Source organism: Chrysemys picta, chromosome 20 (genome assembly GCF_011386835.1).
Source record: "Chrysemys picta bellii isolate R12L10 chromosome 20, ASM1138683v2, whole genome shotgun sequence".
NCBI classification, from domain to species: Eukaryota; Metazoa; Chordata; order Testudines; family Emydidae; genus Chrysemys; species Chrysemys picta.
The window spans coordinates 2,478,053-3,026,262 of record NC_088810.1 but is presented as its reverse complement, the minus strand read 5'-3'; the positions used below and the strand labels follow the sequence as shown (position 1 = coordinate 3,026,262).

General features: G+C 49.0%; 22 protein-coding genes and 2 long non-coding RNA genes across 59 annotated transcripts; 10 read left to right on the top strand and 14 right to left on the bottom strand.

Annotated features, from left to right (window-relative positions):
• Window positions 1-4,030: 4,030 nt before the first annotated feature.
• LOC101941098 (interferon-inducible GTPase 5-like) lies at window positions 4,031-17,911 on the top strand. Of its 2 annotated transcripts, none has more exons than XM_065573618.1 (2): window positions 4,031-4,135; window positions 5,283-7,354. In XM_065573618.1, exon 2 carries the CDS (start codon window positions 5,283-5,285, stop codon window positions 6,510-6,512), a length of 1,230 nt encoding a protein of 409 aa, XP_065429690.1. In that variant the 5' UTR covers window positions 4,031-4,135; the 3' UTR covers window positions 6,513-7,354. The 2 variants fall into 2 exon arrangements, with proteins under 2 accessions (XP_065429690.1, XP_065429691.1); XM_065573619.1 differs by lacking the exon at window positions 5,283-7,354 and adding an exon at window positions 14,860-17,911 and having other exon boundaries at window positions 4,077-4,135.
• Window positions 17,912-21,417: 3,506 nt separating this feature from the next.
• On the bottom strand, window positions 21,418-28,308 carry LOC101941656 (interferon-inducible GTPase 5-like). Of its 2 annotated transcripts, none has more exons than XM_065574204.1 (2): window positions 27,840-28,008; window positions 21,418-23,929 (listed from the first exon to the last, which is right to left on the bottom strand). In XM_065574204.1, exon 2 carries the CDS (start codon window positions 23,852-23,854, stop codon window positions 22,622-22,624), a length of 1,233 nt encoding a protein of 410 aa, XP_065430276.1. In that variant the 5' UTR covers window positions 23,855-23,929; window positions 27,840-28,008; the 3' UTR covers window positions 21,418-22,621. The 2 variants fall into 2 exon arrangements, with proteins under 2 accessions (XP_065430276.1, XP_065430277.1); XM_065574205.1 differs by having other exon boundaries at window positions 22,111-23,857; window positions 27,840-28,308.
• Window positions 28,309-31,431: 3,123 nt separating this feature from the next.
• LOC135972092 (interferon-inducible GTPase 5-like) lies at window positions 31,432-34,981 on the bottom strand. The gene is made up of 2 exons (XM_065574353.1): window positions 34,882-34,981; window positions 31,432-33,968 (listed from the first exon to the last, which is right to left on the bottom strand). The coding sequence occupies exon 2, from the start codon at window positions 33,962-33,964 to the stop codon at window positions 32,723-32,725; it is 1,242 nt and encodes a 413-aa protein (XP_065430425.1). The 5' UTR covers window positions 33,965-33,968; window positions 34,882-34,981; the 3' UTR covers window positions 31,432-32,722.
• Window positions 34,982-46,422: 11,441 nt separating this feature from the next.
• Window positions 46,423-65,792, bottom strand: LOC112061583 (interferon-inducible GTPase 5-like). The gene is made up of 3 exons (XM_065574036.1): window positions 65,037-65,792; window positions 60,235-60,375; window positions 46,423-50,104 (listed from the first exon to the last, which is right to left on the bottom strand). Exons 1-3 carry the CDS (start codon window positions 65,516-65,518, stop codon window positions 48,862-48,864), a joined length of 1,866 nt encoding a protein of 621 aa, XP_065430108.1. The 5' UTR covers window positions 65,519-65,792; the 3' UTR covers window positions 46,423-48,861.
• Window positions 65,793-83,744: 17,952 nt separating this feature from the next.
• LOC101953016 (interferon-gamma-inducible GTPase 10-like) lies at window positions 83,745-102,600 on the bottom strand. Of its 2 annotated transcripts, XM_065574034.1 has the most exons (4): window positions 102,393-102,600; window positions 95,952-96,193; window positions 91,981-92,745; window positions 83,745-85,121 (listed from the first exon to the last, which is right to left on the bottom strand). In XM_065574034.1, the coding sequence occupies exons 3-4, from the start codon at window positions 92,739-92,741 to the stop codon at window positions 83,879-83,881; spliced, it is 2,004 nt and encodes a 667-aa protein (XP_065430106.1). In that variant the 5' UTR covers window positions 92,742-92,745; window positions 95,952-96,193; window positions 102,393-102,600; the 3' UTR covers window positions 83,745-83,878. The 2 variants fall into 2 exon arrangements, with proteins under 2 accessions (XP_065430106.1, XP_065430107.1); XM_065574035.1 differs by lacking the exon at window positions 95,952-96,193.
• Window positions 102,601-109,895: 7,295 nt separating this feature from the next.
• LOC103305680 (interferon-inducible GTPase 5-like) lies at window positions 109,896-123,151 on the bottom strand. 5 transcript variants are annotated; one of them, XM_024113327.3, is made up of 3 exons: window positions 122,858-123,139; window positions 121,119-121,247; window positions 109,896-112,812 (listed from the first exon to the last, which is right to left on the bottom strand). In XM_024113327.3, the coding sequence occupies exon 3, from the start codon at window positions 112,806-112,808 to the stop codon at window positions 111,576-111,578; it is 1,233 nt and encodes a 410-aa protein (XP_023969095.2). In that variant the 5' UTR covers window positions 112,809-112,812; window positions 121,119-121,247; window positions 122,858-123,139; the 3' UTR covers window positions 109,896-111,575. The 5 variants fall into 5 exon arrangements, with proteins under 5 accessions (XP_023969095.2, XP_005313107.2, XP_023969094.2 ...); XM_024113326.3 differs by lacking the exon at window positions 109,896-112,812 and adding an exon at window positions 113,321-117,801 and having other exon boundaries at window positions 122,858-123,150; XM_065574000.1 differs by lacking the exons at window positions 109,896-112,812; window positions 122,858-123,139 and adding exons at window positions 113,321-117,801; window positions 121,999-122,831.
• Window positions 123,152-124,266: 1,115 nt separating this feature from the next.
• LOC101954072 (interferon-inducible GTPase 5-like) lies at window positions 124,267-134,410 on the top strand. Of its 6 annotated transcripts, none has more exons than XM_065573992.1 (5): window positions 124,267-124,566; window positions 125,875-126,147; window positions 126,529-127,178; window positions 128,036-128,138; window positions 130,944-134,410. In XM_065573992.1, exon 5 carries the CDS (start codon window positions 130,979-130,981, stop codon window positions 132,248-132,250), a length of 1,272 nt encoding a protein of 423 aa, XP_065430064.1. In that variant the 5' UTR covers window positions 124,267-124,566; window positions 125,875-126,147; window positions 126,529-127,178; window positions 128,036-128,138; window positions 130,944-130,978; the 3' UTR covers window positions 132,251-134,410. The 6 variants fall into 6 exon arrangements, with proteins under 6 accessions (XP_065430064.1, XP_065430063.1, XP_065430067.1 ...); XM_065573995.1 differs by lacking the exon at window positions 126,529-127,178 and adding an exon at window positions 130,117-130,161 and having other exon boundaries at window positions 124,270-124,566; window positions 131,008-134,410; XM_065573994.1 differs by lacking the exon at window positions 126,529-127,178 and adding an exon at window positions 130,041-130,161 and having other exon boundaries at window positions 124,270-124,566; window positions 131,008-134,410.
• Window positions 134,411-141,265: 6,855 nt separating this feature from the next.
• On the bottom strand, window positions 141,266-511,994 carry LOC101947108 (interferon-inducible GTPase 5-like). 14 transcript variants are annotated; one of them, XM_065574009.1, is made up of 6 exons: window positions 159,661-159,846; window positions 158,082-158,154; window positions 156,603-156,697; window positions 155,592-155,721; window positions 154,610-154,679; window positions 141,266-145,408 (listed from the first exon to the last, which is right to left on the bottom strand). In XM_065574009.1, the coding sequence occupies exon 6, from the start codon at window positions 145,405-145,407 to the stop codon at window positions 144,166-144,168; it is 1,242 nt and encodes a 413-aa protein (XP_065430081.1). In that variant the 5' UTR covers window position 145,408; window positions 154,610-154,679; window positions 155,592-155,721; window positions 156,603-156,697; window positions 158,082-158,154; window positions 159,661-159,846; the 3' UTR covers window positions 141,266-144,165. The 14 variants fall into 14 exon arrangements, 13 of the variants coding, with proteins under 13 accessions (XP_065430081.1, XP_065430082.1, XP_065430077.1 ...); XM_065574010.1 differs by having other exon boundaries at window positions 155,592-155,668; window positions 158,082-159,846; XM_065574005.1 differs by having other exon boundaries at window positions 156,603-158,157.
• LOC101931379 (interferon-inducible GTPase 5-like) lies at window positions 163,430-176,037 on the top strand. Of its 6 annotated transcripts, none has more exons than XM_065573989.1 (4): window positions 163,430-167,223; window positions 170,527-170,592; window positions 171,991-172,149; window positions 172,868-176,037. In XM_065573989.1, exon 4 carries the CDS (start codon window positions 172,872-172,874, stop codon window positions 174,087-174,089), a length of 1,218 nt encoding a protein of 405 aa, XP_065430061.1. In that variant the 5' UTR covers window positions 163,430-167,223; window positions 170,527-170,592; window positions 171,991-172,149; window positions 172,868-172,871; the 3' UTR covers window positions 174,090-176,037. The 6 variants fall into 6 exon arrangements, with proteins under 6 accessions (XP_065430061.1, XP_065430060.1, XP_065430056.1 ...); XM_065573988.1 differs by adding an exon at window positions 171,772-171,880 and having other exon boundaries at window positions 171,991-176,037; XM_065573984.1 differs by having other exon boundaries at window positions 171,991-176,037.
• On the bottom strand, window positions 195,263-196,468 carry LOC101932672 (interferon-inducible GTPase 5-like). Its single transcript, XM_065574623.1, has one exon. It carries the CDS (start codon window positions 196,454-196,456, stop codon window positions 195,263-195,265), a length of 1,194 nt encoding a protein of 397 aa, XP_065430695.1. The 5' UTR covers window positions 196,457-196,468.
• Window positions 221,098-223,097, top strand: LOC101948288 (interferon-inducible GTPase 5-like). Its single transcript, XM_024113287.3, has one exon. The coding sequence runs from the start codon at window positions 221,107-221,109 to the stop codon at window positions 222,337-222,339; it is 1,233 nt and encodes a 410-aa protein (XP_023969055.3). The 5' UTR covers window positions 221,098-221,106; the 3' UTR covers window positions 222,340-223,097.
• LOC135976773 (interferon-inducible GTPase 5-like) lies at window positions 250,093-256,407 on the top strand. The gene is made up of 2 exons (XM_065574129.1): window positions 250,093-250,206; window positions 255,116-256,407. The coding sequence occupies exon 2, from the start codon at window positions 255,136-255,138 to the stop codon at window positions 256,246-256,248; it is 1,113 nt and encodes a 370-aa protein (XP_065430201.1). The 5' UTR covers window positions 250,093-250,206; window positions 255,116-255,135; the 3' UTR covers window positions 256,249-256,407.
• On the top strand, window positions 260,546-262,722 carry LOC135976772 (myb/SANT-like DNA-binding domain-containing protein 2). The gene is made up of 2 exons (XM_065574128.1): window positions 260,546-261,241; window positions 262,118-262,722. Exons 1-2 carry the CDS (start codon window positions 260,662-260,664, stop codon window positions 262,264-262,266), a joined length of 729 nt encoding a protein of 242 aa, XP_065430200.1. The 5' UTR covers window positions 260,546-260,661; the 3' UTR covers window positions 262,267-262,722.
• Window positions 266,863-277,427, bottom strand: LOC135976730 (interferon-inducible GTPase 5-like). Its single transcript, XM_065574016.1, has one exon. The coding sequence runs from the start codon at window positions 274,930-274,932 to the stop codon at window positions 273,694-273,696; it is 1,239 nt and encodes a 412-aa protein (XP_065430088.1). The 5' UTR covers window positions 274,933-277,427; the 3' UTR covers window positions 266,863-273,693.
• On the bottom strand, window positions 286,608-340,624 carry LOC101947742 (interferon-gamma-inducible GTPase 10-like). 2 transcript variants are annotated; one of them, XM_065573948.1, is made up of 7 exons: window positions 340,537-340,621; window positions 335,843-336,613; window positions 304,290-305,054; window positions 298,926-299,066; window positions 291,238-291,378; window positions 288,663-288,803; window positions 286,608-287,159 (listed from the first exon to the last, which is right to left on the bottom strand). In XM_065573948.1, exons 2-7 carry the CDS (start codon window positions 336,607-336,609, stop codon window positions 287,015-287,017), a joined length of 2,100 nt encoding a protein of 699 aa, XP_065430020.1. In that variant the 5' UTR covers window positions 336,610-336,613; window positions 340,537-340,621; the 3' UTR covers window positions 286,608-287,014. The 2 variants fall into 2 exon arrangements, with proteins under 2 accessions (XP_065430020.1, XP_065430021.1); XM_065573949.1 differs by lacking the exons at window positions 286,608-287,159; window positions 288,663-288,803; window positions 291,238-291,378; window positions 298,926-299,066; window positions 304,290-305,054 and adding an exon at window positions 320,373-324,633 and having other exon boundaries at window positions 340,537-340,624.
• LOC122173130 (uncharacterized) lies at window positions 349,018-352,217 on the bottom strand. Its single transcript, XR_006173642.2, has 4 exons — window positions 352,103-352,217; window positions 351,263-351,316; window positions 350,297-350,424; window positions 349,018-349,771 (listed from the first exon to the last, which is right to left on the bottom strand). It is a non-coding gene; the product is annotated as an uncharacterized LOC122173130 (long non-coding RNA).
• Window positions 357,912-369,826, bottom strand: LOC135976697 (interferon-inducible GTPase 5-like). Of its 2 annotated transcripts, XM_065573773.1 has the most exons (3): window positions 369,096-369,826; window positions 364,688-367,049; window positions 357,912-360,108 (listed from the first exon to the last, which is right to left on the bottom strand). In XM_065573773.1, the coding sequence occupies exon 3, from the start codon at window positions 360,085-360,087 to the stop codon at window positions 358,789-358,791; it is 1,299 nt and encodes a 432-aa protein (XP_065429845.1). In that variant the 5' UTR covers window positions 360,088-360,108; window positions 364,688-367,049; window positions 369,096-369,826; the 3' UTR covers window positions 357,912-358,788. The 2 variants fall into 2 exon arrangements, with proteins under 2 accessions (XP_065429845.1, XP_065429844.1); XM_065573772.1 differs by lacking the exon at window positions 369,096-369,826 and having other exon boundaries at window positions 364,688-367,683.
• Window positions 371,803-376,241, bottom strand: LOC112061658 (interferon-inducible GTPase 5-like). The gene is made up of 2 exons (XM_065573774.1): window positions 376,106-376,241; window positions 371,803-373,703 (listed from the first exon to the last, which is right to left on the bottom strand). Exon 2 carries the CDS (start codon window positions 373,680-373,682, stop codon window positions 372,429-372,431), a length of 1,254 nt encoding a protein of 417 aa, XP_065429846.1. The 5' UTR covers window positions 373,683-373,703; window positions 376,106-376,241; the 3' UTR covers window positions 371,803-372,428.
• LOC101941563 (interferon-inducible GTPase 5-like) lies at window positions 378,257-385,271 on the bottom strand. Its single transcript, XM_065573982.1, has 2 exons — window positions 384,662-385,271; window positions 378,257-380,743 (listed from the first exon to the last, which is right to left on the bottom strand). The coding sequence occupies exon 2, from the start codon at window positions 380,720-380,722 to the stop codon at window positions 379,388-379,390; it is 1,335 nt and encodes a 444-aa protein (XP_065430054.1). The 5' UTR covers window positions 380,723-380,743; window positions 384,662-385,271; the 3' UTR covers window positions 378,257-379,387.
• On the top strand, window positions 388,713-402,107 carry LOC101946380 (uncharacterized). The gene is made up of 7 exons (XM_065573967.1): window positions 388,713-389,160; window positions 390,347-390,424; window positions 392,080-392,424; window positions 392,937-393,287; window positions 394,037-394,275; window positions 397,166-397,286; window positions 399,406-402,107. The coding sequence occupies exons 2-7, from the start codon at window positions 390,370-390,372 to the stop codon at window positions 400,098-400,100; spliced, it is 1,806 nt and encodes a 601-aa protein (XP_065430039.1). The 5' UTR covers window positions 388,713-389,160; window positions 390,347-390,369; the 3' UTR covers window positions 400,101-402,107.
• On the top strand, window positions 405,324-415,552 carry LOC101946653 (uncharacterized). Its single transcript, XM_065573637.1, has 6 exons — window positions 405,324-405,461; window positions 406,427-406,656; window positions 408,711-409,064; window positions 410,011-410,361; window positions 410,717-411,000; window positions 412,811-415,552. Exons 2-6 carry the CDS (start codon window positions 406,599-406,601, stop codon window positions 414,020-414,022), a joined length of 2,259 nt encoding a protein of 752 aa, XP_065429709.1. The 5' UTR covers window positions 405,324-405,461; window positions 406,427-406,598; the 3' UTR covers window positions 414,023-415,552.
• On the top strand, window positions 440,965-454,077 carry LOC112060974 (uncharacterized). The gene is made up of 4 exons (XR_010594035.1): window positions 440,965-441,317; window positions 446,329-446,840; window positions 450,687-450,871; window positions 453,531-454,077. It is a non-coding gene; the product is annotated as an uncharacterized LOC112060974 (long non-coding RNA).
• LOC101936008 (uncharacterized) lies at window positions 451,158-466,313 on the bottom strand. 3 transcript variants are annotated; one of them, XR_010594027.1, is made up of 8 exons: window positions 466,167-466,313; window positions 464,971-465,200; window positions 461,229-461,582; window positions 459,932-460,282; window positions 459,291-459,574; window positions 455,954-457,446; window positions 453,696-453,828; window positions 451,158-451,599 (listed from the first exon to the last, which is right to left on the bottom strand). XR_010594027.1 is itself a non-coding variant. In XM_065573946.1 (6 exons), the coding sequence occupies exons 2-6, from the start codon at window positions 465,026-465,028 to the stop codon at window positions 456,181-456,183; spliced, it is 2,313 nt and encodes a 770-aa protein (XP_065430018.1). In that variant the 5' UTR covers window positions 465,029-465,200; window positions 466,167-466,313; the 3' UTR covers window positions 454,564-456,180. The 3 variants fall into 3 exon arrangements, 1 of the variants encoding a protein (XP_065430018.1); XR_010594028.1 differs by having other exon boundaries at window positions 455,976-457,446; XM_065573946.1 differs by lacking the exons at window positions 451,158-451,599; window positions 453,696-453,828 and having other exon boundaries at window positions 454,564-457,446.
• On the top strand, window positions 476,360-488,875 carry LOC103307174 (interferon-inducible GTPase 5-like). Of its 2 annotated transcripts, XM_065573997.1 has the most exons (3): window positions 476,360-478,099; window positions 479,852-480,114; window positions 485,705-488,875. In XM_065573997.1, the coding sequence occupies exon 3, from the start codon at window positions 485,709-485,711 to the stop codon at window positions 486,945-486,947; it is 1,239 nt and encodes a 412-aa protein (XP_065430069.1). In that variant the 5' UTR covers window positions 476,360-478,099; window positions 479,852-480,114; window positions 485,705-485,708; the 3' UTR covers window positions 486,948-488,875. The 2 variants fall into 2 exon arrangements, with proteins under 2 accessions (XP_065430069.1, XP_065430070.1); XM_065573998.1 differs by lacking the exon at window positions 479,852-480,114 and having other exon boundaries at window positions 477,501-478,099.
• Window positions 511,995-548,210: the final 36,216 nt, after the last annotated feature.

Genomic DNA, 548,210 nt, shown 5'->3' with positions numbered 1-548,210 from the left:
CCCTGCCAGAAACCCTCATGCCCGCCCCTAGAACCCCTGCTGGCTCACTGCTCGCCGCTTGCCCACCCGCCACTTGCCCACCCCGCTCGCTGCTTGCCCCCCCCAAGTATAAAGCCTCATTCAAAGACCCAGGGGTCACTATCTTACTGCACACAGCAGTCAATCAGTGCAGTTGAAGATAAATCTCTGCATTATGCATTTTTGTATAACTTTTATATGACTTTGTATTGAACCTTGGTAATGTTATAGCGGGCCCCTAAGGTAGTATAATTAAGGTAAAAGAAAAAATGTCTTTTTGCTAGAAGTAGAATAAGATCTTCCCCCCACTTTGTAATCAATTGCCCTGTTGAATGAATGAGGTGTGAATGAGGAAGGTGTGGAAGGCAGGCACTTCCAGACAGCTGCAACCCTTGGAGAGGGGCTGGGAGCCAGCCAAGGAGAGCTTTGCCCAGGGCTGAGTGGGACAGAGTTTGGGTGCAGGCTCCGGGCTGGGGCACTGTGTGGGGTGCAGGATGGATGGAGGGGTGCAGGCTCTGGGAGGGAGTGCGGAGGGGTGGGTGCAGGCTCTGGGACAGAGTTTTGGGGGCTGGAGAGGGGGGTGGTGGGTGCTGGGGGGGAGGGGACTGCCATCACAAGTGGCTCCTTCCTCCCCTCCTGCCCCTCACCATAGCCTCGGTGGGGGATGGGGCTGCCCCTTGCCCAGTGTTTGCAGGAGTGGTGGCTGGGGGGAAACCCAGTCAAACTCTGGTTTTACTCTTTCCTTGATGGGTCACTTTAACCCCTTACAAACCCCTTCCCGCCTCTCTCACCCCCCTTTCTACTGGGCTTGTTTGATCTTTTCGGTGGAGCCAGATGAAAACCACAAACCCCAGCGAGAGCAACAGGCTGGAAGACTAGACTGAACCCACCACCCACCCAGTCTAGTCCATCCCAGAGCCCAGGACTGAGGGCAAATGTCCCCCCCACCCCCGGCCACCTGCTTCCACTCCTGGCCTCTCCTAGTGCCGCCAGAGATTCTGTGTGGCTGCATCGGGTGGGATTTCAACCGGACCTGTCCCCCCCCCCCCCCCCCGCTAAATTCACCTCTGTTTTGTGACCACTCTACACCAAGAGCACCTTCCTTCCCTGCCCTAGAGCTGCTGGATGGCTAGAAAGGTGAGCTGGGTGTTTGATCGATCTGGAATATTATCGTCCCTCCCCACAAAAAAAAACCTTAATGTCCACACTGCTTGGGGGGGGGGATATTCCTCCCCCCCCCAAAGCCAGTCTATTTTATTGTTGCAGGGCAAATGAAGGAGCCAGAGTTTAATGGAAATATTCAGCCCCTACAGTGGTCTTGCAGCAGGGGAAGCAGAGTTGATGGGAAGGGAACTGGTTTGGATAGACGCCCCCATCCCCCTCCTTTGCAAAATAATTTGGGGAGGGGAATCAGATCACTCCGTGCCTCAGTTTCCCCTCTCTCAGGGGAGGGGGAGAGATAAAAGTCTCAGCCTGCCGTGTTGCAGACCTTTCGCATTCTCCCCTCTTGATGTATTTGATTTCCTCCTCCAAACCCCCCTCTCTCTCACCTGGAATTCACAGCACTAAGTACCGGCTCCGGGCTTTCTTCCTGGGTTACATGATCCCGAGTTTAGTTTTGAAACAGACGCAGGCAGGCACAAACTCACCCTCAAACAGCAACACCACCGAAAACCACAAAACCAACCCAATATTAGAAACCTAGGGGGAATCACGGGGTCAAACTCTCACCGACCGGAGCCCCAGCAGCTGCTCAGGTGAGTGAGGTCCACTGCCGAGATTCCTGTCTCCCACCGACCCGGAAGCCCCCTCGGCATCTCCTCCCTCAGCATCTCCTCCAGGTGAGTGCTGGGGGGAGGGGAGGGGAAGGCTGCAAAGCACATGTGCCTTCTCCCCCCCCCATCCTGACCTGCCTCTGCCTCAACCCCCCCACCAGCATCTCTCATTGCCTAGCAGCAGCAGAGAGGCACAGAGCTTTGCTTCAGGCAGGGACGCTGCGCGGGGCCCTCTTACGGGCAGGGTCCAATTCAGGGGAATCGGTGGAATCGGCCTAAAGCCGGCCCTGCCTTGTGGTCTCTCAATGTCCCTCCTCAGGGGCTTCTGCTGCCCCCCTTCATGGTCCCTCAATATCCCCTTCAGAATCCCCTGCAGTCGTCCCCATGGTCCCTCTATATCCTCCCTCAGGAGCCCCTGCCGTCCCCCTCACAATTCCTCTATATCCCTCCTCAGGAGCCCCTGCTGCCCCCCTTCATGGTCCTCAATATCCCCCCTCAGGAGCCCCTGCCATCCTCCTCACGGTCCCCCCCTCAGGAGCCCCCACCACTTCCGTAATGGTTCCTCAATATCCCCTTCAGAATCCCCCGCAGTCGTCCCCATGGTCCTTCTATATCCCCCCTAGGAGCCCCCACTGTCCCCCCACCATCCCTCTATATCCTCCCTCAGGACCCCCTGCCATCCGCCTCACTGCCTGTCAATATCTGCCTTTAGGCGCCCCCTTATGTCCCCTCAATATCTCCCCTCAGGGGCCCCCGCCCCGTTGCCCCGACGGTCCCTCAATATCCCCTTCAGAGTCCCCCACAGTCATCCACATGGTCCTTCTATATCTCCCCCTCAGGAGCCCCTGCCATTCCCCCCACAATTCCTCTATATCTCACCTCAGGAACCCCTGCTGTCCCCCCACAATTCCTCTATATCCCCCCTCAGGAACCCCTGCCGTCCCCCCACAATTCTGCTATATCCCTTCTCAGAAGCCCTTCATGGTCCCTCAATGTCCCCCCTCAGGAGCCCCCACCCTGCCTACAACTCTTCAATATCCCCACTCAGGAGCCCTTGCCCTCATCACCATGGTCCCTGAATATTCCTGAATATCCCCCCTCTAGAGCCCTCACCGTCCCCCCTCACCAACCCTCAATATCACACCTCAAGACACGAGGTCTGAGTCCGGTGGTGCGCCCAAGAGCCCCAGAGCCAGAAGCGGTGATTAAACTGTGCCAGTCCCAGCTGCGCCAGGGACTGACTGTGTGCCCAGACCAGGGGACTTTATCTATCTATCTATCCCCCCACACCCCATCAATCTAATCTATCTATCCCCACCCACCCTTTCTATCTATCTATCTATCCCCACTCACCCCCTCTATCTATCTATCTATCTATCTATCCCCACTCACCCCCTCTATCTATCTATCTATCTATCTATCTATCTATCCCCCCACACCCCATCAATCTAATCTATCTATCCCCACCCACCCTTTCTATCTATCTATCTATCCCCACTCACCCCCTCTATCTATCTATCTATCTATCTATCCCCACACAACCCCTCTATCTATCTATCTATTCCCAGACACCCCCTCTATCTATCTATCCCCCCACACTCCCTCAATCTAATCTAGCTATCCCCACCCACCCCCTCTATCTATCTATCTATCTATCTATCTATCTAGCCTCCATACACACCCATCTCTCTCTCTTTTCCTCCATTTCTCTATCCATCATTTCCCCTCTTTTGCTATTTCAGGTGTCTAGACAACTTTTCGGAGTGGGTGTGGATGCGTGTGGGGGGTGGGGGAGACAGCCCCTGAGTAGTGCTTTAATGAGCAGTTTTGCACCACAATTAAATTTGTCTACTTGACTGAAAGTGAATTAAATGAGTCTCTGTTCCAAATTCAGTGTTTTCCTTCTTTGTTAAGGCAATCCTGACATTTTTGGGGTTCCAGCCTCCAATCCCCGTGTCTGTCTGTCCAGTCCCGCTCTCTGGTATCTGCAGGAACTCAGAGCTGGCTGCAGCTAATCTGCCAGGAAAGGGTGTGGCTTCAAATTCCCCAGGGCTGCTTTTCTCTGTAGCAAGCAACAGAGAATCCTGTGGCACCTTTACGACTAACAGATGTATTGGAGCATAAGCTTTTGTGGGTGAATACCCACTTCGTCAGACGCATACCCTTAAAGGTGCCACAGGACTCTCTGTTGCGTTTTACAGATCCAGACTAACACGGCTACCCCTCTGATACTTTCTCTGCAACGTTGGTTTTCCATTTGACTGCAGAGGGAAGCAGACAGAGCCCTGCATCGGGGTGTGTCTTGTGCTTCACGGGGAACGTCCTGCTCGCTCGTGTGGCTGGTAAGAGTTTCTGCCCAGGTAGGGGGTTAAATCTCCCCCTCCCAGCTCCTGGAGCTGCTGCTAATCGCTGGTCGTGATTGCATTAACAGCTGGGTATGTTTACGAGCTCACAGCGCTCCTGAGGCCTGGTGGGGTGCGCAGGGGGCTCAGAGCAGGGGGTCGGGGTGCAGGAGGGGTGTGGGAGGTGGCTCAGGGCAGGGGGTGGGAGTGCAGGAGGGATTCAGGGGGCAGACTCCAGCCTGGCACGCACCGGGGGCAGGGCAGGCTCCCTCCCTGCCTCCCCTGCCCCCACGCCACTCCGGGAAGCGGCTGGAACGTGTGTGTGTGTGGGGGGGGGGGGGGGCGGGCACCGGCACCTGTGTGTTGCTCTTGCTTCAGGGACCGCCCCCAGCAGCTCCCATTGGCTGGGAATGGGGAACTGCGGCCAATGGGAGCTGCTGGGGGTGGTGCCTGAAGCAACAGCAACACACAGATGCCGACGCCCCGCCTCCCCCAGGTACAGGCCGCTTCCTGGTGCAGCGCAGGGGCGGGACAGGGCAGGGCGGACATGGAGCCTGCCCAGCCCCCGGTGCGCGCCAGGCCTGAGCCGCTCTAGGTAAACGCTGGGGGGTGGGGGGAGGTCGCGAGGAGCTCGCAGGCTGCAGAAAATAACCCCGCGGGCCGCATGTTTGAGACCCCTGCCCTAGAACTTACTCCATCAGCCCAGGTGTTTCTGCTGGGGTGGTGATGGCAGAGGCAGGCCTGCTTTGCTTCTCCCCTTCTGCCCCACACAGAGTCCCCTGCTGGGGTGGGGTGGGGTGGGAGTTAACACCCCAGTCAGATGCACTGAACAGCTACCCCCTCAAAGTGATGGGTTCAGGCTCTCTGCAGATTCAGGCAGCAGCCCTGCATTAGCTCATATGTACCTAAATGTAATCATATTTCTGAGTTTTTCTCACCAGTCACTAGGGTTAGGAAATTACTCTCTCTTCTTTAGTAACTGAAAGTTGGGATTCTGCTGGAATCAGCTGATGGACGCAGGAATTTACATTTACGATACCTAGGCCTTAATCCAGCCTTGAGTTCCTACTTGAGGTGACCGTTTTAAGTCACCTGTTTATAAACCAACTCAGAGTAATGGCGATCTCCATTTCCTTCTCTGCGGCAGATGGAGGCTCTCTCAGCTCTGACGAAGGGCATTGACATTGAGTCAGACCCTAAGGGGTTTTTCAATGCAGCACTACAGGTGTATGAGAAATTCGTGGAGCTTTTCAAGGATGGAGGCCAGGCAGAGGCAGCCTCCAAAGCTCAGGAGGATCTGGAGTCGCTGGAAAACACCAAGCTCAACATTGCTGTCACGGGGGAGACGGGCTCTGGAAAATCCTCCTTCATCAATGCCCTCCGCGGTTTGGGTGCTGAAGATCAAGGCGCGGCTCAGACAGGGGTGATAGAAACAACGACAGAGCTGAAGGCTTATCCCCATCCAAGCTACCTGAATGTGATCCTGTGGGACCTGCCGGGGATCGGGGCGATGGATTTTCGACCAGAGAGATACCTCCAGCAGGTGAATTTCAGACGCTATGACTTCTTTGTCATTGTTGCTTCTGAGCGGTTCCGATCCAGCCACGCCGACCTGGCCCGGGAGATCCAGAGGATGGAGAAGAAGTTCTATTTTGTGCATTGCAAAGTGGATGAAGACTTGGCCAACGCAAGAAGGGCTCATCCTCAAGCCTATGTCGAAGAGAATGTTTTCCAGAGGATCAGGGAGAATGCCAGGAAATACCTGAGAGACCAAGGAGCAATCGACCCCCAGGTATTTCTTCTCTCCAACTGGGACTTAGACCAGTATGATTTTCCCTTGCTGGAGGAGACGCTGGAGAATGACCTCCCCCATCTACAGAGACTTGTGTTCCTGCTCAGCCTGCCCAACTTCTCTCCGGAAATCATAGAGAAGAAGAAATCTGCTCTGCGGGGGCACATATGGAAAATATCCCTGGTGTCGGCTTTTATCAATGTCCTTCCCATGGGAGGTCTCTCTCTCGCCTGTGATGTTGGCCTCCTGTTGGTATCCATGATCGCCTTCTACAAACAATTCAGCCTTGACGATGACTCCTTAGCTAAACTGGCCAGGCAGGCTGGGAAGCCTGTCTCAGAGCTCAAGGCTGTTATCGTCTCACCACAAGGGGAAGTTCTCACCCAAGATGTATTAATGAAGAAGATTGTCCAGGTTGGGTGCAGCCTCACCCGCTCGGTTGAACAAAACTTTGACCTCGTCCCAGTGATTAGCACCCTGGCTGCAGCCGGGTTGTCCTTTGCCACGTCCTACTCCATTCTGTCAAACTTCCTGGAGAAGGTGGCTGAGGATGCACGAAGTGTTCGCAAGAAAGCTCTGGAGTAAGATGGGAAAGTGTCAAGATCGAGAAACAGAAACGCCATCGAGCCGAATCTGACACCTCATTCCCTAGGCCAAGTCACAATAATTACATTTAAAAAAAAGTTAAAACTACCCTGCCTCACAGGGCTGTCGTGAGGATTAATCCATCTGTGTTTGGGAGACACTCAGTATCTACTCTAGAACTACATCCATGGATCACTAAGCTGCAGATATGAACGTGCCGCTCCCATTCCAAGATGTCGTTTGAGTTATTGCTGTCTGTTGATGTCAGTGGTCTCTCATCTGCTGGAGCGTTGATTTGTATTGCACTAATTCTTATCCTATCCCCTGGCACGGCTGGCGTGTGTTAAATGTCTGCTGGGGAGGGTTGAGTGGATTTTTGTTGGTTCAGTGGCTGAACCAAAACAATCTTTAGAAAAATCAGTTCATTTAGAACCAAAACTGTTTTGTTTTTTTCAAGACTAAATAAATAAAAATCATTTTGGGGAGAACAAAACATTTTGTTTGCCCCTAGTTGATTTTCTTTCTTTCTTTCTTTCTTTCTTTCTTTCTTTCTTTCTTTCTTTCTTTCTTTCGTTTTGTTTCTGGAATTTTTTTTACCCCTCTGTCGTTCCCCTCCCCCCCATTTTTTTTTTTTTAGGTAAGTAAATTTAGCTACATTTCAAAATGAAACACCATCTGAAACCAAAAAGTCAAACCATTAGAAAATGTCAAAACAAACACAAAAAAAATTAAAAGGTTTTAATCAGCCAACAGTATTTCTCCTGAATATTGTAATGAGTTTTGGTTATCCTGGAAGTGCGTTCTTCAGCAAATGTATTATTCAATTAAAAAATTTCACCCAACTCTTCTCCATGTTACTTGGACTGTGATATATAAACTATCGCAAAGAGGCTTATGGTGCATAAACAACAGTTGACATAACATGCAAAGCCAAACCCACCCTGAGATCAGCTTTATTAATTAAGGGAACAACAGTAAAACAACAAAGAGCAACTCAGGCCTCCTCCTTATGAGTGGCTGCTCCCAGGGTCCTCCTTCAGCTTTGCTCTGCCCACATCCTAGGTCGTCTCTCCTCAGAGACCCACTCCAACCTCCCTTAAATCCAGATGAGTCTCCCATCTAGTGACTCAGCAAAATCCTCGTATTCCTTTCCCAGTAGGATCAATATTTGCTAACAGGATGGGATGTTCAGATAAACAAATGCTAGCCTAGTACACATCTCTGTCTCATAGCTAGTGCTTCCAAATATCAGTTCTCTGTATTTTTTTTTGTTCTGTCATCATGTTTCATGTAGAAATGGTTTTAGAGTTGAATAAATTCTTATTACATTGGAATCAAGAATCCGTGTCTCTCTCTAAACTAGACCCGTCACTAATGAACATGCTTACTTGCCAGTGTATAAATGTATCTAATTAGTAGAACTGGTTAGAAAACTAATTTTTTTCCCCATGAGAAATTTTGAATGCAAAATGTTTGTTCAAAATGTTTTGGTTGGAAGTTTGGAACCAATTCACACAGAGCATTTTTGTTTTGAATCCCCATTTATTTGAAACCAAACTGGAATTTTAAGTCAACACAAACATTTTAATTTCCAAATTTCCTTTGGGAAAACTGACAATATATCGGGGAGAGGAAAGGGCGGGAATGTTGGTGATTGAAACTGGGATAATTCAGATTAAACTGTGGAAAAAAAACACACTTGGAAAAAATCTCTTCCAAGCACTCAGAGAGAATTTGCTGAGCAGATATTTACTTTTTTTGTTTAAAAGGTGATGCTCAAGGGTCTGGTGGATTTTCCATCATTTGGGGTCTTTAAATCAAAATGGAGCATCTTCCTAAAAGATACACTCTAGCTCAACCGTGGGCTCGATACAGGAGTAAATCAGTGAACGTCTCTGGAACGTCTCTGGACCTCATACAAGTGGTCGGGCTGATGCTCTAATGGTCCCTTCCTGAATCTACAATAAGAAATGCAAAAGCTGTTTGGGGAATGTAGGTCCTTTTCTCTCCATGAAATTCTGTGTGCGTGTTTTCTGTTGGTTTGGGGCAAAATTTTGCATCAAAAATATTCAGGTTTTCAAAATCTAACTATTTTTGGGTGGGGATTTTTTTTTTTTTTTTGGATAAAAGCTTGAAAAATATTTGAAAACAGAAATTTCTGTTTCGATGGAAAAGCCACTGGCAAAAAAAACACTTGCTGGAAAGTTTTCACCCAGCTCTAATGCAAAGCTCTATTTCTTCACAAGCAGAGATCTCCATCACAGAGCTCTGAGTCATTACTTTTTCTATCTCTCCTCTCTCTTGTTAATCCTAAATGCTAATGAGTATAGATTATTCTTGATACACGGTCTTGTTTGCTATCTACTGGTGTCCTACCAGCCTTAAAAATTCTACCTTCTGTCTTTCCCTGCTTCCATTTTCCCTTTTTGTTAATATTGGCTGGGACATTTCGCCTTTTCCCCAGCAAGATGGAGTTAACAAAGGTGCTGTGGCCGGTAGATGACAGGATTTAGATTTTAAGCTTCCCGCTATGTCCAAGGAAGATCTTGAAGAGCTAGAGGCCGCCATCAACAAAGAAAACCTTTCAGAGGTGGCTTCCAAAGTGCAGGAATCCCTGGAGCTATTGAAAAATGCAAAGCTCGATATCACCATCACGGGGAAGTCGGGTTCCGGGAAATCATCCTTCGTCAATGCCATGCTTGGTGATGATGGAAGTTGATGATGAAGGTGCAGCCATGGCTTGCCAATCATGATTCCTCATCCCAAACACCTCAATGTGAGGATATGGGACCTACTTGGAATTGGGATTCCGAGATTCCGGCCTGACACCTACTTCCAGCAGGTCAACTTTGCCTGCTAGGATTTCTTCATCATCCTTGTTTCACACAGGTTCAGATCCACCCATGCTGACCTGGCCCAGGAGTTCCAGAGGATGGGGAAAAAGTTCTCTTTTGTGCACTTCAAGGTGGACATGGACTTGTGTAACGAGAGAAGGAAAAAGAACTTCAGCCAGGAAGGTGCCCTGCAGAGAATCCGAAGTGACTGCATCGAGTCCCCACAGAGACAAGGGGTGAGCTCCCGACAGGCTTTCCTCATCTCCAGGTGGGAATTCGACCAGTACGATGCTCCCTGACTGCAAGAAGCTCTGGCAGATGAAGTTGATGCTCACAAGAGACATGTTTTCCTTTTGCCCTACCCAGCATTTTCACACCCATCTTCGAAAGGAAGACGAAAGCCCTGCGGGGGCAGGTCAGGGTACAAGCCCGCACCATCTCTGCTGTTTTTAATCTGGCTCTCTCCATTGCTTGTGACTTCTCCAGTTGATGGACTGCATGTCAAGTTACTGCAAGAGATTTGGCTTGGATGATGACTCCCTGGTTAACTTTGCCCAGCAGGTTGGGAAGCCTGTCGTGGACTTGAGAGCTGTGGTAAGGTCTCCGTTAGGCAAAGAAATATCTAGCCATTTTACTTTGAATCTGCTGGGTCAGGCTGGAGGTGCTTGCATGACAAGAACCAGACATATCCTCAATGCGATACCATTGGTCAGTTGTTTGGTGGAGTGTGATGGGGTGTTTGGCTCACACTGGCCCCTAAGGGAGGCTGTGCAGGAGGCAGCCAATTAGAGAGGGGCTGTGTGGAACAGTCAATTAGGACCGGGCTGGCCCATATAAGAAGGGCTTCAGAGCAGCTTCAGTTACTCTCTGGAGCTCAAGGAGAGAGGACTAGCTGCCTTGCAGTCAGTATGAAGCTAGCACCCTCGACAGAGAAGTGCTGGGCAGGAACAGGGGAGTGAGAGAGCGTTTCTGACTGGCCTCTAAGGCCAGCCTGCTGAGGCCTGAGATAAGCATGAAGAGAGTCCCGGAGTCACCTGGGAAGTGGCCCCAGGATAGTGGACTGCAGTTGCCACGGAGGGAGGGAGTGGTGGGACAGAGATTGCTGGTCCCCCAAGAGGAGGAAACAGCGTGCGGCAGAGCCAAAGGGCAGCGTCACTGAAGAGGATGCTGTGGTCCGTGGAGAGACACGGGTCCAGGAACAGAGGTGAGACACCACCAGAGGAGGGAGCAGTGCTAATTCCCAGAACAGCCAGCAGGGGGCACCGCAATGCTGAGTCATGCCCGTCACACTCCCATGGAGGCACAAATGGCTTTTTCGGTCACATGCACCGTCCTGCAGCACTTTCTGGATAAGGTGGCTGAAGATGCCCAAAGGGTCCTGATCAAGGGATTGGCGGCAGAAGAGGAAAAGTGAGTTTGGGAGCACCACAAGTACAATAGCCCCCATGCAGAGACTCTCAAAGGAGCTGGGCACCAGGGGCTGGAGTTTCTCACCCACTGGAGAATGTTATTATGATTAATCATTTGTATTAATAGATGGAGCACTGGACTTGACCGCAGGAGACGTGGAGTCTGTTTCCAGCTCTGCTGCTGGCTGGCCAGTTGACCTTGGAGAAATCACTTCTCTTCTCCGTGCCTCAGTTTCTCCATCTGTGAAAAAAAGATAATGATATTGGCCTCCTTAGTAGAGCGCTTTGAGATCTGTGGATGAAAAGTACCATAGAAGAGTGAGGGATTATTACTGTTATAGTTATTATGATTACGATAGCATGTAGGAACACCAGTTGCATATCAGTAAACCATTGTGCTAGGCACGATACAGACATGTAAGACAATGTACAAAAGCAAGACAGGCCAAGAGGAAGAATGTTCCTGTGGTTAATACACTGGCCTGGAGCTCACAGGACCCTAGTCAGCTGGTGGGGAAAATCTATGGGTCAGAATCTCCATCTGGTGTGAATGGACCATAGCTCCATTGGAGTCAATGGGGCCAGATCCCAGCTGGGGTCAATCAGCCTTGGTTCCACTGGGGTTCTCAAACATCTTAGGCATTATTAATAGTTATTTTATTCTTTAAAATACCAGCTTAATGAGATCAGTGGAGTTTTACACCAGAGGTGAATCTGGGCCAATGGTAAAACCAAATACTTAGCAAGGCTTCAGATGACTCATAGACTCATAGTCTTCAAGGTCAGAGGGACCATTATGATCATCTAGTCTGACCTCCTGCACAATGCAGGCCACAGAATCTCACCCACCCACTGCTGTAATAAACCCCTAACCTATGTCTGAGCTATTAACGTCCTCAAATTATGGTTTAAAAACTTCAAGGTGCAGAGAATCCTCCAGCAAGTGACCCATGCCCCATGCTGCAGAGGAAGGTAAACCCCCCCCCCAGGGCCTCTGCCAATCTTTCATGAAGGAAAATTCCTTCCCGATCCCAAATATGGCGATCAGCTAAACCCTGAGCATGTGGGCAAGACTCACTAGCCAGACACCCAGGAAAGAATTCTCTGTAGTAATTCAGATCCCACCCCATCTAACATCCCACCACAGGCCATTGCGCATATTTACCTGCTAATAATCAAAGATCAATTAATTGCCAAAATTAAGCTATCCCATCATACCATCCTCTCCATAAACTTATCAAGCTTAGTCTTGAAGCCCAATAGGTCTTTTGTCCCCACTACTCCCTTTGGAAGGCTGTTCCAGAACTTCACTCCTCTGATGGTTAGAAATCTTCGTCTCATTTCAAGTCTAAACTTCCTGATGGCCAGTTTATATCCATGTGTTCTTGTGTCCACATTGGTACTAAGCTTGAATAATTCCTCTCCCTCCCTGATATTTATCCCTCGGATATATTTATAAAGAGCAATCATATCTCCCCTCAGCCTTCTTTTGGTTAGGCTAAACAAACCAAGCTCTTTGAGTCTCCTTTCATAAGACAGGTTTTCCATTCCTCGGATCATTCCTAGTAGCCCTTCTCTGTACCTGTTTCAGTTTGAATTCATCCTTCTTAAACATGGGAGACCAGAACTGCACACAATATTCCAGATGAGGTCTCACCAGTGCCTTGTATAACAGTACTAACACCTCCTTATCTTTACTGGAAATACCTCACCTGATGCATCCCAAGATCGCATTACCTTTTTTAATGGCCATATCACATTAACGGCTCATAGTCATCCTGTGATCAACCAATACTCTGAGGTCCTTCTCCTCCTCTGTTACTTCCAACTGATGCCTCCCCAATTTATAATCAAAATTCTTGTTATTAATCCCTAAATGCATGACCTTGGACTTCTCACTATTAAATTTCATCCTATTACTATTACTCCAGTTTACAAGGTCATCCAGATCTTCCTGTAGGATATCCCGGTCCTTCTCAGTATTGGCAATACCTCCCAGCTTTGTGTCATCCGCAGACTTGATTAGCCCATTCCCACTTTTTGTGCCAAGGTCAGTAATAAAAAGATTAAATAAGATTGGTCCCAAAACCGATCCCTGAGGAACTCCACTAGTAACCTCCTTCCAGCCTGACAGTTCACCTTTCAGTATGACCCATTGTAGTCTCCCCTTTAACCAGTTCCTTATCCACCTTTCAATTTTCATATTGATCCCCATCTTTTCCAATTTAGCTAATAATTCCCCATGTGGAACCGTATCAAATGCCTTACTGAAATAAAGGTAAATTAGATCCAGGACATATGCACTGCCTGTATCCCAGCATGCTCCAGCCTATGTCATCTCAATAGCTCTGTGGGCTTATGGGTGTGATGAAGGCTGTTTTTCATTGTCCGCTAATAGAGTCAGATTTATTTTTTATTGAAAAAATCCATAATTGCCGAAAACCAAACTATTTTGTCTTGGAAGGGCAGCTACAATGCTTCATGGGAGTTGTAGTTCATTTCCCCCATGTCCCCATTCTCCTCTATGGGTGAAGATCCCCGGCTGGACTACGTTCCCCATGATGCACTATGGTGAGAGGTTCTGGTCATTTTCTGCCTCGCTTTCCAAGAGGGGAAAGTGTGGTGCATCATGGGAAATGTAGTCCGACCAGTGACTGTGATCTATAATAGCAAATGGAGGCATGAGGCACCTGAACTACAACTCCCATGAGGCATCACAAAAGCATTTCCAAATCAAAATATTTTGGTTCATAATTTTTTTTTTTTTTTTTTTTTTGCAAACCCCTTCCATTTTATAACCATAATTATTAATTATGTATACAGGAACTCCTCACTTAAAGTCATCCCGGTTAACGTTGTTTTGATGTTAAATTGCTGATCAGTTAGGGAACATGCTCGTTTAAAGTTGTGCAATGCTCCCTTCTAACGTCGTTTGGCAGCTGCCTGTTTTGTCCACTGTTTGCAGGAAGAGCAGGCCATTGCAGCTAGCTGGTGGGTTGTTGGAACCAGGGTGGACCAGCAGCCCCCCAGAAGCTCCCCCTATCAGCTCCCCACTCCCCTAAGTTCCCTGTGCAGCAGCTGTCCCTCCCCCCACTGCCATGTGCTGCTCCTGCCCTCTGCCTTGGAGCTGCTCCCAGAGACTCCTGCTTGCTGTACAGGGGGAGGGTGGAAGAGGTGGGCTAATGTCAGGGTGTCTCCCCCTCCCCCCTGCTCGTGCACCCCGCTTACCCCATCTTCCATAGAGCAGGGTGGACACACGATGGAGGGAGGGAGCTTCTAGGCAGTAGCTGCGGTCTCAGGTCTCAGCAAGCTGATTTCATTGACAAGGCAGTGTACTTAAGCCTGGGGTCAGCTACTCCAGCTGCCTTGTAGAGTGTTGTGAGAGTTAACACTTGAGGGCTCAGCTCAGTGCTAGTTCATCATTTAGCAGTAAGGCATTCCCCAGGAAATATCCCACCTTCTGACTCCTCCACCTCAACCAAGCTTCACAATCATCATCACTGTGTACCAGTATTAAATTGTTTGTTTAAAACTTATACTCTGTGTGTGTGTGTGTGTGTGTGTGTGTGTGTATATATATATATATAAAAGAATCCCTCATATATATATATATAGACTTTTGTCTGGTGAAAAAAATTTCCCTGGAACCTAACCCCCTCATTTACATTAATTCTTATGGGGAAATTGGATTCGCATAAAGTTGCATTTTTCAGGAACATGACTACAACGTTAAGTGAGGAATTCCTGTATTAGTGCCCAGCACAATGAGGCCCCAATCTCGTCAGGGTCTGTGTGGCGCCTGCCATCATGGAGGCGCTGATCTTAGTTGGGGTTTGTGCAGCATGCGGTAGAGTGGAGGCCCCAATCTTGGTCTGGTTCTGTGCAGCCCCTGGCATAGTGGGGGCTCTGATTTTGGGGGGCACCTCTGCAGTGACAGCGCACTAATCTCAAGTGGGTTCATTTCTCTAAATTAAATAATTAATAATAATAATTAATAATGGGCAACTTAGACAGTCCCAGTTCTGTGCCCTAACTTGACCACAGCTGGTTGGGTGAAAGATGAGCATGACTAGCATATTTCTCTTCTCTTCCCACCACCCCCAGGGAGATGGCTGCTACAGAAGAGGTATCAAGGAACATATTTCAAGATCTGGATGTTAAACTCCCTGGTATGTCCGAGGAGGATCTTGAAGAGCTAAAGGCGGCTGTTGAAACAGGGAATCTTTCAGAAGCAGCTTCCAAAGCACAGGAGGCCCTGGAGCTGTTAAAAAACACTGAGCTCAACATCGCCATCACGGGAGAGTCGGGATCTGGGAAATCTTCCTTTGTGAACGCCATGCTGGAGTTAGACGACGATGACGAAGGAGCGGCAAAAGTTGGCATCACCGAAACAACAATGGAGCCAATCGCTTATCTGCATCCCACGCTCCCCAATGTGAAGATGTGGGACCTGCCTGGGATTGGGACTCCAAGTTTCCAGCCTGACACCTACCTTCAGCAGGTCAGCTTTGCCTGCTATGACTTCTTCATCATAGTCACTTCGAAGCGCTTCAGATCCTGTAATGCAGACCTAGCCCAGGAGATCCAGAAGATGGGGAAGAAGTTCTACTTTGTGCGCTCCAAAGTAGATGAGGACTTGAGAAACGAAAGTAGAAAAAGAAACTACAATCAGGAGACCACCTTACAGACAATCCGAGATGACTGTGTGGAGAAGCTGAGGAGAGAAGGGGTGAGTTCCCCGCAGGTTTTCCTCATTTCCAGGTGGGAATTCAACCAATACGATTCTCCCCAACTGCAGGAAACTCTGGCCAGTGAATTGGACGCTCACAAGAGACACATTTTCCTCTTGGCGCTTCCCAACATCTCAGGGCCAATCCTGGATAAGAAAAAAGAAGCCCTGAAGAGCCAGATCTGGAAACGAGCCCTGAAGTCATGTGCTATTGCAGCTGTTCCCATCCCCCACCTCTCCGTCTCATGTGACATTGACATCCTGGTGGAATCCATGACCGAGTACTGCAAAGTCTTCGGTTTGGATGAAGAATCCCTCATTAAACTCTCCAAACAGGTCAGGAAACCCGTGTCTCAGTTGAAGGATGTGATCAAGACCCCGTTGGCCAAGGAAATATCAAGGGAAGATGCTTTGGAGCTGTTGAGTAAAGTTTTAGATAGTGTAATAAGGTCATTCACCTTCGGGCTTTTAGAATCATTTAAACCTAAATCATCTCAGCCTACTCATCTTGCCTGGGAGCAAGGGGACAAGGAACAGGGTAATGCCATGATAATTATTAAAAAGTACATAAGCCTCCTACCAGTCTATGGAACCCTCGTAGCCACACAGATCTCATTCCTAGCTACATACAACGCCCTGCATTCCTTTCTGGAAGGCGTTGCTGAGGATGCCCACCGGGTGCTCACCGAGGCTCTGGAGGTGGCAGAGAAAAAGTCCGTTTAGTGGCACCGGGGAGGATGGCGTTGCAGTCAGAGTGTTGGAGTGTGACTCGGGAGACCTGCCTCCACCACAGCCTGCCTGTGGGACCTTCATCACATCTAGTCATCTCTGTGCCTTAGTTTCCCCTGCCTATAACATGGAGAGAATAATCCTTTGTCTACTTAGACTGTAAGCTTGTTGGGGCAGAAACTGTGTCTCCCTCTGTGTCCGTGCAGCGCCCGGCATAACGGGGCCCTGATCTGGGTCGGGATTGTAGAGATAATGTTTGTTGAGGATTATAATTCAGAGACGCTCCCACATAATGAAGTGTATTATGAATGCAGGAATTTAGTGATGTGCCCTGGAAGCTCGGTTGAGAACCCAGTACAGCTGTGCACAGCAATTCAGAAACAAACTAGGAGCTCTCTAGTTTGTTTTATTAAAGTTGTATTCCTGTGAGTCACAGACACACAGGACTCGTGCTCTCTAGGCTCCGAACGGTCCCTGGGAGGACCCCCCTTCAGTGTGACAGCCCTACTCGGGGGTCCACACTCTCTCTCGGGGGTAAAGCCCTGGACTCCAGCGCCTACTGGAACCACACCTCTCTAAGGGCATGTCTACACTTACCTCCAGGGCGATCAATCCGGCGGGGGTTGATCCAGCGGGGGTCTAGTGAAGACGCAATAAATCGACCACTGAGCACTCTCCCGTTGACTCCGGTACTCCACTGGAGTGATAGGTGCAGAACGAGTCGGTGGGGGAGTGTCAGCCGTCGACTTACCACAGTGAAGACACCGCAGTGAGTAGGTCTAAGTACGTCGACTTCGGCTACATTATTCACGTAGCTGAAATTACATAACTTAGATCGACACTCCCCCCGCCCAGTGTAGACCAGGCCTGAGCCTTAGCACGCCTGGTTCTGCCGTCGGCCCCCTCAGGGAGTCCCCTCGCTCTGGACCCCTGGGGCCTCCACACCCAGAGGGAATTATGCCCCCTGTTCTCTAGACCGGAGCGACTCTCAGCCAGCGTAAAACAGGAGGGTTTATTGAGCGTGTGAACCCAGCAGAGGAAACTCTCCAGCCTCCCTCAGCCCAGCACATCCAAGTCTCCCCTGCATCCAGGTGGGCTCTGCCTGCTCCCTCTCTTCAGTTGAATGAGATGTGAATGAGGAAGGCGTGGAAGGCAAGCACCTCCAGACACCTGCAACAATTGGAGAGGGGATGGAAGCCAGGTCCCAAGAACAATACAACTTGTCAAGTGGGCTCACTAAAGAAGATCAGACATATTGACGGCCTTGGGGGTTAGAAGCGAGAACCTTCTTTTGGAAACACCCTCTTTGAAAATAAATGTGGCAGCATTAAGACAACACCCAGAAGAAAGCAGCCCAAAGGACCAACTGACACAGACACAGATTTTGCATCCGGTACAGATTGGCATGAGAGGGAAGCTACTATAAATGTGAGGTGTCTTGTAGAGGACCCCGGGTCTCATCTTGTCAACATCAGCGCATCAATCCGGATTGGCAGAAGCCCGGCTCCACCCCTCCCCCATCTAACTCACCTGGCCAGTGAAGTTAAGGGGAGCAACTAGTTGGTAGCAACAAGAAGACGGAGTGTCCTTGTGTGTGTGAGTGCGTGAGTGTAATATATATCATATGCATATGATACAGTGTTGATTGATGCATGTATTACCAATAAATGTGGTGCTTTGCCTTATTCCCCCTGAAAAGATCCTGTGCAGTACTTTAATTACAACCTCCAACCCCCCCTGCTTCCCAGCTGGGCATCTGATATCACTGGCCCCAAGCCCCACCTCTGTCCTTTGTCCTTTGTCTTCTGTCCAGGTAAACAAGTCACCTGGATCCCCTCTCCTCTCATCCGTCCTTTGTTCCCCTCTGGCTGGAACCGGCTGGTCAGGTCACTGGTGTCCCCTCCCCTCAGCCCATTGTCCTCCCACTGGCCAGAACCAGCTGTGACTCTATAGAGCAATATATTAGAGAGCTTTCCCTCCACCCTGTCACTTCCCTGGTTCTTGTCACACAGACTGCAAGCAGCAAAAGACCAGCAGCCCATAGTGCAGACAATGTGATGTTTATTGGCGTTAATGTCCAGCAAGCATGAATCCAATTTCCCTTCCCCCCACTTCCTGTTTGACCCCAGTTTATATAGTAATATTCTCAGCTCTACCTTAACCAATCATTTGACTGAAATTTAACTAACCAATCTAACATAATTCTCCAACCAATTATATCTCATTACCCTAATTAATTTACACCTAGCAAAATGAATTATACAGCAGACAGAAACAATTACAGATCCAGACAGATGAAGAATAGAAAAGTGGGGTCCATTAAGATAAAACACACAGAAATGAGGGTTTCACAACCACAACCATTGAGAAGTGATTTCTTGCCAGACAGGATGCTATCCAACTAAAGCCTTGTCTACACTGCCACTTTACAGCGTTGCAACTTTCTCGCTCAGGGGTGTGAAAAAACACCCCCCCCCCTCGAGCGCAGCAAGTTTCACGGCTGTAACGTGGCAGTGTAGACAGTGCCCCAGCACTCGGAGCTACAGGGGGTGGGTTTTTTACAGTGCTTGGAGAGCTCTTTCCCAGCGCTGGTGCTGCGACTACACGAGCCACGTTGCTAGTGAAGACATGACCTACGTTTTCTTTAACCATCTTAAGATGTGTTTCTTTATCTGGTGGTGATGGGCACTATCAGGACAGGATCATCTTCCTAACAGCCTGTGTTAAATGTGGGAGAGGGGGTAGCTCCCTTTTATGGACACTCAGGAAGCCAGTAGCTATAAAATCTCTCTTAGTAGCTGTTCTCTACTTGCTCTACCTGTAAAGGGTTAAAAAGTCTCATTGCTTGCATAGGTAAAAGGAAGGGAGTGGGCCCCTGGCCAAAAGAGCCAATGGGAAGGCTCGAACTTTTTAAAATTGGGAAAAAAAAAGACTCCCCTTTTGTCTGTCTGTCTGTTGTTCTCCAGGGAGAGGCGGATGGGGCAGAGCGATGATGTAAGAAGCTTGGGCCAGGTATGAAAAATCCCCAGTATCATACCTAGAAACTGCTCATTTGAAACCCGAGATATGTAAGTAGATCAGGAAATGTCTAGGAAGATGCGATTAGGTTTATCCCTTTTATTTCTTAATGGCTTGTGGATTCTTCTGTGCTAACCCCGGTGCTTTTGTTTTGCTTGTAACCTTTAAGCTGAAACTCAAGAAAGCTATCCTTGGTGCTTAATCCTTGTAGTTTTTTTTTTTTAAACCTAGCAATAGCCTGAGTTCCCAGATGTATTTTTTTTTTAATTAATAAAATTTACCTTTTTAAAGAACAGAATTGGATTTTTGTGTCTAAGTCTACGTCTTCACTATGGGGCGGGGGTCGATTTAAGATAGGCAAATTCGCGTAGCTGAATTTGACGTATCTGAGCCAACTTACCCCATGGTGAGGACGGCGGCAAATCGACCTCCGCGGCTCCCCTGTCGACGGCGCTTACTCCTACCTGCACTGGTGGAGTACAAGCCTAGATTCGGGGATCGATTGTCACGTCCCGACGAGACGCGATAATTCGATCCCCGAGAGATCGGTTTCTACCCGTTGATCCAGGTGGGTAGTGAAGCCGTAGCCTAAGAGGTTTGTGCACGTATTGTTTAATTAGCTGGTGGCAAGAGCTCATTTCCTTTGTTTTTCTTTCTCAGCTCTTCCCCAGAGGGGAGGGGGTGAAAGGGCTTGAGGGTCCCCACAGGAAGGAATTCCCAAGTGCCCCTTCCTGGGCTCTCCAAGGGGTTCTGCTCTTGGGTGGTGGCAGCATGTTCGCGGGTCGAGGGGTATTTCCGGCTCCAGGCTGCGGCCAGCTTAGATCAGGATTCTTCCAGCTTGGCATCCATATTACCTGTAGCGTTACATCCTGGAAGGGGTCCCGGAGGGTGCTGGAGGGGTGTGTGTGTGTACTGGGAGGGATTTTGGGGGGTGCTGGAGGAGGTACCTGGGGTGTATCGGAAAAGGGTACCTGCAGCTTCACTTTGGAGGTGGGGGGCAGTGTCGCTTCCTGTCATGGTGGTGGACGCAGGCCCAGGACGCAGCACCCTCCCGTCAGTCAGCACCTTCCTTTGGGCCTCTCCCCTTGCCCAGGGTGGGGAGCTGGGGCCTGGCCTGTCACAGCAAGGAAAAATCCCAGACCTGGACATTTCCTCATATTTCAAAAAGCCGCCCAGACAGAGATCGAAGGACCAAAAAGAGGGTCATGTCCAGGAGAACCCCAAAATATGGTCACAATACCCTTCAGGAGTCCACTCTGGTCCTTCAATATCCCCCCTCAGGAGCCCCTGCCAGCCCCCCTCATTGTCCCTCAATATCCCCCCTCAGGAGCCCCTGCCAGCCCCCCTCATGGTGCCTCAATATCCGCCCTCAGGGACCCCTGTCACCCCCCCACACAACCCCTCAATATCATCCCACAGGAGCTCCAGCCACCCCCTCACGGTCCCTCTATATCCCCCCATCAGGAACCCCCGCCACCCCCTTCACAGTCCCTTAATATCCCCTGTCAGGAGATCTGCCCCCTCCATGTTCTCCAGGTTCTCTCTGTCTGTGCTGGGCTCCTTCCCTTCTCGGGACATCCCGCTCCATCCTTGGGACTCTCTCTACCGATATCCTGCCCTTGACTCAGGAGGACTGAGACACTGATTTCGGGGTCTAGGGCAGAGGTGCTGGAATTTGTATGGGGGGGGGTGCTGAGATCCATTGACTCAAACTAAACCTTGTATATAATGGAAATCACTTCAAGCCAGGGTGTGTGGCAGCCCCCCCAGCATCTCTAGTTCCAGCACCTATGGTCTAGGGTGGCTCAAGACAAGAGGTCTGAGTCTGGTAGTGCGCCCTAGAGTCCCAGAGCCAGAAGCAGTGACTAAGTTCTGCCCAGTTCCAGCTCAGAAACACGTGGGACTCTATTCACACAGACCCCTGGCTGCACAGTGGGCGACAGGGGCCAGTTTGTAACAATCTACCCTGGTCTCTAGGAGCTGCAGATTGGCTTAAACACAGAAGCAGGAGGTTTAATAGAATTCCCAGTTTTTTGTTAGTGTTCATTATAACTCTGGATTGTATAACTATCCAGTGCAAGTCTGCAGGGCTGAGGGGGAGATGGAGTCACAACTGGAGTCCAGCTGATGCCCCTCACGCTGTGTTTTCCTAAGAGCCATAAAAATCAGATGCACAAAGTGTCAGATCCAACGGACTGGGAGTTTATTAAAAGACAAAAGTATTTCTCGAAGATCGGCAGTGATGAGAAAACCAGAAGCAGTGAATACACAGAGCAAAGAGATGCAAGTGCATGAATTACTGACTGTGAAATATAAAGCAAATAATTCGCGATAGGCTGGAGTGTGGCATCATATTAACCCATCGTCATCAGAGCCTGACACAACGCGATTACAATCTGCAAATCCCAGGTGAGTCTGAGCGGCGTGGGGTGATTCCCAGACTCCAGGCCAACCTAAACTCCACATCAAACAAGCAAATCAGCACCAAAAACACCATCAGCAGCAACTCAAACTGCAGCTCGGGCCCATAAGAAAAATCTCACATCAGCGATTTAACTCTTAAGCCTCGGATATGGGGTTAGCAGCCAGATGCTTCCAAACCCTGCTCAGGGTACAACTTAGTTACAGGGCTAATAACAGCCTCTAGCGTAAGGGCGGCAGATGGAGAAAAGAATCTTTAGCTAAACTCTGCTATGAGACCCGTTAAACGGATGTGCCTGGAAGGCCAGATCCCCAGAGCGGGTCAATGGGATTGAATCACTGGAGCTAGGTGTATTACTGGGGATCTGTGCTTGGGGGTTTCTAACCAAGTCTGTTTCCCTGGGGCGCAGGGACCTGCATTAGAGCAGTGTTGAGTTGAGAGCTGAGTCCATGGGAGCTGAGCAGGTTACAGGTCTCAGGTCGGTGTCTTACTGCTCAGAAGTCGATTTTTAATGGTGTCCTTTTAATGAATTGTGTTCACAGGCTTTGGGTGGAATTGATCTGACCCAGCGTTGAATGGCGAAGGGAAAAGGACTCAGGGAAAGAACAAAAGCTGGAAGGAGCTGGTTCCATGTTCAACTATTTTCTGATCACGTTTTGCACTTTTATTACAGCTCTGCTGGCTTGTCACGGTCAGACTCTGCACCGGTTTGCACCACATGTGATAGGCCACATCCGCAGCTGGGGTCAGTCACTCCATTGGACTCAAGGAATCTCCACTGATTTCCACAGAGGAAGTTCAAGTATATTTTACATCTTTGTTTTTTAAAGCCCAAACTCTGAATATCTTTTTCAGTATTTTTTCTTTTGTTGCATTAGATTGGAGTACAGAAGAATCTGCCATTGTCCCCTAGTTGGCTCCAATCTCCATCTGCCAGAGGCGTGTATCCAGTTTACTGTTGCCGTTATTCATTTGTTTTCTCTCTCCAAGGCCTTAATAAGGACTCTTTGGGCGTCTTCAGCGACGTCATCCAAAAAGCTGTTCAGCATTCTGTATGTTACTGTGAAAGACCTCTCTGCAGCAAATATGGTCCCAGCCACCGGTATCATGCTGATAAAATGTTTAGCTAAAATTAGACCCTTTCCTGTAGCCTTAGTCAGCTGCTCCTTAGCGGTTTCTTTTGAGATATCTTTGGCCAATGGCGACTTGATCACGTCCTTCAGCTCAGCGACAGTCTTCCCAACCTGGCTAGCGAGTATAATGAGGGAAATGTCATCCAGCCCAAAGTTCTCACAATACTGTCTCATGTTATCCACCAGGATGCCAATGTCGCACTTCACCGAGAGAGCCGGGAGAGGAACCGCTGCGATGGCGCACGACTTCAGGGCTTGTTTCCAGATGTGCCTCTGCAAAGCCTTTTTTTTCTTTTCCAAGATTGGTTTGGAAAGGTTAGGTAGGGCCAGGAGAAAAATGTGTTTCTTGTGACTTTCCAGTTCCTTCAGCAACTTTTTCTGCAGTTTGGGAGAATCATATTTCTGAAATTCCCTGCTCGACACAAGGAAAACCTTTGGGGAGCTTATCCCTTCCTTGGACAGGTGCTCGATGCAGTCATTTCTGATTTTGTCCAGGGTTTTCTCCTCATCAAAGTTTTGTTTTCTTTTCTCATTATACAAGTCAAAGTCCACCTTGGAGCGGACAAAGTAAAACTTCTTCTCCATCCTCCGGATCTCCTGGGCCAGTCTGGCGTGGTTTGCTCTGAACCGCTCCGAAGCGAGGATGATGAAGAAATCATAGCGATCAAATTTCACCTGCTCCAGGTACGTGTCTGGCTTAAAATCTGGGGTTCCGATCCCTGGCAGGTCCCAGAAGATCACATTGGGGTACTTAAAATGCTTGTACGGCTCTGGTTCTTTGGTCGTCTCTACCACTCCAGTCTTAGCAGAATCTTTGTCTTCATCTCCCAGGCCCCGGAGGGCATTGAGGAAGGACGATTTCCCAGCTCCTGACTCCCCTGTGATCGCAATGTTGAGCTCAGTTTTTTTAAGCAACTCGTCAGACTTGTGGGCCACATAAGCTGCTCCTGGGAGGTCTCCTGCTTCGAGAGCAGCCTTGATATCTTCAGTTTCCTTCTCAGACACACCAGGAAGTATATTTCTGTCCTTTGCAAATTTGTTTCCAGGGATAAATTTTAGTTTTTCCATTTCCTTTGGAGAAAAAACAAAAATTACACATAGTCTTTTTCCTCCCACAGAACAAAGTCATCTAGGAATTTTAATCTGAAAGGAGTAAAAACAAACAAAAAAATGTTACCTAGTGCTAGTGGATAGAACACTGGACGGGGACTCAGTGGACCTGTGTTCTATTCCCACCTCTGCCAATGGTGTGCAAGTCACCGCCATGTGCCTCAGTTTCTCTATCTGTATGAGGGCGCTAATGGTAAGCACTTTAGAGCTACTGATGAAAAAGTATTACACAAAAGCTAGGTATAATTACATACAAGATAAGTATGCACATCCTCTACTTCAGGGGTCGGCGACGCTCGGCACGCGGCTCACCAGGGTAAGCACCCTAGCGGGCGGGGCCAGTTTATTTACCTGTTGACACGGCAGGTTCGGCCGACTGTGGCCCCCACTGGCTGCGGTTCGCCGTCCCGGGCCAATGGGGGCGGCGGGAAGCCACGGCCAACACATCCCTCGGCCCGTGCTGCTTTCTGCCGCCCCCATTGGCCCAAGATGGCGAACCGCGGCGAGTGGGGGCCGCGATTGGCCGAACCTGCCACGTCAGCAGGTAAATAAACTGGCCTGGCCCGCTAGGGTGCTTACCCTGGCAAGCCGCGTGCCGAACGTTGCCGACCCCTGCTCTACTTCCCTGGGTCACAAAGGCCTACGTGAGCACTGCCCATCTACTGCACTTGGACGTTCTGCACTTGGCAACTTTCCGAGCATGGCTCTTGTATACGTTAGTTGCTCTCTGCCTGCATTCTGCAGGAACTCCTTTTTGAAGATTTGCCCTGATAGCAAAGCTTCGGGTTTAAGTGCTGATATCTCAGTGTGTTCCAAGAGCCATACGCAGACTCTGATTTTACTTTAGAAGGACTGTCAAGGAAAATAGCATTAATTTACTGGACAGAAGAGGAAAGACTGAAGGAAGCAGCAGCAGGATGGGAATGGAGTCATGGCCCATGCTCCTCAGCCCATTCCTGAGCAATGAGATTGAGTGTGATCAAAGAAAAGACGTCTGAAGGAAATGTTGACACTAGAAAAGTTTTAGTCACATGGCCTTACTTAAAACCATATTAGCAAAATGGCATTCCCTCGCCCCAACCCCCAACCAGTTATAGTAAAATCAGGCCGTTCACAAAGTACAGGAAACATTTAGAATGCCACTCTAACCCAAAGACGGAACATGTGCAGACCTTTCCACTCCTGTTAAATCCTGATGCAACCATCACTAGAGGTGATACTGGCCCATCATAATACTGCGGTACCACATTAGGGTTACAGGTAGACTTTGTAGTGGAAATTGGGAACACCGGTTAAGGGGATCCAGAGATAGAACCCTTCCCACAATAAGCTCCTTATAATTTTCAAAGTGAATTATACATCCATGTGCATCTGCTAATTGCTTTTAATCTGCTTTGCTACAACAAAGACTAGAGTCAAGCTTGTGGTGCAAAACTGGGCTCATTTGGTCAATGAGATAAAGACTGCTCAAAAAGTACCCCTTTTACCCTTTTCAGAGTCTTATATCTTCTTCTGGTGAAGAGTTAGAGAGAAACTAGGGCTCTGACCCTCATAAAATGTAAACCACTGGATTGCTCAACATCACATAGTCAATGGTGCCTGTCAAGGCTGGTTCCCCACGCTGGCACATAGAGTGCAGAAGGTGGGGCCTGCAAGGACTCCAAAAATTAACACTTGCCACCTCCAAGCTGGTAATGCTGTCACCACCCAAGTGAAAACTGCCTTTTGCCAATCCAGAAAAACCCTCACTTAGGATGATTTTTTCTGATGCCCTTCAGCTTTTCCACCCCCCTCGGGGCAGCCGAGAAAGAAAACAAAAGAAAAGGGAATCTCGGCTGTTGTATCAGCTGATTAACATATGCAATCTCTTTACCTCCTAAGACACTGAAAGCTAATCATGTTCTTAAAAGGGGTAAATTTTATTGAAAAAAGGAAAAAAACAGATCTGAAAACTCAGGCTGTTAGGGATTAAGCACCAAAAATTACTTTCTTGGGGTCCAGCTTAAAGGTTACAAGCAAACAAAAACAAACCAAGAGCACCTGGGGTTAGCAGAGAGGAATCCACAAGCCCAAAATGAAGAATTAAATCTGATCGCGTCTAACTAGACATTTCCTGATCTACTTACATATCTGGGGTTTCAAATGAGTAGTTTCTAGGTATGACGCTGATGATTCTTATACCTGGCCCAAACCTTACAGCATGTTGCTGCCCCGTCGGCTTCTGCCCGACAGCACAAAAGACCCCCACACCCAGCAGTTTTTCCCAATTTGAAAGGGTACAGCCTCTCTATCGGTTCCCCTGGTCAGGTGCCAACTCAATTTAAACTTATCTCTTAACCCTTTACATGTATGGCAATTCGGGTATCGCTGCTAAGGAGGATTCTACAGCTAACTGAATAGTTGTGGAGTTACACAAGGGTGCTACCCCCCCTCATTTATCACAGTGCCAAGGATCAGTTTAGAAATATTTCAAAGTTATGGCACTACAACAGCTTTAGCACCTCTGCTGACGATGTGCCTCTCTGGGAGTTGTCACTTCCTCAGACATTCTCAGTGGCTTAGGGGAACAAGTGCGGTGCCTAGAAGCCACGGACAATAAATTCAAATCCTCTGCTAAGGGTATTTGAGTGCTGTGCACATTAGAGCGTTTAACCTTCCTTTGCGCTCGGTGGCTGGGGTTGCAATGGGGCTCCTTTCAGATGTGGGTGCGATGGTTGTTGCAAACACAGGCGATATCTCTGGGGAATATGGCTTAATTTTATGATTATTTTCTGGATCTTTGTGGTCCTATTGTAGCGCCCTTGTAAAAGTTATCTGTATAGGAATCTGTCAGGAGGTAAAATCCATGGGGAAGTGGTTACTATGACTCTTGAGACAGGTAAACAGCTCCAGAGAATACAACCCCGGGAAGAATTGCATAAACTGGTTCAGATTAGGTCTGAGAGGCCCAAGAGGGCTTTTTGCTTGGTATAAAAGGCAGAGTTTAAAACCAACAGAGGGGCCTTGATCCAACAAATGGACATGACCCTTTGACCAAAGCAGAACCAAACTCTGCTGAAGGATTGGAAGGACTTTGACGTACCAGACCCCGCAGGTGGAAAGTGAGAAACTCCTGGTGTGTTTAGACCTTGGTCCCTTCCCAGAGAGAGGTGTCGGCTGCAGGCCTGAGACCTAAGAGGGCATCCTGGAGCACACCACAGAGGGGGTCCAAGGTGCAGTGGGGACAGTATGTGCACGTCTAAGTTCAGCAGCCCACAAGTGCACCCCCGATGCCATCTGCCCAAGCCCTGCCCTGGCACAGAGCGGCGGGCAGTGCTATGTCTGCGGTACGGGGCCAAGGTGCTTTGGGGGGGACTGGCTGCCACATGGAAAATGGCAGCACCAGAATCAGATGATGAACCAGGATGAACCAGGTCTCTGCTGACAGGCTTCCTGAACTGCTGCTGGACAGGACTGGCCACAACGCCCTGGGGCTGGGCTGGGCACTGGGGCAGGCAGCTCCATGCGGGGCACAGGCGCCCTGCTGAGACTGGCCCAGAACCACAGCAACGTCCGGCTGGAAGGGACCTCGCGAGGTCGTCCAGTCCAGCCCCCGCGCTGAGTCAGGACCAACTAAATCTAGACCAGCCCTGAGAGGGGTTTGTCCAACCTGGTCTTAAAAACCTCCAGTGGTGAGGATCCCACAACCGCCTTTAGAAGCAGATTCCAGAGCTGAACTGCCCATTAGAAAGTTATTCCTAATATCAAACCTAAATCTCCTTTGCTGCATATAACCCCATTGCTTCTTGCCCTGCCTTCAGTGGCCATGGGGAACGATTGATCCCGGTCCTCTTTCAAACAGCCCTTTAATACCAGCCTATTCCACTCAACTCACCCCAGACATACACAATGTTCCCACCCTTTTAGCCCTGCCCCGAGGAGTTGAGATGTTTCTGTCACTTACCCCTCAGTAAACCCTGGAGACCACGGTCCCTACGCCACCAGACCACTGGCAATCCCCAGGGCTAGAAGGCCCCGTGCACGGCTACTGCCACAGGCTACCGAGCTCAGCGCTGGATCTCTCAGGGTACGTCCACCCTTCTCCTCACCTCGCGACAGTGCAGCCACCCTGCTCCAGCAACCCCGTCCTTCCTTCAGCCCGGCTGCACCTGCCCCAGCAAACGAGGTGTGTGCAGATGGGGGCTGGAATTCAAAACTGGAACTCAGCGCAAACAACAACATTCTTTTCAGGTTCCGGCACCACCCTTGCTCAACAAATCCCAGTGGGTCCTGCCAGTTTCAGGGAGGCTGTTAAGGTGACTACCGACCTCCTAACCCCTGTGTTCACACTCCACAGTCCACACAGTTAAGCTCTAACCTGCCACATGACCTACTGCTGTGGTCAGAGGCCTCCATTGTTTGCAGCTGTCTCTTCTACAGGAAAGAGGCTTAATTGCTGTCTTTATTAAGTTTGAAAGAGAATGCTGGGCTTTTTTCCCCAATAGTTACTGTTTAATACTGGGGTTGCGAAGAAGCATTGTCAGTGTCACTTTTCACAGCAGACTTAGCGCTCCATTGCCACCCTTACTTCTGCGCTGCTGCTGGCGACAGCGCTGCCTTCAGAGCTGGGCAGCTTGTGACCTCCCACATAATAATCCTGTGACTCCCCTGAGGGGTCACAACCCCCCCATTAGAGAACCCATGATCTAGACCAGGGATGGGCAAACCTTTTGGCTCGAGGGCCAAATCTGGGTGGGGAAATTGCATGCAGGCCATGAATGTAGGACTGGGGCAGGGGGTTGGGTTGCAGGAAGGAATGCAGGGTGCGGGAGGGGTGCGGTGTGCAGCAGGGGGCTCAGGGAAGGGCGTTGGGGTGCAGGAGTGGTTTGGGGTGGGTCCCCAGCCTGTAGCAGTCCATGGGATTCTTCCTTCCTAAGTGCAGGACTCTGCCCTTGTCCTTGTTGAACCTCATCAGATTTCTTTTGGCCCAATCCTCCAATTTGTTTAGGTCACTCTGGACCCTATCCCTACTGTCCATCATAGCTACCTCTCCCCACAGCTTAGTGTCATCTGCGAACTTCCTGAGAGTGCAATTCATCCCATCATCCAGATCACTAATGAAGATGTTGAACAAAACTGGCCCCAGGACCAACCCCTGGGGCACGCTGCTTGATACCGGCTGCCAACTAGACACCAAGCCATTAATCACAACCCATTGAGCCTGACAATCTATCCAGCTTTCTATCCACCTTATAGTCTATTCATCCAATCCATACTTCTTTAACATGCTAGCAAGAATACTGTGGGAGACCGTATCAAAAGCTTGGCTAAAGTCAAGATATATCACGTCCATCGCTTCCCCGTATCCACAGAATCAACTCCTGTGTTTGAAACTGAAAGCAGCAGAGGCAAGGGGAGGATGTGGAGTAGCAAACAGAGAACAAAGGCTTGTGTGTGTATTTTATGAGTACAAGACTAGTTAAGAAGGTGAAAAAGCTAAAAATGGATGTGTTGCAACGTGCATCTAGTCTGCAATTGTCAGGCAATGTTTCAGAGAACTGAAAAAAATTCCAACACACATTTGCATTGTATTTAGCAGCCACAGGCAGAGGAGAAAAACGCTATAAAAGTTTAATCATCAATATTTTGCAGGTTGTATTGGATATTTATAACAACTTTGAGTTTGCAAAAGGTTTAGTAAAATACTGACTAAATTTGATGAGCATTGCATGCCAAAAAGGAATGAGACCTTTGAGAGAGAGATTTTTTACATGCATGCAAAAAACTGATGGCACCGCAGAGCAATATGTCACAGAATTAACGCAACTCAGTAACACCTGTGACTTAGGTGAGTTGATAGAGTCTGGCACCTCTGGGGGGGGGGGGGGGGAGGTTGGTACAGTTGGGGGATGCTGAGCGGGTGTTTTGGGGGGGCTGGAGGGGTGTGTGTGTACTGGGAGGGGGTATTTGAGGGATGCTGAAGGAGGTACCTGGGGGTACTGGGAAAGGGTACCTGTGGGGTACAGAGAGTATGTACCTGGGGGTGCTAGAGAGGGTACCTGCAGCCTCACTCTCGAGGTGGGGGGCAGTGTCGCTGCCTGGCATGGTGGCGGATGCAGGCCCAGGATGCAGCGCCCGTCCGTCAGTAAGCACCTCCCATTGGGCATCTCCCCCTGTCCAGAGTGGGGAGCCAGAGCCTGGTCTGTCACCCCTCCCGGCCTGTCTGGGTTCTGAGGCCCTGCGCTGGGGCAGGCGGCCCGGTGAGAGGCGCTTGGCAGCTCTGACTTCACCCTGTGCACCTGTCAACTCCTGAGCATCAGACACGTCTTTCTGCAGCACCTCCTCGTTCCTCTCTGCACCCGATCTGTCCCCCCCATGAACCAATGTCCCCTGCTGCATCTCTGCATCCAGTCACACCTCCCCTGGTCCCCTCTGCACCCTGTGAGCACTGAGACCTCTCCCCTCTGCACCCAGCCTCCCACATTCTCCCCACTCTGCTGCCAGTCCAGCCCACCCTCAGTATGGCCAGCCCCACAAGTTGAAAAATCATGAGCCAGACCCCCACAATCACGAGAGTTAATTCAGAAAAGGTTGTGTCGTGCTTTTAGGACTGTCTTCTGATTGTTTAATACCCTCGAGTGTGTGTTGCCAACTCTGCTAACTTTTCTGGCCATCGCTAGGGGGACCCAGCTGAGACCAAATTACCAAAATTGGTATAAAATGCTTCCTGGTGGTGCAGAGATTCCAGCTTCACTAGCCCCTGAATTCTTATGAATTCTGTGCCCCACCAACCCCACATCTGCCTGATCACTCTCCTGTCTGGTCGCACCCCTGACCAACACAGCTATGCTGATAGAACTTTTGAGTGTAGATGGTGCCTTAGACTCCTACGTGGTGTGAGATCAGGCCAGGGGAGGGGGCCTTGTGTTATTTTCAAAGACCTGAAACTATCAAGAGCTTTGTGAGCAAAGTCCTTGGGGTCCTCTGTTGAGCCTGCGTTCCGACCTTTCCAGCCATGCTATCCCCACAGATATTCATGGATTCCTAGGCCAGAAGAGGCCTTTGTGATCTTCTAGTCTGACGTCCTGTATAACACAGGCCAGAGAATTCCCCCCAAATAATTCCTGCAGCAGATCTTCTATAAAAACTTCCCATCTTGAGTTAAAAGTTGCCAGCGATGGAGCATCCACCACGCCCCTGGGCAAGGCGTTCCGATTGTTAATTACTCTCACCGCCGTTAAAAAGCCCAGAGCCCCCACAACCTAGGTGCTCCAGCGGCATGTGTCTAAGTGACTGGAGCACTCAGGCAGGCTCAGACACTGATTTGGGGTCTCGGGTGGCTCAAGAGAAGAGGTTTGAGGCTGGTGGTGCACCCTGGAGTCCCAGAGCCAGAGACAGTGACTAGATACTGCCCAGTCCCAGCTGGCTCACAACTATGGGAACTATCCAGTCCAAATCTGCAGAGCTGAGGGGGAGATGGAGTCAAAGCTGGGGTCCAGCTGATGCCCCTCACTCCGTGTTTTCCTAAGAGCCACAAAAATCAGATGCACAAAGTGTCAGATCCAACGGACTGGGAGTTTATTAAAAGACAAAAGTATTTCTCTAAGATCGGCAGGGATGACAAAACCTCAAGCAGCGAATACGCAGAGCAGACATGCAACCACTCGTCATCAGAGCCTGACACAATGTGATTACAATCTGCAAACCCCAGGTCACGCTGAGCGGTGTGGGGTGATTCCCAGACTCCGGATTATATAAAATCTGCATCAAACAAGTAAATCAGCAAATCAAACAGCAGCAGCAGCAGCTCAAACTGCAGATCGAGGCTATGAGAAGACTCTCACATCAGTGATTTAACTGTTAAGCCTCTGATATGGGGTTAGCAGCCAGATGCTTCCAAACCCTGCTCAGGGTACAACTTAGTTACAGGGCTAATAAGAGCCACTAGCGTAAGGGCGGCAGATGGAGAAAAGAAGCTTTAGCTAAACTCTGCTAAGAGACCCGTTAAACGGATGTGCCTGGAAGACCAGATCCCCAGAGCGGGTCAATGGGATTGAATCACTGGAGCTAGGTGTATTACTGGGGATCTGTGCTCGGGGGTTTCTAACCAAGTCTGTTTCCCTGGGGCGCAGGGACCTGCATTAGAGCAGCGTTGAGTTGAGAGCTGAGTCCATGGGAGCCGAGCAGGTTACAGGTCTCAGGTCGGTGTCTTACTGCTCAGAAGTCGATTTTTAATGGTGTCCTTTTAATGAATTGTGTTCACAGGCTTTGGGTGGAATTGATCTGACCCAGCATTGAATGGCGAAGGGAAAAGGACTCAGGGAAAGAACAAAAGCTGGAAGGAGCTGGTTCCGGGTTCACTATTTTCTGATCATGTTTTGCACTGTGATTACAGCTCTGCTGGCTTGTCACGGTCAGACTCTGCACCGATTTGCACCACATGCGATAGGCCACATCCGCAGCTGGTGTCAATCGCTCCATTGGACTCAGGAATCTCCACTGATTTACACAGAGGAAGTTCAAGTATATTTTAAAAATCTTGACCCATGTTATTAACAGAGATCAGGACTTTTTGAGCTGGTATTTGCCCTGATGCTGTTCCTCAACTTTCCCAGCTGGGGGCTTAAAAAAAATGGTGGGGCCAGGGGACTGTACTTATTTTTGCCTATTCCCCAGCATTGGAAATACATCTTTGTTTTTAAAAGGCCAAACTCTGGAGAGCTTTTTCAATATTTTTTCTTTTGTTGCATTAGATTTGAGTACAGAAGAATCTGCCATTGTCCTCTGGTTGGCTCCAATCTCCATCTGCCAGAGGCGTGTATCCACCTTATTGGTCTTTTGTTGCTGTTATTCACTTGTTTTCTCTTCTGTCTCCAATGCCTTGATCAGGACTCTTTGTGCGTCTTCAGCAACACCATCCAAAAAGCTATTCAGCATTTTGTAAGTCACAGTGAAAGACCTCTCTGCAGCAAATATGGTCCCAACCACTGGTATCATGCTGACAAAATGTTTAACTACCATTACACCCTCCCCGGTAGCTTGTGCCAGCAGCTTCTCAGCCATTTCTTTAGATATCTCTTTGGACAATGGGGACTTGATCACATACTTCAGCTCAGCGACAGACTTCCCAACCTGGCTAGCGAGTATAATGAGGGAAATGTCATCCAGGCCGAAGCTCTCACAATACTGTCTCATGTTATCCACCAGGATGCCAACGTCGCACTTCACCGAGAGAGCCGGGAGAGGAACAGCTGCGATGGCGCACGACTTCAGGGCTTGTTTCCAGATCTGCCTCTGCAAAGCCTTTTTCTTCTTTTCCAAGATTGGTTGGGAAAGATTGGGCAGGGCCATGAGGAAAATGTGTTTCTTGTGACTTTCCAGTTCCTTCAGCAACTTTTTCTGCAGTTTGGGAGAATCGTATTTCTGAAATTCCCTGCTCGACACAAGGAAAACCTGTGGGGAGCTCATCCCTTCTCTGGGCAGGTTGTTGACGCAGTCATTTCTGATTTTCTCCAGGGTTCTCTCCTCATTGAAGCTCTTTTTGTATTTCTCATTGTAGAGGTCCAAGTCCACCTTGGAACGCACAAAGTAAAACTTCTTTCTCATCTTCCGGATCTCCTGGGCCAGTTTGGCGTGGTTGGCCCTGAACCGCTCCGAAGCGAGGATGATGAAGAAGTCATAGCGACTGAATGTCACCTGCTCCAGGTAAGTGTCTGGTTTAAAATCTGGGGTCCCAATGCCTGGCAGGTCCCAGAAGATCACATTGGGGTACTTGGAATGCTGGTACCGCTCTGGTTCTTTGGTTGTCTCTACCACCCCGGTCTCAGCGGATCCTTCATCCTCATCTCCCAGGCCCCGGAGGGCATTGAGGAAGGATGATTTCCCAGCTCCTGACTCCCCTGTGATCGCAATGTTGAGCTCAGTTTTTTTAAGTAACTCGTCAGACTTCTGCACCACATACGCTGCTAATGAGAGGTCTCCTGTTTCGATGGCAGCCTTGAGCTCATCAGTTTCCTGCTCGGACAGACCAGGCAGTGTATTTCTGTGTTTTGTAAATACCTTACCGAAGATATCTTTTAGTTGTTCCATCCTCCTATGGAAAAAAAACCCACCCAAAATTAAGTGTCAGTCTTAGTCTTGTTCCTCCCTCAGAACAAGTCACCCCAGAATTGTAACATGCAGTGAGTAAAAAAGAGTGTTACGTAGTGGACAGAACACTAGACTGGGACTCAGTTTCCCCATCTGTAAAATGGGGATAATGAAAAGCGCTTTAGATCTACAGATGGAAAAGCATGATGGAAAAGCCAGGTATGATTATTTATCATACGTGTCCCATACTTCCCTTGGGGTGGCATGCTCTCCCCTTTACCCAGCGCCTCTGAGAGCCGACAGTTCTTGTCCAGCTCCTGACCCGAGCCAGGCTCCCGGCCACCCCCAGCGTAGCCTGTTTGCCCTATTTCCCTGCACCGCCCTCCAGCTGCTGGGCCTCCCCCTTTGAAACACCCCGTGTCAACCCTCACAGCCGGCCCAGAGTTGGGATTAAGCTTCAAGCTGCTGCTGCAGACGGATGTGTAGAGTCTCCCCCTTCAAATCCTCCCCATGCTGGTGTCCCCTCTGCTGCCTCCCCGGTCAGGGGCAGGGACCCACAAGTCCCCACCTTCCCCATATGGTGCCCAGCCATAGGGCAGGTCCTGCAGGCTTGCCCTTCCTGCCCATTCCCCCCGATTCGGCTGCTTCAGGTCAGAGCTGCGCAGTAGCAGATACAGGAGGAGGGTTCAGCTTTGCCCCTCCAAAGTCCCGTGTCTCCATGTGCCCCCATCTCTGTGCCCCCTTCCAAAAATGCCCTCGCTGACGCCATGTCAGTCCCTGCATCCTCCTCCCTGGTCCTCAGCCCTGACGATGCCTGCCCCTCCCGGTCCCGTGGCAAGAAGTTTCCATGTGCTGCTACTGCCATAGGCTACCGAGCTCAGCGCTGGATCTCATGGTACGTCCACCCCTCTCCTCACCTCACAGCGACAGCTCAGCCCCCCACTCCAGCGCCTCCGTCCTTCCTTCAGCCCGGCTGCACCTGCCCCAGCGAACGAGGTGTGTGCAGATGGGGGCTGGAATTCAAAACTGGAACTCAGCGCAAACAACAACATTCTTTTCAGGTTCCGGCACCACCCTTGCTCAACAAATCCCAGTGGGTCCTGCCAGTTTCAGGGAGGCTGTTAAGGTGGCTACCGATCTCCTAGCCCCTGTGTTCACACCTCACAGTCCACACGGTTCGGCTCTGACCTGCCACACGACCTACTGCTGTGGTCAGAGGCCTCCATTGTTTGCAGCTGTCTCTTCTACAGGAAAGAGGCCTAGCTGCTCTCTTCGTTGAGCCTGAAAGCGAGCGCTGGGCTTTGATGGGGAGCCCTGGCTCCCGTCCTCCCTGCTCTAACCACTAAACTCCACTCCCCTTTGTACACAATCCCACCCAGGGCGGCTCTATGTATTTCGCCGCCCCAAGCACAGCAGTCAGGCAGCCTTCGGCGGCATGCCTGCGCGAGGTCCACCGGTCCTGCGCCTTCAGTGTACCCACCGCCGAATTGCTGCCGAAGCCATGGGACGGGCGGACCTCCCGCAGGCATGCCGCCCTCACACCGACCGTCAAGCCACCCCCTCACGGCTTGCCATCCCAGGCACGCGCTTGGAGTGCTGGTGCCTGGAGCCGCGCCTGATCCCACCGGTGTCTGGCACCCGTTGCCCTACTGGGGAAGCAATGCTGTCATCGATATTCAGGGTGAAAGCTGGATCAACGCTGTGAGAGCCGGGGACAATTGCTGCCAGGAATCCCGGCACCAGTCAGTGCAACTGCCCTGAACGCAGCGAAGGCCACTGGAGCGAATGCCACTGAACAAGAAAACACAAGTCTTTGGGTGATAACACACCACATACAATGACACTTCAGCAATATCTACGCCGCCCGCAGACCTAAACTAGCACCTCCCCGAACGGCGTTAGCTGTGACCACGGGAACCCTCATCCGTTGGCATGGCTGCGTCCGCACTGGGGCTTTTGTCAGCAGAGCTACGTCAGCCAGAGGTGGGATTCTTTCATGTCCTTGACTCATGCTCAGACTCTGTGTCATGGGTTTTCTCTGCAGTCTACCCACAGTGTGTCCCCAGTGGAGCTTGCCCGTTGACTGTCGCAGTGGAGGTGGAAAGCTGGCAGAAGTAGATCTGAGCACGACCCTGAGAAGATCCAGGAGACAGAGCCTCTGGAGCAGAGATCTCACTGTAGTCGGGCTGGGGGCATGTGTAGTTTATTGGACATGCAAATGCTAGACAGGTGAGAGAGGTGCCATTTGAGTCATACACATCCACAGAATCATAATTTCAGTGGTTTCCTCTCTGCAGTGTGTGTGGGGGGGGGGAGAGGGGGGGAATCACTGCCCCCCCCCCAGCTCCAGGTGCTCCGGTTGGTGGAAATTTTGATAATACAGTGTCACTGTAAGTGGATTGATTTGGGTATCACTCAAAAACCCTTTCCCCCAGACACAATGTGGGCAACCATGACAAACCTAAAATAATTATCTAGCTTCATAGACTCATAGCAGTAGGACTGGAAGGGAGGTCGCTAGGTCATCTGGTCCAGTGCTCTGCGCTGAGGCAGGACGAAGCTTTATCATTCTAGACCATCCCTGACAGGTGTTTGTCCAACCTCTTCTTAAATACCTCCAATGATAGAGATTCCACAACCTCCCTAGGGAATTTGTTTCAATGCTTAACCACCCCTGACAGTTAGGAAATTTTTCCTAATGTCTAACTGAAATCTCCTTTACTACAATTTAAGCCCACTGCTTCTTGTCCTCTCCTCAATGATGAAGAACAATTTATCACCCTCATCTTTGTAACAACCTTTTACATTCTTCAAGCCTGGTATCATGTCCCCCGTCATTCATCTCTTCTCCAGACTAAACAAATCCAGTTCTTTCAATCTTCCCTCATAGCTCATGTTTTCTAGACCTTGAATCATTTTTGTTGCTCTTCTCTGGATTTTCCCCAATTTGTTCTCATCTTTCCTGAAGTGTGGTGCCAAGAACGGGATACAGTCCTCCAGTTGAGGCCTTATCAGTGCTGAGTAGAGCTCAAGAATCACTTCTTGTCTCTTCCTTACAACACTTCTACCAATACATCTCAGAATGATATTTGCTTTTCTTGCAATAGTATGACGTTGTTGACTCGTATTTCGTTTGTGATTGACAATTGATTCTTCCTTCCTCAGTGGAGTTCTTTGCATTTGTCCGCATTGCATTTCATCCTGTTTATTTCAGACCATTTCTCCAGTTTCTCCAGATAATTTTGAATTCTAATCAGGGCCGGCTCCAAGCACCAGCGAAGGAAGCAGGTGCTTGGGGCGGCAAATGGAAAGGGGCAGCACATCCGGGTCTTCGGCGGCAATTCGGCAGTGGGTCCCTCAGTCCCTGTCGGAGCGAAGGACCTGCTGCCGAATTGCCACCGAAGAAGAAGCGGCGCGGCTGAGCTGCCACCGAAGTGCCACTGACCGGGCCTTTTTTCCCCCCCCATGCTTCGCCACTTGGGGCAGCAAAAAAGCTGGAGCCGGCCCTGATTCTAATCCTGCCCTCCAAAGTGCTTGCAACCCCTCCCAGCTTGGTGTCATCTGCAAGCTTTATAAGTGTACTCTCTGAGCCATTATCCAAAGCATTTATGAAGATCTTAAATAGACCCAGATCCAGAACAGATCCCTGTGGGACCCCACTCGATAGGCCCTTTCAGCTTGACTGTGAACCATTGATAACTACCATTTTCCAACCAGTTGTACATCCACAATAATAAATTCTTCCAGGCTGTATTTCCCTAGTTATGAGAAGGTCATGTGAGGTGGTGTAAAAAGCCTGTATATTGTAGGAAATGTTTAAAAATCAATCTTGATTTAATTATACTTTAACAGGGCAAGTCAAACATGCAGCCCTCACAAATTTAAATTGTGGCCCTCAGCTGGCAGTGCGGTGTTAGCAGTTAACGCTCGGAACACAAGACCTGCTGAGTGTCTGTAATGTTACAGATCCCTGCCTGTGGAGAGAGAGCTTCAAACTGGTTTGTCATCACCAGCAAAACAGAAACGGTTCAGTGGTGCAGATTATCAGCTTTGCGTATTATGCCAAAAGAGAAAGTGCTTGAGATGTCAGCATCCAGCCAGAAATAACTGGCCAGATGCTGGAAATTACTGGAATACATCCACAAATGGTATAGACACAGTTACATAACATACATGTAACATAAGACTGCCTGGCCGATTTCTGAACTAGGAAACTGCCCGCTGTTGTTTGTTTCTCCTGTGTCTAGAGAAACTGGCCTTTGTACACACCTGCAACGCTACCCACTTATCCCCCTTCACTCTGTCTTCACACTCTCCTATGCCATCATGCCTACAAACAGCTTGACATGGTTATGGAGCAGGGGTGCTCAGATCCCTCCCCATCTCTCATGATGACTGGTGTTGTGCAGATAATCAATTGCTCAGTTTGCTGATGGCTCAGAAAAAGATCTAAAGGAAACATTTAAACTTTTTTGGGCATTTTTAGGGTTTTTTTGGGGTGTGAGTGAAGCAATTCGCTGAAATCCACGTGCGTTCGCTAAGCGTTTCAGTCAAACCGAATCTGTATTTGTCGACAACATTGTGGCAGAAGCATTTCACCCAGCGCTAACGCCGTCTGATATTGTCTTATTGTTTCCTCCATCTGTCTCCAGCTTTCATCACTCGTCTTATACTCAGGTTGTCACAGCTCTTTGGGGCAGGGACCAAATTTTTAGTCTGTGTTTGGACAGCACCTAGCGCAAGGGTGTCCTGGTCTATGGCTGGGGCTCCTGGGTGCTACCATAATACACCTAATAAATAGCAATAATCATGTACAGTTCATAGCTCACTGGGATCCTTCCTGGGTGCTACCCCAATAAATAATAAGTATAAACACAAACATTCTCATGGAAAGTGTCTTCTTTCCTAAATTTCCCCCTCTCTCCTCCCACTCCCAGGAAAATTGAATACTGATTTTTTGGCTGGAATCTGAAATTTTTTCAGTGTTTGGTAGATTTAGGCTGAAGGATTTCAGGGGACCGGGAGGCATTTTTTTGGCTCATTTTCAATTTTTGATGAACATTGAATTTTCCACTGAAAATTGAGGCAAACCAAACCTTTTCTGCAGAACCCCTCTCCATTTCCCAACCAGCTCTCACCGAGAACGATGCAGCCACCATCGATGTCAGCTGAACACATGTTGAGTCACCTTTTGGTTCCTTAGACAAAGCTTCCCGGAGCACAGTTGTTGTTGTTATCTCTAAAGAACTGTTTGTTTAGTGGGGGCAGCTCCCAAAGTTGGCATGATAAGCCCCATGGAGTGCCAGCCGAGCTAACAAAAGAATGCACAGGTCTATTTATAGCTACACCTACGTTTAAATATAACTCCAGGTGTTGATTTGCTGAATGGATGATGTGAGTGTGGTACAGAGGCCGTGTGACCTAGTCGATAGGAAGTCTGAGTGGGAGTCTGGGTGCTATTCCTGGCTTTGAGCAGGCAGCCAGGACTCCTGGGTTCCTCCTGTGGCATTGGGAAGGGAGCGGCCTTGTGGGTAGGGAATGGGAGTCAGGACTCCTGGGTCCTGTTTTCAGCCCTGGGAGGGAAGTGGGATGGAGTGGTTAGAGTAGGGGGGTAGCTGGGAATCAGGATTCCTGTGTTCTATAGCAAGGGGTGAGGGATCTAGTGGTCAGAGCAGAGCGGATGGGAGCCAGGACTCCTGAGTTCTATCCCAGCTCTGGGAGGGGAGTGGGGTCTGGTGGGTTAATACAGGAGAAAGGACTCCTGGGTTCCGCAGAGAGGGGACTATGGTCTAGTGGTTATAGTGTGGGGGAGGGGAAAGACGGTCAGCATTCTTCAAATCTACTCCCAGCTCGACCACTGACTCTCTGCACCACTTGGGAAAAACCACACTCTGGGCTAGATTCAGCCTTGCAAAGCTCAGCTTTGACATGTCCAGGCTCCCCATGCAATGCACGGGGAGAGGAGGCCTGAGAGTGGGACCCACAGAAGCCAGCCTGCTGAGCGGTGGAAATGCCGAGGAGAGGGGTGTGGCCTAAGGGAGTTAGGCACCTCCCTCTCCATGGGATTCACAGCCAGGAGCCTTCTCCGGGGTCGCGTTACCCAGAGGGCACAGGCTGAATTGCTACCACACACCCCAGCACTTAGCTCCCAGAGTGAGTCTGTGGGGCAGAGCAGAGAACCTAGGGCTAAATCTTTGGAGCTAGTTACCCCCGGAGCTAAGCTCTGGCCCCGGGGGATAGGTCCCTCCAACCTGTCTGTGCACCCCAGGGCGTTACACTTGGGTGCCCAGTCCCTTGACTTCTGGACATTGATTCACTGCCTCTGTGCAATCAACATCCCCCCGTTCACTAGCTTCCCCTCAGTTCAACCCTCTCCTCAGCCCCGGCGGTTAGTCATGTCTGGAGTAAAACAAATAGACGTTTATCTGATACAGCTTAAAAATAAAGATTTCAATAGAGGTAAGTCTAAGGATCTACAGATAAAAGCAGAATGTAAAACCCCACCTAGAGCCTAAACTGATTAACAGGATCCTCTCCTATCTAATAGGCTGTTTCTCACCCAAAGGTCAGTCCGTACACTGCTCGTCCCGGCGAGCGCACTGGGATCCGCTGCTCGTGAGCCACCCCCGCTGGCAGAGTGTTACCTCCACAACGCTCTGAAATCTAGTCAATGGTTTATACAAAGTGGAACAACTTCACCAGGAGAGATGGAGAGAGATTACTAGTTTGGTTGATGAAAGTAACAGTGTTGACATCATATAATTTGGAATGGCAGAATTCCATTTTTATTTTTTTATAATTTTCCTGGATAATATTCGTGTTTATTTTTAAGCATTTCGCCCCCAATTTTTATTAATCAAAATGTTAACATTTATCAGGAAATTATGTGGGGTGGACTCAGACAATAATTATTTCATAACGGTAGCTGCTGAGATTCAAAAAGTTAAAGCTTAATAACCCATTAAAACAGGGATGATCACTATCAGCATCCCCTGTTGAAATATACGAAGTAAATAGCCGTAAACCAAACCCGAATAAGTTCTCACAGAGCATTTTTCTGACTTTGCCTGTCTGTACATTTCGATTACCATGGATGGGAATAATTTTTCATTGGGTTGTGTGTGTGTGTACGGTGAAATCGATACTTACCAACATTTACTCATAAAACACTAATCTTTTAAAGTGTAAACATACCCCAACTTCTGTAAGGCATCTGACCTGGTACTGCATGGCATTTAGTTTTAAAAGTGTTAGAATTATACAAAATTAACATGGCAAACATTATATGGGTTAAAAAGTTTCTAGCGAGGTTCCCCACCAGGATCGGTTCTTTGACCTACGCTATTTAACATTTTTATCAATGCAGAAAGCATAAAATCCTCACTATAAAGTTTGCAGATGACACACAGATGGGGGGAGTGGTAAATGAAGAGGACGGGTCACTGATACAGAGCGATCTGGATCACATGACAAGCTGGGCACAAGCAGACTACGTGTTTCAAGATGGCTCAATGTCAATGTGTGCAGCTAGGAACAAAGTTTTGGGGGTCATGGTGGATAATCAGCTGAACACAAGGTCCCAATGCGATGCTGTGGCCCACAGAGCTAATGCGATGCTGGGACAGAATGTACCCTGCGTTCACTGTCGTAATTATCTTTGCATAAAGCGAGAATTGTGAGGTATCATTTGAGAACTCATAACCTGCTGGTCATTATTATCCTGGTAAAATGTGGGTGGCAACATTGCATGCAAAGGTATAAAATTCCACTGGATGGTGCTGTTAACACATGTTCCAAACACAGCCCTGCCCAAACAGCAGTTGGGAAACAGGTCAGGACTTAAACTGATCTTAATGAGAGAGGGGGACTGAGACATAATATGGTGGGAGGTTCTCCCACAACTGCTGCTGCACCTTTCTCTGAATCTCCAGTGCTGGCCACTGTCAGATAAGGATACTGATGTAGATGGATGTCAGCTCTGACCCCATCTGGCAATCCCTACGCTCCAGTGATGAATTTGAGGATCTGATTATTTTATTTGGTGCACTTTCAGGGGCAAAGCTTAGGATCTAACCTTCCTCTAGACCTCTGGTTTTGCCCAGTGCCCACGTAACACATCAGCACACGCTGCTCCTGGGCATAGGCAGGGTTTGACTTCTGCATTTGGGCGGGGGCAGAGGGTTTCTTTAGTACAGCTCTGACTTTTGAATTTACTGATTATTAGCGGTAGTTAAATTAGAATGTACTTGAAATCACAGACACTGTTTGTGTTCATTAGTTAATTGCAATTCATTTTTTGTTTTAATTATTTGACATGTTTACCAGTGTGACAGACCCAGACCAGTGGGGTACAGGAATCTGATAGAGGGCAAATATACTGGTCACTGGATGAGTTGTTTTCTGTTCCCTGATTGACCATAGCAGGGGCTGCACTAGAGTAATCAGGAACCTGCTAGAACCAGTTAAGGCAGGCAGGCTAATTAGGACACCTGGAGCCAATTAAGAAGAAGCTTCTAGAATCAATTAAGGCAGGCTAATCAGGGCACCTGGGTTTTAAAAGGAGCTCACTTCAGTTTGTGGGAGTGTGAGGAGCTGGGAGCAAGAGGCACAAGGAGCTGAGAGGGTGTGCGTGTGCTGTGCTGCTGGAGGACTGAGGAGCACAAGCGTTATCAGACACCAGGAGGAAGGTCCTGTGGTGAGAATAAGGAAGGTGTTTGGAGGAGGCCATGGGGAAGTAGCCCAGGGAGTTGTAGCTGTCATGCAGCTGTTACAGGAGGCACTATAGACAGCTGCAGTCCACAGGGCCCTGGGCTGGAACCCGGAGTAGAGGGCGGGCCCGGGTTCCCCCCAAACCTCCCAATTGACCTGGACTGTGGGTTCTTCCAGAGGGGAAGGTCTCTGGGCTGTTCCCCAACCCACATGGTGAATCTCTGAGGCAAGAAAATCCGCCAATAAGTGCAGGACCCACCAAGATAGAGGAGGAACTTTGTCACACCAGCTACCACTAAACACTTTGATGTAACTATGAATCACATGTCCCTAGTTTTAGGGATATATAAGCATTGTTTTACTATAGAAATAGACCGGCTCTAGCCATTCACTCGGTTGTCTGATGTACAGTCATTTCCAGCGCTATAGGAATTGTGTGAGCAGCTGGGCCAGTTGCTTAATGGCTCAAGTGTGGTGTGGGCTTGTGAACGCTCCCAAATGTTTAGGTGATGGTTGAAATGAACAGTATATAGTAACAAGGGTGAGGTTTTTAACCGTGTTGCGCATTAGAGCTGGGTGGGCAATAATTTTCCCATACCAAATCAGGCCAAAAACTTGAAATCTTAAAAAAATAAAAATCTGAAAAAAAATTCAGATTGGAATTGAAATGCTTTATTTTGATCTATTCAAAAATCTTTATTTCGATTTCAACCTTTTCCCCCCTTTTACATTGTTTTATGTAAATTTACTTTCATTTAGAAACAAAAAAAAAAATAGTTTTGAATCAAAAAACCCCCTTCATTTTGGAAAGGTCAAAGCAGGACATTTCAACAATTTTGAAACTTTTTTCTAAACACAAAACTCACTGAAACTGACCCTTTCCTGCAAAACAGTTTGGTTGGGATGAATTTGAAAAACCCGTCCCAGCTCTACCTTCCTCAGCATTGGCCTTGCTTGGCTCCCTTCCAAGCCAGTGGGCAAAAGTGGTCAGCCCTGGCTTAACTCTGTTCTCACTGAAGTTTAGGGCTGGGCACTTTGAAAATCCTGCCCTAGACGTCTGTTCACATTCTGTGCCCTTAGTAAAGAAGCTAGGATAAGATTTCTCCCAGAAGGGGTCATGGATTCTTAGAGTGTTTGTGCATTTCCTGCTGCATACCCAGTTCCCTCTCCACACCCTGGAGCTGAGCATGAGGGAAGGACGTGGCTTTGTTTTACTCTCGAATGGCAGTTTCATTAGTATCTGAATAGTGTTAACAACAGCGAGACTGTAGTGTTGACGACACCAATAATCTCATATCTAGGGTCCTGTCCAAACTGCCACGTTTGACATCATGGTTCACTGCTAACTAGGGTCAGCAGCAGATGGGGAGTTCCATGTTTGACACCTGGTGCTTATGAAAGTCAATGTCAAAGCTCCCTTTGACTTCACTGAGCTTAGCGGTGCAGGACCAGGTCCCGATGTCGGTGGTGGTCAGTTTCCGTAGTATAAACAACACCCACAGGGGGAGGCAAAGCGTGAAAGTTTAAAAAAAAGGGTCAAAAACCTGACTATGTAGTAAAACCCTGTTTCTCTGAGCCTTTATTCCCTGGTTCTGCAGATTAACTGAATCACTACAGGAAAACAGTATGGGTCAGCCCTGGGTGGAGTCCCCAGTGCCTCAGTGTGTCAGGGATGTTGCCCCCAGTGTATAAGTGGAGTGTAATAATGGGAGTGTGGGCTGGGGAGGGAAGGGGATGGGGCTGCCCCGATCCAAGGTTTTGTGGCTGGGAGGAAGCACCCAGTGAGGGTGGGATCGGTGCCGGGAAGGCAGTGGGGGGCTCAGGGAGCTGCCTGTGTTTGCAGCCTGTGCGTGGAAAGGCTGCAGGCTTGGACAGTTGGGGGTGCTGTGGAAATGTCCTGCTGTGGTGGGGATGGTGGGTGTCTCCATGGTTACAGTCCTTCTGTGGCAGGGTCTCTGTGGTCGCCGTGCTGCTAGGTGGGGGTCTCTCTGTGGTTGGAGTCGTCCTGGGCCTGGTCTCCATGGTTAGAGTGGCGCGGGGGTTGGGAGTCAGGACTCTGGGTTCTATCCCCAGCTCCAGGAGGGGAATGTGATCAAAAGAGGCACAAGACTGGACTAGGCAGTAAAGATTGAACTCCCTTTTCTCTCCTACAAGGATTCCTCCAGGGCAGATGGTCACACAGGGAGGAGGAATAGGGAGGCTGGGGGTGGGTGGGGTTTTTAAATTTGTTTTCTGGTGCCTTAGCCATTACGGGTCATGTTTCCAGCTTGGCACCATATTAACATTGGGAAAAAAAATTTAGCTGAGATTCTCACATCATCACCTGACTCCTGGAGCTGGGACTTTCAGGAAAACACCAACTATTGCAAGACTTGTGATGCAAGCATCAGAGCTGGTAATGCTGTTGTATTTAGATTTGCATTGTGTTTCATCTGGTATCTCTGAGGCAGGGAGAGGGGGCTTCTTGTGTGACTTTGAATCAAACAAATGTATAAAATACAGGGATATATCCAAATTAATCACTGAATGTAGAAATTGCCAGATTGGATCAGACCTGAAGTCCATAGAGTGCAGTCTTCTCTCTCTGACCATGGTCAGGACCAGATGATCGAGAGGAAGGGTAAGAACCCCACAGTAGCAGATGTGGGACAACCTGTCTCCCTCAACCCATCCCTGCCTTGGTCTCTGTGATGGGGCAGAGTGGCCCCACACTGGTACAGCAGGGGTTAACCCTTCTCTCCTAGCAGAGGAAGCCACGCCCCGGAAGCTCTGCTGGGCATGCTCCAACTGGAGCACAGGTATAAAAGCCTGCAGACCAGCTCAGTCGGGGCTGACCGCCGGAGGAGAAGGATGGACGCCGCAAGCTCCTGCAGAGTGAGGGCCTGTGAGCCAAGACCCGGGAGGCAGCCAAGCTGAGGCACTACCTGAGACCTCGATGGAGGGCGTCACTGGGGAGGAACAGACTGGAGGACCCCTTGCCGCAGAGGAGCTGGTATTCATGGTAGGAAGTGACCCAGGGGAACCATAAAGATAAACAGCATTAAAGCTGTATTAACACTCAGCGTGTTGCGGGTGGATCCCCGCCGAGCGAGTGGCAAGGAAAGCTTGCCGCTACCAGGGCCCTGGGTCGGGGCTCGGTGGAGTGGGCGGGCCTAAGTCCCCCTACACCCTGACCCCCGAACCATGAGGGATATTATATGGACTCTGGCCGATAGGCCGCGCTACCCCGCTTGTAAGGGGATTTCTATGGACTCTGGCCGCTAGGCCACGCTACCCCACTTGGAAGGGGGTTTCTAGGGTCTCTGGCCGCTAGGCCACATTACCCCACTTGGAAGGGGGTTTATAGGGACTCTGGCTGCTAGGTCATGCTACCACGCCAGATAGGGGCGATAGTAGGGAGAGGAAGGCAGAGAGGCTGTAACAGACCGCTCGCAGAGGGGCGGCCACAAGGATTATAGAGTGGTGAGGCGCCGAGTGGTGAGGCACCGACATCCCATCCTACCCCTGCCCCAAGGGGGCGCTGCGGTGACAGGCCCGCCACAGTCTCTAATAGTTAGAGATCGGCATAAACCTGAAGCTGGAAGTTTAGTGTCCCCACCAACATTTTTCATTATGATTCATTACGACAACTCTGGCTGTTCATGAAATCCAACCAATTATCCAACCTCCTTCCTAGATATAAATATCCAGTCCAAATATCCAACCTGCAGGGCTGGAGTCCAAGCCCCTTAATCCCTGTTTTCCTAAGAGCAATAAAGCTCAGATGCACAAAGTGTCAGATTAAATTCTACAGCAGTTTATTGAAGGATAAATGCACATCTACAGGGTTTGGAATGACTATCAGATCACAAGCAATGAGTACATGGAGCGGTGAGATTGAATCCACGTTGGTTACCGAGTATGGAACATTGAGCAAATCAACAGCGACAGGTTGATACGTAGCATCACACAAACTAATTCTCATGAGAACCCCAAACACCCCATGATTACAAACCCAGCACCTCAGCTCAGTCTGAGCGGGGTCGGTGGTTCCCAGGCAAATCTAAACTCAGCATCAATCAAGCAAATCAGGGATTAAACGCACCAGCAGTAGCTCAACCCGCAGCTCAGGGTTGTCAATTGCAGAGATGAGATTCTCATTAACTATTAAGCCTCCAATACAGGTTTAGCAGCCAGACGCTTCCAAACCCTGCTCAGGGTACAACTTCGTTACAGGTTAATAACAGCCTTGAGTTTCAGCACCGCAGCCAGAGAACAGAAACTTTAGCCAACCCCTGGGGAGAGGCTGGGTAAATGGTCTTTCTGAGGTTGCTGACAAGCAGCTTGGGGCGCTCTGGAGGTCCCAACACTGGCTCCGGAGTCTAGGGGAGGTGGCCAGCAGCACCCCAGCTCCCAAGGAAGATGGCCAGACAAGAGGTCTGGCCCCAGGAGTGGTTTAGAAGCCCCAGAGTTAGATCTGGGATGAGTCTGCCAGTTTCTAACACCCCTCTGATCAAAATGGCTCTGCCGACTGAGCCCCAGTGTAGACGCAGCTATGGCGATGGAAGAAACCATCACTCAGGGAAGTGGTGACCTACAGCGAAGGAAAAACCCTTTCCCTGTGCATGGGCTGCATCTACGGTTCTACGTCGCCATAGCTACGGTGATGTAGCTGCGCTGATATATTGTCTCTGTAGTGCAGACCGACCCGTAGGCCATGTCTGCACTTTGGGTGGTCCCGTCCTGCAGCTGCAGCGCTTTCCTACGTCATCCATTGATGTCGTTAATCCTCTTTTCCAACAGACAGGAGCTAGGTTGACAGAAGAATTGTTGTGTCGATTTAGCCGCATCTACCCGGGGTTAGGTCGACCTAATTGCAGTGTTCAGAGTGTGACATTTTTCACAGCCCTGTGCAATGTAGCTAGGTCAATCTAATTGTTAAGCGTAGGCCAGGCCGTAGTGATGCTGAGAATTCACACTTCTGTCTGGTGCTATTAGTGACACAGGTGAGGAGCGTGTGTTTAATATGGTATTTCATTGGACAGTGTCCCCTTAAGCTTTTCCATCCTGTGGGATAGTTAAAATAAATTGCAGAAGCTGGGAATTTGACCTCAGTTTTGCCTGGTTCCAGTCTTATTAAAAATAATCTTCATTTAAAATGAAAAAAGTAGGTGTTCCCTCCCGTCCCCAAATCTTAGTCCATCTTTCTCTCGTCTGTTGCATTATATGCACATGTGCCGGAACTAGAGATGGGGGGGAGGGGGGGCACCTCACTCCCTGGCTTGAAGTGGTTTCCGTTATATCCAGGGTTTACAGTTCAATGGCTCTCAGCACCCCACTATATAAATTGTTCCAGTGCCCCTGTACATGTGAGAAGGAAGGAAACACCCCCTTCTCTGTACTCAGATCCAATCCCCACTTGTCTTGGGGTTGGTGTCAGACATGTTGCTCTTTTTTTGTCTGGCCCCTGTAAGTGAAGTAGGTCCAGCCCGCCCCGCCACTTCTGTTCCAGAATAGGAGCTCCCAGTTGGGCCAATTAAGGTGGTGGGGCTGCTCCTGGGGTGATACAGGTCTGAGAGGGCATGTCTACACTGCATGGTAAACCTGGGTCTCTGGGACGCGAGCTTGTGGACTCTGTGTTCGAAGCCTGTGCATGAGCATCCACACTGCACTAGAAACCTGGGTTTACAAGTGCTGGACCCGGTCTCAGGGCTGTGCTAGTGTGTCCACACTGTACTACGCAGAGCTTCTGATTGAGGTCTTCAGCATGAGCTGTGTCCACACTGCAGAATGACAGGGCTTGGACCTGAGACTCAGAGGGACTTGGGTTCTGACCCACCCCCCCAGCAGCATTCTAGGACCCATTCCCAAGTGCTCACTGACCTGAGTCAGGCTGATTTGGCTGTGGAAGGAAGCGGGGCTGAGGCTCAAACTTGAGTCTGAGCCAGCCTTAGCTCCCAGAGTGAACAGACCCTAGAGAGATCCTCTGAGGGGGGACTGGCTGAGAGAGAGCCAGGAAGCAGGAGCAGCAGGACTGCCGGAGACCCCTGGGAGGGGAGGCCATGAAAGTCGGCAGTGGAAGGTTGAGCTGAAAAACGGTTTTGTCTCTTGGTTTGTTTATATTTGGGACAATCAAACTGCAGAAAGGAGACCGGGGCTGTGGCAGTTTATCCTGGGAAGTTGGGGAGAAGCTCTGCCTTGCGACACTGTTATTGATTATTCTCTGCTCCCTCCAAAGCCTTTTTCAGGACTCGTTGAGCATCTTCTGCAACTTCATCCAAAAATGTATGTAGCACTTCAAATGTGACACTGTACGATCTCTTTGCTGCTATCCCAGTGCCAATCAGTGGTACCACACTGATAAAATATTTAACTGTCATCATACGTTCCCCTGTAGCCTCTCTGAGCCGCTTCAAAGCCTCTTCTCTTGTTATATCTTTGGCCAGAGGGGACTTTATCTCAGACTTCAGCTCATTAACAGACTTCCCAACCTGCTTAGCGAGTGATTTGAGTGAGTCTTCATCCAGGCCAAAGCACTTGCAATACTCTCTCATGTTTTCCACCAGGATGTCGACATCACACTTAACCGAGAGAAATGGGAGAGGAACAGCAGCGATACTACACGACATCAGGGCTTGTTTCCAGATCTGTTCCTGCAGGGCCTTCTGTTTCTCTTTCAAGATTTCTTCAGAGGTGCTGGGCAGGGCACAGATGAGAACGTGTCTTCTGTGAGTGTTGAGATCATTTGCCAAAACCTCCTGCAGTTGGGGAGAATCGTACTTGTCAAAGTCCCATCTCGACACCAGGAAAACTTGTGGGGAAATGATGCCTGCTTTTTGTAGTTGCTCCATGCAGTCACTTCTGATTACATGTAGAGTTTTCTCCTCTTTAAAATCATGACTTTTTTTTCCATTAGCCAAGTCCACATCTACCTTGGTGCGGACAAAATAAAACTTCTTTCCCATCTTGTTGATTTCTTTGGCAAGGTGGCTATCAGTTTCTAGGAAGCGCCCGGCTGCGATGATGATGAAAAAATCATAGCGGTCAAGGCTCACACCTTCTGCATATGTTTCTCTTGGATATTTCGTTGTTCCGATCCCAGGAAGGTCCCACACAATCACATTTGGGTGAATAGGATGGGGATAAGCAGTTGGCCTTTCTGTTGTTTCTGTCAGCCCAATCTTAGCTGCACCACTGTCATCATCATTCAAGCTTCTTATGGCATTGATGAAAGACGACTTCCCAGAGCCAGCGTTACCTGTGATGGCGATGTTGAGTTTGGTATTTCTTAGCAATTCATCAGACTTTTTCACCACAGAAATGGCTTCTGAGAGCTTCCCAGCTTTGACAGTGGACTGGAATTTTTCAGTTTCTTCCTCAGACAGACCGGGCAGTTTCCTGCCCCATTTTGAAAACAAATCAGCCCAGTGAGTTTTTGAATCTTTCATAACCCTGGGAAAATAAACATAAATTCTAGTCAGGGTTAGGGGTTTTCCCTCCCAACAGCTATTTACTAACCCACGTCAATAGAGTCAGAGTCATAGAGACATAGTGATTAAGGCCAGAAGAGATGCCCCAGATCACCTAGTCCAACCCAATATATGTCCAGCTCACTAACCGCTCCAAGCACTCGCACACTAAACCCAACAGCCAAAACGAGACCAAAGCATTGCCACCCTCAGGAGACCAAATTATTGTGTGCCACAGGAAGGGATCAGGAGGCACCAAGCTGTACCTGTGGCTGGCGCCACTGGGGTAGCAAGGAACAGATAAAGTGAAAGAGACCCAGTAAAAAGGGATGCTCTTATTTCCATGTAACAGACTTATGGGGCTGGTAGGGAAGGAACTATTGGTCACAATGTGCAATAAATAAATAAAATAATCTAGAGTTTAAATAAACATTTGAGAACGTCCGAAGGAGAAAGCTTCATTTCAGCACACGTGCCACTAGGGGGTGCTGTGCTGGAGGGAGCAGGGTGGGGGCTCTCCCCTGGCAGGCAGGGCTGGCCCCAATGCCCCAGGGCAGTGCTAGGGGGCCTGTGGTGCCAGGAAAAGCCTGAGAAAAAACTACAACCTATCCTGAAAGATGATCCCTCACTCTCACAGATCGTGGGAGACAGACCTGTCCTCGCTTACAGACAGTGCCCTAACCTGAAGCAAATACTCACCAGCAACCACACAACAAAAACACTAACCCAGAAATCTATCCTTGCAACAAAGCCTGATGCCAACTCTGCCCACATATCTATTCAAGTGACATGATCATAGGACCTAATCACATCAGCCATACTATCAGGGGCTCGTTCACCTGCACATCTACCAATGTGATATATGCCATCATGTGCCAGCAATGCCCCTCTGCCATGTACATTGGCCAAACCGGACAGTCTCTACGCAAAAGAATAAATGGACACAAATCTGACATGAGGAATCATAACATTCAAAAACCAGTAGGAGAAAACTTCAACCTGTCTGGTCACTCAATAACAGACCTGAGGGTGGAAATTTTGCAACAGAAAAGCTTCAAAAACAGACTCCAACGAGAAACTGCTGAACTTGAATTGATATGCAAACTAGATCCAATCAACTTAGGCTTGAATAGAGACTGGGAATGGCTGAGCCATTACAAACATTGAATCTATCTCCCCTTGTAAGTATTCTCACACTTCTTATCAAACTGTCTGTACTGGGCTAGCTTGATTATCACTTCAAAAGTTTTTTCTTGTACTTATTTGGCCTCTTAGAGTTGGTAAGACAACTCCCACCTGTTCATGCTCTCTGTATGTGTATATATATCTCCTCAATATATGTTCCATTCTATGCATCCTGTGACAAAGTTCCTCCTCTATCTTGGTGGGTCCTGCGCTTATTGGTGGATTTTCTTGCCTCAGAGATTCACCATGTGGGTTGGGGAATAGCCCAGAGACCTTCCCCTCTGGAAGAACCCACAGTCCAGGTCAATTGGGAGGTTTGGGGGGAACCCAGGCCCACCCTCTACTCCGGGTTCCAGCCCAGGGCCCTGTGGACTGCAGCTGGCTATAGTGCCTCCTGTAACAGCTGCATGACAGCTACAACTCCCTGGGCTACTTCCCCATGGCCTCCTCCAAACACTTTCCTTATTCTCACCACAGGACCTTCCTCCTGGTGTCTGATAACGCTTGTGCTCCTCAGTCCTCCAGCAGCACAGCACACCCTCTCACTCTCAGCTCCTTGCGCCTCTTGCTGCCAGCTCCTCACACTCGCACCACAAACTGAAGTGAGCTCCTTTTAAAACCCAGGTGCCCTGATTAGCCTGCCTTAATTGATTCTAACAGTTTCTTCTTAATTGGCTCCAAGTGTCTTAATTATCCTGCCTGTCTTAACTGGTTCTAGCAGGTTCCTGATTACTCTAGTGCAGCCCCTGCTCTGGTCACTCAGGGAATAGAAAACTACTCATCCAGTGACCAGTATATTTGCCCTCTATCAGATTCCTGTACCCCACTGGTCTGGGACTGTCACATATCCCTCCCCGCTGCTCAACGCCAAGGGGTTGGGCATGTTGGGACGCCAGACAGTGCACATGTGACAAGCCATCGGCGTTGCCATGACGGCTCCCTGCTCTGTGTTGCACACGGAACTGGAAAGGTTGGAGGGATAAGAACCATCTGGTCACCCTTCTGTTCTCCTTGTTCCGCTGCATCCATTGAAGAGGGGCATGGTCAGTCACGAGGACAAATCTGTGCCCGAGCAGATAGTAGCGCAATGTTTCCATGGCCCATTTTACAGCGAGGCACTCTCTCTCCACCACTGCATATTTTTGTTCCCTTGGAAGGAGTTTCCGACTGAGGTATAGAATTGGGTGTTCCTCCTCCCCGACCATCTGTGATAGAACGGCCCCCAACCCTACTTCCCATGCATCCGTCTGCAGGATAAACTCCTTGGTGAAATCAAGGGCTATCAGTACGGGGTTATTGCAGAGGGCAGTCCGTAGGTCTGTGAATGCTTCCTCTGCTGTGTCAGACCATCTCACCAGATCAGGTCCACAGGCTTTCACTAGGTCTGTCAGGGTGCTTGCCCTTGTGGCAAAGTGGGGGATATATTGTCGGTAATACCCCACCACACCTAGGAACGCCCGGACTTGTTTCTTGCAACTTGGTTGGGGCCAATTTTGGATGGCCTCTAACTTGTTCACTTGGGGTTTTACCAGACCTTTTCCCACAATGTAGCCAAGATATTTGGCCTCTGTAAACCCTACAGCGCACTTGGCAGGGTTTGCTGTAAGGCCAGCCCGCCTGAAGGTATTGAGCACTGCCTCCACCTTCTCCAGGTGGGTTTCCCAGTCTGGGGTATGAATGACCACATCGTCCAAATAGGCAGCAGCATAACTGTTATGAGGGCGTAATAGCTTGTCCATGAGGTGCTGGAAGGTAGCTGGGGCCCCATGTAGTCCAAAAGGGAGGACAGTATATTGAAAAAGACCCTCTGGTGTAGAGAACACAGTCTTTTCCTTTGCGTCTTCTGCAAGGGGAATCTGCCAGTACCCCTTTGTCAAGTCTAGGGTAGTCAAGTACCAGGCATTACCCAGATGGTCCACTAGCTCATCTATGTGAGGTATGGGGTACGCGTCAAACTGGGATACTTTGTTTAGTCACCGGAAGTCATTGCAAAATCTTGTGATGCCATCAGGTTTGGGCACCAGCACGATTGGGCTGGACCACTGACTGTGGGATTCTTCAATGATTCCCAACTCCAGCATTATTTTTACTTCTGCTTTTATTTCCTCCCTTTTTGCCGCTGGCACCCGATAGGGCCTCATTGTTACTCTGGCCCCAGGGTTCGTGACAATGTGGTGATATGTCTCGGTTGTTCGACCCGGTTTTGTCGAGAACACATCTTGGTTCCGGAAGATCATCTCAGACACCTCATTCTTCTGGTCTGGTGTTAAATCGGGAGACACTCTCACCTGTTTGGAAGGCTTGTTTTCCTGGGTTAGGTCTTTTTGGACCATTGTGCATGCCTCTTGTGCATGCCAGGGTTTCAGAAAGTTAACATGATAAATCTGTTCTTGTTTTCTGCGTCCTGGCTGCCGCACCTTGTAGGTTACTTCTCCCACGGGTTCAACCACTTCATAGGGCCCCTGCCATTGGGCCAGAAGCTTGCTTTCTGCCGTGGGTACCAACACCATAACCCAATCCCCTGGTTGGAACTGTCGCACTTTTGACTGGTGATTGTAATAGGTTCGCTGGGCCTCCTGTGCCTTCTCCAAATGTTCCCGTACAATAGGGGTAACCCGGACTATCCGGTCTCGCATCTGCATTACATGCTCTATTATATTTCTCCCCTCATTGGGTTCCTCTTCCCAGATCTTTGGCGATATCTAGTATGCCACGGGGGTGACGCCCGTATAATAACTCGAAGAGGGAAAACCCAGTTGAGCCCTGAGGTGCCTCCCGGATAGCGAACATAAGGTAGGGTAGTAGGGTGTCCCAATGCTTCCCATCCTGACTTACCACCTTCCTTATCATAGCCTTGAGGGTTCGGTTAAACCTTTCTACCAACCCATCAGTCTGCGGATGGTAGACCGAAGTTCTCAGGGTATGTATATGGAGCAGTGTACAGAGGTCCTTCATTAGCTTCGACATAAATGGGGTTCCTTGGTCGGTTAATATCTCCTTTGGTAGCCCCATTCTGGCAAAGATCCCCACCAGCTCTTTGGCTATAGTTTTAGAGGCCGTGTTCCGCAGGGGGACGGCTTCTGGGTAGTGAGTAGCATAGTCCAAAACAACAAGTATATATTGGTGGCCCCGAGCCGTCTTCTCCAGGGGTCCCACTAGGTCCATGGCTATTCGCTCGAAGGGGACCTCTATGATGGGAAGGGGTACTAAAGGTGCCCTCAAGTGGGGACGGGGACAGTGCAGCTGACACTCCGGGCAGGAGGCACAGTACCTCCGCACTTCATGTACTCCGGGCCAGAAGAACCGTCGTAGGACTTGTGCCAGGGTCTTCTCTACCCCCAAATGCCCCCCAAAAAGATGACTATGAGCAAGAATTAATACAGCGTTCTGATGTTTTTGAGGTACTAGGATCTGCTGTACCTTCTGCCCCTGTACTGGTGCAACCCGGTATAAGAGATCCTTCTTCATTATGAAGTAGGGTCCTGGTCCCTGGATTTTCCCTTCCACCGGGACCCCATCTATTTCAGTCACCTCCTTCCTAATGTTGTCATACCTTGGGTCTTCTGCCTGGTCCCGTCCAAAATTTCCTCTCCCAGGGCTAATCTGCCTAAGATCTAGGGGCCCAGTCTCTGTTGCCTCTACTGGTTCAGAAGCATTAAGGTGGGGGTCAGACTCAGGTGCTTCTCCCTCCTGCGTGGCCTCCTTTTCAGCTGCGCGGGTCCGCCTACCTACAAGAGCGACCCTCTGGCTTTGGGTCAGTATTCGGGTTCCCAAGGCCTTAGCTGCCCTTCTTTCCCTTTTTGTCTTTCTACCCTGTCTGGGAGTGGAGAACAAATCTGGGGATATTTCAGAGAAGATTGGGGGTTGACAGTCTGCTGTAGATGCCTCACCAATTTTAGGGTCCCCATCTTTCTCCAATCCCCCTACTGGGAGTAAGTTTCCAAACCCTGGGAAGTCCCTCCCTATGAGCACCGGGTATGGGAGTTTAGGGACTACACCTGCTGCTACCTGAGTAGTGTTCCCTTGGATCTCGATTTTTACTGGGATGGTGGGGTAGTAACTAACTGTCCCATGGACACATGTTATCCCTATAAGTTTAGCCTGTAGTAGCTGACTACGCTTCATGAGCTTCCCTGAGATAAGCGTGATAGCACTCCCCAAATCAACCAGTGCCGGGGTCCCTACCCCATTTAGTTTCACTGGTCTGGTATACATATGTGGGGTTAGTGAGACCCCCACAAGGTGGATTAGGGAGCATGGATCTGCCCAGTTCCCCAGGTTACACTGCATAGGCTCCTCGGCATTGGGACACTGTGCAGCTATGTGTCCCCACTCCCCGCAGGCATAACATCTGTATGGAGCCCTAGGCGTTCCCCGGTCTCTTGGTTGGGGTAGTCTAACATCACGATCCTCTTCTTCCTCAGTGCTCCGACTCTTTGTGGCCTCTGATGGGCCTTCAGCCTCTCTTTTTCCACCTTGGCCCTCCTGGTGGCCCAGTCACCCAAACTTTAGGGCTTGGTGCTGCTAGTTTAACCCGGGGTGCCTCTTCCTTAACTGGTCGGGTCAGCTCCCTCGCTGTCCTTCGCCTCTCTACCAGGGCAACAACCTCGTCATAGGTGGCGGGTTCGTTCTGGCTTATCCAGGCACAAAAGTCTGGTGGTAATCCCCTCATGTATCGGTCGATGACCAGAACCTCTAGTATCTCTTCCGGACTCCGGGACTCTGTCTGCAACCACTTTCGTGCAAGATGGATGAGGTTATACAATTGGGACCGTTGGGTTTTGTCTTCCTGGTACCTCCAACCGTGATGCCGCTGGGCCTGCACTGAGGTCGTTACCGCAGATCTGGCCAGGATCTCTGCTTTCAGCTGGGGGTAGTCTGCTGCAGCCTCTTCAGGCAGATCATGGTAGGCCTTCTGGGCCTCCCCACACAGGAATGGGGCGAGGATGCCAGACCACTGATCTCGAGGCCAGGCCTCCCATAGGGCTGTCCTCTCAAAGGCCCGAAGGTATGCCTCTACATCATCCTTCCGCGTCACTTTCTGCAGCCAATGGCTGGCCCGTATGAGCCGCGTCCCATCATGGTCACGATTCAGCTCTGTAAGGGACTTTACCTGGTTTACCAGTTCCTGCAACAGAGCTCGGTCTTGAGCAGCCTGGTCCATCAGCAGGCGATTAGTCTCTTGCTGCAGCCGCACTGCCTCCTCTTGGGCGGCTGCCTGGCCACGGGTAGCCTCCTGCTGGGCAGCTGTAGCTTGTATCAATGCCCGCACTAAGTCATCCATTGTGATGGAAAAAAATAAAAATAAACCCTCTCTTTTTTTTTTTTTTAAATCACCCTCCTTCTTCTGCCACGCTGTGCACACCAAGATCCCACCCCTGACAACAGTGTGACAAAGTTCCTCCTCTATCTTGGTGGGTCCTGGGCTTATTGACTGATTCTTCTTGCCTCAGAGATTCACCATGTGGGTTGGGGAACAGCCCAGAGACCTTCCCCTCTGGAAGAACCCAAAGTCCAGGTCAATTGGGAGGTTTGGGGGGAACCCGGGCCCGCCCTCTACTCCGGGTTCCAGCCCAGGGCCCTGTGGACTGCAGCTGTCTATAATGCCTCCTGTAACAGCTGCATGACAGCTACAACTCTCTGGGCTACTTCCCCACGGCCTCCTCCAAACACCTTCCTTATTCTCACCACAGGACCTTCCTCCTGGTGTCTGATAACGCTTGTGCTCCTCAGTCCTCCAGCAGCACACCCTCTCACTCTCAGCTCCTTGTGCCTCTTGCTCCCAGCTCCTCCCACTCACACCACAAACTGAAGTGAGCTCCTTTTAAAACCCAGGTGCCCTGATTAGCCTGCCTGCCTTAACTGGTTCTAGCAGATTCCTGATTACTCTAGTGCAGCCCCTGCTCTGGTCACTCAGGGAACAGAAAACTACTCATCCAGTGACCAGTATATTTGCCCTCTACCAGACTCCTGTACCCCACTGGTCTGGGTCTGTCACAGTCCGAAGAAGTGGGCTGTAGCCCACGAAAGTTTATGCTCAAATAAATTTGTTAGTCTCTAAGGTGCCACAAATACTCCTGTTCTTTTTGCAGATACAGACTAACACGACTACTACTCTGAAACCTGAGAAAAAACTGCAACAGTTCACTTTTAAGTTTCTGAAATCACAGGAAATCTGCCTTCCCTCCCAGTAACTGAACAGGGTCTGACCACGTGATTTCACATCCCTTAATTGTTAATTTCCTTGAGTCTGTGGGTTTGGACTTGGAGAACAGCCTGGAGTAGGATGACCATATTTTCCAAATGGAAAATGGGTCACCGTGGGGGGCTCACCCAAGCCCACTCTGCATGGAGCTGGCCTGAGCCGCTCACCCAAGCCCCACCACTGGTCCAAGCTGCTCACCCGAGACCCTCCCCACAGACCTGGCCTCAGTATCCTCCCTCATGCAGGGGATGGCCTGAGCCGCCTGGCATCACTGCTTGCCTGAGCCCCGCCCTGCGGGCTGGTGTTGCAGCTCCCTCCCACCTCCAAATGTTCCTCCAAGCTCCACATGGGTGACGGGGGACAGGGGGGACTGATCAGTTGGGGAGAGCAAATGGGACAAATACCCAGTTCTGCCCCCCCAAATCAGGCCAGCTGGGACAGGGCTTAATAAGGGGACTGTCCTGGCCAAAACGGGACATATGGTCACCCAGGCATGGAGAAACCTTTGCCCCCGCTCCTCTCCCTCTTCCCTTCAGCTGAGTTCTTTGCTGGATCTGCAAAGCAGGGACTACAAAATCCATCAGCCTCCTCCCCACTGCACTTCCCCTTCCCCTGGCCTGGAGGGGAAAGGTTCTGACTCAGGGGGTGGCTGGTTGGCTGTGGGAGCCGCAGGGCAGCAGGGAGCTGCAGAGAAGCCCCAGGAGCTGTGGGCAGAGCTGCATGTGGAACAAGCTGTGACTGACAGACGTTACAGCTGGATGCAGGTGTCTGTGGGACTTATGGGGGATAAGCAGCGGCTGGGCAGGGAGCCAGGGCAGAGACACCCGCAAGCACCTGTTTGGTGGAATAGAGACTGGACTGGTGAGGGCACTCCAGACTCTGAGCCTGAAGAGCCCTGGCTGTCGGCGGGACTGCCCCAGCAACCCAGACAGGAACCGGCCTGCAATCACTACATCTCACTCTGCACTGTAACTGTTTCACCCTCTGTCCCTAGGGTCTCTGCAGCCTTCCCCTTTCCGGTCAGCCCTAGTAAAAACGTTTCCCTCAGCCACGTGTCTGAGTGGTTACTGGGACCCAGCAGGACTTGCATCGACAAGGTCTAGCTGCAAAACACCTACAGTGCTGGCGTCCAAGTCATGGTAACCTGGCATGCTACAGGCGCCCTAGGGGTCTGTTGTACTTGAGCAACCACAGTAATTACACTGGTGTCCAAGGTGGGATGCCGGCTGGCAGATTTGTCTGGCAAGGCTTAAGGAGCAGGTACCACAGGTGCGAGGGCTGCTTGGTGGGTGAAAATGACCAACCCTGACAGTTGAAGTGTTCCCTTGAGCTCCGAGAGCAGAAATAGGGCAGTGCAGGTGGAGAGATGTGGCCTCCCGGAACTCATACTGGGGATGGCCAGGGCTGGGCCGGCTGAAGCAACCTGTCTGAGTGAGCTGCCCAAGTAAATGGCTGGGGTGAGACTGCCAAGCTGGATTTCCTTGGCCTGCTGCTCCAAGGCAAAGCCCAGGAGGTTTTTGAAGGACTGACACATGGTACCACAGGGAACATGCCTCTGTCAGGGGTGCCCCACGGCGATCTCTGGATTGGATCCTGAGTGGAACCAAGCAGACGTCAACAATCAGACAAGAGAAGGGGGAATCTGTTAGTGATGTGGGGTATGCCTTTGGCACGTGGCCACCAAGGCATTCCTGGACTATGAGCATCAAATGTGGGATTTACTGGGCAGAGACCAGTTTGGGACCCATACAGCTGGGAGAGAGATCTGGACAGCTCGCTGTAAGGAGAGACCTAAAGCATGGAATAGACCCTCAGGATTGGTGTGAAGCTAGAACTAGCATCATAGAGGCTACAGGCATAGCCACTGGCTTCCTCTGGGCCTGGGAGGTGCTCAACTCCCTACTCCGCCCCCACCTGATCCCTTCCCCCAACCCCGTACTTCCCCTGTCCCGCCTCTTCCCACCTCCGCTCCACCCCAGCCCTTCCCCCAAGCCCCCATCCCGCATCTTCCCACTCTCGCTCCGCCCCCTCGCCACCTCTTCCCATGCAGTTCCACCCCCTCCCCCAAACACGCCCCCTCCCCACTGATAGTGGCGGGCATGAGGTGCTGGGAGGGAGGGGGAGGAGTTGATCGGTGGGGCTGTTGGCCAGTAGGCTTGAGGTGCTGGGGATTTGGGGGGACAGCTGGCTGCCAGTGGGTGCTAAGCATGCACTAATTTTTTCCCTTCTAAATTTTTCAGCACCTATGGTTATTGGAGAAGGACCTCCGTTTCAAGAGAGGCCTCTATCATCAAGCAGAGACAGTTTGCCATGACACCTGTTGGGAGGGGAAACAGAGGCATGAGAGGAGAACGTGATGCTGCCCCGAGGAGCGAGATGGGTGAAAGGAGACACAACAGAAGAGCTGGAAGGCATGCCGGAACCCCGACCACTAGCCTGACATGAATTCCTGCTGGCCCAGGCCTTGGGAAAAAGTACCCAAGTCATGTAGCAGGGCCTGGGGTTTGGTACATTTCCCCCAGAGGTGACTGTACCCAGAGGCGGTGACTGAAGTACCAGCAGTGCTGCAAGGCACTGAGAAAAGAGGGAATCACCGTGACAGACTGAACATGGGACTGAAACACCCTTGGGAGAGAGAAGCTCTTGGGCAGGAGCCGGGGCTGAGGAGGAGGAATCTGTTACCTGGTAAAAGGTAGGAAGCCTGGAAGCTGTTGAGGAATTACCTTGATGTCTTCTCCTCTTGGGACGATGACCTGGGGTGCACAGGGTTGGCATGACACTGGACTGGGAGTGGAGATGCTAGATATGTGACACCGGGACCAAGGAGGAGACTCATCCACCACGAGGGAAGCCTCAGCGAATAACTGCAACAAATGGTAGAGAGAGGCCCCATTTGGTGTTGAATGACATTACTGTGAGGGATGCATATCCCTTTCCTAGGATCAACGACACTCTAGACTTGCGGGGAAAGTCCTGTTTGTTCTCCTCCCTGGACTTGACTAGTGGCTACTGGCAAGTAGAAGTAGTGGTGCCCACCAATGATGGACTGAAGATGGCATTCAACACCATGAGAACATAAGAACAGCCATACTGGTTGAGATCAAAGGTCCAGCTAACCCAATATCCTGTCTTCCATCAGTGGTCAATGCCAGGTGCTTCAGAGGGAATAAAGAGAACATGTAATCATCACGTGATCCATCCCCTGTCCCCCATTCCCAGCTTCTGGCAAACAGAGGCTAGGGACACCATCCCTGTCCATCCTGCCTAGTAGCCGTTGATGGACCTGTCCTCCATGAATTTATCTAGTTCTTTTTTGAACCCTGTTATAATCTTGGCATTCACAACATCCCCTGGCAATGAGTTCCACAAGTTGACTGTGCCTTGCATGAAGAAATTTGAAGAACCTTTTTTTTGTTTTAAACCTGCTACCTATTAATTTCATTTGCTGACCCCCTAGTTCTTGTGTTATGAGAAGGAGTAAATAACACTTCCTTATTTACTTTCTCCACACTAGTCATGATTTTATAGACTTCTATCATATCCTCCCTTAGTCATCTCTTTTTTCCAAGCTGAAAAGTCAGTCTTACTAATCTCTCCTCATACGAAATCTGTTCCATACCCCTAATAATTTTTGTTGCCCTTTTCTGACCTTTTCCAATTCCAATATATCTTTTTTTGAGATGGGGTGACCAGATTTGCACGCAGTATTCAAGATGTGGACATACCATGGATTTATGTAGAGGCAATTCGATATTTTCTGTCTTATTATTTATCCCTTTCTTAATGATTCCCAACATTCTGTTCACTTTTTTGACTGCCCTTGCACATTGAGTGGATGTTTTCAGAGAACTGTCCACAATGACTCCAAGATCTCTTTCTTGAGTGGTAACAGCTAATTTAGACCCCATCATTGTATATGTATAGTTAGGTTTATGTTTTCCAATGTGCATTACTTTGCACTTATCAACATTGAATTTCATCTGCCATTTTGTTGCCCAGTCACCCAGTTTTGAGAGATGCCTTTGTAGCTCTTTGTAGTCTGCCTGGGACTTAACTATCTTGAGTAGTTTTGTATCATCTGCAAACTTCACCACCTTTCTGGTTTCCCCCTTATCCAGATCATTTATGAATATTTTGAATAGGACTGTTCCCAGTAAAGACCCCTGGGGGACACCACTATTTACCTCTCTCCCTTCTGAAAACTGACAATTTATACCTACCCCTTGTTTCCTGTCTTTTAGGCAGTTACTGATCCATGAGAGGACCTTCCCTCTTATCTCATGACCGCTTCCTTTGCTTAAGAGCCTTTGGTGAGGGACCTTGTCAAAGGCTTTCTGAAAATCTAAGTACACTATATCCATTGGATCCCCCTTGTCTACATGCTTGTTGACCCCCCTCAATGAATTCTAGTAGATTGGTGAGGCGTGATTGCCCTTTACAAAAACCATGTTGACTCTTCCCCAAAAAATTATATTCATCTATGTGTCTGACAATTTTGTTCTTTACTATAGTTTCAACCAATTGGCCCAGTACTGAAGTCAGGCTTACTGGCCTGTAATTACCGGGATCACTTCTGGAACCCTTTTTAAAAATTGGCATCACATTAGCTATCCTCTAATCATCTGGTACAGAAGCTGATTTAAATGATAGGTTACATACCACAGTTAGTAGTTCTGCAATTTCACATTTGAGTTCCTTCAGAAACCTTGGGTGAATCCCATTTGGTACTAGCGACTTATTACTGCTTAATTTATCAATTTGCTCCAAAACCTCCTCTAATGACACCTCAATCTGGGACAGTTCCTCAGATTTGTCACCTAAAAGGAAAGGCTCTGGTTTGGGAATCTCCCTCACAGCCTCAGCCATGAAGACCATTGTAAAGAATTCATTGAGTTTCTCCGCAATGGCCTTATCGTCCTTGAGTGCTCCTTTAGCATCTCAATCGTCCATTGACCCCACTGGTTGTTTAGCAGCTTCCTGCTTCTGATGTACTTAAAAAAAATTTGCTGTTACTTTTCAAGTCTTTTGCTAGTTGTTCTTCAAATTATTTTTTGGCCTTCCTAATTATATTTTTACATTTCATTTGCCAGAGTTTATGCTCCTTTCTATTTGCCTCAATAGGATTTAACTTCCACTTTTTAACGGATGCCTTTTTACTTCTCACTGCTTCTTTTACTTTGTTGTTTACCCACGGTGGCACTTTTTTGATCTTCTTACTACGGTATGTTTTTAAATTTGGGGCGTACAAGAACAAGTGCAGAGTCCTGCACTTAAGACGGAAGAATCCCATGCACTGCTACAGACTAGGGACCGAATGGCTAGGCAGCAGTTCTGCAGAAAAGGACCTAGGGGTTACAGTGGACGAGAAGCTGGATATGAGTCAACAGTGTGTCATTGTTGCCAAGAAGGCTAACGGCATTTTGGTCTGTATAAGTAGGGGCATTGCCAGCAGATCGAGGAACGTGATCGTTCCCCTTTATTCGACATTGGTGAGGCCTCATCTGGAATACTGTGTCCAGTTTTGGGCCCCACACTACAAGAAGGATGTGGAAAAATTGGAAAGAGTCCAGCGGAAGGAAACAAAAATGATCAGGGGGCTGGGACACATGACTTATGAGGAGAGGCTGAGGAACTGGGATTATTTAGTCTGCAGAAGAGAAGAATGAGGGGACACAATACTCCAGGTGTGGCCTCAGCAGTGCCGAATACAAGGGAATAATCACTTCCCTTGATCTGCAGGCAATGCTCCTACTAATACAGCCCAATATACCGTTAGCCTTCTTGGCAATACGGGCACACTGTTGACTCATATCCAGCTTCTCATCCACTGTAACCCCCAGGTACTTTTCTGCAGAACTGCTGCCTAGCCATTCGGTCCCTAGTCTGTAGCAGTGCATGGGATTCTTCCATCCTAAGTGCAGGACTCTGCATTTGTTCTTGTTGAACCTCATCAGGTTTCTTGCGCTTTGTACAGATGAAGTAACTTGTGTCCTCTGGGAGAAAGACAAACATGGCACATTCTGAGCAGGTCACAACAGCAGAGCACTCACTGTCCTTGTCTTCCTTCTAAGAGGCTCCTCAGATGTTGTATGTACTGCTCACAGGAGCCTGAAAGGCAAACACACTCTGTGCGAACTCCCCCCAGGCAAACTCCCTCTGTTTGCCAGTCCTCTGTTCGCTGCTCACTCGGTTCACAACTGGCTGCCTTTTTATAAGGCTTCTGGCTCAAAGAAGGTGGCCCAGCTCAAAGCCTTCCCTCCAATCAACCACTCAAGGCCGATCTGGAACAAAGCACTCCCAATTCACACTTTTCAATCAAACACCTTTTCAGTCATCCTCCCTTCCAACAGAATGGACAGGGACTGTCACAGTCATCAAGTTCTGTAGAAATAATAGACACTCCCTCGGAGCAGACTGAAAGGAAATCAGGGAGAGAAAAGCCCCAAAGAGATTTAGGTAGATATAAAATTCTTGTGTTGGTGATGGGAAACTGTCCTGACAGAAGGGCCCTGCACGTATTTAAATAGCTAAATTTATATGCTCTGTAATCTGTTAAATTATTCCTTTTCTCTCTGTCTGGGATAGGGTGTTGGATGTCACCATTTGAGGCCTCATCAGGGGGATGAGCCAAATCTCAGATGGTCGTGGGTGTTATGAGCTGGGTGAAACCTTGTTATGGGTTAAATGAAAACCCCATTAAACATGATGTGTGAACATGCCCTTCTCTTAAGATAGTTGTTAGATAGTCAAGGGGCACCTCTAACACTAGGCTTAATAGAGTTCACCTAGAAACTAGCACCATGGGGGTGGAAGGTTCCACTGGGTATTGTGACCACCTGAGTGTGGGTGTGTGAAAAAGACAAGCTGGGCTGCAAACAAGAACAGAGACAGACTCAGAGCCAGAGGCAAAAAGCAAGAAAGTCAAGCAGCGATCTGTGAGGTGGGTGTATGACCCTGGAAAAAAAATCAGAGAGAGAGTTTTTGCATCTGGTGTTGGCTAAAGAGGATTGGGGCTGTAAGCTAAGAAACTATTATTGTTTCTGGTTTCCCCTGTGTTTGGAGAAGCAGGACTTTGGGTATTCCTTGTAAATAAATAAGATTGCATCAAAGAAAATACCAGACTCCATCCTCCTTTTCTGCGCCCAACTGGGACATCCTGGGGCCTTGAACTCTGACTATCCAGTTGGGTCACAAAGGGGCAACAATATTGAGTGAATGTTCTCTGTCTAGAAACCAAATCCTGCCGTGGATGAAGAGTCTGGGATGCGAATGAAAACTGGAAGTTATTTCAGAAGGGTTTATTACATGGCCTGTGTAAGGAGTATGGGGCTTAATCTTGCCGCTTTCACAGCCAATGAGAATTCAGCTTACCTTAGAGTTCCAGGATTTGTCTCCTCAGACGATATGGGACATGGTCTTTATTTTTGCTCTTTTTTCCCACTTGATATTATTTTAAAACAATGAATAAATGTAAAATACCCACTAAAGATCTGAACAAGGAACAGACCAAAGGGGGGTTTCTCACCGATTGCCCCTGGGGCCTTCAGTGGCCGCAAACATCTCGGTCTTGTGGTTGTAGAATTCCTTTAGCAAAGTCTTCTGCAGCTGTGGAGAATCATATTTCTGAAATTCCCTACTCGAGACAAGGAAAACCTGCGGGGAACTCATCCCTTCTCTAGACAGGTTGTAGACGCAGTTGTTTCTGATTTTCTCCAGGGTTCTCTCCTCGTTGAAGCTCTTTTTATGTTTCTCATTATACAGGTCCAAGTCCACCCTGGAGCGTACAAAGAAAAACTTCTTTCCCATCTTCTGGATCTCCTGGGCCAGCTTGGTGTGGCAGAATCTACTCCTCTCTGAAGCAATGATTATAAAAACATCGTAATGGCTGCACTTCACTTGTTTCAGATAAGCGTCTGGCCGAAAATCTGGGGTCCCGATCGCTGGCAGGTCCCAGAAGGTCACCATGGGACAGGAAGGATGACGATATGCTACTGGTTCTTTGGTCATTTCCACCACACCAGTCTCAGCAGCACCTTCGTCTTCATCTGCCAGGCCCCGAATGGCATTGACCAAAGATGATTTGCCAGATCCCGGCTCCCCTGTGATGGCGATATTGAACTCAACGCCTGACAAATTCTTAAATGTCTGCACCACGGAAGCTGCTTCTAAGAAGTTTCCTGCTTTGATAGCAGCCTCGATCTGTTTAGTTTGTTCTGCAGAGATGCCAGGAAGAATATTTCTATATTCTTCATATAGGTCATCACAGGTAGAACTGAGATTAGCCATCTCCTGGGAAAAGAAACGGTCACGGTTAGTCTTGTTTCCCACACAGGCTCCACCCCAGCACATTGTAACCTGGAGACCAGTATATAAATATCCCAGACATATAACTCATCACACACAAACCTGCAAAACTGCAAGAAAAGGAGCGTTGGTGACAGTTTGAAATAACTAAAATAACCTGCAGAGATTTAGGAACTTTCTGGATGATCCAGAGAGCTGGGATCATAGAATCATAGAAGATTAGGATTGTAAGAGACCTCAGGAGGTCATCTAGTCCATCCCCTAGCTCAAAGCAGGACCAACCCCAATTAAAGGAAGAAAGGAGAGCAGCAAAATATGAACCCTGGACTTCAGAAAAGCAGACTGACTCCCTCAGGGAACTGATGGGCAGGATCCCCTGGGAGAATAACATGAGGGGGAAAGGATTCCAGGATTGCTGGCTGTATTTTAAAGAATCCTTATTGAGGTTGCAGGAAAAAAACATCCCAATGTGTAGAAAGAACAGTAAATATGGCAGGCGACCAACTTGGCTTAACAGTGAAATCCTTACTGACCTTAAATGCAAAAAAGAAGCTTACAAGAAGTGGAAGATTGGACAAATGACCAGGGAGGAGTATAAAAATATTGCTCAGGCATGCAGGAGTGAAATCAGGAAAGCCAAATCACACTTGGAGTCGCAGCTAGCAAGAGATGTTAAGAGTAACAAGAAGGGTTTCTTCAGGTATGTTAGCAACAAGAAGAAAGTCAAGGAAAGTGTGGGCCCCTTACTGAATGAGGGAGGCAACGTAGTGACAGAGGATGTGTAAAAAGCTAATGTACTCAATGATTTTTTTTGCCTCTGTCTTCATGAACAAGGTCAGCTCCCAGACTGGTGCACTGGGCAGCACAGTATGGGGAGAAGGTGAGCAGCCATCTGTGGAGAAAGTAGTTTGGGACTATTTAGAAAAACTGGATGAGCACAAGTCAATGGGGCCGGATGCGCTGCATCCGAGGGTGCTAAAGGAGTTGGCGGATGTGATTGCAGAGCCATTGGCCATTATCTTTGAAAACTCATGGCGATCGGGGGAGGTCCCGGATGACTGGAAAAAGGCTAATGTAGTGCCCATCTTTAAAAAAGGGAAGAAGGAGGATCCGGGGAACTACAGGCCAGTCAGCCTCACCTCAGTCCCTGGAAAAATAATGGAGCAGGTCCTCAAGGAATCAATTCTGAAGCACTTAGAGGAGAGGAACGTGATCAGGAACAGTCAGCATGGATTCACCAAGGGCAAGTCATGCCTGACTAACCTAATTGCCTTCTATGAGGAGATAACGGGCTCTGTGGATGAGGGGAAAGCAGTGGATGTGTTATTCCTTGTGATCAACGGCTCCATGTCTAGTTGGCAGCTGGTTTCAAGTGGAGTGCCCCAGGGGTCGGTCCTGGGGCCGGTTTTTGTTCAATATCTTCATTAATGATCTGGAGTATGGCGTGAACTGCACTCTCAGCAAGTTTGCAGATGACACTAAAGTGGGAGCAGTGGTAGATATGCTGGAGGGTAGGGATAGGATACAGAGAGACCTAGACAAATTAGAGGATTGGGCCAAAAGAAACCTGATGAGGTTCAACAAGGACAAGTGCAGAGTCCTGCACTTAGGACGGAAGAATCCCATGCACTGTTACAGACTAGGGACCGAATGGCTAGAAAGCAGTTCTGCAGAAAAGGACCTAGGGGTTACAGTGGACGAGAAGCTGAATATGAGTCAACAATATTGGGGAGGGATAGCTCAGTGGTTTGAGCATTGGCCTGCTAAACCCAGAGTTGTGAGTTCAATCCTTGAGGGGGCCACTTAGGGATCTGGGGAAAAATCAGTACTTGGTCCTGCTAGTGAAGGCAGGGGGCTGGACTCTATGACCTTGAAAGGTCCCTTCCAGTTCTAGGAGATAAGCATCTCCATTAATTATTTAAATTAAGTGTGCCCTTGTTGCCAAGAAGGCTAACAGCATTTGGGGCTGTATAAGTAGGGGCATTGCCATCAGATCGAGGGATGTGATCCTTCCCCTCTATTTGACATTGGTGAGGCCTCACCTGGAGTACTGTGTCCAGTTTTGGGCCCCACACTACAAGAAGGATGTGGAAAAATTGGAAAGAGTCCAGCGGAGGGCAACAAAAATGATTAGGGGTCTGGAGCACATGACTTATGAGGAGAGGCTGAGGGAACTGGGATTGTTTAGTCTGCAGAAGAGAAGAATGAGGGGGGATCTGATAGCTGCTTTCAACTACCTGAAGGGGGGTTCCAAATCTAGACTGTTCTCAGTGGTACCTGATGACAGAACAAGGAGCAATGGTCTCAAGTTGTAGTTGGGGAGGTTTAGGTTGGATATTAGGAAAAACTGTTTCACTAGGAGGGTGGTGAAGCTCTGGAATGGGTTCCCTAGGGAAGTGGTGGAATCTCCATCCTTAGAGGTTTTTAAGATCAGGCTTGACAAAGCCCTGGCTGGGATGATTTAGTTGGGAATTGGTCCTGCTTTGAGTAGGGGGTTGAACTAGATACCTCCTGAGGTCCCTTCCAACCCTGATAGTCTATGATTCTAAATCTTCCCAGCCAGGGCTTTGTCAAGCCTGACCTTAAAAACCTCTAAGGATGGAGATTCCACCACCTCCCTAGGGAACCCAGTCCAGTGCTTCACCACCCTCCTAGTGAAATAGTGTAGTTCCCCGGATTCTCCTTGTGATGGATTAGATCACAGAACCCCCCTGGGGGCTTCCAACTGATGTACTAAGACTATTTCTGCCCCTGCTTTCCTGCCCTGGCAGCTTGGGACTTCAGTGCCCTGCCTGGTTTGAGCCAGACACGGTAGCCTGCTGCAAACCTAGACCAAGGTTTGAACCACGTCCCCTAACAGCTGTAGGTTTAAACTGAAAGCAGCTTAAGAAGGTGTTCCTGTCTTTAACACTAAGATGCCTAACGCCCAATGGGGTCCAAACCCAAAATAAATCTGTTTTACCCTGTATAAAGCTTATACAGCATAAACTCATAAATTGTTCGCCTTTTATAACACTGATAGGGAGATATGCACAGCTGTTTGCTCCCCCAAGTATTAATACATACTCTGGGTTAATTAATAAGTAAAAGGTGATTTTATTAAATACAGAAAGTAGGATTTAAGTGGTTCCAAGTAGTAACAAACAGAACAAAGTGAATTACCAAGGAAAATAAAATAGAACACAGAAGTCTATGTCTAATACAGTAAGAAAACTGAATACAAATAAAAACCTCACCTTCAGAGGAATTCCAGTAAGCTTCCTATTACAGACTTGTCTCCTTCTACTCTGGGTTAGCAATCACTCACACCCCCCGTAGTTACTCTCCTTTGTCCCAGTTTCTTTCAGGTATCCTTGGGAGTGGAAAGGCTCTCTCTTGAGCCAGCTGAAGACAAAATGGGGGGTTTCCCAGGGGTTTAAATAGACTTCCTCTTGTGGGTGGAGACCCCTCCCTCCCCATGTGTAGAATCCCAGCTACAAGATGGAGTTATAGAGTCACATGGGCAAGTCACATGTCCATACATGACTCAGAACTTACAGGTAGCAGCCATGGTTCACATGCTACTTTGAATGTCCTCAAATAGATGTCTTATGTGGATTGGAGCCTTCCAAAATTCATTGTTCATTAAGTGTTTCTTCATTGGGCACTTAACTTGCACATTCCTGTCTCAAGAAGCTGATCAAATGCTTTACATAGCCAATATTCATAACTTCGATTACAAAAATGACACATGCCTACAAATAGGATGAATAGGTTCAGTAGATCATAACCTTTACAGAGATATATTACATGGCATAGGTAGCATAAAACATATCCCAGTTATGTCATATATATATTCATAAGCACCGTCACACTCCTTCTTCCCTTTTTTAAAGATGGGCACTATATTTGCCTTTTTCCAATAGTCCAGGACCTCTCCCAGTCACCACGAGTTTTCAAAGATAATGGCCAATGGATCTGAAATCACATCAGCCATCTCCCTCAGCAACCCTGGATGCATTAGATTGAGACTCATGGACTTGTGCATGTCCAGCTTTTCTAAATAGTCCTTAACCTGTTCTTTCACCACTGAGGGCTGCTCACCAACTCCCCATGCTGTGATGCCCAGGGCAGCAGTCTGGGAGCTGACCTTGTCTGTGAAGACCGAGGCAAAAGAAGCATTGAGTACTTCAGCTTTTTCCACATCCTCTGTCACTAGGTTGCCTCCCCGATTCAGTAAGGGGCCCACACTTTCCCTGACCTTCTTCTTGTTGTTAACATACCTGTAGAAACCCTTCTTGTTACCCTTCACATCCCTTGCTAGCTGCAACTCCAATTGTGCTTTGGCCTTCTGATTACACCCCTGCATGCTCTAGCAATATTTTTATACTCCTTCCTAGTCATCTGTCCAAATTTCCACTTCTTGTAAGCTTCCTTTTTGAGTTTAAGCCCCCCAAAGATTTCACTGTTAAGCCAAGCTGGTCACCTGCCATAGTTGCTATTCTTTCTCCATATTGGGATGGTTTGTTCCTGCGCCCTCAATAAGGCTTCTTTAAAATACAGCCAGCTCTCCTGAACTCCTTTCACACTCATATTAGCCTGCTAGGGGATCCTGCCCATCAGTTCCCTGAGGGAGTCAAAGTCTGCTTTTCTGAAGTCCAGGGTCCATATTTTGCTACTCTCCTTTCTTCCTTTTGTCAGGATCCTGAACTCGACCATCTCATGGTCACTGCGGCCCAGGTTGACACCCACTTCTACTTCCCTTACCAATTCTTCCCTGTTTGTGAGCAGCAGGTCAAGAGGAGCACAGCCCCTAGTTGGTTCCTTCAGCACTTGCACCAGGAAGTTGTCCCCAACACTCTCCAAAATCTTCCTGGATTGTCTCTGCACCGCTGTATTGCTCTCCCAGCAGATATCAGGGTGATTGAAGTCCCCCATGAGAACCAGGGCCCTTGTTCTGGAAACTTCTGTTAGTTGTCTGAAAAAAGACTCATCTACCTCATCCTCCTGGTATGGGGGTCGATAGCAGACGCCCTCCACAATACTAGTTAGGTCGTTAGGTAGAGCTGGTCTTTTCCCACTGGAAAAGTGGGTGAAAAAGGAGGGAAACTGACAGAAAGTGAGTAAAATACACCTTCACTCCCCACCGCCAAAGTGCCACAGAAGACCCGGACCGCCACTGGGTGAGTAAAAAAAATTTTTTAAATTAAAAAGACGCCTAAGGCACAGGGCCCTCTTAGGCGTGGGCACGGGGCCTGATTCTGGGGAATCGGGGGGATTGGCCTAAAGCCGGTCCTGCTCCCAGATAACAGCCACCAGGAACACTGTACAGGGCTTATTTGCCCAGCCCTGAAATGCAGCCACCTCTGCAGTGGGGCAGTGAGATTAAAGGAGATTTCCCTGCTCTGTGCTCAGTGGGATAGGAGGAGGGGGGCTGTTTCTATACATAGAGATAACAAAGGATGGTCACTATTTGTCTTCTAGAGTCTCAAATGGGAGTAGGACACCAGGGGAATCTCCAAAGTGGGAATAGAGATTAAGTTTATGATTATCTGTATCTCTGTGATCCTATTTTATCACCTTGTACCCTCCCTCCCCACAGGAAGAATTGCACAAACTGGTTCAGACTGGGTCTCAGAGCCCAAGAAAGCTTTTTGCTTGGTATAAAAGGTTGAGTTTAAACTGACAGAGGGGCCTTGATCCAACAAATAGATGTGACCCTTTCACTAAGGCAGAACCAAACTCTCCTGCAGGGTTGGAAGGACTTGGCTATACCAGACCCCACTAGTGGAAGGTGGGCAACTCCTGGTGCATTTAGACGTTGTATTGTTTATTTAACGTGTGTTCTCTGTAAGGCTTTTATCCTAAAATAATAGTACCTTGATTTGAGAAATCTGCCTAGTCACTGGGGAAACACGGCCTCGGTCCCTTCCCAGAGAGAGGTGTCGGCTGCAGGCCTGAGACCTAAGAGGGCATCCTGGAGCACACCACAGAGGGGGTCCAAGGTGCAGTGGGGACAGCGTGTTCACTTTTAAGTTCAGCACCCCATAAATGGCATCTGCCCAAGCCCTGCCCTGGCACTGAGCGGCGGGCAGTGCTATGTCGGCGGTACGGGGCCAAGGTGCTTTGGGGGGGACTGGCTGCCACATGGAAAATGGCAGCACCAGAGTCACAGTCAGGATGAACCAGGTCTCTGCTGACAGGCTTCCTGAACTGCTGCTGGACAGGACTGGCCACAACGCCCTGGGGCTGGGCTGGGCACTGGGGCAGGCAGCTCCATGCGGGGCACAGGCGCCCTGCTGAGACTGGCCCAGAACCACAGCAACGTCCGGCTGGAAGGGACCTCGCGAGGTCGTCCAGTCCAGCCCCCGCGCTGAGTCAGGACCAACTAAATCTAGACCAGCCCTGAGAGGGGTTTGTCCAACCTGGTCTTAAAAACCTCCAGTGGTGAGGATCCCACAACCGCCTTTAGAAGCAGATTCCAGAGCTGAACTGCCCATTAGAAAGTTATTCCTAATATCAAACCTAAATCTCCTTTGCTGCATATAACCCCATTGCTTCTTGCCCTGCCTTCAGTGGCCATGGGGAACGATTGATCCCGGTCCTCTTTCAAACAGCCCTTTAATACCAGCCTATTCCACTCAACTCACCCCAGACTTGCACAATGTTCCCACCCTTTTAGCCCTGCCCTGAGGAGTTGAGATGTTACTGTCACTTACCCCTCAGTGACCCCTGGAGACCACGGTCCCTACGCCACCAGACCACTGACAATCCCCGTGGCAAGAAGGCCCCGTGCACGGCGACTGCCACAGGCTACCGAGCTCAGCGCTGGATCTCACGGTACATCCACCCCTCTCCTCACAGTGACAGCGCAGCCACCCTGCTCAAGCGACTCCGTCCTTCCTTCAGCCCGGCTGCTCCTGCCCCAGCGAACGAGGTGTGTGCAGATGGGGGCTGGAATTCAAAACTGGAACTCAGCGCAAACAACAACATTCTTTTCAGGTTCTGGCACCACCCTTACTCAGCCAGTCCCAGTGGGTCCTGCCAGTTTCAGGGAGGCTGTTAAGGTGACTACCGACCTCCTAACCCCTGTGTTCACACTCCACAGTCCACACAGTTAAGCTCTAACCTGCCACATGACCTACTGCTGTGGTCAGAGGCCTCCATTGTTTGCAGCTGTCTCTTCTACAGGAAAGAGGCTTAATTGCTGTCTTTATTAAGTTTGAAAGAGAATGCTGGGCTTTTTTCCCCAACAGTTACTGTTTAATACTGGGGTTATGAGGAAACTGCCAATGTCACTTTTCACAGCAGACTTAGCGCTCCATTGCCACCCTTACTTCTGCGCTGCTGCTGGCGACAGCGCTGCCTTCAGAGCTGGGCAGCTTGTGACCTCCCACATAATAATCCTGTGACTCCCCTGAGGGGTCACAACCCCCCCATTTGAGAACCCATGATCTAGACCAGGGATGGGCAAACCTTTTGGCTCAAGGGCCAAATCTGGGTGGGGAAATTGCATGCAGGCCATGAATGTAGGACTGGGGCAGGGGGTTGGGTTGCAGGAAGGAATGCAGGGTGCGGGGGGGTGCGGTGTGCAGCAGGGGGCTCAGGGAAGGGCGTTGGGGTGCAGGAGTGGTTTGGGGTGGGTCCCCAGCCTGTAGCAGTCCATGGGATTCTTCCTTCCTAAGTGCAGGACTCTGCCCTTGTCCTTGTTGAACCTCATCAGATTTCTTTTGGCCCAATCCTCCAATTTGTGTAGGTCACTCTGGACCCTATCCCTACTGTCCATCATATCTACCTCTCCCCACAGCTTAGTGTCATCCGCGAACTTCCTGAGAATGCAATTCATCCCATCATCCAGATCACTAATGAAGATGTTGAACAAAACTGGCCCCAGGACCAACCCCTGGGGCACTCTGCTTGATACCGGCTTCCAACTAGACATGGAGCCATTGATCACAACCCATTGAGCCTGACAATCTATCCAACTTTCTATCCACTTGATGTGCCCTTCCAACTTGACTGTGAACCATTGATAACTACTCTCCGACCAGTTGTACATTCACAATACATTTACATTTTCCAACCAGTTGTACATTCACAATAATAGATTCTTCCAGGCTGTATTTCCCTAGTTATGAGAAGGTCATGTGAGGTGGTGTAAAAAGCCTGTATATTTTAGGAAATGTTTAAAAATCAATGTTGATTTAATTATACTTTAACACAGGCAAGTCAAACATGCAGCCCTCACAAATTTAAATTGTGGCCCTCGGCTGGCAGTGCGGTGTTAGCAGTTAACGCTCGGAACACAAGACCTGCTGAATGTCTGTCATGTTACAGATCACTGCCTGTGGAGGGAGAGCTTCAAACTGGTTTGTCATCCCCAGCAAAACAGAAACAGTTCGGTGGTGCAGATTATCAGCTTTGTGTATCATGGCAAAAGAGAAAGTGCTTGAGATGTCAGCATCCAACCAGAAATAACCGGCTGCATGCTAGAAATTACTGGAATCTGTCCATAATAGACACAGTTACATAACATACCTGTAACATAAGACAGAGTGGCTGTTTCTGAACATGGAAACTGGCCGCCGTTGTTTGTTTCTTCTGTGTCTAGAGAAACTGGCCTTTGTACACACCTGCAAAGCTACCCGCTTATCCCCCTTCACACTGTCTTCACACTCTCCTTTGCCATCCTGCCTACAGACAGCCTGACAATGGTTAGGGAGCAGGGGTGCTCAGAACCCCCCCATCTCTCATGCTGACTGGCATTGTGCGGATAATTGTTTGTTCAGTTTGCTGGTGGCTCAGAAAAAGAACTAAAGGAAACGTTTAGACTTTTTTTGCATTTTTAGGAGGCTTTTGGGGTGTGACTGAAGCAATTCACTGAAATCCACGTGCGTTCGTTAAGCGTTTCAGTCAAACTGAATCTGTGTTTGTCAACAACATTGTGGCCAAAACTTTTCACCAGCACTAACACTGACTGATATTGTCTTATCGTTTCCTTGGGCTCCTCCATCTGTCTCCATCCGTCACCGCTTGTCTTATACTCAGGTTGTCACGGCTCTTCGGGGCAGGGACCAAATGTTTATTCTGTGTTTGTGCAGCACAATGCAGGTCCTGGTCTGTGACCGGGGCTCCAGGGTGCTGACATAATACACCTAATAAATAGCCATAATAATGTACAGCACCTAGCTCAATGGGAGACCTGGTCCGTGGCTGGGGCTCCTGGAGGCTACCGTAATACACCTAATAAATGACAATAATAATGTACAGTGCCTAGCACAGTGGGATCCTGGGCCATGACTGGAGGACCTGGATGCTACCATAACACACCTAATAAAATAGCAATAATAATGTACAGCTCCTAGCACAGTGGAATCCTTCCTGGGTGCTACCCCAATATGACTAATAAACACTTGACCAGAGCTCAGAGAGCTGAGAAGTGGGAATCAGGATTCCTGGGTTCTACAGCATGGGGTGTGGGGGCTAATGGTCATAAACACAAACATAAACACAAACATTCTCATGGAAAGTATCTTCTTTCCTCAATTTCCCCCTCTCTTCCCTCTCCCCCAGGAAAATTGAATACTGAAGATTTGGGGCTGAAATCTGAATTTTTTTCAGTGGTTGGTAGATTTAGGATGAAGGATTTGAGGGGCTCGGTGGGGGTGGGGGGTTGTCTCATTTTCTGGTTTTGATGAAAATTGAATTTTCCACTGAAAATTTTGAGGCGAACCAAACATTTTCTGCAGAACCCCTCTCCATTTTCCAACCAGCTCTCACCGAGAACGATGCAGCCACCATCGGTGTCAGCTGAGCACGAGTCACCTTTTGGTTCCTTTGACAAAGCTTCCCGGGGCACAGAAGTTGTTGTTGACTCTAAAGAACGATTTGTTTTAGTGGGGGCAGCTCCCAAAGTTGGCACGATAAGCCCCATCGAGTGCCAGCCGAGCTAACCAAAGAATGCACAGGTGTATTTATAGCTACATCTACATTTAAATATAACTCCAGGTGTTGACTTTCTAGACTGGATGACGTGGGTGTGGTACAGAGGCCGTGTGACCTAGTTGACAGGAAGTCTGAGTAGGAGTCTGGGTGCTATTCCTGGCTTTGAGCAGGCAACCAGGACTCCTGGGTTCCTCCTGTGGCATTTGGAAGAGAGCGGCCTTGTGGCTAGGGAATGGGAGTCAGGACTCCTGGGTCCTGTTTTCAGCCCTGGGAGGGAAGTGGGATGAAGTGGTTAGAGTAGGGGGGTAGCTGGGAATCAGGATTCCTGGGTTCTATAGCAAGGGGTGAGGGGTCTAATGGTCAAAGCAGAGGGGATGGGAGCCATGACTCCTGAGTTCTATCTCAGCTCTGGGAGGGGAGCTGGGGCTGGTGGTTAGAGCAGGGGGGGCTGGGAGCCAGGACTCCTGGGTTCTCTCCTTGGCTCTGGGAGGGGAGTGGGGTCTGGTGGGTTAATGCAGGAGGACAGGGGTAGCTGGGAGTCAGGACTCCTGGGTTCCGTAGAGAGGGGATTATGGTCTAGTGGTTATAGCGTGGGGGAGGGGAGAGACGGTCAACATTTTTCAAATCTACACCCAGCTCGACCACTGACTCTCTGCACCACTTGGGAAAAACCACACTCTGGGCTAGACTCAGCCTTGCAAAGCTCAGCTTTGACACATCCAGGCTCCCCGTGCAACACTTAGGGAGAAGAGGGCCTGAGAGTGGGACCCACAAAGCCAGCCTGCTGAGCGGTGGAAATGCCGAGGAGAGGGGTGTGGCCTAAGGGAGTTAGGCACCTCCCTCTCCATGGGATTCACAGCCAGGAGCCTTCTCCTGGGTGGCGTTATCCAGAGGGCACAGGCTGAATCGCTACCACACACCCCAGCACTTAGGCTCCCAGAGTGAGTCCGTGGGGCAGAGCAGAGAACCTGGGGCTAAATCTGTGGAGACAGTTACCCCCTGGAGCTAAGCTCTGGCCCCAGGGGACAGGTCCTTCCAACCTGTCTGTGCACCCCAGAGCGTTACACTCGGGTGCCCAGTCCCTTGACTTCTGGACATTGATTCACTGCCTCTGTGCAAGCAGCATCCCCCCGTTTTCTTGCTTCCCCTCAGTTCAATCCTCTCCTCAGCCCCGGCGCTTAGTTGTGTCTAGAGTAAAACCAAATAGACGTTTATCAGATACAGCTTAAAAATAAAGATTCCAATAGAGGCAAGTCTAAGGATCGGACCCAAACGCTTACAGATAAAAGCAGAATGTAAAACCCCACCTAGAGCCTAAACTGATTAACAGGATCCTTTCCTATCTAATAGGACAGGGGTAGGCAACCTATGGTACGCGTGTCGAAGTCAGCATTCAAACTGATTTTCAGTGGCACTCACACTGCCCAGGTCCTGGCCACCGGTCTGGGGGGCTCTGCATTTTAATTTAATTTTAAATGAAGCTTCTTAAACATTTAAAAAAACCTTATTTACTTTACATACAACAATAGTTTACTTATATATTATAGACTTATAGAAAGAGAGCTTCTAAAAACGTTAAAATGTATGACTGGTACGCGAAACCTTAAATTAGAGTGAATAAATGAAGACTCGGCTCACCACTTCTGAAAGGCTGCCGACCCCTGTAATAGGCTGTTTCTCACCCAAAGGTCAGGCCGTACACTGCTCGTCCTGGCGAGCTAGCTGGGATCCGCTGCTCGTGAGCCACCCCCGCTGGCAGAGTGTCACCTCCACAATGCTCCAAAATCTAGTCAATGATTTATACAAAGTGAAACAGCTTCACCAGGAGAGATGCAGAAAGATTACTAGTTTGGTTGATAAAAGTAACAGTGTTGACATCATATAATTTGGCTTGGCAGAATTAAATTTTTATTTTTTTATAATTTTCCCAGATAATATTCGTGTTTATTTTTAAGCATTTCGCCCCCAATTTTTATTAATCAAAATGTTAACGTTATCAGGAGATTACGGGGGTGGAGTCAGACAATAATTATTTCATAACAGTAGATGCTGAGATTCAAAAAGTTAAAGCTTAATAACCCATTAAAACAGGGATGGTCACTATCAGCATCCCCTGTTGAAATATACAAAGTAAATAGCCGTAAATCAAACCCTGATAAATTCTCACTTTTCTTATTTTAAGAACACGAATCTTTTCAAGTGTAAACATACCCCGACTTCTGTAGGGCACCTGACCTGGTACTGCATGGGCATTCAGATTAAAAACACATTAGAATGATACAAAATTAACACGGCACACGTGATATGGATTAAAAAGTGGCTGGCAGCTCTCAAAACGTAATTGTAAAGGGGGAATCCACTTCGAGCAGGTGTGTTTCTAGCGAGGATCCCCCCTGGGATCGGTTCTTGGACTTACACTATTTAACATTTTTATCAATGAAGAAAGCATGAAATTCTCACTATAAAATTTGCAGATGGCACACGGATTGCGGGAGTGGTAAATGAAGAGGACAAGTCACTGATACAGAGCGATCTGGATCACATGACAAGCTGGGCACAAGCAGACAACATGTGTTTCAATATGGCTCAATGTCAACGTGTGCAGCTAGGAACAAAGGTTTGCGGGTCGTGGTGGATAATCAGTTGAACATGAGGTCCCAGTGCGACGCTGTGGCCAACAGAGCTAATGCGATCCTGGGATGCTGGGACAGAATGTACCCTGTGTGCACTGCTGTAATGATCTTTTCACAAAGCGAGCCTTGTGAGGTATCATTTGAGAACTCATAACCTGCTAGGTTTCAGGGTAGCAGCCGTGTTAGTCTGTATCCTCAAAAAGAACAGGAGTACATAACCTGCTAGTCATTATTATCCTGGTAAAATGTGGGTGGCAACATTGCATGCAAAGGTATAAGATTCCACTGGATGGTGCTGTTAACACATGTTCCAAACACAGCCCTGCCCAAACAGCAGTTGGGAAACAGGTCAGGACTTAAACTGATCTTAATGAGAGAGGGGGACTGAGACATAATATGGTGGGAGGTTCTCCCACAACTGCTGCTGCACCTTTCTCTGAATCTCCGGTGCTGGCCACTGTCAGAGACGGGATACTGACATAGACGGATGTCAGCTCTGACCCCGTCTGGCAATCCCTACGTTCCAGTGATGAATTTGAGGATCTGATTATTTTATTTGGTGCACTTTCAGGGACAAAGCTTAGGATCTAAACTTCCTCCAGACCGCCGGTCCTGCCCAGTGCCCACGTAACACATCAGCACACGCTGCTCCTGGGCATAGGCGGGGTTTGACTTCTGAATTTGGGAGGGGGCGAGGGCTTCGTAAGTACAGCTCTGACTTTTGAATTTACCAATTACTAGTGATAGTTAAATTAGAATGTACTTGAAATCACAGACACTGTTTGTGTTCATTAGTTCATTGCCCTTCATTTTTTGTTTTAATTATTTGACATGTTTACCAGCTACCACTAAACAGAATCGAGCACTTTGATGTAACTATGAATCATGTCTCCTTAGTTTTAGGGATACATAAACCTTGTCTTACTATAGAAATAGACCGGTCTCTAGTCATTCACTCAGCCGTCTGATGTACAGTCATTTCCAGCGCTATAGGAATCGTGTGAGCAGCTGGGCCAGACGCCTAATGACCGATCCAGGGTTTTGTGGCCGGGAGGAAGCACCCAGTGAGGGTGGGATCGGCACCAGGAAGCACCCAGTGAGGGTGGGATCGGCGCTGGGAAGGCAGTGGGGGGCTCGGGGAGTTGCCTGTGTTTGCAGCCTGTGCGTGGAAAGGCTGCAGGCTTGGACAGCTGGGGGTGCTGTGGAAATGTCCTGCTGTGGTGGGGATGGTGGGTGTTCCCATGGTTACAGTCCTTCTGTGGCAGGGTCTCAGTGGTTGCCGTGTTGCTAGGTGGGGGTCTCTCAGTGGTTAGTGTCCTCCTGGGCCTGGTCTGCATGGTTAGAGTGGGGCGGGTCTGGGAGTCAGGACTCCTGGGTTCTATCCCCATCTCCAGGAGGGGAGTGTGATCAACAGAGGCGCAAGGCTGGACTAGGCTGTAAAGACTGAACTCCCTTCTCTCTCCTAGAAGGATTCCTCCAGGGCAGGTGGGCGCACAGGGAGGAGGAAGAGAGAGGATGGGGATGGGTGTGTTTTTTTTCTTTTGTTTGTTTGTTTTTTCTTGAGCCTTTATGGGTCATGTTTTCCAGCTTGTCTCCATATTAACTTTGGGAAAAAATTAAAGCTGAGATTCTCACATCATCACCTGACTCCTGGAGCTGGGACTTTAAGGAAAATGTCAATTATTGCGAGATTTGTGATGAACGCGTGGAACTGGCAATGCTGTTGCATTTATATTTGCATTGTGTTTCATCTGGTAGCTTCGAGGCAGGGAGAGGGGGCTTCTTGTGTCACTTTGAATCAAATAAATGAATGAAAGACAGGGATATATCCAATGTCATCACTGAACATGGGAATTGCCAGATTGGATCAGACCCGAGGTCCAACGAGTGCAGTCTCCTGTCTCTGACCATGGTCAGGGCCAGATGATAGAGAGGAAGGGTAAGAACCCCACAGTACCAGAGGTGAGATAACCTGTCCCCCTCAACCCATCCCTGACTTGGTCTCTTAGAGTTAGAGATGGGCTTAAACCCTGACGCTGGAAGTTTAGTGTCCCCACCAATATTTTTCATTATGATTCATTACAACAACTCTGGCTGTTCATGAAATCCAACCTCCTTCCTAGATATAAATATCCAGTACAAATATCCAACCTGCCGGGCTGGAGTCCAAGCATGGATCCAGTTTATGCCCCTTAATTCCTGTTTTCCTAAGAGCAATAAAGCTCAGATGCACAAAGTGTCAGATTAAATTCTACAGCAGTTTATTGAAGGATAAATGCACTTCTCCAAGGTTTGGAATGACCATCAAATCACAAGCAATGAGTACATGGAGCGGTGAGATTGAATCCACGTTGGTTACCGAGTATGGAACATTGAGCAAATCAACAGCGACGGGTTGATACGTAGCATCACATGAACTAATTCTCCTGAGAGCCCGAAACACCCTGTGATTACAAACCCAGCACCTCAGCTCAGTCTGAGCGGGGTCGGTGGTTCCCGGACACTCAAGCAGATCTAAACTCAGCATCAATCAAGCAAATCAGGGATTAAACGCATCAGCAGTAGCTCAACCCGCAGCTCAGGGTTGTCAATTACAGAGGTGAGATTCTCATTAATTATTAAGTCTCTGATACAGGTTTAGCAGCCAGATGCTTCCAAACCCTGCTCAGGGTACAACTTCGTTACAGGTTAATAACAGCCTCTGGTTTCAGCACTGTGATCAGAGAACAGAAACTTTAGCCAACCCCAGGGAGAGGCTGGGTAAATGGCTGTAGACAGAAAAACAGATTCTCAGCTGTGTAAATGGGATTGAATCAACAGAGCTACGTCCATTCACACCAGGTGGGGATTTGGTCCCAGGGGTTTCTCAGAGAGTCCATTTCAGGCTACATCTGCCCTTTGGAGCTGGGGGTCCAGGTGGCTCTGTACTCAAGATGGCTTGCCTATGTTGCTGTTGCCCAAGCTGGCTTCACTACACTACTGTTTTAGCCTGCTAGCTCCATGAGAGCGAGCGTGAGGATGTCTCTGGGAGCTGGGGATCACACCCCTAGCTCCAAGTGTAGACGGACTCTGACTAGGGCTCTGGGCCGGCCGTCAAAGCAGCAAGAACTGACATCTGGGTCACTGAGCAGGCTACAGCTCCCAGGTTGTGATTGTCTTGCTGCTCGGAATGTGGATGTGACAGACCGTGGAAGGTCTGAACCAAGTTATGTCCGCCATTTTGTATGTCTGGGTCCGCGATACATCAACCATTTTGTTTGCAGGCTTCCATGTTGAATTCTGTTCACCATTGGATTCTGTTCACCTGGGCTGAAATCCAGTTTAATCTTGTTTATGAACAACCTGTTGTGAGGCAATACCGAGACATCTCCAGTGCTGGGAGGGGGCTTAACACCCCGTCGAGCACTAGAACAGAGAGCCGTCGAGATGACAGGCAAGGTCTACTGGCTTTGTAATGACCCTTCATGTTTGGCCCACCCCATGAAACAATGGGGTCATATGGATCCCTGCGGGGCTGGGGGATGGAGTTTTGCAACCAGAGCACATGGTGGCTGGTTGGTGTCTATGGTTAAGAATTTCCTTTGCCAAAGCCTGTGTGTTTTGCTTCCCTGCCACATATTCCCCAAGAGGTTAAAATACAAGATCAGAGTTTCCACAGTCGTGTTGGAATTGTGAGTCTGCCGACAAACAACGTGGGGCTCTGAGATCTCTCTCAGCCTGGAGGGGGTGGGGGGGTGATTTAAAAGATAACAGGAAACGTCCTAGGTTTTTGCAGAGCAGATGAGCTGCCGTTAAGCAACATCCCCGATTGCTCCCTCCCTCCTTTTGGGAACCTGACATACAGTAACTCTAAGCTCAGGAAGTCCCAGCACTGGCTCTATGGCAAGTGGCCAGCAGCACCCCACCTCCCAAGGAAGGATCCCAGACAAGAGATCTGGCTCCAGGAGTGGTTTAGGAGCCCCAGAGTGAAAAACTAGTAGACTAGTCCCAGATCTAGCATCCCCTGACCAGCGTGGCTATGCCGACATAACGCTAGTGTAGACGCAGCTATGTTGATGGAAGAAACCATCACTCAGGGAAGTGGGGTTCCTACAGCGATGGAAAAACCCTTTCCTTGTGCATAGGCTGCAACTACATTTCTATGCCAACATAGCTACGGCAATGTAGCTACGCTGATAGACAGTCTCCATAATTTAGACAGCCTCGTAGGCCATGTCTGCACTCTGGGTAGTCCCATACTGCAGTTGTAGCGACATAGTATAGACACTTCCTACATCAACAAAAGGGGGTTTTCCATTGATGTTGTTAATCCTCTCTGAGAGACAGGAGCTAGGTGGACAGAAGAATTCTTCCATCGATCTAGCTGCATCTACACCAGGGGTTAGGTGACCTATCTATGGTGCTCAGGGTCTGGGTGTGACATTTTTCACAGCCCTGTGCAATGTAGCGAGGGTGATCTAATTGTCAAGCATAGGTCAGGCCGTAGTGGTGCTGAGAATTCACACCTCTGCCCGGTGCTATTAGTGACACAGGAGAGGAGTGTGTGTTTAATACGGTATTTCATCGGACAGTGTCCCCTTAAGCTTTTCCATCCTGGGGAATGATTAACAGACATGGCCAAAGCTGGGAATTTTACCCGTTTGTCTGGTTCCAGCCTGGTTAAAAATCATCTTCTTTTTAAAAGAAAAAACGTAGCTGTTCCCTCCCCTCCCCAAATCCTAGTCAGTCTTTCTCTCATCTGTCACATTACATGTGAGAAGGAAGGAAACGCCACCTCCTCTCTACTCAGATCGAGTCTCCACTAGACCTGGGTTTGGTGTCAGACCTGTTGCTCTTCTGTTTTTTGCCACCTGGGGCGATACAGGTCCGAGAAAGCATGTCTACACTGCGTTGTAAGCCTGGGTCTCTGGGACCTGACCTTATGGACTCGGTGTTTCCAAGCCTGCACATGAGCGTCCACATTTCACTGGAAACCTGGGTTTACAAGTGCTGGACCCAGGTCTCAGGGCTGTGCTAGCACGTCCACACTGCACTACGCAGAGCTTCTGATTGGGGTCTGCAGCATGAGTTGTGTCCATACTGGAGAATGACAGGGCTTGGACCTGAGTCTCAGTGGGACTCAGGCTTTGACCCAACCTCCCGGCAGAGTCCTACAACCTGTTCCTGAGTGCTCACTGACCCAAGTCAGTCTGATTTGGCTGTGGAAGGAAGTGGGGCTGAGGATTAAACCCGAGTCGGAGTCCACGCTTAGTGTGCAGTGCGGACAGACCCTAGAGAGACCCACTGAGGAGGGACTGGCTGAGAGAGAGCCAGGAAGCAGAAGCAGCAGGACTGCCAGAGACCCCTGGGAGGAGAGGCTGTGAAAGTCGGCAGTGGAAGGTTGAGCTGAAAAACGGTTTTGTCTCTTGGTTTGTTTACATTTGGGACAATCAAACTGCAGAAAGGAGACCGGGGTTGCGGCAGTTTATCCTGGGAAGCTGGGGAGAAGCTCTGCCTTGGGACACTCTTATTGGTTATTCCCTGCTCCCTCCAAAGCCTTTTTCAGGACTCGTTGAGCATCTTCTGCAACTTCATCCAAAAACCTAAGTAACACTTCAGAGGTGACACTGTAAGACTTCTTTGCTGCTATCCCAGTGCCAATCAGTGGTATCAGGCTGATAAAAGATTTAACTCTCATCATAGGTTCCCCGGTAGCCTCTCTGAGCCGCTTCAAAGCCTCTTCTTTTGTTATAGCTTTGGCCAGAGGGGACTTTATAACACACTTCAGCTCATCAGCAGACATCCGAACTTGTTTAGCAAGTGATTCGATGGAATCATCATCCAGGCCAAAGGACTTGCAATACTCTCTCATGTTCTCCACCAGGATGTCGACATCACACTTAACTGAGAGAAATGGGAGAGGAACAGCAGCGAGAGCGCATGACTTCAGGGCTTGTTTCCAGATCTGTTCCTGCAGGGCCTTCTTTTTCTCTTTCAAGATTTCTTCAGAGGTGCTGGGCAGGGCACAGATGAGAACGTGTCTCTTGTGAATGTTGAGGTCATTTGCAAAAGTCTCCTGCAGTTGGGGTGAATCGTACTTGTGAAAGTCCCATCTTGACACCAGGAAAACCTGTGGGGAGATGATCCCTGCTTTTTGTAGCTGCTCCAGGCAGTCACTTCTGATTGCCGCTAGAGTTTTCTCCTTTTTGAAATCTTTTTTTTTTTGTTCATTAGCCAAGTCCACATCCACCTTGGTGCGGACAAAGTAAAACTTCTTCTCCATGCTGTTGATTTCTTTGGCAAGTTTGGTTTCAGCTTCTGTGAAGCGCCCGGCTGCGACGATGATGAAGAAATCATAACGATAAACATTCACATCGGTCAGGTAAGTTTTTGCCGGATATTTCGTTGTTCCGATCCCAGGAAGGTCCCACACAATCACATTTGGGTGAATGGGATGGGGGTAAGCAGTTGGATCCTTTGTTGTTTCTGTCACCCCAGTCTCAGCTGCGCCTCTGTCATCATCGTTCAGGCTCCTTATGGCATTGATGAAAGACGACTTCCCAGAGCCCGAGTTCCCTGTGATGGCGATGTTGAGTTTGGTATTTCTTAACATGTCATCAGACATCTTCACCACAGACATGGCTTCTGAGAAGTTCCCAGCTTTGATAGCGGTCTGGAATTTTGCAGTTTCCTCCTCAGACAGACCGGGCAGTTTACTGCTCCATTTTGAAAAGAAACCATCCCAGTGAGTGTTTGAATCTTTCATTATCCTGGGGAAAAAAACACAACTTCCAGTCAGGGTTAGGGGTTTTCCCTCCCAACAACTATTTACTAACCCACGGTTAGTAGAGTCAGAGTCATAGAAACAGAGTTGAAGGCCAGAAGAGACCCCCTAGATCACCTAGTCTGACCCCCTGTATGTCGCAGGCCACTCACAGCCCCCAGAACTTGCACACTAAACCCAACTACCAAAGTGAGACCAAAGCATTACCGCCCTCAGGAGACCAAATTATCGCCTGCCACAGGACGGGAGCAAGAGGCACCGAGCTGCACCAGTGCCCGGGGCCCCTGCAGTAGCAAGGAACTGATTAAATGAGAGAGACCCAGCAAAAAGAGACGTCCTTGTATCCATGTAACAGAGTCATTGGGCTGGCAGGAAAGGAGCTATTGCTCACAACTTGCAATAAATAAATAAAATAAAGTGTTCAGAATGCCCAAAGGAGAAAGCTTCATTTCTGCGTACATGTGCCACTAGTGGGTGCTGTGCTGGAGGGAGCGGGGAGGGGGCTCTCCCCTGGCAGGCAGGGCTGGCCCTGATGCCCCAGCACATCATTAGGGGTCCTGTGGTGCCAGGAAAAGCCTGAGAAAAAACTGCAACAGTTCACTTTTAAGTTTCTGAAATCCCAGGAAATCTGCCTTCCCTCCCAGTAACTGAACAGGGCCTGACCACGTGATTTCACATCCTTTAAATGTTAATTTCCTTGAGTCTGTGCGTTTGGACTCGGAGAACAGCCTGGAGTAGGGTGACCATACTTCCCCAAAGGAAAACCGGATACCGTGGGGGACTCGCCCAAGCCCACTCTGCATGGAGCTGGCCTGAGCCGCTCACCCAAGCCCCATAACCACACTCACCCGAAACACCCCCCTGCAGGGCTGGCCTCATGACACCCCCGCACAGACACAGGGGATGGCCTGAGCTGCCTGACATCACAGCTTGTCTGAGCCCCGCCCTGCGGGCTGGTGTTGCTCACTCCCACCATGTTCCTCCACCCCACGTGGACAGGTGAGGGAACTAAGCAGTTGGGAAGAGCAAATGGGACAAATACCCAGTTTTGGAGAAAAAAAATCAGGAAAGTGAGACAGGGCTTTAAAAGGGGACTGTCTTGGCCAAACTGGGACTTATGGTCACCCTAGCAGGGAGAAACCTTTGCCCTCCACCCTCTCCCTCCTCCCTTACATAAGAATGGCCACACTGGGTCAGACCAAAGGTCCATCTAGCTCAGCTTCTGGCAAAAAGAAGCTAGGGAAGCCATCCCTGTCCATCCTGGCTAATAGCTATTGATGGACCTATCCTCCATGAACTTATCTAGTCCTTTTTTTAACCCTATTATAGTCTTGGCCTTCACAACATCCTCTGGCAAGGAGTTCCACAGATTGACTGTGCACTGTGTGAAGAAATACTTGCTGTTGTTTTTTTTAAACCTCCTGCCTATTAATTTAATTTGGTGACCCCTAGATCTTGTGGTATGAGAAGGAGTAAAGATTTACTCCTTATTTACTTTCTCCACACCAGTCATCATTTTATAGACTTCTATTATATCCCCATATCTCTTTTCCAAGCTGAAAAGTCGCAGTCTTATTCATCTATCCTCATATGGCAGACATTCCATACCCCTAATCATTTTTGTTGCCTTTTCTGAACCTTTTCCAATTCTAATATATCTTTTTTGAGATGGGGTGATCAGATCTGCACGCAGTATTCAAGATGTGGGCGTACAATGGATTTATATAGAGGCAATATGATATTTTCTGTCTTATTCTCTATCCCTTTCTTAATGATTCCCAACATTCTGTTCACTTTTTTGACTGCTGCTGCACATTGAGTGGATGTTTTCAAAGAACTCTCCACAATGACTCCAAGATCTCTTTCTTGAGGGTAACAGCTAATTTAGACCCCATCATTTTGTATATATAGTTGGGATGATGTTTTCCAATGTGCATTACTTTGCATTTAGCAACATTGAATTTCATCTTCCATCTTGTTGCCCAGTCACCTGGTTTTGTGAGATCCTTTTGTAGCTCTTTGCAGTCTGTCTGGGACTTAACTATCTAGAGTAATTTTGTATCATCTGCAAACTTCACCACCTCTATGGTTGCCCCCTTATCCAGATCATTTATGAATATGTTGAATAGGACTGGTCCCAGAACAGACCCCTGGGGGAGACCACTATTTACCTCTCTCCCTTCTGAAAACTGACCATTTATACCTACCCTTTGTTTCCTGTCTTTTAAGCAGTTAATTATCCATGAGAGGACCTTCCCTTTTATCTCACAACAGCTTACTTGGCTTAATAGCCTTTGGTGAGGGACCTTATCAAAGGCTTTCTGAAAAACAAAGTGCACTATATTCACTGGATCTCCCTTGTCTACATGCTTGTTGATCCCTCAGTGAATTCTCTTAGATTGGTGAGACATGATTTCCCTTTACAAAAAACATGTTGACTCTTCCCCAACAAATTGTGTTGATTTATGGGTCTGATAATTTTGTTCTTTACTATACTTTCAGCCAGTTTGCCGGGTGCTGAAGTCAGGCTTACCAGCCTGTAAGTGCTAGTATCCTCTCTTGGGCCTTTAAAAAAAATTGGCGTCATATTAGCTATCCTCCAAACATCTGGTACAGAAGCTGATTTAAATGATAGTTTACATACCACAGTTAGTAGTTCTGCAATTTCACATTCATGTTCCTTCAGAACTCTTGGGTGAATCCCATCTTTCCCGGGCCTTGTCCAAAACCTCCTCTATTGACACCTCAATCTGGGACAGTTCCTCAGATCTGTCACCCTAAAAGAATGGCTCAGGTTTGGGAATCTCCCTCACATCCTCAGCTGTGAAGACTGAGGTAAAGAATTCATTTAGTTTCTCCACAATGGCCTTATCGTCCTTGAGTGCTCCTTTAGCACCTCGATCGTCCAGTGGCCCCACTGGTTGTTTAGCAGCTTCCTGCTTCTGATGTACTTAACATTTTTTTTATGTTATTTTTTGAGTCTTTGGCTAGCTCTTCTTCAAATTCTTTCCTTCCTAATTATATTTTTACCCTTCACTTGTCAGAGTTTATGCTCCTTCCTATTTTCCTCACTAGGATTTAACTTCCACTTTTTAAATGATGCCTTTTTTTCTCTCACTGCTTCTTTTACTTTGTTGTTTAGCCACGGTGGCTCTTTTTTGACCCTCTTACTATGTTTTTAAATTTGGGGGATACATTTAAGTTGAGCCTCTATTATGGTGTCTTTAAAAAGTTTCCATGCAGCTTGCAGGGATTTCACTTTTGCCGCTGTACCTTTTCATTTCTGTTTCACTAACTTCCTCGTTTTTGTGTTGTTCCCCTTTCTGAAATTAAATGGAGTTTTCCCTGCTGCAAAGATGTTAAATCTAATTATATTATGGTCATTATTACCAAGTGGTCCAGCTATCTTCACCTCTTGGACCAGATACTGTGTTCCTCTTAAGACTAAATCAAGAATTGCCTCTCCCCTTGGGGGTTCCAGGACTAGCTGCTCCAAGAAGCAGTCATTTAAGATATCAAGAAACTTTCTCTCTGCATCCCGTCCTGAGATGACATGTACCCAGTCAATATAGGAATAGTTGAAATCCCCCATTATTACTGAGTTTTTTATTTGTATAGCCTTTCTAATCTCCCTGAGCATTTCACTGTCACTATCACCATCCTGGTGTGGTGGTCGATAATATATCCCTACTGCTATATTTTTATTATTAGAGCAGGAATTACTATCCTTAGAGATTCTATGGTACAGTTTGGTTCATTTATGATTTTTACTTCATTTGATTCTACGCTTTCTTTCACATATAGTGCCACTTCACCAGCAGCACGACCTGTTCTGTCCTTTCGATATATTTTGTACCCTGGTATTACTGTGTTCCATTGCTTATCCTCATTCCACCAAGTTTCTGTGATGCCTATGTGACAAAGCTCTGACCTTGTCTCAGGGAGTCCCGTGCTTCCTGGCGGATTTCGCTAGTCTCAGAGCCACGTAGCCCTTCTCTCTCTAGAGGCAAGGGTCACAGCCTACTGAGCCATTTTCATCATAAGCCAGCAAGGGAGGTGAGGATAAGCTACTCTCCCTCACACAGTCTTTGTTGTCTCCCAGTCTCAGTGATTAATCAGGGGGCGAAGCGGGGATCCCAGGCCCGCCATCTACTCCGGGCTCCAGCCCAGGGACCCTAATCATAGCAGCTATGGTAGCTGACTTTTTGGAAACAGGATGAGTACAATTCCCTGGGCCACTTCCCCACAGCGGCTCCCACTTCCTCAATATCTAGTTCACCTTTACCTCAGGGCCTCCTTCCTTGTGCCTGATATGGTTTGTACTGCTCAGTTTCTCCAACAGCGCAGCTTCCTCCTACAGCTCCTGACATGCGCGCCCACCTGACTAACTGGGAGGCTTTTTAACTAGTTCCAGCCAGCCCCTGATTGGCTTCAGGTGTCCCAATCAACCTAGCTGCCTTCCCTGCCTTCTGGAAAGATCTTAATTGGCCCCAGGGGTCTTAATTGACCTGGAGCAGCTGCCATTTGCTTATCCTTGTAATGGGGATTTGTTTAGCCTGGGGCTAATATATCTGTCTCCCACTACTTTACTATAGCCATCTGGCTTTGCCCCGTCACACCTATTATATCAATATTCTCATTTAATACGAGGCACTCTAGTTCACCCATCTTATTATGTAGACTCCTATGACTTGTGTATAAGCACTTAAAAAACTTGCCACTTTTTAACTGTCTACCATTACATGATGTAATAAAATGGACTCATTTTCATTTGACTGTTTCTTATCAGATCCTACCTATATTTTATCATCTTCCATCCTCTCCTCCTTACTAGAACATAGAGAATCTCCATTAATAGATCCTAGGAATGTCTCTGTCCGAACCACGTGCTCCTCCACACCTGTCGACTTTCCCCCAGCTCTTAGTTTAAAAACTGGTCTACAAACTTTTTAATTTTATGAGCCAGCAACAGAGCCTTTTAAAATTTAATGTCATGCCTTTTGGATTCTGTAGTATCCCTGGAATGTTCCAAAGGCTGACGGATGTTGTGCCAGCAGACCCATGGAGCACATCTTGCCTGGTATATGTAGATGGCACCATTGTCATTTGGAAGCTGTTTGTGGAGCACTTGCAGAAGTTGGAAGCTGTGCTGGAGAGGCTACACCAAGCCAAATTAAAGGTGAAATCAGCAAGCTGCAATTTTTCCTGTGACAAAATAAATTACCTGAGGCGTGTGATCTCAGGGGATGTCGCAGGATTGGGGCTCATTTGCAAGCCAGCATGTTTGCAGGCTGCCTGATGTCACAGTAACTGGGGGTGGGGGGGTTCAAGATGACACGGTGGGGCCTTTGATCCCAGGCACAACCCAAATCCTACCCTCAGCAGCTTTCTGAAAACGCTGTGTAATGTTCCACTGGGTATTGTTTGTGTGTGTGAAAAAGACTAGCTGGTGTGCAGACAAGAGAGTGATTCAGGGGCATAGCAAGGAGCCTGAAAGCACAGTGTGGCCCTGAGGAGGCCAGACAATCAGGGTTCAGAGACCCTAAGGGGAGAACAGGAGATCTGAAACTCAACTGACTTCTCCCAAAACTGAGAATGTAGCTGTAGAAGCTGAGACTGAGTAAGTTGTGACAGTAATGAGGCCCCGCTTCCAAAAGAATGGGGAGGGACTGTCAGAGCCATCAAGTTCTGCAGAAATAATAGACACCTCTTCAGTTGGGAGCAGACTGAAAGAAAATCAAGGGAGAGAAAAGCCCCTGAGAGATTTGGGAAGATATAAAATTCTTATGTGTTCGTGATGGGAAACTGTCCTGACAAAAGGGCACTGCATATATGTAAATAGCTAAATTTGTATGATCTGTAATCTGTTAAATTATTCCTTTTTTCTCTGTTTGGGATAGGGTATTGGGTGTCACCATCTGAGGTCTCATCAGGAGGATGAACAAAACCAGGGGTGTTAGGATCTGGGTGAAACCTTGTAATGGGTTAAGTTAAAGCCTCCTTAAACAAGATCTGTGAATGTGCCGTTCTCTTAAGATAGTTGTTAGATAGTCAAGGGACACCTTTGACACAAGGCTTAGTAGAGATGGCCTAGAAACGAGCACTATGTGGCGTCAGGGTTCCACCAGGTAATGTGACCACCTGAGTGTGGGTATGTGAAAAAGACAAGCTGGGTTGCAAACCAGAACACAGATAGACTCAGAGCTAGAGGCAAAAAGCAGGAAAGCTGAGCAGCGATCTGTGAGGTGGGTGTATGACCCTGGAAGAAGCTCGAGAGAAAGAGAGAGCGTTTTTGCATCTGGTGTTGGCTAAAGAGGATTGGAGCTGTACGCTAGTAACCATTCTTTCGTTTCTGGTTTCTCCTGCATTTGGAGAAGCAGGACTTTGGTCATTCCTGGTAAATAAACAAGATTGCTTCAAAGAATATACCAGAAAATACCAGAAAATACCTCATTTTCTGTGCCCAAGTGGGACATCTTGGGAACTTGAACTCTGACTATCTACTTGGGTCACAAAGGGGCAACAGTATCGAGTGAATGTTCTCTGTCTAGAAACCAAATCCTGCCGTGGATAAGGAGTCTGGGCTGTTAATGAAAACTGGGAGTTATTTAAGAAGGGTTATTAGATGGCCTGTATAAGGAGTATGGGGCTGAATCCTTCCACTTTCACAGCCAACGGGAATTCTGTCTGCCTTCGGGTTGCAGGATTTGGCCCCTCAGACGATACGGGACAGGGTCTTTATTTTTGCTGTTTTTTCCCACTTGATATTATTTTAAAACAATTACTAAATGTATAACACTTGCTAAAGCTCTGAACAAGGAACAGACCAAAGGAAGGTTTCTTACCCACTGTCCCTGGTGGCTTCAGTGGCTCTGAACATCTCCATCTTGTGGTTATAGAATTCCTTTAGCAAAGCCTTCTGCAGCTGTGGAGAATCGTATTTCTGAAATTCCCTACTCGAGACAAGGAAAACCTGTGGGGAGCTCATCCCTACTCTGGACAGGTTGTTGACGCAGTCCTTTCTGATTTTCTTCAGGGTTCTCTCTTCATTGACGCTCTCTTTGCTTTCCTCATTATACAGGTCCAAGTCCACTTTGGAGCGTACAAAGAAAAACTTCTTTCCCATCTTCTTTATCTCCCGGGCCAGCTTGGTGTGGCAGAATCTGCTCCTCTCTGAAGCGATGATGATGAAGACATTGTAGCGGCTGAAGTTCACTTCTTTCAGATAAGTGTCTGGCCGAAAATCTGGGGTCCCAATCGAGGGCAGGTCCCAGACGATCATTATGGGACAGGTGGGATGACAATATGGTACTGGTGCTCTGGTCATTTCCACCGCACGGGGCTCAGCAGCACCTTCGTCTTCGTCTTCCAGGCCCCGGATGGCATTGACCAAAGATGATTTGCCAGATCCCGACTCCCCCGTGACGGCGATATTGAAATCAATGCCTGACAAATTCTTGAGTGTCTGCACCACAGAAGCTGCTTCTAAGAAGTTTCCTGCTTTGATAGCAGCCTCGATCTGTTTAATTTGTTCCACAGACATACCAGGAAGAGTATTTCTATATTCTTTATATAGGTCACCACCAGTACGTTTGAGATCAGCCATCTCCCTGGGAAAAGAAATGGTTATGGTTAGTTTTGTTCTCCCCACAGGATCCGCCAGCACATTGTAACCTGGAGACCAGTATATAAATATCCCAGACATATAACTCATCATACACAAACCTGCAAAGCTGCAAGGAAAGGAGCTTTGGTGACAGACTGAAATAACTAAAATAATCTGCAGAGATTTAGGAACTTTCTGAACTGCCGCTTAGCCAGTCAATCCCCAGCCTTTAGCAGTGCATGGGATTGTTCCATCCTAAGTGCAGGACTCTGCACTTGTCCTTGTTGAACCTCATCAGATTTCTTTTTGCCCAATCCTACAGTTTGTCTAGGTCACTCTGGACTCTCTCCCTACCCTCTAGCGTACCTGCCTCTCCCCACAGCTTTTTGTCATCCGTGAACTTGCTGAGGGTGCAATCCATCTCATCATCCAGATCATTAATGAAGATGTTGAACAAAACCAGCCCCAGGACTGAGCCCTGGGGTGCTCCGCTTGATACTGGCTGCCAACTAGACATTGAACCATTGATCACTACTCATTGAGCCTGACAATCTAGCCAGCCTTCTATCCACCTTATAGTCCATTCATCCAATCTATACTTCTTTAACTTGCTGGCATGAGTACTATCGGAGACCATATCAAAATCTTTGCTAAAGTCAAGATATATTATGTCCACCCCTTTCCCCATATCCACAGAGCCAGTTATCTCAGCATAGAAGGCAATCAGGTTGGTCAAGCATGACATGCCCTTGGTGAATCCATGTTCACTGTTCCTGATCACCTTCCTTTCCTCCAAGTGCTTCAAAATGGATTCCTTGAGGACCCGCTGCATGATTTTTCAGGTACTGAGGTGAGGCTGACTGGTCTGTAGTTCTCCAGATTTTCCTTCTTCCATTTTTTAAAGATGGGCACTACATTTGCCTTTTTCCAACCACATGGGACCTCCACGAGTTTTCAAAGATAATGGCCAATGGCTCTGCAATCACATCAGCCAACTCCCTCAGCACCCTCGGATGCAGCACATCCAGCCCCGTGGACTTGTGCATGTCCAGATTTTGTACGTTGCCTTAACCTGTTCTTTCCCTACTGAGGGCTGCTCACCTCCTCCCCATGCTGTGATGCCCAGGGCAGCAGTCTGGGAGGTGACCTTGTCTGTGAAGACTGAGGCAAAAAAAGCATTGAGTACTTCAGCTTTTTCCACATCATCTGTCACTAGGTAGCCTCCCTCATTCAGTAAGGGGCCCACACTTTCCCTGAGCACCTTCTTGTTGCTATCATACCTGTAGAAACCCTTCTTGTTACCCTTCACATCCCTTGCTCGCTGCAACTTCAGTTGTGCCATGGCTTTCCTGATTACATCCCTCCATGCTTGAGCAATATTTTTGTAATCCTCCCTAGTCATCTGTGCAAGTTTCTACTTCTTGTAAGCTTCCTTTTTGTGTTTAAGCTCACCGAAGATTTCACTGTTAAGCCAAGATGGTCACCTGCCATATTTACTATTCTTTCTGCACATCGGGATGGTTTGTTCCTGCAACCTCAATAAGGCTTCTTGAAAATACAGCCAGTTCTTCTGGACTCCTTTCCCCCTCATATTAGCTTCCCAGGAGATCCTGCCAATTAGGTCCCTAAGGGAGTCAAAGTCTGCGTTTCTGAAGTCCAGGATCCATATTTTGCTACTCTCCTTTCTTCCTTTTGTCAGGATCCTGAACTCAACCATCTCATGGTCACTGCCTCTCAGGTTGCCACCCACTGCTACTTCCCCTACCAATTCTTCCCTGTTTGTGAGTAGCAGGTGAAGAGGAGCACGGCCCCTAGTTGGTTCCTCCAGCACTTGCACAAGGAAGTTGTCCCCAAGACTCTCCAAAAATTTCCTGGATTGTCTGTGCACTGCTGTATTGCTCTCCCAGCAGACATAAGGTTGATTGAAATCCCCCATTAGAACCAGGGCCTGTAATCTTCTGTTAGTTGTCTGAAAAAACTCTCGTCTACCTCATCCTCCTGGTCTGGTGTCTATTGCAGACACCCACCACGACACCAGTTAGGTAGTTACATAGCGCTGGTCTTTTCCCACTGGAAAAGGGGGTGAAAAAGGAGGGAAAACTGACAGACTGTGGGGGAAATACACCTCCTCTCCCTTCCTTTTGTTTTTTACAACTGGAAAAAAAGGTAAAAAGTAAAAAGTGAGAGAAAACTGGGTAATGGGTTGAGACAACAATTGAAAATAGAATAATAAAGCTCTTGGGAGATCGTGCTGTGACAGGGTCTATCCAGCACGGATTCTGCCAAGGGAAATCATGTCTCCCAGATAACAGCCACCAGGAACACTGTACAGGGCTTGTTTGCCCACACTGAGATGCAGCCACCTCTGAAGAGGGGCAGTGAGATTAAAGCAGATTTCCCTGCTCAGTGGGATAGGAAGAGGGGGGCTGTTTCCATACATAAGGGTAACACAGGGTGGGCACTACTAGCCTTGTAGGGTCTCCAATAGGAGTACGACATCAAGGGAATCTCCAAAGAAGGAATATGGCTTAAGTTTATGATTGTTATCTGAATCTCTGCGATCCTGTATCACTCTTCTAAAAGTTATGTGCAGAAGAACCAGCCAGGAAGGCACAGGTAAACAACTCCAAAGGTGTATAACACTCAGGAAGAATTGCATAAACTGGTTCAGACTGGGTCCAAGAATCTCAAGAGGGTTTTTTGCTTGGTATAAAAGGCTGAGCTAAAACTGACAAGGGGCCTTGATTCAACCAATGGACGTGATCCTTTGACCAGGGCATAAGCTGAGACCAGCACAGAATCACATCAATGTCCGGCTGGAAAGGACCTCACGAGGTCATCCAGTACAGTCCCCGCGCTGGGTCAGGACCAAGCAAAACTAGAGCAGCCCTGAGAGGGGTTTGTCCAGCCTGGGCTTAAAAACCTCCAGTGATGGTGATCCCACAACCCCCTTTAGAAACAGATTCCAGAGCTTAACTGTCCTTATTTCGTTACAAAGTTATTCCTAATATGAACCTTATATCTCCTTTCCTGCAGGTAAGCCCTTTGCATTTTGTCCTGACTTCAGTGGCCATGGGGAACAATTGATCCCGGTCCCCTTCATAACAGCCCTTTAATATTAGCCTATTCCACTCAACTCACCCCAGACTTGCAAAATGTTCCCAGCCTTTTAGCCCTGCCCCGAGGAGTTGAGATGTTGCTGTCACTTACCCCTCAGTGAGCCGTGGAGACCACGGTCCCTACGCCACCAGACCGCTGACAATCCCCGCGGCAAGAAGGCCCCGTGCATGACTACTGTTGCAGGCTACCAAGCTCAGCGCTGGATTTCTCAGGGTACGTCCATCCCTCCTCTCACCTCACAGCAACAGCACAGCCCCCCTGCTCCAGCGACTCCGTCCTTCCTTCAGCCCGACTCCACCTGCCCCAGCAATTGAGGTGTGTGCAGATGGGTGCTGGAATTCAAAACTGGAACTCAGCGCAAACAACGACATTCTTTTCAGTTTCTGGCACCACCCTTGCTCAACCAGTCCCAGGGGGTACTGCCAGTTTCAGGGAGGCTGTTAAGGTGGCTACCGATCTCCCAGCCCCTGTGTTCACACCCCACAGTCCACACAGTTCAGCTCTGACCTGCCACATGACCTACTGCCGTGGTCAGAGGCCTCCATTGTTTGCAGCTGTCTCTTCTACAGTGAAGAGGGTTAATTGCTGTCTTCATCGAGCCTGAAAGCGAGCGCTGGGCTTTGATGGGGAGCCCTGGCTCCCATCCTCCCTGTTCTAACCACTAAACTTCACTCCCCTTTGTACACAACCCGCCGGTGTCTGGCTTCCATTGTCGTACTGGGGATGGACTGCTGTCATCGATATTCAGGGTGAAAGCTGGATCGATGCTATGAAAGCCATGGCCAACTGCAGCAAGGAGTGGATCAAGTTGGGTATCATTCAAAAGCCTTTTGTCCCACGGACAGAATGGTGGTAACCCTGAGAAACCTCTAGAGTAATTATTTGTAGCCAGGGCCAGCTCCAGCATTTCTGCCGCCCCAAGCAATCACGATCGGCGGCAGCAATTGGGAGTGAGGGACCTGCCGCCCCCGAATTGCCGCAGGTGCCACCCGTCTCCCTTGGCTGCCCCAAGCACCTGCTTGTTAAGCTGCTGCCTGGAGCCAGCCCTGTTTGTAGCCCCATAGAATCATCGAAGTAGGACTGGAATGGACGTCGCTTGGTCATCTAGTCCTGACCTTCGCGCTGAGGCAGGAATAAGGATTATCTAGAGTAGCGATTCTCAAACTTTTTGTATTGACAACCCCTTTCACAAAGCCAGCCCCTTGTAAATTCAAAACACATTTTTCTATTAACATGATTTTAAATGCTAAATTTATAACCCCGTTGTTTAAAATGAATTTACCTTTTCTCACCACTTTTAAGTTAAGACTGTGGTGGAAAAAGTCACCCACGCATTGATTTTTAGTTCACAGACTCAAGCCTGAGGCCAGTTTATTGCAATGCATACCAACGCGTTGGGGTAGCAGTCCGAAAACTACCACACCTAGCACAGCACACAGGCTGCTTTTATTCCATCAAACCGCAAGCATAGTACAAATAATATGTCATTTATGCAAAAATAAGAGTAGGGGTCTGTCCCTCTTTCCCGGTAGCTTCCTCATTATTTACGAGAATTGGGTGCCTATTGGGTGGGGGTTTTCTTGGTGGTTTTCTGACCTGGGTGGTACTTGGCACCAGTTGGAGTATTGTTCTTGTCAAGGTACATATTGTTTTTTTCCGGGGTTTTACGGTTAAGGGCATAGGGGTTTATTACAGGACGCCCAAAGATGATATCTGATTGGCTGGTTGGCAGATAGCTGGAACTATAGGAGAAGTTGGCCTTTACTAGAAGCAATTTCTTCATATAAGCTGTTATTATGTTTCTTCAACAAGCAGTTATCATGTATTTCATAAAAAAGCAGTTATTCTGTTGCTAAGGCCTTTTGCATTGCTTCCTTCCCCTTCCTCCTCTGGCCATAGCCCATGACCGTATTTGGCAGGGAATTGTACATCCTAGTTTTGTTCAGGTTCTGGCCTGTACTGTTCTATGTAAAGGCCGTATGTATAGTCAGCTTCTGTCAGAGGGCCTGAATTTGGGCCTTCGGTGTTACTTTGGCTGTCATAAAGAAGGCCACCTAGTTCTTTTTTCCCACAATTTCCCTCCTCTGATGCCGTGTAGGCATCACCGAGATTCATTTTTGCTGGACACGGCTGAGGATCGTGAACTGGCCAGCTTGGGAGTGCCGAGATTGGTGCCGGCCTGTTTAAGGGAGTTAATGCTAGGGGTACTGACGCTAAGTGGGCCTACAACCTTCGCCCCATCCCCCATTGCATACCTTACCTCCCTGAAACCAGCTTTATTTTTTTCGGGCTGGGTGATGGGGAAGAGCAGTGTCTGAGAAAGGGGCGGGGGTCTTTAGACAGAAAACAAAGGACATTAGTTTAGTGCAAAGCATAATAGTGCGGTAGCACTGACTATAAATTGGTTACATGCATTCTTTTTACGGACCTGGTAGGATTCGGTATGTGGGAGCCCACATCCCTTCAACCGGCCTGTATGCTTGGAAGGAACACTGCAAACGTTTGCACTTTTACCCTTTATGACAACAGATTAGATGATACTTTTGAGGTGTCTATAAGGGCAGTAGGCCACACCTGATGTTCAAGATTGCTTCGAACGGCCGTGAGCTGGTCATTTAGAAAATTTCGAACTTTTGAACATGTCAGATCCCACTGCAATGCCTTTTTTTAAACTTGCTGATACTTAATACAATTCTTGTTAGAAGTTTTGCACTAAGGGCGGAGATAATATGTAATTTGAAAACTGGATAAGGACAGCGTGAACTTAATGGTTCCTAATGTGGCATTAATTACAGTTTATCAGTGTTCCAACACACTAACACATTTTTCCCTGTGAAGAATTATAACACATTTGTTGGCTAAACACCTTTACAAAGGGCAGAGAGGCACTAATATTAATGGTATAAGTAGGGGTATATTGCAATATGATACAGGCTAAATAGGAGGCTACTAATTGGCTAAGATTTAGAAAAATATTACTTTTCCCCTCCTGACCCCAAATTTGTTAAGGAGGAGAGGCTGAGGGATATTAAAAGTTTCATCTTCAGGTAGTTTTGGCTAGCTTCCGCAAGCTATTCTTCGAGATTTTGTAGTCTTAGTTCACTTAGTAGTCCGGCAATGAGGCTGCAAGGGAGCGGTTACCAGCACAATCACCTTGCTTGGTTGGAGGCTTTATTATGTCCTCGGGTGGAGAAGTTGTTTTCTTAGTAAGATCCGAAGGCTCAGTGGGTTTGTCAGCAGACAAAGGAGAGGTTACCAGCCCTTTACCTTGTTCTTCACTTCTGCTGTTCAGAAGGAACAACGCCAGAAGGAAAGATAGACTGATCAGTCAAAGAGCCATTTCAATGAGAAACATGGACCGGTAGTCAATTCTCAGTACTTTATAGCGGTGCTGATAATTAACAGGACTTAATGAGAGTCCCTTAGCATGGGGCCAGGGCAGTTCTTTGCTGATGGACCTCTATGTAGACCCAGTCTCCTGGTTTCAGTGAGTGGCAGGACTGCTGTATATAAAAAGACTAACACATTTCGTTAGTGCCTGACTATTGTGTAATTTATTAAACGACTGTTTATTTGAGCCAGGGCCAGCACGGCACTGCCGGTAGTCGCATCGGGCGATTCGGTTAGAAATTTATGAGAGCTGAGTTCAGTCTTTTGATTTAGAGTGGTCTTTAAAAGGCATTTGGCCATATTGATAAAGCTGCATACAACTTGCTACAATTTGTTTAGGTGTGCCAAATTGTGGCACAAAATTCCTAAACCAAGCTCCACAACAGCTCCGGCAAACCAAGAAACACCTTTGCCCAAACTGTTGCAGCAACTCGTCCAAAAACCCTTCCCATTTTCCTGGCTTTGTCTGCCCTGCTGCAGCCACAACTTTGGTGTTATTTAAAACAATTTAAATGTTGTAAAGCATTAAGTTACTTTAAGGATTAAATGCTCAATACCAACATTAAACAACACTCGTTTACTTTGTTTGACAACAGTATTTTTTGGTTTTACCACCCCAAAGCAACACCAATTTATTTTAAACTTATAAAACACCAGGAGTGTTTTTTTAGCAAATTTGAATAACTTGTTTATAATTAAATGATTTCACTTAAATAATCCTTTGCCTGGATTCCTTACAGACACTCCCAAAAGAATGGCTTCAAAGAAATCAAGAATTTTTTATAATCATAGAATCATAGAATATCAGAGTTGGAAGGGGCCTCAGGAGGTCATCTAGTCCAACCCCCTGCTCAAAGCAGGACCAATCCCCAACTAAATCATCCCAGCCAAGGCTTTGTGAAGCTGGGCCTTAAAAACCTCCAAGGAAGGAGATTCCACCACCTCCCTAGGTAACGCATTCCAGTGCTTCACCACCCTCCTAGTGAAAAAGTTTTTCCTAATATCCAACCTAAACCTCCCACACTGCAACTTCAGACCATTGCTCCTTGTTCTGTCATCTACCACCACTGAGAACAGCCGAGCTCCATCCTCTTTGGAACCCCCCTTCAGGTAGTTGAAGGCTGCTATCAAATCCCCCCCTCATTCTTCTCTTCTGGAGACTAAACAATCCCAGTTCCCTCAGCCTCTCCTCATAAGTCATGTGCTCCAGACCCCTAATCATTTTTGTTGCCCTCCGCTGGACTCTTTCCAATTTTTCCACATCCTTCTTGTAGTGTGGGGCCCAAAACTGGACACAGTACTCCAGATGAGGCCTCACCAATGTCGAATAAAGGGGAGCGATCACATTCCTCGATCTGCTGGCAATGCCCCTACTTATACAGCCCAAAATGCCGTTAGCCTTCTTGGCAACAAGAGCACACTGTTGACTCATATCCAGCTTCTCGTCCACTGTGACCCCTAGGTCCTTTTCTGCAGAACAGCTACCTAGCCATTCGGTCCCTAGTCTGTAGCAGTGCATGGGATTCTTCCGTCCTAAGTGCAGGACTCTGCACTTGTCCTTGTTGAACCTCATCAGGTTTTTTTTGGCCCAATCCTCTAATTTGTCTTGGTCCCTCTGTATCTGATCCCTACCCTCTAGTGTATCTACCACGCCTCCTAGTTTAGTGTCATCTGCAAACTTGCTGAGAGGGCAGTCCACACCATCCTCCAGATCATTAATAAAGATATTAAACAAAACCGGCCCCAGAACCGACCCTTGGGGCACTCCGCTTGAAACCGGCTGCCAACTAGACATGTAGCCGTTGATCACTACCCATTTCGCCCGACAATCTAGCCAGCTTTCTATCCACCTTACAGTCCACTCATCCAGCCCATACTTCTTTTAACATTTACGTAGTGTTACTGCTTAATTTTTTTCAGTAACTACAGAATTAACTTTTTTACTTTCTTTCTTTTAACTTCCTTAAACTGCGGCTGCCTGCTTGTCTGGGCCCGATCCTTTTTTCTTGCTGGTTCACTTTTTTTTCCCATGGGCACAGGCATTATTTTACTACCGATTCAACAAGGAGGGTGGGCTTTTTGGCTAACCCCCCTTTTATTTATTTATACTTTTTAGCTAAATTAAGAAGGTGATTAATTTCTGCCTAGATCTATTTTGCTTGATATATATATATGACGACACCTACTACTCCTACCAAACAATTACTTAAAACATTACTGCAATAAGCTCAGGCCTCTCTCTTCGGCGAGACCTCCTATCCTAGACCTCCTTTTCAGGTGTGGTCAACACCTCAACAGTCACACCAATAGGAAGGGCTTTACAAAGGTGGTCCTCGCACACACCGCTTTCGGCAAAAGGGCACCGGCCCGTCTTCACGAGAACGGGATAGGAGACCCCATTGTCTCCGGTACGGCGGGCGATTTCCTGGGACTCCCCCTCTCTCTGAGCAAGGGGAGGGAGCCCATGGCTCCAAGAGGAAGATCTGGGTAAGGTTTCGTCCATAGGTCAGTCACACAGAAGGTTAGGAAAGGCACGGTCCCCACACACCCCTCCTCTGGCAGAGAGCACTGGCTCGTCTTCAAGAGAACAGGATGGGATACTCTACTGCCTGGGAGTTCGTGGGTGGTTTCCCAGGGCCTCCTCACTCTCCGAGCCAGGAGGGGCTTCTTGGCACTTCAAGGGAAACAGAGGTAGGGTCACCTCATGGCCCACAATCACACAGCACACCTAATTCGGGATCTCTGTTACGGCATCTCTCACCACTACCAGCCTATTGCTGGTGGGAGCCCTGCCACCCCCCTCGGCTGCTCCGGGACTCCCTGGATGTCTGGCCTACTCACGGTAGGATCCAGGGATTCCTTGGATTTCTGCCCTACCCATGGTAGGATCCACTTTTTCCCGGGGTCACCCAGCAGCCGGTCAATCGTCCTCCGGGGGGACCAGTCCCCGAAGGCCGAGCCACACGAAGCTAACTAACACAAAACACACAAAACCCAACAAAACGGACACACACAAAACGAACAGGGATCAGGCAAATGAGTCTAGCCTCAAAAGGTTCAGATCACAGTGCACCCTTACCTGAACCTAGAGCCTATGGGCAGCTCCCCACTGAAGCCCAAATAGAGAGAAGGGTCTCTTACCTGGCACCTGGGATCGGTGTGGAAGCAGCCCACGGTCCTCCAGTCCGGTGGGAAAAGTCGTGGAAAAAGTCACCCACACATTGATTTTAGTTTACAGATTCAAGCCTGAGGCCAGTTTATTGCAATACATATCAACGCATTGGGGTAGCAGTCCGAAAACTACCACACCTAGCACAGCACACAGGCTGCTCTTATTCCGTCAAACCGCAAGCATAGTACAAATAATACGTCATTTATGCGAAAATAAGAGTAGGGGTCTGTCCCTCTTTCCCGGTAGCTTCCTCATTATTTACGAGAATTGGGCGCCTATTGGGTGGGGGTTTTCTTGGTGGTTTTCTGACCTGGGTGGTACTTGGCACCAGTTGGAGTGTTGTTCTTGTCAAGGAACATATTGTTTTTTTCCGGGGTTTTACGGTTAAGGGCATAGGGGTTTATTACAGGACGCCCAAAGATGATATATGATTGGCTGGTTGGCAGATAGCTGGAACTATAGGAGAAGTTGGCCTTTACTAGAAGCAATTTCTTCATATAAGCTGTTATTATGTTTCTTCAACAAGCAGTTATCATGTATTTCATAAAAAAGCAGTTATTCTGTTGCTAAGGCCTTTTGCATTGCTTCCTTCCCCTTCCTCCTCTGGCCATAGCCCATGACCGTATTTGGCAGGGAATTGTACATCTTAGTTTTGTTCAGGTTCTGGCCTGTGCTGTTCTATGTAAAGGCCGTCTGTATAGTCAGCTTCTGTCAGAGGGCCTGAATTGGGCCTTTGGTGTTATTTTGGCTGTCATAAAGAAGGCCACCTAGTTCTTTTTTCCCACAAGACTAAAACACATTTTTATAGAATTATTGTTTTTTTCCCCAGTAGTTACTGTTTAATACTGGGGTTGCGAAGAAGCATTGTCAGTGTCGCTTTTCACGGCAGACTTAGCGCTCCATTGCCACCCTTACTTCTGCGCTGCTGCTGGCGACAGCGCTGCCTTCAGAGCTGGGCAGCTTGTGACCCCCCACGTTATAATCTACGACACCCCCTGACAGGTCACAACCTCCCCCCCCCAATTTGAGAAGCTGTAATCTAGACCATCCCTAACAGGTGTTTGTCTAATCTGCTCTTGAAAACCTCCAATGACCGAGATTCCACAACTCCCTAGGGAATTTGTTCCAGTGTTTAACCTAACAGTTAGGAAGTTTTTCCTAATGTCTAAATGTTCCTTGTTTCAATTTAAGCCATTGCTTCTTGTCCTGTCCTCGGTGGCTCAGTAGAGCAATTTATAACCCTGCTATTTATAACAGCCTTTTATGTACTTGAAGACTTATCGGGTCCCCCCTCAATCTTCGCTTCTCCAGACTAAACAAACCCAGTTTTTTCAGTCTTTCCTCAAAGGGCATTAATATTTTTTGTTGCTCTCCTCTAGATTTTCTCCAATTTGTCCACATCTTTCCCAAAGTGTGGTGCCAAAAACTGGATACAGTCCTCCAGCTGAAGCCTTATCTGTGCTGAGTAGAGTGGAAACCACTCCTGCTAATGCATCTCAGAATGATGTTCCCTTTTTGTTTTGCAAGAGTATGACATTGTTGACCCGTATTTAGCTTGTGATCTGCTATAACCCCAGACCCTCTTCTGCAGTTCTTCTTCCAAGGTAGTCATTTCCTATTTTGTATGTGCACAATTGATTATTCTTTGCTAGGGTATGTCTACACTACCCACCGGATCAGCGGGTAGTGATCGATCTATTGGGGATCGATTTATCACCTAGACCCACGAGAGGCGCAAGCAGAGTCGACGGGGGAGCGGCAGCGCTCGACTCAGCGCCGTGCACATCCTGCGGTAAGTAGACCTAAATACGTCGACTTCAGCTACGCTATTCTCATAGCCGAAGTTGCGTATCTTAGGTCGATCCCCCCCACCTAGTGTAGACCAGGACTAAGAGTGGTACTTTGCATTTGTCCTTATTGAATTCCATCCCGTTTATTTCCGACCATTTCTCCAGTTTGTCCAGATCATTTTGAATTTTAATCCTATCCTCCAAAGTACTTGCAACCCCTCCCAGCTTCGTATTGTTCACAAACTTTATAAGTATGGTCTCTATGCCATTATCTAAATCATTGATGAAGATATTGAATAGTCCCAGATCCAAAACAGATCCCTATGGGATCCCACTCGATATGATCTTCCAGCTTGACGGTGAACAATTGATAACTAATCTCTGAGTACGGTATTCCAGCCAGTTGTACATCCACCTTATAATAGGTTCCTCTGGGCTGTATTTCCCTAATTTGCTTTTGAGGAAGTCATGTGAGATGGTATCAAAAGCCTGTATATTCGAAGAAATGTTTAAAAATCAATGTTGATTTAATTATACTTTAACAGGGCAAGTCAAACATGCAGCCCTCACACATTTAAATTGTGGCCCTCGGCTGGCAGTGCGGTGTTAGCAGTTAACGCTCGGAACATGAGACCTGATGAATGTCTGTAATGTTACAGATCCCTGCCTGTGGAGAGAGAGCTTCAAACTGGTTTGTCATCACCAGTAAAACAGAAACGGTTCAGTGGTGCAGATTATCAGCTTTGCGTATTATGCCAAAAGAGAAAGTGCTTGAGATGTCAGCATCCAGCCAGAAATAACCGGCCAGATGCTGGAAATTACTGGACTCCATCCACAAATGATATAGACACAGTTACATAACATACATATAACATAAGACTGCCTGGCCGATTTCTGAGCTAGGAAACTGCCCGCTGTTGTTTATTTATACTGTGTCCAGAGAAACTGGCTTTTGTACACACCTGCAAATTATCCCCCTTCACTCCTACCTTCACAATCTCCTTTGCCATGTGCCTACAGACAGCCTGACAATGGTTAGGGAGCAGGGGCGCACCCTCCCACCCCCCCGTCTCTCATGCTGACTGGCGTTGTGTGAATAATTGATTGCTCAGTTTGCTGATGGCTCAGAAAAAGATCTAAAGGAAACATTGAAACTTCTTTGGCATTTGTAGGGGTTTGGGGTGTGACTGAAACAATTCTCTGAAATCCACGTGTGTTCATTAATTGTTTCAGTCAAACTCATTTGTCGACAAAGAACATTTTGGCCAAAACATTACACCCAGCGCTAATGCTGACCGATATCGTCTTATCGTTTCCTTGGGCTCTTCTGTCTGTCTCCATCCGTCATCGCTTATCTTATACTCAGATTGTCACGGCTCTTCGAGGCAGGGACCAAATTTTTATCCTGTGTTTGTGCAGCAAAATCCAAGAAGGGGTGGAGTGGGGGCAGGGCCTGGGGCAGAGCCGAGGGTTGAGCACCCCCCAGCATATTAGAATTTCGGCGCCTCTGGTGGGGAGGGGGGAAGGGGGGTTCTGGGAATTGGGTCCCCTGGGTTACTTCTGTAGTGAGGGCAGTGGGGTCAGTGGACTAGAGCGTTGGGGACCAGGGGTCAGGATTTCTAGGTTCCAGCTCTGAGAGGCCAGTTGGGTCTAGCAGTTACAGCAGGAGGTTAGCTGGGAATCAGGACTCCTGGGTTCCACAGAGAGGAGACTATCGTCTAGTGGTTATAGCGGGGGGAGGGGAAAGATGGACCCTTGATCTGATCCAGCCTGGCTGCTCTCATGTTCTTCTGAAGCCAGAATGTGATCCTCTAGTCTGAGCTCTTGTATAGCATGGGACATAGAACTGTCCGAATTAATTCCTGTTTGAACTGGAGCAGATCTTTTAGGAAGAAGACACTTCCCCCCACTGAGCCCTGGGATCCCCCCAGCTGCTTCCCCTGGACCCCTCTCACATAGGCGCCAACTTTCTCCGGCGCCGGTGGGTGCCCGTGCCCCCCACCCCTTTCCCCACCCCGACTCCACCCTTTCCCCGCCCCTGGCCCCGCCCCCATTCCAACCCCATCCCCAAAGTCCCCGCCCTAACTCCGCCCCTCCCTGTCCCTATTGGATCCCTTCCCCAAATCCCCGCCCTGGCCCCGCCTCTTCCCCAGCGTGCCGTGTTCTCCCTCCTCCCCCGTCCCTCCCCGCCCCACGAATCAGCTGTTTCACAGTGCAAGCGCTGGGAGGGAGGGGGGAGAAAGTCTCAGGACCTGCAGGGGGAGATGCAATCCAGCCCAGCCTGGGGTGAAGAGCTCAGTGAGGATGTTGCAGGGGAGACACTGGCCCCCTGAGTCTCTTTCGTGCACTAAACATCTCTGCTTGGGCTCTGGGGGAGCCTGGTTCTGGGGTTTCACGGGAAGCTGCTCTCGTTGTTTCCATCCTGGTGGACGTGACTCCATTCGAACCAGCCGCCTCTCTGCATGTTCCTGTGGATGTTGTCTCTAGGCTGTTCCCTCCTGCCCAGCCGCGGCATTGCAGGGGACATTGCCATTTCCTCGGCCGCGACGGTCAGTCTCAGCTGGTCCCTTCTCTGGGCTGCCTCGTTGGGTCTTCTGTGGCCAAGTCACACAACAGCCCAACCCCTCTTCCGGAGTCCAGCTGTAAACAAAAACAAGGTCCTTTGCCCTGCCTGGGCTCAGTTCTGAACAAAAAGCTTCTTTCACCCCTCCAGGGGCTTGAATCTAGAGTTCAGCCCCTCCCCCTTGTCAGGGTATTGACACCCCACCCCCAGCATTTCCCAGACCAAGTACCACCTAAACCAGCCTTCTGCCCATCCTGGGCTTCTACCTCCTTCCCTGGTCTTCACAGGCCCTTGTCCTCTCCTCTCTAAGGCCCTGCCCCAGGAGCTGCACCTGTTCCTGTAGCTCTGTTTTCTCACCTCAGCCAACCCCAGCGACCGGCCCTTCCTCCAGGCCTTTTCCAGGGAGCAGGGTCTCCCCTCCAGCCCAGCGCTCTCTGGTCCTTACACAGCTTAGTTCTGCCTCCTCTGGTCGAGGCCATCGGTGAATCACCTCCCGGGTGCAGAGCATAACTACTTAGGTAGGTTATAAAAGGTGATAGAGGATAGGTCCATCCATGGCTATTAGCAGGGTGGTCAGGGACACAACCCCATGCTCCAGGTGTCCCTACACCTACAACTGCCAGAAGCTAGGAGTGGATGACAGGGGATGGATCACTGGATAATTGCCCTGTTCTGCTCACTCCCTCTGAAACACCTGGCATTGGCCACTGTCAGACACAGGACACTGGACTAGATGGATCATTGGTTTGACTCACTGTGAAGGGTTCTCAGGGTGCCACCTGAACTGTGGGACCACTGAGCCCCCTGTCCCACCAGCACTCTGACATGGTGATGCTGTGACAAGCTACAGACCTCTGACAGATGCTGCACTTACACAGCCATCCCCAGGAATATCCAACTGAGTTACATGAATGATCTCCCAGCCACTCATGAACCAACAATCGGGAGGCTCCAGCCAATTCCCCCCAGCTCTGCACCCCAGAGCTGTGCCCTCCTGCCCTGGTCAGAAGCCTGGCCAGCATCAGTTCATTACCCAGGCCGCTCCTCTCTCGATGTGGAGAGGACACATACCAGCCTTTGTAACCTTAGCTGAGACACCGCACGCACTTCAATCAAACATACTGTTTAGGTAGGATATAAAACAGGTTTATTAATAGAGAGATGTTAGCTGATTATAAGTAGCGAGCGTAGAGATCACAGTTGGTTACCCAAGAAATCAAATAAATCCACAATCTGAGTTCTATAAACTAAACAGGCTTTGAATCAAGCACCCCGACAGATGGTACTAACAGGTCCCAGAACTTCTAAATGCAGGCTGGGACTCTCCTCCAGCCCAAGACCTCCCTCCCCAGTTCAGAGTCTTTGTCCTCCAGACGTGTTTCCAGGTATTGAGTTGTGGGAGGAGTGAAGCCAAGTCATGATGTCACTTCCCCTCTTTTATACTTTCTTCCAGCTGGCTGAAAAGTTCTATGCTTGTGACATGACGGTCTGCCCCCATTAGTCAAGCAGTCTCCATTGCCTACCTGCGTGTCCATTGTATCCAGTTCCTGGGATAGTGGATTCTCTTTAACGGGCCAGTGACAGTGGTGAATATGGGGGTGCCAGGGTGCTACTCAGGGTGGCCATTCTTATGTTCTCTCCCTTGCCTTACACTTCCCCTCCTGCTCTGCCCCTCTTTTTCATGGGAAAATGTCAATTCAGATGCATTTTTTCCTCTTGTCATCAGGAAATTTCAAAATTAAAAATGTATTTTAGATATTCAATGAACATTTCTGAATTTTTGGTGTTTGGAAACTCACAAGAGTTTGGTTTTCTATTTCTGATATTTGCCTGTTCATTTTTTCTTATATTTTAATATTCCCTTCTCTTTTCCCAATGGAAAGGTTAAAAAAATGTGAGGAAGGAGACAGAAACCTACTTTTAGAACAAGACAAAGTTGGGCAAAAGGAAGAGCTTGTCTACAAAAACTAGACAATGGGCTCTTCAATCTAGAAGACAAAGGTCTAACAAGATCCAATGGCTGATCATTGAAGCTACGAGACAAATTCAGACTGGAAATAAGGGGCACATTTTTAACAGTGAGTAATTAACAATTGGAACAATTTACGAAGGGTCATGGTGGAGTTCCCATCACTGGCAATTTTTAAATCAAGAGGGGATGTTTTGCTAAAAGATCTGCCCTGGTTCAAACAGGAATTAATTCAGGGAAGTCCCATGGTCTGGGTTATCCAGGAGGTCAGACTGGATGGGGGGCTATGTTTGGGCTCGGGCTGGAGCTCGTGTGGCTCGGACTGGGGGGCTATGTTTGGGCTCGGGCTGGAGCTCGTGTGGCTCGGACTGGGGGGCTATGTTTGGGCTCGGGCTGGAGCTTGTGTGGCTCGGACTGGGGGGCTATGTTTGGGCTCGGGCTGGAGCTCGTGTGGCTCGGACTGGGGGGCTATGTTTGGGCTCGGGCTGGAGCTCGTGTGGCTCGGACTGGGGGGCTATGTTTGGGCTCGGGCTGGAGCTCTGGGACCCTTGGGATTCAGCCAGAGCCTGAACATCTACAGTGAAAATTGATAACTGCGCAGCCCAAGACAGTTGACACGGGTCAGCCACGGGTGTTTTATTGCAGTACAGGCATTGTGACATTCCCCAGGGTATAACCTGGACTGCTGTGTCCCCTCAATTCTCTAACCTGGAATGCCTTTTACACTGCTTTGCTGTGAGAACAGCCATTTCTGGTCTGCTCACACATGACCTCCAGCAGGTAAATTACTCCCAGCTATACTGTCTGAATGCTAAAGCCAGCCACTCACAGAGAAGAGAAGTGAGGTTTTTACTCACGAAAGCTTATGCCCAAATAAATCTGTTAGTCTTTAAGGTGCCACCAGACTCCTTGTTGTTTTTGTAGATACAGACTAACACGGCTACCCCCGATACTAGCCACTCACAGCGTACACTGCAGGGCGACACCAGCAAGCTCCCACCCCGGTTTTATCCCAGTAATGTGCATCTTACATTGCCCAGCATCTTCCTGGACAACACAAATGTCTGTCATTTCAATAATCTGAAATTATATTCACACATCTTGTTATCTCAAGTGAAGGTTCCCAAACACTTCAGTCCAAACACACTGGTGTAGATAAAACAGCACAACAAGTTTATTAACTACAGAAAGAAAGATTTTAAGTGACTACAAGTAATGGGGGGTATAAAAGTCAGAATTGGTTACAAAGACATAAAAGGTAAAACATAGACTAATACCAAACTTAATGAGCTAAGTGAATTTAAAGCAAAAAGGTCTCTCTCAGCATGTGCATACAGCAGGCTGGCGGAGTTCCCTCAGGCAGGACCTCTCCCCCATTCAAGGATGTTTCCTTTGTCTTTCATACATTGTTGATGCCGTGAGTAGAGGTGAGGGGAGAGAGGTAACTTGGGCCCATTGCTTTGTCCCTTCATAGCCCTCTCTCTTGTGCAAGAGTCATTTCCAGCTGGGGTCTGGGACCCCAAATGTCTGAGTCCTTTCTCACATGTAGATTTCTATCACTCTCGCCTTCCTTCCAAAGAATGGCGGCTTAGCCAGGTGATAGTTTATTTGCTTTAGTTGACACCTGGTTGAGGCATCAATTTGTCTTTATCTCTGAAGAACTGCTTTGTGCCTCCTTTTCTAAACTTGAAATAAGTATTGTCATATAGTAGAATCTTATAATTTCACATACAATGTTGCCACACGTATTTCACCAGGACAATAATAATCAGCAAATTATGGGTTTTCAAGTGTTCCCTTACAAGGCAGACTTCGTACTACATGTATCGTAGTTTTGCAAAAATGGAGAAGATAAGGATACAGACTGTCACAGGCATACCCTAACAGTCCTGATTTCAATGATGAGAACATGAGCTGGCATTAAACCTGAGCTAGAAAACAGGAAGTTGCCATCAGCGTCCTCTGTGCACCAAGCAAACATCTCAAACACTGGGCTCTGTTGTGTTCATAGCATGCACAGAGAGACGTTAGATAAAGAGAACCCTTGTAACTTTGTTTCTTCAATTTCAGAACACACAGGAACCCGGAAACAGAGAGAAAACCAGGCTGCTGTCTGCAAACCGACTGTGTTCTCACACTTTAATACAGAGCCCCTTAGCTGCAAGCAGGACAGCGGTACCCTCCACCCGCTCTTAAAGTGATAGCTTTCAATTCCAATGGAGTCCTTAATACACCACAGGCTCTACAGATGATCACTCCAGGTTATTGATCTGTCCATCTTACCCCCAGATGCCAGTTCACCTCCCCCATCATCCCCTATCTCTTGCCACACACCCTCTGTCCAGTTCGGCATTTCATACGCCACCACTCCCGGGGAACTGGCCTAGATTAGTAACATTCCCCAGGTTCAGAATCCCACCCACATTTGGGAGCACCTGCCACTCCCCTTGTTAATCAAGAGGAGAAGCCACAAAGAAGGAAATAGAAAACAGAACACAGTGTAAGAAAGCAGAAGCCCCCCTCCTGGTATGTTTGTGTTTTAGCAACACTCAATTTGCATCCCTGCTTATATGGGATACAGGAGCCGATGGACCCAGTGGTCCTGTATGACTGACAATCGGGTCCTATATGTATTCCTATGTTCCGGCTGCTTGAACAGAAAGCATGAATGCTTTAATCAGAGAATGCACACACATTGCATGTGCCTCGTATCCAATACTTTTTCCATAGCGGTATCCGGTTTGAGATGCTGCCTTCTCTCCAGTGTATTGGGGCCTTTGGCATCTGATCTCTTTGCTTGGGCAGTACTGAAATTTTGATGCTGTTACATTTAATTTTTCTCTTCTGCCTCCAAAGCTTTGGTCAGGACCCTTTGGGCATCTTCAGCAACATCATTTAGAATGCACTTCAGTGTGGCGTATGTGACTGGAAAAGAGCTTAATTTTTCATGGATACCGAATTGAAATATCCCACGGAAGATGCACTCAGTTAACGTCATGTAATGATTTTCAGCCTTGCCCAGAAGATATTCAATAAAATGGGTTGACATTTCTTCTTCTAGCGGAGACTTTATCACTGCCTTCAAGTCTGCAATGGGCTTCCCAACCATCTTGGAAAGGTTAACCAGGGAGTCATCATCCAAGCCGAAGTTCTTGCGGTAACTTGCCATGCAGCACCTCAGTAGACAAATATTATAAGCAAAAGAAAGATCTGGAATAGGAAGTAGAGAAAGGATGCAGGACACCAGGCCTTGTTTCCAGATCTGACTCAGCAGGGCTTCCTTCTTCCTTTCCAGGATGGGTCTGGAAATACTGGGCAGGGAAAGAAGGAAAACGTGCCTCTTGTGAGAGTCTAGCTCATCTGCCAGAGTTTCCTGCAGTCGAGGAGAATCATACTTGCCAAATTCGCATCTGGAGACAAGGAAAACCTGCGGTGAGGTCACCCCTGCTCCCTGCAACTTCGTCATGCAATCGTCTCTGATTTTCTTCAGGGTGGTCTCCTCACTGAAATTTTTCCTTCTTTTTTCATTATACAAGTCTATATCCACCTTGGAGCGCACAAAGTAAAATTTCTTTCCCATCCTTTGGATCTCCTGGGCCAGGTCAGCGTGTGTGGATTTGAACCGCTCGGAAGCAATGATAATGAAGAAATCATAGTAGGCAAAATTGACCTGCTGGAGGTAGCTGCCAGGCCGGAAACTCGGCGTCCCAATTCCCGGAAGGTCCCACAGGGTAACATTTTGGTGTTTGGGATGAGGATAAGGAGTTGGTTCCATTGTTGTTTCTGTCACATCAACCTTGGCTGCGTATTCGTCATCATCATCCAGACCCCGCATGGCATTGATGAAGGACGATTTCCCACATCCCGACTCCCCCGTGATGGCGATGTTGAGTTTCACGTTTTCCAACTGCTCTAGGGATTCCTGCACTTTAGAAACCATTTCTGAAAGATTCCCTCTTTCAACAGCGGCCATTAGCTCTTCGAGATCCTCTTTGGGAACAGTGGAGAGATTAAAATCCGTATCCTGAAATCTATCATCCAAAGCATCTCTTGCTAACGCCATCTTTCTGGGGGAAAAAAAAGAAGGATGTCAGTCAGTGTAGAAAGAAAAGGGGAAGGCAAGCTGGAAAACAGAAATTGCCATTACCAAGAACTTCATGAGTCGAGAATTGTTCCTGCTTCTTCATAATGCTATTATAATGTCAGTAGAGAGAAAATGGTTCAAGAGTAATGTTTGATTATCAGTGTCACACTGTCTGAAGTGACTCACCACTGAGAGTGCCAATCTCAGGTCAGACTGTCAGAAAACAGGGCAGACACCCCAAACTGGTCCTATATTCTATCATTAGATTTCATCAAGCCCGTAATAAATGTGAACTCCTGGATCACTATAGCAGTTGTACCATGGAGCCACAGACAGTCCCCTGAGACTCTCTGAGACTCTCCAGCCAATCTTACCAGTCAAACTGGACTTTGTGATAATGGTCCTTTATCCCAAATATCACATCACATTAGGTTACTCCCAACCCCAAAGGATACTCTCGATCTCACACCAAACACAACATTGGCAGCCAATTTCTCTAGTAAACTAAAAGTTTATTAGCTAAGAAAAGAAATGAACATTATTGAGAGGTTGAAGCAGGTAAATTACATTAACAGGTGAGTCTAAGATTGTAAATCCAAAATGACAGCAGAGATGTAGTAATCTGCTAGTTTTGCATAAGTCTCTCAGGGTACCCAAAATGATTTTGGTGATCTCTGTCCTGCATCTGGAGTGCTTCCCTGTGAGTGTTCGAACAGTCCAGAGATGCAGGATCATTCCCTCCAACCAATATTTATAGATCCTGCTCCCAGAAGAGAATCTGAACAATGTCTTCACCCACATGAGTTTTGATGAGTAGCAGCTGCAGAATGGGTTGTGAACTTCCATTGTTGAACTCAATGACTGTGGCTTTGAAGTTAACATTCTACTTCCTTTGCATACACAGGTAATTCAGTTACAGTGATATATGGGTTTAATTTTTTTACAGGTTTAAAAATTTGTATACAATTACCTGCCATTACATTTTAATAGGGATAGATAAGTGAAAACAATGCAAGTATCATTCATTAGTATTCATGAAGTTCTAACACCTGAATATACACACACTTTGATCTGGGGTTATTTAATTACAGGGTCATACATAATGTAATGTGATAGCAATCAATAGGTTTCTAGATAAGTTTGAAGACAATGCCATTAACATTCCCTTTGAACTAAACTAACACAAGTGAATTGTTGTGCACACATACTTAAACATTTCACACTTTGTTGATATTCACACACAACTCAATTGGTCGATTGTTCTGACCTAAGCTGGTCTGTCAGTGTTACAATCAGCACTCAAGATGGGGGGGCAGAGGGGGGAAAGAGAAGTGAGAACCAGGCCTAGTCTTCACTTACCGGCTGGTCCGGCGGCACGCCATCAATGTTCTGGGATCGGTTTATCGCGTCTGGTTAAGACGCGATAAATCGATCCCGGATCGATCCCGGAAGTGCTCACAGTCGGCGCCAGTACTCCAGCTCGCCGAGAGGAGTACGCGGCGTCGACGGGGGGAGACTTCCGGCCGCGTCTGGACCGCGGTAAGTCCGGACTAAGGTACTTGGAATTCAGCTACGTTATTAACGTAGCTGAATTTGCGTACCTTAGTCCGAAGTCCGGACTAAGTGGGGACCAGCCCCAAGTCATGCCTCAGAACTCTGTGGTGAAGAAAGTAACTTGTGAAGAAATAAAGGTGTTTTTTTTATTATTTCGATATTATGCATCATTTCTGAAGCAAGAAAATGAATATTTCATCAGCTGATTCTCTAAGAGCTTGGAAGAGATTTTTCTGCGCATGTTTTTCACAGGCTGGTTTGAGTTATCCCAGTTTTAATCATATTTTTTTCCCTTCCATATTAGAGGCTAGATTTTCAAAAAGCAGCACTATGGACCAGCTTGCAGTTGGAGATGGTCAGAAATTTTCCATCAAAGCATTTCTTTTTCATGGAAAAATGTTAATTTTTAAAAAAAAAATGTGTTGGGAAAAATCTAAATTAAATGTTTCACTATTAAATTTTGCATTTCTGCCTGAGCAGTCATGACTGAGAGCTGTAGTTCAGTTTCTTCATTCCCCCCATTTCCCCTTACTGGCTAAACTCCCCATCCAGACTACCTTTCCCATGATGCACCACAGTCATGGGACTCCCATGATGCACTGTGCAGCTCAGGAGGACGCAGATTACTGTTGAATTTCTCCAAAATGTTTTGACATTTCCTAGCCACATTTTTTCATTCTGCAAATCTTTCCAGTACTTCAACTTTTCATCCTGATTCAGCATGACAGCAAATGCTGAAATATTGGAATTACCTGGGAGACAATTTACCTTTTTTGACCAGTTCCACTCTCAATAGGGCAAAGGCAGGGCCTCTCCACTGTTCTCAGTGGGATCTGAATCTGTTTAAAAACTGGCTCTTAAGGCATAAATATTCTAGTGGGCCTCTGATCTCGACTGCCTTGTTTTTAGTGCCTGTTTTTCAGAAGTGTGGAGTGGCTCATAGCCTCTGAAAATCAAGTTCCTTGAAGAACTCTCAAGCTAGGTACCCAAACATTAAGGCATTCAAGGTCAGGCAGTGTCCATGTCTTCAAATGAAAGCTTAAATGCCATATTTTGAACTCAGTTACTCGAGTGAAAACCAGGAACTACCACACCCAGTGACTCCAAATTCACACTGCCATCTCTGAGGAGGGAGGACACTCATTCTAGTCCAGAAGCTCCGATGTGCCACACAAATTTGGTGGCCTCACAATTGCATTGTTGAAAATTATTAACATCATAAATAAAGTGTCTAGAAAGATCTGTTTGCATTGACAAAAAGAATCTCACCAAATTTTAAATTTCCTGCGCGAATTTTGTTTCCTTTATTGTGGGTCTTTCATGGATTGATCCTCAGCCCTGTGAGGCAAGGAAGATTTAATGAAGGTTTTTTTTAATGTAATTATCATCATCTTTATTACAGAAGCTCATAGAGGCCCCAACCAAGATCATGGGCCCCAGTGTGCAGAGTACTGGACAAAATTAGCAAGAGACAGTCTCTGTCTCTAACAGTTTACAGGCTAAATAGACAACACAAAGGAAGGATTCTTCTCCACATTTTGCAATGGGTAAACCGAGGCACAGAGAAATTAAGTGACCTGCCCAAGGTCACATTTAGGCTATGTCTCCACTTACACTGCTACCGTAGCACAGCTGTAGAGACAAGAATCCTTCCATCAACCTAATGCTGTTCTCTGCTTCCACATTGTCTATACCAGGGCTTATGTCAGATTAACTACATTACTCTGGGGTCTGGCTCTTTCACACCGCCATTAGTTAGTTAGTCATGTCCTCTTGCTCAAGCAATTCAGCAACTCACATGTAGCCTTAACTGAGCTCCCAGCTGGGAGAATGAGGAGAACAGGCCAAACAATACCATAAGAGGCCAAACCATTCCACAGATTTCGTCCACGGTCCGCTTTGTGCGGGCTCTCTTTCCATTAAGTCTCACATGTTGAACAGTATACGACAATAATTTTGGATCAAATATAAAGCCCAACAGAGCCCTCCAGAAAGCAGAGTCAGGATTTTCCTCTTTGTTTGCCATATAAAACACACAAAAAAGGAAAATCCTGCCTTCTGTCTCTTTATCTATACAATAGACACCCTCAGGGTATCTGCCTTCCCTACAGTGACAGGTCTGTGGATTATGTTGTGGTTATCTTGAAGTTGTCCCTTCTTATTCCAGGGCTTTCTTGCGAATTCTCTTTGCATCTTCGGCAACTTGATCCAGGAAGCTTGACAGTATGGAATATGTGGTAGTGAAAGACAACGCTGCTACAGCTACGGTGCTAAACACTGATACCAGCTTAAAGTGACGTTCAAATAACCTGGCGATGCCGCACCCAACACTGACACATTTCTTCAGTAAGAAGCCCCTGGTGAGTTCTTCCACCTGCGGCGATAGGATAACAGCCTTGAGCTCTGTGACGGGCTTTGCAGCCTGCCTGGCAAGCTTAGCCAGGGAGTCATCATCAAGGCCAAATCGCTTGTAGAAGGCAATCATGGAGACCAGCAGGATTCCAATGTCACACGCGAGAGAGACTCTCTCAAGGGGAACAGCATTGATACAAGCTGACACCAGGGATATTTTCCATAAATGCTTCTTCAGGGCAGCTTTCTTCTTCTCTATGATTTTAGGAGAGAGGTTGGGCAAGCTGAGCAGAAACACAAGTCTCTGTAGACTGGGGAGGTCCTTCTCCAGCGTATCCACCAGTAGGCGAAAATCATACTGGTCGAACTCCCAGTTGGAGAGAAGAAAGACCTGTGGGTTGGACGCCCCTTGGTGTCTCAGATGTTTCTCGGAGTTCTCCCTGATCCTCTGTAAGACACTGTCCTGACTGTAAATTTTGGGATGAGCCCTTCTTTCATTGGCCAAATCTTCATCCACTTTGCAGCGCACAAAATAGAACTTCTTCTCCATTTTTTGGATCTCCCGGGCCAGGGCAGCATGGCTGGAACGGAACCGCTCTGAGGCGATGATGATAAAGAAGTCATAGCGACTGAATTTCACCTGTTGGAGGTACCTTTCCGGCCGAAAATTCATTGCCCCAATCCCTGGCAAATCCCACAGTGTCACGTTAGGGTAGGTAGGATGCGGATAAGCAGTTGGCTTTGTTGTCATTTCTGTCACACCAGTTGGGGCAGCCATTTTGTCCTCAGTCTCCAGTCCCCGGATGGCATTGATGAAGGATGATTTCCCTGCACCCGTCTCTCCTGTAACAGCAATGTTGAGCATCGTATTTTCAAATGACTCCAGCACCTCCTGAGCTTTCAAAGCAGCTACCTCAGGGCTTCCATCTTTGAAGAGATGCATGAATTTCTCATATACTTGTATAGCTGCATTGAACAATGCCTTTGGGTCTAACTCTATATCCACATCCTTCATGAGTGCAGAGAGAGACTCCATGGACTCCATGAGAGATTTGAAAGATGTCATCTGGCCCAGAGAAGGAAAAGGAAAAAGGGAAATTTCATTCAGCGTTCGCTAGAGTTGGTCAAAACTCAGAATTTCCATTTGGCAGGAAATTCTGACATTTCAAAATTTCTATTTGTCCCAAATCAGAACAAAAAGTTCAAATTTTGAAATTTCCCATGTAACAAAAATTCCAAAACAATTAGTTGTGAAAATATCCACAGGGCTTTATTGAAATGACCTTATTTTGATAAAGTGCTTCATTTCAACGATTAATTGTAATATAAAAATAATAGATGATATAATTATTAATTAATTTTTTTAGATACCCCTTTTGATCTATCTAGTTAAAGTTTAGGGCCCTGGGTGTTTCCATTAGGAGGAGAAATTGATAGCATCCTTGCTCATAAGTCCAAATTCTTTTCATCCAGCACTCTTGATTCAAAAAACTTTCTCTAGGCTTTTCCCAGGACCCCATGACACTTCCAGGCTCTGGCTGTCTCTCTGTGTCTTGTGCTTCTCTCTCTCTCACATGTGTGCATGCTCTTACAGTATGCCTACAATAGAAACGTTACAGTGACACAGGTTCAGCTACAGAAGGGGTCCTTCCATCACAGTAGTAAATCCACCTTTCCCAAAGGGGGGAACTCGGTTGATGGAAGAATGCGTCTATTGACCTAGCAGAGTCTACACCAGGGCATAGGTTTGTTTAACTATGTCTCTCAGGGCAGTGAATTTTTCACACCCTTGAGCATCACAGCTAGGTCGACCTAACTGTAGTGTAGACCAGCCCTTAGCCAAAACAATACTGAGCTAAGTCCCTCCACCCAGTTCATAAATTCCTGAGCTAACTCAGCCCTTTGTTTTGGGAGGCAACATGTGTTTAATTATCTCTTACAGTTACCTTTGAAGGGCGGTGGTTAAACTCGTAACTTTAAAATACTTAATATAATGTATACAAATGTAAATAACATTGAAATGAAGTGCTTTGACCTTATCAAACCAAAATGTGTTGATCCTTTTTTGATCAGATATTTCAACTAAGTTGATATATCTCCACAAAGTTTTGATTTTGTCCAATCAGCATTATCCAATGGAAAACTGTTCTGTTGGGAAATTTTCCACCAGCTCTAGTGGTTTGTTTTGTTTTTGTTTTGTTTTTTTACAGGGAACATAAAATCATCAGCTCATTTTTGTAACCTACAGAACCAGGACTAGATTCTCCTCCACTGACACAGAGTTTGCAAAGTGCATCTCTGATCTCTTCACCTCTAGCATGTGCTACATTCAGGAGGGAGATGTGGGCACCAGGGAAGGACAGATGTACATTTCTGACAGGGAGAGCTCAGGTGTATGTTATGGATAGAACTTGGTACAAGTTACACCTGGAGCACTGCAACACCCTTGACCCTCACCAGTACTGCCCTCTTGTGGAGCTTCGCTGGCCAATTTCAGGCCTACTTGACAAAACAGGAAATCCTGCTTTAGCTCCACCCCCTTTTCTGAGCCAATGAGAAGACTTCTTTGGGCAGCAGAACACCCTACTGGAGCCCTCATTCCCTTCCAAGCCAGCCATGAAACTAGTGAGTCCCTCAATTCTCCATTGGACATTTTAGAAAAAGTCGTCAAATCCTTGAATACAATAACAGTGAACAGAAATATGATCTGTCCTTTGATTTTTATATCTGGCCCATCAAGATTTCAATTACTATCAATAATCAAAGGCAATCAGACAATCAAGTGCCTTTAAAATATTTGCTAACTGTATGTGTAACCCACTGGGCAATTCAATCCCCATTGCCAGCCAAGATGGGACCAACACATATGCCAAGTACTGTGGTGCTCAATGGGTGACATTCAGGAGTCAAGTGGGGGAAGGGTTGCATACTTGGTCCTGTCTTTTCTTCTTTTCACAACAAGTGTAATATTCATTTACCACACAGATGCAAGCAGAGGATGGGGGCGCTCCCTTGTGTGGGCTTGGGAGGTCGGGGGCAGAAGAATGGGAGACAAGGGATGGCTTGGAGTAATAGTGAATCATGAGGGTAGGAGCTCTGATTGCCAGAAGCTAGGACTGGATGACAGCGGAGGGTCACTTGATAATTGCCCGGTTTTATTCATTCCTCCTGAAACATCTGGCACCAAACACGCTCAGAAAACAGGATACTGGGCTAGACGGGCCATTGGTCTAGCCCAGTATGGCCAGTCTTATGTTCTAATCCGCAACCCATTAACGCTACTTTTTTGTCCTATGCCTAAAGACGTGTTAAATGGCCACTTCACCTTGAATGGTCTCTTACAACCAACATGTGTTCTACCTTGCATTTAGCTGTGGCACGGAGCCCCTTTCCCAGACTTGAAGAAAGAGCTCTGAGGAGCTTAAAAGTTTGTTTCTTTTACCAGCAGAAGTTGGTCCTATGAAAGATGTTTCCTCACCCACCTCGTCTCTATCATAAATTTAAGCATCATTGTCTTATTTTTGTCACATTTTCCCAGGTGACAAAATGTTAAAAAAAAAAAAGTCAGAGAGAGTAGGGAAATCCCCACTTTCCATCATTTTTATCCCTCTGCCTGCCATACTCATGTGTTGGATCACTCAGACAATTCAACAAAAGGGTGCCCCCCAAAAGCCTATCCATATGTCATGGAGTGTGGGGGACTCAGGGCCCTGCACCCCCCACTTCCTGCGATTCACCAAAACTCTCAGCCAGCCAGTAAAACAGAAGGTTTATTAGATGACAGGAACACAGCCCCAAAACAGAGCTTGTAGATACAGAAACCAGGGCCCCTCAGTCCGGTCCATCTTGGGGGGCAGGGAGCCCAGACCCCGGTACTGGCTCTCCCTTCGTTTCCCCAGCCAGCTCCAAATTGAAACCCCCTCCAGCCATCTCACCCAGCCACACCCCCTGGCTCCTCCTCCAGCCTTTGTCCAGTTTCCTGGGCAGAAGGTGTCACCTGGTCCCAACCCCACACCCATGTATCATCATTCAAATGAAGTCACACTCTGATATCCCACCACCATCCAGCACCAATGCAGACAGTACCAGTAAAACTCCCATGCAACATTACCAGGTTAATACTCCCTATTCCATCACACCATAACATCAGACAATGGGCCACAACCCCTCCCCTATCATCCCTTGCTCCCCAGGCAGGGGAAGCACAAACAAAACCACCCATGTGTGGGGGTGGCTGGTCCCCAAGGGAATATAGGGGGGGCCCCAAAGCTGCCTGTGCCTAAAGCTAAAAGAAGCCGTTAGTGGTTGAAGCGCGTCCAGCACCCAACAGCAAGCTCCCCTGTCATGTGGCAGCATCGTGGTGCAGCCGATCTGGGGACGTACCTTACACAGCCTGTGCTGATGCACCGTCCTTCCTGGTCCTGGCGGGCCTGGTGGGCCGGGGGGGGCAATCTTTGCTGCTGGAACAAAATCAACTGCGGGGGGAAACTCCCCAGGACTTTGCTTCAGGGGCTGAAATGAAGAGAAGGGACGGATTTTCTCTAATGAGTAAAGAGTTTTCAGTTTTAGTGAGCACGGGTCAGGGCTGAGCAGGGAGAGGTTTCTTGTAGCCTGGGGTGGAACAGGATTCGGTCCCTCCCCTATTGCGAAAAGATCCTAAATTAACCCTGTTCCGTTTTTCTGATATTTTCCCCGTTCTCTCCCCACAGCTGCAGTGTGAATCATTCCTTCCTCAGCCATTGCAGGCCCTCTTCTCTTCTCCCCAGGGCAGCCCAATAACCCCTTCCCCGGCCCTTTGCCAAGTAGAGCCTATACCTGAAACCCTGAACTCTCTGCTCCCAACCCCCGCCTGGTGCACAAAGAGACACATGGGAAATTGTTCCCCTCCCATCTGTCTCCCCACTTGGGAGATATACTGAGTTCAGGCACTGGGCGGATTCTCCACCATGTTGTGTCATCAATACACCAGTGCAAAATGAGTCCAGAATGCTGCTCTTCTAGATCACTAGAGCTGTACACCTGCTTTGCACTGGTGTGAACGAGTGTGCGAGGTGCAGGCAATGGAGAATCTTTCATCCCTCAAACTGCCCCGTCTGATTCCCAGGGAGCTTCGTGACAGGCTCAGGAAACGATCTGCATCCTGTGCTCCTGGAAACCGAAAGCAACAGGCTGAGCTGTCCCTTTCCCAGAAATGGGAGGAAGCCGGGAAGCGGGGCTGGCTCTGAGCCATCAAACTGCAAAGAAAATTCCTACAGCCCTTAACTCTTGCACGGAAACACAGGCGAGGGCCTGGCACGTAGAGCTGATCAGCCGGCAGCCACCTGACAGCAGCTCGAAAGCTTGTCTCCCTCCCCAACACAAGTTGGTCGCCAATAAATATATTCGCTCAGCCGCCTCATCTCTCTCATAAACGTTATGTAAGCGGAGAATGGTCCTGCTATTGTGGGGAACTTTCCTGGCTTCTGCTCTCCCGGCTCTGGCCCCACAGCTCTCAGCTGCAGTTTGGACCCATCCACACGGCCGGTCTGCGCTGCCCCAGCTCTCCAACTCCAGCTCTTCTCTCTCAGTGCTGCTGCCCTCCCCTTAGCTCTGCCTGGCTCAGGCAGCCCCAGCTCACACGAAGCATTGGACCATGGGCTCCTGACTCCCTCATTGGCCTGCAGCCCTATCTAGCACACCGACCTGGAGCGTTGCCCTCTCCTCATTGGCCCCAGGGTCTGTCAGTCTTGTCCTTGTCCCATGTGAAAAAATGTAAAAAAAAAAAAGGGCAGAGACAGTGGGAAAAACCCACTTTCCCTCAATTTTATCCCTCTGCTCTCCACGCCCATGTTGTTAGATCGCACAGACAATTCAACACAAGGGCTCTCCAGAAAAGCCTCCCCATAAAATCAGACAATGGGCCACAACCCCTCCCCCACCGCCCCTTGCTCCCCAGGCAGGGGACGCACAAACAGAAGCCCCCATGTGTAGGGGTGGCTGGTCCCCAAGGGAATGCAGGAACCCCATAAGCTACCTGTGCCTAAAGCTAAAGAGAACCGTTTGTGGTTGAAGTGCGTCCAGCACCCAACGGCAATCTCCCCGTCCTCTGGCAGCATCGTGGTGTGGCCAATCTGGGGACGTACCTTACGCAGCCTGTGCCGTTGCACCGTCCTTCCTGGACCTGGAGCCCCTGGTGGGTCGGGGGAACCAAACTTTGCTGCTTCTTCTGGACTTTGCTTCAGGAGCTGAAACAAGGAGAAGGGGTGGAATTTTCTCTAATGAGTACAGAGTTTTCAGTTTTAGTGAGGAAGCACGGGTCAGGGTTGAGCAGGGAGAGGTTTCCTGTATCCTGGGGTGGAACAGAATTCGTCCCTCCCATTCTGGGAACAGATGTTAGATTAACCCTGTTCTGTTTTTCTGCTATTTTCTCCTTTCTCTATCCACAGCTGCAGAGCGAATCATTCAGTCCTCAGGCATTGCAGGTCCTCTTCTCTTCTCCCCCAGGCAGCCTGGTAACCCCTTCCTCAGCCCTCTGCCAAGTGAAGCATATACCTGAAACCCTGAACTCCCTGCCCCCAACCCCTGCCTGGTGCACAAAGAGAAACGTGAAATTGTTCCCCTTCCAAGCTGTCTCCCCCTTTTGGAGATGCGCTGAGATCAGGCACTGGGCTGATTCTCCACCATGTTGTGTCGTCATTTCCACCAGTGCAAAATGGGTCCAGAATGCTGCTTTTCTGGATCACTAGAGTTGTACACCTGCTTTGCACTGGTGTGAAACAGTTCAATGTGCAGGCAATGGAGAATCTTTTATTGTGCACAGGCACAGCGAGGTGGGGACGAAGGGGCAGGTGCCTGGGGCCCCAGGGCCCCGCTCCAAGCCGCTGCCACTGCTACCAAGGTAGCAGGCAGAGCCCCGGGCCCTTTAAATTACCACCGGAGCCCTGGGCGGCGCATGCCCAGCGGTGCTGAAGGGCTGGCTGAGGGAGGCTTGGCCCCCGCCCTGCCCCTTCTTCCCGAGGCCCTGCTCCTTCTGGGGGTACGGAGCCGGCCCCCCCAACCTTGCCAAGGTATAACAAACAAAATAATGAGACCCCCAAATTCATCACAGGAGTGCAGGGGGTGAGGGGTTGCCTGGGGACAGGAAGTTTTAACGCAGGAGCATAGGGGGAGCTGGGATGGCTCAAAGCAAAGGGGGATCGCAAGGGTGGGAGCAATTGGTTGTTCCAGGGGCTGGGCCAGGAGGACAGTGAAAAAGTTGTGGTGGTGGGGGGGGAGTTTACAAAGTCTCCAAACACGTGCGTGGGTGGGGGAAGGGAAGACTTTTCCAAACATAAAAAAAACCCAACTTTTCAACTGGGAAAGGTGAAAAAGAGTTTTAATTCTTTAGAAAAATATGTATTCTGGGGTGTGACATGGGGTGCCTGGGGAAGCGCACACGGAAAATGCCCAGGGCAAGGCGGGCTGCAAAAAAAGGAGAGCAGATTCTCCCACAGCTGGTGGTTCACACTGTCGTTACATTCACCAGCCAGTCACACTTGGGGAAAATAACAGAAACTGAACAGGGTTCATCTAGGATCTGTTCCCAGAATGGGAGGGATGAATCCTGTTCCAGCCCAGGCTACATGAAACCTTTCCCTGCTCAGCCCTGACCCGTGCCTCATTAAAACAGGAAACTCTGTAATCAGGAGAGAAAATTCAGTCCCTTCTCTTGGTTTCAGCCCCTGAAGCAAAGTCTAGAAGAATTTTCCCCCAACAGCTGTTTTTGTTCCAGCAGCAAAGATTGGTTCCCCGGACCCACCCACCAGGGGCTCCAGGACCAGCAAGGACAGTTCCTCAGCACAGGCTGCATAAGGTACGTCCCCAGATCGGCTGCCCCACGATGCTGCCAGAGGACAGGGGAATTTGCTGTTGGGGGTTGGACACATTTGAACCACTAACGGCTTCCTTTAGCTTTAGGCCCAGGCAGCTTTGGGGGCCCCTTGGGGACCAGCCACCCGCACACATGGGGGCTTCTGTTTGTGCTTCCCCTGCCTGGGGGAGTAAGGGGGCCATGGGGGAGGGGATCCGGCCCATTGTCTGATTGCATGGGGAGGCTTTTCTGGGGACCCCTTGTGTTGAGTTGTCTGAGTGATCCAATACATGGGCGTGGAGAGCAGGGGGATAAAACTGAGGGAAAGGGGGTTTTCCCCCACTATCTCGGACTTTATTTTACATTTTTTTCATCTGGGACAATCTGAGAAAAGTAAGAAAATGATGGTAAATGTCAGGGGGGCTCCTGGCCCCTCACTGAAACTTAATAAGGTTTGTTTTTGGTGTCCCTCTCCCGATACCAGAAGCAAGGGGAAGGGCCAAAGAGAAATCAGGACCTTGAGACTGACTGTCCCCAGAGCCAGCCCCGCTTTCCGGCTTCCTCTGATTTCTGAGAAAGGGGCAGCTCAGCCGGTTGCTTGCGTTTTCCAGGAGAACAGGATCCAACTCGGTTCCTGAGACTGTCCCAAAGCTCCCTGGGAATCAGACCGGGGTGTTTTTGCAATGAAAGATTCTCCATTGCCTGCACCTCGCACACTTGTTCACACCAGTGCAAAGCGGGTGTACGACACCATGATCCAGAAGAGCAGCTCTAGACCCATTTTGCACTGGTGTAAATGACGACACAACATGGTGGAGAATCAGCCCAGTGCCTGATCTCAGCATATCTCCAAAAGGGGGAGACAGCTTGGAAGGGGAACAATTTCCCATATTTGGGGTCGGGAAGGAATTTTCCTCCAGGGCAGATTGGCTGAGCCTCTGGAGGTTTTTCGCCTTCCTCCGCAGCATGGGGCAGGGATCGCTAGCAGGAGGGTCTCTGCCGATTGAAGTCACTAAAAACAGGATTGGGGACTTCAACAGCAGAGTCCAGGGAAGGGGTAGGGACGGTTTTATGGCCTGCAGCATGCAGGGGGTCAGACCAGATGATCATAATGGTCCCTTCTGACCTTAAAGTCTATGAGTCTATGAGTCTATGAATCTTTGTGCAACAGGCAGGGTTTGGGGGCAGAGAGGTCGGGGTTCTAACCCAGGCTACAAGAAACCTCTCTCTGCTTGGCCCTAAGCAGTGCCTCACTAAAATAGGACACACTTTAATCAGTAGAGAAAAGTCAGCCCCTTCTCTTCGTTTCAGACATAAGAACGGCCAGACTGGGTCAGACCGAAGGTCCATCCTGTCTTCCGACAGTGACCAATGCCAGGTGCCCCAGAGGGAATGAACAGACAGGTGATCATCAAATGATCCATCCCCTGTCGCCAGTTCCCAGATTCTAGCAGACCCTGAAGCAAAGTCCTGGGGAGTTTTTCCCCCAACAGCTGATTTTGTTCCAGCACCAAAGATTGGTCCCCCGACCCACCAGGCCCTCCAAACCCAGAAAGGACGGTGCATCAGCACAGGCTGCGTAAGGTACGTCCCCAGATCGGCTGCACCATGATGCTGCCAGAGGACAGGGGAGCTTGCTGTTGGGTGTTGGACATGCTTGAAGCTAACAACTTCCTATAGCTTTAGGCACAGGCAGCTTTAGGGTCCCCCTGCATTCCCCTGGGGGCCGGCCAGTCCCACACATGGGGGCTTCTGTTTGTGCTTCCCCTGCCTGGGGGACGAAGGAGGCGGTGGAGGAGGGAAGCTGGCCTATTGTCTGATTTTATGGGTAGGCTTTTCTGGGAAACCCTTTTGTTGAATTGTCTGGGCGAGACAACACACAGGTGTGGCCGGCAGAGGGATAAAACTGAGGGAAAGGGGGGTTTCCCTACTCTCGCTGACTTCATTTTACATTTTTTCACATAGGACAAGGTGACAAAGGAAGAAAATCATGCTAAATGCCAGGGGGGCGATGGTGGGGAGAAGGGTCCTGTCCCCTAGCTGCTGAGGGCGTGTGGCACCACCAGAGTAGGGTCGAACCACGGTGACACTGCAGCTCATGCAGGGCATGGGAGACAGGCCTGGGACATGTGAGGAGCAGACGGTGAACTTACCTCACATGCCAGAGACAGCAGGTTGGGGGGTCCCCATGCCCAAAGGGTGGTGGTACTTGTTCCTTTAACCCTTACCATTTTCCCCTTATTTTGCTTACAGTTGGTTTTTAATAAGTTGTATTTGAGTTGAATGTAACGCAGGGATCAAGGGGTCAGGGAGGTGTCCGGTGCGCAGGGAGCACTCCAGGGTGGGGACACCCAAGCCCCTGGCCTAAGTGACCATGGTGAGACTGGGGGTTCAGTCCCCCCCCCCCCCCCCCAGAGATCTCGGGCCCAGCCTTGTGGGGGTTACGAGGACTCTGCTGCACAGGAGGGAGGAAGGGGAGCCCTCGAGGGCAGGCCGGCCTCCGGGTGAAGGGAGCGACCACTCAGATCCTGTTGCTGTCCGATTCCATCGGGATCATGAAGAAGCCAGGAAAGTTCCCCACAACAGCAAAACCACCCCCACTTATGAGAGACACGGTGGGTGAGCTAATATCTTGTATTGGATCAACCTGCATGGGGGAGGGAGACAAGCTTTCGAGCTGCTGTCGGGTGGCTGCCGGCTAAACAGCTCCACGTGCCAGGCACTCCCTGTGTTTCCTTGCAAGAGTTAAGGGCTGTAGGAATTTTGGTTGCAGTTTGGTGGCTCAGAATCAGCCCCGCTTCCCAGGTTCCTCCCATTTCTGGGAAAGGGGCAGCTCAGCCTGTTGCTTTCGGTTTCCAGGAACACAGGATCCAAACTGGCTCCTGAGACTGTCACAAAGCTCCCTGTGAATCAGACAGGGCTGTTTGAGGGATGAAAGATTCTCCATTGCCTGCACCTCGCACACTCATTCACACCTGTGCAAAGCAGGTGTGCAGCTCTAGTGATCCAGAAGAGCAGCTCTAGACCCATTTTGCACTGGTGTAAATGACGACACAACATGGTGGAGAATCCGCCCAGGGCCTGATCTCAGCACATCTCCCAAGGGGGGAGAAACACAGAAGGGGAACAATTCCCCATGTGTCTCTTTGTGCACCAGGCAGGGGTTGGGGGCAGGGAGTTTGGGGTTTCAGGTATAGGCTCTACTTGGCAGAGGGCTGAGGAAGGGGATACCGGGCTGCCCTGATGAGAAGAGAAGAGAACCTGCAATGCCTGAGGATGGACTGATTCATGCTGCAGCTGTGGATAGAGAACAGGGAAAAAAACGGAAAAACGGAACAGGGTTTATCAAGGATCTGTTCCCAGTAGGGGTGGGACTGAATCCTGTTCCACCCCTTTCTCAGCCCTGACCCCTGCCTCGATAAAACAGGAAACTTTAATTGTTAGAGAAGCCAGACCCTTCTCTTCATTTCAGCCTCTGAAGCAAAGTCCAGGAGAGATTTTCCCCCCAGCAACTGATTTTTCCCCAGCAGCAAAGAGGAGGACACAGGACGGTTCATCAGCACGGGCTGCGTAAGGTTCGTCCCTAGATCGGCTGCACCACGATGCTGCCAGAGGACAGGGGCGCTTGCTCTTGGGGGCTGGATGCGCTTGAACCACTAATGGTTTCCTTTAGCTTTAGTCACTGGCAGCTTTGGGGGTTCCCTGCATTCCCCTGGGGACCGGCCACCCCCACACATGGGGGGTTCTCTTTGTGCTTCTCTTCCCTGGGGAGGCATCGGGGCTGGGGGTGGAGGTTAGGGTTGCCAACCCTCCCATTTTCGCTGTAGACTCCCAGAACCGGGCTCTAGGGACATGATAGCAGTTTTCAGGTATCTAAAAGGGTGTCATAAGGAGGAGGGAGAAAACTTGTTCACCTTAGCCTCTAAGGATAGAACAAGAAGCAATGGGCTTAAACTGCAGCAAGGGAGGTCTAGGTTGGACATTAGAAAAAAGTTGCTAACTGTCAGGGTGGTTAAACACTGGAACAAATTGCCTAGGGAGGTTGTGGAATCTCCATCTCTGGAGATATTTAAGAGTAGGTTAGATAAATGTCTATCAGGGATGGTCTAGACAGTATTTGGTCCTGCCATGCGGGCAGGGGACTGGACTCGATGACCTCTCGAGGTCCCTTCCAGTCCTAGAATCTATGAATCTATGAATCTCCCGGAGGCTCCTGAAGCCAAACCGGGAGATTTTCAGCTGCTGAAAGTCCAGTGGCACAGCAGTGCTAAGGCAGGTTCTCTGCCTGCCCTGGCTCCACGCTACTCCCGGAAGTGACTGGCACATCCCTGCAGCCCCTGGGGCAGGGGGTCTCCGTGTGCTGTCCCCGCCCCGAACACCGACTCTGCAGCTCCCATTGGCTGGGAACTATGTCCAATGAGAGCTGCGTGGGTGGAGCCTGCAGGCAAGGGCAGCACATAGAGCCCACTGCTCCCACCCCAGGGGCTGCAGGCACGTGCTGGCCGCTTCCAGAAGCGGTGTGGGCCAGGGCAGGCCAGGACCCTGCCTTAGCCCTGCTGCGCCGCCGACCGGGAGCTGCCTGATGTATGCCCCGCCCGACTGGATCCCACACCCCTCAAACCTCCCACACCCGAAACTACCTCCTGCACCCCAACACCCTGCCTCACACTGAGCCCCCTCCTGCAACCTAACTCCCTCCCAGAGCCAGCACCCTCAACCCCAGTCCTCAGCCCGGAGCCCCCTCCTGTGCCCACACCCCCTCCCGCACACTGACCCCTTACCCCAGCCCTGAGGCCCCTCCCGCACTGAAGCTCTCTAAAAGTGGGAGGGCCACTAGCACCCGAACCGTGGCCCTGCCCCCCCAGGCTCCTCTTCCCCATGGCCCTGCCCCATAGGCCGCTTGTTCCCCGCAGGGCCGCCAACCTGCACTGCCCCATCCCCCGAGACCACACCCCAGTGCCACCTCTTCTCCATGAACCCTGCCCTCACACCGTCTCTTTCCCCAAAACTCTGCCCCCCACTCGCTCCTCTCCATCCCCTCTCCCCCCATCGCTCACCCTTGCGGCCGGTAAAAAGTGGGAGGGCCATGGCCCCATGGCGCCCCCGTTCCAGTGCACTGGCTGTGACCCAGAGACAGGAATAGAAACCAGGGAACCGAACTCCCAGCCCGCCCTGCTGTAACCCACCAGAGCCCGCACCATTCCCAGGCCTCAGCAAGGAATGTAGGAGCCCTGATTCCTGGTCTTTTATTGAACCCAGAATACCACCCCCGAAAGGAGAGTCTCATTTCTATTTGCATTGTTTCCCAGCGGCAGGAGTGAGAATGAGAGGTGTTTTTGTCAGCTGGGGCTGCTGGTGTTAAGCTATAAAGTGCTGATTGCCAGAAGATGGCACAGCTAGACAAGGGATGGGTCACTTGGTGATTATCTGTTCTGTTCATTCCCTCTGGGGCACCCGGCACTGGCTATTGTCGGAAGACAGGACACTGGGCTAGATGGACCTTTGGTCTGACCCAGTCTGGCCGTTCTTATGTTAATTGAGGATTCGTTCCAGGCGTCCCCGCATGAGAGCTGACCTCGACACAGGATTCAGCTGAAGGTAGAAGAGAGAGGACAAAAGTCTGTCCCATGCTATTCCCCAAGTCCAGACCCACAGAACCAAAGAAATTAAGTTGAGACTCGAAATCACAGGGTCAGACCAGGTTCAGTTTTTTGGACAGAGGAGAGATTTCAAGTATCAGAGGGGTAGCCGTGTTAGTCTGGATCTGTAAAAAGCGACAAAGAGTCCTGTGGCACCTTATAGACTAACAGATGTATTGGAGCAATACGTCTGTTAGTCTATAATGTGCCACAGGACTCTTTGTCCCCTGTTATTTCAGAAACTTAAAAGTGCTGCATTCCCCCGCACCCCCGAGATTGTCCCCGCAGACGAGCTCTCCCTGACAACGTGCTGGTGCACGCAGGTCAGCTCTGACTCCGCGGGGATTGTCTCCCCCCTTGTTCTGTGCAGCACAGCGCCCCCCAGCACCACGCTGGGACATCAGGTAAAGCATTGACTCCGCGGGGAGATGACACTCGACTGTGCCCCTCCCCCTGCTCCCTGCTGCACAGCGCCGGGCTGGACAGTGGGGTCAGCACTGAGGGGCACACGGCCTCTCCTGCCACCCAGAACACAGACCCTGCAGCAGAGCCCCCCACAGTGTCACACTGGGGCACTGCCAGTCAGTTTATGTGGAAATGAACCCTTCCCTGCTGGCCACTCTGAGAAGTTATTAGATTATTTGACTTCTTGCAATTTGTAACCAAAGATCCTTTTCTTACAACTCAGTGGGTTTTTGTGCGCACTAATAAGAGAGATCTCTATATGTTTACTGTGTGCAGGTTAATAAATTGTCTCCGGGCACAAAGTACTGATCATGGCTGGAATTGGTGTTTCTTTCCCCAGGAAAATGGCAGGTACAAGAACTCTCTGGGCTGATTTATTTTTAGAAAGGGGCAGTCACCTTAGTGGCCTGTCCCAGGAGGAATCTGAAGAATTCCAGGCTGCTGTCCATGCAGGAAACCTCACTGAAGCCATCGCAGTGGTGAAGAAATCTGATGCGTTGTTAAAAAACACCCAGCTCGATGTTGCCATCACCGGAGAACAGGGCTCTGGCAAGTCACCTTTCATCAATGCCATCAGAAGCCTAGCTGACGATGATGAAGGTGCAGCTGAGACCGAGGTGATGGATTCAGCAAAGGAGCCAACTCCTTATCCACATCCCAAGCACCCAAATGTCACAATGTGGGACCTGCCTGGGATCGGGACGCCAAATTATCCAGCAAACACATATGTGGAGAAGGTGGATTTTGCTCGCTATGATTTCTTCATCATTATCACAGCAGTGCAGTTCCGAGAGTCAGATGCCAACCTGGCCCAGGAGATACAGAGGATGGGGAAGAAGTTTTACTTTGTCCGCTCCAAGGTGGACATGGACTTGTGCTGTGAAAGAAAAGGAAAAACGAAGGTCAAGGAGGAGACAGTCGTGCAGACAATCAGAAATGATTGCATCAGGAACCTGCAAAAAGCAGGCATCCTTTCCCCACAGGTTTTTCTGGTGTCGAGATGGGACTTTGAGAAGTATGATGCTTCCCGACTTCAGGAGACCTTTTCGAATGAACTCGACACTCACAGGAGACACGCCATCTTTCATGTCCTGCTCAGCACCTCTGAACAACCCTTAAACTGGAAGAAAGAGGCTGTGGAGCAGCAGATCTGGAAGCAAGCCTTTAAGTCAGGCGCTATTGCTACTATTCCTCTCCCGTTTCTCTCTGTTTGGTGGGATGTTGGCATCTTGGTGGATAACATGACCGAGTTCTGTGAGAGCTTTGGCCTGGACGACTATTCCCTCAGAGCCCTTGAAAAGCCCACGGGCAAGTCTGGTGAGCTGAAGACTGTGATAGAATTCCCGCTGGCCAAAGATAGATCAAGAGATCAGGCTTTTGAACTTCTGGAAGAGGCTACAGGGCAGGTTATGATGATAGCTAAGTTTTTCATCAGCATGATTCCAGGGATTGGTACTGTGATAGCAGCAGTGACGTCTTACAGAGTCACGGGCAGATTGCTCTGTACTTTTGTGGCTCGAGTTGCAGAAGATGCTCAGAGAGTCCTGAAAAGGGCTTTGGAGAGAGCAGAAAAAACAGATTAACAACAGCCACAAAAGAGCAACGTACCTGATGGCAGCTGGAGATCAGAGCCAGCTGGTAGGGAGGTGACATTACCCTTCATTCTCAAATACAGTGCTAAAAAGACACTGTCAAAAAAGATCTCCAGAGTTTGGTGTGTTTTAAAAACAAATATTCTTTTCTAATGTAGGGAAATGGGTAAAATTGAGGTAAAGGTCTCTGATCCCACAATTTCTGTTAAACACCCCAAAAGGAAAGTTGAAGGAGACTCAGAACAAATACCATGTAACAAAACTTTGCTCTGTGTTATTTAGTAATAATACCTGACACAGTTTTTAAGACATTCTCCAGTTTTCATTATTTAAGCAGCTGGGGCCACACCCTCATATGGCGTAAAGTTAGTGTAACTTTCACAGATTCATAGCTTCCAAGGTCAAAAGGGACCATTGTGATGATCAAGTCTGATCTCCTGCATAACACAGGCCAGAGAACTGCCCCAGGATAATTACTAGAGCAGATCTCTTAGAGAAACATCCAGTCTTGAGTTAAAAATCTCCAGGGCTGGAGAATCCGCCACAACCCTTGGTAACTTGTTCCAGTGCTTAATCACCCTCACCGTTAAAATATTTTGCTTATTTCCAACTGGACTGACGTCAAGATCTGGCCTTTTACTTTTTGCAGCTCACCGAGTCACTTTCTTTCTTAGGCTCTCATGCGCTCGCACATGTTTGGCTGCCATGTGTGATGTTTGGATGCCACCAAAGCAGAGAAATCTTGAAATCCAAACCAAACTCTTTGCCTTGATTAACGTGCTTCACACAATCTCATGAACCCATTCTATAGGGATTAGGGTTTGACATTTTTGTAAAATGAACCACACCTAAATTTCAGCCCTGAAGTGGCTGAAAATCCATCGATGTTTAAGGCCAGAAGGGACCCTTAGGATCACCTAGTCTAACCACCTGCATCACAAAGTGTCCCTTTGAGGAAAGTTTAACCTTTCCTGTGAACACAGAGAACAGTGCAGAGCTCCCACTAAATATGGCCCTGACTTGCAGTGAAGTCAAAGGGATTTCCAGTGTAAGTGAGCACATACCAGAATCTGGACCTAAGCAACTAGCAGCCAATATACTAGTCCAGGAAAGCTATCAGAACAGAGCGACCCCCGGATATCTCTCCTGTGATTGGAGTTGTAGTTAGTTGCTTGTTTTTTCACGCTGAGTTTTGGTTTTCCTGGTGTCCAAGAATCACTTTCATGGCTCAGGCTAACCTGGGGTGTGTGGATTGTAATCACATTGTGTTGGGCTCAGATGGTGGTTGGCTCATGTCCCGCTACACACCACCCACGACACTACTGATGTGCACCGTATTTCATAGTCCGTAACCAGTGTCTGTCCTGGGGCCGGTCTGTGCTGGGAAGTTACATAGCGTTAGAACACGTGGTAACCAAACGCTCAGGCCCTGATTCCCATTGACGTTAAGGACATTTTGCAGTGATCTGGCAGTGGGAAGAGGCCAGAGCCTTAGCCCTGGTCTACACTGGGGGTGGGGGAGAATCTAAGATATGCAACTTCAGCTTCGAGAATAGCATAGCTGAAGTCGACGTATCTTAGATCGACTTACCTTGCATCCTCACGGCGCGGGGTCGAATGCCGCCGCTCCCCCGTCAACTCCGCTTCTGCCTCTCAGCAGTGGTGGAGTTCCGGAGTCGACGGCAGAGCGATCGGATAAATCGATCCCCGATAGATCGATCACTACCAGCCGATCCGCATTTAGCAGTATGTTCGCTGGATATGATTAACCAACATGATGTTAGGGGTAATCACGTCCCGCTAGCATGATATTAAAGACGTGGTGTGTGAAAACATAGCCATTTTCATCATGCTCACAAATAGCTCACATTGGCTAAGTGTTTTTCTGGATCTCTTTGAAGATACCTCACTAGAATTACCTGGACTATCTGGTGAGTCAGTGACTACAAAAAAGCTGAACTTTACAATCCTACTTGCTTGTCGTCAAAAGATTTTGAAAATTGTGGCTGTCTGATTTTACAGCGATTGCTGCTTTTGCAAATGTGATATAAAATGGTTTGGAAATTCTGCTTCCACCTTCTGCATAATTAGAAGGGCAAATACCTGCAGTTTGTGTTACGACAATAAAGCTTCTCTATGGTTAAGCTTCTACCTTGCATTTGATGTGAATCTTCTTGCTGAATTGTTTTCCCAACCTTTATCCACCGTTTTGGTTATTCCACCCTTTTAAATTTACCTGCAAGAAAACTCTGATTTCCCAATTGGAAAGCTTCATTTGGGGATTTTTCCTGCAGGAAATTCCTATTTTTCCAGGCTGCTCCAGGCAGTGGACATTTCTACCCGGCTTGGAAATGGCTTACCTACCAACAACATGGGTACATCACATATGAGGTTGGGGGATGGAGACACCAGGGCAAAGGAAAGGGCTTTCTTTAAAGAGGATTTAGTGGTGAAGGTGCTGATGGGCTAGGAAGAAAGCAGGGAACGGGATTGGGGACAGGGTGGATTTGGAAGGACCTTGGGGGTGGGGTAGGGAAGAGGAGAATGGAGGCAGAGGAGAAATGGAGCATGGAGAGAAGCAGGTGCTTCCATCTTCGAATGGAGCCACATCCTTCATTTCACAAACAATAATGGCCCATTCCTTGAACCCCTGGAGATACATTCCCCATGGAGCCCAAGCAGAGAATTTGAACACATGTAAGGGACTTATTGGGTTGGGACGGTGTCTCCTGTGCTGCATCCGGTTCCCCCTGCTGCATGGCCACCAGGGAGACCAGAGACCCAGGGGGTTGGCCCAAGTCTCAGAAGGGGATGCTTGCTTCTCCAGCACTATGCCACACACCACGGTAGCCTGCATTAAGGTTTGCAGCCTTGTGCTGGAGCTGCTGATCATGACAATATCCATTTTGTCATCTAGACAACTGATGCTAGAGGTGCTCAGAAAACTGGGATTTCTCCCCTCAGGAGTAGGGTGACCAGAGAGCAAGTGTGAAAAATCGGGACAGGGGTGGAGGGTAATAGGCATCTAGAAAGAAAAAAGCCTGAAATATCGGGACTGTCCCTCTAAAATCAGGACATCTGGTCACCCGACTCAGGAGCCCCCTCAATCCCTTTGTACTCCCTCAATATCCCCCCTCAGGAGCCCCCCCAATCGTCCATCAGAAAACCCCACAAAATAGCCTCCCTCCCCCCCCCAGGAGCCTGAAAAATGGTTCCACTCATGGCAGCAAGGTCCCCTCATGGCTAGGCAGGGCATAGCAGTTGTCTCCCCATACGACACCGCCACCAAAGGTCGCTCCATTGCTTTGGTAGTCTCTCTTCCCATGACCTGGCCTTGCAGCCAGGTGTAACAATGTGGCCTTTGGCAGGGACACTATAAGAATTTCAATTCAGGACAAATTGCTTAGAACAGGGCAGTCACAGCTGCAGGCTGGGGGTCCTTCACTACTAAGGCACCAAACCAGCCAAGAGAAAGTCAGAGAGGAGTTCCATTTTACCCCACTGGCTAACCAGAAGTCATACAAGCAGTTCCCTCAGATACTCCAGGTCCCTTTTATCACCACCAGCACCACTCCTTATGGGGATGAACGGTTGTGAAAACCAATACCCCAGTAAAAGAATAAAGGTTCTCCCGATCCCAAATGACCAAGCCCCAGACCCAGGTCAATGTACAAGTCAGATCTTACCCACAAATCAGGCTGTTGCCAATCCTATAGAATCTAAAATCTAAAGGTTTATTCATAAAAAGAAAGAAATATAGATGAGAATTAAAATTGACTAAATGGAATCAAATACGTACAACAATTGCAAAGTTCTTAGTTCAGGATTGTTTCAGGCTTGATGGGATTCCTGCTGATTTAAACCAATCAGGTCTCTGGAGTACAAACATCCGAGCCTGGATGGGTCGTTCAGTCGTTTGTTCAGAGCTTCAGTTTCTAGCAAAGTTCCTCCAGAAGTCAGAAACAGGATTGAAGACAAAATGGAGGGGTTTCCAGGGTCTTTTATATTCTCTGCCATGTGGAAGGAAACCCCTTTGTTCTTACTGTTGAAAATCACAGCAGCAAGATGGAGTTTGGAGTCACATGGGCAAGTCACATGTCAATACATGACTCTGTTTTCAGGCGCCACCATTGCTCACATGCTACCTTGAATGTTCCCAGGAATACTCCTCAGATGTGGATTGGAGTCTCCCAAGGTCCATTGTCAGTTAAGTGTTTCTTGACTAGTCACTTACTCAGAATAGTCTCTTCTGAAGAAGCTGACCAAATGCTTCACTGATGCTACTTAGAATCAAACACATTGAGATACAAGTACATAGCCAATATTCATAACTTCAAATACAAAAAATGATACACACATACAGATAACATAATCATAACCAGCAAATTACAACCTTATTTGACCTCCTCTGTACAAGATTTGGTGCCACTACAGGACCTTGGTTGCAACAATGATCTATACAATCCCAGTTCATGTCAATAATGTCACACCAGGTCACATTTTATTCCCCCCACTTTCCAACGTAACAGAGAGTGGAACCCAGCTATAGTCCAATGACCTTACAGTGGGTCTCTGTGGTCTGTGGTCTGTACATGCCTTACCTCAGGGGTTTTCCCCCACCTTCCTCAGTGGCTAGAAGTGTTACAGACCAGCCACTTAAAATCTGTAACATTCATGAGAGAAATGAAACTTAGGTCCCAAATCCCACCCCTTTTTACAGGATTGAACCCTTCCGTATCTGTCACCAGGTGTATTTAAAATCAAAACTCACAGATAAATAAGGTAAACCAGAGAACATTTATTACCTAACACTTTCATAACAAAGATAATAAGTTTTTGGCAGTTACCAAGTCCCTAACAAAGAAATGATAGCAGGAGGAATAAAAGAGGAGAGAATAAAAGAGGTTAAGCAAACTACCTCAGCCGGGCAGAGTGAGTGCAGTACGCTGCCACGAGGGTGGGCAGTGCATGTGGGTAAGTGCTATTCCAGGGCCCAGTCTGTCTCTGCAGTGGTGGGATGGACAGCAGCACCTGGATTGCTTCGCCCGAGCTGTCCTTGAGCCGCACGGCGACCTGACAGCCACTGCTTGGGCTGCCCAGGGCACCCAAAAGGGTGAGGTCTCTCTCTCTCTCTCTCTGTTTCTAGAGAGAATAGACATCATAGGACAACCAAAGCTTCCACAGGGAACTCATGGAAAGCAAGGGAGTGAACTTATTAAAAAAAAGAAAATGAGGTTATTATCCCTACAGCAGGGGAACCCAGGCCCTCCCTGTACTTCCATGCGCCAATCCCGGGACCCTGTCTCTGTTCAGCCAACGTTTATTCCCACCCAGTATTTTTAAAATTTGTAATATTGCTTTGTGAACGGTGCCCCATTGTCCTGATGCTCTTAGCAGGTATTTTAGGTGCCTGAGCTTCTCACACAAAACCCCACTCTCAGTGTGACACTCTGCACTCCCAGGGGATGTGATCATTCATTTCTGTGGCCTGGCCTGTCTCTCACAGCCCATCTCTGGGAGGGTTTATTAATTAAAGCCAAGTTACTGGTTAAGCCACAGTGTCTAGTAGAAATTCGCAGTAGAGCGACCTCACTCGTTCTCCCAGGTTCTTGCAATTTGTCGTTTTCAGTTCTAGGGCAGGCGTCACAAAATCTCCCTCTCCATTGATTTAGGTTTTTAAACTTTTGTGGACATAGAGGGATGTCTGTGCAATTGTTTTAAAATTTTCAAAGTACTTCCCCCCACACTCTGCCCACCACCCCATTCTGTTCGATTTATTGTCTGTTTAATAGAATTACTGTGTTGAAGATACTGTGGGTGTTTGTGTTATTTCTTGGGAGTCTCCAACTCTCTGGCAAGTAAGTGGGGGTTACCCTGTGGTTAGAATTTTTCTCCCACACTGCCCTGGTGACCCTGCCAGGATGGAGTTAGGGGGTGAGTGGGTGGCAGGCTCTAGTTAGTTAGCTGAGTGGGTGGCGGGATCCAGAAGAACCCAGGCCTGTCCATCAACACCTGTAAGCAGATTGGCATTAAGGGAGGTAATTGGGTGGAGAGGGGGGCTACACCAGTGTGGGCTGGGGTTCAGGCTGTCTCAATGTTTATTTCCATCTGTGCCAGTTCTGTTGTTAGTAACGATATTTCGTTTATATCATTTCTGTTTCCATTTTTTATTGCCAGTACTAGTTGTCAGTGCATCTGACAAGATGATCATGGAGGTGGGTCACACTTCCAGGATCAAAGCTGGGGGTGCTGTGTAAATGTGGGTACCGTCCTGCTGTAGTGGGGGGTGTCTCCATGGTTACAGTCCTTGTGTGGCAGGATCTGTGTGGTTGCCCTGCTGCTAAGGTAGGGATCTGTCTGTGGTTAGAGTCCTCCTTGGAGTGGTTTCCATAGTTAGAGTGGGGCAGGGGCTGGGAGTCAGGACTCTTGGGTTCTATCCCCAGATCCTAGAGGGGAGCGAAGTCTAGTGGCTAGAATGGGGGGAGGAGTGGTTGGGAAATGGGACTCCTGGGTTCTGTCCCATCTCTGAGAAGGGAGTGTGATCAACTGGGCCACAAGGCTGTAAAGCCTGAACACTCTTCTCTCTCCTAGAAGGGTTCCTCCAAGGCAAGTTGGCACAGGGGGGAAGAGGGAGGGTTGTGGGTTGGTTCTACTTAATGCTGTCCCCGCTCTGGGGTCACACAGAGCAACTGGGCTCCAGGAGCTGCCAAACCAGCACCTCCCCCGCCGCCTCCAGTCACTGAAATGCACACAGAGGGAAGGAGCCTCTTATGTAGCTGGAATTTCATTCACGAATCGATTTTCCTGCACTCCGCTGTGTATATTATTGCCACTTTTTAAAGTGCTTTTTTTAAGATTTATCCTTGTCTGTGTATTGCCAGATCCCTGCGTTCGAAAACAATAGGACAAAATTGTGAGATAAACAAATAAATGTGTTGGTCTCTAAGGTGCCACAAGGACTCCTGTTCTTTTTGCGGATACAGACTAACACGGCTGCTACTCTGAAACTAATCAATGTGGGGTTCTTTTCAGATGTTCTCTGGTGCCTTAGCCATTATGGGTAACGTGTTCAAGCTTGTCTCCACAGTTACTTAAAAAAAAATGAAAGCTGAGATTCTCACATCATCACCTGACTCCTGGAGCTGGGACTTTAAGGAAAACACCAAACAATGTGAGACTCATCATGAACTCATGGAAATTGGCAATACTGTTGTGTTTATATTTGCATTGTGTGCAAGGAGAAGCGGTTTCATGTGTCACTCTGAATCAAATAAACGAATAAAATACACTGATACCCAAATTCATCACCGAATGTAGGAATTGCCAGACTGGATCCAACCCAAGGTCCATCTAGTGCAGTCTCCTGTCTCTGATCGTGGGCGGGACCAGATGATCCAGAAGAAGGGTAAGAAACCTACAGTAGTAAATGTGGAATCATCTGCCCCCTGTTACCTGTGCTTTAGTCTCTAATAGTTAGAGATCAGCTTAAACTCCGAAGCTAGAAGTTTAATGCCGCCACCAAAATTTTTCATTATGATTCTTTCTGACAACTCTGGCTATTTGTTATATCCAACTAAACATCCAACCACCTGTGATGCTGCTGTATGGAATATGTTGGGCACTTTATGATATTATTGATACCAATATTATAAATTGAAATGAATCTGACCAGATAGGCCCTGTAAGGTATTTGTGAAAATGTTAAAATAAATATATGGAGCTATACCTATCTCATAGAACTGGAAGGGACCCTGAAAGGTCATCAAGTCCAACCCCCTGCCTGCACTAGCAGGACCAAGTACTGATTTTTGCCCCAGATCCCAAAGCCCCCTCAAGGATTGAACGCACAATCCTGGGTTTGCAGGCCAATGCTCAAACCACTGACCTATCCCTATAATTTCCCAAGTATGATAATCTTGTTTCTATGTCTGTATCACCTTTGTATTGTGAGTTATAGATATGTAGGGTATGTCTGTATTTCCAAACTTGTGCTGTTTTTCTGGGTGACACCCCCTGACAGAGTGGCATCACCACTGCCTAGTCTGTTCAGTGGTCCATCAAGGGTCATCAGCTGTACAATGAACCCATTGAAAGGAGCCAGATGATACACCTTAGGAGTCAGCAAGGCATGTAGGGGCAGGCCAGTGGACAGAGAACTCTAAGGCTTTTCCATGCCACGTGCTGTGAAGCTTATGTTTGGGACACAGGAAGCACAAGCCACATGGCAAAAGGAATATAAAGGGCAGCCACATCATCTCCATTTTGTCTTCATTCCTGCTTCTTACCTCTGGAGTGACTTTTCTACAGACTGAAGCTCTGAACAAAGGACTGAAAGATGCATCCAAGCTGTGGATCTGTTCCCGGGGGACTTTCAAGCCAGAAAACTGACCAACCCTACTAAGAACCTGATATATAGACTTTGACTTCTTATGTATGTATCTGATTGATTTGGCAATTTAACCAACTCTCTTTTCCTTCTTTTCTTTTATAATAAACATTTAGTTTTAGATAATAACAGATTGCCTGGCAGCCTGGTATTTTGGGTAGGATCCAAACTAATATTGACTGGTAAAGTGGCTGGCCCTTTGGTTTCAAAAGAACATTTGGTATAGTGAGCAGAGTTTTTAAATAACTTCTCACTGTACTGAACCTGTTTGATGACTGGGAGCCAGTGAACTGGAATGCAATAAAGCAGGAGGAGGGGTGATTGCTTTTTTAGCTTCTGATAACCAGTATGGGGGATCAGGAGCACAGTGTGTGACCAGTTGGCAAGTCTAATTTCAGTGTTAACCACCAGTTTTTGAGAGAATCTGCTCTCCTTTTTGCAGCCTACCCTGAGCTTGGAATTTTCAGAGAGGGCTGTCCTAGGCATACCAGGTCACACCCTCTTCCCAAGATATAAATATGCAATCCGAATACCCAACCTACAGCAGTTGAGACCAAGCACAGATCCAGTTTATGCCCCTTAATCCAGGTTTTCCCAATAAAGCTCAGATGCACAAAGTGTCAGATGAAATTCTACAGCAGTTTATTGAAGGATAAATGCACTTCTACAAGGTTTGGAATGACCATCAAACAACAAGCGACGAGTACATGGAGCGGTGAGTCTGAATCCACACAGGTTACCAGGTATGAAACATTGAGCAAATAAATAGCAACAGTTTGATACATAGCATCACATGAACTAATAGTCATGAGAGACAAACACCCTGTGATTATAATCCCAGCACCTCAGGTCAGTCTGAGGGGGGTCGGAAGTTCCCGGACACTCAGGCAAATCCAAACTCAGCATCAATCAAGCAAATCAGTGATTAAAAGTATCAGCAGTAGCTGAAACCGCATCTCAGGATTGTCAAATGCAAATGTGGGCTTCTCATTAACTATTAAGCCTCTGATACAGGTTTAGCAGTCGGACACTTCCAAACCCTGCTCAGGGTACATCTTAGTTACAGGGTTAATAACAGCCTTGAGTTTCAGCACCGCAGCCAGAGAACAGAAACTTTAGCCAACCCCTACGGAGAGGCTGGGTAAATGGATGTATGGAGGAGTAGAACCACAGCTGTGTAAATGGGATTGAATCAATGGAGCTATGTCCATTCACACCAGCTGGGGATCTGGTCCCAGGAGTTTCTTAGGGTCCATTTCAGGCTACATCTACACTTGGAGCTGGGGGTCCAGGTGGGTTTGTACTCAGGATGGCTAGTCCATACCTCCACTGCCCATGATACCCCAGCTACACTACTGGTTTTAGTGTGTTAGCTCCTTGAGAGCAAGCGTGAGGATGTCTCTGCAAGTTGGGCATCGCGCCCCTAGCTCCAAGTGTAGACAGACTCTGACGGGCTCAGGGCCCTGCATTAAAGTAGCAAGAGCTGACATCTGGGTCGCTGAGCAGGCTACAGCTCCCACGTTTTTATTGTCTTGCTGCTAAGAATATGGATGTGATGGATTGTGGAAGATTTGAACCAAGTTATATCAGCCATTTTGTGTGTCTGTGTCTGCTATTCACCCTCCATTTTGTGTGTCCGTGTCCACTGTAGACCATCAATTTTGTGTGTCTGTGTCTGGTATACATCATCCATTTTGCATGTCTGTGTCAGCTATACACCATCCATTTTGTTTGCAGGCTTCCATGTTGGATTCTGTTCGCCATTTTGAGGCCTCAGCTCAATCCAGTTTAATCTAGTTTATGCACAGCCTGTTGTGAGGCAATACCAAGACATCTCCGCTGCTGGGAGGGGAGCGTAACACCCCATAGAGCACTGGAACAGAGAGCTGTCAAAATGACAAGCAGGATCTACTGACTTTATAATGACTCTTAATGGTTGGCCCACCCCTATGACACAGTTGGTGTCGGGCGGAGTTTCACAATCGGAAAGCAGATTGCTGGTTGCTGTCTGTGGTTAAGAATTTCCTTTGCTAAAACTTGTGTGTTTTGCTTCCCAGCCACATCTTCCCCAAGAGGTTAAAATATAAGTTCAGCGTTTCCACAGCCTCGCTGGAATTCTAAGGTTGTTTCCATGCTGACATATCTACAGCGATGTAGCTACGATTATATACTGTCTCCATAGTGCAGACAGACCCGTACGTCCAGTACTGTAGCCGCAGTGCCACAGGACAGATGCTTCCTACATTAATGAAAGGGGTTTTCCATTGATGTCAAATCCTCATTTCCAAGAGACAGGAGCTAGGTTGATAAAAGAATTCTTCCATTGATTTAGCCGCATCTACAGCACGGGTTAGTGACATTTTTATACAGCCCTGTGCAACGTGGGTAGGTTGATCTAACAGTCCAATGTAGGCTAGGCCTTAATGGTGCTGAGAATTCACACCTTTGCCCGGTGCTATTAGTGACACAGGTGAGGAGTGTGTGTTTAATATAGTATTTCATCGGACAGTGTCCCCTTTTCCTGTGGGATGATCAGAAATAATAGCAGACGCTGGGAATTCGACCTCAGCTTTGTCTGTTTCCAGCCTTATTAAAAATCATCTTCATTTAACAGAAAAAAACCTAGCTGTTCCCTCCCCTCCCCACACCTTAGTCAGTCTCTCTCTCATCTGTCACATTACATGTGAGAAGGAAGGAAACACCACCTCCTCTCTACTCAGATCCAGTCCCCACTTGCCATGGGGTTGGTGTCAGACATGTTGCTCTTTTGTTCATTGTCACAGGATGTCTGGCCCCTGTGACTGAAGTGGGTCCAAACTCCCCTTCCCTCCCTGTGCTAGAACAGGAGCTCCCAGCTGGGATAATTAAGGGATGGGGCTGCACTGGGGTAATACAGGTCCAAGAGGATATGTCTACACTGCATTGTAACCCTGGGTCTATGGGACCCGAGCTTGTGGACTCACTGTTTCCAAGCCTGCACTTGAGTGTCCACACTGCATTGTAAACCTGAGTTTACAAGTGCTGGATCCAGGTCTCGGGGCTGTGCTAGTGTGTCCACACTGCACTACGCCGAGCTTCTGATTGGGTCTACAGCTTGATGTGTGTCCACACTGCAGAATGACAGGGGTTGGACCTGAGTCACAGTAGGACTTGGGCTCTGACCCACCCCCCAGCAGGGTCCTATGACCCGCTCCCAAGTCAGACTGATTTGAGTGTGGAAGGAACAGAGGTTGAGTCTCAAACCTGAGTCAGAGTCAAGGCTTAGTGCGCAGTGTGGACAGACCCTAGAGAGAACCACTGAGGAGGGACTGGCTGAGAGAGAGGCAGGAATCAGGAGCAGCAGGACTGCCAGAGACCCCTAGAAGTGGAGGCCATGAAAGTCGGCAATGCAAGGGTGATCCAAGAAATGGTTTTGGCTCTTGGTTTGTTTAAGTTTGGGACAATAAAATTACAGAAAAGAGACTCGGGTTGTGGCAGTTTATCCTGGGAATTTGGGGGAAAGCTCTGCCTTGGGACACTGTTATTGGTTATTCTCTGCTCCCTCCAAAGCTTTTTTCAGGACTCGTTGAGCATCTTCTGTAACTTCATCCAAAAACGTATGTAGCATTTCATAGGTGATATTGTAAGATCTCTTTGCTGCTATCCCCGAACCAATCAGTGGTACCACACTGATAAAATATTTAACTGTCATCATACGTTCCCCTGTAGCCTCTCTGAGCCGCTTCAAAGCCTCTTCTCTTGTTATATCTTTGACCAGAGGGGTCTTTATCTCAGACTTCAGCTCATCAACAGACTTCCTAACCTGCTTAGCGAGTGATTTGAGTGAATCATCATCCAGGCCAAAGGACTTGCAATACTGCCTCATGTTTGCCACCAAGATGTTGACATCACACTCAACCGAGAGAAATGGGAGAGGAACAGCAGCGATAAGGCACGACCACAGGGCTTGTTTCCAGATTTGTTCCTGCAGGGTCTTCTGTTTCTCTTCCAAGATTTTTTCAGAGGTGCTGGGCAGGGCACAGATGAGAACGTGTCTCTTGTGAGTGTTGAGGTCATTCGCAAAAGTCTTCTGCAGTTGGGGAGAATCGTACTTGTGAAAGTCCCTTCTCGTCACCAGGAAAACCTGTGGGCAGATGATCCCTGCTTCTTGCAAGTGCCTCATGCAGTTATTTCTGATTGCCTGTAGAGTTTTCTCCTCTGTGAAATCTCTTTTTCCTTGTTCATTAGTCAAGTCGATATCCACCTTGGAGCGGACAAAGTAAAACTTCTTCCCCATCCTCTTGATTTCTTTGGCAAGTTTGGTATCAGCTTCTGTGAAGCGCCCGGCTGCGATGATGATGAAGAAGTCATATTGATCAAGGTTCATGTCTTTTACATATGTTTCTGCTGGATACTTTGGTGATCCAATCCCAGGTAGATCCCACACAATCACATTTGGGTATATGGGATGGGGGTAAGAAGTTTGCTTCTGTGTTGTTTCTACCACCCCAGTCTCAGCTGCGCTTTTGTCATCATCATTCAAGCTTCTTATGGCATTGATGAAAGACGACTTCCCAGAGCCTGTGTTCCCTGTGATGGCGATGTTGAGTTTGGTATTTCTTAGCAACTCATCAGACTTTTTCACCACAGAAATGGCTTTTGACAAGTTCCCAGCTTTGACAGCGGTCTGGAATTCTTCAGATTCCTCCACAGACAGACCGGGAAGTTTACTGCCCCATTTTGAAAACAAATCAGCCCAGTGCGTTTTTGAATCTTCTGTCATCCTGGGAGAAGAGACACAAATTCCAGTCAGGGCTATTTACTATCAGAACTGCATGTGGAACAGGCTGGTCTGAGTGGGAGTAACAGCAGCTGGACAGGGAGCCAGGGCAGAGGGGCGCCAATGACAGACACTGACTGAACTTGGCCTGGAAACCCACAAGCTCCTGTTTGCTGGAATAGAGACTGGAGTGGCGAGGGCGGCCCAGGCACAGAGCCTGAAGAGCCCTGGCTGTCAGTGGGACTGACCCAGAGAGGAACCACAACCACCGTGGCTCACTCTGCACTGTCACAATTTAACTCTATGTACCTAGGGTCTCTGAAGCCTTTCCCTTTCCGGTCAGCCCTAGTAAAAATGATTCCCTCAGCGACATGTCTGAGTGGTTACTGGGACCCACCAGAACTCGCATCGACAAGGCCTAGCTGCAAAAGCACCTACAGTGCTGGAGTTGGAGTCGGGGATCATGTGGCACACTACAGGTGCCCTAGGGGTCTCGTACTTGGGGAAACCACAGTAATTACACTGGTGTCTAAGGTGGGATGCCGGCTGGCAGATTTGGCTTGCAAGGCTTAAGGAGCCGGTACCACAGGTGCGAGGGCTGCTTGTTGGGTGGAAATGACCAACCCTGACAATCAAAGTGTTCCCCTGAGCTCCAAGAGCAGAAATAGTCAGGGCAGTGCAGGTGGAGAGATGTGGCCGCCTGGCTTCATGTCCAGAGCTGATATGGGGGTTGTTCAGGGTTGGGCCGCCTGAATCAACCTGTCTGTGTGAGCTGCCCAAACAAATGGCTGGGGTGAGGCTGCCAAGGTGGATTTCCTTGGCCTGCTGCTCCAAGGCAAAGCCCAGGAGGTATTTGAAGGACTGACACATGGTACCGCAGGGAATATGTCTCTGTTAAGGGTGCCCTACAGCAATCTTTGGATTGGACCATAGATCCTGAGTGGAACCAAGTGTAGCAGAGAGATAGAGCCTGGTGTACTGGGCTTTGTGCAAGATCTAAGGCCTGAATCAGAGGCTGGGAACCACAGTCAGGCCATGTATTAAAGGAGATAAGCATCCAGTATAAATTAAAGGAGATATCCTGTCTCCTAGAACTGGAAGGGACCTCAAGAGGTCATCGAGTCAAGTCCAGCCCCCTGCCTTCACTAGCAGGACCAAGTACTGATTTTGCCCTAGATCCCTAAATGGCCTCTTCAAGGATTGGGCTAGCAATCCTGGGTTTAGCAGGCGAATGCTCAAACCACTGAGCTATCCCTCCCCCCTTCAATTGAGGCTAGTGTACAATGCAATAGGTGTTTACATAAGTATATTTCAGCTAGTACAGGTACATCCCAATCTAGTACAAGAAAAGGTGTGTTGTGAGCAAGACACGAGAAGTCATTCTTCCCCTCTACTCTGCGCTGGTTAGACCTCAACTGGAGTATTGTGTCCAGTTCTGGGCACCGCCTTTCAAGAAAGATGTGGAGAAATTGGAGAGGGTCCAGAGAAGAGCAACAAGAATGATTAAAGGTCTAGAGAACATGACCTATGAAGGAAGGCTGAAAGAATTGGATTTGTTTAGTTTGGAAAAGAGAAGACTGAGAGGGGACATGATAGCGGTTTTCAGGTATCTAAAAGGGTGTCATAAGGAGGAGGGAGAAAACTTGTTCACCTTAGCCTCTAAGGATAGAACAAGAAGCAATGGACTTAAACTGCAGCAAGGGAGGTTTAGGTTGGACATTAGGAAAAAGTTCCTAACTGTCAGGGTGGTTAAGCACTGGAATAAACTGCCTAGGGAGGTTGTGGAATCTCCATCTCTGGATATATTTAAGAGTAGGTTAGATAAATGTCTATCAGGGATGGTCTAGACAGTATTTGGTCCTGCCATGAGGGGCAGGGGACTGACTCAATGACCTCTCGAGGTCCCTTCCAATCCTAGAATCTATGAATCTATGAATCTATAAGATGGTTTGGCAAAATAATGAATGGGGAGGTAACAAACGGATGTCAAGAAATATGCATGTAAGGTGGAGTGTAAGTTATGTAGTCCAGTCATTTGTCTCAGCCTATAAATATCAGGTTACCTCCCCTTAACACCTGTGTGCAGCTGAGGGGACGGCAAAATTTCCACTGCTGACTGAGACACTCCTTGCTACTAGGCACTCAGGTGTCAGTGTACCGGTAACCATGGAGCCAGGGTGCTCTGCCTAGGGGGCAATAAACCTGCCAGAGTGCCTTGTCACCGGACCATGCCTGTTGTCTTTTTTTTATGAGTAACATAGTGGTCTGCTGAAGGAGTAGGCTGCCTCATCTGCTGTTAATAGTGATAACACTGGAGCTCCGAGGACCGAAGCACTTCAGCACTTAACAGCACTAAGTAGTACTGTCGAGTTCTACAGAACCAGCTATCCAGTTGACAGCACATGGAAAGAACAAACACACACCAGCCAATTGACAACAACTGCCTCAAACTCAGGGTTCACCCAGTGCATTCTGCTGTCTCTGACAGTGGTCAGGACCGGAGTCTTCAGAGGAAGGTGTAAGAATTTGACAATAGCAGATGTCGGATAACCTGCCCCCCCCCGGTCTCTAATAGTTAGAGATGGGCTTAAGCCCAGAAGCTGGAAGTTTAACATCTCCACCAACATTTTTGTTAGGGTTAATTATGACATCTGAGTATTCTTGATATCCAACCAATTATCCAACCCCCTTCCCGAGATATAAATATCCAATCCAAATACCCAACCTGCCAGGCTGGAATCCAAGCAGGGATCCAGTTTATGCCCCTTAATCCATGTTTTCCTAAAAGCAATACAGGTCAGATGCACAAAGCATCAGATTAAATTCTACAGCAGTTTATTAAAGGATAAATGTACTTCTACAAACCACAAGCATCGAGCACATGTAGCAGTGAGATGGTAACCAATGTGCATTCAGAATATGGAACATAGAGAAAATCAATAGTGACTACCTGGCATGTGGAATCATATGAACCCCAATCATCATCAGAGCCCAACACCCTGTGATTACAATCCTGGTATCTCAGGTCAGTCTGAGCAGAGTCAGCAGTTCCCAGACACTAAGGCCTGGTCTATACTACCCGCCTGAATCGGCGGGTAGAAATCGACCTCTCGGGAATCGATTTATCGCGTCCCGTGGGGACGTGACAATCGATCCCCGAATCGGCGCTCTAACTCCACCAGCGGAGGTGGTAGTAAGCGCCGCCGACAAAAAGCGGCAGAAGTCGATTTTGCCGCCGTCTTCACAACGGGGTAAGTCGGCTGTAATACGTCGAATTCAGCTACGCTATTCACGTTGCTGAATTTGCGTATCTTAAACCGACTCCCCGCTGTAGTGTAGATGTACCCCCAGACAAATGTAAACTCAGCATCAAACCAATCAGTATGTAAATACATCAGCACTAGCTCAAACTGCAGCTCAGGCTGCATCCATACAGTTTGCACTCAGGACAGCTAGCCCATGCCGCTACTGTCCATGCTACCACAGCTACACCACTATATTTAGTGTGCTAGCTCCATAAGAGCGAGCGTGAGGATGTCTCTGCAAGCTGGGCATCACACCCCTAGCTCCAAGTGTAGACAGACTCTGACTTGGGCTCAGGGTCCTGCATTAAAGCAGCAAGAGCTGACATCTGGGTCGCTGAGCAGGCTACAGCTCCCAGGATGTTATTGTCTAACTGCTCAGACTGTGGAAGTGATGGATTGTGGAAGGTCAGACCCAAGTAATGTGAGACATTTTGTGTGTCTGTGTCTGCGATATATCAGACATTTAGTATGTCTGTAACAGCGACACATCAGAAATTTTGTATGTCTGTGTGAGGTGTACACCATTCATTTTGTTCACAAGCATCCATGGTGGATTCTATCCATCATTTTGTAGCCTGGGCTGAAATCCAGTTTAATCTTGTTTATGCACAACCTGTTGTGAGGCAGTATTGAGACATTTCCCCTGCTGGGAGGGGAGCTTAATACCCTGTAGAGCACTGTAACAGAGAGCCATCAAGATGACAAGCAGGGTCTACTGACTTTGTAATGACTCTTCATGGCTGCCCTACCCCTATGAAACAATGGGTATGTACTGAGCCCTGCATGGCTTGGGGACAGAGTTTTGCAAAAGGAGCACATAGTTTCTGGTTGGTGTCTGTGGTTAAGAATTTCCTTTGGAAAGCCTGTTTTGCTTCCCTGCCACATGTTCCCCAAGAGGTTAAAATACAAGTTCAGAGTTTCCACAGCCTCGCTGGAATTCTGACGTTGCTGACAAGCAACATTGGGAGTTCCAGAGGTCCCAGAACAGGTTCTGGAATTCAGGGCAGGTGGACTGCAGCACCCCACCTCCCAAGAAAAGACGCCAGATAAGAGGTCTGACTCCAGCAATGTGCTTTAGGAGCCCCAGAGCTGAAACCGGTAGACTTGTCCCATATCTGGCACACCCTTGACCAACTTAGCTATCCTGACATAACCCCAGTATACCCGCAGCTACGGCGATGTAGCTACCATCATCCTGCAGCAACGGAAAAACCCGTTCCCTGTGTATGGATGTATCTACTTTTAATGCCAACCTAGCTACAGCAATGTAGCTACACTGATATGCAGTCTCCGTTGTGCAGACAGACCCGAAGGCCATGTCTCCACTCTGGGTGTTCCAGTACTGCAGCTGTAGTGCTTTAGTATAGATGCTTTGTACATCAGCAAAAGGGATTTTCCATTGATGTCATTAATCCTCCTTTCTGAGAGACAGGATCTAGGTTGACGGAAGAATTCTTCCATCATCTAGGCGCATCTACCCCAGGAGTTAGGTCAACCTAACTACAGTGCTCAGGGTGTGGCATTTTCCACAGCCCTATGCAACGTATCTGGGTCAATCTAATTGTTAAGCGTAGGCCAGGCCGTAGTGTTGCTGAACATTCACACCTCTGCCTGGTGTTGTTAGTGACACAGGCGAGGAGTGTGTGTTTAATATGGTATTTCATCAGACCGTGTCCCCTTAAGCTTTTCCTGGAGGGTGACCAAAAGAAATTGCAGACGGTGGGAATTTGACCTCAGTTTTATCTGGTTCCAGCTTTATTAAAAATAATATTCATTTAACAGAAAAAAAAGTAGTTGTTCCCTCCTCTACCCAAATCTTAGTCTTTCTCTCTCTTGTCACCTTACATGTGAGGAGGAAGAAATACCACTTCCTCTCTACCCAGATCCAGTCCTCCCTTGCCATGGGGGTGGTGTCAGACGTTTTGCTCTTCTGTCTGTCACAGGGTGACTGGCCCTTATAACTGAAGTAGGTCCAATCCCCTCCCTCCCCGGAGCCAGAACTGGAGCTCCCAGCTGGGCCAATTAAGGAGCCGAGGCTGCACCTGGCGCTATCGAGGTCCGAGAGGATACGTCTACACTGCATTGTAAACCGGGTCTGTGAGACCCGAGCTTGTGGACTTGGTGTTTCCAAGCCTGCACCGGAGTGTCCACACTGGGGTGGGTAGGTCTACTCAAGCTGAAAATGACACCTCTCTCCACTTGACTGTAGATGTACACACAGCCAGAGCTGGTAGCGCCACCTAGTTATGGGTGCCTAAACATTTTACATTATAAGGCCCTGTTTTCAGTTGCTTATAATTTTGCCAAACTTTAACCATTCAAGCTGAAGTTTCCCAGGACAGGCATCTGCCTCAGGCTGAAGTTTTTTGGAAAGTTTCAGCTCAGAATGGTTCAGGCCATTTCAGAGAGGAAGGCTAAGGGAGAAAAAAAAAGCACATTGTTTTTCCACATGAACATTTTTTGCAATGGTTTAACTTAGAAGCTCTAGCGCCCCCAAGCTTTGGAGCAGGGACCTCAACACCTGGGCTTTAGCAGGTGGACATGCCAGGGAGATGCCCTGGCCACCTCTGTGAAAATCCACCCCAGTCTGGCCAACTTAAAATTCTTCCCACTGCAACCCAGCCCACCCCACTGGCAAAATAAAATTCCTGATTGCAGCTGTGCAGCCTAAGTATTTGGCAACTAAATTCTCTGAAGACTGTCTGTATTGAGGATGCTCCAACCCAGGGCCGAGCAGGACTTTTCCTGCAATTGCTTCTCACAGCTGGGACTGGGACAGGGGGTGGAGAGATGGGACTGAGAGATGCTGGAGAGGACAAGGGCAGAAAGGTCTGTGACTGCTACAACTTGCAATGGGACTTAAGGTTCCCATGTCTCAACATTTCTTTGCTGGCAGCAAGTATCCATGAAATTCACTATCAAAGTGCGTCCCTCATGCCCCTCAGCCTCCCTGTGCAGATACATTATGACGATACAGCCTTAAATTACAAGGCCACTTTTCCTCCCCTGCAGAGCCTTTGGATTTCCCTAGCGGTGCACCAAATACCCAGAAGGAGCCCTGGCAAGTTGCAGGAGCAGAGTCACTGACGTGCATGACAGCCATTGTAAAGCAACATGGGTGGTGCTCAGGTTCCATGGCCACAGAATGTCACCATGAGCCCCCAGTTAGTCTGATGGAGCAGCAGCGGCGTTAGGCACCTGCAACCCAGGCTACTGCCAGGATCCCCCGTTGTATGTGCATGGTCACTGGTAGGGGCCTTGGAATGGGATTCGGAAGGGGGCCCCATGGACAAACACCACCACAACTATCTGCAAAGGTAACCTATGCCTGCTTGGTGTGGCACTCTGGGGGGGAGGGATAGCTCAGTGGTTTGAGCATTGGCCTGCTAAACCCAGGGTTGTGAGTTCAATCCTTGAGGGGGCCACTTGGGAATCTGGGGCAAAATCAGTACTTGGTCCTACTAGTGAAGGCAGGGGGCTGGACTCGATGACCTTTCAAGGTCCCTTCCAGTTCTAGGAGATGGGATATCTCCATTATTTTTCTTTTCTTTTTTCTTTTTTCTGTCTCCTTCTAGTGGCAGCTAGACCAGCTAGAAATTATTCGTCTGCTAGCCCTTAGACAAATTAGGGGTGAAGCAGGAAGCTAGCTGTGCCCTTAGCTGTAGCGGGGGAACTGGCTTGCTCTGATATGGCTCATTGCCTCTGCCTGGGATTTAGAAACGTTGCCCGTAATGTGTAGGTAGAGCCCCTTCTCTGCCTCCCACTGCACTTTGATCACACTCCCAGGAAAGCAGCTTTCACCTCACTGAAAAACCAGTAAGGAGTCTGGTGGCACCTTAAAGACTAACAGATTTATTTGGGCATAAGCTTTTGTGGGTAAAAACCTCACTTCTTCATCTGAAGAAGTGAGGTTTTTACCCACGAAAGCTTATACCCAAATAAATCTGTTAGTCTTTAAGGTGCCACCAGACTCCTTGTTGTTTTTATAGATACAGACTAACACGGCTACCCCCTGATACTTGAAAAACCAGTGACCAGCTCCAGCCCTCCTGACTCCATGCCCCAGGCTTTCCTAACAGCTCAGGGGCTGGTGAGCTGCTATTACTGACCAGCGTTTGTATTGCAGAAAGACACTGAAGCACCAGTCGGGACAAAGGTGCTGTTGTGCAGGGTGCTGCAGGTGTTCCAGCTGAGGTGGTTAAGTTATGTGCTACTCATATTATTCCCCTTTCCCTTAACCTCTATAATAAGCTTCATACGGGGCTCCCATATCTAGCAGATTCCACTTCATTCACCCATTGCCAGGCTCCCAGAAGCTGGAACTGCATTTATAATAACCCCACACTAACTGGCTTCATCGCAGACTCTCCAGCCTCAGTTCAGTTGCACTAAGGCCTCTTTACTGTTCCATGGCACCAGTAAATCCCAGGACATCTGTGATTCCAGAGCAAAGTAAAGGGATCGTAGTGTAACAGAATGGTAGGAACCATAATGAAAGGGAGGGGGAATACGACAGAAAATATTATAATACTGCTGTATAAATCCACCTTGAATGCTACCAGCAGTTCTGGTGGCCCCAGCTTAGAAAGATCTATTAGAACTGGAAAAGGAACAAAGAAGGGCAACCAACATGATTAGAAGAATGGACCAGCTCCCATATGAGGAGAGATTTAAGACTGGAACTGTTCAGAGTAGAAAAGAGACGACCAAGGGCGTGGGGGGATACGATAGAGTCTCTATAATCATGACTGGTGTGACACAGGGCCAGAAAGGGTTACACAGCTAGCAGGCTCACTGACCCAGATTCAACCTTTAGAGACAAATTAGTAGAGAATGGTTGTGTGTTTGTGTGTTTACATATATATTGTTAGAGGTTACCAATGTAACCAAACAGTTCCTGTCTGTCGCTGTATTCCAATCATTCAGAGATATTAACATTCAAATGAACTGTGAATGCTGTGATATCACTGTCTTGATTTCTCTTTGAAAAACAAAGCAAATCACCTGCAAATGCTGGGAGATAGGCAATTGCCTTATGTTAATCCATGCAGCTAATTACCGGGGATGTTTAGGAAATAGGAGGTTACTTCAAAGACACTATTGTTCACCCAAGGTCTGCATGCTGTCAAGAGGCTGCCCGGAAAATGTAAAAAGGGCTTTTGGGACCTGCTCCTTTTATCTCAGATCTGCTTAAGCTTCATCAGAAGAAAGTTTGAGTCACAAGTCTGACGTCTCCAGTCTCATCTGGAACTCCCTGATACTAGACATTGGACTGAACCTATGGGTTAATTCTGAAAGAATTCTGTGCAACTCTAAAGCCCACCATCTCTACTATAAAAGTGACCTAAGAATTTTACTCTAGTCTGTTTGTAGAATGATAATTTAATGAACACTCTCTTTTTTAAAAATAAATCAGTTCAGTTAATAAGAATTGGCTGTCAGCGTGCATTTGGGTAAGTGCATTTGGGTAAATGGTCAAATATTCTTTGACCTGGGAAGCAATGTGGCTGATCCTCTGGGATTGGTAGAATTTTTTATATGATGAATAAGATTTTCAATAATCCTCATCATATTTTAGTTGGCTGTCTGAGTGGGAGCCCAAAGGCTGGGTTGCTTTAAGGGAACTGGGTTTTTGGCTTCTGGATAACCAATAAGGTATTATAAAAGCTGTTTTGTGGTTAGCCTGGTGGATCTAAGTATGAGAATAACCGCCAGCTTTGGGGATTGTCGGCCCCATTCTTGACACTTTGCCCTAATTGAGCAATCTCAGTGTGACCCCCTGGAGCCCCAGTCACACCCGGTGTGGAAAAAGTGCATAAGGAAGTGTTATTTACCCCTTCACATAACACAGGAACCAGGGATCACCCAATGAAATGAATAGGCAGCAGGTTAGGAAGTACCTTGTCACACACGGCACAGTCAACCTGTGGAATTTGTTGCCAGGGGATGTTGTGCAGGTCAAAACTATAACTGGAATAAAAAAGAATTTGGTAAGTTCCCTGAGGATACGTCCATCGATAGCTATTGGCAAGATGGTCAGGGATGCAACCCCATGTTAGGGGTGTTCCAAAACCTCTGACTGCCTGAAGCTGGGGCTGCTCGACAGGGCACTTGATGATTCTGCTCATCTGTTCCTTCACTCGGACACACCTGGCATTGGCCACTGTCAGTAGACTGGACACTGGGCTTGATGGAACATTGGTCTGACCTAGTATGGCCGGTCTTCTAATCTGTAACGTATTAACCACGGATGTTTGTCTGTTCCCTGCATAGGTGTTAAATGGTGACTTCACCTCATGCAACATATGTTAACTACTTACGATAAACAATCTGTTCCACCATGCATTTACCTATGAAATGGAGCCCCTTTACCAGACCTGAAGAAGAGCTCTGAGGAGCTTGAAAGTTTGTCTCTTTCACCAGCAGAAGTTGATCCAATGAAAGATCTCACCTCATCCTCCTTGTCTCCCTCATAAATTTTAACATTGTTTTCTTTTGTCACATTTTCCCAGGTGAAAAAAAAATGTAAGAAAAAAACAACTCAGACAATAGGGGGAAAAAACCCTTTCCCTCAATTTTATCCCTCTGCTGGCCACGCCCATGTGTAGGATCGCACTGACAATTCAACCAAAGAGGTTCCCCCAAAAAGCCTATCCATAAAAATCAAACAATGGGCTGGTCCCCTCCCCCACTGCCCCCGTGCTCTCCAGGCAGGGAAAGCACAAAGAGAAACACCCATGCATGGGGGTAGCTGGTCCCCAAGGGAATGCAGGGAGCCCCTAAGCTAAAGGAAACCATTAGTAGTTCAAGTGCATCCAACCCCCCACAGCAAGCACCCCTGTCCTACTGCAGCATTGTGGGGAAGCTGATCTGGGGACGTACCTTATGCAGCCTGTGCTGATGCACCGTCCTTCCTGGTCCTGGAGTAACTGGTGGGTCGGGGGAACCAATCTTTGCTGCTGTAACAAACACAGCTCTTAGGGGGAAACTCCCCAGGACTTTGCTTCAAGGACTGAAACGAAGAGAAGTGACTGACATTTCTCTAATGATTAAAGAGGTCCCTGTTTTAGTGAGGTGCGGGTCAGGGCTGAGCAGGGAGAGGTTTCTTGTAGCCTGTGGTGGACCAGGATTCGGTCCTTCCTCTACTGGGAACAGATCCTAGATTAACCCTGTTCAGTTTTTCTGTTATTTTCCCTGTTCCTAGCCACAGCTGCAGCATGAATCAGTCCATCCTCAACCATTGCAGGCCCTCTTCTCTTCTCCCCAGGGCAGCCTGGTAACCCCTTCCCCAGCCCTCTGCCAAGTGGAGCCTATCCCTGAAACCCCAAGCTCTCTGCCACCCCCCGCCCCCAGTGCACAAAGAGAAACATGGGAAATCGTTCCCTTTCCAAGCTGTCTCCCCCTTTGGGAGATACGTTGAGATCAGGCATTGGGCTGATTCTCCACCATGTCCTGTCATCATTTACACCAGTGCGAAATGGGTCCTGAATGCTGCTATTCAGGATCATAGCGTTCTACACCTGCTTTGCACTGGTGTGAATGAGTGTGCGAGGTGCAGGCAACGGAGAATCTTTTGTCACTCAAACGGCCCCGCCTGATTCACAGGGAGCTTTGTGACAGGCTCAGGAAACGATCTGCATCCTGTGCCCCTGGAAACCGAAAGCAACAGGCTGAGCTGCCCCTTTCCCAGAAATGGGAGGAAGTCACGAAGTGGGGCTGGCTCTGAGGCACCAACCTGCAAACAAAATTACTACAGCCCTTAACTCTTGCAAGGAAACACAGGCGAGGGCCTGGCATGTGCAGCTCTTTAGCGGCAATCATCCGACAGCAGCTCGGAAGCTTGTCTCTTTCCCCAGTAGAAATTTGTCCAGTAAGAGATATTAGCTCACCCACCTTGTCTCTCTCAAACTTTATGTAAGTGGGGGATGGGAGGAGCGAGGAGGGATGGTCCCACTGTTATGGGGAATTTTCCTGGCTTCTGCATTGTCCTGGTGATATCAGATAGAGAAAGGATCTGAGTCCTCGCTCCAGCTCCCTGTACCCAGAGGCCGGCCGCCCTCGGCTCCCCTTCCTCCCTCCCACGCGACAGAGTTCTCAAAACCCTGACAAGGCTGGGCCCAGGATCCCTGAGGGCCGGAAACCCCACTCTCGTCATGGTCACTCAGGACAGGGGTTGGGGTGTCCCCACTCCAGGGTGCTCTCTCCACATCGGCCACTTTCCTGACCCCCTGATCAGTGCATTAAATTCAACCCAAATACAATTTATTAAACAGCAGCTGTAAGAAATATAAGGAAAAAAGTTATAAGGTTAAAGGAACAGGGACCCCGCCCTATGGGCATGGACGCCACAACCAGCCATCTCTGTGATGTAAGGAAAGTTCACCACCTGCTCCTCCCACATCCCAGGCCTCCCTCCCAGCCCCTAGCTCCACTGTGGTGACACTACAGTCAGACTCTGCTCTGGCAGTGCCTACCCACCCTCAGTTTCCAGGGGGTAGGATCCTTCTCCTCAGCATCAGCACCCCATTGGGGTCATGTCCCCCCTCTGAGCCCAGTCTGCAAGGTCTCATGTCTGGCGACATCTCCCAGCACTGGACCCCTGCCCAAGGCCCCCTGGCTCTCCCCAGCCATTCATGGCACTTGGCTGCAGGGTTACAGGTGGCAGGGCTGGTACCCACTGTCCCAGCTCTGGCCCCGCAAATCTCCCTGCAGCTTGGCCCTGGCTCCCTGTCTGCGTGGCTGGTCTGTGCCTCGCCTGCCCAGCCCCCAACTCCTCCTCTTCTGGTTCTGGCTGCTGCTCTCCCCTTAGCTCTGCCCTGCCCTTGCTCAGGCAGCCCCAGCTCACACGGAGGATGGGAGCTTGCACTCCTAATTCCCTCATTGGCCTGCAGCCCTGTCAATTGGGCTGACCTGGAGCACTGCTCTCTCCCCCTTGGCCCCAGGGACTGTCAGTAGCAGGATCTTGACTCCTCTTCTGCCCTTCCCCTCCATTTGGTATCGGGCAAAGGTCAACAAAAAAAACCCAAAAAACCACCCTACTAAGTTTCAGTGAGTGGCCAACAGCCCCCTGCTTGTGCCGGCCACGCCCATGTGTTGTCTCGCTCAGACAATTCAACAAAAGGGTTCCTCAGAAAACCCTCCCCATAAAATCAGACAATGGGCCACAACCCCGCCCCCACCGCCCCTTGGTCCCCCAGGAGGGGAAGCACAAACAAAACCCCCATGTGTAGGGGTGGCTGGTCCCCAAGGGAATGCAGGAACCCCATAAGCTACCTGTGCCTAAAGCTAAAGGGAACCGTTAGTGGTTGAAGCACACCCAAAACCCAACTGCAATCACCCCTGTCCTCTGGTGCAGCCGATCTGGGGACGTACCTTACACAGCTGTGCTGATGCACCGTCCTTCCTGGTCCTGGAGCCCCTGGTGGGTCGGGGGAACCACCCTTTGCTGCTGGAACAAAATCAGCAGTTAGGAGGTAAACTCTTCTGGACTTTGCTTCAGGGGCTGAAATGAATAGAAGGGACTGACTTTTCTCTAATGATTAAAGAGGTCCCAGTTTTAGTGTGGTGCAGGTCAGGGCTGACCAGGGAGAGGTTTCTTGTAGCCTGGGGTGGAACAGGATTCGGTCCATCCCCTACTGAGAACAGATTGTAGATTAACCATGTTCAGTTTTTCTGTTATTTTCCCTGTTCCCTAGTCACAGAGCAGATACATGAAACCCCAAACTCTCTGCCACCACCCCGCACCTGGTGCACAAACAGAAACATGGGAAATTGTTCCACTTCGAAGCTGTGTCCCCCTTTTGGAGATACGCTGAGATCAGGCACTGGGCTGATTCTCCACCATGCTGTGTTGTCATTTACACCAGTGCAGAATTGGTCGAGAATGCTGCTATCCTGGATCATAGTGTTGTACAGCTGAGAAGTATATACCTCGATAGTATTCATCACCATGTATTTTTTTTACAGGTTTCCACACCCCATTTAGGGCTTATGTCCTGCCCTCTGTTCCTGTTTTCGTTGGTGTTAAGAATTGGCGCTGTCAGTCATTTTGAAAAAAAATTGTGCATTATTTCTTATGTTTGAATAGGGTGAATGTTGCATGCTTGTGCTTTAATACATTTAGTTGATTATTTAGAGGAAAAGGTTAAAGGAATAAAGTGGGAGAGCTTAAAGATTTAAAAAAGAAAGCTTTGGTAACGTATAGATGAAAAAGGAAAGAAAGGTTATTAAAGAGAAGAAAGATTGGTTGGTTCGGTTTAGTAACGAGACATAATTTTAAAGAATAGAAAGAGAACTGAAAGAAAAATAAAGATTTTTGTTTGAAAAGGTTAGTTTGAAAGAATAGAGGCAAGTTATTAAAGAAAAGAGGGATTTTTGGTTAGGTTGAGTAAGGAGAGATGATTTTAAAGGCGTAGTTTTGCATGTTATTAAAGAATAGAAAGAGAACTTTAAAAAATGGAGATTTTTGTTTTTAAAGGGTTAGTTTGAAATAATAGAGGCAAGTTACTAAAGAGAAGAAAGATTGATTAATTTTAGTAAGGAGAGGCGTTTTTAAAGGACTAGTTTGGTATGTTATTAAAGAATAAAATTATTTAGAGAAATGTGAAAGGTGTATTAAATATGAGGGTAGGTTAAGAAAAAGAGCATTTCAGAATATTAAATAATTTTGAAAAATAGGTTAAAAAGAACACACAGCAAAAAAAATAATTTTATAAAGCAGAGACTGTTTAGTAAGCACATGGTAAAAATATAAAGGGAGGTTCGTAGAAAAGCATTTAAAAATGAAATATAAGGGTAGATTAAGAAAAGAGCATTTAAAAAGAGTGAAATAAAAGAGAAACATATAAAGAGAAGTTAAAAGAGAGAACAGGGCAAAAAAGGGAAACGAAACCCCTTTGCAAAGGGCAAAAATAGACAGCCCATGGCTGAGTCAGAGAGCGAGAGATCTTACCCTTGTGACGGATCCTGGGGATTGAGGAAGTTGCCAACACTCACAACCCCTCTGGCTAGTTATCTGCCTTTGGGTCGGACCAATCAGATACTGTTCTACAGCTGCATCATAGAATACATTTTCTTGAACCAATCCTATAGTCCCAAGATTTTAAAGAAGAGCCATCTCCATCTCCTCCCCTGCCCTCACTACCCCCCTTTAATTGCCATATTCTTATCTAAAAAACAGACACCAAGCATTTTTCCTGCCATGTAGCATAGGGTTACCATATCTCGTAAATAAAAAAAGAGGACCCTCCACGGGCCCTGGCCCCACCCATTTCCCCACCCCTAGCCCCGCCCCAACCCCGCCCCTTCTCCACCCTAACTCCGCCCCCTCCTTCCTCCCACTCCCAGCCAGGGGGAAAGGGCTGCCCCAGTGCTACCGCCTTCAGGGTTTGCCAGGCAGCCCCCAGACCCTGCGCCCCCAGCCGGCGCTTCCCCAGTGCAGCTGGAGCCCGGGAGGGGAAGTGCCCAGCCGGGGCCGCAGGGTCTGGAGGCTGCCCGGCAAACCGTGAAGCCGGTAGCGCTCGGGCTTTGGGCAGCCCCTATGCCTCTGGACCCTGCGCCCCCAGCCGGGCACTTCCCCTCCCGGGCTCCGGCGGCGCAGGGTCCGGAGGCACGGGGGCTGCCCGAAGCTGGTAGCGCTCGGGCAGCCTGGCTCTTAAACAGAGCCAAAGAGGACCAGAACCTCCAGCCACGGCGGCTCTGCTCCTCTTCGGCTCTGTAACTTACACAGTGTAAGTTACGCAGAGCCGCCGTGGCTGGAGGCTCTGCTCCTCTTTGGCTCTGTTTAAGAGCCGGGCTGCCTGAGCGCTACCGGCTTCGGGCAGCCCCCGTGCCTCCGGATCCTGCGCCGCCGGAGTCCGGGAGGGGAAGTGCCTGGCTGGGGGCGCAGGGTCTGGAGGCACGGGGGCTGCCCGAAGCCGGTAGCGCTCGGGCAGCCCGGCTCTTAAACAGAGCCGAAGAGTTGGGGAGGAGCAGAGCCGCCATTTTCCCGGACATGTTTGGCTTTTTGGCAATTCCCCCCGGACGGGGGTTTGACTGCCGAAAAGCCGGACATGTCCGGGAAAAAGAGGACGTATGGTAACACTAATGTAGCACTTTTTCATAGGGTCTTTAATAATGGTTAAAACCATAAGGCCTTAGTAACAAACAGTTTTTAAAAGGTTTCCCTTATGTTTTAGACTAACATCGGTCATTTTTAAATGAGGAGAATTTGAAGCTGCAGCAAAACCGCCATTAGGAAAAACAGTGTCTGTGAGTCAGTGGATCGGAGATAAGAAGGCTGCTTCTTCCCCCACTTTTTAACAAAAGCAAGTAAAAGTTGTATTCAGTTTTGTGAAGGAATAAAACTCTGCTTTATAATCACTTGAAAAGACAAACCGTTATGAAGACACAGACCTTCATTTATTTTACAGGTGTGTTTCAATAAAAAAAATGAGTATGGAGAAACACTCCAGAGTGAAAACCACACGTCCTTAGTAACAGCTAGTTTATATTCCCCTTATTCGGTAATCCAGTGGATCAGAGAGAGATTTATTTTCCTCCCCGCTTTTTAACAAATCCATGTGAAAGTTATAGTAAGCTTTCATTTCCTTAGGACTTTTAGATTTAAGTATGAATTTTTCTGTTGCTTTATCAGAATGTCTTTGTTTTTAAATGTTTGCAAACCGTGTGCTGAGACACAGGTACAAGCTCCTGTGTTTGTTTTGGGTCCATAGATTTTATTAAAATGATACATCACAGACGGGAGCTGTGGCTTTCTCTACATGTTAAAAACAGATACGACTAATTCGGCTAGCCAGTGCTCCATGCACTATAGTCTGCCTTCGCAAGGCTCTAGGGTCACCCCTTTAGTTTGCTTGTTTTCTTACACAGACTTCTTTCCTAAACTTTTTAAACGCTGTTAAAGTTTTAACAATGGTGAGATTGCATCAAAAGACAGTTTGTGAACGTTATAACAAGTATTTTATTCCATTTACTGATTGTAAAAGACAAAACCCATGGCTTTGTGACCACATGAAGCTCAGAGATAGCCTGTCTGAAGAACACCCCACCCCTTGACTTTTCTCCCATACTTTTAACACTTGCTACACTTGCAGTGTTTCATTATATAAAGGGCTTTTTTTAACATTTAACATAAAAATACAGCATTAACTGAGATGTAACATAACATGACCGTTTTATAGGATATTCTGTATGCAGTGAGGCCTATTTGAAGCATTATGTTTGTTTGTTTGTTTGTTTAAAAGTTGAACATGAAAAAGCAGTATTAACTGAGCTGTAACAAAACAAGGCCACTCTTAGAGATATTTTGTAGAAGTTTAGTGAACTAAAAAGGCTTAAGATACTAGCCTAGCCTTTTAAAAATAGTGTTTTTAAAGTACCAAAACTGCAACTGGATAAGAATATGAAAACTGGCAATTGAGGGGACTTTACATATGTGTTTTAATTAAAACACAAAATTAACAAAAAAAGATACACAAGATTGCTTTCTAAAGTTTGGATTTATACAAAAAACACAAGAAAAAAAATAATGAAAAAAAAATTAGCTTTTTTTTAACCAGAGATAAGGAGTCTGCCTGCCTGTGACGAACTGGGACTGTTCTTGCTGGGGTGTGTGAATGCTGACAGGGGAGTGTGACTAGGATGGTCTGCATCGGGGGATGGGAGCCGGCCCAAGGGAACATACCTGAGCTTGTAACATGAGAGCCCAGGAGGGGGTTGGAGGTCAGATGACTCCGGGGCCCGGGAAACTGAACAAAGGCTGTGGGAGGGGTCGCTGAAGGCAGAGTGCTGGAAGCAGGCTGGAAGCAGGCTGGAGAGATGGCTGGGAGGCAGAGATGGCTCTGACCCCCCAAGGGGGGTGGGCTGGCATGCCCTGGGACCCCAAGCTGGACCTAACTGAGGGGGGCCCTGTTGTCTGTGCCTGCAAGACCTGTCTTGGACTGTATTCCAGTCATCCAAATAAACCTTCTGCTTTACTGGCTGGCTGAGAGTCATGGTGAATCGCAGGAAGCCGGGGGTGCAGGGCCCTGAGTCCCCCAATACTCCGTGACACTGCCCCCCTCCCCACATACTTTCCTAGCTCTCCCCGGCCCCTTTCTTCTTTTCTAACGTTTTTTAAAATCTAAAATGAGGACAAACACATTTTTTTTAAAAAAAGCCATAGAGATTAGGCTATGGGGGTAAGAAAGCTGGCCTGAGTTTTAGGGGGAATGTTGATAACTCTTTTAGTGAAACAGTTTTGTAGGCAGCCATTCTGTGTTTGTTGTGTGTTAACACAAGCAAGCGTTTGTCATTCGGAAGCACTTCCCACTTTCCGAGGTATTATCTCCCCCATCCTACGGCCTATCAGAAATATTAACAAAAACAAACTTAAAGATACTTTGTAGCGGGGCCTGCAAAGCAACACTTACACTTGTGTTGGTCATTATCTTGTCTAAGCCCCCAGGGAATATTTTTCTGTTTTGTTTTTATAAAACACTTTTATGCAAACTGTAACCCGAGATGCTGTACAGCATTAAATAACATGAACCGGTAGACAAGAAACCCGAGACATTGTTGAAATCAGAGGAATCATGATTAAGTCCTAATGCAGAGGGCCTTGGGTGGGGGGAGGAATGAAAAGGTCCAGCCGAAGCGGGAGACGGTTTGATTTAAGAGGGGTTCTGGGGCTGCTTTGCAATGGTCCAGATGCCCCAACAGCCTATATCCCTCGTGCACAAGCACTAGGAATGGGTGGGGTGGGTGGGCCTTTGTTAGAGGAACAGGCCGCTCATATACCTCTTGTTGTTTTTGACAAACTGTAACCGAACTGCAGGAAACTACTATGGGGGCAACCTACTTCCCTTTTGACAAACCACACACTCCTTGAACTTCATAAAAACCACACTTCACATAGTTATTTTCAACTGGCATTTTATTTTACAACATACCCTGTTTTGTTCCCAAAACACGCTCTAACTTTTAGCGTTTTTTCTTAGCAAGATTTTGTCATTTGCTGACCGAAGAAGACGTTCAACATTTCGCATTAAGCATGTATCTGTCGGTTTAATGATTTATTATTATTGATGATGTGTTTATGAACGCTATGGCAGAGCTGAATGTCCCACCTTCCATCACAGACAACGCGATCAGCAGAGATCTTTTGGAATGCCTGCAGGCCTCGACCACCGACACCAGTGTGATCAAAAAACACCACTATGGCTCAGTGTCTAATGTTTTCATGCTTTAAGAAAGATAATACCTCATAAAGTGGGAAGTGCTTCCGAATGACAAACGCTTGCCCGTGCTAACACACAACTAACACAGAATGGCTGCCTACAAAACTGTTTCACTAAAAGAGTTATCAACGTTCCCCCTAAAACTCAGGACAGCTTTCTTACCCCCATGGCGTGAGCTCTGTGGCTTTTTAAAAAAATGTGTTTGTCCTCGGTTTAGATTTTAAAAAAACATTAGAAAAGAAGAACGGGGTGGTGGGGGGGGGAAGGGGAGGTAGGAAGGTATCTGTGTGTGGGGGGGCAGACTGCTTATCTCTAGTAAAAAAAAAACAGCTAACTTTTTTTACATGTTAATTTTTTTCGTGTGTTTTTTGTATAAATCCAAACTTTAAAAAGCAATCTTGTTTATATTTTGTTAATTTTGTTTTTTAATTAAAACACATATGTAAACTCCCCTCAATTGCCAGTTTTCATATTCTTACCCAGTTGCTGTTTTGGTACTTTAAAAACACTATTTTTAAAAGGACAGGCTAGTATCTTAAGCCTTTTTAGCTCACTAAACTTCTACAAAATATACCTCAGAGTGGCTTTCTTTTCTTACAGCTCAGTTAATACTGCTTTTTCATGTTAAACTTTTCAAACAAACAAACAAACAAACAAACAAACATAATGCTTCAAATAGGCCTCACTGCATACAGAATATCCTTAAAAACGGTCATGTTATGTTACATCTCAGTTAATGCTGTATTTTCATGTTAAATGTTAAAAAAAACCCTTTATATCATGAAGCACTGCATGTTTAGCAAGTGTTAAAAGTATGGGGGAAAAGTCGAGGGGTGGGGTGTTCTTCAGACAGGCTATCTCTGAGCTTCGTGCAGTCACAAAGCGGTGGTTTTATGTCTTTTACAATCAGTAAATAGAACAAAATACTTGTTATAACTTTCACAAAGTGTCATTCAATGCAATCTCACCATTGGTTAAAACTTTAACAGCGTTTAAAAAGTTTAGGAAAGAAGTCTGTGAAAAAAAACAAGCAAACTAAAGGGGTGACCCCTAGAGCCTTGCGAAGGCAGACTATAGTGCATGGAGCACTGGCTAGCCGAATGAGTTGTATCTGTTTTTAACATGTAGAGAAAGCCACAGCTCCCGTCTGTGATGTATCATTTTAATAAAATCTATGGACCCAAAACAAACACAGGAGCTTGTACCTGTGTCTCAGCACACGGTTTGCAAACATTTAAAAACAAAGACATTCTGATAAAGCAACAGAAAAATTCATACTTAAATCTAAAAGTCCTAAGGAAATGAAAGCTTACTATAACTTTCACATGGATTTGTTAAAAAGCGGGGAGGAAAATAAATCTCTCTCTGATCCACTGGATTACCGAATAAGGGGAATATAAACTAGCTGTTACTAAGGACGTGTGGTTTTCACTCTGGAGTGTTTCTCCATACTCATTTTTTTTATTGAAACACACCTGTAAAATAAATGAAGGTCTGTGTCTTCATAAAGGTTTGTCTTTTCAAGTGATTATTCCTTTACAAAACTTAATATAACTTTCACTTGTATTTGTTAAAAAGTGGAGGAAGAAGCAGCCTTCTTATCTCCGATCCACTGCTACACAGATGCTGTTTTTGCTAACAGCGGCTTTGCTGCAGATTCAAATTGTCCTCATTTAAAAATGACCCGTGTTAGTTTAAAACATAAGGGAAAACTTTTAAATATTGTTTGTTACTAAGGCCTTATGGTTTTAACCTTCATTAAAGCCCATATGTAAAAGGGCTACATGGTGGGAAAGATGCTTGGGATCTGTTTTTTTAGATAAGAATAAGGCAGTTAAAGGGGAGGGGGTAGTGAAGGGCGGGGGGTGGGCAGAGTTGGCTCTTGTTTAAAAATTTTGCACCATAGGATTGGTTCAGGAAAATCTGTATCCTATGATGCAGCTGTGGAACAGCATCTGATTGGTCTGATCCAAAGGCAGAGATAACTAGCCTGAGGGGTTGTGAGTCTTGGGAGCTCCTTCATTCCCCAGGAACAGCTGCAAGGGTAAGATCTCTCTCTCTGACTCAGCCATGGGCTGTCTATTTTTGCCCTTTGCAAAGGGGTTTCGTTTCCCTTTTCTTGCCCTGTTCTCTCTTTTAACTTCTCTTTATATGTTTCTCTTTTATTTCACTCTTTTTTTAACCTACACTTATATTTAATATTTTAAATGCTTCTTTATTAACCAGCCTCTATATTTTTACCATGTGCTCACTAAACAGTCTCCGCTTTATAAAATTCCCTTTTTCCCATGTGTTCTTTTTTAACCTACCCTTATATTTAATACACCTTTAAAATGTATCTTAAAAATTGTTTATTCTTTAATAACATGCCAAACTATATCTTTAAAATCATCTCTCCTTACTAAACCTAACCAAAAATCTTTCTTTTATTTAATAATTTCCCTCTATTTTTTCAAACGAAAATGAAAGCTTAATATAATTTTCACTTTTATTTGTTAAAAAGTGGGGGAAGAAGCAGCCTTCTTATCTCTGATCCACAGACTCACAGAGGCTGTTTTTGCTAACAGTGGCTTTGCTGAAAAAGAACGCTGCTTCAAATTGTCCTCACTAGAAAATGCAATGTTAGTCTAAACCATACAGGAAATCTTTTTTATCATTATAATTACTTTTATAAACAAGTTTTCTTGTTTTTTAACCTTGGGAAGTTTCAGCATGGTAACTTTTTATTGAAACATATGAAAAGTGCTAAATAAAAGAATATGTCTTCATATAGGCTTGTCTTTTACAGTGTTTATTCCTTTACAAGACTTAATATAACTTTCACCTCTATTTGTTAAAAAGTGGGGGAAGAAGCAGCTTTCTTATCTCTTATCCACTGACTCACAGATGCTGTTTTTCCTAACGGTGACTTAGCGGCAGGTTCAAATCATCCTCACTAAAAAATGATCAATGCTATCCTACAACATAGGGAGAAACTTTTAACAACTGGTTGTTACTAAGGGCTTATGGTTTTAACCTTTGTTAAAGCACTTATGTCAAAGTGATACATGGTGGGGGAAAACGTTTGGGATTTTTTTTTTTTTTTAGATAAGAATAAGTCAGTTAAAGGGGGGCAGGAGGGGAGGGAGATGGCTCTTGTTTAAAAATCTTGGGACTATAGGATTGGTTCAGGAAAATGTATTCTATGATGCAGCTGTAGAACAGCATCTGATTGGTCCGATCCAAAGGCAGAGATAACTAACCTGAGGGGTTGTGAGCCTTAGGAGCTCCTCCATTCCCCAGGAACAGCTGCAAGGGTAAGATCTCTCTCTCTCTCTGGCTCAACCACGGGCTGAATGTCTTTGCCCTTTGCAAAGGGGTTTTGTTTCCCTTTTCTTGCCCTGCTTTCACTTTTAACTTCTCTTTATATGTTTCTCTTTTATTTCACTCTTTTTAAATGCTCTTTTCTTAACCTACCCTTATATTTAACATTTTAAATGCTTTTCTATTAAGCACATGGTAAAAATATAAAGGGAGGATACCAAACAGTCTCTACTTTATAAAATTCCCCCTTTTTTGCCATGTATTTTTTAAACCTACCTTGAATTTAAAAGATGTATTAAATATAATCTCAATTTTTTAATTCTTTAATAACATGCCAAACTAGTCCTTTAAAATCATCTCTCCTTACTAAACCTAACTAAAAATCTTTTTATTTAGTAACTTGCCTCTATTCTTTCAAACTAACCCTTTCAAAAAAAAATCTTTATTTTTCTTTCAGTTCTCTCACTCTATTATTTCAACCTTTTTATAATAATAATAATTAATGGAGATATCCCATCTCCTAGAACTGGAAGGGACCTTGAAAGGTCATCGAGTCCAGCCCCCTGCCTTCACTAGCAGGACCAAGCACTGATTTTGCCCCAGATCCCCAAGTGGCCCCCTCAAGGATTGAATTCACAACCCTAAGTTTAGCAGGCCAATGCTCAAAGCACTTTTCTCTAAACAATCAACCAAATATATCAAAGCACAAGCAAGCAACATTCCCCCTATTCCACCATAAAAAATAAGCACTTTTTAAAAAAAAATTGGCCAATGGCACCAAACCTCGACACCAATGGAAACGGGAACAGAGGGTGGGACATAAGCCCCAAAGGGAGCATGGAAACCTGTCAAAAATACATGGTGATGAATACTATTGAGGTATTTATTACTCACCTGCTTTGCACTCGTGTGAATGAGTTTGCAAGGTGCAGGCAATGGAGAATCTTTCATTGCTCCAACACCATCATTTGATTCACAGGGAGCTTTGGGACAGTCTCAGGAACTGATCTGCATCCTGTGCTCCTGGAAACCAAAACCAAAAGTCTGAGCTGCCCCTTTCCCAGAAATGGGAGGAAGCCGGGAAGCGGGGCTGGCTCTGAGCCACCGAACTGCAACCAAAATTCCTACAGCCCTTAACTCTTGCAAGGAAACACAGGCGAGGTCCAGGCATGTGGAGCTGTTTAGCCGGCAGCCACCCGACAGCAGCTCGAAAGCTTGTCTCTTTCCCAAGTAGAAGTTTTTCCAGTAAGAGATATTAGTTCACCCACCTTGTCTCTCTCAAACTTTATGTAAGTGGGGGATGGGAGGGGGAGGAGGGATCGTCTCACTGTTGTGGGGAACTTTCCTGCCTTCTGCATTGTCCTGGTGGTATCAGATAGTGAAAGGATCTGAGTGATCGCTCCAGCTCCCTGTACCCGGAGGCCGGCCACTCTTGAGGGCTCCCCTTCCTCCCTCCCATGCGGCAGAGTCCTCGTAACCCTGACAAGGCTGGGCCCAGGATCCCTGGGGGCCTGAAACCGCACTCTTGTCGTGATCACTCAGGACAGGGGTCTCTCTACACATCAGCCATTTCCCTGACCAGTGCATTAAATTCAACCCAAGTACAATTTATTAAACATCAATTGTAAGACATATACGGAAAAGGTTAAAGGAACAGGGACTCTGCCTTGTGGGCATGGGGATACCAGCCGTCTCTGGGATGTAAGGAAAGTTCACCGTCTGTTCCTCCCACATCCCAGACCTCCCTCCCAGGCCCTGGCTGCACTGTGGTGACACACGGTCAGACCCTGCTCTGGCAGTGCCCACAGGCTCTCAGTTTCCAGGGGGTAGGATCCTTCTCCCCAGCATCAGCTCCCGCATCAGGGTCATGTCTCCCCCTCTGAATCCAGTCTGCAAGGTCTGATCTCTGGCAACATCTCCCAGCACTGGGCTCCTGCCCAAGGCCCCCTGGCTCTCCCCAGCCACTCATGGCGCTTGGCTGCAGGGTTACAGGTGACAGGGCTGGTACCCGCTGTCCCAGCTCTGGCCCCGCAAATCCCCCTGCAGCTCGGCCCTGGCTCCCTGTCGGCGCGTCTGGTCTGCGCCTCAACTGCCCACAGGGCCGGCTCCAGGCACCAGCGTAGCAAGCAGGTGCCTGGGGTGGCCAATGAAGAGGGGGGCGGCACGTCCGTCCGTTCAGTGGCAATTTGGTGGTGGGGCCGTCACACCCCCTCAGAGCGAAGGACCTGCTGTTGTAGAATGAAGTGGCGGTAGAGCTGCTGCCGCTGGCGATCGTGGCTCCCCCCCCCCCCCCCCGCTTAGGGCAGCAAAAACGCTAGAGCTGGCCCTGCCTGCTCAGCCCCTGACTCCCCCTCTTCTGGTTCTGGCTGCTGCTCTCCCCTTAGCTCTGCCCTGCCCTGGCTCAGGCAGCCCCAGCTCACACGGAGGACGGGACCTTAGGCTCCTGATTCCTTCATTGGCCTGCAGCCCTGTCAATCGGGCTATCCTGGAACACTGTCCTCTCCCACTTGGTCCTGGGGAACAGATCCTAGATTAACCCTGTTCAGTTTTTCTGTTATTTTCCCTGTTCCTAGCCACAACTGCAGCGTGAATCAGTCCATCCTCAGGCATTGCAGGCCCTCTTCTCTTCTCCCCAGGGCAGCCCGGTAACCCCTTCCCCAGCCCTCTGCCAAGTGAAGCCTACACCTGAAACCCTGAACTCTCTGCCACCCCCCGCCCTCAGTGCACAAACAGAAACATGGGAAATCGTTCCCTTTCCAAGCTGTGTCCTCCTTAGGGAGATATGCTGAGATCAGGCACTGGGCTGATTCTCCACCATGCCCTGTCATCATTTACACCAGTGCGAAATGGGTCCTGAATGCTGCTATTCGGCATCATTTCCCAAGCTGGCAGGGAAAGCAGGAGCAGGGTTAGTCTTGGCACATCAGGTGGCAGCTCCCAAAGGGGGGTTCTGTGATCCAACCCATCACAGGGGTTACCGGGCTGCCCTGGGGAGAAGAGAAGAGGGCCTGCAATGGCTGAGGATGGAATGATTCACTCCACGGCTGCGGATAGAGAATGGGGAAATTAGCAGAAAAACTGAACAGGGTTTATCGAGGATCTGTTCCCAGTAGGGGAGGGACCGAATCCTCCACCCCTTGCTCAGCCCTGACCCCTGCCTCGATAAAACAGGAAACTTTAATCGTTAGAGAAGTCAGACCCTTCTCTTCATTTCAGCCCCTGCAGCAAAGTCCAGGAGAGTTTTTTGTTAGTCTCTAAGGTGCCACAAGTCCTCCTGTTCTTCTTTTTCCCCCCAGCAACTGATATTGTTCCAGCAGCAAAGAGGAGGACACAGGACGGTTCATCAGCACGGGCTGCGGAAGGTTCGTCCCTAGATCGGCTGCACCACGATGCTGCCAGAGGAGAGGGGAGCTTGCTCTTGGGGGTTGGATGCGCTTGAACCACTAATGAACCACTAACCAAATGGGGGCTTCTCTTTGTGCTTCTCTTCCCTGGGGAGGCATCAGGGCACTGGGAGTGGGGGTTACGGTTGCCAACCCTCCCATTTTAGGTGGTAGACTCCCGGAACCGGGCTCTATCTCCTGAAGGCTCCTGAAGCCAAACGGGGAGATTTTCGGCCGCTGAAAGTCCAGTGGCGCAGCAGCGCTAAGGCAGGTTCTCTGCCTGCCCTGGCTCCACGCTACTCCCGGAAGTGACTGGCACATCCCTGCAGCCCCTGGGTCAGGGGTCAGGGGGTCTCCGTGTGCTGCCCCTACCCCGAACACTGACTCCGCAGCTCCCATTGGCTGGGAACTATGTCCAATGAGAGCTGCGCAGGTGGAGACTGCAGGCAGGGGCAGCACACAGAGACCACTGCTCCCCCCACAGGGAAGCAGCGTGGGGCCAGGGTAGGCAAGGAGCCTGCCTTAGCCTTGCCGCTCCAGACCGGGAGCTGCCTGATGTAAGCCCCGCCCGGCTGGATCCCACACCCCTGAAACCCTCACACACCCCGAACCACCTCCTGCACCCCAACACCCTACTCTAGCCCTGAGCCCCCTTCTGGAACCTGTACCCTGAATTCCCTCCTGCACCCCAACACCCTGCCTCACACTGAGCCCCCTCCTGCACCCTAACTCCCTCCCACAGCTAGCACCCTCAACCCCAGTCTCCAGCCCTGAGCGAGTTCCTGTGCCCGCACCCCCTCCCGCACACCGACTCCCTTACCCCAGTCCTGAGCCCCTCCTGTGCTTGAACCCCGTCCCACACACCGACCCCTATGCCGGCCCTGAGGCCCCTCTGGCATGGAAGCTTTCTAAAAGTGGGAGGGCCACTAGCACCCAAACCGTGGCCCTGTCCCGCCCATCACCCCATGCTTCTCCTCCCGCCTATTCTCTGCAAGGCTCCCGCCCTGCACTGCCCCATCCCCCGAGACCATACCCCAGTGCCACCTCTTCTCCATGAACCCTGTACACACACCGTTTCTTTCCCCTGGTCTTTTATTGAACCCAGAATACCACCCCTGAAAGGAGAGTCTCATTTCTATTTGCATTATTTCCCAGCAGGAGTGAGAATAAGACGTGTTGTTGTCAGCTGGGGCTACTGGTGTTATTAATCCGACCAGAGAGCTCTCCCATTGGCTTAGAGCGTCTGCATCAGCGCAACTGCACCTCTGTAAGCGCTGTAGTGTAGCCGTAGCCCTAAAGTGCTGATGGCCAGAAGCTGGGAATGGGTGACAGGGGATGGATCACTTGATGATTACCTGTTCTGTTCTTTCCCTCTAGGGCACCTGCCATTGGCCACTGTTGGAAGACAGGATACTGGGGTAGATGGACCTTTGGTCTCACCCAGTCTGGCCATTCTTATATTAATTGAGAATTCATTCCAGGCGTCCAAATTCATCCCCACATGAGAGCTCTCCTCGACTCAGGATTCAGCTGAAGGTAAAGGAGAGGGGACAAAAGACTCTCCCATGCTATTCCGCAAGTCCAGACCCACAGAACCAAGGAAATTAAGTTGAGACTCGAAATCACAGGGTCAGACCAGTTCACTTTCTTGGACAGAGGAGAGATTTCCTGTTATTTCAGAAACTTAAGTGCTGCATTCCCCTCCCCCCCCCCCCCCCAGTATTGTCCCTGCAGACAAGATGTCTCTGACAACGTGCTGGTGCACTCAGGTCAGCTCTGACTCCGCGGGGATTGTCTCCCCCATTGTTCTGTGCAGCACAGCGCCCCCCAGCACCACGCTAGGACATCAGGATCAGCATCGACTCTGCAGGGAGATGACACCCGACTGTGCCCCTCCCCCTGCTCCCTGCTGCACAGCGCTGGGCTGGGCACTGGGGTCAGCACTGAGGGGCACACGGCCTCTCCTGCCACCCAGAACACAGACCCTGCAGCAGAGCCCCCCCCCCTAGTGTCACACTGGGGCGCTGCCAGTCAGTTTGTGTAAATGAACCCTTCCCTGCTGGCCACTCTGAGAAGTTATCCGTAGATTATTTGACTTCTTGCAATTTGTAACCAAAGATCCTTTTCTTACAACTCAGTGGGTTTACGTGCACACTAATAAGAGAGATCTCTATATGTTTACAGTGTGCAGCTTAATAAATTGTCTCTGGGAACAAAGTACTGATCATGGCTGGAATTGGTGTTTCTTCCCCAGGAAAATGGCAGATACAAGAACTTTCTGGGCTGATTTATTTTTAGAATGGAATTCACACCTTGTTGATCTGTCCCAGGAGGAATCTGAAGAATTCCAGGCTGCTGTCCATGCAGGAAACCTCACTGAAGCCATCACAGTGGTGAAGAAATCTGATGCGTTGTTAAAAAACACCAAGCTCAATGTTGCCATAACCGGAGAGTGTGGCTCTGGCAAGTCATCTTTCATCAACGCCATCAGAAGCCTAGCTGACGATGATGAAGGTGCAGCTGAGACCAACGTGATGGAATCAGCAAAGGAGCCAACTTCTTATCCGCATCCCAAGCACACAAATGTCACCATGTGGGACCTGCCTGGGATCGGGACACCGAATCATCCAGCAAACACAGATGGGGGGAAGGTGGACTTTGCTCGTTATGATTTCTTCATCATTATCACAGCAGGGCGGTTCCGAGAGTCGGATGCCAACCTGGCCCAGGAGATAGAGCAGATGGGGAAGAAGTTTTACTTTGTCCGCTCCAAGGTGGATGAAGACTTGCGTAATGAAAAAAAAAGAAAAACTGAGATCAACGAGGAGGAAGTCCTGCAGAGAATCAGAAACGATTGCATCAGGAATCTGCAAAAAGCAGGCATCGTTTCCCCACAGGTTTTCCTGGTGTCGAGATGGGACTTTGAGAAGTACGATGCTCCCCGACTTCAGGAGACCTTTTTGAATGAACTTGACACTCACAAGAGACATGTCATCTTTCGTCACCTGCTCAACGAGTCTGAAGTCTTCAACTGGAAAAAAGAGGCCGTGGAGCAGCAGATCTGGAAGCAAGCCTTTAAGTCAGGCGTTATCGCTACTATTCCTCTCCCATTTCTCTCTGTTTGGTGGGATGTTGGCACCTTGGTGGATAACATGACCAAGTTCTGTGAGAGCTTTGGCCTGGATGATGATTCCATCAAAGCACTTGAAAAATCCATGCGCGAGTCTGGTGAGCTGAAAACCGTGATAGAATTCCCGCTGGCCAAAGAGACATCAAGAGATGAGGCATTAAAGCTTCTGAAAGAGGCTACGGGGCTAGTTATGATGATAGCTAAGTATTTCATTAGCATGATCCCAGGGATTGGTACTGTGATAGCAGCAGTGATGTCTTACAGGGTCATGGGCAGATTGCTACGTACTTTTGTGGCTCGAGTTGCAGAAGATTCTCAGAGAGTCTTGAAAAGGGCTTTGGAGTGAGCAGCGATAACAGATTAACAAGAGCCACAAAAGAGCAACGTACCTGCTATCTCATGGCAGCTGGAGATCAGAGCCACCCTGTGGGGAGAGATATTTCCCTTTGTTCTCAGCTGCAGTGCAAAAAAGACGCTCTCAAAAAAGGTCTCCAGAGTTTGGTGTATTTTAAAAACAAATATTCATTTCTAATGTAGGGAAGCGGGTAAAGTTGAGGTAAAGGTCTCTGATCCTACAATTTCTGTTAAACACCCTGAAGGGAAAGTTGAGGGAGACTCTCAGAACAAATACCGTGAAACGAAACTTTGCTCTATGTTATTTAGTAATAATACCTGACACAAGTTTTAAGACATTCTCCCGTTTTCATTATTTAAGCTGCTGGGGCCATACCCTCATATGGCATAAAGTTAGTGTAACTTTCATAGATTCCAAGGTCAAAAGGGACCATTGTGGTGATGATCAAGTCTGATCTCCTGCATAATACAGGCCTGAGAACTCCCCCATGATAATTCCTAGAGCAGATCTCTTAGAGAAACATCCACTCTTGAGTTAAAAATCTCCAGGGCTGGAGAATCCGCCACAACCCCTGGTAACTTGTTCCAATGGTTAATCACCCGCATCGTTAAAATATTTTGCGTATTTCCAACTGGATTGAAGTCAAGATCTGGCGTTTGACTTTTTGCAGGTCACTGAGTCACTTTCTTTCTTAGGCTGTCGTGTGCTAGCACAAGGCTGTGATGTTTGGATGCCACCAAAGCAGGGAAATTTTGAAATCCAAATCAAACTCTTTGTCCTGAATAACGTGCTTCACGCAATCTGATGAAGCCATTCTATAGGGATTAGGGTTTGAAATTTTTGTAACAAGAACCACACCTAAATTTCAGGCCTGAAGTGGCTGAAAATCCATCGATGTTTAAGGCCAGAAGGGACCCTTAGGATCACCTAGTCTAACCACCTGCATCACAAAGTGTCCCTTTGAGGAAAGTTTAATCTTTCCTGTGAACACGGAGAGCAATGCAGAGCTCCCACTAAATTTGGCCCTGACTTGCACTGAAGTCAAAGGGATTTCCCGTGTAAGTGAGCACATACCAGAATCTGGCCCTAAGCAACTAGTCAGCCAATATACTAGTCCAGGAAAGCTATCAGAACAGAGCAACCCCAGATACCTCTCCTGTGATTGGAGTTGTAGTTAGTTGCTTGTTTTTTCACGCTGAGTTTCGGTTTGCCTGGGTGCCAGGAATCACTATCATGGCTCAGACTAACCCGGGGTGTGTGGATTGTAATCACATTGTGTTGGGCTCAGATGGTGGTTGGCCCATGTCCCGCTACACACCACCACGACATTACTGATGTGCACCGTATTTCATAGTCCGTAACCAGTGTCTGTCCTGGGGCCGGTCTGCGCTGGGAAGTTACATAGCGTTAGAACACGTGGTAACCAAACGCTCAGGCCCTGATTCCCATTGACATTAAGGGCATTTTACAGTGATCTGGCAGTGGGAAGAGGCCAGAGCCTTAGGGTAAATGAGTATCAGGCCTTGAAGCATTTAGCAGTATGTTAGCCGGATGTGGGTAACCAATATGATGTTAGGGGTAATTGTGTCCAGTTAGTGTGATATTATAGACATGGTGTGGGAAAACATAGCCGTTTTCATCAAGCTTCCAAATAGCTCACATTGGCTAACGGTTTTTCTGGAAGTCTTTGAAGTTGCCTGCCTAGAATTACCTGGACTATCTGGGTGAGTCAGTGACTACAAAAGAGCTGAACTTTACAATCCTACTTGCTTGCACATCAAAAGATTTTGAAAATTGCGGCTGTCTGATTTTACAGCGATCGCTGCTTTTGCAAATGTGATATTAAATGGGTTGGAAATGCTACTTCCACCTTCTGCGTACTTAGCAGGTTTAATACTTGCTTTTTTTGTTACAACAATAAAGCGTCTCAATGGTTAAACTGAATTGTTTTTCCATCATTTATCCACGATTTTGGTTATTCCACCCTTTTAAAGGGAACATTTTAACTTTTCAAATTTTCCTGCAAGAAAACTGTTTTCCCAACTGGAAATCTTCATTTGGGGATTTTTCCTGAAGGAAATTCCTACTTTTCCCGGCTTGGAAATTGCGTACCTACTGACAATATGGGGTACATCACGTATGAGACTGGGGATGGAGACACCAGGGCAAAGGAAAGGGCCTTATTTAAAGAGGATTCGGTGGTGAAGGTGATGATGGGCTGGGACGAAGGCAGGGATCCCAGTTTACAAGCAGGGAATGGGATTGGGGCCAGTGTGGATTTGGAAGGACCTTGGGGGTGGAGAAGGGAAGAGGAAAATAGAGGAAGAGGAGAAATGGAGCATGGACATAAGTGGATGCTTCCACACTTGAATGGCCACATCACAGACAATAATGGCCACTTCCTTGAACCCCTAGAGTCTCATTCCCCATGGAGCCGAAGCAAAGAATTTTAACACATGCAAGGGACTTACTGGGTTGGGACTGTGTCTCCTGTGGTGCATCCTCTTCCCCTTGCAGTGGGATGGCCTGCACGGCCACCAGGGGTCCAGAGACGCCGGGGCTTGGCCCAAGTCTCAGAAGGGAGTGTCTGGTTCTCCAGCACTATGCCACGCACCATGGTAGCCTGCATTTGGCTTTCCATACTTGTGCTGGAGCTGTTGCTCATGACAATGTCCATTTCATCAACTTAGGCCTGGTCTACACTACAGGTTTAGGTCAACTTTAGCAGCGTTAAATCGAATTAAGCCTGGACACGTCCACACAACGAAGCCCTTTGTTTCGACTTAAAGGGCCCTTTAAACTGGTTTATTTACACCACCTTCGACGAGGGGATTAGCGATAAAATCGGCCTTTGCGGGTTGGAATTGGGGTAGTGTGGACGGAATTCGACGTTATTGGCCTCCGGGAGCTATCCCACAGTGCTTCATTGTGACCGCTCTGGACAGCACTCTCAACTCAGATGCACTGACCAGGTAGACAGGAAAAGACCCGCGAACGTTTGAATTTCATTTCCTGTTTGCCCAGCGTGGAGAGCACAGCTGACCACGCAGAGCTCATCAGCACAGGTAACCGTGATGGAGTCCCAGGATCGCAAAAGAGCTCCAGCATGGACCGAACGGGAGGTACGGGATCTGCTCACCATATGGGGAGATGAATCAGTGCTAGCTGAACTCCGTAGCAGTAAAAGAAATGGCAAAGTATTAGAAAAGGTCTCCAAGGCCATGAAGGACCGGGGCCATAACAGGGACACAAAGCAGTGCCGTGTGAAAATTAAGGAGCTACGGCAAGCCTACCACAAAGCCAGAGAAGCAAATGGAAGGTCCAGGGCAGAGCCGCAAACTTGCCGCTTCCACGCAGAGCTGCATGCCATTCTAGGGGATGCAGCCACCACTACCCCAACCGTGTGCTATGACTCCGTCAATGGAGAAACACACAGGGAAGACGGTTCGGGGAACAAGGAAGATGAGGATGGAGGTACTGTAGGTAGCTCACAGCAGCAAGGAAGCGGAGAAACCGGTTTCCCCAACAGCCAGGATATGTTTGTCACCCTGGACCTGGAACCAGTAACCCCCGAACTCACCCAAGACCCTCAGGGCACACAGGAGACCTCTGGTGAGTGTACCTTTGTAAATATTACACATGATTTAAAAGCAAGCGTGTTTAATGATTAATGATTAATTTGCCCTGGCAATCGCGGCCAGTACATCTACTGGAAAAGTCTGTTAACGTGTATGGGGATGGAGCGGAAATCCTCCAAGGACATCTCCAGAAAGCTCTCCTTCATGTACTCCCAAAGCCTTTGCAAAAGGTTTCTGGGGAGGGCTGCCTTATCCCGTCCGCCATGGTAGGACACTTTACCACGCCAGGCCAGTAGCACGTAGTCTGGACTCATTGCATAACAAAGCATGGCAGCGTATGGTCCCGGTGTTTGCTGGCATGCAGACAATATCCATTCCTTATCTCTTTGTTATCCTCAGGAGAGTGATATCATTCACGGTCACCTGGTTGAAATGGGGTGATTTTATTAAGGGGACATTAAGAGGTGCCCGTTCCTGCTCTTCTGAACAGAAATGTAACCACGCGGTGGGGGGAGGGGTGAAGTCATCATCCCAGAGAATCGGGTGTGTGTGTGGGGGGGGTGGTTTACTTGGGTTTGTGCTGCATGTTAACCCGGAAACCGCAGCCCCTCCTTTTACATTGAAAACCCATTTTAAATGGCCAACCCAATTCATCCTTGATATGGGAAATGCGCTGCTGTTTGAAACCTTTCCCGCATGTTAAGAATGTTAAAAAAGCCAAAAGACTGTGGCTTACCATGGCTGCCTGCAAGCCGAAATATGTTGCCTGGGGCACTGCGTGAGTGATCTCTCATACCAAACCGGCAGGCAGAGGAAAAATACGACCTTGTAACGAAAGAGTGTACCCATTGTTCTCTAAAATGTGTCTTTTTTAACCACCTCTCTCTTCTCCTCCACCAGCTGCAAATGTTTCTCCTTCGCAGAGGCTAGTGAACACTAGAAAGAGAAAACGGAGGACGCGGGGACGATATGTTCACGGAGCTCCAGATGTCCTCCCACGCTGATAGAGCACAGCAGAATGCGTGGAGGCAGTCAATGTCAGACATGAGAAAAGCACAATATGAACGAGAGGAGAGGTGGCGGGCTGAATGGCGGGATGAAAAGAGCAAGTGGTGGGCTGAAGATGATAGGTGGCGTCAGCTTGCAGACAGACGGCAAGAGTCAATGCTCCGTCTGCTGGAGCATCAAACTGATATGCTCCAGCGCAGGAAAGGCAGCAGGCGCAGAGACCGCCGCTACAGCCCCTGTTTAACCAACAGCCCTCCTCCCCAAGTTCCATTGCCTCCTCACCCAGACGCCCAAAAACACGGTGGGGGGGCCACCCAGTCACTCCACCCCAGATGATCGCCCAAGCATCAGAAGGTTGGCCTTCAATAAGAGTTAAAGTTTTAAAATGCAGTGTGTCCTTTTCCATCCCTCCTCCCCCACCCATCCCAGGCTACCTTGGCAATTATCCCCCTACTTGTGTAAGGAATTAATAAAGAATGCATGAATGTGAAAAAACAATGACTTTATTGCCTCTGCAAGCGGTGCTCGAAGTGGGGAAGGGAGGGTGGGGTGGTTGGTTTACAGGGAAGTAGAGTGAACCGGGTTGGGGGGGGGTGGAGGGTTCATCAAGGAGAAACAAACAGAAGTTTCACACAGTAGCCTGGCCAGTCACAAAACTCGTTTTCAAAGCTGCTCTGATGCGCACCGCGCCCTGCTGTGCTCTTCTAACTGCCCTGGTGTCTGGCTGCACGTAATCAGCGGCCAGGCGAGTTGCCTCAACCTCCCACCCCGCCATAAATGTCTCCCCCTTACTCTCACAGAGATTGTGGAGCGCACAGCAAGCAGCAATAACAATGGGGATATTCTTTTCGCTGAGGTCTGAGCGAGTCAGTAAGCTGCGTCAGCGCGCTTTTAAACGTCCAAATACACATTCCACCACCATTCGGCACTTGCTCAGCCTATAGTTGAACAGGTCCTGACTCCTGTCCAGGCTGCCTGTGTACGGCTTCATGAGCCATGGCATTAAGGGGTAGGCTGGGTCCCCAAGGATCACAATAGGCATTTCAACATCCCCAACGGTTACTTTCTGGTCCGGGAAGAAAGTCCCTTCCTCCAGCTTTCGAAACAGACCAGAGTGCCTGAAGACGCGAGCATCATGTACCTTTCCCGGCCATCCCACGTTGATGTTGGTGAAACGTCCCTTGTGATCCACCAGGGCTTGCAGCAGCATTGAAAAGTACCCCTTGCAGTTTACGTAGTCGGTGGCTTGGTGCTCCGGTGCCAAGATAGGGATATGGGTTCCGTCTATGGCCCCACCACAGTTTGGGAATCCCATTTCAGCAAAACCATTCACTATTGCCTGCACGTTGCCCAGAGTCACTACCCTTGATATCGCCAGGTCTTTCATTGCCCTGGCAACTTGGATCACAGCAGCCCCCACCGTAGATTTGCCCACTCCAAATTGATTCCCGACTGACCGGTAGCTGTCTGGCGTTGCAAGCTTCCACAGGGCTATCGCCACTAGCTTCTCAACTGTGAGGGCTGCTCTCATCCTGGTATTCTGGCGTTTCAGGGCAGGGGAAAGCAAGTCAAAGTTCCAAGAAAGTGCCCTTACGCATGCGAAAGTTTTGCAGCCACTGGGAATTGTCCCACACCTGCAGCACGATGCGGTCCCACCAGTCTGTGCTTGTTTCCCGGGCCCAGAATCAGCGTTCCACGGCATGAACCTGCCCCAGTGACACCATGATTTCCACATTTCTGCTGCCTGTGCCTTGTGAGAGGTCTATGTCCATGTCAATTTCCTCATCACTCTCTTCGCCACGCTGCAATCGCCTCCTCGGCTGGTCCGGGTTTCGCCTTGGCATGTCCTGGCTCTGCATATACTCCAGGACAATGCGCGCGGTGTTCATAGTGCTCATAATTGCCACGGTGATCTGAGCGGGCTCCATGATCCCAGTGCAAGCTATGGCGCCTGGTCTGAAAAAAGGCACGAAACTAGTATCTGACAGACCAGGAGAAGGAGGGAGGGCGGGAGGGAGGGAGGGCTGAGTGACGACATGGCGTACAGGTACAGGGAATTAAAATCAAGAAAGGTGGCTGTGCATCAGGGAGAAACACAAACAACTGTCACACAGAATGGTCCCCCCAAAGATTAAACTGAAAACCCTGGGTTTAGCAGGCCGTTGATTTGACGGAGGGAGGGGGAAGCAAATGAATACAGAACAAATCTATTTTTTACATCTTAAGACGACGGTGCAGCGTGACTGATAGCCCTCGGCATCTTTCTGGGTGCTTGGCAGCAAATACTGGGCGCTTGGCAGTTAGTGTACTATGATGGCCTTCAGGCCTATTGCATGATCTGCTGCTCAAGGAAGACTCTGCTAATGTGCAATGATCCAACTTGTAATAGGACGGTTACCAGTCGTAATACACCATCTACTGCCAAAAGGCAAGAGGCAGGGGGCTGGTGCAATGCAGCCCTACAGCTGCCAGCCCCACGGCTGCCAGCACCCAGATCGCCAATGAAGGCTACCAGTCTACTGCACCGTCTACCACCAAAAGGCAGTTAGCTGCTGCTGTGTAGCAATGCAGTCCCACGTCTGCCGGCACCCAGATGACATATGGTGACGGTGAGCTGAGCGGGCTCCATGCTTGCCGTGGTATGTTGTCTGCACAGGTAACCCAGGTAAAAAGGCGCAAATCTATTGTCTGCCGTTGCTGTGACGGAGGGGGAGGGGCCTGACGACATGTACCCAGAACCTCCCGTGACACTGTTTTGCATCATCCGGGCATTGGGATCTCAACCCAGAATTCCAATGGGCGGCGGGAACTGTGGGATAGCTACCCATAGTGCAATGCTCCGGAAGTCGACGCTAGCCTCGGTACTGTGGACGCAGTCCGCCGACTAGAGCACTTAGAGCATTTTATGTGAGGACACACACAATCGGCTGTATACAACCAATTTCTATAAAACCGGCTTCTATAAATTCGACCTAATTTTGTAGTGTAGACATACCCTTAGATGCCTTTATAGCATTTCACAGTTTGTCGGCCCTCTGAAATAAACTGATGCAGTGTCAGTAATGGGCTGTATAATGCTCCAGTCAAAAGAGAGAGAGAGAGGGTGGGGGAAGGGAAGAGAACTTATTCTAAATGTTAAGTAAAAGATATGAAATGTTCAGTGAAAAGAAAAATAAACCTCTTTCACATCTATCCCTCAAGACACCGCACAATACAAAGGGCTAAGTAATAATGTCAGTGCAGTTAAGCAAGGTTAATTCTTTTCTGGTAATGCTCGTGTAATAGGGTTTGAATTTCCATCTGATTTCATTTTTGTGGGTAAGCTACAATGAAACTTAAATGGTTACAATGAAAATGTTAGATTAGTGCAAAAAAGGTTGACATTTTACTTTTAGCATGAACATCCTCTAATAATAAATAATAATAATAATAATATTAACCTGGGTAATGTCTTAATCTCCCTTACCTTTTTGCCAAAACAATCCATATTTGTTTAAATCTGATTGATAGGAAAACAGCAGGACGCTGCCTTTGTAGCAGAAGGAATGGAAGCTGGTGAGCTGTGAGGAAAGACTGAGATCCAAATAGGGTTTTTAATTGGGGTTACTTGGGTTCTTTCAAGTATTGTAGATTACTTATTAGACAAGCAAGACTAGTATGAATAATGATGCTGTAAATAAAATATAGGAACATTTTTTCCTATATTTTGTTTTTTAAATCCACCCCAATTTCATACAAAAATTTAATTCAGAAACTGGTAGTTCCTCGGAGAAATGGGAAGGCTGAGATACTGTGATGGTTCCCTTTTAGTGGGAGCAGCACATGGCTGGTGTTCTGGCTTTTATTCGCTATTTTTACCAACCGTGTTTTATTTGGTATGTAACTCTTCCTTTCCTCCCTGGGTTACTTTGGAGCCGGCAACAGTCACCTGTGTGCCTGATGTTGTTGAATTAAAGCAGATCCTGGGTATCCCAGTGGTGATGTAGGATAGGTGGGAACCCTCTATCCACCCCTCTGCTGCAGTCCCTTTACTCCTAAAGGAGTTTAACATTGGCGGTGCTTCCACCTGGCTGGCCCCTGTACACACTTGATGGTGTGCCTAGGCACAGCAACAGTCTCTGCCCTGGCTTCAGGCGAAGCCACCAACCATCTCTGAAGCTCCCTGCTCAGTCAAGGCCCCTCCTAGCAGCAGCTCCTGGTAAGAACAGAGCTTCACTACAGCAATCTGTCTCCTCTCTCAAAATGGAGCCCAATGCCTGCCTTCCCTGCACTGCCTGGAAGAAGAGTCTCTCACTCTTTCCCCAAGACATCATGGGGGTTGTAGTCTCTAAGGCTAGATTTCAGCACACAGAACCTTCCCCAGAACACTGCCAGTAAAGTTCAGAGGCCCCTCTAGTAAAGGGTGCCTACCTGTATTTTTTTCTTTTATAATTTACTTGATGGACACTTGTGTGTGTTCTTCTTGCCCTAGGGCTGCCATTCCTGGTACCCTAGCAGCAGCCACCTCCATCTGCAGCTTAAACTTGTAAATAAAATCTGTGCAGCTGTGTGCTGTGTCAAAGACAAATTCTGTGTCCATCTCCTGTCTTTTACAATTGTTCTCCATGGGGGCTCACAAATATGTTTGGCACCGGACCCAAAAAGTTAATCCACCTAGTACAACAGGCATTGAAGGAGCTGTTAACACATGTGGTGGGTATACCCCCCCCCCCCGCCCAACCCTCCATGGTGAGCAGTAGGCCATCTTTCCGCAATGGAGATGAATGTGAAACACACGGTACGGAATAAAGTAACCATAAGGTACAAGGGGAAGTGGATTAAGAGCTTCAAAGTTGAAATATTATAGTAATATGATCCATATAGGCATCAAGATACAGAAACAGAGGGACCAGAGCAATGATTAGTTAGTTCCTGGTTTACTCTCTACTCACATTTCCTTCTCTGAATCCTCTTGCTCCATTCACTCTTTGCCTGCCTCCTAACCAGCCCCTTTGAACTCTTCTCGTCTCCCTCTCTGACATCACCAAGCAACCTCCCAGTTACATTGGGCTCTGCCCATGAAGTGCATTTCATCTGTAAAATCTCCCTTGATGACTTTTCCTAGCAATCCCCACTGCTTGGAGCTTGCAACATCCTCATCCCTTTACCTCTCCTCTCTTCATGTGCTCTGCTTCCTGAGTCCGCAACCCAGCAACTCCCAACTCCCCATACAGCTTCAGATACTATTATAATAAACTCGGTGACACCAATAGATGTGTGTGCATGTGGTCCCCTTTAGAGTGCCTAAATCTTTAACTTCAGAAATAATGTTACACTCCAGCTATGAAGCTGATCTCTTTAGTTTTATGTGTAAGCAGAGTGAGAATGAGCTCTCCCCTGACATCTGGTGGTGAGCTGTAGAAAAGGACTTCAGGAACTGATCTTGTTTGCATGGGCACACCCACCCTGCCTAGCATCAAGGGACTGCTTGCCCAGATGGTCACTTTGGCTGCTGTGGGATCCCAAGTCTCTGTTATTGGGGCAGGTGTAATAAAGTGTTGTTATTCTGGTTATGTGAATCAAGGACTGTAGAACTGTACTTGGCATTTTATGACTGAGGGACTTGCCCTCAACTAAGCAGCACTCGCTACGCAAGGGACATGGGTCCCACAGCCCAGTAAATTGAAAGAGTTTGGGGATAGATGTTTGTATTTGGTAGTATGGGCCCTGGATACCACCCTGATCTTTTCTTTGTCCACTGTGTAACAATAGAGCTAATTTTGACCCCATTAGAAGTCCTATTACAGGCTGTGGAGCTGAAATCACTAATACTTAGGTCTAAGCATTAGATCTACTGTGGGCTAGTGGTTCTTAATGCACCACCACCACTGAGGCTCCGCTACTTACAGCTGAAATCACTGAGAGCTGTGGTAAATGGGGGCGGGACTGGTGGAGAAGTACAGCCAGCTGGGTGGCTGGTAGGATGGCTAGTGGAGAAGACTGTAGCAAAACCCCACAGAGAGGGGTGGTAATCAGCTGTCAACCTGAGCAGTGCAGCATGTAAAGTGCCCCCACCCAGGCTGGGAGGTGAACTCTGCAGATGAACTTCTGAACTCTGGGGCTGCACTGGCCAAGGACAGAAATGATGAGTTAGGTGACTGGTAGGTTGCTGGACTTATGACCCTGAGGGGAAAAGGACAATGCCAAAGTCACTTGGGGGTGAGTCAGTTGCTCATGGTTTGTGTTATGAATCCTGTTTGTGGTGTTCCCCAAAATAATGCCATGTTGTTTCCCTCCTTTATTAAAAGACTTTTGCTACACTCAGACTCTGTCTTTGCAGGGGAAGTATTGCCCCTTGGACGTTGTAAGTAATTGTCCCAGTGACCTGGGACGCGGAGGGGCTTGAGGCGGTTTAGGGTTGTGTTATTGAAAAGGAACCGCTAGATCCTGCACCCGGCCCTTGTTGCTGCCAGCTCTGATGGGTAGAAGGGTTACATATGAAACAGTTGAAGTTAGAGCCTCAGCTGGTGCAAATAAAGTCCAATGAGCAGCTGTAGAGTTTTTTTTTTTAAATATCCAATTCAGTCTTGGAGCAAGATTCATTGGGGCTGAGATTTTCAAATCCATTACAGAGATGTGAATACCCCATTGCCATCAAAATTAATGTAAATACAAGTGTATCCAAATCCCTTTGAAAGTCCCCCCCCCTTCACTTCCACAGCCTCTGTTCACCAATGCCTGTGACTGAGAACCACAAAACAACTTTTAGGAAAAGACCTCCCTGCGTTTGCTAAGAACTGGAGAAGATCTCTGCAGGATTCAGCCCTAAGTTCCAACTACAAAACAGCACATTTGGATAGTTGTAACCTGAAAGAGTTGAATCAGACTTACCCAGTTCACCTGGGAGAAGACATGAAGAGAAGTGGTTAGAAAAGTCCTGAGTTGCGAGTGCTTTCATGTGGTGTCTTACACAAAGAGTGCCTCAGACCCTCTCAGCGGCATATGTCATTATTAGTTACCAACCACAATTGGTTACACAGGTAACTCCTGCAGCTGATGTCATTGTTTACTCCCCTATTAGTGTATTCTCAGCCTTCCCTAATATGACAGGCAAGTTACACTTTGCAGGTTCCTTTAATTTACACACTTTATAGGCCATATTCAGGCCCAGTGTCATTAGATGACTTACCCCAGGAATGATTCTATTTCCACCTGTTTGGTTCTTCTTGTAACAGGCCCACATTGTGGTGGAGGCTCAGGGGTGCAAGGGTAGCATAATCATAGAATATCAGGGTTGGAAGAGACCTCAGGAGGTCATCTAGTCCAACCCCCTGCTCAGAGCAGGGCCAATCCCCAACTCCCTAAATGTCCCCCTCAAGGATTGAACTCACAATCCTGGGTTTAGAAGGCTAATGCTCAAACTACTGAGCTATCCCTCCCCCCAAAAGTCCAGCCTGGTTCTGTCAGTGCAGGCTGGGGAAATTGTGGGTAGGACTGACCAGAACAAAAGAATTCATTTTAAATAAATTTGAGGTTTAAGCATTTTGTTTAATTTCTTATTGGGAGAATGAACGAACACACACACACACACACACACGATGTGGGGTCGGTCAGATTCCATACCCTACCCTGAGAACAGGGATCTAGGACCTGTGACTCCCACATCTCAGGTGGGTTCCCTAAGCACTGGGCTACTGTTTTTTGCTGTTCCTCTCTTTCCTTATGACCAGAAATTCCATCCTTTTGCTGAGAGCCCTGGCTAACCATGTTTAAACTGATTCAGTTCTCTGAAAAGTTTTGGTTCTGACAAATCATCGTTTTCCATCAAAAAACCTCAAGTTGCAATATCTGCAGTGGAATGGTGGAATTCTCCCTTGCAACTCCCAGGAAGGAGAAAGCCTTGATTCTGTGTATACATCACCTCCATATGGCACTGATCCAACACCCATTGAAATAAAAGAGTGGTCCCATTGGATTAGGTGGGTTTTCGGTCACTCCTTATGGCTTTAAATTCATCCCTGGGAAGAGTGGACAAAGTAGGTTTTAATTGCATCTTCACTAGACCACTGGCCTTTGTGCTGACCCTCAACCCAGTTACAAGTATCACCTTGTGGTGATTAGAAATTCAGCTCTCAAGTGGGCTCCATTATGTCTCAAATGTGCTGGGATCACAGATCAGGGTGACTGTTACCGCAGAAGCCCAGGTTGCTTCTACGTAGAGGTGAGGGATGATAGTGGGTGGAAGGAAGCAGGACAGGGCTGTATAAAGGCTTAGAATTAATCCCTTGAACCTATCCTGTATCAGTAACTTCATTCTCATGCAAGAGCAGCCAAGACAACAGTGGTCTGGTGAGAAAATGCTGCTGACAATGCCCAGGAAGAAGTACTTGGAGGATGGAGGTCAGGTGTTCTTGACCAAGGGGGAGATGGCTGTGAGATGAGATTGGACTAATTCAGAATCTGACCAGATTTATGGCCTGCTAGAAGAGCTTTTCCTTGGGGAAATGTTTCCTTTCACAAGTGGAATAATTTTTAAAGTGTAACACATACCTCAAACAGAGCTTCCTCTCACCAGGGAAGGCAGACAAGAAACATTTTAAATAATCAGAAGTTCCTTTGCATCACTGCGGTCAATGGAGACATTCCAATTTACACCAGCTAAGGATGAGGTCCTGACAGTTTTCAAAACACTTTATAAAATGGGAAATGCAAAGCTCCATTTTAATGAAAATCAAATAGCCCCAAATCCTGAGGTTATGTTATGAATTGCTATTGGGCTAGACATGAGAGACCTTGATGTGCTGTTATGAAAATAACCATTTAAAAACAATCTGTGGCATCAAATTCTAGTAACAATCTGTAGATATAAAACATTCAGGAGTGTTTGTGAAGTGCTTTGAAACCCCCCATTCTGAGGAGGCCTCTGAACGCTCAGCCATTTCAGTTCATCCTTGTTTTGTTTGCAAAGGAGCAGAGGCCCTTTGAGGTTCAGTTCACAGAGGGAGGCGGGGCAGAGTCAGAAATAGGAATCCAGACTGCTGGGTTCTTATACAATATGGTAACTACCAGTCCTGAGCCCGGTTAGACTTTGTTACATGACAGCATTAGTAACATGTCTTGTTAAATATTATTTAACATGGCTTCCAAATGTGAGACTAACAGGAGAGTAATTGTAGAGACTCATTCACATATTATATTTTTGGTGAGATTGATGGTCAGAGCAGGAGTCAGAGAGCAGGTACCAAACCCAAGTGTCACAGCTGGAGTCAGGAACCAGAGCCGAGGGTCAGACCTGGGTTAGCTGGAGTGAGGGAAGGCTGGGTCCAAGGCAGGGGCAAGACTGGGAATGAGCAGGAGCATCTCAGCCGTGGTGAACAGCTTGAGAAGCTGCTGACCTGCTGCTGTTGCTGGGCTCAAGGGCTGCTCTGTTGACCCTTCCAGCCAATCAGGCAGTGGAGCCAATTAGGCAGCTTGCTACAGGCTAACTGTGTTCATTAGGTTACCCAGAAACTTGCTCTGCTGAAGGTCCTGATTCCTGACAACCACCTCCCCGTCCATCCATTTTGTGTGGGGTTAGGTGAGTCGAGGGCCACCCGGGGGGGGGGGCAAATGGGGCAATTTGCCCCCGGCCCCACCTCTGCCTTCCCCCATCCCCCGGCACCTCAGCGCGCCGGTCCGGAGCGGCCCTGGACAGTGTTGCAGTGGCCTGGCTCTGGTGGGGCCTGAGTTCCTCCCGCTGAGTCAGAGCCGCATGGTAAGGGGGCGGGGCTGTGAGCTCTGGTCCCACCGGAACCACGTCCCTGCAGCGCTGTCCAGGGACCAGGGTAGCTCCTGACGCAGCACGCTGAGGCTCCAAGAGAGGGGAGAGGCAGCGGTAACCCAGGAGTGGCCCTGGACAGTGCTACTGGGGGAGGGGGGTGGTCAGGGGACAGGGGGTTGGATTGTGGGCATTCTGGGGGTCTGTCAGGACCCGCGGGGGTGGGGTGGATAGGGGTCGGGGCAGTAAGGGGACAGGGGGGTTGGTGGGAGGTGGGGTCCTGGGGTGGTGGTTGGCGGGGGGCGGTGAGGGGACAAGGAGCAGGATGGGTTGGGTATTCTGAGGGGGGCAGTCGGGGGCAGGAAGTGGATGGGGATTGGATAGGGGGCAGGGCCAGGCTGCTTGGGGAGGCACAGCCTTCCCTACCCTAAAGTTCATTCAGCAGTTTGAGGCTTGCAGACAACTATTTAACACAATGAGCCAAGCTGTTATCTTTTCCCTTAGGGCTACCATCCCTTTCACTTCTCACATGCCAAATTATAGTCTACGTTTAATTTCAGTGCCATAGGGAGAGTCATGTCAGGGGAGGGGAGCTTCATTTCAAATTAGCCACTTTAGATTAACAGTGGTAGAGCCAAGAGAGCCATGGGGGATGGATCACATGAGAAGAGCAATATCCTACACCACCTACCTCCTTCCCAACTCTACCAAAGGAGACCCTCCTCCCCTGCATTCCCTGAGGCTCCAGAGGGGTTAATTCAGTGGTTCTCAAACTTTTGTACTGGTGACCCCTTTCACATAGCAAACCTCTGAGTGTGACTCCCCCCTTATAAATTTAAAACACTTTTTTATATATTTAACACCATTATAAATGCTGGAGGCAAAGCAGGGTTTGAGGTGGAGGCTGACAGCTCGCAACCCCCAGTAATAACCTCGTGACCCCCTGAGGGGTCCCGACCCCCAGTTTGAGAACCCGTGGGTTAATTTCATTTTAGCACCCTGTGTCCATTCACATGCATGTGCTATTTTGAGCATTTCAGTTTTCACAACATAGGCTCATCCCAGATTCTGGAACAAGCTCAAATGCTCAGTTCGTGGAGTATGTACATAAGCTATACTAAAGACAAACCCACAGTAACTGTCTCCAGTTTGTGAGGGACCCCGTGGAGCCAGTCTCAAGTAAACAGATAAATTCATGGAGGTTAAGTCCATAAATGGCTATTAGCCAGGCTGGGTAAGGAATGGTGTCCCTAGCCTCTGTTTGTCAGAGGGTGGAGATGGACAATTGGAGAGAGATCATTTGATCATTGCCTGTTAGGTTCACTCCCTCTGGGGCACTTGACATTGGCCACTGTCGGTAGACAGGATACTGGGCTGGATGGACCTTTGGTCTGACCCAGTCTGGCCGTTCTTACGTTCTAACCTAAATGAACCCAAAGTTATGGAGACAGATATGAGTCAAGGAAGCCAGCAGAGTATCAGAAACCTGGAAAAATCTCTGACTCTGTTGCTGGCACAGAGGCCCGAGGACAGCAACAGCGGGGTCCGTTGCCCGGTGTGCTTCGCGCCAATAAACACACCAGGGTGGAGAAGCAATCAAAGTTTATTTGAGATCTCAAAGTGGTGCAAGGAGACAGGCACACCAACAAAAGCAGCCTTTGTCTTTTATACAGTTTGCAGCTAAGCCTTTCCCTCCCCCCCCCGCCCTTTCTTACCCCCCCCCCCCTCCATTCCCACCTCTTCCCCTGTCTTCCTCTGGCTACATTACACGACCTTGGCAGTACAGCTTGTTCTTACTGTTTCTTTCTGCAAGCAATCTTGTCCTTCAGCTAGAAGCATGTAGGATTCCCTTATCACTACTGCTTCCCAGCTGCTGGCCTGTGAGGTTAGTAAAGTTTAACATGCAGGGGCTTTGACTCACTTAGGCCTAGAGCAGGTGGGGGGGGAGGCTTCATCGACTCTCGGGTCTTCCAACCCCCCGAGTTACCTAGGGTGATGCCTAGTGACACCAACAACTCCCTCCTTTGAGAATACTTAAGCTTTTGGCTGAGTTTTCTCATATTCTGTGGACAAGATACGATTGAGTGCCATGCAGCTGGGGTTCTCAATGAGAGGGTCTACCAGGATTTTAGAGCATACCCAGCAGTTAGAGAAGTTAAACTCTTGGGCAAAGCAAACCTTCAGGGCCACATACATATTTGTTTTTAAGATTTTAGGGATTTCTTTTTATTCTGCATGTGCCTGGGGGGAAACGGGAGTCAATGAGAGGAGAGCCCCTCTGGCAAAGAGTAACACAGTGGCAGACCCTGGACCTGATTTCATTTTTGGGCAGGTGACCCTGGGGTCTAACAATAACAATTCCCCAAATACCCACAAAATAACAATTACCAATAGCAGGCAGACTAAAAACAAAAGGGACCAGGCTACCAGGTTAGGCCGGCCCTGTGAAAATAAACACAACCAAGGCTCAGAGTTTTCATGGGGAGTGCGCTGCAACTGTCCAAAGAGGTCACAGGGTATTTCCAGCAGACCTTATTGTCTTTTGAATAACAGTTTAAGTCCCAGGTCATTGCTGGCAGTCTTCTTTGCAGGCTGGATGGTCCACCGTTCAGGAGCGGGCACTGCCTTCAGATGGGAGTGATGAATCCAGTTCTTGTGTCCCTTGACCTTTGCTGCTGTGTGGGAGACCAGGAGGACTGTGTGGGGTCCCTTCCACTTCTCTTGGAGAGGCTCATCCTTCCAGGTCCGAATGAGAACAGAGTCACCAGGCTGCAGGGAGTGGACAGGGGCATCCAGCGGGAGAGGCTGCAAATTTCTGGTATACCTGTGGAGAGAACAGAGAACAGCAGACAGAGAGCACATATACTGAGATAAAAACCACAGCCTACCTCCCACTCCCCTGCCAGAACCGGTGTACCTTTTATAGGCCATGCCCTTCCAAACATAATCTCGAAGGGACTAAGTCCTAATCTGCCCTTAGGGAGAGCGCGAACTCAGAGCAAAACAAGGGGCAAAGCATCAGGCCATCGTAGGGAAGCCTCTCTGCCAGCGTGGGTGGTCTGATGTAGTTTCTGTAGCACTAGCCGTATTAGATTCTTTGGTAGGAGGATTTTTCCTTTCATGGAGTGGAGCCATCCCTCCTTTGTCCATTTGTAACAGTACTACTGCCGTCGGTATACCACTTATAAGCAGCATTCGGGAGGGGTTGATCTTTTAAATCCGGGCGGCTGGAGTATTGGGCATCTATGACTTCCAAACAGTCGTGTTCCTGCTCTTCTGTCTCCGGTAACAGGGTGGCTGGGTTAAGGGAGGGACAGGTTTGTAGGGTAACTTCAGGATTTTCTACAAGTTTAGCCTGATACCGAGCTACCCGAGCCTGTGTAAGCCAGAGACCACCCTTAGTATCCAGCAGGGCTTGGACCATGAGGGGAGTATACACTTGCACAGCTCCTCCCAGTGTTAGTTTTTCAGCTTCCCCAAGCACTAGGGCAGTTGCTGCAACCACCCGTAAACATGCCAGTCACCCCTTGGCAACTTGATCCAGTTGTTTAGAGAAATATGCCACGGGACATTTTCAGGTGCCTAATAACTGAGTAAGCACTCCCAGGGCCACCCCTTTCCTTTCATGCACATACAGTTGGAATGGCTTAGTGTGGTCTGGCAGACCCAGGGCTGCTAGGGTCTTTGGTTAGCACTTCTTTTATCTGTGAGAAAAGAAACCTAACACATTTCATTAATGCCTGGCAGTGTTTTGCAGATTTCATAGTTTCTTGGGCACAGTCAGGCCGCCCTCTTTTTTTGGTTGTCAGACAAGTCTTAGCTGTGAACAATGTCCTTAGATGGGGCCAGCATTTTATTTTTGGACTGAGCTTGCTAGCTATATTTTTTAGTTAACTCGTTTTGATTTGTTTTGTTTTGTTTTGGCTTTTTTTAACCTACAAAGGAAACTTTCACTTTTTATTTATACACTTTTTTTTAAACAATGAACACATACACATTGCCATTATACACCCTTCCAGTAAAATAACTTTTATACAGAGTTTTGGAGCAACAAACCAGGACGAGCACACCCACTTTTGAGGATTCCACTCAGTACAACCTCTGGTGTCCAATAGCTTTCCTTTTGAAAACCTTAAATGCCTTGTCGGCTTCTGAGGACCAGTGAAAGGGGTTGTGATCCGCTCCCTTAATGCATTAGTACAAGGGTTTAGCCCACAGTCCAAACTCTGGGATCCATATTTTGCAGAAGCCTGCCATGCCCCAAAATACCCTGAGCTGTTTACGGTTGCTTGGGATAGGAATTTGACAGATAGCTTCCTTCCTTTCATTTGTAAGCTGACGCTCCCCCTGCCTTATGTGAAACCCTAAGTACAGTACTTCTGGGAGGGCGATCTGAGCCTTACTCTGTGCTACCCGATATCCTCGGAGTCCAACAAAGTTCAGGAGGCTCACAGTGGTTTTAAGGCAAGGGATTAGACCCACAGCGGCAATTAACAAGTCATTTACGTATTGCAGGAGGAGGACCCTGTCCTCATTGTCCCACTCCTCCAAGTCTCTGGCCAGGGCCTGGCTGAAAAGGGTGGGGGAATTTTTGAATCCCTGGGCTAGCACTGTCCAGCAAAGCTGCTTTTTAACCCTCCTTTTGTCCTCCCACTGGCTCCACCCTGGGGCTTGCAAGGCTGAGGGCTCAATTGCAAGGGTCATTATCCACGCTTTCTCGGGGGGTAAGGTGAGGGTTATTTCATCTTCTTTTACCTCCTTAGATGGTCTCTGCCAAATTGCCTTGATATTGTTCATAAGCTCCCAATCCCAGTATTTTTAACCTTTTTAGTTTCCTTTTCCTCCTCCTCAACAGCAGGGTCCTCATAAGGACATTACAATCATTCCAGTCAGGCTTATGGCTAGCCAGGCACCCCTCAAAGACTGAGATAAACTTGCTTGGGTTCGTGGAGAATTCCCCTGCCTGTGCCTTAAAGGCTGCTAGGTCCACTGGGTTAAAAGGCACATGGGTGTCTACCTGCATAGTAGTGGCCTGATTCCTATCTGAGCCATGTCTGGACACCACGGTCTCGGTGATCAAAGGATAAAATTCCACCGAGGGGGCAATCTCTGGGACCTGAGACACCTTGTCTTTATATGGTGGGAGTGTGATAGCCGGACCTGCCATTACAGCTGGGGGGGGGGGGGGGTTCTGGGGACTAACAGTAGCTACTACCAAACCTGTCAGAGTCAAATTACACTTTTGCAAAATATCTGACCTATTTCTTAGCAACATAAACAACTGTACATACATATGTTCATTCCATTTACCCGTTTGCTGACGAAACAGAAGTAATTGAAGGATCGTGTTATAATTAAGTGATCCCTCCGGTGGCCACCTTTCCTGGTCCTCTAGCTGATATTGAGGCCAGTCTACTGTACAGAACCTTTTTAATCTACTTTTAGTCAATGGATTCGATTCAAACACTTTCCAGTTTACCAGAATGCATTCTAAGGGCATACACCTTGCCCTGCCTGGAGTACTCTGTCCCTGCCCCATACCCTAGGGAGACATTGGGCGTCCCCAGGTCAAAACAGGTAAAAGTCCACACCACTGGACTGTTCCTACCTTATCCAAGGGACCGGTTCTGCACCATCGCCCGCTGCTGCTTCTCCACTACTCGAGCACGTTGCACCGTTGTGCCCTCCGGGGTCGACCAAACCACGTCTTCTCCAAGGCCCCCGATGAAGTCACCGGTGCGCGCTGGGCGTCGGTCGTCGCCGCAATCCGTCGGCCGCCAGGAGGGATCTGGGCAAGGCTAAATTTCAGCCTCGAGCCCCACATTGGGCTTTGATTTACTTAGGCCTAGAGCGGGTGGGCTTCATCGACTCTCGGGTCTTCCAACCCCCCGAGTTACCTAGGGTAATGCCTAGTGACACCAACAACTGGACGGGCTCAGGCGTTAGATCACAAGCTAAGGTGGTTCAAAAGCTTTGGAATTTTTTTAAGCAGATTTTTTTTTATTGTTTCTTTAAACAATCAAACACAGCAAGCAGCAAATATTTGGCCACACACTTCTGAAACCCCAAACCATGTTCAGGTTTTGGCAGACTAATTTCAGCTTTTCAATTCAAAAACGACAACAAATTTTGAAGGAAAGCAGACATTGTCCATGATTTTTTTTTGCTTTTTAAAAACCCCTAGTTTTCGATCAAAAAAAAGTTTTGACAGAAAATATTTGTCCAACCATTTTAATGAGCTTTAATGCCTTTTAGCACTAAGTGATGCTGAGAACTAGTGATACCTTGTAAAGGTGACTTGAAAATAAGTTCTCAAAACTGGGTTTGTGCCGAGATGTGGAAAGTTTTTAAATGTTTATTTTTCCCAGGGCTGCCCAGGCAGGGAGGAGGGGGAGCAAGTGGGGCAATTTGTCCCGGGGCCACAGGGGCCCCCACGAGAATATAGTATTCTATAGTATTGCAACTTTTTTTTATGGAAGGGGCCCCCAAAATTGCTTTGCCCCAGGCCCCCTGAATCCTCTGGGCGGCCCTGGGTGCGTCCTGAGAACACCTCCTGGATCGGGCCCTGCAGGCCAGACAGATGAGGGAATGGAACCCTCTGGGGTGTCGGCGTGAGGCAGGTTCATGAGCACCTAGACTGATGCGGCTGTGCGCCTGCTCACTGGCAGAAACTTAAGCACTTGGGGGCTTTAAATGTGGAAGTGTAGGTGCTGTTTGGCCGTTTTGGGTGCAGTTTTGTTTTTGTTCAGTTTTTTTGGGCTCACCCACATCTAGAGATTCTGGCAGGGCTGGGCTGGGCATGTCTGATTTTCTATGCACAGGCATAGGTGGTCTTATTGCTGTTATTTGAACTCTTTAGCTTTGGGTTCAAGAGCCTTGGCCAGAACTTTCTGAGCATCTTCTGCAGCCTCATCCAGAAAGTTCTTTAGCATGTAGCCTGTGGTCACAAGAGAAATTCCTCCGCCGGCTAGTGAGCCAAGGGCAGGGATAAACTTCAGAAGAAATTCAGCTACCATCAGTGCACCACATGCAGATCTGGAAAGCAGAGTCTGTGCAAAGTTGTGTGTTATTTCTGAGGCCAGTGGAGACTTTTTGATAGCCGATTTCAGCTCTGCAACGGGCTTGTCAACCTGCTCAGCCAGTCTAGTGAGAGACTCGTCATCCAAGCCAAAGGCCACACTGTAAAGAATCATGTGAGACACCAAGAGGGCTACATTACAGACGAAAGAGGGGCCTGGAACAGGAACAGCACCGACAACACATGACACGATGGCCGCTTCCCAAATATGCTTCTGCAGTGCAGCCTTTTTCTTCTCCAGGATCTTTGCCGAGATGTTGGGCATGGCCAGGATGAACACGTGTCTCTTCTGCGCATCCAGCTCATTCTCCAGTGTCTCCTGCAGGAGCTGGAAATCGTAGTCAGCCAGTTCCCAGTTGCAAAGCAGGAAAACCTGTGGGGAGGCCTCACCCACTGCTCTCAGGTTCTCTATGCAGTCCTCCCTTATCTTATGCAGGGTTTTCTCCTTGCTGAAATGCCTCTTCCTTCTTTCAGCATTCAAATCAGCATCCACTTTGGAGCGCACGTAGTAAAACCTCTTCCCCATCTTCTGAATCTCCTGGGCGAGGTTGGTGTGGTGGGAAGTGAAGCGCTCTGAGGCCATGATGATGAAGAAGTCATAGTTGTTGAAATGTACCTGCTTGAGGTATTTGTCTGGCTGAAAGTTCGGTGTCCCAATTCCTGGCAGGTCCCATATTGTTACACTTGAGAGTTTGGGGTGTGGGTAAGCATTTGGCTTCATCGTTTTTTGGGTTACTCCAGTCTCAGCAGCACCTTCATCATCATCATGCAGGCCCAGGATGGCATTGACGAAGGATGATTTCCCTGAACCTGATGGTCCTGTGATGGCGATATCCAGTGGGGTGTTTTCTAATGACTTTAGCTTCTCCTGAAGTTTAGCAGCTGCTGCCATGAGGTTTCCTGTCTCAACTACGGCCTGTAGTTCTTCTATTTCTGTTCTGGAGAGTCTACCAGCCATGGCAACCTTTGGCAGTGGCTCAGTTGCTCTTGCTACAGATCTTAGAAAAAGGAAAAGAAAAATTCCAGTGATTTATTTTTTAATCAGGATAAATCAAATCAGGTTGCAATTGGTTGGGGGGAGAAAGGTTAACTTTGACATCAATTTTAGCTGTATGAGGTTATGAGGGACAGTACTTGGTCCTGCTGTGAAGGCAGGGGACTGGACTTGACGACCTTTCAAGGTCCCTTCCAGTTCTATGAGATTGGTATATCTCCATATTATAATGAAGTTTAACACAGTCTGATTATCCTAAAAGCAAACACCCAACCTTTAGCAATAGCAGATGCTCTGGGATGTTTAAATTAATCAAAGGGGGAAATCAACAGCTAAAGTTCAGTTCAAAACCATCTGCTCCGTACATTGCTGTGACAGGTTCCTCCCAGGGTGCCAACTGGAACTGGGGTACCACTAAGTCCCCCTGTCCCACCAGCCTGGGTTCCCTCTCACATTGTGCTGCTGTGACAAGTTGCAAAGCTCTCCAAACTTGCTCTTTCACCAGGATTCACACAGGTAGGGACACACCCAGCTGCAGAACTTACAGGCTGCTGTGATCAGCTCTGCATGGGGAGGCTACAACTAAGGAACTGCCCAGCAGCTCATGAGCACCCCCCCTCCACCCGGAGTGTAAACCCAAAATTATACTGTCGTGCGCTGCACAGCGAATGTACAGTGTAAGCTCGTGAAATTCGCCCCCTCCCTCAATGTGGAGAGGACTAGGCAACAGCTTTCTGCCCAAGTTTTAGTGCCCACACACAGATTCGTGATAAAGCAAAACACATGTTTATTAACTACAAAAGAGATTTTAAGTGATTATAAGGGACAGCAAACAGATCAAAGCTAGCAAATAAACAAAAGTGCATCCTGAACTCAATATCCTAAAGAGATTGGATAGAAGTAGCAAATTCTCACCCTAACCAATGATTTAAGCGAGCTGCTGACATTCGTAAGGGACCAGCTGTACTGGCTTGCAGCTTAAACACAAGGTATTCCTTTCACAGGTTAAAAAAAATCCTTCTCAAGCACTTCCTCCCAGTTCAGTCCTCGTTCCTCAGGTGATTCCAAGAGTCTCTTTCGGGTGGGGAGTCAGCGAAGAATAATGATGATGTCACTCCCCTGCATTAAATAGCTTTTGCATATGACCGGAACCTTTTGTTTCCAAGCTTGGTTCCCCCGTCTTTCAGTGGAAAAACACTGGTATTCCAAAATGGAGTCCAGCACCAGGTGGCCTGGTCACATGCCCCTGTACTGCCATAGCAGCCAAAACTCGGAGGCTGTTCGTAGCATCCTCAGGAATGTTCCCTGGTAGTAGACTAACTTCTCCTAAGACCAATTTTTCTCCCTAATGGTCCATTGACTTGAATGGGCCCTTCCCAGACAGCCATCTAGACTGACAGTCTTTTGCCTAGTGGGCGTTCCCCAGGTGTAAACACATTTGTAATAGATACATAGACAATATTCCTAACTTCAGATACCAAAATGATACATGCATACAAGTAGGATAGTCTATTCAGTAAATCATAACCTTTCCAATGAAATCTTACATGATCTATCTTGCATAAAATACATCATAATTGTGCCATATTCATGTCATAATAATATCACTATAAAGAATATGGGGTGTAGTGTCACAACTGTATTTTCAAAACATTGCCATACATACCTTGCCGCTTATCCCTAGCATGAACAGCTAAACAACTGCAATGAACCTTCTGGCTTATTCCTGGGTTTAGTCTCTCCACATCAGTTGAGCTGTAGGGAAACGTTCTACCAAAGATCTCCAGTGGAATGGTGCTTCCCAGCAATTATAATACCACCCCACAGTGATTTCTTTGAAAGAAGCCACAGAAACATATGCAGAAGGTGAGCGCTTTGCTTTTATTTGATGATCGTGCATTACATAGAAAAACCCTTCATATATTTAATTTCCTGAGAGAGGTGGAAAACCAGATGTAATGGAAAAGATCAGCCTCTGAAACTTTAAATATGTAGTAGGGACCTCAACAATACGTAGTAAAGGACTAAAAGGCATAGCAGTCCCATTTCATCACAAATTATCACAATATTAATCAAGACAAAAAATGTTGCAGGAAGTTCACATTGCTCCCAGACGGAACACAAACCCCCCAAATACAGGACACAACAAGTATAATATCTGTGATTTATGCAGCAAAGATCACATGCTAATAAACTTAGATCACAATATGTGCATTGATGCATTAATACCATCTCTGAAGACAGATCATACCTCACAAAACGCAGTCTTAGCTGTGATTTAAAAGACAGAAAGAAACCCAATTTTTTTGATTAAAACAAAACAAAAACAAACCTACCAGCTTTAGCTATCATTCAGTGATAAGATTTTTTTAAATTAAAAATGAAGTATAAGGAGTGTCTAGTTTGGATTATTGTTGGACTCATTAGCATATGTAGAATATGCATGGAGCAAAAAATTAGACCCCAAAATTGTATATATTTTTTAGAAAATGACCCCCCCCCCAAAAAAAAAGTTGAGGCAATCCATTCAGCATTTTAAAAAGAGTTCTCATTCTGTGTAGATGAACCCACTCTGCACCAAACCTGCACAAACATTTCCAATACTGTGTACATTTGAATGTTTCTGTAGCTTATCAGTTTTACAAGATCTCTTAAAAATCAAAGTTTAATCGTCCTGTGAAAAGGGAAACTGCCACAACCGTAGCTGTGGAGTTGCCACCACTCCACCATAGCAAATGTCAGAATTGATGCTGGTTCCTCTGCCTGAAGGAGATGTTGTTTGTAATGCCACAGTTAATGGTGATTCCCTGGATGCACTTGCTACCCCTTTTGGCCCAAGCAGTTTTGCTAATATTTGGGATCTTGCTGGTTGTTTCTGTTAGGAGGAGAAACGGATGAAGGAATCACGTATTTCTTTGATGTAATCTGGATTATTTTCACAGAAGGTTCTCAAAGGACATGATGGACAAGAGAGATCAGCATTGCAGCCTCTTTCACATACCTGACCATCCTGTGGAATTCGGAGCCCCCAAGTCATGTGCCCAAGCTCATACAATGCCTGGTGAGAGTCAGGAACCTAAAAAGGGATTCACAGAAGCCCCTTCTACAGAGACCTCCCAGATCCCAGCACTGCTCCCTGAGGTATGAGGATGGGGTCTGGGGAAGATGCTCTCTGCTAGAACAACTCCCACACCTCCCGGGTGTGGTGTTCTGTCCCATCTAGGGGCACAGAGACAACTTAGAGAGAAAGAGTTAATGAGTCTGCTCTATAGCGTTAGCTAACAGGCAGTTGGCTTGTAACTCATGCAGTAGAGACTCATGCATTAAGCTCCAGAATCCCCAAGTTTGATGGCACCCATCAGCATTACATTAGCACTGAACAAGGAGCTTTATTAGAATAAAGGGGACAGACTCATCCCTACATAGGATACCTCATCTGCCTCTCTGGATCTCCTAGAGCCTCTCCAGCCTTCCACAGCCCCTCTCCCCCCAGCACACACATACCTGGGTACCTGCTGTGGATTTAAGCCACAATATATGTATCCTCCCCCCCTCCAACCTGATCTGCCCCCTACATCCCATGTGGTACCATACCTGTGTCAGGCTGTGTCACCGATGCAGTAGATGACCCAAGTGCTGAGCGTTGCACCAGAGAGCAGCTGAAATCACTGGTTGTCATAAAACAAACCTGTCTGAGGCTTGTAGGACAGGACCAGTGAAACCCACTGCTCAGGTTCTGGCTTCAGGGTAAAGGAGAGAAGAGTCAACTCCCCTCCAAGGGGAACTTGGTCCCTGACTGTCTGTTCCTCCAACAGGGCTCAGGGGTTTTCCTAACTGACTGTGAAAGCAACTCCCTGCTCTCTCCAGCCCTGCGTGGGGCAAGTTTCAGTCCTTTCCTCCTTGGAACAGACCCGGACTTCACCCTACCTGGCCTTTAATGATTTCCTCATTCTTCAGCACCACAGCCAGGTGAGAGACTCCCTCCCAGATAGGAGTGGATGGGCAGTTTCTGCAGTTTCTCCAGTGCAGGGTTAACCTCTTCCCCCCACATCCCTGAGATGTCTGTTCATCCCTTCCTGCCCCCATCCAAGCAGAGGGGCCACCGTGCACAGTCCATCACAGCCTCTGCCCTACACACCCCATCAGAGCCCCATGCCCTGCAGACCCTCCCGGGGCTCAAGGACTAGCCGAGAAAAGGAGATTCCCACAAGCCCAGGGACAAATGCCTGCCTAAGGGAGTGGGTGAGATCCCAGCTGGTGACTCCAGCGGGCTGCCAGGGGCAACGGGTCCCAGCCCACTGTGTTGTGAGACCCGGCTGGCTCCCCCTGGGAGCTCTGGCACCTGAACTATCTTGGGAATGGGGCTGGGGGGCAGGTTATTTTTAAATCCATCTGACTCAGAAGGAAACCTAAAGCAACGAGCTGATGTTCCCCTGGCACAGAGAGGAGCAGGCACCAGCTCATTCTGGTCCAAGCCCCACAATAAACAAGACAAACCTGCCCTGGTCTCCTGTGTAACCTGTGTAGGCGAGGAGTGGCCCCTTTTGCCAGAGTCTCCATGGAGAGCAGGAAATTATATTTAAAAGCAGATGGACTGAACCATGGAATTACACGTGTTAAACACTGAGAGGCCATGCTTCCTACTGTCTCCCCCAGCCCCATTTTTAACACCCTTTGCAGTCCCTGGGATGTTGAAGGCATCTCACTGCAGTAGCATGGGATAACCTACTGTGACGGGTTGGATCACAGAACCCCCTGGGAGCTGCCACCTGACTCTGCCCCTGTCTTCACTGCCAGCCTGGGACCCCAGCACCCTGCCATGCTGAGCCAGACACTCCCGTCTGCTCCAACACAGCCACAGGGTCTGAATTACTTGCCCCAAAGCTGCAGACTTGACTGAAAGCAGCGTACAGAAGTGTTCCTGCCTTTAACACTCAGATGCCCAACTCCCAATGGGGTCTAAACCCAAATAAATCCGTTTTACCTTGTATAAAGCTTATACAGGGTAAACACATAAATTGTTCGCCCTCTATAACACTGATAGAAAGTTCTGCACAGCTGTTTGCCCCTCATGTATTAATATATACTCTGGGTTAATTAAGAAGTAAAAGGTGATTTTATTAAATACAGAAAGTAGGATTTAAGTGGTTCCAAGTAGTAACAGACAGAACAAAGTGAATTACCAAGCAAAATAAAACAAAACACGCAAATCTAAACCTCATACAGCAATAAAAATGAATACAGATAAGATCTCACCCTCAGAGATGTTTCAATAAGTTTCTTTTCTCAGACTGGACTCCTTCCTAGTCTGGGCATAGTCCTTTCCCCTGGTATAGCCCTTGTTCCAGCTCAGGTGGTAGCCAGGGGATTTCTCATGATGCCTGCCTCACTTTGTTCTGTTCCACCCATTTATATATCTTTTGCATAAGGCAGGAATCCTTTGTCCCTCTGGGTCTCCACCCCCCACCCCTCCCACCCCCAGGAAAAGCACCAGGTTAAAGATGGATTCCAGTTCAGGTGACATGATCACATGTCACTGTAAGACCCCAAGCCTTCATTCCTCCCAGCCTGACTCACAGGAAGTCCTGCAAGCAAACAGAGCCATCCATAGTCAATTGTCCTGGTTGATGGGAGCCATCAAGATTCCAAGCCACCATTAATGGCCCACGCTTTGCATAATTACAATAGGCCTTCAGCGTTATATTTCATATTTCTCATTTCAGATACAAAAGTGATACATTTATACAAATAGGATGATCACACTCAGTAGATTATAAGCTTTGTAATGATACCTTACAAGAGACCTTTTGCATGAAGCATATTCCAGTTACATCATATTCACCCATTAGCCTATTTTTATAAAATCATATAGACTGCAACGTCACACCTACCCTATTACAAAACAACAAAAAATCATTTACCTATGCCTGACAATTAAAAACCTACTCACACTACACCGAGCTTGTGTGAGAGGAACCAAATCCAGATCTTGGAGGAGGAGAATTAGAGGATAGTACAATACCCACATTTCATCATTACCTAGAAAATCCCAATACAAATCCTATTACAGCACAAGACCTTGCTGAAAGGAACTGGAAACCCTGCTTAATCAACACTTAATCTTCTCACTACCTTAATGAGAAAAATGGCATTCCTAGATAGCAGTACCCACTTCCTCCTGTGGCAAGGCACCTCCTCCATCTTGCCGGACTTAGCACTTCCCCTTCTGGTGGTGTCAGGGCCTGGGGTATATCAGCTCACCTCTGGACACCGTTTGGTTTCTCCCTCTGTGTTTGCTTATTGGTATTTTGAAGATAGGCCTTTGGGGCAAGCATATAGAGCGCTCCTCCACCAAACAAAAAGAAACAAATTTACAAACACACACAAAAAAGGGGGATACATTTCCCTAACCTTTTGCTGCATGGGGGGTGGGAGGATTGTCCTGTTATTGGCCCCACTTTTGGCTGCTTTTCCTGTAGGAAAGAGAGCAGCTTCTCTCCCTGGAGAAGCCTGTCTGCCTGCTGCCATTAGCCCTGCAGCAGCGTGCGTGTGTGTGTGTCCTTGTCCTCCTCCCCCACTGGAGGAGGTTTTGTTTGTTGTTTTTTTAAGCGTCTCAGGCAGCCCTTAATTGCACTCGGGTGTCCCTAGTTGACCTTTTCAGCCCAGGGCTAACAGACCTGCCTTCACCGCTCTCTGCTGGGTGTGGAGCTGCTGCCACTGGGAACCAGAGTACTCACCTCAGTTGTCATCTGGGCCAATCCCCCCACCCTGCCACTGCTTTGCCAGCTGGTGGTCTCCCTGACTGCTCCGTGGGGGGGCTCTGCTGGCTTCATCCCCAGAGGGGAAGTGAGGGACCCCACTGCCGACTGTGCTACCCTCTGTGGGGTCTCTACTGCCTGCCTGACTCCTCGGTGCTGCTGCATGGAAGCCTGCTGCTGCCATGGGGGGGAAGAGGAGGGCCTGCACTGCTGGGGGAGTGGGAAGAAACCTGCAGGACACTGTGGGGGGGACTTGCTGCAGGACTGAGTGACTGTTTTCATCTTTGTTCCTGTGGGGAGATGGGGGAGCAGCGTGGAGCCCTCCCCATGATCCATCTCCCTCGCCTCCACCAGCCCCACCGACCTCCACTCAGCTGCTTGCCACACCCTCTTCCACCATTTGGGAGTGTTGCAGCAGCCGGCACAGACTGAGAGCACAATCCTGTGTGGGTGCACATGCCTTTCCCCTCCCCCTTGGACTGGCCCTCCCCTCCTCTGTTGCTTTTGGCTGGTGGACCTCCCCAGCCTCTGCTTTGCCCACCAGCCTCTCTGCAGCAGTTTGACCCCACCCCTGTTCTTGTTGCCCGTATTTACCGACACCCATCCTGGTCCCTTGGGAGTTTTTCTGTTTCTTTGTTTGTCTCCTCCTAGCCCCTGGCTGTTTGTCTGCCCTGCCCTGCCCCAGCCCTTGCAGCTAGTCCCTTGAGCGCTTCTTGCCCAGCCCCCAGTCTGCTTTCAGCCCATCCCCTTTTCCCCTTGCTTTCCGCTGCCACCCCCTTGTCCAGCCCCCTCATTCTGTGCACCCATGTCCCCTCCCCATGTGGTAAGTTGTACCCCTTCCCCTTTTATTTTGAGCTCCATTGTTCACCACCCTCCTCAATGTGATATTGTAGTGCAGCCAGAGGAGCTGATATTCCTGTCCTGCACTGGTGAGTATGTGTCCCCCTTCCCCGACTTGACTGACACCCCATGCCCCCTCTCTCGGCACTCTCCTCCATAGCCTGCAGCCTAGTGGGGAGGAGTGGTTGGCTTCACCCTCATCCCCGTCCCTTTGGAGCATGGTGGGGGACACAGTGGGTGGACCCCCTGGGATGACCCTGCTGCCGGCCCTCTGCCTTCCCCTCCATCCATCCCTGCTGCTATCCTCTTGACCGCTGCTGTGGGACTGCCTGCTGGGGTACTGGCAGTGGCAGGCACAGTGGCAGACCCTGTTGCTGTCATACCTTCTGTCTCCTCCAATTCTGGGCGAGCCCACCTGGATGGTGGAAAGGGCCAGGGAAGAAAAAGAGTAAAATTTCCACCTGGAAGATCAAGCTCCCTATGGTAGGGACTGCCCCCTCTGCCATGGCCCTGCCATCGGTCGTGGCCCCCCTGCTCCTTCCCTTCCCATCCCTTCCACAAGCTCTGGGGGCTTCCCTCCCTCAACCCCCAGAGTGTACGCCCAGGTGGCCACGGCCCCTCTGCCCACTTGTCAGACATCAAGGCCACTGCCTCTGGTTCCATCCCCAGTTAGTCCTGTCCATGCTCTGGCACCGGCTCAACACCCTGGTCCCGGCCCCGGGTTTCCTGGCCAACCTCCGGACGCTGGTTCTGGAGTTCTTTTGGCCATGACTGCATTGGGTCTCTGCAGGGGTCCTCCACCTGCCCCTGAAGGAGAGAGGGCAGGGCCTGAAGTGCCTATACACTTGGTATAGCAGAGAAACTATTGCAAACCTGGTCTGTTGTATATGAGGGGAAACTGAGGTACACCACTCATGAATTTCATACATGACCAGTGAGTGGGGTAATTCACTAGCCTAATGACAGAACAAAATAAGGACAGCCTGGAGGTAATTCTTCTGTTTTTCCTGCAATTAGCAAGAAGTTTTGTAAAAGGAATTGGTATTATTATTAAGCAATAATCTATCCTTACCACGGGGGTGGAAATTGGGGTTTTTTTGTTTTTCAAACACTCTACAAGCAAGCTGGTACCAGCAAAAAAAAAAAAAAAAATAACCCATAATACCATGGATTTATATTTTCTGTTGTTTGTCTGTGGTGTTTGTCTTGTTGGTAGCATTGTTGTGTTTCAATGAACAAAAAACCTCATGACGTGGGTGGGGGATGGCTTCAGACGGCTGACCTGGGGGGAAAATGTGTCTGGGAATGCAAAATGCTCAACTAGGAGGCCAGCACCTGTGTAATAGCTACCATGGTGCCTGAAGATGCAATGGCCACTAAGGTGGGCCCTACAAGCCCTATGGGAATAATGAGAAGGGGAGGAGCTCACTGGGAATCAATGGAGGGGTGTGAAATGGTGTAACTCAAAGAAGATGTTTAAATGTGCCCCTCTCCTATGACTATGGAGGAGCAGGACCAATGGCCTAGGGCAAGAGGTGGGCAATTAGGTGTACTGTGTCTGAGGGGGTTTGCTGGGAATGTACATATTACTATCTAAACTTTGGTGCACAAATACATCTGTAAATGTTATTGTTGTAAATAATCAAACCAGGGCATATGGCCCGATTCCATACCAAGTGGTTAAGTTGGTTTGAACAATAAACCCTTTCTCTGGGAACATTCAATAAACTTATAAGATCAACAAAAGCACACAAAGCCTGCAGGGGTAGCTTGTTGCAACTGAACACGTTAAGCTCTTGACCCCGTCAAAGGACGAGAGGCAGTGCGTTGGTGGTGGCTCGAACGTTGAACCATACTGCAGTGCTCAGGACTCGGTGTTGCTGTAAATTGTGTATTGTTAACTGTATTTGTGTTACGTTGCATATGAAAATAACCTATAAGTAATGTAGTAAGCCCTCCTCCCCCCAGTGTACTAAACAACCTAAACCCAACCTTCTTGGGCCCGCTATAATGGGAAGTCTGGAACACTAATTAAAATAGGTGTGGTATGCCCGTACACAAGAAGGTGCAGGGCACTATACCACACAAGGGGCCGTGGGACAAATAAACTATCAACACCTTCCACCTTGATGCCTGGCCCTATCAGGAAATGTGTCACCATATGTCCTCTACTTTTCCAGAAATACCTCGACAAAAGAAAAAGAAGGGGTGGAGTGTTAGGATATAGATATTCAGGCCTGTCTGCAAAGGCCTATACTTTAAGAATTTAGGTGTATTCTTGTCACTTAGCTAGTTATAGAGGTATAAAAGAGAGAATCAAAATCACTGTCTGATGGTGTCTGGGCCTTCTCTCACTGTGACAGTCTGAGGCCCTGTTCTTAGGCTCAGGCCTTTGGCTAAACAACTGAGGTAGCCGTAAGCTGGGAAGCATATGGTCATCCTCACATTCCAAACTAGTCACATTGAAATAAGGTGCTATTGGGCTTTAAGGCATTATCAGGACAGGACTGTATTCCTATCACCTCCAGAGAAAGGGAAGAGCCTAGAAGATTTAAAGAAAACTTAGTTTGATAGCATCCTGTCTGGCAAGAACTCACTTATTAATAGCAGGGGTGTGAAATTCTTATTTTTTGTTGTTGTTTTATCAGTGTACACTTTACTTCCCTATTGTTTGTCTGTACAATCTCTGTCTGGTTCTGTAATTGTTTCTGTCTGCTGTGTAATTAATTTTGTTGGGTGTAAAACAATTAAGGTGGTGGGATATAATTGGTTAAATAATCATGTTATAATATCAGAGGGGTAGCCGTGTTAGTCTGAATCTGTAAAAAGCAACAGAGGGTCCTGTGGCACCTTTGAAACTAACAGAAGTACAGGGAGCATAAGCTTTCGTGGGTAAGAACCTCACTTCTTCAGATGCACCGAAAGCTTATGCTCCCAATACTTCTGTTAGTCTCAAAGGTGCCACAGGACCCTCTGTTGCTTTTTGCATGTTATAATATGTTAGGATTGGTTAGTTAAATTTCAGTAAAATGATTGGTTAAGGTCTAGCTAAGCAGAACTCAAGTTTTACTATATAGTCTGCAGTCAATCAGGAAGTAAGAGGGGACTGGGAACAGGGAATGTGGGGCGGAATTGGGATCATGTTTTGCTAAGGGGGGAATGGGAACAGGGACACAGGCAAGGCTCTGTGGCATCAGAGCTGGGAAGGGGGACACTGAGGAAGGAAACTGGAATCATGCTTGCTGGAAGTTCACCCCAATAAACATTGAATTGACTGCACCTTTGTTGCTCTCTGTTCATGTGAGAAGGACCAGGAAAGTGAGGTGGGGGAAGGAATAAGCCCTCTAACTCCTCTGAACCCTGTTGGTCCAGCCTATATTCCCAACAGGCTTCAGGACCAGGGTGGGATACTAGTTGGCAGCTTCTTAATGGAGCCGTGAGCACAGGCGTGTTCTTGGCATGGTTCTTGCCCGTCTTGGACACCTGCCCCTTCTGCGGCATGAGGGAGACCCTGGAGCACGTGTATCTGGAGTGCGTGAGGTTGCAGCCCCTATTCCGGCTCCTCTTAGATATCCTGTTACGTTTTTGGCTGAACTTTTCCCCTCACCTCCTTATCTACACACTCCCTATCTCTGGCCCCACCAAGTCGCGGAACCTCCTTGTCAACCTCTTCCTAGCACTGGCCAAAATGGCCATCTACAAGACCAGAGAGAGGAGGTTGGCTGCCAGCGTTTCCTGCAACTGCCAGGTGTATTTCCGATCCTTGGGCCGCTCATGCATCCAGGCAGAGTTCCTCTGGGCGGTATCCGCTGGCTCCCTTGACACCTTCGAGGAGCAGTGGGCGCTGTCCGGGTTCTCTGCTCGGTGTCCCCCTCTGGTTTCCTTTGTTTAGCCCTGTGAAGTCACTCCTGTCCCTATTATATCTTTAGTTGTTCCCCATACTTAATTGAGATTCCGGACCTTGTGAATCCTCCCCTTAAGCTGGAGGAGGTCCTTTAGCAGTGGGTGGGCTTAACAGACTAATCAATTAAGTTGGGCTATCATCAGCAGGAGAAAAAAAAACTTTTGTTGTGATAATCAGGATGGACCATTTCCAACAGTTGACGAAAAGGTGTGAGTAACAGTAGGGGGGAAAATTAGCATGGGAAATAGTTTTCACTTTGTGTAATGACCCATCCACTCCCAGTCTGCAAATTAATTCCAATTCTGCAGTTTCTCGTTGGAGTCTGTTTTGGAAGTTTTTTTGTTGGAGTATTGCGACTTTTAGGTCTGTAATTGAGTGACCAGGGAGGCAGCATCACTTGCCCCATAACCTCAGCCGTGCAGAACACAACGCCATCCACAGCCTCAGGAACAACTCTGACATCATAATCAAAAGGCTGACAAAGGAGGTGCTGTCATCATCATGAATAGTTCGGATTATGAATGAGAGGCTGCTAGGCAGCTCTCCAACACCACATTCTGCAGGCCATTACCCTCTGATCCCACTGAGGAGTACCAAAAGAACGACACCATTTGCTCAAGAAACTCCTTGAAAAAGCACAGGAACAAATCTGCACAGACACACCCCGAGAACCCCGACCAGGGGTATTCTATCTGCTACCCCAAATCCATAAACCTGGGAAACCTGGATGCCCCATCATCTCAGACATTGGCACCCTGACAGCAGGATTGTCTGGTTATGTAGACTTTATCCTCAGGCCCTACGCTACCAGCACTCCTAGCTATCTTCCAGACACCACCGACTTCCTGACTTTTTTCTCCTGCTGATAATAGCCCACCTTAATTTATTAGTCTCATTACAGTTGGTATGGCAACACCATTTTTTCATGTTTGCTGTGTATATATATCTTCCTACTGTATTTTCCACTGCATGCATCTGATGAAGTGGGTTTTAGCCCATGAAAGCTTATGCCCAAATAAATTTGTTAGTCTCTAAGGTGCCACAAGTACTCCTCATTCTTTTGACTATATAGAGGAGTTCCTGTTCACTGCTGAGAGACTATGTGGGATGCACAGTATTCCAGGGCATAAACAGACATCTATTCTCGTCACCAGATTAACTGGGAAATGCAGACACGTTTTTAATATGGAGGACGGTGATGCTCAGGTGTACAAACTATTTAAAGAAAATATATTGAAAGATTTAAGATGACCCTGAGGCTGACTGAGTGAAGTGTAGAAACTTCAGAATGTTTGACAATATCATTCATGTTGAATATGTACATAAGATGTGTAATTTTTATGAGCAAATGGAGAGTGGGCGCTGAAGGTGATTATGGAAAACAGTTTGATCTAATGGCCCAGGAGTAATTGCTGTGGATGGGTACAGATGAGGTGAAGGCAGACATCGGTGACAAAAAAACGATATGCAACTTTAGAGGCTGCAGAAATTGCTGATGACTATATTGAATTAAGGGCCCATGGGAGGCACAGCACCCATGGAAGGGGAAACCCCCATGTCACCTAGGTGAAGAGGGGATTGAAAATAAATCTAACCCCAAATTTGAAACAAAACAAAACAAGGGAGCCAGGATTTAAACCCTCCTACCCAAAGAGAAGGCAAGTAGCCTGCCATCACTGTGAGGTTCCTGGCCATATAAAACCAAATTGCCCAAAACGTATGGTAAGCCCACGATCTACACCCACACCGCCAATGTGAGTGCCACTAGCGTGGCCACAAAGGGAGCAGTGGAAGAGGTGACATTGGCTGAATTCTCAGTACCTGTGGCTAAGGTCCATCAGTGGTGTAAAAACCATTCTGAATCCTTCCATCACCAGCACAAACAACAAGTAGAAGACTATGACCCTGCACTAACAGAGACAAAACAAGACTTTTGCTCCTCCGCGATCAACGGAGCAGAATCACAGCCAGCAGAGATAACTGGCTCACCAAGCCAGCCCACTCAGCCCAGACACAAGACCCACACATGGAGCCTGTGAAAAACTGTCTGCGTACTTCACTGATAAGAGCAACAGAACATGCGTTTAGCTAAGTAGAAAGAAATGTCCCCCCGTGACCAGACTGTATTATCTACCCCACCATCCCTGACTGAGCTGGACCCCATCGTTTGCCAGAGCTCCAGAAACTCTGAAAAAATATTAGAGCCACAACCCGTGAAATGGATCCATGCCCCTTCTGGCTGGTGCAAGTCCATTATGCCCACTACTAATATGAATAGATAATGTTTCCTTCAGAGTAGCATACCTACAAACCCCTTGGGAAATGTCACAGATCATCCAGTCCTCAGGAAGCCAAGACATGAACCAGAAGATCTTTTCAACCGCTGCCCCAACCAGGGGCGCTGGAACAATTTTTATAGTGGAGTTGCTGAGAGCCAGTGAACCAAACTGTAAACAATGGAAACCACTTCAAGCCAGCGGGCATGGATCAGCCTCTGCACCCCTAGTTCCAGGACCCATGGTCCCATCTCCAACCTCCCATTCCTGGGCAAAATAAGTGAGAAAGTAGGTACTATCAAGCTCCAACAAGGTCATTGACAGGGAAGGGAGCTCCCTGGTGGTATAATGCAGGCCTGGAGCCAGTAAACAGAAATGGGGAGGCTTTGGGGAGGCATCAAACAATGTGATGGGGTGGGGGGGTTGGAGCCCTGTGAAATGTACCTTCTCTACTCAAACAATTGCTGCTTCTGCACCTTCCCCACTATTGCCAGTTGGTGTGTGTGTGTTCTCTCCATATGCTGTTCCAGCCCTGCGCATATTGTTGGTTGTTTGGTTGATTGAGCAGACCTCGATAGTACTACTCAGAAAGAAAGACCACAGGCATGGTTCACTGACAAAGGCACTGGGCCTGGTTTATTGTGCTTAAGGCACAGTCCTAGCATCCTGGCACCATGATTACAGGTACAGTAATGGATGAGTGCCCAGTGGCAAGGAGTGGCTCAGTCAGCAGAGGGAGTCTTTGTTGTCCCCTTGTGTGACAAACTGGGACTGTTCGTACTGTGGTCTGTGAATGCTGACAGGGGAGTGTGACTGGGATAGTCTGCATTGGGGAATGGGAGACTGACCGACGGAGAATACCTGAGCATGTAACATGAGAACCCAGGAAGGGGTTAGAGGCCAGGTGACACCTTTGCCCAGGGAAACTGAACAAAGGCTGTGGGAGGGGTCACTGAAGGCAGAGTCTCAGAAGCTGGCTTGTGAGGTGGCTGGGAGGCAGAGAGGGCTCTGATCTCCCAAGGGGGGCTGGGGTGCCCGAGGACCCCAAGATGGACCTAATTGAGGGGTATCCTGTTGTCTGTGCCTGCAAGACCTGTCTTGGACTGTGTCCCTGTCTTCTAAATAAACCTTCTGCTTTACTGGCTGACTAAGAGTCATGGTGAATCGCAGGAAGCTGGGGGTGCAGGGCCCTGAGTTCCCCCACACTCCGTGACAACTGGTGGCAGTGGCGGGATCTACTGCACCCCATGGATGGCGCTTCCTGCAGTAAGTGACTGGGGAGCAGTAAAACGAAGGGGGATTGACGGGGACCAGGCGTGCTGAAGAGTCAGAGAGAGACGGTTATTACCCCTGGGAGCGTGTGACCAGCGAGAAGGACTTTTGCAGTAACAGGGTCCCCCGGGGGATCGCAGCGAGTGGTCCCAGGGGCGGAGGAGTCTGCAGCTCGACCCTGGCAGAGAGGTGGTGACCTCGAGAAGGGCTGGCACACGAGGGGTCTCCCTGGGAACTGTGGGGAGCTGTGAGCACACAGGCCAGTGAGTGGCCAGCAGGAAGATGTATGCCAAGCGGCTTAAGAGCGACCTGGTGGAGCTGTGCAAGCAGAGGGGGTTGCGCATTGGGAGGCTCACCAAAGCACAGCTCATTGCCCGGCTGGAGGCGGAAGATCGCGCGAATGAACTGATCCCTGTGTCTCAGGGAAGCAGCCTGGCAAATGCAGCGCAGGCACCAGTGTCTGTCCCAGCTGGGAGTGGTCAGCCGGCTGCTGGGGGCTTCCCGAGACCCCTCCTTCCTATGCCTAGGGGAAGGGTGGGGAGGAGCCCAGCAAATACCTAGGGCGCCGTGACCCCCCCGGCCAGCAGGGGATCCTCCCGGCGACGCTCGGCATCCGTGGAGCGGAATTGGCTGGAATGGGAGAAAGAGCTAAAACTGAGAGAGCTGGAGGATCGTGAACAACAGAGACAGCATGAACGGGAGGAGAAAGAGAAACGGAGGCAGCATGAACAGGAGGAGAATGAGAGACAGCGTCAGCATGAACTGGAACTGGCGAAACTGAGGGGCAGTGAACCCCAGGCTGCGGTGAGTGAGGGGGGACCCGGGATTGCACGGAGCTTTGATAAGTGCATCCTGGCCCCATGCAAGGAGGGGGAGGACATGGATGACTTCCTGGATGCCTTTGAGACGGCCTGCGAGCTGCACCGGGTTGATCCCGTGGACAGACTCCGGGTCCTTACCCCCTTACTGGACCCCAAAGCCGTGCCATTGTACCGCCAACTGGAAGAGGCAGAGAAAGGGGACTACGAACTATTCAAAAAGGCCCTGCTACGTGAGTTTGGGCTGACTCCTGAGATGTACCGGGAAAGGTTCCGGAGTCAGGATAAAACCCCTGAGATCTCATATCTGCAACTAGCCGTCCGCATGGAGGGATACGCCAGCAAGTGGGCTGATGGGGCCCAGACGAAGGAGGACCTGGTTAAACTGCTGGTACTGGAGCAACTGTATGAGCAGTGCCCATCCGACCTGAGGCTGTGGTTGGTGGACAGAAAGCCAGAGAACCCGCGACACGCAGGGCGGCTGGCCGATGAGTTTGTAAAGAGCCGGTCAGGGGGTGGCAGGGAGGAGCCCCAAAGGAACGGTCCCACCACCATGCAGAGAGAGAGTCACCATGGGACCTCCCCGTGGGAAAATACAGAAAACCCCCATCAAAGGGGAACATCCGGCGTCAGGGCCATCTGACCCACTCGAGGGGACCCATGGGACATGGGCTGCTATCACTGTGGCCAGAGAGGCCACATATGGGCCCAGTGCCCCAGGCTCAGGGACAGACTGAGCAGACCGAACCCACAGAGGGTTGACTGGGTAGAGACCCAGCCGGGCGAGAGGCAGCATTCCCAGGCCAGGGGGGCTGGCAGAGTACCACCTGCTAAGGAGGGAGGAGAGCTCCAGGCCAGCTCCTCTGGGGGGCTGGATGCTCCAGACTCAGGGTTTTTGGTTTATACTGTGGGCGCGGGGCTGTCCCTCCGGAGAGAGTATCTTGTTCCCCTGGAGGTGGATGGGAGGAAGGTCAATGGATACTGGGATATGGGCGCAGAGGTGACGCTGGCCTGGCCCGAGGTGGTGGCCCCAGATCAGGTGGTGCCCAACACCTACGTGACCCTGACGGGGGTGGGCGGGACACCAGTCAAAGTGCCCGTGGCAAGGGTACACCTGAAGTGGGGGGCCAAGGAGGGCCCCAAGGATGTGGGGGTACACCCGTATTTGCCCACTGAGGTGTTGATGGGGGGGGACCTGGAGGACTGGCCAAGCAACCCCCAGAAGGCACTGGTTGTGACCCGCAGTCAGAGCCGGCGAGGGGCACTGCGCCCTGGCCTTGGGGGGGGGGTGTGCCTTGCCTGAGGATCAGGACCCTAACCTGGTGGGGAGGGAACGCCCAGGGACATGGCTCAGGGAGGCTGCGGCTTCAGACCCAGCTGGCAAGAAAGAGCAGGTGGCCATCCCTGTCCCAGCTGCTGAGTTCCAGGCCGAGTTGCAGAGAGATCCCTCCTTGCGGAAGATAAGGGACCTGGCCGACCTCGGTGCGGTACAGACCATGGGACGAGGTGGCCGGAAAAGGTTCCTGTGGGAGAAGGGGTTCCTGTACCGAGAATGGGCTCCCCCAGGGAAAATGGAGTCAGGGAGGATCAGGAGGCAGCTGGTGGTACCCCAGAAGTATCGCCGCCAGCTGCTGTGCCGGGCCCATGACATTCCTCTCTCAGGGCACCAGGGAACCTGGCGTACCCAGCAGAGGCTGCTACGGAGCTTTTACTGGCCTGGGGTCTTTGTTACTGTCCGACAGTACTGCCGATCCTGTGACCCCTGTCAGAGGGGGAGGAAGGCCTGGGACAAGGGGAAAACAGCTTTAGGACCCTTGCCCAGCATAGAGGAGCCTTTCCAGAGGGCGGCCAGGGTAAAAAGGGGGGCTCTGAACCAAGAGAGCCCAAAGCACAGACCTCCAGACTGGAGCGCTGGGAGAAGACCACAGCCCAGTTGGAACTCCAGGGGTATTGGGGTGGGAAAAGGGCACAGGCCGCCTAAACCTTCCCACATGCGAACTGCGAGTGCCATCGAGCACCCCCGACCTAAGGGGGGGGCGTGAAACTGGAGGGGCCTGGTGTAATTCTCAGCAAGGAATGGGAGGGATGCTGGGGCATCCCTGGGAACGGGGGTAGGATCGAACTTCCCTGGTCACTGGCTGAAGTGACCCCGCTCAGTTCGGTCTCGAAGGGGGGAGAGATGTGACAAACTGGGACTGTTCCTACTGTGGTCTGTGAATGCTGACAGGGGAGTGTGACTAGGATAGTCTGCATTGGGGGATGGGAGACTGCCCGAAGGAGAATACCTGAGCATGTAACATGAGAACCCAGGAAGGGGTTAGAGGCCAGGTGACACCTTTGCCCGGGAAACTGAACAAAGGCTGTGGGAGGGGTCGCTGAAGGGAGAGTTTCAGGAGCTGGCTGGTGAGGTGGCTGGGAGGCAGAGAGGGCTCTGATCTCCCAAGGGGGGCTGGGGTGCCCGAGGACCCCAAGATGGACCTAATTGAGGGGTATCCTGTTGTCTGTGCCTGCAAGACCTGTCTTGGACTGTGTCCCTGTCTTCTAAATAAACCTTCTGCTTTACTGGCTGACTAAGAGTCATGGTGAATCGCAGGAAGCCGGGGGTGCAGGGCCCTGAGTTCCCCCACACTCCGTGACACCTTGGCCACGCAAAGGGTTAAGGCAAGGTACCCCAACATTTAGAGACTGAGACAAACAATTCACGTACCACCTCATGTGCTTCATGACAGCTGCTTGTTACTTCTCCTTGTACCTTCCTCCAGGTGTCTTGAGCAAAACATCCCTATACATTGCTTCTGTCAAACCCTCTGATCTGCTGTTAGGCCAGGATGTACCTGGGCTAATCTTCTGGAGTGAGTTCACACACATACCCGGTATATGTTGCTTCTTAGGAGTGCCTTTATTCTAGAAACACTTGCAATACCTTTGCCAAGGTCATGTAGCAGACAGTGAATGTGTAAGCATCTGCTTTAATCCAGGGCCTGACATTGTTTCATGGCATGGCCTAATTTTGCTGACTATGGTTCATGCCTCAGAGCTTACACCAGGCCCAGTGCTCCAGGCTCTCGCTCGCTCTCCCGCACCCACAAAACGCAGTCAGTTGCCCTATGTCTTTATGGGCCCCTGTTGCCACCCCTGATCCTGCGGTCCTTCTGGGCCCCTGCGTCTGGGGATGATAATATATTATTATTGTAATTATTGCTGAGTGAAGCAACGTTCTACACCTTCAACACCTTCTAGCAGAACAAGAACCCCACATCAGCACTGCCCATTGTCCCAATGGAGTTTGACATGGTGACACCCTGAATGACTGGTCTCCCGGACAGAGAGAATATAATAATAATAATTAATTAATCACAGAGGGGAAGTAATCAGGGGGAAAATGCAGGGTGGGGGATCCTTGCTCCATTGTCCTGCTGGGGAGGAGCCCCCAGTTTACTCCATGGAGGCCAGATCCAGAGCCCCTAAGTGATCTGTGATGTTTCCACCATGTGTTATGGGGCAGTTAAGGGAGGGTGCAGTGCACAGGAGGCCCAGGAAATGTGCAGCGGTACCGTGTTTGGTGTATTTGTTGTTCTCTGACTGTCAGGCATGAAAGGGCATCTCCACCCTTTTCTGATCTGTGGTGTTTACTTAACCTCACCCAGGACTTTCCACACAAAGCACAGTCTTCCAAAAAACGGAAAATGAAAATAAAATCCCTTGTGTGTGATAAGTAGGAGTGCAGCGAACTGTCTTGTGGTTGCTTATATAAAACAAATTGTGACGTGCTACATTCACTTCTGGTATTAATCAGATCTATGTCTTGGCTTCCTATATAAAGAGGAGAGGGAGAGAGAGAGAGAGAGACAGAGAGAGAGAGGCCTATTTCTTCAAGAAAGTTCAGAAGAACTGAAGCATTTGTGGGCTGCCGGTGAGAGATTCTCTTATGTTTTGTGGCTTGTTAAAAAATTGGGGCAACCAGTAGGGGATGGGGATGGAAGCACGTGTGTGTTTTGGGGGGGAATTCCCCCACCATTTCCAGAAAGACCTTTTATCTCCCCAAAACCTTTTCCAGGGTCCATTCCTCATGTATGGCTTGATCCAACCACTGATGTCAATGGGAGTCTTTCATCAAGTCTTTCACCAAAGCTTACTTCCTGACAGGCTAAAGAGGTTCTTCAGTGATAAGAGCAACAGAACACGTATGGGGCTAAGTAGGAAAGAAAAGTCCAACTTTGACTGGATTGTATTATCTGCCCCACCACCCATAGCTCGGGAGGCAATGGAGATTCTGGCTGTAACTCGTTAGTGAGAACATTGTGTAGTCAGCTAGCCAAGTTACCCATATTCCCGACCATGCAGGTTAAATCATCTCCTTGGGACTAGGAAACAGGAGTGCCAGGCTCATCTGACTTGTGTAAAGTATATGAGGACAGATTGGATCTTGCCGACCCTTCTCCGTCGGTGTGAGAGCATGTGTGTTCTCTCCAGGTGCTGTCCCGGCTCTGGGCAGATAGCCAACCCAGCAGAGCTCGACAGTATTACCCAGAAAGACCACAGACTGGGTTCAGTGGTGAAGGATTCAGCCAGGTTTATTGTTAACGAAGCCTGGTCCTGGCGCCTGGCAGACTAAGCGTGGACACTAACACGTATGCCCCTTACAATGGATTCAGCTCAGCCAGCAGCAGGACTTTCTGCTGCCCCCTCGGCTGGACAAAGGTGCCCCTTCTATGATTTCTATTGTCCACCTTGATATAAACAAGTTATATATTACTAGGGTGACCAGACAGCAAATGTTAAAAATCGGGACGGGGATGGGGGTGGGGGGGTAATAGGAGCCTATATAAGAAAAAGCCCCAAAATTGGGACTGTCCCTATAAAATCGGGACATCTGGTCACCCTATGTATTACACATCTGATGTGGTTACTCACCACCCTACCTTGTACTGTTGGCAGGCCTGCCGATGGGGGGGGCAATTGCCCAGGGGGGCCTGGGCAATTTCAAAGGGCCTGATGGGGCCTCTTAGCTGAGTAGCAGAGGCAGCAGGTGCCCTCCCCCACAACGTTGCTCCATCCTGCTGCTCCTGGGATCCTCCTCCGAGCTTTGCAGAGCACGGGGGAGGGGGTCAGGGCCACCCAGGGGATTCAAGGGGCCTGGGGTCTTTGGCAGTGGGGGGCCCCTGCTGCCGAATTGCCGCTGAAGACCCAGCACTTCGGAGGTGGGCACTGGGGCGGAAGGACCCCCCGCCGCGGGTCTTCGGGGCACTTCGGCGGCAGGTCCTGGGGCGGAAGGACCCCCTGCCGCGGGTCTTCGGGGCCCTTCGACAGCAGGTCCTGGAGCAGAAGGACCCCCTGCCGCGGGTCTTCAGGGCACTTTGGTGGCGGGTCCTGGGGCGGAAGGACCCCCACCATGGGTCTTCGGGGCACTTCGGCGGCAGGTCCTGAAGCGGAAGGACCTCTCGCCACGGATCTTCGGGGCACTTCGGCGGCAGGTCCTGAAGCGGAAGGACCCCTCGCCACGGATCTTCGGGGCACTTTGGCAGCGGGTCCCGGAGCGGAAGGACCCCCCGCTGCCGAATTGCTGCCGAAGACCTGGAGCGGAAGAAGCTCCGGGGGCCCAGGCCCCACAAGAGTTTTCTGGGGCCCCTGGAGCGAGTGAAGGACCCCGCTCTAGGGGCCCCGAAAAACTCTCTTGGGGGCCCCTGCGGGCCCCGGGGCCTGGGGCAAATTGCCTCACTTGCCCCGCCCTCTGGGCGGCCTTGGAGTGGGTGCTGATGTCAGGGTGTCCCCCTGCCCCTGTACCCCATCTCTGCAGTGCAGGGGAGAGGGACACAACCTGGAGGACTCAGAGCCGCTGCGTTCTACTCTGAATGGTGAGTGTGTGACTGAGTGCCTTTCTTAAAGAAACAGTGCACTGTTTCTGAGATTTCCCCAGCAGCCATCTCTCTCTCTCTCTCTCCCTGCCCATGTACCCCATCTCCAAAGAGCCGGGGAGGGGAGATAGGGCTCAGGAACAGAGAAGGAGAACTTTCAGTGAGTGTCTTAAAGAGACAGTTCAGACATCTCTCAAATTTCCCCAGCAGCCAGCACACACAGACACACACACACAGACACACACACACACACACACAGAGTCCTGTCTCTGTGTGTTACACTCACCTCCCAACATATATTTGTATTATTGTTGTTGTTACTACTTGGTACTTCCTGCAATGCGCATATAATCACTGTAATTTTATCCTTTCAAAGCATGCTATTTTAGTATTTTGACTGGTCTCTGCATTTCATAATTTTTATTTCTCTTACATTTAAATTTAATTCTTTGAGTAGTGAGTTCTAAAATGCCCAGCTTGTCCTGGCTGGAGTAATTATCCCTATTGTAACCTGTTAAATATATATATATATATATATGAGATCTAGGTTTTTGTTTTTACTGGGGTGCACATCTGCACACATGCCTCGGTGCACAGAACACAATGTCTTGCTCACATGGATGAAAAAAGTATGAGGGAACATGACAACAGTGCAGGCACGGCACAGCCCAAATGTCCGGTGGACCCACTTTGTAGGGGGCCCATTGTCTATTCTGCCCGGGGCCCACAAATGCTGTCAGTGGGCCTGAAGGTCCTACAGCGAGTAGAATACAACTGAATGGGGGCCCCAAACAGGTTGGGGTGCAGGATCAGCAGATCCTGGGACCAACCCAGCTACAACCACCCTGCAAATAATGAGACGTTGGTACAGAACTAGGGATAAAACCAGGGCTGTGATCCTCACACAAGGGTCTCAGCCACTCAAGAGTCACCCTGGGAGAATTCAGGGCAGCTGCTAGCCCTTTGCAGGAATAGAATTCACACTGGTATTAGCAAAAGCATTTAGCTCTCAAGATGGGCATCTGCCAAATGTTCACATGTCTAACTGCTTATGCTCAGAGGCTGAGCGTTAATAGCCATGACATGGACAGCATGGGGGGATGATACAGCCATCAAACATAACATCTGGTCCTAAATTCAATCTACCCCAGGGCTGAGATCTGAAAAGAAAAAGGAAACTATACAAGGAGTAATTCTTCCGCTCTAGTCTGTGCTAATATGGCCTCAACTGGAGTGTTGTGTCCAGTTCTGGGCAACACATTTCAGGAAAGATGTGGACAAATTGGACAAAGTTCAGAGAAGAGCAACAGAAATGATGAAAGGTCTAGAAAACATGACCGATGAGGGAAGATTGAAATAATTGGGTTTGTTTAGGCTTTGTCTACACTGGCACTTTCAGCACTAAAACTTTTGTTGCTCTGGGTGTAAAAAAACACCCCCCCGAACGACATACGTTTTAGCGTTGAAAAGTACCAGTGTGGACAGTGCTTTGTCACTGGGAGCCCCCTTGTTAGGTGTGGTTTTATTTTATCACCAGGAGAGCTCTCGACTGGTGATAAAGTGCAAGCTACACAGAGCACCTTACAACGGTGCGGCTCCAGTGGCGAAACTGCACTGCTGTAAGGTGCGTTGTGTAGACAGAGCCTTAGTCTGGAGAAGAGAAGCCTGAGAGGGGACATGATAACAGTTTTCAAGTGCATAAAAGGTTGTTACAAGGAGGAGGGAGAAACATTGTTCTTCTTAACGCTGAGGACAGGACAAGAAGCAATGGGCCTTAATTGCAGCAAGGGAGGTTTAGGCTGGACATTAGGAAAAAGTTCCTAACTGTCACGGTGGTTAAGCACTGGAATAAATTTCCTAGGGAGGTTGTGGAATCTCTGCCATTGGAGATTTTTAAGAGCAGGTTAGTGAAACACCTGTCAGGGAAGGTCTAGATAGTACTTAGTCCTGCCATGAGTGCAGGGAGTGAACTTGATGACCTCTCGAGGTCCCTTCCAGTCCTACGTCTATGATTCTGTCCAAGTAGTTTCTTATTCTGATTATCGAGGTTTAGGGCTGCAGTGAGGGGAGGGGGATAAATGGGGTGGTTGATGGGGAGGGGTTGGGGACCACCTCAGGGGGAAGGGGTGGGGATAAGAGGGGGGGATGCTAGGGGTGACATGGAGATGGGTGGCAGGGCAAGGGGTTGGGATGAGGGGTGAAGGAGTGTGTCAGCCCCACATAGTCTCCTCCCAGGTGTGTACCAGGATTTGGGAGTGTCAGAGTCCTTCTCTCACCCACCCCTCGTGTCAGCCAGGATCTAGGGGGGGGGCAGCACTCTAGGGGTGCCTGCCCCCCATGTGGGAGTTGGGAATTAGGAGCAGTTTGCTTTCTGGTGGGGGGCTGTCTGAGCCCCTCTCTCTCCACCCCTGTGCCTGTGCTGGGTGGTCCTTGGCTTTCACTCCCATCTCCAACACATCCCAAAAAGCAACACGTACTCCAGACATCATCAGACACCCCCATGGCGACCTCCTTCTCTCCTGGCTCCACAGAGCAGCACAGCTGAAGGCCCCATAGTCTACTCCCGGGAGAATTCTGTGCCAAATTATTAAAAATATGCACAGCTCGTTAATTATGCACGCAGGCAGGAGCGCAGAATTCCCCCAAGAGTAATAGTCCGTGCACTGGGGAGGTTAAGGTTTGTGCACAGTGGAGACGGGGATGGAAGTTTTCAGCACATGTGCTGGTGGGGGGGTCGGCTGCAAATTTGTTAGTTGCTAGATGAACAGTTTTATTTTTTAAGGCTACATTTACACTAACCAAAACATGACTTTTCCTTTTCTTGTCTTGGGAAGAGGGAATCTCTTGCAGGTGCCATAGATATGGAGCTAGTCTCAGCGCTCAAGAAGGATATGGAGTTAATCTCACTTCTTATGAAAGCTCTGGATCTAGGGTTGGACCCAAAGAAACTCTTCAATGGCTCCGTAAAGTTGTTTGAGGAGTTCACGGATCTTTTCAAAGACAAAGGACAGGCTGAAGTGGCTTCTATAGCACAGGCAGAGCTGGATTTGTTCAAATCCACCATTCTCAACATCGCAGTCATGGGGGAGACGGGCGCAGGGAAATCGTCCTTCATCAACGCCCTCCGGGGACTGACTGCTGAGGATGACGGGGCTGCCCCAACTGGGGTGACAGAAACGATGACGGAGCCAACCGTTTATCCCTATCCAAACCATCCCAACGTGAGGCTGTGGGACCTGCCCGGCACTGGCACCCCAGATTTTCAGCCAAACACATACCTGAAGCAGATGAACTTCAAATGCTATGACTTCTTCGTGATCATCGCTTCGGAGCGCTTCAAAGGCATCCACATGGCCCTGGCCCGAGAGATCGAGAGGATGGGGAAGAGGTTCTACTTTGTGCGCTCCAAGGTGGATGAAGACTTGCGCAATGAAGAAAGGGATCACCCTAGAACGTTCAGTCAGGAGAGCGTCCTGGAACAACTCAGGATGGACTGCAGGAAACACCTGCAAAAGGCAGGAATAAGCAACCCAGAGATTTTCCTTCTCTCCAGCTGCGAATTCACAAAGTATGATGCTCCCGGCCTTGTAAAGACTTTGCAGGATGATATCCAAGGTCTGCAGAGACTTGCCTTTCTGCTCAGTCTGCCAAACCTGTCTGCCGAAATCATAGACGAGAAGAAAGCTGCCCTGAAGAAGTGGATATGGCTAATCTCTCTCGCGTCGGCTTTTGTCAATGTCATTCCTATCCCAGGGATCTCTGTTGCTTGTGATATTAGCATCCTGCTAGGATCCATGATTGCCTTCTACAAGTACTTTGGCCTAGATGACGGCTCCTTGGCTAATCTGGCCAGGCAGACTGGGAAACCGATAGCAGAGCTGAAGGCTGTTATCATATCTCCCGGGGCAAAAGAAATAAACAGAGATGTTGTAATCAAACTGCTGCTAAAGACGAGTTTGCCTAAATTAACTGCATATGTACCCGTACTTGGTCCCATGTTAACTGCAGGAATCTCTTTTTTAACCACCTACTTCATGCTGTTGAGATTTCTCAATGAAGTGGCTGAAGATGCCGAAAGGGTTCGGAAGACCGCTTTGACGGAAGACGGGAAAAAGCTTAAATGATCAGCAGACGTGTTCATGAGTCAGAGACCCAATCCCAGCTGGAGATCAAGGCATGACCCTCCCACATTTTAAAAATCAAGCCAAAAAAGAAGCGGCATTTTTTATTCTTTAATTTTCTGCAGTGAGTTAATTTTCTAGGCTTTTTAGACAAAACATTTTGTCTAATACAGGAAAACCAACCGAATACACGAAGATCCTCAACTGATGTAACTCAATGTAGCAACCAACGTTGCTGTCAGCTGCTGTCTCTTTAGAACCCGGCCTACCAGACCCTCCAGCCAGGGCCTACAGCAGACTTTGTGCATCTTTTAAACAATGCCTTTGATTTGAAGAAGTGCAGACCATGGCTAGTTTGTGCGCTATCAGCCGGGTTACAAATGAATGAGGGCGCTGGAACAAGCATTTCCCAGTAATGTCGACCATGAGCATTCAAAAAATCACCATTCAGGCCCCTAAAAATCATTAGATTTTTAAAAATGTTGCTGTTTTTTTCGTTTGCCTCCTGTTTTGAGGGTTTCTTGGTCACCTTTTCCTGCTGTTCTCCACAGCCACTAAAAACGAGGGCTAGAAACAACTTCTTTTTTAAAATAAAAACTGAGAGTCTCCTGTGATCACATGACTCCAGGAAGCTTTAAAGGGAAATACCAATAATTGTGAGAATGACAAGTGTTGGCAACACTCATATATTGACTTGACTGTATCAATGCTGTGTTTTGCATCAGGTGATCCGAGGAGCAATGTGATCATATCATGATCCCAACAGCCAGTGTGAGCCCTTGGACAATTCAGCATATTGCTACGAGTTGGATACAGATGCTAAATTTTAATATAGTCTATAGCCAGTGCAACTGCATTTATACTAGATCAATAATTAGTGTGCTTGTTGCTTTATCATTACTGCTCTTGCAGATAGTCATATCATATGATAAATTCACTTATAAACTGAATTAAGCCTCTTGTAGATCATGACAATGGTCAGAGAGGAAAACCCAGTCGTAGGGAGTCCTGTGGGTTAGCTCCACTAATTCCCAGTGGCAAGGAATCCCATGGGTTTACACAGCTAATCCCCAGTAGTGGGGAGTCCCATGGGTTATTGCATTATTGCAACCACTGTCATATAGTTGCAACAAATCTTGTACAAAGATGGTCAAGTGAGATATCTATGAAAAGGCTGTACTTTGCTGGTTATGATTATGCTGTGTACATTGCGGGACTCACCCCTGCGGCGCCTCTTGCGGGTGATCCTCAGGAATTAGCTCGTCCACCTCCGGAGCGCCCCCTGCAGGCTGGTGATCCGCCTTACCGCTGGTCCTGTGTTCCTCCCAGGACCTTGGTGCCCCCTTATCTGGGGTGCTGCCCCCCGGCAGTAACCCCATACAGCCTCAGGGTCTCCCCCTCCCAGGGGAACCTCAGTGTTCGGCTACTACCAGTCCCCATCTAGCCCCCCGCTCACTGGGGCGGACTGCAGTGTAAGCCATTCATCATAGGCAAAGGGGTTTGGACCTGCTACCTCTGCCTACCCATGGGCTTCCCCCTGCAACCCTGCACCTATTTGGCCTGTCATCAGGCCCGCAGCCTGGGGCTTTCCAGGCCGGAGCTCCCAGCTCCCCTGGCCTTTCCCCAGCCCTGCTCCAAGCTAGGCTCCTTTCTTGGCACCTTGCAGCCAGGCCCTTCTCCCTCTAGACTCCTGGCTCACTGCCTCTTATAGGGGCCAGCTGGGGCTGATTGGGGCTTGGTCACAGCTGAGCCTACCTTCTCCAATCAGTCCAGGCTTCTTGCCCCAGCCACAGCCCTCCCCTGGGCTGTTTCAAGCCCCGAAGGGCAGGAGCGGGGAACCACCCCACTACATGCTGTTTGTATTCATGTATCATTTTTGTATTTGAAGTTATGAGTATTGGCTGTGTATTTGTATTTCAATGTGTTTGATTCTGAGTAGCACCCGTGAAACATTTGGCCAGCTTATTGAGAAGGGACTATTCAAGTTGAATGGCCCAATCAAGGAGTACTTAAATGACAATGGACCTTGGGAGATGCCAATCTACATCTGATTAGCCTTCCTGGGAACGTTCAACCTTGCATGTGGACAATGGCTGCTACTCTAAGGAACTGACTCATGCATGGACATGTGACTTGCCCATGTAACTTGAAACTCCATCTTGCCGCTGTAATTTTCCACAGTAAGTACAAAGGGGCATCCTTCCACATGGCAGAGGATATAGAAGGCCCTGGAAGCCCCTCCATCTTGTCTTCAATCCTGATTCTGACTTCTGGAGGGACTTTGCTACAAACAAGCTCTGAACAAAGGACTGAAGGACCCATCCCAGCTGGGGATGTTCCAGAGACTTGATTTGAGCCTGCGGTTTATTCCATCACTGCTACAAGCCTGAACCAAGGACTGTGCAACTGTTGTAAGTATTTCATCCCTTTAACCAATTATAACTCTCATCTATATTTCTTTCTTTTTATGAATAAACCTTAAGATTTTAAATACTAAAGGAGATTGGCAACAGCGTGATTTTTGGGTAAGATCTGATTTATATGTTGACCTGGGTTGTGTGCCTGGCCCTTTGGGATCAGGAGAACCTTGAATTGAGGACACTGGTTTTCATAACCACTCATCCCTATAAGGAGTGCCAGGGTGGATTTGATTTAAATCACTAGTCAGGAAGACTCGATTTAATCATGGTTTTCTACATAAAAGTGCATTCTTGTTATAAGGTTGTTATAACCTTAATACATATTCTTCACAACTGTGGTGGGGCGGCTGCCCCACGCACGGAGAGTGTGGGCTGGGGCAGGCCCGGTGCCTGCATGTCCCGGCAACCAATAAGGGAAAGGCTTGTTGCAAGCCAATCAGAGCCCAGGTTGGGGACAGCCAATCAGGGCCCAGATTGGGGACGGCCAATCAGGGCCAAGCTGAGCCATATAAAAGACTGCTCAGGGCGAGAGCAGTCAGTCTGTCCCAGGCCTTCAGAGGGGAAGGTCTGTCTCCAGAGCTGGGAGGCCAGCACCATGGACAGCGCAGTGCAGGACAGCCTTATGGAGCGGGAGAAGGTCCTACTCCGTAGCCTGCCAGGCGGCAGGCCTGGAAGGAAAAGGCCTAGTGGGGAGAAGGGCCATTGGGGAAGCGGTCCAGAGGAGTAGTCAGAGGAGGAAGGAGAAGGAGGACAGCAAGGCTGTCGCTAGAGGGCCTCTGGACCGGGACTCAGAGTAGTGTGTGGGGGGCCCCCCCATTCCCCCCTTTTTGTTCCCTTTGGCCATACACTCAGCCATAGGCCGCAGGGAGCGTCCAGTCGGAACCACGCCAGATCCTGGACTGTAGGGATCGGACTTAAAGGTGTGGGACTGTTGATCATCCTCCCCCCAGGAAGGGGGCATGAATGGACAGAAGGACACTGTCGGAGGGCAGTGTTCCAGAAAGAGGACCCTGTGCGTCAGGAGCACAGCGGGTCCACACGCCAAGCCCTGGCAGGATGACAGACAGGACACCACCAGAAGGAGGCGCTCTACTGGATCAGACCGATTCCCCGAGACGACCAGTAGGAGACGCTGCGGTGGTGAGTCTCAACCCTGTCACACGTGGTACCAGAAGTGGGGACTGATCCGGACCTGTTAAAGGGTCCAGAGTGTGGGGGTTGCGTCGGGAGCATCCCGCTGACCTCCAGGATAGAGGCCGAGAAGCTCCTGAAGTGGATGCTGGAAAAGCAACAGGAGCAGTCGGCCCAGCAGCAACAGCAGCAGGTGCAAATGCTGCAACAAATGACTAGCCAACAGCAACTGCTGATGACTCAGCATCAAGAGCACCAGCAACAGCTCCTCCGGGAGTCGCCCGCCCAGCAGCGGGCGCAGCAGGAACACCTAGTACAACAGATGGCCGCGCTATTACGCCCGGCGGGAGGCACCCCTGCTGCACCCATGGGGACCGGACTTGGGGATACCTTGGGGGCACTACCGGTAGGCCTCACCAAGATGGGGCCTGAGGACGACCCAGAAGCATTTTTGGTGACGTTTGAGCGGGTGGCGACTGCTGCCCGGTGGCCCTCAGAACATTGGGCCACCTTGCTAGCCCCCTATTTGACAGGGCAGGCTCAGGCCGCATACCGTAGCCTCGAACCCCCGGGAAGCCCTCGAGTACGCCCAAGTGAAGGCGGCCATCCTGGACCATACCGGCATTAGCCCGGAGACCTACCGCCAGCGCCTCCGCAAGGAACAGTACCCTCCAGGGGCCCGACCCCTCACCGTGGCCCAATGCATCCGAGACCACTGCTGGAAGTGGTTGAACCCAGAAGGCTTGACGGAACCCCAGGTGTCGGAGACTGTGGCCCTAGAACAGTTCACCCAGATCCTGCCCCCGGGAGGAAGGGCCTGGGTACGACGGCATCGACCGGCCACCTTGTCAGCAGCGCTGGCCTTGATGGAGGACTACTTATCTGCCGAGGGGGCTGAGGCGCCACCCCGAGCGGCAGGGAACCTTGGTCGCAAGGGCGGGACAGAAAAGGGGAACCGCCGTGGGTTGGGACCCTCCGAACCACTGGCAGGCAACCGCCATGGGCATCCGAGGGCCCCCAACCCCGAGCCCAGAGACAAGTTACCACAGGTGATGACTCGGAGGGAGCAACAGCCCCCGGAGCGAGCAGGCCCCCTTCGGGGAGGCCGAGGGCCGGCCGAGGCTCGTGAGAGATGCTGGGGTTGTGGACAAGAAGGACATTTTCGACGAGATTGCCCTTTTATGGACTGCAGCTACGGGCAAACCTGGGTGGCCGGACGAAGGGCTCGGAGGAGAGGGATAGGAAAGCTGGTAGTACCTGTCTGGGTCGAGGGGACCCCCACAAACACCCTCGTAGACTCGGGGTGCAGTCAGACCCTCATACGAGAGGGGCTGGTCCCGAACCTTAATCTTTTGGGGCCCCCAATCCACCTGCAGTGTGTGCATGGGGACATCTGCCCGTACCCCGCAGCCTGGGTCGAAATAGGAGTAGGCTGCCGAAAGGAGGGTCTCCGGGTAGGAGTGGCCCCCAGGTTGGCCTACCCGGTGGTGCTGGGACGGGATTGGCCGGGCTTCGGGGAGGTTCTCCTGAGATACCAGCCGCCCGAGCCCCGACCAGACAGGACTAAGGCGCCTAGAACGGGACTTCTAGGGCGCAGACCAAGGAGTGACCCCGGCGAGAGGACCTGCTCAACCTCGGAGGCCCCCGTGGATCATCCTGGAGACAGGCCCCGTTCAGTGGAGGATGCCCAAGCAGAACTAGAGCGTGACGGGGACTTCTTACAGGAACAATGAGAAGACCCAACCCTAAGCAGAGCCTGGGAGCAGGCCACTAACTCCGACACCAAGGGGGACATGACGCCATGGCCTCCACAGGGCCTCCACTTTGAAATATGGCGGGACCGCCTGTACCGCATAGCGCAGGAACCCCAGACCCAAGAGACGTTCCGTCAGCTGTCGGTCCCCCGGAGACTGCGATCTGGCCTCCTCCAACTAGCCCACGCGAACCCTTGGGCAGGACACCTGGGGCACGAGAAGACCCTACAGAGGGTAGCTCACCGGTTCTTCTGGCCGGGCATACACTGAGAGGTGGCGGACTTTTGCGCATCGTGCCCAGAATGCCAGCAAGCCGGGCCAAAAGGGGTAGCCCGTGCGCCCCTGGTACCCATGCCGGTCGTGGGGGTACCCTTTGAGCGGATTGGGATGGACCTCGTCAGTCCTCTCAAACGAAGTAAGACAGGGAACCGCTTTATCCTAGTGGTGGTGGATTATGCAACGCGCTATCCCAAAGCCATTCCCCTAAAGACAGCGACAGCACCAACCATCGCGAATGAACTAGTAAAGATTTTTGCCCGGGGTGGGATACCCGGGGAAATATTGACTGATCAGGGCACGAACGTGTCCTCCAAATTAATAGCAGAGCTATGTCGCCTCCTCCACATACGGACTCTCCGGACATCGGTGTACCATCCGCAGACTGATGGCCTGGTAGAACGGTTCAACGGCATGCTAAAAGCTATGCTGCGGAAGTTTGTAGAGGAGGACCCCTCGCATTGGGATGCCTTGTTACCAGCCTTATTATTCGCTATAAGAGAGGTACCACAGGCCTCAACGGGGTTCTCGCCCTTCGAGCTTTTATACGGGAGGCAGCCCAGGGGGATATTGGACCTCCAGAAGGAGGAGTGGGAAGCCCAGGAGACGCGGGTCCTCGGAACCAAGCAATATGTGCTACACCTCCGGGAGCGACTCCAAACATTAGGGGCCTTCGCCCGGGAAAACTTGGAATGGGCCCAGGCATGCCAGGAACGCCTCTATAACCGCGGGGCTAGAGGGCGGAAATTCAGCCCAGGCGATCGGGTGCTGCTCCTACTGCCCTCAGCGGAGTCGAAACTCCTGGCAGGGCCCCTATGAAGTAATCCGACGAGTGGGGCCGGTTGACTATGAAGTCAGACTACCGCGACGACGTAAGGAGACTCACATTTTCCATGTCAATCTTCTGAAGGCCTGGAAAACGCGGGAAGCCCTGTTCATCGGCCCGTCCACCCCAGACTCGGAACTTGGACCCCTGGCGGGAGATATTCCCGACCCCAGACCGGCCATGTTGGGGTCAGGCCTCGATCCCAGACAGAGAGGGCACTTACAACGGTTGGTGGAGGAATTTCCGGATGTTTTATCTGCCCGCCCGGGCTGGACGACTCTAATGAGTCATCATATTGCCACCGACCCCGGGAAGAGGGTAAGGGACAACCACCGACCGTTACCCAAGAGAATCTGGGATACAGTCCGGCAGGAGATAGAGACGATGTTGGAGATGGGAGTGGTGGAGGAATCAATGAGCGAGTGGCGTAGCCCTATAGTATTAGTCCCGAAGCCAGACGGGATGACCCGGTTTTGCATCGACTTCAGAAACGTCAATGCTATCTCTCGCTTTGATGCATACCCCATGCCAAGGGTGGATGAACTGTTGGAGCGCCTCGGGGGAGCCAGGTATCTGTCAACCATAGACCTAACTAAAGGATACTGGCAGATTCCCCTTACGCCAAACTCCCATGCGAAGACGGCCTTCCCCACCCCTTTCGGCCTCTTCCAGTTAATAACCATGCCATTCGGGTTACATGGAGCAGCGGCTACATTCCAACGCTTGATGAACAAGGTCCTCCAACCCCACGACCAATATGCGGCAGCCTACATAGATGATATTGTAGTTTACAGCCTCGTCTGGGAAAACCACCTACACCACCTGGCAGGGGTGTAACAGGCCCTCAGAGCGGCCGGCCTAACAGCTAACCCGGCAAAATGCCACCTAGGGCAAGAAGAAGTGACCTACCTGGGATACATGGTAGGAGGGGGAAAACTAACGCCCCTGATTAGCAAGGTGCAGGTGCTCAAAGACATGCCTGTCCCCAAGACAAAGAAGCAGGTATGTCAGTTTTTAGGATTGGCTGGGTATTACCTCCGTTTTGTGCCGGATTTTGCATCCATAGCCGTCCCCCTGTCAGACCTGACAAAGAACTCTCAGCCTCGACAGGTACAGTGGTCCACACAATGTGAGAGAGCCTTTGCCACACTAAAGGAACGGCTCACTCAAGAACCTGTCCTACGCCACCCTAACTTCACGAAGGAGTTTATACTTCAAACGGACGCAGCCGAAGTGGGCTTGGGCGCAGTGCTCTCCCAAGAAATAGACGGGGAAGAACATCCGGTACTATACCTAAGTCGTAAGCTGTTCCCCCCGGGAAAAGCATTTTTGGACGATAGAGAAAGAGGCCCTAGCGGTACGGTGGGCTATCGACGCCCTACGTTACTACCTGCTGGGGAATAGTTTTAAGTTGATCACAGACCACGCCCCTTTGCGTTGGATCCACAGCATGAAGGACACTAACTCTAGAATTATGCGGTGGTACCTCGCCCTCCAGCCTTACGACTTCCGTGTGTTCCACCGCCCGGGTAAGGCTCATACTAATGCTGATTTCTTCTCCAGGCTGGGGGAGGAGGGTGAGGAAACGGACCGAGCGGGGGGATCCTTAGCACAGGGGGAGGTCTGTGAGGGGGCAGCCATGCCCCACCCCAACTCCAGCGGCACCAGGCAGGTGGCCCTGACGGTGGAGGACTCGGCCCACTCGTACTGGGTATGCTCCAAGTGTACAGAGAGTACTAAGGGAGAGGGCATAGGCCAGCCTAGGCAGGCAGCCGTAGGAGAAGAACCTATGCGGGAAGCTCCGGTGGAGGACCGGCCCGCACTCCTGGAGCCGCAAGGAACTGGGACTTCTCCAGGTCGGGGTGGAGCCTCACTGTGGGAGGAACCCGAAGAGGCGGTGAACCTCCAGACCCGTGGAGAATCAGGAGACCTGTGGGACACGCCAGCGTCCGAACTGATAGGAAGCAACCCGAGGGGAGTGAGAGACTAGTACGTCAGACTCGGTAAGCCTCAGCGTGTTTCGGTGGGACCCCCCCGCTGAGACGGTGACGAGGTCGTGTGGCCCAGTGACAAGGGCTAATTCCTTAGACTCTGGCCAGTAGGCTGTGTTGCCCTGTGACAAGGGCTAATTTTCCAGACTTTGGCCCATAGGCCGTGTTGCCCTGGGACAAGGGCTAATTCCCGAGAGTCGGGCCAGTAGGCCGTGTTCTCCTGGGACCAGGACTAATTTCCTAGACTTGAGCCAGTAAACCGTGTTGCCCTGGTACGAGGGCTAATTCCTGGGTTCCAGGCCACTAGGGAAGGTTCTTAAGGGGGAGGGTATGTGGTGGGGTGGCTGCACGGAGAGTGTGGGCTGGAGCAGGCCCGGGTGCCTGCATGTCCCGGCAACCAATAAGGGAAAGGCTTGTTGCGAGCCAATCAGGGCGAAGCTCAGCCATATAAAAGACTGCTCAGAGCGAAAGCAGTCTGTCTGTCCTAGGCCTTCAGAGGGGAAGGTCTGTCTCCAGAGCTGGGAGGCCAGCACCATGGACAGCGCAGTGCAGGCTAGCCTTAGAGAGCGGGAGACGGTCCTACTCTGTAGCCTGCCAGGCGGCAGGCCTGGAAGGAAAAGGCCTAGTGGGGAGAAGGGCCATTGGGGAAGCGGTCCAGAGGAGTAGTCAGAGGAGGAAGGAGAAGGAGGACAGCAAGGCTGTCGCTAGAGGGTCTCTGGACCGGGACTCAGAGTAGTGTGGGGGGCCCCCCCCCATTCCCCCCTTTTTGTTCCCTTTGGCCATACACTCAGCCATAGGCTGCAGGGAGCGTCCAGTCGGAACCACGCCAGATCCTGGACTGTAGGGATCGGACTTAAAGGTGTGGGACTGTTGATCATCCTCCCCCCCCCCCCCCCCGGAAGGGGGCGTGAATGGACAGAAGGACACTGTCGGAGGGCAGTGTTCCAGAAAGAGGACCCTGTGCGTCGGGAGCACAGCAGGTCCACACGCCAAGCCCTGGCGGGACGACAGACGGGACACCACCAGAAGGAGGTGCTCTACTGGATTGAACCGATTCCCCGAGATGACCAGTAGGAGACGCTGCGGTGGTGAGTCTCAACCCTGTCACAACAACTCAGAGACAGATGTAGGTTTCAGTTTTAGAAATACACACTATTCATTTTAAACCATGATTTATTTTGAAAACTTTTCCGATGCGTTTTACAGCTATATCAGAAAATGAATGATTGTTTGGTTATTTCATTTACCAAAGGTAATTGAAGCAGATATTTATGAAGTCATTGGGAGGTGAACTATCTCCAGTTCAACAGGTTAGTCATTAATATTTGGAGGATTTTCGTGCCAGGCTGTATTAGGAGGAGAACATCACCAGACAGTGTGGTTTTCAAAGCTTCTCTGATGCGCCACGCTTCCTGGTGTGCTCTTCTAATTGCCCTGGTGTCTGGCTGTGCGTAATCAGCAGCCAGGCGATTTGCCTCAGCCTCCCACCCCGCCATAAAGGTCTCCCCCCTTACTCTCACAGAGATTGTGGAGCACACAGCAAGCAGCAATAACAATGGAGATATTGGTTTGGCTGAGGTCTGAGTGAGTCAGTAAAGTGCTTCAGTGACCTTTTAAATGGCCAAATGCACATTCCACCACCATTCGGCACTTGCTCAGCCTGTAGTTGAACAGCTCCTGACTCCTGTCCAGGCTGACTGTGTATGGCTTCATGAGCCATGGCATTAAGGGGTAGGCTGGGTCCCGAAGGATAACTATTGGCATTTCAACATCCCCAACGGTTATTTTCTGGTCTGGGAAGTAAGTCCCTTGCTGCAGCCGTTTAAACAAAGTAGTGTTCCTGAATACGCGAGCGTCATGAACCCTTCCCGGCTATCCCACGTTGATGTTGGTGAAACGTCCCCTGTGATCCACCAGTGCTTGCAGCACCATTGAAAAGTAACCCTTGCAGTTTATGTACTGGCTCCCCTGGTGCTCCGGTGCCAAGATAGGGATATGGGTTCCATCTATCGCCCCACCACAGTTAGGGAATCCCATTGCAGCAAAGCCATCCACTATGGCCTGCACATTTCCCAGAGTCACTACCTTTCGTAGCAGCAGCTCAATGATTGCTTTGGCTACTTGCATCACAGCAGCCCCCACAGTAGATTTGCCCACTCCAAATTGATTCCCGACAGACCGGTAGCTGTCTGGCGTTGCAAGCTTCCACAGGGCTATCGCCACTCGCTTTTCAACTGTGAGGGCTGCTCTCATCCTGGTATTCTGGCGCTTCAGGGCAGGGAAAATCAAGTCACAAAGTTCCATGAAAGTGCCCTTACGCATGCGAAGGTTTCGCAGCCACTGGGAATTGTCCCACAGCTGCAACACTATGCGGTCCCACCAGCCTGTGCATGTTTCCCAGGCCCAGAATCGGTGTTCCACGCCATGAACCTGCCCCAGTGACACCATGATCTCCAAAGCGCCGGGACCCGCGGTTTGAGAGAATTCTGTGTCCGTGTCCATGTCCTCATCACTCTCGTTGCCATGCTGTCATCGCCGCCTCCTCCTTGCCTCATTTTTCTGGTCCTGGTTCAGCATAAACTGCACGATAATGCGCGAGGTGTTTACAATGTTCATGACTGCTGTCTTGAGCTGAGCGGGCTCCATGCTTGCCATGTTATGGCTTCTGCTGTGTTCACCCAGGAAAAAAGGCACAAAACTGTTGTCTGACATTACTTTCATGGAGGGAGGGGTGAGGCTGTACCCAGAACCACCTGCGACAATGTTTTTTGCCCCATCAGGCACTGGGATCTCAACCCAGAATTCCAATGGGCGGGGGAGACTGCGGGAACTATGGGATTGTTATGGGATAACTACCCACAGTGCAACGCTCCAGAAATTGATGCTAGCCCCGGTACGTGGACGCACACCGCCGAATTAATGTGCTTAGTGTGGCCGCATACATTCGACTTTATACAATCTGTTTCAAAAATTCGAATTCTGTAAATTTGGATTAATCCCGTAGTGTAGACATACCCTTAGTCTCAACCACTTACACACATCCACAACGGGTTAGTAAAACACACCCAACCCTTGATAATTAGCAATGCTGAGTTTGGTTCTCGAGTGACACAGCGGCAGGCTTCCGGTGGCCAAATCCTCCGTCTGCCGGTGGGGACTACAAGATGTATCCAGAGGGAGTCCAGAAGAGTCCAACTACATCAAGCTTTCCCCCCTTCTTTATACATCAGTAATAGAATGACATGTCCCTTAAAGAAAACTTGTTAAGCAAGCGGTTTCAATGGTCAAGCAAGAGGCTCCTTGTGATTATTGATTAACCAGGTGTGGGTTTTTCCAGAGTTTGCAACCTTGAGACCCCAATAGACATTCCTGAGGCACATCCTGCTCTTCTAAAATGCATGGATCAGCAACTTCAACACAATTCTTATCAGGAAGGACACGGGGTCCAGCTGCCCTTTCTGTGGAATCCAAAACCCTCTGCCTTGGTCAAGCTGAGGCTGCTGCATGGCCACTTTATGGCCTGCTGACTCAGCTGGTTTTAGCAATAAGCCATCGTGGGTTCAGGTTTCAGGCTTTACTGGTTTGCTGCTATCTCCCCATACATGCCCACGGTGCCCCTTCTCTTGGGTACTGCCCCATGCAGTGTCCCCATAGTCAGGTGTCCACCCCCCCCTAGGGAACCCCAATCCCCTAATCCCACCTCGCCTCAGTGACCCACTGCCAGTCTGCATCTTGCCCCGTCCCTCAGAGGCAAACTGCAGTCTGAACTGGCCACTCATCAGCAGCAAGGGGGCTGGACCTGCTGCCTTTTCCTTCCCCTGGCTGCCCCCCTGCAGCCCTAGTACCTCTTTGAGGCCCTGTCTCAGGCCCTCGGCCTGGGAGTTCACCAGGCTGGGGCTCCCCAGCTCCTCCTGCCCTTCCCAGCACTGCTGTGTCCAAGATATCTGTTTCTAACGACCAGGCAGCCAGTCCTTCCCTCTCCAAGGCTGGAGAAAGTGGCGCTCCTTCTGGGGGGCTGTGGCAAAAAAGGGAAATTCAATTTTCGGTTGCATTAACAGAGGCATAGCGTGCAAGTCAGAGGAGTTGATAGCAGTGCACCACTCTACTCCGCACTGCTTCAGTGTCCAGTTTTGGTCGCCAATGTATGGAAAGGATGTGGAGAAACAGGAAAAGACCCAGAGGTGAGTGACAAGGAAGATGAAAGGACAGAAATACAATACAGACCCTCAGCATGAGACACAGTGCCCAAGGCCAATATCTAGCTGATAGTCCATTTGGGGCTCCTCTCATGTGAACCTCAGCCAATCAGCATGAAGGGGATGTCCCCACCCTGTCCTGAGTCACAGGCTAGAGAGGGCTATTAAAAACTCAAGACAATCCTAGACCATAAATTCGCCGAGGTGAAGCTGAGGCTGAGAGTTCAGGTCAATAATTGGAGGGTAAAAGACCCAGCAAGAACGCTGTAATTGGCAAACAGATTGTTTTGGGTTTTTTTGCCCGTTTATTCCATTCAGGATTCACCAATTCTGCATTTCTAAAACTGCCCAGTTCCTTTAACAAGCCTCATGCTAGACCAAGTGCCCCATCCTTGGTGCAGCACAGAACTCCCAGCCCCGGAGCACTGGTAGTGTTAACCCACCTTTGCACCTTCCCTGTTCTAGGACACGCTGTGGCCTCAGGGGTCACATAGAAAAGTCCTGTGAGCTTGTCAAAGTTATGGCATTTGGTACCTCGCTGCCTGTTGGCCACAGAGCTGCCTGGAATCTCTACAGTGTTTTACACTGTAGCCACATCTCTTCCTCCCCCAAATCCCACATCCACTATGCCCCTACACCAGAACTTGTGATGAGTCCTGCAAAGGACAGCGGCTATCTTCTGGAATTCCTGTACCAGGGAAATCTTCTCCCAGCTGATTTGGGGCCTTTAGCAACCCTTTATACAACTCTGGGGTCCTTTTACCCAGTTTAAAGGGGCTGGAGCAGGGACAGGGAGTATAAAAATGCCCACACCTCAGTTTCACAGCCATGAGGTACTAGTAGCAGTGAGTTACAAAGTCCTAGATAGGTCCCATCTGGGTGTGGCTCCACAGGCCAGCATTGCGGGCTTGTGCCTGTGACGTGTATGAGATCTACCTTGTGCCATTGAGGGGCCTAACCTACAGGAACTTATCTAATTCTTTTTTAAACCCAATTATAGTTTTTTCCTTTGCAACATCCCCTGGTAACAAGATGCACAGGTCGACAGTGTGTTGTGTGAATAAATACTTCCTTAGGTTTGTTTCAAACCTGCCGTCTATTATTTTCATTGAGTGATCCTGGAGCTCTAGGAGAAAACAGAGTTAATAAGACACATGCACCTCTAGAAATCCTACTGATTATATAAAACTAACAACATTTTCCACATTTTAAGGATGATTTTAACCAGTTGATTCTGGGAAACTTTCATGGGAGAGTGCATCAGCCACTTTGTTAGAAGCTCCTGATACGTGTTGTATTTTAAAATCAAAATTTTGGAGAGCTAAACTACACCGAAGGAGTTTTTTGTTATTTTCCTTGATGGTATGAAGCCACTTCAGCAGGCCGGCGCAACCCATTAGGCGACCTAGGCGGACGCCTAGGGCACTACAATTTGGGGGGCGGTGACCGCGGCAGTATTTCCTGAAATGTGGGGGGACATGTTGCCCCTGCACCTTTCCATCCCTTTGTGTTTGCTCAACAAGCTGCAAAACAGAGACTCTCTCACCTTGAGCCTCAAATGCTTCAGCTCTTCTGAACTTTCTTGATGAAACAGGCCAGTCTCCAGCTGTTTGATTAGGAAACTCTCTCCTCTCGCTCCTTGTTATATTGATTAATATTGGAAGAGAATGGCGCATGTCACATATAGTTTTATGTAAACAACAACTGGACAGGCCGTTCGGTGCACTCATGCCAACGACAGCTGCAGGAACTGGTGCCAATAAAATTAATACTGAGCTAACAGATCATCCCAGGGGGGTTTTACAGACTCTGGCCAAGTTCTCAGCTGGTGTAAATCCATGTAGTTCCACCGGAGTCAAAGGAGCTGTGGAGATTTGCACAAGCTGAGAATCTGGTTCGTTGCTGTGCGTGGTTTGGTGTTGATTTGGGGGGGTTTCTGTACAAATACGGACTCGGCCTGCCCCTGCTTACCTGGCGAGCTCTGACAGGAGCACAGCAAGCTGGTTCTGCAGCCTGATTTGCAAACAATTGACAGTTTGCATTTTAATAAAAAATGGGTAAGGGGCAGAACTTGTCACTGAGGAGATGGGAGATTGTCTGGTTCTGACAGCCTCCGTCTCAGTAGCTGGGGAACCCAACTCCCAGGTGATGCCAGCCCAGAGCCCCAGGAAGCATGCTACAGTGCCATTGACTGATGAGTTTTCCCACCTCTCCCCAAACACTTACAAACTAAATGCAGGAGTCGGTGTTGCGAGTGAAAAGGGAAAAGCCAGGAAATGCAGAGCTCAGTGCTGTGGGAGCGAGCTCATCGCTGGCCGTGAGGCTGTGCCGACAGGGCCTTGTGATCTCCCCTGCCTTGGCCTGGCCTCCCCGTCCTGTGTCTGCAGCAGTGTCCCAGGGAGAGAGGGTCGTGGTTTCACTTTTGAAAGCTGTGGTTGAAACACCCAATGCCGGTCCCCTCTGTTCTATTTCTACTTCCCCCGCGGTGTCTGACAGAGACAGACTCTTCAGGTGCGGAATCCTCCCTGTACCCCAGTGCACTCACATTGGCTTCACTGGAGCCGCCCTCCCAAATATAGAAGTCAAATGACACCCACCTGTGATGGATCCTTGACCCCTCTCAGGCCTTTCCACACAAAGTGCTGATGTCCAGAAAGTAGCAAATGGTGATTCGTTTCCTGTAGTGTGGTGAGGACCCTGTGCAGGGGACAGAGGGATGTGGCACACCCAAGGAAGGGTTGAAATAGGGTTTGGTGCAGTAAAGTCTAGGTGGGAGGGATTCCTTCCTGGGTGGAATGGCCACAGTGGGCCATATCATCTAGCCCAGTATCCTGTTTTCAAACAGTGGCCAGTGGCCGTTTCTTCACAGGGAATGAACAGAACTGGGCAATTTCACATAATCCTGCCTCTGTTGACCAGTACCAGCTGCCAAGTCATCAGAGCACGGGTTTGCTTCCCTGGCCATCTTGGCTAACAGCCATTGATGGACCTATCCTACATGAATTTATCTAGTTCTTTTTTGAAGCCTGTTATAGTCTTGGCCTTCACAACCTCCTCTGGCAAGGAGTTCCACAGGTTGACCGTGTGTTGTGTGAAGAAATACTTCCTTTCACCTGCACGTCCACCAATGTTATATATGCCATCATATGCCAGCAATGCCCCTCTGCTATGTACATTGGCCAAACTGGACAGTCACTACGCAAGAGGATGGACACAAGTCAGATATCAGGAATGGCAATATACAAAAACCTGTAGGAGAACACTTCAACCTCCCTGGCCACACAATAGCAGATGTAAAGGTAGCCATCTTACAGCAAAAAAATTTCAGGACCAGACTCCAAAAAGAAACTGCTGAGCTCCAGTTCATTTGCAAATTTGACACCATCAGATCAGGATTAAACAAAGACTGTGAATGGCTTTCCAACTACAGAAGCAGTTTCTCCTCCCTTGGTGTTCACGCCTCAACTGCTAGCAGAGCACCTCACCCTCCCTGATTGAACTAACCTCGTTATCTCCATACTGATTTATACCTGCCTCTGGAGATTTCCATTACTTGCATCTGAAGAAGTGAGGTTCTTACCCACGAAAGCTTATGCTCCCAGTACTTCTGTTAGTCTTAAAGGTGACAAAGAGTTCTGATAAAGGCTTTAAAGAAGACAGAAATGTAATAGGCCAGAGAACAGCAAAGAGATGATCAAATCACCGTAACCAGGGTAGAGATGGAAAGGATCCAGGTGCATCTAGAGATCAGAGCAGAACTATCTCAAACTCTTGCACAGCCCACACAAGTGGTTGCGTTGTCTTTCCTGATTTTGATAGATCATGTACCCAGATCCCCAGGATAGGGAATACGACAGAGATTCCAATCATGTTTGCAGAATGGGCCTCAAAATCTGAGCTTCCTTTTAAACAACATTAACTTAAGAACTGGCAGAATTTCTTTCCTGTCAAAAAATTGTTATAGATGAACTGATTTTTTTTCTTTTTTATGTGAAATTTTTTCAAGTTTTCAACAAAAAAATTTGAAATGACATTCATATTTTCATTTTGTTTCAAATTGAATTTTACCTTTACATTCAGTTTTCCACAACATTCTGTTCTCTCACCCCATTTTCTCTCTTTTTTTTAATGTTCCTTCCCTACTTAAATTGGGGAGGGTTGGAGAAAAGGGAGGGGAACCTGGAAAACTAAAAATTGAAAACTGATTTCCTTTGCTTTTGAAAACCAAAAAACTGAAACTTTGATTTGAAACATAATGAAGGAAAATATTTGGTTTTGTTTCAAAAATGTTCATTGAAAAATATCCAGAGAAAATGTCTCTCTCATTTTTCAATCAAGTCTGTTTAACTTTCTATCCTCTCTGACTATGAGACAGCCTTCCAAATGTGAGCTGGTGCAGAGATGCCTGCCTTGAATCTGCAGACCATCTGGAACAGGAGCTGTGGGAGATGTGAATTGTTCCGCTCATATCAATGGCTAAAGATGACAGTTTAAATGGCTGCATTAAGAATTATTTCACTAATGATTATTTTAATAACAGAAACATCCAGCTAAAGTGCACAAATCAACAGCTTCTCCCATGACCACATCAATGAGGCAGTTATGTTTCCTATACCAAATTTTGCAGCACATTGAAAATAAAAAATGTAGGGGCAACATAAAATGAATTGCATTTGGTATCAACTTCAGCAACAGCTGGGACACGTACTGAGTGCTCGGTTCCTTTTCTGATTTAATTCAGAAGAATTTCCCGTTTCCAGTTTAAATTAAGCTGCTGCAGAATCCTGCAGATCTTGTGTCAGAATTCACGTCAGTCTCACAGCAGAGTACATGAACTTTGATTATGGCGAGTGTTAGGGGGCTTTCCCTTCACCCACTCCCCTGGTTCTTGTCACACTGACAGAAAGCAGAAGACCAGAAATCCCAAGTGCAGGCAATGTGATGTTTATTGGGGTTAGTTTCCAGCAAGCATGTGTCCCATAATTCTGATGCCGCAGATCCTTGTGTCCCAGTGTCCCATTCCCCCTCTCCTCAGCAGGCATCATTATACCTGAAATGCACGCCATTGGTCCCACCCCTTATAACTTATGGTCAAGTTCCGTTTTGTGGGGTTGTTGGTCAGGGATCTTCGTCCCACCTCTTTTGTACCCCATGGGAAGGGAAAGGGGTACGGTCATGGGCAGGCATTTCTTTGACCTTTTAGTGTTTTGCCTTCCCCCGATCTTCCTTGCCCATCCTAACTTGTTACTTGACCTTGCTTTGAGATAGGCATTGAGACAGTCTTTGAATGCCAATCAAGTCACTTATCCTTTTCTCTGCAGAGACAAGAGTCAGCTCAGTCCAGAGAAGTTGGGTTCTGAACAATGAGGCTTCTCCAGGAAATATTCCCAGAGGGGCCAAGACCCCCTAATGGACAAACCGCTGCAGCCCCTTGTCCTCATTCACATTGCCAGCCTTGGGGATCTTGTGAGGGCTGTAGGACAAGAGCCCTGTTCCTGCTGGCTTTAGGAGAGTGGTGGTCAGAGGGCATCTGGACAGCAGGAAACCTGGAGGAAGAGCAGGGACATATTCCCTCCAGTCACTGCTGCTCCATGGGAACCACACTGTGCGTGCACACACACATCCCACAACTAGCTACGAGGGGTCACTGTTGCTCCGGGGGTGGCGAGAGGTAGGCAGAAGGACACACTCTATGCATTACTCTCACTGGCCACCAGGTGTCACTGCAGCCCAATATGCCGTTAGCCTTCTTGGCAACAAGGCCACACTGCTGATTCATATCCAGATTCTCATCCATTGTAATCCCTAGGTCCTTTTCTGCAGAACTGCAGCTTAGCCAGTTGGTCCCAAGCCTGTAGTGGTGCATGAGATTCTTCCTTCCTAAGTGCAGGATTCTGCAGTAGCCGTATTTGCTGGTAGATCACAGAATTTGGATTTTAAGCTCCCCGCTATGTCCAAGGAGGATCTTGAAGAGCTACAGATCACCATCGACAGAGGAAACCTTTCAGCAGCAGCTTCCAAAGTACAGAAATCCCTGGAGCTATCAAAAAAGGCCAGGCTCGACATCACCATCATGGGGGAACCGGGTTCTGGGAAATTGTCCTTCGTTAATGCCATCCTGGGTTTCGAAGATGATCAATACACAGCTAAGGTTTGTGTTTTTGAAATCACAATAGAGCCAATTGGTGATGTTCTGCCTCTGTCTCTCCTCAAGAGGGGAAATCATGGTGCATCATGGGAAATGTGGTTTGATCTCTGAGTGTACAGTGGCAAATGGGGGCCTGAATTATAACTCCCATGTTTTTCTTCTTTCCCTGCCAAGCATTTCCAGACCCATCCTGGAAAGGAAGAAGAAAGCCCTGCAGGGAGATGTCTGGAAACAAGCCCTGGTTTCCTGCACCATCTCTGCCATTCCTATCCCAGGTCTCCCGGTTGTTTCTGACATTCCCCAGTTGATGGGCTGCATGGCAAGTTACCGCAAGACTTTTGACTTGGATGACAACTCCCTGGTTTACCTTGCCAAGATGGCTGGGAAGCCCATCGCAGACTTGAAAGCCATGGTAAGGTCCCCTGTAAATGAAGAAATATAAAAGGCTATTACGTTGAATCTGCTGGTCAAGGCTAAAGCTGATTGCATGACAAGAAGAAAACGTATCCTCAGTGGATTACCATTGATTGCTACACCTATCGAGGCAGATTTGTCATTTTGGATCACCTCCACCGTCCTGCGGCGCTTTCTCGATGACGTGGCTCAAGACGCCCAAAAGGTCCTGACCAAAGTATTGGACACAGAGAAGATAGTGTAAGTCTAAGAGACATTCAGTACTCCTTTGTCGGGGACTCTTGTAGGAGCTGGAGTGCCAATATCTCACCCTCCAAAGTAAATTATGATGATTATTTCTTTGTGTTAAATAAAACCCTTCCATTTGTCTGTTTAGACGGGGAACTCTTTTAGGCTGGGGCTGTTCCTCACTGTGTCTGTGCAACGGGGCCCCAATCTCGTCAGTGGCTGTGCAGTGCCTGCCACCATGGGGGCCCTGATCTCAGTCAGGATTTCTGCCAACTGAGTGAAAGATGAGCACTAACATATTTTTCTCCCTCCCCCACCCACCCCGCACAGGGAGATGGCTGCTACAGAAGAGGCACCAAGGAGTATATTTCAAGATCTGGATGTTAAATTCCCTGGTACAGGCGTCGGCATTGACATATCCTCTATGAATTTGTCCAGTTCTTTTTTAGACTCTGTTATAATCGTGGCCTTCACAACGTTCTCTGGCAAGGAGTTTCACAGGTAGATTGTGCATTGTGTGAAGAAATACTTCCTCTTCTTTGTTTTAAACCTGCTGCCTATTAATTTCATTGGATGACTCCTAGTTCTTGTGTTATGAGAAGGAGTACATAACACTTCCTTATTTACTTTCTCCACAACAATCATGATTTTATAGACCTTTATCATATCTCCCCTTAGTTGTCTTTTTTCAAAGCTGAAAAATCCCAGTTTTACTAATCTCTCCTCACATCAAAGCTGTTCCATCCCCCTAATCATTTTGTCAGAAGCTGTGAATGGGCGATAGGGGATGGATCACTTGATGATTACCTGTTCTGTCCATTCCCTCTGAGGCACCTGGAATTGGTCCCTGTCGAAAGATGGGATACTGGGCTAGATGGACCATTGGTCTGACCCTGTATGGCCGTTCTTAGGTTCTTATGTAAGGGGAATAAGGACAACCAAGGGAATTATACACCAGTCAGTTTAACTTTGGTATCTGGAGCAATAATCAATCAATGTGTAAGCACCTAGAAGATAATAAGGTAATAACTATCAGTCAACAGGGATTTGTCAGAGAACAAATCATGTCAAACCAACCTAATAACCTTCTTTGACAGGGTAATAGCCTTGTGGATGGGGGGGAAGCAGTAGATGTCATATATCTTGACTTTAGTAAGGCTTTTAATACTGAATCACATGACCTTCTCATAAACAAACTTGAGAAATATAACCTAGATACATCTACTATAAGGTGAATGTACAACTGGCTGGAAAACCTTACTCAAAGAGTATTTATAAATGGTTCAAAACTGAGCTGGAAGGGCATATCTAGTAGGGTCCCACAGAGATCTGTGGTGGGTCCAGTTCTGTTCAATATCTTCAGAATGATTTAGATAATATCATAGAGAGCACACTTACAAAGTTTGCAGATGATACCAAGCTGGGAGGGGTTGCAAGAGCTTTGGAGGAGAAGATGAAAATTCAAAATGGTCTTGACAAACTGGGGAAATGGTCTGAAGTTTACAGGATGACATTCAATCAGGACAAATGCAAAGTACTCCACTTAGGAAGGAACAATCAGTTGCACACATACAAAATGGGAAATGACTGCCTAGGAGGGAGCACTACAGGAAAGACTCTGGGAGTTATAGAGGACCACAAACTAAATGTGGGTCAACAGTGGAACACTATTGCCCCTCTTCAATTCACTGAAACTGAGTGAAAGATCTCTACAGTATGTAGCTGTTAGAAGTGCTACTGCCCTCGTAGGATTCAGGCCTGTATTTTCCTAATATCCAACCTAAACCTCCCCCACTGCAACTTGAGACCATTGCTCCTTGTTCTGTCATCAGGTACCACTGAGAACAGTCTAGATCCATCCTCTTTGGAACCCCCTTTCAGGTAGTTGAAAGCAGCTATAAAATCCCCCCTCATTCTTCTCTTCTGCAGATTAAACAATCCCAGTTCCCTCAGCCTCTCCTCATAAGTCATGTGTTCCAGCCCTCTAATATTTTTGTTGCCCTGCGCTGGAATCTTTCCAATTTTTCCACATCCTTCTTGTAGTGTGGGGCCAAAACTGGACACAGTACTCCAGATGAGGCCTCACCAATGTTGAATAGAAGGGAATGATCACGTCCCTCGATCTGCTGGCAATGCCCCTACTTATACAGCCCAAAATGCCGTTAGCCTTCTTGAGAACAAGGGCACACTGTTGACTCATATCTAGCTTCTCATCCACTGTAACCCCTAGGTCCTTTTCAGCAGAACTGCTACCTAGCCATTCGGTCCCTAGTCTGTAGCAGTGCATGGGATTCTTCCGTCCTAAGTGCAGGACTCTGCACTTGTCCTTGTTGAACCAAGAATCAGGTTTCTTTTGGCCCAATCCTCTAATTTGTCTAGGTCCCTCTGTATCCTATCCCTACCCTCCAGCGTATCTACCACTCCTCCCAGTTTAGTGTCATCTGCAAACTTGCTGAGAGTGCAGTCCATGCCATCCTCCAGATCATTAATGAAGATATTGAACAAAACCGGCTCCAGGACCGACCCTTGGGGCACTCTGCTTGAAACCATCTGCCAACTAGACATGGAGCCATTGATCCCTACCCGTTGAGCCTGACGATCTAGCCAACTGTCTATCCACCTTACAGTCCATTCATCCAGCCCATACTTCTTTAACTTGGCGGCAAGAATATTGTGGGAGACCGTATCAAAAGCTTTGCTAAAGTAAAGGAATAACACATCCACTGCTTTCCCCTCATCCACAGAGCCAGTTATCTCCTCATAGAAGGCAATTAGGTTAGTCAGGCATGACTTGCCCTTGGTGAATCCATGCTGACTGTTCCTGATCACTTTTGTCTCCTCTAAGTGCTTCAGAATTGATTCCTTGAGGACCTGCTCCATGTTTTTTCCAGGGACTGAGGTGAGGCTGACTGGCCTGTAGTTCCCCGGATCCTCCGTCTTCCCTTTTTTAAAGACGGGCACTACCTTAGCCTTTTTCCAGTCATTCGGGACCTCCCTGGATCGCCATGAGTTTTCAAAGATAATGGCCAATGGTTCTGCAATCACATCTGCCAACTCCTTTAGCACCCCTGGATGCAGCGCATCTGGCCCCATGGACTTGTGCTCGTCCAGCTTTTCTAAACAGTCCTGAACCACTTCTTTCTCCACAGAGGGCTGGTCACCTCCTCCCCATGCTGTGCTGCCCAGTGCAGCAGTCTGGAAGCTGACCTTGGTGAAGACAGAGGCAAAAGAAGCATTGAGTACATGAGCTTTTTCCACATCCTCGGTCACTAGGTTGCCTCCCTCATTCAGTAAAGGGCCCACACTTTCCTTGACTTGAAGAGTCAGGGATTCAACATCTGCCTGGGAATCCCATGGAGAAAGTGCAGTGCTTCAGGGGTAGGAACCACCATGTTGCGCGACTGACACTTGACAAAACTACCGGACTTAGTGACAGACTTTGGCGGGGGCTTATGTCTTTCAGTCATCATTCAACCCGTAAAATAACACACAATTTTCCACACTGAAAAAAAACCCAGTAACCTAGCTAGCTAGTTCATAACAATAACAATAATAATAAAAAATTAAACTCACTGTAGTGTTTTTGAATGTACCTCACCATCAATATTTTTTCTGGGATGGGGAACTGAAACAAATATTTATACTAAAACCACATATCCAGTTGTCAAAGGCTGATTCCCCACTCTGGCACTTGGAGTGCAGAAGGTGGGGCCCACAAGGACTCTAAAATTTAATTCTGCCTGTGCTCAGCAGGAGGTCAGACTAGATGATCACAATAGGCCTTTCTGGCCTTAAAAATCTATGAATCTATGCGTTGGTCTGAGCTGTTGCTGTAGGAATTCTGGAGTGCCAGGTCCGATGGGCCCATTGGTCTGCCCCAGCATGACAGGGAGGAGGTCTGTGTTGGGCCAGATGCATCCATTGATCTGGTCTGGTAGTGCAGGGAGGTTGCCAGGCTACATGGACCAGGGCTCCAGTTCCGTTCAGTCTGGGACACGGCACTCGCTGGACATTAAGTTGCTAACATTCTTATATTCTTAACCCCAGTCCTTTCTTGCAGTCCCCTTTTTCACTGTCCCTCCTCCTCCTGGGTTCCCACCTTTCCTTGTATTGATTAAATCCTGGATGAAGCCATTTCCTCAGAGCTGCACCCTGCCTGAGTGGCCATGGGGCCTGGCACGTCCCAGCCTGGGCTCATACAGCATGATCCAGCCCACAGTCACATCAGCAGAACATGAACTGCCAATTTAACTAAAAATATTACTGCCGGGATGAGTGTGTTCCAATAGGAGGAATCAGATGCAGTCCCCAGTGTTTGCTCATTACTAGACCTGGTGCAAAAATATGAGCGAGGGCAGGGAAAATCTAAAAAAAAATAGTTTTAACTTTGTGTCTAAACTTTTCACCCAGCAATATGTCTTGTTAATCATCCCTTCTATCCGCCAGGCAAAGGTCGATAGGCAAAGAAATTTCCTGCCTAGCCCGAGATACCTGGATAAGTGTGGAGAATGCAGAAATGGAATTGAAACTACATCAGCTCTCCCCAGTACCAGTAAAGGTTGGCGCTTCTTATCTCCAAAGTGTGATATTGACATTAGATATCTGAGACGAACAGCCTTCTGGAAAGGATATAGTTATCATTGTCCTCTTGTTAACACTGGAGGCAGGAAGGAACAGCCTGGAATGACTCTTAGATAGCTGCTTTGCCTCTAGAGTAACTTGTGACACTTCCCCATGTGGACTAGGAGCAGTAATTTCACATGTGGGAGCAGATTGTGCTGAAAGGTTATTGCTTTTGTCTTCACCGCTATGCTCACACTGAGGAACTCTGAATTTAGCCTGGGGAGCTAAAGCATTTCACCGAACTCTCTCTGGGGAATGATTTACTCCGGTTAAAGATCATCAACTGCTGCTGAACTCAAAGAAAACAGTCCCAGCAGTGGCTGTGGCACGGTTACAGAGAAGGGCAATATTCTCGGGCCCTCACCGTTATCATCTGGAGATCAATGGTACCAAACAACAGACAAATGCAGATTGCTTGGCACACCTGCCATTGGAAGTGGCAGGTGAGGATACTAAAGTCAAACTAAAGAGAGAGTTGGTGTGTTCTATACGGCACAAACTGAATCCTTGCCAGTAACAAATGCCACGGGACCAAACACAAAACTAAAAATGATCCAGTGCTGGCAAAAGTGTGTGACCTTACTGGGAGTGGATGGACTGATGCCCATAAACTGTCTCCAGCTCCCTTTGCTTGGAAAGAACAGTTCATCATATAGCAAGGGTGCCTACTTTGTGATCTCAGGGTGGTTATTCCTACAAAGCTCAGGTCCCGTGTAATCCAAGAATTACCCAAAGGCCATTTGGCAGTTATAAAAGTAAAGGTCCTGGCCAGGAGTTATATGTAGTGGCTAGGGATTGATACACAAACAGACAAAATGGCAAAATAGTGTCATGGTTGTCAGCAAACACAACACATGCCTCAACATGCTCCTTTGCATCCTTGGGAGTGGGCATCCACCCTGTGGCAGTGAAGCCACAGAGACCATGTTGGACCATTCATGGGACATGTTTTTGTTTCAGTAAATGCCCATTGTGAATGGCTGGAAGTATTCTGTATTCCACTAACTAATTGAGAATATCTGCTGGTCTGTTCCATTAGATGTAAGTGAGACATAAAATTGGTGAGCATAACTGTCAAGTGCAGTGATGTTCCGCAACAGTTTTTGCCACTGGATCCAACAGCTGCCAAAAACACCTAGAGACCAACATGCATCTCAATGAGAGCTGCAGTTGTCACCGATCATCCAAACCAAGTGACTAATTCTGGGGACCCCAACAGCCAGGACTCAGACTTGCTGTGTGACCTCGGGCAAGTCCCTCAACCGCTCTCTGGCCCTGATCCTGCACAACTGAAGTCAGTGGGAGCTGGGCCACTGGCTTCCATGGGTACAGGATCAAGCCCAGTGTTTGGCAGTTTTTCCATCTGTAAATTGGTGATAATATAGACCAGATTGACATGGGCACTGTGAGGTTCAATTGATTTCTGTGTGTGAAGCACTTTGAAGCAAGAAGCCCGTGTAAGCAATCTTCCACTTGTACATCTGTGACAATGGAAAACTCACAGGAGGGATTTGCATTGGAGCAAAGTTCCAAACCCTCCTCCTGGGGTTGGAGGCTGCCTTTGATGCTCTCTCTGGCTTGGGCAGCTCCACACTGGGCATTAATCCTTCTGCCTCACTTCCCTCATCTGTGAACATGGAGTCAGGAATAATTTCTGACTTCCCAGAAGGCTGCAAGACTCAAATTGCTAAAGTTAATGATCTACTTTGAAGGTAAACATGCTATAAACCTACTAATCATGATTGTTTTTGTTTTAGTGCAGCAACATCTGCTTTTCAGTTTCACTTCTCCACTCTCCAGACCTTTGTCCCTTGCGTGAGAGGTTTATAACACTAAAGAGAAATTCATTTTCGATTTTCTGGCAATCTGGGGGAGGGGAGGGATTGGAGGAGAGGAGGGCTATAGCAGGCAGGGGGGATGGGGCTGAGTGGGGTCTGGGGCAGGGTGGAGCAGAAGGCTAGCCTCCCCAAAGGGAAGCTTCCCCCGCTGTCCATGCCCCCATGGACTTCTATTTGAGCTCCTTATCTATTTGGCCTCAGCTACCTGACCCTCAGTTTCTTCACCGCCATGCAATTGTGTTCTCTGTAGTATAGAGCTTATTTTTTAGTAGTAGTAGTAGTAGTAGTATGACCCTTATTTCAAATTTGAAATACCGTAGCTTCTACAACTAGGCAATAAAACCCAGTTCTGCCTTGGTTGGAAAGTGATCCTGGGTCTCCCACGTGGGAGGCAAAAATTCTTCCACCAACCCATCTCTAGTGAGCACCTAAACACTGCATTGGGGTCCAGCTGGTCTCCAGTGCCCCACGCTGCTGCATAGCACAGAAATGTCACTGATGCTCATGAGACATGTATGAGTCTGAGCCCACAGCTCCTGCGCTCAGTGTTTTGGGTCAGAAGTGCATTTACCTGAGGAGCTGGGGGATCCTGATTCCACATAGGTACCTCAGGGCTGGCTACCCCTTGTTCCTCTACCCCAGCGTAGTGGTCCCTCCCCCTTGGGTCTGGAGGGAGGTCACTCTGTCTCACTATGGCTGGCACCAATAGACTGGATCTGAGCCATTCCAGCTGGGGCTGAGTGACAAGCAGTCTACAGCCCAGAGCCTCCTGTCTGGGGCAGACAGCAAACAAGGATATAGGCCTTCAGGCCTATGGTGAGTGTGCAGCCAAGCCCCAGGTATGGAGTTGGCCCATCCTACTCCACTGGGTCCCAGCCCAGGGCCCTGTAACTGGAGCGTTCAGGGGAGGGGAGGAGGGGCCGGGGAAGTGAGCTGGGGGCGGGGTGGACAGCTGCAGCGCGGGGCCCTCTTGGCGCGGGGCCCAATTCAGCCGAATCGGCTGAATCGGCCTAAAGGCGGCCCTGATCTGAGGGCTTGTCTGCACTATTAAGTTAGAGACTGCATTAAAGATACGAGTGTACTTAAAGTAGAGCAGCTCATGTGATCTAGCCACACTAGCTCTGATCAAGCAACCAGGCTAAAAACAGGAGTGTGGGCACGGCCGCCCAAGGGGCTGTCAGAGCTAACCCGGGTGTTTCCTCGAGCTGCAAATCACCCCTCCAGCGTAGAAGAACCCTATAGCCAGATAAAAATCACATTCCTCATTGAAACAGTGATCCTGTTAACTTCTAAGGGCAGACCAGGCCTGAGGGGCGGTCTTCATTGCAGTTGGGAGGCGTTATTCTCAGTGTGGGTAGACAGACAGACAGACAGACAGACGCTGGCTTCGCTCCAACTGGAACGCTGAAAAAAGGCGATGTTGGGGCACCGGTGGTGGCTTCGTTAGCCATCCAAGTCCAACTCCACCCAAACCCCCTGGGTCCCAGCTCCAATGGCTGAAGCTTGAGCTGTCCCCTCCCCCCAACATACTGCATTGTCCACACTGCTATTTTTAGCACACTGGCTCAAGCAGAGCTAGTGTGAGTCTGTCTGCCCGGGCTGGAGTCACACCACGCAGCAGCAGTGCGGACGGGGCCTGAGATGCTTACGGGTGTCACATGCCAGGGAACCCTTCTGAAAAGGTGAAGTGGACACTCGTGAAATTGCTACCCATAAATTCCAAACAACCAGCACATTTGGGCTGGGGTTTATCCCTGGTCATGAGGCTCATGCGTTTGGTGACACACAAGTGACAAGCTGCAGATGTACGGTTCTGATTCTCTACTCCCCTGAAAGCCCTGAGAGATCTGAACTTTGCTACGTGCTTAGATCGTTGCATTATTTACTTTCACTTTTCCTGTTACTCAGAGCTCAGAGACGCTGAGAAACACAGGAAGGGAGGGAGATGGAGGAATACGCTGGGATTATTCTGCTTCTTTGAGATCACCAAGGAGGTCGGAGGGTCTGGTGCACTTGGGGTGGAAGGTAAGAGACTCCTCTCCGGACTGGCTCTCATTTGCTGCTCCTGCCGCTGCCTTTTGCTTCCAGGTACAGGAGACATTTAAAATGGCAGCTTCAAAATGACCATTAAAATGGCTGCTGAGCAATGACTGGCAATCGTAGACTCATAGAATCATAAGGCTGGAAGGGATCTTGAGAGGTCGTCTAGTCCAGTCCCCTGCACTCAAGGCAGGACTAAGTATTATCTAGACCATCCCTGAAGGTGTTTGTCCAACCTGCTCTTAAAAATTCCCAATAAGGAAGACTCACTGGGGTAATTTGTTCCAGGGTTTAAGTGCCCTGGCAGTGAGGACGTTTTTCCTAATGTCTAACCTAAATTTCCCTTGCTCCAATTTAATCCTATTGCTTCTTGTCCTGCCCTCACTGGTTAAAGAGAACAGTCTATCACCCTCCTCTTTATAACAACTTTTTATGTACAGTACTTGAAAACTTAGATCATGTTGCCCCTTAGCCTTCTCTTCTCCAGACTAAACAAACCCAGTTTTTTCAATCTTCCCTCATAGCTCATGTTTTCCAGACCTTTCATCATTTTTGTTGTTCTCCTCTGGACTTTCTCCAGTTTGTCCACATCTTTCCTGAAATGTGGAACCCAGAACAGGGCACAATACTCCAGTTGAGGTTGGATCAGCGTGGAGTAGAACAGAATGTACAACCCAATGGGTTTTTGTTAACGCATCCTATAGAATGCAATAGAGAATTATATTCTAGCTGACGGTGTTTATAGGGTGGTTTTAAAAAAACCTGCAGAAATGATCTGGGGATGTGATTTCACTTATACTGAAGTCCTATTGCTCTGCTGTAGCAGTGTATGAGGAACTTAAAGTGGGAGCAAATGTTATTCTCACTGACGTTAAGGTCCGTTTACGCTGCCGGAGAGTTTTAAAGGGGCCTTAATGTAAATGAGACCCAGGCGCTGAGTTTCTCTTCAATTCTAGAGCTGTGAGTGTAATTTCTATAGACCCCCTTTAAGGGTTAGGTGGAAATTGGCATAACCACATTCATTCCAATGGTGCTATGGCCGATTGACCCCAGCTTAGGATCTGACCCCATTAGGGTTGCCAACAGTCCTGTATTACATGGGACGTCCCTTATTTAAATAGAAAATGGCCTGTCCCATACTCAATCAGTGCAAGATGCTTTTTATCCCATATTTCAGTAGCAGGGGGCCAGTATTCCTGGGTGCATCTTTCCTACCCCCACCCCCACCCAACCCTGCTCCTTCAGTGCTGTGCTGGGAAAGCACACGGGGCTGCACTCAAGGGCCAGGGTTGGGAGGGGAGTGGAAAGACGTCCCCATGATTTCTGGTCCCTGCTGGTCAGGGCCCCTCACTAACTCCAGCCCTTGAGCGTGGCCCCGTCTGCTTTCCCTGTGCCGGCTCTGTCTGGCAGGGCGAGTGGACAGGTCCCTGGGGTGGCGCTGAAGGCCAAGGTTGGGAACAGGCTGTCTGACAGGGGGAGCAGCCCTGGTGGAAGAAGGAGCTATGGGGGTGTTGCTGTCTGTGAGGGGGTGGCGGGGGCTGTTGCTCTCTAGGGGGTTGGGTAGGAGAGGGGCTGGGGCATGTTCCTCTCTGGGGCCAGGATGGGAGAGGGCCTGGGGCTGTGAAGGGGCACAGAGACGAGCTCACCCAGTGCTGTGGGGCTGGGGCTGTTCACATGCACAGGCCGGGATGATCAATACCCCTTTTCTGGGGCCCCATCACCTCCCCCATCCCAACCCCGCCTGCTCCCCCTACTCCACCCCATTGACGTAAGAACATAAGAATGGCCCTACTGGGTCTGAGCAAGGGTCCATCTAGCCCATGATCCTGTCTGCTGACAGTGGCCAGTGACAGGTGCCCCAGAGGGAACAGAACAGGTAATTGTGACGGTGCACCCCAGAGGGCTTTATGGAAATATGCTTATGAATGTATATATGACATAACTGGGATATGTTTTATGCTACATATGCCATGTAACATATCTCTGCAAACATTATGATCTGCTGAATCTATTCATCCTATTTGTATGCATGTGTCATTTTTGTATTTGAAGTTATGAATATTGGCTGTATACTTGCTCTGGGGTGGGGGGGGATAGCTCAGTGGTTTGAGCATTGGCCTACTAAACCCAGGGTTGTGAGTTCAATCTTTGAGGAGGCCCCTTAGGGATCTGGGGCAAAATCAGTACTTGGTCCTGCTAGTGAAGGCAGGGGGCTGGACTCAATGACCTTTCAGAGTCCCTTCCAGCTCTATGAGATAACCTTAGTAGAGCATTTGGTCAGCTTCTTGAGAAAAGAATGTGCAAATTAAGTGCCCAGTCAAGAACCACTTAACAAACAATGGATCTTAGAATGCTCCAATCCATATAAGAAGTCTTCCTGGAGACATTCAAGATAACATGTGGGCGATGGCTGCTGCCTGTAAAAACTGAGTCATGCATGGACATGTGACTTGCCCATGTGACTCCAAAACTCTATCTTGGAGCTGGACTTTGCATAGGAGAGAGGAGGGGGGTCTCCACCCCCAAGAGAAAGTCTATTTAAACCCCAGGGAGACTCCTCCATTTTGTCTTCAGCTGGGCTCAAGAGATAGTCTCTCCACCCACAAAGATACCTGAAAGAAACTGGAACAAAGGACAGTGACTACAGGGGGTGTGAGTGATTGCTGGACCCAGAGTAGAAGGAGACTAGTCTGTAATAGGAAGCTCACTGGAACTCCTCTCAGGGTGAGGTTTTATCTGTATTCAGTTTTCTTACTGTATTAGACATAGACTTGCGTGTTCTATTTTATTTTGATTGGCAATTTACTCTGTTCTGTCTGTTACTACTTGGAACCACTTAAATCCTACTTTCTGTATTTAATAAAATCATTTTTACTTACTAATTAACCCAGAGTATGTATTAATACCTGGGGGGGGGGGGGCAAACAGTTGTGCATATCTCTCTATCAGTGTTATAGAGCAGTGGTCTCCAAACTTTTTTGATCGCGCACCCCATCAGTAAAAAAATTTTGAGCACGCACCCCCTGCTCCCGGCCAAACTGTTGAAGCAAAAAAAAAAAAAAAAGCCGCTCATACTCCCGGCCGAACTGCTGAAGGGGGAAAAAAAAGCGGCAGTGCTCCGGCGGCGCGCCTCCTGCCGCGCACCCTGAAGGATCCTCTTGCGCACCCCACTTTGGAGACCACTGTTATAGAGGATGAACAATTTATGAGTTTACCCTGTATAAGCTCTATACAGGGTAAAACGGATTTATCTGGGGTTTGGACCCCACTGGGAGTTGGGCATCTGAGTGTTAAAGACAGGAACACGTCTGTAAGTTGCTTTCAGTTAAGCCTGCAGCTGTTAGGGGATGTGGTTCAGACCCTGGTCTGGGTTTGCAGCAGGCGAGCGGATCTGGCTCAAAACCAGGCAGGGCACTGAAGTCCCAAGCTGGGAGGGCAGGAAAGCAGGGCCAGAAGTAGTCTGGGCACATCAGTTGGCAGCCCCAAGGGGGTTTCTGTGATCCAACCCGTCACAGTAATCACCGAGTGATCCATCCCCTGTCGCTCTTTCCCAGCTTCTGGCAAACAGAGGCTAGGGACACCATCCCTGCTCATCCTGGCTAATAGCCATTGATGGACCTATCCTCCATGAACTGATCTAGTTCTGTTGCTGTAAGTAAGCAGTAAGCTTCAGTGGTGTGCGTCTTCCCCAGAAGCACTTTCACTGACCTAAGATGGGCAGGGTGGGGAGCTGAGAGCCTGATCGCTCAGCTCTGCTGGCAGATCCCTGTCAGGAGCCCAGTTGACCCACAGGCTCCTGGGCTTCTGGCGGGCTGCCCCCCTCCCACACTCCCTGTTCCCCCAGGAAGCGGGGGAACCTGCCCAGAGCTTCTTGCCCGGGTCCAGCTGTCCCAGGTTCTTGCCCCCGCTCCTCAACCCGCTCCCCGCCAGGACCAGGCAGCCTTGTCCATTTCACGGCTCAGGGAGCCATGAAATTGACAAGGTTGCCGGCTCCCAGCATGGAGCAGACGGGAGGGGCTGCTCCTGCTTCTCACCCTGGCTCCCAGCCGGGAGCAGAGTCCAGCCACCCAGCTCTCCAGGGGAGTTGGGGGTGGAGGGCGGGGAAACTGGGCTCTAGCTGCCAAGCTTTCTTGTCAATTTCATGGCAGGAGGCTTGAACTTGACAAGACAGCTGAGGTAAGGGATGCAGTGTCTACAGGGACAATACATCACCCTGACTACACGAACCTAAGCCCTACACGTCTCATGGAGGTGGAGTGATTATGTCGGTGTAGTGGAGTACCTCCATCAGCAAGAGCAAGGCTGTAGTGTGTACACTGAAATAATTAGGTCTAGATAAACTGCCTTTAACTGTGTGGTGTAGAGCAGCCCTCAGACACCTGGACTCCGGCTCCATCTGTCTCTCCTCCACTAGAAGCCTTTTCCACTCTATAGACAGATCATCCGGGGAACCGTCTGCTTGGTCTCCTGCATGCCCTGTAAGAGAAAAAGTGACCCCCTCTGCTCCCCGGCTTGGAGCAGGTGCCCCACCCTGCCTCATGGTGTATGAGTGCAGCATGGCCACTCGCTCTGTTTGCTTCTGATCACCCGCTGACAGATCTCAGCACACAGCTCTGCTGACTGCTTCTCCCTTGCCTGAAATAAAGAAACAGAAAACTGTAGCCTTTTCTGACTGTTCCCGGCCTTCTCACTGAGCCACTTAAAGATCTCGTTTACCAGTGCTTGAAGTATGAACCTCGCTCGAGCAGCATGTGTGTAAATTCTGCATCAGACCACACTGCTAGCATCATTATTTAAATCTGATAAAAAAGCAACCCAAATATTTAATCAAGCATTTAACACTGGGAAAATGTTTTGAGGGGAAATTATTGAAGTTACATTTTGTTCCCTACAGACAATAAGAATCTGTCCATTATGTCCACCGAAGATTTCAAGGCAGCGGTGAAAGCAGGGAACCTTTCCAGAGCCGTCTCCATAGCCCAGGAGATCATGAATCGCAGATTTGCCGTTGCTGTCATTGGAAAGTCGGGCTCTGGTGCATCATCCTTTATCAATGCAATCAGGGATCTGAAGAATGAAGATACAGGAGCTGCCCAAATTGCATGGGTGGGGAACAGGACAAACAGAAGGCCTACCTCCTACAGACATCCTAGATACCCTAAATTGTACTTTTGTGACATGCCAGAGATCTCATCTTCAGATTTTAAAGCAGACAAGTATCTTGAGCAGGTAGGCTTTGACCTATATGACCTTTTCATCATAATTGCCTCTGAGCGTTTCATAAACATCCATACTGAACTCGCTAAGGAAATTCAAAGGAGGGGGAAAAGCTTTTACTTTGTACGCTCCAAAGTGGACAACGATGTGTTATATGAAATGGCTGAGGAGAGCGCCCTGCGAAGGATCCGAGAGGAGTGCACAGAGCGCCTGCAAATAGGGGGTCTGACTCACCACCAGGTTTTTCTCATATCCAGCAGTAGACCTTGCCATTATGATTTTCCACTCCTGAAAGAAACTTTATTCAACAAAATCTTCAGTCAGGAGAGAGAGAAATTACTGAGCATCTCATGGTCCACTCTGCAAGAGAAAAAATCAGAAAAATGGGTGGCTACAATTGGAACAAGCTTCCTGACGGGCGGGTTTGCTGTTGCTGCTTTGCTGGGTCCCTTTGATTATGCGGATTCTTTCATCATGACAAATTTCATAAAAGATTATTACAAAGACTTTGGCCTGGATGACGACTCCCTCTCTACTCTCGCTGGGCAGGTTGGGAAGGATGTCAAAGACCTGAAGTCTGTGATGACATGTCCACAGGCCTCAGCAATAACACCCATTTCTATATGTGACCTGCTGAATAACTTTACTTCTATGGCTGCTAACGTTATCCGGTGGATACCAGTGATAGGTGCAAGTGTTTCTATTGGAAGAACACACAGAGTGCTTCAATACTTTTTGGATTCCATAGCTGAAAGTACCTTTGGAGTTCTGAAGGAAGCTTTGGAGGGAGAAGGGAGAAAGTCAAAGTAACCTAACCAAAAAATCAATTCACTTGTTGTGCAAGAAAGACCTAGGACCAGTTTCTGGTCTTGGTTTCATCAGTGTGAAGCTAGTGACTCCAATTAAATCAACAGAACTGGATTTACCCTGGGATCATTGACAGCAGAATTTGGTCCCTGTTCTCTGATGGTGAGATGAGACCAAATTCAGAGCATGCTCTCTGGCACTTAAGGGAATGCAGGGACAACCCTCCCAATACTCTGGGGTCTGAGGGCTGTAATACTTTAATGTAATTTCGGTTGTCAGGTTTAGTGTGCGGGTGCTGGGTGGTGTTGCTGGTCTGTGATAGACAGGAGGTGGGGCTACTTTGCCTGTGGTCCCTTCTGGTCTAGGAATCTGGGATTCTGTCACTGCCTTGGGTATCAGTGGGTGGGGAATGGAGTAACGGCTCCACATCGTCCCATGCCCCTGACTCCAGAGCTGGTGGGATATGGGGGGAGTATGCTGCACCCTTTTAAAGGCTGTAGCAAAGTACAACTCCTTGCACAACAAGGTAGCCACCAGGGTGTTATACCTCAGAGGTGTATTTGGCTCCTCATGGATGGTGACCCAGATTTTCAAAGCTATTTAGATGCCTAATTCCCACTGTATCTCTCTCTCCCCTCTCTCCATACATCCCAACCCTCTTTCTATCTATCCCCCTATATACACTCCCCCACCATAAACACCAGCCCATCTATCTATCTATCTATCTATCTATCTATCTATCTATCTATCTATCTATCTATCTATCCCCAGACACCCCCCTCTATCTATCTATCTATCTATCTATCTATCTATCTATCTATCTATCTATCTATCCCCATACACCCCCTCTATCTATCTATCTATCTATCTATCTATCTATCTATCTATCTATCTATCCCCATACACCCCCTCTATCTATCTATCTATCCCCATACACCCCCTCTATCTATCTATCTATCCCCAGACACCCATCTATCTAATCTATCTATCTATCCCCATACAGACCCTCTATCTATCTATCCCCATACACCCCCTCTATCTATCTATCTATCTATCTATCTATCTATCTATCTATCTATCCCCAGACACCTATCTATCTATCTATCTATCTATCTATCTATCTATCTATCTATCTATCTATCTATCTATCTATCCCCATCCACCCCCTCTATCTATCTATCTATCTATCTATCTATCTATCTATCTATCTATCTATCTATCTATCCCCATCCACCCCCACTATCTATCTATCTATCTATCTATCTATCTATCTATCTAAAGCGGGGCAAAGGTCCTACTATTGTGGGGAACTTTCCTGACTTCTGCACAACCCGGTGAAATGGGCTAGCAGAAGGATCTGAGTCCTCGCTCCAACACCCTTTACCCAAAGCCCTGCCTGTCCTTGAGGGCTCCCCTTCCACTCTCCTGTCTGGCAGAGTCCTCGTAACCTCAACAAGGCTGGGCCCAGGATTCCTGGGGGGCTGGACCCCCAACCCTGCTCTGGTCACCTAAGACAGGAGTAGAGTGTCCCCACTTCGGGGTACTCTCTCTGCACTGGGCACTTCCCTGACCCACTCATCATTGCATACAATTTAAAGCAAATACAATTTACTTAATCAATAATTAGTTTAAAAAGGAATAAAGAAAAAGGGGAAAGTTTAAAGGAAAACACATCATCCAGCTCTGTGGCCGGGAACATCACAACCAGTGTCTCTGGCACGTCAGGGCAGGTCACAGTCTGTCCCTTGTAGGTCCCAGGCTCCTTCTCAGGCCCTGGCCGTGCTGCAGAGATGCTGCGGGTTGGACACTTGCTCTGGTGGTGGCCACACGCTCTCAGGCTCTGGGTAGCAGGACCCTTCTTCCTGGCATCGCCCCTGCCCGGTCGGGGTTATGATCCCCTCCAAGTCTGGCCTGCAGAGCCTCTTGGCTGAGGTGTCTCCCTGTGCTGGGCCCACTGCCCAGGGTCCCCCTCCTCTCCCCAGCTGCTCCCCGCACCCAGCTCCGGACGGCTCCAGCCCCGGCTCCAGCCCCAGCTCCACCACTCGGCCTCAGCACGGCTGCTGCTGCTGCTCTGCCTCCAGCTCCCTGGGCTGCTTCTCTGGTCCCTCTGGCCAGCCCGGCTCTGCTCCCCAGCTCCGCTTCACACCCCGCTCTCTCCTTAGCTCGGCCCCACTCTGTCTGACCCAGCTCACACGGAGGACGGGACCCCCCTGGCCTCCTGACTCCCTGATGAGCCTGCCCGCACTGTCCATCAGGCTGACCTGGAGTTCGCCTTTCCCCATTGCCCCTGAGGACTGTCAGTCTCAGGGTCCTGATTTCCCATCGATCCTTCCCCTTTCCTTTGCTACTGGGAGCTAGCAACAAAAACACCCCACTGAATGTTAGTAGTCCCCTTACATTATCTATCTATCTATCTATCTAAGCTGGCATTTTCAAAAGCGCATCAGGGTGTCATGTTTAACCATCGCAGCTACTGCTGTGATTTTCTACTGAAGTAATTCAATCTGTACAACTCTTAGGTTTCATTTGACCGGAAACAAAAATATATTGGTTTTTCATTTTGGAAGAAAAACCAAAACATTTGTTTTCACAAAAACCACAAGGAGTCCAGTGGCACCTTAAAGACTAGCAGATTTATTTGGGCATAAGCTTTCGTGGGTAAAAACCTCACTTCTTCAGATGCATAGAGTGAAATTACAGATGCAGGAATTATATACTGACACATAAAGAGAAAGGAGTTACCTCACGTGTGGAGAACCAGTGTTGACAGGGTGGATGTGGTCCACTCCCAATAACTGATGAGGAGGTGTCAATTCCAGGAGAGGAAAAGCTGCTTCTGTAATGAGCCAGTCACTCCCAGTCCCTATTCAAGCCCAGATTAATGGTGTTGAATTTGCAAATGAATTTTAGTTCTGCAGTTTCTCTTTGAAGTCTGTTTCTGAAGTTTTTTTGTTGAAGAATGGCTACTTTTAAATCTGTTATAGAATGTGCAGGGAGATTGAAGTGTTCTCCTTCTGGCTTTTGTATGTTACCATTCCTGATGTCCGATTTGTGTCCATTTATTCTTTTACTTAGAGAATAAATGTAAATTCTGCATCTGTAATTTTCACTCTATGCATCTGAAGAAGTGAGGTTTTTACCCATGAAAGCTTATGCCCAAATAAATCTGTTAGTCTTTAAGGTGCCACCAGACTCCTTGTTGTTTTTGTGGCTACAGACTAACATGGCTACCACTCTGATAGTTTCAAGGCCACATGAAAACAAAAGTTTCTTTTTTAATTCTGATTTTTCAGTTTGGCTACTGAACCAAAACATCAATTTGCCCAGGTCTACACAGAAGGAACCATACAAATCTCTAAAACTGATGTAAAATAGCTTTTCTATGTATCACACTGTTATAACTTTTAAATCCTGATGGTAATTCTGCCTGTCCTACGGATTGTGAGGATTATTTACATGCATGTAACTATAGCAACAACGTCATTCAACATCTGTTAAATACATTTTTGAAAGTGGAATTTACTAGGATGTGTCTCATTAGCTTTCATATCATTTCACTGTTGGCACGGGCTAGCAAGCGTCCAGAATAACCAGTTATTATAATTAAAAATAGCTATTATAGGAGGGCTATTAAACCACATGCTGTGGGGCTTAAATCAATGAAATCCAATGTAAGGGGCAGATCAGCCAACATCTGCTACTGTGAGGTTATTACGCCTTCCTCTGGATCATCTGGTGCTGGCCACTGTCAGAGACGGGATACTGGACTAGATGGACATTGGGTCAATCCTAATGGTGCTATGTCCTTTCTTTTAGACCAAAATTTCATCCCCTGCCTGGGATCATCTCTCCCTCCTTTTTTTAAAAAGGACAAATTGGGTGAAATCCTGACTCAATTGAATCAATGGCAAAACTCCCATTGGCTTCAACACAGCCTGGATTTTGTCCCATTTTGGAATGAAATTATACAGGAGCAAGTTGCACCAGTCCAATTTCAATCAGTGTTTTTTAAACTGAGGCCCTTGCCTACATGGGAAAGTTTCTTTTCAATAGAACCTAAGGCCTGGTCTACACTACGAGTTTAGGTTGAATTTAGCAGCATTAAATCGAATTAAGCCTGGACACGTCCACACGACGAAGCCCTTTTTTTTTTACTTAAAGGGCCCTTTAAATCGGTTTCTTTACTCCACCTCCAACAAGGGGATTAGCGCTAAAATCGGCCTTTGCGGGTCGGATTTGGGGTAGTGTGGACAGAATTCGACATTATTGGCCTCCGGGAGCTATCCCACAGAGCTTCATTGTGACCGCTCTGGACAGCACTCTCAACTCAGATGCACTGACCAGGTAGACAGGAAAAGGCCCGCAAACTTTTGAATTTCATTTCCTGTTTGCCCAGCGTGGAGAGCACAGGTGACCATGCAGAGCTCATCAGCACAGGTAACGATGATGGAGTCCCAGGATCGCAAAAGAGCTCCAGCATGGACAGAATGGGAGGTACGGGATCTGCTCGCCATATGGGGAGATGAATCAGTGCTAGCTGAACTCCATAGCCATAAAGGAAATGGCAAAATATTAGAAAAAGTCTCAAAGGCCATGAAGGACAGAGGCCATAACAGGGACACACATCAGTGCCGCGTGAAAATTAAGGAGCTACGGAAAGCCTACCACAAAGCCAGAGAAGCAAACGGAAGGTCCGGGGCAGAGCCGCAAACTTGCCGCTTCTACGCGGAGCTGCATGCCCTGCTAGGGGGTGCAGCCACCACTACCCCAACCGTGTGCTATGACTCCGTCAATGGAGAATCACGCAACAGGGAAGTGGGTTCGGGGTACGAGGAAGATGATGATGAAGACAATGAAGATAGCTCACAGCAAGGAAGTGGACAAACCAGTTTCCCCAACAGCCAGGATATGTTTATCACCCTGGACCTGGAACCAGTAACCCCCGAACTCACCCAAGACATGCTCCCAGACCCTGAGGGCACACAAGGGACCTCTGGTGAGTTTACCTTTGTAAATATTACACATGGTTTAAAAGTAAGCGTGTTTAATGATTAATGGTTAATTTGCCCTGGCAATCGCGGCCAGTACAGCTACTGGAAAAGTCTGTTAACGTGTATGGGGATGGAGCGGAAATCCTCCAGGGACATCTCCAGAAAGCTCTCCTTCATGTACTCCCAAAGCCTTTGCAAAAGGTTTCTGGGGAGGGCTGCCTTATCCCGTCCGCCATGGTAGGACACTTTACCACGTCAGGCCAGTAGCACGTAGTCTGGAATCATTGCATAACAAAGCATGGCAGCGTATGGTCCCAGTGTTTGCTGGCATACAGACAATATCCATTCCTTATCTCTCTTTGTTATCCTCAGGAGAGTGAGATCATTCACGGTCACCTGGTTGAAATGGGGTGATTTTATTAAGGGGACATTCAGAGGTGCCTGTTCCTGCTCTTCTGAACAGAAATGTTCCCCGCTGTTAGCCACGCGGTGGGGAGAGGGGTGAAGTGATCATCCCAGAGAATCGTGTGTGTGTGTGGGGGGGTGGTTTACTTGGGTTTGTGCTGCATGTTAACCCGGAAACCGCAGCCCCTCCTTTTACATTGAAAAACCATTTTAAATGGTCAACCCAATTTATCCTTGATATGGGAAATGCGCTGCTGTTTGAAACCATTCCCACATGTTAAAAAGGTTAAAAAAGCCAAAAGACTGTGGCTTACCATGGCTGCCTGCAAGCCGAAGTATGTTGCCTGGCACGGCGTGAGTGATCTCTCATACCAAAGTGGCAGGCAGAGGAAAAATGCGACCTTGTAACGAAAGAGTGTACCCATTGTTCTCTAAAATGTGTCTTTTTTAACCACCTCTCCCTTCTCCTCCACCAGCTGCAAATGTTTCTCCTTCGCAGAGGCTAGTGAACATTAGAAAGAGAAAACGGAGGACGCGGGACGATATGTTCACGGAGCTCCAGATGTCCTCCCACGCTGACTGCGTGGAGGCAGTCAATGTTGGACATGAGAAAAGCACAATATGAACGAGAGGAGAGGTGGCGGGCTGAATGGCGGGATGAAAAGAGCAAGTGGCAGGCTGAAGATGATAGGTGGCGTCAGCTTGCTGACAGACGGCAAGAGTCAATGCTCCGTCTGCTGGAGCATTAAACTGATATGCTCGAGCGTATGGTTGAGCTGCAGGAAAGGCAGCAGGAGCAGAGACCGCCGCTACAGCCCCTGTGTAACCAACAGCCCTCCTCCCCAAGTTCCATAGCCTCCTCACCCAGACGCCCAAGAACACGATGGGGGGGCCTCCGGCCACCCAGTCACTCCACCCCAGATGATCGCCCAAGCATCAGAAGGCTGGCCTTCAATAAGAGTTAAAGTTTTAAAATGCAGTGTGTCCTTTTCCATCCCTCCTCCCCCACCCATCCCAGGCTACCTTGGCAATTATCCCCCTAGTTGTGTGAGGAATTAATAAAGAATGCATGAATGTGAAATAACAATGACTTTATTGCCTCTGCAAGCGGTGCTCGAAGTGGGGAGGGGAGGGTGGGGTGGTTGGTTTACAGGGAAGTAGAGTGAACCGGGTGGGGGGGGGGTTGGAGGGTTAATTAATAGGCAGCAGGTTTAAAACAAACAAAAGGAAGTATTTCTTCACACAACACACAGGGTATGTCTACATTACGAAATTAGGACGAATTTATAGAAGCCGGTTTTATAGAAATCGGTTGTATACAGTCGATTGTGTGTGTCCCCACATAAAATGCTCTAAGGGCATTAAGTCGGCGGACCGCGTCCACAGTACCGAGGCTAGCGTCGACGTCCAGAGCATTGCACTATGGGTAGCTATCCCACAGTTCCCGCAGTCTCCACCGCCCATTGGAATTCTGGGTTGAGATCCCAATGACTGAATGATGCAAAACAGTGTCGTGGGGGGTTCTGGGTACATGTCGTCAGGCCCCGTCGTCAGGCTCCGTCAGAGCAACGGCAGACAATCGATTCACGGCTTTTTACCTAGGTTACCTGTGCAGACAACATACCACGGCAAACATGGAGCCCGCTCAGCTCACCGTCACCATATGTCCTCTGGGTGCCGGTAGACGGGGGACTGCATTGCTACACAGCAGCAGCAGCTAACTGCCTTTTGGCGGTAGACGGTGCAGTAGACTGGTAGCCGTCATCGGCGATCTGGGTGCTGGCAGCTGTGGGGCTGGCAGCCGTAGGGCTGCATTGCACCAGCCTTTTGCCTTTTGCCAGTAGATGGTGTATTATGACTGGTAACCTTCCTATTACAAGTTGGATCATTGCACGTTAGCCGAGTCTTCCCTGAGCAGCAGATCGTGCAATAGGCCTGAAGGCCATCGTAGTACACTAACTGCCAAGCGCCCAGTATTTGCTGCCAAGCACCCAGAAAATGCCAAGGGCTATCAGTCATGCTGCACCGTCGTCTTAAGATGTAAAAAATAGATTTGTTCTGTATTCATTTGCTTTCCTCCTCCCTCCGTCAAATCAACAGCCTGCTAAACCCAGGGTTTTCAGTTTAATCTTTGGGGGGACCATTCTGTGTGACAGTTGTTTGTGTTTCTCCCTGATGCACAGCCACCTTTCTTGATTTTAATTCCCTGTACCTGTACGTCATGTCGTCACTCAGCCCACCCTCCCTCCCTCCTTCCCCTGGTCTGTCAGATACTAGTTTTGCGCCATTTTTCAGACCAGGCGCCATAGCTAGCACTGGGATCATGGAGCCCGCTCAGATCACCACGGCAATTATGAGCACTATGAACACCACGCGCATTGTCCTGGAGTATATGCAGAGCCAGGACATGCCAAGGCGAAACCCGGACCAGCCGAGGAGGCGATTGCAGCGCGGCGAAGAGAGTGATGAGGAAATTGACATGGACATAGACCTCTCACAAGGCACAGGCCCCAGCAATGTGGAAATCATGGTGTTACTGGGGCAGGTTCATGCCGTGGAACGCTGATTCTGGGCCCGGGAAACAAGCACAGACTGGTGGGACCGCATCGTGCTGCAGGTGTGGGACGATTCCCAGTGGCTGCGAAACTTTCGCATGCGTAAGGGCACTTTCATGGAACTTTGTGACTTGCTTTCCCCTGCCCTGAAACGCCAGAATACCAAGATGAGAGCAGCCCTCACAGTTAAGAAGCGAGTGGCGATAGCCCCGTGGAAGCTTGCAACGCCAGACAGCTACCGGTCAGTCGGGAATCAATTTGGAGTGGGCAAATCTACGGTGGGGGCTGCTGTGATCCAAGTTGCCAGGGCAATGAAAGACCTGGTGATATCAAGGGTAGTGACTCTGGGCACGTGCAGGCAATAGTGAATGGTTTTGCTGAAATGGGATTCCCAAACTGTGATGGGGCCATAGACGGAACCCATATCCCTATCTTGGCACCGGAGCACCAGGGTACCCAGTACATAAACCGCAAGGGGTACTTTTCAATGCTGCTGCAAGCCCTGGTGGATCACAAGGGACGTTTCACCAACATCAACGTGGGATGGCCGGGAAAGGTACATGATGCTCGCATCTTCAGGCACTCTGGTCTGTTTCGAAAGCTGGAGGAAGGGACTTTCTTCCCGGACCAGAAAGTAACCGTTGGGGATGTTGAAATGCCTATCGTGATCCTTGGGGACCCAGCCTACCCCTTAATGCCATGGCTCATGAAGCCGTACACAGGCAGCCTGGACAGGAGTCAGGACCTGTTCAACTATAGGCTGAGCAAGTGCCGAATGGTGGTGGAATGTGCATTTGGACGTTTAAAAGCGCGCTGGCGCAGCTTTTTGACTCGCTCAGACCTCAGCGAAAAGAATATCCCCATTGTTATTGCTGCTTGCTGTGCGCTCCACAATATCTGTGAGAGTAAGGGGGAGACATTTATGGCGGGGTGGGAGGTTGAGGCAAATCGCCTGGCCGCTGATTACATGCAGCCAGACACCAGGGCAGTTAGAAGACCTCAGCAGGGCACGGTGCGCATCAGAGAAGCTTTGAAAACGAGTTTTGTGACTGGCCAGGCTACGGTGTGAAACTTCTGTTTGTTTCTCCTTGATGAACCCTCCAAACCCCCCCCCCCCACCTGGTTCACTCTACTTCCCTGTAAACCAACCACCCCACCCTCCCCTCCCCACTTCGAGCACCGCTTGCAGAGGCAATAAAGTTATTGTTACTTCACATTCATGCATTCTTTATTAATTCATCACACAACTAGGGGGATAATTGCCAAGGTAGCCCGGGATGGGTGGGGGAGGAGGGAAGGAAAAGGACACACTGCAGTTTAAAACTTTAACTCTTATTGAAGGCCAGCCTTCTGATGCTCGGGCAATCATCTGGGGTGGAGTGACTGGGTGGCCGGAGGCCCCCGCACCGTGTTCTTGGGCGTCTGGGTGAGGAGGCTATGGAACTTGGGGAGGAGGGCTGTTAGTTACACAGGGGCTGTAGCGGCGGTCTCTGCTCCTGCAGGCTTTCCTGCAGCTCAACCATACGGTGGAGCATATCAGTTTGATGCTCCAGCAGCCGGAGCATCGACTCTTGCCTTCTGTCTGCAAGCTGACGCCACCTATTCTCTTCAGCCCACCACTTGCTCTCTTCAGCCCGCCATTCAGCCCGCCACCTCTCCTCTCGTTCATATTGTGCTTTTTTGTAGTCTGACATTGACTGCCTCCACGCATTCTGCTGTGCTCTGTCAGTGTGGGAGGACATCTGGAGCTCTGAGAACATATCATCCTGAGTCCGCCGTTTTCTCCCTCTAATCTTCGCTAGCCTCTGTGAAGGAGAAACATTTGCAGCTGGTGGAGCAGAAGGGAGAGGTGGTTAAAAAAGACACATTTTAGAGAACAATGGGTACACTCTTTCACGTTAAATTTTGCTGTTCACATTACACAGCACATGTGCTTTCGTTACAAGGTCGCATTTTTCCTCTTATATTGAGGGCCTGCCAGTTTGGTGTGAGAGATCACTCACACAGTGCCAGGCAACAGAGTTCGACTTGCAGGCAGCCATGGTAAGCCACAGTCTTTTGGCTTTTTTAACCTTCTTAACATGTGGGAATGGTTTCAAACAGCAGCGCCTTCATTTCCCATACCAAGCACCCCTTGGGTTGGCCATTTAAAATGGGTTTGCAATGTAAAAGGAGGGGCTGCGGTTTCTGGGTTAACATGCAGCACAAATCCAACTACCCCCGCACACACACACACACAATTCTCTGGGATGATCACTTCACCCCACACCCCCACCGCGTGGCTAACAGCGGGGAACATTTCTGTTCAGCCAAGCAGGAACGGGCACCTCTGAATGTCCCCTTAATAAAATCACCCCATTTCAACCAGGTGACCGTGAATGATATCACTCTCCTGAGGATAACAAAGAGCGATAAGGAGTGGATGTTGTCTGCATGCCAGCAAACACCAGGACCATACGCTGCCATGCTTTGTTATGCAATGATTCCAGACTACGTGCTACTGGCCTGGCGTGGTAGTGTCCTACCATGGTGGACGGGATAAGGCAGCCCTCCCCAGAAACCTTTTGCAAAGGCTTTGGGAGTACATGAAGGAGAGCTTTCTGGAGATGTCCCTGGAGGATTTCCACTCCATCCCCATACATATTAACAGACTTTTCCAGTAGCTGTACTGGTCGCGATTGCCAGGGCAAATTAATCATTAATCATTAAACATGCTTGCTTTTAAACCATGTGTAATATTTACAAAGGTACACTCACCAGAGGTCCCCTGTGTGCCCTCAGGGTCTGGGAGCACGCCTTGGATGAGTTCAGGGGTTACTGGTTCCAGGTCCAGGGTGATAAACATATCCTGGCTGTTGGGGAAACCGGTTTCTCCGCTTCCTTGCTGCTGTGAGCTATCTACATTATCTTCATCCTCATCTTCCTCGTACCCCGAACCCGCTTCCCTGTTGCATGTTTCTCCATTGATGGAGTCATAGCACACAGTTGGGGTAGTGGTGGCTGCATCCCGTAGGATCGCATGCAGCTCCGCGTAGAAGCGGCAAGTTTGCGGCTCTGCCCCGGACCTTCCATTTGCTTCTCTGGCTTTGTGGTAGGCTTGACGTAGCTCCTTAATTTTCACGCGGCACTGATGTGTGTCCCTGTTATGGCCTCGGTCCTTCATGACCTTTGAGACTTTTTCTAATATTTTGCCATTTTGTTTACTGCTATGGAGTTCAGCTAGCACTGATTAGTCTCCCCATATGGCGAGCAGATCCCGTACCTTCCGTTCGGTCCATGATGGAGCTCTTTTGCGATCCTGGGACTCCATCACGGTTACCTGTGCTGATGAGCTCTGCGTGGTCACCTGTGCTCTCCACACTGGGCAAACAGGAAATGAAATTCAAAAGTTTGTGGGGCTTTTCCTGTCTACCTGGTCAGTGCATCTGAGTTGAGAGTGCTGTCCAGAGTGGTCACAATGAAGTACTGTGGAATAGCTCCCGGAGGCCAATACCGTCGAATTCCATCCACACTACCCCAAATCCAACCCGCAAAGGCCGATTTTAGTGCTAATCCCCTCATCAGAGGTGGAGTAAAGAAACCAGTTTAAAGGGCCTTTTAAGTCAAAAAAAGGGCTTCGTCGTGTGGACGTGTCCAGGCTTAATTCGATTTCATGCTGCTAAATTTGACCTAAACTCGTAGTGTAGACCAGGGCTAAGAGTTAGAGATGGGCTTAAACCCTGAAGCTGGAGGTTTAATAGCCACACCAATATTTTTGATTATGATTCATTATGACAACTCTGGCTGTTCTTGATACCCAGCCATTTATCCAACCCACTTCCCGAGATATAAATATCAAATCCAAATACCCAACCTGCCGGGCTGTAGTCCAAGCACGGATCCAGTGTATGCCCCTTAATCCCTGTTTTCCTAAGAGCAATAAAGCTCAGATGCACAAGTGTCAGATTAAATTCAACAGCAGTTTATTGAAGGATAAATGCACTTCTACAAGGTTTGGAATGATGCTCAAACCACAAGCAACGAGTACACGGAGCAGTGAGATTGAATCCACATTGGTTACCGAGTGTGGAACATTGAGCAAATCAACAGCGACAGGTTGATATGTAGCATCATATGAACTAATTATCATGAGAGCCTGAAACACCCCGTGATTACAAACCCAGCACCTCAACTCAGTTTGAGCGGGGTCGGTGGTTCCCAGACACTCAGGCAAATCTAAAATCAAGCAAATCAGGGGTTAAACGCATCAGCAGTAGCTCAAACCAAAGCTCAGGGTTGTCAATTGCAGAGGTGAGAGTCTCATTAACTAGTAAGCCTCTGATACATGTTTAGCAGTTGTAAAAAGCAACAGAGGGTCCTGTGGCACCTTTGAGACTAACAGAAGTATTGGGAGCATAAGCTTTCGTGGGTAAGAACCTCACTTCTTCAGATGCAGACTTTAGCAGGTGGACGCTTCCAAAACCCTGTGGGGGTTGTATGGATCCCTGCGGGGCTGGGGGATGGAGTTTTGCAACCAGAGCACATGGTGGCTGGTTGGTGTCTGTGGTTAAGAATTTCCTTTGCCAAAGCCTGTGTGTTTTGCTTCCCTGCCACATGTTCCCCAAGAGGTTAAAATACAAGATCAGAGTTTCCACAGTTGTGTTCGAATTGTGAGGTTGCCGACAAACAACGTGGGGCTCTGAGCCCCTTTCTCAGCCTGGAGGGGGCGGGGGGCGATTTAAAAAATAACAGGAAACGTCCTAGGTTTTTGCAGAGCAGATGAGCTGCCGTTAAGCAACAGCCCCAATTGCTCCCTCACTACATCCACAGCTGATCGGTCCATTCCCCTGCAAGTCAGAGCGGCTGGATCCGGCTCACCCAGGCCCTGGCTCCCAGCCCTGGGGAGGGGACCCCGCAGAGAGGAGCTGAATGACAGGTCTTTCTGTGTCGTGGGCTTTTGCCAGCTGCTGTACCACCATGGCATGGAGTGACACTGCCCCCCATCTCCAGTGAGTACCTCTGCTGCATGTACCCCTCCAACTCCCCCAACTGTACCCTCCCTCTAGCTCCCCCATCCCTCTGGCAGTGTGCTCCTTTTGGGAACCTGAAATACAGTAACCCTAAGCTGAGGAGGTCCCAGCACTGGCTCTAGGACATGTGGCCAGCAGCGTCTCACCTCCCAAGGAAGGATCCCAGATAAGAGGTCTGGCCCCAGGAGTGGTTTAGGAGCCCCAGAGTTAGAAACAAGAGTGATGTTGTGGTGGGAGTCTGACATAGACCACCAGACCAGGGGGGTGAGGTGGACGAGGTTTTCTTCCGGCAACTAACAGAAGTTACTGGATCACAGGCCCTGGTTCTTATGGGAGACTTCAATCACCCTGATATCTGCTGGGAGAGCAATACAGCGGTGCACAGACAATCTAGGAAGTTTTTGGAAAGTGTAGGAGACAATTTCCTGGTACAAGTACTGGAGGAACCAGCTAGGAGGAGAGCTCTTCTAGACCTGCTGCTCACGAACCGGGAAGAATTAGTAGGGGAAGCAAAAGTGGATGGGAACCTGGGAGGCAGTGACCATGAGATGGTTGAGTTCAGGATCCTGACACAAGAAAGACAGGAGAGCAGCAGAATATGGACCCTGGACTTCAGAAAAGCAGACTTTGACTCCCTCAGGGAACAGATGGGCAGGATCCCCTGGGAGAATAACATGAGGGGGAAAAGAGTCCAGGAGAGCTGGCTGTATTTTAAAGAATCCCTATTGAGGTTCAGGAACAAATCATCCCAATGTGTAGAAAGAATAGTAAATAAGGTAGGTGACCAGCTTGGCTTAACAGTGAAATCCTTGCTGATATAAACACAAAAAAGAAGCTTACAAGAAGTGGAAGTTTGGACAAATGACCAGGAAAGAGTATAAAAATATTGCTCAGGCATGCAGGAGTGAAATCAGGAAGGACAAATCACACTTACGCCTGGTCCACACTAACCCCCCATTTCGAACTAAGGTACGCAGATTCAGCTACGTTAATAACGTAGCTGAAATCAAAGTACCTTAGTTCGAACTTACCGCAGGTCCAGATGCGGCAGGCAGGCTCCCCCGTCGATGCCGTGTACTCCTCTCGCCGAGCTGGAGTACCGGCGTCGACGGCGAGCACTTCCGAGATCGATCCCAGAAGATCAATTGCTTACCGCCGGACCCGGAGGTAAGTGTAGACCTAACCCTAGAGTTGCAGCTAGCAAGGGATGTTAAGAGTAACAACAAGGGTTTCTTCAGGTATGTTAACAACAAGAAGAAAGTCAAGGAAAGTGTGGGCCCCTTACTGAATGGGGGAGGCAACCTAGTGACCGAGGATGTGGAAAAAGCTAATGTACTCAATGCTTTTTTTGCCTCTGTCTTCACGAACAAGGTCAGCTCCCAGACTGCTGCACTGGGCACAACAGCATGGGGAGGAGGTGACCAGCCCTCTGTGGAGAAAGAAGAGGTTCGGGACTATTTAGAAAAGCTGGATGAGCACAAGTCCATGGGGCCGGATGTGCTGCATCTGAGGGTGCTAAAGGAGTTGGCGGATGTGGTTGCAGAGCCATTGGCCATTATCTTTGAAAACTCATGGCGATCACGGGAGGTCCCGGATGACTGGAAAAAGGCTAATGTAGTGCCCATTTTTTAAAAAGGGAAGAAGGAGGATCCGGGGAACTACAGGCCAGTCAGCCTCACCTCAGTCCCTGGAAAAATCATGAAGCAGGTCCTCAAGGAATCAATTCTGAAGCACTTAGAGGAGAGGAAAGTGATCAGAAACAGTCAGCATGGATTCACCAAGGGCAAGTCATGCCTGACTAACCTAATTGCCTTCTATGAGGAGATAACTGGGTCTGTGGATGAGGGGAAAGCAGTGGATGTGTTATTCCTTGACTTTAGCAAAGCTTTTGATACGGTCTCCCACAGTATTCTTCCTGACAAGTTAAAGAAGTATGGGCTGGATGAATGGACTATAAGGTGGATAGAAAGCTGGCTAGATCATCCGGCTCAATGGGTAGTGATCAACGGCTCCATGTCTAGTTGGCAACCGGTTTCAAGTGGCGTGCCCCAAGGGTCGGTCCTGGGGCCGGTTTTGTTCAATATCTTCATTAATGATCTGGAGGACGGCGTGGACTGCCCTCTCAGCAAGTTTGCAGATGACACTAAACTGGGAGGAGTGGTAGATACGCTGGAGGGTGGGGATAGGATACAGAGGGACCTAGACAAATTAGAGGCTTGGGCCAAAAGAAACCCGATGAGGTTCAACAAGGACAAGTGCAGAGTCCTGCACTTAGGACGGAAGAATCCCATGCACTGCTACAGACTAGGGACCGAATGGCTAGGAAGCAGTTCTGCAGAAAAGGACCTAGGAGTTACAGTGGACGAGAAGCTGGATATGAGTCGACAGTGTGCCCTTGTGGCCAAGAAGGCTAACGGCATTTTGGGCTGTATAAGTAGGGGCATTGCTAGCAGATCGAGAGACGTGATCATTCCCCTCTATTCGACATTGGTGAGGCCTTATCTGGAGTACTGTGTCCAGTTTTGGGCCCCACACTACAAGAAGGATGTGGAAAAATTCGAAAGAGTCCAGGGGAGGGCAACAAAAATGATTAGGGGGCTGGAGCACATGACTAATGAGGAGAGGCTGAAGGAACTGGGATTGTTTAGTCTGCAGAAGAGAGGAATGAGGAGGGATTTGATAGCTGCTGTCAACTACCTGAAAGGACGTTCCAAAGAGGATGGATCTAGACTGTTCTCAGTGGTACCAGATGAAAACAAGGAGTAATGGTCTCAAGTTGCAGTGGGGGAGGTTTAGGTTGGATATTAGGAAAAAAATTTTCACTAGGAGGGTGGTGAAGCACTGGACTGGGTTACCTAGGAAGGTGGTGAAATCTCCTTCTTTAGAGGTTTTTAAGGTCAGGCTTGACAAAGCCCTGGTTGGGATGATTTAGTTGGGAATTGGTCCTGCTTTGAGCAGGGGGTTGGACTAAATGACCTCCTGAGGTCCCTTCCAACCCTGATATTCTATGATTCTATGAAACTAGTAGACTAGTCCCAGATCTGGCACCCCCCTGATCAACATGGCTATGCCGCCATAACGCTAGTGTAGACGCAGCTATGTTGATGGAAGAAACCATCACTCAGGGAAGTGGGGTTCCTACAGCGATGGAAAAACCCTTTCCTTGTGCATAGGCTGCAACTATATTTCTATGCCAACATAGCTACGGCAATCTAGCTATGCTGATAGACAGTCTCCATAATTTAGACAGCCTCGTAGGCCATGTCTGCACTCTGGGTAGTCCCATACTGCAGCTGTAGCGACATAGTATAGACACTTCCTACATCAACGAAAGGGGGTTTTCCATTGATGTTGTTAATCCTCTCCAAGAGACAGGAGCTAGGTGGACAGAAGAATTCTTCCATTGATCTAGCTGCATCTACACCAGGGGCTAGGTGACCTATCTATGGTGCTCAGGGTCTGGGTATGACATTTTTCACAGCCCTGTGCAACGTGGCTAGGTTGATCTAATTGTTAAGTGTAGGTCAGGCCATAGTGGTGCTGAGAATTCACATCTCTGCCCGGTGCTATTAGTGACACAGGAGAGGAGTGTGTGTTTAATAAAGTATTTCATCAGACAGTGTCCCCTTAAGCTTTTCCATCCTATGGGATGATTAACAGACATGGCAGAAGCTGAGAATTTTACCCCAGTTGTGTCTGGTTCCAGCCTGGTTAAAAATGATCTTAAATCTTAGTCAGTCTTTCTCTCGTCTGTCACATTACACGTGAGAAGGAAGGAAACATCACCTCCTCTCTACTCACATCCAGTCTCCACTAGACCTGGGGTTGGTGTCAGACCTGTTGCTCCTTTCCGGTTTCTCACCTGGGGCGATACACGTCTACACTGCATTGTAAGCCTGGGTCTGTAGGTCCCGAGCTTGTGGACTCGGTGTTTCCAAGCCTGAGCGCGACTGTCTACATTTCACTGGAAACCTGGGTTTACAAGTGTTGGACCCAGATATTGGGGCTCTACTAGCACGTCTGCACTGCAGCACACAGAGCTTCTGATTTGGGTCTGAAGCTTGAGTTGCGTCCACACTGCCAAATGGCTTGGCTTGGACCTGAGTCTTAGTGGGACCCTCCCAGCAGACTCCTACAACCTGTTCCTGAGTGCTCACTGACCCGAGTCTGACTGATTTGGCTGTGGAAGGAAGTGGGTCTGAGGATCAAACCCGAGTTGGAGTCCATGCTTAGTGTGCAGTGCAGACAGACCCTAGAGAGACCCACTGAGGAGGGACTGGCTGAGAGAGAGCCAGGAAGCAGGAGCAGCAGGACTGCCAGAGACCCCTGGGAGGAGAGGCTGTGAAAGTCGGCAGTGGAAGGTTGAGCTGAAAAATGGTTTTGTCTCTTGGTTTGTTTACATTTGGGACAATCAAACTGCAGAAAGGAGACCGGGGCTGTGGCAGTTTATCCTGGGAAGTTGGGGAGAAGCTCTGCCTTGGGACACTCTTATTGGTTATTCTCTGCTCCCTCCAAAGCCTTTTTCAGGACTCGTTGAGCATCTTCTGCAACTTCATCCAAAAACGTATGTAGCATTTCATAGGTGACATTGTAAGATCTCTCTGCTGCTATCCCAGTGCCAATCAGTGGTATCAGGCTGATAAAAGATTTAGCTGTCATCATACGTTCCCCTGTTGCCTGTCTGAGACGCTTCAAAGCCTCTTCTCTTGTTATATCTTTGGCCAGAGCAGACTGTATCACAGACTTCAGCTCATCAACAGACTTCCTAACCTGCTTAGCGAGTGATTTGAGGGAATCATCATCCAGGCCAAAGGACTTGCAATACTCTCTCATGTTTTCCACCAAGATCTTGACATCGCACTCAACCGAGAGAAATGGGAGAGGAACAGCAGCGATACTACACGACTTCAGGGCTTGTTTCCAGATCTGTTCCTGGAGAGCCTTCTGTTTCTCTTTCAAGATTTTTTCAGACATACTGGGCAGGGCAGAGATGAGAACATGTCTCTTGTGAGTTTTAAGGTCTTTCGCCAAAGTCTCCTGCAGTTGGGGAGAATCGTACTTGTCAAAGTCCCATCTTGACACCAGGAAAACCTGTGGGGAGATGATCCCTGATTTTTGTAGCTGCTCCATGCAGTCACTTCTCATTGCCGCTAGAATTTTCTCCTCTTTGAAATCTCTTTTTTTTTGTTCATTAGACAAGTCCACATCCACCTTGGAGCGAACAAAGTAAAATTTCTTCTCCATCCTCTTGATTTCTTTGGCAAGGTTGGCATCAGCCTCTGTGAAGCGCTCAGATGAGATGATGATGAAGAAATCATAACGATCAAATTTCATATCTTTTATGTATTTTTCTGCTGGACACTTCATTGTTCCGATCCCAGGAAGGTCCCACATAGTGACATTTGGGTGCATGTGATGGGGATAAGCAGTTGGCAAATTGGTTGTTTCTGTCACCCCAGTCTTAGCTGCACCACTGTCATCATCATTCAGGCTTCTTATGGCATTGATGAAGGACGACTTCCCAGAGCCTGAGTTCCCTGTGATGGCGATGTCGAGCTTGGTATTTCTTAATGTGTCATCAGACATATTCACCACAGAAATGGCTTCTGAGAAGTTCCCAGCTTTGACAGCGGCCTGGAATTTTTCAGTTTCCTCCTCAGACAGACCGGGCAGTTTACTGCTCCATTTTGAAAACAAATCATCTGAGTGAGTTTTTGAATCTTCCATTATCCTCGGAAAAGAAACATAAATTCCAGTCAGGGTTAGGGGTTTTCCCTCCCAACAGTCAGAATCATAGAAACAGAGTTGAAGGCCAGAAGAGACCCCCCCAGATCACCTAGTCTGACCTGCTCTATGTCACAGGCCACTCACAGCCCCCAGCACCCACACTAAACCCAACAACCAAAGTGAGACCAAAGCATTGCCGCCCTCAGAAGCCTGAATTATTGCATTCCACAGGAAGGGAACAGTGGGCACTGAGCTGCACCAGTGCCCGGGGCCCCTGCAGTAGCAAGGAACTGATACAATGAGAGAGACCCAGCAAAAAGAGATGTCCTTGTATCCATGTAACAGAGTCACAGGGCTGGCAGGAAAGGAGATATTGCTCACAACTTGCAATAAATAAATAAAATAATCTAGAGTTAAAATAAAGTGTTTAGAATGCCCAAAGGAGAAAGCTTCATTTCTGCGTACATGTGCCACTAGGGGGCGCTGTGCTGGAGGGAGCAGGGTGGAGGCTCTCCCCTGGCAGGCAGGGCTGGCCCTGATGCCCCAGCACATCGTTAGGGGTCCTGTGGTGCCAGGAAAAGCCTGAGAAAAAACTTCAACAGTTCACTTTTAAGTTTCTGAAATCACAGGAAATCTGCCTTCCCTCCCAGTAACTGAACAGGGCCTGACCACGTGATTTCACATCCCTTAAATGTTAATTTCCTTGAGTCTGTTCATTTGGACTCAGAGAACAGCCTGGAGTAGGGTGACCATATTTCCCAAAAGGAAAACTGGATACCGTGGGGGCTCACCCGAGCCCACTCTGCATGGAGCTGGCCTGAGCCGCTCACCCAAGCCCCACAACCACGATCACCCGAAACACCCCCCTGCGGGGCTGGCCTCAGGACACCCCCGCACAGACTCAGGGGATGGCCTGAGCCGCCTGACAATACAGCTTGTCTGAGCCCCGCCCTGAGGGCTGGTGTTGCTCCCCGCACCCACCTCCATGTTCCCCCATACCATGTGGGCTGATGGGGGGACTGAGCAGTTGGAAAGGGCAAATGGGACAAATACACAGTTTTGGAAAAAAATCAGGAGAGAGGGACAGGGCTTTAAAAGGGGACTGTCCTGGATAAACTGGGACATATGGTCACCCTAGCAGGGAGAAACCTTTGCCCTCACTCCTCTCCCTCCTCCCTTATGCAAGAATGGCCAGACTGGGTCAGACCAAAGGTCCATCTAGCTCAGTGTCCTGTCTTCCAACGGTGGCCAGTGCCAGGTGCCCCAGAGGGAATGAACAGAACAGTTACTTAGCAAGTAGCATTGGTGGTTCAGTGGTAGAATTCTTGCCTGCCACACGGGAGGCCTGGGTTTGATTCCTGGCCAATGCACAGACTCACACTTTATAGGGCCCTCATAGCACAGTGGTTTGAGCATTGGTCTGCTAAACCCAGAGTTATGAGTTCAATCCTTGAGGGGGCCACTTAAGGATTTGGGGCAAAATCAGTACTTGGTCCTGCTAGTGAAGAGAGGAGGCTGGACTTGATGACCTTTCAGAGTCCCTTCCAGCTCTATGAGATAGGTATATATCTCCATATTTAAGCAATCTATCCCCTGTCACCCTTTCCCAGCTTTGGCAAACAGTGGCTAGGGACACCATTCCTGGCTAATTGCCATTTATGGACCTATCCTCCATGAACTTATCTAGTTATAGTCTTGGCCTTCACAACATCCTGTGGCAGAGTTCCACAAGTCAATTGTATGTTGTGTGAAGAAATACTTCCTTTTGTTTGTTTTAAACCTACTGCCCAATAATTTTCTTTGGTGACCCCCTAGTTCTTGTGTTATGAGAAGGAGTAAATAACACTTCCTTATTTACTTTCACCACACCAGTCATGATTTTATAGACTTCTATCATATCCTCATATCTCTTTTCCAAGCTGAAAAGTCTCAGTGTTATTAATTTCTCCTCATATGGCAGCTATTCTGTACCCCTAATAATTTTTGTTGCCCTTTGCTGAACCTTTTCCAATTCTAATATGTCTTTTTTGAGATGGGGTGACCAGATCTTCATGCAATATTCTAGCTGTGGGCATATCATGGATTTACATAGAGGAAATATGATATTTTCTGTATTAATATCTATCTCTTTCTTAATGATTCCCATCATTCTGTTTGCTTTTTTGATGGCCGCTGCACATTGACTGAATGTTTTCAGTGAACTATCCACAATGACTCCCAGATCTCTTTCTAGAATGGCAACAGCTAATTTAGACCCCATCGTTGTATATGTATAGTTAGGATTATGTTTTCCAATGTGCATTACTTTGCATCTATCAACACAGAATTTCATCCACCATTTGTTTCCTAGTCACCCAGTTTTCTGAGATCCCCTTGTAGCTCTTCACAGTCTGCCTGGGACTTAACTATCTAGAGTACTTTTGTATCATCTGCAAACTTCACCACCTCTCTGGTTGCCCCCTGTAGCCTATAGGACTAACCTGCTTGGTTGTGTATATATATATATATATATATATATATTTCTTATATTTTAAGTATTTGGTTTATTGTAATAGGTTTATAGATTTATATTAAAGTAAGTTTGGCTGTAATGCAAGAGACCTACAGGCCATATCCTGTATGTAAAGCTAAGGCAAAGTTAGCGTATCTATATTAAGACCTTTTACTCAGAAAGCAAAGTTGACCTATAGCTTGTTACCTAAATAGATGAGTACCCACGCCTATGTCTATGACCTTTTATCTAGACCAATAGACCATGGAGAATGGGATAGGGTTTTTTTCAATTTTTAAACCCACAGACTTAACAGGTACACTACAAGTAAAGAACTGAAATAACTAAAGAAGAGAAACAATATATGTGCGTATGTACATGTCATCAATAGGCACAAACATACTAGCGTATGGAGTAAGTGTACCCTAACATTTTATGGGTGAGGAATGAAATTTGGGCATAGGAAGAAGGATTTCCAGCACTTTGCCCTATAAAAGAGGTGACCCACCTCGATAGAGTACTCCATTCTCACTTACTCCGCTCTATCATTCTGACTTACATTCTATTTCTACTCTCTCTCTCTCTATCTATTCTACTACTATTAGTAGACTGTACTTGTTCTTCTTAAACTTTAAGTTTCAAGGGAACTAGGCTAAGCTTGGTTTCCCTAAGTTTTATTCTTAGTTTTGTTCATTAGGTTTTGATTTTAAGTTTAAGTTAGTCAAGTAAACCCTAATTTAGTTTTGATCGCTCTTAGCATTAGATTTTTTTAAGCACTGCATCCCTCACTCAAAAATTGAGAAACCTGAACTGCAAGGCTGGTCCTCTGTCTCTTACCACCAGGTTATCAAGGAAGGGTGTGAGTATATTAACCAAAGCTTTGTTGCATCTAATACTATATTAGCATATGTATCTTTTGAATAGCAGTAATGCAATTGTAACTTTGTAACTCTGGGTATTTTACCATTTACTTACTATTATTGATTTTAATAAAAAGTCTTTACGACTATATCTGTCTCAGTGTGAGCTTCCTGTCATACCCCCGAGGGTCCTTTATAAATTCTGTGGAGCCTGATTCAGGACAAGAACATTTATGTTCTGATCAAACAGATTGGCGAGCCTAAGACCCATAGTAATTAATATTAATAATTAATTGATATTAATGTTATTAATATATTAAATTAAATTTAAATCATATAAGAATTAAATTAATGAAATAAATTAATATTATCATTACACCCTAAATCAGGCTACAGAATGGCGAGCCAGGCAGGAGTTTTGAGGAGTGTGTGACAGGAATTTTCAAGGATTCCAGGCATCCTTAAACCCCTGAGAATCTCACCAGAGACATAAGTAAAGAGTTAAGGTTAAAGAGTGTTAGAGAGCAAGATTGTGTGTCTTACTCACTCTTAAGAACACAGGAACCTGATTTCCTGTGGCTGCAGCTTGGCAGCAAGCCCAGTATTTCCTGTTCTGTATTGTGGTTTGACTTAAAGTTTTACTTTAGAAGTTTTGAATTTAATCTTGCAAGATAAAAAGTAATATTTAAAGTAATGGTGTTATCATTTAAAAAGTGATATTATTTAATGTGATACACACGTTTAAGGGGCTTTGCCAAAGGTATAAGTTGTAATAAATGGCGCCCCCACCCCTCTATCATTTTCTTGGGACTTATTGAACTAGCTGTAAAACCAGTTTGGGGTATTATTTCCTGTTGTTTCTGTGAAGGGACGCCTTCAGTTACAGAGTAAAATAGCAGTGTGTTCACTATAGTTTATTACATAAGCTAGTGAATTGTTAGAATTCAAATGAGTTCTATGTTCGTGTTAAGGTGAGTGGAGCAAGGGCAAGTGTAGAGTCTGTTGGAGTTACCAGCAGTCTGGCTTTAGATAACTTTGCCAGAAAATACATTCAGAAACATGGAGGAGGCTTAGGACAGCTAAGGAATAGCAAGATGATATCTAAGCATTGTAACCCATAGGGTTCTATAAGTGATGTATTTGATGTAGAAATGAAGCAGAAAAAAAGAAAGGCTAAAATGATAAAGAAAATAGCTTCTGATCAAACAGATTGGCGAGCCTAAGACCAATACTAAGTAATATTAATAATTAATTATGATTACTTTTATTAATAAATTAAATTAAATTAAAATTAATTAAGAATTAAAATAATGTATTAAATTAATATTATCAGTACACCCTAAATCAGGCTACACCCCTTATCCAGATCATTTATGAATATGTTGAATAGGACTGGTCCCAATACACACCCCTGGGGGACACCACTATTTACCTGTCTCCCTTCTGAAAACTGACCATCTATACCTACCCTTTGTTTCTTATCTTTTAGGAAGTTACTTTTCCATGAAAGGGCCTTCTCTCTTATCCCATGACAGCTTACTTTGCTTAATAGCCTTTGGTGAGGGACCTTATCAAATGCTTTCTGAAAATCTAAGTACCCTATATCCACTGGATCCCCCTTGTTTACATGCTTTTTGACCCCTTCAATGAGTTCTCTTAGATTGGTGAGGCATGATTTCCCTTTAGTTTCAACCAGTTTTCCCAGTACTGAAGTCAGGCTTACCAGCCTGTAATTGCTAGGATCACCTCTTGGGCCTTTTTTAAAAAAAATGGCATCACGTTAGCTATCCTCCAGACATCTGGTACAGAAGCTGATTTAAATGATAGGTTATATATCACAGTTAGTAGTTCTGCAATTTCACATTCATGTTCCTTCAGAACTCTTGGCTGAATACCATCTGTTCCCGGTCCTGGTTGAAAACCTCCTCTATTGACACCTCAATCTGGGACAGTTCCTCAGATTTGTCACCTTAAAAGAATGGCTCAGGTTTGGAAAACTATTTCACATCCTCAGCCGTGAAGACTGATGTAAAGAATTCATTTAGTTTCTTCACAATAGCCTTATCGTAGCCCCCTCCTACCTGCATAGAGCCTGCTGGGACTGGTGTCGACCAGTGCTCGGGGGGCTCTGGGGTTGGGGCCATACTGCGCTGTGCTCCGGGGGGGGAGTGAGGTGGCTTGGCAGGGTGCTGGGGCTGGTGGCTCAGCTGGGGGGTTGGTGGCCGCAGGAGGCTTTGGGTGGGGCAGCCGTGGGTTGACCCGGAGGAAGCCAGTGGCTATGCGTGTAGCATCTATGAGGCTAGTTCTAGCTCCACACCAATCCTGCAGAGGGGAGGGTGTCTCTTCCATGCTTTGGGTCTCTCCTTACAGCGAGCTGCCCGGATCTCTCTCCCAGATGTGTGACTCCCAAACTGGTCTCTGCCCAGTAAATCCCACATCATAGTCCAGGAATGCCTTGGTGTCCAGGTGCCAAAGGGCACACCCCAAATCACTGACAGATTCTCCCTTTCCTTGTCTGCTTGGTTCCACTCAGGATGCAATCCAGAGATCGCCCTGGGGCACCCCTGACAGAGTCATATTCCCTGTGGTGCCATGTGTCCGACCTTCAAACCCCTCCTGGGTTATGTCTGGGAGCAGCAGGCTAAAGAAATCCAGCTTGGCAGCCTCACCCGAGCCATTTACTTGGGCAGCTCACACAGACAGGTTGGTTCAGCCAGCCCATTCCTGGCCATCCCCAGTATGAGCTCCGGGCGGCCATCCCCATGAAGCCGGGCGGCCACATCTCTCCACCTGCACCACCCTATTTCTGCTCTCCGAGCTCAGGGGAACACTTTGATTGTCAGGGTTCGTCATTTCGGCCCACCAAGCAGCCCTCGCACCTGCAGTAACTGCCCCTTAAGCCTTGCCAGGCAAATTTGCATCCAACATCCCACCTGGACACCAGGGTAATTTTTGTGGTTCCCCAAGTACATCAGACCCCTAGGGCGCCTGTAGCGTACCACGTTACCACAACTCAGATGCCAGCACTGTAGGTGCTTTACCAGCTAGGCCTTGTCAATGCGAGCCCTGCTGGCATGGGCGGTGGATGAATGGCTGGCTTAGAGAGGCTAGTCCCCCAGCCCCGCCCCTTCTGCCCAAGACACCGCCCCTTCCATACCCACGGAACCCAAGTGGCAAACAAAGCTCTGCACGCGGTCATGGCAAACAGCTATTACTCTGGACACCCTCCATCTAGCCTGTGAATTCCTGGTAGCAGAAGACGCCTCCCCAGAAGCCCTAATCAGGCCTGATTTCCTCAGACAGTATAAGGCTGACCTCAGTTTCAAGAAAGGCATCTGTATTGTCAAGCAGAGACAGTTTGCCATGACACCTGTTGGGGGGAAATAGAGGCATGAGAGGAGAACGTGATGCTGCCCCCGAGGAGCGAGATGGGTGAAAGGGGACCCAACAGAAGGGCTGGAAGGCATGCCGGAACCCCGACCACTAGGTTGAAGTGATTTCCTGCTGGCCCAGGCCTCGGGCAAAAGTACCCCTGGCTGTGTCCCAGTGAGAGTTTCCAATGTGACAGCAGAAGCCCAAGTCATGTGACAGGGCATGGTGTTTGGTACATCCCCCCAGAGGTGACTGTACCCAGAGGTGATGACCGAAGCACTAGCAGTGCTGCAAGGCACTGAGAAAAGAGGGAATCACCGTGACAGACTGAACATGGGACTGAAACACACGTGGGAGAGAGAAGCTCTTGGGCAGACGCTGGGGCTGCGGAGGAGGAATCTGTTACCTGGAAATGGCAGGCAGCCTGAAACCTGTCAGGAAATTACCTTGATGTCCTCTTCTCCTGGGACCATGACCTGGTGTGCACAGGATTGACAGAGCACCAGTTCGAGACTGGAGATGAGTGATCTGTGGCACTGGAACCATCTTGGATCCCCCTCTGCCACACGACAGAGTTACGCAAACAACTGAAACAAATGGTAGGGAGAGGCCCTGTTTGTGTTGAATGACGTTACCATGAGGGATGCATATCCCTTTCCTAGGACAGACAACACTCTAGACTTGTGGGGAACGTCCTGCTTATTCTCCTCTCTGAACTTGACCAGTGGCTCCTGCAAGTAGAAGTGGAGGTGCACTCCAATGATGGACTTAAGATGGCATTAACAGCGTGAGAATAAAAATATGGCCATATGGGTTGAGACCAAAAGTCCATCTAGCCCTGTATCCTGTCTTCCGACAGTGGCCAATGCTTCAGAAGGAATGAACTGAACAGGTAATCATCAAGTGATCCATCCCCTGTCCCCTCTTTCCCACCTTCTGGGAAACAGAGGCTAGGGACACCGTCCCTGCCCATCCTGGCTAACAGCCTTTGATGGACTTAACCTCCATGAATGTATCTAGTTCTTTTTTGAACCCTGTTATAGTCTTGGCTTTCACAACATCCTCTGGCAAGGATTTCCACAGGTTGAGTGTGTGTTGTGTGAAGAAATACTTCCTTTGTTTGTTTTAAACCTGCGGCCTATTAATTTCATTTGGTGACTCCTTCTGCCCAAGACCCTGCCCTTTCCATACCCACTGGAACCCAGCCCCCATTGTGGCCGCTGGCCCCAGCCTCACGCCCCCTGTTGCCCCCCCACACTGTGGCCTCTGGTTCTTGCCCAAAGCTACCGTGCAATCTTGTGCCCCTCTCGAGCCAGGCACCCGTGCAGCCCCAGCTCCCCCCCAGCCCAGGAGCACCAGGTGGCTCAAGCCTTCCAGGCCTAACCCATGGCTGCCCCACGCTAAGCCCCCTGTGGTGATAAGGCCCCATCTCTGCCCCAGGCCCCGCCCCCACACAACCCCTTCTCCGAAGCCCCCACCCTCACCCTACCTCTTCCTGCCCAGTTCTGCCCTTCTCCTGAGCATGCCCTGTTCCCGCTCCTCCCCCTACCCTTCAGTGCCTCCTACATGCTGGGGAACAGCTGATCATGGCGGGTGGGAGGCACTGGGGAGGTGGGAGGTGGAGGAGTTGTTCAGCGGGGCAGCAAGCAGGCGGGACGCACTGGGGTAGGAGAGGAGGAGCTGCCTGCCGGTGGGTGCTGAGCACCCACTCATTTTTTTTCCATGCGTGCTCCAACCCTGGAACCTCCACGGAGTCGGCACCTATGGCTATAGGAGAAGAGGGCCCAGCCCCCACGACACAGGGGATAGTGTCCCAGTGAGAGTTTCCAATAGGACAGCAGAAGCCCAAGTCATGTACCAGAGCATGGGGTTCGGTGCATCCCCCCAGAGGTGACTGTGTACCAGAGGCAGTGACCAAAGTACCAGCAGTGCTGCAAGGCATTGAGAAAAGAGGGAATCACCGTGACAGACAGAACATGGGACTGAAACACCCTTGGGAGAGAGAAGCTCTTGGGCAGGAGCTGGGCTGAGGAGCAGGAATCTGTTACCTGGGAAACGGCAGGCAGCCTGGAACCTGTCGGGAAATTACCTTGATTTCTTCTCCTCTTGGAACGATGACCTGGCATGCACAGGGTTGACAGAGCACCGGCTCGAGATTGGTGATGCGTGATCTGTGGCACTGGAACCATCTTGGATCTCCTTCCATGTAATGGTAGAGTTACGCACATAACTGCAACAAATGGTAGAGAGAGGCCCCGTTTGGTGTTGAATGACATTACCATGAGGGATGCATATCCCTTTCCTAGGATTGACGACACTCTATACTTGTGGGGAAAACCTGCTTATTCTCCTCCCTGGACTTGACCAGTGGCTCCTGCAAGTAGAAGTGGAGGTGCACTCCAATGATGGACTTAAGATGGCATTAACAGCGTGAGAATAAAAATATGGCCATATGGGTTGAGACCAAAAGTCCATCTAGCCCTGTATCCTGTCTTCCGACAGTGGCCAATGCTTCAGAGGGAATGAACTGAACAGGTAATCATCATGTGATCCATCCCCTGTCCCCTCGTTCCCACCTTCTGTGAAACAGAGGCTAGGGACACCGTCCCTGCACATCCTGGCTAACAGCCTTTGATGGACTTAACCTCCATGAATGTATCTAGTTCTTTTTTGAACCCTGTTATAGTCTTGGCTTTCACAACATCCTCTGGCAAGGATTTCCACAGGTTGAGTGTGTGTTGTGTGAAGAAATACTTCCTTTGTTTGTTTTAAACCTGCTGCCTATTAATTTCATTTGGTGACTCCTTCTGCCCAAGACCCTGCCCTTTCCATACCCACTGGAACCCAGCCCCCATTGTGGCCTCTGGCCCCAGCCTCACGCTCCCTGTTGCCCCCCCGCACTGTGGCCTCTGGTTCTTGCCCAAAGCTACCGTGCAATCTTGTGCCCCTCTCGAGCCAGGCACCCGTGCAGCCCCAGCTCCCCCCCAGCCCAGGAGCACCAGGTGGCTCAAGCCTTCCTGGCCTAACCCATGGCTGCCCCACGCTAAGCCCCCTGTGGTGATAAGGCCCCATCTCTGCCCCAGGCCCCGCCCCCACACAACCCCTTCTCCGAAGCCCCCACCCTCACCCTACCTCTTCCTGCCCAGTTCTGCCCTTCTCCTGAGCATGCCCTGTTCCCGCTCCGCCCCCTACCCTTCAGTGCCTCCTACATGCTGGGGAACAGCTGATCATGGCGGGTGGGAGGCACTGGGGAGGTGGAGGAGTTGTTCAGCGGGGCAGCAAGCAGGCGGGACGCACTGGGGTAGGAGAGGAGGAGCTGGCTGCCGGTGGGTGCTGAGCACCCACTCATTTTTTTTCCATGCGTGCTCCAACCCTGGAACATCCACGGAGTCGGCACCGATGGCTATAGGAGAAGAGGGCCCAGCCCCCACGACACAGGGGATAGTGTCCCAGTGAGAGTTTCCAATAGGACAGCAGAAGCCCAAGTCATGTACCAGAGCATGGGGTTCGGTGCATCCCCCCAGAGGTGACTGTGTACCCAGAGGCAGTGACCAAAGTACCAGCACTGCTGCAAGGCATTGAGAAAAGAGGGAATCACCGTGACAGACAGAACATGGGACTGAAACACCCTTGGGAGAGAGAAGCTCTTGGGCAGGAGCTGGGCTGAGGAGCAGGAATCTGTTACCTGGGAAACGGCAGGCAGCCTGGAACCTGTCGGGAAATTACCTTGATTTCTTCTCCTCTTGGAACGATGACCTGGCATGCACAGGGTTGACAGAGCACCGGCTCGAGACTGGTGATGCGTGATCTGTGGCACTGGAACCATCTTGGATCTCCTTCCATATAATGGTAGAGTTACGCACATAACTGCAACAAATGGTAGAGAGAGGCCCCGTTTGGTGTTGAATGACATTACCATGAGGGATGCATATCCCTTTCCTAGGATTGACGACACTCTACACTTGTGGGGAAAACCTGCTTATTCTCCTCCCTGGACTTGACCAGTGGCTCCTGCAAGTAGAAGTGGAGGTGCACTCCAATGATGGACTTAAGATGGCATTAACAGCGTGAGAATAAAAATATGGCCATATGGGTTGAGACCAAAAGTCCATCTAGCCCTGTATCCTGTCTTCCGACAGTGGCCAATGCTTCAGAGGGAATGAACTGAACAGGTAATCATCATGTGATCCATCCCCTGTCCCCTCTTTCCCACCTTCTGGGAAACAGAGGCTAGGGACACCGTCTCTGCCCATCCTGGCTAACAGCCTTTGATGGACTTAACCTCCATGAATGTATCTAGTTCTTTTTTGAACCCTGTTATAGTCTTGGCTTTCACAACATCCTCTGGCAAGGATTTCCACAGGTTGAGTGTGTGTTGTGTGAAGAAATACTTCCTTTGTTTGTTTTAAACCTGCTGCCTATTAATTTCATTTGGTGACTCCTTCTGCCCAAGACCCTGCCCTTTCCATACCCACTGGAACCCAGCCCCCATTGTGGCCTCTGGCCCCAGCCTCACGCTCCCTGTTGCCCCCCCGCACTGTGGCCTCTGGTTCTTGCCCAAAGCTACCGTGCAATCTTGTGCCCCTCTCGAGCCAGGCACCCGTGCAGCCCCAGCTCCCCCCCAGCCCAGGAGCACCAGGTGGCTCAAGCCTTCCTGGCCTAACCCATGGCTGCCCCACGCTAAGCCCCCTGTGGTGATAAGGCCCCATCTCTGCCCCAGGCCCCGCCCCCACACAACCCCTTCTCCGAAGCCCCCACCCTCACCCTACCTCTTCCTGCCCAGTTCTGCCCTTCTCCTGAGCATGCCCTGTTCCCGCTCCTCCCCCTACCCTTCAGTGCCTCCTACATGCTGGGGAACAGCTGATCATGGCGGGTGGGAGGCACTGGGGAGGTGGAGGAGTTGTTCAGCGGGGCAGCAAGCAGGCGGGACACACTGGGGTAGGAGAGGAGGAGCTGGCTGCCGGTGGGTGCTGAGCACCCACTCATTTTTTTTCCATGCGTGCTCCAACCCTGGAACATCCACGGAGTCGGCACCTATGGCTATAGGAGAAGAGGGCCCAGCCCCCACGACACAGGGGATAGTGTCCCAGTGAGAGTTTCCAATAGGACAGCAGAAGCCCAAGTCATGTACCAGAGCATGGGGTTCGGTGCATCCCCCCAGAGGTGACTGTGTACCCAGAGGCAGTGACCAAAGTACCAGCAGTGCTGCAAGGCATTGAGAAAAGAGGGAATCACCGTGACAGACAGAACATGGGACTGAAACACCCTTGGGAGAGAGAAGCTCTTGGGCAGGAGCTGGGCTGAGGAGCAGGAATCTGTTACCTGGGAAACGGCAGGCAGCCTGGAACCTGTCGGGAAATTACCTTGATTTCTTCTCCTCTTGGAACGATGACCAGGCATGCACAGGGTTGACAGAGCACCGGCTCGAGACTGGTGATGCGTGATCTGTGGCACTGGAACCAGCTTGGATCCCCTTCCATGTAATGGTAGAGTTACGCAAATAACTGCAACAAATGGTAGAGAGAGGCCCCGTTTGGTGTTGAATGGCATTACCATGAGGGATGCATATCCCTTTCCTAGGATTGACGACACTCTACACTTGTGGGGAAAACCTGCTTATTCTCCTCCCTGGACTTGACCAGCGGCTCCTGCAACTAGAAGTGGAGGTGCACTCCAATGATGGACCTAAGATGGCATTAACAGCGTGAGAATAAAAATATGGCCATATGGGTTGAGACCAAAAGTCCATCTAGCCCTGTATCCTGTCTTCCGACAGTGGCCAATGCTTCAGAGGGAATGAACTGAACAGGTAATCATCAAGTGATCCATCCTCTGTCCCCTCTTTCCCACCTTCTGGGAAACAGAGGCTAGGGACACCATCCCTGCCCATCCTGGCTAACAGCCTTTGATGGACTTAACCTCCATGAATGTATCTAGTTCTTTTTTGAACCCTGTTATAGTCTTGGCTTTCACAACATCCTCTGGCAAGGATTTCCACAGGTTGAGTGTGTGTTGTGTGAAGAAATACTTCCTTTGTTTGTTTTAAACCTGCTGCCTATTAATTTCATTTGGTGACTCCTTCTGCCCAAGACCCTGCCCTTTCCATACCCACTGGAACCCAGCCCCCATTGTGGCCTCTGGACCCAGCCTCACGCCCCCTGTTGCCCCCCCACACTGTGGCCTCTGGTTCTTGCCCAAAGCTACCGTGCAATCTTGTGCCCCTCTCGAGCCAGGCACCCGTGCAGCCCCAGCTCCCCCCCAGCCCAGGAGCACCAGGTGGCTCAAGCCTTCCTGGCCTAACCCATGGCTGCCCCACGCTAAGCCTCCTGTGGTGATAAGGCCCCATCTCTGCCCCAGGCCCCGCCCCCACACAACCCCTTCTCCGAAGCCCCCACCCTCACCCTACCTCTTCCTGCCCAGTTCTGCCCTTCTCCTGAGCATGCCCTGTTCCCGCTCCTCCCCCTACCCTTCAGTGCCTCCTACATGCTGGGGAACAGCTGATCATGGCGGGTGGGAGGCACTGGGGAGGTGGGAGTGGGAGGAGTTGTTCAGCGGGGCAGCAAGCAGGCGGGACGCACTGGGGTAGGAGAGGAGGAGCTGGCTGCCGGTGGGTGCTGAGCACCCACTCATTTTTTTTCCATGCGTGCTCCAACCCTGGAACATCCACGGAGTCGGCACCTATGGCTATAGGAGAAGAGGGCCCAGCCCCCACGACACAGGGGATAGTGTCCCAGTGAGAGTTTCCAATAGGACAGCAGAAGCCCAAGTCATGTACCAGAGCATGGGGTTCGGTGCATCCCCCCAGAGGTGACTGTGTACCCAGAGGCAGTGACCAAAGTACCAGCAGTGCTGCAAGGCATTGAGAAAAGAGGGAATCACCGTGACAGACAGAACATGGGACTGAAACACCCTTGGGAGAGAGAAGCTCTTGGGCAGGAGCTGGGCTGAGGAGCAGGAATCTGTTACCTGGGAAACGGCAGGCAGCCTGGAACCTTTCGGGAAATTACCTTGATTTCTTCTCCTCTTGGAACGATGACCAGGCATGCACAGGGTTGACAGAGCACCGGCTCGAGACTGGTGATGCGTGATCTGTGGCACTGGAACCAGCTTGGATCCCCTTCCATGTAATGGTAGAGTTACGCAAATAACTGCAACAAATGGTAGAGAGAGGCCCCGTTTGGTGTTGAATGACATTACCATGAGGGATGCATATCCCTTTCCTAGGATTGACGACACTCTACACTTGTGGGGAAAACCTGCTTATTCTCCTCCCTGGACTTGACCAGCGGCTCCTGCAAGAAGAAGTGGAGGTGCACTCCAATGATGGACTGACGATGGCATTAACACCGTGAGAATATAAGAACGGCCATATGAGTTGAGACCAAAAGTCCATCTAGCCCTGTATCCTGTCTTCCGACAGTGGCCAATGCTTCAGAGGGAATGAACAGAACAGGTAATCATCAAGTGATACATGCCCTGTCCCCCCTGCCCAGATTCTGGGAAACAGAGGCTAGGGCCCCGCTTACCCCTGTTCATCCCAGGCCAGGACCCCTCCTACCTGCATAGAGCCTGCTGGGGCTGGTGTCGCCCAGCGCTCGGGGGGCTCTGGGGTTGGGGCCATACTGCGCTGTACTCCGGGGGATAGTGAGGTGGCTTGGCGGGGTGCTGGGGCTGGTGGCTCGGCTGGGGTGTGTGGCCGCAGGAGGCTTTAGGTGGGGCAGCCGTGGGTTGACCCAGAGGAAGCCAGTGGCTATGCCTGTAGCATCTATGAGGCTAGTTCTAGCTCCACACCAATCCTGCAGAGGGGAGGGTGTCTCTTCCATGCTTTGGGTCTCTCCTTACAGCGAGCTGTCCGGATCTCTCTCCCAGCTGTGTGACTCCCAAACTGGTCTCTGCCCAGTAAATCCCACATCATAGTCCAGGAATGCCTTGGTGTCCAGGTGCCAAAGGGCACACCCCAAATCACTGACAGATTCTCCCTTTCCTTGTCTGCTTGATTCCACTCAGGATCCAATCCAGAGATCGCTGTGGGGCACCCCTGACAGAGGCATGTTCCCTGTGGTACCATGTATCCGTCCTTCTAACCCCTCTTGGCTTTGCCTTGGAGCATCAGGCCAAGGAAATCCAGCTTGGAAGCCTCACCCCAGACATTTATTTGGGCAGCTCACACAGGCAGATTGCTTCAGCCAGCCGAGCTCTGGCCATCCCCAGTATGAGCTCCGGGCGTGAAGCCGGGTGGCCACATCTCTCCACCTGCACTGCCCTATTTCTGCTCTCAGAGCTCAGGGGAACACTTCGATTGTTAGGGTTGGTCATTTCCAACCACCAAGCAGCCCTCGGACCTATGGTACCTGCCCCTTAAGCCTTGTCAGCCAAATCTACCAGCCGGCATCCCACCTTGGTCACACCAGGGTAATTTTTGTGGTTCCCCAAGTACATCAGACCCCTAGGCCGCTGGTTGCGTGCCAGGTTACCACAACACAGATGCCAGCACTGTAGGTGCTTTACCAGCTAGGCCTTGTCAATGTGAGCCCTGCTGGCATGGGCGGTGGGTGAATGGCTGGCTTGGGGAGGCTGGACCTCCAGCCCCGCCCCTTCTGCCCAAGACCCCACCCCTTCCAGACCCACTGGAACCCAGCCCCAATTGTGGACGCTGGTCCCTGCCCCACATCCCCAGTCACCCCCTCATTGTGGCCTCTGGTCTTTGCCCAAGGCTAGCACACCCTCCCCTGCCCCACCCGAGCCAGGCACCCGTGCAGCACCAGCACCCCCCAACCCTGGACAACCGGGTGGCCCTAGTCTTCCCAGCCTAACCCATGGCTGTCCCATCCAAAGTCCCCTACAGCACTGAATCCCCTGCTCCGCCCCAGGCCCTGCCCCCACACAACTCTCACCCCATCCCGCCTCTTCCTGCCTCTACCCCCGCACCCAACCCCATCCCACCCCACCCCACCCACCCCTTCGTCCAAGCCCCTGCCCTTCCTGTTCCTGCCCAGTTCTGCCCCTCTCCTGAGCATGCCCTGTCCCCACTCCTTCCCCTACCTCCCAGTGCCTCCTGCATGCTGGGGAACAGCTGATCGTGGTGGGTGAGAGGCGCTGGGGAGGAGATAGGGGGAGGAGTTGATTAACGGGGCAGCAAGCAGGCGGGAGGCGCGGGGCTAGAAGACTTGGAGCTGGCTGCCAGTGGGTGCTGAGCACCCACTCATTTTTCCCCCATGTGTGCTCCAGCCCTGGAGTACCTATAGAGTCGGCACCTATGGCTATAGGAGAAGAGGGCCCAGCCCCCAGGACACAGGGGATAGTGTCCTAGTGAAAGTTTCCAATGTGACAGCAGAAGCCCAAGTCATGTACCAGGGCATGGTGTTTGGTACGTCCCCCCAGAGGTGACTGTGTACCCAGAGGCAGTGACCGAAGTACCAGCAGTGCTGCAAGGCTCTGAGAAAAGAGGGAATCACCGTGACAGACTGAACATGGGACTGAAACACACATGGGAGAGAGAAGCTCTTGGGCAGGAGCTGGGCTGAGGAGCAGGAATCTGTTACCTGGAAACGGCAGGCAGCCTGGAACCTGTCGGGAAATTACCTTGATTTCTTCTCGTCTTGGGACCATGACCTGAGGAGCACAGGGCTGACAGAGCACTGGCCCGAGACTGGAGATGAGTGATCTGTGATACTGGAACCATTGTGGATCCCCTTCCGCCACATGGCAGAGTTACGCAAATAGCTGCAAGAAATGGTAAGGAGAGGCCCTGTTTGTGTTGAATGACATTACCATGAGGGATGCATATCTCTTTCCTAGGACTGACAACACTCTAGACTTGTGGGGAAAATCCTGCTTATTCTCCTTTCTGGACTTGACCAGGGGCTACTGGCAAGTAGAAGTGGAGGTGCACTCCAATGATGGACTGAAGTTGGCATTAACACTGTAAGAAAATAAGAAAGGCCATATGGGTTGAGACCAAAAGTCCATCTAGCCCTGTATCCTGTCTTCTGACAGTGTCCAATACTTCAGAGGGAATGAACAGAACAGGCAATCATCAAGTGATATATCCCCTGTACTCCCTGCCCAGCTTCTGGGAAACAGAGGCTAGGGACACCATCCCTGTCCATCCTGGCGAATAGCCATTTACGCACCTATCCTCCATGAACTAATCTAGTTCTTTTTTTAACCCTGTTATAGTCTTGGCTTTCACAACATCCTCTGGCAAGGAATTGAACAGGTTGACCGTGTGTTGTGTAAAGAAATACTTCCTTTTATTTGTTTTAAACCTGCTGCCCATTAATTGCATTTGGTCACCCACTTGTTCTTGTGTTATGAGAAGGAGTAAATAACACTTCCTTATTTACTTTCTCCACACCAGTCATGATTTTACAGACTTCTATCATATCCTCATATCTCTTTTCCAAGCTGAAAAGTCTCAGCGTTATTAATCTCTCCTCATATGGGAGATATTCCGTACCCCTAATAAATTATGTTGCCCTTTTCTGAACCTTTTCCAGTTCAAATATATTCATTTTTTGAGATGGGGTGACCAGATCTCCATGTAGTATTCAAGATGTGGGCGTACCATGGATTTACATACAGGCAATATGATATTTTCTTTCTTATTATCTATCCCATTATTAATGATTCCCATCATTCTGTTTGCTTTTTTGACGGCCGCTGCACATTGAGTGGATATTTTCAGTGAACTATCCACAGTGACTCCCAGATCTCTTTCTAGGGTGGCAACAGCTAATTTAGACCCCATCATTGTATATGTATAGTTAGGATTATGTTTTCCAATGTGCATTACTTTGCATCTATCAACACAGAATTTCATCCACCATTTTGTTTCCTAGTCACCCAGTTTTCTGAGATCCCCTTGTATCTCTTTGCAGTCTGCCTGGGACTTAACTATCTAGAGTACTTTTGTATCATCTGCAAACTTCACCGCCTCTCTGGTTGCCCCCTTATCCAGATCATTTATGAATATGTTGAATAGGACTTGTCCCAGTACAGATACCTGTGGGACACCACTATTTTCCTGTCTCCCTTCTGAAAACTGTCCATTTATACCTAGCCGTTGTTTCCTACCTTTAGGTACTTACTTTTCCATGACAGGGCCTTCTCTCTTATCCCATGACAGCTTACTTTGCTTAATAGCCTTTGGTGAGGGACCTTGTCAAAGGCTTTCTGAAAATCTAAGTGCACTCTATCCACTGGATCCCCCTTTTCTACATGCCTGTTGACCCCTCAGTGAGTTCTCTTATATTGGCGAGGCATGTTGACTCTTCCCCAACAAATTATGTTCATCTCTGTGTCTGATAATTCTGTTCTTTACTATAGTTTCAACCAGTGTGCCCAGTACTGAAGTCAGGCTTACCGGCCTGTAATTGCTAGTATCTCCTCTTGGGCCTTTTACAAAAATTGGCATTGCATTAGCTATCCTCCAGACATCTGGTACAGAAGCTGATTTAAATTACACGTTATATATCACAGTTAGTAGTTCTGCAATTTCACATTCATGTTCCTTCAGAGCTCTTGGGTGAATCCCATCTGTTCTCGGTCCTGGTCCAAAATCTCCTCTATTGACACCTCAATCTGGGACAGTTGCTCAGATTTGTCACCTAAGAACAATGGTTCAGGTTTGGAAATCTGCCTCACAACCTCAGCCGTGAAGACCAATGTATAGAATTCATTTAGTTTCTTCACAATGGCCTTATCGTCCTTGAGTGCTCCATCAACCTCATCCTGCACCAGCCCCACAAGGGATCCTCTTCCTGGGCACGACAGTGCTAATAAGTGATGGTCACATAAACACCATCCTATACCGGAAATCTACTGACTGCTATACGTACCTACATGCCTCCAGGTTCCATCCAGACCACATCACACGATCCATTGTCTACAGCCAAGCTCTAAGATACAACCGCATTTTCTCCAGTCCCTCAGACAGAGACAAACACTTACAGGATCTCTGTCAAGCATTCTTAAAACTACAATATCCACCTGCTGAAGTGAAGAAACAGACTGACAGAGCCGGAAGAGTACCTAGAAGTCACCTACTACAGGACAGGCCCAACAAAGAAAGTAACAGAACGCCACTAGCCGTCACCTTCAGCCCCCAACTAAAACCTCTCCAGCACATCATAACCTATCCAGAAGGACAATCCCTCACTCTCACAGATCTTGGGAGACAGGCCAGTCCTTGATTACAGACAGCCCCCCAACCTGAAGCAAATACTCACCAGCAACTAAACACAACACAACAAAAACACTAACCCAGGAACCAATCCTTGCAAAAAACCCCGGTGCTAACTCTGTCCACATATCTATTCAAGGGACACCATCATAGGACCTAATCACCTCTGCCACACCATCAGGGGCTCATTCACCTGCACATCTACCAATGTGATATATGCCATCAGGTGCCAGCAATGCCTCTCTGCCATGTACATTGGCCAAACTGGACAGTCTCTGTGGAAACGAATAAATGGACACAAATCAGACGTCAAGAATTATAACATTCAAAAACCAGTCAGAGAACACTTCAACCTCCCTGGACACTCAATTACAGACCTAAAAGTCACAATTCTTCAATAAAAAAATTTCAAAAACAGACTCCAACGAGAAACTGCAGAACTGGAATTAATTTGAAATGGGCCATCCTGATTATCACTACAAAAGTTTTTTTCTCCTGCTGATAATACCCCACCTTAATTGATTAATCTCGTTAGAGTTGGTATGGCAACCCCCATCTTTTCATGTTCTCTGTATATATATATATATATATATATATATATCTTCCTACTGTATTTTCCACTCCATGCATCTTATGAAGTGGGTTTTAGGCCACGAAAGCTTATGCCCAAATAAATTTGTCAGTCTCTAAGGTGCCACAAGTACTCCTCGTTCTTTCAGCATCCCGATTATCCAGTGGCCCCACTGGTTGTTTAGCAGCTTCCTAGGGACCAGATGGCATTCACCCAAGATTTCTGAAAGAACTCAAATGTGAAATTGCAGAACTATTAACTATGGTTTGTAACCTGTCCTTTAAATCGGCTTCTGTACCCAATGACTGGAAGATAACTAATGTAATACCAATATTTAAAAAAGACTCTAGAGGTGATCCCGGCAATTACAGACAGTAAGTCTAACATCAGTACCGGGCAAATTATTTGAAACAATAGTAAAGAATAAAATTGTCAGACACATAGAAGAACATAAATTGTTGAGCAAAAGTCAACATGGTTTCTGTAAAGGGAAATCACGTCTTACTAATCTATTAGAGTTCTTTGAAGGGGTCAACAAACATGTGGACAAGGGGGATCCAGTGGACATAGTGTATTGGATTTCCAGAAAGCCTTTGACAAGATCCCTCACCAAAGGCTCTTACGTAAATTAAGTTGTCATGGGATAAAAGGGAAGATGCTTTCATGGATTGAGAACTGGTTAAAAGAGAGGGAACAAAAGGGTAGGAATAATGGTAAATTTTCAGAATGGAGAGGGGTAACTGCTGGTATTCCCCAAGGGTCAGTCCTAGGACCAATCCTAGTCAACTTATTCATAAATGATCTGGAGAAAGGGGTAACCAGTGAGGTGGCAAAGTTTGCAGACGATACTGAACTGCTCAAGATAGTTAAGTCCAAAGCAGACTGTAAGAACTTCAAAAAGATCTCACCAAACTAAGTGATTGGGCAACAAAATGGTATACAGATTTGGTCTCCTCATCTCAAAAAAGATTTACAGGCATTAGAAAAGGTTCAGAGAAGGACAACTAAAATAATTAGGGGTTTGGATCGGGTCCCGTATGAGGAGAGATTAAAGAGGCTAGGACTTTTCAGCTTGGAAAAGAGGAGAGTAAGGGGGGATATGCTAGAGGTATATAAAATCATGAGTGGTGTGGAGAAAGTGAATAAGGAAAAGTTATTTACTTATTCCCATAATATAAGAACTAGGGGTCACCAAATGCAATTAATGGGCAGCAGGTTTAAAACAAATAAAAGGAAGTTCTTCTTCACGCAGCGCAGAGTCAACCTGGGGAACTCCTTGCCTGAGGAGGTTGTGAAGACTAGAACTATAACAAGGTTTAAAAGAGAACTGGATAAATTCATGGTGGTTAAGTCCATTAATGGCTATTAGCCAGGCTGGGTAAGGAATGGTGTCCCTAGCCTCTGTCTGTCAGAGGGTGGAGATGGATGGCAGGAGAGAAATCACTTGATCATTGCCTGTTAGGTTCACTCCCTCTGGGGCACCTGGCATTGGCCACTGTTGGTAGACAGGATACTGGGCTGGATGGACCTTTGGTCTGACCCAGTGTGGCCGTTCTTATATTCTTATGTTTTAAACCTGCTGCCTATTAATTTTATTGGGTGACTCCTAGTTCTTGTGTTATGAGAAGGAGTAAATCACACTTCCTTATCTACTTTCTCCACACCAGTCATGAGTTTATAAACCTCTATCATATCCCCTCTTAACCGTCTCTTTTCCAAGCTGAAAAGTCCCAATCTTATTAATCTCTCCTCATACGGAAGCAATTCCATGCCCCTAAACATTCTTGTTGACCTTTTCTGAACCTTTTCCAATTCCAGTATATCTTCTTTCGAGATGGGGTGACGATCTCAGCTGAATTCTTTGCTGGATCTGCAAAGCAGGGACTGCACACCCCCTCGGCCCTTTCCCCACTGCACTTCCCCTTCCCCTGGCCAATGGGGGAAAGGGCCTGGCCCAGGAAGTGGCTGGGCAGTGGGAGCCGCAGGGCAGGAGGGAGCTGAAGAGAAGCCCCAGGAACTGTGGGCAGAGCTGCATTTGGAACAGGCGGAGCGTGCGACATCAGTGCTGGGTGCAGGTTCCTGAGGGACTTGTCAGGGAGCAGCAGCAGCTGGGCAGGGAGCCAGGGCACAGAGACACTGACTGAGCCTGGCCAAGTTCCTGTTTGCTGGACTAGAGACTGGACTGGCGAGGGCACCTCAGGCACTGAGCCTGAAGAGCCCTGGCTGTCGGCGGGACTGCCCCAGGGACTCAGACAGGAACCGGCCTGCAACCACTGCATCTCACTCTGCACTGTAACTGTTTCACCCTCTGTCCCTAGGGTCTCTGCAGCCTTCCCCTTTCCGGTCAGCCCTAGTAAAAACGTTTCCCTCAGCCATGTGTCTGAGTGGTTACTGGGACCCAGCAGGCATGGGCGGTGTGTAATGAAGGCAAGGAAAGGCATTGCCTTCCCATATAGACAGGGGTGGCCCCGTTCACCCTGCTCATCCCAGGCTAGACCGCCTCCTACCTGCATAGAGCCTGCTGGGGCTGGTGTCGCCCAGCGCTCGGGGGGCTCTGGGGTTGGGGCTGTACTGCGGCGTGCTCCGGGGGGGAGTGAGGTGGCTTGGCGGGGTGCTGGGGCTGGTGGCTCGGCTGGGAGGGGTGGCCGCAGGAGGCTTTGGGTGGGGCAGCCGTGGGTTGACCTGGAGGAAGCCAGATGCTATGCCTGTAGCATCTATGAGGCTAGTTCTAGCTCCACACCAATCCTGCAGAGGGGAGGGTGTCTCTTCCATGCTTTGGGTCTCTCCTTACAGCGAGCTGCCCGGATCTCTCTCCCAGCTGTGTGACTCCCAAACTGGTCTCTGCCCAGTAAATCCCACATCATAGTCCAGGAATGCCTTGGTGTCCAGGTGCCAAAGGGCACACCCCAAATCACTGACAGATTCTCCATTTCCTTGTCTGCTTGATTCCACTCAGGATCCAACCCAGAGATCGCCGTGGGGCACCCCTGACAGGCATGTTCCCTGTGGTACCATGTGTCCGTCCTTCAAAAACCTCCTGGGCTTTGCCTTGGAGCAGCAGGCCAAGAAAATCCGGCTTCGAAGCCTCACCCCAGCCATTTACTTGGACAACTCACACAGGCAGATTGCTTCAGCCAGCCCAGCTCTGGCCATCCCCAATATGAGCTCCAGGCATGAAGCCGGGTGGCCACATCTCTCCACCTGCACTGCCCTATTTCTGCTCTCGGAGCTCAGGGGAACACTTTGATTGTCAGGGTTGGTCATTTCCACCCACCAAGCAGCCCTCGCACCTGTGGTTCCTGCCCCTTAAGCCTTGTCAGCCAAATCTACCAGCCGGCATCCCACCTTAGACACCAGGGTAATTACTGTGGTTCCCCAAGTACATCAGACCCCTAGGGCGCTGGTTGCGTGCCAGGTTACCACGACTCGGATGCCAGCACAGTAGGTGCTTTACCAGCTAGGCCTTGTCGATGAAAGCCCTGCTGGCATGGGCGGTGGGTGAATGGCTGGCTTGGGGAGGCTAGACCTCCAGCCCCGCCCCTTCTGCCCAAGACCCCACCCCTTCCATACCCACTGGAACCCAGCTCCAATTGTGGCTGCTGGTCCCTGCTCCACACCCCCAGTTGCCCCCCCATTGTGGCCTCTGGTCCTTGCCCAAGGCTAGCGTACCCTCCCCTGCCCCACCCAAGCCAGGCACCCGTGCAGCCCCAGCTCCCCCCAACCCTGGACCAGCCTTCCCGGCCTAGCCCACAGCTGCCCCACCCAAAGCACCCTGCAGTGCTGAACCCCCTGCTCCGCCCCAGGCCCTGCCCCCACACAACCCCTTCATCCAACTCTCACCCCATCCTGCCTCTTCCTGCCTCTACCCCCCACAGCCCACCCCACCCACCCCTTCCCCTAAGCCCCCACCCTGCATCTTCCTGCCCAGTTCTGCCTCTCTCCTGAGCATGCCCTGTCCCCGCTCCTTCCCCTACCTCCCAGTGCCTCCTGCCTTCTGGGGAATAGCGGATCGTGGTGGGTGGGAGGCGCTGGGGAGGAGGTAGGGGGAGGAGTTGATTAACGGGGCAGCAAGCAGGCGGGAGGCGCTGGGGTAGGAGAGGAGGAGCTGGCTGCCAGTGGGTGCTGAGCACCCACTCATTTTTTCCCCATGTGTGCTCCGGCCCTGGAGTACCCATAGAGTCGGCACCTATGGCTATAGGAGAAGAGGGCCCAGCCCCCAGGACACAGGTGATAGTGTCCCAGTGAAAGTTTCCAATGTGACAGCAGAAGCCCAAGTCATGTGCCAGGGCATGGTGTTTGGTACGTCCCCCCAGAGGTGACTGTGTACCCAGAGGTGATGACCGAAGCACCAGCAGTGCTCCAAGGCACTGGGAAAAGAGGGAATCACCGTGACAGACTGAACATGGGACTGAAACACCCTTGGGAGAGAGAAGCTCTTGGGCAGGAGCTGGGGTTGTGGAGGAGGAATCTGTTACCTGGAAACGGCAGGCAGCCTGGAACCTGTTGGGAAATTACCTTGATGTCCTCTTCTCTTGGGACCATGACCTGAGGAGCACAGGATTGACAGAGCACCGGTTCGAGACTGGAGATGAGTGATCTGTGGCACTGGAACCATCTTGGATCCCCTTCTGCCACACGACAGACTTACGCAAACAACTGAAACAAATGGTAGGGAGAGGCCCTGTTTGTGTTGAATGACGTTACCATGAGGGATGCATGTCCCTTTCCTAGGACTGACAACACTCTAGACTTGTGGGGAAAGTCCTGCTTATTCTCCTTTCTGGACTTGACCAGAGGCTACTGGCAAGTAGAAGTGGAGGTGCACTGCAATGATGGACTGAAGCTGGCATTCAACACCGTGAGAATATAAGAACAGCGATATGGGTTGAGACCAAAAGTCCATATAGAGCTGTATCCTGTCTTCCGACAGTGGCCAATGCTTCAGAGGGAATGAACAGAACAGGTAATCATCAAGTGATACATGCCCTGTCCCCCATGCCTAGCTTCTGGGAAACAGAGGCTAGGGACACCATCCCTGCCCATCCTGGCTAATAGCCTTTGATGGACCTATCCTCTATGAACTTATCTAGTTCTTGTTTGAACCCTGTTATAGTTTTGCCCTTCACAACATCCTCTGGCAAGGAGTTCCACAAGTTGACTGTGCATTGTGTGAAGAAATACTTCCTTTTGTTTGTTTTAAAGCTGCTGCCCAATAATTTCATCTGCTGATCCCCTAGTTCTTGTGTTATGAGAAGGAATAAATAACACTTCTTTATGTACTTTCTCCACACCAGTTATGATTTCATAGACCTCTATCATATCCCCATATCTCCTTTCCAAGATGAAAGTCCCAGTGTTATTAATCTCTCCTCATATGGCAGCTACTCAATACCCTTAATAATTTTTGTTGCCCTTTTCTGAACCATTTCCGATTCTAATATATCTTTTTTGATATGGGGTGACCAGATCTGCATGCAGTATTCAAGATGTGGGCATACCATGGATTTACATAGAGGAAATATGATATTTTTGTCTTCTTATCTATCTCTTTCTTAATGATTCCCATCATTCTGTTTGCTTTTTTGACTGCCGCTGCACATTGAGTGGATGTTTTCAAAGAACTATCCACAATGACTCCAAGATCTCTTTCTAGAATGGCAACAGCTAATTTAGACCCCATCATTGTATATGTATAGTTCGAATTATGTTTTCCAATGTGCATTACTTTGCATCTATCAACACAGAATTTCATCTGCCATTTTGTTTCCTAGTCACCCAGTTTGTGAGATCCCTTTGGAGCTCTTTGCAGTCTACCTGGGACTTAACTATCTAGAGTCCTTTTGTATCGTCTGCAAACTTCACCACCTTTCTGGTTGCCTCCTTATCCAGATCATTTATGAATATGTTGAATAGGACTTGTCCCAGTGCAGATCCCTGGGGGACACCACTATTTTCCTGTCTCCCTTCTGAAAACTGTCTATTTATACCTACCCTTTGTTTCTTATCTTTTAGGAAGTTACTTTTCCATGAAAGGACCTTCTCTCTTATCCCATGACAGCTTACTTTGCTTAATTGCCTTTGGTGAGGGACCTTGTCAAAGGCTTTCTGAAAATCTAAGTGCGCTATATCCACTGGATCCCCCTTTTCTACATGCTTGTTGACCCCTTCAATGAGTTCTCTTAGATTGGTGAGGCATGATTTCCCTTTATAAAAACCATGTTGACTCTTCCCCAACAAAGCGTGTTCATCCATGTGTCTTTTAATTCTATTCTTTACTATAGTTTCATCCAGTTTGCCCAGTACTGAAGTCAGGCTTACCAGCCTGTAATTGCTAGGATCACCTCTTGGGCCTTTTAAAAATAAATGGCATCACCTTAGCTGTCCTCTAGACATCTGGTACAGAAGCTGATTTAAATTATAGGTTATATATCACAGTTAGTAGAATTTCACATTCATGTTCCTTTAGAACTCTTGGGTGAATACCATCTGTTCCCGGTCCTGGTCCAAAACCTCTTGTATTGACATCTCAATCTGGGACAGTTCCTCAGATTTGTCACCTAAAAAGAATGGCTCAGGTTTGGGAATCTCCCTCACATCCTCAGCCATGAAGACTGATGTAAAGAATTAATTTAGTTTCTTCGCAATGGCCTTATCATTCTTGAGTGCTTCTTTAGCATCTATTATCCAGTGGCCCAACTGGTTGTTTATTCCTGCTTCTGATCTACTCAATTTTTTTTATTTTACTTTTTATGTCTTTGGCTAGCTCTTCTTCAAATTCTTTCCTTCCCAATTATATTTTTACACTTCACTTGCCAGAGTTTGTCTTTTCTATTTTCCTCAATAGGATTTAACGTCCACTTTTTAAAGGATGCCTTTTTGCCTCTCGCTGCTTCTTTTACTTTGTTGCTTAGCCACGGAGGCTCTTTTTTGATCCTTTTACTATGTTTTTTAATTTGGGGTATACGTTCAAGTTGAGCCTCTATTAAAGTGTCTTTAAAATTTTCCATGCAGCTTACAAGGATTTCAATTTTGACATTGTACCTTTCAATTTCTGTTTTACTAACTTTCTCATTTTTGTGCAGTTCCCCTTTCTGAAATTAAATTACTGTGGTGTTTTCCCTGCCACAGGGATATTACATCTAATCATATTATGGTCACTATTTCCAAGTGGTTCAGCTATATTCACCTCTTGGACCAGATCCTGTGCTCCACTTAGGACTAAATCAAGAATTGCTTCTGCTCTTGTGGGTTCCAGGACCAGCTGCTCCAAGAAGCTGTCATTTAAGATCTCAAGAAACTTTCTCTCAGCATCTCTTCCTGAGGTGACATGTACCCAGTCAATATAGGAAGAGTTGAAATCCACATTATTATTGAGTTTTTCATTTTTATAGCCTTTATAATCTCCCTGAGCATTTCAGTCACTATCACAATCCTGGTCAGATGGTCGGTAATATATCTCTACCGCAATATTTTTATTATTAGAACATGGAATTACTATCCATAGAGATTCTATGGTTCAGTTTGGTTCATTTAAGATTTTTAATTCATTTGATTCTACGCTTTCTTTCATTTATTGTGCCACTTCACCAGCAGAACGACTGGTTCTGTCCTTTTGATATATATTGTACCCTGGTATTACTGTGTCCCATCGATTATCCTCATTCCACCAAGTTTCTGTGATGCCTGTTACATCGATATCCTAATTTAATACGAGGCACTCTAGTTCACCCATCTTATTATTTAGACTTCTAGCATTTGTATATAAGCAGTTTAAAATTGTCACTTTTTAGCTATCTGCCATTAAACGATGTAATTGAATGGGTCTTGTTTTCATTTGATTTTTTCTTATCGGATCCTACCCATATTTTATCATCTTCCATCCTCTCCTCCTTACTCAAACATAGAGAATCTCCATTAACAGATCCTCCACTTAGGGACGTCTCTGTCCGAACCACATGCTCCTCTGCACCTGTCTACTTTATCCCAGCCCTTAATGAAAAAACTGCTCTACAACCTTTTAAATTTTATGAGCCAGCAAACAGAGCCTTTTAAAATTTCCTGTCATGCCTTTTGGATTCTGTAGTACCCCAGGAATGTTTCAAAGGCTGACGGATGTTGTGCTGGCAGACCCGTGGAAAACATCTTGCCTAGTGTATGTTGATGGCACCATTGTCATTGGGAGGCTGTTTGTGGAGCACTTGCAGAAGCTGGGAGCTGTGCTGGAGAGGCTACACCAAGCCAACTTAAAGGTGAAATCAGCAAGCTGCAATTTTTCCTGTGACACAGTAAATTACCTGAGGCGTGTGATCTCAGGGGACAGAGCGGGATTGGGGCTCAGTTGCAAACCAGCATGTTTGCAGGCTGCCTGATGTCACAGTAACTGGGGGTGCGGGGGTTCAAGATGACACAGTGGGGCCATTGATCCCAGGCACAACCCAAATCCTACCCTCAGCAGCTTTCTGAAAATGTTGTGTAATGTTCCACTGGGTATTGTTTGTGCGTGTGAAAAAGACTAGCTGGAGTGCAGGCAAGAGACAGAGAGATTCAGGGGCATAGCAAGGAGCCTGCAAGCACAGTGTGGCCCCGAGGAGGCCAGACAATCAGGGTTCAGAGACCCTAAGGGGAGAACAGGGGATCTGAACCACAAAGAATAAGCAACTCAACTGGCTGCCTCCAAAACTGAGAATGTAGCTGTGGAAGTTGAGGTTGAAAAAGTTGTGACAGTAATGAACCCCCCCTTCCAACAGAATGGGCAGAGACTGTCACAGCCATCAAGTTCTGCAGAAATAATAGACACCCCTTAAGTTAGAAGCAAACTGAAAGGAAATCAAAGGAGAGAAGAGCCCTAAGGAGATCTGGGTAGATATAAAATTCTTGTGTGTTGGTGATGGGAAACCGTCCTGATAGAAGGGCCCTGCACATATGTAAATAGCTAAATTTGTATGCTCTGTAATCAGTAAAATTGTTCCTTTTCTCTCTGTCTGGGATAGGGTGTTGGGTGCCACCATTCGAGGTCTCCTCAGGAGGATGAGCCAAACCAGAGGTGGTCGTGGGTGTTATGAACATGATGTGTGAATGTGCCCTTCTCTTAAGATAGTTGTTGGATAGTCAAGGGGCACCGCTAACACATGTCTAAACAGAGTTGGTCTACAAACTAGCACCATGTGGAGGAGGGTTCCACTGGATGTTGTGACCACCTGAGTGTGGGTGTGTGAAAAAGACAAGCTGGGCTGCAAAGAAGAACAGAGATAGACTCAGAGCCAGAGACAAAAAGCAGGAAAACCGAGCAGTGATCTGCGAGGTGGGTGTATGACCCTGGAAGAAGCTCGAGAGAGAGTTTTTGCGTCTGGTGTTAGCTAAAGAGGATTGGGGCTGTAAGCTAAGAAACTATTCTTTTGTTTCTGGTTTCTCCTGCATTTGGAGAAGCGGGACTTTGGGCTTTCTTTGTAAATAAACAAGATTGCATCAAAGACAATACAAGAAAATACCTCATTTTCTGCACCCAACTGGGACATCCCGGGGCCTTGAACTCTGACTATCCATTTGGGTGACAAAGGGGCAACAGTATTGAGTGAATGTTCTCTGTCTAGAAACCAAATCCTGCCGTGGATAGTCTGGGCTGTGAATGAAAACCGGGAGTTATTTAAGAAGGGTTATTAGATGGCTTGTGTAAGGAGTATGGTGCTCAGCCCTGCCGCTTTCACAGCCAACAGGAATTCTGTCTGCCTTCAGGTTCCAAGATTTGGCCCCTCAGACGATACGGGACAGGGTCTTTATTTTTGCTGTTTTTTCCCACTTGATATTATTTTAAATCAATTAATAAATTTATAACACCTTCTAAATAGTGACCAAGGAACAAACCAAAGGATGGTTTCTTACCTACTGCTGCTGGGGGCCTCAGTGGCCTTGAAAGTCTCCATCTTGTGGTGGTAGAGTTCCTTTAGCAAAGTCTTCTGCAGCTGCGGAGAATCGTATTTCTGAAATTCCCAACTCGACACAAGGAAAACCTGTGGGGATCTCATTCCTATTCTGGACAGGTTGTTGACGCAGTCATTTCTGATTTTCTCCAGGGTTCTCTCTTCATTGATGCTCACTTTGCTTTCCTCATTATACAAGTCCAAGTCCACTTTGGAGCGTACAAAGAAAAACTTCTTTCCCATCTTCTGGATCTCCCGAGCTAGCTTGGTGTGGCAGAATCTGCTTCTTTCTGAAGCGATAATGATGAAGACATCATAGCGTCTGAACTTCACTTGTTTCAGATAAGCATCTGGCTGAAAATCTGGGGTCCCAATCGCCGGCAGGTCCCAAACAATCATCATGGGACACATAAGATGCCAATATGGTACTGGTTCTTTGGTCATTTCCACCACACGGGTCTCAGCAGCACCTTCGTCATCATTTCCCAGGCCCCGGATGGCATTGACCAAAGATGATTTTCCAGATCCCGACTCCCCCGTGATGGCGATATTGAACTCAATGCCTGACAAATTCTTGAATGTCTGCACCACAGAAGCTGCTTCTAAGAAGTTTCCTGTTTTGATAGCAGCCTCGATCTGTTTAGTTTGTTCCACAGACATACCAGGAAGTGTATTTCTATATTCTTTATATAGGTCACCACCAGTACGTTTGAGATCAGCCATCTCCCTGGGAAAAGAAATGGTTACGGTTAGTTTTGTTCTCCCCACAGGCGCCGCCAGCACATTGTAAGCTGGAGACCAGTATATAAATATCCCAGACATATAACTCATCACACACAAACCTGCAAAGCTGAAAGGAAAGGAGCTTTGGTGACAGACTGAAACTTTCTGAACTGCCACTTAGCCAGTCGATCCCCAGCCTGTAGCAGTCCATGGGATTGTTCCATCCTAAGTGCAGGACTCTGCACTTGTTCTTGTTGAACCTCATCAGATTTCTTTTGGCCCAATCCTCCAATTTGTCTAGGTCACCCTGGCCCCTATGCCTACCCTCCAGCGTACCTGCCTCTTCCCCCAGCTTAGTGTCATCCGTGAACTTGCTGAGGGTGCAATTCATCCCATCATCCAGATCATTAATAAAGATGTTGAACAAAACCGGCTCCAGGACCGAACCCTGGGGCACTCCTCTTGATACCGGCTGCCAACTAGATACCGAGCCACTAATCACTACCCGTTTAGCCCAACGATCTAGCCAGCTTTCTATCCACCTTATAGTTCATTCATCCAATCCATACTTTTTAACTTGCTGGCATGAATACTGTGGAAGACCGTATCAAAAGTTTAGTTAAAGTCAAGATATATCATGTCTACCCCTTTCCCCATATCCACAGAGCCAGTTATCCCTTTTTAAAATATGGGCACTATCTTTGCCTTTTTCCAATCATTTGGGACCTCCATGAGTTATCAAGGATAATGGCCAATGGCTCTGCAATCACATTAGCCAACTCCCTCAGCTCCCTCGGATACATTAGATCTGGTCCCACGTACTTGTGCATGTCCAGCTTTTCTAAGTTGTCCTTAACCTGTTCTTTCACCACTAAGGGCGCCTCACTTCCTCTCCATACTGTGCTGCCCAGTGCAGCAGTCTGGGAGCTGACCTTGTCTGCGAAGACAGATGCGAAAAAAGCATTGAGTACTTCAGCTTTTTCAACATCCTCTGGTGCTAGGTTGCCTCCTCCATTCAGTAAGGGGCCCACACTTTCCCTGACCTTCTTCTTGTTGCTAACCTACCTGTAGAAACCCTTCTTGTTACCCTTCACATCCCTTGCTAGCTGCAATTCCCATTATGCTTTGCTCTTCCTGATTATACCCCTGCATATTAATAAAATATTGCTCGAGCATAAAAATATGCTCGAGAAATATTTTTCTACTCCTCCCTAGTCATCTGTGAAAGTTTCCACTTCTTGTAAGCTTCCTTTTTGTGTTTAAGCACACCAAAGATTTCACTGTTAAGCCAAGCTGGTCGCCTGCCATATTTACTATTCTTTCTGCACATCAGGATGGTTTGTTCCTGCAACCTCAATGAGGCTTCTTTAAAATACAGCCAGCTCTCCTGGACCACTTTCCCCCTCATGTTATTCTCCCAGGGGATCCTGCCCATCAGTTCACTGAGGAAGTCAAAGTCTGCTTTTCTGAAGTCCAGGATCCATATTTTGCTACTCTCCTTTCTTCCTTTTGTCAGGATCCTGAACTCGACCATCTCATGGTCACTGCTGCCCCAGTTGCCACCCACTTCTACTTCCCCTACCAATTCTTCCCTGTTTATGAGCAGCAGGTCAAGAGGCTCACGACCCCTAGTTGGTTCTTCCAGCACTTGCACCAGGCAGTTGTCCCCAACACTCTCCAAAAACTTCCTGGATTGTCTGTGCACCGCTGTATTGCTCTCCCAGCAGATGTCAGGGTGACTGAAGTCCCCCATGAGAACCAGGGCCTGTGATCTGGAAACTTCTGTTAGTTGTCTGAAAAAAACCTCGTCTACCTCATCCTCCTGGTCTGGTGGTCTGTAGCAGACACCCACCATGATGCCAGTTAGGTAGTTAGGTAGAGCTGATCTTTTCCCACTGGAAAAGGGAGCAAAAAAGGAGGGGAAACTGACAGATTGTGGGGAAAATACACCTCCCCTCCCTTTCTTTTGCTTCTTACAACTGGAAAAAAGGGTAAAAAGTAAAAAGTGAGAGACAACTGGGAAATGGGTTGAGACAACAATTGAAAATAGCTCTTGGGATGTCATACTGTGACAGGGTCTATTCAGCACAGATTCCGTAAAGGGAAATTCCATAAAGAACAAAATTGTCAGACACATATATGAACATAATTTGGTGGGAAATAGTCAATATGTTTTTTGTAAAGGGGAATCACTCCTCACCAATCTACTAGAATTCTTTGAGGAGGTCAACAAGCATGTGGACAAGGGGGATCCAGTGGATAGAGTGTATTTAGATTTTCAGAAAGCCTTTGACAACGTTCCTCACCAAAGGCTCTTAAGCAAAGTAAACTGTCCTGGGATAAGAGGGAAGGTTCTCTCATGGGTCGGTAACTGGTTAAAAGATAGGAAACAAAGGGTAGGAATAAATGGTCAGTTTTCAGAATGGAGAGAGGTAAATAGTGGTGTCCCCCAGGGGTCTGTACTGGGAACAGTCCTATTCAATATATTCATAAACGATCTGGAAAAAGGGGTAAACAGTGAAGTGGCAAAATTTGCAGATCATACAAAATTACTCATGATACTTAAGTCTAAATCAGACTGCGAAGCGCTACAAAAGGATCTCTCAAAACTGTGTGACTGGGGAACAAAATGGGAGATGAAATTTAATGTTGATAAATGCAAAGTTATGCACATTGGAAAACATAATCCCAACTATATGTATACAATGATGGGGTCTAAATGAGCTGTTACTGCTAAAGAAAGAGATCTAGGAGTCACTGTGGATAGTTCTCTGAAATTATCCACTCAATGTGCAGCAGCAGTGAAAAAAGCAAACAGGATGTTGGGAATCATCAAGAAAGGGATAGATAATAAGACAGAAAATATCATATTGCCTCTATATAAATCCATGTTACGCCCACACCTTGAATACTGCGTGCAGATGTGGTCGCCCCATCTCAAAAAAGATATATTGGAATTGAAAAAGGGTCAGAAAAGGGGAGCAAAAATGAGTAAGGATATAGAACGGCTTCTGTATGAGGAGAGATTAATAAAGACTGGAACTTTTCAGCTTCAAAAAGAGTTGACTAAAGGGGAATATGATATAGGTCTATAAAATCATAAGTGGTATAGAGAAAGTAAAAAAGGAAGTATGATTTACTCCTTCGCATAATGCAAGAACAAGGCGCCACCAAATGAAATTAATAGGTCGCAGGTTTAAAACAAACACAAGAAAGTATTTTTTTCATGCAACTCACTGTCAACCTCTGGAACTCCTTGCCAGAGGGTGTTGTGAAGGCCAATACTATAATGGGTTCAAAAAGGAGCTAGATAGATTCATGTAAGATAAGTCCAACAATGGCTATTAGCCAGGATGGGCAGGAATGGTGTCCCTAGCCTCTGTTTCCCAGAAGCTGGGATTAGCTGACAGGGCATGGATCACTTGATGATGACCCATTCTGTTCATTCCCTCTGAAGCATTGGCCACTGTTGGAAGACAGAATACTGGGCTAGATGGACTTTTGGTCTCAACCCATATGGCCATTCTTATGTTCTCACGGTGTTGAATGCCATCTTCATTGGAGTGCACCTCCATTTCTATTTGCCAGTAGCCGCTGGTCAAGTCCAGGGAGGAGAATAAGCAGGACTTTCCCCACAAGTCTAGAGTGTTGTCAGTCCTTTGGGGCACCTGCCATTGGCCACTGTCAGAGGACAGGATACTGGGCTTGATGGACCTTTGGTCTGACCCAGTATGACCGTTCTTATGTTCTCATGAAATCATGTCTCCCAGATAACAGCCACCAGGAACACTGTACCGAGATTGTTTGCCCAGCACTGAAATGCAGCCATCTCTGTGGTGGGGAAGTGAGATTAAAGCAGATTTCCCTTCTCTGTACTCAGTGGAATAGAAAGAGGGGGGATGTTTCTATGCATAGAAGTAACACAGGGTGGGCACTACTAGCCTTTTAGGGTCTCAAATGGGAGTAGGACACCAAAGGAATCTCCAAAGCAGGCATATGTCTTAAGTTTATGATTGTTATCTGAATCTCTGTGATCCTGTATCACTCTTGTAAAAGTTATGTGCAGAGGAACCAGCCAGGAAGGGACAGGTAAATAGCTCCAGAGAATACCACCCCGGGAAGAATTGCATAAACTGGTTCAGATTGGGTCTGAGAGTCCCAAGAGGGCTTTTTGCTTGGTATAAAAGGCTGAGTTTAAACTGACAGAGGGGGGCCTTGCTCCAACAAATGGACATGGTCCTTTGACCAAGGCAGAACAAATTCTCCTGCATATTGGAAGGACTTTGACGTACCAACCCCCAGGTGGAAAGTAGAAACTCCTGGTGTGTTTAGACGTTGTATTGTTTATTTAATGTGTGTTCTCTGTAAGGATTTTATCACAAAATAACCGTGCCTTGCTCTGGGAAAGCTGCCTAGTCACTGGTGAAACACGGCCTTGGTCCCTGCCCAGAAAGGCCTGAGACCTAAGAGGGCATCCTGGAGCACACCACAGAGGGGGTCCAAGGTGCAGTGGGGACAGCATGTTCACTTTTAAGTTCAGCACCCCATAAATGCCATCTGCCCAAGCCCTGCCCTGGCACAGAGCGGCGGGCAGTGCTATGTCTGCGGTACGGGGCCAAGGTGCTTTGGGGGGGACTGGCTGCTACATGGAAAATGGCAGCACCAGAGTCACAGTCAGGATGAACCAGGTCTCTGCTGACCGGCTCCCTGAACTGCTGCTGGACAGGACTGGCCACAACGCCCTGGGGCTGGGCTGGGCACTGGGGCAGGCAGCTCCATGCGGGGCACAGGCGCCCTGCTGAGACTGGCCCAGAACCACAGCAACGTCCGGCTGGAAGGGACCTCGCGAGGTCGTCCAGTCCAGCCCCCGCTCTGAGTCAGGACCAACTAAATCTAGACCAGCCCTGAGAGGGGTTTGTCCAACCTGGTCTTAAAAACCTCCAGTGGTGAGGATCCCACAACCGCCTTTAGAAGCAGATTCCAGAGCTGAACTGTCCTTAGTCAAAAGAACAAGGAAGTACTTCTTGTTCTTTTTGCTGATACACACTAACACAGCTAGTGCTCTGAAACCTGTCCTTAGTCAGTAAGTTACAAAATTATTCCTAATATGAACCTTATATCTCCTTTCCCACAGATGAAACCCATTGTGTCTTGTCCTGCCTTCAGTGGCCATGGGGAACAATTGATCCCGGTCCTCCTCGTAACCGCCCTTTAATATCAGCCTACTCCACTCAACTCACCCCAGACTTGCACAATGTTCCCACCCTTTTAGCCCTGCCCCGAGGAGTTGAGATGTTGCTGTCACTTACCCCTCAGTGAGCCCTGGAGACCCCAGTCCCTACGCCACCAGACCACTGACAATCCCTGCAGCAAGAAGGCCCCGTGCACGGCGACTGCCGCAGGCTACCAAGCTCAGCGCTGGATCTCACGGTACGTCCATCCCTCACCTCACAGTGACAGCGCAGCCCCCTGCCCCAGCGACTCTGTCCTTCCTTCAGACCAGCGGTTCTCAAACTTTTTGTATTGGCAACCCCTTTCACAAAGCCAGCCCCTGAGTATGACTTCCCCCCCCCCCTATAAATTAAAAACACATTTTTTTATATTTAACATTATTTTAAATGCTAAATGTAGAACCCTATTGTTTAAAATGAATTTACCTTTTCTCACCACTTTTAAGTTAAGACTAAAACACATGTTTATAGAATTATTGTTTTTTCCCCAGTAGTTACTGTTTAATACTGGGGTTGCGAAGAAGCATTGTCAGTGTCGCTTTTCACGGCAGACTTAGCGCTCCATTGCCACCCTTACTTCTGCGCTGCTGCTGGCGACAGCGCTGCCTTCAGAGCTGGGCAGCTTGTGACCCCCCCCCCCCCGATGGGTCACACACCCCCTCAATTTGAGAAGCTGTGATCTAGACCAGGGGTGACCAACCTGTGGCTCCAGACCCACATGCGGCTCTTCAGAAGTTAATATGCGGCTCCTTGTATAGGCACCGACTCCGGGCCTGGAGCTACAGGTGCCAACTTTCCAATGTGCCGGGGGCTGCTCACTGCTCAACCCCTGGCTATGCTACAGGCCCTGCCCCCACTCCACCCCTTCCTGCCCCCTTCCCTGAGCCTGCCGTGCTCTCGTTCCTTCCCCTCCCCCCCAAAGCCTCCTGCACGCCACGAAACAGCTGATCGGGAGGTGTGGGGAGGAAAGGAAGGAGGGGGAGGTGCTGATTGGTGGGACTGCCGTTGAGTGGGAGGTGCTGGGAGCAGTGGGGGGAGCTGATGGGGGCTGCTGACATATTCCTGTGGCTCTTTGGCAACGTACATTGGTAAATTCTGGCTCCTTCTCAGGCTCAGGTTGGCCACCCCTGATCTAGACCGTCCCTGACAGGTGTTTGTCTAATCTTAAAAACCTCCAATGACCGAGATTCCACAACCTCCCTGGGCAATTTATTCCAGTGCTTAACTATCCTAACAGTTAGGAAGCTTTTCCTAATGTCTAAATTTCCCTTGTTCCAATTTAAGCCATTGCTTCTTGTCCTGTCCTCGGTGACTCAGTAGAACAATTTCCCACCCCGCTATTTATAACAGCCTTTTATGTACTTGAAGACTTACCAGGTCCCCCCTCAATCTTCGCTTCTCCAGACTAAACAAACCCAGTTTTTTTTCATTCTTTCCTCACAGGCCATTAATATTTTTTGTTGCTCTCCTCTAGATTTTCTCCAATTTGTCCACATCTTTCCCCAAGTGTGGTGCCAAGAACTGGATACAGTCCTCCAGCTGAAGCCTTATCTGTGCTGAGTAGAGTGGAAAAATCACACAACACTCCTGCTCATGCTTTTTTTTTTTTTTGCAAGAGTATTGTTGACCCATATTTAGTTTGTGATTTGCTGTAACCCAGACCCTCTTCTGCAGTGCTCCTTCCTAGGCAGTTATTTCCTATTTTGAATATGCGCAATTGATTATTCTTTGCTAAGAGTGGTACTTTGCACTTGTCCTTATTGAATTTCATCCTGTTTATTTCCGACCATTTCTCCAGTTTGTCCAGATCATTTTGAATTTTAATCCTATCCTCCAAAGTATTTGCAACCCCTCCCAGCTTGGTATGGTTCACAAACTTTATAAGTATGGTCTCTATGCCATTATCTAAATCATTGATGAAGATATTGAATAGTCCCAGATCCAAAACAGATCCCTATGGGATCCCACTCGATATGATCTTCCAGCTTGACAGTGAACAATTGATAACTAATCTCTGAGTACGGTATTCCAGCCAGTTGTACATCCACCTTATAATAGTATCCTCTGGGCTGTATTTCCCTAATTTGCTTCTGAGGTCATGTGAGGTGGTATAAAAAGCCTGGATATTCGAGGAAATGTTTAAAAATCAATGTTGATTTAATTATACTTTAACACAGGCAAGTCAAACATGCAGCCCTCACACATTTAAATTGTGGCCCTCGGCTGGCAGCGCGGTGTTAGCAGTTAACGCTCGGAACATGAGACCTGCTGAGTGTCTGTAATGTTACAGATCACAGTCAATGGAGGGAGAGCTTCAAACTGGTTTGCCATCACCAGCAAAACAGAAACGGTTCAGTGGTGCAGATTATCAGCTTTGCGTATTATGCCAAAAGAGAAAGTGCTTGAGATGTCAGCATCCAGCCAGAAATAACCAGCCAGATGCTGGAAATTACTGGACTCCATCCACAAATGGTATAGACACAGTTACATAACATACATGTAACATAAGACTGCCTGGCCGATTTCTGAACTAGGAAACTGCCCGCTGTTGTGTATTTATACTGTGTCCAGAGAAACTGGGTTTTGTGCACACCTGCAAATTATCCCCCTTCACTCCTACCTTCACAATCTCCTTTGCCATGTGCCTACAAACAGCCTGACAATGGTTAGGGAGCAGGGGCGCACCCTCCCACCTCCCCAGTCTCTCATGCTGACTGGCGTTGTGTGGATAATTGTTTGCTCTGTTTGCTGATGGCTCAGAAAAAGATCTAAAGGAAATGTTTAAACTTCTTTGGCATTTGTAGGGTGGCTTGGGGAGTGACTGAAACAATTCGCTGAAATCCATGTCCGTTCATGAAGCTTTTCAGTCAAACTGAATCTGCATTTTTCGACGAAGAACATTTTGGCCAAAAGCAACAGAGGGTCCTGTGGCACCTTTAAGACTAAGAGAAGTATTGGGAGCATAAGCTTTCGTGGGTAAGAACCTCACTTCTTCAGATGCTGGAAATTCTTCAGATGAAGAAGTGAGGTTCTTACCCACGAAAGCTTATGCTCCCAATACTTCTGTTAGTCTTAAAGGTGCCACAGGACCCTCTGTTGCTTTTACAGATTCAGACTAACACGGCTACCCCTCTGATTTTGGCCAAAATATTTCACCAGCACTAACACTGACTGATATCGTCTTATTGTTTCCCTGAGCTCCTCCGTCTATCATCACTTGTCTTAAACTCAGATTGTCACAGCTCTTTGGGCCAGGGACCAAATTTTTATTCTGTGTTAGTGCATCAAAATACACAGAAGGAGTGGAGTTGGGGCAGTGCCGAGGGTTGAGCACCCCCTGGGCATATTAGAATTTGGGGGGAAAAGGCGGGTTCTGGGAATTGGATCCCCTGGGTTACTTCTGTAGTGAGGGCAGTGGGGTCAGTGGACTAGAGCGTTGGGGACCAGGGGTCAGGATTTCTAGGTTCCAGCTCCGGGAGGGCAGTTGGGTCTAGCAGTTACAGCTAGGGTGACCAAACAGCAAGTGTGAAAAATCAGGACAGGAGGTGAGGGGTAATAGGTGCCTATACAAGACAAAGCCCCAAATATCAGGACTGTCCCCATAAAATCTGGACATCTGGTCACCCTAGTTACAGCAGGAGGGTAGCTGAGAATCAGGACTCCTGGGTTCCGCAGAGAGGGGACTATGGTCTAGTGGTTATAGCGTCGGGGAGGGGAAAGACGGTCAGGATTTTTCAAATCTACACCCAGCTCGGCCACTGACTTACTGCACCGCTCGGGAAAAGCCACACACTGGGCTAGACTCAGCCTTGCAAAGCTCAGCTTTGATGTGAATAGGCTATCTTTACAGTACATGGGGAGAGGGGCGCCTGAGAATGGGACCCACAGAAACCAGTCTGCAGAGTGCTAGAAATGCCGAGGAGAGGGGTGTGGCCTAATGGAGTTAGGCTCCTCCCTCTCCTTGGAATTCACAGCCAGGAGCCCTCTCCTGGAGCCTGATGCCTAAGACACTTTACTCACTAAGAATGAGGTCAGGTTGGGTCGGGTTCGGGTTACCCCGAGGGCATAGGGTGAATCCCCCACATGTGTGTGTATCGTGCGAGGGGGGGGATCCTTCTCTGTGCCCACCAGGGACAACTCACCCCAAACTACCAGCTGCTCGCAATGCTGCCCCCCACACTGGTACTGCTAACAGGGAGTTTCGAGAGGGAGTTCTCCAGGTGAAGGAGGAGCAAATACGGGACCCTTGGGGTAAGTGGCTGTCTGTAGTGTGTTTGTTTGTGTTTGGGGGTTACTTGCTGTGTGCTGAGCTTATGTTTGTCTGTCTGTTTGGTTGTTTGTTTGAAGGACCGTGTGCTGTGTCCAGCAATTGGAAGCTGTGAGCTTGTCAACGAGGTTTGAAATCTAGAAGCCTCTGTTCATTGGTTGAGCCTTAGTCAGGGGGTGGGGCTATCAAGAAGGCCAAGGCTTTATAAAGCAGTGAGCGAACAACCAGGGGCCGCTAACAGGGAGTTTTGAGAGGGAGTTGGGAAAGAGGCAAGGTACACTTGCCATTCTTTAAAACCTTTACACTAAACTATAATCAAAACGTCTTGATTTAAACAAAAACCCCTGTCATTAACCTTGGTAGCAGTAGGAGACAATGCAGGGAGAAGCCCAGCTGCAGAGTGGGGGCTATCCAGTTTATTGCACTGAGTGTAGCATGTATGATTACCTGCCCTGTGGGCGGGTGGCGTATGTGTGCATTCGGTGCAAGGAGCTCCTGGCCCTCAGAGACTGCGTACAGGATTTGGAGGCTAGTGTGGCAGAACTGGAGGAGCTAAGGGAGGCAGAGAGGTATGTTGATGAGGCTTTCTGGGACACTGTAGATTTGTCCCATCTCTGGTCAGACAGCCCCTGCGCAGTTAAGGAGGATGAAAGGCTCAGGGAAGCAGAGCAGTCAACGGGAGCAGAGGGAAACCTTCCCATAGTTGGGACCCTCCTTCCAGACGGTGCTGGGGTTGCCTCTCGCACTGAGTTTACCTCTCTGGGGGAGGGAACTCCAGTCACTAGGAAAAGGCAGGTATTAGTAATGGGAGATTCGATCATTAGAAACGTAGATAGCTGGGTTTGTGATGACCGGGAGAACCGTATGGTGACTTGCCTGCCTGGTGCGAAGGTTGCGGATCTCTTGAGGCATCTAGACAGACCTATGTGTAGTGCTGGGGAGGAGCCGGTGGTCGTGGTACATGTAGGTACCAATGACATAGGGAAGGGTAGGAGAGACGTCCTGGAGGCCAAATTTAGGCTGCTAGGGAAGAGACTGAAATCCAGGACCTCTATGGTGGCATTCTCAGAAATGCTCCCAGATCCACGCGCAGGGCCAGGTAGGCAGGCAGAGCTTCAGAGTCTCAATGCGTGGATGAGACGATGGTGTAGAGAGGAGGGGTTTACATTCATTAGGAACTGGGGAAAGTTTTGGGATGGGGGGAGCCTATACAGGAGAGATGGGCTCCACCTAAACCAAAGTGGAACCAGACTGCTGGCACTAAACATTAAAAAGGTTGTAGAGCAGTTTTTAAACTAGGAGATGGGGGAAAGCCAACTGCTGCAGAGGAGCATGTGGCTCGGACAGAGACTTCTCTTAGGGGAGAGTCTAATGATAGAGATTCTCTAGGTTATAGTCGGGAGGAGAGGATGGAAGAGGATAAAGTAGGGGCCAGATCAGACGAGAAACATTCACATAAAAAAGAATCTGACGCCTCAGAAAAGGGCAGACAAATAAACAGTGACAAGTTTTTAAAGTGCTGTACACAAATGCTAGAAGTCTAAATAATAAGATGGGAGAACTAGAGTGCCTTGTGTTGAAGGAGGATATTGATATAAGAGGCATCACAGAAACCTGGTGAAGTGAAGGCAATCAATGGGACATAATCATTCCGGGGTGTAAAATATATTGGAAGGACAGAACAGGTAGTGCGGGGAGAGGGGGGAGAAGTGGCATTATATGTGAAAGAAAATATAGAATCAAATGAAGTAAAAATCTTAAGGGAATCCACATGTTCCATAGAATCTCTATGGATAGTAATTCCATGTTCTAATAAGAATATAACAGTAGGGATCTATTATCGACCAGCTGATCGGGACAGTGATAGTGACGATGAAATGCCAAGGGAGATTAGAGAGGCTATCAAAATAAAGAACTCAATAATAGTGGGGGATTTCAATTATCCCCATATTGACTGGGTACATGTCACCTCAGGACGAAATGCAGAGATAACATTTCTCAATACTTTATTTATCCCTCTGATCTATTTATAGAGAGCAATCATATCTCCCCTCAGCCTTCTTTTGGTTAGGCTAAACAAGCCAAGCTCTTTGAGTCTCCTTTCATAAGGCAGGTTTTCCATTCCTCGGATCATTACTAGTAGCCCTTCTCTGTACCTGTTCCAATTTGAATTCATCCTTATTACACATGGGAGACCAGAACTGCACACAGTATTCCAAATGCGGTCTCACCAGTGCCTTGTATAATGGTACTAACACCTCCTTATCTCTACAGGAAATACCTTGCCTGATGCATCCCAAGACCACATTCGCTTTTTTCATGGCCATATCACATTGGTGGCTCATAGTCATCCTGTGATCAACCAATACTCCGAGGTCCTTCTCCTCCTCTGTTACTTCCAACTGATGCGTCCCGAATTTATAACCAAAATTCTTGTTATTAATCTCTAAATGCATGACCTTGGACTTTTCACTATTACATTTCATCCTATTACTATTACTCCAGTTTACAAGGTCATCCAGATCTTCCTGTATGATATCCCGGTCCTTCTCAGTATTGGCAATACCTCCCATCTTCGTGTCATCCGCAAACTTTATTAGCACACTCCCACTTTTTGTGACAAGGTCAGTAATAAAGAGATTAAATAAGATTGGTCCCAAAACCGATCCCTGAGGAACTCCACTAGTAACCTCCCTCCAGCCTGACAGTTCACCGTTCAGTATGACCCGTTGTAGTCTCCCCTTTAACCAGTTCCTTATCCACCTTTCAATTTTCATATTCATCCCAATCTTTTCCAATTTAACTAATAATTCCCCATGTGGAACCGTATCAAATGCCTTACTGAAATCCAGGGAAATTAGATCCACTGTGTTTCCTTTGTCTAAAAAATCTGTTACCTTCTCAAAGAAGGAGATCAGGTTAGTTTGGTACAATCTACCTTTTGTAAAACCAGGTTGTATTTTGTCCCAATTACCATTGACCTCAATGTCCTTAACTACTTTCTCCTTCAAATTTTTTTCCAAGATCTTGCATACTACCGATGTCAAACTAACAGGCCTGTAGTTACCCGGATCACCTTTTTTCCCCTTTCTTAAAAATAGGAACTATGTTAGCAATTTTCCAGTCATATGGTACAACCCCTGAGATTCATTAAAAATTCTTGCTAATGGCTTTGCAATTTTATGTTCCAGTTCCTTTAATATTCTTGGATGAAGATTATCTGGGCCCCCTGATTTAGTCCTATTAAACTGTTCAAGTTTGGCTTCTACCTTAGATGTGGTAATATCTACCTCCATATCCTCATTCCCACTTGCATCTGAAGAAGTGAGGTTCTTACCCACGAAAGCTTATGCTCCCTGTACTTCTGTTAGTCTCAAAGGTGCCACAGGACCCTCTGTTGCTCATTCCCATTTGTCATCCTACCATTATCCCTAAGCTCCTCATTAGACTCATTAAAGACTGAGGCAAATTATTTGTTTAGATATTGGGCCATGCCTAGATTATCCTTAACCTCCACTCCATCCTCAGGGTTTAGTGATCCCACTTCTTCTTTCTTTGTTTTCTTCTTATTTATATGGCTATAGAACCGTTTACTATTGGTTTTAATTCCCTTTGCAAGGTCCAACTCTACATGGCTTTTGGCCTTTCTCACTTTATCACTGACACAGAGCGATCTGGATCACATGACAAGCTGGGCACAAGCAGACAACATGTGTTTCAATATGGCTCAATGTCAATGTGTGCAGATAGGAACAAAGATTTGCAGGTCATGGTGGATAATCAGTTGAACACGAGGTCCCAATGCGACGCTGTGGCCAACAGAGCTAATGCGATCCTGGGATGCTGGGACAGAATGTACCTTGTGTGCACTGCTGTAATGATCTTTGATTAAAGCGAGAATTGTGAGGTATCATTTAAGAACTCATAACCTGCTAGTCATTATTATCCTGGTAAAATGTGGGTGGCAACATTGCATGCAAAGGTGTAAAATTCCTCTGGATGGTGCTGTTAACACATGTTCCAAACACAGCCCTGCCCAAACAGCAGTTGGGAAACAGGTCAGGACTTAAACTGATCTTAATGAGAGAGGGGGAATGAGATCTAATATGGTGGGAGGTGGGAAGTTCTCCCACAACTGCTGCTGCACCTTTCTCTGGATCGCCGGTGCTGACCACTGTCAGAGACAGGATACAGACGTAGACGGACCTCGGCTCTGACCCCGTCTGGCAATCCCTACGTTCCAGTGATGAATATGAGGATCTGATTATTTTATTTGGTGCACTTTCAGGGACAAAGCTTAGGATCTAAACTTCCTCCAGACCGCCGGTCCTGCCCAGTGCCCACGTAACACATCAGCACACACTGCTCCTGGGCATAGGTGGGGTTTGACTTCTGAATTTGGGAGGGGGCGGGGGCTTCATAAGTACAGCTCTGACTTTTGAATTTACCGATTACTAGTGATAGTTAAATTAGAATGTACTTGAAAACACACACACACTGTTTGTGTTCATTAGTTCATTGCCCTTCATTTTTTGTTTTAATTATTTGACATGTTTACCAGCTACCACTAAACAGAATCGAGCACTTTGATGTAACTATGAATCATGTCTCCTTAGTTTTAGGGATACATAAACCTTGTCTTACTATAGAAATAGACCGGTCTCTAGTCATTCACTCAGCCGTCTGATGTACAGTCATTTCCAGCGCTATAGGAATCGTGTGAGCAGCTGGGCCAGACGCCTAATGACCGATCCTGGGTTTTGTGGCCGGGAGGAAGCACCCAGTGAGGGTGGGATCGGCACCAGGAAGCACCCAGTGAGGGTGGGATCGGCGCTGGGAAGGCAGTGGGGGGCTCAGGGAGCTGCCTGTGTTTGCAGCCTGTGCGTGGAAAGGCTGCAGGCTTGGACAGCTGGGGGTGCTGTGCAAATGTCCTGCTGTGGTGATGATGGTGGGTGTCTCCATGGTTACAGTCCTTCTGTGGCAGGGTCTCTGTGGTCGCCGTGCTGCTAGGTGGGGGTCTCTCAGTGGTTAGAGTCCTCCTGGGCCTGGTCTCCATGGCTAGAGTGGGGCAGGGGCTGGGAGTCAGGACTCCTGGGTTCTATCCCCAGCTCCAGGAGGGGAGTGTGATCAACAGAGGCGCAAGGCCGGACTAGGCCGTAAAGACTGAACTCCCTTCTCTCTCCTAGAAGGGTTCCTCCAGGGCAAGTGGGCACACATGGAAGAGGAAGAGAGAAAATTGGGGGCGGGGGGAGCCTTAGCCATTAGGGATCATGTTTTCCAGCTTGTCTTCATATTAACTTTGGAAAAAAATTAAAGCTGAGATTCTCACATCATCACCTGACTCCTGGAGCTGGGACTTTAAGGAAACCACCAGCTATTGTGAGACATGTGATGTACACATGAGAGCTGGTAATGCTGTTGCATTTATATTTGCATTGTGTTTCATTTGGTAGCTCCGAGGCAGGGAGAGGGGGCTTCTTGTGTCACTTTGAATCAAATAAATGAATAAAATATAGGGATATCCAAATTCATCACTGAATGTAGAAATTGCCAGATTGGATCAGACCCAAGGTCCATTGAGTAGTGTCCTGTCTCTGACCATGGTCAGGACCAGATGATCCAGAGGAAGGGAAGAACCCCACAGTAGCAGATGTGGGACAACCTGTCCCCCTCAACCCATCCTTGCCTTGGTCTCTAGTTAGAGATGGGCTTAAGCCCTGAAGCTGGAAGTTTAGTGTTCCCACCAACATTTTTCATTATGATTCATTATGACAACTCTGGCTGTTCATGAAATCCAACCAATCATCCGACCCCCTTCCCGAGATATAAATATCCAGTCCAAATATCCAACCTGCCGGGCTGGAGTCCAAGCACGGATCCAGTTTATGCCCCTTAATCCCTGTTTTCCTAAAAGCAATAAAGCTCAGATGCACAAAGTGTCAGATTAAATTCTACAGCAGTTTATTGAAGGATAAACGCACTTCTCCAAGGTTTGGAATGATGATCAGATCACAAGCAATGAGTACATGGAGCGGTGAGATTGAATCCACATTGGTTACCAAGTAGTGAACATTGAGTAAATCAACAGCTGTTACCCGGGGTTCTTTCAACCCACAGCTCTTGGTAACTTTACTCTGTGCAAGGAGGAGTCAGGAAATAAATCAGGGGAGACATGGCCATCAAACCGATAGATGGCTGGCACAAACTGGACAACACAAGAGTGCTTTCACTTACAGCTAAACTTTACTAGTCTCAAGCACTTACACACGTCCGCAACAGGTTAGTAAAACACCCCCAACCCTCGATAATTACCGAAGCTGAGAGTGGCTCTCGAGTGGCACAGTGGCAGCCTGTCTGCTGGTGGGGAACACAAGATGCATCCAGAGGGAGAGACCAGTCCTGAAGAGTCCCCCAAAGGAGTCCCCTTATTTATACATTAGTAATAGAATGACATGTCCCTTAAAGAAACCTTGTTAAGTAAGCAGTTTCAAGCAAGAGGTTCCTTCTGATTATTGATTAACCAGGTGTGGGTCTTTCCAGAGCCTGCAGCCCTGAGACCCCAATAGACATTCCTGCTCTTTTAAAATGCAGGTATCAGCAACTTCAACACAATTCTTATCAGGAAGGATGCGGGGTCCAGCTGCCCTTTCTGTGGCACCCCAAAACCCCCTCCCCTCCTGCTTTGGCCAAGCTGAGACTGCTGAATGGCCAATTTACAGCTTGCTGACTAGGTTGCTTTTAACAATAAGCCATAGTGGTTTTAGGCACTTTACTGGTTTGCCAAAGTCTCCCTGTACACAGCGACAGGTTGATACGTAGCATCACACAAAGTAATTCTCATGAGAGCCCGAAACACCCTGTGATTACAAACCCAGCACCTCAGCTCAGTCTGAGCGGGGTCGGTGGTTCCCAGGCAAATCTAAACTCAGCATCAATCAAGCAAATCAGGGATTAAACGCATCAGCAGTAGCTCAACCCGCAGCTCAGGGTTGTCAATTGCAGAGGTGAGATTCTCATTGACTCTTAAGCCTCTGATACAGGTTTAGCAGCCAGATGCTTCCAAACCCTGCTCAGGGTACAACTTCGTTACAGGTTAATAACAGCCTTGAGTTTCAGCACCGCAGCCAGAGAACAGAAACTTTAGCCAACCCCTGGGGAGAGGCTGGGTAAATGGTAATTCTGAGGTTGCTGACAAGCAGCTTGGGGCGCTCTGGAGATCACAACACTGGTTCTGGAGTCTCGGGCAGGTGGCCAGCAGTGCCCACCTCCCAAGGAAGGTGGCCAAACAAGAGGTCTGGCCCCAGGAGTGGTTTAGAAGCCCCCAGGGCTTAGCTACACTTGCAAGTTAGAACACATTAAAGCAGCCCTGGGCGCCCTAACTCCTGAGGTGTCCACACTGGCAAGGCACGTAGAGCCCCTGGACTCTGCAGCTGGAGCGCTCCTGGTAATCCACCTCCACGAGAAGCATAAAGATTGCTGCACCCCGGCTGAAACGCCCGGGTGTCAGTGTGGACAACATGTTGCATTACTGCGCTGTGATTGGCCTCCAGAAACGTCCCATAATCCCCTGAAGTCAAGTGGCCGCTCTGGTCTTTGTTTTGAACTCAAAAGCTCTGTTTCTGACAACCGACATGCTTATCTGCTCTGGGACAAAGCAAACCATTACCGTGGAATGGTGCTCGTGCTGAGGCAGGCATTTGTGTGTGTGTGTGTGAGAGAGAGCGGCGGGGGGGTCTGAACTTACAAGACAGCATGCTGACACTCTCTGCCCCCAAAACACATTGTCTCTCCCCCCACATACACACAACACACTCCACGCCCGCCCCCCCTCCATTTGAAAAGCACGCTGCAGCTACTTGCACACTGGGATAGCTACCACAATGCATTGCTCTCTGTGGCGTTGCAAGAGCTGCTCATGTGGCCACACCACTGCGCTTGCAGATGACAGTGTAAACGCACGGCAGTGTTTTTCCTGCTGCTGTCTCCGAAGGCTGGTTTAACTCCCAGCGCTCTACATCTGCAAGTGTAGCCAAGCCCCCAGAGATAGAAACTGGCAGACTCGTCCCAGATCTAACACCCCTCTGATCAACATGGCTCTGCCAACTGAGCCCCAGTGTAGACATAGCTATGGCGACGGAAGGAACCATCACTCAGGGAAGTGGTGTCCTACAGCGACGGAAAAACCCTTTCCCTGGGCTTGGGCTGCATCTACGTTTCTATGCCGACATAGCTACGGTGATGTAGCTACACTGATATACAGTCTCCGTAGTGCAGACAGACCCGTCGGCCGTGTCCACCGTCCGGGTGTTCCAGGACTGCAGCTGTAGCACTTTCCTACGTCAACAAAAAGGTTTTTTTTCCATTGATGCTAACACGTCCACACTGCACTACGCAGAGCTTCTGATTGGGGTCTGCAGCATGAGCTGTGTCCACACTGCAGAATGACAGGGCTTGGGCCTGAGTTTATTGGGACTCGGGCTCTGACCCCCCCGCCCCCCAGCAGAGTCCTAGGACCCGCTCCTGAGTGCTCACTGACCCGAGTCAGGCTGATTGGGCTGTGGAAGGAGGTGAGTCAGAGCCTAGGCTTAGTGCGCAGTGTGGACAGACCCTAGAGAGAACCGCTGAGGGGGGACTGGCTGAGAGAGAGGCAGGAAGCGGCAGGAAACAGGAGCAGCAGGACTGCCCGAGACCCCTGGAAGGGGAAGCCATGAAAGTCTGCAATGCAGGGGTGAGCTGAGAATGGTTTTTGTTTAAGTTTGGGACTATAAAATTGAAGAAACGAGACCGTGGCTGTGGCAGTTTATCCCGGGAAGCTGGGGAGAAGCTCTGCCTTGCGACACTGTTATTAGTTATTCTCTGCTCCCTCCAAAGCCTTTTTCAGGACTCGTTGAGCATCTTCTGCAACTTCATCCACAAACCTATGTAGCATTTCATAGGTGACACTGTACGATCTCTTTGCCGCTATCCCAGAACCAATCAGTGGTACCACACTGATAAAATATTTAGCGGTCATCATACCTTCCCCTGTAGCCTCTCTGAGCCGCTTCAAAGCCTCATCTCTTGTTATATCTTTGACCAGAGGGCACTTTATCACAGACTTCAGCTCATCAACAGACTTCCCAACCTGACTAGCAAGTGATTTGAGGGAATCATCATCCAGGCCAAAGCACTGGCAATACTCCCTCATGTTCTCCACCAAGATGTCGACATCGCACTTAACCGAGAGAAATGGGAAAGGAACAGCAGCGACAGCGCATGACTTCAGGGCTTGTTTCCAGATCTGTTTCTGCAGGGCCTTCTGTTTCTTTTTCAAGATTTTTTCAGACGTACTGGGCAGGGCACAGATGAGAACGTGTCTCCTGTGAGTGTCAATTTCATTCGCCAAAGTCTCCTGCAGTTGGGGAGAATCGTACTTGTCAAAGTGCCATCTCGACAGCAGGAAAACCTGTGGGAAGACGATGCCTGCTTCTTTCAGCTGCTTCATGCAGTCACTTCTGATTATGTGTAGAGTTTTCTCCTCATTGAAATTTCTTTTTCTTTGTTCATTATCCAAGTCCACATCTACCTTGCTGCGGACAAAGTAAAACTTCTTCCCCATCCTCTTGATTTCTTTGGCAAGTTTGGCATCAGCCTCTGTGAAGCGCTCAGATGAGATGATGATGAAGAAATCATAACGATCAAATTTCATATCTTTTATGTATTTTTCTGCTGGACACTTCATTGTTCCGATCCCAGGAAGGTCCCACATAGTGACATTTGGGTGCATGAGATGGGAATAAGCAGTTGGCTTGTCTGTTGTTTCTTTCACCCAAGTCTCAGCTGCTCCTCTGTCATCATCATTCAAGCTCCTTATGGCATTGATGAAAGACGACTTCCCAGAGCCCGAGTTCCCCGTGATGGCGATGTTGAGTTTGGTATTTCTCAGCAACTCATCAGACTTCTTTACCACAGAAATGGCTTTGGAGAGGTTTCCAGCTTTGGCAGCGGTCTGGAATTCTTTAATTTCCTCCTCAGACAGACCGGGCAGTTTCCTGCCCCATTTTGAAATCAAATCTGCCCAGTGAGTTTTTGAATCATCCATCATCCTGGGAAAAGAAACATAAATTCCAGTGAGGGTTAGGGGGTTCTCCCCCCCCTCGGGCTATTTACTAAATCACGGTCAGTAGAGTTAGAGTCATAGAATCACACAACTGGAAGGGACCACAAGAGGTCATCTAGTCCAGTCCCCTGCACTCAAGGCAGGACTAAGTATTATCTAGACCATCCCTGACAGGTGTTTGTCCAACCTGCTCTTAAAAATCCCCAATGATGGAGATTCCACCACCTCCCTAGGCAATTTATTCCAGTGATTAACCACCCTGACAGTTAGGAACTTTTCCCTAATGTCCAACCTAGACCTCCCTTGCTGCAATTTAAGCCCATTGCTTCAAGAACAATTTACCTCTCTCTGCCTTGTAATAACCTTTTATGTACTTGAAAACTGTTACCATGTCAAAGACAGCTATTAGCTTGGTTTGATACAATTTGTTTTTGCTGACTGAATTATTATCTCGTTATTTTCAGATGTCTGCAAATTGACTGCTTGATTATTTGCTACATTATCCTTCCAGGTACTGAAGTTAAACTGACTGGTCTGTAATTCCCCGGGTTGTCCTTATTTCCCTTTTTATAAATTGGCATTATATTTGCCCATTTCTAATCCTCTGCAATCCCTCCTGTCTTCCATGATTTTCCATTGAGACATAGGCTGGGTCTACACTACCCGCCTGAATCGGCGGGTAGAAATCGACCTCTTGGGGATCGATTTATCCCTGAATCGACGCTCTTACTCCACCAGCGGAGGTGGGAGTAAGCGCCGTCGACTGGAAGCCGCAGAGGTCGATTTTGCCGCCGTCCTCACAACGGGGTAAGTCGGCTGCGATACGTCGAATTCAGCTACGCTATTCGCGTAGCTGAATTTGCGTATCTTAAATCGACCCCCCCCCCCCCCCCGTAGTGTAGATGTAGCCATAGTGTTTAAGGCCAGAAGAGATGCACCATATCACCTAGTCTGACCCAATGTATGTCCAGGCCATTAACAGCTCTCAGCACCCGCACACTAAATCCAACAACCAAAATGAGACCAAAGCATTACCACCCTCAGGAGACCAAATTATACCACAGGAAGGGAACAGGAGGCACCGAGGTGACCAGTGCCCGAGACCCCTACAGTAGCAAGGAACTGATTAAGTGAGAGAGACCCAGCAAAAAGAGATGTCCTTATTTCCATGTAACAGAGTCACAGGGCTGGCAAGAAAGGAGATATTGGTTACAACTTGCAATGAGTAAATAAATTAATCTAGAGTTTTCTAGAGGGGCGGCTGCCCCACTCCTGCATAAAAGGGGTTAAAAGCAGCCCTGGCGAGGGTTGCAGCAGGGAAAGGGATTAAGAACAGCTGGGGGAAGCTAACTGGGTAGCTGACCACAGCTGTGGCCAGTTTAATCAGGGCCCAGTTGGCTCTTATAAGAGGGCTGTGGGCCAGAAGCTAAAGGAGACTCTCTCTAGCTTCTGAGAGAGAAGGACCGGACTGCCTAGGAGCTGAGAAGGGTACCTGAGGTGGAGCAGTGCTGGGGAAGGGCAGAGGGAGCTGGGGAGCTCCAGCCTAGCAAAACCCCAGGCTGAGGCCTTGCTAAAAGGCCAAAAAGGGAACTGGGGCTGCAGAGGGGCAGCCCAGAGATAGGCAGAGGCAGCCGGTCCTAACCCCCTTGCTGATGATGAGGGGTTTACAGACTTGAGTCTGCCCCAGTGAGTGGGGGCTAGATGACGACTGGCAGTAGCCACTGAGGCAAGGTGGGAGTAGAGGGTTGGGGATTCCCCTGGGTGGGGAGACCCAGATTATGGGTTACTGCTGGGACAGAACCCTGATGTAGAGGGGCACCGGGGTCCGGGAGGGACATGGGGGCCAGCGGTGGGTGAGACACAGGCCTGCATAGGGCGCTCCCGGCTGGAAGGGTTAATTTCCAGGACAACCATCCGGAGGCGCCGCACCGGTGAGTCATCACCCCGCCACAAGTTTAAATAAACTTTTTAGAATGCTCAAAGGAGAAAGCTTCATTTCAGTGTACATGTGCCACTAGGGGGTGCTGTGCTGGAGGGCAACCACATCTGCATGCAGTTGTAACGAAACCCTTCCTCCAAGTAACTGAATTGGATCTGACCGTGTGATGTCAAATAGGGTGACCAGATGTCCCGATTTTATAGGGACAGTCCTGATATTTGGGGCTTTTTCTTACATAGGCATCTATTGCCCCCCACCCCATCCCGATTTTTCACACTTGCTGTCTGGTCACCCTAATTTCAAGTCACTTAACTGTTAATTTCCTTTAGTCTGTGGGTTAGGAGAATACCATGGAGGAAACCTTTGCCCTCACTCATGGGCACTGACTTTGATTTTCCCCTGGGCGTGCTCCACCCCCACTCCACCCCAAGTCCCTGCTTCCCTCTGTTCCTTCCCCTGAGGCCCCATCCCATCCCAACTCCGTTCCCCTCCCCTGAATCAACCACCCTCCTCCAAGTGCCTCCCCCAGCCACTGAATAGCTCATCGGCAGCCCCACCTAACAGCTGTGGCTGGTGTTTTTTTCTGTGGGTGCTTGAGCCCCAGAGCACCGATGGAGTTGGCACCTATGGCCTCACTCCTCTCCTTCCTCCCGTTCAGTTGAGCTCTTTACTGGATCTGCAAAGCAGGGACTGCACACCCCATCAGCCTCCTCCCCACTGCACTTCACCTTCCTCGGGCCAGGAAGGGGAAAGGTTCTGACCCAGGGACTGGCTGGGCAGTGGGAGCCACAGGGCAGCAGAGAAGAGAAGCCCCAGGAGCTGTGGGCTGGTCTGAGTGCGAGCAGCAGCAGCTGGGCAGAGAGACACTAACTGAGCCTGGCCTGGAAACCCGTAAGCTCCTGTTTGCTGGACTAGAGACTGGACGGGTGAGGGCACCCCAGGCTCTGCGCCTGAAGAGCCCTGGCTGTCAGCAGGACTGCCCCAGTGATCCAGACAGGAACCGGCCTGCAATCACTACATCTCACTCTGCACTGTAACTGTTTCCCCATCTGTACCTAGGGTCTCTACAGCCTTTCTGGTCAGCCCTAGTAAAAACATTTCCCTCAGCCATGCTTCTGAGTGGTTACTGGGACCCACCAGGACTCGCATCGACAAGGCCTAGCTGCAAAACACCTACAGTGCTTGTGTCCAAGTTGTGGTAACCTGGCACATGACAGGCGCCGTAGGGGTTTGATGTACTTGGGCAACCACTGTAATTACACTGGTGTCCACGGTGGGATGCCGGCTGGCAGATTTGGCTGGCAAGGGGCAGGTACCACAGGTGCGAGGGCTGCTTGGTGGGCGTAAATGACCAATCCTGACAATCAAAGTGTTCCCCTGAGCTCTGAGAGCAGAAATAGGGTGGTGCAGGTGGAGAGATGTGGCCGCCTGGCTTCATGCCCGGAGCTCATACTGGGGATGGCCAGGGCTGGGCCGGCTGAATCAGACTGTCTGTGTGAGCTGCCAAAGTAAATGGCTGGGGTGAGGCTGCCAAGCCGGATTTCCTTGGCCTGCTGCTCCAAAGCAAAGCCCAGGAGGAGTTTGAAGGACTGACACATGGTACCACAGGGAATATGTCTCTGTCAAGGGTGCCCCATGGTGGTCTCTGGTTTGGATCATGAGTGGAACCAGGCATACGTCAACGACCAGAGACAAGAAAAGGGAGAATCTGTCGGGGTTGTTTTTGTTTGAGTTGTAACTATATTCTGTTCCTATTACTCTTGCTTAATAGCGTTTACATTCACATTCTTTATTAATCAGCTTATTCTCAGTTGTACAATAAATCATCTCAAGTGTTGGGTGCTAAAGGGAAACGTGTATCCTCAGCTGCGCTAGCAGACTGTGGTGTGTTCTGTCTCTTGGCAATTTCTGTAGACATTTCTGGACATTGCAAAGAGACGCCTCTGGGGAGTTTGGGAGCTGAAGTCCACTGAGGGTTACCTGCAAGGCAAGGTTAAGACTCTCTTGCAGAGGCATAGGACTAACCCTGAAAGAGCATCCAAGGGTGCTGGCTGAAAAGAAGCTTGGGGCTGTAAGATAGAAATTTGGTTTGGGTTCCCTCTGGGTTCTCAGAAGCAGGACTTTGTACATTCACTGTAAGTAAACAAGATTACATCAAAGTAAATATCAGACTTCATCAATTTCTACTTGCAGCTGGACCATCCCCAGCACGCCTCATATTTGGGAATAAGCTAAAGACCCCAGCAAATCTCTTGAGCGGAGCTCCTGAAGAGGGACAAAGGGCTTTGAAGCATTTGAACCATGTAGAAACCCTACAATCCAAGAGGGGAAAAAAGCTCACACCTTTGCCATAGAAAATTTGGGGCTAGCATCTGATAAAGTGAAAAGCCTTGATAATGTAAGTTCATATAGGGAATCTTTGAAAAGAGGAGAGCAGATCTGCTACCACAGTCCTAGAAGAAAAATAGGATAAACTGGATAAAACCGGGGAGGGACCTTATCCAGTAGTGGTTCTCAACCTGTGGACCCCTGTGGGTCTGCAGACTATGTCTAAGGGGTCCATGAAAAACTTAGACTGAAAACTTACTGAACAGAATTCAACTATAGATACAGTACTGACAATAGATTTCCAAAGAGGTCTGCACCTGTGTAGAGGAGCAGACTCACCACCGCGGCACCTCCTGCTGGTCACATCAGGGAATTAGCTCTTCCAGCGTCCTGGAGCACCCCCTGCAGGCCGGTGATCCACCTGTCCTCTGGCCCCTGTGTCCCTCCTGGACCCCGGTTCCCTTTTATCTGGGGTGCTGCCCCCTGGCAGTACACCCCTCAGTACTAGGGTCTCCCCTCCCCAGGGAACCCCCACCCACTATCCCTACCTCACCTCAGAATAAGGCCACTGCCAGTCACCAACTAGCCCCCGCTCCCTGGGGCAGACTGCAGTATAGGCCACTCATCACAGGCAACTCATCATAGGCAAGGTTGGGTTTGGACCTGCTGCCTTGCCCTAGCCCTGGGCTACCCTCTGCAACCCCCAGTACCCCTTGGCCTATTACCAGACCGCAGCCTGGGGCTATCCAGGCTGGAGCTCCCCAGCCTGTCCCCAGCCCTGCTCCATTCAGGTACCCTGTCTCTAGCTTGCTGCAGCCAAGCCAAGCCAAGCCCTTCTCTCTCTCTCTCTGAAGGCAGAGAGAGACTCTGTTTGGCCTCTGGCTCCCAGCCTTTTTCTACAGGCCAGCTGTGGCTACTTCCCCAATCAGCCCAGTAGCTTTTCTTTTTGCTCCAGCCCTCTGCCAGGGCTGTTTTAAACCCCTCAGGCAAGAGCGGGGTAACCACCCCACTACAACCTCCATTTGAAATTTTTTAGGGATCTGCAAATGAGAAAAAGGTTGAGAACCACTGTTGTACAGTACTGCACAGAATAAACAAAGTGGTGTACAGGGTACAGTTGGGTCCCAGGACTAAACCCAGTTATCCAAAAGGACCATAGAATCATAGAATATCAGGGTTGGAAGGGACCTCAGGAGGTATCTAGTCCAACCCCCTGCTCAAAGCAGGACCAATTCCCAACTAAATCATCCCAGCCAGGGCTTTGTCAAGCTGGGCCTTAAAAACCTCCAAGGAAGGAGATTCCACCACCTCCCTAGGTAACGCATTCCAGTGCTTCACCACCCTCCTAGTGAAATAGTGTTTCCTAATATCCAACCTAGACCTCCCCCACTGCAACTTGAGACCATTGCTCCATGTTCTGTCATCTGCCACCACTGAGAACAGCCAAGCTCCATCCTCTTAGGAACCCCCCCCTCAGGTAGTTGAAAGCAGCTATCATATCCCCCCTCATTCTTCTCTTCTGGAGACTAAACAATCCCAGTTCCCTCAGCCTCTCCTCATAAGTCATGTGCTCCAGACCCCTAATCATTTTTGTTGCCCTCCACTGGACTCTTTCCAATATTTCCACATCCTTCTTGGAAATGTTCCAAGAAGGGGGGGGGTTCCAAAGAGGATGGAGCTCGGCTGTTCTCAGTGGTGGCAGATGACAGAACAAGGAGCAATGGTCTCAAGTTGCAGTGGGGGAGGTCTAGGTTGGATATTAGGAAACACCATCTCAGAAGATACCATGGAGACAGAATTTCAGGTTGGCTGCCCCCAAAACTGAGAATGTAACTGTCAAAGTTGAGGCTGAGAAAGTTACTACAGTAATGTGTCCCCCCTTCCAACAGAATGGGTGGGGACTGTCACAGTCATCAAGTTCCACAGAAATAATACACAGTCCTTAAATTAGGAGCAGACTGAAAGGAAATTCAGGGAGAGAAAAGCCCCAAAAGATCAGGGTAGAAATAAAATTCCTGTGTGTTGGTGATGGGAAACTGTCCTGACAGAAGGGCCCTGCATGTATGTAAATGGTTACGTTTGTAGCATCTGTGTAAGTTGTTAAATTATTCCTTTTCTTTCTGTTTGGGATTGCAGTGGATCTCAACCTATTTACCACTGTGGGTTGCATCCAATACTACCCTGTATGGCCCTGAGGATGTCACATGGACTGCAGCTCTGTGCTGATTGGGCCGCAAGTGGCCGGTGAGCCATAGGTTGAGACTCCCACTGGGATAGATTATTGGGTGTCCCCATTTGAAGCTTCATCAGGACGATGAGCCAAATCTGAGGTGGGGGTGGTAAGTTCTGAGCTGGGTGAAACCTTGCTATGGGTTAAGTTAAAACCTCATTAAAAATAATGTGTGAATGTGCTCTTTTCTTACGATAGTTGTTAGATAGTCAAGAGTCCACCTCTAACACAAGGTTTAATATAGTTGGCCTAGAAACTAACACCATGTGGGTGGAGGGTTCCACTGGGTATTGTGACTAGGTGGGTGTGTGAAAAAGACAAGCTGGGTTGCAAACAAGAATGGAGACAGACTCAGGGTTTGTCTACACTACAGAGTTTTATCAACAAAAGGCAGCTTTTGTTGACAAAACAGTGGATGCATGCACTCCACAATGAGACTTTGGTGGCAAAAGTGCCCTGTTTTGGTGATAAAATGAAACCACCCTGATGAGAGACATTTTTGTGCCAACGTTTTGTTGAGAAAGTGCCAGTGTAGACACGATGCTTCATTTTATTACTTTAATTGGCTTCCAGGAGGTGTCCCACCATGCCCATCCTGACCATTCTGGTCACCAGTTTGAACTCCACTGTCCTGCAGCCAGGTAAACAGCCATACACTCCTTCCGCTTTAAAGTCCCGGGAATTTTTGAAATTCCATTTCCTGTTTGCTCCGCATGGAGAGGTCTCATTGCATCTTCCCAGGTGACCATGGCAGTCGGATGCACCAAACGCTGTCCAGATCGGACCATTGCAGAGTTTCTGGATCTGCTCAGTATTTGGGGAGAGGAGGCTGGGCAATCCCAGGTGCACTTCAGCTGTAGGAATTTTGACACCAATTGGAAAATTTCTCAAGGCTTGTGTGAAAAGGGGTATGACTAGAACACAATGCAGTGCACAGCGAAGATAAAGATACTGGGCAAGTCATACCAGAAGGCCAGGGGGGCAAACCGTCACTCCAGTCATGCACCCAACACCAGCCGGTTCTATAGGGAGTTGGATGATATTCTTGGCAGTGCCCCCACCTCCACCGCCAAGAGCCCCGTGGATATTTCGGCGGGCCTGGAGGCAGTGGAAAGAGGGCCTAACCTGGAGGACGAAGTCGTTGATGAATAAGTGGCATTAGATGACAATGTGGAGCTCCTGGTGGTGTCACCCAGTGGGGCAGGCAGCCAGGAACTGTTCACCACTCCGGGGCTGTCTAGACAGTCTCAGCATTTGCTCTCCAGGGAGCAAGAAGTAGGAGAGGAGCTGCTCGGTGCTTTGCTTTGTGAGGTGTGGAGGTGGGTTGAGGGCATAGACTTGTACAAGGCTGGCTGTGTTTCTATGTGCTGGACATTTCTCTGTGCAGCTAATCCGTACAGTAGAACAGGGTGTCAATGCACACTGAGATCTCATGGGAATCCTCCAGAGAGAGCTCTAGGAAACTTTCTTGGAGGTACTCAGTAATCCTCTGCTGAAGGTTCCTTGGCAGAGATGCTTTGTTCCTTCCTCCACTGTAGGAAATCCGCAATCACGTGTGCAGGGACCGAAGCGGCACACAGCCGAGCAATATAGGTTGTAGGGTGGAAGCCACAAGCGTATAGTAGATGAACCCTCGCTTTTCTGCTTACCCTAAGGGGTGAGATATCGGCTTCAATGACCCCGGGGCAGGGTGACGACTCACCGGCACGGTGCCTCCTGCTGGTCGTCTCAGGAATTAGCTCTTCCAGCCCAGAGCGCCCTCTGCAGGCGGGTGGCTCGCCCGCCACTGGCCCCGTGTCCCTGCTGGACCCCGTTGCCCCTCTACTTCAGGGTTCCGTCCCCAGCAGCAACCCACAATCTGGGTCTCCCCACCCCGGGGAACCCCCAACCCTCTATCCCCACCTTGCCTCAGTGGCTACTGCCAGTCATCATCTAGCCCCCACTCACTGGGGCAGACTGCAGTCTGTAAACCACTCATCATCGGCAAGGGGATTAGGACCTGCTGCCTTTGCCTATCTCTGGGCTGCCTCTCTGCAGCCCCAGTACCCTTTTGTAGGCCTTTAACTAGGCCTCAGCCTGGGGTTTTGCTAGGCTGGAGCTTCCCAGATCCCTCTGCCCTTCCCCAGCACTGCTCCACCCTAGGTACCCTCCTCAGCTCCCAGGAAGCCAGGTCCTTCGCTCTCAAAAAAGCTAGAGAGAATCTGTTTCAGTCTCTGGCCCTCAGCCCTCTTACAGGGCCAGCCATGGCCTGACTGGGGCATGGTCCCACCTGTGGCTGCTTTCCCCCAATCAGCTTAGCTTTCCCCCGCCCCATCACTCTTCCAGGGCTGTTTTAAGCCCTTCAGGGCAGGAGTGGGGTGACCACCCCGCTACAGACCCCCACCTGTGGAAAAGTGTGGGAGAATTTTGTCCCAAGTCAGCTGTACCATGACCCTTCCAGAGTGCTCTTTTCCTCTGTAGAGCACCCCCCCCAGCCAACACTCAGAATATTTGAGGTGTTTTCTGAGATATGTGCTTGCCAAGGGTCAGTGAGAAAGTGATTGTTATGTTACCAAAGGTGTATTTAGCTGAAACGTTTCAGTGCTGTGCGTGAATTTAACAATCATGCTTCTGTGTATTGCTTCTTGTGCTTCTGCAGATGTGGCCTTCAGGGGCACTCCCTACATATCGGTGGAGTGTCTCTACCAGATAAGAGAGCGACCAAGAGGGAGCAAAGACGACATGTTCCGGGAGGTACTGCAGATCTCCAATGCAGAGAAATGGGAATGCAGGGAGTGGAGGGAAACTGAAAGGCAGGTCAGAGGCTAATGAGAACAATTTTTCTCCCTCCTCCTTGTAACAACCTTTTATGGACTTGAAAACTGTTATCATGTCCCCTCTCAGTCTTCTCTTCTCCAGACTAAACAAACCCACGTTTTTTAATCTTCCCTCATAAATCATTCTCATTGAGGTCTAACCTGCCATAATAGGGTGACCAGACAGCAAATGTGAAAAATCGGGACGGGGGTGGGGGGTAATAGCAGCCTATATAAGAAAAAGACCCAAAAATCAGGACTGTCCCTATAATATGGGGACATCTGGTCACCCTATGCCATAAAAGCATCACCAGTGTGCCTTTAATCTGCCAAAGGCACATTCCACTGTCATCCAGCCTGTTGTTGAACTGCTTCTTACTGCTGTCCAGGTGTCCCGTGTAAGGTTTCATGAGCCATGGCTGTAAGGGGTTAGCCGGGTCTCCCAGGATCACTATGGGCATTTCAGCATCACCCCACTGTAATCTTCTGGTCTGAAAAGAAAGTCTCCTGCGTGCAGTTTTCTGTACAGGCTGGTGTTCCTGAAGATATGTGCATTATGCACCTTCCTAGACCACCCCATGTTGATGTCAGGGAAACACCCACAGAGATCCACAAGTGTCTGCAACACCACGGAGAAGTACCCCTTCCTATTGAACTTCCTATTGAACTACTCTGTTGCAAGGCAGTCTGCTGCCAAAATTGGAACACATCCGAAAGTGCTGTAGCCACTGCTCATCATCCCAGACTGGCATGACAATATGATCCCACCACTCAATGCTTGTTTCTCAAGCCCAAAAGCAATGGTCCACCATGTTCAACTATTCTATGAATGCCAAAAGAAATCAAAAGTGGCTCCTATCCATATCACACAACAGGTCAGGCAACTGGGAGTCCTGTTCAATTAGGAACTACATGATTAACTGCGCTGCCATTCATGATGTGTTAATGACAGTTATCAGAGCATAGGAGAGTAGTGCGGGATCCATCCCTTCACACAGAGATACTGGGGTGCACAGCAAACAAGAGTCATTAAACAACACTGTGAAAGAAAGCCAGAAACCCATGCAATGCTGGGATGAAAAACAATGCATCATAGGACATTGAGTCCAGTCCCGAGATGAGCCACGATTTGCTCCACCTTCCTGCAAGAGTTAGCAGCAGAAGTTGTCGAGCTGGACTGTTGGATAGGTACCCCACAATGCGCTGCTCGCACTATCGATGATAGTGCCCAAAGTGTGGATGCGCTCTGCTGACAGAGGGAGCGTAGCATGAACATGCAATACCAATTTTTATTATAATGCTTTTTGTGTGATGACATAACTCTGTACTGTAGACAAGGTCTCAGAGCCAGCAAAAAGCAATAAAGTCGAGCAGCCGTCTGGTCTTGAGAGAGAGTTTTTGCATCTGGTGTTGTCTAAAGAGGATTGGGGCTGTTTCTCCTGCATTTGGAGAAGAAGGACTTTGTGCTTTCCTTGTAAAGAAACAAGATACCAGACCCCATCCTCACTTTCTGCGCCAAACTGGGACATCCCGGGGCCTTGAACTCTGACTATCCGCTTGGGTCAGAAAGGGGCAACAATATCGAGTGAATGTTCTCTGTCTACAAACTAAATCCTGCCATGGATAAGGAGTCTGGGATGTGAATGAAAACCGGGAGTTATCTCAGAAGGGTTTATTAGATGGCCTGTGTAAGGAGCACAGGGGCTCAGCCCTGCCGCTTTCACAGCCAACAGGAATTCTGTCTGCCTTCGGGTTCCAGGATTTGGCCCTTCAGTCAATACGGGACAGGGTCTTTATTTTTGCTGTTTTTTCCCCCCACTTGATATTATTTTAAAACAAGGAATAAATGTATAACACCCGCTAAAGAACTGAACAAAGAACAGACCAAAAAGGGATTTCTTACCCACTGCTGCTGGGGGCTTCAGTGGCCCTGATCGTCTCTGTCTTGTGGTGGTAGAGTCCCTTTAGCAAAGTCTTCTGCAGCTGTGGAGAATCGTATTTCTGAAATTCCCGACTCGAGACAAGGAAAACCTGTGGGGAGCTCATCCCTATTCTGGACAGGTTGTTGACGCAGTCGTTTCTGATTTTATCCAGGGTTGTCTCCTCGTTGAAGCTTTTTTTGTGTTTCTCATTTAACAGGTCCAAGTCCACTTTGGAGCGCACAAAGTAAGACTTCTTTCCCAGCCCGGTGAGCTCCCGGGCCAGCTCGGTGAGGCAGAATCTGCTCCTCTCTGAAGCGATGATGATGAAGACATCGTAGCGGCTGAACTTCACTTCTCTCAAATAAGCGTCGGGCCGAAAATCTGGGGTCCCAATCGAGGGCAGGTCCCAGACAAGCATTATGGGACACATAGGATGCCAATATGGTACTGGTTTTTTGGTCTTTTTCAGCACACCCGTTTCAGGAGCATCTTCATGTTTGTCTTTATCTTCCAGGCCCCGGATGGCACTGACCAAAGATGATTTGCCAGATCCCGGCTCCCCTGTGATGGCGATATTGAACTCAATGCCTGACAAATTCTTGAATGTCTGCACCACAGAAGCTGCTTCTAAGAAGTTTCCTGCTTTGATAGCAGCCTCGATCTGTTTAGTTTGTTCCACGGACATACCAGGAAGAATATTTCTACATTCTGCATATAGGTCATCCCAGGTAGGATTGAAATCAGCCATCTCCCTGGGAAAAGAAATGGTCACGGTTAGTCCTGTTTCCCACACAGGCTCCCCCAGCACATTGTAAGCTGGAGACCAGTATCTAAATATCCCAGACATATAACATATGTTAATGTGAAACACATGGAGACCTGGGAGAAAGGTCAGAATTTAGGGGGAGAATGGGCTGATATAGCAGGGATAAAGGAGAGACAAGACAGAACTGGGGGGGGGGATCAAATCAGTATCTTAGATGTCTGTATACTAATGCGAGAAGTATGGGGAATAAGCAGGAAGAACTCAAACTGCTAGTAAATAAACACAACTATGACATAGTTGGCATCACAGAGACTCGGTGGGATAATACGCATGACTGGAATGTTGGTGTGGATGGATACAGCTTGCTCAGGAAGGGTAGACAAGGGAAAAAGGGAGACGGTGTTGCCTTATATATTAAGAATGTACACACCTGGTTTGAGGATGAGATGGACATAGGAGACAGACTTGTTGAAAGTCTCTGGATCAGGATAAAAGGGGTAAAAAAACCAAGGTGATGCCATGGTAGGGGTCATCTACAGACCACCTAACCAGAAAGAAGAGGTGGATGAGGCTTTTTTTAACAACTAACAAAATCAGCCAAAGCACAGGATTTAGTGGTGATGAGGGACTTGGACTACCCAGACATCTGTTGGGAAAATAAAACAGCCGGGCACAGATTATCCAACAAGTTCTTGGAATGTATTGGAGACCATTTTTTTTATTTCAGAAGGTGGAGACAGCTACCAGGGGAGAGGCTGTTCTAGATATGATTTTGACAAAGAGGGAGGAACTGGTTGAGAATTTGAAAGTGGAAGGCAGCTTGGGTGAAAGTGATGACAACATGATATAGTTCATGATTCTAAGGAATGGTAGGAAGGAAAAGAGCACAATAAAGACAATGGATTTCAAGAAGGCAGACTTTAGAAAACTCAGGGAGTTGGAAGGTAAGATCCCATGGGAAGCAAGTTTAAGAGCAAAAACAATAGAAGAGAGTTCGCAATTTTTCAAAGAGATATTATTAAGGGCACAAGAGCAAAGTATCCCCCTGCACAGGAAAGATAGAAAGTTTGGCAAGAGACCACAGTGGCTTAACCAGGAGATCTTCAATGATCTAAAACTAAAAAAAGAGTCCTACAAAAAGTGGAAACTCGGTCAAATTACAAAGGATGAATATAAACAACTAACACAAGTATGTAGGGACAAAATTAGAAAGGCGAAGGCACAAAATGAGATCAAACTAGCCAGAGACATAAAGGGTACCAAGAAAACATTCTACAAATACATTAGAAGCAAGAGGAAGACCAAGGATAGGGTAAGCCTGTTACTCAATGGAGGGTGGGTGGGAGGGAAATAATAACAGGAAATGTGGAAATGGCAGAGGTGCTTGATGACATGGTATATCTTGACTTCCTTAAAGCTTTTGATCTTGTCTCACATGGCCTTCTTATAAACAAACTAGAGAAATGCAACCTAGATGGAGCTACTATAAGGTGGGTGCAAAACTGGTTGGAAAACTGTTCCCAGAGAGTAGTTATCAGTGGTTCACAGTCATGCTGGAAGGGCATAATGAGTGGGGTCCCGCAGGGATCAGTTCTGGGTCCAGTTCTGTTCAATATCTTCATCAATGATTTAGATCATGGCATAGAGAGCACACTTATAAAGTTTGCAGATGATACCACACTGGGAGGGGTTGCAAGTGTCTTGGAGGACAGGATTAAAATTTAAAATGATCTGGACAAATTGGAGAAATGGTTTGAAGTAAATAGGATGACATTCAATAGGGACAAATGCAAAGTACTCCACTTAGGAAGGAACAATCAGTTGCACACATACAAAATGGGAAATGACGGCCTAGGAAGGAATACTGCAGAAAGGGATCTGGGGGTCATAGTGGACCACAAGCTAAATATGAGTCAACAATATAACAGTAACAATATAAAAGGAAACATCATTCTGGGATATATTAGCAGGAGTGTTGTAAGCAAGAAATGAGAAGTAATTCTTCTGCTCTACTTCGTGCTGATTAGGCCTCAACTGGAGCATGGTGTCCAATTCTGGGTGCCACATTTCAAGAAAGATGTGGACAAATAGGAGAAAGTCCAAAGAAGAGCAACAAAAATGATTAAAGGTCTAGAAAACATGACCTATGAGGGAAGATTTAAAAACTGGGTTTGTTTAGCCTGGAGAAGAGAAGACTGAGGGGGGACATGATAACAGTTTTCAAGTACATAAAAGGTTGTTACACAGAGGAGGGAGAAAAATTGTTCTCATTAGCCTCTGAGGATAGGACAAGAAGCAAGGGGCTTAAATTGCAGCAGGGGAGGTTTAGATTGGACATTAGGAATCTCCATCATTGGGGATTTTTAAGAGCAGGTTGGATAAAAACCTGCCAGGGATGATCTAGATAATACTTAGTCCTGCCTTGAGTACAGGGAACTGGACTAGATGACATCTCGAGGTCCCTTCCAGTCCTAAAATTCTATGATTCCTCTCAGTCTTCTATTCTCCAGACTACACAATTTTAAATTTAATCTTGCATGATAAAGAGTAATAGTGTTATTATTTAAAGTGATATGCGCATTTAAGGGGCTGTGTTAAAGGTTAAAGTTATAACAAATGGTACCCATAAGATATTAGTAGTAGCATCGGGCCCGATGACCCACACTAGTGGTGGTGAGGGAGTTGATAAATCTATGTATTAATTGCCACCAAGACGCCACAGTAACTCAGAACTTGTATGGTTCAAGCTACCTTATTTCAGTCCCCTCAACTCTCCAGAACTGCACCTCTGAGCCGCCTGCCTCAGTTTCCCCCAGCTGTTTGGCAAGTCCTGACAGAGGGGAAAGACCTCTTGATCAGCTACGAGCCATCGAGGGAAGAGAGGGAACGCGCCCCCATCCCTCTATCGTTTACTTGGGACTTATTGAACTAAGTGTAAAAACCGGTTTGGGGTGGTGTTTCCTGTTGTTTCTGTGAAGGAACGCCTTCAGCTTCAGAGTAAGGAACAGCAGAGTGTTCATTATATGGTTTATTACATAGGCTAGTCAATAGTGAAGTTTTAGAATTGAATTAGTTCTATGTTACATGTTAAGATGAGTGGAGCAAGGGCAAAAGTAAAGTTTGTTGGAGTTATCCGCAGCCTGGCTTTAGAAAACTTTGCCAGAAAATACATTCAGGAACATGGAGGAGGTTTCACAGCTGAGAAATAGCAAGATAATCGCTGGGCTCTGTAACCCATGTGGTTTTGTAAGTGAAGTGTTTGATGTAAAAACAGAGCAAAAAAAAAAAAAGCTAAACTGGTAAAGGAAATGGCTGTTAAATATCTGCTCGTGGCTTGTAGTTCGCTAGGAAAGAAATTGAATAAAAAAATTACTCAAGAAAGCCCAACAAACTTTGAATGAGGGAGGAAAGGTTATTCAGGATTTAACAAATTGTCTACATGTAGTGTCAAAGAAGCAGTCAGTACTTTTCTAAAAGAAGCAGAAGTTAAAGAAAACGTTAGAACGGTGTAGGTACCAGGTACAGAAAGCAGGAGAGGAAGCATGTTGTTGGCAGAAGCAAGTGAATGCCAGCTTAAAATTGCTGGACAGCTATAAATAGGGTGACCAGATGTCCCAATTTTATAGGGACAGTCCCGATTTTTGGGTCTTTTTCTTACATAGGCTCCTATTACCCCCCACCCCCGTCCCGATTTTTCACATTTGCTGTCTGGTCCCCCTAGCTATAAATCAGACCGTGGTCGGCTGTTGGAAAGAATCAAAGAGTTGAAAAAAATAAAAGATGTGTTAAAGGAGAACAAAGAATCGGTTCCCATCCCTATCGGCATGGTGGAACTGATGGAGATAGAAAAAACTGCTCGGTCAATTACTAGTAGTAGGGCGAGCGAGTTAGTTCAGGTTGATACAGTACCTTTAGGAGCGGAGTTGGAGACTAAGTCTCAGGAGCCACAGGGAGAGTCAAAAGAGAAAGCTGGCAGTGCAGAAGTTACTAGCAGTCTGCAGATAGAAAAAGGAAGTCCCAGGGTGGCATCACAGGAGGTGGAGTTAAGTGTCATCGCAGAGGAGGCAACAAGTGATGTGAAGGATGCAATTCCTGCTCCTCCACCCAATGTTACATTGGCACCATATAGATCAGGAGACCCAGCCCCTTTGGGTGGACACGTATTGACATTTGGGCGATCATAAACATTGCCTAGGTCTCTAGAATTTCGTGGTCCCTCTACACCCCCTTGGTATATGCTGGTATCACCTGGTCTATTGGTAAAACACCCTACTACACCAGATCTTAATGGACTAAAAGATGTCCTGCATCATTGTGGAGATGCCTTGAGTGTAGAACGTATAGGTTTTATGGAAAGTTACCCTGCTCATCCAGGATTATTTCCAGAGGAAAATTCTAATAGTTCTGATAAGAAAAATGTGGATTTGGGTAGGAGAAGTCAAAACATAAAAATTATAAATTCAAACTCAGATAGAAGCCCAGATCCCAATCTGAAGAGAAAATCCTCAGATTCTAATTCTGATTGCCCTGTAGCAGTTGTTACAGATATTAAGACCCTAGATCTGGTAGCTAAGCAAGTAGGAATGACAAAGGATTCTTCGGTTGCAATGCATTCACAACAATGTACAAGAAACAGCAAAAGTGTTTGGCTTAGCAAGGAAAGACTGGGTTAAAATCTTACCACTCACAGTAAATCGAGCATTATGAAGCACTTTGCCACTTGAGTTTAGGGTAGGAGAGAGATCTTTTAAAGGCACAGTAGCCCTATTGGAACATAATCAGCATATGGGGCAAGCTGGAGTGGCCATCCTGTCTAACCTAAAACAGAGACCTAATGAGTCCCCACATCAGTTTCACCTGCGGTTAAGTGCAGCATGGCACAGTCACATGGCAGAGGAAACAGATGAGCCACCATACGTTAGTTTGTTGGTCAATAACTCTTTTCCCCATTTGCAGGAAATGGTTAACATGCATATAACTGATAGCACTTCTTTGAAGGAGGCATTAGCCTTACTGGCCAAGGCATATTCTCAACGAGGCCCTAAAATAGGTCTGCGTGAAGCCCCTGTTGCAATACTTCAGGAACCACGAGCTAATCCCACCGTGAGGATTGAGGGACCCCCAGGGTTAGGCAGCAATTAGCATTATCCATGTCAAGGATCCTAGATCCTCTTCTCTGTCATCAGGGCATACGGAAACACTTGCAACTTTTGCAAGCAATCAGCTTGTTACCACACTTTCTAAATCCATGGTAAGAAAGGTTCATACCTTTGTGTTGATGAAATTAACAGACCCAAGAAATTGCCTGTTGGAAACTGATTTCCTATACAAACAGGGATGTGTTCTTGATTTGGGTAACCAATTGTTGTGTCTGACCATAGAACAGGCAAAGGATGACCCACCAGTGATCATACCTGAGTGTGGCATGGTGTCCCCAGTGGAGGACTCTGAACACATTTATGGTAGCCTATGCAACCTTTACTCTGCCCCTTGCGTATCTGGCCCGGACACTGAAGGAGGCAGGGGAAATATGGAAAAAACAGGAGTTGTTTGGTTTTAATCATTATTTATTATTTGTAGCTCTTGTCCCCTAACAGCCCTACTCTACTTGCGCTACATTGATGTCATCTTCATCATCTGGACACATGGGAAGGAGGAATTCCACCAGGATTTCAACAATTTCCAACCTGCCATCAATCTCAGCCTGGACCAGTCCGCACACGAGATCCACTTCCTGGACACTACAGTGCAAATAAGCGATGGTCACATAAACACCACCCTATACCGGAAACCTACTGACCGCTATACTTACCTGCATGCCTCCAGCTTTCACCCAGACTACATCACACAATCCATTGTCTACAGCCAAGTTCTAAGATACAATCGCAGTTGCTCCAATCCCTCAGACAGAGACAAACCCCTACAGGATCTCTATCAAGCATTCTTAAAACTACAATACCCACCTGGTGAAGTGAAGTGAAGAAACAGATTGACAGAGCCAGACGAGTACCCAGAAGTTACCTCCTACAAGACAGGCCCAACAAAGAAAATAACAGAACGCCACTAGCCGTCACCTTCAGCCCCCAACTAAAACCTCTCCAGCGCATCATCAGAGATCTACAACCTATCCTGAAGGACGATCCATCACTCTCACAGATCTTGGGAGACAGGCCAGTCCTTGCTTACAGACAGCCCCCCAACCTGAAGCAAATACTCACCAGCAACTAGACATCACACAACAAAAACAAAAACACTAACCCAGGAACCTATCCCTGCAACAAACCCCATTGTCAATTCTGTCCACATATCTATTCAAGGGACACCATCATAGGACCTAACCACATCAGCCATACCATCAGGGGCTCATTCACCTGCACATCTACCAATGTGATATATGCCATCAGGTGCCAGCAATGCCCCTCTGCCATGTACATTGGCCAAACTGGACAGTTTCTACACAAAAGAATAAATGGACACAAATCAGACGTCAAGATTTATAACATACAAAAACCAGTCGGAGAACATTTCAACCTCCCTGGTCACTCAATTATAGATCTAAAAGTCGCAATTCTTCAACAAAAAAACTTCAAAAACAGACTTCAACAAGAAACTGCAGAACTGGAATTAATTTGCAAACTGGACACCATTAAATTAGGCTTGAATAAAGACTGGGAGTGGATGGGTCATTACACAAACTAAAAACTATTTCCCCATGCTAATTTCCCTCCTACTGTTACTCACACCTTCTTGTCAACTGTTTGAAATAGGCCATCCTGATTATATTTTCCACTCCATGCTTCTGATGAAGTGGATTTTAGCCCATGAAAGCTTATGCCCAAATAAATTTGTTAGTCTCTAAGGTGCCAGAAATACTCCTCGCTCTTTTTGAAAACTGGAGTAATAGAAATCGGATGGAATTTAATAGTGTAAAGTACAAGATCATGCACTTAGGGATTAGTCAGAATTTTTGCTATAAACTGGGGGTGTATCAGTTGGAAGCAAAAGAGGAAGAGAAAGAGTTGGGTGTGTTGGTCGATCACAGGTTGACTATGAGCCGCCAAGGTGTTGCAGCTATGAAAAAGGCTAATGCAATCTTAGGAAGCATCAGGCAAGGGATTTTCAGTCGAGATAGCAAAGATACCATTATACAAGGCACTGGTGAGATCTCATCTGGAACACTGTGTGCAGACCTGGTCTCCCGTGTTCAAGAAAGATGAATTCAAACAGGAACAGGTGCAGAGAAGGGCTACGAGGATGATCAGAAAAATGGAAACCCTGCCTTATGAGAGGAGACTTAAGGAGCTTGCCTTCTTTAGCCTAACCAAACAAAGGCTGCGGGGAGATATGATCAGTCTCTATAAATACACCAGAGGGATAAATACCAGGGAGGGGAAGTTTAAGTTCCATGCCAGTGGTGCACAAGAACAAATGGATATAAACTGGCCATCAATAAATGTTGGCTTGAAGTTAGATGAAAGTTTCTAACCATCAGAGGAATGAAGTTCTGGAGCAGCCTTCCAAGGGCAGCAGTGGGGGCGAAAAAACTAACTAGCTTCAAGACTGAGCTTGATAAGTTTATGAAAGGGATGCTACGCTGAGACAATGGCATGTGGCCCGTCTGCCACTGCTAGTGCAAGTATCTCCAGCCATTAGTGGAAGAGCTGGGATAGGACTGGTCTTTGGGCTTGCAGTTCATTGTCCCTTCCCCTTGGTGCCAGGGCACTGTTTCTCATTTGGCTGCGCAGTCTGGGTCTGGTTCCCGTGAGGACTCTGTCAAACCCAATTGTTAGTCTCCCCCCGTCAGTTAGCAGCTGTTGTGGGAAGTCATGGCTGAGGAGGAAGAAAGCCGATATCTCAGGCAGGTGGGGCCAGTGTCAAGCAGGGCTTTGAAAGTGAGGGCAAGGGGCCTAAACTCTGTGTTCAATGGGGAGCCAGAGCAAACAGCAAAGAAGCCGTGGGGCTGGGCAGACGCTGCTGCACTGTGAACCAAGCGGTGCATTCTCAGAGCTTGGCCTCCATTTCCTGAAGACAGAGAACTGCAGCAGTCTTATCAGGGCATTTACCACCTAACTCTGTGGCCAGCTCAGCAGCTGATAAGATCAGGTGTGATCTGCTCACGGGCAGCAGATAGATGGGAGGGTGTTCTGCTGGGGGAGGGCGCAGGAGCAGGGCAGAATCAGACTGGCCTGCACAGATGCAGACGGTTCAGCTAAATGGGATTCCCAGCGGTGATGTGGGTATTTTGGTGCAGGTCTGTGTGGAAGGTCTGACTGTGGAATAAACCTGGCTTAGGATGGAGTCAGCTATGGCTGCTAACAAACCCAATTTAGCTAATTCTGTTCTAGCCACGTTGCTTCCAAGATAGGAGTGTCCACACAGCCTGGCACAGGAATACCCGCTCCAGTTAAACCAGCACTGGAGGCGCCCAAGGCCATGGGCCCATCTAACTGTCTAGGGCCAAGGGATGGGCTTGCTCTGGCAGAGTTCTCCAAAGAATTCCCCTCTCACTGCCAGAGTCATCGCCGCCTCATGTGGGGTGGCTGCTGCCGCTCCTCTCACCCCAGTGCTGATGTTGGCCAGGCAGCGAGAGGCCTAAGAGACAGGGCAGGTAACATTGGCCACGAAGCCAGAGCAAAGCTAGGTGTGGTCTGTGCCCTGCTGGCCCCTCAGCCTGGGCATCTTGGCAGCGCAGGTCTCCTGCAGATGCTGAATGGGGAGGGCAGTGGATGAGCCCCAGGAGATGGGAGTCCTGGAGGTTGAGGAGTAGTTGCCCAGAATGGCCCTGGGCTTCGGTCAGAGATGAAAGGCTGGAGACCTGCAGCAGGAGCAGAGTGGCTGCACCCCTGGCCTGTGGGCGAGAGCCGGTCACTCAGAGCCCGAGGGCTGGAGCCTGGTAGGGAGAGGGCAGGAGCTGCTCTCAAAGTGGGGGAACTCTCAGTTTGCACAGGCGGAATAAGCAGACCTGCTGTCAGGTGCAACGCTGGGTTTATGCCTTAGTCACCAGGATTCACAGAGCCTCCTCCTGCAGTACAAACACCTCATCCCCAGCCCCACCCCAGAACCTGCACCCCTAGCCAGAGCCCTCATACCCGCATTGCCCCCCAACCCCCTGCCCCAGCCCAGTGAGTGTGAGTGAGGGTGGGGGAGAGCCACCGTGAGAAGGGGAATGTAGTGAGTGGGGGATGGGGCCTCGGGGGGATGGGTGGGGCAAGGGGCGGGGCCTCAAGGAAGGGGCGGGTCTAGGGTGTTTGGTTTTGTGAGATTAGAAAGTTGGCAACACTCACACACACACACACACACACTGCAGGGCTCAGCCCCTCCAGCAGGGGGCCGGAGGGACAGAGACACACACACACACAGAGCAGGGCACATCCCACACAGCAGGGACACACACACACACTTAAGGGCTTTGTCTGCAGTAGAAGGAAAGGTGTGGTGTTGTTAACGTGTGTGAGGTTACCGGTGTTAACATCCTAACACAGGCCAGGCCAGTTAGCAAGGGACCCCTTTTCCCCTAGTCCAGACAAAGCTTTGGCACATTTCAAAGTCGCGAGGCTGCTCTCACCTTCCATTTTCTCACTGATCTGAAAGCTCGTCACAGGATGCACCCCCTGGATGACTGTCTGCCCCGTTCTTTGGAGCCCTGGTTCAGCAAAGCATTTCAAGGCCTGCAGAACGTTAAACCCCTGAGCAGCAAACTCACCGAAGTCTCGTGTTTAAAGTGATGCTTAAGCATTTTGTTAGGGTATTGGGGAGTAGCAGTGTTAACCCACAAGACTCTCTGCCACTTGGCATTGACAGTGTTAACCAGAGGGACTCCCTGCCACTGGGAATTAGCAGGGTTAACCCATGGGACTCCCTGCCATTTGATGGGAGCTGGTTGCAGATAGCATGAGACTACTTCCCAGGGTAGGAATTCAAACCTGCACCTCCCAAAACTCTGTTCCCAGCTCTGTACCAAAACCTCCCTCGCAGACTTTGGCCGACAGTTTCCAAAGCGGCCTGTAATTCACGTCCACCTGCTCTAGGAGCATGGCCAGTGGGAGAAGAGGCAGCAGTTGGTTGTGATGGATATATGTAGTTTGGAAGGATACGATTTTCATCAGTAAATGTTGCTAAACATCAATTGCACCAGACACACCCAAACCAAGGAACAGATATTTGCATTGATAATAACAAAATTTTGTGATAGGCCTCGTAAGACAAATGCTTGTTGAGAACTTATTAGAGTTTGATTTTAGGCTCTTCACTTTGCAGATTTTGACAGGTGATGTTGACAATTTGTGCTTCAACTTTTTGAATCTCAACATTTACAGTTATGCAGATAAAAATACACAGGATCTTTTCAGGGGACAAGGTAATATGACATATTTATTATGAGAACACAATTTGATTTATAACCAATACCTACATACAGAGAGAGAGAGAGCGCAAGGCTCCTTCCTTCCAACAGGGGGCAGCAGGGACACACACACACACACAGACACACAGACACACACACACACACACACACCCCAAATGTTCTGCAGCTGCTGTATAGTTACCAGTCCTGGACATAGCTTGAGTCTGTAGCTTTGGTTCGCAGCTCGGGGCAGCTAACTGGCCAGGAACGTCAGGCACGAGGAAGAGCCGGTCTCTGTCCGGCGCACACAGATGCCCTTTGGGTAACGTTCTGCTGACAACATCAAAGTCTCCCATCTCCCCCATCCTTTTTATAGGCTTTAGTTTGAACAAGAGTCTCTGGGTCTGTCTGTGTCACGCTGCCTCTGGGTTCGGTGATTGATCCCCCATCCATTGCAGATGTGACTTTCAGCCTCGGCCCTGGCTTTGATCTTGTTTCAATTGTACCTTTGTTCTTTTCTTTTGGGGTGGGCTCTTCTCACTTTGTCAGGGCTGTTGTCTGCCTTTCACTTTCAGGACAGGCTGGGGCCCGGGAGGTTGATTCTATTATCCACGCAGACCTCATTCACACATCTGAACTAAGTTAATAAGGTTACAGCAGGGTTTTGCAAAATGGAGTGAGCATTTCCAAATGGAGTTTTGGTTACAATATGGAGTCTTATCAAAACAAGTGTAATGAACAATTTACGATGTTGGGAGGCAAACAGTAAACAGGGACCCAAACAGCAAGGATCAGTGATCCAAGTAGCAATTGAACTGAAACGGCAAGAGTAGCCGAATGAACAGCTACAGCTCTAACCAGCGGACAGTAATTGAACCAAACTGCGAACTTTTTCAATGAGCGCGAACTGCGGGGACTTAACGAGCAGCTTTCTTGCCATTTAGCCAGTTATTGCGATAACCAGTTTTATGAATGAACTCTGTTTCATTCATAAAACTTTACTCATGAAATTCTGCTTGTTCATTTGATACAAAATAAAGTCTTAACATTAATAAATATTAATAAAGTCTTAATAATAATAGTAATAAAAAAAACAATTTCATTCTTCATCTCTGCATTACTGTTACTAAATCACTATTGCTCCCCATCATTTCCCACAACTGTGAAAATTTAAATCTATAAAAATAGAAAAATGCTTAAAAATAAACATTGATATTGTCCACTGAAATTTTAAAAAAGCTAAAAATAAAATTCAGTAAAGCCTAGATATAAAAAGATGCTTTATCGAGAATTTATAGCCCCCAGCCTGTGCTGCCTGATTTCACCACTAGGGGTCACTCTAAGACGAAGCAGCTTCTTGTCGGACCCTCCCACTAGAATTAATTTTTTTCCCATTGAAATAAATAAAAAATTTCCAAAAAATGTGGTTTCCGGTTTGTTTTATTCAGTGCAACAAAATAAAAGGGAAGTAAATCTGGCCGGGAGCCCAGAGTCCCGAGAGGGGAGAGCGGCTGCAGAGAGGGGCAGACGCAAGTGGCAGGGGTGTCACTGAGGGCCCGTGGCCATTGCATTGGGTGGGAAATTAGGAGAGAAGCTGCAGCAGGAGGACCCAGCTATGGCTGGGAAGAGGAGCCCGGCTGGTCCTGGAGCGGTGCTGGCTGTGTCGGAGGCTGCTGTGCCTTTGGCGCTGGTTAGACCTGTACTGACCTCTCCAAAGATCTCTGAATCCACGTCTAACCAGTACCAGATGGTCACAGTAGTGCAGCCTTTCACGACAATCAATAGGGGGAGTCCATCTGTGTGGGTGGGAAAAGCAGGTGATCGGTGTCCAGGGCCGGCTTTAGGAAGTGCGGGGCCCGATTCGAACAGTTTTGACGGGGCCCCAGCAGGGATGACTAAAAAAAAAAACCACGTAAACAAACACATGGGGCTTGTACTCACCGGGCAGCACTCCTAGTCTTCAGCAGTGAGTCCTTCACTCGCTCCGGGTCTTCGGTGGCACTGAAGGACCTGCCGCTGAAGTGCTGCCGAAGACCCGGAGCGAGTGAAGGACCCGCCGCCGAAGTGCCGCTGAAGATCCGGAGCGCTGCCAGGTGAGTAAAAATTAAAAAGGAGCCTCTAGCCAGGGAAGGGATTCTTGGCCACTTGCCCCCACACCAGCGGCTCTGCCACTGGGCGCGGGGCCCTCTTAGGCGCGGGGCCCGATTCGGGGGAATTGGTGGAATTGGCCTAAAGCCGGCCCTGTCGGTGTCAGGGGAGCAGTGCCACTCCTTGAGTGGGACTAGGACTCATCGGCCTCCCCCTCCTTCGCTCTGCGCCTCAAGGCATTGCTGAGTTTCCCCACAGCCTCCATCTGCTCTGCTCCCCCCCCACCTGTCCTATTGGCTGACTTAGGCAGCTCCTGTTTGTTGTATTGGCTTTTGTGGATCCCATCCTCAGGCACCTCGGTCTCCTCATGCACCATACGGGAACCGGGCGCCTGACCCGTGGTCTGTGAAGACCACTGGGAGTTCAGTATCGCAATGCTGAGCCTTCGAGAAGCTAGCTACATGGTTTGGTATAGAACCCAGGTGTCCTGGCTCCCAGTCAACCCCTGTTGAGACAAATCCACCCCACTGCCTGATAGGACCCAGGCATCCTGGCTCCCCAGCCTGTTTGCTGACCCATGTTGGTTAGAGTCCATCTCACCAACCCAAGGTGAATTCGATTAGAACAAAGCCACAAGTGTCTTCCCCAGCACTGCAGGTCTGTAGGTCGCCCGTGCAGCTGGTTCCTGGTCCATCGCAAACCTCACACAGGCCCCTAGAGAAGGAGAGAGAACATGAGCCATCTGGATTTGTCCCTCCCTCACCTTCCCTTGGGTTTGATCCACACCAGATGGGGATCTGGTCCCACTGACTCCAGTGCAGCTACAGTGACAGACCGCAAGCTGGGGAGCAGACAGAAATCCAGTTCCTAAAATCTTGTGCTCTCCTTACTCAGATTCAAATCTGGTTCCTTCCAGACAAACTCGCAGTGGAAGATCCTCTTTCCAAAATCTCCTTGTTCATTGGCCAGCTGGGGAATGTAACCAGTCAGGGCACGTTTTCAGGGATTCCAACTCCAACCATTACCTCCCAGTTCCAGGATTGGTTCACTCATCGCCACGGGAACTTGGGACTTCCAGGCATCTTCTCATTGGCTGTTTCCAGTCAGACCTGGCCCCTGTTATTCTGCTGCTGCTTTGTAGTTACTTTAATAAACCATTTCAAGCAACAGGCTGTGCTGGGCTTTTGTTACATGGGAGAAGTTAGGAAATCAGCCCCTGTAGGAACAGACCCCACTCACCCATAGCCAGGAGAGCAGCGAGGATGCAGATGACAAGAGAAGCCTCCATGGTGATGGGGAAGCAGTAGATTGGCACTGGGGTCCATGATGCAGCCAAATCTCCAGCCAGGGGATTAATCACGGATGGACTGAAATGAGATCAGACGAGGGATTGGAATGTATTGGAGACAATTTGTTATTTCAGAAGGTGGAGAAAGCTACTAGGGAAGAGGGGCTGAGTCGCCTCCAGGATGCAGGGCTGACTGTAAAAGTTGGGACATGCAAGGTGGGGATGGCAGAGATGCCATACGTGGGCCACAAGGTGGGGAGCAGCTGCCTAAAGCCAGAGCCATGACAAATAGGGAGGAATGCGTTGAGAATTTGAAAGTGGAAGGCAGATGGGTGAAAGTGATCATGAAATGGTCAAGTTAATGATTCTAAGGAATGGTAGGAGGGAGAACAGCACAATAAAGACAATGGATTTCAAGAAGGCAGACTGTAGCAAACTCAGGGAGCTGGTAGGTAAAATCACATGGGAAGCAAGTCTAAGGGGAAAAACAACTGAAGACAGTTGGTAGTTTTTCAGAGAGACATTATTAATGAAGCGATGGGCTTAAATGACAGCAAAGGAGGTTTAGGTTGGACATTAGGGAAAACTTCCTAACTGTCAGGTTGATTAAGCACTGGAATAAATTGTCTAGGGAGGTTGTGGAATCTCCATAATTGGAGATTTTTAAGAGCAGGTTGGACAAACACCTGTCAGGGATGGTCTAGATAATACTTAGTCCTGCCATGAGTGCCGGGGACTGGACTAGAGACCTCTTGAGATCCATTCCAGTCCTAGGATTCTATGATTCTATGCATGAGCTGGTTGACATGGTGGGTGGAATCTCAGAGCCATTTGCCAGAGTTCTGGGGTAGCCAAATTTCTAACCCCTTCATGGCTGGTACGTTCACAGCACCCACCCAGAGCAGTCAGAGACAAACCTCAGATGCTTCTGCTGGAAGGTTGCAGTGTGAGGTGACTCTGTTTCTGGGAATCTGGAATGATCACACACAAGAACCACAAAGAAGAGGGAGATAAAGCAGGCTGCTCTCTAAACAGAGGGAGACAAAGCAGGCTGCTCCTTATGGCAGCGAGAGACAACTCACCCGCCTGGTTCTAGTCTGGTTCTTTGCAGGCTGTCTCTGGTCCCACACTTCCCTGCAGAGCCCCCAGACTGCCAGCAGGACCAGAAAACCCCACCCCTTAAAGTGATAGCTTGCCACTGCAAACAGTCCTCAATACACAATGTCCAGCTCCCTGCAAAGCAGCTCTCAGCCATACACTACTTTTAACAGCGGAGGGATCCCAGGGCCCAGGCAAGAGCAAACCCCTATCCCTCCTTCAGAGTCAAATTCCTTCAGTGCCCCCCTCCTGAGAGATCAGGGCCTGCGGCCCCAGCACCATCTCCCCAGGTTCCCCAGGGGGAGGAGGAATTGTACTGACCCCTTCCCCACTGAGGTGGGGTTTCCTCCCCACACCACACAGCCGTGGTACTCCCCCCCAATCCCTCGGTATCATTCATGTTGCCACAGACCATCAAGCTGTCATAGACGGAGGGGGGGAAGAAATTCCCCCTCCCTCTTGGTGGCAGCAACATCTGTCATCTCCCCTCCCGCCCAACCCTGTGCACTGCGCTTTGGAGCTCCCCCCCTTGGGGGGGTCACGGCATTGCCAGGGATCTGCAGCTGCCTCCATTTCCCCACATTTAGCTGGGGGCTCAGCCACCCTCAGTCTCTGTTCTGCCCCATGCTCCCTGGTAAGGGGGGGGGCAGTGCTAATACCTTGGTCCCAGAAGACACAATCCAAGAGTTTACACAAGAGTCAGAGAGTCTCCTCTCCGGTGCGGCAGCGGGCGGCTCTCTCACCCCACCATCCCTCAGTCTCAGGCAGCTGTTTGTACTCCGTGGGAAGAGAGCTGGAGATTAATAGTGTTTCCCCTCTGATACAACCCTGCCACACCCATCAGTTATCTCATTTGCACATTGGCTCTCGCCTTTATCACCATTCATAGGGTGGAGGAGTGGGGGTGGGCGCCAGGACTCCTGGGTTCTGCCCCAGGCTCTAGAAGAGTAAAGTGTTCCTGGGGAGAAGTCAGTGGCTAATTCTGCAAAGCAGAGAAGATGTGCCAGTCTCTCGCTGTTTCCTGTCTCTCTCCCCTTTTACAGAAGGGCTCACGTGTAATGTAGAAACATAAAAAGTTTTTCATGATTCTTCTGGTAGAGTCTGTAAGTTCCTATTCCCCTCGCTGGCCCTGCCCACCCTTTGGACGTCTGTGGACACTGCCAAATCCTCCTGCCTTCCTGATGGGAAATCAAATGAGGGAAACCATCTCCCCTTGGAAGGCTTGGGGTGGCAAAGTGGGGGAGGGAGTCAGGATGCCTGGGTTCTACAGAGTGGACAATGGGGCACAGGAGATTAGGGTTGGGTGGGCCTTGGAAATCTGGGTTCCATAAGGACATGGGGACTAGTTAATGAGGCAGGAAGGGGGCCTGCAGGTCAGGACTCCTGGGTTCCATAGAGAAGTGAGTGGGGTCTAGTAGTTAAAACTGTCAGGACTCCTGGGTTTTCTCCCAGTTCTGGGAGGGCAGTGAGGTCATAGAATCATAGGACTGGAAGGGACCTCGACAGGTCATCTAGTCGAGTCCCCTGCACTCAAGGCAGGACTAAGTATTATCTAGACCATCCCTGACAGGCGTTTGTCCAACCTGCTCTTAAAAATCCCTAATGATGGAGATTCCACAACCTCCCTAGGCAATTTATTCCAGTGATTAACCACCCTGACAGTTAGGAAGTTTTTCCTAATGTCCAACCTAAACCGCTTTTGCTGCAATTTAAGCCCATTGCTTCTTGTCCTGTCCTCAGAGGTTACTTCCCTGTAACAGCCTTTTATGTACTTGAAAACTGTTATCATGTCCTCTCTCAGTCTTCTCTTCTCCAGACTAAACAAACCCAATTTTTTCAATCTTCCCTCATAGGTCATGTTTTCTAGGCCTTTAATCATTTTTGTTGCTCTTCTCTGGACTTTCTCCATTTGTTCACATCTTTCCTGAAATGTGGCGCCCAGAACTGGACACAATACTCCAGTTGAGGCCATATCAGTGTGGAGTAAAATGTAAGAATTACTTCTCATTTCTTGCTTACAACACTCCTGCTAATACAGCCCAGAATGATGTTTGCATTTTTGCAACAGCATCACACTGTTGACTCATCTTTAGCTTCTGATCCACTATGACCCCCGATCCCTTTCTGCAGTTCTCCTTCCTAGGCAGTCATTTCCCATTTTGTATGTGTGCAACTGATTGTTCCTTCCTAAGTGCAGTACTTTGCATTTGTCCTTATTCAATGTCATCCTATTTACTTCAGACCATTTCTCCGGTTTGTCCAGTTCATTTTGAATTTTGAATCTAAAGCATTTGCAACCCTTCGCAAACTTTATAAGTGTACTCTCTATGCCATTATCTAAATCATTGATGAAGATATTGAATGGAACCAGACCCAGAACTAATCCCGATGGGACCCCACTCATTATGCCCTTCCAGCATGACTGTGAACCACTAATAACTACTCTTTGGGAATGATTTTCCAACCAGTTATGCACCCACCTTATAGTAGCTCCATCTAGATTGTATTTCCCTAGTTTGTTTATGAGAAGCTCATGTGAGACAGTAACAAATCCTTACTAAAGTCAAGATATACCACATCTACCGCTTCCCCCTATCCACAAGGCTTGTTACCCTGTCAAAGAAAGCTATCAGGTTGGTTTGAAATGATTTGTTCTTGACGAATCCACACTGATTGTTATTTTCACCTTATCTAGGTGTTTGCAAATTGATTCCTTAATTATTTGCTCCATTATCTTTCCTTGTACAGAAGTTAAGTTGACTTGCGTCTGATGAAGTGGGCATTCAATGAAACCTTATGCTCCAATACTTCTGTTAGTCTTAACGGTGCCACAGGACCCTCTGTTGCTTTTAACTTGTCTAAGTAATTTTTGACTTGTTCTTTCCCTATTTTAGACTCTGATTCTACCTCATTTTCACTGGCACTCACCATGTTAGAGATGCAATCACCACCAACCTTCTTGGTTAAAACCGAAACAAAGAAGTCATTAAGCACCTCTGCCATTTACAGATTCTCTGTTATTGTCTTTCCTCCCTCATTGAGTAACGGGCCTCCTCTGTCCTTGGTCTTCCTCTTGCTTTTAATGTATTTGTAGAATGTTGTTTCCTTCTATGTCCCTAGCTAGTTTGATCTCGTTTTGTGCCTTGGCCATTCTAATTTTGTCCCTACATACTTGTGTTATTTATTTATATTCATCCTTTGTAATTTGACCGAGTTTCCACTTTTTGTAGGACTCTTTTTTGAGTTTCAGCTCATTGACAATCTCCTGGTAAAGCCAGGCTGTCTCTTGCCATACTTCCTACTTTCCTATGCAGTGGGATAGTTTCCTCTTGTGTCCTTAATAATGTCTCTTTGAAAAACTGCCAACTGTTTTCAATTGTTTTTCCCCTTAGACTTGCTTCCCGTGGGATCTTACCTACCAACTCCCTGAGTTTGCTATAATCTGCCTTCTTGAAATCCATTGTCTTTATTTTGCTCTTCTTCCTCCTACCATTCCTTAGAATCATGAACTCGACCATTTCATGATCACTTTCACCCAAGTGGCCTTCCACATTCAAATTCTCAACCAGTTCCTCCCTATTTGTCAAAATCAAATCTAGAACAGCCTCCCCCTAGCAGCTTTCTCGACCTTCTGAAATAAAAAATTGTCTTCAGGTCTAGAGGTTAGGGCACCAACAGACCAGAGGAGTATCACTTACCAAACATTCAGAGTAAAGTTTCCCGGGGTGAAGTCGGTGGCTAATTCTGCAAAGCAGAGAAGATGTACCAGTCTCTCGCTTTTTCCTGTTTCCTGTCTCTCTTTCTTTCTCTCCTTTTATAGGAGGGCTCATGTGTAATATAGAAACTTAGATGCATTTTCAAGCTTTGTTTGGTAGAGTCTGTAAGTTTCCATTCCCCTCGCCGGCCCTACCCACCCTTTAGGTGTCTTTGCACACTGACAAATTCTTCTCCCTTCCTGCCGGGAAATCGAATGAGGGGAACCATCTCCCCTTGGAAGGGTTGGGGTGGCAATGTGGGGTAGCGGGTCACACCAGGAATGGGGTGGCTAGACTCTTGGGTTCTATTTCCAGCTTTCTGGACCCATGTAGATTAAGGGCAGGACTCTCCTATCCTTGGAAGAAGCGGGGTCCATGGGAGATCTCAGCCCCCATGAAGACATGGACATACGCAGGGAGATTTTCGAGCCTGCCCAGTACCCTGCTCCCTGACGGGGACAACACATCAGCTGTGAATGGGCAGAGCAGTGCTCTGACCAGCCCTCCCTCGGCATGCCCTAGGCCGGGGGAGCCAGGGGGAGCCCTGCAGCTGCTCTTGCTCACCCCAAAGGACTGGCAGGAAGATGGGGAGCACACCAGCTTTCTTGGACCCCATCGCGGCTCCGTGTGTAACCCAGACACTTCCTGGATGTGGTGATTGATTCTGCTCTACAGCCCTAGCTAACAGCCAGTTGACTTTTAGCTCATGCTGTAGAGGCTCCCCGGTTCGATTCTGCCCAACGACAACCGGGGCCTGTCGGTGTTACACGCGCACAGGACCAGAGGACACTGGAATCAGAGCCCGGCAGCTGGCCCCTAAGCGGGGATGGGAGAATTCGGGGAGGAGAGGGGGCAGGGAATCTCTTACCTTCGCCCAGGCTGTGCTGTGCTCAGGGGGGCTGATGGTGTCCAGGAAGGGGCAACAAGCTGCGGGCACATGCAGATCCCCCGTCCCTCGCACTCAGTGTCTCAGCTGCTGTCTCGCCTTCTGTAGGCTCCTAGCTCCCCCTCTTTCTGCCAGCCCCCCTCTTTGTGTGCCCCTCTATCTTCCCTTCCCTCTGCTCTGCGGCTGGCTCAATCCCACTGCCCCCGCCCCGCGTCCGGCCCTTCCTCTTCCCTGGAACCGCGCGCAGGGGAAGTGAAAGGAGCAGCTGGCTGAGGAAGCCGGGCAGGGCCTCATCTCCCCACCTGGGCCGGCTGTGGTGGGTAACAGGGGAGGGACAGAGCAGGGCCTAGGAACACCCCATCCCCCCAGCGCATTTCCTGGTGGACACAGCTCTAAATGTTGCCATGCGGTCAGGGGAGACAGTGTGTAGTTATAACACACGCACACAGAGCGTGCAGGGCTCAGCCCCTCCAGCAGGGGGCAGCAGACAGACAGACAGACACACACACACGCTAGGGTTGACAGGTGTCTGGTTTTTCGACCGGAACGCCTGGTCTAAAAGGGACCCTGGAAGCTCCCGTCAGCACCACCAAATCCAGTCCGCGGTGTTGCGGGGCTAAGGCAAGCTAGTCTCTACCTTTCCTGGCAGACCCTGCACCTCCAGCCAGAGCCCTCACCCCACCCTGCACCCCAAATCCCTATCCCAACCCAGAGCCTCCTCCCACACCCTGAACCCCACATCCCAGGCTCCCCCCCCCCAGAGTTCATATCCCCTCCCACACTCCAAATCCCTCAGCCCCACGCTGGAGCCCCCTCCCACACTCCTCATCCCCTGGCCCCACCCCAGAGCCCTCACCCTCCCTGCACCCCAACCCAGTGAATGTGAGTGAGAGCAAGCCACCAAGGGAAGGGGAACAGGGCCTCATGGAAGGGGCAGGTCTAGGTTGTTCAGTTCTGTGAGATTAGAAAGTGTTGTTTTTTTTTAAGAATATCAGGGTTGGAAGGGACCTAGGAGGTCATCTAGTCCAACCCCCTGCTCAAAGCAGGACCAATCCCCAGACAGTTTTTTACCCCAGTTCTCTAAATGGCCCCCTCAAAGATTGAACTCACAACCCTGGGTTTAGCAGGCCAATGCTCAAACCACTGAGCTAACACACACACACTTTAGGGCTCTGTCCGCACTAGAAGCTCACTGGTGTTAACATCCGAATGCAGGCCAGGCCAGTTGTAGCTCTGACATGGGTCAGCTGGCTGAGATCACCCATGAGACCCCCGTTTTAACGCAAGGCACCCCTTTTCCCCTCGTCCAGACAAAGCTTTGGCTCGTTTCAAAGTCGCGAGGCTGTTCTCGCCTTCCATTTCCTCTCTGATCTAAAAGCTCGTCACAGGACGCACGCCCTGGAGGACTGTCTGCCCCCTTCTTTGGAGCCCTGGTTCAGCAAAGCATTTAAAGACGTGCAGAACTTTAAACCCTTGAGCAGCAACCTCACTGAAGTCTTGTGTTTAAAGTGATGCCTAAGCATTTTGTTATGGTACTGGGGAAATAGCAGTGTTAACCCACGGGACTCCCTGCCACTGGGCCTTAACAGTGTTAACCAGAGAGACTCCCTGCCACTGGGAATTAGCGGGGTTAATCCACAGTACTCCCTGCCACTGGGAATTAGCAGGGTTAGCCCATGGGACTCCTTGCCACTGGGAAGCAGCAGTGTTAACCAGCGGGACTCCCTGCCACTGGGAATTAGCGGGGTTAACCCACAGGACTCCCTGCCACTGGATTTCTCTCTCTGACCATTGTCATCATGATCTACACAGAGACTTAATTCAGGTTATAGGTGAATTTATTACATGATACGACTATATCTGCAAGAGCAGTAATGATAAAGCAACAAAGACACTTAATTATTGATATAGTGTCAAGGCAGTTGCAACTGGCTATAGATTATATAGAAGTTAGCTTCTATATCCAACTTGTAGTAATATGCTGGATTCTCCAAGTGCTCACACAGGCTGTTGGGATCATGATATGATTAAATTGCTCCTTGGATCAGCACAGCGCTGATACAGTCGATACATGAATGTGGCCAACTCTTGTGATTCTAGGCTTCCTGGAGTCGTGTGATCATGGGAAAATTGCAGCTTTCATTAAAAAGAAGTAGTTTCTAGCCGTGGAGAACAGCAGGAAAAGGTGACCAACAAACCCTCAAAACAGGAGGCAAACAAAAAAACAACAACATTTTTTTTAAATCTCGTGATTTTTAGTGGCCTGAATGGTGATTTTTGAACGCTTGTGGTGACATTACTGGGAAATGCTTGTTCCAGCGCCCTCATTCATTTGTAACGCGGCTGATAGCGCACAAACTAGCCATGGTCTTCAGTTCTTCAAATCAAAGGCATTGTTTAAAAGGTACACAAAGTCTGCTGTAGGCCCTGGCTGGATGGTTGTGCAGGTCGGGTACTAAAGAGACAGCAGCTGACAGCAACGTTGGTTGCCATGTTGAGTTACATCAGTTGAGGATCTTGGTGCATTTTGTTGGTTTTCCTGTATTAGACAAAATGTTTAAAAAAGCCTAGAAACTTGACACACTGCAGGAAATTAAAGAATAAAAATGCCGCTTCTTTTTTGGCTTGATTTTTAAAATTTGGGAGGGTCATGCCTTGATCTCCAGCTGGGATTGGGTCTCTGACTCATGAACACGTCTGCTGATCATTTACGCTTTTTCCCGTCTTCCTTCAAAGCGGTCTTCCGAACCCTTTCGGCATCTTCAGCCACTTCACTGAGAAAGCTCAACAGCATGAAGTAGGTGGTTAAAAAAGAGATTCCCGCAGTTAATATGTGACCAAGCACTGGTAGATTTGCAGTTAATCCAGGCAAACCCGTCTTTAGCAGCAGTTTGATTACAACATCTCTGTTTATTTCTTTTGCCTCAGGAGATATGATAACAGCCTTCAGCTCCGCTATCGGTTTCCCAGTCTGCCTGGCCAGATTAGGCAAGGAGATGTCATCTAGACCGAAGTACTTGTAGAAGGCAATCATGGATCCTAGCAGGATGCTAATATCACAAGCAACAGAGAGCCGCGGGATAGGAATGACATTGACTAAAGCCGATGCGAGGGATATTAGCCATATCCGCTTCTTCAGGGCAGCTTTCTTCTCCTCTATGATTTCTGCAGACAGGTTTGGCAGACTGAGCAGAAAGGCAAGTCTCTGCAGACCTTGGATATCATCCTGCAAAGTCTTTACAAGGCCAGGAGCATCATACTTGGTGAATTCACAGCTGGAGAGAAGGAAAATCTCTGGGTTGCACATCCTTGCATTTTGCAGGTGTTTCCTGCAGTCCATCCTGAGTCGCTGCAGGACGCTCTCCTGACTGAATGTTCTAGGGTGATCCCTTTCTTCGTTGCGCAAGTCTTCATCCACCTTGGAGCGCACAAAATAGAACCTCTTCCCCATCCTCTCGATCTCTCGGGCCAGGGCCGTGTGGTTGCATTTGAAGCGCTCCGAAGCGATGATCACGAAGAAGTCATAGCGTTTGAAGTTCACTTGCTGCAGGTACGTGGTTGGCTGAAAATCTGGGGCGCCAATGCCGGGCAGGTCCCACAGCCTCACGTTGGGGTGGTTTGGATAGGGATAAACAGTCGGCTTCGTCGTCATTTCTGTCACCCCCGTTGGGGCAGCCCCGTCATCCTCAGCGGTCAGTCCCCGGAGGGCGTTGATGAAGGACGATTTCCGGGCACCCGTCTCCCCCGTGACTGCGATATTGAGCATGGTGGATTTGAATGACTCCAGCTCTGCCTGCGATATAGAAGCCACTTCAGCCTGTTCTTTGTCTTTGAAAATATCCATGAACTCCTCAAACAACTTTATGGAGCCATTGAAGAATTCCTTTGGGTCCAACCCTAGATCCAGAGCTTCCATGCGAGCTGAGATTAACTCCATATTCTTCATGAGCACTGAGACGGACTCCATACCCTTCATGAGCACGGACACTAGATCCATATCCATGGCACCTACAAGAGATTCTCTCTTCCCAAGACAAGAAAAGGAAAAGGCATGTTTCGGTTAGTGTAAATGTAGCCTTAAAAAAATAAAACTGTTCATGTAGCAACTTTTACAGACATGCAGCGTGGGGCTGGTTTCACCCTCACCAGCACATGTGCTGAAACTTGCATCCCTGTTCCCACTGTGCACAAACCTTAAGCACTGTTAATACAGGTTAACCTCCCCGGTGCACGGACTCTTACTCCTGGGGGAATTCTGCGCTACTGCACACATGTAATTAACGAGCTGTGCATATTGTTAATAATTTGGCACAGGATTCTCCCAGGAGTAGACTATGGGGCTGTCAAATGTGCTGCATGCGGAGCCAGGAGAGCAGGAGGTCGCCATGGGGGTGTCTGATGATGTCTGGAGTACATGTTGCTTTTCGGGATGTGTTGGAGATGGGAGTGAAAGCCAAGGACCACCCAGCACAGGCACAGGGGGGCAGAGAGAGGGGCTCAGACCACCCCCCAGAGAGCAAACTGCTCCTAATTCCCAACTCCCACATGGGGGGCAGGCACCTCTAGAATGCAGGGCCCCCCAGAATCTGGCTGACATGAGGGGTGGGAGAGAGAAGGACTCAGACATTCCCAGATCCTGGTACACACCTGGGAGGAGAGTATGTGGGGCTGACACACTCCTTCACCCTTCATCCCTCCCCCTTTCCCTGCCACTCACCTGTGTGTCACCCATACTAGCGTCCCAACCCCACTAATCCCCATCCCTTCCCCCTGAGGTGGCCCTCAACCCCTCCCCATCAACCACCCCATTTATCCCCCTCCCCTCGCTGCAGCCCTAAACCACAATAACCAGAATAAAAAACTACTTGGAGAGAATCATATACATAGGACTAGAAGGGACCTTGAGAGGTAATCTAGTCCAGTCCCCTGCACTCATGGCAGGACCAAGCACCCACAGGTCAGGTGGGGACCAAGTACCATCCCTGACAGGTGTTCATCTAACCTGCTCTTAAAAACCTCCAATGATGGTGACATTCTGTACCTTGGGGGCTGCCCTGTAACCCCCATATTGATCATTTATATATAATTGTGATATTGCATATAAAGCAGGTTGTGTGAGCTACCAGCAGAAAGGTTATTATCTCCTGAAAGTCACTGCTCTATATAAATATATCATTAATATATATGAAGTTATGAGAATTGTGTTGTATGGTTGTCACTAAAATATGCTGTGGGTTTGGGAGGCGCCCAGATACTGACTCTCCAGAGACAATGACAAGGGAGGTACCAACACCCGGGTGGGTGCTAAACAGTCATCGCCAGCCATTGTCCAGCAAGGGAGCTACAATGCAATGACTCACCTGCATAAGGCCACACCAAGGGAATTGCTCAACCTTGCCTGGGAACTTAGCAATGCCCCCAGACATGTCTGGACTTGTTTTCTCCAAGCACATGGGACTGAGGGTATAAAACAGAACACAGGGGGCCCATGCTTGGCCTTTCTCCTTCCCCAACCTACTCTAAAGACTTCAACAGAGGGGACTGGCCCAGATTTCGAGGATGAAACCTGTGTACTATGGACTGCAATATTCAGTGGGGTGAGAAAAACTGGTCAATCTAGATGTTGCCCCATCTAATGGGGTTGAGAGTTTAGACTGCCTAATTATATTTTCTTTTCTTTTGGTAACTAACGCTTTTTGCCTATTACTTATAGTCACTTAAAAACAATATTTTGTAGTCAATAAACTTCTTTTACTGTTTATCTTTACCAGTGAGTTTGCCTGAAGTATGTGGTAAATCTGCTCAGGTTTTACAGCGGCTGGTTGGTGTATGTCCACTTTCCATTGATGAAGTGGGGAACCAATGAATAAATTTGCACTGCTCGTCTTGAGCAGTGCAAGACGGTATATTCCTGAGGGACAGTGCTGGGAGCTGGGGGGATTCGGCTCTGGTGCCTTTCTCTGTGTGATTCATGACCGTCTCTGGGAGCATTCATGGAATCTAGCTGGGTGTGGGGCTCCACATGCGGTTGTGGTGAGTGATAACAGCATCTGGAGGGGTTTGCTGCTGGTCACTAGCAAGGCATTGTGGGAGACAGCCCAGGCTGGAGAGAGTTCAGGGGGCACAGCAGTCCCACAGTCCCAGGCTGCACCCCAGGGATCCCGTCACAATGGAGCTTCCACAATCTCCCTAGGGAATCCATTCCAGTGCCTAACCATCCCAACAGCAAGTTTTTCCTAATGTCCAACCTAAACCGCCCTTACTGCCATTTAAGCCCATTGCTTCTTGTCCTGTCCTCAGAGGTTAACGAGAACAAATTTTCTGCCTCTTCCTTGTAAAAACCTTTTATGTACTTGAAAACTGTTACCATGTTGCCCCTCAGCCTTCTCTTCTCCAGACTAAACAAACCTAGTTCTTTCAATCTTCCCTCAAAGGTCATGTTTTCTAGACCTTTCGTTATTTTTGTTGCTCTTCTCTGGACTTTCTCCTATCTGGCCACATCTTTCCTGAAATGTGGTGCCCAGAACTGGACACAATAATTTGGTTGAGGCCATCTTGGTCCCAGGATATTAGAGATACAAAGAGGGTGAGGGAATATCCTTATGGTCCCAGCTTCTGTTGGTGGAAGAGACACAAGCTTGAAAACTTCACAGTGCTTTCATCAGGTCTGGCACCAAAAAATCATTGGTAGAACCCGTGATCCTTAAGAAAAGGACATTTTGGGGGAGCAGGGGGAGAGAGGAAATCCTTGGCTTAAATGACCACAAATTTGGATCAGTAACCCTAGACAGTGCTAGTTCCAGTCCAGCTCCGAGTTTTAAATCTCTGGGAGATTAAACAGCTCAAACTGGTGGTTGCAGGGCCGGTGCAACCACTAGGCGAACTAGGCGGTTGCGTAGAGCGCCAAGTGGTTGGGAGCGCCCAGGGCCATCCTCAGGCATAGGCAACTGCGTAGGGCACCTCAAAATTTGGGGCACCACTGGGTCTTAGTGTCCACCCCACTGGTTTTCCTATCCCTGTTCTGACCCTTCCTGCAGGCTCTGAGTCTTCCTGGGAAGGGGATCTAGTAGTTAAAAGAGAAAAAGACTCCAGCCTGCTAGACCTATTAGCACAACACTGAAACTGTTAAAGAGCCATTCAAGGGGTAATGAAGACATTTAACAGGAATTTGCCAACCCCCAGGTATTTACTGTCAGTTTCAAAATGTACTGACCAAAACAGTTGTGCATGACTGTAATATTTACTCAGAACGTGTCAGTCTACAGGACCTTAGTGTAAAATTTGCTTTAAAAATATTTCATTAGTGAGATGGTGAAGATTATAAAATCACATCTCTAAAAAATCCTTGCATAGATTTTTAGATGCACAATCATCTTTAGCCTTAAATACTTGGATCTTCAGACATATGGTTTTTAATATAAATCCTTCAAAAGACCCCCCCTTATCTAAAATACACATTTTAATTACTATAGTAAAAAAAACTTACTTCCAGTCTTTTCTGTCCATCCATTTCTCCCTTCACCCACCCACCCCCGCTGCGCTCATTGAAGGAAGCAACAGCCCTTTGCTGCCAGATAGCTGGACAAAGAGTTTCCCTTTCTTTACTTCTGACTATCAGATGAACTAGTTTTAAGCAAAATCAGTACCTTTGTTATGCCTAAAATCTTTGGAAACATATTTTTTAAAGTTGGTGAAATTTCATAAACACGTGTATTGCTATGGAGATCACACACCGTAAATGAGTGTTCCCTTTTTCTAAAAGCAATGAACATTGTTATGGACACACTAAACCTCTGTGACGGATTAATTTACAATAATGTCTGTTTCAGTGAGTTAAATATGTAGTCATCTGGAATGATGACTTTATGAAGGCTTAAGAGTACATTTAAAATATAAAAGCAGCTTCGAAATACTGATTAAGAAAATATAAAACAGAGAAGAGCTGCGTCATGTAGTCCATAATAGTGAATGTTGTATTCAGCTGACTCATCCTTACTACAAAGTTTTTGCAAATAAATGTCTGACAAACTTCAGGGCATAGCAAAAAGCCTGTGACTGACATTTTTTATTCCCAAGTAGAGTGCTTTTAATTAGGTCTAGTCTGCATGACCATTCTGCGTGAGGGAGAGGGCACAGGGGTCTCTGCGGGGAACTGTGACTCTCCGCCACCGTGAGGTGGGCCGGGTGTCTTCTTATTCTTTCAGCCTTGTCCCTCCGCCCTTTGCAGGGTCCTGCCCCTCCCGCGCCTCACTGGCTTCTCCATGGCTGGGGCTCGCCGCCCCCACAAGCCGACGCTCTGGCTCTCTGGTGCCTCTGGAAGGCAGCTCCTCCTTGCCGAGCCAGGGCACCGCTTTTTGGTGCCCCCAGGGCCGTCCTTAGGATTTGTGGGCCCTATGCAGTATTATTAAACTGGTGCCCCTATGCCCGACGGCAGCCTGGGCTTGCAGCCCGGCGGGGGCGGGGATGGAGGGACAAGGCAGAAAGAATAACAAGACTCCACAACTCTGCCTTGCCCCACCTGGCCCCTCAGGCGCCCTCCAGGGCTCATAATTCCCCTTGTGCCCCTCTTCCCCTCCCCTCAACGCCCTCCCCTCCCCAGATACCTCAGAGCTTCCTCCGCCTTGCAGCCACAGCAGCTCCCAGCTTCCCTTCTGAGGAGGCAGGTGCAAAGTGCAGGTGTTTTGTTATCAGGGTCACACCCCGTCTGGCAATTAGTCACCAACATTGAAGAAGCCAGGCCAGTGCCTCAGCTTTGCATAAACATACAGAGAGGTTACCTGCAGCTGGTGGTGAACGCAGTAAGAGAACGGGGGATGTGACTGCTCGGAGATTCACCTCGCCTTGTTGACAAAAAGCTCCACCAAAACTCCCCTCAGCAACTTCTGTGCTCTCTCCTTGCACCCAGAGCCTCCAGGTAACCAGACCAGCTGCCCACTGAGTGTCCCCTTGTGGGCATAGCAGCTCCACAGCACGCTGCCTCAGTTTCCCTTCTTCCGGGCTCCTCACCCAACGCCACACACAGGAGTTTCTCCAGTCAAACACACCTCCTCCCGGGCAGGAGCCCCCTGCTCTGTGAAGCCCCGGCCACAGCTTCCCCTCTGGCTCTTCATAGAGTCTCCTTGAACAAGGGGTTCTGTCATTTGACAAAGTGTGTGGACCTGGCTTCCAACCCACCATCATTCCTTCCCTTACTTCTAACCCTGACCTGCTCCCGGGGAGGGGTGCAAATTGACACTCATAAAAACAATCAGTCCCCCACCTACCCCAAATCATCCCCCCATATCACTGTCTATTTTACTGTCCCAGACCCCTCCTGCCCATCCCTCTTCCCCCCAGCCCCTAGTTTCTTACCCCTCCCATACTGCCTGTCTCTCTCTGGACTCTGTGTGTCCCCCTGATCCTGGCTCCATTCCCTTTTCCACCCCGACAAGAGCTGGATGACATGAACAGCCAGTAACACACCCACCCTCTGGTGGCCTGGATCCCAGGCCAGACTGTGAGCTGCCCTCTGGGCTATCTCGCTAGGGCAGTGCAGACCTGCTGATGAGTGGTGATGAAGCTCCCGTTGTATTAATTAATTAAGGCCTGGTCTACATGACAAAGTTAGGTCAAAGGAAGCCGCCTTACATTGATCTAATAATGTATGCATCTACACTGTGAGGTCTCTTCCGCCAACCTAACCCACCTGTAGCGTTGACTTAATTACATAATGAATTCGATGTTGATGGGTCGACAGACAGGCAGTGTAGACCCAGTGTTGTGTACGTTGACTGAATTGGCCTCCTGGCGGTGTCCCACAATGTTCCGCTGTGACCGCTACGGAGATCGTTTTCAGCTCCGCTGCACGGCAGCCAGGTACAGAAGCAACAGCCCCTTCCTGGTTAAAGCCCTGGGAACGTTTGAATTCCCATTTCCTGTGTGATCAGCGTGGCGAGCTCGCCGAGCATGGTGACTCAACGCTCCAAACGCGCCCCAGCCTGGAGTACACAGCAGGTGATGGATCTTATTGCTGCGTGGGGAGTAGAGTCTCTGCAGGCAGAGCTCCCATCCAGCCGAAGAAACGTCGACATCTACGCAAAGATCACATGGGGCAAGGGGGAGACAGGCTACCCCCGGGACACACAGCAGTGCCGTGTGAAAACCAAAGCACTTCAGCAGGCAGGGGTACCAGAAGACAAGGGAAGCGAACAGCCATTCTGGTTCTACAATGAGCTGCATGCGATTCTCAGTGGCGACCCCACCACTGCCCCAAAATGCAGCACGGATACCTCCCGGGAGTCCCAGGCCACCTCAGGCAACAACGAGGAGGACACTGTGGACAAAGAGCAGCAGGAGGAGAATGGAAGGCAGGCGAGCACGGGATCCATTCTTCCTGAGAGCCAGAAGCTATTTTTAACCCCGGAGCAGTCCAGCCATTCCCAGAACAGCATCGTGGTCAGGTGTGATGCTGGGGAAGGCACCTCTGGTGAGGATGCAATTCCAATGAAACTGTAGGGGTTACGTGCTCTTATATTTTTTGTTTAATATGAAAGAAAAGTGAGGTGCAGTGGGTATTTGAGTCCCGGTGGCCATCCTAGCTTCACAGAGGGTTCTCCCCCAAAAAGGCTGTTTATGTGCACAGGGATGGCCCAGGAATCCTCCATGGAGAGCTCTAGGAAACTTTCATGGAGGTTCTCTGCAATCCTTTCCAGAAGGTTTCTGGGGAGGGCTGCCTTATCGGGAACACCCACAACCAGCCTTTCAGGTGCAGCAATGGAGGAGCCAGATGCGCTGATGGGCCATTAAAGGGAATTCACACTCCCAAGGACTTTCCCAGGAACTGGATACAATGGAGACTTCTCAGAGAGAGCAGGTAGACAGTGGAGGCTGTTTGATTCAGGTCATAGCAAAGCCTAAGGGACTTAGGCACCAACATTCTATTTTCATAAGTGACTGAAGGCTACATTTCCATAGCTATTTAGGTACCTAAAGATGTAAAGAGAGGTTGGAAATCAATGGGAGTTGGGTGGCTACCCTGCTGAAGGACTTCCAAAAACTCCACTAGGTGCCTTTCTGCATCCTCGGGCACCTAAATCCCTTTGAAAATCCAGCCCTTAGCTCCTAAGGCACTTTTGAAATGTTTACTCCAGGTTCTTGTTTATTTGGATATTATTCAATTCCCCAAACAGCTTCATCTCACCCAGCCAATGTCCAAGAGTAGAAGCAATAGACTCCCAAAGGAGGGACAAAATAATACATCAGCAGCTAATAAATGTGTGAGCTAACACCACTTGCTAGCACTGTGAGTGCAGGATTTTTTGTTTTGAAATGCAAATATAATAAAAAAATCAAGAGACAGTGTGTGTGTGTGTGTGTGTGTTGGGGGAGGGAGCAGAATGGAGACACATTAGGGTCCAAAAAAAGGAACGTCCCTTATCAAAGAAGCTGCGACTCACCCATGAGTTCTGCACCTTTCCATGATGAAAAGAAATTGGAAGCCCTGAGTTTAGCCATCCGGGTCCAGTGTGTTTATTTCTCTCCCCACACCACACAGCCGTGGTACTCCCTCCCAATCCCTCGGTATCATTCATGTTGTCACAGACCATCAGGCTGTCATAGACGGGGCGGGGGGGAGAGAAATTCCCCCTCCCTCTTGGTGGCAGCAGCATCTGTCATCTCCCCTCCCGCCCACCCCTGTGCACTGAGCTTTGGAGCTCCCCCCCTTGAGGGTGTCATGGCATTGCCAGGGATCTGCAGCTGCCTCCATTTCCCCACATTTAGCTGGGGGCTCAGCTGCCCCATGCTCCCTGGTAAGGGGGGGGGGCAGAGCTGATTCCTTGGTCCCAGGAGAAGCAGTCCAAGAGTTTACACGGGAGTCAGAGAGTCACCTCTCCGGTGCGGCAGCGGGCAGCTCTCTCACCCCACCATCCCTCAGTCTCAGGGAGCTGTTTGCACTCGCTGGGAGGAGAATTGGAGATTAACAGTGTTTCCCCTTTGGTACGACCGCGTCACACCCATCAGTTACCCCATTTGCACGTTGGCTCTCGCCTTCATCACCATTCATAGGGTGGAGGAGTGGGGGTGGGCGCCAGGGCTCCTGGGTTCTATCGCTGGCTCTAGAAGAGTAAAGTGTTCCTGGGGAGAAGTCAGTGGGTAATTCTGCAAAGCAGAGAAGATGTACTAGTCTCTCACTGTTTCCCATCTCTGCTTCTTTCTCTCCTTTTATAGAAGGACTCACGTGTAATATAGAAACTTAAATAGATTGTCAAGCTTTGTTTGGTAGAGTCTGTAAGTTTCCATTCCCCTCGCCGGCCCTACCCACCCTTTAGGTGTCTTTGCACACTGACAAATTCTCCTCCCTTCCTGCCGGGAAATCGAATGAGGGGAACCATCTCCCCTTGGAAGGGTTGGGGTGGCAATGTGGGGTAGCGGGTCACACCAGGAAGGGGGTGGCTAGACTCCTGGGTTCTATTTCCGGCTTGCTGGACCCACGTAGATTAAGGGCAGGACTCTCCTATCCTTGGAAGAAGCGGGGTCCATGGGAGATCTCAGCCCCCATGAAGACACAGACATACGTTGGGAGATTTTTGAGCCAGCCCAGTACCCTGCTCCCTGATGGGGACAACATATCAGCTGTGAATGAGCAGAGCCGTGCTCAGACCCAGCCCTCCCTCGGCATGCCCTCGGCCGGGGGAGCCAGGGGGAGCCCTGCAGCTGCTCTTGCTCACCCCAAAGGCCTGGCAGGAAGACGGGGAATGCACCAGCTTTCTTGGACCCCATCGCGGCTCCGTGTGTAACCCAGACACTTCCTGGATGTGGTGATTGATTCTGCTCTACAGCCTTAGCTAACAGCCAGTTGACTTTTAGCTCATGCTGTAGAGGCTCCCCGGTTCGATTCTGCCCACCGACAACCGGGGCCTGTCGGCGTTACACGCGCACAGGACCAGAGGACACTGGAATCAAAGCCCGGCAGCTGGCCCCTAAGCGGGGATGGGAGAATTCGGGGGGGGAGGGCGGCAGGGAATCTCTTACCTTCGCCCAGGCTGTGCTGTGCTCAGGGGGGCTGATGGGTCCAGGAAGGGGCAACAAGCTGTGGGCACACGCAGATCCCCCGTCTCTTGCACTCAGTGTCTCAGCTGCTGTCTCGCCTTCTGTGGGCTCCTAGCTCCCCCTCTTTCTGCCAGCCCCCCTCTTTGTGTGCCCCTCTTTCTTCCCTTCCCTCTGCTCTGCGGCTGGCTCAATCCCACTGCCCCCGCCCCGCGTCCGGCCCTTCCTCTTCCCTGGGAAAGTGAAAGCAGCAGCTGGCTGAGGAAGCCGGGCAGGGCCTCATCCCCCCCGGGCCCGGCTGTGGTGGGTAACAGGGGAGGGACAGAGCAGGGCCTAGGAACACCCCATCCCCCCAGCGCATTTCCTGGTGGACACAGCTCTAAATGTTGCCATGCAGTCAGGGGAGCCTGTGTGTAGTTCTAACACACGCACACAGAGAGTGCAGGGCTCAGCCCCTCCAGCAGGGGGCAGCAGACAGACAGACACACACACACACACACACGCTAGGGTTGACAGGTGTCCGGTTTTCGACCGGAACGCCTGGTCATAAAGGGACCCTGACAGCTCCGGTCAGCACCACCAAATCCAGTCCGCGGTGTTGCGGGGCTAAGGCAGGCTAGTCCCTACCTATCCTGGCAGAGCCTGCACCCCCGCACATCCCTATCCCAACCCAGAGCCTCCTCCCACACCCTGAACCCCTCATCCCAGGCTCCACCCCAGAGCCTGCACCCCCAGCCCAGAGCCCGTATCCCCTCCCGCACTCGGCCACACCCCCCCAACCTGGAGCCCCCTCCTACACCCCAAACCCCTCATTCTCTGGCCCCACACCAGAGCCCTCACCCTCCCTGCACCCCAACCCCCAGCCCCAGCCCAGTGAATGTGAGTGAGGGTGGGGGAGAGCCACCGTGAGAAGGGGAATGTAGTGAGTGGGGGATGAGGCCTCGGGGGAATGGGCGGGGCAGCGGCGGGCCCTCATGGAAGGGGCGGGTCTAGGGTGTTCGGTTTTGTGAGATTAGAAAGTTGGCAACCTGAACAGAAACACTCTCACACACACACATATCATACCCAGCAGAGGGCAGCAGGGACACACACACACACACGCACACAGAGCAGGGCTCATCCCACGCAGCGGGGACACACACACTTTCGGGCTCTGTCTGCACTAGAAGGAAAGGTGTGGTGTTATTCACGTGTGTGAGCTCACTGGTGTTAACATCCTAACGCAGGCCAGGCCGGTTGTAGCTCTGACACGGCTCAGCTGGTTGCTATCACCCATAAGATCCCCCGTTTTAATGCAAGGCACCCCTTTTCCCCTAGTCCAGACAAAGCTTTGGCTTCTTTGGAAGTCGCGAGGCTGCTCTCGCCTTCCATTTCCTCCCTGATCTGAAAGCTCCTCACAGGACGCATGCCCTGGAGGACTGTCTGCCCCCTTCTTTGGATCCCTGCTTCAGCAAAGTATTTAAAGGCCTGCAGAACTTTAAACCCTTGAGCAGCAAAGTCACTGAAGTCTTGTGTTTAAAGTGATGCCTAAACGTTTTGTTACGGTACTGGGGAGTAGCAGTGTTAACCCACGGGACTCCTTGCCACTGGGAATTAGTGGGGTTAACCCACAGGACTCCCTGCCACTGGGAATTAGCAGGATTAACCCACAGGACTCCCTGCCACTGGGAATTAGCGGGGTTAACCCACAGGACTCCCTGCCACTGGCAATTAGCAGGGTTAACCCATAGAAATCCCTGACACTGGGAATTAGTGGGGTTGACCCATGGGATTTCCTGCCACTGTGAATTAGTGTGGTTATCCAGTGGGACTTCCTGCCACTGGGAATTAGCGGGGTTAACCCACAGGAATCCCTGCCACTGGGAATTAGTGGGGTTGACCCACGGAACTCCCTACTACTGGGTTTTTCTCTCTAACCATTGTCATCATGATCTACATAGAGGCTTAATCCAGGTTATAAGTGAATTTATTACATGATACGACTCTATCTGCACGAGTAGTAATCATAAAGAAACAAGCACACTAACTATTGATTCAGCATAAATGCAGTTGCCCTGGCTATAGATTATAGAGAACAGTGGTTTTCAAACTGTGGGTTGTGACCCAGTTCTGGGTCGTGGGATGTAAGGCACTGGGTCGCGATGGTTCTGGTCAGTACCGCTGACCGGCCGTTAAAAGTCCCATCAGCGGTTAAAAGTCTCATCCCTGGCCCCACCCCTGAGCCTGCACCCCCAGCCCAGAGCACTGACCCCCTCCCACACCCGAACCCCCTGCCTCAGCCCAGATACCCCTCCCACACCCTGAACCCCTCATTCCCAGGCCCACCCTGCAGCCCTCATCCGTGCACCCCAACCCTCTGCCCCAACCCTGAGCCCCTCCCACACTCCAAACCCCTCATTCCCAGCTCCATTGGGTCACGGGCATCAACAATTTTCTTCAACTGGGTCACCAGAAAAAAAGGTTGAAAACCACTGATCTAGAATTTAGCTTCTATAACCAACTTGTAGCAATATGCTGGATTGTCCAAGGGCTCACACAGGCTGTTGAGATCATGATATGATTAAATTGCACCTCGGATCACCTGATGCAAAACACAGCATTGTTACAGTCGATATATGAGTGTTGCAAACTCTTGTGATTCTTGCAATTATTGGTATTTCCCTTTAAAGCTTCCTGGAGTCGTGTGATCATAGGAGAATCTCAATTTTTATTAAAAAGAAGTTTCTAGCCCTAGTTTTTAGTGGCCGTGGAGAACAGCAGGAAAAGGTGACCAGCAAACTCTGAAAACAGGAGGCAAATGAAAAAAAGCCGAACATTTAAAAAAATCGTATGATTTTGAGGGGCCTGAATGGTGATTTTTAAATGCTTGCGGTGACATTACTGGGAAATGCTTGTTCCAGCCCCCTCATTCATTTGTAACCCGGCTGCTAGCACACAAATTAGCCGGTGTCTTCAGTTCTTCAAATCAAAGGCATTGTTTAAGGTGCACAAAGTCTGCTGTAGGCAATGGCGGGACAGTCGTGCAAGCCGGGTACTAAAGAGACAGCAGCTGATGGTTGGTTGCTACATTGATTTACATTAGTTGAGGATCTTGGTGTATTTTGTTGGTTTTCCTGTTTTAGACAAATGGTTTGGCTACCCTAACAAGTCCAAGAGAGAGCCTAGAAACCTGACTCACTGTGGGAAATTAAAGCATGAAATGGCAGCTTCTTTTCAGCTTCATTTTTAACATTTAGGGCTGTGGTGGCCCAATCTCCATGTGGGATTGGGTCTCTGATTCATGAACACGTCTGCTGATCATTTACGCTTTTTCTTGTCTTACTTCAAAGCGGTCTTCCGAACCCTTTCGGCATCTTCAGCCACTTCATCGAGAAATCTCAACAGCATGAAATAGGTGGTTAAAAAAGAGATTCCCGCAGTTAACATGGGACCAAGCACTGGTAGATTTGCCGTTAATTTAGGCAAACCCTTCTCCTCCTTTAGCAGCCGTTTGATTACAACATCTCTGTTTATTTCTTCTTCCCTGGGAGATATTATAACAGCCTTCAGCTCTGCTATCGGTTTCCCAGTCTGCCTGGCCAGATTAGCCAAGGAGCCGTCATCTAGGCCGAAGTACTTGTAGAAGGCAATCATAGATCCTAGCAGGATTCTAATATCACAAGCAACAGAGAGCTGCGGGATAGGAATGACATTGACTAAAGCCGAAGCGAGAGAGATTAGCCATATCCACTTCTTCAGGGCAGCTTTCTTCTCCTCTATGATTTCTGCAGACAGGTTTGGCAGACTGAGTAGAAAGGCAAGTCTCTGCAGACCTTGGAGATCATCCTGCAAAGTCTTGACCAGGCCAGGAGCATCATACTTGGTGAATTCACAGCTGGAGAGAAGGAAAATCTTTGGGTTGCTGATCCCTGCCTTTTGCAGGTGTTTCCTGCAGTCCATCCTGAGTCTCTCCAGGACGCTTTCCTGACTGAATGTTCTAGGGTGATCCCTTTCTTCGTTGCGCAAGTCTTCATCCACCTTGGAGCGCACAAAATAGAACCTCTTCCCCATCCTCTCGATCTCCTGGGCCAGGGCCGTGTGGTTGCATTTGAAGCGCTCCGAAGCGATGATCACGAAGAAGTCATAGCATTCGAAGTTCACCTGCTCCAGATACGTGTTTGGCTCAAAATCTGGGGCGCTAATCCCGGGCAGGTCCCACAGCCTCACGTTGGGGTGGTTAGGATAGGGATAAACAGTCGGCTCTGCCGTCGTTTCTGTCACCCCAGTTGGGGCAGCCCCGTCATCCTCAGTGGTCAGTCCCCGGAGGGCGTTGATGAAGGACGATTTCCCGGCACCCGTCTCCCCCGTGACTGCGATGTTGAGAATGGTGGATTTGAACGACTCCAGCTCTGCCTGCGCGATAGAAGCCACTTCCGCCTGTTCTTTGTCTTTGAAAAGATCCATGAACTCCTCAAACACCTTTATGGAGTCATTGAAGAATTCCTTTGGGTCCAACCCTAGATCCAGAGCTTCCATGGGAGCTGAGATTAATACCAGACCCTTCATGAGCACTGAGATGGAGTCCATATCCATGGCACCTACAAGAGATTCCCTCTTCCCAAGACAAGAAAAGGAAAAGGCACGTTTAGGTTAGTGTAAATGTAACCTGAAAAAAATAGAACTGTTCATGTAGCAACTTACAGACTTGCAGCCGTGGGGTTGGTTTCACCCTCACCAGCACATGTGCTGAAACTTCCATCCCCATCCCCACTCTGCACAAACCGTAAGCACTGTTAATACAGGTTAACCTCCCGGTGTACGGACTCTTACTCCTGGGGGAATTCTGCGCTACTGAGTGCGTGCATAATTAATGAGCTGTGCATATTTTTAATATTTTGGCACAGAATTCTCCCAGGAGTAGACTATGGGGCTGTCAGATGTGCTGCATGTGGAGCCAGGAGAGCAGGAGGTCGCCATGGAGGTGTCTGATGATGTCTGGAGTACGTGTTGCTTTTCGGGATGTGTTGGAGATGGGAGTGAAAGCCAAGGACCACCCAGCACAGGCACGGGGGGGCAGAGAGAGGGGCTCAGACAGCCCCCCCCAGAGAGCAAACTGCTCCTAATTCCCAACTCCCACATGGGGGGCAGGCACTCCTAGAATGCAGGGCCCCCCAGACCCTGGCTGACATGAGTGGTAGGCGAGAGAAGGACTCAGACATTCCCAGATCCTGGTACACACCTGATAGGAGACTATGTGGGGCTGACACACTCCTTCACCCCTCATCCTTCCCCCTTTCCCTGCCACTCACCTGTGTGTCACCCATACTAGCATCCCACCCCTCTTATCCCCACCCCTTCCCCCTGAGGTGGTCCCCAACCCCTCCCCATCAACCACCCCATTTATCCACCTCCCCTCGCTGCAGCCCTAAACCACAATAACCAGAATAAAAAACTACTTGGAGAGAATCATATACATAGGACTAGAAGGGACCTTGAGAGGTAATCTAGTCCAGTCCCCTGCACTCATGGCAGGACCAAGCACCCACAGGTCAGGTGGGGACCAAGCACCATCCCTGACAGGTGTTCATCTAACCTGCTCTTAAAAACCTCCAGTGATGGTGACATTCTGTACCTTGGGGACGTGCCCTGTAACCCCCATATTCCTCATTTATATATAATTGTGATATTGCATATAAAGCAGGTCGTGTGAGGTACCAGCGGAAAGGTTATTATCTCCTGAAAGTCACTGTTCTATTTAAATATGTTTATCATGAATACATCTGAAGTTATGAGAATTGTGTTGCTTGGTTGTTACTAAAATGCTGTGGGTTTGGGAGGCGCCCAGATACTGACTCTCCAGAGACAATGACAAGGGAGGTACCAACACCCGGGGGTGCGAGGCCCTGAGCCTGCTCCAGGAAGGGCAGCGGCGGTGGTGGCTCATACTCCCAGGAGCCGCAGAGCCCGAGCGCAGTGAGGGGGGAGCTGGAGGGGCGCAAGGGGGCCTCCTCCCACATGCATCTGCTGTAGGAGCCCCCAGGAGGCGGCTCGTCCCTGCCGAGTTGCTGCAGCGGCCCAAGCCCGGCAAAGCCAGTGAGTGGACTCGGGGCGGGGGCCGCCGGGGTGGGGTGGGGAGGGCTCACAGGGGGGCTGTGCACACTCCAGGGGAGTTCAGGGGGCGGGGAGGGGGGACCTGGTCTGGGGAGCAGCCCCTGGGCACGGCTGGCCCCTGGGGTCTATAAAGGCTCATTGGGATTTGCCCCTCAATGAACCGAAGTGCGGGGGGGGGGGGGGGGGCGGGCAAGGTGGAAGTTTTGCCTAGGGCGCAAAATATCCTTGCACCGGCCCTGGCAGGAACTGGTGCATTGAACTTAAACTTCAAGAGATTTACAGGGGCTTTTAGCGTGTAGATGTAAGCAGAGTCCGGATGAGCTCTACCCTGACATCTGGTGGGGAATTATGGCGAGTGTGGAAAGAACTCCAGGGGCTGATCTGGTTTGCATAGGCACACCCACCCGCCTGGCATGAAACAACAGCAACTCAAAGTGGTTACTTTGGCTGGTGTGGGATCCCCAGTTTTCTCTGTTATTGGGGCAGGATTCTGATTCTGTGGGGTGGGGGGACAAGGTGGAAGTTTCACCTAGGGTGCAAAATATCCTTGCACCGGCTCTGGGTGGTTGTATTTTTATATGTGTTCTGTGGGAGGTGGGAGATTTCTGACGTCCTTAATGCCTCGTTTTCGGGCCTTGTAAATGACAGAAACAGCCTTTGGATTTTGTGGAGAGAAATGCAGGGTCTGAAATCTCACCCCTCGGGCAGCATGAAGGGGATTTAGTGTAACTGAGAATCTCCCTAGTCCCTCGGTACCTTCCTCCCACCCTATAATTCCCCCGCCCGGTACCTCAGAGCTCCACAACTCTGCCTTGCCCCACCCGGCCCCTCAGGCGCCCTCCAGGGCTCATCGTTCCCCTTGTGCCCTCTTCCCCTCCCCTCAACGCCCTCCCCTCCCCAGATACCTCAGAGCTTCCTCCGCCTTGCAGCCACAGCAGCTCCCAGCTTTCTTCTGACGAGGCAGGAGCAAAGTGCAGGGGGTTTATTATCGGGGTCACACCCCACCTGGCAATTAGTCACCAACATTGAAGAAGCCAGGCCAGTGCCTCAGCTTTGCATAAACATACAGAGAAGTTACCTGCAGCTGGAGGTGAACGCAGTAATGAGACAGGGGCCATGACTGCTCGGATTCCACCTCACCTTGTTGATAAAAACTCCACCCAAACTCCCCTCAGCAACTTCTGTGCTCTCTCCTTGCACCCAGAGCCTCCAGGTAACCAGGCCAGCTGCCCCATGAGCATCCCTTTGTGGGTGAAGTGGCACCGCAGCACCCTGCCTCAGTTTCCCTTCTTCTAGGCTCCTCACCCAATGCCACACACAGGAGTTTCTCTGTTCAAACACCCCTCCTCAGAGTGAAGCATCCCGGGCAGGAGCCCCCTGCTCTGCGAAGCCCCGGCCACAGCTTTCCCTCTGGCTCTTGAACAAGGGGTACTGTCTCCTTGAACAAGGGGTACTGTCATTTTACAGAGCGTGAGGGCCTGGCTTCCAACCCACCATCATTCTTTCCCTTACTTCTAACCCTGACCTGCTCCCGGGGAGGGGTGCAAATTGCCACACGTAAAAACAATCCATCCCCCACCTGCCCCAAATCATCCCCCTATGTCACTGCCTCTTTTACTGTCCCAGACCCCTCCTGCCCATCCCTGATGCCCCCAGCCCCTAGTTTCTTACCCCTCCCATCCTGCCTGTCTCTCTCTGGACTCTGTGTGTCCCCCTGATCCTGGCTCCATTCCCTTTTCCGCCCCAACAACATCTGGGCCCCATGGACAGCCAGTAACACACCCACCCTCTGGTGGCCTGGATCCCAGACCAGACTGTGAGCTGCCCTCTGGGCCATCTCACTAGGGCAGTGCAGACCTGCTGATGAGTGGTGATGAAGCTCCCGTTGTATTAATTAATTAAGGCCTGGTCTACATGACAAAGTTAGGTCAAAGGAAGCCGCCTTACGTTGATCTAATAACGTATGCATCTACACTGTGAGGTCTCTTCCGCCAACCTAATCCACCTGTAATGTTGACTTAATTACGTAATGAATTCGACGTTGATGGGTCGACAGACAGGCAGTGTAGACCCAGTGTTGTGTACGTCGACTGAATTGGCCTCATGGCGGTGTCCCACAATGTTCCGCTGTGATCAGCTGGCTGAGATCACCCATGAGATCCCCGTTTTAATGCAAGGCACCCCTTTTCCCCTAGTCCAGACAAAGCTTTGGCTCATTTCAAAGTCGTGAGGCTGCTCTCGCCTTCCATTTCCTCTCTGATCTAAAAGCTCATCACATGACGCACCCCCTGTATGACTGTCTGCCCCCTTCTTTGGAGCCCTGGTTCAGCAAAGCATTTAAAGACGTGCAGAACTTTAAATCCTTGAGCGGCAACCTCACTGATGTCTTGTGTTTAAAGTGATGCCTAAGCATTTTGTTATGGTACTGGGGAGTAGCAGTGTTAACCCACGGACTCCCTGCCTCTGGGCCTTACCAGTGTTAACCAGAGAGACTCCCTGCCACTGGGAATGAGCGGGGTTAACCCACAGGACTCCCTGCCACTGGGCATTAACAGTAAAAGGCAACAGAGGGTCCTGTGGGCATTAACAGTGTTAACCAGTGGGACTCCCTGCCACTGGGAATTAGCAGGGTTAAGCACAGGAATCCCTGACACTGGGAATTAGTTGGTGTGATGGGTTGGATCACAGAAACCCCCTTGGGATCTGCCACCTGATGTGCAAAGACTACCCCTGCTCCTGTTTTCCCTGCCAGCGCAGGACTCCAGCACCCTGTCTTGCTGAGCCAGACACTCCCGTCTTCTCCAACTCAGACCCAGGGTCTGAATCACTTGTCCCAAAGCTGCAGGTTTACCTGAAAACAGCTCACAGAAGTGTGCTTGTCTTTGGCACTCAGATGCCCAACTCCCAATGGGGTCTAAACCCAGATAAACCCGTTTTACCCTGCATAAAGCTTATGCAGGGCAAACTCAGAAATTGTTCGCCCTCTATAACACTGATAGAGAGATATGCACAGTTGTTTGCTCCCCCAGGTATTAATACATACTCTGAGTGAATTACTAAATAAAAAGTGATTTTATTAAATACAGTAAGTAGGATTTAAGTGGTTCCAAGTAGGAACAGACAGAACAGAGTAAGTCACCAAGTAAAATAAAATAAAATGTGCAAATCTATGTCTAATCAAACTAAATACAGGTAAGTTCCTCACCAGTTCCAGAATGCTCCCCTTTTACAGGCTAATCTCCTTTTAGCCTGGGTCCAGCAATCACTCACACCCCCTGTAGTTACTGTCCTTTGTTCCAGTTCCCTTTAAGTATCCTGGGGGGGGGGGGGGTGGAGAGGCTTCTTCCTTAGCCAGCTGAAGACAAAATGGAGGGGTCTCCCACGGGTTTAAATAGACTCTCTCTTGTGGGTGGAGACCCCCCTCCTCCCTCCTATGCAAAGTCCAGCTCCAAGATGGAGTTCTGGAGTCACCTGGGCAAGTCACATGCCCCTGCATGACTCAGTCTTTACAGGCCGAAGCCATTGTCCACAAGGTATCTTGCATGTCTCCAGGAAGACTTCTTTTGTGGATTGGAGCATTCCAAGATGCATTGTTCTCCACGTGTTTCCTGATCAGGTACTTAACCTGGCGAATTCCTTCCTAAATGTAAGCGGGGAAATGATCCCGCTATTGTGGGGGACTTTCCTGGCTTCTGCACTACCCCAGTGAAATGGGCGAGCGAAAGGATCTGAGTCCTCGCTCCCACTCCCTTTACCCAGAGGCCTCCCTGCCCTCGAGGGCTCCCCTTCCACTCTCCTGTCTGGCAGAGTCCTCATAACCCCAACAAGGCTGGGCCCAGGATTCCAACAGGGGCTAGGGTGTCCCCACTCCAGGGTACCCTCTCTGCACTGGGCACCTCCCTGACCCACTGATTATTCCATACAATTTAAAGCAAATACAAGTTTTTTAATTAACAATTAATCTAAAGAAAAGAATAAGGAAAAATGGGAGAAGTTGGTTTTCCTGTATTAGAAAAATGGTTTGGCTACCCTAACAAGTCCAAGAGAAAGCCTAGAAACCTGACTCACTGTGGGAAATTAAAGAATAAAAAGGCTGCTTCTTTTCGGCTTGATTTTTAACATTTAAAGGTGTGGTGGCCCAATCTCCATGTGGGATTGTGTCTCTGATTCATGAACACGTCTGCTGATCATTTACGCTTTTTCTTGTCTTCCTTCAAAGCGGTCTTCCGAACCCTTTCGGCATCTTCAGCCACTTCACTGAGAAATCTCAACAGCATGAAGTAGGTGGTTGAAAAAGAGATTCCCACAGTTAACATGGGACCAAGCACTGGTACATATGCAATTAATCTAGGCAAAACCTTCTCCTCCTTTAGAAGCAGTTTGATTACAAAATCTCTGTTTATTTCTTTTGCCTCAGGAGATAGGATAACAGCCTTCAGCTCCGCTATTGGTTTCCCACTCTGCCTGGCCAGATTAGCCAAGGAGCCGTCATCTAGGCCAAAGTACTTGTAGAAGGCAATCATGAATCCTAGCAGGATGCTAATATCACAAGCAACAGAGAGCCGCGGGATAGGAATGATATTAACTAAAGCCGACGCGAGAGAGATTAACCATATCAGCTTCTTCAGGGCAGCTTTCTTCTCCTCTATGATTTCGGCAGACAGGTGTGGCAGACTGAGTAGAAAGGCAAGTCTCTTCGGCCCTGGGAGATCATCCTTCAAAGTCTTGACCAGGCCAGGAGCATCATACTTGGTGAATTCACAGCTGGAGAGAAGGAAAATCTCTGGGTTGCTCATCCCTGCCTTTTGCAGGTGTTTCCTGCAGTCCATCCTGAGTCTCTCCAGGACGCTCTCCTGACTGAATGTTCTAGGGTGATCCCTTTCTTCGTTGCACAAGTCTTCATCCACCTTGGAGAGCACAAAATAGAACCTCTTCCCCATTCTCTCGATCTCCTGGGCCAGGGCCATATGGTTGCATTTGAAGCGCTCCGAAGCGATGATCACGAAGAAGTCATAGCATTCGAAGTTCACCTGTTGCAGGTACGTGGTTGGCTGGAAATCTGGGGCACCAATGCCGGGCAGGTCCCACAGCCTCACGTTGGGGTGGTTTGGATAGGGATAAACAGTCGGCTCCGTCGTCATTTCTGTCACCCCCGTTGGGGCAGCCCCGTCATCCTCAGCGGTCAGTCCCCGGAGGGCGTTGATGAAGGACGATTTCCCGGCACCCGTCTCCCCCGTGACTGCGATGTTGAGCATGGTGGATTTGAACAAATCCAGCTCCGCCTGCGCTATAGAAGCCACTTCTGCCTGTTCTTTGTCTTTGAAAATATCCATGAACTCCTCAAACACCTTTATGGAGCCATTGAAGAATTCCTTTGGGTCCAACCTTACATGCAGAGCTTTCATGAGCACTGAGATGGACTCCATACCCTTCATGAGTGCTGAGACAGACTCCATACCCTTCATGCGTGCTGAGACAGACTCCATACCCTTCCTGAGCACTGAGACTAGATCCATATCCATGACACCTACAGCAGATTCTCTCTTCCCAAGACAAGAAAAGGAAAAGGCATGTTTCGGTTAGTGTAAATGTAGCCTTTAAAAAATAAAACTGTTCATATAGCAACTTACAGACACGCAGCCGTGGGGCTGTTTTCACCCCCACCAGCACGTGTTCTGAAACTTGCATCCCCGTCCCCACTGTGCACAAACCTTAAGCACTGTTAATACAGATTAACCTCCCCACTGCACGGACTTTTACTCCTGCGGGAATTCTGTGCTACCGTATGTGCACAAAATTAACGAGCTATGAATATTTTTAATATTTTGGCACAGAATTCCCTCAGGAGTAGACTATGGGGCCATCAGATGTGCCACTTTGCGGAGCCAGGAGAGCAGGAGGTCACCATGAGGGGTGTCTGATGATGTCTGGAGTACGTGTTGCTTTTCGGGATGTGTTGGAGATGGGAGTGAAAGCCAAGGCCCACCCAGCACAGGAACGGAGGGCAGGGAGAGGGGCTCAGACAGCCCCCCCCCCAGAGAGCAAACTGCTCCTCATTCCCAACTCCCACATGGGGGGCTGCCCCCCCCGATCCTGGCTGACACGAGGGGTGAACGGGAGAAGGCCTCAGAGACTCCCAGATCCTGGTACATACCTGGGAGGAGACTATGTGGGGCTGACACACTCCTTCACCCCTCATCCCTCCCCCTTTCTCTGCTACTCACCTGTGTGTCACCCATCCTAGTGTCACACCCCTCATCCCCACCCCTTCCCCCTGAGGTGGCCCCCAATCCCTCCCCATCAACCACCCCATTTATCCCCCTCCCCTCGCTGCAGCCCTAAACCACAATAACCAGAATAAAAAACTACTTGGAGAGAATCATAGACATAGGACTGGAAGGGACCTTGAGAGGTCATCTAGTCCAGTCCCCTGCACTCATGGCAGGACTAAGTATTATCTAAACCATCCCTGGCAGGTGTTTGTCCAACCTGCTCTTAAAAACCTCCAGTGATGGAGATTCCACAACCTCCCTAGGGAATCTATTCCAGTACCTAACCATCCCAACAGGAAGTTTTTTCTAATGTCCAACCTAAACCGCCCTTACTGCCATTTAAGCTCATTGCTTCTTGTCCTGTCCTCAGAGGCTAACAAGAAATTTTTTTCTCCCTCCTCCTTGTAACAACCTTTTATGTACTTGAAAACTGTATCATGTATTTGTCAACTGATACTCATGCCTGGAATATTGATATAGAAGGGTACAGCTTGCTCAGGAAGGGTAAACGGGGGAAAAGGGAGGAGGTGTTGCCTTATATATTAAAAATGTACACACTCGGACTGAGGTTGACATGGAAATAGAAGACAGACTTGTTGAAAGTTTCTGGGTAAGGATAAAAGGGGTAAAAACCAAAGGTGATGCCATGGTAGGGGTCTACTACAGACCACCTAACCAGGAAGAAGAGGTGGATGAGGCTTTTTTTAAACAACTAACAAAACATCCAAAACACAGGACTTGGTGGTGATGGTGGACTTCAACTCCCGAGGCATCTGTTGGGAAAATAAGACAGCAGGGCACAGATTATCTCACAAGTTCTTGGAATGTATTGGAGACAAGTTTTTATTTCAGAAGGTCGAGAAAGCTACCAGGGGAGAGGCTGTTCTAGATTTGGTTTTGCCAAATAGGGAGGAACTGGTTGAGAATTTGAAAGTGGAAGGCAGCTTGTGGGAAAGTGATCATGAAATGATAGAGTTCATGATTCTAAGGAATGGTAAGAGGGAGAACAGCACAATAAAGACAATGGATTTCAAGGCGGCAGACTTTAGCAAATTCAGGGAGTTGGAAGGTAAGATCCCATGGGGAGCAAGTCTAAGGGGAAAAACAATAGAAGACAGTTGGCAGTTTTTCAAAAAGTAATTATTAAGGGCACAAGATCAAACTATCCCACTGCATAGGAAAGATAGGAAGTCTGGCAAGAGACCAGCCTGGCTTTACCAGGAGATCTTGGATGATCTAAAACTCAAAAAAGAGCCCTACAAAAAGTGGAAACTCAGTCAAATTACAAAGGATGAATATAAACAACTAACACAAGTCTGTAGGGACAAAATTAGAAAGGCCAAGGCACAAAACGAGATCAAACTAGCTAGAGACATAAAGGGTAACAAGAAAACATTCTACAAGTACATTAGAAGCAAGAGGAAGACCAAGGACAGAGTAGGGCCGTTACTCAACGAGGGGGGAAAGACAACACAAAATGTAGAAATGGCAGAGGTGCTTAATGACGTCTTTGTTTTGATTTTCACCAAGAAGGTTGGTGGTGATTGGACGTCTACCATAGTGAATGCCAGTGAAAATGAGGTAGGAGGGGGAGGTGTGCGGGGCTGGCAGATGGGGTTGGGGGAGAGACCCAGCCCTGAACTTTGGTGGAGCCGGGCCCCCGTGCTCTCATATTGGTGGAGTAGGGGCACCATGGGCCCATACATCTCGCCGCCCCTGTGGGTGAGGGAATATCCTTATGGGACCAGCTTCTGGGTGGAAGAAACACAACCTTGCAACCTTCCAAACTTTTCTCCTCCCTTGGTGTTCACACCTCAAGTGCTAGAAGAGGGCCTCACCCTCCCTGATTGAACTAACCTCGTTATCTCCAGACTGATTCTTGCCTGCCTATTTATACCTGTCTCTGGAAATTTCCATGACATGCGTCTGACGAAGTGGATATTCACCCACGAAAGCTTATGTTCCAATACATCTGTGAGTCTATAAGGTGCCACAGAACTCTTTGTCGCTTTTTACAGATCCAGACTAACACGGCGACCCCTCAGATACTAAACTTCACAGAGTTCTTCTTCAGGTCAGGTACCAAAAAAACATTGGTAGAACCCTTAAGAGAAGGATTTTTTGGGGAGGGGGAAGAGGGGGAAGACTGGATCTTGGGAATCCCTTGCTTAAATGACCCCAAATTTGGATCAGTAACCCTAGCCAGTACCCCCATTAGGCAAACCGTGGTTCAAGGCAGTCTAATTAACGATGCAGATTTTAGAGCACTTAGAAGATACCGAAAGCTGGTCTAAACCTTAACTCTAACAGGGCTGCTGGCCCACTATAATAGGAGGAAGGGCCAAGAGAACGTGCCCTTGTTTTGTTTGTGTTCTCCAGGGCGTTGGCTGGCTCACGGGAGCTGGGAATGCAAAATATTGCCATCGATACTTGAAACTGACAGGTCAGCAAAGTACGGAAAATGGTGCTTCAGAGCTGATTAGAATTTGATTTAAGGTCAAAGTTTCGACCCATGACGTTGACAGTTTGTGTTTTAACAGCTACCAAGTTTCAAGTTTCTGAGTCTCAATGTCTACTGCCATTGTTGTCTGACACCCGATCGTCTGACCTTCCCTGGCTTCCCGCAACTGTGAAAGTGTAAATCGATAAACATGCTTAAAGCCCATAATTTTGCACAACTGAGAAAACTGAAATCAAAACAAATAAAATAAATCCTTAAAAACAAACATCGCTATAAAATAAAAATAAACATTCTGCCAAGCCTAGATCTGGGTCTTTCTTCTCCACAGCGCTGGTTCCAGTCCAGCTCCGGGTTTTAAATCTCTGGGAGATTAAACAGCCCAAACCAGCGGTTGTATTTTTATGTGCGTTCTGTGGGGGGGTGAGAGATTTCTGACGTCCCTAATGCCTCGTTTTCGGGCCTTGTAAATGACAGGAACAGCCTTTGGGTTTGTGGAGAGGAATGCGGGGTCCGAAATCTGAGTTATGCTTCGTCTCACCACTGGGGCAACACGAAGGGGATTTAGTGTAACTGAGAATCTCCCTAGTCCTTCCCCACGCCCTATAATTCCCCTCAGAGCTCCACAACTCTGTTTGCCCCACCCGGCCCCTCAGGCGCCCTCCAGGGCTCCTCATCATTCCCCTTGTGCCCCCTTTCCCGCCCCTCAACGCCCTCCCCTCCCCAGATACCTCAGAGGTTCCTCCGCCTTGCAGCCACAGCAGCTCCCGGCTTTCTTCTGAGGAGGCAGGAGCAAAGTGCAGGGGTTTTGTTGTCGGGGTCACACTCCACCTGGCAATTAGTCACCAACATTGAAAAAGCCAGGCCAGTTCCTCAACTTTGCATAAGCACTGTATGGAAGTTGCCTGCAGCTGGAGGTGAACGCAGTAAGAGAACGGGGGATGTGACTGCTCGGACATTCACCTCACCTTGCTGACAAAACCACCATCAAAACTCCCCTCAGCAACTTCTGTGCTCTCTCCTTGCACCCAGAGCCTTCAGGTAACCAGACCAGCTGCCCGCTGAGTGTCCCCTTGTGGGCATAGCAGCTCCACAGCACGCTGCCTCAGTTTCCCTTCTTCCGGGCTCCTCACCCAATGCCACACACAGGAGTTTCTCCATTCAAACACCCCTCCTCAGAGTGAAGCATCCCGGGCAGGAGCCCCCTGCTCTGTGAAGCCCCGGCCACAGCTTCCCCTCTGGCTCTTCATAGAGTCTCCTTGAACAAGGAGCGTGTGGACCTGGCTTCCAACCCACGGTCATTCCTTACCTTACTTCTAACCCTGACCTGCTCCCGGGGAGGGGTGCAAATTGACATTCATAAAAACAATCAATCCCCCACCTGCCCCAAATCATCTGCCCATGTCACTGCCCCTTTTACTGTCCCAGACCCCTCCTGCCCATCCCTGTTGCCCCCAGCCCCTAGTTTCTTACCCCTCCCATCCTGCCTGTCTCTCTCTGGACTCTGTTGTCCCCCTGATCCTGGCTCCATTCCCTTTTCCGCCCTGACAAGAGCTGGGCCCCATGGACACCAGCTTCAGCTGGAAAACTAGCCAGTAACACACCCACCTCCTGGTGGCCTGGATCCCAGACCAGACTGTGAGCTGCCCTCTGGGCCATCTCACTAGGGCAGTGCAGACCTGCTGATGAGTGGTGATGAAGCTCCCATTGTGTTAATTAATTAAGGCCTGGTCTACACAGCAAAGTTAGGTCAAAGGAAGCTGCCTTACGTCAACCTAAAAATGTCTGCATCTACAGTACGAGGTCCCTTCGGCCAACCTAACCCACCTGTAGCGTTGACTTAATTACGTAATGAATTCGACGTTGATGGGTCGACAGACAGGCAGTGTAGACCCAGTGTTGTGTACGTCGACTGAATTGGCCTCCTGGCGGTGTCCCACAATGTTCCGCTGTGACCGCTGCGGAGATGGTTTTCAGCTCCGCTGCACGGCAGCCAAGTACACGGGCAACAGCCGCTTCCCGGTTAAAGCCCTGGGAACGTTTGAATTCCCATTTCCTGTGTGATCAGCGTGGCGAGCTCGCCGAGCATGGTGACTCAACGCTCCAAACGCGCCCCAGCCTGGAGTACACAGCAGGTGATGGATCTTATTGCTGCGTGGGGAGTAGAGTCTCTGCAGGCAGAGCTCCCATCCAGCCGAAGAAACGTCGACATCTACGCAAAGATCACGCGGGGCATGGGGGAGACAGGCTACACCCAGGACACACTGCAGTGCTGCGTGAAAACCAAAGCACTTCAGCAGGCAGAGGTACCAGAAGACAAGGGAGGTGAACAGCCGTTCTGGTTCTACAATGAGCTACATGCGATTCTCAGTGGCGACCCCACCACTACCCCAAAATGCAGCACGGATACCTCCCGGGAGTCCCAGACCACCTCAGGCAACAACGAGGAGGACACTTGGACAAAGACCAGCAGGAGGACAATGGAAGGCAGGCGAGCAGAGGATCCATTCTTCCTGAGAGCCAGAAGCTATTTTTAACCCCGGAGCAGTCCAGCCATTCCCAGAACAGCATCGTGGTCAGGTGTGATGCCGGGGAAGGCACCTCTGGTGAGGATGCAATTCCAATGAAACTGTAGGGGTTACGTGCTCTTATATTTTGTTTAATATGAAAGAAAAGTGAGGTGCAGTGGGTATCTGAGTCCCGGTGGCCGCCCTAGCTTCACAGAGGGTTCTCCCCCAAAAAGGCTGTTTATGTGCACAGGGATGGCCCAGGAATCCTCCATGGAGAGCTCTAGGAAACTTTCATGGAGGTTCTCTGCAATCCTTTCCAGAAGGTTTCTGGGGAGGGCTGCCTTATTGGGAACACCCACAACCAGCCTTTCAGGTGCAGCAATGGAGGAGCCAGATGCGCTGATGGGCCATTAAAGGGAATTCACACTCCCAAGGACTTTCCCAGGAACTGGATACAATGGAGACTTCTCAGAGAGAGCAGGTAGACAGTGGAGGCTGTTTGATTCAGGTCATAGCAATGCCTAAGGGACTTAGGCACCAACATTCTATTTTCATAAGTGACTGAAGGCTACATTTCCATAGCTATTTAGGTACCTAAAGATGTAAAGAGAGGTTGGAAATCAATGGGAGTTGGGTGGCTACCCTGCTGAAGGACTTCCAAAAACTCCACTAGGTGCCTTTCTGCATCCTCGGGCACCTAAATCCCTTTGAAAATCCAGCCCTTAGCTCTTAAGGCACTTTTGAAATGTTTACTCCTGCTTCTTGTTTATTTGGATATTATTCAATTCCCATATGGGGGGAGGGATAGCTCAATGGTTTGAGCATTGGCCTGCTAAACCCAGGGTTATGAGTTCAATCCTTGAAAGGGCCACTCAGGGGTCTGAGGCAAAAATCTGTCTGGGGATTGGTCCTGTTTTGCACAGCGGGTTGGACTAGATGACCTCCTTTGGTCCCTTCCATCCCTGATATTCTATGTATTATTTACAGAGCAAACAGCTTCATCTCCCCCTGCCAGTATCTAAAAGTAAAAGCAATAGACTCCCAAAGGAGGGACAAAATAATCCATCAGCAGCTCATAAATGTGTGAGCTAACACCACTTGCTAGCACTGTGATTGCAGGTTTTTGTGTTTTGAAATGCAAATACAATAAAAAAATGAAGAGACACTCTGCATGTGTGTTGGGGGAGGGAGCAGAATGGAGACACATTAGGGTCCAAAAAAAGGAACATCCCTTATCAAAGAAGCTGCGAATCACCCATGAGTTCTGCGCCTTTCCATGATGAGAAGGAATTGGAAGTCCCGAGTTTAGCCATCCAAGTCCCGTGTGTTTATGTCATCTGGCAGCCTGCAGAGGGCAGTATTAGCTCTGAACACATGTTCCCACCCATTTCCCCTTCCAGAACAAACAGGAAACCCAAACTCAGCAGCTGGCAAACATACAGAAAGCAGTAACACTTTAACTGCTAGAGGTGCTCAAATAGGTCTGTTCAGCCCACCCTCGCCCCCCTGCAGCACAGCCCCCTCCCCACGCCTCCCTGGGTCATTGGGGCCAGTCCTGACTGCCAGAGGAGAGCCCCCACCCTGCCCCCTGCAGCACAGCGCCCCCTAGCCCCACCCCGGGGCATTGGGGCCTGTCCTGACAGCTAGGGGAGAGCCCCCCACCCTGCCCCCTGCAGCACAGCGCCCCCTAGCACCACCCTGGGGCATTGCACTGAGTGCAAGGGGATAGCGACCCCCACCCCACTCCCCTGCAGCATAGCGCCTCCTAGCACCGCCCTGGGGCATTGGGGCCAGTCCTGACAGTCAGGGAAAGCCCCCATCCCACGCCCTGCAGCACAGCGCCCCCTAGTGCCTTTCTGGGGCATTAGGGCCAGCCCTGCCTGCCACGGGAAAGCGCCCCCCACCCCACTCCCCTGCAGCACAGCGCCCCCTAGCACCACCCTGGTTCATTGCACTGACTGCAAGGGGAGAGCACCCCCCTCCCCAAAACCCTGGGGCATTAGGACCAGCCCTGCCTGCCACAGGAGAGCGCCCCCCACAGCACAGCGCCTCTAGTGTTGCCCTGGTTCATTGCACTGACTGCAAGGGGAGAGCGTCCCCTACTGAGTCACCTACCCCACACCCTGGAGCCACCTTAAATTTTCTGGTGTCCCACCCAAGCACCGAGTGCTGCCAACCCTGCTGGTCTTGAGTATCTGAGATCAAGGCTGCTGTGTGCCAGGGGAACCTTTCGGAACAGCTGGGCAAGGATTTTACAGGGATGAAACAGAGCTGAAGTGATTTAACTTCAGGTTTCTTTGTTTAAACGATGTAACTCATTGAGTGTAAACCCTTGCATGGACCCTCTCAAAGCATTTAAGAAGCAATTGAAATGCATCAGCTGAAGACGTGTAACTTCTCTGTGTGTAGACAAGGCCTCGAGGGTCCAGTCCTGAATCCATAAAGCGCCATCCGCAAACATTAGGGCTTCATCACTTTGTGGCTTTCAGGACGCACGTTCCAGGGCTGTGCCTCCTTTAGCTAAACTAGTCCAGTGCTGCTGCGTGAATTTTGTGCTGTTTCAATAAACGGTTGCCTGTTTACTTTCACTTTCCCTGTTCCTCAGAGGCTGCCCTTGCCGGGGGAGAGATGGGGCGGGTGCCGGTGGAACAAACAGGGATTATTCCATTTCTCCCAGCACCCCGAGAAGATCGGAGGGTTTGATGCCTTTGGGGTGGAAGGTAAGAGATTCCCCTCCCAGGTGGGGCTGTTTTGTTGCTGGGATTTTCTCCAAAATATGTTTCTAAGGCCTGCTAAGGCACCTCGAACATGGCTGCTAAACACTGAACTGCACGTTAATGGCTCTGCACAGAACCGATCTCTGCTGCTCTAACGGGGTCACGGCTGTAACAGCTTCACGTGCCCTGTGGATTTAGTCAGGGGGACCCCGACCTTTGGGGGATGATGATGCCTAGCAACATGTGGAGATGGGGGAAGACTTTTGTGGCTCGGTGGAAGGGAGGGGGAAGAAGCCCCAAATCCCCAGTATGTATCTAAACCAGTGGTCCCCAAACTTTTCAGGGTCAGATCCCCCACTTACCCCTGTCTGCCGCCCCTCGCCCCAAGCCAGGGCTGGGAACATGGCCACACTTCCGGGGTTGGGGGTGGATGTGGAAGGGGTGAGGGGGCCGAGGCTGGTGCTGGGAGCAGGGCCGCAGCCAGGGGCTGAGGCAGGGGGTGGGCCTGAAGCTGAGATGGGGGCAGAGCGGGGCTGGGTGTTGCTTCCTCCATGCTCCTGTGGGGGCTGGCCCTGGCCCACCATGCCCCCCCAAAGATTCCTCCGTGCCCCACAGTTTGGGGACCTCTGGTACTTACACCTTTGCGTGGCTGTTTAAACATGGCCCACACTCAGAATTACACCCTCGCAAGTGTAGACTCGATAGCAAAGTCCATGTAGCAAAATCCAAATCCGGATTCTCCTTGCACCCGTGCTCCTCATTTACCCTGGTGCAAACGAAGTGTAAAAACGTCAACAGATCAGAATGGTAGTGCTGGATTCTCAAAGGGCACTTCACACCGGTTTGGTCGTATAAATGGGAGTAAATGTAATTCACATTCGCTGTAAGACCCCAGGAGGCAGTAGCTACGGCAACGGGAGAAGCCGGCCTAGCGCTGTCTACACCAGGGGTTCAGTCGGTGTAATTGCGTGGCTCAGGGGGGTGGATGTTTCACCCCCCTGAGCGAGGTGATTATATCGCTGTACGTTCGTAGCGTAGACCTGGCTTCAGTCTCTATTAGTTTCTCTAGGTTTGTAGAGACATTTCACTAGGGCCCTGCTGGGCCGAGCTGAGAATCGGTTTGTCAGTGTCAAACTGGCCGGATCCTGCCCCGAATGCCTTTCAGAGCATGTTGCTCCTTCTCTTGCAGATGTCCGACAAGCCTGCAGCGTAATGGGAACCGGCCCCGCATTGTCACTTCACTCGCTCGCTCTGTGGACCCTCTACAGTAAGTCCCCAGTTCGGTACAGTTCTGATTGGAACGACGCAGGCTTGGACACGTGCGCCTCGGTCCTTTGATCACACCCGTGGAGGGGCTCAGTCCCAGATCCCACGCACGTCACACTCACAGCTCTCCCACACTGCTCCAACTAATCCCTCCACCGTTCAATACAGCTACACCCCACCCTTTGAAGGCAACTAGTGTGCACACCGATCATTCTCTTGCCATGTCAACTCCAGGGGCCAGAGTTAAGGTTAAATGGGTGTTGACCTTAACTCAGTATTTCCTGGTTTTCAGAAGCCTGAGTTTTGTTGAACTCGACATTCTGGTAAGGCAGGAGCTATCACCAGGCATCCTTAACTCTGCATTAACCAGGGTGACCACACGTCCCGCTTTGGCCGAGGGAGTCCCATTTTTAAGTCCTGTCCTGGCTCAGCTGGCAAGAGCAAACTGGACAAATGCACAGTTGTATCAAAAAAGTGGGGCGCGAACCCTAGCAGGGCATGGAGGAACCTGTGGGGAGGGGAGACAAGTGGCAACGCCAGCCCTGCATGGGAGGGAGGGCTCAGGAGAGCGGCTGGGGCCCAGCCAGCCCAGCCCCACGTGGGCAGGTGACAGGGGGTTCTGGGCCAGCCCCGCGTGCAGGGGTTTGAGGGAGGCCTGAGGCTGGCCCCACGTGGGTGGGCGGCGGGGGGCCATGGGCCAGCCCCATGCAGTGTCCCGTTTTCCCTTTGGGAAAATATGGCCACACTAGCATTAACAAAATGTTTTGCCGTTTGTCCCGTCTGGATTTGGAGACATTTTACCTCTGGCCTGGAGCTGTGCCTGTTTTTCTCCCCTGCTCCTGTACTCCCCCCTTCCAAATGATGTTGGTCCCTGTAACACGCTGCCCTTGTCACGCTCTGGGAGAAACATTCATGTCAGCGTACGAGGCACTGGGGAGACCTCATCTGGAAAACTGTGTCCAATTCTGCTCAGGGAAGATGAATCCGGCCTGGGCCAGGTGCAGAGAAGGGCTGCTAGGATGATCAGAGGAATGGAGAACTGATCTTATGAGAGGAGACTGGAAAAGCTTGGCTTGTTTAACCTAGCAAAAGCAGGCCAGGAAATGAGTTTCTCTGGCCTATGTTGTGCAGATGGTCATAATGGTCCATTCTGGCTTTAATATCTACGCTTCCGGTTCTTGGTTCCCCCGAGTCCCACACTGGCCCTGTAATTTTCACCCATTTTCAGATCCCTTCATGCAGTCAGAGGGGCACAAAGCAGCTTCTGTGTCAATTAGGGCCGAAAAATGTACGGGCGGAGAGAGACTGGTTCTGAAAGTGAAAGATGTTCTGTTGACAGCATACAAATAGAGAAGTTAGAAACAAACATCAAATCCACTTACGGGAAGATTGTGACATAACACAAACTTATTTCTTAGGCTCCAGAACCCTGACACAGAAGAACCAAAACCAGAGAGAGACAAAGCAGGCTGCTCCTAAGGCGGAGAGGCGTAACTCAACCCACCTTACTCTAGGCTGGCTCTTTGCAGACTGACTGATGATCGCACACTTCCCTGCAGACCCCCAGCTTTTGATTAGGACCTGGAAACCTCTTACCTGTTAAAGAGATAGCTTGTCATTTTAACACTCTAATACTGACCCTCGCTTTCCTTTCAGGGGTGATCATGTCACAGTTATCCATCACAGCTCAGTGCGGCGAGGACGTCACCCTGAGCTGCACCTTTTCCACACTCGGCTTGGCAGCAAATCAACAAGTGAACGTCACCTGGAAGAAGCCAAGAGCCGATGGACCAGATCTGCTGGTCCACAGCTACTCTTTGGGAATGGAGAAACAATCTGAGGCTTACAGGGGGCGGACGCAGCTGGACCCAGAAGGATTCGCCAAAGGGGACGCGTCCCTGAGACTGAGGGATGTTCACATTGAGGACGAGGGGTCTTACAGCTGCTTCGTCAACTCTGAGCTGGGCCCGCGGTCTGAGGAGACATCGCTGACAGTGCTGAGTATGACACCTCCTACAATGGGCTTTGCTGGCCTCTGAGGCTACAGCTGGTCGAAAAGATGCCGTTCAAACATTTGTTGGGAGGAAAACAGCTTTTCAACTAAATGCAAATTGTCACACACACACACCAATTTTTTTTTTCCATTTTTTGTTGCTTAATTCCCATAGAAGTCGAGGGAGTTAGGCACGTAGAGGGATTCTCAAAAGCACCTCTCTGCATCTGTAGGCACCTGAATCCCTTTGGAAATCCCCTCATGCCGTCTTGGTGCATCCATGGCTTTGATACCAAAGCTTCTCTGACACCCTCCATCACTAGCTCCAGTATTAACCACCATCTCCCCTTCTGCTAATCCACTCAGGTTTTGCAGTTACAGATTTTGGGGTGAAATGGAAAACGGGTGCAGGCTGTGTTGTGGGTACTTTTTAGACTACAGCGTATGCATGTCATGAGTGCATGGGCCACTGCTTGATGTTTGAAAAACTCAACAAAAAATATTGATTTTTCTCTTTAAGGGGCAAGACAACGAGAGTCGCCCATTGTAGTTCAGGAAGGGGAGGACATCACTCTCAGCTGCTCCTTCGAACCTGAGCGAAACCTGCAGCTGTTGAACATCACCTGGAAGAAGGAAACAGCGGAGGGACGGGATCTCCTGGTTCACACGTACTATAAGGGGAGGGACCAGAGGCTGAGACAGAATAAGGCTTACCGGGGCCGGACCCAGCTGTATCCGGAGAGATTCCACGAGGGAATTGCGTCCCTGAGACTCAAGAACGTCCAGCTGGCGGATGACGGGGTCTACACCTGCCACGTCAAGCCACAACTGGGCACATTTTCCGTGCGGATGAGAGTGACCGTGGAGAAGGGTAGGGCTCCTCTCACAGGGCACCGCACGAGTCCCAGGGTCCGGGCAGCTGGGCCGCTAGGAACAGCTCCACGCGGCGGTGGGTTCTCACATCACCGTAACCCACTGGGGAGCAGAGCTGGATGGCTCAGCGAGATGGTAGATGGGAGCCCAGGTGATCGCTGGTGAATCTCAGTGGTAGCAAAGGGGAAGGAGTGAGAGGGGCCAAGCACAGACAAATAGGGTTGCCAACTGTCTTGTTTTTATCCAGGCAGTCTTGTTTTTGGCTTCTCTGTCTGGGTGATTTTCTGGGACCTGGCAACCCTCAATGGCACCCAAACCAAAAGTCCGGTTACCACGGGGTGGACGGAGGCACTGGGTCATTACCCCGCACCAGCCCCTGCTCGACCAAGGCCACCTCCTACCTGCTGGCAGGTCCCATGAGACGATCCAGTGAGAGATGTGGGGAGAGGAGCAAGCAATGGGGTGGGGCCTTGGGAAGAGATGAAGAAGGGGGCGTGGTCTCCTCGCGGGTCTGGTTACCAGCAATTAGAAAGGAGGGAACCCTACAGGCAAATGGGAGGAGAGGTATGATCTCTCTGTGCAGCTCTGACAATATTTGAGATCCCCTGGGCTCGTGGCAGTGGGAAAGGTGTCTGCAATTCCCAGCACCTCTTGGGGGGGAGAGCGGGGGTTTCCTGGGACCCTGCTGCGCTCACAGAAGCATTCTGGGTTTTGTGGATTTTTCTTCCCCTCCCACATTTCTTACAGGTGCCAGGTGTGTCTGGTTCTATTGGGCACCTCTTCCTCTTCTACTTCTTCCTCTTTCCCTGTTGGTAATGCTTATCATCATTAAAATGCGTCGTCTTCCCGGCCGATGGAAACTGAGGCCATCCAAACACGCCTTTGGATTGGAGGCTGACTATGAGGAGGGAAGAGCGCAGCCGGAAGCCTATTTCTTGTGGGACTTAAGAGTGGATGATACCAAACAGACTCTAGAGTCCCGGCAGGTGAGTTTCAAAACATTTTTCTCTCCTTGGCGCGTCTGTGGGGAGGCATCTTCATTACAGATGTGGGGAGGGTTTACGCTGCTTTGAGCATTTTTCTTTTGCCTGTTTGAAATCCCTCTGTTTAATTACATTTGCACTCAGCGATCTCCAGACACGAAGAAAAAAAATTCCCTGCCTCCCCTTCTCCACCAGAATTTTTAAGGTTGATTGTTTTCTGACCCCGAATGTCAGGGTGCAGTTACCCGGCCCCTGGATGGACTGTGAGGAGTTTATAATTGCTCAGAAATGCATAGATTCCAGCCAGAAGAGACCACTCTGATCATCTGGTCTGACCTCCTGGATAACGCAGACCAGAGAACTGCCCCAATCAGATCCTTTAGAAAAACATCCAGTCTTGATTTTAAAATTGCCAGTGATGGAGAATTCATCACAACCCCTGGTAATTTGTTCCAATGATTAATTACTCTCACGGTTAAACCTTATTTCCAGTCTGAGTTTGTCTTGCTTCCTTTTTCTGCTCGACTGAAGAGCCGTCTGTTATCAATTTTCTATTTCCCATGTAGGTATTTATTCCCCATGTAAGTGATCTTCTAATTCTGGAGGCCATATATTTCTCTTTGTGTCCATTTGCTTTCCTCATCAATTTTCTACAATGCCTAGCTTAACATAAGAACATAAGAATGGCCATATTGGGTCAGACTGAAGGTCCATCCAGCCCAGTATCCTGTTTGCCAACAGTGGCCAATGCCAAGTGCTCCAGAGGGAGTGAACCTAACAGGTAATGATCAAGTGATCTCTCTCCTGCCATCCATATCCACCCTCTGACAAACAGAGGCTAGGGACACCATTCCTTACCCAGCCTGGCTAGTAGCCATTAATGGACTTAATCTCCATGAATTTATCTAGTTCTCTTTTAAACCCTGCTATATTCCTAGCCTTCACAACCTCCTCAGGCAAGGAGTTCCCCAGGTTGACTGTTGTTTCAACTAATTTGGCCGGTACTGACGTTAGACTTACCGGTCTGTAATTACCAGGATCACCTCTGGAGTCCTTTTTAAATATTGACGTTACATTAGCTATCTTCCAGTCATTGGGTACAGAAGCTGATTTGAAGAACAGGTTACAAACCATAGTTAATAGTCCTGCAATTTCACATTTGAGTTCTTTCAGAACTCTTGGGTGAATGCCATCTGGTCCCGGTGACTTGTTAATGTTAAGTGTATCAATTCTAAAGCCTCTTCTAAAGACACTTCAACCTACAAAGGACGACAGGTTTGGGAATCTCCCTAACATCCTCAGACGTGAAGACTGAAGCAAAGAATCCATTTAGTTTCTCTGCAATGACTTTATCGTCTTTAAGCGCTCCTTTTGTATCTCGATCGTCCAGGGGCCCCACTGGTTGTTTAGCAGGCTTCCTGCTTCTGATGTACATCTAATTTATATTCATTGCTATCAACTTCCCGTTTCTTCCAATTGTTATATATTATTGTTTGAAGTGGTTTTCATTTCCTCTCTAAGTAGGCTGGTTTTTTAAACTCTTTCTCATCTGGGATTGTGGTTTTCTGGGCATCTAGTAAAATGTTCTTAAACCATTCCCAATTATCATTCACCGTTTTCTCTTTACATTCTTTCTGCCAGCTGATACATAATTAAAACACCCTGTATCTATATTACTGGTTGGGACTTTATTCTCATTGCACACGACAAATGTGATCAAGTCATGACCACTTGCATCTAAAAGAGCCACGCATTTTTAGTTCTGTGATCAATTCCTTTTGATCTGTCAAGATCAGTAGCAGATTAGCCACTGGGCCGACCGGGCTTCTAGCTGAAAAACCTTTCCTTGCCTTTATCCAATGCCAAAAATGGGGGGCGCCAAAAAAGGGGGGAAAACCCACTCCCTGAAAATTAAAAAAAAGGGAAACAAATCAACATTTTGAGAATGAAAATATTCAGTTTGAATTGAATTTTATTTTGTTTAGAAAATTGCAGCAGAAAATTGAAATGTTGTGATAATAAATAATAAATAATAATAATAATAATGGAATCGTAGACCCATAGGGTTAAAAGGGACTGCAAAGGTCATCAGGTCTAACTCCTAATAATAAAAACCTATTGTTTATTTGGTGCATTACAGTAGCACCCCTAACCCGGCCTGGGACCCCACTGTGCTAGGTACTGTACATTATTACTGCCCTTAATTAGGTGCATTACGGTAGCACCCACATGCCCATATCCTGGTGCAGGGCCCCACTGTGCTGGGCGCTGTAAATTATTAGTGCCCTTTATTAGGCGTATCATGGTAGTGCCCAGGCACTCCATCCTGACCCTGAACCCCAGCGCGCTAGGTGCTGCACAAACACAGAACAAAGAGAGTCCCTGCTGCGAAGAGCTTCTAGTCTATGTACAAGAGACACCAGCTGGAGACAGCCAGATGGATGGGGGAGGGCAAGGAAACAATTAAAGACTATTGTTTAAATAGGCCAGTCAGACATGGTTGGGAAGGGGGAGAACGCACGAGCGATGGGATGGCTGCAAACGAGGTGTGTTTCGTTAGCACCAAGGAAGGGACAAGGGGGGATAGGGGTGCTGAGGGGAATGGAGTCAGAGGAGTGAAGCTGAGGTGAAGAGACCATGGGCGGGGGCTGGCGTGGGCAGAGGTGCACATGCCAGCTCCGATCCAGCTAGCCCCTAGCAGTGGGGCCACGGAGACCCAAGCAGTGGTCCCCTGTACAGTCCCGTCCGAGATCCTAGACACGTCCTGGGGCAGCTAGCCTGAGCCGCCGCCTGCAGCCACGCCAGTATTTTTAACAAGCGAGTGCAATCAGAGTCGTGCCGATTGCCGTGTAAACTCACCCTTTCTATTCACTCCAATGTGAATCTTTTCTAGACGCCAGCCTGGGATGAAAGACACGCATGGGAGAAGCCTGAACAGCCAAAATTCTCCCGTGGAAAATCTCCTGCAAAGGAAAAGGATCCCAGAAATATTGCCCAGAAGCCTAGCAAAACAGGTAAAGTCCCACTTGTAAGCAGCGCTATTTTCACAGAAGAAGGAAAACCAGTTCAAAAGAATGAGTTAGGCATGTTTATTTCATAGACCTCTCATTATTTCTTAACTCTCTAGCTCTCTGTGGATTATTTCTCACACGTGTTTGCCTTCTTCCCAATTTCGTATCTAGGCATGTAACTAACAAATTGCTCCCCTCTTCCAGATCAGAATGAAGATGTTAAATAGATCAGACGCTCTTAGGGGCAGGGGAATGTCTCACTGGGTTTGTGCAGCACCCAGCGCCCCGGGACCCCGGATCTTGATATGCAGCCCTGATTTCGGTCAGGGGGTGGCAGTGCCCAGTGCTACATGGGGCCCCGATCCATGTTTGGACTCTAATACAAGTTCTGGGGCTGGTGTGCTTGTGTGTTACTCCCCGTCAGAAATCAGGGCCTGGGGCTGCGGGTCGAGGCAGGTTCCCTGGAGAGGAGCCAGGCTGGAGCAGGGCTAGGAACAAGCAGGTGCCATGAAGCCACCAAGCCGGCTCCCAGCAAGCGGAAAGTGGCTTCATTCTGCATGTAATTGCTTAGTCACATCTTTAAGCAGAGCTGGTCTGTTGAGCCTTCCAGCTAATCGGGCGGGGTGGCCAAGTAGGAGCGTACTCCAGGATGGCTGCGCTCAGAGACCAGCTCTGCTACAGGCCCCGATTCCCGACCATCCCATCCAGCTGAACAGGCAGGAGACACCCGGAGACCAGGTTCTGGTCCTGGATCTATTAGTAAATGTGTTGTCCCCCCAGGGTACCACGGCATTGCAGCTGGGAGCGAATGCCTCAGCAAAGCAGGCAGCCCCAGGGGAGCTCAGAATGCTGAAAACGGCTTTCCCCACAGAGCCTGGAGCTGAGAGAAAAGCATCAAGTGGGTCTGTTAGTGGCTGGGAAGGGAAATGCCTCTGTGTCCCCCACACACACATGCTGTCTCCTGGCTCCCAGCCACACTGGGCTGTGGATAGGGTATGATCTATGGTAAAATGTCACTTCCATGTGTAAATCAAACTTGTGGGTGCGGAAGGCAAGGGAAGGAGACACTAGAAAAGGCAGAGACACAGCTCAGTCCTGACCTGCAGCCCCCCTGCCACCCCAGCCCTTAGCTCTCCACCCTCACGGCTCTGCCAATGAGGCTCAGTCCTGACCTGCAGCCCCGCTACTGCCCCAGCTCTGGGCTCCCTCCACAGCTCTTCCAGTGCTCCTCGATCCTGACCTGCAGCTCACTGCTAGGCCAGCAATGGTCTCAGGCTCTCTGCAGACTCAGGCAGGTGTTGCTCCATCAGTTACACGTGGGAAGTCCCTCCTCTGACATCTGTTGTCCCAGGCTGTCTGTAGACTCATCTCTCCATCCGTTACCCTCGGCTCATTATTTTGATGTTGTTTTCACAAGTGTAACAGCTAGAGAATTACTTTAAAAAAGGAAAAGGAAAGCCGCGTGTAACAGGATGACTCACCCCTCGTGAGCGCCCCCTGGCTGAGTGCATGTGCCTTCACTCTCTTCTTTGTTTTTGGTGGCTCTTCGGTGACTCAGCCCTCCAGCCAAGTCACACACAGTCTTCACTATGAATTGCTACTCTGCCAGCCAGCCAGTCACCCAGTCTTCACTCCTTGAGCTCCACACAGCACCTGCCTGCTGCGCTGTTCTGCAGCTCCTTTTATATGGCCCTCCTGGCCCCTGATTGGCTGCTTCCCCTGCAGCCACTCTAGCCTGCTTAGCCTGCTTGGAGGACCTCTCTACTGCTCTTTTTTCTGGGGCAGGGTGTGGCAGGACCCATCAGGGGTCCCTCCAGCAGGGGGCCTCAGGGCCTAATCTACCCCGTCACACCACGATTCTGGAGAACAAGCCAACAGCTTCAGGTAGGGGCAGGTACAGATATGGGCATGTACTGGATGTTGTAAATGACAGAGGCTGGCAATGCCCCCCGGGGAATTATGAATTGGCAGCCCACAGCCGCGTCCCAGCCATGCGTGGGGAACAGCCGAGCCAGCCCTCTACAGAATGTCACTGAAGGCTGAAATAAGAGTTGAAAGTTTCATGTTTAACAGGGACTTTTAAAGCCAACTGTAATTGAAACGTTTCTTTTCCTTTTCCAAGGCCAGAGGCTGGACTCTGACGGGGATAGTGCCGATTCCTGGAGCTACACATTTACTTCTGACACAAGTGACCTTTCTGAAGCAGATTCTGCATGGCAGGAGGATGGGGGGTCATCACAAAACACCATGCGAAGCGTCGCTCTCCTGGGGCAGACGGGTGCTGGGAAATCATCCTTTGTCAATGTCATTAGAGGCCTGGGTGATGAAGAGGAAGGTGCTGCTAAAACCGGGGTGGTGGAAACGACAATGGTACCAACTTCTTATCAGCTTCCCAAACAACCCAATGTTACCATATGGGACCTGCCGGGGTTCGGGTTGATGACACGTCAATCAGACATGGACCACGATCTCTTCAGTTTGAGCCAATACGATGTATTCCTCATCTTCTCCTCCCGTCACTTCACAGCCACCCACACTGGCCTGGCCCGGAAGATCCAGCGAGCAGGGAAGAAGGTTTATTTTGTGCGCTCCAAGGTCGACAGGAACTTGCTTGCTGCCCGGAGGAATCGGCCTTCTACCTATAATGAAGAGCAAATTCTGCAGAGAATCAGAGACACTTGCGTGAAAGACTTGCAGAGAGAAGGGGTGACTTCCCCACAGGTCTTTCTCCTGTCTAACTTTGAATATGGCCGGCACGACTTTCCTCTCCTAGAGGAAATATTACAGCAAGAATTGGGGAGTCGTTTGGCTGGCTGAGCTCTTGTTCCCCAAAAATCTTGCACAAGGAAAAAGCAGCCATGCAGAGTCAGAAACCAGCCCTTGCTTCAAGTTATAATACTGAAAATATTCATATAAATCTCCAAGAGGACCTGGCAGAACCAGAGGGGGTTTAGAGAAGAACCATGAGAATGATCAAGGGATGAGAAAAACGTGCTTATGGAGAAAGATTGAAAAAAAATTGGGGTTCCCTTAGAAAGGAGACAAAGAAGAGGGGACAGCATAAAAGTCTATAAAATAATGACTGGGACAGAGAAGTGAGATCTGGAGCTTCTGTCTTCCCTGTCCCCTAACACAAGAGCAAGGGAGCATTTAATAAAAGTAAAGGTTGGGAAATTCAAACCCGAGGAAAGGAGTTCCTTTTTCACACAGCGTGTGGAACTCACCTAAGTTCCCTCTAAGCTGTATGGCCATGCTACCTATTAAGCCCCGCACAGGGGTTCAGGGCTGCTGTGGGGAGAGATGCCTCTCCCCAAGCCCTGAAGCTGTGGCGGCCCGGGGAGAGGAGCCTCTGCCAGCTGGCCCCAACCCAGCGCTTCTGTGGCACCTCTGCCCGCCAGCCCCAAACTGGAGCTGTTGCAGCCGGGGGAGTGGCGCTCTCCCCCCGGCAGGGCCTGTTGGAGCTGCCGGGGCAGGAGAGAGGTGCAGCTCATCTGGCCCCAAGCTGCTGCGGTGAGAGAGGGCTGGGGATTGTCCTCTCTCCCCGGGGCAGCCCCACCCCCGAGTCCACACCCCCAGCCAGAGCCCTCACCCCAGACCCCAAACTATTGCCCCATCCCTGAGCCCCCTCCTGCACGCTGAACCCCTCATTCCCCACTCCAGAGCCTGCACTGCCAGCCAGAGCCCTTACCCTCCTGCACCCAAATCCTGGGCCCTAGCCCTGAGGCCCTCCGGCCGCACCCCAACCCCTCAGCCCCAGTCCCGCCACACACTGTCCATGTGTGGAGTAACTTTTGTTATGTGCACCAATATGGAGGTGATGTATCATAGTGGTGCACATAACAAAAGTCATTCTGCATGGACATGAAAAAATTACAGGGAACACTGGAACTCACCACCCCATGATGTTGTTTGGGGGTTGGACTAGATACCTCCAGAGGTCCCTTCCAACCCTGATATTCTATGATTCGATTAAGGCAAAGAGTTTAACAAGATTCACAGGGATTGGCCATTTGTACATCTAATGAGAATAGCCAGAGCGATCTTAGAAAATGACAACAAAATGGTGTTGTTTGTAGCGTTGTTGTAGCCGTGTTGGTTTCAGGATATTAGAGAGACAAGGCGGGAGAGGGAATAGCTTTTATTGAACCCACTTCTGCTGGGGAGAGAGACAAGTTTCGGGGCTGACACAGAGCGCATCTTCAGGTCTGGGAAAGGCATCAGAATATCACAGCTAAATACAAGCTGGGACACATTGTGTAGCATATTGAGCAATAACAAGTACGTGGGTGAACCGAGACAATCACTGCGCTCTTTGAACTGATACGAAACCAAAATGGTGTTTATCCAGCACATCCCGCCAGAACACCAGAAACGTTTACTTGTATCTACACCGAGCGGTAACGCTGACGGCAGGGGTGTGGTTTCTAAACCGCACTATCATGTGGCGCATTAATTTCTCTGTGTAGGTGCTGCTGGTGTGCACTAGTGGATCGCTAGTGTTCTTTGCGAAGGTGCTGTTTGAAACAGTACTGCAGTAAACGTGCACCAGGAAACATTACAAAGAGAGATTGTTCATTACAGGCGTGGAAGGATTTGTTTTTACTGGTAAATGTCGGTAAGCGTCAATTTCACTGGACACCCACAAATGGAGGAAAAAATATTTCCATTGATAATAACTGAAATGTACAGACCGGCAGAGTCAGAGAAACGCTGCTTGAGAACTTATCAGAGTTTGATTTAAGACTATTTACTTGGTGTATTTTGACATGCGATATTGACAATTTTTGTTTTAATGGCTATAAAGCTTTCACTTTTTGAATCTCAGCATCTACTGTCATTGAACACTTAGTATCTGATCCCCCTTCATACTTTCCCACTGTGACAGGTTGGATCACAGAAACCACCTGGGAGCTGCCACCTGATGTGCCAAGACTACTTATGTCCCTGCTTTCCCTGCCAGCTCAGGACGCCAGCACCCTGTCTTGCTGAGCCAGACACGCCCGTCTGCCCCAACACAGACCCAGGGTCTGAATTACTTGCCCCAAAACAGCAGACTTAAATGAAAGCAAGTTAAGAAGTGTTCCTGTCTTTAACACTCAGATGCCCAACTCCCAATAGGGTCCAAACCCCAAATAAATCCATTTTACCCTGTATAAAGCTTATACAGGATAAACTCATAAATTGTTCATCCTCTATAACACTGATAGAGAGATATGCACAGCTGTTTGCTCCCCTAGGTATTAATACATACTTTGGGTTAATTAATAAGTGATTTTATTAAATACAGAAAGTAGGTTTTAAGTGGTTCCAAGTAGTAACAGACAGAACAAAGTGAATTATCAAACAAAAGTAAAATAGAACACGCAAGTCTAAGTCTAGTAAACTGAATACAGATAAAACCTCACCCTTAGAGATGTTTCAATAAGTTTCTTTCACAGACTGGACGCCTTCCTAGTCTGGGCACAATCCTTTCCCCTGGTACAGCCCTTGGTCCAGCTCAGGTGGTAGCTAGGGGATTTCTCATGATAGCTCTCCCTGTGTTCTGTTCCACTCACTTATATATCTTTTGCACAAGGCGGGAATCCTTTGTCCCTCTCTGCGTTCCCACCCCCTCCTTCTCAATGGAAAAGCACCAGGTTAAAGATGGATTCCAGTTCAGGTGACATGATCACATGTCACTGTAAGACCCCAAGCCTTCATTCCTCCCAGCCTGACTCACAGGAAGGCCTGCAAGCAAACACAGCCATCCACAGTCAATTGTCCTGGCTAATGGGAGTCATCAAGATTCCAAACCACCATTAATGGTCCACACTTTGCATAATTACAATAGGCCCTCAGAGTTATATTTCATATTTCTAGTTTCAGATACAAGAGTGATACATTTATACAAATAGGATGATCACACTCAGTAGATTATAAGCTTTGTAATGATACCTTACAAGAGACCTTTTGCATGAAGCATATTCCAGTTACATCATATTCACACTCATTAGCATATTTTTATCAAATCATATAGAGTGCAACATCACACCCGCAACTGTGAACATTTAAATAGATACAAATCGAACAAAAGGCTTAAAAATAAACATCAATATTATGAGCTGAATTCTGCCAAGCCCAAGGATATACTGTTGTAATGAGCAACGCATATAATAGACATTACTCTTCGGAGTATATACAAAATCAAAGTCCAGCGTTTGGACCGGGTCAGACCAAAGGTCCATCCAGCCCAGTATCCTGTCTGCCAACAGTGGCCAATGCCAGGTGCCCCAGAGGGAATGAACAGAACAGGGAATCATCAAGTGATCCATCCCCCGTCGCCCATTCCCAGCTCCTGGCAAACAGAGGCTGGGGACACCATCCCTGCCCATCCTGGCATTCAGAAAGCTGCTGCAGAGATCACTCCCCGAGCCCACCGCTTTGTCTGCATCACCCCTCTCTTTGCTTTGCAGCCCTGCACTGGCTCCCCCTTCTCCAGCTCCTCAAACATCAGCTGCTTCTCTTCGCTCAGACGGGCCTTCACGGCCAATCCCCACCCGACCTTTCGTCTCTCGTTCGCACTCCCACCTCGGGTCGGCCCGTGCTGCCAGCTGCCATCGCCCACTGGGTGCATTTCCAGACAAGCCCCTCGGTGACACCTCCCCCCGCACTCTCCTTCACGCTGGGGGACGTGATGATCCCATCCAGCCTGACATGGCCATGATTCTCTGGAAACACCAGAGAAAGGAGATCGGTGACCCCTAGCGCCCCGCAGGGGCATCGGGGCAGCCCTGACTGCCAGGGGAGAGCTCCCACCCCGCCCCCTGCAGCACAGCGCCCCCTAGTGCCAGCCTGGGGCATTGGGGCCAGCCCTGAGTGCTAGGGGAGAGCCCCCACCCCGCCCCCTGCAGCACAGCGCCCCCTAGTGCCAGCCTGGGGCATTGGGGCCAACCCTGAGTGCCAGGGGAGAGCCCTCACGCTGCCCCCTGCGGCACAGCGCCCCCTAGTGCCAGTCTGGGACATCAGGGCAGCCCTGAGTGCCAGGGGAGAGCTCCCATCCAGCCCCCTGCAGCACAGCGCCCCCTAGTGCCAGCCTGGGGTATCGGGGCCAACCCTGAGTGCCAGGGGAGAGCCCCCACGCTGCCCCCTGCAGCGCAGCGCCCCCTAGCGCCACCCTGGGGCATCGGGGCAGCCCTGACTGCCTGGGAGAACCCCTGCTCCGCTCCCTGCAGCACAGCGCCCCCTAGCACCCAGCAGGGGCATTGGGGCTAGCCCTGACTGCCAGGGGAGACATCCCACCCCGCCCCCTGCAGCAAAGCCCCCCCAGCACAGCACTGGGGCATTGGGGCCAGCCCTGACTGCCAGGGGAGAGTCCCCACCCTGCTCCCTGCAGCACAGCACCCCCAAGCACCAGCCGGGGGCATCAGAGCCAGCCCTGAGTGCCTGGGGAGAGCGCCCGTTAGTACTGGATTACTAACTCCGTTCCCTGCAGTGCTCTCTGGATTTTTTTCCTAGCCAAGGACTGAGTATGTGCAAGCCCTCTTAGCTTGAGACTGACCAGTTCCTGCCAAGCTAACGCAGCTCTCTGCCAGGGGACCCCATTAGGGCAAGAGTAAACCCTCTGGCAAGAGTCAAAGAACGTCCACCAAGAAAATTTTGCAGCATCCCCTTCAGCTCTTTGGCCAGGGCTACACTACACACTTATTGCGTCGCTTGGGGGGGATGTGTGAAAAATCCACACACACCCCCAGTGTAGACAGCTGTATGTGGATGGGAGAGTGTCTCCTGCCGACATAACTAGCGTTTCTCACAGAGGTGGAGTTATAGGGTGAGCTCTCTCCCGTCGGCTTAGAGCGTCTCCCCAGATGCGCTACCACGGTGCAGTTGTGCCGATGTCAATTTCTAGTGCAGATCTGCCCCTAATCTCCCACTGTCTGTGATGTTCAGGATTCTTGGTTGGGGTCGACGTCCAGGCTCGTTGGCTGGGAACAGCAGCGCTGGAACTGGGCTGTTTGCTCGCTGCTTTCAAAGACAAACAGGAAAAAAAACCCTGCCAGTTGCTTTCACTTTCCAGATTATTCACCCTGCTCGGCGTCAGTGGGAGAGACAGGAGAGAGATGGGAAACCGAACACAAATCACTCCGGTTCTGTAAGCTCTTTGCTGAGTGGGCGCACCTGGGGCTCCCGGGAGGGAAGCCGGTAAGTGGCCTTTCTTGGCTTTGGGTCTTGTTTTGTCGGGGGGCTGGTTGTTGGAAGGCCAAAGAGGCACTATAGCTGCTGCTGACTAGCAGCCATTTTAGGTGTCCTGAACGCCACATACCGATGAATAATGGCACAGAGCTGGGCTCTGCTATCAACGCTCCACACGGGCCATCGAGTTAGCCAGGGTGAGGCCACCCTTTGCAGGACCCCGGGCAGCACGTGGCCATGGGGGAGGCTCTCCAGTCTGACCAGGAAGACACGTTCTCTGGGAGAGGCACAAGCCCTCAGTTCCCAGGACAGAAACACCCTCCCCCATTTTCTATTTGTAATAGAAAACAATCCCCTTTCTCTAGACCAGTGGTTCTCAACCGGGGTACACGTCCCCTGGGGGTCTCGCAGGGGTACATCAACTCAGTTAGATATTTGCCTAGTTTTACAACAGGCCACATAAAAAGCACTGGCGAAGTCAGTGCAAACTGAAATTTCATACGACTTGTTTACACTGCTCTATAGACTGTCCACTGAAATGCAAGTACAATATTTATATCCCAATCGATTTATGTTATAATTATATGGGAACAATGAGAAAGGAAACACTTTGGCAGGAGTAGTGCGTCTGTGACACTTGTACTTTTATGTCTCATTTTGTGAGCAAGTCGTTTTCAAGTGAGGTGAACCTTGGGGGTACGCAAGACAAATCAGACTCCTGCAAGGGGAACAACAGTAGTCTGGGAAGGTTGAGAGCCGCTGCTCTAGAGGGGCTGGGGCTTCATTTCGGCTTCCCCTGGGATGTCAGAGAATTGGATTCCTGCTACGGAATTGCATTGAATGTAATTTACACCCAGCAAAAGAGGTGTGAGCATTAGTGAGAAACCAGGTCTGCATTTGTTAAAAGCATTTCCACAGCACCCTGCCAAATACGTCTGCAATCGCTTTGCTTTCTTGGCTATTAAATGACATAGGAGATGAGAGATCGGAACCAGCCCGGCGTTACACCTGAGCGCTACTGGGGTGAGCGAGAGGAGAATCGCGCCCGGTGCCTTCATTCCTGACGTTCAGCGGCTCGCCTGGGGCAGGAGCCAGCCCTTCAGAGACCGTCCCGCCTTCGCTTGCAGACGCAGGCTGCTCCGCACCATGATGAGAGTCAGTCTCGTTTGCTCACTTCACTCGATTGTGCTGTGGACTCTCTGCTGTAAGTATTCCAGCTCTGCTCGCCTTTGGTGATAACGACTTCAGTGCCCCGGAGCCCCGTCACAACCCAGGCCCCCACTTTGCTCGGTGCTGTCCATTCTGATTGCTGTTTATTAGGTGTATCACGGTAACACACAAGAACCCCAGTCCTGGCCAAGGCCCCATTGGGCTCAGTGCTGTGCGTTATTACAGTAACCCCTCACTGAACGGCGTCCCGGTTAACGATGTTTCGTGGTTACGTCGCTGATCAATTAGGGAACAGGCTCGTTTAAAGTTGTGCAGTGCTCCCTTCTAACGTCCTTTGGCAGCCGCCTGCTTTAAGAGCAGCCTGCTGGAGCTGGGGGGGCGGGGGGGGGGCTTGGAGCCAGGGTGGACCAGCAGCCCCCCCTATCAGCTCCCCTGAGTTCCCTGTGCGGCAGCTGCCCAGCAGGCTATCGACTGCCGGCAGTTCAGGTGTCCCTCCCCCCACTGCCATGTGCTGCTCCTGCCCTCTGCCTTGGAGCTGCTCCCCGGAGCCTCCTGCTTGCTGTGCGGGGCGGGGGGGAAGAGGAGGGCTGATGTCAGGGTGTCCCTCTCCCCCCGCTCCTGCCCCCCACTCCTGTACCCCATCTACACGGAGCAGTGGGGGGCACGACGGGGCTCAGGACGGAGGGAGCATGCTGGCAGCAGCTGCTGTCTCAACTTGCTGATCTACTTAAAAAGGCAATGTACTTAGAGTGGGGTCAGCGTACGTAAAGGGGCAATGTGCGCCTCTCTCTCACACACACATACATACATACATGGCATGGTGTGTGTCTCTGTCTCTCCCTCTCCCTCTCCATTTCTCTCTCTCTCTCTCTCTCTCTCTCTCTCACACACACACACACACACACACACACACAGTGTGTGTCTCTCCCTCTCCCTGTCTCACGCACACACTCACACACACATTGTGTGTATCTGTCTCTCTCACACACACACACAAACACATGGTGTGTGTGTCCCTCTCTCTCTCACACACACACAAACACATGGTGTGTGTGTCCCTCTCTCTCTCACACACACACACAGACACATGGTGTGTGCCTCTGTCTCTGTTTCTCTGTCTCGCTCACACACACACACACACACACACCCCGGCACTTTGGAAAGGGGAGGGAGTGGTGCGCTCCAGTGGGATAACCTGGGTTCATCATCACGTTCAGTTTCCGCAGGGAATGTTTGCAGCCACTGCCATGCGTCTTTTGTGTCTCCTGCCTCTTGTGCTGCCTTGTAGAGTGTGAGGCTACATTAATAACAATGTGTTAACCCTTGAGGGCTCAGCCGAGTGCTAGTTCATCATTTAGCAGTAAGGCTCCCTGGGAAATATCCCACCCTCTGACTCCTCCACCTCAACCAAGCTTCACAATCCTCATTGCTGTGTACAGTATTGAACTGTTTGTTTAAAACTTATATACACAGTATATATATATCTCCATAGCTGTGGATGGTCTGCCCGACATGTGAGGTCTCATGCTAATCTTTTATAACTCGAGATTGGTTTAAGCGTGAGGTTCAGTCTCACTTCCAAAATGTATGTTAGCATTAACTACTCTAACTCTGGCTTTCCCTGTTATCCAGCTAACCACCCAATCCCTGTTTAGATCTTGTCAAGCTCCTGGGCTCAATGACATCATGTGGCAGGGAGTTCCACAAGCTCACTGTTCCACGAAAAAGTACATCCTTTAATCAGTTTGGAACATGCCACCTTTTCATTTATTTTTTCTCTGTTTATTCATTAGCCAATAAATTGTTCCAAAAGCATTCCTCTAACTAGCTTTACACCCCCCAAAAGACGAGGTTTGGTGGACATACAAGATCTGGCCTTCAGAAAGCTGTAAAACTAGGATGGTGGCCAACTAGTAAGGTAGCAGTTTAACACTTCTTTGCTCCCTCCTTAGGATTCAAAGTATGTTGGCCCAACTTACAGGCTGGGGGGCTCTCTCCTGGGGACCAGTGACTCTGAATAAGATTTGGGGGTCATGGTGGAGGTTGGAGGATGAAAGACTCTGATGTTGATCTTCGCTTTCCTTTAAGGCATTGCTGGAGAGGAGACAGCCATCACAGCTCAGTATGGGAAAGACGTCACCCTGACCTGCATCTTCCCGTCCAAATTTAAGATAAGCTTCCATCGACTGAGCATCACCTGGACAAAGGAAGGAGCCCAGGGCCAGGGTCTCCTGGTTCACAGATTCTATCTGAAGATGAACTGGCTGGAGGGACAGGAAGAGGCTTACAGGGGCCGAACACAGCTATATCCACAGAAATTCCCCCAGGGAAATGCATCCCTGAGACTCAGCGACGTTCGCCTCCAGGATGAGGGATCCTACCTCTGCAACGTCACCTGTGAGCTGGGAAGCTGGTCCCAGAAGATTTCACTTATAGTGCTAAGTACGGTTCCTCTTCCTGTACCCCGGTCATAGCATCCGCGACAATCACTCCAGGCCTGGTGTACCATGTGATCACCCAGCAGGGCAGATGGGTGCCTCATTGCAAAGCCACAGTGTATCCACCAAAAACACCACACTCGTCTGGCCTTGACTTTGTCTGCTTTCTGTACTACCTGTTACCTTCCAGGCAAGGGAAGGAGAACTCCCCTGCAGACCCGCACTTTCATACCCAGTGCGACTTAAAAGGCCATGTAGCCGTATGATTTTCCATGCAGATTTTGTGTGGTGGGGAGAAATGGGTAACGCTCAGTGCAGCTCCTGCATCTCAAAGAGATTGTTTCAGGCTCTCGGCAGATACCGGCAGCCATTGGTTCGTGGTCTGCTTGTCTCTGCTAGCTTAAGGAGCCCATTAGTACCTGGTATTTTCTCCCTGTGAAAATCCTTATACACGGTAATCATGCCACCTCTTCTTTTGGATAAGTTTCACAACCATAAAGGCTGGAGCGTGACATTTTCTTAAAATGAGCTCTTAGATTCTGGAGCTGAACAAGGCTGGCACCAGGGAAAGTCTAAGGGGCCATGAGCCAGTTCAGTCCAACCCCCACCGATGTGTTCTGTGTACGTAACTTCTACATTTCAGAAAAAACGGGTGAAAAAATTTTGGGGGAAAATGAGGATTTGATTGCAGGCAGTTATCACTCTTCCATTTCCATAGGATCCAGGCGTTTCTCAAAGTTTAATGTACTTCTCCTCACAGGGCCCGTTTGGTAGGACAGGGCTGTTACTGACACTGTACAAATGGGGAAACTGAGGTATGGGGCGATGTAGTGACTTGTCCAAGTTCACCCAGGGGTTTTGTGGTCGAGCAGGGAATTAAGTCAGGACTCTGGCGTCCCAGGCTCGGGCCCTAATCCCCTCTCCTGTCTGGATGTTTGTTTCCCTTTCAGGTGACAGTGAAACGGAAAGGCCCATCATCGTTCAGCCAGGGAAGGACGTCATCCTGAATTGCTCCTTCCAACCCAAGTTAAACCACCAGCCACTGAACATCACCTGGAAGAAGGAAGAAGAGGAGGGACCACATCTCCTGGTTCACAGCTACTGCTCTGAGCTGGACCCACTGGAAACACAGGATGAGGCTTACCGGGGCCGGACCCAGCTGTATCCGGAGAGATTCTGCGAGGGAAACGCGTCCCTGAGACTCAAGAACGTCCAGCTGGCGGACGACGGGGTCTACACCTGCCACGTCAAGCCCCAACTGGGCAGGTTTTCCATGCGGATGAGAGTGGCCGTGGAGAAGGGTAGGGCTCCTCTCACAGGGCACCGCACAAGTCCCAGGGTCTGGGCAGCTGGGCTGCTAGAAACTGCTCCACGCGGCAGGGAGTGGAGCTCTGTGCAGGGGAGCGGGGGGTCTAGGCGATAACCAGGAAGTGGGAGGTGAGGTTTGGTGATGTCAAATGGGAAGGGGAGTGGGGCCTGTGGAAGGGAGGGTGTCCATGACACCCTCTTTCTTGGAAGCTGCGATCCACGCTACGGAAATGCTGAGAGCCATCGGGCTGGAGTCTGTGGGACATTTCTAACCCCTTCCCCACGTGCCCCAGGGGAATATCCCATCTCTCATGCTGCGTCCCGTTGGGTTTATTTTGTGTTTTCCAGATGCTGAGCTTCTCCAGAGCCCATCAACATGGTGCAGTCTGTGGTGGATTAGTCTGGGAGTGTTACTGGTGATATTAGCATTCGCTTTCCTTCGAATGTATTATCCTTCCTTGTGGAAACTGTGGCTGAACAAAAAGTCACCTCGAAGTGAGTCCCAGCAGACTGTGTCCGACCATAAAAAAGACGAAGAGGAGAACAAACATCTGCTCCGGGCATCCTCGTCAACCTCTATGGAGCCAGGAGTGGCCAATCCCACCCACAGTCCACCTGCGCATTCCTCCCCGGTACGGCTCCGGACATTTCGCTTCCCTTCTTTGTTTGCACATGTGTCTGAGGTCATTAGATTTGAGGGGAGGAGGCTGGGTCACTAGGTCTTTCTCTTTGGATTTCTCAAGGCCCTGCTGCCCGTTTGAAATGATGCCCTTGTCAGGCAAACGTGGAAAGGGAAAAGAGATCAGGATTGCGGTTTTGAAAACTGTCGTGTTTTCTTTCTTTTGTCACATCTCAAAGCCTCTTGGCGCAGAGACTTCACCTTTGCTTTATTTAAGGTTTGTTTACACATGAAAGTTAATCCGGAATAAGGTAAATGTGTGAATTTAAAGCAGAATAACGATTCCATAATAACTCCATAAGGGAATATTCCTATTCCAGAATGAGAGTGCCTTTTTCTTTTGTCCAAAGTGGATTAAGGGCTTGCCTAGAGCAGGTCTACACTACAGGGTGGATCGATGCTGTGACAATCGATCCACCGGGCTTCGATTTATTGGGTCTAGTGAAGACCCGTTAAATCAACTGCCGATCACTCTCCCGTTGACTCTGGTACTCCACCAGAACGAAATGAGTAAGGGGAGTCGACGGGAGAGTGGACCCCGTGGTAAGTAGATCTAAGACACATTAATTTGAGTTACGCTACTAACCTAACTCAAATCGTGTAGCTTAGATCGACTTTCCCCTGTAGTTTAGACCTGCCACTACACAGGGAATGATTCCTGATTAACCGTTCCTGATTAACTCCATGTGTGGATGCTCTTATTCCTAGAAAGAATGCTTTATCTGGAGCTAGCTTAATCCACTTCCAAAGCATTCATGTAGGGAGTTAATCCAGACTAGCTAGTCTGCTTTAAATTCACATTCTCCTTTATTCTGGATTGATTGTCATATGTAGTCAAGCTCACAGTTACTCTAAATTATGCCATCTGCAGCAGTCCCATAGGGACAGCTCCAGCAGCTGAGGTTCAGCATGAGTCCCCAACCTCTTCTAACCTCCAGAATACCTCTTCCCAGAGCACTATGCAGACGTGAGGGGCATAGAGCCAGTTAGCCCAGCGTTACATGACCCTCATACCAGAAGACAGCCCACTTCCCCACTATTGGCTACCTTATTAGGGCAGATTTCCAACCAGAACAGGAGTTGAAGATCTGGCCCTGAACGTTCTCAGCAACAGGTGCCACAGCTCACAAAGAGGGGCAGAATTTTCCTACTGCACTTGCAAACTGCTCTGTAAACTGATTTTGCAAACTGTGTAACCAGCTCACAGACACTTGACTCAGAAAGTTTCTGCCCAGACTTAACTCCCACTTACTGAAGCCAGAAATATCAAACCTAACTTGTTTGGTAGATCTTGTGGTGCTCTAAAGATCAAGCCAATTCTGAAGACAATTGCTCCCGCTATTTGAAAGTTGTGAAGATGTAACTTTGGAATGTCTTCTCCAAAATTGCCCTGGGTCCCCAAAACAGGCAGAGATTTTCAGATTCCAGTTGTGCGTCTGGGATGCTCGCTCAGAAAGGATCCTCTGCAAATGCATCTCACACCTTCCTTGCAGAAAGGGGGCTGCACACATGCCTTTATGGTAGTGTTACCACTTCTCACGGGTCCTGGTGAGGGATCTTTGACGGTCTGACATCTATGGGGGTGGGGGAAGAAGGACAAGATGTCCTCAGTCTCCTTCCTACCAGCAATTTCTTCAATTTAACTGCAGATTGTTGCAAATTCACTTTGAGCCTTCTGTGATTCTTCTGTGAGCTGATTACATTATAAATGTTGCCCTTGAGAATACACGATCAATATTTGGTCTGGGTTTTTGTGTTTTCAGGGGCAGACTGCCAAAGACATGGGAGAACCAAGGGCTGCTCCTGGATTTCAATTAGTACCTACAATGATTTCTATAATGCAGAAGTGGGCTTTGGAATACACCAGGTTAAATATCGCCATTATGGGAGAGCGAGGCTGTGGGAAATCGTCCTTCATTAACGCCATGCGGGGGCTATGTGATGAAGACGAAGGTGCTGCCCCAGTTGAGGAGGAAGAAATTATGATGAAGCCAACAGCTTATCAGCATCCCAAACACCCGAGTGTGACTTTCTGGAGACTGCCGATAAGTGGGACAGAAGATGTTCAGCCAGAGGCATATCTCCAGCAGGTGAAATTTGTCCTCTATGACTTTGTCATCATCATGTGTTCAGAGGGATTCACACCTAAGCATGTTGAGCTCGCCCAGGAGATCCGGAAGGCAGGGAAGATGTGTTACTTTGTGCGCTCCAAGGTGGAGGCAGATTTGGATTCTGACAGACATAGCCGGCCCTCCACCCATGATGAGGAGGAAATACTGCACAACATCCGTAACCACTGCATCAGATGCCTGGAAGTGGGAGGGATGATCAATCCTGAGGTTTTCCTCCTCTGTACATTTCAATTAGAGAAGTACGATTTTCCCCTCCTGAGAGCGAGCATGGAGAAAGCGCTCCCGGGCGACAAGAAAAGGGCTTTGATACTGGCCCTGCCCAACTCCTCTCTGCAAATCTTGCAAAAGAAAAAGGAAGCCCTGCAGAAGCAGATCTGGAAAATAGCTCTTGCGTCCTCTCTTCTCACGGTTATTCACATACCCGGTGTCTCCACCATTATTGACGTAACCATCCTGCTGACATGCATGAGATATTATTGCCAGGTCTTTGGCCTCGATGATGTCTCCTTCATGGCTCTCGCGAGGCAGTTTGGCAAACCAGCGGAAGAGCTGAAGGCCATTATGAAGCCCCTGCTGGCCAAGGAAATTAGCATTAACGTGGTCTTGCAGCTCCTGTCCTCGGTTGGGTGTGGCATATTGATAGTAGCAGATTTATTTCTGAGGCCTTTACGGGTGCTAGGATTCATGGTGTCTGGAGGAGTTGTAGGGGTAGGACTCTTGGTTGCTTTTGGAATTTCATTGGCTACCAAGTATATCCTGCTGAAAACCTTTCTCAGCCGTGCTACTGAAGATGCCCAAAGAATCCTACAGAAGCTAAATCCATATGACAACAAGGAAAGCTAACGAAGCTAACGAGACGACTCAAATGAGGAAGGATTTCCAGGACCGGCATCCAAATGTTCAAGGCACACGCTTCACGAGCACCATGTGCTTATTCTGCTGTTCTTGTCCCTGTTCTGGTCCTTCCTTTTGAAGCTCCCCTGATGTAATCCTCCAGAGCGTAACTCCGCCAGCTTCCACTTGACACGGGAACTGGGCTGAGGTTGTCACACCAGACGGGCTTAGATTGGAAGAACCAGCATCATAAATCCGGGTCAACAGATGAATAGTGAAATGATTGAATGTAGGTGTGTGGGAAAGTCTGGCTCACAGTCTGAGTCCTTTCGTGTATTCCCAGCCCAGGCAGCTGGCCCTGTTCTACTTTCCTGCCCATAGTTCTTTCTTTCTTATATTGTTTCTTTTCCTGTTATCTAGTTATATTACAGCAACACTTACTAGAGACCCCAGCTGAGATCAGGGCCCCGACATGCCAGGTGCTGCCCAGACACAGCCGGAGACAGTCCCTGTCCCTAAGAGTTTACAAACAGACAAAAGGTGGGAGGGGAAATGGAGGCACAGAGCGAGACCCCAAGCAGGCCAGAAACACACCCTGCGTCTCCTGACTCCAAGGCTAGTGGGATAACAAACCGCATCCCTCGCTTCCTCTCTCATCCTTTTAGCTCTGCTTCCTTGTTCACCACTCAGCAGCAGGCTCCGTGCCGCCTGGGATGGGGGCTCCCGGGGGGCTGCACAGGTCCTGGCATCTCAGCTCAGCGGCGCTAGCCTACAGGAAAAGAAAATCTGGGCCTGGCAGCTCTGCCATCTGTGCGGTCTGCTGCGGGAGCTACTGCTGCTTTCCCTGCAGCCCTAGGGACGCATCTTCACAGCGGGGGCAGAGCCAGGGGTGCGCAAATTTCTGCATCCTCGTGTTCTCCTCCGTCCCAAGCCTCCCGCCAGACTAGCCTGGGGCCCTCGAGAAGACGGTCGCTGATAGAAACACTGTGTGTATCGCTATTAATGCAGTAGGTTTCCTGGCTAGGAAATGGGTTTGAGTCCCTCAGTCTGCATCATATCGCCCTCTGCATCCTGAGCCAGCCAATCCCTGCCCTGGGGCCGGATGGGAGCCGGTGCCCCCTAGAAGAGACAGCCCCATGTCCCATTCCCCGCCCCCATGAGCCAGCCAGTCCCTGCCCTGGGGCCGGATGGGAGCCGGTGCCCCCTAGAAGGGACAGGCCCTGTGTCCCATTCCCTGCCCCCCTGAGCCAGTCAGTCCCTGCCCTGGGGCCGGATGGGAACTGCAGCACTTAGAGAGGAAAGGCCTCATGTCCCATTCCCTGCCCCACGAGGGACAGCCAGTCCTCTTCTCAATAAGTCATTTCAAGCAATAGCACTGCAAACCGGGCGATAGCTGATGGTTTATACCTTTAAAAGGTAATTGCTTGACCTGCTCACACAGGTTAGCGCGACTCTACTGTAATGCGTATGTTCAATAGCCTGTGTGTTCTCCTCTTGTCAGACTTGTTTTATACTCCACTAAACATGCGTGTTTTGGGATTAAGCGTCTGTGTTTCCGAACCTCGTCACTCACAGAAGACCTTGGATTAATTCAGGGCTGGTGGACGGGTCAGTGCTGGGTCGCATGCACGGAAATAAGCATGTGGTGAGCAGAAAATCTTAGGCCTTGTCTACACTACAGAAGTTTGCCAGGCACTGTACTGTTTGGTACCTCGCAAAGGCTTGAGACGCACGTCTGGCCCACCTATAGCATTGCTTCAGCTGTTTGCTAATCATGCTGCCTGCTGCCCGGCGTCCTCTGTGCTTCATCAGGGCTGAAAGTCAGCCGAGGGCGCCTCTGTCTGGGGAAATAGCCCGGAACAGCTATTGCAGAATAGCCACCCGGCAATAGCTTCCTGTGTGGACGCTCTGGTTCCGCCCTCGGGGTACGTCTGTACTTCAGTCACGGGGGCACTGCAGCTCCTGGACGTATCCGAGCTGCTTTAACGGGAGCGGGCCAGCCCGGGCAGTAATTACCCAGGATGCCGTGGGGGCTCACACAGCACGTGCTGCCGCGGCTTTGCTGCTCCGCGACCCGAGCTAGCTGAGGTGTGTCTGCTTCAGCTGCAATCACAGCCCTGGCTTGTACTACAGGCAGCCTGATCAGTGGGGCTGCCCACTACCCCACACCTCTAGGGTGCCGGTGCTGGGCCAGGGGCACCACGACTCAGAGACGAGCAGTGCTTGAGCAGCTAGAGCTACTGAGTTGCCCCATTCCATATTATACGGGACGTCCCTTACTTAAATGAATAATTGCCCGGCCTGGACTAAATCAGCACAAGCCACTTTTTTCCCCATGTTTCAACAACGTGTGCTGCAGCTCTCACCGTGTTCCCTCTCTGTGGTCTAGCAAGGGCAACTACTGTAGGATCCCCAGCCGTCACCTCTCTTGGGTGGAGACCTGCACCTCTGGGCCTCCTGATCGGGGTTTTCCCAGGCTGCACCATTCCCTGCCTACACTGTGAATTCCCCCACAAGCCAGACTGCCTGAGCCGGCTTGTACTGCTTGTCTCCTCCAAGGCTATAACCAGTGTAACTGCCTGCAGGTATGAGTTAGCCCCCAGCTGTTTCTAAGCCAGCACATTTAGCCTTAAGGTGAAGGCAGGGCAAAGAAAACATATTAAAAACAATAGAAGAACCTGTGCTGATAAGCTTCCCAGAGCTCACCCCCAGCTCCAGCAGGGCTCTGGGCCCTGATCCGTCCTTCAACCCCCCACTGGGGTTTTTCTGTGGTTACAAGTTCATCACAGCTGTTAGCGCAGAACAAGCCGCCCCCCCCCCCCCCCCCCGGAATAGGTCACAGCAGGATCACAGGTGGATGTTCACCCAGGGAGGTAAAGGGTAGGACGGGGGCTACGAAAACTGTCCTCTCCAGTCCATTCTCTGTTCCGGGCAAATAGGCATTGGTGGGTTTCCAAGCTGGGCTCAGTTAGCGTCTCTCATCGGGGCCCCTCGGCTCCTCCAGACACTCCACACAGACTTGCACCCAGCTGGGCTGTCCGGCACTTACAGCTCACAGCTCTGGCCTGTCCACAGCTCCTGGGGCTTGTTCCCACCTCCTCGCTGCCATGCAGCCAACCCGTTCATGCAGAGCCCAGCAGCGATTCCTGGTTCAGGGCCCTTCCTCTTACCTAGCCGGGGGGCAGGGACGGGGCTAATGAATATTGTAGTCTCTGCTTTGCAGATCCATCCTTAAATGACCAGACAGCCCGGGACAGTGAGAGGTGACGTCAGGTGTGCGGGAGAGGGAACCAAAGTTTAATCTACACCCGGAGCTGGGCTGAAAGACCTTTGCTAGCTTGGATCATCTGGGAAATGATACGAAGGAATCCAGAGCGTAGTGTGTTAAGGCTCCCAGCAGAGGGCGAGAGTCTCCAAGTTCTGACTGGCCTTGGATTGAACTGGGAATCAGGCCCTGAGCTCATTAATTGTTATTTATTTATTTCTGGGAGGCAGGGAGGAAAGGCGGAAATACAAAAAAAAAAGTAAAGTAGGTAGAAAGCCGAGAGAAAACCAAAGGCGACGAATTGTAGTAAGATCGACCTCCAAAAATATAACGTCTAACGAGGGTCCCGATTTTATAGGGACAGTCATGATTTTGGGGTCTTTTTCGTATATGGGCTCCTATTACCCCCTACTCCTGTCCCGATTTTTCACATTTGCTGTCTGGTCACCCTCCGTATAACTGAGGTTGAGCTATGTCTGTACAGTTAGATCCAAGTCAATAATTTTTGAAATCAATACAATACGCCCATAGAGCGTATACAGCCCAATACAATATGCCCATAGAGCGTAGATAGCCTTTGATTCCCGGTTCCTGGAACTGCTGTGCAATGGGCCAGTCACCAAGGGCAAGTTAGAAGGTCTCAATAGAGCGAGAGATTCCCAGAAGGACTTACAAGAACTTTCCTGTTTATAAAAACATTACAGCTTTCAAGTTAGGTTTAGAGGGTCAGGGTAATTCAGGCTCTTGGCTTGGCAGCAATATAAACAATATTGTCACAAGGTGATTAAATCAACAAGCTTAAACATCTTAGTGTATACACACACACACACACACACACACACACACACACACACAGAGCAGACTAGTTCTCCATATCCATCACACACTTGGCAGGTATCGATCTTCAGAATACGATCCCTTTTCTCCTTTCTTTCATGGTTTGAGCCGTGAAATAGTTCACAGTGTGGCCAGTTAGAGTTTTATTTGCAGTTACACTCAAGCCCCTGGAAAGCCCCTCGACACTGCCAGAGCAACCGACAGTGGGCATATATTACAGACACCCCCTTTGAGGCCCATCAAAATCATCTTGAGCATCTGAGTTCATACCCACCGGAATGGACGGGGCAATTCACACCTCAAAGTGATTGTTTCAGGCTCTCTGCAACCTTAGGCTTGTTCTAAACTTAAAACTTAGCTTTGTGAGGCCATGTCTGCACTACAAAATTAAGTTGACCTACCATAGGTCGGCATACAGCCATCGCCCGTAATTACATCGGTTGTGCATACTTCGCTCCTCGTGTCAGTGGTGCACGGCCTGGCCAGGAGCACGTCTAACAACTGTACTGTCAGCGTGGGGCATTGTGGGACGGTCCCTGAAAGCTGGTAACAGTCGATGTGAGCAATGGAGTGTCTACACTGACACTACATCAACCTAACTACAACAATTTTGACTCTACACCACTCATGGTGGTCTTTGATCTATGACAGTGGCTCTCAACCTTTCCCCTTGCAGGAGTCTGATTTGTCTTGCATACCCACAAGTTGCGCCTCACTTAAAAACGACTTGCTTACAGAATCAGACATAAGCATACACAAGTGTCACTGCACACTGCTACTGAAACATTGCTTACGTTCTCATTTTTACCATATAAAATAAATCAATTGGGATATAAATCTTGTACTTACATTTCAGTGGATAGTCTATAGAGCAGTATAACGAAGTCATTGTCTGTATGAAATTTCAGTTTGTACTGACTAGGCTAGTGCTTTTTATGTAGCCTGTTGTAAAACTGGGCAAATGTCTAGATGAGTTGCTGTGCCCCCTGGAAGACCTCTGCGTACCCCCAGGGGTACATGTATCCCTGGTTGATAACCTCTGGTCTATGATGTCCCAACAGTGGCCCGTTTGGATTCAATAGGTCTTCCTGATAGACAGGAGATAACCATCCTGGGGCAAATCAGTATTTCACACCTAGAGCGCCCCCACTCTGCAGTGCCCCTCCTCCACCCTAACCATAGAGACCCTGACTAGAGCACCCCCCCCACTGCAGTGCCCCTCCTCCACCCTAACCATAGAGACCCTGACTAGAGCACCCCCCACTGCAGTGATCCTCCCCTCCCCTAACCACAGAAACCCCACCTAGAGCACCCCACACACTGCAGTGCTCCTCCCCCACCCTCACCATAGAGACCCTGCCTAGAGCGCCCGCTCACTGCAGTGCCCCTCCCCCACCCTAACCTAACTTACTCCTGATTTACACCAGGCTGGGAGCAGATTTTGGCCCCTGTGGCTTTTGCCAGACACGGTTCTTCTGCTTATTGTGAGCTACCAACTAAACTCTGCTTTTCTTGAGACCTGACCAAGATCCGAGGGCTTTTCTACACTAGAGCGATATACTGCATTAAAGATACCAGTGGTACAGCTCCTCTAGTGTGCATGTAGTTAGATCGGTACGCAGGTGCCGGGACAGAATAGTCCTGTAGGAGAAGGAGAAAAAGCCATATTGGTATGAGTCACCTTTTAGCCATATAACCGAGTCCACACTAGCAATTGTACTGGTCTCTCTATGAATATGTCTAAACTGGAAATAGACAATGTGATTCCCAGCTGAAGTGACCTAGCTGTGTTCAGGCGACCACGCTAAAATGGGTGTGTGGCCTATTAACACTAACATACATTTTGGAAGTGAGACTGAACCTCATGCATATATATAGTATAAGTTGTAAACAAACAATTGAATATTGTCCATATTCAGGGTGATTTTCAGCATTAAGACTTAGGTCTCCCCTGCATGAAACCCTAAGCAGATCTGAGATCAACAGAATCAGGTCCCAAGGCTTTTTATACATCTCTAGCAGCCTCTTGACCATCCAGTCCTGGGCGAACAATATTCTTTTGATTGGACCTTCTGTTTTCCAAATATCCTGGCAATTAACTGTGAAGATAAGCACAAGGTAATTTGTGCATTAAAGAGTTCATATACATTCACCACACATTTTAAAGAGACATATAACAATGTCACGATTGCAAGTTACATCTAAATGTTATTCTTCCCATTTGATCTCTGCAGCAATAGCTAAGGTAAGAGACAGGAACTGTCTGTTTATACCCTTAGCATCTATAAGATATAAGTAAACATATAGAATTAGCATTACCTCTAACTTTTAACAATACAGATTTGCACTTCAGAGTTCTACTCCATCCTAGTAGAATAGCCTAGCTATCATTTGCATGTCTTCCTAACAAGCCTTTAAAGGTCGACCCTGGGGCCATTCAGCCTATGTGCCATATTTCAATGGGATGTTGTATTATAATCATATAACGTCACACTCTGACACCGCACAGCCTTGTTTCCCACCAGTGTCTCGTTCTCCCCTCCCCTCCTTAGCAGGCATCATTATACCTGAAATGCACACCCTCAACCCACCCCTTACCATTTATAAAATAATATATGGAGATAGACCTATCTCATAAAACTGGAAGGGACCCTAAAAGGTCATCAAGTCCAGCCCCCTGTGTTCACTAGCAGCACCAAGTACTGATTTTGCCCCAGAGCCCACCCTCAAGGATTGAACTCACAACGCTGGGTTTAGCAAGCCAATGCTCAAACCACTGAGCTATCCTTCCCATCTATAATCATGCTCCATTTTGGGCGGATGTGAGTCTTCATCCCACCTCTTTTGTATCCCATGGGAAGAGTAAGGAGTGAGATTGTGCTACGGTCAGGGACAGGCATTTCTTTGCCCTTTAAATGTTTTATACCTTCCCCCCGCAAAACCCCATTACCCTTCCTAGCTGGTTGCTTGACCTTGCTTGAGATAGGAGTTCAGGCAGTCTTAAAGTGTGTGCTTGTATATTATACTCCGACCAGGCCCACTAACACTTTAACTGTTCTTATCTATTCCCATGATACTAACAAACCCATCTGGCCAGGCAGAAGCAACACACGGAGTGTCTTTGTCCGAAGACGTGAGCTGTAGCCCACGGAAGCTTATGCTCAAATAAATGTGTTAGTCTCTAAGGTGCCACAAGTACTCCTGTTCTTTTTGCTGATACAGACTAACATGGCTGCTATTCTGAAATTTGTCCTTTGTGCACACATATTGGTAAGGAGCCCTTTGTCCACCCATATTAGTCAGAATAGAAGTATATCAAAAGTCACACGGGCAAACAAGATTCTAAATTCTATCTCAGGCAAAGATACAGCCCTGAATCCGACATTGTCACTAGCACTCCTAGCAGCACAGCAGAAGGCGAGGGAGGGCAACCACAAATCAGATCAATCTAGAGGAGCCGGGTTCTGTCAGTCATGACATGATGCTCTCGGGAAGTCTTGGCAGGACAAACCCAAAGTTTCATGGCAACGCCCCCTGTTTATATAGTGATCTTCCTTCATTTGGATCAATGAGTTTTGCACCGTCGTGCTGTAATCAATTGTTGTTTGATGAGTGCTTGTTTTCTTACATTGTCCTTCTCATTCTTTATCTTGTTCTTTCATCAAGTTCCTCAGGGAGTTACCCCAGGCTGGTTTTGATCACAGCTATCTTATCCCCATTGATAGGTGCCTGTCTCATCTTTAGAGATGTCAATCTGCCCTCCTCTGACATTTCAATAGGGGCGTGTTGTAGCCTCCTGGCACCCTTGCGTCTGTCTCCGGTTCCTCCCTAGACCATCTGGTTCAGCGATGGCCTTCACACTTATCTCTTCTTAACACACACATTCCTCATTCACACGCAAAACAGAATTAATTTACACAGAACATTTTGAACAGGAACATCAAGTTGCAATGCAAAAGAAAACAATCACGGCTTTCTTTTACTTATTTTGAAATGCTAAACATATAACAAATTGGTGACTCTCAAAGGTCTGTTACTGCCTTGAAATCAGCACAGACACAAAGAAATTCTGGCTAATGTATCTCTACCAATGGGTCATTAGGCCATTCCTTTCTGCTATTCAGAAAGGGTGGCTGGCAGGATATGGTCAAATCATACATCAATACATTTAATACTTGCTACATAATTATCTCATTATTCTTTATCCTTCATTCTAAATCATACAAAATACAAACAAAAAATCCTACTACAGCAGGAGTTTAGGAAGGAGGTAAGGATGAATGAAGCCTTCTCTCTCCAGCTCCCCTTGCTGGCTAATATCTGTCCCTTGGGTCCCATCAGGGGATACTCTGTCATTTAGGGTGTTGACACATTCCTCTGTTGTTACGCTGCAAGGTGCTAATGGCTGCCATCAATAGATGACAGTGACTCCATATGTCACCCATTCCCCCCTCTTTCAATGTTCTGAATTGATACCAGACACCTCTGTGTTCTTGGGGAACCAGGGTGCAGTATCCAGCCTGACCTATGAAAGACCCCCACCCCCATCCTCTGCATAAACCAAAACCCATCAGAGGAAAACAACTTGCAGAGAGCAGTGAAGGGCGTTGGGAGACACAACTAGACCCCTCCTGACAAAGGTGACAAGATTAAGACATCTCCATTAGCATACAGAATGGAGAGCAGAGACAACTCCCCTAGCATCCGAGAAGTGAGGTTTTTAACCACGAAAGCTTATGCCCAAATAAATCTGCTAGTCTTTAAGGTGCCACCAGACTCCTTGTTGTTTTTGTAGATACAGACTAACATGGCTACCCCCTGATACTTAACTCCCCTAGCCTCATCTGCATGAAAGATGGGACAAGAAGACATCTCAATTTACATACAGAATGGAGAACAGAGAACCACACTGAATTCTGGGACCAGAAAAAGCAGGGAAGCACTGCATCCTGGGAATCTCTGCTCCAGATGTTAATGAACTTATGTCTGTACACACCCAACTCAGCAATTATCAGACCAATTCTAGTAATGAATCCTTAATTGGTATCCAAATACTGAAGCAGCCTAGTTGCATTGTGAGCTCCTGGAAAGAAAACACCCCCCATAGCCAAGAGTGATCAGCTCCTATTGTCTAGTCTAAAGAAAACCTTTGAGTCATCAGCTTACCTATAAACAAATCTATTATTCTGCCTTGAACAGTTGTATTTTCTCTACAAAAATCCCTACTCACCCTCTAGTCAGGGTTCTGATGCTTAGATCCAAACTATGCATCAGTTCCACTTGGACTCCATCTTCTCCTGACTGATCGTGCTGGGGGCTCTGCCTGTCTCTAGCATTCAGGACCCTCCGCTACCACCACCACCTGGGAACCCCGACCAGTTCAAGCCTCATGGAGTGGGTGAGATCCCTCCTCTTTCTCTCTCTCTGTTTTCCTTTCTACCTTAGGTATTAACCGTTAATAATGTATGGTTATGTTGGTTTAGCTCTCCTTGTGTAGTTATCACTATTATTCAATAAATAACTTTTATGGTTAGTTGGTTGCTTCTCTCGCTCTTGCTGAACTTTACTCTTTTGTGGTTTTAGCTTCCCCCATTTACTCTACAGCAACGCTTCTTTTACCTAGGCTAGGTCTACACTACCCGCCTGAATCGGTGGGTAGAAATCGATCTCTCGGGGATCGAATTATCGCGTCTCGTTGGGACGCGACAATCGATCCCCGAATCGATGCTCTTACTCCACCAAGCGGAGGTGGGAGTAAGCGCCGTCGACGGGGAGCTGCGGAGGTCGATTTTGCCGCCGTCCTCACAGCGGGTAAGTCGGCTCCGATACGTCAAATTCAGCTATGCTATTCGCGTAGCTGAATTTGCATATCTTAAATCGACCCCCCCCTGTAGTGAAGACCTGCCCTAAGCTAAAGATCCTTGCAGTGCCCAAAATACTGTGGGCTTTGCTCATCGAGTAGGTTACTGCCAGTACAATTGTGTTGTGAGATTGGGGATAGGGACGTGCTGAATTTGGGATGCATAAGGGTAACAGCTTGAAAGTGCTGCTTGACCCAGTCCATGGAGCCCAGGGGCATATAAGGAGAGACAGCTTGAAAGTGCTGCTTCCTCCAGCCCAGCGAGTCCAGAGACATATAAGGGGTCAGCTTGACAGTGCTGATTGACCCGGTCCGCTCAGACTTGCTCTGTTAATGTGTGTGTGGGTGTTCAGCCGGTTCTGGGGCTGGAGTAACCCAACCCTGGGGAACCTAGGTCCTACAGGAGAGCTCCATTGGGAGGGGACTTGCACAAGGGAGAAGTAGAGCTCCATATGAAAACACAAATGACACAAGCAGTACATTGATAGGATTACAGAATCCCCTTCCCAGAAGAGTAACCTGAATAAATGAGCATACCCAAAGTAATGGGCAAATCTGGTAACTGAATATCCCCCAAATCAATAGACTTCTGGCCACTGATGCTAAGAACAGTCCCTGAAATTCTGGAATCGATCAGATCCAGCATTTGAAATTGATCACATCCAGAGCCAGACAGTGGTGTGGATCAGTGGCTAAGACTTGGAACCGTTATGCTAGAGACTTAGGTTTTGTCCTGACTATATCCATAGTGATATTGCATAACCGCTCTGTTAACTCATTTAAAAACATGGGAGAAGGATGCATGTGTGTGTCTGCTCTTTCCTGACTGCTTTCTAGAATTGGACTTCCATCTGTTGTCTCCTGTCTTAGGCCACGTCTACATTACAGGGTTGAGTTGACTTAAGTTCCACTGACGATTATAAACTACTGCAATTACATCACTTGTGCATGTCCACACAATGCTCCTTGCTTCGGCAGAGAATATCCACAGTTGGTGCTCTAGCATCAATAACGAGAGCAGTGCACTGGGGTAGCTATCCAACAGTGCAAATCACCACTTTGTGTTTCTAGGAGTTTGGCAATGGATTGCAGTGCATCCTAGGGGTGGGCTTGTTTCCCAGAGGTGGAGTGCTGAGGTGGATTGCCTGCCAGCTGATTTCAGCAGTCAGATACCGAGGCTATGAGAGGGGCTTGACGGGGGGCTCTTTGAACCAGTGAGGCTTTGAAGCACCATTTTCACAATGAGCCCCAGTCTTTCTTTAATGCGTTCAGAGAGGCATTGTTTATTTGCTGCCTTAAATGACCCTGTCATTAATTGTCGTCTGCAAATGTTCCGATTGCCACTGTGTGAATTTCTGCAGCAACCACCATGTGTAGAACACAAATAAAGAATCACTGTATTTGTAAGACTCAATTTTTATTAAACACATTTCCATTTCTTGCAAGGGACATGACACTGAGAAGCACGCTCTAAAATGAGGCTCTCACTGTTGTGTGTAAGTCTACCTGAACGTTTAATAATTTTATTACAAAATTATAAAATAGAAACAAATACTGAGTCACATTTCCTGGAGTAAGCAATGTGGGTCCAGAGCTTTTCAGGGGTGGTGTCACTGTGCCTCAGTGGGTCACAGCTGAGATGCCAAATTCAGGACAAACTGGTGAGAAATTGGGCAGACACACCCCGAAACTTGTGGTTTTTCTATCATTAGATTATACCAAGCCAGTAACAAAAGTGAACTTCTCTCTCACCACATTGGTTAACAAGAAGTCAAAAAATGCCATCTCCTTAGGCATCCCAGCCATTATCTCACCACATAAGCACAGACTTTATGACGAGTGGTTACTGACAGGGCCGGATTTACACCTTACATGTCCCTAGGCATAACATCTTCAGCGCCTCTCCCCTCCACCTACAGCTGATCCTGCACCAATATGAACGTGAAACTTACTTTGCATCATATCAAATCCATGCCGATCACAATATACTGGCTCAGTTTCTCCCTGCAGCAGCTTCTCAACGCATACCCCATACCACGCATCAACGAACTGGTTGACCAACTGGGTAGTGCCCGATTCTTGACTACGCTGGATCTGACAAAAGGGTATTGGCAGATTCCCCTGACCAAAGAAGCTAAAGAAAAGACAGCGTTCTCCACCCCGGAGGGGCTATTCCAGTACACCGTCCTCCCTTTTGGGATACATGGGGCCCTGGCCACATTCCAGTGCTTCATGGATAAGCTGCTGCACCCCCATACTAGTTATGCAGCCGCGTACCTAGATGATGTCATCATCCATACGCCAGACTGGGGAACCCACTTGGAGAAAGTTGAGGCAGTACTGCGCACTTAAGGCGGGCTGGCCTCAACGCTAATCCCGCTAAATGCGCCATAGGGCTGGCAGAGGCTAGGTACCTGGGATATATTGTAGGAAGGGGCATAGTGAAGTCCCAAATGAATAAGCTAGAGGTGATTCAAAACTGGCTCCAGCCGACCCGAAAGAAGTAGGTGCGTGCATTCCTAGGTGTGGTAAGCTATTACTGATGTTTTATTCCCCACTTCACCACTAGAGCAAGTCCCCTAATGGACCTGGTAAAGGTCCGAGGTCCAGACACGGTGAAGTGGACCGACGCAGCAGAGGGGGCATTCACAGACTTTTGGACAGCGCTCTGTAATGACCCCGTACTCATAACCATGGACTTTAACAAGGAATTTATTTTACAGACGCTTCCGAGGTGGGGTTGCAGGTGGTTCTGTCACAAAGGGTGGGAGAAGAGGAACACGTGATCTTCTACCTAAGCAGAAAGCTGTTCCCAAGAGAACAGAAGTACGCAGTAGTGGAGAGAGAATGCCTTCATGTCAAATGGGCCATGGAGACACTGCGTTATTACCTCTTAGGCTGGTGATTTACTCTTGTGATGGACCATGCACCCCTCCAGTGGATGCAGCGGAATAAGGAAAAGAATGCAAGGGTCACCAGGTAGTTCTTATCTCTCCAACCGTTCCAGTTCCTCATACGGCACAGGGCTGGATGCCACCACGGCAACATTGATGGTCTGTCACAAGCACACTGCCTGGCGTGCCAAGTTGCCCAACTCTATGGTGTTGAGCTGGGGGGGGGGGGGGGTAATATGTGACGGGGCAAGGCCAGATGGCTACAGTAAAGAAGTGGGAGACAGATATATCAGCCACAGGCTAAACAAATTTCCTGTTACCAGGATAAGCAAATGGAAGCTGCTTCAGGTTAAGACCCCTGGGGCCAATTAAGATCTTTCCAGAAGGCAGGAAAGACAGCTAGGCTAATTGGGACACCTGAAGCCAGTCAGGGACTGGCTGAAACTAGTTAAAAGCCTCCCAGTTAGTCAGGTGGGCGTGCGTGTCAGGAGCTGTAGGAGGAAGCTGTGCGGTTGGAGAAACAGAGCAGTACAAACCATATCAGGCACAAGGAAGGATGCCCTGAGGTAAGGGTGAAGTAGATATTGAGGAAGTGGGGGCTGCTGTGGGGAAGTGGCCCAGGGAATTGTACGCGTCCTGTTTCTAAAAAGTCAGTCACCATAGCTGATACCATTAGCATGCCTGGCAGATACAGATGATGATTAACAATAAGTATTGCTGGGTAAAAAGTTTAGACACAAAGTTAAAACAGCTTACTGATAAGTTGCTAACATTCCTTTATTTGTGTCTCCAGTACTTTCTTGCAGTCCTCTTGTTCACTGTCCCTCCTCCTCCTGGGTCCCCACCTTCCCTTGTATTGATTAAATCCTGGATGAAGCCATTTCCACAGAGCTGCACCCTGGCCAAGTGGCCATGGGGCCTGGCACGTCCCAACCTGGGCTCATACAGCATGATCCAGCCCACAGTCACATCAGCAGAACATGAACTGCCAATTTAAGTAGAAATATTACTGCCGGGCTGAGTGTGTTCCAATAGGAAGAATCAGATGCAGTCCCCAGTGTTTGCTCAGTACTAGACCCGGTGCAAAAATATGAGTGAGGGCAGGAAAAATCTAAAAAAAAATATTGTTTTAACTTTGTGTCTAAACTTTTTACCCAGCAGTACTTATTGTTAATCATCATCTGTATCTGCCAGGCAAATTCCTACCTAGCCCGAGATTTCCAGAAAGTGGAAAGTGACATAGCTATCTTAAGTATCATAGATACCTAGATAAGTCTGGAGAATGCAGAAATGAAATTGAAACTATATCGGCTCTCCCTAGTAACAGTAAATGTTAGCGCTTCTTATCTCCAAAATGTGATATTGACATTAGATATCTGAGACAAACAACCTTCTGGAAAGGATATAGTTATCATTGTCCTCTTGTTAACACTGGTGGCAGGAAGGAACTCTTAGATAGCTGCTGTATATTAGACCACTTTCTGAACAAAAGTCACTTTATCCTCACAGCTCCTCTGTCTCATGGCATAAAAACAGAGAAAAACATAATTACTCTTGCTGCAAGGTTGCAATGGTACATTCCTTTATTGCTTACAATTCAGAGCAATAACACACAATAACCAAAAACAGAGGGAGAGAAAGCAGGCTGCTCTTTAAGGCAGCGAAGCACAACTCATCCACCTTGCTGCAGGCTGGCTCTTTGCAGACCGATTGCTAAACATCCAGATCTCCTGCTTCCCTACAGAGCTCCTATTCTACAGGCAGGTGCAAAAAACTCCTCACACATAAAGTAATAGCTTGTAATTTTAACACAATTTTCAATACACCACACCTCTGTGAGGCAGATACGTATGATCCCCATTTTACAGATGACATGGCTGCCACATAGAGGGGCTTAAACCTGTCCCCACTGGAATCAATGACAAAGCTCCTATTGATCAGTGGTGCAGGATCCAATCCAGAGGAACACAAGGTCACACAGGGAGTCTGGATCCCGATTATTGGGAACCCTGATATTACATTATTGATCCAGGAGCTGCTCTAGTCATCGAGACCTTGGTAAGTGATCCAGCTGCCTCCAACATCCATGGGTGTCCTCGCATAGGCATTTCCAAGGGTCAGGTTTTCTGCTTAGTGAAGCACCTCTCAGGGAAAGAATGGGTGTTGCGGGTCTCCATTACTTTGCCTACCAGTTACTCCCTCAGTTCGAGCAGGAGGAGAGGGGCTGTAATATGCCAATGCAACCATTGTGCTTCTTCCCTTCAGCACTATCTTTGTGTCGCTTGCTTTAGGCAACCAGTGGATGGCTGTTCCCTTGCTGCTGTTGACTGGCATGGCCTGGCCAAGGTTTTCTGTTATCCAGGATGCTTCTGAACAGCCTCTCATGACTCATGTTCACAGAGACTGCTACTGCGCCCCTACTCCATTGCTGGGCATGTACATGGTTTGAACAGATTGTTTAGCATAAGTAGTTAACACATAGTTCAAGGCACCAGTCAAGGGTTCCACCTTGAACTTAGCTGAGACCCTCTGTGAAAGTTTCCCACACCTGAAGAAGAGCTCTGTGTAGCTCAGAAACTTCTCTCTCTCACCAGTAGAAATTGGTCCAAAAAATATATCCCCTCCCGCACCTTGTCTCTCTAAAATCCTGGGACTGACACAGCTACAACAGCACTGCACAAATTAAAATGTGTCACATTTATGTTTCTTTCTGGGTATGGCCAGTGATTACCTCTAGGTTCTTGGCGAGCACAATGACAATCTTACATCCCTCAATGAGCTGTTACACAATGGTCAGCAATGGTGTTGATCCACCTAGTACAACAAGGCTGTTGGTAAGGCCAAGAAGCTGATAGAGTCTGAAAGGGGCCTTACCCACTGCAGTGCAGCTTTACCTCTAGAGCAACTTGTGACACTTCGCCATGTGAAATAGGAGCAATAATTTCACAGGTGGGGGCAGATTGTGCTGAAAGGTTATTGCTTCTGTCTTCACCGCTATGCTCACACTGAGGAACTCTGAATTTAGCCTGGGGAGCTAAAGCATTTCACCGAACTCTCTCTGGGGAATGATTTACTCTGGTTAAAGATCATCAACTGCTGCTGAACTCAAAGAAAACAGTCCCAGCAGTGGCTGTGGCACGGTTACAGAGAAGGGCAATATTCTCGGGCACTCACTGTTATCACTGTTATCATCTGGAGATCAATGGTACCAAACAACAGACAAATGCAGATTGCTTGTCACACCTGCCATTGGAAGTGGCAGGTGAGGATACTAAAGTCAAATTAAAGAGAGAGTTGGTGTGTTCTATACAGCACAAACTGAATCCTTGCCAGTAATAAATGCCATGGGACCACAAACAAAGCTTGGTGTTATTGTGTTCTTTGTTTTTTTGCCCCCACCCCTTCCATCCTTGGTGTGCTTGGGTGCTTGCGGGTGGATTGTGGATTTTGGTTTGCCTTCAGGGTCACCCGGTCATTTCACTCCATGCATTTTTTAGCCAATTGATGTTGGGGTTGTAATTTTTAGGCTGGCACCTTCACCTTTAATTTTTTAATTTTTATTTCATTATACATACAATTATACTTTAACTTATATTCTGTTACATTTGCATTTTAATTTGTTAACATAACCATTCTAAAATCAGTGGGACATGGCAGACTTTAATAAGTCTATTCATCTCACTTGTTACATTTAAAAGGAAACAAACAAGATAAGCATGCAAGAGTGTGTGTGTGGTGGGGTGTTATTCTGGAGTTCACCAAAACAAAGTTGTACCAGCCATAAAGGACAGCTGTTATCTTGTTACTTTTAGAACAAACTCTTAGTCTTTGGATGTGCTTCTACAATTAACACTGACCTTGTAAAACTGACAGGTGATTTCAATCAACACAGACTCAGCAGGGTGGCTGAGAAACATATTTCTTTTCAATGGTCAGGCCAAATTCTAGGGTCTGCTGCAAATTCTGGGGTCTGCTGTGGAGTCACTCTTTCTTATATTTCCCATATCAGAAATATACCAGTTATTAATCTAGTCCAACAATCTGATGTGCCGAGCCTACCTCTGAGCCTGTCTTCCCTGGCAACTTGGGACTTCAGAACCCTGCCTACTTTGAGCCAGACACGCTAGCCTGCTACAAACCCAGACCCAGGTCTGAACAACGTCCCCCAAAAGCTGCAGGCTTAACTGAAAACAGCCTAAGAAGTGTTCCTATCTCCAGCACTCAGATGCCCAGCTCCCAGTGGGGTCCAAATCCCAAATAAATCTGTTTTACCTTGTATAAAGGGTAAATTGTTCACCCTCTATAACACTGATAGAGAGATATGCACAGCTGTTCCCCCCACCCCAGGTATCAATGCATACTCTGGGTTAATTAATAAGTAAAAAGTGACTTTATTAAATACAAAAAGTAGGATTTAAGTGGTTCCAAGTAATAACAGACAGAAGAAAGTGAATTACCAAGCAAAATAAAATAAAACATGCAAGTCTAAACCTAATACAGTAAGAAAACTGAATACAGATAAAATATCACCCTCAGATGTTTCAATAAGCTTCTATCACAGACTGGACACCTTTCCTAATCTCTGCACAGTCCTTTCCCCTGGTACAGCCCTTGTTCCAGCTCAGGTGGTAGCTAGGGGATTTCTCATGATTGCAACTCTCTTTGTTCTGTTCCACCCCCTTATATATCTTTTGCATAAGGTGGGAATCTTTTGTCTCTCTGGATCCCCTTCTAAATGGAAAAGCAGCACTTTAAAGATGGATTCCAGTTCAGGTGACATGATCACATGTCACTGTAAGACCCCAAGCCCACATTCCTCTCAGCCTGACTCACAGGAAGGCTTGCAAGCAAACAGGGCCATCCACAGTCAATTGTCTTGGTCGATGGGACCATCAAGATTCCAAACCACCATTAATGGCCCACACTTTGCATAATTACAATAGGCCCTCAGAGTAATAGTTCATATTTCTAGTTTCAGATACCAGATTGATACATTTATACAAATAGGACGACCACACTCAGTAGATTATAATCTTTGTAATGATACCTTACAAGAAACCTTTTGCATGAAGCATATTCCAGTTACATTATATTCACATTCATTAGCATATTTTTATAAAATCATATAGAGTGCAATGTCACAAAGATTATTTTCAGTAAGTGCCCAATCAAGAAACACTTAAGATGATAATGAACTTTGAGAGACACCAGTCCACATCTGAGCTTTCCTGGGAATGTGGCATCGGCCTGTAAAGAACTGAGTCATGCATGGACATGTGACTTGCCCATGTGACTCCAAAACTCCATCTTGTAGAGGTGATTCTACATAGGAAAGGAAAAAGAGTTTCCATCCAAAAGAGAAGGTCTATTTAAGCTCCAGGAAAGCCCTCCATTTTGTCTTCAGCTGGCTCAAGAGATAGCCTCTCCACCCCAAAGAGATGCCTGAGAGAAACTAGAAGAAAGGACAGTAACTACAGGGATATGAGTGATTGCTGGACCCAGACTAGAAAGAGGTTAGTCTGTCAAAGAAGCTCATTGGAACATCTCTGAGGGTGAGATTTACCTGCATTTAGCTTCCTACTGTATTAGGCTTAGTCTTGAGTGTTTTATTTTATTTTGTTTAGTAATTAACTTTGTTCTGTTATTACTTGGAACCTCTTAAATCCTACTTTTTATATTTAATAAAATCAATTTTTACTTATTAATTAACCCAGAGCAAGTATTAATTCCTGGGGGGGGGGGGGGGGGCAAACAGCTGTGCACATCTCTCTATCAGGGTTATAGAAGGCGAACAATTTATGAGTTTACCCTGTATAAGCTTTATACAGGGCAAAACAGATTTATTTAGGGTTTGGATCCCATTGGGAACTGGGTATCTGGGTGCTGGAGAGAGGAGCACTTCTTAAGCTGTTTTCAGTTAATCCTGCAGCTTTTGGGGAAAATGTTCAGACCTGGGGCTGGGTTTGTAGCCGGCTAGCGTGTCTGGCACAACCAGGCAAGGTAATGAAGTCCCAAGCTGCCAGGGAAAATGGGATCAGATGTAGTCCCAGCACATCAGGTGGCAGTCCCAAGGGGGTTTCCGATGGAGTTTTCAGTCACCTGGGCAAGTCACATGTCTATCACAATGATTTAGCTTTTTGCAGGCCGACGCCATTATTTACATTAGTTTGAACATTCCCAGGAAAACTCAGATGTGGATTGGCATCTCCCAAAGTCCATTGTCAGTTAAGTGTTTTTTTGATTGGGCACTTACTGAGAATAGTCCTTTCTCAAGAAGCTGACCAAATGCTTCACTGAGGCTACTTAGAATCAAACAAGTACACAGCCAATATTCATAACTTCAAATACACACCTACAGACAGCATAATAATAACCAGCAAACTAAAACCTTCCCATAGATACCCCACTTGGCCTCCTCTGTACAAGACCTGGTGCAACCATAGGACCAAGGGGGTTTCTGTGATCCAGCCCATCACAATTGGTCCATAAGGGATCAGCAAATAGGAGATATTTTCCCTAAGCTGGACAATGTGTCAAGACTTGGTGCACAAAGTAGCTCCCTGACCAAGTGACTAATTTTGGGGACCCGAACAACCAGGACTCAGACTTGCTCTGTGACTTTGGGCAAGTCCCTCAACTTCTCTCTGGCCCTGATCCTGCACAACTGAAGTCACTGGGAGCTGGAACATTGGCTCCTATGGGGGCAGGATCAAGCACAATGTTTGGCAGTTTTTTCATCTGTAGACTGGTGATAATATAGACCAGATTGACATGGGCCCTGTGAGGCTCAATTGAGTTGTGTGTGTAAAGCACTTTGAAGCAAGAAGCCCCTGTAAGAAATCTTCCACTTGTGACAATGGAAAATTCACGGGAGGGGTTTGCATTGGAGCAAGGTTCCAAACCCTCCTCCTGGGGTTGAAGGCTGCCTCTGATGCTCTCTCTGGCTTGGGCAGCTCCACACTGGGCATTAATCCTTCTGCCTCACTTCCCTCATCTGTGAACATGGGGTCAAGAATAATTTCTGACTTCCCAGAAGTCTGCAAGACTCAAATTGCTGAAGTTAATGATCTGCTTTGAAGGTAAACATGCTATATTCCTGCTAACCATGATTGTTTTTATGTTTTATGTTTTAGTGCAGCAACACAAGTACTCCTGTTCTTCTATCTGCTTTTCACTTTCTCTTCTCCACTCTCCAGACCTTTGTCCCTTGTGTGAGAGGTTTATAACACTAAAGATAAATTCATTTTCGATTTTCTGGCAATCTACAGATAGACAAGAATTATTTGTTCTGCCTATCTGAAGGTTCAAGGTCAATCACTGCTATTTATCAGGGCACAATGCCGTCTGATGGTCAGGATACACAGGGACATTAGTGACAAGTTGTGCAGGTTCAAAATGTAGACAAAAAATGAAAATGAACTTTCTGACAGACTCCCCCACCATTACCAACCTTTCCAGACCAATTACACTTGCATTTACCAAAACATATAGTGTAGACCAGGCCACAGTGTCACAGATAAATGTAAGGTGGAACACATTGTTTAGCATAAGTAGTTAGCACATATTCTGAGACCATTCAAGGTAGAGTGGCCTGTTAACACCGCTGAAATTACAGGACACAAAGAGGTGACTGGATTACAGATTGTTGCAATAAGCCATAAAGCCAGTGCCTTTGTTCAGTCCATGAGTTTTAGTGTTTAGCAGAGTTAGGCCTTGGCTACACTTGCAGATGTTCAGCGCTGTGAGTTAAACCTGACTTCTTGCAGCTGAGTAGGGAAAGCGCTGCAGTCTGTCCACACTGACAGCTGCCAGCGCACTGTCGTGGCCACATTTGCGGCAATTGCAGCGCTATTGGGAGCGGTGCATTATGGGCAGCTATCCCACAGAGCACCTCTTCCCATTCTGGCGCTGTGGGTTGTGGGAAGTGGGCGGTGGGTGCGGGGGATTCTGGGTCCTGTCCCAATGCCCTGTGATGCATCGCTTCACATCCCAGAAATCCCTTTGTTTCCGTCCACCTTTGGCGCCATCTTTCAACGGTTTCTGTGCAGCGCGATCTGTCAGCGGGAAATGGAGTCTGAGCTGCTGAGGCGTATGACGACGAGTCTCGCCAGCACGTCACGTTTGGCTGTCGAACTATTCCTTAAGATCCAAAGTGACAGTGAGAGTGAGGAGTCCGACGATGCTATCGAGCCGCGTAACGCGTACGACATGAAATTGCTTGTGGCATTCACGGACATGCTCAGCACCGTGGAACGCCGCTTTTGGGCTCGGGAAACAAGCACTGAGTGGTGGGATCACGTTGTCATGGAAGTCTGGGATGACGAGCAGTGGCTGCAGAACTTTCGGATGAGAAAAGCCACTTTCATGGGACTGTGTGAGGAGCTCGCCCCCACCCTGCAGCATAAGGACACGAGATTGAGAGCTGCCCTGCCAGTGGAGAAGCGGGTGGCTATTGCAATCTGGAAGCTGGCAACTCCAGACAGCTACCGGTCGGTCGCAAACCAAGAGTGGGAAAGTCGACCGTTGGAATCGTCTTGATTCAAGTTTGCAAGGCCGTTAATCGCATCCTACTCGTAATGTGCAGGAAATAGTGGCTGGCTTTGCACAAATGGGGTTCCCTAACTGTGGAGGGGCGATAGATGGGACGCACATTCCTATTCTGGCACCACCCTACCTAGGATCCGAGTACGTTAATCGGAAGGGGTATTTCTCTATGGTTCTCCAGGCGCTTGTGGATCACCGTGGGCGTTTCAACTGACATTAACACAGGCTGGCCCGGAAAGGTGCATGACGCACGCATCTTTCGGAACACTTGGCTGTTCAGGAAGATGCAGGCCAGGACTTTTTTCCCAGAGCGGAAGATCACGGTAGGGGAAGTTGAAATGCCCATTGTGATCCTTGGAGATCCCGCTTACCCGTTAATGGCGTGGCTCATGAAACCCTACACAGGGAGCCTTGACAGCAGCAAGGAACGGTTCAACTACAGGCTGAGCCGGTGCCGAATGACTGTGGAGTGTGCCTTTGGCCGTTTAAAGGGCCGCTGGCGATCTCTGTATGGGAAGCTGGACTTGGCCAAAAACAGCATCCCCGCGGTTATATCTACGTGCTGTGCCCTCCATAATATTTGTGAAGGGAAGGGTGAAAGCTTCACTCAGGCATGGACCTCCGAGGTTCAACACCTGGAGGCTGAATTTGCACAGCCAGAGCAGGGCTATTACAGGGGCCCAGCGCGGGGCTGAAAGGATTAGGGATGCCTTGAGGGAGCAATTTGAGGCTGAAAACCAGCACTGATATCTGGTGCCCTGCACGGGAGTGAAGTGCAGTAGTTCCAATCTTTAGGAATCAGTGCTTGCTAAGCAGACAAGCAGACTTGCAGTGCCTGTTTATTTCCTGGGCTAAGGAGTCTTTTACTTTATGCAATAATAAAGAATGTTTTCAAAGCCAAAGAATCCATTTATTGAAAAGAAACAAGGGGGTGGAGTGGGGAACGGTACAATCACAGATTCGTGTATGTCCTGTCTGGTGTGCTGTGCAGTGAGTGCTGCACTTCAGGATAGCTATACTGCATGGTGATGGGGGTTGAGTGCAGAGGGTAAGGGTCGTGGTTTTCAGGGCTGGGTGGAGAAGATACTGGTGTTGGAGGCAGCGAGTGGCGTGAAGAACACGGAAGTTGGGGAAAGTGGGTTGGAGGTGACAGTGGGGCACAACGGAAAGAGTTTTGGGACAAGGGCTGTGGGAGTGGTGGCGTTTGCGTTTTCGGTACTGCTCCTCTTTCTGCATGGCTACCAGCTCCTGGATAGCGTCTGCTTGGCGCTCCAGGATGCTGATGAGCCTATCAGTGCTTTGCCGCCGGTGCGCTGCGTTTTCCTGGCGGATCCTGCTTTCTCTCTCCCTCCAGTTCTGTGCTTTCTTATTCTCTTTAATAGATTGCTGCATCACTTCTTGCCGCATGTCTTCTTTGCTTTTTCGCTGTCTCTTCCTGAGTCTTTGCAGTCTCTGAGCAGGCGATAAGAGGGCCGGCTGAGGTCTCAAGGTTGATGCAGCTGTATAGGCAAAATGCAGCAGTTAACAGAGGCAGCATTGTTTATACCAGACAGAGTAATGATTCCCCCCGCACTTAAGGAGTAGAAAACACACAGGGTCTACACAATAGCATAATTTTCCCGTCCAAAACAGAGCACACATATCCCACGGGAGCCTCACAATGGTGAGTAAGGGAGACTGATTGTTTCAGGGCTGCACTGTCCTCTGGGTTTCTTTGCCTTGGGGAGAGCCAAGAGCTTCAGGGGGCACCTACACTGAACACTGTCCCAACATTTTCCACAGGAGTTCGTCCTGGACGATATCTCGCTGCTGAGGGTGACCTGGGAAGCAAGGGAGGGTCTTCTACTGCAATGCGGCTTCTGCCCTGGCCCATATGCAGCTTGCCTGTGTGCAGCAATGGTCCCCTCGCGGCACAGTGGCACGGACACGTTAGCCTGGCTGGGACAAGGACCACGGTGGTTCTCCCGATAAACCTGCACAAGCGCATTGCACACGTTCTGGATGAGACATTCGAGGAGATTACCGAGGCAGATTACCGTGATGTGATAAACCACATCAATGCACTATTCCACATCTAGGCATGCATGCCTAACCCTCCTCTCCCAAAGAGCCCGCACCGAAAAAATTCCTTCCCAAAAAAAACCCGCTTAACGGGAACCTGCTCTTCTGTTTGTCCTCCACCAAGTACCGGCCGCTGCGACTGGCTACCTTCCTCCTGGCTCGAGAAGAGCTCCTGGCTGCATGGCTCCAGGATTCCGGGGTGTCTCCATCCGGCCCACCACCATCACTCCCGTTTTCCTCCTCCTCCTCCTTCTCCTCCTCCTCCTCCTCCTCTTCCTCCCCCCCCCACCACACTGGCTCGGAAGTGTCCATGGTGGTGCTCGGAGTGGAGGTGGGGTTAACCCCAAGTATCGCATCCAGCTCTTTGTAGAATCAGCAGGTCGCGGGGGAAGCACCCGAGCGGTCGTTTGCGTCGCGGGCTTTGTGGTAGGCACTCCGCAGCTCCTTGACTTTAATCCTGCACTGCAGGGCATTCCGGTCATGGCCCCTTTCCATCATGTCCTTTGATACCTTCCCGAAGGTATTGTAATTCCTACGGCTGGAGCACAGCTGGGACTGGACAGCTTCCTCCCCCCAAACACTGAGGTCCAGCAACTCGCCATTGCTCCATGCTGGGGCTCGCTTGGCGCGTGGAGACATGGTCACCTGGAAAGATTCACTGATAGCACTCCACGCCACGCCGGGCTGAGCAAACTGGAAGGGGATTTTTAAAATTCCCGGGGAATGTAAAGGGTCGGTCACATGGTTGGTTACCTGAGGCCAGGGCAGTAGAGTTTGAACTGATGACCAGAGTGGCTAGAACAGGCATTGTGGGATACTGCCGAATAATTCTGGAGGCCAGTCACAGTGCATTGGGCGGCCACACTGGCGCCACAGCGCTGCAGCAGCAGCGCAATACTCGCTATTCCTCTCGGGGAGGTGGAGTACATGCGACGCTGCAACCACGGAGATACAGCGCTGCAAATGCCTTGCCAGTGTGCACGGGGAGTGACTTACAGCGCTGGGGGCGGCTTTACAGCGCTGCAACTCGCAAGTGTAGCCAAGGACTTAGGAACTTATGCTCCCAAGCACGTCTTTTGAAAGTGTTGTACAGGTTTCCTTTGAAGATGGGGACTGATAGAGAGTGATCGCTTTGTGAAAAGTGCTCACCCATAGGTGATAGGGTGTTCTTTTCTTTTATCATTTTCCTGTGTGAGTTTACTGGAGAGAGCAGTGATTGTCTGCTTTCACCCACATTAGTTGTTACTGGGACATTTAGTGCACTGGATGAGGTGCACATGTTGTGATAGGGATGTGTAGGATCCATGGATCTTGAAAGGTGAGTTGTTGCGGGGGGGAGGGCGGTATTGATAATTGTAGCAGTGGGGATATGGCTGCAGTGAATTTTCCACAGCAGCCGAGACCTTGAGGAACACATAGGGTGACCAGATCACCCAAGTCAAATATCAGGATGTGGAGGGAGTCCCGGGAGACACAGGGGAAGCGCGGGGCCGGGGTGAGTGAGAGTCTGGCCTGGCCCCGAGCAGGCGGGACTCAGTCGGGCAGTAGGGAGAGGAGGGGTGCGGCCCGCGGGGCCAGGCGGCAGCTGTTCTCCCCCCCTGGGCAGCGGGACTCGGGGCCAGGCCGGACTGTTACTCACCCCGGCCCCGCGCTTCCCCTGTGTCTCCCGGGCCTCCCTCCAGCGCTTGCGGAGGGAGGGGGAATGGTGAGCCTGGGGAAGAGGCGGGGATTCGGGGAGGAGGGGGCGGAGTCGGGGCGGGGGGGGGGCACGAGCACTTCCGGGCTCTGGAGCATTTCCTTGTTTGTCCAGTGTCCCAACCGCACGTCGGTTGGGACGCGTGACAAACAAGGAAATGTCGAGACAGTCCCGATAAAATTGGGACATCTGGTCACCCTAGGAACACACCACGCACCCCTGCCGACTGGCTTCAGCAGATGAGGAAGAAGCCGAGATGCAGCAATGAAAACTTGTTCAGGGAAGTGCTGAAGCGCGATGAGAGACAGACCAGGGACAGAATAAAGAATGCAGTATTTGCTAGGCAAGCAACAGAGCAGGTGATAAAAGTGATGGAGGATCAGACAGAGATTCTCAAGTCTTTGATACAACTGCAGACTGAGCAGATCTGTGGTCGACCTCCACTTCAGCACGTGCACCTGCACAATTCTTTGCCAACCCCACCCCCGTCTGTGCCCACACTGTGCCCTTTTCACTTCATAGCACTCCTGAGTTTCCCCATCACTCCACCACAATGATAGCTGGAGCTACACACAGTTGTGAGGTTTTACCCTTCTTAACAATAAATAAAGGCCAAGGTATTTAATGGTACAGCGTTTTTTTTCTGTGTTCTACAAAATCATATAACAATCAATTCAGTATTGGGAACAGGATTCTAAAGCATTGTATTGCATGGGTCTTGGTCCCCAAAATTTAATATGGATGTACCAGAGAAGCAACTCCAAAGCAGACATGGGTTAGTGCCCCTCATTGTCAAAGTGGTTCCTCAAAGCCTCTCGGAGCCTGTCCACACTAGCGCTTTAAAGCACTCAAACTTGCTGCGCTTGAGGGGGGAGGGGATTTTCACATTCCTGAACCAACAAGTTAGAGCGCTTTAATTTGCCAGTGTAGACATGGCCTTAGTGTCCCCAAAAGCAAAGAAGACGACTGCACAGAATCCAATTATGCCCTATGGTTAAAGCTGTCAGTGATCCCAAGTTCCCACTGCTTCTCCTGGAAAAACAAGAGATAATTGGTATGTGGTAATTGCAAATCAGACCTCACATAGCAAACTCTTTACAGCTAAGGTGTAGCTGCATCACGTGCTCACACCACGTCTCTGCTATAATCTTACACCTGTACAACTACAAATCCACACCCCCGAGCACCATAGTGACACTGACCTGACCCCGGTGTACACAGTGCTATGTTGGTGGAAGAGCTCTCGGAGAGGTGGATCGACTGACGGGAAAAGCTCTCCCAGCAGCGTAGGCAGCGTCTTCACTGAAGTGCTACAGCTGCGCAGGTGCAGGGTTTCATGTGTAGACTGACCCTCATTCTGGTGGGCTCAGAGGCTGCGGAGTTTGCTCTGATCCCACTCACACAGGTTACACCCTGGTACAACTTCACCTAGTGCAGTTACTCCTGATTTACAATGGGGTGAGTGAAAAGCGGAGTCAGATCCAGCAACTGTGGTGGAGTTACTCCACATTTACACAAATGTGATTGATGGCTCAGAAAGAAACATTTTCAAAATGTTGTAACTTGGCCAAATCAAAATCAGATTTCAGCTGGACACCTCCTGGCTGGATTTCCAAATTTCTACCTTTGAACTGTTTCAAACAAAAACAGAGACATTTATAATAACCAAAGTGTATATTTTTCACTATCTTTGTTGTTAGAAAAGAAGATAAAACTGTTTAAGAGCTTAAATGTGCCAGAAAAAAAATCACCCTCAGGTAACAGCCAGAGAGCTCTGTGCAGGTTGATTATAGACAATGCAGTGAAGAGGGGATTGCAGGAAAAGGATCAGACACTAAGTAATTCCGGAGCCACTGTAGTGGGATCAGAATTCCCGTCCCCTCTGCTTGTAGAAGCAAAGAGGACAATGTGGGACTCACACACACTGATCTAAACCCCTTAAATCAATTGAAAAGTGGCTATGTGGTACTCACAGAACTTAGATCTGACTTTTGCTACATGTTGGTTCAGTGTTACTTTCAGTTTTGCTGTTAGTCATATCAGACGGAGAGAAAGAGAGAGGGTGGGAGGTGAAACACACACGGATTATCCTATTTCTTCAACTTCCCCGAGACCGTCCCAGGAATGGCAGCACTCAGGGGTGGAAGGTAAGAGATTTTCTGCTCCAGGGTGGGTTGGTGACATTGATTCTCAGTGTCCTTTTAGCAGATTCTTTGCGACTGAAATTTGAAGGGACAAACTGATTGAAACTGGTTGCTCTGCAGGGCACGTAGAAAATAGCTTCTAGATATTCCATGTTTATCACCCCAGAACACTAACTTCACCCTCAAAACCCGGCCAAGATCAGTGACACTGAAATGGTTTGTGAATTTCAGTTGGTTTTTGCCATATTATTCATGGGGGGAGGGGGGCACCCCAAATACTGGAAAAAAACAGAATTGTTTCCCTTTGACATTTTCTAAATGACAAGTTTCAATTTTTTTGGTCAGAAGAAGCTTTTTGTTTAAAAATTTCCTGTTTTTTTTTTTAATTCCAAAATGATTTTTAAAAGGAGCAAAACTGAAATGAAACTTTCTTTTGTCCCAGAACTAAACAAAAATTGACTTGTTGATTGTTGATTGATTGAACAGTTCAAAAAGTTTGGTTTTGGTTCAACCTCAAATTCTTGCTCCCCCCAACTTTTCAAAATTGCCAACAAACTGAGAAATCCATTATTTTTCCAGCTCTAGCACCACCACCACCACCCCCTGCCTGGGGGGGGTAGCTACAAAGGGGACTTCTCTTCTCTCCATTCCCAAGCCTGGGCGCCTGCAGCCTCAGTGCTGGAGAAACATGGGCACAATCCAGGATCTGGTCAGCAACTTGGAGACCTGGCAAACAGTGTTGACCTGTTGAAGACATGGCTTTTAGCTACAGCTGGGCAAATCTTTACTGGCATAAAATATTTGTCAAAAAATGCAGCTTTGGTCGACTCTGAACTATTTGCGAGTTCATATTGAGTTCACTGAATAGTTTCAACTGAACCAAAACAATCTAGATGTTTCAGTAACATTGAAACAAAATGGTTCATTTTGACATTACTGAAACATTTTATTTTTTCAGGCTGGCATTACAAAATAGCTGACTGAAGGGGAAGTAGTCTCCTTGTAGCTTTTAGCCCAGTGGTTGGAGCTCACACCTGGCCTATGAGATTCAGGTTCGGTTATCCCCTCTGCTCGATGTGAAAAAGGGATTTGAATTTGGATTTGCGATCCTGCAGGAGAGCACCCAAACCAACAGGCTTTTGACACGGCTAACATGAGTCTTTCTCAGTCTGTCCTGTTGAAGCTCTTCAACTTTGTACAGATAACTAGTCAGTTGACCCGGTGTGACATTCTATACCTTGGAGGAGTACGCTGTAACCCCCATATTCCTCATTTCCCTGTAATTGTGATCTTATGTATAAAGCATGCAGTGTAAGGTATCAGGGGAAAGGTTATGGTCTGCAAAGTTATTTCTCTATCCATATATGTGTATCATTAATGCATATGAAGTTATGAGAATTGTGTTGTATAGTGGGGGAATTAGCCAGATATTAGCTCCCCAGAGGCAACAGCAGGGAAATTAACCAATGCCCGGGCGGGGTGTCAATCAACCCATAAACTGCCATTATCCAGCAAGGGAGCTACAATGCAATGACTCACCTGCATGAGGCCACACCAGGGGAATTGCTCAGCCTTGACTGGAGTCAGTAATGCTCACCTGACTCTGAAGGGTGGGGCAAAGCCAAGAGGTAAGAAAGGACATGATAAAAGGGAGAGACATTGCCATGCTAGCTCTCTTTCTTCCACCTACATCTACAGACACCACCAAGCGACTGAAGCGCTGATCGAAGGGGAGAACCTGACTGAAAAGTAACCAGCCAGCCTGTGGTGAGAAGCATCTAAGTTTGTAAGGACATTGAAAGTGTTAAGATCAGCTTGGAATGTGTTTTGCTTTTATTTCATTTAACCAAATCTGACTTGTTGTGCTTTGACTTATAATCACTTAAAATCTATCGTTGTAGTTAATACATTTGTTTGTTTATTCTACCTGGAGCAGTGTGTTTGGTTTGAAGTGTGTCAGAGACTCCCCTTGGGATATCAAGTCTGGTACATATCAATTTCTTTGTTAAATTGACAAACTCATATAAGCTTGCAGTGTCCAGTGGGCATAACTGGACATTGCAAGACGGAGGTTCCTAGGATTGTGTCTGGGACCGGAGATATTGGCTGGTGTCATTTGGTTGCACAATCCAAGGAGCAGCTTACATGCCAGAGGCTGTGTGTGAACAGCCCAGGAGTGGGGGTTCTCACAGCAGAGCAGGGTAAGGCTGGTGCCCAGAGTCAAGGATTGGAGTGACCTAGCAGATCACCGGTCCAGATAACCCCAGAGGGAAACGTCACACCTGGCTCTGAGACTCAGTGCTTTGAGTTGTTGCATTTTTTTTCACTGTGTAGACATAGCCTTTGGGACCAAGGTTCAAACCCTCCTAATAATCCATGGGAAAGGATGTTATAGCTCTATATGCTGTCATTTATTCTTTAAAAAATAGTTATTAATCCAATTTGAACAGGTTCCTCACACACCATTGTAGCAACGGATCATCACACCTGACAGTGTGATAGGCAGGATGAAGGTTACAAGGAATGTAGGAGACTTTCTATTAACTTCTAATTTCCAAACTTTTAAAGTTTTGGGTGGGACGGGGTGGGACAGCGCAGGGCATGTCTTGCTGCAACTTTGACTGTCACTAAAAATTGTTGTTTGTGTTAATGTATTTAGCTTTGTATGCAAAAGCATAAAGGGGGCTATCCAGGGTGCTGTGTGCCCCAGCCATATTTTACAAAACCAGAAATAAAATTAACCAGATCACTAACTCTGGGTTATTTTCTGTGATGGCCAGTGTGGTCCAGAGCTGCCAGCCTCCCACAAAGAATGTCCCATCTTTAGCTCACTCCCTTTTATATCTAAGCTCAAATACGCCTGCCAGTTGCAGCTGCATTAGCCTGGTACTAGGAGACATGCTGATGCAGGTTCCCCCAGTCTCTGCTGGTGAAGCTGTTCCACGGTGGATAAATAATTCTGGGACCATGGAGCGGCAGGACTGGACACTGTGTTCGAGGTGGCTGCTCTAACCACTGGGCTCTACAGTCATTCTCACACGCCCGCTGTCTGGCCCAGTCACTCCTTAATTATTGATCCAAAGCTTCACCAGGCGAGCCTGAGGCCTGGTCTGTGCTGCAGAGTTAGACTGACGTAAGTCGCCTTGCATCGACTGATTTGTGTATGTGTCTACACGTTAATTTGTCTCCGGACAATGTAAACCCCCCATTACGCCGATGCACTGAAGCCACCCATATAGAATGTCAGTCTATTCAATCATGAGATTTAGGTTGGACATCAGGAAACACTTCCTAATTGTCAGGAACAAATCACTTAGGGAGGTTGTGGAATCTCTGTCATTGGAGGTTTTTAAGAAGAGATTAGACAAACACTTGTCGGGGATGGTCTAGTTATTACATAGTCCTGCCTTGAGTGCAGGGGACTGGACTACATGACCTCGCAAAGTCCCTTCCAGTCCTACACTTCTATGATTCTAAGAATGGAAGTAAAAGTGAATAAGAAAGTCTTATATACCCCTTCACATAACACAACCACCAGGGGTCATCAAATGAAATCAAGAGGCAGCAGGTTTAAAACAAACACAAGACCGTACTACTTGACTCATCGCACAGTCAATCTGTGGAACTCATTGCTAGGGGATGTCATGAAGACCAAAGTATAACTAGGTGTCAAGGCTGATTCCCCACTCTGGCACTTCAAGTGCAGAAGGTGGGGGCCTGCAAGGCCTCCAAAAATTAATACTGGCCACTCCAGGCTGGTAATGCTGCCACCACCCAAGTGAAAACTGTCTTTTGCCAATCAAGAAAAAAACTCACTTGGGATGATTTTTCTGAGGCCCCTCGGCTTTTCCACCCCTCCCTCGGGGCAGCAAGAAAGAAAACAAAAGAAAAGGACTCCCTGCAACCCTGACCCCATGCCAGGGGCTCTGCATGCTCCCCCTCCCATTATCATTTATTTTCTTTCTGTCAGCATGATTAGCCATTAAGATGTCAACATGTTACTTTCCATGGGGGAAATGTTGTTTGCGATGTAGTTGTAGCTGTGTCTGTCCCAGGATATTAAAGGTGGGTGCGGGGATAGCTTTTGTTGGACCACTTCTGTCGGTGAAAGAGACAAGCTTTTAATCTATACAAGACTCTTCTTCTGGTCGGGGGAAGGAGAGAGTGGAGAGCTGTGAAGGTGCTAATAGGGCCATCAACTGGTTCTTTCATTTACAAGGCCAGGTCTACCTCACACACTTACTTTGATATAACAAGTTGCTCATGGGTGTGAAAAACTCCCCTGTGCGACGCAGTTCTACCAACCTAACCCCCAGTAGACAGCGCTGTGTCAGCAGGAAATCTTCTCCCGCCAACATAGCTGTGACCTTTCACAGAGGTGGAGTTATTAAGCCAATGGGAGAGCTCTCTCTTGTTGGCTTAGAGCGTCTTCACCAGAATCGCTATAGCAGCTCAGCTGCGTCGCTGCCAACTTGTAGTGTAGACCTGCCCTTACAAAGTTGGTTAAGGTGCTTGGCCGGCTAACCAATTGCCAAGGGGCCCAGCCCAAGCCTGGAGGTCTACGCTGTAATTTTATTGCCCCACAGCCTAAGCCCCATGAGCCTGAGTCAGAGGACACGGGCCACCCATGGGTGTCTTCTTGCAGTGTAGACGTACTCGGTGTGTCTATTTCCCCGTTCTGCTTGGCCACAAACAAACAAACGCCATGAAGTTGCATGTAGGACCTCACATAATAATAATAATTAATAATAATAAAATAGTTAAGGGGCAGATCTAAACTGGGGTCAATCATCCATAGCTCCATTAGAGTCAATGGGCCAGATCCCAGCTGGGGTCTATTGGCTGTAGCTCCATTGGAGTCAATGGGGCCAGATTCCAGTTGGGATCAATCAGCTGTTGCTTTACGATAGGGCCCTAGGTCCCGAGGACGTATGGTAGATATAACGGCAGGGTCATATGGGAGATTCATTCCATTTATTTTTAATAACTGAAATATTTGTTCTCCTTTTCAAAGGCAGGCAGCTGAGGTCGATTGAGCAGCTCCCAGGAAGGCTCAGTAAATGTCCATTGACCCAGTCGTGGTTGGGAATAAATCTCCCGCTATGAGTGAAGGTGAATTCAAAGCTGCTGTCCAAGAAGGAAACCTTAAAAAAGCAGCTTTGATAGCACAGAGGATGATGAAGTCACCCCCCAATCATAAAACACGGGAAAGGTTGCTTAATATCTCAAACCAGATCCTGCAAGAAAAGAAAGAAGCCTTGAAGAAGATCACATGGAAACCATCTACCTTGTCAGGCGGTATTGCTGCTATTCCTCTTCCGGGTCTTTCTTTTGTTTCTGACAGTACTATCTTGGTGATGTACATGAGAGATTACTGCAAGGACTTTGGCCTGGATTCTGAGTCCCTCTCTGCACTCGCTAAGCAGGTTGGGAAGCGGGAGGAAGATCTGAAGGCCGTGATAAAGTCTCCACTGGCCACAGAAATAACAATTGACCTTGTACTGAAGCTGCTGGCATTGGCCGGAGGTGGGGGAGTGAAATATGCGACTTACTTGTTCACGGGTTTTATACCAGTGGTCGGGTCACTGATTTCTGCACAGGTTTCTTTTGGCACGACAATGGTTATGCTGGATAACTTTATAAGAGACCTTGCTGAAGATACCCAAAGAGTCCTGGCAAAGGCTTTGGAGTGAGAAGAGAAAAAGTCAAAATAACATCACCAAGAAACAAGGGCCCCATTTAGAAGCCCCCCCGCCCCTGAGTTTCGTACCCTAGCTGTGAGCAACACTGCTTACTCCTCTGCCTCCTCCCCTCAGCTCGCAGGAGCAATTTGGCTCACTCTTCCCCCCTCCCCTCTCTGGGCTGGCTATTCTCTGATCAGCCAATAGGAACGCAGAGGTATATCTGGCAGAGCCAATAGCAGGGCTGGGAGCTTCTGCGGCACTTTTCTCAGATTCATTCCTGGCAGGAACACGCTCAGGGAGAGGTCGGGGGAAGAAGCTCTGGGCTTAGGTCAGGAGACGCCTGCTGCAGATTTCATCATGCTCTGCCCCTCCCCTTCCCGTGGTGACATGTACAAAGGCAGGAGCAGCCCCTTGGGACACCAGTAGACACAGGGCTGCTCAGGCAGGGGAGGGGGCTGCTGCCCCAGGCACATTCAGGGGTTAAATATCCCCACAGCCAGCCCCGCTTTGGGGGTTTCAGGCTGCAGGAGCAGCGCTGCAATGACCACCTGGAACCTCTCCCTGCTGGGAAGAAACAAACGTGCTGTCGCACCTCAAATAGTGTTTAAATGACACTGAAACTTTCCCATGTTTTCCACCTCTCTAATTTTTTGAGGAATGGTAATATCCCAGCATAGACGTTTATTCTGTGAGCTTTTCCTTTGTCTACAATGGGGATTGGGTCAGGTTCCCACGTAGGGCCACATAGGCTGTTACACACAAAGGCTGATTCCTCTGGGAATGCCCCGATTTTACCAAATCTCCCCAGGGCTGCACTTTTCTAGGACCTTTCCCCCAGAACAGCATGTATCTCCTTTACATGTGCAGATACAAGCAGCTGCTGCCCTCAAGCAGCCATTGTATAGCTGTGTTTGTGTGTCTGCTGGGCTGTATGTCCTTCTCTTCCAACTAGTGAGTCACTTAGCTCCTGGTTATGGACTCTTTAATATTTCTGAAGGAGGCAGAGCCTCACAAATTTGAGTACCAGCCGTGAATTTCAGTGTCGTGATGTTTACTCTCAAATCCTTCCAACGTAATCCTTTGTATTTATCATCACTATTTGTATAAACCCTTCCGTGCACAGAAACCCAAACCAATCTGAACAATTTGTAAGATCTGGCTGCCAAAATCTGTTTGTTATAGATTCATGCTGCCAACATCCATCATTTAATTATATTCTAGAGAGTGATTCTTTTTTAAGGTGTAGACCAATGCGTTAATTAAAAAAATGTTTAAATAAATAGATTGGGTTACTTTGGGGCTAGTTTTTAAGTGACTGGACTATTAATGCAGTAGAAAATAGCCCCAGGAATCAATTTGTCTGTAATGCTTGAAAAAAAACAAACCAACCAATCCAATCTCAGCTGGAGGCAGGTGTGACACTGGCAGACCAGGGGCCAGCTCATGCCAAGGCTCCAGGCCTCAGCTGAGCACTGACAAATTCATAGCGGGAAACTAGTCGGTGTGGGAGGATTGTTAAAAGAGATGTTAAGCTTATAAAAATGTGTTCAGTGTTCAGACTTTATGAAATGCTTGGGAGTTGCTGCCTGCATGAATCTCACTTTTAACATCTGTAGCCCATGTTATAAGGTATGTTTGCTCTGTAAAAATATTTATTCTGAAACTGTAAACCCAGCCAGGAAAGAAACCAAAGTCACCAGGTGTGAATTACTGGTTTGCCCCAGGAGGGGTTATCTCCAGCCCATCAGGAAAGCCTATTGCATCCAATCAGGCCCTTGTGGGGCATCACAGACCAAAGACTTTGTTGTTTGCTCCCCTGCACACTCATGAAGAGGGGGAAGAGCAGAAGCTTAAACTCTGGGGGAAGGGAATACAACTGCCTGACAAAGGCAAGAGCTACCCAGCAGAGGCAAAAGAATCCCAGGTTAGCCTGGGTTATCCCTAAGGAGCATATGGAGATAGGGTGACCAGATGTCCCGATTTTATAGGGACAGTCCCGATTTTGGGGTCTTTTTCTTATATACACTCCTATTACCCCCCACCCCCGTCCCGATTTTTCACAGTTGCTGTCTGGTCACCCTATATGGAGATGATCTATTACTGCAGTTCCTGACACCTTGTGTGCATGTATGTTTACCTGCGTTAATCTTGTAAATAAGGAACTCTTCTGTCCTTTTCTTAATTAATAAATCCTTAGTGAGTTTATTATAGGATTGGCCACAAGCATTGTCTTTGGTGCGAGATCTAATGTGCAATTGACGTGGGATAAGTGACAGGTTCTTTGGGACTGGGAATAACCCAAATATTGCTGTGATTTGTGCTGTAAGTGACCATCTATCATAAAGGCAGGTTAGCCTGGGTGGGAAAATTGATCAGGGTACCCCAGGCGACTGTCTGTGACTCCATGATTGGGCTGTTATGGTGCCTGAGGGGTTTACACTTGATTCTTGGTTGGTGAAATTGAAACATAGAACTCACAGCCAGTTTGGGGGTTTGTGCCCTGTTTCTGGCAGTTTGCCCTGAGGTTGGTACTCAGGCCCATGAGTCTCTCCAGGCAGTGTGACAGAATGATGCCAAGTTCAGGCCTGGTCTACAGGCAAAAGTTGCAGCAGTTTAACCAAAATCCCTTTTTAATTTGATTTAGTTAAACAAGAGCAAACCTCTGTGAGGACACCTTAAACTGGTTCCTGAGTGCCTTACTGCAATTTAGCTTAATTCATGTGTCCTAGAGGTCCCAGCTCTGCTCCTTTGCATTACTGGAAAGCTGTGTGTGAATTATCCAGGCCCTTCCACACTCTTGCTGATAAAACCTGCACACCTCATCCTTATATATTTTGCATCTTACCAAAAAAAAATTGTTTTAGGAATCTTTTTGAGCAGACTTCTCATTTGTCCTCCAGTCTGTCTTACTTTTGTATTTTTTTAAAAAGAGTCTAAGTCTCTAGCTGCTGTGGCTGTAGAGAAAACCTTCAAAATGTGTACCACGGTGTGATAGGGGTCTTCCATGACCAGGCAGCCTAGTGGCTAAATTGGCTACCGGGGGCAGGGTAGTGGGACCCAGTCACTCCCTCTCTACTGGGTCCCAGCCCAGGCCCTGTGTAAATCAACCCCTAAACAGGGGAGGTGCATCTCCCTCCCAGCAGGGAGTCAAGACCCACTTCTCTGGGCTAATTGCTACAAGTCTCTTTAGTTTGGGCCATGGCCCTGCTAGTCCAGTTGCCCTGAGTGCTGGGACTTACTTGCAGCCTCCCCTTGGCTTTGAGGTGTGAATTGCCCCATTCATTCCAGTGGGCACGAACTCAAATGCTCATGATGATTTTGAAGGGCCTCAAAGGGGGTGTCTATAATATACACCCACTTTTGGTTACACTGGCAGTGTCAAGGAGCATTTAAGGGGCTTTAGTGTAACTGCAAATAACGCTCTAACTGGCCACACTCTTAAATATTTCACTGCTCAAACCACGAAAGAAAGGAGAGAAGGGACCATATTCTGAATATTGACACCAGCCACGCCTGTGATATATAGAACTAGTCTCATGTGTGTTTTGTTTGTGTGTGTGTGAGAGAGAAAGACAGAGAGAGAGAGAGGAAGAGAGAGACTCATCTGATGTGTGTAAGAGGTATACATTAAGATGTTTAGCTTGTTTATTTCATTGCATTGGGACAATATTGTTTAAATCTGTGACAGGTTCGGTCAAAGAGACCCCCTTGGGACTGTCACCTGATGTGCTGAGACTACCTCTGAGCCCACTTTCTCTACAAGTTTGGGATGCAAGAACCCTGCCTTGTTGAGCCAGACACACAAGCCTGCTGCAACACAGATTCAAGTCTGGTCCACACCCCAAAGCTGCAGACTTAACTGAAAACAGCTCAGTAAGTGCTCCTGTCTCCAGCACCCAGACACCCAGCTCCCAACAGGGTCCAAACCCCAAATAAATCCATTTTACGCCATAGAAAGCTTATACAGGGTAAACTCATAAATTGTCCGCCCTCTATAACACTGATAGAGAGATATGCACAGCTGTTTGCTCCCCCAGGTATTAATGGGTTAATTTATAAGCAAAAGTGATTTTATTAAATATAAAAAGTAGGATTTAAGTGGTTTCAAGTAATAGCAGACAGAACAAAGTAAGTCACCAAGCAAAATAAAACAAAAACACAAGTCTAAGCCTAATATATTAAGAAACTGAATACAGGTAAATCTCACCCTTAGAGATGTTCCAATAAGCTTCTTTCACGGACTAGACTCCTTCCTAGTCTGGGCCCAAACCTTTCCCCTGGTTCAATCCTTGTTAGTTCCAGCAGGCATCTTAGATGAAAAGCAGGGGATTCCACATGACTGGGACCCCTTTGTTCTGTTCCACCCCCTTTTATAGCTTTGGCACAAGGCAGGAATCCTTTGTCTCTCCCTGGGTTCCCACCCCACCTTCTAAATGGAAAAGCACCAGGTTTAAGAGGGATTCCAGTATCATGTGACATGGTTACATGTCTTGTGAGACTCCTGGCCTCCATTCTTCCAAGACTGGCCCGCACATATGCAGTGGAGACTTGCAGGTAAACAGAGCCATCTAGACAGGTTTCAGAGTAGCAGCCGTGTTAGTCTGTATCCGCAAAAAGAAAAAAAGAAAAAGAGCCATCTAGAGTCAATTGTCCTAGTCAATGGGAGCCATCAAGATTTCAAGCCACCATGAATGGCCCACACTTTGCATAATTACAATAGGACTTCAGAATTATACTTATATTTCTAGTTTTAGATACAAGAGTGATACATTTATACAAATAAGATGAACACACTCAGTAGATTATAAGCTTTGTAATGATACCTTACAAGAGACCTTTTACATAAAGCATGTTCCAGGTACATTATATTCACACTTATAAGCATATTTTCCTCAATGTATAGAGTGCAACATCACAACATCCTTGCCAGGCCAGGTGCCTTGAGTTACCCTGACCCTCTAAAACTAACTTGAAAGCTGTAATATTTTATTAAAAATTCTTGTAATTCCTGCTGGGAATCTACCCCTCTAATGAGACCTTCTCACTTGCCCTTGGCAACTAGCCCATTGCACAGCAACTCCAGGAGCGGGGAATCAATGGCTGTCTAGCTCTGGATTCCTTCCTATCATTTCACAGATGTTGCAAGCTAGCAAAGATCTTTTAGCTCAGCTCCGGTTTTAAACCAAACTTTGCTGCCCTCTCCTGCACACCTGCCATCATCTCTCACTGTCCCAGGCTGGCTGGCCCTTTAAGGATGGATCTGCCAAGCAGAGACTACAATTTCCATCACCCCCCCCCCCCCCAAACAAACACGCTGGGGAAGGGCTCTGAACCATGATTGCTGTCTGGGCTTTACTTGGAGGGAGTGCCTGCCTGGCAGCAGGGAACTGGGTCGGGGTGCTGGAAGAGGGGGGCCATGACTCATCCACTTTTTGACATTGGCCCCGCCCCTGCCCCTCCATTGGCCCCTGCCCCCTGGTGAGAACTGGGTCGGGGAGAGCCGTGCGGGCAGCTGTGGGGAGTCATGGACCCTCTACCTGCCCTGGGCGAGAGGTCTGGGGGGGGGGGCTTCTCTTGCCCTCCCCCCACATACAGCCCGGGAAGTGTAGTGGCCTAGGCTCCCTAGCTGACTCCAGCTTGGCTGGGGATGGAGCCTTGGGGGAAAAGGAGGGGCAGTGGTGGGGCCACGGAGGGGGTGGCCCCAGGGGAAGGCTCTGCCACCCCTGGCCGTGGAAAAGACCCAGGAGCTGTGGCCAGAACTGCATGTTGTGAGTGCTGGACAGCTCAGTCGGGTGCAAGTCTGGGTGGAGCTTATGGAGGAGCCGAGATGAGAAACACTAAGGCCTTGGCTACACTTGCAAGTCACAGTGCTGTAAAGCCTCCCCCAGCGCTGTAATTCACTCCCCGTCCACACTGGCAGGGCACTTGCAGCGCTGTATCTCCCCGGGTACACCGCTGCAGGTACTCCACATCTCCGAGAGGAATCACAGCTGCAGCGGAGTGGCTACGACTCACAGGTGTGAGTGTAAACGCTTGCAGCGCTGTACTGATCACCTTGTCAAGTGGCCAATCCTCTCCAGTGTGACCGGCTGCAGGAATGCGGAAGTGACGGTTTCAAAGCTCGTACCACAGAGAAAGTTTGCAGCTTGCTCTGAGTGAGTGAATGAATGAGCAGGGGGCCAGGAGTTCGGAACTTGCAAAATAGAGAGCTGACATGCTCCAAAAAGCACTCTCTCTCCCCCCACACTCCCTGTCACAATCCACCCCACCTCCCCCCTTTTGAAAAGCACGTTGCAGCCACATGAATGCTGGGATAGCTGCCCATAATGCACCGCTCCCAACACAGCTGCAAATGTTACAAGTGTGGCCACACCACTGCGCTGGCAGCTGTCAGTGTGGACAGACGGCAGCGCTTTCCCTACTCAGCTGTACAAAGACAGGTTTACCTCACAGCGCTGTACAGCTGCAAGTGTAGCCAAAGCCTAACTGGGACTGGCTTGGAAACCCGCCAATGTCTATTTGCTTGTAACAGAGACTGGACTGCAGAAGACTGTTTTCTTAGCAGCCATCCTGCCCGTTACCTCCCTGGGTGAGCGTCCATCCGGCGATCCTGCTGTGCACACACACCCAGCAGACAGGCACCAGCTCTGGGTGCTCTTGGGACCTGGTGGGACAGACACTCGTACCCGTTACTCACCAGTCGCCTCCCACAGTTGGATGGGAGCAGCCAGGCCCAGACACTGATGCCTCCTGTGACATCTGGCCACGTCCTGGGCCCTGTGTAGCTCCTGGCGTGTCCATGTGACGGATCCAGCAATTTCCTGCAGTGTCTGTGGGAGATCATACTGTTTTATGTGCCATTACAAGTCAGGGATTGTATCTCATTCCATGAAGGAGGGGAACCACAGCACCCCTGGGATATAAGAACATCGGAGTGGGGGTTATTAGGCAAATTTACTCTGGTTCCACCTCCTCCCAAGAGCCCCAGTGCTTCCTGGGAAGGATTGGGAGGACTTGACCTATTCCCGGGGATTCCTGTTCTGTGCTAACAGCTCTGATGAACCTGTAGGTTCAAAAAAGATTCAAAAAAGGGCAACAAAAATTATTAGGGGTATGGAATGGCCCCAGGGCAGGAACTGGCTGGCTCAAGAGGTGCAGGAAATGAGGCATGGGGCCTTTTACCTCTGTGGGCCCAGGGGGTGCTGTACCCCTAGTTCCAGCACCTATTATTTATATAAAAAAACTGTTATAAAACCCTAGACCAGTGGTTCTCAAACTCGTTCCGCTGCTTGTGCAGGAAAAGCCCCTGGTGGGCCGGGCCGGTTTGTTTACCTGCCACGTCCGCAGGTTCGGCCGATCGTGGCTCCCACTGGCCGCGGTTCTCTGCTCCAGGCCAACGGGAGCTGCTGGAAGCGGCGCGGGCTGAGGGACCTACTAGCCACTGCTTCTAGCAGCCCCCATTGGCCTGGAGCAGCGAACCGCGGTCACTGGGAGCCGCGATCGGCCGAACCTGCGGACGCGGCAGGTAAACAAACCGGCCCAGCCCGCCAGGGGCTTTCCCTGAACAAGTGGTGGAATGAGTTTGGGAACCACTGCCCTAGACTTCAAAAAAGGTCCCCAAACCTTTTTTAAAAGGCTACGTATCTGATTGAAAATAGTTCTTAGACCCAAATTCCTGTGCAGGGTTTGAAACCCAAACATTGGAGCACTCGCACATTGAAAGTGAAATGAATTAGAAGTTGTAGAACTGATTTTGTTTCATTGCATGCACTTAGAGAAATGCAGAAAGTAAAGCCCATAAGTGGTTACCAACTACACTACATTTTTAAAATTCTTTGATTTGTAGTGTCCTAAATCAGAGTTGTCATTATTATCCACCTAGTCAGTCATGCTTTGTGGCAAAGTGGGTGCAAAACGGAAATACATAAATAGATTGGGTCAGTTTGTGGCTACTTTTAAAGAGACTTTCTATGCCTAGGAATCTGTCCCCACTGTGAAGAAAGGAGCATGAGCTGCCACCACCACAAATATTGCTTAAATTACACTTAAAACGTTCCCATGTTTTCCCGACTCTCTAATTATGCAGTGAATGGCAGTACCGCACTGTGGCCGTTTATTCTGCCATTTAATAGCACCCCTGAGTCCGGGGGGGTGGGGGAGAGAGAAGAGGGGTGAGAGGGGACTTGGGACGGAGGAGAACAGGAGGATGCAGAAATTTGCACACCCCTGGCTCTGCCCCCCGTGCAAATGGGTCCCTAGGGCTGCAGGGAAAGCAGCAGTATCCCCAATAGCAGACCACATAGAGGGCTCAGCTGACAGGCCCAAATTTCTCTTGTCCTGTAGTGCTGCCACTGAGCTGAGATGCCAGGACCTCTTAGGGTGACCAGACAGCAAGTGTAAAACATCGGGACAGGAGGTGGGGGGAAATAGGAGCCTATATGAGAAAAAGCCCCCAAAATTGGGACTGTCCCTATAAATTCGGGACATCTGGTCACCCTAGGACCTCTGCAGCCCAGCCTCGTGGGAACACTCTGTGCCAGGTTGCAAGGGGCCTGCTGCTGAGTGGCAAACAAGGAAGCGGAGCTGGAAGACTGAGACAGGAAGTGTGGCATGTGGTTTGTTAGCCCACTAGCCTTGGAGTCAGGAGACACAGGGTGTGTTTCTGGCCTGCTTGGGGTCTCGCTCTGTGCCTCCATTTCCCCTCCCACCTTTTGTCTCTTTGTAAACTCTTAGGGGCAGGGACTGTCTCCGGCTGTGTCTGGGCAGTGCCTGGCACGACGGGGCCCTGATCCCAGCTGGGGTCTCTAGTAAGTGTTGCTGTAATGTAGATAACAGGAAAAGAAACAATATAAGAAAGAAAGAACTATGGGAAGGAAAGTAGAACAGGGCCAGTTGCCTGGGCTGGGAATACACGAAAGGACTCAGACTGTGAGCCAGACTTTCCCACACACCTACATTCAATCATTTCACTATTCACCTGTTGACCCGGGTTTATGATGCTGGTTCTTCCAATCTAAGCCCGTCTGGTGTGACAACCTCAGCCCAGTTCCCGTGTCAAGTGGAAGCTGGTGGAGTTACGCGCGGGAGGATTACACCAGGGGAGCTTCAAAAGGAAGGACCAGAACAGGGACAAGAACAGCAGAATAAGCACATGGTGCTCGTGAAGCGTGTGCCTTGAACATTTAGAAGCCAGTCCTGGAAATCCTTCTTCGTTTGCGTCGTCTCTTTTGCTTCTTTGGCTTTCCCTGTTTTTGTGGACTTAGCTTCTGTAGGATTCTTTGGGCATCTTCAGCAGCACCGTTGAGAAAGGTTTTCAGCAGGATATATGTGGTAGCCAGTGAAATTCCACCAGCCACCAAGAATCCTACCCCTACAACTCCTCCAGACACCATGAATCCTAGCACCCGTAAAGGCCTCAGAAATAAATCTGCTACTATCAATATGCCACACCCAACCGAGGACAGGAGCTGCAAGACCATGTTAATGCTAATTTCCTTGGCCAGCAGGGGCTTCATAACGGCCAACAGGGGCTCCATAACATCCTTCAGCTCTTCCATTGGTTTGCCAAACTGCCTCGCGAGAGCCATGAAGGAGACATCATCCAAGCCAAAGACCTGGCAATAATATCTCATGCATATCATCAGGATGGTTACATCAAGAATGGTGGAGACACCGGGTATGTGAATAACCGTGATTAGAGAGGACGCAAGGGCTATTTTCCAGATCTGCTTCTGTAGGGCTTCCTTTTTGTTTTGCAAGATTTGCAGAGAGGTGTTGGGCAGGGCCAGTATCAAAGCCCTTTTCTTGTCACCCGGAAGCGCTTTCTCCATGCTCTCTCGCAGGAGGGGAAAATCGTACTTCTCTAATTCAAATGCGGAGAGGAGGAAAACTTCAGGATTGATCATCCCTCCCTCTTCCAGGCATCGGATGGAGTGGTTACGGATGTCCTTCAATATTTTCTCCTCGTCATAAATGGAGGGCCGGCTACGTCTGGCATCATCCAAATCTAAATCCACCTTGGAGCGCACAAAGTAGCACATCTTCCCTGCCTTCCGGATCTCCTGGGCCAACTCAACATGCTTAGGTGTAAATTCTTCTAAGCCCATTATGACGAAGAAGTTGTAGCAGACAAATTTCACTGTCTGGAGACATGGCTGAAAATCTATTGGCAGTCTCCAGAAAGTCACCCTCGGGTGTTTGGGATGCCGATAAGCTTTGGGCTCCATCATCATTTCTTCCTCCCCAACTGGGGCAGCACCTTCATCTTCATCACATAGCCCCCGCATGGCGTTAATGAAGGACGATTTCCCACAGCCTCGCTCTCCCATAATGGCGATATTTAACCTGGTGTGTTCCAAAGCCCACTGCTGCATTATAGAAATCATTGTAGGTACTATTTGAACTCCAGGAGCAGCCCTTGGTTTTCCCATGTCTTTGGCAGTCTTCCCCTGAAAACACAAAAACCCAGACCAAATATTGATTGTGTATTCTCAAAGGCAACATTTATAATGTAATAGGCTTACAGGAGAATCACAGGAGGCCGAAAGTATATTTGCAACATGCTGCGGTTAAATTGAACAAATCGCTGGTGGGAAGGGACTGAGGACACATTGTCATTCTTCTTCCCCCACCCCCATAGATGTCAGACTGTCAAAGATCCCTCACCGGGACCCGTGAGAAGTGGCACCACTAGTCTACCATAAAGGCATGTGTGCAGCCCCCTTTCTGCAAGGAAGGTGTGAGATGCATTTGCAGAGGATCCTTTCTGAGCATGCATCCCAGACACACAACTGGAATCTGAAAATCTCTGCCTGTTTTGGGGACCCAGGGCAGTTTTGGAGAAGACATTCCAAAGTTACACCTTCACAACTTTCAAACAGCTGGTGCAATTGTCTTCAGAATTGGCTTGATCTTTAGAGCACCACGAGATCTACCAAACAAGTTAGGTTTGATATTTCTGGCTTCAGTAAGTGTGAGTTCAGTATGAGCAGAAACTTTCGGAGTCAAGTGTCTGTGAGCTGGTTACACAGTTTGCAAAATCAGTGTACAGAGTAGTTTGCAAGTGCAGTAAGAAAATTGTGCCCCTCTTTGTGAGCTGGGGCACCTGTGATGAGAACTTTCAGGGCCAGATCCTCAACTCCTGTTCTGACTGGAAATCTGCCCTAAAAAGGTCACTGGTGGTTGGGAGTGAGCTGGCTTCTGGTACAAGGGTTGTGTAAAACTGGGCTAACTGGCTCTATGCCACTGACATCTGCATGGTGCTCTGGGAAGAGGTAAACTGGAGGTTAGAAGAAATCGAGGACTCAAGTGCACGGGACTCAACCCGAACCTTAGCTGCTGGAGCTGTCCCTCTGGGACTGCTGCAGATGGCATAATTTAGAATAGCCATTAGCTTGACTACATATGACAGTTAATCCAAAATGAGGGAGAATATGAATTTAAAGCAAACTAGCTAGTCCGGATTAACTCCCTGCATGGATGCTGTGGAAGTGGATTAAGCTAGTTCCAAATAAAGCACACTTTATGAAGAATAAGAGTGTCCATGCAGGGAGTTAATCAGGAACGGTTAGTCAGGAATAATGCCTAGGAAGGCAAACCCTTAATCCACTTTGGACAAAAGAAAAAGGCACGCTCATTCTGGAATAAGAAAATCCCCTTAGGGTACATCTACACTACAGGGGGGAGTCGATTTAAGATACGCAAATTCAGCTACGTGAATAGCGTAGCTGAATTCGACGTATCACAGCCGACTTACCCCGTTGTGAGGACGGCGGCAAAATCGACTTCTGCGGCTTTTTGTCGGCGGCGCTTACTACCACCTCCGCTGGTGGAGTAAGAGCGCCGATTCGGGGATCGATTGTCGCGTCCCAACGGGACGCGATAAATCGATCCCCGAGAGGTCGATTTCTACCCGCCGATTCAGGCGGGTAGTATAGACCAGACCTTATGGAGTTATTCCGGAATAGTTACTCTGCTTTAAATTCCCACTTTATCTTATTCTGGATTAATTTTTGTGTGTAAACAAGCCCTTAAATAAAGCAAAGGTGAAGTCTCTGCGCCAAGAGGCTTTGAGATGTGACAAAAGAAAGAAAACACGACAGTTTTCAAAACCGCAATCCTGATTTCTTTTCCCTTTCCACGTTTGCCTGACAAATGAATCATTTCAAATGGGCAGCACGGCCGTGTGAAATCCAAAGAGAAAGACCTAGTGACCCAGCCTCCTCCCCTCAAATCTAATAATCTCAGACACACACGTAAATGAAGAAGGGAAGCAAAATGTGTGGAGCCATACCGGGGAGGAATTCGCAGGTGGACTGTAGGTGGGATTGGCCACTCCTAGGTCTATGGAGGTTGACGGGGATGCCCGGAGCAGATGTTTGTTCACCTCTTCATCCTTTTTATGGTCGGACACAGTCTGCTGGGACTCACTTCGAGGTGACTTTTTGTCCAGCCCCAGTTTCCGCCAGGAAGGATTACACATTCGAAGGAGAGCAAATGCTAATATCACCAGTAACACCCCCAGATCAATCCACCACAGACTGCACCATGTTGATGGGCTCTGGAGAAGCTCAGCATCTGGAAAACACAAAATAAACCCAACGGGGTGCAGCATGAGAGATGGGATATTCCCCTGGGGCACGTGGGGAGGGGGTTAGAAATGTCCCACAGACTCCAGCCCGGCGGTTCTCAGGCATTTCTGTAGCGTGGAACTCAGCTTCCTAGAGAGAGCATGTCGTGGACACCCACCCTTCCACAGGCCCCACTCCCCTTCCCATTTGACATCACCAAACCTCACCTCCCTCCTCCCTGGTTATCACCTAGACCCCCCGCTCCCCTGCACAGAGCTCCACTCCCCGCCGCGTGGAGCAGTTCCTAGCAGCCCAGCTGCCCGGACCCTGGGACTTGTGCGGTGCCCTGTGAGAGGAGCCCTACCCTTCTCCACCGCCACTCTCATCCGCACGGAAAACCTGCCCAGTTGGGGCTTGACGTGGCAGGTGTAGATCCCGTCGTCCGCCAGCTGGACGTTCTTGAGTCTCAGCGACGCATTTCCCTCGCAGAATCTCTCCGGATACAGCTGGGTCCGGCCCCGGTAAGCCTCATCCTGTGTTTCCAGTGGGTCCGGCTCAGAGCAGTAGCTGTGAACCAGGAGATCTGGTCCCTCCTCTTCTTCCTTCTTCCAGGTGATGTTCAGTGGCTGGTGGTTTAACTCGGACTGGAAGGAGCAATTCAGGATGACGTCCTCCCCTGGCTGAACGATGATGGGCCTTTCCATTTCACTGTCACCTGAGAGGGAAACAAACATCCAGAGAGGAGAGGGGGTTAGGGCCCGAGCCTGGGACGCCAGAGTCCTGACTTAATTCCCTGCTCGACCACAAAACCCCTGGGTGAACTTGGACAAGTCACTACATCGCCCCATACCTCAGTTTCCCCATTTGTACAGTGTCAGTAACAGCCCTGTCCTACCAAACGGGCCCTGTGAGGAGAAGTACATTAAACTTTGAGAAACGCCTGGATCCTATGGAAATGGAAGAGAGATAAGTACCTGCAATCAAATCCTCATTTTCCCCCCAAATATTTTCACCCGTTGTTTCTGAAATGTAGAAGTTACAGACACAGAACACATCGGTGGGGGTTGGACTGAACTGGCTCACGGCCCCTTAGACTTTCCCTGGTGCCAGCCTTGTTCAGCTCCAGAATCTAAGAGCTCATTTTAAGAAAATGTCACGCTCCAGCCTTTATGGTTGTGAAACTTATCCAAAAGAAGAGGTGGCATGATTACCGTGTATAAGGATTTTCACAGGGAGAAAATACCAGGTACTAATGGGCTCCTTAATCTAGCAGAGACCGGCAGACCATGAATCAATGGCTGCCAGTATCTGCTGAGAGCCTGAAACAATCTCTTTGAGTCGCAGGAGATGCACTGAGTGTGACCCATTTCTCCCCACCACACAAAACCTGCACGGACATTCATACAGCTAAATGGTGCTTTAAGTCGCACTGGGTGTGAATGTTTGGCCCTGCAGGGGAGTTCTCCTTCCCTTTCCTGGGTAGTGATGGGTAGAACAGAAAACAGACAAGGTCAAGGCCAGACGAGTGTGGCGTTTTTCGTGGATACACTGTGGCTTTGCAATGAGGCGCCCATCTGCCCTGCTGGGTGATCACATGGTACACCAGGCCTGGAGTGATTGTCGCGGATGCTATGACCGGGGTACAGGAAGAGGAACCGTACTTAGCACTATAAGTGAAATCTTCTGGGACCAGCTTCCCAGCTCACAGGTGACGTTGCAGAGGTAGGATCCCTCATCCTGGAGGCGAACGTCGCTGAGTCTCAGGGATGCATTTCCCTGGGGGAATTCCTGTGGATATAGTTGCGTTCGGCCCCTGTAAGCCTCTTCCTGTCCCTCCAGCCAGTTCATCTTCAGATAGAATCTGTGAACCAGGAGACCCTGGCCCTGGGCTCCTTCCTTTGTCCAGGTGATGCTCAGTCGATGGAAGCTTATCTTAAATTTGGATGGGAAGATGCAGGTCAAGGTGACGTCTTCCCCATACTGAGCTGTGATGGCTGTCTCCTCTCCAGCAATGCCTTAAAGGAAAGCAAAGATCAGTGTCAGAGCCCTTCAGCCTCCAACCTCTTTCCCCCTCCTTCTCGCCCTAAACATTGAAATAATAATTCATAATAATAATACTAAGATCTTATACTTAGCGCTCTCCTTCCGCTCGTGCTGTAACGCACACCCTTAACTCCTACCTGTTGTCCTGGGACGGCAGCCGGCAGCTGCAACGTCCCTGGTGAGGTTGGGAGCAAAAGTTCCATCTTGCGTGGCATAAACCAGGGGTGTGTTTCAAAAGATCCAAGCATCCCGCCCCTTTCCACCCAAATGTGAGCAAACCTGCCTCGGCGCTCAACTGGGTCGTACGAGGCCATGGAGAAATATCCCTTTCCCCTAATGAACGCCAAGGCCTGGTGCAGGAAGTAGGTGTGTGGGTCCCATCAACAGCCCCAGGACAATTTGTCAATCCAAAGCACTCAAAGCCATCAAGACGTGGTCTAGGTTTCCTTGGTCCAGACTCAGCGCAGGAGGCTGGACTAGATGACCTCTTGAGATCCCTCCCAGCCCTACAATGCAATGATCCTGCAATTACCGTAACTCTATATGTCCTGGTTTTCAGACGTTTAAATGTAGCCACCCACCATATTCTAAACATGCATTGATGCCTTATTTCCAGTCTGAATTTGTCTAGCTTCAACTCCCCGCCATTGGATGGTGTTAGACCTTTCCCGGCTAGACTGATGAGCCTGTGATCAAATATTTGTTCCCCATCTAGGTTCTTATAGACGTGAATCAAGTCACCCCTTCACCTTTATTAAGCTAAACAGATTGAGCTCCTTGTGTCTCTCACTCCAAGGCAGGTTTTCTAAGCCTTCAATCATTCTCGTGGCTCTTCTCTGAGCGCTCCCCAATTTATCAACCTCCTTCTTGAGTTGTTAGTTACCAGAACTGGGCACAGGATTTCAGCAGTGGTCGCAGGGACAAATCCAGAGGGAAAATAATCTCCCTACTCCTGCTCGAGATTCCCCTGTTAATACAGCCCAGGGTCACATTAGCTGTTTTGATCACACAGTCACACTGGGAGCTCAAGTTCAGCTGATTATCCACCATGAACTCCAAATCCTTTTCAGAGTCACTGCTGCCAGGAGAGAGTCCCTCAGCCTGTAAGTTGGGCCGACATTTGAATACTAAGGAGGGAGCAAAGACGTGTTAAACTGCTACCTTACTGTTTGGCCACCGTCCTAGTTTTACAGCTTTCTGAAGGCCAGATCTTGTATGTCCACCAAACCTCATATTTTGGGGGTTGTAAAGCTAGTTAGAGGAATGCTTTTGTAACAATTTATTGGCTCTGCTAATAAATAAACAGAGAAAAAAGAAATGAAAAGGTGGCATGTTCCAAACTGATTAAAGGATGTACTTTTTCAAGGAACAGTGAGCTTGTGGAACTCCCTGCCACATGATGTCATTGAGCCCAGGAGCTTGACACGATCTAAACTGGGATTGGATGGTTAGCTGGATAACAGGGAAAGCCAGAATTAGAGTAGTTAATGCTAACATACATTTTGGAAGTGAGACAGGTTTAAGAGTGAGGTTCAATCTCGAGTTCTAAAGGTTTGGCATGAGATCTCATGATTTGGGCAGACCATCCACCGCTGTGGGTTTCTTGCACCTTCCTCTGAAACATCTGGTGTGAGTCTCTGTTAGGACAGGGCACCGGACTGGATGAGCCATGGGTTTGAGCCAGTCTGGGAAACTGCTCTGTGCTTAAACAGCACCCAGCACAATGGGGCTCTGGTCTGAGACATGGGAACCTTGGTACTACCGTAAGACCATATGATGCGTGGCACAGTGTGTTCTTGGGCCAGGACTGGGGCTCCTGAATGCTACAGTAATACACCTAATAAATAGCAATAGTAATGTACAGCACCTAGCACAATGAGTTCCTAGGCTGTGACTTGGGGTCCTGGGTGCTACCGTAATACGTTTAATAAATAATAATAATAATGCACAGTGCCTAGCACAGTGGGGTCCTGGGCTGTGACTGGGGTTCTAAGTAGCAACACAGTAACTCCTTGCTTAACGTTGTAGTTATGTTCCTGAAAAATGCAACTTTAAATGAAACAATGTTAAGTGAATCCAATTTCCCCATGAGAATTAATGTAACTAGGGGGGGTTTGGTTCCAGGGAAATGTTTTTCCCCAGACAAAAGACATTATGTATATACGCACAGTATAAGTTTTAAACACACAATTGAATACTGTTCACAGCTATGATGATTGTGAAGCTTGGTTGAGGTGGTGGAGTCAGAGGGTGGAAGACAGAGGAATATTTCCCAGGGAATGTCTTACTGTTAAATGATGAACTAGCACTCGGCTGAGCCCTGAAGGGTTAACACGTTGTTAATGTAGCCTCACACTCTACAAGACAGCACAAATGGAGGCAGGAGACACAACAGACACACAGCAGTGGCTGCAAACATTCCCTGCGGAAACTGAACGTGATGATGAACCCAGGCTATCCCACTGGAGTGCACGACTCCCTCCACTTTCCAAAGTGCCGGGGGGTGCATGTGTGTGTGTGTGTGAGAGAGAGTGTGCGTGTGTGAGTGTGTCTGTGTGTGCTTGAGAGGGAGAGACAGAGACACACACTATGTGTGTGTGAGAAAGACACACACATTGCCCCTTTAAGTACGCTGACCCCACTCTAAGTACATTGCCTTTTTAAGCACATCAGCAAGTTGAGACAGCAGCTGCTGCCAGCATGCTCCCTCCGTCCTGTGCCCTGTCGTGTCCACCCGCTCACTCTGTGGAGATGGGGGGCAAGAGTGGGGGGAGGGGAACACCCTGACATCAGCCCCCCTTTCCCCCCCGCCCCGCACAGCAAGCAGGAGTCTCTGGGAGCAGCTCCAAGGCAGAGGGCAGGAGCAGCACAGGGCAGTGGGGGGAGGGACACCTGAACTGCCGGCAGTCGATAGCCTGCTGGGCGGCTGCCGCACGGGGAACTCAGGGGAGCTGATGGGGGGGCTGCTGGTCCACCCTGGCTCCAAGCCCCCCTCCCCCCCCCCACTAGCTCCAACAGGCTGCTCTTCCTGCAAGCAAGGGACAAAGCAGGCGGCTGCCAAATGACCTTAGAAGGGAGCATTGCACAACTTTAAACGAGCCTGTTCCCTAATTGATCAGCGACGTAACCACGAAACATCGTTAACCGGGACGCCGTTCCGTGAGGAGTTACTGTAATAACGCACAGCACTGAGCCCAATGGGCCTTGGCCAGGACTGGGGTTCTTGTGTGTTACCGTGATACACCTCATAAACAGCAATCAGAATGGACAGCACCGAGCAAAGTGGGGGCCTGGGTTGTGACTGGGCTCCGGGGCACTGAAGTCGTTATCACCAAAGGCGAGCAGAGCTGGAATACTTACAGCAGAGAGTCCACAGCACAATCGAGTGAAGTGAGCAAACGAGACCGACTCTCGTCATGGTGCGGAGCAGCCTGCGTCTGCAAGCGAAGGTGGGACGGTCTCTGAAGGGCTGGCTCCTGCCCCAGGTGAGCCGCTGAATGTCAGGAATGAAGGCGCAGGGCGCGATTCCCCTCTCGCTCACCCCGGTAGCGCTCAGGCGTAACGCCGGGCTGGTTCCAATCTCTCATCTCCTATGTCATTTAATAGCCAGGAAAGCAAAGCGATTGCAGATGTATTTGGCAGGGTGCTGTGGAAATGCCTTTAACAAATGCAGACCTGGTTTCTCACTAATGCTCACACCCCTTTTGCTGGGTGTAAATTACATTGAATGCAATTCCGTAGCTGGAATACAATTCTCTCTGACATTCCCGGGGAAGCCGAAATGAAGGCCCAGCCCCTCTAGAGCAGCGGCTCTCAACCTCCCCAGACTACTGTTGTTCCCCTTGCAGGAGTCTGATTTGTCTTGCGTACCCCCAAGGTTCACCTCACTTAAAAACGACTTGCTCACAAAATCAGACATAAAAGTACAAGTGTCACAGACGCACTCTTCCTGCCAAAGTGTTTCCTTTCTCATTGTTCCCATATAATTATAAAATAAATCGATTGGGATATAAATATTGTACTTGCATTTCAGTGGACAGTCTATAGAGCAGTGTAAACAAGTCGTATGAAATTTCAGTTTGCACTGACTTCACCAGTGCTTTTTATGTGGCCTGTTGTAAAACTAGGCAAATATCTAACTGAGTTGATGTACCCCTGCGAGACCCCCAGGGGACGTGTACCCCGGTTGAGAACCACTGGTCTAGAGAAAGGGGATTGTTTTCTATTACAAATAGAAAATGGGGGAGGGTGTTTCTGTGCTGGGAACTGAGGGCTTGTGCCTCTCCCAGAGAACGTGTCTTCCTGGTCAGACTGGAGAGCCTCCCCCATGGCCACGTGCTGCCCGGGGTCCTGCAAAGGGTGGCCTCACCCTGGCTAACTCGATGGCCCGTGTGGAGCGTTGATAGCAGAGCCCAGCTCTGTGCCATTATTCATCGGTATGTGGCGTTCAGGACACCTAAAATGGCTGCTAGTCAACAGCAGCTATAGTGCCTCTTTGGCCTTCCAACAACCAGCCCCCGACACAACGAGACCCAAAGCCAAGAAAGGCCACTTACCGGCTTCACTCCCGGGAGCCCCAGGTGCGCCCACTCAGCAAAGAGCTTACAGAACCGGAGTGATTTGTGTTCGGTTTCCCATCTCTCTCCTGTCTCTCCCACTGACGCCGAGCAGGGTGAATAATCTGGAAAGTGAAAGCAACTGGCAGGGGTTTTTTTCCTGTTTGTCTTTGAAAGCAGCGAGCAAACAGCCCAGTTCCAGCGCTGCTGTTCCCAGCCAAGGAGCCTGGACGTCGACCCCAACCAAGAATCCTGAACATCACAGACGGTGGGAGATTAGGGGCAGGTCTGCACTAGAAATTGACATCAGCACAACTGCACCCCTGTAGCGCATCTGGGGAGATCCTCTAAGCCAGGGTGGGCAAACTTTTTGGCCTGACGGCTGCATCAGACTTCCAAAATTGTATGGAGGGCCACTTAGGGGAGGCTGTGCCACCCCCACAATTCCTGGTGACCTAGGCAACCGCCTAGGTTGCCTAAATGGAAGCGCTGGCCCTGAGCTTGGCAGCTGGATGGCGCCTGCTTGTTCCTAGCCCTGCTCCAGCCTGGCTTCTCTCCAGGGAACCTGGCTCAACCCGCAGCCCCAGGTCCTGATTTCTGATGGGGAATAACACACAAGCAAACCAGCCCCAGAGCTTGTATTAGAGTCCAAACACAGAGCGCGGCTGCCTGTAGCATATTGCTGGGCACAGCATGAAGCCCAATCAAGATCCAGGGTCCCGGGTGCTGCACAAACCCCGTGAGAGATCCCTCTGCCCCTAAAAGTGTCTGATCTATTTAACATCTTAATTCTGGTCTGGAAGAGGGGAGCTGTCATAAACATACAGCTAAGGGTAGCATACAGCTCAGGGTAGCATAAAATCCCTCCTTTACCTGTAAAGAGCTAAGGACCAATAAGGGAAGAAGATACTTTCAAATCTGTGGGAAAGCCATACCTGAAATAAGCATCTAAGATTACAAATTGTAAGTAATAGCAAGAAAATATGTCAGATTATCTTTTGTTTTAGCTTGTAATTTTTCCCTATGCTAAGAGGGAGGTTTATTCCTGTTTTTTGTAACTTTTAAGTTTTGCCTAGAGGGGGAATAATAATATATGGAGATATACCTATCTCATAGAATTAGAAGGGACCCTGAAAGGTCATAAAGTCCAGCCCCCTGCCTTCACTAGCAGGACCAAGTACTGATTTTGCCCCAGATCCCTAAGTGGCCCCCTCAAGGATTGAATTTACAACCCTCAGTTTAGCAGGCCAATGCGCAAACCACTGAGCTATCCCTCCCCCTCTGTGTGTTAAACCTTATTACCCTGTAAAATTACCTTCCATCCTGATTTTACAAACGTGCATCTTTACTTTTTTTCTTTATAATCAAGTTCTGTTTTTAAGAACCTGATTGGTTTTTAGTGTCCTAAAAACCCAAGGGTCTGGTCTGTGCTCACCTTGTTTACCTATTTGGTTGGTATATTATTCTCAAGCCTCCCCAGGAAAGGGGGTGAAGGGGTTTGGGGGGATTTGGGGGGAACAGGAATTCCAAGTGGTCCTTTTCCTTGAATCTTTGTCTAACTCACTTGGTGGTGGCAGCAGTACTCATCCAAGGACAAGGAAGAATTTGTGCCTTGGGGAAGTTTTTAACCTAAGCTGGTAGAAATAAGCTTAGGTGGTCTTTCATGTGGGTCCCCACATCTGTACCCCAGAGTTCAGAGTGGGGAGGAAACCCTGCCATGGAGGTAGAGGTGGGATCATTTTGAACCAGAAGCACAGACCTCGCAATATTAAAAGAACATTTTTTTTTGGTTTTGTTTTGTTTTAGCTGAGAGCAGCTGGAGTTTTGTTTTATTTTCTTTGCCTGGAGGCAGAGTCCTTAAGCGCTGCAAGGAAATTCACTAGCTGTTTTTTTTTCTTTCTTTCTAGCTCTCGGGTTAGACTAGGCAAAGCGCAGGGAGACTAGGATGATGAAAAGTGATGTCCAAAAGAAACGAGATTTAGCCAGATTGGAAGCTGAAGAGAGACAGAAAGAACATAAAAGACAGATGGCCTTAAAACACTTGGAGTTGGAAGCGGAAGAGAAAATGGAGACGCTTGGATACAAAGTTAGAGCTGAAGCACTTGGATCTCAAAAGGGCTAAGCTGGGTCTAGCCAAAGCCTGAAATACCACCTTGTGCACCAGCTGAGAGCGGTTCACAGCCAACGAAAACAACCCCAGCACCTGCATCGCTTCCAGGGGGACCAGGCCCAAGTCCCCAATCCAAGGAGGCACTGATGTCTCCAGCATCAAGGGAACAGTTACAGGCCGAGCAGGAAGCAGATGACAGCCTTCAGAAAGCTTGGGCGGTGGCATGAAGCACCCCACCGCCTCTCAGCTCTTCTAACCCATCCCGGTTTGTTGTGGAACAAAGACTTTTATACAAGGAGACTCTTTCTGGTGGACCCCAGGAAGACTGGCATCCTCAAAGACAGTTGGTAGTTCCCACTAAGTATCGGGTAAAGCTCTTGAGCTTAGCCCATGATCATCCCAGTGGCCATTCTGGGGTGAACAGAACCAAAGACCGGTTGGGGAAGTCCTTCCACTGGGAGGGAATGGGCAAGGACGTTTCTAATAATGTCGGGTCTTGTGAGGTGTGCCAACGAGTGGGAAAACCTCAAGACCAGATCAAAGTCCCTCTCCTGCCACTCCCCATAATTAAGGTTCCCTTTTCAGTGAGTAGCTGTGGATATTGTGGGTCCTTTCCCAAAGAAGACACCCAGAGGAAAACAATACATACTAACTTTCATGGATTTTGCCACCCGATGGCCAGAAGCAGTACCTTTAAGCAACACCAGGGCTAAAAGTGTGTGCCAGGCATTAGCAGACATTTTTGCCAGGGTAGGTTGGCCCTCCGACATCCTTACAGATTCGGGAACTAATTTCCTGGCAGGGACCATGAAAAACCTGTGGGAAGCTCATGGGGAGAATCACTTGGTTGCCACCCCTTACCACCATCAAACCAATGGCCTGGTGGAGAGGTTTAATGGAACTTTGGGGACCATGATACGTAAATTCGTAAATGAACACTCCAATGATTGGGACCTAGTGTTGCAGCAGTTGCTTTTTGCCTGTACCACATCCCAGTTTAGGGTTTTCACCATTTGAACTTGTGTATGGCCGCGAGGTTAAGGGGCCATTACAGTTGGTGAAGCAGCAATGGGAGGGGTTTACGCCTTCTCCAGGAACTAACATTCTAGACTTTGTAAGCAACCTACAAAGCACCCTCCGACACTCTTTAGCCCTTGCTAAAGAAAACCTAAAGGATGCTCAGGAAGAGCAAAAGGCCTGGTACGATAAACATTCCAGAGAACGGTTCTTCAAAGTAGGAGACCAAGTCATGGTCTTAAAGGCGCTCCAGGTCCATACAATGGAAGCATCGTGGGAAGGGCCATTCATGGTCTAAGAGCACCTAGGAGCTGTTAACTATCTCATAGCCTCCCCCACCTCCAACATAAAGCCTAAGGTATACCATGTTAATTCTCTAAAGCCCTTTTATTCCAGAGAATTAAAGGTTTTCCAGTTTACATCCCAGGGAGGAGATGACGCGGAGTGTCCTGAAGGTGTCTATTACGAAGGAACAAGTGACGGTGGCGTGGAAGAGGTGAACCTCTCCACGACCCTTGGATGTATGCAACAACAGCAGATCAAGGAGCTGTGCACTAGCTTTGCGCCAATGTTCTCAGCCACCCCAGGACGGACCGAACGGGTCTACCACTCCATTGACACAGGTAATGCTCACCCAATTAGAACCCCACCCTACCGGGTGTCTCCTCACGCCAAAACTGCTATAGAACGGGAGATCCAGGACATGCTACAGATGGGTGTAATACGCCCCTCTAACAGTGCATGGCCCCTCAGATGTAATCACTCCCCTCCCAGAAACAGGAATAAAAACCAGGAGATTGAACTTCCAACCCTCCCTGCTCTAACCCACCAGACCCCAAACCCTTCCCAGGCCTGAGAATGGTTTACAGTGCTGTGTGCACCAAGTCCACAAGCTCAGGTCTCACAGACTGCAGTGTAGATGTGCCCTCTTGGAGCTGCATAGCCCCAAGTGCTGTCCCGCCCTCTTAATTGGCCCAGCTGGGAGCATCTGTTCTGGCACAGGGGAGGGAGGGGATTGGACCTGTGACACTGCTTCCCATCTTTTTCATAGTAATGTTATGATATGCTTGTGTCACAAGCATAATGGATTTTATTCAAGATGGGTCTAGTGAGATGTCATTGGAAAGGTTATGATTTACTGACCATGGTTATTCTATTTGTATGCATGTATCATGTTTGTATCTAAAGTTAGGAACATTGACTCTACATCTGTACTACAAAAGTGTTCGCACCTTGGGAATGCCCACCAGACAGAATGCAATCAGTTTGGCTGGTTAGCTGGGAACAGACAATGAACCATTAGGGAGAACAATAGGTCTTTGAAGGTACTAATATCCCACGTTCCTGAGAAGCTTCCTGGGGATGCTTCAAACATCCTTAGACTCATGGCTGCTTTGATATTGTAGGGTCATGTGATCAAATCACCTGGTACTGGACTCCATCTTTGACTACTAATATTCTTCCACTGAGGGGAGGGGAACCACACTGGAAAACAGATTGCTCCATATGTAAATCCTATTTAAGGCAGGGAAGTGAGTCAATCAAGGTTGATTCTTCACAGAATCCCTACCAAGGATGACTGCTGAAAACATCTAAGAAACAAGAATGGGGAGGGGGGATGTACTGAACCCACGCTGGAAAATGTGTCTGGCCTGTGAAAGAAATACCTGGAGTTTTAAGGGGTAAGCAAGAACAGGGGTTCATGGCTGATCAGCACCCATCCAAGAATCCACTATCTCAGTAACTCTATACAATGGGGACTTCTCAGGGAACGCGTAGACTATGGAGACTGCTTGACCAAAGGACTGACTGACCCCCATGTTGCAGCATAGATCTTTTCAGCAAGCTGGAAGAAACCATAAAAGAGGGGACGTGACATCATCACTTGTCCTTACTCCCCCCCCAACTCAACCTCCGGAAACACATCTGGAGAACAAAGACTTTGAACTGGGGAAGGGTGGTCCCAGACAACAGGATCCCCCCCAATTAGGTGCATCTTGGGGTCCCAGGGCACCACAGCCCCCTTGGGAGGTCAGAGCCCCATCTGCCTCCCAGCCATTCCACCAGCCAGCTCTGAAACTCTCCCCCCACCTTTGTTTAGTTTCCCGGGCAAAAGTGTCACCTGGCCTCTAACCCCTTCCTGGGTTCTCACGTTACATGGTCAGGTATCTTCCCTCTGCCAGTCTCCCATCCCCCCACGCAGACCATCCTAGCCACACTCTCCTGCCTTCCCAGCCAACACTCCCCACTCAGCATTCAAAGACCACATTAAGAACAGTCCCAGTTCATCACATCTCTCCCCCTTTCGAGACCAAACTGAGCGGGATCACTTTAGCCAGTGCACCCCTTAGGTCTGGGTGCTCGATGACACTCGTAGCTCGCATGTGGGAAGGCTTATGCGGCCCGTGCCCTTTTCCCACCCCAATACCCCTGGGGTTCCAACTGGGCTGGGGTCTTCTCCCAGCGCTCCAGTCTGGAGGTCGGTGATTCGGGCTCTCTTCGTTCAGAGCCCCCCTTTTTATCCTGGCCGCCCTCTGGAAAGGCTCCTCTATGCTGGGCAAGAGTCCTAAAGCCGTTTTCCCCTTGTCCCGGGCCTTCCTCCCCCTCTGACAGGGGTCACAGGATCGGCAGTACTGCCGGACAGTAACGAAGACCCCAGGCCAGTAAAAGCTCCGTAGCAGCCTCTGCTGGGTACGCCAGGTTCCCTGGTGCCCTGCGAGGGGAATGTCATGGGCCCGGTACAGCAGCTGGCGGCGATACTTCTGGGGTACCACCAGCTGCCTCCTGATCCCCCCTGACTCCATTTTCCCTGGGGGAGCCCATTCTCGGTACAGGAACCCCTTCTCCCACAGGAACCTTTTCTGGCCACCTCTCCCCATGGTCTGTACCGCACTGAGGTCGGCCAGGTCCCTTATCTTCCGCAAGGAGGGATCTTTCTGCAACTCAGCCTGGAACTCAGCAGCTGGGACAGGGCTGGCCACCTGCTCTCTCTCTCTGGCTGGGTCTGAAGCCGCAGCCTCCCTGAGCCGTGTCCCTGGGCGTTCCCTCCCCACCAGGTTAGGGTCCTGCGCCTCAGGCAAGACACCCTCCCCAAGGTCAGGGCGCAGTGCCCCTCGCCGGCTCTGACTAGGGGTCACGACCAGTGCCCTTTGGGGGTTGCTTGGCCAGTCCTCCAGGCCCCCCCCCATCAACACCTCAGTGGGCAAATACGGGTGTACCCCCACGTCCTTGGGGCCCTCCTTGGCCCCCCACTTCAGGTGTACCCTCGCCACAGGCACTTTGACTGGGGTCGTGCCCACCCCCGTCAGGGTCAGGTAGGTGTTGGGCACCACCCGATCTGGGGCCACCACCTTGGGCTGGGCCAGCGTCACCTCTGTGCCCATATCCCAGTATCCATTGACCTTCCTCCCATCCACCTCCAGGGGAACAAGGTACTCTCTCCGGAGGGACAGCCCCGCGCCCACTGTATAAACCAAAAACCCTGAGTCTGGAGCATCCAGCCCCCCAGAGGAGCTGGCCCGGAGCTCTCCTCCCTCCTTAGCAGGTGGTACTCTGCCAGCCCCCCTTCCCTGGGAATGCTGCCGCTCGCCCGGCTGGGTCTCTACCCAGTCAACCCTCTGTGGGTTGGGTCTGCTCAGTCTGTCCCTGAGCCTGAGGCACTGGGCCCGTATGTGGCCCCTTTGGCCACAGTGATAGCAGCCCATGTCCCATGGGTCCCCTCGAGTGGGTCGGATGGACCTGACACTGGATGTTCCCCTTTGGTGGGGGTTCCCCATATTTCCCCGCTGGGAGGTCCCATGGTGACTCTCTCTCTGCGTTGTGGTGGGCCTGTTCCTTTGGGACTCCTCCCTGTTATCCCCTGCCCGACTGTTCACAAACTTGTCGACCAGCTGGCCTGCGTGCTGCGGTTCTCTGGCTTTTGGTCCATCAACCATCGCCTCAGGTCGGATGGGCACTGCTCATACACGTGCTCCAGTACGAATAGGTCAAGCAGGTCCTCTATAGTTTGGGCCCCAGCTGTCCACTTGCGGGCATACCCCTGCGCCCGGTTGGCTAGTTGTAGGTATGTGACCTCACGGGTTTTACGCTGACTCCGGAACCTTTTCCGGTACATCTCAGGGGTCAGCCTAAACTCGCGGAGCAGGGCCTTTTTGAACAGTTCATAGTCCCCTGTCTCCGCCCCTTTCAGTCGGCTGTACACCTCCATGGCTGTGGAGTCCAGTGAGGGGATGAGAAACTGGAGCCTGTCTGCAGGGTCAACCTGGAGCAGCTCGCAGGTATTCTCAAAGGCCGTCAGGAAGGTATCCATGTCCTCCCCCTCCTTACGCTGGGCCAGGAAGCACTTAGCAAAGCTCTTTGCAGTCTTGGGTCCCCCCTCGCTCACCGCAGCCGGGGCCCCACTGCTCCTCAGACTGGCCAGTTCCAGCTCATGCTGACGTTGTTTCTCCTTCTCTTCCCGCTCCTGCTTCAGTTCTTGCTGCCTTAACTCGAGCTCTTCCCGTCTCATCTCCCTGTCATATTCCAGTCGCATCCGCTCCCGGGACGGGGAGCTCCGCCGGGACGATCCCCTGCTGGCCGCCGGGGTCAGGGTGCCCTCGGTATTCGCTGGGCTTCCCCCAACCCCTCCCCTAGGCATAGGTAGGCAGGGTCTCGGGATGTCCTCGGCAGCAGTCTGACCCCTCCCAGCCATGTCAGGCCCCGGGGCCCACGCTGCATCCGCCGGGCGGCTGGCCTCAGGGACAGGGCTCGGTTCATCCAAGCGATCCCTCTCCTCCAGCTGGGCAATGAGCTGTTCTTTGGTGGACCTCCCAATGCGCAGCCCCCTCTGCCTGCACAGCTCCACCAGGTCGCTCTTAAGGCGTTTAGCATCCATCCTCCTGCTGGCCACTCGCCGGCCTGTGCTCTCCGCTTTCCACCGTTCCAGGGGGACCCCTAGTGTGCCAGCCCCTCTTCAGGTCACCCCCTCTCTGCCAGGGTCGAGGTGCAGACTCCTCCGCCCCGGGACCGCTCGCTGCGATCCCCCCGGGGGACCCTGTTACTGCAACAGTCCTTCTCGCTGGTCACACACTCCCAGGAGTTAATCGCCCCCTGAAACCGTCTCTCTCTGACTCTTCAGCCCACCTGGTCCCCGTCGATCCCCCTTCATTTTACTGCTCCCCAGTCACTTACTGCAGGAAGCGCCATCCACGGGGTGCAGTAGATCCCACTCTGCCACCAGTTGTCACGGAGTGTGGGGGGACACAAGGCCCTGCACCCCCGGCTTTCTGCGATTCACCATGACTCTCAGCCAGCCAGTAAAGCAGAAGGTTTATTTAGACGACAGGAACACAGTCCAAGACAGGTCTTGCAGGCACTGACAACAGTGTTGCCAGCACAGAGGCCCAAGGACAGCAACAGTGGGCTTCGTTGCCTGGAGTGCTTCGCGTCAATAAACATACCGGGGTGGAGAAACAATCAAAGTTTATTTGTGATCTCAAAGTGATGCAAGGAGATAGGCAAGTCTCAAATCAAGCACACCAGCAAAAACAGTTTCTCTCTTCTTATACATTTTACAACTAAGCCCCCCCCTCTTTCCCCCTCCCCTCTCTACCACCCCCCCTCTACTCCCCCTCTCCTCTCTACCGAAGGCATGTTTATACATTTAAGCAATTAAATCATTCTAGGGCTATAAATCTAGCTTGTTAGTAACACTCCTCTAAACAGTTATTTGGTTCTGTTTACCCTTAGTTTATTACCCCTTCCCCAGCTAGAAACATGCAAACCTCATCATTATCGTTTGGTACCTGGTATGAGCAAGGTCGTAATTGCTAACTGGGTGTTTACACATTCCAATTCCTGTCCTTGGTTTATGAGGTTGATTACAGTTAAACATGGAAGGACAGAGTTTAAATATGGAAGAACTTTGGCTCAGGCAGGCCTAGTAACCCCAACAACAGGATCCCCCCCCAATTAGGTGCATCTTGAGGTCCCAGGGCACCACAGCCCCCTTGGGAGGTCAGAGCCCCATCTGCCTCCCAGCCATTCCACCAGCCAGCTCTGAAACTCTCCCCCCACCCTTTGTTCAGTTTCCTGGGCAAAGGTGTCACCTGGCCTCTAACCCCTTCCTGGGTTCTCATGTTACATGCTCAGGTATCTTCCCTCGGCCAGTCTCCAATCCCCCCATGCAGACCATCCTAGCCACACTCCCCTGCCTTCCCAGCCAACACTCCCCACTCAGCATTCAAAGACCACATTAAGAACAGTCCCAATTCGTCACAACAAGGTAAATATGAATCAACAGTGTAACACTGATGCAAATCAAACAAACATCATTCTGGGATGTATTAGCAGGAGTATTGTAAGCAAGACACGAGAAATAATTCTTCCGCTCTACTCAGTGCTTATTAGACCTCAACTGGAGTTTTGTATCCAGTTCTGGGCACCACATTTCAGGAAAGATGTGGACAAATTGGAGAAAGTCCAGAGAAGAGCAAAAACAATGATTAAAGGTCTAGAAAACATGACGTATGAGGGAAGATTGAAAACACTGAGATTGTTCAGTCTGGAGAAGTGAAGACTGAGAGGGGAAATAATAGTTTTCAAGCACATAAAAGATTATTACAAGGTGGAGGGAGAAAAATTGTTCTTCTTAATTCTGAGGACAGGACAAGAAGCAACGGGCTTAAATTGCAGAATGGGAGGTTTAGATTGAACATTAGGAAAAACTTCCTGCCAGGGTGGTTAAGCACTGGAATAAATTGCCCAGGGAGGTTGTGGAAGAGGCAATACTTCCCTACACACAAGCACAGAGTCTGAGTGTTGCAAAAAACGTTTAGTAAAAGGAGGAAAGTAACTCGGCATGACTTTGGGAAAACACCACAAACAGGGTTCATAGATATAGACCATGAGCAAAAGACCCAACCCCAGTTAGGCTGGGCAATGTCCTTTTCCCCTCAGGGTCTTAAGTCCAGCAACCCAAAAGTCTCTTTTACGTGCCCGACCTTTCTCTGCACCTGTAGTGAGTCGGTGTGGCTCCCCTCCTGCCCAGAAGAGGGAGCCCACGTGCAGGCACCAGAGTGTGTGGAGCCACCGCCGCCTGTCCCCGCCCCCCGGAAGTCAAGGGGCGGGACAGGAAGTATAAAGGCCGGCCGCCAGAGCTCAGTCGGCGGCCAGCCACCACAGGGAGCAGACGTGCGGCCGGGAGCTCCCGGCCAGGAGACCGTCGAAGACCGAGGCCTGGACCCTAGCTGGCCTGAGCTACCCCGGGCACGCATCCTCTGCCATTGCAGGCCCTCTTCCCTTCTTCCCAGGGCAGCCTGGTATCCCCTTCCTCAGCCCTCTGCCAAGTAGAGCCTGTCCCTGAAACCCTGAACTCTCTGCCCCCAACCCCTGCCTGGTGCACAAAGAGACACATGGGGAATTGTTCCCCTTCTGTGTTTCTCCCCCTTTGGGAGATGTGCTGAGATCAGGCACTGGGCGGATTCTCCACATGAGTGGAAAATGGGTCTAGAATTCTGCTATTCTGGATCAAAGTGTTGTACACCCACTTTGCACTGGTGTGAATGAGTGTGCGAGGTGCAGGCAATGGAGAATCTTTCATCCCTCAAGCAGCCCCGTCTGATTCCCAGGGAGCTTTGTGACAGTCTCAGGAACCGATTTAGATCGTGTGCTCCTAGAAACCGAAAGCAACAGGCTGAGCTGCCCCTTTCCCAGAAATGGGAGGAAGCCGGGAAGCAGGGCTGGCTCTGAGCCACCAAACTGCAAACAAAATTCCTACAGCCCTTAACTCTTGCAAGGAAACACAGGGAGGGCCTGGCATGTGGAGCTGTTTAGCCGGCAGCCACCCGACAGCAGCTCGGGGGGCGGGCACTCGGGGCTGGGGAGGTTCCGGTTGCTGACCCTGCCGCACGCTGCTCCTGTTCCCAGCCAAATGGGAGCGGTGGGGGCAGCACCTATAGGTGCAGGAAGGGAACTACGGTTGCAGGGGGAGCTGCAGCACCCCCGGGCTCCTGGCCCAGTGCCTGGGGTTCTGGCTACCAGCCCTGTGCTCCTGGGGCTCTGCTGCTGGACCCGGCATCTGGGGCTCTGCTGCTGGGCCCGCGCGCCCAGGGCTTTGCTGCTATCCCCTCACGCCTGGGGCTCTGCTGCCGGCCACGTGCGCTGGGGTCCGGGCTGCCAGCTCCACGTGCCCAGGGCTTTACTCCCGGCCTCAGCTTGGGTGGGTTAAGGGGGCTGGATCAGAGCTCTGCCCCAGCTGGTCACTTTCTTATTGGTGCACCGGCTTACTTTCACCTTTGCATGGACAAAATAACCTTTTATTACCTTCCGCAATAACAAGGAGACTGGGCATCCAACACCAGCCCAATCTGATGGCTTGGGCAAGCAATCCCATCGTGCTGAGCCCCCAGGCAGGGTGGGTGTGCCCAGGCGAAGGAGATCAGCTCCGGAAGGCGTCTTCCACAGCTCACCACTGGATGTCAGGGGAGAGCTCATCCAGATTCTGCTGACACAGACAACAGAAAAATAACAGAAAAACCGAACAGGGTTAATCTAGGATCTGTTCCCACGAGGGGAGGGACCGAATCCTGTTCCAGCCCAGGCTACAAAAACCCTCTGCTTGCTCAGCCCTGCCCAGAGCCTCACTAGAACCGGGACCTCGTCCATCAGTGGAGAAAATTCAGTCTCTTCTCTTGGTTTTAGCGGCTGAAGCAAAGTCTCGGGGAGTTTCCCCCAGCAGCTGATTTTGTTCCAGCAGCAAAGGCTGTTTTCCCCCGACCCACCAGGGGCTCCAGGACACAGGACGGTGCATCAGCACAGGCTGTGTAAGGTACGTCCCCAGGTCGGCTGCCCCACGATGCTGCCAGAGGACAGGGGAACTTGCTGTTGGGTATTTGATGTGCTTGGACCACTAACAACTTCCTTTAGCTTTAGGCACAGGCAGCTTTAGGGCCCCTGAATTCCCCCGGGGACCAGCCACCCCCACACATGGGGGCTTGTGTCTGTGCTTCCCCTGCCTGGGGGACCTCGGGGCGGTGGGGGAGGGGAGGGGAGCCGTCCCTTTGTCTTATTTTATGGGGAGGCTTTTCTAGGGAACCCTTTTGTTGAATTGTCTGAGGGATGCAACGCCTGGGCCTGGAGAGCAGGGGGATAAAACTGAGGGAAAGGGGCATTTTCACCACTGGCTCTGACTTTGTTTTTTCAGTTGGGCAATCGGAGAAAAGTAAGAAAATGATGCTAAAAGTTAGGGGGCTGTTGGCCCCACACTGAAACTTAGTGAGTTTTTTTTTTTTTGGCAGCCCTCTCCCGATACCACAAGAAAGGGGAAGGGCGGAAGGGGAGTCAGGTTCCTGAGACTGACTGTCCCCGGGGCCAATGGGCAGAGGGTTACACTCCAGCGCAGCCCAATGGGCAGCTCAGGCAGGTCAATGAGGGAGTCAGGAGCTCAGGGTCCATCCTACATATGAGCTGGGGCTGCCTGAGCCCAGGCAGGGCAGAGCTAAGGGGAGAGAAGCAGTCGGAGCTGGGCTGGGGGCAGAGGAGGGGGAGCCGCGGGATTGGGCAGCGCAGTCCAGCTGCGCTGACGGGGAGCCAGGGCCGAGCTGCAGGAAGAGCCGTGGGCCCAGAGCCGGGAAAGCGGGCGCTGGCCCTGCCACCGGTTCCAATACAGGAGTGTGGCGAGTGCCAGGGGGGCCCAGGGGAGGGAGACCTTCCCAGACGAGAGTCCTTCCAGGCTGGACTTGGAAGGAGGCTGATGCTAGGGAGAAGTGTTCTGCTCCCTAGTGCCTGAGGGCGTGTGGGCACTGCCAGAGCAGGGTCTGACCCGCGGTGTCACCGCAGCACAGCCGGGGCTAGGGATGGGTGAGGGACAGACGGTGAACTTGTCTCACGTCCCAGAGATGACCGATTGTGGTGTCCCTGAGCCCACAGGTTGCGGTTACATGGTCTATTAACCCTTTCCATTTTTGTCTCATACGTCTTACAATTGCTGTTTAACAAATTGTATTTGGGTTGAACGTAATGCAGGGATCAGGGGGCCAGGGAACTGGCCGGTATGGAGAGAGCACCCTGGGGTGGGGACCATAGGTGACAGTGGGTGCCAGTGGGTGCTCGCACCCCCCCACGCTCCTGGCGTTGCCCCGACTGCACCCTTTCCCTGCCTCTGGCCCTGCCCTGACCCCACCCTTTCCCCACCCCGGCACTGCCCCCATTCCAACTCCATCCCCAAATTCCCCGCCCTAACTCCGCCCCACCCTGCCCCTATTGGATCCCTTCCCCAAATTCCCGCCCCGGCCCTGACTCTTCCCCCAGTACGCTGCGTTCCTTTTAAATGATGACACAACATGGTGGAGAATCAGCCCAGTGCCTGATCTCCTCAGGTCTCCCAAAGGGGGGACAGCTTGGAAGGGGAACAATTTCCCATGTTTCTCTTTGTGCACCAGGCAGGGGTTGGGGGCAGAGAGGTCGGGGTTCCACCCCAGGCTACGAGAAAGCTCCCCCTGCTTGGCCCTAAGCAGTGCCTCACTAAAATAGGACACTCTTTAATCAGTAGAGAAAAGTCAGCCCCTTCTCTTCATTTCAGACATAAGATCATAAGAACGGCCAGACTGGGTCAGACCAAAGGTCCATCTATCCCAGTGTCCTGTCTGCCGATAGTGGCCAATGCCAGGTGCCCCAGAGGGAATGAACAGTCAGGTGATCATCCAGTGATCCATCCCCTGTCGACAGTTCCCAGCTTCTGGGAGACCCTGAAAGAAAGTCCTGGGGAGTTTCCCCTCACGGCTGATTTTTTTCCAGCAGCAAAGAGGAGGACACAGGACGGTTCATCAGCACGGGCTGCGTAAGGTACGTCCCTAGATCGGCTGCACCACGATGCTGCCAGAGGAGAGGGAGCTTGCTCTTGGGGGCTGGATGCACTTGAATAATTAATGGTTTCCTTTAGCTTTAGTCACAGGCAGCTTTGAGGGTTCCCTGCATTCCCCTGGGAAACGGCCACCCCCACAGATAGAATCATAGAATATCAGGGTTGGAAGGGACCTCAGGAGGTCATCTAGTCCAACCCCCTGCTCAAAGCAGGACCAATTCCCAACTAAATCATCCCAGCCAGGGCTTTGTCAAGCCGGGCCTTAAAAACCTCTAAGGAAGGAGATTCCACCACCTCCCTAGGGAACCCATTCCAGTGCTTCACCACCCTCCTAGTGAAATAGTGTTTCCTAATATCCAACCTAAACCTCCCCCACTGCAACTTGAGATCATTGCTCCTTGTTCTGTCATCTGCCACCACTGAGAACAGCTGAGCTCCATCCTCTTTGGAACCCCCCTTCAGGTAGTTGAAAGCAGCTATCAAATCCCCCCTCACTCTTCTCTTCTGGAGACTAAACAATCCCAGTTCCCTCAGCCACTCCTCATAAGTCATGTGCTCCAGACCCCTAATCATTTTTGTTGCCCTCCGCTGGACTCTTTCCAAAATTTCCACATCTTTCTTGTAGTGTGGGGCCCAAAACTGGACACAGTATTCCAGATGAGGCCTCACCAATGTCGCATAAAGGGGAACGATCACGTCCCTCGATCTGCTGGCAATGCCCCAACTTATACAGCCCAAAATGCCATTAGCCTTCTTGGCAACAAGAGCACACTGTTGACTCATATCCAGCTTCTCATCCACTGTGATCCCTAGGCCCTTTTCTGTAGAACTGCTACCAAGCCATAGGGTCCCTAGTCTGTAGCAGTGCATGGGATTCTTCCGTCCTAAGTGCAGGACTCTGCACTTGTCCTTGTTGAACCTCATCAGGTTTCTTTTGGCCCAATCCTCCAATTTGTCTAGGTCCCTCTGTATCCGATCCCTACCCTCCAGCGTATCTACCACTCCTCCCAGTTTAGCGTCATCTGCAAACTTGCTGAGAGTGCAGTCCACACCATCCTCCAGATCATTAATAAAGATATTAAACAAAACCGGCCCCAGGACCGACCCTTGGGGCACTCCGCTTGAAACCGGCTGCCAACTAGACATGGAGCCATTGATCACTACCCGTTGAGCCCAACGATCTAGCCAGCTTTCTATCCACCTTATAGTCCATTCATCCAGCCCATACTTCTTTAACTTGGTGGCAAGAATACTGTGGGAGACCGTATCAAAAGCTTTGCTAAAGTCAAGGAATAACACATCCACTGCTTTCCCCTCATCCACAGAGCCAGTTATCTCCTCAAGGAAGGCAATTAGGTTAGTCAGGCACGACTTCCCCTTGGTGAATCCATGCTGACTGTTCCTGATCACTTTCCTCTCCTCTAAGTGTTTCATAATTGATTCCTTGAGGACCTGCTCCATGATTTTTCCAGGGACTGAGGTGAGGCTGACTGGCCTGTAGTTCCCCGGATCCTCCTTCTTCCCTTTTTTAAAGATGGGCACTACATTAGCCTTTTTCCAGTCATCCGGGACCTCCCCCAATCACCATGAGTTTTCAAAAATAATGGCTAATGGCTCTGCAATTTCATCCGCCAACTTCTTTAGCACCCTCGGATGCAGCGCATCCGGCCCCATGGACTCGTGCTCATCCAGTTTTTCTAAATAGTCCCGAACCACTTCTTTCTCCACAGAGGGCTGGTCACCTCCTCCCCATACTGTGCTGCCCAGTGCAGCAGTCTGGGAGCTGACCTTGTTTGTGAAGACAGAGGCAAAAAAAGCATTGAGTACATTAGCTTTTTCCACATCCTCTGTCACTAGGTTGCCTCCCTCATTCAGTAAGGGGCCCACACTTTTCTTGACTTTCTTCTTGTTGCTAACATACCTGAAGAAACCCTTCTTGTTACTCTTAACATCTCTTGCTAGCTGCAACTCCAAGTGCGATTTGGCCTTCCTGATTTCACTCTTGCATGCCTGAGCAATATTTTTATACTCCTCCCTGGTCATTTGTCCAATCTTCCATTTCTTGTAAGCTTCTTTTTTGCGTTTAAGGTCAGCAAGGATTTCACTGTTAAGCCAAGCTGGTCGCCTGCCATATTTACTATTCTTTCTACACATTGGGATGGTTTGTTCCTGCAACCGCAATAAGGATTCTTTAAAATACAGCCAGCTCTCCTGGACCCCTTTGCTCTTCATGTTATTCTCCCGGGGGATCCTGCCCATCTGTTCCCTGAGGGAGTCAAAGTCTGCTTTTCTGAAGTCCAGGGTCCGTATTCTGCTGCTCTCCTTTCTTCCTTGTGTCAGGATCCTGAACTCTATCATCTCATGGTCACTGCCTCCCAGGTTCCCATCCACTTTTGCTTCCCCTACTAATTCTTCCCTGTTTGTGAGCAGCAGGTCAAAAAAAGCTCTGCCCCTAGTTGGTTCCTCCAGCACTTGCACCAGGAAATTGTCCCCTACACTTTCCAAAAACTTCCTGGATTGTCTCTGCACCGCTGTATTGCTCTCCCAGCAGATATCAGGGTGATTAAAGTCTCCCATGAGAACCAGGGCCTGTGATCTAGTAACTTCTGCTAGTTACCGGGAGAAAGCCTCATCCACCTCACCCCCCTGGTCTGGTGGTCTATAGCAGACTCTGACCACAACATCACCCTTGTTGCTCACACTTCTCAACTTTATCCAGAGACTCTCAGGTTTTTCTGCAGTTTCATACTGGAGCTCTGAGCAGTCATACTCCTCTCTTACATACAACGCAACCCCCCCCACCTTTTCTGCCCTGTCTGTCCTTCCTGAACAGTTTATATCCATCCATGACAGTACTCCAGTCATGTGAGTTATCCCACCAAGTCTCTGTTATTCCAATCACATCACAGTTCCTTGACTGTGCCAGGACTTCCAGTTCTCCCTGCTTGTTTCCCAGGCTTCTTGCATTTGTGTATAGGCACCTAAGATAACTCATTGATCGTCCCTCTTTCTCAGTATGAGACAGGAGTTCTCCCCTCTTGCGCTCTTCTACTCTTGCTTCCTCCCAGGATCCCATTTCCCCACTTACCTCAGGGCTTTGGTCTCCTTCCCCCGGTGAACCTAGTTTAAAGCCCTCCTCACTAGGTTAGCCAGCCTGCTGGCGAAGATGCTCTTCCCTCTCTTCGTTAGGTGGAGCCCATCTCTGCCTAGCACTCCTCCTTCTTGGAACACCGTCCCACATGGGGGCTTCTCCTTGTGCTTCTGTTTCTAGGGGAGGCATCAGGGCAGTAGAGGTGGGGGTTAGGGTTGCCAACCCTCCCATTTTCGCTGGTAGACTCCCGGAACCGGGCTCTATCTCCCGGAGGCTCCAGAAGCCAAACCTGGACATTTTCGGCCGCTGAAAGTCCAGTGGCGCAGCAGTGCTAAGGCAGGTTCTCTGCCTGCCCTGGATCCACGCTACTCCCGGAAGTGGCCGATAAATCTCTGCGGCCCCTGGGGCAGGGGACAGGGGGTCTCCGTGTGCTGACCCCACCCCGAGCACCGACTCCACAGCTCCCATTGGCTGAGAACTATGTCCAATGAGAGCTGCGTGGGTGGAGCCTGCAGGTAGGGGCAGCACACAGAGCCCACTGCTCCCCCCAGGGGCCGCAGGGATGTGGCAGCCACTTCCGGAAGCAGCGCGGGGCCAGGACAGGCAAAGAGCCTGTCTTAGCCCTGCTGCGCTGCTGACCGGGAACTGCCCGATGTAAACCCTGTCCGGCTGGATCCTAACCCCTGAAACCCTCACACACCCCGAACTACCTCCTGCACCCCAACTTCCTTTCCTAGCCCTGAGCCCCCTCCTGCAACCTAACTCTCTCCCAGAGCCAGCATCATCAACCCCAATCCCCAGCCCTGAGCCCCCTCCCGTTTCCTGAAACCCCTCCCGCACACCGACCCCCTTACCGAAGCCCTGAAGCCCCTCTGGCACAGAAGCTCTCTAAAAGTGGGAGGGCCACTAGCACCCGAACCGTGGCCCTGCTCCCCGCATGCTGCTCCTACCCCATGGCCCCACCCCATAGGCCGCCCGTTCCTCGCAAGGTCCTCGCCCTGCACCGCTCCATCCCCCCAGACCACACCCCACTGCCACCTTTTCTCCATGAACCCCCACCCTCACACCATCTTATTCCCCAAGACTCTGCTCCTCACCCGCTCCTCTCCATCCCCTCTCCCCCCCATCGCTCAGCCTTGTGGCCGGTAAAAAGTGGGAGGGCCATGGCCCCATGGTGCCCCCGTTCCAGTGCACTGGCTGTGACCCAGAGACAGGAATAGAAACCAGGGAACCGAACTCCCAGCCCTCCCTGCTGTAACCCACCAGAGCCCACACCATTCCCAGGCCTCAGCAAGGAATGTAGGAGCCCTGATTCCTGGTCTTTTATTGAACCTAGAATACCACCCCCGAAAGTAGAGTCTCATTTCTATTTGCATTGTTTCCCAGCACAAGTGAGACTAAGAGGTGTTTTTGTCAGCTGGGGCTGCTGGAGTTATTAATCCGACCGCAGAGCTCTTTCCTGTCGGCTTAGAGCACCTGCATCAGCGCAACGGCACCTCTGTAAGCGCTGTAGTGTGGCCATAGCCGTAAAGTGCTGTTTGCCAGCAGCTGGGAATGGGCGATAGGGGATGGATCACTGGATGATTCCCTGTTCTGTTCATTCCCTCTGGGGCACCTGGCACTGGCCACTGTGGAAGACAGGATACTGGGCTAGATGGACCTTTGGTCTGACCCAGTCTGTCCATTCTTATGTTAATTGAGAATTCATTCCAGGTGTCCCCACATGAGAGCTGACCTCGACACAGGATCCAGCTGATGGGGAAAAGAGAGGAGACAAAAGTCTCTCCCACACTATTCCCCAAGTCCACACCCACAGAACCAAGGAAATTAAGTTGAGACTCGAAATTACAGGGTCAGACCAGGTTCAGTTTCTCGGACAGAGGAGAGATTTCCTGTTATTTCAGAAACTTAAAAGTGCTGCATTCCCCTCCCCCCCCCAAGGATTGTCACTACAGACGAGCTCTCCCTGACAACGTAACGTGCTGGTGCACTCAGGTCAGCTCTGATTCCGAGGGGATTGTCTCCCCCCTTGTTCTGTGCAGCACAGCGCCCCCCAGCACCATGCTGGGACATCATGACCAGCATTGACTCCGCGGGGAGATGACACCCGACTGTGCCCCTCCCCCTGCTCCCTGCTGCACAGCGCTGGGCTGGACAGTGGGGTCAGCACTGAGGGGCACACGGCCTCTCCTGCCACCCAGAACACAGACCCTGCAGCAGAGCCCCCCACAGTGTCACACTGGGGCACTGCCAGTCAGTTTATGTGGAAATGAACCCTTCCCTGCTGGCCACTCTGAGAAGTTATCCGTAGATTATTTGACTTCTTGCAATTTGTAACCAAAGATCCTTTTCTTACAACTCAGTGGGTTTTTGTGCACACTAATAAGAGATATCTCTATATGTTTACTGTGTGCAGGTTAATAAATTGTCTCTGGGAACAAAGTACTGATCATGGCTGGAATTGGTGTTTCTTTCCCCAGGAAAATGGCAGGTTCAAGAACTCTCTGGGCTAATTTATTTTTGGAATGGGGCAGTCACCTTAGTGGCCTGTCCCAGGAGGAATCTGAAGAATTCCAGGCTGCTGTCCATGCAGGAAACCTCACTGAAGCCACCGCAGTGGTGAAGAAATCTGATGCGTTGTTAAAAAACACCAAGCTCGATGTTGCCATCACCGGAAAACAGGGCTCTGGCAAGTCATCTTTCATCAACGCCATCAGAAGCCTAGCTGACGATGATGAAGGTGCAGCTGAGACCGAGGTGACGGATTCAGCAAAGGAGCCAACTCCTTATCAGCATCCCAAGCACCCAAATGTCACAATGTGGGACCTGCCTGGGATCGGGACGCCAAATTATCCAGCAAACACATATGTGGAGAAGGTGGATTTTGCTCGCTATGATTTCTTCATCATTATCACAGCAGAGCGGTTCCGAGAGTCGGATGCCAACCTGGCCCAGGAGATACAGAGGATGGGGAAGAAGTTTTACTTTGTCCGCTCCAAGGTGGACACGGACTTGTGCAGTGAAAGAAAAGGAAAAACGAAGGTCAAGGAGGAGACAGTCCTGCAGACAATCAGAAACGATTGCATCGGGAACCTGCAAAAAGCAGGCATCCTTTCCCCACAGGTTTTTCTGGTGTCGAGATGGGACTTTGAGAAGTATGATGCTTCCCGACTTCAGGAGACCTTTTCGAATGAACTCGACACTCACAAGAGACATGTCATCTTTCATGTCCTGCTCAGCACCTCTAAACAACCCTTAAATTGGAAGAAAGAGGCTGTGGAGCAGCAGATCTGGAAGCAAGCCTTTAAGTCAGGCGCTATCGCTACTATTCCTCTCCCGTTTCTCTCTGTTTGGTGGGATGTTGGCATCTTGGTGGATAACATGACCAAGTTCTGTGAGAGCTTTGGCCTGGACGACGATTCCCTCAGAGCCCTTGAAAAGCCCACGGGCAAGTCTGGTGAGCTGAAGACTGTGATAGAATTCCCGCTGGCCAAAGATAGATCAAGAGATGAGGCTTTCAAGCTTCTGAAAGAGGCTACGGGGCAGGTTATGATGATAGCTAAGTATTTCATCAGCATGATCCCAGGGATTGGTACTGTGATAGCAGCAGTGACGTCTTACAGAGTCACGGGCAGATTGCTGAATACATTTGTGGCTCGAGTTGCAGAAGATGCTCAAAGAGTCCTGAAAAGGGCTTTGGAGAGAGCAGAGAAAAGAGATTAACAACAGCCACAAAAGAGCAACGTACCTGCTATCTCATGGCAGCTGGAGATCAGAGCCACCCTGTGGGGAGAGATATTTCCCTTTGTTCTCAGCTACAGTGCAAAAAAGACACTCTCAAAAACGGTCTCCAGAGTTTGGTGTATTTTAAAAACAAATATTCATTTCTAATGTAGGGAAGCGGGTAAAGTTGAGGTAAAGGTCTCTGATCCCACAATTTCTGTTAAACACCCCGAAGTGAAAGTTGAGGGAGACTCTCAGAACAAATACCGTGAAACGAAACTTTGCTCTGTGTTATTTAGTAATAATACCTGACACAGTTTTTAAGACATTCTCCAGTTTTCATTATTTAAGCAGCTGGGGCCACACCCTCATATGGCGTAAAGTTAGTGTAACTTTCACAGATTCATAGATTCCAAGGCCAAAAGGGACCATTGTGATGATCAAGTCTGATCTCCTGCAGAACACAGGCCAGAGAACTAATTCCTAGAGCAGATCTCTTAGAGAAACATCCAGTCTTGAGTTAAAAATCTCCAGGGCTGGAGGATCTTCCACAACCCTTGGTAACTTGTTCCAATGGTTAATCCCCTCACCGTTAAAATATTTTGCTTATTTCCAACTGGATTGAAGTCAAGATCTGGCTTTTTACTTTTTGCAGGTCACTGAGTTACTTTCTTTCTTAGGCTGTCGTGTGCTAGCACATGTTTGGATGCCATGTGTGATGTTTGGATGCCAGCAAAGCAGGGAAATGTTGAAATCCAAACTCTTTGCCCTGAATAATGTGCTTCACACAATCTCATGAACCCATTTCTGTAGGGATTAGAGTTTGAAATTTTTGTAAAATGAACCACACCTAAATTTCAGGCCTGAAGTGGCTGAAATTCCATCGATGTTTAAGACCAGAAGGGACCATTAGGATCACCTAGTCTAACCACCTGCATCACAAAGTGTCCCTTTGGGGAACGTTTAACCTTTCCTGTGAACCCAGAGAACAGTGCAGAGCTCCCACTAAATATGGCCCTGACTTGCAGTGAAGTCAAAGGGATTTCCCGTGTAAGTGAGCACATACAGAAACTGGACCTAAACAACTAGTCAGCCAATATACTAGTCCAGGAAAGCTATCAGAACAGAGCGACCCCCGGATATCTCTCCTGTGATTTGAGCTGTAGTTAGTTGCTTGTTTTTTCACACTGAAGTTCGGTTTGCCTGAGTGTCTAGGAATCACTATCATGGCTCAGACTAACCTGGGGTGTGTGGATTGTAATCACATTGTGTTGGGCTCAGATGGTGGTTGGCCCATGTCCTGCTAGACACCACCCACGATACTACTGATGTGCACCGTATTTCATAGCCCATAACCAGCGTCTGTCCTGGGGCTGGTCTGCGCTGGGAAGTTACATAGCGTTAGAACACGTCAAACACTCAGGCCCTGATTCCCATTGACATTAAGGGCATTTTACACTGAGCTCTCAGTGGGAAGAGGCCAGAGCCTTAGGGTAAATGAGTATCAAGCCTGGAAGCATTTAGCAGTATGTTAGCTGGATGTGGGTAACCAACATGATGTGAGGGGTAATCATGGCCAGTTAGCGTGATATTATAGACATGGTGTGGGAAAACATAGCCGTTTTCATCATGTTTGCAAATAGCTCACATTGGCTAACAGTTTTTCTGGATCTCTTTGAAGTTGCCTGCCTACAATTACCTGGGCTATCTGGTGAGTCAGTGACTACAAAAGAGCTGAACTTTACAGTCCTACTTGCTTGCACGTCAAAAGATTTTGAAAATTGTGGCTGTCTGATTTTACAGCGATCGCTGCTTTTGCAAATGTGATATAAAATGGGTTGGAAATGCTACTTCCACCTTCTGCATAATTAGCAGGGATAATATCTGCTGTTTGTGTTACGACAATAAAGCTTCTCTAGGTTAAGCCTGTCTGCCTTGCTTTTGGTGTGAATCTTCTTGCTGAATTGTTTTCCCAACCTTTATCCACCGTTTTGGTTATTCCACCCTTTTAAATTTACCTGCAAGAAAACTCTGATTTCCCAATTGGAAAGCTTCATTTGGGGATTTTTCCTGCAGGAAATTCCTATTTTTCAGGCTGCTCCAGGCAGTGGACATTTCTACCCGGCTTGGAAATGGCTTACCTACCAACAACATGGGGTACATCACATATGAGGTTGGGGGATGGAGAGGCCAGGGCAAAGGAAAGGGCTTTCTTTAAAGAGGATTTAGTGGTGAAGGTGCTGATGGGCTAGGAAGAAGGCAGGGAACGGGATTGGGGACAGGGTGGATTTGGAAGGACCTTGGGAGTGGGGTAGGGAAGAGGAGAATGGAGGCAGAGGAGAAATGGAGCATGGAGAGAAGCAGGTGCTTCCACCCTCGAATAGAGCCACATCCTCCATTTCACAAACAAGAATGGCCCATTCCTTGAACCCCTGGAGATATGTTCCCCACCGAGCCCAAGCAGATAATTTTAACACACGCAAGGCACTTACTGGGTTGGGACGGTGTCTCCTGTGCTGCATCGTCTTCCCCCTGCTGCATGGCCACCAAGGAGTCCAGAGACCTAGGGGGTTGGCCCATGTCTCAGAAGAGGGTGTCTGCTTCTCCAGCACTATGCCACACACCACGGGTAGCTTGCATTAGGGTTTGCAGCCTTGTGCTGGAGCTGTCTCTCATGACAACGTCCATTTTTTCATCTAGACAATTGATGCTAGAGGTGCTCAGAAAACTGGGATTTCTACCCTCAGCCCCCTCAATCCCTTTGTACTTCCTCAATATCCCCTCTCAGGAGACCCCCCAGTCGCCCATCAGAGAACACCACAAAATAACGCCCCCCCCCCCCCCCCCGTCCTCCCCAGGAGCCTAAAAAGTGGCTCCACTCATGGTAGCAAGGCCCCCTGGTGGCTAGGCAGGGCATAGCAGTTGTCTCCCCATACGACACCGCCTCCAAAGGTCGCTTCATTGCTGTGGTGGTCTCTTTTCCCACAACCTGACCTTGCAGCCAGGTGTAACAATGTGGCCTTTGGCGGAGACACTACTGAAAGTATCAATTCAGGACAAATTGCTTAGAGCAGGGCAGCCCCAGCCCCAGGCTGGGGGTCCTTCACTACTCAGGCACCAAACCAGCCAAACGGAGAGGACTTTGGTTATACCTCACTGGCTAACCAGAAGTCACACAAGCAATTCCCTCAGACACTCCAGTTCCCTTTTATCACCACCAGCACCACTCCTTATGGGAATGAATGGCTATGAAAACCAATACCCCTGTAAAAGAAAAAAGGTTCTCCCGATCGCAAAGGAGCAAGCCCCAGACCCAGGTCAATATACAAGTCAGATCTTACCCACAAATCACGCTGTTGCCAATCCTATAGAATCTAAAATCCAGAGGTTTATTCATAAAAAGAAAGAAATATAGATGAGAGTTAAAATTGCTTAAATGGAATCAAATACGTACAACAATTGCAAAGTTCTTAGTTCAGGCTTGATGGGATTACTGCTGATTCAAACCAATCAGGTCTCTGGAGTACAAACATCAGAGCCTGGATGGGTCGTTCAGTCGTTTGTTCAGAGCTTCAGTTTCTAGCAAAGTTCCTCCAGAGGTCAGAAGCAGGACTGAAAACAAAATGGAGGGGTTTCCAGGGCCTTTATATCCTCTGCCTGGTGGAAGGAAACCCCTTTTTCTCACTGTGGAAAATCACAGCAGCAAGATGGAGTTTGGAGTCACATGGGCAAGTCACATGTTCATGCATGACTCAGTTTGCAGGCGGCAGCCATTGCTCAAATGCTAACTTTCCCAGGAAGGCTCCTCAGATGTGGATTGGAGTCTCCCAAGGTCCATTGTCAGTTAAGTGTTTCTTGACTAGGCACTTACTCAGAATAGTCTCGTCTGAAGAAGCTGACCAAATGCTTCACTGATGCTACTTAGAATCAAACACATTGAGATACAAGTACATAGCCAATATTCATAACTTTATTCCCCCCCCCTTACAGTGTAACAGAGAGTTCAACCCAGCTATAGTCCAATGACCTTACAGCAGGTCTGTCTGTCTCTGGGCTCTGTGGTCTGTACACCCCTAACCTCAGGGGGGTTCCCCCCACCTGCCTCAGTGGCTAGAAGTGTTACAGACCAGCCACTTAAAATCTATAACATTCAGGGGAGAAATGAAACTTAGGCCCCAAATCCCACCCCTTTTTACAGGATCAAACCCTTCCCTACCTGTCACCGGGTGTATTTAAAATAAAAACTGACAGGTAAATAACAGAAACCAGAGAACATTTATTACCTAACATCTTAATAACAAAGATAATACGTTTGGCAGTTACAAAGTCCCTAACAAAGAAATGACAGCAGCATGAACTGACGGCAACCTGGCAGCCACAGCTTGGGCTGCCCAGGGCACCAGAAAGGGTGGGGTCTCTCTCTCTCTCTCTGTTTCTAGGCAGAATAGACATCATAGGACAACCAAAGCTTCCACAGGGCAACTCATGGGAAGCCAGGGAGTGAACTTATTTAAAAAAGAGCAAAAGGGGGTATTATCCCTACAGTAGGGGAACCCAGGCCCTCCCTGTACTTCCATGCGCCAATCCCAGAACCATGTCTCTGTTTAGCCAATATCTATTCCAATCCAGTATTTTTAAAATTTGTAATATTGCTTTGTGAACGGTGCCCCATTGTCCTTGTAGAGATATTAAAGAAAGTACTAATAGTGATTCCCCCAAGTGACAGTGACCCCACCCCCTCCCGGTTTGTCCCCCACACTTTAAAATCCAACAGTTTCACCACGTAAAAATCCTCTTGGGTCTTCTGTTAAAACTTGTAAGCTCCTGTCTGTAGAAACCATTGATTGTATCTGTCCTGTGAAAGATACTTTACTACTATGTAAAACTTACAAACAAGTTAATTGACTTTGTTCTTGAAGTGAACACTACGTTACCACGCCTGCTGTGAGCCTTAAGCCGTTAACTGACTCTGTGCGCTTCAGGCAGTTTATTCTGTAATTGATACACTGTAAACAAACACTATAAGCCATTAAGTGACTTTCATTTCATTAAAAAAAAAAAAAAACAGGAGTACTTGTGGCACCTTAGAGACTAACAAATTTATTAGAGCATAAGCTTTCGTGGACTACAGCCCACTTCTTCGGATGCATATAGAATGGAACATATATTGAGGCGATATATATACACACATACAGAGAGCATGAACAGGTGGGAGTTGTCTTACCAACTCTGAGAGGCCAATTAATTAAGAGAAAAAAAACTTTTGAAGTGATAATCAAGATAGCTCAGTACAGACAGTTTGATAAGAAGTGTGAGAATACTTACAAGGGGAGATAAATTCAATGTTTGTAATGGCTCAGCCATTCCCAGTCCTTATTTAATCCTGAGTTGATTGTGTCTAGTTTGCATATCAATTCCAGCTCAGCAGTCTCTCGTTGGAGTCTGTTTTTGAAGTTTTTCTGTTGCAATATAGCCACCCGCAGGTCTGTCACTGAATGACCAGACAGGTTAAAGTGTTCTCCCACTGGTTTTTGAGTATTTTGATTCCTGATGTCAGATTTGTGTCCATTAATTCTTTTGCGTAGAGACTGTCCGGTTTGGCCAATGTACATGGCAGAGGGGCATTGCTGGCACATGATGGCATATATCACATTGGTAGATGTGCAGGTGAACGAGCCCCTGATGGTATTTTAGGTGCCTGAGCTTGTCACACAAAACCCCACTCTCAGTGTGACACTCTGCACTCCCAGAGGATGTGATCATTCATTTCTGTGGCCCGGCCTGTCTCTCACAGCCCATCTCTGGGTGGGTTTATTAATTAAAGCCAAGTTACTGGTTAAGCCACAGTGGCCAGTAAGTATTCGGAGTAGAGCGACCTCATTCGTTCTCCCAGGTTCTTGCAATTTGTCATTTTCAGTTTTAGGGCAGGCGTCACAAAATCTCTCTCTCCGTTGATTTCGTTTTTTAAACTCCTGTTGACGTAGAGGGATGTCTGTGGAATTAAAAAAAAATGAAGTATTTATTTGCTAATTTTCCCACCACCTCATTTCCTGCTATCCCAGTGTAACCCCCAGGAGCTTGCCTGGGTTGATGGGCAGAGGGGCTCTGTGCGCTGGTTGCTCACAGAGAAGCACGCGCTGTCCCTGGGAAGGAGGGGGAGCCAAGACAGATTCCGAGTCTGCTTGGCTACCAAGAGAGATGTCCCTCACAGGGAGCTGAAGGGGTGGTGGGGGAGAAGCCATTTTGGAGCAGTCTGGAGCCAGCCAGGGAGGGGGTTGACTGGCTGTGTGTGGGGCTGGGGAGACCCAGGCCTGCATGCAGGGTCCCCCCTGAGAACTGGTCTATAGGGATCTGGAAGCCAGATCCCGCAGCTTGAGACCTTCCCGGTCCAAGGTGGCTCCCAGTTTGTAGAGTTTGGCTGGGAAAACTACTCCTAGCCTGGCTGAGTGAGTCCCTGGCTCCCTAGGTGAGACTAGTCACCCCAGGGCACCACTGCTCTGGCTGCTAGTCCAGCTGGGAGTGTGTCTGGGTGTTGGGAAGGGAGAATAAGGTTTGAATTTATGGGCAGTTGGTTTAATAGGCCAGGGGAGGCTATACCTCCCCAAACAGCAGCTGACTCCCCACCTTTAAGAGCAGGGACTCCTGGGCTCCCCCGCCCCCGCTCGGCCTGTTCCCCCTGAGGACCCCACCTCCCGCTGCTTGCTTAGTCACTCCTCTCCTCCCCGGTGGATTAGAGGAGCAAGCAACAACGATGAGCAGCAGGCAGGGGGGTGACCAAGGAGGGGGCTGAATGGAAGCAGGCCCTGGGGTGGATGGGGATGGAGCATGAGTGGCATATGGGGTGAATGGGGGTGGAGCATGCACAGGGCTTTGGGGGGAGGGGGCCCAGCGAGGACGGGCCTTGGGGCTGAGTAGTGGGTGGAGCCACGGTCCAGGCTCCACCCTCCCCAAAGGTGGGAGCCATGCGCCACCCATGTTTGGAGTTTAGCACAGTTTTGTAATGTGCACCCAGAGCCCTGTACCCCTGGGTGGGGATGGGAAATCCTGGCACCTGACTCCTGCATGAAGAGGATGCCTGCCATCAGTGATCGTCAGCCCCTCGGCAGCGACTGAGGAGTCCAGAGCCAGCTCTGAACCTGAGGATCATTCACAGAGTCGTGAGCGCACCATCTTTTAGTCAGTCACTCAGGGAGGTTGTTTGGGAGACCCCCAACTCCCTGAACTGTGTCCTCAGGCCAGTGGGTCAGGGTTTGGGGATTTTATAACCTGCTGCCTATTAAAGCTGTGGAAGGACTTACCAACGTATCCCACGTGTGAGTCCTTTGGGCTGTCCCGAACCCAGGCAGCCACATCACTAGCTGCTGCACAGTCGGTATAGTGGTCACCAGCCATCACGGGTCCCTACAAAGTACATGTGCCAACGGGACACTAACTTTACATTTGCTATATCAGGTCACGTGACCGGGGAAATTCATGGGTAGTATCGGCGTGGGAACCAGTGACCCTGAGAATCGTATTTTACCCTGTTCTGTTCTATTTATCACCTGTTTAATAGAAATATTGTGTTGAAGATACTGTGGGTGTTTGGGTTATTTCTTGGGAGTCTCCAGCTCTCTGGCAAGTAAGTGGGGGTTACCCTGTGCTTAGAATTATCCTCCCATGCTGCCCTGGTGAACCTGCCAGGAAGGAGTTACAGGGTGGAGGCACCGCCAAATAAATTCATATGGGAAGAAATAAAGAAGTTACACCCTGCGGAGCAGGTGGAGGGACACAGAAGAACCCAGGCCTGTCCAGCAGAACCTGTAAGCAGATTGGCATTAAAGGAGGTAACTGGGTGGAGAGGAGGTGCTACACCAGCTATCCAGGCTGTCTCTATGTTTATTTCCATCTGTCCCAACTCTGGTGTTAGTAACAACATTTTGTTTATATCATTTCTATTTCCATTTCTGATTGCCAGTACTAGTTGTCCTGACAGTGCATCTGACAAGATGATCACGGAGGTGGGACACACTTCCAGTATCAAAGCTGGCGGTGCTGTGCAAATGTGGGTACCATCCTGCTGTAGTGGGGGGTGTCTCCATGGTTACAGTCCTTCTGTGGCAGGGTCTCTGTGGTTGCTGTGCTGCTAATTGGGGGTCTCTCAGTGGTTAGAGTCCTCCTTGGTGTGGTCTTCATGGTTAGAGTGGGGCGGGGGCTGGGAGTCAGGACTCCTGGGTTCTGTCGCCAGATCCTGGAGGGGAGCGAAGTCTAGTGGCTAGAGGGGGGGGAGGAGTGGTTGGGAAATGGGACTCCTGGGTTCTGTCCCCAGCTCTGAGAAGAGAGTTTGATCAGCTGGGCCAGAAGGCCTGACTAGGCTGTAAAGACTGAATGCTCTTCTCTCTCCTAGAAGGGTTCCTCCAAGGCAGGTTGGCACAGGGGGGAAGAGGGAGGGTTGTGGGTTGGTTCTACTTAATGCTATCCCCGCTCTGGGGTCACACAGAGCAACCAAGAGCTGCCAATCCAGCACCTCCCCTGCCGCCTCCAGTCACTGAAATGCACGCAGAGAGAAGGAGCCTATTACGTAGCTGGAGTTTCATTCACTAATCGATTTTCCCGCACTCTGCTGTGTATATTATTGCCACCTAGGTGTTTTTTTAAGATTTATCCTTGTCTGGGTATTGCCAGATCCCTGCCTTCAAAAAGAATGGGACAGGGCCCCCAAAATCATGAGATACACAAATAATCAATGTGGGGTTCTTTTCATTTGTTCTCTGGTGCCTTAGCCATTATGGGTCATGTGTTCAAGCTTGTGTCCACAGTTACTTAAAAAAGAATGAAAGCTGAGATTCTCACATCATCACCTGACTCCTGGAGCTGGGACTTCAAGGAAAACACCAAACATTGTGAGACTCGTGATGAACTCGTGGAAGTTCGCAATACTGTTGTGTTTATATTTGCATTGTGTGCAAGGAGAAGTGGTTTCTTGTGTCACTTTGAATCAAATAAATGAATAAAATACACTGATCCCCAAATTCATCACTGAATGTAGGAATTGCCAGACTGGATCCAGCCCAAGGTCCATCGAGTGCAGTCTCCTGTCTCTGATCGTGGACAGGGCCAGATGGTCCAGAAGAAGGGTAAGAACCCTACAGTACCAAATGTGGAATCATCTGCTCCCTGCTACCCGTGCTTTAGTCTCTAATAGTTAGAGATGGGCTTAAACCCCGAAGCTAGAAGTTTAGTGTCCCCACCAAAATTTTCCATTATGTTTCTTTCTGACAACTCTGACTATTATATCCAACTAAACATCCAACCCCCTGTGACGCAGCTGTATGGAATATGTTGGGCACTTTGTGATATTATTGATACCAATATTATAAATTGCAATGAGTCTGAGCAGAGAGGCTACGTAAGGTATCTGTGAAAATGTTATAATTTGCCAAGTATGATCATCTTGTTTCTGTGTCTGTATCTCCTTTGTATTGTGAGTTATAGAGACATAGGGTACATCTGTATTTCCAAACGTGTGCTTTGTTTCTGGGTGACACCCCCAGACAGACTGGCATCAGCACTGCCTAGCCCGTTCAATGGTCCATCAAGGGTATTCAGCTGTACAATTAACCCTTTGAAAGGTGCCAGGGGATGCACCTTATGTGTCAGCAAGGCATGTAGTGGCAGGCAGGAGGACAGAGAACTTTTCAATGTCATGTGCTTTGCAGCTTATGTTTGGGACACAGGAAGCACAAGCCACATGGCAAAAGGAATCTAAAGGGCAGCTGCGTCTTCTCCATTTTGTCTTCATTCCTGCTTCTACCTCTGGAGTAACTTTTCTACAAAATGAAGCTCTGAACAAAGGACTGAAAGATGCATCCAAGCTGTGGATCTGTTCCCGGGGGACTTTCAAGCCAGAAAACTGACCAACCCTACTAAGAACCTGATATATGGACTTTGACTTCTTATGTATGTATCTGATTGATTTGGCAATTTAACCAACTCTCTTTTCCTTCTTTTCTTTTATAATAAACATTTAGTTTTAGATAATAACAGATTGCCTGGCAGCCTGGTATTTTGGGTAGGATCCAAACTAATATTGACTGGTAAAGTGGCTGGCCCTTTGGTTTCAGAAGAACATTTGGTATAGTGAGCAGAGTTTTTAAATAACTTCTCACTGTACTGAACCTGTTTGCTGATTGGGAGCCAGAGAACTGGAATGCAGTAAGGGGGAGGGGGGTGATTTCTTTTTTAGCTACTTGATAACCAGTATGGGGGATCAGGAGTACAGTGGTTGGCGAGTCTAACTTCAGTGTTAACCACCAGTTTTTGAGAGAATCTGCTCTCCTTTTTGCAGCCTGCCCTGAGCTTTGAATTTTCAGAGAGGGCTGTCCTAGGCACACCAGGTCACACCTCCTTCCCAAGATATAAATATGCAATCTAAATACCCAACCTACAGGAGTGGAGTCCAAGCACGGATCCAGTTTATGCCCCTTAATCCACGTTTTCCTAAGAGCAATAAAGCTCAGATGCACAAAGTGTCAGATCAAATTTTACAGCAATTTATTGAAGGATAAATGCACTTCTAAAAGGTTTGGAATGACCATCAAACGAAAAGCAACGAGTACATGGAGCAGTGAGATTGAATCCACACGGGTTACCAGGTATGAAACATTGAGCAAATGAATAGCAACAGTTTGATACATAGCATCACATGAACTAATAGTCATGAGAGACAAACACCCTGTGATTACAATCCCAGCACCTCAGCTCAGTCTGAGCGGGGTCGGTGGTTCAGGCAAATCTAAACTCAGCATCAATCAAGCAAATCAGGGATTAAACGCATCAGCAGTAGCTCAACCCGCAGCTCAGGGTTGTCAATTGCAGAGGTGAGATTCTCAGTAACCATTAAGCCTCTGATACAGGTTTAGCAGCCGGATGCTTCCAAACCCTGCTCAGGGTACAACTTCATTACAGGTTAATAACAGCCTTGAGTTTCAGCACCGTGATCAGAGAACAGAAACTTTAGCCAACCTCTGGGATGAGACTGGGTAAATGGCTGTGCATGGAGGAGCAGATCTAGAGCTGTGTAAATGGGATTGAATCAACAGAGCTACGTCCATTCACACCAGGTGGGGATTTGCTCCCAGGGGTTTCTCAGAGAGGCCATTTCAGGCTACATCTACACTTGGAGCTGAGGGTCCAGGTGGGTTTTCACTCAGTACATCTAGCCCATACCGCCATTCTCCATGCTGCCATGATTACACCACCATATTCCACGTGCTAGCTCCAGGAGAGCGATCGTGAGGGTGTCTCTGCGAGCTGGGCATCGCACCCCTAGCTCCAAGCATAGACGGACTCTGACTTGAGCTCCGGGCCCTGAGTTCAAGCAGCAGGAGCGGACATCTGGGTTGCTGAGCAGGCTACAGCTCCCAGATTATTATCGTCGGGCTGCTCAGAGTGTGGATGTGATGAATGTGGAAGATTATCAGCCATTTTGTGTATTTGTGTCTGCTATTCACCTTCCATTTTGTGTGTCCGTGTCCACCGTACATCATCCATTTTGTATGTCTGTGTCCGCGATACATCAACCATTTTGTTTGCAGGCTTCCATGTTGAATTCTGTTCACCATTGGATTCTGTTCGCCTGGGCTGAAATCCAGTTTAATCTTGTTTATGCACAACCTGTTGTGAGGCAATACCGAGACATCTCCAGTGCTGGGAGGGGGCTTAACACCCCGTCGAGCACTAGAACAGAGAGCCGTCGAGATGACAGGCAGGGTCTGCTGACTTTGTGATGACTCTTAACGGTTGCCCCACCCCTATGAAAGAGTTGGGGGGGGATGGAGTTTCGCAATAGGAGCCCAGATTGCTGGCTGGTGTCTGTGGTTAAGAATTTCCTTTGCTAAAGCCTGTGTGTTTTGCTTCCCTGCCACATGTTCCCCAAGTGGTTAAAGTGCAAGTTCAGAATTTCCACAGCTGCGCTGAAATTCTGATATTGTTTCCATGCTGACATAGCTACGGCGCTGATATACAGACTCCATAGTGCAGACAGATCCGTAGGTCCAGTACTGCAGCTGTAGTAACATTGTATAGTGGCTTCCTACATCAACAAAAGGGGGTTTTCCACTGATGTCATTAATCCTCCTTTCCAGGAGAGAGGAGCTAGGTGGACAGAAGAATTCTTCTATCGATTTAGCCGCATCTGCACCAGGGGTTACTGACCTAACTACAGTATTCAGGGTCTTTGTGTGACATTTTTCACAGCCCTGTGCAATGTGATTAGGTTGATCTAACTGTCTAATGTAGGCGAGGCCTGAATGGTGCTGAGAATTCACACCTCTGCCTGGTGTTATTAGTGACACAGGTGAGGAGTGTGTGTTTAATATGGTATTTCATTGGACAGTGTCCCTTTTCCTGTGGGATGATCAGAAGTAATTGTAGAAGCTGGGAATTCGACCTCAGTTTTGTCTGTTTCCAGCCTTATTAAAAATCATCTTCATTTAACAGAAAAGAACCTAGCTGTTCCCTCCCCTCCCCACACCTTAGTCAGTCTTTCTCTCGTCTGTCACATTACATGTGAGAAGGAAGGAAACACCATCTCCTCTCTACTCAGATCCAGTCCCCACTTGCCATGGGGTTGGTGTCAGATCTGTTGCTCTTTTGTTCTCTGTCACGGGATGTCTGGCCCCTGTGACTGAAGTGGGTACAACCTCACTTCTCCCTCCTTGTGCTAGAACAGGAGCTCCCAGCTGGGACAATTAAGGGATGGGCTGCACTGGCGTAATACAGGTCCAAGAGGGTACGTCTACACTGCATTGTAACCCTGGGTCTATGGGACCCGAGCTTGTGGACTCCGTGTTTCCAAGCCTGCACTTGAGCGTCCACACTGCACTGGAAACCTGGGTTTACAAGTGCTGGACCCGGGTCTCAGGGCTGTGCTAGTGTGTCCACACTGCACTACGCAAACCTTCTGATTGGATCTGCAGCTTGAGCTGTGTCCACACTGCAGAATGACAGGGATTGGACCTGAGACTCAGCAGGACTAGGGCTCTGACCCACCCCCCAGCAGGGTCCTAGGACCTACTCCCGAGTGCTCACTGACCCGAGTCAGACTGATTTGGGTGAGGAAGGAAGCAGGGTTTAGGCTCAAACCTGAGTCAGAGCTCAGGCTTACTGTGCAGTGTGGACAGACCAGGGACCCACTGAGGGGGGACTGGTTGAGAGAGAGAGAGAGTGGAAACAGGAGCAGCAGGACTGCCAGAGGCCCCTGGAAGCGGAGGCAGTGAAAGTCAGCAATGCAAGGGTGAGCCAAGAAATGGTTTTGGCTCCTGGTTTGTTTAAGTTTGGGACAATAAAATTACAGAAAGGAGGCTTGGGGTGTGGCAGTTTATCCTGCAAAGCTGGGGAGAAGCTCTACTTTGGGACATTGTTATTAGTTATCCTCTGCTCCCTCCAAAGCCTTTTTCAGGACTCGTTGAGCATCTTCTGCAACTTCATCCAAAAACGTATGTAGCATTTCATAGATGAGTCTGTAAGATCTCTCTGCTGCTATCCCAGTGCCAATCAGTGGTATCAGGCTGATAAAATATTTAGTTGTCATCAGACCTTCCCCTGTTGCCTGTCTGAGCCGCTTCAAAGCCTCTTGTCTTGTTATATCTTTGGCCAAAGCACACTGCATCACAGATTTCAGCTCAGCAACAGACTTCCTAACATGCTTAGCAAATGGTTTGAGGGAATCATCATCCAGGCCAAAGGACTTGCAATACTCTCTCATGTTCTCCACCAGGATGTTGACATCACAGTCAACCGAGACATATGGGAAAGGAACGACAGCGAAAACAGACGACTTCAGGGCTTGTTTCCAGATCTGTTTCTGCAGGGCCTTCTGTTTCTCTTTCAAGATTTTTTCAGAGGTGCTGGGCAGGGCACAGATGAGAACGTGTCTCTTGTGAGTGTCGAGGTCATTTGCGAAAGTCTCCTGCAGTTGGGGAGAATCGTACTTGTGAAAATCCCATCTTGACACCAGGAAAACCTGTGGGGAGATGATCCCTGCTTCTTGCAAGTGCCTCATGCAGCTATTTCTCATTACCTCTAGAGTTTTCTCCTCTTTGAAATTTCTTTTTCTTTGTTCATTAGCCAAGTCCACATCCACCTTGGAGCGGACAAAGTAAAACTTCTTCCCCATCCTCTTGATTTCTTTGGCAAGGTTGCTATCAGCTTCTGTGAAGCGCAGGGCTGCGATGATGATGAAGAAATCATACTGATCAAGGTTCACATCTTTGACATATGTTTCTGTTGGATATTTCGTTGTTCCGATCCCAGGTAGATCCCACACAATCACATTTGGGTAAATGGGATGGGGGTAAGCAGTTGGAACCTTTGTTGTTTCATCCACCCCAGTCTTAGCTGCACCATTGTCATCATCGTTCAGGCTCCTTATGGCATTGATGAAAGACGACTTCCCAGAGCCCGTGTCCCCTGTGATGGCGATGTTGAGTTTGGTATTTCTTAGCAACTCATCAGACTTTTTCACCACAGAAATGGCTTTTGACAAGTTCCCAACTTTGACAGCGGTCTGGAATTCTTCAGTTTCCTCCTCAGACAGACCGGGAAGTTTACTGCCCCATTTTGAAAACAAATCAGCCCAGTACGTTTTTGAATCTTCCGTCATCCTGGGAGAAGAAACATAAATTCCAGTCAGGATTAGGAATTTTCCCTCCCTGGGCTATTTACTATCAGAACTGCATGTGGAACAGGGTGGTCTGAGTCGGAACAACAGCAGCTGGGCAGGGAGCCAGGGCAGAGGGGCCCCAATGACAGACACTGACTGAACCTAGCCTGAAACCCACAAGCTCCTGTTTGCAGGACTAGAGACTGGAGTGGCGAGGGCAGCCCAGGCACTGACCCTGAAGAGCCCCAGGGACCCAGACAGGAACCACAACCACTGCATCTCACTCTGCACTGTAACTGTTTAACCCTCTATACCTAGGGTCTCACAGCCTTATGCACCTATCTGGGTCAATCTAATTGTTAAGCGTAGGCCAGGCCGTAGTGTTGCTGAGCATTCACACCTCTGCCTGGTGTTGTTAGTGACACAGATGAGGAGTGTGTGTTTAATATGGTATTTCATCAGACCGTGTCCCCTTAAGCTTTTCCTGGAGGGAGATCAAAAGAAATTGTAGACGCTGGGGATTTGACCTCAGTTTTGTCTGGTTCCAGCTGCAGTAAAAATAATCTTCATTGAAAAGAAAAAAAAACAGCTGTTCCCTCCCGTTCCCCAATCTTAGTCAGTTTCTCTCTCTTCTGACACATTACATGTGAGAAGGAAGGAAACACCCCCCCCCCCTCCTCAGTCCAGTCCTCACTAGTCATGGGGTTGGTGTCAGACGTGTTGGCCTTTTGTTCTCTGTCACAGGGTTGCTGGTCCCTGTGACTGAAGTGGGTCCAATCCTCCCTCGCCCTCCCTGTGCCCGAAAAGGAGCTCCCAGCTGGGTCGATGAAAGGGGCGGGACTGCACTGGGGGCGTGTAGCGGGGTGGACACCCGCTCCTGCCTGGGAAGGGTTAAAGCCAGTCCTGCAGAGGGCTGGGGCTGTGGGAAAGGCTACCTGGGCTGATTGGGGAAGTAGCCACAGCTGGGCCATGCCCCAATCAGGCCTCAGCTGGCCTGTATAAAGAGGCTGGGAGCCAGGAGCTCAACAGTCTCTCTCTTCACTCAGAGAGAGGGGGGGGGCCTGGCTGCAGGGAGCTAGACAGGGTACTGAGTGGAGCAGGGCTGGGGAAAGGCTGAGGAGCTGGGGAGCTCCAGCCTGGATAGCCCCAGGCTGCGGCCTGGTAATAGGCCAAGGGATACTGGGGGTTGCAGAGGGCAGCCCAGGGCTAGGCCAAGGCAGCAGGTCCGAACCCAACCTTGCCTGTGATGAGTGGCCTATACTGCAGTCTGCCCCAGGGAGCGGGGGCTTGATAGTGACTGGCAGTGACCTGGTACTGAGGCGAGGTGGGGTTAGTGTAGGGTTACCATTCGTCCGGATTTACCCAGACATGTCCTCCTTTTTGTGTTTAAAAATAGCGTCCAGGGGGGAATTTGTAAATCACTCAAAATGTCCGGGATTCCCCCCCAGGCAGAACGAGGTGCGGCTGGGAAGGCTGCAGGAAAGTCAGCCGCTCACCTGCCAGATCCCTTCCCCCTGCAGCTTGCAGGGCTAGATTCCGGAGCAGAGCAGCTGTAGAGCTCCTCCTCCTTGCCCCCCCCCCCCCCCATTCTGAGCCGGCCGGCCGGCTGGGCCGTTTGCATCGGCCTCGGCAGCTCCTCCTCCCCGGCAGCCCAGCGCCGCGCTCCGGCAGCACTGTGCAGGGCCAGGGACCGGGTTGTGTGTTGCACTGGGGAGCGCAGCCACGTGTCCAGCTCTGCACAGAGCCCAACACCCTGTTCTGAGCGGCGGGGTAAGGGGGCCAGGGGGCAGGAGACGGGGCAGGGAGGTTCTGGAGGGGGCAGTCAAGAGACGGGGGGGGGTCGGGAGTTCGGGGGGGGCTTTTTGGCGGGTGTGTGGAGAAGGTTTTGGGCAGTCAGGGTAGAGGTAGGGGGTAGGGTCCTGGGGAGCAGTTAGGGTGGGGGGCGTCTTAGGAGGGGCAGTTAGGGGACAAGGAACAGGGAGGCTTAGGTAGGGGGTGGGGTTCTGGAGGGCAGTTAGGAGCAGGGGTCCCAGGAGGGGGCAGTCAGGGGACAAGGAGCGGGGGGGGGGTTGGGAGTTCTGGGGGGGGGCTGTCAGGGGGCAGGGGTGGGGAGAGGGATCGGAGCAGTCAGGGGACAGGGAGCAGAGGGATTTAGATGGGTCGGGAGTTCTGGGGAGGGAGCTGTCAGGGGGTGGAGAGTGGTTGGATGGGGCGTGGGAGTCCCAGGGGTCTGTGTGGGGGTGTGGATAAGGGTGGGGGCAGTCAGGGGACAAGAGGCAGGGAGGCTTAGGTAGGGGGTGGAGTCCTGGGGGGTAGTTAGGGGCAGGGGTCCCAGGAGGGGGCAGTCAGGGGACAAGGAACGGGGGGAGGGTTGGGGGTTCTGAGGGGGGCGGGAAGTGGGAGGGGTGGGGGCGGGGCTAGGGCGGGGCTCCTCCCATCCTCTTTTTTGCTTGCTGAAATATGGTAACCCTAGGTTAGTGGGTGGGGGTTCCCCAGGGAGGGGAAAACCAGAGCAAGGGGTTCTGCCAGAGGGCAACCCCCCACTGGCCTGCAAAGGGCGCTCTGGAGGCTGGACTGAGCTGATTCCCCAGACAACCAGCAGGAGGCGCTGCAGGGGTGAGTCTGATCCCTTACAGGGCGATACAGGTCAGAGAGGGCACGTCTACACTGCACTGGAAACCTGGGTCTGTGGGACACAAGCTTGTGGATTTGGTGTTTTCAAGACTGCGTTTGAGCGTCCACACTGGGGCGGGTATGTCTACTCAAGCTGAAAATGACACCTTCCCTCTCCACTGCAGACATATCCCTAGACAGAGCTGGTCGCGTCACCTTGGGATGGCTGTCTAACACTTCACATTATAAGCCCCTCTTTTCAGTTGCTTGTGACTTTGCCAAACTTGAACCAGTCACCCTGAAGTTTCCTAGGACCGGCATCTGCCTCAGGCAGATTTTTGGTACGTTTCTGCTCGGATGGCTCGGGCCATTTCCAAGAGCGAAGCTAAGGGGGGGGAAAGCACATTGTTTTTCCAGATGAAGAATTCTTACAATGGTTTCATTGTGGAGCTCTAGTGCCCCCAAGCTTTGGAGCAAGGACCTCAACACCTGAGCTTTGGCAGGAGGACATGCCAGGGACAGGCCTTGACCATCTCTGTGAAAACCCTCCCCAGATTGGCCAACTTAAGTTCTTCCCACCGCAACCGACCCCCAGCCCCAGGCCCCAAATAAAATTCCTGATTGCAGATGTGCAGTAAGATGTGCAGCCTAAGAATTTGACATCTAAATTCTCTGAAGACTGTCTGTACTGAGTATGCTCCATCCCAGTGCTGAGCAGAACTTTTCCTGCAATTGTTTCTCACAGCTGGCACTGGGACAAAGACGGGTGGAGAGACGGGACTGAGAGATGCCGGAGAGGACAAGGGCAGAAGGCTCTGTGATTACTACCCTCCAGAACTTATAAGGTTCCCATGACTCAACCTTCCTCTTCTGTCAGCGAGTATCCATGAAATCCACTGGCAAAGAGCATCTCTCATTCCCCTCGGCCACTCTGAACATATACAGTGTGACGATAAAGTCTTCAATTACAAGGCCACCTTTCTTTTTCCTTCACAGAGCCTGAGCATTTCCTTAGCTGTGTACCAAAATATCCAGAAGGAGCCTTGCAGACTGTCTGGGGCAGAGTAACATTCGAAAGCAACCTGCCCCGTGCAGGACCTGGGTTACATTTACACAGGTAGTGCCCGGGCTCCTGTTTATCCCCTCCCCAGCCCTGTTGCGCTTGCAGTTTACCCCCGGCCCCTCCCTTGCTCCAGGGACCAACCCTTATTTAAATCGGAGTTTTGAGGAAAAAACCTACGTAAAGATACATTATATCTCATCATGGAATAGGGATTATACATTCGAATTCTATAGTATGAGACAATATATTCATGTCATGTTTAAGAAAAGTTTTGTAAATGAGTTCTAACAGTTCATGGAATGAAGAACCCGATCTTATGGGGTTCCAGGGTCTTCTGTGTAGATTATTTAGGTTAATCTTTCTATCTACCCAATGGGACTCAGTGTTCAGTCTAGAAGATGCCGTCAGAGAGGCTTAGTTTTGCAGTTCTCAAACTGTGGATTTGTGTCTTCAGAGGTAACATGCTTGTTAACAGTAAAAATGTTTTAAATAAATAAATAATATAGAGAAGTGAGAAATAACAGACCTCAACTCTATTGTCCCTCTGCAAATTTGTGTACACAGAGTCAATCCCTTACCTCTCTCTAAAAGTGAAAAGTTTCAAAAAGTTCAATGAATAGAAGATTGTTGGGGGGCGGAATAGATCTGGACAAGGAGAAGGCTGGAGATAAATTGAGAAGTGAGGGACATATGCTTTTTTGTTAAAATATTATGTTTGCTGTTGAAGAAAAAAATCCAGAATACTTAACGTTGTTGTTTTAGTAAAAAAAAACAACACCACAATTTAAATGTCTGTCTGTTGATGTTCTCCTCCTAATTCAGCCTGGCAAGAAAATCCTCCAAATATTAATGATTGAGATTGGAGATAGTTCACCTCCCAATGACTTCATAAATATCTGCTTCAATTATCTTTGGTAAATGAAATAACCAAACAATCATTCATTTTCTGATATAGCTGTAAAACTCATCTGAAAAGTTTTTAAAATAGATCATGGCTTAGAAGTGTAGAGTGTAAAAAGAACAGGAGTACGTGTGGCACCTTAGAGACTAACAAATTTATTAGAGCATAAGCTTTCGTGGGCTACTGCCCACTTCTTCGGATGAATATGTTGACGTCACCAGGCATTACCATCACCCTAGGGGACTCAGGAGGGTGGAAAATCACAAGTGTCAATGAAGCCTTCCTGCACTAGGCCTGAACCAAACTCCTTCCATGTTTAAACTCTAATCGACCTCAAAAGCCAGGTGCAAGTGGAATGTGTAAGCAGCCCGCTATCAGTGGTAACCCCCCTTACCAGTACCAAGCGGTAATAATGAGGCCTGCATACCACTGGCTGAAGGAAAGATAGTAAATCAAAGGAAAGGGACAAGATAGTAATTCAAGGAGTCTTACTAACGAGCTGAATTTATAGCTGCCAACCTAATCTAACTGAAATGTAATCGCTATTTGCCTAGTAATTGTTACCAGGGAAGGGAGGGGTAGAGGGAGAGGAGAATGGGGGGGGGAGGAGGGAAGGGATAGTGGGGGGGGGAGGAGGCTTGACTGCAAAATGTATAAAAGAAGAAAAGCTGTTTCTGTTAACGTGCTTGATTTGAGACGTGCCAGTCTCCTTGCACCGCTTTGAGATCTCAAATAAACTTTGCTTGCTTCTCCACCTGGTGTGTTCATTGACGCGAAGCACACCGGGCAACGAACCCACTGTTGCTGTCCTCGAGCACACCTGTGCTGGCAACAAATATGCATATGCATCCGAAGAAGTGGGCAGTAGCCCACGAAAGCTTATGCTCTAATAAATTTGTTAGTCTCTAAGGTGCCACACGTACTCCTGTTCTTTTTGCGGATACAGACTAACACGGTTGCTACTTTGAAAAGTGTAGAGTGTGTACCTTCTAAAACTGAAGCCTACATCTGAAGAATATGTATTAAGGTTATAACGACCAACAAGAATGCACTTTTATATAGAAAACCATGATTAAATTGAATCTTTCTGACTAGTGATTTAAATCATGATTTAAATCAAATCCACCCTTCCCCCTGTGCTCCTGCCCCTGGCCCCTTTAGTCCCCATGGGGCCCACAACTATGTTTGGCGCCAGGCCCACCAAAAGTTAATCCGGCCCTGCAACTAAAATCAAAACTGGTGTGGAGAAAATGCATAAGGAAGTGCTATTTATCCCTTCCCATAAAACAAGAACCAGGGGTCAACCAATGAAATGAATAGGCAGCAGATTTAAAACCAACAAAAGGAAGTACCTTGTCACACAACGCACAGTCAACCTGTGGAACTCCTTGCCAGGGGATGTTGTGAAGGCCAAAACTGTAACTGAAATCAAAAAAGAATTTAGTAAGTTCTTGAGGACAAATCCATTGATAGCTATTAGCAAGATGGTCAGGGATGCAGGCCCCTGCTGTGGGTGTCCCAGAACCTCTGATTGTCTGATGGTGGGACTGCTCGACAGAGGATGGATTACTTGAGGATTCCCTGTTCTGTTCATTCCCTCTGAAACATCTGGCATTGGCCACTGTCTGAAGACAGGACACTGGGCTAGATGGACCATTGGTCTGACCCTGTGTGGCTGGTCTTATGTTCTAATCTGTAACCCCTAGCTTTTGTCTTTTGCCTACAGAGGTGTTACATGGTGCCTTCCCCTTTAATGCTCTCTAACAACGTGTTACCACTTAGGTTAAACAATCTGTCCCACCTTGTATTTAGCTGTCACATGGAGCACCTTCCCCAGACCTGAAGAAGAGCTCTGAGGAACTTCATAGATTGCCTCTTTCACCAGAAGTTGGTCCAATGAAAGATGTTACCTCACCCACCTTGTCTCTATCGTAAATTTTAGCATCATTTTCTTTTGTCACATTTTCCCAGGTGGAAAAATGGTTAAATAAATAAATAAATAAATAAATAAAATTATATCAAAGGCAGTAGGAAAAACCCCACTTCCCCTCAATTTTTTTACACCTACCTGCCACACCTGTGTGTTGGATCGCTCAGACAATTCAACAAAAGGGTTCCCCAGAAACCTCTAGCCAAAAAAATCAGACAATGGGCCAGCTCCCCTCCCCCACTGCCCCCGAGGACCCACAGGCAGGGGAAGCACAAACAGAAGCACCCATGTGTGGGGGTGGCTGGTTCCGAAGGCAATGCCAGGGGCCCCAAAGCTGCCTGTCCCTAAAGCTAAAGGGGTTCCAGTGCAAAGCTAAAGGGGTTCCAGTGCGTCCAACCTGCAACTGCAAGCTCCCCTGTCCCTTGGCAGCATCGTGGGGCGGCCGATCTGGGGCCGTACCTTATGCAGTCTGTGCTGATGCACCGTCCTGTGTCGTCCTGGTGGGTCGGGGGAATCGATCGTTGCTGCAGGAACAGAATCAGCAATTACGGGGGAAACTCCTGTGGAAGCAGGGAAAGGAAGAGAGGGTTTAAGTGCAGCCATTTAAGAGTCAGAGACAGAACAACTGTTCTGTCAAGTCTGAGCCTAATATGGCGAGACCTGTAGAAGCCGGGCTCACGTCAGAAGCGAGAGGAAAACAGCAGAATAGTCAGTGTGACCCAGCCTTGAGAGAACGTTTGAGAAGAGAACGTGAGAAAATACTGCAATAGGTAGGAAATAGCCTAAATAAAATGCAGAAGGTTTTAATTAATGCACGTCACAAAGAGGTATAAATGCTTGTGTGATTTTGCTTGTATTTTGGAGAAACTGAGGCAGAGATGCTCTCTGTCAGCCGTGCTCTTCCCCTGCAATTGCATGTCCTGAATAAACCTGTCTCTGATTTTGTTGCTTTCAACCGGAGAGTGGAGTCCGTTTCTTCCACACTCCCCAGAACTTTGCTTCAGGGGCTGAAAAAAAGAGAAGGGACTGACTTTTTTCTACTGATTAAAGAGTTTTCTGTTTTTAGCGAGGCAGGGGTCAGGGCTGAGCAGGGAGCGGGTTCTTGTAGCCTGGGGTGGAACAGGATTCGTCCCTCCCCTAAGGGAAAACATCCTAGATTAACCCTGTTCAGTGTTTCTGATATTATATTTTCCCCGTTCTCTCCCCACAGCTGCAGAGTGAATCATTACAGCCATTGCAGGCCCTCTTCTCTTCTCCCCAGGGCAGCGCAGTAACCCCTTCCTCAGCCCTCTGCCAAGCAGAGCCTATCCCTGAAATCCCAACCCCTGCCTGGTGCACAAAGAGACACATGGGAAATTGTTCCCCTCCCAAGCTCTCTCTCGACAAGGGTGAGGGGGCAAAGGGACATCTGCCCTGGGGCCTGGTGATTTAAAAGGACCCAGGGCTTCTGGCAGCAGCCGGAGCCCTGGGCCCTTTAAATTACCAGCAGAGCCAGGGGTGGCACGGGCCATGCAGCGCTGACGGGTTAGCTGGGGGAGTCTAGTCCCAACACCCCCTTCTGCCCAAAGCCTCGCCACTTCCGGAGGCCTGGAGATGTGCCCTCCCACCTTGCCCAGGGGCCTGGCAATTCGGTCGGCAGCCCTGGATATGCTGAGATCAGGCACTGGGCTGATTCTGCATCATTTTGTGTCGTCATTTCTACCAGTGCACAACGGGTCTCGAATGCTGCTATTCTGGATCAAAACAGTTGTCTTCTCACTTTGCACTGGTGTGAACGAGTGTGCGAGGTGCAGGCAATGGAGAATCTTTCATTGCAAAAACACCCCGGTCTGATTCCCAGGGAGCTTTGTGACAGGCTCAGGAAACGATCTGCATCCTGTGCTCCTGGAAACCGAAAGCAACAGGCTGAGCTGCCCCTTTCCCAGAAATGGGAGGAAGCCGGGAAGCGGAGCTGGCTCTGAGGCACCAAACTATAACCAAAATTCCTACAGCCCTTAACTCTTGCAAGGAAACACAGGTGAGGGATCGGCAGAAAATCATAGAATCGTAGGACTGGAAGGGGCCTTGAGTTCATCTAGTCCAGGCCTCTGCACTCATGGCAAGACTAAGTATTATTCTAGACCATCCCTGACAGGTGTTTGTCTAACCTGGCATATGGAGCTGTTTAGCCTGGAGTCCATCCAACAGCAGCTTGAATCCTCGTCTCTCTCCCCAACAGAAGTTGGTCCAACAAAAGATATTAGCTCACCCCCCTCGTCTCTCTCATAAACTTAATGTAAGCAGAGAAATAGTCCTGCTATTGTGGGGAACTTTCCTGGCTTCTGCACCACCCTGTGTAATCGGAAAGCGAAAAGGTCTGAGTCCTCGCTCCAACACCATTCACCCAGAGGCCGGCCTGCCCTTGACGACTCCCCTTCCACTGTCCCAAAACTTGGCCAGGGTCCCACGGAGGCTGCATCCCCAGTTTTGTCATGGCCACTTAGACCAGAGGCTAGGATGTCTCCACCATAGGCGTTGACTCTGTGGGTGCTTCGGGGCTGGAGCACCCACGGAGAAAAATTAGTGGGTGCTGAGCACCCACTGGCTGCTCCCTGTGGCCCCACCCCCTTACTCCAGCTCACCTACACCTTCGCCTTCTCCGCGAGTGCACCACCCCGTCCTGCTTCTCTCCCCTCCCCCCCAGCGCTTCTGCCACGAAACAGCTGATTCGTGGGGCAGGGAGGGAGAGGGGAGGAGGGGGAACATGGCGCGCTAAGGGGAAGAGGCAGGGCCGGGGCGGGGATTTGGGGAAGGGATCCAATAGGGTCAGGGAGGGGGCAGAGTTGGGGCAGGATCTTTGGGGATGGGGTTGGAATGGGGGCAGGGCCAGGGGCAGGGAAAGGGTGGAGTCGGGGTGGCACCAGGGGTGAGGGGCAGGAGCACCCACTGGTGCCGGAGAAAGTTGGCGCCTATGGTCCCCACTCCAGGGTGCTCTCTCCATACCCATACGCCCCTAGGTCCCCCAGGCAGGGGAAGCACAGACACAAGCCCCCATGTGTGGGGGTGGCTGGTCCCCGGGGGAATTCAGGGGCCCTAAAGCTGCCTGGGCCTAAAGCTAAAGGAAACCGTTAGTGGTCCAAGCACATCAAATACCCAACAGCAAGTTCCCCTGTCTTCTGGCAGCATCGTGGGGCAGCCGACCTGGGGACGTACCTTACACAGCCTGTGCTGATGCACCGTCCTGTGTCCTGGAGCCCCTGGGGGGTCGGGGGAAACCAGCCTTTGCTGCTGGAACAAAAACAGCTGCTGAGGGAAACTCCCCGAGACTTTGCTTCAGCCGCTAAAACCAAGAGAAGGGACTGAATTTTCTCCACTGATGGACGAGGTCCCGGTTCTAGTGAGGCTCTGGGCAGGGCTGAGCAAGCAGAGGGTTTTTGTAGCCTGGGCTGGAACAGGATTCGGTCCCTCCCCTCGTGGGAACAGATCCTAGATTAACCCTGTTCGGTTTTTCTGTTCTTTTTCTGTTGTCTGTGTCGGCAGAGTCTGGATGAGCTCTCCCCTGACATCCAGTGGTGAGCTGTGGAAGAGGCCTTCCGGAGCTGATCTCCTTCGCCTGGGCACACCCACCCTGCCTGGGGGCTCAGCACGATGGGATTGCTTGCCCAAGCCATCAGATTGGGCTGGTGTTGGATGCCCAGTCTCCTTGTTATTGCGGAAGGTAATAAAAGATTATTTTGTCCATGCAAAGGTGAAAGTAAGCCGGTGCACCAATAAGAAAGTGACCAGCTGGGGCAGGGCTCTGATCCAGCCCCCTTACCCCACCCTCCCCCCCACCCAAGCTGAGGCCGGGAGTAAAGCCCTGGGCACGTGGGGCTGGCAGCCCGGACCCCAGCGCACATGGCCGGCAGCAGAGCCTCAGGCATGCGGGGATAGCAGCAAAGCCCTGGGCGCACGGGCCCAGCAGCAGAGCCCCAAAGGGGAGGTTACGATACGACAGTACCTCTAAGAAATTTAAGTTACTTTCACCCCTGATGGTGGGTGAGTGAATTTCTTGTATTGGATCAACTTGTGTTGGGGAGGGAGACAAGCTTTCGAGCTGCTGTCGGGTGGCTGCCGGCTAAACAGCTCCACGTGCCAGGCCTTCGCCTGAGTTTCCTTGCAAGAGTTAAGGGCTGTAGGAATTTTGTTTGCAGTTTGGTGGCTCAGAGCCAGCCCTGCTTCCCGGCTTCCTCCCATTTCTGGGAAAGGGGCAGCTCAGCCTTTTGGTTTCAGTTTCTAGGATCAGTTCCTGAGACTGTCACAAAGCTCCCTGGGAATCAGACGGGGCAGTTTGAGGGATGAAAGATTCTCCATTGCCTGCACCTCGCACACTCATTCACACCAGTGCAAAGTGGGTGTACAACACTTTGATCCAGAATAGCAGAATTCTAGACCCATTTTCCACTCATGTGGAGAATCCGCCCAGTGCCTGATCTCAGCACATCTCCCAAGGGGGGAGAAACACAGAAGGGGAACAATTCCCCGTGTGTCTCTTTGTGCACCAGGCAGGGGTTGGGGGCAGAGAGTTCAGGGTTTCAGGGACAGGCTCTACTTGGCAGAGGGCTGAGGAAGGGGATACCAGGCTGCCCTGGGAAGAAGGGAAGAGGGCCTGCAATGGCAGAGGATGAAATAATTCACTCTGCAGCTGTGGGTAGAGAGGGCGGCTGGTGAAGTGGAGTCTGGCAAAGAGGGGTGATGATCGGCGAGCAGGGCGGCTGGCGGGGGGGAGGCGAGCAAGTGTCGTAGCAGCGGAGCAAGTAAGATGCTTTCTTACACCCACCACCCACACTGGGAGGTGAATTCTGCAGATGCACCTCTGAGCTTTGGGCCTTCCCTGACCAAAGATAGCAACTGTGCGTGGGGTGCAGAGAAAGGTCAGGCACGTAAAAGAGACTTTTGGGTTGCTGGACTTAAGACCCTGAGGGGAAAAGGACACTGCCCAACCTACCTGGGGGGCGGGTCTTTTGCTCATGGTCTATATTTATGAACCCTGTTTGTGGTGTTTTCCCAAAGTCATGCCGAGTTACTTTCCTCTTTTTACTAAATGTTTTTTGCTACACTCAGGGCTTGTCTATACTTACCGCGCTGGTTCGGCGGCAGGCAATCGAACTTCTGGGTTCAATTTATCGCGTCTTGTCTGGACGCGATAAATCGAACTCAGAAGTGCTCCCCGTCGACTCCGGTAATCCTGCTCGCCGCGAGGAGTACGCGGAGTCGACGGGGGAGCCTGCCTGCCGGGTGTGGACCGCGGTAAGTTCGAAGTAAGGTACGTCGACTTCAGCTACGTTATTCACGTAGCTGAAGTTGCGTACCTTACTTCGATTTGGGGGTTTAGTGTAGACCAAGCCTCAGACTCTGTGCTTGTGTGTAGGGAAGTATTGCCTCTTCCACAACCTCCCTAGGCAATTTATTCCAGTGCTTAACCACCCTGGCAGGAAGTTTTTCCTAATGTTCAATCTAAACCTCCTATTCTGCAATTTAAGCCCGTTGCTTCTTGTCCTGTCCTCAGAATTGATCTCATTTTGAATTGTTTTTCCAAGGTAGTGGTGTGTGTACATTTCTTGGGTGGTGACTCTTCTTAGATGCTCCTGGAGTACAGCATCAAACTCAGCCATCAGCTCCACAATGTTAAGGAAGTTTCCATTGTTTGGCACATACAGCTGATCTGAAGTGCCAGGCAGTGCTAGGTTTTGGGTAGCAAACATTCTCACAATGGCAATGAGCCTTTTCAGAACATTTTGCAAGTAAAGAGACTCTGATCCAATCTTCTCTTGATGCTGATCATCAATGGCGGCCTTTAACCTGAGTCTCATCTCAAGTTCTTTCCACCTATGGCATGCTCTCTGGTGATTTGCTGCCTTCTCATGGCATGTCAGATTTCTAGCCAGATTTTTCCAGTCCTTCGTTCCTGTAGTACCCAATGTGGCTGGAACATTAGACTGGAAGAGTTTGCAACAAACACAATATGCAGCATTCTGGGTTTTTGAGTACATAAGCCATGGCCTCTCCACTTTGTCACCATTGGGGATTTGACGCCAGTAATGTGTTGGATGGAAACTTTTCTTTTCATTGTCTTTGTGGAATATGAAGTTTTTCACTTGCTGTGGCCCCTGCAGTACAAGGAAGTCCCTCAGGCTACTGCTCAAGTGGGTCCACAGTCCTGGATCATCTAGACTCCACCACACTCTTCTCTGATCTACACTTTACTTCAGGAATGTGCCTGGTTACATCCATTTGAGATGGAGATATGGATGCTGCAGTAGCTGCCAGATCACCTGCCCTCTGACTAAATGGAAGATCAGGCATCTCCTCACCACTCCCATCCTCACTGGGGCCGGAAGGCTCAGCGTGAACATTTGTGTCTGTGTATCTCAGGAGAGCTCCTTCCTGCTTAGATAGAAAACCTTCCTTTGCTTTCTTTCTTTTTCTGAATGCTGCCCCAGAGCGGCGTTTTCTTCTTTCACTCATGACTGCTGTTCTGTGCCAGCTAGAGTGGCTCTCAACACTCAGTTGAAGGGGACAAATAAGCAGGCTGGTAGCAGGGCCTGAGTGAGGGAAGATATCAGCGTCTTAAGGGCCTAATTGGCTCCTACTACTTCAGTTGACTGCCCGTTCTCCTCAAGTGGGTTCAGGGAAGCAGCAGGAAACAGGAAGCTCCCTGAGAAGCTGGTGTGAATCAGTCCAGGCTCCTGGGGGTGCTGGAGAGGTACACAAGAGGCTCCTCCTCTTCTCTCTCCCTGCAGCTCCTGCTGCTTTCTGTTATTCCCTCTCACCTTTTCTCCCGCCTGCCTGTTTTGTCTCTTGTGCCCTCCTGCCCCCAGCATAGCAGTCCACCATCTCTGTACATCTCGAGCAGAAAGAATACATAGGCACCCGCAGCAGACACAATTTTCTACACTCTGGGTCCTAGTGGCGCCCCCCCACCCTCCGGTCTGGCACCTGAGGTGGCCGCCTCAGTTCACCTCATGATAAGGCCAGCCCTGGAGACTCCCTCCCCTCCCCCACCACAGCAGGACTGCACCCACATTTGCACAGGATCCCCAGCTTGGATACAGGAAGTGTGACCCACCTCTGCTGGCGTAGCGCCCCCTCTGCACCCAGTTGCCTCCTTTAATGCCAATCTGCTTACGGGTTCTGCTGGCCAGGCCGAGGTTCTTCTGAATCCCACTCAGCAGGGTGTAACTTCCTTATTCTCTTCCGGTATGAATTTATTTGGTGGTGTTTCTACCCCCCACGCTCCTTCCTGGCAGGGTCACCAGGGCAGTGCTGGAGGAAAATTCTAACCCCAGGGTAACCCCCACTTACTTGCCAGAGAGTTGGAGCCTCCCAATAAATAACACGAACACCTACACTATCTTCAACACAGTAATTCTGTTAAACAGGCGATAAATCTAACAGAGCAGGGTCAAGCACGACCCATGAATTTCCCCAGTCATGTGACCTGAGATAGCAAATGTAAAGTTTTAGTGTCCTGTTGGCACGTGTACTTTGTAGGGGCCCGTGATGACCATGATACCTTCCGTGCAGAAGTTAGTGATGTGGCTGACTGGGTTCAGGACAGCCCAAAGGACTCACACGTGGGTATAAGGTGGTCAGTCCCTCTGCAGGTTTAATAGGTAGCAGGTTATAAAATTACCAAACCCTCACCTCCGGCCAGAGGACAGAATTCAGGGAGTGGGTGGGGGTCCCCCAAACAACCTCCCTGACTAGCTACCTAAAGATGGTGCCCTCACAACTCCAGGAATGATCCGCGAGGTCACACTGTGCGGGGACTCCCTTTTGAGCCCCAGGTAGTACTGAGCACCCAATGCTAGCCGGGCAGATGTGGCTTTCAGGGGACTGCTTGCTGCCTGGGGACTCCTGGCAATTGCATGGGTTGCAGGTGCCTAATGCCACCACTTCTCTATCAGACCAACTAGGGTCTTACGGTGACAGTCTGTGGTCATAGAACCTGAGAACCATCCATGTACTGGAATCCAGGTCCTGCCCCGGACAGCTTGATTTATAATGTCTGTTGTGCATGTGAGTTACTCTGCTCCTGCCGTCTTCCTGAGCTCCTTCTGGGTATCTTGGTGCACAACTTGGGAAATTCTAAGGCTCTACATAAAAAAATTGATCTTGTAATTTAAGGCTTTATCATCAATATGTATCTGCACAGGGAGGCTGAGGGGCATGAGAGATGCACTTTGCCAGTGGATTTCAATGATAGTTGCTGATAAAAGAGGAATGTTGAGACATGGGAACCTTAAATCCCATTACAAGTTCTGGAGCATAGCAGTCCTCTCCAGCATCTCTTAGTCCCGTCTCTCCACCCCTCTGTGTCCCAGTGCCAGCTGTGAGAAGCAGTTGCAGGAAAAGCCCTGCTCAGCGCTGGGTTGGAGCATCCTCAATACAGACAGTCTTGAGAGAATTTAGCTGCCAAACGTGTCGACTCTGCTGCACATCTGCAAACAGGAATTTTTTTTGGGGGGTGGGGTGCATGTGTGCAGTGGGAAGAACTTAAGTTGGCCAGACTGGGGAGGGCTTTCACTAAGATGGCCAAGTCATGTCCCTGGCATGTCAACCCGCCAAAGCTCAGGTGTTGTGTTCCCTGCCCCAAAGCTTGGGGATACTAGCAATTCTCAATGAAACCGTAGTAGGAATTCTTCATATGGAAAAACGTATTAGTTTTGCTCTGGGAAATGGCCAGAGCCACTCTGAACTGAAACTTTCCAAGAAACTTCATCTTGAATGCTTAAAGTTTGGCAAAGGTATAAGCAACTGAAAATAGGGTCTTATCATGTAAAGTGTTAGGCACCCAAACCAGGTGGTGCTACCAGCTGTTCCCGTGGATATGTCTATAGTTGAGAGGGAGGGTGTCATTTTCAGCTTGAGTAGACATACCCTCTGATTGATCTAGTGTGCTGAAAGCTGAAGTGTAGCCACAGTGGTCTGAGAGGTGGGAGGGGCTAGCAGTCCCATGTACGTAGGTTGGGTCTCAGATTGGATAGTATTCGGGTTGCCTTGGTCCTCCTGCTGTTGCTACATTTCTATTTCTTGCATGCTCATTCAATTAGAATGAATACGGGTATGTCTTCTAGAGCTACATAAGAAGTGGGCAGAGTTAAGGTTACATAGGCAGAAATTTGGCAATTCCCTGTAAACATTGTATAAAATGACCACAAAACCAATAAGAAGTTGATGGTTTTGTACTCAGTTCTATAGGACTTTGCCATAAGGGCAAGCTTACTGGCAAATCTTCATTCCATAAACGCTTTAACAAATTATGTCTACATGTTTCTTATGATCATAGAAACTCGGGCAGATTTTGCTTGTGGGAGCATCTTAGCTACACTTCAGCTGCTACTTTGCAATATGTCTGTGACAGGGCATTCCATACGCTTTATGAAAATAGACTTATGAATATGAATATGACATAACTGGGATATGCTTTATGCAAAATGCCTCCTTTGAGATATTCTTGGAAAAGTTGTACTCTACTGAATATGATTTTCTCATTTATATGCATGTATCATTGTGTAGCTCAAGTTAGGAATATGAAGTATAAACCTGTGTTATTTATGTAGTCATGCTAAGTGAGGGCCATGAAGGGTACTTCAGGATCTTAATGGCCCATTGTCAAGAAAACAATGAAGTCTAAATGGACTTGTTTTTCCTGTAAGCCCATGAGGAGGGGCTAGGAGGGGCGCCGTGAAAGCCTGAGACTGTCACCTGATGCTGGAATCCATCTTGGGTGCTTTTTTTTTCTACAAGAGCAGAGGAGAAGTTTAAACTGAGCACAAAGGATTCCCGCCTCTTGCAGAGCCTATCTCAGGGTGGGAAGCCAAACAATGGCCTGCTGCCAGTCATCAGGACACCCCTGCTTACCACCCAGGGTGTCTACTGGAAACAACTAACACTGAACAGGGGGAAAGGGTGGAGCCCAGACTGGTAGTGAGTCTAGTCTGTGGAAGTGATCATAAGAACAACTGTTAGGGTAAGATATTACATGTAACACGTTTTTAGCGAATCTAGTTTCGGTTGCGTGTTGTGTTTTATTTTGCTTAGTAGCCTGCTTTGTTCTGTCTGCTATCTCTTATGACCACTTAAATCCTACTTTTTATACTTAATAAAAGCATTTTTGTTTATTAATAAACCCAGTGTAAAGAATTGTTACCGGGGGGGACGGGGCAAGTAGCTGTGCATATCCCTATACAGAGTAAGATGGATTTATCTGGGGTTCAGGTCCCATGGGGGAGAGGGGGCGGCTGAGGCAAGTCCATTTAGATGTCTTCCCAGAGCTGAGCTGATTTCAGTGTTTGTATTACACTGCAGTGGGCTGAGATGCTATCTCTTTGTCAGTGCTGACGGAGGTCCCAAGGGGGTCCCAGTGACTGAATCCATCAAATGTCTTCAAACAATTAGCGGCAACTCATTAATGTTAGAGAACAAGTGAACAAGGTGCAGACCAGGGGAGAAATGCTTACCGAATGCTGCTGGGGACCTTAGAGAGTGATCTTCACTGGAAAGGAGCAGAAGAGATGTCTTTATCTCTCAGTCTCTCTTTCCCCCTTCTCTTATATAGGAGTCAGGTATTTGCTCTGGTGTGTAATAAAGACCCTGAAAAGCTCCAAATGTATTTAGTTTTTTCTTACCATCCCTTCTCCTGCTATTGCCACATACAGGCAGGTGTGCACACTGTTCCTGCTACTGACAAAATCACCTCTCATCTCCATCCCTTCTGCTGGGCAATAAAACCAATGCAAATAGAAATCAGACTCACCTTAAAGGCGCGGCATATTGCATTAAGCCCAAGATTAGGAATCAGGACTTCTGGGTTCTATTTCCAGACCCCCATGTTCCCCACATGTAATCACTCCCCTCCCAGAGACAGGAATAGAAACCAGGAGATTGAGCTTCCAACCCTCCCTGCTCTAACCCACCAGACCCCGTACCCTTTCCTTTCACAGACGCATAGTGTTGCAGGTGTGGGACGATTCCCAGTGGCTGCGAAACTTTTGCATGCGTAAGGGCACTTTCATAGAACTTTGTGACTTGCTTTCCCCTGCCCTGAAGCTCCAGAATACCAGGAACCCATATCCCTATCTTGTCACCAGAGCACCAAGCCACCGAGTACATAAACCGCAAGGGGTACTTTTCAATGCTGCTGCAAGCCCTGGTGGATCACAAGGGACGTTTCACTAACATCAACGTGAGATGGCCGGGAAAGGTACATGATGCTCGTGTCTTCAGGAACTCTGGTCTGTTTCAAAAGCTGGAGGAAGGGAATTTCTTCCCAGACCAGAAAATAACCATTGGGAATGTTGAAATGCCTATAGTTGTCCTTGGGGATCCAACCTACCCCTTAATGCCATGGCTCATGAAGCCGTACACAGGCAGCCTGGACAGTAGTCAGGACCTGTTCAACCACAGGTTGAGCAAGTGCAGAATGGTGGTAGAATGTGCATTTGGACATTTAAAAGCGCGCTGGCGCAGTTTACTGACTCGGATAGACCTCAGCGGAACCAATATCCCCATTGTTATTACTGCTTGCTGTGCGCTCCACAATGTCTGTGAGAGTAAGGGGGAGACATTTATGGCGGGGTGGGAGGTTGAGGCAAATTGCCTGGCCGCTGATTACGCACAGCCAAACACCAGGGCGGTTAGAAGAGCACAGCAGGGCGCAGTGCGCATCAGAGAAGCTTTGAAAACCAGTTTCATGACTGGCCAGGCTACGGTGTGAAACTTCGGTTTGTTTGTTCTTGATGGAACACCCCCCCACACACCCTGTTCACTCTACTTCCCTGTAAGCTAGCCACCCTCCCCTCCCCCCTTCGATCACCACTTGCAGAGGCAATAAAGTCATTGTTACTTCACATTAAGGCATTCTTTATTAATTAATCACACAAATAGAGGGATAACTGCCAAGGTAGCCTGGGAGGGGTGGGGGAGGAGGGAAGCACCTGGTGAGGTGAGAGAGAGGGAAGGACAAGGACACACTGCACTTTAAAACTTAAAAACTTTAAAACTTATTGAAGGCCAGCCTTCTGTTGCTTGGGCAATCCTCTGGGGTGGAGTGGTTGGGGGGCCAGAGGCTCCCCCACCACATTCTTGGGCTGCAGAACTTGGGGAGGAGGGCTGTTGGTTACACAGGGGCTGTAGCAGCGGTCCATGCTCCTGCTGCTTTTCCTGCAGCTCAACCATATGCTGGAGCATAACAGTTTGATGCTCCAGCAGTCGGAGCATCGACTCTTGCCTTCTGTCAGCAATCTGACGCCACCTATCCTCTTCAGCCCACCACTTACTCTCCTCACATTCATATTGTGTTTTTTTGCACTCTGATATTGTCTGCCTCCACGCATTCTGCTGTGCTCTTTCTGCGTGGGAGGACATCTGGAGCTCCGAGAACATGTCATCCCAAGTCTGCCTCTTTCTCCTTCTAATCTTCACTAGCCTCTGCAAAGGAGAAACATTTGCAGCTGGTGGAGGAGAAGGGAGAGGTGGTAGTTAAAAAGACACATTTTAGAGAACAACGGGTACACTTTTTCACATTAAATCTTGCTTTTCACATTACACAGCACATTTGCTTTTAGTTACAAGGTCTCATTTTTCCTCTTGTATGGAGGGCCTGCAGCTTTGGTGTGAGAGATCACTCACGCAGTGCCAGGCAACAGAATTCGGCTTGCAGGCAGCCATGGTAAGCCACAGTCTTTTGGCTTCTTTAACCTTCATAACATCTGGGAATGGTTTCAAACAGCAGCGCCCTCATTTCCCATACCAAGCGGCCATTGGGTTGGCCATTTAAAATGGGTTTGCAATTTAAAAGAAGGGGCTGTGGTTTCTGGGTTAATGTGCAGCACAAACCCAACTAACCCCCCTCCCTCCGCCTTCACCATGATCGCTTCACCCCTCCCCCCCACCGTGTGGCTAACAGCGGGGAACATTTCTGTTCAGCCGAGCAGGAACAGGCACCTCTGAATGCCCCCTTAATAAAATCACCCCATTTCAACCAGGTGACCGTGAATGATATCACTCTCCTGAGGATAACAAAGCGAGATAAGGAATGGATGTTGTCTGCATGCCAGCAAACACTGGGACCATACGCTGCCATGCTTTGTTATGCAATGATTCCAGACTACGTGCTACTGGCCTGGCGTGGTAATGTGTCCTACCATGGCGGACGGAATAAGGCAGTCCTCCCCAGAAACCTTTTGAAAAGGCATTGGGAGTACATGAAGGAGTGCTTTCTGGAGATGTCCCTGGAGGATTTCCACTCCATCCCCATACACGTTAACAGACTTTTCCAGTAGCTGTACTGGCCGCGATTGCCAGGGCAAATTAATCATTAATCATTAAACACGATTGCTTTTAAACCATGTGTAATATTTACAAAGGTGCATTCACCAGAGGTGCCTTGTGCGCCCTCAGGGTCAGGGAGCACGCCTTGGATGAGTTCGGGGGTTACTGGTTCCGGGTCCAGGGTGATAAACATATCCTGGTTGTTGGGGAAACCGGTTTCTCTGCTTCCTTGCTGTGACCTATCTTCATTGTCTTCATCCTCATCTTCCTCCCCGTCCCCAAAACCCGCTTCTGTGTTGCATGATTCTCCATTGATGGAGTCAAAGCACAGAATTGGGGTAGTGGTGGCTGCACCCCCTAGCATGGCATGCAGCTCCGCATAGAAACGGCATGTCTGCGGCTCTGCCCCGGACCTTCCGTTTGCCTCTCTGGCTTTGTGATAGTCTTACCTTAGCTCCTTAATTTTCACGCGGCACTGCTGTGCATCCCTGTTATGGCCTCGGTCCTTCATATCCTTTGAGACTTTTTCTAATGTCTTGGCATTTTGTTTACTGCAACGGAGTTCAGCTAGCACTGATTCATCTCCCCATATGGCGAGCAGATCCCGTACCTCCCGTTCGGTCCATGCTGGAGCTCTTTTGCAATCCTGGGACTCCATCATGGTTACCTGTGCTGATGAGCTCTGCGTGGTCACCTGTGCTCTCCAGACTGGGCAAACAGGAAATGAAATTCAGAAGTTCGTGGGGCTTTTCCTGTCTACCTGGCCAGTGCATCTGAGTTGAGAGTGCTGTCCAGAGCGGTCACAATGGAGCACTCTGGGATAGCTCCCGGAAGCTAATACCGTCGAATTGCGTCCCCACTACTCCAAATCCGACCCGGAAAGGCCGGTTTCAGTGCTAATCCCCTTGTCGGTGGTGGATTAAAGAAATTGATTTAAAGAGCCCTTTAAGTCGAAAAAAAGGGCTTCGTCGTGTGGACGGGTCCAGGCTTAAATTGAGGTAACGCTGCTAAATTCGACCTAAAATCGTAGTGTAGACCAGGCCCAGGATGACACATCATGTCCTGCGATGCCACCCTGGGAGTTCCTTTTTCTATCTGCAGACTGCTTGTAGCTTCTGCACTGCCAACCTTTTCTCTTTTGACTCTCCCTGTGGCTCCTGAGACTCAATCCTTAACTTTGCTCCTAAAGGTCCTGTATCAGCCTGAACTAACTCGCTCGCCCTACTTCTGGTAATTGGCCTGGAGGGGGCTTGTTCCATCACCCTCCCACTTCCCTGGCCTTTCTCAAGTGAACAGAGAGCAACAGTAACTGAAGTCCGAAGGTGCAAACAATTAGATGTTTATTGGGGTGAACATCCAGCAAGCTTAAATCCAAGTTCCTTTTTCCTTATTGTCAAATCCCAACTTACTTCCTGTTTGTCCCTAATTTATATAGTAATATATTCAGGTATATATTAACCAATCATTTCACTGAAATCTATCTAACCAATCCTAACATATTGTAACATAATTCTCTAACCAATTATATTCCACTACCCTAATTAACTTACACCTAGCAAAATTAATTATACAGCAGACAGAAACAATTAGAGGACCAGACAGAGATCATGTAAATAAACAATAGGAAAGTGGGAACTATAGTAATCAAACAATACAGAAGTGAGGATTCCACAAGTACACCTGCAAAGGCATAAGGGTTTCCCAACTATGTCCATTAATAAGTGAGTTCTTACCAAACAGAAAACTATCAAACTAAATTTCCTGTTACATCTTCTAGGCTCTTCCCTTTCTCTGGAGGTGATAGATGGGATCCCCTGTCTAACAGCCCCAGATCGTAGGGTGACCAGACGTCCCGATTTTGACGGGACAGTCCCGATTTTAGGGGACTTGTCCCGCGTCCCGACCTTACCTTGGTCGGGACGCACTTTGTCCCGATATCCGGGACCGCGGCAAGCCGGCGCCACCCACGTGTTCTTCCCCGGCCCTGGGGCAGCGCTGCACAGCTGAGCTCTCAGCTGGTGTCCGCCTGCCTGCGGGCAGGAACCTAAAGAATCCAGCAGCAGCAGCCCCAGGCACACAGAGTGAGGCAGCAGGGAGGAATAGTCCACAGCTCGGCTGCATGCTGGGGGGGCGCGGCTTGTAGACGCCGGCAGTGGGCAGAGAGACTGAGTCCCCCCCGCCTGCCTCGACTTGACCCGACCCCCAGCCGAGCCACGCGACCCTCCAGGCTAGGAGCCAGAGCGGGACCTGCCTCTGCCTGCTGGATGTTTGCTTGCTGCATGCTGCTGCTCCAGTCTCGTGGTAAGCAATCAACTTACTCCGGCTGCTTTTGCTGTGGCTAGTTGGCTGTATGTGTGCCTGCCTGGGGGATCCGCCGGGAGGCAGCAAGAGCGTGGGGTGCTGGGGGGGGCTTTTGTAGAGTCACTGTTCTGCTCTGCTGATGCAGGGGGCCGCTGGCCTGGTGAGCATGGGGGCAGGGAGCCACATTCTTTCAGAGGGGGCTAAGCATAGCAGTACCTACACCCCCCAGCCCGCTGGGAAGCAGCTTCTCTCTTGTGGAGGAAGGTGCCAGTGGGGGGGGTGAGGACATTGAGTGATTGGGAGGGGGGGTGAAAATAAAATAAAAAATAGGGGAGGAAAGAAATAAGCCAACGAGGGCGACTGTCCAGCAGGGTTGGGGGGAGGGAGGCTCAAGTTGTGACAAATGTTCTCAAGTTTTCAATGAATCCTGTGTGCCTCAGTTTCCCCTAAATTTTGCATGGCTACCCAGTGGGGAAATGGCCAAGCAGGTGTGAAACCTGGAGGCCAAAGGGGGGACTCCCAGGAAGGGTGTGGGCGAAGTGACTCCGATTCTGAACAGCTGTGGAGAAGGGAGCGGGGTGGGCTAGGGGACACCCCCGCTACCTCCCAGCTGGGGGCTGCAAGGCTTTAGGAAACGGGGTGAGCCCAGCCCTTACCTCTCTTGCTCTTGCCAATCTGCCCCGCTTGGGGGCAGGGGCGGCAGGTTATATGGGCTCGTGGTGCCCGAGCACCAGGAATATTCAAGGCTGGGGGCTGTGCTCCACCAATATTTGGAGCTGGGTTTCTCCCTTGGCCCTGCCTGAAGCAGGCCCCGGCCCCTGTAGGCCACCCCCCAAGTCCCTTCCCCCACCCCAGAGCTTCCCTGCCTGAAAGAAAAGAGCCCAGTACCTCTCCCTTGCTTGCTTCTGCTTCTGCCTAAGGGCTATCGCACAAGAGCAGCAGGAGGGGGAGAGGGAAGGGGGGATGGGGGAGGAGGCGGCACACATGTGTTTGGCAGCCCCCCTCCCCTCCCCTGGCAACCACCTGGAGGAGACGCCAAGGGGACTTCTTGCCAGGAGACGGACATCTGGAGTGGATCTCACTCACCTGAGCAGCTTCTGGGGCTTTGGTGAGTGTTTGACCCTGTGATCCACCCCCCCCCCTCAGCCCCCACTCCTGCTCAACGTTGGGCAAGGGGCATCCCCACCCCCCACCCCCAGTGAGGGGCAACAGGCTGCAGCAGGGGAGGAAGGAAGCCACATGTGATGGCAGCCCCCTCCACCCCCAGCACCCACCCACCCACCAGAGGGGAGATGGGGGAAGGGGGCTTCCTAGCCCTGAGCAGCTGGGGCTTGGGTGAATTTTGTGACACCCCCCCGCACCACAGCCACCACCCTGCAGTCCCCACTCCTGCCCCACACTGGGCAAGGGGCAGCCCCATCCCCAGTGAGGCTATGGTGAGGGGCAGGAGCAGGGGAGGCCACACATGCAGGGCCGGCGCTTCCACTAGGCGGTCGCCTTGGGCGGCAGGATTTGGGGGGTGGCCCCACCCCAGCCCACCCCAGAGCCCTTATCTGAGGGGAAAGACACGCAACTTAAAGTTCTTTGTTTAGTGTTCAAATAAATCTGTATGTTTAAATATGTATTATGATTGTCTATAATTTAGACTCACTGATTCCAGACCTTTGTGATGATGTAGTTTGCTTCAGCTGTCAGTGGCTGAAGCTGCGGCTGAAGGCAGGACTGGGGCCTCCGCTCTGTGACTGCGGCTGGAGCCAGAGCTAGAACCGGGACCCTTCACTCCCCTGCCCTGCAACTGGATCTGACTTGGCAACCAGGATCCTGCGCCCCTGTCCTGCAGCTTCAGGCGGGGGCTGGAGCCGGAGCCCTGTGCCCCTGGCCCCATGGCTTCTACTGGAGCTGGGGCCATGAGTCCTTGCCCTGTGTCTTGTGGTGCGGGCTGCAGCAGGGGCCGTACTACCCCTCTCGCAGCTTCCTAGGGCCCCCCTCATGGCTATGTGCACCTGTGTCTGTCATCGTCATCTCTTCCCCCCCCCCCCCCGCTCGCCGACGCCCCCCCCCGCTCGCCCAATGTGTCCTGATATTTCACTCTTGTGATCTGGTCACCCTACCAGATCGCCTTAGTTCAATGTGACTGGTTTGCAATGTGTGAGGACGTGACCGGTCGCTTTCCGGCTTATGGCTGCTCCCACTGCTTAGCCAAAGGCCTTCGCTTAAGAACAAGGCCTCAGACTGTCACAGAGGCCTTGTTCTTAAGCTAGGAGAGAGAGGCCCTTACACAGGCAGACAGTGATGTTGATTCTTTGTATTATACCTCTATAACTAGTTAAGTGATAAAAACACACCTACGTTCTTAAAGTCTAGGCCTTTACAGGCAGGCCTGAATGTCTATATTCTAACATGGCCCTGCAGGTATTTTTATTTCTATCGGTTCTACCATGCCAATAGGGATGGGAAGCGATTCTTTGTCCTTCTTTAACCCATTTCCTATTTTTTCCAACTCTCTGATTCTTTCCAACAGCCGACCACGGTCTGATTTATAGCCGTCCAGTGATTTTAAGCTGGCATGCACCTGCTCCTGCCAACAATGTGCTTCCTCTCCTGCTTCCTGTACCTGGTACCTACACCGTTCTAACGTTTTCTTTCACTCCTGCTTCTTCTGGAAAAGTACTGACCTCTTCTTTGACACTACATGTGGCCGATTCATTAAATCCTGAATAACTTTTTTTTTTTATTTAAAGTTTGCTGGGCTTTCCTGAGTAACTTACATTTTTTATTTGTAGTTTGCTGGAAAAAAATAAACCATGAGCAGACATTTAATAGCTATTTCCTTCACCAGTTTAGCCTTTCCTTTTTTCTGCTCTGTTTTTACATTAAACACCTCGGTTACAATGCTCAGAGATTATCTCGCTATTTCTAAATTGTACTAAAACACCTCCATGTTCCTGAATGTATTTTCTGACAAAGTTTTCTAAAGCCATCCTGCCGGTAACACCAACAGACTCTACTCTTGCCCTTGCTCCACTCATCTTAACATGTAACATTGAACTTATTTTAATATTTTATTTTTAAACAAAGAATTTAATATTACTATTGACTAACTTAGGTAATAAACTATCTAATTAACAATCTGCTGTTCTTTACTCTGAAACTGAAGGCGTTCCTTCACAGAAACAGCAGGAAACAACACCCCAAACCGCATTTTGTTTTACACTTAGTTTAATAAGCCCCAAGTAAATGATAGAGGGTTGGGGGCACATTCCCCTCTCTTCCGTCATCGGGTCTGATGCTACTGCTAATATTTTATTGGTACCGTTTGTTATAACTTCAACCTTCAACAAAGCCCCTTAATCTTGCGTATCACTTTAAATAATAACACTATTACTCTTTATCTTGCAAGATTAAATTTAAAACATCTAAGCTAAACCTCTAAGTTAAACCACAGTGCATAACAGGAAATATTGGGATTGCTGCCAAGAAACGGTCACAGGAAATCAGGTTCCTGTGTTCTTAAGAGTGAGAGGGTAAAACACACAATCTTGCTCTCTAACTTTAACTCTTTACTTTTGCCTCAGGTGAGATTCTCGGGTCTAAAGATGCCTGGAATCCCTGAAAACCCCTATTACACGCTCCTCAAGTCTTTTTGCTGGCTTGCCAGCCTATTGCCTGATTTAAGAGGCTAATATTAATTGGGATAGTGTGGGTTTTCAGCTTGCCAATCGGTTTGATCAGAAGATAAAAGTTCTTGTCCCAAATCAGGCTCCACAGAATTTACAAAGGACCCTCGGGGGGTGGGGGGGGGAATATGACAGGAAGCTCACACTGAGACAGATATAGCCTTAAAGACTTTTTATTAAGATAAATGAAGTAGTAATTAAATGGTAAAATAATCAGAGTTACAAAGTTACAATTGTGTTACTGCTGTTCAAAAGATACATATGGTATTATGGTGTGTTATGCTACAAAACTTTGGTTAATATACTCACACCCTTCCCTGATAACCTGGTGGTGAGAGAGACAGGACCAGGCTCACCTCTGGAGGTTCAGGTTCCTCAACCCTTGAGTGAGGGGTGCAGAGCTTAGAAGAAGCTGGAGCTAAGAGCTACCAAAGCTAACTTAGAGTTTACTTAACTAACTTAAACTTAAAATTAAAACCTAATAACCAAAACTAAGAACAAAAGCTTAGGGAAACCAAGCTTAGCCTAGTCCCCTTGGAACTTAGAAAGTTTAAGAAAAACAAGTAAAGGCTCTCCTTTTTACAAGGTGGGTCACCACTTTTATAGGGCACAGGTGCCGGAACCATCCTCCTATGCCTAAACTTCAAAAATGTTAGGGTCACTTACTCCATAGGCTAGTATGTTTGTATGTATTGGTGACATGTACATACATATTAATAACATTAGATCATACACCTGTGTTGTTTTTGTTCTCCCGGTTATTTTGGTTCTCTCCTTGTGTGCCTGTGAAGTTTGAGGGTACAGACTTGGAAACCCCCTATGCCATTCTACCATTATTTATCTATCTGGGTGAAAGGTCCCAGACATGCTAACTTTGCCTTAGCTCAACATACAGGGTATGGCCTATAGGTCCCTTGCATTACAGCCAAATTTACTTTAATATTAATCTTTAAAACTATTACAATAAATCAAATACTTAAACTATAAGAAAAGATATTATATAATGAGCAAGCAGGTTTATCCTATAGGCTACAGGAATCTAATATAGTGTGTTGAATTGAAGTGTTTGGGAAACTCCATTTGAGATAACCAGGTTTGTGCACATCATTTCTATTAATAAATGGAGGGACTTTGTAGGAGCTTGTATTAGCCAGGAGAGGGCTGGCCAGTACAGGATGTAAATTTCTGGGGAAAACTCTGGGGCTGGGAGTGTGCTGGGGTCACCCTGAGGGTAATTCAGGCTGGTAAAAGCCCAGGCCTGACTGTGAGTTTGCAAGTGAACACAGCTGGGTGTGGCTTGCACGCTGGAGGCTGTGACCTGGCCGGCCAGGAGGCTACAGCAGCAAAGCCGTGTAAAGGGCACGCCAGGGTCGAGTGCAGGGCTGACACAGTAACTCACTAGTCTAGACTGTACTCACAGATGCATCAACAGGGGAATCGTGAGCTCACCTCTGTATTTGGCACTGATGCGACTGCTGTTGGAATCCTATGTCCAGTGGGTGCATCAAGCAAGCTCTGTCAGGCTCAACGGAGAGAGCTATTAAGCCCTTGTATGTAGAAAGACCCCTTAGCACCAAAGCCCATCCTGTCCGCACCCAGCCTCCCACATCCTCCCCACTCTGCATCCAATCCAGCCCACCCTCAGCAGGGCCAACCCAACAAGTTGAAAAATCATGAGATTTATTTATTTTTTTAAAAGATGGGCTGGTGCTTTTAGGTCTGTCATATGATTGTTTGATGCTCCCAAATGTGCGTAGCCAACTCTCCTAACTTTTTTGACCCTCGTTGCAAGACCTTTCGCTAGAGGGACCCAGCTGAGCTCCAAGTGCAAAACTGGTATAAAATGCTGCCAGGCGGTGCAGAGATTCCCGCTCCACTGCAAGCCCCAGAGTTCCCATGAATGCTGTGTCCCACCAGCCCCACATCTGCCTGCCCCCAACTCCTCAGATAATGCTGCTCCCAAAATACTACATCTACCCATTCCCTCGCCTCCCATCCTCTGCATCAATTCGCCCTCCCAGCCCCACATTTCAGTTAATTCATTCTGTGTCTCCCCCCGCCAATTCCCATGTGAGTTCTGCCCCCACCACCCACATCTACCAAGTGGTCACCCAATGAAATTAATAGACAAAGAACAAGCAGTACTTTTTCCACACAACACACAGTTAACCTGTGGAACTCATTGCTATGGAATGCTGTGATGGGCAAAGGTATAACTGGGTTCAAATAAGAACTAGACAAGTTCACAGAGGATAGGTCCATTAATGGCTATTAGCCAAGAAGATGGTCAGGGATGCAAGCTCATGCACAGGGTGACCCTAAACCTCTGACTGCCAGGAGCTGGGAGTGGATGTCAGGGGTGGATCTCTCCAAAATTGCCCAGTTCTGTGCACTGCCCCTAAAAGTGTGGCTCTGCCACTGTCAGAGAGAGGGTGCTGGGCTAGTTGGACCCTTGATCTGATCCAGCCTGGCTGCTCTCATGTTCTTCTGAAGCCAGAATGTGATCCTCTAGCCTGACCTCTTGTATAGCACAGGGCAAAGAACTGGCTGAATTAATTCCTGTTTGAACTGGAGCAGATCTTTTAGGAAAAAGATGCTTCCCCCTCATTGAGCCCAGAGATCCCGCCCCCCAGCTGCTTCCCCTGGACCCCTCTCAAGACTCAGGACCTGCAGGGGGAGATGCAATCCAGCCCCCCTGGGGTGAAGAGCTCAGTGAGGATGTTGCAGGGGAGACACCGGCCCCCTGAGTCTCTTTCATGCGTTAAACGTCTCTGCTCGGGCTTTGTGAGGAGCCTGGTTCTGGGGTTTCATGGGACACTGCTCTTGTCATTTGTGTCCTGGTGGACGTGACTCCATTCAAAGCAGCCGCCTCTCTGAACATTCCTGTGGATGTTGTCTCTAGGCTGCTCCCTCCTGCCCAGTCATGGCGTTGCAGGGGACGTTGCCATTTCCTCGGCCATGAGGTTCAGTCCCAGCTGGTCCCTTCTCCAGGCTGCCTTGCTGGGTCTTCTGTGGCCAAGTCACACAACAGCCCAACCCCCCTTCCAGGGTTTAGTTCTAAACAAATATGATCCTTTGCCCTGCCTGAACACAAAGCTTCTTTCACCCCTCCAGTGGCTTGACTCTAGAGTTCAGCCCCTCTCCCTTGTCAGGGTATTGACACCCCACCCCCAGCATTTCCCAGACCAAGTACCACCTAAACCAGCCTTCTGCCCATCCTGGGCTTCTACCTCCTTCCCTGGTCTTCACAGGCCCTTGTCCTCTCCACTCTAAGGCCCTGTCCCAAGAGCTGTGCCCATTTCTGTAGCTCTGCTTTCTCAGCTCAGCCAACCCCAGCGACTTGCTCTTCCTCCAGGCCTTTCCCACCTCTCATGGTTCGGCTCTGCTACCTAGCCCAATAAGGAGAACTAACAACTTAAAATGCCTTGTTCAAAAATTTTAAGTAACACTTAACTTTCAAACGCCTGAACAGCAAATGTAACTTTTCTTGTCTGTATAATAAACACTGGCATTTTTATCTTGCGGAAGCAGAGAAAGAACTGACAGGAAGGGGATTGCAATGCATGACAGTTCGTTAGCAAAAGTTAGGCTAACGGTAACCCTAATAACGCGAGATTTGGAGAAGCGAGGAAAGTGTGAGGCGAGTGGGAAAGAACTGTGTGAGAAGTTGCTGCGACCTTGTGTAGATAATGTGTAGATAATATGGAATGTAGACTAAGAGTCTACATTAGTGAGCAAAACAAGATATCAGAATGACCTATGTATAAACAGAATGCAGCTGTTGCTCATTATTGTCTGTAACAAAAGGTATAAATGCTTGCTGTAATTGTTTACCTGTTGAGAGACCTGTTTAGCTCTCTCCCTCTGCGCAATTGATAGAGAGAAAATAAAGTATCTGACTTGCTGTACCCAAACAAAAAGTGAGAACTCGGTTATTCTCCGACAATTTGGGGGCTCGTCCGGGATGGCAACACCCGCAGAGGTACCGGCAGCAGCTACGGATCATTCCCCTTCGAACCCCATGGTGCCACAATAGAGGTAGGAGACCTTTTGAAATCTCTATTGGGGTGTCGGAGGAGGACTGTCCGTGGGGCCGTCTGTCCCTGTTGGGCTCACGCCATCCGAACTTATTGACTGTGCAGCAAGATCAGATGCAGAGCGGTTCTGGGGAATTGTTTTGCCGCCCTCAATAAGGTAGTTGTATGTGGTTCTGGGGACCTGTTAGTTTGGCCGCCCCCATATGCATATGAGAGATGCATAGGTATGCACCGGTGCTGAGGGGTTTTTACCGCCTCAAGAGGGGTTGTTACCGCCTCATAGTGTAGATGCATCGTGGTACTTGGGAATAGTACCTGGAAATAGAGGCTTTGGTGTGTGTGTGTGTGTACACCAGTGTGAATTGAGAGTTACCGGAAGACGCCCAGAGTACTCTGCGAAGTCTTTTGGCTCGTGACCAGCACTACTCTAACACAAGCCCAGTAACTAGAGGATCTTTTAGGAGATCCGACCCACAGTGGGCTAACTCGGCCTGGCATCGTCCGGCGAGGAGGCTACCTGGGTCTAGGAGTGTGTGAACCCATCTTCCCTCCCCTTTTCCTCTCTGTGTGAGCCACTGACAGTCTGATCATCTCACTGGATGCAACAGAGTAAGCGGCGCCGTCTCTCTGAGACTAGCCGACGCTCTTTGCTGAAGGGAGGTGTAGGAGGGTCGTGGCCATCCTCGTTAGCCTCTCCTGTGTGAGTACCCTGTAGGGAGAGATCCTTAGTTTATGTGCCGCTAGAGCGGACAGGGCATTCTCCTCCCTGTGTGTGTGATTGGAAAATGGGTGGGGGACAGTCTAAGGATTCCCTCTCACCCCCTAAGTGTACCCCAGCTTATTTCATATACATACATTATGGTCCTAAAACCTGCAGGTATTTAGAGAATTGGAATGGTAAAATGTGTGTAAGACAGAGTCTTTGTACCAAGGTGCAAGGCTCTCCTTTCTTCTGCAGAATAAAGCAACCTTTCCTTATCCCTGTCTGGCTGTTACTGGCTCTCAGTTAGGTGGACCTGGCTCTCATTTTGGTGACAGTTACTGGCGACTCCGGTTAATGAATTTCTGTCTTATACATTTGGGCGTTAGGTGTGTGGACGGAAATGAGCCTCTCAATTGTAATTCCTCAGAGTGGAAGCCATCGCGTGCGATGAAGCTCTGAGGTCGAATTGGGATCCTTCTGTCCCGTCCCCTGTAGCGGTCAGTATTAGTAGAAATTCCTGTAATAGGATCCTATTAGGCCATAATTCCCTCTGTTCTCTGTGTAATTCTCTGTTAGAGTGTCAGCAGGCAGATGGGTGGGTCTCTGGTCTCTGGTAAAACCCTCTGAGGATAGCCCTTTGGATTATATGTTAAGTAAATGGACTTTACCCGGTGTTCAAAAAAGAAACAGTTACACCTTGTGTAAAAATTGATGTGGCTAGTGTTGTGGAAATTGAATTGTGGAGAGGATGTGCATTTTCCCCAGAACATGTGCAGTGTATATTGTAGCAGAGGCAAAAGAAATGCAAACCTACCAATATAGGTTGTGTTGTCTCTTTCAGATCACTGTGCGTTTGAAAGCAGGAGTTAGAAGTAAAAGGCAATCAAAAGTCTGGGAAAGTTAATTGTGTCCCTTTTTAAGTAAGAATCTTTAAGCGGTGGATAGCTTTGGATCTGGAAGCAAGCCAGAAAGCATCTGTATTAATGCAATTTTCTAACGAATAAGGTAGAAGCCACTGAAACCTGGGCTGCCTATGAAACAAATACAAGGAAATATGGGGTAATTCCTCTGTTTTGCCTGAAATCAACAAGAGTATGTGTATATAAAGGAAATATTTTAAGCAATGACTGACTGCCCAGAAGGGGTAGACCTCTGTTCTTTTGTCTTTCAGATCATCAGAGAAAACGGATGCCAGCTGAACAGCATTCAAGGTACCATGCATTTACTGGTACAATAGGAATTATTTTTGTGTTCTATGTCCTGTCTTGTCGGGTTTGTCTTGTGGCCAGAATTGTTGGGTTTAATATTTTCATAAGATAGTCTAGTTCAAAATTAAATAGAAGGGTTAAATCAAAAAGCAGATACTTGTTTTATTCAACTTGGAATACAAAGTGTTTGGATAAATCAGGAAAATGTGATATACTAAAGTCTAATACATTTGCTTAAGTAAGAAAAAGAAACTTCATTGGCCAGATTTTTTTTATTGAAAAATTGTTGTTAAAATTTGCATACCAACAGTCTTTGGAAGCAAGGACATGGAAGGTTAACCCACTCCCCATATTGCCCATGGGATCCTTCTGGCTACCTCAGATTTCTAGCCAGAGGGCTGGGGAGAGAGGAAAGCTATTGGACACCAGAGGTTGTACCGAGTGGACTCCTCAAAAGTGGGTGTGCTTGTCCTGGTTTGTTGCTCCAAAGCTCTGTAATAAAGTTATTTTGCTGGAAGGGTGTACATGGCATACATTGAATAATAAGACTAATGTACTGTATAATGGCAATGTGTATGTGTTCATTGTTGGGAAAGGTGTATGAGTGAAGAGTGGAAGTTTCCTTTGTAGGTTAAAAGAAGCCAAGAAGGGGAGAAGGAAAAAGAACAGAACGAGTTAACTGGAAAAAATAGCTAGCAAGCTCAGTCCAAAGATAAGACGCTAGCCCCATCCAAGGACACTGCCCACAGCTAAGACTTGGCTGACAGCCAAGAAAAGGGGGGCCTGAATGTGCCCAAGCAACTATGAGATCTGCAAAACACTGCCATGCATTAATGAAATGCGTTAGGTTTCTTTTCTCACAGATAAAAGAAGTGCTACCCAAAGACCCTAGCAGCCCTGCCATTCATTGAAACAAGGAGACTGAGTCTATGTAAAGATCCACCAACGAAAGACTGCTTTGGCTCCACATTGGAAAGGCCCTTTCTAAGTCCTGTTAACCACCAACACCGCTGTGAAGTGCCAAGGACTACCTGCCTGGACCCATGCTTCTCACTGTAAAAAGACCCCTCCACCTCGGGAGGACTCTCTGACTGATAAGCCTATTTCTCCTTCTAGCTCTGCTGTGCCTTCTGGACAGCAGGAAAAAGAAAAAAAAAGACAAGGTGAAGTGCTAGTAACCTCTCCCTTGTCCACTGACAGACCTACTGTGCCTTTGGATTTTCCTAGAAGAAGCAAAACCATTACAGGGTGATGTGCTAGTAACCTCTCCCCTGTATGATGCTAAACCACACTGTTTCAGGAAAAGAGAAGAAGGAACACTTGCTTCATTGAAACCATAAAGTCCAGGGATTCCTGACTACAAGAGACATTAAGAACTGACCCTGGTGAAGAAACAAAGAATTATACACTGGCAGGAAGAAACTTGTGGGACCCATGCTTGGGAACGTGGTATTGATTGGATTTTGGGGTTTATTCTACAGGCTGTGCCCTGTGTTTTGGATAAGTCCTTCAGCATGTATTGCCCTCCCTAATTGGATTTTAAATGATAAATACCAAAGGCACCTTGTTGCCACTGCCCCTGCCATCTCCTCCATTACACTATTACCCCTGTAACACATCCAAATACAGACAATGCCATATATTTGATAAAACCAATGGCCAAGGCCTTCACACTTTAGTGATTTATTGAAATGTTGTTTGAAAAAAAATATTTTTAAGGTTCAGGATATCCCATATAATGGAAAAGAATGGATCAGTGAAGATAAAAGTATATGATATCACTACCAGTGAATCCCAAGAATCTGTAATTGCAATTGATGGGTTTTATAGCGAATGTTCCTGGAATTTGCACTGTGTTAAATGAGAGAGGCCCTTATTGTTATTTGGTCACCCAATTAGTGAACAATCAAATGAATACCCAAAGAGTTTGTTCTGCCACTGGAAATTTTACCTGCATAGAAATTATTCCAGTGACTAATAATGTTATTTCTGCCCTTAGTTCTATGACCCAGAAGTTGCTGACAGAGATGGTATTGAATATCACTGAGGCTGGGAAGGCATTGCAGTGGGATCTAGCATGTTCAGGCTTGGCCCACTGCCCTTACAGACACATCAGGAGTACCATCTGATCTGTGGCCATGGAGAAATACTTGGAGACTTTCTGGGTGGAAGTGCAGACGTTCTCAGTGCTCCTTCCAAGCATATGGACCGGTTGAGGGGGTGTGGGCTCCCACATACCAAATCCTGCCGGGTCCATGGGGAGGATGCATGTGGGATTGGGTAATTCACTGAGACATCTGGGAAATTAGACCTCCTGGTATGCCCAATCGATTTTTAGTCAGTGCTCCTGGGATTACATCTGACATTTGGATGGGGTTAGGGAGTCAATGGACATTTTGGCCGTTAGAACCCCCACAGCTTCAGTGTATCTGTAAACTGAAGCCAGGAGAAGTTGTTACTCTTCATGACTACGTTTGCTGGGAGGGTAGGGGACAAGGAACTACCCTGACAGGACACTTATTTTTTCAAGCTAATGATAGCTGTGTGTATGTTAAAGCCACCACATTGCAAGACATACATTTTAATCTCATTACCACTGCAGGCAATCCTATTATTTACTGGCTTGCAGGTAGAATTTTGCAAGTAGCCCTTAGGTTCCAGATACCCTTTAATTGGACTAGTTTTGTACCTGATCAATTTCAAAATTTGCTTTCACTGTTACCAGAGGTTCAGAAAATCTCTGAAATACAAGGGCAAATTCACATATTTTTCAACTTGATATATATATTGAAGCAAGCCTTTCATACAGCTTATAGAGTGTTCACCGTATGTACTAAGTATGATGTATTCTGTTTTATGACTAAGAACTAAGATTGTACAACAACCCCATCATATTATTGCTATGGGAATGTTATTGCTTGTGTTGTTGTTAGGAGTATGTTATTGTTGTTGTAAAGGACGTAATAATAGTAATACCTTTCATGTCCATGCTCATCATGCATTGTCATTACATCCAATCAAAACCCCTAAGGTTGAAGCATCTGATGTAGAATCTGAATTCCGAGATTTAATGCAAATAGAGATTTGAAAATGTTTGTTGTACTAGTAGTACAAAATGGGGGGTTGTGGAAGCAGAGAAAGAACTGACAGGAAGGGGATGCAATGCATGACAGTTTGTTAGCAAGAGTTAGGCTAACTGTAACCCTAATAACGCGAGATTTGTAGAAGCGAGGAATGTGTGAGGCGAGTCGGAAAGAACTGTGTGAGAAGTTGCTGCGACCTTGTGTAGATAATGTGTAGATAATATGGAATGTAGACTAAGAGTCTACATTAGTGAGCAAAACAAGATATCAGAATGACCTATGTATAAACAAAATGCAGCTGTTGCTCATTATTGTCTGTAACAAAAGGTATAAATGCTTGCTGTAATTGTTTACCTGTTGAGAGACCTGTTTAGCTCTCTCCCTCTGCGCAATTGATAGAGAGAAAATAAAGTATCTGATTTGCTGTACCCAAACAAAAAGTGAGAACTCTGTTATTCTCCGACAATCTTTTTGAATAATCAATGTGGTGCTTTCCGTGCCTTCTTGGTTGCAAAGATTTGAACTGCTTCCTGAAGGTCCACAGTCTGGGCCAGCCTATGCTCTATTGAGATGGTTGCAAGGCCGACCAGCCTCTCCTGTGTCATTGTGGAGCGTATCTGTGTTTATTAACTTCAGCTTGGAGAAGCTGCGTTCTCCACTGGCAACTGTTACAGGAAGTGTTAGAAGTGTGCGCAGAGCAACAAAAGCATTTGGAAAGAGAGTGGTCATCTTATTTGAACACATATATTCCAGAACAGCCTTTGGAGTTGATCCTGCCAAAATGTATCTTGAAAGGGATTTCAGTTCATCACCTAAATCACTCGCATCAATATCGCGCATGTCATCAGGTGTCAACACTGTCTCTAGTGCCCTGCATTGCTGGTGTAGGTCTTCTTTAGGTATAGGGAGGAGTTTTGGAATATCATACAACATCCCAAATATATTGCTGTGTTCCTTGAGCTGCATGAAACATTCTTCAACTGACTGTATTTCACAATCTAGCACTTGGTTAAAGAATTCAACTTTGAATTGTTGTTTGGGGTCTATTATGGGATTATCCCATGCCTCGTAATCAAAATGTCGTCTTCTTCGGTGACTCTTGTATTCCTGAAGGGGTGGGAAAATAGCTTCAGTGTGAAGTTCCTCTGCCAACTTCTATGCACTCTTCAGAATGTTTTGAAATCCCTCATCTGACCGGTAAGACTGTAGGTATGACTTTGGTTTGTCCAGTTGTTCCATTGCTCCAGATATATCAAGGTCAACACCTTGGAGTTTCTTGCTACAACATTTATTTCAAACAGAATGTCATGCCACAACACTAAGCCACACAGAAATTTGAAGTTATGTATGTGTCTGGTGATTCCATTTCCCTCTGCCACTGTTCTCCCACAAACAGTTCTTGTCATACCATTATCCTCCATAATGGCAACTACGGCATCATCTATCTTCCCAATTTGGTGTTTGATAGGCTTTATCGCCTCCATTCGATTTTCCCATCATGTGGCACTCAGTGGTTTCAGTGTCAGAGAGGATGTTCCCAGATGTTGCTTCAAAATTTGCCATGGATGAGTTGATGCCGAGAAAAATACATAGATGCTTTGAATTACATGAAAAAATTCAGCAGCCTCACTAGAAGCTGATGCTGCATCACTGACCACCAAGTTCAATGAATGAGAACTGCATGGGACAAAAAAAGCTCGAGGGTTCAACTCTCGGATCAGTGTCTGCACTCCTCTGTGCTTTCCTCTCATGTTGGCACCATTATCGTAGCCCTGACCTCTCATGTCAGCTATCACAATTCCCGTATCTTCCAGCTTTTTAAGAAGCACATTTGTCATACCAGCTCCTGTAGTATCATCAATGTCAATAAATTCCAGAAAATGCTCTCTGACAGTCACCATTGCAGCGACATTTTCACTAGGTTCTGTTGTTGTTACAAAACACACCATTAAAGTCATTTGTTCCATATGGCTGATGTCAGGTGTGCAGTCCAGAATAACCGAGTAATATCTGACACAATCTTCTGTTTGACTTTTGTTGCCAGTAACTGTATAATCTTATTTTGAATTGTTTTTCCAAGGTAGTGGTGTGTGTACATTTCTTGGGTGGTGACTCTTCTTAGATGTTCCTGAAGTAAAGCATCAAACCCAGCCATCAGCTCCACAATTTTAAGGAAGTTTCCATTGTTTGGCACATACAGCTGATCTGAAGTGCCACGCAGTGCTAGGTTTTGGGTAGAAAGCATTCTCACAATGGCAATGAGTCTTTTCAGAACATTTTGCCAGTAAAGAGACTCTGATACAATCTTCCCTTGATGCTGATCATCTAGAGTGGCCTTTAACCTTAGGGTATGTCTACACTACGGGATTAATCCGAATTTATATAATTCGAATTTGGGAAACAGATTGTATAAAGTCGAATGTATGCGGCCACACTAAGCACATTAATTCGGCGGTGTGCGTCCATTTACCGGGGCTAGCGTCGATTTCTGGAGCGTTGCACTGTGGGTAGCTATCCCATAGCTATCCCATAGTTCCCACAGTCTCCCCCGCCCATTGGAATTCTGGGTTGAGATCCCAGTGCCTGATGGGGCAAAAAACATTGTCTCAGGTGGTTCTGGATACAGCCTCACCCCTCCCTCCCTCCATGAAAGCAACAGACGGCAGACAACCATTTCACGCCTTTTTTCCTGGGTGAACACTGCAGACTCCATACCACAGCAAGCATGGAGCCTGCTCAGCTCAAGATAGCAGTCATGAACATTGTAAACACCTCGCGCGTTCTCGTGCAGTTTATGATGAGCCAGGACCAGAAAAACGAGGCGAGGAGGCGGGGACGGCAGCGCAGCGACAAGCGTGATGAGGACATGGACACAGAATTCTCTCAAACCGCAGGCCCCGGTGCTTTGGAGATCATGTTGTTAATGGGGCAGGTTCTATCCATGGAACACCGATTCTGGGCCCGGGAAACAAGCACAGACTGGTGGGACCGCATAGTGTTGCAGGTGTGGGACGATTCCCAGTGGCTGCGGAACTTTCGCATGCGTAAGGGCACTTTCATTGAACTTTGTGACTTGCTTTCCCCTGCCCTGAAACGCCAGAATACCAAGATGAGAGCAGCCCTCACAGTTGAGAAGCGCGTGGTGATAGCCCTGTGGAAGCTTGCAACGCCAGACAGCTACCGGTCAGTCGGGAATCAATTTGGAGTGGGCAAATCTACTGTGGGGGCTGCTGTGATGCAAGTAGCCAAAGCAATCACTGAGCTGCTGCTACGAAAGGTAGTGACTCTGGGAAATGTGCAGGCTATAGTGGATGGCTTTGCTGCAATGGGATTCCCTAACTGTGGTGGGGCGAGAGATGGAACCCATATCCCTATCTTGGCACCGGAGAACCAGGGTACCCAGTACATAAACCGCAAGGGGTATTTTTCAATGGTGCTGCAAGCACTTGTGGATCAAAAGGGACGTTTCACCAAAATCAACGTGGGCTGGCCGGGAAATGTTCATGATGCTCGCGTCTTCAGGAACACTACTCTGTTTAAATGGCTGCAGCAAGGGACTTACTTCCCGGACCAGAAAATAACCGTTGGGGATGTTGAAATGCCAATATTTATTTTTCGGGACCCAGCCTACCCCTTAATGCCATGGCTCATGAAGCCATACACAGGCAGCCTGGACAGGAGTCAGGACCTGTTCAACTACAGGCTGAGCAAGTGCAGAATGGTGGTAGAATGTGCATTTGGCCGTTTAAAAGGTCGCTGGCGATCGTTATTGACTCGCTCAGACCTCAGCCAAACCAATATCCCCATTGTTATTTCTGCTTGCTGTGTGCTCCATAATCTCTGTGAAAGTAAGGGGGAGACCTTTATGGCGGGGTGGGAGGCTGAGGCAAATCGCCTGGCTGCTGATTACGCGCAGCCAGACACCAGGGCGATTAGAAGAGCACACCAGGAAGCGCTGCGCATCAGAGAAGCTTTGAAAACCAGTTTCATGACTGGCCAGGCTACAGTGTGAAATTTCTGTTTGTTTCTCCTTCATGAAAACCCGCCCCCTTTATTGACTAATTCTCTGTAAGGAACCCACCCTCCCCCTTCCCCCAGCTTTCTTTCAAACCAAATAAAGTCACTATCATTTAAAAATCATTTATTCTTTATTAATAGATTATAAAAAGAGGGAGGGAACCCGGGTGGGGTTTGGGAGGAGGATCGGCGGGAAGGAAAAGGCCACTAAAAAAAGGTTAAAAAAATGACAGCCTTTTGCTTGGGCTGTCCACTGGGGTGGAATGGGAAGGTGTATGGAGCCTCCCCCCCCCGCGTTCTTACACGTCTGGGTGAGGAGGCTATGGAACATGGTGAGGGGGGAAGGGGGTTATACAGGGGCTGTAGCGGCACTCTGTTATCCTGCTTCCGTTCCCGAAGCTCCACCAGACGCCGGAGCATGTCTGTTTGCTCACGCAGCAGCTCCAGCATTGCATCCTGCCTCCTCTGATCTTCTTGCCGCCACCTCTCATCTTGAGCATCTCTCCTGTCCTCACGTTGGTCCCTCATGTCCTCACGTTCACTGGCTTCTTTCCTATACTTTGAAACCGTGTCCTTCCACTCATTCAGATGAGCTCTGTCACTGCGGGTGGATTCCATGATTTCTGCGAACATATCGTCTCGCGTCTTCTTTTTCCGACGCCTTATCTGTGATAGCCTTCCGGACGGAGGAGGGAGGCTTGAAGAATTTGCAGCTGCTGGAGGGAGGGAAAAAAGGAGAGAATTTTTTAAAAAGATACATTTTGCAGAACAATGCTTATACTCTTTCACGGTGACCAACACTATTCACATTACATAGCACATGTGATTTCTGTGCAAGGTCGCATTTTGCCTTTTAATATTGAGTGCCTGTGGCTTTGCTGCTAGAGATCACAAACGCAGGTCCGGGCAACAGAATTCGGCTTGCATGCGGCCATGGTAAGCCATTGTCTTTTGGCTTCTGCGCCCTCCTTTCCCACATACCAAGCAAAGCCCGTTGAGTGCTGCGGTTTTCCTGTTAACCTTCAGCAGCAGAAAACAAACTAACCCCCCCATCCAATTCTCTGGATGATCGCTTTATCCCTCCCCCCACTGCGTGGCTGGTATCAGGGAAGATCCCTGCAGGAACCAAACTAACACCCCCCACCCTGCCATGAATTCTCTGGGATGATCGCTTTACCCCTCCCCCCCACCGCGTGGCTGGTATCAGGGAAGATCCCTGCTAGCCAAACGTGAAAAGCTCTGGGCCAATTCCCCCCGCTGCGCTTGGCTAACTGCAGGGAAGGATTTCTTTTCAGCCACAGGCAAACAGCCCAGTAGGAACGGCCACCTCTGTCCCTTTAATTAAATTCCCGTATTTCAACCAGGTTACCATGAGCGATATCACTCTCCTGAGGATTACACAGCGAGATAAAGAACGGATGTTGCTTGAATGCCAGCAAACACCGGGATCATACGCTGCCCGGCAATGATACCAGATTACTTGCTGCAAGCATGGCGCGGTCAAGTGTCCACCATGGAGGACGGAATAAGGCTGCACTGCCCAGAAACCTTGTGGCAAGGCTTTTGGAGTACCTCCAGGAGAGCTTCATGGAGATGTCCCTGGAGGATTTCCGCTCCATCCCCAGACACGTTAACAGACTTTTCCAGTAGCTGTACTGGCTGCGAATGCATCCCAAGTCCTCAGGGCAAAGTAATCATTAAAAACCCTTGCTTTTAAAACAAGTTTTATATTTTAAAAGGTAAACTCACCTGAGGTCCCTTCCATGGGGTCGTGGTCTTGGATACTGGCTTGGGAGGGTACTTCAGTCAGGCTGAGAAAAAGATCCTGGCTGTTGGGGAGAACGGAGTGCTGGGTGCTCTCTGCAAGCTCGTCCTCCTCCTCCTCCTCTTCCCCGTCCGCAGAATCCTCAGGTGTGGCTGATGAGACTATCCCCGACCCGGAATCCACGTTCAGAGGTGGGGTAGTGGTGGCGGCCCCCCCCCAGAACTGCATGCAGCTCAGCGTAGAAGCGGCATGTCCGTGGCTCTGACCCGGAGCGACCGTTTGCCTCCTTTGTTTTTTGATAGGCTTGTCTGAGCTCCTTGACTTTCACACGGCACTGATCTGAGTCCCTATTGTGGCCTCTCTCCATCATGCTCTTAGAGATTTTTTCAAAAGTTTTGGCATTTCGTCTTTTAGAACGAAGTTCTGCTAGCACTGAATCCTCTCCCCATATAGCGATCAGATCCAGTACCTCCCTCACGGTCCATGCTGGTGCTCTTTTTCGATTATCGGCCTGCATGGTTACCTGTGCTGATGAGCTATCTGTGGTCACCTGTGCTCTCCACGCTGGGCAAACAGGAAATGAAATTCAAATGTTCGCGGGGCTTTTCCTGTCTACCTGGCCAGTGCATCCGAGTTCAGATTGCTGTCCAGAGCGGTCACAATGGTGCACTGTGGGATAGTTCCCGGAGGCCAATACCATTAAATTGCGGCCACACTAACCCTAATTTGAAATGACAAAATCAATTTTGGCACTACTCCGCTCGTCGGGTTGGAGTGCAGAAATCGATTTTAAGAGCCCTTTATTTTGAAATAAATGTCTTCGTTGTGTGGACGGGTGCAGGGTTAATTCGATTTAACGCTGCTAAATCCGAATTAAAGTCATAGTGTAGACCAGGCCTTAGTCTCATCTCATCTCTTTCCTCCTATGGAATGCTAAACTAAACTCAGCAGTAGCTGTTTCTTTTGCATCCACCACACTAATCTCTGATCTCCACTTTTCTTCAGGGATGGGCCTGGTTACATCCATTGGAGATGGAGATATGGATGCTGCAGTAGCTGCCAGGTGACCTGCCCTCTGACTAACTGGAAGATCAGGCATCTCCTCACCACTCACCTGCTTAGATAGAAAAGTTTCCTTTGCTTTCTTTCTTTTTCTGAATGCTGCCCCAGAGGGGCGTTTTCTTCTTTCACTCATGACTGCTGTTCTGTGCCAGCTACAGTGGCTCTGAACACTCAGTTGAAGGGGACAAATAAGCAGGCTGGTAGCAGGGCCTGAGTGAGGGAAGATATCAGCGTCTTAAGGGCCTAACTGGCTCCTACTACTTCAGTTGACTGCCTGTTCTCCTCAAGTGGGTTCAGGGAAGCAGCAGGAAACAGGAAGCTCCCTGAGAAGCTGGTGTGAATCAGTCCAGGCTCCTGGGGGTGCTGGAGAGGTACATAAGAGGCTCCTCCTCTTCTCTCTCCCTGCAGCTCCTGCTGCTTTCTGTTATTCCCTCTCCCCTTTTCTCCTGCCTGCCTGTTATGTCTCTTGTGCCCTCCTGCCCCCAGCATAGCACTCCACCATCTCTGTGCATCTAGAGCAGAGAGAATACATAGGCACCATCAGCAGACACAATTTTCTACACTCTGGGTCCTAGTGGTGCCCTCACACAGTCTGGCACCTGAGGCGGCCGCCTCAGTTCACCACATGGTAAAGCCAGCCCTGATTGTTCGCTAGAGTTGGTCAAAACTCAGAATTTCCATTCGGCAGGAAATTCTGACATTTCAAAACTTCTATTTGTCCCAAATCAGAACAAAAAGTTCAAATTTTGAAATTTTGAAACCAGGTGGGCTGAAGAGTCAGAGAGAGACGGTTCAGGGGGCGATTGACCCCTGGGAGTGTGTGACCAGAGAGAAGGACTGTTGCAGTAACAGGGTCCCCCGGGGGATTGCAGCGAGCGGTCCCGGGGCGGAGGAGTCTGCAGCTCGACCCAGGCAGAGAGGTGGTGACCTGAAGAAGGGCTGGCACACTAGGGGTCCCCCTGGAACGGTGGAAAGCGGAGAGCACAGGCCGGCGAGTGGCCAGCAGGAGGATGGATGCTAAACGCCTTAAGAGCGACCTGGTGGAGCTGTGCGGGCAGAGGGGGCTGCACATTGGGAGGTCCACCAAGGAACAGCTCGTTGCCCAGCTGGAGGAGAGGGATCGCTTGGATGAACCGAGTCCTGTCCCTGAGAGAAGCCGCCCGGCGGATGCAGTGTGGGCTCCGGGGCCTGACATGGCTGGGAGGGGTCAGACTGCTGCCGAGGACCTCCCGAGACCCTGCCTACCTATACCTAGGGGAGGGGTTGGGGGAAGCCCAGCAAATACCAAAGGCCCCCTGACCCTGCCGGCCAGCAGGGGATCGTCCTGGCAGAGCTCCCCGTCCCGGGAGCGGAGGCAGCTGGAATGTGACAGGGAGCTGAGACTGAAAGAGCTTGAGTTAAGGCAGCAAGAACTGAAGCAGGAGCGGGAAGAGAAGGAGAAACAGCGTCAGGATGAGGAGAACCAGTGTCAGCATGAGCTGGAACTGGCCAGGCTGAGGAGCAGTGAGGCCCCGGCTGTGGTGAGCGAGGGGGGACCCAAGACTGCAAAGAGCTTTGATCAGTGCTTCCTGGCCCAGCGTAAGGAGGGGGAGGACATGGATACCTTCCTGACGGCCTTTGAGAATACCTGCGAGCTGCTCCAGGTTGACCCTGCAGACAGGCTCCAGTTTCTCACCCCCTTACTGGACTCCACAGCCGTGGAGGTGTACAGCCGACTGGAAGAGGCGGAGACAGGGGACTATAAACTGTTCAAAAAGTCCCTGCTCTGCGAGTTTGGGCTGACTTCTGAGATGTACCGGAAAAGATTCTGGAGTCAGCGTAAAACCCATGAAGTCACATACCTACAACTGGCCAACCGGGCGCAGGGGTATGCCCGCAAGTGGACAGCTGGGGCCCAAACTAAAGATGACCTGCTTGATCTATTTATACTGGAGCACCTGTATGAGCAGTGCCCATCCGACCTGAGTTGATGGACCAGAAGCCAGAGAACCCGCAGCACGCAGGCCAGCTGGCCGACGAGTTTGTGAACAGTCGGGCAGGGGATAACAGGGAGGAGTCCCAAAGGAACAGGCCCCCCCACGATGCAGAAAGAGAGTGACCCTGGGACCTCCCAAAGGGGAAACATGGAGAACCCCCTCCCAAGGGGAACACCCAGCATCAGGGCCAACTGACCGGCTCGAGGGGACCCACGGGACATGGGCTGCTATTACTGTGGCCAGAGAGGTGACATACGGACCCAGTGCCCCAGGCTCAGGGACAGACTGAGCAAACCAAACCCACAAAGGGTCAACTTGGTAGAGACCCAGCCAGATGAGGGGAAGACGGCCCAGGCTCCGGCTGCGCCGGGGAAGCGCCTGGCCTGGGGCGCAGGGTCTGGAGGTCTGGGGGCTGCCCGGCAAACCGTGAAGCCGGTAGCGTTTGGGCAGCCATTTTCACATGGCTGGGAGGGAGGAGGAGGGGGAATGGGGGACTTTGGGGAAGGGGCGGGGCTGGGGTGGGGAAGGGGCAGAGTTGGGGCGGGGACTTTGGGGAAGGGATGGAGTTGGGGAGGGGCCAGGGCCCCGTGGAGTGTCCTCTTTTTAAAAACCTTTAATATGGTAACCCTAGTAAATGATGACACAACATGGTGCAGAATCAGCCCAGTGCCTGATCTCAGCATATCCAGGGCTGCCGACAGAACTGCCAGGCCCCTGGGCAAGGTGGGAGGGCACATCTCCAGGCCCCTGGAAGTGGTGAGGCTTTGGGTAGAAGGGGGTGTTGGGACTAGACTCCCCCAGCTAACCCGTCAGCGCTGCATGGCCCGTGCCACCCGGGGCTCTGCTGGTAATTTAAAGGGCCCAGGGCTCCGGCTGCTGCCAGAAGCCCTGGGTCCTTTTAAATCACTGGGCCCCGGGGCAGATGTCCCTTTGCCCCCCTCACCCTCGTCGGGAGATAGCTTGGGAGGGGAACAATTTCCCATGTGTCTCTTTGTGCACCAGGCAGGGGTTGGGATTTCAGGGATAGGTTCTGCTTGGCAGAGGGCTGAGGAAGGGGTTACTGGGCTACCCTGGGGAGAGGAGAAGAGGACCTGCAATGGTTGTAATGATTCACTCTGCAGCTGTGGCTAGAGAACGGCGAAAATATCAGAAATACTGAACAGGGTTAATCTAGGATGTTTTCCCTTAGGGGAGGGACGAATCCTGTTCCACCCCAAGCTACAAGAACCCGCTCCCTGCTCAGCCCTGACCTCTGCCTCGCTAAAAACAGAAAACTCTTTAATCAGTAGAAAAAAGTCAGTCCCTTCTCTTTTTTTCAGCCCCTGAACCAAGTCCTGGGGAGTGTGGTAGAAACGAACTGCACTCTCCAGTTGGAAACAACAAAATCGGAGACAGCTTTATTCGGGACATGCAATTGCAAGGGAAGAGCACGGCTGACAGAGAGCATCTCTGCCTCAGTTTCTCCAAAATACAAGCAAAATCACACAAACATTTATACCCCTTTGTGACGTGCATTAATTAAAACCTTCTGCATTTTATTTAGGCTATTTGCTATCTATTCCAGTATTTTCTCACTTCCCCTTGGGGAGATAACTCAGTGGTTTGAGCATTGGCCTGATAAACCCAGGGTTGTGAGTTCAATCCTTGAGAGGGGCCATTTAGGAATCTGGGGCAAAATCAGCAGTTGGTCCTGCCTAGTAAAGGCGGGGGGTTGGACTTGATGACCTTTCAGCGTCCCTTCCAGATCTAGGAGATGGGATATCTCCATTTATTATAAACATCATTATCTCAGGGCTAGGTCACAGTGACTATTCTGCTGTTTTCCACTCGCTTCTGACATGGGCCCGGTTTCTACAGGTCTCACAATATTAGGCTGAGACTTGACAGAACAGTTGTTCTGTCTCTGACACTTAAATGGCTGCACTTAAACCCTCTCTTTTTTCAACTGCTTCCATAGGAGTTTCCCCCCTAACTGCTGATTTTAAGTGTTCTGGATTTTTTTCTTCAACAGCAAACAAAATATTTTAACAAAAAAGCATCTATCCCTCGCTTCTCACATTTATCTCCAGCCTTCTCCTTGTCCAGATCTATTCCGCCCCCAACAATCTTCTATTCATTGAACTTTTTGAAACTTTGCACTTTTAGAGAGAGGTAAGGGATTGACTCTGTGTACACAAATTTGCAGAGGGACAATAGAGTTGAGGTCTGTTATTTCTCACTTCTCTATATTATTTATTTATTTAAAACATTTTTACTGTTAACAAGCATGTTACCTCTGAAGACACAAATCCACAGTTTGAGAACTGCAAAACTAAGCCTCTCTGACGGCATCTTCTAGACTGAGCACTGAGTCCCATTGGGTAGATAGAAAGATTAACCTAAATAATCTACACAGAAGCCCCTGGAACCCCATAAGATCGGGTTCTTCATTCCATGAACTGTTAGAACTCATTTACAAAACTTTTCTTAAACATGACATGAATATATTGTCTCATACTATAGAATTCGAATGTATAATCCCTATTCCATGATGAGATATAATGTATCTTTACGTAGGTTTTTTCCTCAAAACTCTGATTTAAATAAGGGTTGGTCCCTGGAGCAAGGGAGGGGCCGGGGTAAACTGCAAGCTCAACACGGCTGGGGAGGGGGTAAACAGGATCCCGGGCACCACCTGTGTAAATGTAACCCAGGTCCTGCACGGGGCAGGTTGCTTTCGAATGTTACTCTGCCCCAGGCAGTCTGCAAGGCTCCTTCTGGATATTTTGGTGCACAGCTAAGGAAATGCTCAGGCTCTGTGAAGGAAAAAGAAAGGTGGCCTTGTAATTGAAGACTTTATCGTCACACTGTATATGTTCAGAGTGGCCGAGGGGAATGAGAGATGCTCTTTGCCAGTGGATTTCATGGATACTCGCTGACAGCAGAGGAAGGTTGAGACATGGGAACCTTATAAGTTCTGGAGGGTAGTAATCACAGAGCCTTCTGCC

What these genes read in the sequence shown, in the direction of transcription:
- LOC101946653 (XM_065573637.1), top strand. Translation starts at nt 406,599, where the DNA reads ATGATGAGAGTCAGTCTCGTTTGCTCACTTCACTCGATTGTGCTGTGG. An exon ending in GATTTCACTTATAGTGCTAA is followed by an intron (nt 409,065 to 410,010) that starts GTACGGTTCCTC and finishes TTTCCCTTTCAG; the next exon opens with GTGACAGTGAAACGGAAAGG. An exon ending in CACCTGCGCATTCCTCCCCG is followed by an intron (nt 411,001 to 412,810) that starts GTACGGCTCCGG and finishes TTGTGTTTTCAG; the next exon opens with GGGCAGACTGCCAAAGACAT.
- LOC101941656 (XM_065574205.1), bottom strand. Translation starts at nt 23,854, where the DNA reads ATGGAAAAACTAAAATTTATCCCTGGAAACAAATTTGCAAAGGACAGA.
- LOC135976773 (XM_065574129.1), top strand. Translation starts at nt 255,136, where the DNA reads ATGTCCACCGAAGATTTCAAGGCAGCGGTGAAAGCAGGGAACCTTTCC.
- LOC112061658 (XM_065573774.1), bottom strand. Translation starts at nt 373,682, where the DNA reads ATGGATATGGACTCCATCTCAGTGCTCATGAAGGGTCTGGTATTAATC.
- LOC101947108 (XM_065574008.1), bottom strand. Translation starts at nt 145,407, where the DNA reads ATGACAGAAGATTCAAAAACGCACTGGGCTGATTTGTTTTCAAAATGG.
- LOC101941098 (XM_065573619.1), top strand. Translation starts at nt 14,864, where the DNA reads ATGGCTGCTACAGAAGAGGTATCAAGGAACATATTTCAAGATCTGGAT.
- LOC101936008 (XM_065573946.1), bottom strand. Translation starts at nt 465,028, where the DNA reads ATGACGAGAGTCGGTCTCGTTTGCTCACTTCACTCGATTGTGCTGTGG. An exon ending in GAGAGTGGCGGTGGAGAAGG is followed by an intron (nt 459,575 to 459,931) that starts GTAGGGCTCCTC and finishes TGTGTTTTCCAG; the next exon opens with ATGCTGAGCTTCTCCAGAGC. An exon ending in CACCTGCGAATTCCTCCCCG is followed by an intron (nt 457,447 to 459,290) that starts GTATGGCTCCAC and finishes TTGTGTTTTCAG; the next exon opens with GGGAAGACTGCCAAAGACAT.
- LOC103305680 (XM_042846936.2), bottom strand. Translation starts at nt 117,801, where the DNA reads ATGACATCTTTCAAATCTCTCATGGAGTCCATGGAGTCTCTCTCTGCA.
- LOC135976772 (XM_065574128.1), top strand. Translation starts at nt 260,662, where the DNA reads ATGCAGAGCTCATCAGCACAGGTAACGATGATGGAGTCCCAGGATCGC. An exon ending in GGGCACACAAGGGACCTCTG is followed by an intron (nt 261,242 to 262,117) that starts GTGAGTTTACCT and finishes CTCCTCCACCAG; the next exon opens with CTGCAAATGTTTCTCCTTCG.
- LOC101953016 (XM_065574034.1), bottom strand. Translation starts at nt 92,741, where the DNA reads ATGGCTGATCTCAAACGTACTGGTGGTGACCTATATAAAGAATATAGA. An exon ending in GAAGCCACCAGGGACAGTGG is followed by an intron (nt 85,122 to 91,980) that starts GTAAGAAACCTT and finishes TTTTTTCCCCAG; the next exon opens with GATAATGAAAGATTCAAACA.
- LOC101931379 (XM_065573984.1), top strand. Translation starts at nt 172,788, where the DNA reads ATGTTTACAGTGTGCAGCTTAATAAATTGTCTCTGGGAACAAAGTACT.
- LOC101946380 (XM_065573967.1), top strand. Translation starts at nt 390,370, where the DNA reads ATGGGAACCGGCCCCGCATTGTCACTTCACTCGCTCGCTCTGTGGACC. An exon ending in GACATCGCTGACAGTGCTGA is followed by an intron (nt 392,425 to 392,936) that starts GTATGACACCTC and finishes TTTCTCTTTAAG; the next exon opens with GGGCAAGACAACGAGAGTCG. An exon ending in AGACTCTAGAGTCCCGGCAG is followed by an intron (nt 394,276 to 397,165) that starts GTGAGTTTCAAA and finishes AATCTTTTCTAG; the next exon opens with ACGCCAGCCTGGGATGAAAG.
- LOC135972092 (XM_065574353.1), bottom strand. Translation starts at nt 33,964, where the DNA reads ATGGAACAACTAAAAGATATCTTCGGTAAGGTATTTACAAAACACAGA.
- LOC101932672 (XM_065574623.1), bottom strand. Translation starts at nt 196,456, where the DNA reads ATGGCTGGTAGACTCTCCAGAACAGAAATAGAAGAACTACAGGCCGTA.
- LOC135976697 (XM_065573773.1), bottom strand. Translation starts at nt 360,087, where the DNA reads ATGGATATGGATCTAGTGTCCGTGCTCATGAAGGGTATGGAGTCCGTC.
- LOC101941563 (XM_065573982.1), bottom strand. Translation starts at nt 380,722, where the DNA reads ATGGATATGGATCTAGTCTCAGTGCTCAGGAAGGGTATGGAGTCTGTC.
- LOC112061583 (XM_065574036.1), bottom strand. Translation starts at nt 65,518, where the DNA reads ATGACCAAAGAACCAGTAGCATATCGTCATCCTTCCTGTCCCATGGTG. An exon ending in GAAGGCCCCAGGGGCAATCG is followed by an intron (nt 60,376 to 65,036) that starts GTGAGAAACCCC and finishes CATTTGTTGCAG; the next exon opens with TTATTCGCTGAGGCTTCCCT. An exon ending in CAAGAGGAGAAGACATCAAG is followed by an intron (nt 50,105 to 60,234) that starts GTAATTCCTCAA and finishes TTATTTTCCCAG; the next exon opens with GGTTATGAAAGATTCAAAAA.
- LOC101948288 (XM_024113287.3), top strand. Translation starts at nt 221,107, where the DNA reads ATGGAGTTAATCTCACTTCTTATGAAAGCTCTGGATCTAGGGTTGGAC.
- LOC135976730 (XM_065574016.1), bottom strand. Translation starts at nt 274,932, where the DNA reads ATGGAAGATTCAAAAACTCACTCAGATGATTTGTTTTCAAAATGGAGC.
- LOC103307174 (XM_065573997.1), top strand. Translation starts at nt 485,709, where the DNA reads ATGGCAGGTTCAAGAACTCTCTGGGCTAATTTATTTTTGGAATGGGGC.
- LOC101954072 (XM_065573991.1), top strand. Translation starts at nt 130,979, where the DNA reads ATGGCTGGAATTGGTGTTTCTTTCCCCAGGAAAATGGCAGGTACAAGA.
- LOC101947742 (XM_065573948.1), bottom strand. Translation starts at nt 336,609, where the DNA reads ATGGCTGATTTCAATCCTACCTGGGATGACCTATATGCAGAATGTAGA. An exon ending in GAGGCCCCCAGCAGCAGTAG is followed by an intron (nt 299,067 to 304,289) that starts GTAAGAAACCAT and finishes CATTTGTTTCAG; the next exon opens with TTGTTTGCGTAAGTCTGTCG. An exon ending in CAAGAGGAGAAGAAATCAAG is followed by an intron (nt 287,160 to 288,662) that starts GTAATTTCCCGA and finishes CATTTGTTGCAG; the next exon opens with TTATTTGCGTAACTCTACCA.